Raw genomic sequence first — 576,716 nt, forward strand, 5'->3', positions numbered from 1 at the left:
TGCGAAAAATTACAACCATTGCTGTATTTTTTTTCTTTGAAAGTGATTACCTGTCAACTACATTCTAGTTGTTTACTTAGTGATATTAGTGTTATCTGTTACAAAAAGGCATTTAAGCAGAAGCACCCTCACCACTAAATGAATGTGCTGGTTGTATGATGTATGTTCTACTTTGTTCAAAAAATTACAATTAGCTGACAGGAAATTAAACTTTTTCCATTGCTCTTGAAAGTAACCGCAACACCAGCAGAAATATGGCTGCATCAGTGTCAGAATATATTTCGCCTGTGTATGTCCTTCATTTGAAGATGTTCTTGTTTGGATAAGAAGTCTCCTAAAACAACTATCTTGTAAATTTTCTTTTACCCATTATAAGTGGCTGACAGTGAAATTAAGTCACCTTTTAATACCTTGCCATGTGTCAGTCCTTTTTTTCTGTTCTTTGTTCCGATTAACATTGGTAGTTTGTTCTTACCAGATAATCAACGTGTTTTGTATATTCACTCGCATTTCAGCTTTTCGTGCTTAATTTATATATTATTGGCAATTACAAGTCCCACAATTTCTCTGAAACGCGAAGGTGAATAATAAAATATTTGCAGATGGCAGGACACAAACCATATGTACCATACTTTAGCACTCTAGCGACGACTTTACCCCCCACACCACAGTGATACCATGAAGCATATAACTTTGTCATGTCCGACGATGTTACCCACTACAGCCCAGTGATAACATGAGACATATATCTTTGTCCCCCCCCCCCACACACACACATGCACACGCACACACCCACATGGCTCTCGAAACCTCTAAACTCCTATAACTCATTATCAGACATTTAATATCAATAAACTGTACCTTTTCGAGAGAACCTCAATGTGCCAGTGTTTTGGAATAATATTTATTTATAGAGTGTAAGTAAGTTATATTGTGGTAATAATAAAAAAAAACAAATAGGAGCTTTACAAAATCCACTGGTCATGCAAATACAAATAAGGGGACGCTACTTCTTAAAGTATGCTTTTTAGAGACCATGTTTACTAGACTTCTTTGCTTCGAATCCCCGTTGTATTCCTGAATACAGGCCATTCCTTCAGAGACAACCTCTATACAGGTAATATAAATGTTTACTTACTACATCAATAAATAATTCAACACCATATACTTCAAGGGCTGAAAACAATTTTTAAGCACTTCTTATCATCTCCAAAGAATAAATACAAGTGAAATTTTCTTTACACATAGAAATCAACAGGTGTTTCTCAAGCAACCAGATGACTTTGGCATTAATTAGTAATTATAAAGAAAATTTTAAATATAATAAAGCAATTATAGATCGCTCTTAAGAATGTAGTCCAACACTGCAAGTCAAAAAGAAATAAAGAAGATTCAAATGTCACTTGCTTTTGCAAGTTCATCAAACAAATGCTGTATCTGCAACAAAATTAGTTCAAAAAGCCATCAGCAAAGTATTTAGTAGCACGCTCTACTAAATTAATGCCAATTGACCCTTCAATCTGTCAAAAACACTTTAAAACTATCATTTTGTACACAACACTGCCAAATGGCGCAGTAAGCAGTTATCAAACAGCAACCACGCTACAAGCACCGAATTGATAAGCAGTCTGCAGACAGTATTGGTATCCACAGTCGAGTCAATAATGTATATGACATCCAGAAACAGCAGTCTAGTGTGCGATACATGATGAGAGGATCAGATACAATCAGCGCTTCACAATGGTCATCACAGTGGTGTCCACTTTACTATAATGTGGTGGGTTCTATTATTTTAGAACTTAATACACTGTGAAGTGATTTCTCACTTCCAGTTAACTTTGTAAAACGACAGGCTGAAGGTCTTACATGAATACCCAGTTAAAAAGTCAAAAGTCAATTTGTTAAACACAGCTCAATTTAAAAAGAAAAGAAACCAAAAGATGACCGCTAGATAAAATAAATAATTTATTATTGGTAGTTTATCATAACATTTTTTGGCACTTTTACGTTAGCTATTGTTAGAAGATTGAAACGGTGGCTCTCATAAGGGTAAATATTAGTTTAGGAACAGTAACTCAAATCAGAGTTCAGCGATCAATAGTTTTAATGGGAGCAGTTTTATAGCAATAAACACACATGAATGAAATGGATAATAAATTAAAACAGGCATTTCTACACTAATCGACAGATTCCAAAACAGAAATGACTGAAAATTTTGGTAAAAAATATGTGATAAAATTTCACATATAGATAATATAATTTCTAAGATAGATAATACGCTAGTAGACATAATTCTCAGTTAAATGAAAGTATGGACAGATATGGTAATGCAGTATACTTCAGCAGAAACAAGATACAAATTCTCAGTGAATATTTAGATTTAGTGGAAGATAAGATTGACAATAACATTGGATATTCAGATATTATTACAGGTATTTCGGCGCAGGATGTCCTAGTAAATGATGAACAAATAACAGATACAGAAAGTACTTTGGAATACAGTGCTAATAAAAATTTAGAAACTTTTTCAGTGTGTATCAATGAAATGGAACCTCAGATATAGGAACAGCCTATTGTCATCTCCTTTTGTAGTGGTGATGGAACAGATGATAATGAACATTTCATAGATAAGCCATTTTATTAACACTCATAACTTACGATTATCACTCATGATTGACGAATTGTCAATTTCTGTTCCTTCAAAGAACTGACGGTTGTCTTTAATTATTAAGAGTGTTCCAGCTCCTATCTCTATTGAGATTTTATCATCACCAGTTAATAGTGAGACATTGTTAGCTAATCGTTCCACTGATTCTTCACCAACTCCTGGTACTACATATTTACCAGTGTTAGCTACTACAAACAATATGCTATCTCCAACTATTACTGACAGTTTATCATTGTATGTATTTTATAATGATTTACTGTCTACAGTAACTAATGGCAAACAATTATGCCCTCTTATTACTAAGAGATTCCTAATGAAAATTTATTACCTGATGCTATTAATGATACATTACCATTACTGGGGAAAAATGCAGGTTGTTTCCTCATTAATTATCTACAGAAATGAGAATATTATTACACATAATGAAGCAGCAGACACTTAATTCAGCTTTGATTGTGTTCATTGTGAGGTAAGTACACAGTTAAATTACATTTTGGACACAAGAAGACTATGCTCAAAATAATAATATTTTTTCTGAAGGACATCATCTTTACGCCAATGACTGTTATAAGTTTTTATTACACTATTGCAATTTCGGCCTTAGACCATTATCAAGTGAAGATACTGTTATTTTGATATTATGATTTATATTGTGAAGAGAACAGTGAGAACATTTAGTACACCAGAAAATGAAAATGAAGTGCATCTAATTTCTTGTATTTAATGAGACTAGAGGCAATTTGGGATTTTCTGACTGTGGACTGATTTGATTCACAGACTTTTAGCTGAAGAGAATGGTAGGCATTACCTCTGGCATGTATATGACATAGCAATATTAATGATTATTAATGAACATGAAACAGGAACGTTTAAAAAATATTACTAAGTGTGACAATCATCAAGAAAGGGCCAGCAAGCGATGAATATGATTAATTTCAAAATTTAGTGTACTACAGTATCTTGAGTATCTTCAAACTATGGTCAGTCGAAGGGGGAGTAAAACATTTGGCATTGCAACAATTTAAGATGATATTTTTAAGATAGTATCATAGATAACAATGTTTGTATTTTTTTAAGTGTGTTGGGTTGTTATGGAACAAGAAACACTAATTAGATAATTATAGTAAGAGGACTGTGAAAACTAGTTAGCAGTATGTGGAAGGACTTTTATGAATGTACAGAATTATATGCATAAGTACAAATATGAATGTGGTGTGGTCTAAGGACCTTCTTGACCCTGCTAGAAGGCAATGCCTATTATGGTGTGCAGATATTGATAAGTATGAATATAGAAATGAAGTATCCTGATGACCTTTGTGTCCTGGCTAAGGGGTAACATCTATTAGGATGTATTGTGACAGATTAACTCTATCAGACCCGAATTTTTTTCTGGAGCAAGGAAAATTTTTATTTATGTGGTAATACTCTTAGGTGATTTTTTAGTGATTTTAAATGCAATATTAATACAAATATGCAATTATACAGTTGAATACAGTGAGCCAACCTCATCCATGTGCAGTCACAAGTTACTGCACACTGTCGCAAGCTGCTGTGCACTGCTACATTGACTCGATAATATTTTCAAAGTGGTGCCCAACAGTTCGTAGCACTTGTGCATGATGAAAAGGTTGAACATTCACAATTGAATACCTGAGGTTTCCACTGGAAAAAATACTTCTGTTACATGTAAGGCACAGTAAAAGTTAATGTACACTACTGTAGCCAGAGGGGCTGAAAGGGCTAAATAATGTGAACATTCATGAGAAATCATAGCATTGACTTACGTGTTGGTCTAGGAATCAGTTTCCTTTCACCTTTTAAGAGATGAGAACCTATGTGGTGTATATAAATGTAGTGAATATAGTGTGAAGGACCGGAACTCGTGGAGAGTCTACCAATATTTACCATGGTCTTAGTGCTCTTTGTCCTTCCTGTGTACAAGGAAGACATGTTTCTTCCGTTATTACTGGGAAATACCAATTTAGGGTGATAATTATATGGTCTTTGTACCTTTTTTATACTGTGCACAGGAACAACGTTTTCCCTGCTACTTATTCAGTGTGTGAGAGTACGTGATTAAGCCAATATGCCATATGACTCTTCAGCAGCTGGCCGCGGTGGCCGAGCGGTTCTACGCACTTCAGTCATGAACTGCGCGATTGCTACGGTCGCAGGTTCGAATCCTGCCTCGGGATGTAGTTAGGCTTAAGTAGTTCTAAGTTCTAGGGGCTGATGACCTCAGATGTTGAGTCCCATGGTGCTCAGAGCCATTTGAACCATTTGACTCTTTAGCATGGGCCAATAAAGTAAGTTATTATAGCAAAAAAAAAGCTGTGATGGTTTGAATATGACAGGTACCTCAAAGTAGGATCTAGTTGCATTGGTGCTCTTTAGGTTTCAATGATGAAACGAGGATGATGGTAAATGAGTTGTTAAATATTGTATTAGAACAGATAATTCCCATATACACTCCTGGAAATTGAAATAAGAACACCGTGAATTCATTGTCCCAGGAAGGGGAAACTTTATTGACACATTCCTGGGGTCAGATACATCACATGATCACACTGACAGAACCACAGGCACATAGACACAGGCAACAGAGCATGCACAATGTCGGCACTAGTACAGTGTATATCCACCTTTCGCAGCAATGCAGGCTGCTATTCTCCCATGGAGACGATCGTAGAGATGCTGGATGTAGTCCTGTGGAACGGCTTGCCATGCCATTTCCACCTGGCGCCTCAGTTGGACCAGCGTTCGTGCTGGACGTGCAGACCGCGTGAGACGACGCTTCATCCACTCACAAACATGCTCAATGGGGGACAGATCCGGAGATCTTGCTGGCCAGGGTAGTTGACTTACACCTTCTAGAGCACGTTGGATGGCACGGGATACATGCGGACGTGCATTGTCCTTTTGGAACAGCAAGTTCCCTTGCCGGTCTAGGAATGGTAGAACGATGGGTTCGATGACGGTTTGGATGTACCGTGCACTATTCAGTGTCCCCTCGACGATCACCAGTGGTGTACGGCCAGTGTAGGAGATCGCTCCCCACACCATGATGCCGGCTGTTGGCCCTGTGTGCCTCGGTCGTATGCAGTCCTGATTGTGGCGCTCACCTGCACGGCACCAAACACGCATACGACCATCATTGGCACCAAGGCAGAAGCGACTCTCATCGCTGAAGACGACACGTCTCCATTCGTCCCTCCATTCACGCCTGTCGCGACACCACTGGAGGCGGGCTGCACGATGTTGGGGCGTGAGCGGAAGACGGCCTAACGGTGTGCGGGACCGTAACCCAGCTTCATGGAGACGGTTGCGAATGGTCCTCGCCGATACCCCAGGAGCAACAGTGTCCCTAATTTGCTGGGAAGTGGCGGTGCGGTCCCCTACGGCACTGCGTAGGATCCTACGGTCTTGGCGTGCATCCGTGCGTCGCTGCGGTCCGGTCCCTGGTCGACGGGCACGTGCACCTTCCGCCGACCACTGGCGACAACATCGATGTACTGTGGAGACCTCACGCCCCACGTGTTGAGCAATTCGGCGGTACGTCCACCCGGCCTCCCGCATGCCCACTATACGCCCTCGCTCAAAGTCCGTCAACTGCACATACGGTTCACGTCCACGCTGTCGCGGCATGCTACCAGTGTTAAAGACTGCGATGGAGCTCCGTATGCCACCGCAAACTGGCTGACACTGACGGCGGCGGTGCACAAATGCTGCGCAGCTAGCGCCATTCGACGGCCAACACCGCGGTTCCTGGTGTGTCTGCTGTGCCGTGCGTGTGATCATTGCTTGTACAGCTCTCTCGCAGTGTCCGGAGCAAGTATGGTGGGTCTGACACACCGGTGTCAATGTGTTCTTTTTTCCATTTCCAGAAGTGTGTGTAAATATTATTACGTTAACCTAACTGAATCAATTAACAGAATTTCTTAAAGCTTATGATATTATGTAATTTGGCAAGAAACATTAGGCATTATAATAATGATGATTCACCAAAAGTATACTTGTGTATTTGTTGTTGTTGTGGTCTTCAGTCCTGAGACTGCTTTGACGCATCTCTCCATGCTACTCAATCCTGTACAAGCTTTTCATCTCCCAATACGTACTGCAGCCTACATCCTTCGGAATCTGTTTAGTGTATTCATCTCTTGGTCTCCCTCTACGATATTTACCCTCCACGCTGCCCTCCAATACTAAACTGGTGATCCCTTGATGCCTCAGAACATGTCCTACCAACCGATCCCTTCTTCTTGTCAAGTTGTGCCACAAACTCCTCTTCTCCCCAATCCTATTCAATACTTCCTCATTAGTTACGTGATCTACCCATCTAATCTTCAGCATTCTTCTGTAGCACCACATTTCGAAAGCTTCTATTCTCTTCTTGTCCAAACTATTTATCGTCCATGTTTCACTTCCATACATGGCTACACTCCATACAAATACTTTCAGAAACGACTTAGTGACATTTAAATCTATACTCATTGTTAATAAATTTCTCTTCTTCAGAAACGATTACCTTGCCATTGCCAGTCTACATTTTATATCCTCTCTACTTCGACCATCATCAGTTATTTTGCTCCCCAAATAGCAAAATTCCTTTACTACTTTAAGTGTCTCATTTCCTAATCTAATTCCCTCAGTAGCACCCGACTTAATTCGACTACATTCCATTATTCTCGTTTTGCTTTTGTTGATGTTCATCTTATATCCTCCCTTCAAGACACTGTCCATTCCGGTCAACTGCTCTTCCAAGTCCTTTGCTGTCTCTGACAGAATTACAATGTCATCGGCGAAACTTAAAGTTTTTATTTCTTCTCCAAGGATTTTAATACCTACCCCGAATTTTTCTTTTGTTTCCTTTACTAATTGTTCAATATACAGATTGAATAACATCGGGGAGAGGCTACAACCCTGTCTCACTCTCTTCCCAACCACTGCTTCCCTCTCAAGTCCCTCGACTCTTGTAACTGCCATCTGGTTTCTGTACAAATTGTAAATAGCCTTTCGCTTCCTGTATTTTACCCCTGCCACCTTCAGAATTTGAAAGAGGTTATTCCAGTCAACATTGTCAAAAGCTTTCTCTAAGTCTACAAATGGTAGAAACATAGGTTTGCCTTTTCTTAATCTGGCTTCTAAGATATGTCGTAGGGTCAGTATTGCCTCATGTGTTCCCATATGATCTTCCCTGAGGTCGGCTTCTACCAGTTTTCCATTCGGCTCTACAGAATTCGCGTTAGTATTTTGCAGCTGTGACTTATTAAACTGACAGTTCGGTAATTTTCACATCTGTCAACGCCTGCTTTCTTTGGGATTGGAATTATTATATTCTTCTTGAAGTCTGAGAGTATTTCGCCTGCCTCATACATTTTGCTCACCAGATGGTAGAGTTTTGTCAGGACTGACTCTCCGAAGGCTGTCAGTAGTTCTAATGGAATGTTGTCTACTCCCGGGGCCTTGTTTCGACTTAGGTCTTTCAGTGCCCTATCAAATTCTTCACGCAGTATCATATCTCCCATTTCATCTTCTTCTACATCCTCTTCCATTTCCATAATATTGTCCTCAAGAACATCGCACTTGTATAGTCCCTCTATATACTCCTTCCACCTTTCTGCTTTCCCTTCTTTGCTTAGAACTAGGTTTCCACTGAGCCCTTGATATTCATACAAGTCGTTCTCTCTTCCCCAAAGGTCTCTTTAATTTTCCTGTAGGCAGTACCTATCTTACCCCTAGTGAGGTAAGCCTCTACATCTTTACATTTGTCCTCTAGCCATGCCTGCTTAGCCATTTTACACTTCCTGTCGATCTCATTTTTGAGACGTTTGTATTCCTTTTTGCCTGCTTCATTTACTGCATTTTTATATTTTCTCCTTTCATCAATTCAGTATTTCTTCTGTCACCCAAGGATTTGTACTAGCCCTCATCTTTTTACCTACATGATCCTCTGCTGCCTTCACCACTTCATCCCTCAAAGCTACCCATTCTTCTTCTACTGTATTTCTTTCCCCCATTGTTGTCAATTGTTCCTTTATGCTCTTCCTGAAAGTCTGTACAACCTCTGGTCTAGTCAGTTTATCCAGGTCCCATCTCCTTAAATTTCCACCTTTTTGCAGATTCTTCAGTTTTAATCTACAGTTCATAGCCAATAGATTGTGGTCAGAGTCCACATCTGCCCCTGGAAATGTCTTACAATTTAAAACCTGGTTCCTAAATCTCTGTCTTACCATTATATAATCTATCTGATATCTTCTAGTATCTCCAGGATTCTTCCATGTATACCTTCTTTCATGATTCTTGAACCAAGTGTTAGTTATGATTAAGTTAAGCTCTGCCCAAAATTCTACCAGGCGGCTCCCTCTTTCATTTCTTAGCCCCAATCCATATTCACCTACTATGTTTCCTTCTCTCCCTTTTTCTACTCTCGAATTCCAATCGCCCATGACTATGACTTGTGTATTTACATATTGCAATTTCAACTAGCAGCTTTTAAGAAGCAAATCAAAATAATATAAATATTTTAAGTAAATGGGTATCTAATGATTTATGTGTAATATATACTGTAGAGGAATGTTTGAGTTAGAAGAATTTAAGAAATAGTGCCGGCCAGAGTGGCTGTGCGGTTCTAGGTGCTACAGTCTGGAACCGAGCGACTGCTACAGTCGCAGGTTCGAATCCTGTCTCGGGCATGGATGTGTGTGATGTCCTTAGGTTAGTTAGGTTTAATTAGTTCTAAGTTCTAGGCGACTGATGACCTGAGAACTTAAGTCGCATAGTGCTCAGAGCCATTTTTTTAAGAAATAGTGACATTGTTACTCATTTATACAGATCAGCATTTGTGAGAGTAAAGAATTTTTGTATATATGGGATATTTCTCTCATGAGTCAGAGCTGTGAAGTCTTCTGTACCCTCATTGTCATAAACAAATGAGTAATTGTGTGGTTTATGAAGTTGTCTAAAAAGGAATGGTTCAATAGCGCTCAGATCCGCATTTTTGCATAGGTTTCGCTGTGTTAATACAAATATTTGTTTGTGATACATTGTTATTTGTTTGAAGTACTTCCGGGTTAGCATGCAGAAGATGCCTTTACGTGACAACACGTAACTGACGGGTTTTCCACCAATTCACAGACCCTGAAGGGGTCCTTTTGAGCAAGCAACAGTGAGAATTACGATGGAAGATTGTTTATTAAGAAAATGTACTGATAAAATGAGAAGGTGTTAGACTGATGTAATCTTACTCAGACATCCATTTTAGATGGGCTCTTATAGGAGTTCATACAATAAATGGACAAGAATGAGTGGAAACCACAGGAGCATAAATAATACGTAAATATTGAAACTGAATTAACATAATTTTAATGATTCAACTACCCAGAACATCTTGTGTAAATAAACTCTGAGTGTGGATGTAAGCAATTCTGCTTTGGTTTCGTTACCCTCAGTTTCAGTTCCTTTACCAAGCTTGAGTGTCTGGTGGATTTTTCATATAATCAGTATTTGTTTAGCTACTGTCAGGGACCACTCAAAACATTCTGCTACAGTAATCATTGAAAACTTGTCACATTGCCATTTAGACAGCAAAATGTATTTTATTGTATGCATACATCTACATCTGTACTCTTTAAACCACCATGAAGTTCATGGCAGAGGGTACATCCCAGTGGACCTGTTATTAGAGTTTTTTCCCATTGCATTCATGTATTGAGTGCAGGAAGTATAATTGTTGAATTCCTCTGGGTGTGCAGTAGTTATTCTAATCTTATCCTCATGATCCATATGTGAGTGATACATAAGAGAGTGTAATAGGTTACCAGAATCATCGTTTAAAGCGTGTTCTTGAATCCTTCTTTATGGACTTTCTTGGGACAGTTTATGTCATCTTCAAGAGTCTTCTAATTCACTTCCTACAACGTCTCTGTGACACTCTTCCATGGATCAGACAAATCTACGACTATTTGTGCTGCCCTTCTCTGTATACATCCAATCTCTCCTGATAGTCCTGTTTGGTATGCATCTCACACTCTTGTGGAATACTCAAGACTCGGTCTAGTGGGAGTCTATCTATACACCGAAATCTGCCACCTGCTTTACTCACGACTGACCTCATGTGATCGTTCCATTTCATATTGCTATCCAGGTATTTGTATGAGTTGGTCAACTCCAACAGTGATGAATTGATATTATAGTCATAGGATATTATGTTTACTCGTTTTCTGAAATGCACAATTTTACATTTCTGATCATATAAAGCAAGTTGCAAAAACCTTGCGCCATTTTGAAACCTTATGAAGATCAGACAATATTTATGCAGCTTCTTCCAGACAGTACTTCATTATAGATAACTGCATCATCTACAAAATGTCTAATGTTACTATTAACATTGCCTGTAAGGTCATCAGCATATAACAGGAACAACATGGGTCCCAACACGTTACCCTGGGGCACACTTGAAGTTACTTCTACATATGACGATGACTCTTCATCCAAGATAACAGTCTGCGTCCTCCCCACCAAACAGTCCTCAATTCAGTCACTTGACACCCCATGTGATTGTCCTTTTGATAATAAGCGTAGGTGTGATGCTGAATCACGTGCTTTTCAGAAATCAAGAAATACTGCATCTACCTCACTGCCTTGATCGAAAGCTTTCAGTATGTCATGTGAGGAAAGTACGAGTTAGGTTTCACATGATCGATATTTTCGGAATCCTTGCTGGTTGGCATTGAGGAGGTCATTCTGTTCAAGATACATCATTATGTTTGAGCTCAGAATACTTTCTAAGATTCTACAACAAATCGATGTCCTTGGTTTGAGTGATAGTTTTGGGATTGCTTCTACTACCCTTCTTGTAGACGGGTGTGATCTTTGCCAAGAACTGGGATGGTTTTTTGTTCATTCATAATAGAATCTGGCATGGTTTTCCCTGGGCCCTGGCGCTTGGTTCAATTTCAACGATTTCAGCTGTTACTCAGGGCCACTGACGCTAATATTTATTTCATTCATCTTTTCAGTGACACAAGGATTAAATTGGGACAATTCTCCTGGGGTGTCCCTTGTAAAGGAACATTTGAAGAAGGAGTTAAGCATTTGAGCTTTTGCTTTGCTACCCTCAATTTCAGTTTCTGTCTCATTCGCTAGGGACTGGTCACTAACTGTGGTGCCACTGACAGCCTTTACATGAAACAAGAATTTCTTTCGGTTTTTTGAAATATCATTTGGCAATATTCGGCTATGGTAGCTATTGAAAGCATCAGTCATTGCTCTCTTGACAGCCAAACGCGTTTTATTCAGTATCTCTCTGTCTATAGCTCTACGCTTTGTTTTGCCCCTATCCAATAGTCGCTGTTTCCTTAGAAGTTTCTGTACAGTGATTGTATACCGTGGAGATTCCCTCCCATTATGAGCTATTCTACTGGGTACATATCCGTCCAGTGGATGGTCGACTGTTCTTTTAAACTTGAGTCATATTTACTCTACATGCTCCTGCCCTGTGGTGAAAGTTCCTTATTGAGATATGAAACTACTGATTTTTTAATCTAGTTGACCGGAAATATATATATTTCTTCTTGATTTAGCTGTCCTTTGTCTTTGGTGATCACTGTTGCAACATCTCCATCACAGTCACTGTCGATGTGGACATCCTTAAGGAGGTCAGATCTATTTTTTGCTATTAGATCCAATAAATTTCGACATTACACCTCTGTCGTTAAACCAGAAGCAACATACGCAAGTGAAACACTATCCAAACTAAATACTCAAGCAACAACTGACAAATTTCAGAAAGTTGATTGAAGAATACTCAGAACAATTATTAGTAAGGAACATCAAATTAATGGGCAGTGGAGACTTTTGCCCAATTCAGTAGTGTATAAAGAAAGTCAATCCATTATTGATACAATGTGGAAAAGAAGGATTGCATTTTTCAGCAACATATCTCAGCTACCAAATAGTAGAATCCTGAAGCAACTTTTTGACTACTTCTGGAACAGTAAAACCAAAAACATCTGGTTTAAAGAAGTACAAAGTGATCTGGAGGAATTGAACATCACAACACACCAAATTCAACAAAGAGAAGAGAAACTGCTTCTGAAGAACAAATACACACAGATGACATTCAGACCATCAGAACGAATAAGGTATGTCATATCTGCAGAAGAACGAGCAGCCAGATCACAGCAAACGAAGAAATTTAGTGAAACGAAGAAATTGCTGACTGCTAAGACCTAAACTTAATAATTGTAGACTCTGTTGTATTATATTTGGTGTTAGTGCTCCAATGTGGGCGTAAACTATGTAAATAATAAATAAATAAATGTTTCCATTATGAGAAAGGTTCCTAACTGTGTGTTCTAGGTAGTTTTCAGAGATGCATTTAGTATTGTTTCACATGACGACTTATCACGTCCACCACTAATGAAACTATAATCCTCCCACTTAACTGTTGGATGATTAAAGACTGCACCGATGATTACGGTATGAGTGGGTAACTTACTTACAAGTGAACAGAGGTTTTCTCTAAAGTTTTCAGTTACATTAGGAGTCTTGTGGGAAACAGAAGGATTCAATTATAATTTCTTGCCTACCTCTGATTCTGAGTCTTGCCCAAAAAATCACACATTCAGCTTTAGTTTCTATCTTGGTGGATTTGACTTTCTTGTCTACTGCAACAAATACTCCACCTCCATTTCCCATTTGCCTAACCCTAGTATTATGTGACTTTTACTGTCTTTCATGAGCATTTTATCTCTGGCACTTTGTTGGTAATGCTCAGGCAGTTCACCATTAGGATTCTAATACTCTCATCTATTGGAGACATTTCTTTCAATCTTACATTGATAGTTTCAGGTTTCCAACAGCTGTTGTTATCTGGGTTGTACGGAGAGTCGTCTAATCTAAAAAGCCCTAGTGTGCACCCCAAATACAGTATGCTACCTGAGTAGCAGCCTCTGATGTGTAGGCACACCTTGCCTATTTAGAGGGACACTACAGCTCTCAACCCCACGGCGCAGGTCCTGAAAGTCGCAGCCTAGCTTTTCACAGAGCCTTCGAAGTCTCTGGTTCAGTTCTTCCACTCGACTCGGAGCCAAAGGGCCATGACCAATTCTGGGGACAGAGGTACAAATTGTGAGCTTCATTGAAACTCTATGTGCGAGGCTCTGCCAGTCTCTGGAATGACGCATGTATAACCTCAGAGCCTAGGCAAGAGGTATAATTTGTTCCAACGAGCGCCACAATCTGGAGTTGATTGCATCCTGTTCCCTCAATGGCTGTAAGAATGTTCAGTGAGACCCAGGTATACAGGCAGTGCATCTGGTTTTCTTTCCTGCCCCTTACTACCGTTTTACTAAGGGATACCATCATTCGCCATGTGTTTCAACTGCCGATATTTAACAGACTCCTACCCATTTGCATTTGACTCCTCTTGACACCAGACAAATCTTGTTTTCTCAAAACAGGTGAAGTGAGTTCCACTGGCTCAGCTTCAGTTTCAGTGAAAGACACAACCTCAGACTTGTTGGTTAGGGGGATTAGTTGAAAGGTGGCTACACTGAGCCACAGCGCCAGAGATTGCGCCAAAGAGTATTATTCCGCCGCCTCCACTGGCAGTGCTTGTCGAGGACTCGTGGTAGGCAGTGTTTGTTGAGATGTGCTAGTGAAAAGTTCTTGTCGAGAGGTCGTAGTAGGGAGTGCTTGTCGAGATGTCGTAGTAGTGAGTGCTTGTTCCATGTTTTATGCAGTTGTTTGATGGGATAGACAGCAGATGTTGTTCTAATGGAGATATTGTAATGATTAGAGTGCTTTTCATCAATATATGAAGGTAACAAAACTCGCTTTATTTTTCATTATTTTAATGTCGTAAATAATGCGTCATTACAGGTTCAGTCAACAAAGCATCTGGCTTGTGTTCTTGTATTAGAGTGTAATTCTGGTTTTCTGGCGCAATTATAGTATTTCTAATTTTTTTATCACTTCAGTATAAATGGTATTTGAAGTTTCTTGTCTTATTGAAGAGGAACCATGCCAGATGTGTACGTTGAATCACACTCCCACACACAGAACAAATACACTTGTGTTTTGGTTTCGTAGGTTTTATAGTTGCTGGGGACTTAATTAATTGTGTTAACGAAAATTTTCATTTCATTCTTTGTTGTTGTTCTATGCAGTCAGATTGTGTACAAAAACTAGTCAGGGCCAACCGTTTACGAGACTTCGTAATCGGACAACTACAGCGCTAAAATTTAAAAAAGTATTTGCATTTCATAAATATATAAATAAGCCCCCATGCACGTGGCGACCGCTGCTTCGGATCGTCCCTTGGAAATCTTCTGATTGTAAAAATAGTAGACAGTAGAATTGTTGTAGTAATTTGTAGTTTAGTAATTGTAATCTATATTGCATGTGTATATTTGGTAATTGTCATTCTTCTGTTGTTCGTTAATCGTGTTTGAGGGAAGCATTTCGTGTGAATGATATTGTTGATGATAAAGTGTCATTGTGTGTAATTTTCATATAGTGACAAGTTTTGTACATTTTGTAAATGATTACGCAATCAATGAAAAAGGCAAAAATGATGAATAGTGAGAATGACGAAATTGTTAACATGGCGAACTCGCCAACACAGGAGAACAGTGTGATGAATAATGAAGTGGAAAACAATTTAATACGTCGGGAAAATAGTCCAGAACCATTTCAAAATTTTTCTCAATCAGAAAATTTACAGAATACGAGACTAACGACAGAAGATTCTGTAATAGTATCGAACACAGATAGCCTTACAGCTATGACGAAGGAAACTGGTTTTGTGGGAAATGTTAGGGGCGAAAGGAATTTTGAACTAGTTCATATGGAGCAGTTGATGGGTGCAATATTAAATTTGGGATCAAGGTTAGACTCACTGGGATCACAAATAGGAACAATTAAAACAGAGATAGGAACAATTAAAACCGAGATGGGAACTTTGGGATCTGAATTAAAAACTGATATGGGAACAATGGAAACACGGTTGGACTCACAAATAGGAACAATCAGAACTGAGATGGGAACACTGGAAACACGGTTAGACTCACGAATAGGGACATATTTCAAAAATATGAAAGATGAGTTAAAGAAAGAAATCAGAGAAGAAGTACAACCGATTTTGAATTCTCACAATAATAGATTAATTGCAGTAGAGATTAGACAAAAGGGAACAGGATAGAGAACAGGAAGAAAGAGATCGCATGATAGTACAAAAATTTTCAGAGTTAAATTTACAACGTGCACACGATAAGGAAAAAATATTTGAGAGAATCGAGGAATCCGTACCAAATGACAGATTAAATAACCCAACACAACAATATGAACAGTTAACTACCAAATGTGTCGACACTGAAACAAGAGTCGCGACACTTACGGAGGACGTAAATAAACAGAAAGAAAAAATAGGTGACTTGTCGGAAAGAGTTGAGGAGATTTCAGATAAATTGACAAATCTTAGTTTACATGGGGACAGAGATTCGGATGATACAGCTCCATTGCCATTTGCGGAAACTGAAGAGTACCAGAACATAAATAAACATGTTGAAAATCAAGGAAAATTTAATGAACGCGTAAAAGGGAATTTGAGGCATTAAAAAAGCAAGTCAAACAAATTGAAGGTGAAATCGTAGGAAAAGACAGCAAAAGAAATTTAGAATCAGAGATACCAGAGGGGTTTGAAGAAGAAAATAATTTGTTTCATTTACGGGATGCAACAAGAGAGCGCCAGGCGCGTGAACTTGACAATAATCGACATTCGGACTGGAACAGTCGCGGTAGGTCTTTGTTGCCACGAGGCGAAAACTTTGACCATAAACACTTTTTGACTGTTCGGAAATTTAAGATCTTCCGCAATTCTAAGAATGACGTACATCCATGTTCATGGTTAGATCAATTTATGTACGCACTCCCACCAAATTGGCCACTAAGTCACAAACTGGAATTTATGTGTGGATATTTAGAAAACGAACCGGCGCCGCGGATGCGCGCACTCATTAGAGATTGTAATAATTTAAATGATTTTTATCATGCATTTCTATCGGCATATTGGTCCGAAAACACGCAAGACAGAGTCAAACATAGTCTGATTATGCAGTGTAATTTTAAACAGTCTGAGTTCCGCACGCCGGCAGAATACTTTGAAGACATGATTCGAAAGAATCAGTTCCTGTCCAACCCTTATAGCCCGACTGAATTAATTCGCATTTGTTTAACTAAGCTGCCACAATCCATAAGACAAATTGCTTTAGGTGGAAGATGTAAAGACGACATCGAGACTTTTAAGACTTTGCTACAAGAACATGAGTATGACAACGACGATGGGACTTCATGTAATTTTTTCAGTAACAGTAATCACAATAGATTTTCAGAGAATAGGGATAGTGATCGGAACGGACGTAATAGCGGAAATTTTGAGAATGACAGACGTAACAGACAGGACAATAGATACCAGCCTTATGACAATAACAGACGTTCTAACAGAAATTACACAGACAATTATAATAACGGTAATTCCTACCGGAATGATCAATCATACGGAAACAGCAATCGGTATCATCAAGACAGAAATTATTCATACAATAATAGAAATTCTTACTACAGAAATAACCAGGGTGTAAATACAACAATAATTTCAGAAGTGACAGTCGAAATTACACAAGAAGTAGTTATGCAGACAGACAGGAAAACAGAAATTTCAATAATAGACACAACCAAGAATTTGCATCTAACAGGCAGGAAGGACCTAATTGGCATCCTCCACGTGACAGAACTTCAGAGAGAGAAGTGCAAATCGTAGAAATTGATCCGCGAAATGACGCGAATAATCAAAGACGTGACGCAAGCAATCGACAATGACTTGTAGCTTCGGCTTCTGGCAGCAATATAGACGGTTCAGAAAGTAATGACACTACGACTTTACACTACGTACGCCTGGAAGACATGAGAGACATTTTGCTAGACGAAAAGGAAAATAATGTAGATGCATTTTTACATCCTGTTATTGAAGTATGTGTGGGTAAGAATAAGTTCACTGCAGTTTTAGATTCTGGGAGCCCATTGAATGTCATTAGTGAGTCAGTTTTTCGTATATGTGTAAGAAGTATTGCTTGTCCTGTATTACCTGTTTCTAAAACTACAATTCGAGGAGCGATTTCGGGAAAAAGTGTGGAAGTCAAACAACAGACCAACTTAGATTTCATTTGTCAAGGATACGAATTTTCTGCTAATTCTATTATTGTTCCATTACTCAGTACACAAATTATATTAGGTATGGAGTTTCTTAACACACATAAGGCAATTTTGAACTTTAAAGAAGGAAGTGTGAATTTGACTGTTGCCGGAATGTCGAAATGTTTGAAATTTTTCGAGTGTTTAACAAGATCTGAATCAGATACAAAATTTTTAAGGTTTCTTACTTCTGATGTTTTCGTTGAGCATTATGACGACAGTGTGTTTATTCATGACAATGACAATAGATACAGAGACGCGATGGATTATATAATTAATAGCGAAGAATTAATTAATGAAAAGGTTAAGAGAGCTGAAGTGCCAGATGACGTTGCAAGAGAAGAGCTGCACCACATTTTGACTTCACATGCTACACTATTTAGTCATCAGACAGGAACTATACAAGGCCTACAATATTTATTTAAAGTAAAAAACACACACCATTTCAGGGGGAAACGTACGCTATTCCTTTGGCTTACAGAGACAAGGTTAAGAGTGAACTTCAATACATGATAGATCAAGGCATTATTGAGCCAGCAGTCAGTCCTTATACCAGCCCATTACACGTTGTTCTTAAAAAGGATGGGTCAATTCGTTTGGTTCTGGATTCCAGACAGATAAATAATATCATCATTCCTGAAACTGACTGTCCACAAAATTTAAATGAACTTCTTCAACATTTCCATGGAATTAAAGTTTTATCCACGATTGATATGCGCGCAAGTTTTTGGCAAATAGAACTCCATCCTGATTGTAGAAAATATACTGCCTTTTTAGCCTTTGGTAACTGTTACCAGTTTCGGAAATTACCGTTTGGACTTACTGTATCTTCAGCAGCATTCATTCGTAGTTTAAACGAAATTTTACCTGTTTATCTTCGTGACAACATTACTTCATATGTTGACGACATTCTTATTGCTAAACGTTCTTGGAGTGAGCACAACAAAATTTTGGATTCATTATTACGTATTTTTGCACGAGTTGGCATTACAGTGAACTTGGAAAAATCTGAATTTGGTCGTTCTCAGGTGAAATTTCTCGGTCACATTATTTCTACAGAAGGTATTCTCCCTGATCCAGAGAAGCTAGACGCAATTCGTAATTATGCTGCTCCTACCACAAAACGTGATGTTCGTAGTTTCCTTGGTGTCTGTAATTTTCTTAGACGCTTTGTTAGATTGGACGATTTGGCTACACCTCGTTTATGTGAACTATCTGGAAAGAATTCTAATTGGTGTTGGGATGAGGAAGCTCAGTCAGAATTTGAACAACTTCGTGATGCTTTAGTTGCTGCTCCACTTCTTTCACATCCGGATTTATCTAAAGATTTTTGTTTGGCGACGGACTCATCATACAAAGGCCTAGGTGCACATTTATTTCAAGAGATAGAAGAAAACGGCGTTGTAGTACAAAAGACTATTCCATTTGGAAGTCGTATTCTCTCTAAATCAGAAAAAAATTATTCGATTACGGAACTTGAAGCTTTAGCTGTTGTTTGGGCTTTCACAAAATTTCGGACATTTTTGTTTGGCAGACATACTAAGGTTTACACCGATCATCGAGCTCTGGAATTTCTTATGTCAACAAAATTAACTCATGGAAGATTGTCACGATGGGCGTTGTATCTACAGGAATTTGACTTTAGTATTGTTAATATACAGGGCTCTTCAAATATTGTTGCTGATGCTTTATCACGTGCACCTATGGGTTTGAAACAAAGTGCTGAAGAGGACTGCAAGGAAAACAATTATTGTTTGATGTATATTCAAGGTGTTGCGTTTGAGAATTTTATTTCTTCTTCGCTCCAGGACATCGCTAAGGAACAAAATAAGGATCCAATCTGGAAGGACATTAAAGAGAAGTGGAGGAGAAAGGAAAGCGTAGCGATTAGACAGCATTATTTAGTTCGCAATGATATTCTTTTTAAACGAAAATCGGTTGAGAACTCTGTTTGGTTAGTTTGTATTCCTGATGAGTGGGTTAATAAGCTGATTTGGTATACGCATTTCAGTTACGCACACTTTGGTCCCAGAAAATGCTTTCATAAATTACGGGAAAATTGCTACTTCAGTAATATGGAAAAACGTATTCGATTTGTTCTTGCCAAATGCAAATTATGTCAAAAGGCTAAGCCGCCAACTATTTCTCACAGAGCACCGTTGTTTCCTATCATTCCAGCGAAATTAAAGGACATGGCTGCAGTCGATTTGTTCGGTCCAGTGGTTCGTTCTACTAATGGTTTTGCATACATTTTCGTAGCAGTGGAACTGACATCAAAATATGTGTGTTTTACACCTTTACGCAAAGCAACAGCTCGCTCAGTATCTAATGCATTCATCAAACATTTTCTTAAAGAAGTGGGTCATGTTGATAAGATTATATCAGATAATGGATCACAGTTTCGCTCTAAAATTTGGCTTCCTACTCTACGGCGTCGTAAGATTAAACCAATCTTCATTTCACTTTTTCACCCTCAATCTAATGCTTCAGAGAGATGGATGAAGGAAATCAATAAATTGTGTCGACTTTATTGTCATCAGAATCACAGAACGTGGGATCAGTATCTTCATATTTTCCAAAACATTCTGAATGAACTCCCTAATGATTCAACTTCTTTACCGCCATTACTGATATTAAAAAACAAAGCACCGACAAATCGCATTTCTGAAATCGTTCCTTTTCCGCCTACACGGAAACTGTGGCATTCTGAAGTTGTGAACCTGGCTCTGCAAAATATTGCATCTGCGGCTGCTAGAAGAGAGAAATCAGCTAAGCGTCCTGGTCGTTTAAAAATCTTGTCAGTTGGTCAAAAGGTGTTAATTAAGTCTCATCGTTTGTCTCACAAAGGAAAGGGCTTGTGTCGCAAATTTTTTTTGCTTTATAACGGTCCATATAGAATTCGCAAAATTATTCATGATAACACTGTTGAAGTAGAAACTCTTAAATCTCGACGCTCTAAGGGAATACATCATATATCTAACGTTAAAATTTTTGTGGAATGACATACTTTACAGAAACTAACAGTTACAAGTAAACACTCGGAGAGTACAAGGATACCGCGCTGTGTTTTGGCGGCGGCACACACTCAAAGCAACAGTCAAGTCTGCGCGGCGCACGAGGCAGTCGTTGACCGCAAACAATCACTTCCTACGTCACGCGCCTACAGCTGATCGAGCGCTCAGTGCGAATGCACTGACAGCCGTGAACAAATACCCAGTCTAATTTCTCCGATTAAATTCAGTATAAAGCTATAGTGACTTGATAAATTATGTTATTAACGTTCAGTATTTTTCAGGGTACGGTTGTATAAAATATTTAAGAACTTCAGGTAAATTATGTGTGTCTCCGACGTTAAGAGGACTTGCTATCGAGAAAATTTCAGGAAGAATGTAATTTCCAAGAAGAAACTAATAAACTAAAAAGGTAACTATTAATTGAATTTATTTTTCAGGTAACATATTTCCGCTTAGGTACGTACTTTAGACGTAATTTTCTGCTCGCGATTATGTGATTCATACTTTGTACTAAATTTCATGTTCTATGAATTTACTTGTGAAGCGATGTGCTTGCGTACATTAACTGATTTTGACAATGATTGATTAATGAACAGGGTTGTTATTTGTATATATTATGCATCTCTTGGCTGCACTGCTTTTTCACTGATGTCATATTTTTTTATTATGTGCCTGCTGTGCTTATTTATTTAAATTATAATTGTCACCTGATTAATTGTGCTGACTATGGTTATGTGTGTAAGTTATACTTTGTGATTTATCTGCTTGCGCCTTCATGTTTACTTATTAAGATTACATATGAACATTTATTTGCTTATGCTGATATGGTGCTAATGACCTGTTTATTATGTTAGATAACATATTTGCTGCCTTGCTTATGGATTGCATATTTACACATTTCTGTTTTGTTGTCATTACTACTATTTAATTTGGTATATAGAAATGCTGATATACTGTGAACAAACATAGAGTTTAGGTCACACTATGGTATTAATTATAGATTATTCGCTTGGCAGAGCCTCGTTGTAGGAATTGTGCTGCCTCCACTTGTTGACATTCTGTTCTCTACTGGTATATTTACTCGCTATTGTATGTTTTGCTTACGCTCAGTGCCTTATATTTTTAAGATAAGAAAATGAACTGCTATAATTCGACGAACGACATTAGTACAAGAAACTTCATAGAAGTCACATGAGCTGAGGTTTTATGGAAGCTGTATAAATTTATGCTAATAGGAAGGAAGCTAACGACGTGACATACCAACACAAGGGTTAGACCATTGACAGTTATTACACTGCATTCTTCGTGAGCAATTGAAATAGCAAGTGACATTTGACACAAAAAATACTCCACGTTTGCTTCTGCCATAATTCTTGGAGTGGTGTACACACTGAAATATCACGATTATTCACACTTCGTAATCGTACTTACTTACTGAGAGTTATTCGAACTAAAGGCTGTTAGAGGTCATGTATGCATTTCTTTTGTTTAATGATGGACAAGGTAACCAAAATGTATTTTATAATTCAAAATGAGTAGAAGATTTGGCTCAGATGGATTACACAGAGGTTGTGTGTGGACATTTGTGTCTTCGGATTGTATGGGATGATGAACTGAAGTTTGCACTAGAATTTTATCTGTACTTGTTCGAGGAGACTGACTAGAGGAAAGAGTTATTATGGAAGTGAAATGATATTGGTGCTAAGGTTTATATGTATCGACGTATTGAAGAGGTATTATTGAGGTATTGAGACTGTGTGAAGTTGATGTTTATTGGAGTTTTGGTGGACAAGAGGTAAGGTAAATGATATTGATGGTAAGGTTTATATGTATCGACGAATTGAAGAGGTATTATTGAGGTATTGAGATTATGTGAAGTTGATGATTATTGGAGTTTTGGTGGACAAGAGGTAAGGTAAATGATATTGATGATAAGGTTTATATGTATCGACGTAAGAGGTATTATTGAAGTATTAAGATTATGTGATGCTGATGATTATTGGAGTTTTGGTGGATAAGAGGTAAAGTAAGTGAGGAGCATATTTTTTTTGTTGGTTTATATGGAACAAGGAAGATGAAGTTGGCAGACTAGAACACTCAAGTAGAAGGAAGATAGTCTACACACACACTTTGTTAAATCACTAAGCAGTACATACTTTTTTTTTTTTGGAGAGAGGAAGTAATTGCATATCTTGGCACACTGACAGTTGTTCAGCAACAGTACATTTGATTTGGCTTGACAAACATTGGTCTTGACATGATGACTACGATGTTGACTAACTATTATTGACTGTTATACATTGCTGCCACTACTACTTAATACACAAGTTGAACATAAAGTTTTGGACAAATTTGCATTTACACAGTTAACACTATTCAATTACACAGTAGTACTTAATGTGGATGAAAGATGAGTGAGTGTGTTTTGTGTGTTTTCCTTTCCCAATCCCAAATTGATACCGACCTATCTCCTAAATATTATCTTACTTGTTTGTAGTGGCTTGCACTGACACTCATAAATATTATAGGTTTACTGGTATTTGTGTATTTGTAATAGTTAATATGACAATTATCTGATATCATTTGTGTGTTTATTATAATTTGTATGTTTAGGGTAAGAGCATTGAGAATAATTTTGTAAAAGCAATTGTGTGTGCATTCAAACTATTGTTCATGTCTGAACTGTCTGATTAGTGATGGTGAATATTATGGACTGTTACCTGCACTTGTTCAACATAATGGCTGCCAGTTAGAAATGTTTAATTTCTGCTGATGAACTGTGTGATTAGTGATAGTGAATATTATGGACTGTTACTTGCACTTTTTCTACATGATTGGTGCCACTAGGACATGTTTAATTTCTGCTTATAAACTCTGATGAACAGTGTGATTAGTGATAGTGAATATTATGGACTGCTGTCTGGACCTGCTCATCATTGCTGGGCGCCACTGATGAACTGCTTCTACTGAAATAATGTCACTTGTTGGTGTCTGCACCTGTTCAACATTGCTGGGTGCCACTGATGGATTGTTTCTACTGAAATGATGTCACTTGTTGCTGTCTGCACCTGTTCAACATGACTGGGTGCCACTAATGGAACTGCTTCTACTGAAATGATGTCACTTGTTGGTGTCTGCACCTGTTCAACATTGCTGGGTGCCACTGATGGATTGTTTCTACTGAAATGATGTCACTTGTTGCTGTCTGCACCTGTTCAACATTGCTGGGTGCCACTAGTGGAACTGCTTATACTGAAATGATGTCACTTGTTGGTGTCTGCACCTGTTCAACATTGCTGGGTGCCACTGATGGACTGCTTCTACTGAAATAATGTCACTTGTTGGTGTCTGCACCTGCTCAACATTACTGGGTGCCACTGATGGACTGCTTCTACTAAAATAATGTCACTTGTTGCTGTCTGCACCTGCTCAACATTACTGGGTGCCACTGATGGAACTGATTCTACTGAAGGATGTCACTTGTTGGTGTCTGCACCTGTTAACATTACTGGGTGCCACTGATGGAACTGTTTCTACTGAAATAATGTCACTTGTTGGTGTCTGCACCTGTTCAACATTGCTGGGTGCCACTGATGGGACTGCTTGTACTGACATAATGTCACTTGTTGCTGTCTGCACCTGCTCAACATTGCTAGGTGCCACTGATGAACTGCTTCTACTGACATAATGTCACTTGTTGGTGTCTGCACCTGCTCAACATTGCTGGGTGCCACTGATGAACTGCTTCTACTGAAATGATGTCACTTGTTGGTGTTTGCACCTGTTCAGCATTACTGGGTGCCACTGATGGACTGCATCTATTGAAATAATGTCACTTGTTGGTGTCTGCACCTGTTCAACATTGCTGGGTGCCACTGATGGACTGCTTCTATTGAATAATGTCACTTGTTGGTGTCTGCACCTGTTCAACAATGCTGGGTGCCACTGATGGACTGCTTCTACTGAAAAGATGTCACCTGTTGGTGTCTGTACTTGCTCAACATTGCTGAGTGCCACTAATGGAACTGCTTCTGCGGAAATGATGTTACTTCTTGCTGTTTGCACCTGTTGACCATTGCTGGATGCTACTGCTGGAATTATCAACTACTTGTTTTTTTTTAATAATTCAAAGCATTTTATGGGAACATTTGTATAAACTGATTTTTTGTGTATTGTGTAAACTATTATGTAAAGTCACATGTATGAAAGAATTTGTATTGCTTACTGTATTTTATATATTAGGTTATTGAAAGGTCAGTGCAAAGCCAAAATTTTATCTAATTATGTGATATTTACATATTAATATTATCTTTTATTTTTGTCTGTGGACGAATTTGGTGGTATTTTCACCACCAATGCTGGCAAAAATACCATCAAATTCTGGCCCGTGGAGGAAGGGCATATGAAAGGTGGCTACACTGAGCCACAGCGCCAGAGATTGCGCCAAAGAGTATTATTCCGCCGCCTCCACTGGCAGTGCGTGTCGAGGACTTGTGGAAGGCAGTGTTTGTTGAGATGTGCTAGTGAAAAGTTCTTGTCGAGAGGTCGTAGTAGGGAGTGCTTGTCGAGATGTCGTAGTAGTGAGTGCTTGTTCCATGTTTTATGCAGTTGTTTGATGGGATAGACAGCAGATGTTGTTCTAATGGAGATATTGTAATGATTAGAGTGCTTTTCGTCAATATATGAAGGTAACAAAACTCGCTTTATTTTTCATTATTTTAATGTCGTAAATAATGCGTCATTACAGGTTCAGTCAACAAAGCATCTGGCTTGTGTTCTTGTATTAGAGTGTAATTCTGGTTTTCTGGCGCAATTATAGTATTTCTAATTTTTTTATCACTTCAGTATAAATGGTATTTGAAGTTTCTTATCTTATTGAAGAGGAACCGTGCCAGATGTGTACGTTGAATCACACTCCCACACACAGAACAATTATACTTGTGTTTTGGTTTCATAGGTTTTATAGTTGCTGGGGACTTAATTAATTGTGTTAACGAAAATTTTCATTTCATTCTTTGTTGTTGTTCTATGCAGTCAGATTGCGTACAAAAACTAGTCAGGGCCAACCGTTTACGAGACTTCGTAATCGGACAACTACAGCGCTAAAATTTAAAAAAGTATTTGCATTTCATAAATATATAAATAAGCCCCCATGCATAGTACAACACGCTGAGTCTTCCCTGGTCCCAGTCCACACTGTACAGGACACCTAGATCTACCATTGACACACCACTTGCAGTCATGTGGATGAGTAATGACAGATCCTGTATTTTCTGTAGAGGAGACAGGATCTACAGCAGAAGATGGTACTTGACAAAATCTCGTACCTGTATCGTGGGTACATGACACACAGGAGCTCTTCGAACACACCAATTCACAGCAGCTGCCAATGGTTTGACAGTTGCTTACAAATGTCAACCACCATCCGTGTTCAAGAACAACATTCACAGTGGGGCTCCACTTTGGCTGGTGCAGCATATTACAAGGAAGTGCACAAATAATTTCAAATTGAGCCTGCTGATTATCTTTCGATCTGCTGAGCTAAAAATTAGCTAATTTCCTATAAGAATTGAAGCAAATACACAAAAAGAGATTTCTATTAAGGCAACACAAAAATCTATGAGAAAATTATTAGTTCCCTAAAACGTTTAGAGCTTAATTATAGTTGTTAGCAAACACGAAAATTATTTTACAATAAATACACATATTACATAGGGCTACTCCTCTTTAAGGGGAAAGCTAGATGTAACACAAAATTTTAGTTAGAATACATGCTACTGTAAGTAAATTACAAACGCCTGTTTACTACAGATTACTCATAGATTATGTAAAGGACAATGGTACCTTCCGAAAATTCTGGAAAACGCACCTTTACTTGAGTTGACATACAGTGAAATCCAGGAGTGTTTGTTCTTTGGGAGTAACTGTGAATCACAAATGCTGATTGGCTACAAAATGGATTAGTATCCAAAACACTCGTACCAATAACATACGAAAATATAACTTCGTAATCTTCTGCAAAATTCTCAAAAATAACCTGTTTCGCACTTAATCATGCAGTGAAATGAGAGAATGATAGTTTAGAATGAGGATAGGCCTACTCAAGAAATTTTAAAGTGCGCAATTAGATTTAGTGCTTTTATACCTATATTGCTGTATACTCCTTTTTTTAAGAACATAATTTATGTACTAGCTAATCTGAGTATTCATTCAATAATGAGAAAATCCCTAAGCACAACAATTGCCTCAGGCTGTTATTTATTTATTAAGAATTTTTAAGTTCAGAAGTCTAATTCTTTTCTTTCCCTCTCAACAACTGTGATGTTCTATAAGACACTAACAGTAAATGGATGTATTATACAAATGGTATACACATATCAGTATTATTTCATGAATATTACTTACCTAGTACTCATCACATAGCCTGTTTTATTACATAAGTTACATAGACTACAAGTTAAGCTGTTTGATGATGACGATGATGTTTGGTTTGTGGGCCACTAAACTGTGTGGTCATCAGCACCCATACAAAGTCCCAGTTTTTTCACAGCCGAGTTCTTACATAATCTAATCTTGCCACTGTCACGAATGATGATGATGATGATGATGAAATGATGAGGACAGCACAAACACCCAATCCCCAGGCAGAGAAAATCCTCAGCCTGGCCAGGAATCAAACCCAGGACCTTATGATCCAGAGGCAGCAATGTTAGCCACTAGACCACAAGCTGAGGACAAGTTAAGCTGTTTACCATAAGTAGCACCTCAATTCCTTAACATTAATATTTATGATAAAATATCTTTTTTCATTACCTATAATGTAATTTGTGTTATAGAACGATATTTTTCAGCCCTGACTCTACAAAATTTTAAAATCATTTTGATGCAGTTCCCTTGTTTCATAGGATATACTGGTAAAAATATTTTTCCAACCTGCAAAAATTATATTTTTATTTTACTTGAATGCGTCCAATGATTAAAATTCTTCTGGGTGCAGTACATATCATTGTAAAAAATATAAAAGTATTTTAAAACATAAACTATAGAATTGATATTTTGGCCATATTACGATGGCCTCCCTCATGGCAAAACAGTCAATGATATACTTACTGACAACGTTTTTTCCTTTCTTAGTGTGAGGTGGCCATGAGATGTATGAGACTTTCCATCTAAACTACTTAGGTTGATGATCGATATGAGATTGAATATATATGCTTTTAAGGCCATTATTAGCTTTGAGAGCTTAAGGTCAGTTCATACTGGCCATCATGTCACATCCTGTCCCACCAAAAGATTCTGCAAAGCTTTTCAAATTACAGCATCCACACTGGCCATCCCATCCATCAGATCACAGCATGGCATCATCAGGGTTTCTTGGGAGGAAAGTTTTGATGGTTGACAGAATGCATCCATTGTTGATTACATGACATCCAAGCTCATTTCCTCCCAATATACGACAATGTGCTGATTTCCAAATTTCGTATCCTTGTTGGTTTTGTATTTAATATCAGTTGTTTTCTGTTTGATATTTGTTATAAATTGTTGTGCTTCGTTATTTATTTTATTAGTAGTAGTGAGGCAGCAATCTGAAATGTATGACATGAGTGTACTGAATGACTTGTACTCCTCTACATTTATAAAGTGAATTTTTATACATTTTTTGTCCAGTATTTAATTTTTACAATGAAATGCATTGCATTATGGCTGCAACTGAAAGGGAAAAACATATTGTGAATAGAATCAGACTCATTAGCAGGTAGAATTTATTTGTGTGGTGTAAGGTATTTTTTAGCATTTCGTAAAGAAATGGACTGAAACCTTCAGAGACTGCAAGTTGTTTGTGTAAATGTATGTTTGTGGTGGGCTTATTTATTGTTAAGTAGCTCTCTGGATTGTATGTGAAACCGTTTTGCAAGCATCAGTGGTTAATATTTATGTGATTTCACTAGCTAATCCCAATACAAATAAGGCACTTGAGCTGTTAAAAACCAAAAACAAAACTCAAAGGAAACTTATAAATCTTGAAGGCAGAGGTATTGAGGAAGATATCACCATTGCACAAAAATTTGCACTGAACTAGCAACTTAACATATACTTAAACAAATTAATTTTTCACATGATGTGATTCTGGGTGCAGTTTGGTGTAACAAATGAAAACTGATGCTTCAACTTTCTGAAATATAAAATGGTTTCTCTCCCACGAGCTCCTTGTATAGTGTGTGAAATTTCTGTAACATGTAATGACGTTTTTCAGAACCTCGCCTTTTTTGTGTTGTTTTTCACTTCTGTCTTCCTTCTCTAATATACACATTATCCCTGGAAGCTGCAAACCATTTGAGTCCAATAAATGTCATTTTCATACAAATGTGGTCTCTAGCGTCCACGTATATAAACTATCATATTGTGTATGTCCACTTCATGCATAAAAGTTGTTGAAAATCACATTAAGAATAGTGGATGCCATGTAAGTTGATAGCACGTTACTTGAATTGACTTGACATGCTAAGACGTGACAAACAGTGTGAATACACACTGCCATGATGGTGATGTGACGTGATGGTACCATGATGGCCAGTGTGAACTGGTCTTTATTTGCTTACTATAAAGTGCAGTATGAGATTGAGCTATTTAGCTGGTCAAGTGAATCTTTTAGAGAACATATAGTATTATATGCCTGATTTCTTGAAAACCCCATTAGCCCTATCTCTTATAAACGCAATCATTTGATGACAAGTTTACAGTTTGTTGTACACAAGTCTTCGTTACCATCAAATATTATGCACTAACTTGCATGTGATTCGTTATTGTAATGTAGGCATGTTTTCCATTATTTTTTAGTCATAATCACTTAGATCTGTCTCTGTGTATCAGAATACGACCATTCTTCTTTCATGATTTCATTGGGCCTCTTATTCCTGTTTCTTGAGGTGTGTTTCTCATCATACACTAAGGCAGAATTTATTATGGTAGACGACTTTTCAAATTCTCAGAAAGTTTACATGTAACATTTGTAGTTGCTACTTCATTAATTTCTTTAGGAGGTAAATGAGTTATCATATACTTTAAGAGCTATGAATCCCACTTAGAGTTTTGTTTAGTCTACAATCGATGTATATGACTGTATTTTGGCGACAGGTTTTTTGCAAAAGCAATATTATTTTAGAGTTTTGTTTCTAAATTGGTTATATTTTCTATGGTGTACTGGATTAACTGTTCAATGAATTTATGTTGCTCCGTAACACTTTCATTATTTTATCTTTGTTTCTAATTTCGATTCCAAAATGTAATCAGGCATGTGTTAAACATATTCAACAGATATCCTCAGTCATCAGGTACAAAGTTTGTACTTACTTTTGAGTTCTTGACATAATTTCATTGTCAACAATTACGACATTGGACACCTTTTAAGACTTTTTGACATTTTTTGTGCTTATTTCGTCATTTACTTTCACTTTCATCGCAGTCAGTTCCGTCCACAACAATTGTAACTGTTTCCTGTGATCGGTTGCCAGTCGTGTAATCAAAGAATAAAGGACCTGTCTTTTTATTTAATTCTGTACCTGATGTGGGAAAATTCTGTTTAGTTTATTTATTTGTTGATTCGTATGTCTTGAAGCACTTACACACAATTCATGTCTTTGACATTAAATTAGTAACAAATTTTGCAGAGGGAATTGACATATGAGTAAAAAGTAGGTTACTACATACTATTTACTAAAATATACACAATTGAAAAACAAACAAACACACACATATTGCCTAAAGATACATTTAATCTTATGAACCATTTAGTAGTTTATATTATACATTGAAACATTTTACATTCTTCTATGTACAAAGCTTATTCTTTCATCCATTTTTATGTTTCATTTTTAAAGACGTTAAGCGAGATGAAATGTGCCACGAAGCTAATGCATTATGTCAATAACTACACTGTAAACCTTATACTTACTTAGACTTAGTTCCTCCACTTTTAGATAGCACATCAGACAAAAATTTCCCTCCAGCAAAGCCAATCAGATCCCACATTTTAAACTTCCTCCAGTTCACATCCATGACTGAAGATTCTTTACAAGTTCGTTTTTCAGGTGCTGTAATGTGTACAATTGATATGGAAGAGGAGATATAATCAATCACAGTGGGTAATGAAAAAATAAGTATACTTTTAATTTCCAATAGTACTGTGTCGGCTGTATAAGACAGGTTTGTAAATAGACGAAAGAATAAGAGATTGATAATTTTCTGTTCAACAGTGTTAAGATTAACACTGCAGTTGGTAGAGAAATTAAACCCATAAAACATGAAATGCAGTTAGAGTTTCAGTGTAATGGTCGATGTTGTAGTATGAGATGTTTTACAGTGAATAATTTAGTTAAAGATATCGTACAGGGCATGGATTTCCCATGTGAATATAAAACTTCTTTGAAATGTGTTGAGAAATACCTTTAATTTGAATTAGAGGGTAAAGGAAGGAAAGTAAATTCAAAAATCTATTAACTGGAGAACAACGAATTGCTCATACAGTAATTACTGAAGGTTAAGACAATTGCAATTTTATGTATCACTGCAGAATATGAACTATTGAAGTACTTGAAGATATTTCGATTGTGGAAATGGAGGAATTGTGTAATTTGTTGAGTTGGTATGGGGACATTTTCTCAGACAAGTCTGATAGGGTAGTGGACTTTGAGTACTCAATTAAGGTGAGGCCAGATCGAAACCATTAGTGATTGGGAAGCAATGCAGGCTAGATTAAAGCAGATGTTAGAATGGAACAATGTATACATAATTACTGATATCTGATAGTAATTGTTACAAGAAAGATAACTCAGTTAGAACAGTTCTGGACGCTCGCTTATTGAGTAAGGTTATAGCAAGAGAACTAGATCAGCCAGGCAACATGGAAGAACTCTTACAGAATTTTCGAAGTATATACTAATGTCAAGTGTCGATTTGGCCTCAAGGTTTTGACAAATTCCATTGACTGAAGGGAGTAGGTGATAGACTGCTTTCCTATTCGAAGGGAGAAGTTATCACTTCAATGTGGTGCCATTTGGATTAACAACATCTGTTGCTGTTTTCATGAGAACACTAATTCACATACGGGGAGATTGGTTAATGAGCAACTTTATAGTCTATGTCGATTATATTTTGACTGCAACAGAATCTTGGCGTGAAGATTTCGTGTTGTTGGAGGAAGTGCTCTTGGCCTTAACCAATTAAGTACTAAATATTTTTTCTTCAATCTACATTTATTTCTTTGCTGCCTGATTAACAAACAAATGAAGAAAAGGAATATAAAACAAATAATGCAGTAACCTTGAAATAAAAGATTTATGTTTATCGATCCCCAAATGGAGATCATGGCGCATGCCACTCTCTTTTTACATTATCTTTAATTTTTTATGCCAGCTAACGAAATAATCAATATGGAGGTCCACATTGCACACAGAACACTGTTTCCTCACATTTTTCTTGCAAATTACACATTTTCTTTGTTTCCCCAGTGTTGTGCATTTAATCACATGTCTGTTTCCAGAAGTCCTGGGTTCAATTGGAAACATGAAAGGAATGATTTTGGGTACGATGGACGTCCTGCACTTTTAGGATCAGAAGCAGCAGATGACTGAACAAGATATGCCCTTGCCACCATCCTCCAGAATTGAAGCAGTGGAATACTTTCATTCGAGAGGCAGTAGATGACTTGTGGACTGACCAGTGCTACATCTAATGCATTCGTGAACAATGGGAAGTACCATTTCTTATCTAGAATTCTCACATGATATTTCTCCACATTCCAATCCAGTTTGTCCACACCTCTCATATGATTAATACATTCTGAAATCATTCTTGGCTTTGGAACTTGCACTCCTTTGTCCTCAGCTTTGCTCCACCTCATTACTTGACTTACTGATGCACTGTCTCATGGTTTGACAAGAGCTTTACACAATTGTTATCCTTCCATATTACTGCTATTATCTCCAATAGTCATACGCTCCTCTTTGTTTCTTTTTCATGCTGTTCTCAGATTCTATTGGACAGTTCTTCATTCGCTTTATACAGGCAGTTCTAGCTGCCCTTACTCTCATTTGTAAGAGCTCTTTCATCAAACGGAAGCTTGTGCAAAAGTTATCAAAACATATTTTGTTCAGGAGTCTGCAGAAAAGAAATCATGTTCAACACTACTGATCCACCAAGTCCCAGAACTGAAATATCACTTGTATCCTTCCATTTTCCTTCATAGACTGACTTATGGTAACAGAAACTGCTTTCAGAACAGAATATGGCCCACTGTTTGAATCCAAACCTCACTGGTTTCCCGCAAATGAACTGTTTTAGGTAATAGTGTCAATAATGTCATACCATTTGCTCATCAGTGCTCAGGCTGTCGGAAAAAACTTGAAATTTCGTGAAATTATTATTCAGTAAATCCATCAACAGATGAGTTTTGAAAGGTTTATCCCTTTCATAAGGTGGGATTCTGTTCAAACGTATGTTATTAATGAAGCAAAGGTGACGTTATATTTCCAGTTATCTGTTGCGACTGATATGCTGTCGTACGCACCTCATATCAGAGTCCTTATCTTCATTCCAGTATAGCAGTATAGCTTTTCCTGTGGAAGAGTGTGGTATCAAGTGAACTTTTTTATGCATCTGTAGGATAACTCATAATGTGATTATTGTTCTGTGTAGCATATCAGACACTTTCACTGACAATCAAGTTGAGCACCAGTTCATCAAAAAATTCTTCAAAGCACTCAACAGCAGATTTTCCTTTTAGTGCTACTACCAAATTGGATTTTCGATATTCAGATTCTGCTGTATCAGAATAGGTTTTAGAGTAAGTCGCATCTCGTGTTGTCCAGTTAGAAGTGATAATAGCTATCACTCTCTTCTTTCGTTGGCCTGCATGTTCCTCATTTTTCTTTTCTCCATTGACATGAATTTCCAAGGAATCTGACACATCAGATGGAACAGTATTTTAAAATATATTTTTGTCAATATCTTCACAGTCAGACATCTCACCTTCACGATCTGGAGGGACATCACTATCATCACCAAAAGAAGCCATAAAGTTCGGGTCATTTACTATTTCTTCAATTTTCCTCACAGAAAGGGCTTCATAGTGACTCTTTGTGCCTGAGGAGCAAATAAAAGCAAAATAAAGTTTTATGTGGAAACTGGCATGTGTCCCAAATGGGGACTGAAGGTCAGACAGTGTCATGCAGAAATGAAATAGGCCTTTGAAATAAATGATCGATGAACATCTTCTCAAACCATTACAAACATGCCTGTACGCATATAATAATAACCTCTACGCATCAAATTTTGTGGGAACAATAATTAGAAATGAACTACACATATTACACAAGAAATCCATAGAAAATACTACAAGAAACACCATTAGATAACCTCATGAAATATTGTCCCAAGACATATGTACCGTACAATCTATTTTTCTCTTTCAGAGATAACGAAATTAATGATATTCTGCTGCCTTCTGCACACCAAGAGTTGTGTGGTGAACGTCGACACTTTCCTTGAGCTAAATTCACCAAGTTGACCATTTACACCAAACAGAAATAGTATCCAAAATTCTTATAAACTACACATGAAAATTACACATATATACTCACACATTTGTACACACCTACCACGTTCTTTTATGTGTAATCACAGCTCTGTCACGTTTCGTAGCATCAGTAATTTTCTTAATACAGGATATTTGAGCCTATATGCATTGGGATGTGGACATTCAGCAACAATGAATGGTCCATGGCATAGTTCAAAGAGCCTTTTTATTTCTCAATCTTCTTGACTAGATCTTTCTTTGGTTTTCATTTAGACGTGGTCCCCAGCCTTGTAGTTAATCTTCTTACAACGCCCATCATGTCACTTTTTTCTTACATTTATCGTCTTCCAACACGAGCCTTTCCTGTCTCCTCACTTTTGGCTACCGTTACTGGCTGACCTGGTGCAAAATCCATGACTTCAGTAAGTTGAAGCTTTGACTTGCTTCCTGTCACTACTTCTGATGGCAAGTACTCTTAACACTATTTAATACGTCTTCAAAAAATTTGATAAACTCTGTTCAGTTAGTATGTTTGTTGTTGCATCAGTAATTTTCTTAATACAGGATATTTGAGCCTATATGCATTGGGATGTGGACATTCAGCAACAACGAATGGTCCATGGTGTAGTTCAAAGAGCCTTTTTATTTCTCAATCTACTTGACTAGATCTTTCTTTGGTTTTCATTTAGACGTGGTCCCCAGTCTTGTTGTTAATCTTCTTACAACGCCCATCATGTCGCTTTTTTCTTACATTTATCGTCTTCCAACACGAGCCTTTCCTGTCTCCTCACTCTTGGCTACCGTTACTGGCTGACCTGGTGCAAAATCCATGACTTCAGTAAGTTGAAGCTTTGACTTGCTTCCTGTCACTACTTCTGATGGCAAGTACTCTTAACACTATTTAATACGTCTTCAAAAAATTTGATAAACTCTGTTCAGTTAGTATGTTTGTTGTTGCTTGCATACATTCTACACAAGTGGCCAATTTCTTGCTTATAGGTTTTGGATAGGTTTCTTGCAACATTGTGTACTGATAACTTTGTGCGTTTCATGTCTTGATTATTCATGAAATCATTCCATTTTTTAAATGCCAATTATAATCCATTGTCAGATAACAGCCTCTCAGTTTTATTACTTTAGGAAAGAAATCGTTTTCCAGTTTGGCCATTAGAGTTTTGCTATTACCTACCAGGTACAATCTGATAAACTCTGAAAACACAACAATCATTAATAAATACTTCATTCCACCACGACCATTTGGGTGTGGCCCATAATTGTCCAAAGCCAATAGGTTGCCCACTTTGTTGGGGACATACTTCGCATGTCCCTCTCGTGGTAGGTAGTGCAACGTTTCAACCGATGGCATTCGTCACAAGTGGCCAACTGAATGCGCACCCACCTGGCTAGGTTGTTTACGTGCACACACACTTTTATGATTTCTACACGATTTTGTACCCTGTAATGGCTATAAGTTAAGTGGAGGTAGTCTATCAGCTACTCAACATACTTTTCCGGAAAGCACAGTCTCCACTGCTCCGTTTTCTCGTCTTTCCTACGAAATAAAATGCCCTTGTGAATTTTATAGTAAAGAGGGATCTTTTCGTAACGCTTGCTGCCAAAATTTGTTTTATATTTTTCAGTTCAGAGTCGTCATTTTGCGCTCATTGCATGTCTTTGCAGCCAACACGAATCTCCCCCCCCCCCCCGCTTACTCATTTCATGTATAACATTCGAAACGCTTGATTTGCTTCTTCTTCATCACTTCCCTCTTCACAAAAGGCAGCTGTGACAGTGCAGCAGCTACGTGGTTTCAGTTCCTTTTAAACATTTTATGCAATAGTTGAATTGCTGCAAAAACGTTGCCCAGCACATACCGTTTAGCGATCTACTATCCTGCAGAAAACTAAGAGCTGTATGATCTGATAACACGGTCACCTCGCAGCCCTCCAGATACAGCCAGAACTTTTTGAACACATACACAACAGCGAGTCACTTTTTTCAGGAATGCTGTAGTCGTGCTCATGGCTAGGCAGAATGGCAGCTCATTTTGTGGTAGTATAGCATTTTACTACCGCATAAGTTGTTCTTTATGGCTAAGAGTTCGCTCTCACACTCGTCGCCCTGTATCCATGGCGAGTTCTTCTTTAATAGTTCACATAGGTTTCGAATAGTCATTCCCCCATTATCTAGAAATTTTCAGCAAAAACAGCATGGCCCTAGGTATGATTTAGGTCGTTTTCTGGTTAGTTGGCCTCTTGCACTCTGAAACTGTGTTACGTTTCTCACTGGTTGCCAAAATACCTCAGATGAGAGTTTGTGATCTAAAAACTGAATTTCCACTCTAACAAATTCACACTTCAGGAGTTTTAAAGTCATCTCTCTCTTTCTTAAGGCTAAGATCACTTCCTCCAAGAGCTCGCAATGTTTGCGCCAAGATTTCGTGGCAGTCAAAATATCATTGATGTAGACTATAAGTTTGCTCATTGATCAATCTCCCAGTAAATGACTTAGTGCTCTCATCGCCCTTCGAATAGGAGAGCAACGTATTGACAACTTCATTCAGTCAATGGAATTTGCCAAAAGCCAGAGGATAAATCGACACTTGACATCAGTTTTATATAATGAAAATTTGTAAGAGTTCTTCCACGCCTGGCTGACTTAGTTCTCTTACTACAACCTTATTGAACATTTGAGCATCCAAAACTCTTCTAACTGAATTTCTTCCATATAACAATTATTATCGGATTCCAGTAATCATGCATACACTGTTTCACAGTACCCCATTCTAACAACTGCTTTAATCTAGCCTTCACTACCTCCCAATTGCTGTTTCAGCAATCACTAATGGTTTTGATCTGATAGGCTTGTGTGGCCTCACCTTATCTGAATATTCAAAGTCCACCACCCTACCAGGCTTGTCTGAGAGAATATCCTCATATCGACTCAACAAATTACACAATTCCTTCTTTTGCGCATTCGAAATATTTTCAAGCGCATCTGTAGTTTCTTTTATTTTGTCATATATAGAATTACAATGGTCCCTACCTTCGTAATAACTGTATAAGTAATTCGTTTGTCTCCAGTTAATAGATTTTTGAATTTTGCTTTCCTTCTCTTACCTCCTATTTTAAATTCAAGTGTTCCTCATCACAATTCAAAGAAGTTTTATATTTATACAGGAAATCTGTATCCCAGATGGATATATTGTTAACAATATCATTCACTATAAAACATCTCATAGTAAAATATTGATCGTTACACTTAAACTCTAACTAAACTTCTCGTTTTATGGGTCTACTTAGGCTACCAGATGCAGTCTTAATCTTAACACTGTTCACTGAAAAAAATACAAATTTCTTATTCTTATTTCTGGTTACAAACTGGTTTTATATGGCCAACACATTACTTCTGGAAAGTAAAAGTGTACTTATTTTTTCATTACCCACCTTCATTTATAGTATAGGTTACACACTGATGATTTCTTCCTTCTCTGAACACTGATCCCTCAAAAGATCATTTTCAGTATCCCTTCCTTTCTTCTCCTTATATATTGTGCACATTACAACATCAAACCAACCTTCAACTTCATCATCATCAAACAATTCATTAAACACTTCTTTCATCCCAATTTCGTCCTTCCTCCCTTCAAAGCTTTGTGTACGTTATATATCTCCTGTGCCCACCAGTGAGGCTGCAATGACTTCAATACTTTTCTATACCATTTTCAATAATTAATAGAATATTCGCTTTCTAACTTACCCTACCATTCTGTACTAACAATATTCTGGAAACAAATATTTTCCCCATTACACATACCTGTATCCTCGTGACCTACCTCTTAATCATCCATAGCATTCAAATCATCTTCTAAATTCGTCATTTCTTCATTCTCGTTAGCACCAAATATATTGTTCCATTCCTCTGAACTAACAATATCGGTAGCTCAACATGCTCACAATTAACCACACAACTTAAGACTTCATCTCTCTTAAACAGATCCTCATTTATTTCCGTCAAATCACTACAAACTTTATCACAAGAAACTCTATTAACATCTGCCGATAATTCATAAGATTCGTCACTTAAAGCATCCATTACATCCGACGATACGTTACAGAAGATACGTTTCTCCTTTACGTTTTCTCTCCTATCAGATTCCTCCGACACTTTGCATTCTGATCTACCATCTGACACTTAATTTTAACATTCGTCCTTCATTATCCGCTCAAAACTCATATTTTCATCATAGCCATAAAATTCGCATTCTCATCATAGCCATCGGTTCGTTTCCAACAAGAGAAATAAATGCACAAACTCCTTCCTCCGACATATATAAATTAGCAGCTTAAACTTTCGTAACTTCAGTACCAAAATCATCTCAGCTGGGCAAAATTTCCAAGTGGAAAATGTTGTGACATATTCAAAAATACCATGACAATAGACGACAAAGCATAGTAACAAAAGCGTTACGATCACTGGCTTCAGCTTGTTACTGATAGCAGTCTGCGTATTTCACTTTTGTCTCAGGCGCAGGAGTATACTCCACCAGGCTTGCCAACATACCAGATCCCTGCCAAGTGGGCAACTACCATAAGCGGAAACACAGAATAATGGAATAGTAAATAAGAATAACCAAGCATAGGTGTAAAAAAGACTCAAACTTTTAGGATGATAATGTAGAACAAGCAAACAATCTATGTAACCAGCTTTCAGAGAAACGGAATTTGCATCAAACACAGCTATGTAATTAGATTTATGATGTAGTGTAGAGGCTAAGAAGATGCAAAGTTCAGGGCGAATTTTTTGAAATGAAGGGGGAATGCTTCACAGCAATATAATTTTATTGTGCAGGCTCAAAGCTTTTTTTAAATTATATTTCCATCAGGCGAGCTCCGAATGGAGTAGTTTGGAGCTGAACTGACGTGCCAAGTGTTATGTTAACATGGCGCACCGCCAATGCAACGGACGTCGAGGAGAGGACAGGCAGAAGCGCAAACTACTTAGCAAGGCACTGAGAAGTAACACTACGTAACACGACGTCTGAGCGCCGCTACCTTGACATAAAGATCGAGACCGACGACCTAGAATCATTACTGAAATTACCGCAGTGACGCAAAGAGCGCTGACGAGTCCGACAAATGGGGAAAAATACGTTCATGCACTTAGTGCCAGTGCGTCACAAGCTATAAACACCGCAGCTTTTGGAGCACAAAGACACAATCTGTCGTGCTGCCATTCTGCATGTATTGAAGAACCAGAGAGAATGAGTTTGAGTGAGATGTTGGATGATGGCCAGCCTGCTACTTGCTTGCTGGCGTCAACACTGAGGCATCGAAACCTGATGTGCACCACAGCTGTCGTCTGCTGTTACTGCCTACCGGGCCATTGTGGATGAGGACACTGGTGAGCAGCAAGTTCCCCACAGGGCATCTTGTCTTTTTCAAAAATCTTTATCCATCATCGAGAAACATTGCAGAAACATAGTTTTCGGGTAGCAAAGCTGAGCCGCGGATTCCAAGGCGGTTACGCAAACCAAACGACTGTAATTTTGGAGATATGTTCCTAAGCTCCCGATACCGAACAACCTTGAAAATTTTCTTGATATCTTTGTACGTTTCGGAGATACTGAGGTTCAAAGTGACCCTACTTGTACACGTAAAGTCCGGTGTGAGGCGAAAACGTAGTTTATTGAGTGGCTTAACATGGAGAAATATGCTGTAGAGTATCTATGTTATCATCAGCAGAGTTCTGGAAGCGCCCTGGTGTGTTACTGAAGCACATGCAAACTTTCTGTGGACATAAAATCCTCTCTGAGATCCAAAAGCAGTTTTGTGTTATTTCAATTTCACATAAGTAAACTACCAAAATTTTACTGACCCTTACAGATCTTTTCATATGAGTGACATGCCATGCTCAAAGAGATGGAGGCAGTGGCGATGAGAAAGAGACAGAAAAGTAAGAAATACTGGTAGGTAGTAGACAGTGATTGTGGTAAAGAAAGAGTGAAGGAGACAATGGAATGGCAGTGTGAGACAAAGAGATGGATGCAGCGACAGTTGAACGTAGTTGACAGTGATGGAATAGTGCTAACAAAACAGTGAAGGAGAAAGTGCCAGTGGACGAAGAATAAAGAGAAGGAGAAAGTGGAAGTGGACGAGAGCCAGTGATAATGAGAGACTGAGCCTACGACTTTGACGACTACGAAGAGAGAGATAGTCCCAGTGAGAGGAGACAACAGCAGTAGGAAGGAAGGAATGAGATAGTAGCAGTAAGAGATAGCAAGCGGAATATAGTGACAGTGGGAGGAGACAATAGTAGTAGTAGTAGTTGTTGTAGTAGTAGTAAGACAGAACGAAGAAGACTGACTATGAGACAGGAGACAGTGACAGATACAGAGATACAAAGAGATAATGACAATGAGTTGGGTTGAATGAATTAGTGAGAATGGGCAAGTGGGAGTGGATGAGTAGAGCGACTTACAGCGATGGAATAGTGCGTGTGAACGAGTTACAGTTAGGGGAGATTGTGGGAGAGAGAAGAAGAATGCAAATATGTTCACACGCCAAAATTTTTGGGAAAAATTTTAAAGGTCTCGAAGAAGGTAGAGTGAGGCAGCTGGTACTTCACTTTCCAGCCAGAAACTTTTAAACAGGAGCATATTCGACTTTTGTACTGCGATTGAACATTTTTCCGCTGGTACTGTATTGTGGGAAGAATACTGTGATATCTGGACCTGGATGTATCCAGAGTTACAGACAAGCAGCACTTCAGTACATTTATTAATAAAGCATCGACAGTTGAACAAGATTCATGAGCCAGTACACACAGAATAGTTGAAACGATATCGAAGTGAACAATTCAGAGTTTGTAGTTAATTAAGTAAACCAAGAAAAAATTGTCAGATGACACTTATAGATGTTATTGGTGATGACAAGGTGAAATTATGAGTCACTTCTTGATCGATCAAAATGAATGAATACCCTGACTAAATGAAATAATGTTGCATCCTGTAGTAATACTCAGCTAGACAGAATCAGAACAGCCACAGTAAGAAGATATCATAAGGTGGCAGTGAAAGAGACAGAATCAAAACAGCCACAGTATGAATATATCATAAACTGGCAGTGAAAGGTTAGTTTCCGCCTAGGTGAACAGCTGGAAAAGATCTAAGTCTGCGAAGTGGCGACACACTAAGTTAGACACAGTCTTGACGTGAATCGGCAGAGTAACGAAAAATACCAACGTTCCGTGAGTTGACCAGTGTACCAAAGTGAAGTCTCATCCGGCGAGCTCCAGATCGAAGCTATGATGTCCCAGTGTGATGATGGTGATGACTCCACTCTTGTAGGCCGCAATGTGACTGCCGCTGAGAGCTGCGGCGAAGGCTAAATAGTCACTAGTGCAGAGATACTGTATTTCTGAATGGCTGCACTTGTGAGGAAGCAGTGCAGCCTCCAGGTGATGTGTGGATGTCTATGTGTGCAGGCTGGTTCATGGTTACCTCCGTCTCAAGAGGGGGAGGGGGAGGGAGGCGGTAGGGCTGGGATATACATCCATAGTAATGCCTGGCTGGGAATATCTGTGGCCATCTGTAGTGGGAGAAAGCTGTCTCTAGGACAAACAGTTTATTCAGAATGGCGGCTGAGTTTCGCCATCTGCATTTTATATCACCCTCCCCCCCCCTCTAACCCCTGGAAACGGTGGGAAATTTTGGTGGGAAGAGGTCAGTAGGTCTACCTAACTTCCCCCTCCCTCCCTCCTATGACATCGTCCCTGGAAAAGGCGGAAAAAGGTCGAGTGGGCTAGTGTAGCTTGCGGAAATGACGGGAAACAGTAATTCTGTGCTGGAGAGGAAGGCAGGGTATTTCATTTATTTGTAGCACAACTGGCCTGCCTCCAGTAAACCAACTCGTAGATGTGTGTTTGCCTCAAAGTGCAGGGACCGGCTGAGCTAATTCACACTACATCCACCACAGTGTGCTGTTGGTCTCCCACATCCTCAACATCCCCCTGCCCCTGGAAATGGCGGGAAACAGTCAGTCTGTTTCCAGCGGCCAGAGAGGAAGATTATGTTAGTGTACTTTATTTGTTTGCCTTGAAGTTTGAACACAGACAGCCCTAGTCGACAATACCATCACCACATGGTGCTCGAAACTATACTATAGCCAATTCCCACTTTCTGCTCCCCCTCCCCCCCCCTCCCCCCAACACCCCCCACTTCTCGAGTTTCAGGTGCTTGTTTGGAGGCACTGTCAGAGAGAAAAAAAATTCTGAGTACTAAAGACACTGTGGTGTTCATCACTTTGCTGAAACACTGAGTGGGCTTAGTTATTTTCGCCTCTGCAGTCAGGGATGTTAAGGCAATTATTTTTTTTATTTTCCTCACTTTTCGAAGCACAGCTCTGTAGTGGGAAAGCCACATTGGTTTCTACGCAGAGACAGGAAAATCAGAACAATTACATACCCAAAAGTTCATAACACATTTCGAAACCAACAGCAGATCACAAAAAAAAACACAGACACACAGCAGATCGGATGTCTAAAAGACTTTCCTAGAATTCAAAGCACTGTGCTACAGACGACAAATTGGCAGGAGTTTTCGGTGAATTTTCGCTGTTCTACAACTGCCCGTCTGGAGATGCTCTAAAGTCACAATGGGGGTGAGGGACAGCGTCCCACATTTGCGAACTAGAGGAGCCTAGTATGCCCAGACTTTTCTCTGAACATTTGAACAAAGAAGATATCACATGACTCTCCGACGTCACAGAACTTTCCATAGATGCCTTGCCCACTCCTGCCTTGTTTGAATCAGTCTGTAGAGACTCCTACGCCCCCCTCCCCTCCCCGCCCCAAAAAGGATGTCTTGTGACTCTCTGACGTCATGCAACTTCCTGCGAAAGGAGCATACTGATTGTTTATTACTGAATTTACCTGCTAAAATTCTGCTGCTGGGAGCACTTTCTACAGATGGACAAATTACAAGAATGTCAATGGAAAACTATTTTTATACAGATCGAAAGAAAAAAAAAAACATACAGCAGTCATATTGTACTGACAGTTAAACAGTTAAACACTGCAAAAGTGGTCTACAGATCAAAAATACAGAAACTATTGACAGAGACACTGCTCTGCACTGTCGAGGAAAGCTTGAATTTTTCGGCGTGAAACCGATATCCAACCAGACTATATCACCACAAACGATTGCATCACCTTGCCATATCGCCAAGTCGCTATAGTAAACACTATTCATATCCTGCACCATACAAAGTCATCACTTCAGCACCCTGCATATAGCTATCGACCAATCGACCAACAGACACTCCTACATATACGGCGAATACGTACAGATCCCCCCCCCCCCAAAAAAAAAGCACATGCACCGTGTACAGTCACATCTCCCATGATGTCAGTCAGTCATCCACCACAGCCAATGGTCATGATGCAACTGCCCTCGTATGCACTGGCCTGATGGGTAATTGGGTCGCCTCTTGTGGACAGTAGGAGTAGCCACTCCCCAAACTGGCGTACAAAAGCTGGGCTGGTTCATCCCACGTACTACTGAATTTCCGGTCAGGTCTGCTTGCTGCCATGGTTTCTGCAAAGAGTTGCGACCATTTGCAGACTATGGGGTTACAAGAATATTTACTTTCTGAGCTTCATCAATGAGAAATACTTCTTCAATGGAGAATTAATTTTCCGATTACGAAACCAACATCTGTTGTAATATCAGATTTTACTCGCCAAAGAACGACGGTGTTTGTGATGATCTTACGTTGAAATCATCGAGTAGCACATGAAAATTTCCAGAATTTCACGTATTACATGGTTTGCCGGAATATCATGTCATTTACGCTACTGTTCTGGCATCAACCCCCTAGCAGTATGCTGCCGATCGCCTGCATAGTATAATTCTGAAGATAAAGACTGGAAATTACATCTTAACAAAGCCGAAATTTTAAGGAGGTCATTACGTGGAATGTGCTGGAAATAATTGAGTAACTACATTGAAGAAACGAGGAAACTGGTAGACTTGCCTAATATCGTGTATGGCCCCCGCGTGGACGCTGAAGTGCCGTAGCACGGCGTGGCATGGACTCGACTAATGTCTGAAGTAGTGCTTGAGGGAACTGACACATGAATCCTGCAGGGCTGTCCATAAATCCACAAGAGTACGAGGGAGTGAAGATATCTTCTGAGCAGCTCGTTGCAAGGCATCCCAGATATGATCAATAACATTCATGTCTGGGGAGTTCGGTGGCCAGTGGAAGTGTTTAAACTCAGTAGAGTGTTCCTGGACCCACTCAGTAGCAATTATTGACGTTTAGGGTGTTGCATTGTCCTGCTTGAATTGTCCAAGTTCGACGGAATGCACAATCTACATGAATGGATGCAAGTGATCAGACAGGATGCTTACGTTCGTGTCACCTATCAGAGTCGAATCTAGACATATCAGGGGCCCTATAACATTCCAACTGCACTCGCCCCGTACCATTACAGAGCCTCCACCGGCTTGAACAGTCCCCCTGCTGACATGCAGGGTCCATGGATTCATGAGGTTGTCTCCATACCTGCGCACGTCCATCCACGCTATACAATTTGAAACGAGACTCGTCCAACCAGGCAACGTGTTTCCAGTCATCAACAGTCCAACGTCGGTGTTGATGGGCCCAGACAAGGCATAAAGTTTTGCGTCGTGCAGTCATCAAGGGTACACGAGTGGGCCTTCGGCTCTGAAAGCTCATATCGATGATGTTTCGCTGAATGATTCTCATGCTGACCCTTTTTGATCACCCAGCATGGAAATATGCAGCAATTTGCGGAAGGGTTGCACTTATCTCATGTTGAACGATTCTCTTCAGTTGTCGTTGGTCCCGTTCTTGCAGGATCTTTTTACAGCTGCAGCGATGTCGGAGATTTGATGTTTTACCAGATTCCTGATATTCACGGTACACTCGTGAAATGGTCGCACGGGAAAATCCCCACTTCATCACTACTTTGGAGATGCTGTTTCCTATCGGTCATGCGCCGACTATAACAGCACGTTCAAACTCACTTAAATCTTGATAACCTGCCATTGTAGGAGCAATAACCGATCTGACAACTGCGCGTACGCACACTTCAAGGAGGAAGATGTCCTCGTCTGGGAGCGAAGTACTAGCGTGCGAGGCGCTTCTCCTTCTAACATGGTGGTTTGGGGAGAAAAATCCCCGGCTTTATCGTAATTGCTTGACTTTGTGCTTTTTTCTTTTTTTTGCGATTTTTTATTATTTCTTTATATTAAAATAAAAGAAAGATTAAAGGATAGTGAGAGGGACAGTGAGAGAAGTAGAAAGCGAACGGCCTAAATGGCTGGCTGGTGGTTTCAGCAAGTCTCCGCTACGCCTGATGATGGCCTCGCATGGTGATCATCACTGAACTTGGCCCTGTTATTTCCCTAATTTTTGTCTGAGTTTTTCCCTGACATACATGTCGTTGGGAAGCCTCTTCTTTCTCCTACCCGACCGGAGCTCTTCCCACACCCACGATTCTATGATGTCAACTAGGTCGTCCCATTGGGAGGGCGTGAAAATAGGGTATGAGTTAATCGTGGCTAACTCTTTCTTCGTGACTGCTTCCTCTAGTATGGTACGCCATCTGTATGTGCGTAGGTCGAGCGGTTGATGGGGGAGGGGAGGCTTAGGCTGGCCGGGTGGGGTGAAGGGGTATGGGAGATCTGAGTAGGGGTATGACCCGTTTTGCAGTGTCGAGACAATGCACTTGAGGAGTTCCTGCACGTTGTCCACTCTTGGGAATGGTAGCCACAGCTTCCTCTTCTTCGTTGGTTGCTCAACTTGCGAGCAGTCAGGAGGCGCGGTAGCACCCTTGCGTGCAACTGCCTCCTTGGGGGGCTGCCCAGGCGACACGTCGTCGGTATCCATTGGCGCCGCCTCCCGCACTGCTGCGGGGGATGGGGCGTCGGTCGTCTGCGTGGCCGCATCGACCCCCACCGGTCGACTCGCAGGGGGGGCGGCGGCGGGAACCGGCGGTTGCTTCTTGATAGTTCGCAGCTCATCGCGCAGCTGCTGGAGCTGGCGGTGCACAGCTGCGAACTCCTCCTTCAGTGCGGCCCTTTCGGCCGCAAAGGCGGCTTGGAAGCCGGCCATAGCATGGTCGGTGGCGGCTTCAAGGCGGCGCGGCTCGCACCCCTCGCCGGAGAGGGGGGGCGGGGCGGCCGTCGAGGCGCTTGACGCCGCCGCAGGGCGTGGTGCGGCGGGCAGACGGCGTGGGCTAGGCGCAAATTGAGACGCGTATAGCGCGTGTGGCGCGACGCAGCGCAGCGCGCGTTTTTGTAACATCCCAGGTTCAAATGGGACCGCGCAAATTGCGACGCTATGCGACTGGGACGCGACACGCGCCTGCGCCAGGACGCGCGACGTTGTGGTTGAGGCACAGTTCCTCGCGCCTCGCGTCGCGCTTGCCTTGCTAGCACCGTGGGAAATATGAGGCGGGGAGCGGAAAAGTAGCCTGGCCATATGCTCACATAGGAACGGCGCATATCAGCAGTGGTAGTAGTGCCAATACGATAAATTTTGCCTTACTGTGTACTGAATTTTATTGCCTTTGGGTAGTGTTTCGTTTTTCACCATTTAAACGCTCCAGCTTTCTTCGTTAGCACGTTATACTTTTCTGTTATTTATATCTGCATACTTTTGTTTTGTTTTTCTTCTGTCAGTAACTGATGAGCCATTGGCCGCTGGAATTGCACCACATGCCTCCGCGATGTTTTCAGATCGCAAGAACGGACAGAGGGTAGTGAATAAGGAAGCAAGGAATATTATAAAATCACGTGATTAAGAATCAAGGCAGGAAAGTAAAGCAAGGTTATATTCTCGCTGCCTAGTAAGCTAGCGTATCTGTAAGATCTGTTACAAAAATTTAGAAAGGGATAATCTCCACAGGTGTGATCCCTTTGTGCTAGTGGTAAAAAGCGTCCAATATCTGAAGTGTAGAAGTTTCACTGTGATTACTCTGATATGGATGTAGTAATGTAATACGACACACTGTACTACATGCATGTGAACAACACATTTCCACTGCAAGCTAGAAACAGTCGAAAAGCAGTCACAAATAACAATGTTTTAATTCGTTCGCCGTGATGAGAAAAAGCAGTTCAATTGTTGCATGGACATTATCAGCATTAATAAACTAATTACACAACAACAGGCTACACGAATGAAGAAAATGGTCGGTATTATTACGAAAGTAGGAATATCCTAAAAGGGTGTTATGATTAGATATATTTAATTTGTTGAAATGTGCGGCTGACAAAGGCAGATCTACTCTCATGACAATGTTTTTCGAACTCCATCTCACAAGGCACACACGGCTAGCTTGTGCATTCCTGTCGCGCGCATTATCCTTCGCTGCTGACAATACACTGACCATTGTGTTGTGCGACATATCAATTGTTTATTTTTCACAATAACAACTATTTTATTCGCGATCACGCATTGTCAGTTTGGCAAGCCCTAGATGAGTAAACAGTATCTGGCATGTGCCTATCATTCCGCCTGAAGGAATGCTCGTCATTATTTTAATACTGCTCAGATCAAGAGAAGGAATAAAATCCTTTGGTAAGTTTCCATTCCCGTCGCTCAGTGTTAAAAATACGATGGGTTACGGGGATTCCACCAAAATTCCAACAGAATTGCCAGTCTGTTTTTGTGTGAGTTGTTAACCTTTTCTCATTCGAAGAAGCATCACCATTTATGAGTAAAGGCCACATTTCTCTTGGTGACTGGTTTAATTGTACTTCCTTTGTCATAATGTAATTTGCCAAACTCATCTCACATCAGCTATTGAGACAGAATTCCGAAACGTAGGGCCTCATTAAACAAGTAATTGGTAATTACAGAGCTCAATAGCTTACTAAAAACCTCATAGTATCGGTTTGCAGTAACATAAAAGAAGAAATTTCATGTTTATTTTCGAACTAGGAAGCTCTTGTTTCGCTAGCTGTCGATAACTCTTAAAAAATTACAGGCACTGGAGTGAAATAAATAAAAAAGGAAGTATAAGTAGTGATATATCGCCATAGATAAGAAAGTTCCGTATGTTTAATAATTGGCAAAACACTCTCCTCCTTGTGTGCTATCATTCGCCAAAATTTCGTTACGATGTCTCGAGCGGTTTTGGAGATACGAGAAATGTTGCGAGTATTTCATTCTCGCGGGCGTGAGATCGGAAGTGAGCGCGCTACATGGGATCCATTTTCTCGAGATCGGAGGCAGATAGATATCTCCTCCCAAGTCTAAACAAAAATTCAGCATGTTAGCTAAATTTCATACGCAGCAAGATATGGTGTAATACGCACCAAACGCAAAATCATAGCGACTCCTCATTTTCGTTGCAAACTTTTTGAATTTTGCGTAGTGTCTTAGTAAAATGTGTACATCACAATAAGAAAGGTCATTAGCGAGGTAATGGGCATGAAGCTGACATATAACGCTACAAGTAAGGCAGAAATCATATACACTCCTGGAAATTGAAATAAGAACACCGCGAATTCATTGTCCCAGGAAGGGGAAACTTTATTGACACATTCCTGGGGTCAGATACATCACATGATCACACTGACAGAACCACAGGCACATAGACACAGGCAACAGAGCATGCACAATGTCGGCACTAGTACAGTGTATATCCACCTTTCGCAGCAATGCAGGCTGCTATTCTCCCATGGAGACGATCGTAGAGATGCTGGATGTAGTCCTGTGGAACGGCTTGCCATGCCATTTCCACCTGGCGCCTCAGTTGGACCAGCGTTCGTGCTGGACGTGCAGACCGCGTGAGACGACGCTTCATCCACTCACAAACATGCTCAATGGGGGACAGATCCGGAGATCTTGCTGGCCAGGGTAGTTGACTTACACCTTCTAGAGCACGTTGGGTGGCACGGGATACATGCGGACGTGCATTGTCCTGTTGGAACAGCAAGTTCCCTTGCCGGTCTAGGAATGGTAGAACGATGGGTTCGATGACGGTTTGGATGTACCGTGCACTATTCAGTGTCCCCTCGACGATCACCAGTGGTGTACGGCCAGTGTAGGCGATCGCTCCCCACACCATGATGCCGGGTGTTGGCCCTGTGTGCCTCGGTCGTATGTAGTCCTGATTGTGGCGCTCACCTGCACGGCGCCAAACACGCATACGACCATCATTGGCACCAAGGCAGAAGCGACTCTCATCGCTGAAGACGACACGTCTCCATTCGTCCCTCCATTCACGCCTGTCGCGACACCACTGGAGGCGGGCTGCACGATGTTGGGGGGTGAGCGGAAGACGGCCTAACGGTGTGCGGGACCGTAGCCCAGCTTCATGGAGACGGTTGCGAATGGTCCTCGCCGATACCCCAGGAGCAACAGTGTCCCTAATTTGCTGGGAAGTGGCGGTGCGGTCCCCTACGGCACTGCGTAGGATCCTACGGTCTTGGCGTGCATCCGTGCGTCGCTGCGGTCCGGTCCCAGGTCGACGGGCACGTGCACCTTCCGCCGACCACTGGCGACAACATCGATGTACTGTGGAGACCTCACGCCCCACGTGTTGAGCAATTCGGCGGTACGTCCACCCGGCCTCCCGCATGCCCACTATACGCCCTCGCTTAAAGTCCGTCAACTGCACATACGGTTCACGTCCACGCTGTCGCGGCATGCTACCAGTGTTAAAGACTGCGATGGAGCTCCGTATGCCACCGCAAACTGGCTGACACTGACGGCGGCGGTGCACAAATGCTGCGCAGCTAGCGCCATTCGACGGCCAACACCGCGGTTCCTGGTGTGTCCGCTGTGCCGTGCGTGTGATCATTGCTTGTACAGCCCTCTCGCAGTGTCCGGAGTAAGTATGGTGGGTCTGACACACAGGTGTCAATGTGTTCTTTTTTCCATTTCCAGGAGTGTACATTTGTTATTTGTTCCTATTACATTATGTGTACAAAGACATTTATTATTGAGAACTTTATATTTCGAAACTGCTCACACTATAATTATTTTCTACAATTAGTATCTTTAGAATTTCTGAAGCACTCAAGTTCCTGGTTGGTGACTGAATCTATTGATATTTACTAATAATTTTATAGAGAATATTTCTATTAAAGTATTTTTTTGTAATCAAGTTCCTATTTTTTTCCAAAGTACTTTACACTCTTACTTATTGACTATAAAAATAAAAAAAGTGTTGTTATAGCAAATATTATTTGTGTTTAATTGATAATAATACTTTTTCCCATTATTCATTGTTTATTTTACCCCAAAAAATCGATATTTGGAGGGTGGGGTCTGATCCAACGCCACCTTACCGTTTATGTCGGGAAACTTCACCTTACCGTTAGAGGGTTAACAATGATGTTAAACTGAGTTCATTCTGTCGAAGCAGATTTATTTTCATTCAGGTTGCTAGCAAAACGCTCCATTCAAACACAATTAATTGTTAATTTTAATAATAATACCAGAAATAATAATGAATAAGGACGAAACAAGGTTCATTCTGTCGAACTTGAACTGTTTTCATTGAGGTTTATAACAAACCGCTCTTCTCTCTCCTCTATAATGCAGTCTAATTTCCACATTTGAGTTTCCACTTTTTCTACGACCTGGAGGACGCACTTGTTCCAATCCTCTGCAGTCACTGTCCTTACTGCTTCTTCTAGCAGTACTTTAACTTCCGGCATTTTGTATGTTTTGTTTTTCGCTGCAACATAGTCTTTGATTCTGGCCCACACTAACTCGATGGCGTTTAATTCACAGTGGTACGGAGGAATTCTGAGAACAGTTTTCCCTGCATTCCTCGCCATTTCATCTGTTGAGTATTCGTTGTGCGCTGTTCTGTGATTTTTAACTATATCTAAAAGTTCTTTCTTCAACATACCGTCTTCGAAATCGAAGTTTTTAGATTTTAGCCACTCTGATATTTCATGCTTACTGGAATTCGCATTGGGAACTTTTTCTTTTCTCCGAGAATGGTACGGCGCGTTATCAAGAATAATAACTGCATTTTCCTGAAGCAGAGGAAGAACATCTTGAAACCACTTCTCGAAGGTTTCGGCGCACATCTCCTCATGATAATCTCCACTTTTCTTGGATTCGAAAGTCCACAAACATCCTTCAACGAACCCTGCTTTGCTGCCAATGTGTGCGATAATCAGACGTTTCCCTTTACTGATGGGCCCTTGCATCCGGTGGATAATCCGGACAGAAACGCTTGTTTTGAGGAATTTATAGTGTCATCTACACAGGCGTAACATCGGGTATGTCCTGCGTTCACCCACGTCTCGTCCAAATAGTAAATGGGTCTGCCTTCATCTCTCAACCGTTTAATGGTTCGAAGTTAACGCCGCCTCCATAAAATGATGTCATCCATGTATATTAGCATGCTATCGCGCCCACGCCGGACATATTTGAAATTCATTTCTCTCAATGACTTATAAAATGTAGTTCTCCGAAAATTGCCCAGATCTGCTGTAAACACTTAGTCAATTGTTGGCAATTCGTTACGAAAAAAAAATTCGTGTCCTTTCCTTCGTATCGCATTTCTATCGAAGTCATCAACACTTTCAGAAAGTTTCTGTCGTAATTTTTCTTTCTAGGAAGACTTCAAAGAGTGTTTGGCCTTGTATTCACTTATCACACGATACACTGAAGAACGTCCAACACCTGTAGCTGCGGCTGTTTTCGAAACAATGTCACTCATCGATTGCTCTGGATGTAACAGTTCCGTTTTATACACATTAAGCACCATGTGCTTCTCAGAAGAACTTAATGATTTCGTCTTTGCTCGCTTCTTTGGTGGACTCAGAACTGACACGTCGACCTCACTCGCTGAATCCGTGGATGACATAATGAGGACAGCCGTATGTGATGCTAATGAAATAAGTGAATATATAAAATAAGAAACCATGCGATGTTATTGGATGCGCACATAAACAGTGAATGCTCAGCGTGACTACAAGCACATATACTTACTCTAATAATCAACAACTAGTCTTTCAAGCGTCTTTACAGATGAACTTAAGATATCCTGAAATCGCCGCTGTACAACACCCACTAACGAGCTCACACCTGCAACTGAGATGGCCACACTGACTAAACGCCGCGCCTGCGAACAGCACAATGCATCGCTCATAAAGGACAAACGGTTGCACCCATTGCATTCGAACAAACTACAAAATTAAATTCAAACCTTTCTGAAACTTTTCTCGCTTACACCCCCACAAAAAAAATTAAAAGGGGAAAAGTTTGTCGCTTACTATATTTCGGATTATGATATGGTAAAAGTTCTGCATCAGACGTGAGATTTTAATTTATTACTTCACTATTACTGTCTCTACTGGGCAGAAAATTTGCAGACGTCATCAAAATATAGTACTGAAGGCAATTATAAAATTATTTTGCTGTGCGACAAACAGTTTAGGAGATATGGCATCATAAATATAGAGCAACGCGAAAAAACAACTTTTCCTGAAAGCTTAAATATTTGTCTTTTTCAGTGACAATAAATTTTAATGTAACGTAAAAAAAGGTGTCAGAAGGTTGTTCTCGGATCACTTTATCATGTTCAGGTGCCAAATTATAAAAAACACGACTTTCATTTTTTTATTTCTGACGCCCCTGCCTTGTACACCCCTCGACGGCAGCGCTATGGTCACGCGCCTTGCCGCGTTTGCAGTACGTCTCTTGTTTTGCTGGATGGAGTATAGAAATGGTCCAAATGTCTCTGAGCATTATGGGACTTAACAGCTGAGGTCATCAGTCCCCTAGAACTTAGAACTACTTAAACCTAACTAACCTAAGGACATCACACACATCCCTGCCCGAGGCAGGATTCGTACCTGTGACCGCAGCGGTCGCGCGGTTCCAGACTGTAGCGCCTAGAACTGATCGGCCACTCCGGCCGGCAATGGAGTATAGAACGAGGATCTGTATTCCGATTGCGGCCACTTACGCGAAACTACAACACAGTTTACTAATTTCTTGAGGCATTCCTTTCGGCCTGTTAGCCAGAAGCGATCAAGGAACAAGTCAGACGTGGCGTGACAATGCTACCACACCTGAACCAGTCCGGCTTCACGAGTCCCGAGCGCTTTTTCGACAACATGGTGCAGAGAAACCAATTCCTAGGGACCGGAAAAAGTAGCATTTATTTGTGGCTAAATTCGCATCTTTTTTGGCAAAATTCGCGTCTATTTTTGTCGTAATGCGCATCTATTTTCTTTGTTTGTAAATGATTAGACGCACGCATTTAAAAGGCTGTCACGTCACATGAGTGAAGTCTAACAAATTATTATTTCTTTGAAATTGCCTGTTAAAAATGTGCTCACTGGGAAGTTTTTGACTGGAAGGTTCGCTTTTGCAAAAACTTCAACACCTTCTCTTTCCGAAATAGCCTTGGTTTTCTTCGTTTGGCTGTATTCAAGCTTTCAAAAATGGTTGTTCTGTTGAAAAGCAGTAGTATTTTCCCGCCAGTTAGGTGAATGCGTCTCCGACATAAGGTATTTCTGGACATTATTTGTCTTTTCCCGCCCAATTTGAAGATTAAAAAAAATCTGCAGACTAGTAATTTCGACTTTTCGTGGGCATTCCTAACCCTACCACATATGCTTAACAATGCTACAGATAGAACTGACGGGGCACTTAGCGTAGTAGTAGAACCGAACGTACGACAGTTCGATTTTAATGTTAGGGAAATTTCGGCATCACCGTCGAAAAAAGATTTTGTTTTCCAGTCGCTATAGCGCGGAGGGCGGGCGCTATAGGCTATAATCGCAGATGGCCGCGAGCATAAACAGACAAGAATTTTGACCGCCACAGTGGAAGGAGCAGTGCGGGGAAAGAGACCCCGTCTCCATTTCTCTGGGCAGCAGCCTACAACAGAGCTGACACATTGTCACAGGGATCGCCTCTCTCTTCTGGCGTTGTAAGGGTCGTAATCGAAATCCGTGAAGGACCAGGACTAATCGCTTCCTTTTTTCAAAGTAAGAACAGAAAACAACGAGCAACGTACAACACAAAGCATTCGCGGACGGGTAAGCGCGATTACTTATTGAAATAAACAGAGTACTGTTGACGAAGTAGTTCAGCCCCACCTCTGGTAGTATTCGATGCAACTCCAGTTCGAAACATCCGCCACCTAATTTGCCACGTTAAAACTGTCCGCATTATCCTATCTTTTGAGCTTTAGCTAACAAACAAACGTACGTGTTTCTTTCTTATAAAGTGCTAGTTCCCATGACTGAGTATTACGTTGCATTACCAGCGAGCAGACCATTCAGCCGCCCACAATAGGCATGGCACCAGATCATTGAACGCATTAATACATTGTTGGCTTAGTACATTTTATTCTGCAAGTAGGTTCTTGCGCACATTATCTTTCCAAATTCGGCTTCGCCAGATGACGTGCAATACAAGCAACTGCTTGTTGTTGTTGTTGTGGTCTTCAGTCCTGAGACTGGTTTGATGCAGCTCTCCATGCTACTCTATCCTGTGCAAGCTTCTTCATCTCCCAGTTCTTACTGCAACCTACATCCTTCTGAGTTTGCTTAGTGTATTCATCTCTTGGCCTCCCTCTACGATTTTTACCCTCCACGCTGCCCTACAATGCTAAATTTGTGATCCCTTGATGCCTCAGAACATGTCCTACCAACCGGTCCCTTCTTCTTATCAAGTTGTGCCACAAACTCCTTTTCTTCCCAATTCTATTCAATACCTGCTCATTAGTTATGTGATCTACCCATCTAATCTTCATCATTCTTCTGTAGCACCACAGTTCGAAAGCTTCTATTCTCTTCTTGTCCAAACTATTTATCGTCCAGGTTTCACTTCCATACAAGGTTACACTGCATACAAATACTTTCAGAAAGGACTTCCTGACACTTAAATCTATACTCGATGTTAACAAATTTCTCTTCTTCAGAAATGCTTTCCTTCCCATTGCCAGTCTACATTTTATATCCTCTCTACTTCGACCATCGTCACTTATTTTGCTCTCGAAATAGCAAAACTCCTTTACTACTTTAAGTGTCTCATTTCCTAATCTAATTCCCTCGGCATCACCCGACTTAATTCGACTACATTCCATTATCCTCGTTTTGCTTTTGTGATGTTCATCTTATATCCTCCTTTCAAGACACTGTCCATTCCGTTCAACTGCTCTTCGAAGTCCTTTGCTGTCTCTGACAGAATTACAATGTCATCGGCGAACCTCAAAGCTTTTATTTCAAAAATGGTTCAAATGGCTCTGAGCACTATGGGACTTAACATCTGAGGTCATCAGTCCCCTAGAACTTAGAACTACTTAAACCTAACTAACCTAAGGACATCACACACATCCATGCCCGAGGCAGGATTCGAACCTGCGACCGTAGCAGTCGCGCGGTTCCGGACTGAGCGCCTAGAACCGCTAGACCACCGCGGCCGGCGCTTTTATTTCTTCTCCATGGATTTTAATACCTACTCTGAATTTTTCTTTTGTTTCCTTTACTTCTTGCTCAATATACAGATTGAATAACACAACATGTAAGCAACTGCTTACATTTTCGTTATCGTATGCTGAAAATCAAGTTATTTCAAACTATCTCTGATAAATAGCTCATCTGGATGCAATTCGTTATGAAACAGCTTCTATTAAGTAATTTCGCGTTTTCGTATTTTGAGGCAGAATTCGTATCTATTTCGCATTTATCGCAAAATGCGAATTTTTCCGGTCCTTACCAATTCCAGTACAACCCGTACGGAGCAGCGTAGCTCCTCCGCATCTGGGTCACGAAGTTGCCATCGCATCTTCGTCACATACTCGTAGAAAGTAGATGCAAAGATGACCCAGAACCACTCAAAAATCTACTACAAGAGCTAGAATACGACGCGAGTGACCTCGGAAAAGTGGGCAAGCCCCACGAAATAATTACGGGCCACTCCCGCGCGATAACAGTCGCGGTCGTTGTAGAGCGAGGGGAAATCGCTGGCGGCGGGAAAACCAGCATGACAGCCGACAACAGCTGTACCGAAACTATTGGCATCGCAATGGTGGAAAGCTGACACGAGGAACAATAGGCGCGACGAACCTAACGCACCGAACAGCAACAGAACCAGTTACGGTAATCAAGACCGTTTCCCCAACGGCCGTGGCGAGCAACAAAACCACGTGTCTCCGGCACCTGACACTGAAATAACGTTACGCAATCCCCGCCACAATCGGCCAAACTGCAGACCGCACGCGCAGCAATGACACTTGCCAGATGCGGAGGGCATCGTCACTAGTCACGACATACTGGAAATCTGCAATGTAGGCTTATAGGAAGGCGTGAGAGAAGAATTACTGCGCGAAACTAATATGGTGGTCTCAGCCGTTAACCCGGTGGTTACCATCTCTATTAAAGAAGTGTCACTTATGTGCGTAATCGACACTGGGATCCCCTTCAGCTTTCTAAGCGAAACGGCGTTTCGCATATGTGTGGAGACGGGAGCTTAGCTCCCTCTTCCGTTATATGGAATGACGGCCAGTGTAGCAATCTGTGGAAAGAGTATTGAAATAAGGATGTGTACTCGCATTATACACTATCGACCATTAAAATTGCTACACGACGAAGATGACGTGCTACAGACGCGAAATTTAACCGACAGGAAGATGATGCTGTGGTATGCAAATGATTAGCTTTTCTGAGCGTTCACACAAGGTTGGCGCCAGTGGCGACACCTACAACGTGCTGACATGAGGAAAGTTTCCAACCGATTTCTCATACACAAACAGCAGTTGACCGGCGTGGTTCCCGAATTCGATTCCCGGTGGGGTCAGGGATTTTCTCTGCCTCGTGATGACTGGGTGTTGTGTGATGTCCTTAGGTTAGTTAGGTTTAAGCAGTTCTAAGTTCTAGGGGACTGATGACCATAGATGTTAAGTCCCATAGTGCTCAGAGCCATTTGAACCATTTCTGACCGGCGTTGCCTGGTGAAACGTTGTTGTGATGCCTCGTGTAAGGAAGAGAAATGCGGACCATCACGTTTCCGACTTTGATAAAGGCCGGATTGTAGCCTATCGCGATTGCGGTTTATCGTTTCGCGACATTGCTGCTCGCGTTCGTCGAGATCCAATGACTGTTAGCAGAATATGGAATCGGTAGGTTCAGGAGGGTAATACGGAACGCCGTGCTGGATCCCAACGGCCTCGTATCACTAGCAGTTGAGATGACAGGCATCTTATCCGCATGGCTGTAACGGATCGTGCAGCCACGTCTCGATCCCTGAGTCAACAGATGGGGACGTTTGCAAGACAACAACCATCTGCACGAACAGTTCGACGACGTTTGCAGCAGCATGGATTATTAGCTCGGAGACCACGGCTGCGGTTACCCTTGACGCTGCATCACAGACAGGAGCGCCTGCAATGGTGTACTCGACGACGAACCTGGGTGCACGAATGGCAAAACATCATTTTTTCGAATGAATCCAGGTTCTGTTTACAGCATTATGATGGTCGCATCCGTGTTTTTCGACATCGCGGTGAACGCACATTGGAAGCGTGTATTCGTCATCGCCGTACTGGCATATCACCCGGCGTGATGGTATGGGGTGCTATTGGTTACACGTCTCGGTCACCTCTTGTTCGCATTTACGGCACTTTGAACAGTGGACGTTACATTTCAGATGTGTTACGACCCGTGGCTCTACCCTTCATTCGATCCCTGCGAAACCCTACATTTCAGCAAGATAATGCACGACCGCGTGTTGCAGGTCCTGTACGGGCCTTTCTGGATACAGAAAATATTCGACTGCTGCCCTGGCCAGCACATTCTCCAGATCTCACACCAACTAAAAACGTCTGGTCAATGGTGGCCGAGCAACTGGCTCGTCATAATACGCCAGTCACTACTACTGATGAACTCTGGTACCGTGTTGAAGCTGCATGGGCAACTGTACCTGTACACGCCTTCCAAGCTCTGTGTGACTCAATGCCCAGGCGTATCAAGGCCGTTATTACCGCCAGAGGTGGATGTTCTGGGTACTGATTTCTCAGTATCTATGCACCCAAATTGCGTGAAAATGTAATCACATGTCAGTTCTAGTATAATATATTTGTCCAATGAATACCAGTTTATCATCTGCATTTCTTCTTGGTGTAGCAATTTTAATGGCCAGTAGGGTATTTGTGTGTCAAGAGAGAGAATTCGAATGGAATTTCCTAATCGTGCCCTTGCTAAATGTAGAAGCAATCTTGGGGACCGATTTTTTGCATACCCACCAGGCGGTAATTGACTGGGTGGAGGAGCCATGACGGTTAAAATTGGCGAAGGCCCTGCTCTGGTGTTTTTGCTGAATGCGTCCTGGGCGACGAGTAGGAGGTGAGCTGCTTAAAATTTCGTACTCGATCCGGATCGGGACCCCATCTGCAGTTCCTTGTGAATTACGTTAGTGAGATGAGCTTTTCTGTCTGACGAGCGTCAAAAAGATGCCGTTCTCGCAAAGATTGCGGAGAGAGCTACTGCCAGCGTTGGAGCGCTGGAAGCTGACTTACAGAGATTGTACCAGATTTTGCGGAGTCATGCGCGAGTATTTTCGGACGCGCCCGGCGCGACCCAAGGTTTCGTTTATCAGATTAGCGTGCGTGAGACAATCCATTTTTTGTGAAGCCATACCCGATTCCGCTGATATACAAAACCCAAGTTGAAAAAGAAATCAACGACGTGCTGAACCAAGGCGTGACTGCTCGTACAATTCACCGCTACTGGTAGTTCCATGTGTCTGCGCGGTTAGTGTTAGACTCAAGACAGTTGAACACCATTGTTATACCAGAAACAGATAGACCCCAGAGCTTAGACGAGCTTCTACAACGTTTCCATGGCGTAAAAGTTTTGTCGTCAACTGATTTACGCGGAAATTTTCTTCACCGCTCATGGAGGCCGTTTATCTGTTATGGGAACTGTTACCAGTCTTCCGTTTGGGCTAAATATATCATCAGCTGCTTTTATTAGAGGCTTGAACAGTATCAGTGCTGCAGACATACGCTCACGCGTAACACTCTATGTGGACGACATTCTCGTGGCAGGGAAGTCATGGGCTGACCACAATGAAGTAGTGCGTCGTTTATTCGAAGCCTGTGAACAGGCGGGAGTGACTGTGAACTTAGACAAGTCGCAATTCGGCAGAAAACAAATAAGATTCCTGGGACACATCGTATCTGCAGGTGGAGTACGACCCGACCCGGACAAGATTAGTGCGATTGCGGAATGCGAAACTCCAACCAGTAAAAAACAATTGCGCTTTTTTTCTGACTACGTAATTTCTAAAAGCTCTTTGTGAATCTAAACTTGACCTCCACGCCATGTCTTTGTGCCTTGATTGGAAAAAATGCTCCACGGATCTGGGACCAGCAGGCACAAGGTGACTTCGCGAAACTTAAAGAGGCATTAGTCAAAGCACTGATTCTTGCACACCCCGAACTGTCGCAAGATTTCTGTGTCATGACTGGCAGCTCATTGTCAGTTTTGGGCGTCATTCTATTCCAAGCAGAAGACATCACCGATTTTTCCTCTTGGAAAACGATTTCTTTCGCAAGCTGGGTGCTCACTCGCTGTGAAAGAAATTACTCGGTCACGGAATTGGAAGCGCTCGCAATTGTGTGAGTGTTTACCACATTCCAAAACTACATTTTTGGTCGACCGACAAGAGTGTTTACCGACCACCGAACTCTGCAATTTTTAATTACCGCTAAGTTATCCCACAAGAGACTGGCGCAGGGGTCATTGTACCTCCAAGAATTCCGGTTTACAGTGGAGTACATTTCCGAGGACAAAAACACCATTTCAGATGCCCTCTCACGTGTACCTGTAGGATTAGTACGTGCAGAAATGGTGATCCTGGAGACAGCGGCTTCAGTATCCTGTATCTAAAAGGGGTGGCTGGAAAAATACAACCTCTATCAGGAACATTGCACACGAGCAGGACAGAGATGAGGTGTTGAGAGACATTAAAGAAAAATGAGATGATCGTCACAATGTTGCAATTCATCATTTCTACTTAGTAAGAGACGGCGTTCTCTTTAAAAGACATGGTCCAGACGGTACACGCTCGCTACTCGCAATTCCAGATGTACTTGTAGACAAATTAGTATGGTACATACAGCCCGCCGTTTAGCCGTGCGGTCTAACGTATGGCCCTCCGGATTGGGAAGGAGCGCCTGCTCCTCGGCACGAATCCGCCTGGCAGACTTGTGTCGAGGTCCGGTGAGCCGGCCCGTCTGTGGATGGTTTTTAGGTGGTTTTCCATCTGCCTCGACAAATGCGGGCTGGTTCCCCTTATTCCGCCTCAGCTACACTATGTCGGCGATTGCTGCGCAAACATGTTCTCCACGTACGCACACCAACATTACTCTACCACGCAAACATAGGGGTTACACTCGTCTGGTGTGAGACGTTCCTTGAGGGGGCTGATCCGCACTATAACCCTGAAAGAGTGGTTTGATGTGGGGTGGCAGAGGGTTGAAGTTGACTGCGGTAGTCGCCTTGGGGTTGTGGACCACAGTGGCTGCAGTGGGGATAAAGCCTCTCCATCGTTTCTAGGCCCCTGGTTAACATACAATACAATACAATACAATGATAAGGGCATTTCAGCGCAAAAAGTGCTTCAAAAAACTCCATGAGACATGCTCAGGCGAGTACGCCATTTCATTAGAGTACATGCAGGCCATACCAGCGAGCCAAAGCATCCGCAGTGCCCTACGCTGCACCTCTCCACCCAGTACTCCCCACAAAACTGTGTGACATCGCTGCTGCCAACTTGTTTGAGCCAGTAAACTGTACTAGGTCAGGTTTTGCTGATGTGTTGATGGCTGTGGAACTAACGTCCAGGTTTGTTTCCTTTACATTGCTGAGGATAGCAACTGGCAAAACTGTGGCGAAGGCTTTTGGTAACAACTTCTCACAAGAAGTAGGACAGGTGAAACGGGTAATTTCAGACAATGGGCCACAGTATTGTTTGAAAGAGTGGTTGCAAATGCTGGGGTGTCGGAAAGAAAGACGATATTTATTTCAGTGTTCCAACTGAGCTGTAACCCCATGGAATGCGTGATAAGGGCACTTGTAAGACTATGCAAGATTTACTGTCACGGGAATCACAGAACCTGGGACACGCATCTGAAATTGTTTCAGGGCATAGCCACTGAATTGTCACATTCATCGACCATGCCACCCCTGATCTTGGTACTGAAATACAAGGAACTGCCCAAGAGGCAGTTTCCTAAACAAAACAGTGGGGACTCCAGCGTCACACAATCATAGAACATTAGACAGCCTGTCAAGGCTAGAAAAAAGACGTGTAAGGAGGGTGTTAGGAGAACTGAGTTTCAAATAAAACAAATGTCCTCGTCGGAAACCATAAGCTCTCAAATAAAGGTTCTGCACTCTCCGAAAAGTTTTTCAGTGTCTTCAATGGACCGTATTGGGTGCGGTGCATTCCACACCCCAATGCACTAGAGGTAGAGACATTTCGATCAAAAGGACTACCTCTAGATGCTGCAAAGGAGAAAATCGCCAGATGTTGGGGTGACATTAAATTTAATCATTGCATTTTTCTCATATTTTTTTCTTTGTACTGTGTAACCACCATGTATGTAATTTTTTGTGACTTAGTGTACCAACAACCAATGTATTAACTTATGTATCTGCAGCGAGATGCGACAAATGTATGTTCTAGAGCTTAAGATGTTATTCCTATAGATCATGCTGTCATACTTCTGTCGCTAATTCACCATCTACATGTGAATCCACTAGCATCTCATTGAGCAACAAGACACAGATGAATCATGGTCAAGGATTAATGGTAACAGACAGTTTAGTTCTGGCCAGAAAGCATGGTAGTATGGGTTACATGTGGTACTACAGGTTGTTGTGTACCTGTACACATCATAAAGTACTTTGGATTAGACAATATTTGCTTTATGTCGTGCCATAGCTGTGTTATGTTTGTATATGTACAGAAGTAGTTAGTACTAACCATTATGTGTTGTGTGTCATGTGCAGTTAGCAATATTCAGTCTGAACAAATACTGTACATCTGATGCCATGAATGCAAACAATATCCCTGTCCCCTTCACCATGATTACAAGGACATATTCCTTTATAAAAAGTAAGAGACATTCTGTCTCACTCTATTGCTATACAAACGTATAATCAATTAAACGCACAATTTAGAGTTCAATATTAATCTTATTTGATTATTTTCTCATTGTAAGTTATTGTAGTAATTCCTTGTTTCATCCCGCATCATGAATCATAGACTGAATTTAATTTTTCCAGTGTGCGATTTGCAGGGGGGGATGGGGGGGATTTCCCCCCCTCTGCATCAGACCATCCCCTCCTCTGGTTTTAGTTTATGCATCCCAACCTGGGATGTTTATTTCCCATGTACTGGACTAAAACTTTACATATAATTTAAATTTGTGGAGTCGAACACTGAAAGTTTTTAATAAGTCTTACTATTAATACTATTAATATGTTTCAGTTTTCTATCATCATAATAAGTACAACTTTTCACAAATGTGCCTCTACTTTTTGAATTCCCCTCGTATACCAGTACCCGTATGTAGATGATTTTCTAAATAAGCTTTACCTATAATGTACTTTTAAAGATATAACAAGGGATGGCTTTTCTGATAGTGCATACGCATCAATAGTGAGTTTCGGCATTAGCATCTATTTATAAATAGCTGTTTAACCATGCATAACACCACGGTCCAAGCTAGTAACATATATAATTCTACTAACCCCCTAAGACATCCCCCCCCACTGGTAAAAGCACAAATCGCACCCTGAATTTTTCTCATTTGTAAAGTTATTGTGTTTCACACCACATCACAGTATGTAGATTGAATTTATTTTTGTTGTCATTGTTGTTGTGGTCTTCAGTCCTGAGACTGGTTTGATGCAGCTCTCCATGCTAATCTATCCTGTGCAAGCTCCTTCATCTCCCAGTACCTACTGCAACCTACATCCTTCTGAATCTGCTTAGTGTATTCATCTCTTGGTCTCCCTCTACAATTTTTACCCTCCACGCTGCCCTCCAATGCTAAATTTGTGATCCCTTGATGCCTCAGGACATGTCCTACCAACCGATCCCTTCTTCTAGTCAAGTTGTGCCACAAACTTCTCTTCTTCCCAATCCTATTCAATACCTCCTCATTAGTTATGTGATCTACCCACCTAATCTTCAACATTCTTCTGTAGCACCACATTTCGAAAGCTTCTATTCTCTTCTTGTCCAAACTATTTATTGTCCATCTTTCACTTCCATACATGGCTACACTCCATACAAATACTTTCAGAAATGACTTCCTGACACTTAAATCTATACTCAATGTTAACAAATTTCTCTTCTTCAGAAACGCTTTCCTTGCCATTGCCAGTCTACATTTTATATCCTCTCTACTTCGACCATCATCAGTTATTTTGCTCCCCAAATAACTCCCTGTATTTTACCCCTGCCACCTTTAGAATTTGAAAGAGAGTATTCCAGTCAACATTGTCAAAAGCTTTCTCTAAGTCTACAAATGCTAGAAACGTAGATTTGCCTTTCCTTAATCTTTCTTCTAAGGTGAGTCGTAAGGTCAGTATTGCCTCACGTGTTCCAATATTTCTATGGAATCCAAACTGATCTTTCCTGAGGTCGGCTTCTACCAGTTTTTCCATTTGTCTATAAAGAATTCATGTTAGTATTTTGCAGCCGTGACTTATTAAACTGATAGTTCGGTAATTTTCACATCTGTCAACACCTGCTTTCTTTGGGATTGGAGTTATTATATTCTTCTTGAAGTCTGACGGTATTTCGTCTGTCTCATACATCTTGCTCACCAGATGGTAGAGTTTTGTCAGGACTGGCTCTCCCAAGGCCATCAGTAGTTCCAATGGAATGTTGTCTGCCCCGGGATCCTTGTTTCGACTCAGGTATTTCAGTGCTCTGTCAGACTCTTCACTCAGTATCGTATCTCCCATTTCATCTGCATCTACATCCTCTTCCATTTCCATAATAATATCCTCAAGTACATCGCCCTTGTATAGACCCTCTATATACTCCTTCCACCTTTCTGCTTTCCCCTCTTTGCTTAGAACTGGGTTTCCATCTGAGCTCTTGATATTCATACAAATGGCTCTCTTTTCTCCAAAGGTCTCTTTAATTTTCCTGTAGGCAGTATCTATCTTACCCCTAGTGAGATAAGCCTCTACATCCTTACATTTGTCCTCTAGCCATGCCTGCTTAGCCATTTTGCAGTTCCTGTCGATCTCATTTTTGAGACGTTTGTATTCCTTTTTGCCTGCTTCATTTACTGCATTTTTATATTTTCTCCTTTCATCAATTAAATTCAATGTTTATTGTGTTACCCAAGGATTTCTACTAGCCCTCATCTTGTTACCTACTTGATCCTCTGCTGCCTAACTACTTCATCCCTCAGAGCTACCCATTCGTCTTCTACTGTATTTCTTTCCCCCATTCCTTTCAATTGTTCCGATATGCTGTCCCTGAAACTCTGTAAAACCTCTGGTTTAGTCAGTTTATCCAGGACCATCTCCTTAAATTCAAGTTTCTTTTTTTTAAAACAGTGTTTAGACTTTAACTGTCATACACAGGTTCATGGTAATTAGACTACAGTTATTTTACTGCCCATATTGTAATGTTTTTATGGCAATGTACTATAACATTTAACTCATTACTCAATAGGTTAGTTTAGTTTTTACTTATTTGTTCTATCTATCTTTTGCCATTGAAAGTATGGATTGTTATTCATTTGTGTAAATCTATCTCGTGTCTCATTTGTGAGTCGAGCTCTGATATCACAACGCGAGACTGCAGATGGGAGTCTTACGTAGACGGTGTTGTCTTTCGCCCTGAAATGTGGCTCTCAGTGAGTCCTGAGAATGAGAGCGCCACAGCCGTCTACCACTCTGCCTGAACCGATTAGTGCAGAGACTGCCTGGAACGAAAGTGGCATGCGACCATCCTCTTTACTGTGGCAGAAGAGTGGCCTTGTCTAACTGGAATGGCTAACAGTGCACGCCACTGCGGTGCCAGCAACCCCGTCAGGCACGCGTGTCTGACACCTACCGACAGCGGCGTGGGCGTAGCTTTGACACGACCCGTCCACCTGCAGTGTCAATAGAGGAAAGTAAAAGCGACACGGGCAGTGCTACTGCAGAACTGCTCGGCTCACGACATGAATGGAGGAGAGCACGTGGGTCACCTAGACTCAACCCCGTGTTCACCAAGAAGTGTGTCACTGCATGAGACTCAGTGTACTGAGAGGGTGCGCAATACATGGCTGGCGATATCCCAAGTCAGTAGATGACACAAAACATTGTGGAGGGTGGAGGCTGGGCAAGGTTCTCTGCTGGCAAAGGGGGCATGCAGAAGAGCTTACTAAGTGCCAGCCTTGCGCGGGTACCTGCCGTGGAAAACTTATTATTACTACAATGAGGATATCACGTGGCCTGTCTGCCAGCAGCAAAAGAGGGTCCACACGAGCCATCGTCGAGAGGACTATGGAACTGGATCAGAGATTGGTAACATCTTGTGCATAAACAGTCTTGCGCTCTAACGGCTGCGTGGATAAACCCCTTCTCCCCCTTTCTGTCACCCTTCCTCCCCAACAGAGGACTCACATCTAAGTGCTACCACTACGTCTGCTGTGTATTTGCTGCAATAAATGTCGATCTCGTGTGCTGCAAAATCGATATTCGAGGCTTTTTTTTAGAGGAACATCAAGTCACTGAGCCACCATAAATTATATTTCAATAATGTGACTTTTTTGTTTATCCCATGCATTAACTGAGATGAATAAGACACCTGCCAATTTTGCTGAGCATCGCTCTCCAGCAAACATCCACAATCCACTAATGTGTGTTGTGCGTGTGTTTTTTCCTTTTTTTTTAATGAACTCACTGATGGGAGTTGGACAAAGGTCAATTTTGTTGTTTCCTAGTGTCGTGTTAATTCTCTCATCATAGTCAATTTTCATGTGTTGTACAACACTTTGTTTTACATATAGTTTTGCTTAATATTGATTTAGCTCATTTTTGAAACTGTGACTCATTTACATTTCATTCCTCGTGTAAATATCTTATTGTTTTGCCAATCAGATTCGGTTATTAGTTTTAAAACAAGATTCATTTAAACAATGGGACCTGTGTCTTAACTTGTAAAATGTTACCCTTAAGTTACAAATGATTGTTGCATGTTTACTTGTTTGCCTAGATGCTTGTTTGCTTATTCTTGTTTTGTTTGTTCTATTTTTCTTTCAATTTCAATCATATTTACCACCTTCTGTGTTCTTTTTCTGCAAACATGTTACAAATTCTGCATCGGTGGCGTGGTTAAAGCCTGCTTGGGTGTGTCCTTGCATGGCAAGATCACTTCCTGAACAGACTTTTCTCGGGGGGGGGGGGGGGGGGGGGGATGACGAAGGGCCTCTACATCAGCCTCTTCAGCATTTTGTTTAACATTTAACTTAATGTACCCATCTCTAGCACCTAAATTCTGGGTGATGATGCTGAGGTCCCATACTCCGTGGAGCGTAGGGGATGGTGCGGGAGACCCATACTGCCAACTAGGCAAGGTCCTAGCGGAGGTGATTTTCCATTGCATTCCTCCGACCGTAATGGGGATGAATGATGATGATGAAAATGCCACAACAACATCCAGTAAAAGATTAAAAAAACCTGTGCAGCTGAGTGTGTCTATAGTGGTCACAAGGTATATTACCTTTATTTCACCTCACATTTTACTAAGATTTTTGGTAATTATTGGAGCCCCACACACACATTTAGTACAGCTATGTGCAATATGTCAGTATATACATCCTTTCCTCCTCCAGTCCACAGCTCGTGGTCTAGTGGCTAGCATTGCTGCTTCTGGGCCACGGGGTCCCGGGTTCGATTCCCGGCTGGGTTGGGGTTTTTCTCTGCCCAGGGACTGGGTGTTTGTGTTGTCCTCATCATTTCATCATCATCATCATTCATGACAGTGGCTAAACTGGACTGTGAAAAAAATGAACTGTGTAAAAACTGGGACTTTGTATGGGTGCTGATGACCGCAATGTTGAGCGCCTCACAAACCAAACATCATCATCATCATTTCCTCCTCCCTCTTGATAAATGAAAAGCATGAATAAGTGTGTACAAGGTAAATGCAGTATCTAGATCTGTGGGAATAAAAGTAGTCTGCTGCTGTGGCAGAATAGCCAACCCTATAAACCATGTATCAGCTAGCAAGACGTTTCAGTTCACCTTGGACAAAGCTCTTGTACACATTGGTATCACATGATAGGGAACTCTCTGGGCACTTCCAGCAGAACGGGATGTGTGGGTTCCAAAAGGGTTCACTCGGCAGTGTTCCAGGAGTCGTGAGACAGGCGACACCAACTAAGTGTGAATGTGCCTATTCACAGGTAATTCATTATCTTATTTTTGTAGAATTCAGCTCCAGTCAAAATTAATGTCTTACTATCATTGCTTGTTGAGTGGTACATGTAATTTTTCTATTTAATTTCAAAGCATTATAACCAAATACACCTGGCCCTGCATTCAAGCCATTGTACTGCTCTACCTCTGTTCAAACATGTGGACTCATGATGTATCTTCTCATTTCAGTCTGATTTAGTTCGTTGGTGACCTCACAAGTATAGAAAAACTGAATAGATATCTGAAATGTCACCAATTTTGATTTCAGTTCAGAATCTAGTTTCCACATGTCTCTGTTCTCTCAGCACATGTTAAATACAGATCTGAGAGCCTTAAGTTCACAGATTGTGACTCACAGTAAAGTATCCTGTCCAATTTGGTCAGCTATTCTGAATGTTACTACTCATTTTATGCAGAATTTTTGTTTGTGATGACCAGATGTTCGCGGATTGTGAGAATCGTTACATGTCACAGTTACTGATTCTCAGGGTAAAACTTCCAAAGCAGTTTCAGAATTTCTTCTATGGTGCAGCTATTAACAGTTCATTCTTATTGATGAATCGTTGTTCATTTGCTTCGTGCACTCAAGCCAAGTGAATGCCCATTTGCCAACCATGTACGTACTGTTGAAGTTTTTTCTTTATTCTTGTATTTGTACTGAATATCTATTATATGTGTATATGTGATTGAATGTCACCATTGAAAGATTCCTCTGACCCTTCCATAATTAATAATTAATGATAAATTGTGCTGGGCCCCCAAGATGCAGTTGTAATTGTAATTTTGTAACTCAGCCGAGAGTGTTATGAAGAACAGCAACCACCACCCATTTATTAGTTGGTTAGCTTATTAGTTTGTACAGCTGTTCTTGAATAAATGAGATATTTTTACCAGAGCACATGCTTATGTATTCCTTTGCAAACTTCCATTTTATGTCCTACTGCTATCTGTTATGGAACAGATAAATATGGCAAAGTTATTTATTTAATATTTATTCAGTTATCATAAATGTGCAGATCCGGCAACTCACTTCTTCTAAACATCACAAGTTTTTCTTCATGTACATCCAGATACCGTCTTCCCACCTCCCATGTTAACAGATATCTCATTTCTATGGACACTTTTATCACGAGCACCGATCTCCAATCAGATCCTTCACCAACATACCTTTCATAAGGTTTTCAAGAACAATTTCTCTTCGTCCCCTCAGCTAGTGTGTTAGACTGGTTAAAGTCACTCTTTGATGCTTCTCATTGCTGATACATTCATACCTATTCCTGCTGGAAACTTTTATGGTCTGTGATTTATTGGATCTAGTGTCACATGAGAGACCTTCACAATACTGCTTTCAAAAAAGTTGATGGGAACACTGCATTGCTGTACTACCGAGTCCACATGAATTTTACAACAGGGTTCACTTAAAACTTGTTACTAAACATGCTTAAAGATGGTGCACAAAAATTACACAGTAAATGCTTGCAGAGCTGGTCAGCCCGAGTCCACAGCAGCGACTGGTGAACATGTCCTCAACTGCCTGGTGAGATGGCATGCGAAATCCTGTTATAATTTCACAAGAGCAACATGGTCCATTCTGCAAGATCCAAACACAAATATACACTCAGCCTCACATGTATAGGTAGATGAGAGAAAACAGAAGTGTCGCAGGTCTAGAACAGTACAATACTTTTGCAACATCTGTGTGTGTGTGTTTGTGTGTGTGCGTGTGTGTGGTATAAGGCTAGTGGTCCTCTCTATTGGTAAATAATGGACTCTGTCGATCATTTTCACAGACAAAGTTCTTTCTGAGATACAGCTCTCTAACCTCCCTCCTCCCTGTTGTCAAAACTTGCAACAGCCACCTCCCATAATACAGCTATTTCCAGAGCATTCTGCTGTTAATGTGAAAAGCTTTCTCAGTAGAGAGAGAGAGAGAGAGAGAGAGAGAGAGAGAGAGAGAGAGAGAGAGGTAATACGTATTGAAACCAAACAGTTATTCATAAACAAAATTCCTTTATAGAATGCATCATGAACCATTAAGCATTCTGGCTTTTAAGACATTCCATAGCAATGAGGGAAAATTATCTGTGCAAACAGAAACATGCCTGCCTTGTGAACAATAGCAAAATACCTGAAAATACCTGTCTGCTGAGCACCCCTTCCCAAATATATATACCCACCCTGTATTCATAGCAACTGAGCAAACACATGTTTTCACGTTGCTAAAGTATCGTGGAAATCATGTACAACAGTATCTCATAGACTATACAATATTTTTATGATTACTACACTAGAAATACGGCAGTATAATAGTGCCAGAGCCTTTGTTGGCAGCATAATATTTCGTGAGAAATACAGCACTTTTTTTTCAAATGGAGCATCTCCCTAATACAAATTTAACAGTATTACTATCTATTGAATCGTAAACAATGCTGCAACAACCTCACACCTCCATGCGTAATTCAGAGCTACTGTAAAAGTAGAGGGAGATTCAGGGCTTAGTCACAGCATTGCTTATTTTTTACCCCGACACACTGTTTAATAATGAACTGATTATGATGGTGTATTCTGTCTAGAGCAGAAGCCAATTAACAAACAAGTACGAGCTGAAACAAATCAATGTCAATTTTTCCTTCAGCAACAACATTCATCTTACTACCTCGTACACCTTGATATGAATTGTAGCACCACAGTTCCTAGATGAAATACTGACAGGATTGGCGCTCACTCGCCCCCTAAACAGTCACTTCTTAGTTGATGGATCACACCTCCCTTAAAAATCCATGCAAATGAATTTGAGCCTGATGCATTATTCTGCTTTAGCTCACTGATTTGTCAGTTCCTAATGCTTGGGTTACTTTCGTTAAGATTCCAGAAAAGAATCCAAATGCAACATATGCATTCTACTTCAGCTCACCCCATATGCTTAATGCTAGGTATTTTATGGCAATTAACGCTTCTGGTGATAGTGTACAGAATTTTTAGTTCTATTAATGTGCAATAGATTTAGGTACATTTAGGTCAACAACCAACTGCATACTTGAGACAATTCCATGACCTATGAACATCTCACATGTAAAACAAATACACTGCAAGCGGCTGTACAGTGCATGGTGGAGGGTATGTTACACCAGTATTATTGATTACACTTCCATCCCAATCTCTCAAGCTGACTGAGTAAAAAATCACCTTTATACATCCAAACATACCCTAATCACACCCATATCTCTGAAGGAAATAAGTCATATTTCCCATAGATTTTTTTTCTGTCACATATTCAAATGGGGTATGCCAACATATACAATCCTAGCAGCATTCACATGATGCTTTTGCTTCACAGATCAGTCACATAACATGAACAGATGTGGGCTCACAGGATTGGTAGACAGTGACTATGCAGTGTTGAGTGTCGTGTCAATGTTACCATTCACCAGTACATATCACTGAACCACAAACGGGTCTACGAGTGTTAATGCTGGGTTAGCAACCGACAGTGACCTCAAAGTTATAGTGCAAATTGAGAATGTATAGTGAGTTATGAAAGTGGGGCTTGTTCAAATATTGTGGAGGAAGCTGTGCAGCAAATTTACGTACATATTGAGGGGAAGTTGACAGCTAAGTACAACACATTCTGTCTCGGCATTCCCGATTTCGGCAGCAGCAGTGCTAGTGCTTGGTGTTAAAAAAAGTTATTAGTGAAATACTGTCAGCTAGTTTACAAATGCCAGTCAGTACTATTTAAGTACAGTGATGCTATACATGGCAGTCCCTCCAACCATTAACAAATGTGCCATTAAAACTGGAGTATTCCATGCCATACATGTGCATGTAGATTTCATCCTGATTTCGAAATGAAATCTGTTTATGATGAAAATACAGCCCATCCAGCAAAGCAATGAAATCAGATGTCTGTAACATAATTAACAAATATCTGTCAGAGATTTCTGATGAAGTGGTGATTAGATGTTTGAAGCCTGGAACAGTAGGGTAGACATGGAGCTTATCTGCTGGGGAGGAACCATCTTGGGGCATACCCTGTCCTCCAGACCATGAGGAAACCATTTCCTCCAGTGGGTAGTGGTGACAGAGTTTAGCCAGTTGGGTCTTAAAGCGTGGACAAATGTTTCTGCCAACACATTTGAGGTTGGGTGGAGTGGCGCCTTGTGGATTAAACAGATGCCATTGGTTTGGCAAAAGATTTGAAATTCAGCAGAGATAAATTGAGGTCCATCATCTGTGACTCAGGAAACTCCTCAAGGGCAAAAATTTTTGCCAATGCTCGTACAGTCTGGGCCAAAGAAGCAGCCAAAGAATTGACAGGAATCCAATAACCACGTCTACTGTGTTGAGCTGAGTGGCACCCAGAAAAGAGCCGAGATGAGTATGGGAGCATGGGGCTGAAGTAGTAGGCCACAGAAAGTAATGCTGGGATGGGATAGATTGTTTGCTTTGGCAACTGGAGCACACGGCAATTGTGGAGGAAATATCAGTGTCCATACCCCACCAGTGGATGTGCTGCCTTGCCATCAACTTTGTGAGCACCACCTGCCAGCGGACTTTGTGCAGCAAATCCAGGGACTGCTGGTCTGCCTGTTATCACCTTGTAGGAGGATGCTGCCTTGCATGACCAAGAGCTCATACCATTGTGCTCAGAAGGCCTATAGAGTGTCTTCTTGTTTGCTGGCCAACCCCTGCTGAAATACTGGATGACCTCCTGCAGTACAGAGTTGTATGCAGTGTGGTGTTTAACGAGTTGGGCGTCCAGCAGAAAGCTGGCCACAGATTCCTCGGACCCGTCCTCACAGCTTCAATTCTGCCAGTACCTTGTCTCCTACCTTCCAAACTTCACAGAAGATCTCCTACGAAACCATTTCTCTGCAATATTCTTTCTTCCAGGAGTGCTAGTTCTGCAAGGTTCGCAAAAGAGCTTCTGTGAAGTTTGGAAGGTAGGAGACGAGGTACTGGTAGAACTGAAGCTGTGAGGATGGTCATTTGTCATGCTTGGGTAGCTCAGATGATAGAGCCTTTGCCCGTGAAAGGCAAAGGTCTGGAGTTCGAATCTCAGTCCGGCACACAGTTTTAATCTGCCAGGAAGTTTCATATCAGCACACACTCCGCTGCAGAGTGAAAATCTCATTCCAATAAGAGGTTAGCATTAGCATGCATGTGGCTGAGCAGGACTGTATATCATATGCATAAGCCAACAAAAACAAAGCCCAATGCTGTAGACTCCTTGTCATCTTGATTGGAATGGCTGCTGAAGCCTTAAACAATGACAGAAATGGCTTATGATCCATGAATTAGACGAATTTGTGCCCACAGACACAGATGTGGAATTTTTTTGATCCCAAAAATTGCAAGAGCCTCATTTTCGATTTGACTATAATTTCATTGAGTGATATTCAAAGTCTTTGATATGAATGCAGTGGGTCATTCCACTCTGTTTATCACATGGGAAAGCATTGCCACTATGCCATACTCTGAGGCATCAGCTGCTAACATGAGCCAATGGTTAGGACGGTAAGCAACGAGAGATGTCAGTTGAAGGAGTGCACTTTTTAAGTCCCAAAATCCTTTGCGACACGCCAAAGACCATTCCCAAAGCACTTTTTTGCAAAGTAATTGATGCAGGGGTTCTGCAGTTGTCATAGTGTGTGGGGTGTGGGATGAAATGACAGTAATAACTTAGTTGTCCCAGGATGGACTTGAGCTGGGACTCATACTTTGGTGCACATAGTTTCGGAATCACTTCCACAAACATGGCATAGGATGGATGCCCGAATCGCTAAATGTGTGGCCTAAAAATTCGATCTACTGCACAAAGAATTCACACTTCTCTTTGTTACAATGAATGTCCACATGCTCAGACAGTTAAAAGAAGTGCTCCAAGTTCTTAGTGAGGTCAGAGGCGCCTGTGCCAGTGACCAGTACATCATCAGGATAATTTACCATTCTTGGAATGTCCTTAATCAAAGATTCGAGATATCTCTGGGAGACTGCTGGCACACTGGCTATGTCAAAGACAACCGATTGTAATGATATAGTTGAGATGTATTTATTACCAGGATATTGCATGATGCCTTCTCTAATGTTAACTTTAAGTAGCATCTTTAAGATCCACATTGGCAAACAGGCGACAAAATGCTAGTTTTGACACAATTTCTTCCATTTTTGGAATGGAATATGAGTCCACTACAAATTGAGAAATAAACATAATCTTAAAGTTCACACAGATGTGAAGTGCTCTGTTTGGTTTTTCCACGAAAAGAGTGAATATCACCTGATATTGTAAGGGCTGCAACTCAAAGTGAACTTACCTTGAAGTGCATTACGCACCTGAAAAAACTTTGGTATGCCATAGGTAGAAGGTGGCAGGAGTAAAATACAGGGAGCAAAAGGCTATTTACAATTTGTATAGAAACCAAATGGCAGTTATAAGAGTTGAGGGGCATGAAAGGGAAGCAGTGGTTGGGAAGGGAGTGAGACAGGGTTGTAGCCTCTCCCCGATGTTATTCAATCTGTATATTGAGCAAGCAGTGAAGGAAACAAAAGAAAAATTTGGAGTAGGTATTAAAATCCATGGAGATAAAATAAAAATCTTGCGGTTCGCCGATGACATTGTAATTCTGTCAGAGACAGCAAAGGACTTGGAAGAGCAGTTGAACAGAATGGATAGTGTCTTGAAGGGAGGATATAAGATGAACATCAACAAAAGCAAAATGAGGATAATGGAATGCAGTCGAATTAAGTCGCGTGATGTTGAGGGTATTAGGTTAGGAAATGAGACGCTTAAAGTAGTAAAGGAGTTTTGCTATTTGGGGAGCAAAATAACTGATGATGGTCAAAGTAGAGAGGATATAAAATGTAGACTGGCAATGGGAAGGAAAGCGTTTCTGAAGAACAGAAATTTGTTAACATCGAGTATAGATTTAAGTGTCAGGAAGTCGTTTCTGAAAGTATTTGTATGGAAGTGAAACATGGACGATAAATAGTTTAGACAAGAAGAGAATAGAAGCTTTCGAAATGTGGTGCTACAGAAGAATGCTGAAGATTAGATGAGTAGATCACATAACTAATGAGGAGGTGTTGAATAGGATTGGGAAGAAGAGAAGTTTGTGGCACAACTTGACTAGAAGAAGGGATTGGTTGGTAGGACATGTTCTGAGGCATCAAGGGATCACCAATTTAGTATTGGAGGGCAGCGTGTAGTGTAAAAATCGTAGAGGGAGACCAAGAGATGAATACACTAGGCAGATTCAGAAGGATGTAGGTTGCAGTAGGTACTGGGAGATGAAGAAGCTTGCGCAGGAGAGAGTAGCATGGAGAGCTACATCAAACCAGTCTCAGGACTGAAGACCACAACAACAACACAGGCAGAAAGCTAATGTGCACCTCACAATTGGAGGCACCTGTGGGTGAATCTGCAAAAACAGGTGGAAATTTGTTCAGCAAACCTGATATGTCAGTGGTTTGGCCAACTGCATGAATGACCTCTGTGGTGCCATGAATTTACAATCATAATATATTAGAAAGATCCAGTACCAATAAACTGCAGGCTCGTGGGGCAGCAACTAACAAAATCTGGTGTGTCAGGGTTGCGGCTCCATATTGAACTCTGGCAAACAAAAACCCTGAGCCCAATATGAAATCGTTACTGAAATTTCAGAGAGGAGTGTCAAAAGGATGTAATTGTGGCATCTTCAGTTTCTGGTAGGTTGTCCAATGAATGATGGTGGCTAATGAGGCAGTGTCTATGTGAAGGACCACAGGGATCCTGTTCAGTGAGTCAGAAATGGTCATAAGCTTCTTGGACTGGGAAAGCACTGCCTCTACAAAAGATACAACAGAAGAAGTGTCATCAATTGGTGAGCTGGGCCACACCCCCTTGGCGGCCCAGCACAACACCACAGCTCATTCTGCACCTCTACCACTGCCTCTCGCAGATATACCTGACAGTAATTAGGATCTCCAGGAATGGTACCATACCATTAACTGTATTCATCACATCCAAAACTCCATTTCAGCATGCATGAAATGAAGCTTCACATAAGTGTGACAAAGATGTTATCAGACACAAGATCCAAGATGTCAGACACGAACTTCATGCAACACAATAGATTATCAACTGGTGTGTCTACAGTTTTTATATCCATGAAGAAGAAATAAAAACTTTGAGGTTCGCCGATGACATTGTAATTCTGTCAGAGACAGCAAAGGACCTGCAAGAGCAGTTGAACGGAATGGACAGTGTCTTGAAAAGAGGATATAACATGAACATCAACAAAAGCAAAACTAAAATAATGGAATGTAGTCGAATTAAATTGGGTGATGCTGAGGGAATTAGATTAGGAAATGAGACACTTAAAGTAGTAAATAGGTTTTGCTATTTGGTGAGCAAAATGACTGATGATGGTCGAAGCACAGAATATGTAAAATGTAGACTGGCAATGGCAAGGAAAGAGTTTCTGAAGAAGAGAAATTTGTTAACATCGAGTATAGGTTTAAGTGTCAGGAAGTCGTTTCTGAAAGTATTTGTATGGAGTGTAGCCATGTGTGGAAGTGAAACATGGATGATAAATAGTTTAGACAAGAAGAGAATAGAAGCTTTGGAAATGTGGTGCTACAGAAGAATGCTGAAGATTAGATGGGTAGATCACATAACTAATGAGGAGGTATTGAATAGAATTGGGGAGAAGAGAAATTTGTGCACAACTTGACTAGAAGAAGGGATTGGTTGATAGGACATGTTCTGAAGCATCAAGGGATCACCAATTTAGTATTGGAGGGCAACATGGAGGGTAAAATTCATAGAGGCAGACCAAGAGATGAAGACACTAAGCAGATTCAGAAGGATGTAGGTTGCAGTAGGTACTGGGAGATGAAGAAGGAGCTTGCACAGGACAGAGTAGCATGGAGAGCTGCATCAAAGGTACTAGAAAAGCTCATGTATTCTAGAATTTTAGAACACCTACATAAATTCAATATTCTCAGCAAACATCAGTTTGGTTTCCGGAAAGGTCTGTCAACTGAACAAGCAATATATGCTTTTATAGATAAGGTTTTGGAATCTCTAAATGAGAAAATGGTGACAACAGGGTTATTTTGTGATTTATGTAAAGCCTATGACACTGTGAACCACCAAATACTGTTACTGAAGGCAGACCATCTAGGAATACGTGGTGTAGCAAATAACTGGCTTCAGTCATACCTGACAGAGAGGAAACAGAAAGTAGTCTTAGATAAGTCAGACAATTTGTGTGGTGGTATGATTTCATCGGAATGGAGAGACATAAATTGTGGAGTTCCACAGGGCTCTATTCTTGGTCCTTTACTGTTCCTGTTATTTATAAATGATTTACCTTATTCTTCAATGATTCAGTGCAATTTTACCATCTTTGCAGATGATACTAACATAATGGTTAATGGTCTTAAATGTGAAAATGTTCAAGAGTCTGTTAATACTATTCTTATAGATTTAATGAAATGGTTCACTGCAAATGGTCTTTCACTTAACATGAGTAAGACTAATTATATTCAGTTCACCCCAACTGCCAAAACTGAGGAAGAAATGACTGTTAAAGATGCCACACAGGTCATAGAAAGAGTGGAAGTAACAAAGTTTCTAGGCGTGAGGATTGACTGTAGAGTAAACTGGTCCCATCACATTTTAGATCTTTACAAGAGACTCAGCTCTTCAGTTTTTGCAATGCGAATCATCTCTGTCAGTGCAAACTTAAGCATTAAAAAAGCTGCATACTATGGTTACTTCCATTCTTTGATGGCATATGGAATTATTTTCTGGGGAAATCAACCTCTTGCAAAGAAAATATTCATTGCTCAGAAGCGTGTTGTAAGAGTGATGTCTGGTGTAGATCCTAGATGCAGCTGCAGAAGCCTATTCCGGAATCTGGGAATTCTTACAACTACTTCTCAATATATATATACTCACTTATGTGTTTCATAAGTAAAAACACTGATTTATACAAATGTAACAGTGAATACCATCAGTATAACACAAGGAGGAAACATGATTTCCACACTGAAGGTAAAAATTTGAAGATTGTGCAGAAGGGTGTACAGTCCTCTGGTATAAAGATATTTAATGCTCTTCCTCCAGAAATCAAATGTGAAATTGCCAACAAATCTACATTTAAAGAGCTTCTGAGGCAATTTCTTTTAGCCATGTCATTTTACAGTTTGGAAGAGTTTATGAAACACAGTGAGAAACGGCCTTAAAATAAGATGTATTATCATATAAATTGAACATTAAGCTGAACATTCTTGTCACATATGTAACTCTTTTAGTGTTAACTGCTTATATTTAACAGTCTGGGTTATATGACCTTTTCAGGTTTAATTTACTTTGTTTTATACCTGTAATCTGTAGGTCTAAGGATTCTCATTCCATTATATTGTGTTATGGATCATTGTAGTGGTTAAGTAACTTTATATTCTTTACCTGTAAACATAGTGTACAAGTACTTGTCATTGACAATGTAAAAATTGACACACACTACATCCATGTGAAATTGTCACAGTTGGATCCATGGTGTAATAAATAAATAAATAAATAAATAAATCAAACCAGTCTCTGGACTGAAGACCGCAACAACAACAATGTCTACAGCCTCCATCCGTCACCTCCATCTTGCTGACATTTCTACACTAAGATGACCCAGCACCTCTGTCAGTCAAGAACAAGCTCACAACACCATTCCCGTCTACTCCAACAAAGGTCAGTTCCGAATTGCTCGGTTGTCCACCCTATACTGAGACTTCGTATGACTCCTTCTCCCCTTAGGTTGTAATTGATTATAGAATCCTCAGTGCTCGTATCATTATGGGCAGGTAGCTAGTACCAAATATCCAGAGCTTCACCAACTGTTTGGCAAACACCTCTGTTCTTAGTGTTATTGATTGTGGCATGGCATACCTACATATACCTATGTGTCATGACAACATTCACAAAGCTGCCATTATTAGACCTTTCAGTTTGTTCGAATTCATTCTCATGCTGTATGGACTTAAAAAGGCGGCACAAACACGGCAATGCTTCATCTATGGTTGTACTTACCTTCATGACATTTTAAATTTCTCGCTGGGGAAGGGCTCTCACAATGACCACCTCAAACAAGTTTTCGACACCCTCTCTCACAATGACACCATAATCAACGAAGAGAAATATTAATTTTGACTCAAAGAAATTGTTTTCCTTGGACAAATTATCAATGCATCAGGCATCCATCCCACACCACAATGTGTAGAGACTATCCAACAAGTGCCTCCACCACAAGACTATCAAGAACTACATTGGCTATCAGGCAAGATAAATTTCTGTAGAAGGCAGTCTATCTGCAAGTGTTGCTAACACAAGCTTCCACTAGCAACATTACCACCAGCAAATGCAAACTCATGTGGATGAGTGAGATGGAATCAGCTTTTGAAAGCATTAAGGACTGCCTTACCCAGGTCATCACCTTGGCACAACCCTTGCCTGACACACAGCTCATCAAAACAGAAGACGTGAGGGCTATTGCTATCAGAGCTATGCTACAAAAAGATGTCGGGGGCATGCAGCAGCCACTCTGTTTCTTCACATCATCACAAAGCAAGTAGTTGTGTATGAAAGGGAGTTACTGGCACCTTATAAAGCAGTGCACCACTTCAGGCAAGACAAGGAAGGGCACCCCCTGATTATCTATGCCGATCATTGCCCACTTGTCGACTTCATTTGAAATGCACCCAAGGACTCCTTCCCCTGACAGTTTCAGCATTTAGACTACTAAGCTCAGTCTACCATGACAGCTACCACCTCAAAGACGCAGAGATCATTGTGCCAGATTATTTTTCACACATCAGCGCTTCGTCATGTACTGTCGAATATGATCAGTTTGCTGAAGCACAGCAACACAATGAACAGTTTCAAACCCTCATTCATGACCCATCCATGAATCTATGGATTTAATCTTGTCCTATCTTGAGGTCAACCTGTCCTGTACTCTGCGACAGTTCGCAAAATGGGACACACCCTCATATATCTCAACAACTTCGCCATGTCATATTTTTTCAGCTGCATAGGCATTCACCCAATCACCTATCTACTGATGGACATAAAGAAAGACTGCAAACTTTGACATCACGTGTGTGTCCCTTCACAGAAGACCAAAGTCTTACATTATGTGCAACTGTTAGGCCATTTCATATTCCTTAAAGGGAACTTTCAACACACACACACACACACACACACACACACACACACACAGATCTCATTCGATCAGGTCACATGATGGGTTGAAGCAACTGCACTGTAGGAGATAATGGCTGAGTCACTGATATGTGGATCTCACATTTTAGCTACCCCATATCCAACACAACAGACCAGGGCACACAGTATTAATCTGCATTCTTCCTCAAACTATGCAGTACGACAGGTACTAAGCCATTCAGAACCACAGCACACCATCCACAAAGTAATGGTTTGGTCGGATGGTGGCACACTTTAAATTTGACTCTGATGTGTCATGGAGGAGGGGTGTGGACTGAGGTGCTCCCATGGATCCAGCTCAGAATTCACACAGCACAAAAAGCTGACCCCAGAGCCTCACTGGCCGAAATTCTACACAGTGAGAATCATCCCTGCCAACAGACTACATATTCCAAGAACCATGACCTACGTCCCCAAACCTACTACACATAGTTGCGAGTGGAAAGAACCACATAGCACACCTGTGTATGTAACTGCCCCTCCCACACTTGGCACCGAAAGCTTCTGTTCACAAAGCACTGGGAGACTGTGACTTCATAATGATACGAGATGACAGTGCTTTGAAGAGATGATCAAACTTTCCACATATTATTAAACATAAAATCGACAGCAGTGTCTGTCAAGCAACGCAAGCACACATGGACATTACAAGGTGAATCACCTGATGACAGCACCCATGATTGTGAGGGTAGCTTTGCTAGAAACATGGGATGTGAGGGCATCGGCACCGATGTCTTATGGTGATTTGACAGTCTTGTGGAAGTACCTTGCGATGGAACTACTGGCTGTCTGTCAATTGGCATGTTCAACTTTAATGACGGGGGTCACTGTCTATGAGCCTGATGAGGTCCTTGGCAAGGAAGTTGCAAACAAGCAGTCGTAAGTTGAAGGTCGATAGTACGGGCGTTGATAACAGAAGGGTCAGCATGTGCTGGAGATGGAGATGTTTGGCCTGTGAAGTATCTTTTAGCGTCCACATGGGGTTGAGTCAGTTGATGGACACAGTTATTGGTTTTCTTTTTCATAATATGTGGAAAGTTTGATCATTCAGTCAGAGCAATTTGTGGGGGCCTGATAGGGGGAGAGGCTTAGGGCAGCTTGAAATGTGTCATCTCTTAACATTATGAACTCACAGTCTGGGAAAGCTTTATGAACAGAGACTTTAGGCTTGCTATGTGGTTCTCCACATGTGCAACTAAGTTTGGAAAGTCTGGAGGCTTAGATGACCGTTCTTGAAGTATAATGTCAGACGGCAGAGATAATGTCTCACCATCTAGAATTTCAGCTGGTGAGGCTCTGAGGTCACGTTTTTGCACTGTGTGAACACCAACTCCCATAGGAGTACCTCAGTCCATAGTCCTCTGTGGTATGTCAGGGTCGCCTTTAACTTGCGATGTCATAGTTCGACCAGATCATAACTTAGAGGATGGTATGCTGTTGTTTTAAATCACTTAGTGCCTGTCATATTGCACAGTATGGAGAAGATTATAGATTCAAATTTCCTGCTCTGGTCTGTTGTGTGGATATGGGGCAGCTGAAGTGTAAGGTCCACATATCAAAGAATACTTTGACAGTAGATTCAGTTGTAATGTCTTTTAATGGTGTCGTTTCAATGCATCCTGTGATCTGTTCGTTTACTGAGAGAATATAGTGGTAACCATCAGAAACATATAGTGGGCTGATGAGGTCGATATGTACAAGCTGAAAGTGCCCTTCGGGGGTTTCAGAACAGCCTACAGGTGACTGCATGTGATGTGAGATGTTGCTCTTGTGACACAGGACACATGCACAAGCCCAAAGCTCACAGTATTTTGTTACATTAGGTCACATGAACCTGTCTGTCACTAGATGGGTGGTTGCACACTGCACAGATATGCCAAATTGTGAAGCTTATAAGTATGATGAGGCAGAATTGTTGAGGTAAGAAAGGACATGTCCTATTTTGTGAAATGTCGCAGAGTATAGGAGGGTCACCCCCAAGATAGGACGAGATTCAATCCATAGGTTCTTGGACCAACTGTCATCATGTTGTTGTCCCTCAGCAAATTGCTAATAGTCAACAGTACATGTCAAAGCATTTATGCATAAAAAATGATCTGCCACAACATTCTCCATGTCTTTGAGATGATGATGTTCATGGTATGAAAACTGGGCTGCGTAATCTAAATGATGAAACCGGTGGGAGCAAGTGTCCTTAGTTTCAAATTGAGTCAGCAAGTGGGCTATGATTGTTGTAGGTAATTGGAAGGTGGACCTTTTATGTCCTGCCTGAAGTAGGGTACTGCTATGGAAAGTGCCAGTAACACCTTATCATATGCAGACCACTTGTTGATATGACCTCGTGTCAGAAGAAATGGAGTGGCACAGTTTTGACAGTGGTGTCTCTCACATCTGATGCTATAGTGAGTTGTGTGTCAGGGAGTGGGTGTGGCGAGGTGAGGGCCTGTATAAGGCACTCCTTAATGTTTTCCAGCAGAGTGCAGTGTGCTTGTTCATGTGAGTTTGTGTTTGCTAGTGGTAGTCTTGCTGGCGAGAGCTTGCATTAGCAGCACTTGCAGAGAGTCTGCCTGTGAAAGGTACATTTTGTAGAAAATTATTGTGCCTACGAACCTAGTTTTTGATAGTGTTGGGGTTAATGCAGCTTTTGGATATCTCTATACATTGTGGTGTGGAACAGATGCCTGATGCACTGATGGATGGATGTCAAAGGAAGATGACTTCTTAGAGTCAAAGTTGACATTTTTCTTCATTGACTACAACATGGTTGAGAGAGAGGTTGTCAAAAACTTGTTTGACTTGGTTATTGTGAGAGTCCTCATCTAGTGAGAAAATTAAAATATCATTAAGATAAGCATAACAGACTGGGAATTTGAAGAGTAAACCATAAATGGAACATTGCCATGTTTGTGCCACATTTTTAAGTCCATACAACATGAAAATGATTTCAAACAAACTGAAAGGCATAATAATGGCAGCTTTGTGAATGTTTATCTGGAAAAATAGGTATTTGTAGGTATGCCATGTTACAATCAATAACACTAAAAACAGAGGCATTTGTCAAATAGTGGGCGAAGTTCTAGATTTTTGGTACTAGGTAGCCGTCCATAATGGTATAAGCATTGAGGACTCTGTAATCAGTGCTCAACCTGAGAGATCCATTGTTCTTGGGAACCAATGTTATGGTAGCACAGGAACTTTAGAGTGGTGAACTAACCCTGGTTGTAAGATCTTGTCCAGTGCTGCTTGGGGGCCCTAAGTAGGTCTGGCGGTAGTCGATGTGTTCTGTGATGTTCTGGGGTGATGGGTGTGGTGATGATCTCGTGGACTGTTCCATCTGTAATGGTGCACTGTGTAAATAATTCTGGTTGAAGGGGGATACAAAGATGCAGTGTAGTGTGGACAAGCAAGCAGTGCAGTACTGACCTTTGTTGGAGTAGCTGGGAGCGGTGTTGTGGGCTAGTTCTTGGGTGATAATAGAGACGCCAGGTCAATGTGCTGTAGAGATGTCAGCAACATAAGTGTGACGAATGGAGGCTGTTGACATAGCTGGTTGAGAATCTGCTGTGTTGCATGGAGTTCACATTTGACATCTTGGCTCTTGTGTCTGATGATGTCATTGGGACATTGTAAGTGAAGGTTTATTAGGCACGTGTTGAAATGGAGTTCTGGATGTGGTGAATATGATTGATGGTTTGGAGGCAGTGACTATCAGATATATCAACAGTCATGGGCACGGGGCGAGCTGTGGCATTGTCCTGGACTGCCGAGCTGTTGTGGTCAAGTACACCAGAAGGGGAGCAGCCATTGGTCATCTAAGTTACCATGCTGTTAGTTAGGTACAAAACCAACTGGAAGTGGCAAAGAAAGCCTGTGCCATTAACTCATTTTACTACATCTGCATTGATAAATGTCCAAGTAAAATCATTGGGACCATGATATAGTGTATGGACTTGCGAACCATAGACTCTTGATTGTTGAATCATTTGCTCCACAGAGTTGAATTGGTGTGTGGGATGCTGTTTGGCCTGGCGAGGAAGGTAGTGAAGTGTCGACCTCCAAGCCTGTGTCAATGAGGCACAGCTGGTCGCTGTTCTATTCATGTACAAAAAGTCTGTTATTGTGAAGGAGACAAGATGCTTTCAATTCATTGTTGTTTCTGTGGAAACTGATGCAACACAAATATCCTACATGGTCCAGTGTGCTGCTAGCAAATGTGTGTGTAGTTTGAAAAATTGCATGGAGGATGGCAGTTATGGGTGGAGTTAGCACACGTTGCACAATACCAACAAAAGCGATTCTGTGCGCGTGCAGTGTGATCAGCAGCGTGTAGTGCAGGTATCGATCTGATGCGGTTGGCCACAAGCTGCAGAACTGTAGACACGGCATGGATTGCCGGGAAGTGCAGATATGCTGATGCCATGTGATGATCATCACACTGTTTAGTCATGGTGATGTCAACCTCAGTGGATGTTGGGTGGGGTCAGAATGGCACGTGGTTGGTGGGTAAATGCACACACTGCTGTTGAAGTTGTGAGTTATGCCCACCACCACTGTTGTTGGCGTTATTAATGTGCTGTCTGAGCTGTAGGATGGAGTACATTCGATCACCGAGTTGAGGGCATACATCCAGCGTTTCATGCTCATTTGCGACAACAGCTAGTTGACTTGGGGGGAAGGGGGGACCGCAACAACCTACAGGGTCCATAATGTATGGTCAGGCCTGAGGTGAAGGTCAGTCTGTGTACAGAGGCATCACTATAATTGCAATGGAGTCTTGCCACTTGAAACTTTGTTGTAAATGACATGACGAAAAGCAGGTGAGGTGGCAGAGTAGCGCTGCTGTCACAGTCTCTTACTTTTCTGTTGGGGATGGGGGCCAAAAATGATACTACTTATTGTGCCTGTATTTTCCCACAAGTGGCTTAGTGAATTAACAAATTTCGTGCCATCACTGATGACGTCACTTGATTCAAAGATGCTGTCACAATGGTGAACCATAACACTGGATGGTGTGGCAGAATGGTGGTAGTTTGAGATATCTCCTGCAACTGGTAGGCTGCCAAGACAATGTTCATAGTGGAAGAACAGCTGAGCAAGCATTGTCTGTTAGAAATACGTGCTGAAGACAAGGCAGAAGCAATGCAGCCAGCTGCATGAGCTCCAGAACGACCAGGTTTGCGCGCGAAGCAGCTGCTGTCTCTTTGAAAGTGAGTGGGCCCAAATCCAACTAGATGGCCTATGTTGTGAGGGGAGGAGCGTCCTGTGTGTGATTACAAAGTACATTGTTTGGTTTATTCCATTGTTCGGTGGTGTTCCACACTAACATAGCCCTGCCCAGGAGAGTGTCATTGCCAATTAAAAATAACACGAGCTGCATACATAGCGTCCGAACATCGTGGCGTGAAAAACATTGTCCCCTGAGTGGGACACTGGGGGCAAGACGGCAACACTGTAACTGAGCAATAGTTAGAAATGATGAAATTACTTGCAAACATAACTGTATGGGGTCACTAACATAGTTCTACAGGATATAGGCAATGACAATGATGAATAAGTACACAACCAGGATACAATGTAGAATACTTTTATTATGGAGCAGAGCATACACAAGGCAAACAACTGAACACAACAAAGTCATAAACCAGACTGATTGTCAGAAATGTCTGCCTGGGCTCCTGTCGAATAGCAGTCATGCTATTTGTCAATGCAGTGTTCCCACATGTGACAAGTCCTTCCACCATTCTGCCTTGATATTCTGCCATCAGGTTTTCTATATTTTCAAAAATGATTCTATTTCCTCTAGTGTAAATCCTAAATTTTTCCCTACCAGTGTATTTTGTTCCAATTTAGAGTTTAACTTCGACAATTTTGAGTTTACTAGCAGTCCAAAATTTCACAACATAATTATGCAATATGCTTTGTTCTTCAGAGCGCACTCAAAATTAAAGTAAAATTTATGTACAGTATTCATCAATTTACGTGTTCCACATCCATTGCATTAGTGGTTGCCCTTTTCCATTTCAGATTTTCGTATCAATTTTTGAATAAAGCAGGCAGCATACCTCATTCTATTTCAGATCCTTCTTCAGTTCTGCATCTAACAAACGTGAACTCTGCAAAGCTGTAGGTGATTCTATTGGAATAACTGCCAATGTCCATTGCCAAGAGATAATAGCTAGAACGGTAAATGAACAAGTAAAACAATTTTGAAAATATACTCATCTGCCTGGATTGTTGTCAATTGCAATAAGAGTACCAGTAAACCAAAAAAATACCACAGAGTATCTGCCAAAGGTTTCATTTTTGTACAAGGTTATACTCCAGATAAATACCTTCAGAAAAGACTTTCTAACATTTAAATTTATTAATTTTTTGCTGAAGCTAGTCTACATTTTATATCCTCTCTACTTCAGCTGTCAACTGTCATTTTGCAAACAGCAAAACAAATCTACTGGTTTTAGTGTCTTATTTCCTAACATAATTTCTTCAGCATCACCTAATTTAATTTTACTACATCCCATTATCCTTGTTTTAACATTGTTGATGTTCATTTTATAATCTTTTTTCAAGATACTATCCTCCCCATTCAATTGCTCTTCCAAGTCCTTTACCATCTCTGATTTAATTAGCATGTCATCAGCAAGCTTAAAAGAGTTTATTTCTTCTTCCAAGAATTTTAGTTCCCTTTCGAAATTTGTCCTTGCTTTTCTTCATTGCTGGCTCAATGTGCAAATCAAAAAACATCAGGAATAGGCTACAATCCCATCACACTCCTTTCTCAACCACTGCTACCCTTTCATGTTCACTAAATCTCACCATTTCAGTCTGGCTTCTGCACAAATTACATAACCTTTCACCTCATGTATTTTACCCCTGCTGCATTCAAAATTTCAAAGAGTGTAGTCCAGTCAACACTGTCAAATGCTTTCTCTAAATCTACTTATTTTTCTTCAACCTATCTTCTTAGATGAAATGGAGGGCGGTATTGACTGCACGTTCGTACATTTCTCTGGAACCCAAACTGATTTTCCCATGGTCAAGCTTCTACAGTTTTTTCATTCTTCCATACATAATTAACATCAATATTTTGCAACCTTAGGGTATTAAACTGTTAGTTCGGTAGCATTCACATCTTACAGCAACTGCCTCTTTTGGAACTGGAATTACTATATTCTTCTTGCAGGCTCAGATTACCTTCCCAGTTCCGTCCACCTTGCACAACAGGTAGAATAATTTTGATATTGCTGCATTTTCCAAGGATCTCAATAATTCTGAGGGAGTATCATCTACTTCTGGGGTTTTGTTTTCATTTAGATCTTTCAGTGTCTGTCAAGTTCTTTTCATAGTATCATATCTCCTGTTTCATCTTCATCTACTTCCTCCTCTTTTTTTGTAATGTCGTCCTCAAGTTTGTTTCCCTTATATAAACCCTCTATACATTCTTTCCACCTTTCCGCTTTCCCTACTCTGCTTTGTACTGACTTGCCATCTGAGCTCTTGATATTCACACAGTTGTTTATCTTTTCTCCACATGTTTGCTTAATTTTCCTACTAGTGACATCTTCCCTAGTCATGCCTGTTCCTACAGCTATGCATTTGTCTTCTAGCCATTCTGCATTGTCTGTCAAATCTCTGTCTTACCATTATAGGACCAATCTAAACCTTCCAGTGTTTCCAGGACTTTTCCACATATACAACCTATCTTCTTTCATGATTCTTAAGCAAAATACTATCAGATGGCATCCTATTTCATTCCTTTCCCCAAGTCCATGTTCTCCTACTATTTTTCCTTCTCTTCCTTCTTCTATTATCAAATTTCAGTCACATATCACAATAATTTTTTTTTTTTTTACCATCACTGTCCGAGTAATTTCCTCTGTCTCATCATACATTCTTTCGGTCTCCTCTTCATCTCTGGAGCTAATTGGCTTAAAAGCATGTACTACTGTGGTGGGTGTTGGCTTCATATCAATACTGGTTGCTATAATGTGTTCACTATGGTCTTCATAGAAGCTTATTCACACCCCTGTTCTTATTTTTTCATTACTAGGCAAAATCCTACATCACCCCCCATTTCATTTTGTGTTGATAACTTTCTATTGATCTGGCAAGAAATCTTGTTCCTTCTGCCGCTGTACTTTACTAATTCTCACTATATCTAACTTCAACCTACCTATTTCACTTTTCAAATTCTTTAACCCACCTACCCAGTTACGGGATCTAACTTTTCCTGATAATGAAATTCTCCTGAGTAAAAATATAATAATACTGTTCTAAAAGTCATTATTTTGACATTGTTTTATTAGGCAACTAGGTTCGACATTCCAATCACATCATCTTCAGGCCTGTCACATGAAACACCAACTATCACTCGTGCATGTATAAGACAAGGCACCAATATTCATTCACATCTGGTTCCATAGACATCCGAACTTCGTGAGCTTGTGTGCTCTTCGCACATAACAACAGCTGCTGAAGCACTGAAACCGGCTGGCCAATAAAACAATATCAAAATAATGACTGTTTGTACAGAATTATTACATTTCATAGACCAGCTGCTGTCCCTCGCTCCTGAACCCAAAATGGAGTTCCATTCTCCTGATTAGTCCTTGCCCAGAGATGAGGGCTTACCTCCGGAATATTTTACCCAATTGAATGTTATTATCATTAAGCCATATAGTAGAACTGTTGTTGAACAGATTTTATGAAAACTTATGTATTTTCCCCAGATTTCTTCATATTCCGTTGCGTCTCTGTCTAGGTTATGGCTGAGAATTGATTTTGGTCTTGGTCTCAGTTGAGACTAAAAATCATTTCAGTTGAACCTTACTTTGAACATCTGTAGTAACAAACTGATTAAAATAATCCTTGCTCGTGGACATAATAATGGTGGTCCTTGAGTTTTTCTTTCCTATCGGTAGACTCACCAATGTTGATCATGACGAAGAATGTATCTGTGTCCCTGTTTATTTTTTTCTCTCTCTGTGTTTCTTCATCAGTTTGGTATGTTCCTTTCATACTTGTAAGTATACAGGGTGGTCCATTGATAGTGACCGGGCCAAATATTTCATGAAATAGGCATCAAACGAAAAAATTACAAAGAAAGAAACTCGTCTAGCTTGAAGGGGGGAACCAGATGGCGCTATGGTTGGCACGCTAGATGGCGCTGCCATAGGCCAAATGGATATCAACTGAGTTTTTTTTTTTTTTTTTTAAATAGGAACCCCCATTTTTTATTACATATTCGTGTAGTACATAAAAAAATATGAATGTTTTAGTTGGACCACTTTTTTTGCTTTGTGATAGATGGCGCTGTAATAGTCACAAACATATGGCTCACAATTTTAGACGAACAGTTGGTAACAGGTAGGGTTTTTAAATTAAAATACAGAACCTATGTACATTTGAACATTTTATTTCAGTTGTTCCAATGTGATACATGTACTTTTGTGAACTTATCATTTCTGAGAACGCATGCTGTTACAGTGTGATTACCTATTAATGCCACATTAAAGCAATAAATGCTCAAAATGATGTCTGTCAACCTCAATGCAATACCTGTAACGACAGTCCTCTCTCAACAGAAAGTAGTTCGCCTTCCGTAATGTTCACACATGCATTGACAATGCGCTGACGCATGTTGTCAGGCGTTGTCAGTGGATCACGATAGCAAATATCCTTCAACTTTCCCCACAGAAACAAAACCGGGGACGTCACATCCGGTGAACGTGCAGGCCATGGTATGGTGCTTCGACGACCAATCCACCTGTCATGAAATATGCTATTCAATACCGCTTCAACCGCACGCGAGCTATGTGCCGGACATCCATCATGTTGGAAGTACATCACCATTCTGTCATGCAGTGAAACATCTTGTAGTAACACACATTGCATTATTTAGATTGCCATCGATAAAATGGGGGCCAATTATCCTTCCTCCCATAATGCCGCACCATACATTAACCCGCCAAGGTCGCAGATGTTCCACTTGTCGCAGCCATCGTGGATTTTCCGTTGCCCATTAGTGCATATTATGCCAGTTTATGTTACCGCTGTTGGTGAATGACGCTTCATCACTAAATAGAATGCGTGCAAAAAATCTGTCATTGTCCTGTAATAATTCTTGTTCCCAGTGGCAGAACTGTACACGATGTTCAAAGTCGTTGACAAGCAATTCCTGGTGCATAAAAATATGGTATGGGTGCAATCAATGTTGATGTAGCATTCTCAACACCGACGTTTTTGAGATTCCCGATTCTCGTGCAATTTGTCTGCTACTGATGTGTGGATTAGCCGCGACAGCAGCTAAAACACCTACTTGGGCATCATCATTTGTTGCAGGTCGTGGTTGACGTTTCACATGTGGCTGAACACTTCCTGTTTCCTTAAATAATGTAACTATCTGGTGAACGGTCCGGACACTTGGATGATGTCATCCAGGATACCGAGCAGCATACATAGCACACACCCGTTGGGCATTTTGATCACAACAGCCATACATCAACACGATATCGACCTTTTTGCAATTGGTAAACAGTCCATTTTAACACGGGTAATGTATCATGAAGCAAATACTGTCCGCACTGGCGGAATGTTACATGATACCATGTACTTATACGTTTGCGACTATTACAGTGCCATCTATCACAAAGCGAAAAAAGTGGTCCAACTAAAACATTCATATTTCTTTATGTACTACATGAATATGTACTAAAAAATGGGGGTTCCTATTTTAAAAAACGCAGCTGATATTCATTTGACCTATGGCAGCGCCATCTAGTGGGCCAACCATAGTGTCATCTGGTTTCCCCCTTCAAACTAGATGAATTTCGTTCTTCGTAGTTTTTTCGTTTGATGCTTATTTCATGAAATATTTGGCCCTATCACTATCAATGGACCACCCTGTATTTAATTACAATAATGAGCTGCAGTACAGTTCCTTAATAAGAAATTTCCTCAAAAATCCAATGTATCTGTATGAAATGTAAATTATTCAATCAATTTCCAGAATTAAGTCAGTGGAGGTGCTTATGCCTTTAAACAAACTCTTGTCAGTAAAGGACTATAGGAGAAGTCAGCAAAGACAATTACAATGTAAATCAGGAAATACAGAGGTCACTGCTAGCAATGCATGAATGAAATTGCTGCCACACCAAGTGTAAGTGGCTGGAGAGATTCTGCTGGTCTGAGAATTCACCTCTTTTATTTTTTCCATCCACACACACACACACAATTCTCCTCAGGCCATTTCCTATACAACTGCCTATTTTGCAAGAAATTACTTGTTATGCTTTCTTTTCAGACAGAAGTGCTCCACACTTGCCCACTCCAGTCTTTCTATAAAGCAGAGTGCTTGTTTTCTCGGGAGAGAATATGCTGGTGAAGTCAGCTGCCTGTGTATGGCTGTCAATTGTCTGTGAGCTCCCGGCTCAGGCTGAAACACTTCAAAATCTTTTAGCTCGCATTCAAAGAACTAGTTCTGGAACTCAGATGTTTACCAGAGACATGTTAGGGACATAGGTGGAAACTGGTGCATGACATTTTTCTATTTTTCTGCTTTTCATATCCACTTTAATTCTTTACTTTTTTCCTTCCTTCTTTCAGGTGTCAGCTAGGTCACTCATGTCACTACCGTGTGTTGACTCGAAGAAAACTGCCATTGTCAGAATCAGATGTCAGGGGGGAACAACATGACAACATGAGTCACATATAATTGTGGCTGGCAAAAATGGCTAGGTGGCCTATGGGGAACAGTATGACGATGGGTGTGGATTGCAATAATGAGTAAGTGGGCCATGGAGAACAATTTGATGACCAATAATTGTGGATTTTAACAATTTATAAATGGATCACAACACAGTAAATCACTTGCATATTTAATGTGGACAGCTGCTAGAGAAAATTCATAGCAATGAGAACCTCGTTTTCACTACAGGATACAGAAACTACTAAATGACATGTTCTCCTCTGCTAACTATTTGCCCTGGGATCCCTTCAACTACGATGTGTTCCCTCAAACCAAGTTCTGACAGACCTCAGTGAGCTGTGGCCCTGTTTGAGTGGTCATGAATAAAGATGGCTCCCAAATGCTTTTCGCATCTTATGGGTACTGTCATCGTTGTCACGGTGAAATGGTGTATTACATGCTGCTGTACAGCATGTCACATCCTAAGGCAACCCAGAACCTTCTGCACATCCATCTCTACTAGCTGCCAGCAACCAATGGGATTTAATCTTCTTGAATACATTGACTTGAACAATGCTGGACTGCAATGAATGCTTTCCTCCAGACTGCACCATTACCGTACTTCAGTGGTAATGCTATACACGTATGAGATGATGTACTGTGCCCAAATGGACCTTGCAGTTGTCAGCAGTAACACTTTCTACTGTTTTGAAATGTGGAAAGTGTCTAACCCTTGTTGTCTGTCAAGAATAAGGAACCCCATGCCCTCACCACTTCTCTTTCTCTTTGCCCTATCTGCCTTGGGCCACACAAACTACACAGCTGCCTTTTTTATCACTATACTTTAACCAAAGCATTTATGTAAGGTTTTACAGAACACTGTCCGTTGTTTATACAGTATACTGGAAATGTCATATGCTGTATGAAGACTAGAGGTAAGGGGAATTTATATTTCTGAGTCTAGACATTCTGATAAATTATAGAATGAATGGCTAATAAGGTATTCTGATTACTTGAAGTTTTTTAATGGCTGGGGATTTTCAATTTCCTACTTGATGTCTACTGGCAACCTTGCACAAGAGTATAAAACTCCATTCTGAAGCACAGATAGGGATGTATAATCTATAATGTATAATCTGTATGTACAGTAAATTGCCAAAGGATATGAAATATATTACTCTACTACATTTGTTTAAAAAGTCAGGTAAATGGTTCTTCACATGTAATGGATATTACACAATTAAAGTTTACAATACCAGAGAAGAAAAGTTGCTACTCACCATATAGCGGAGATGCTGAGTCGCTATAGACACAACAAAAAGATTCACACAATTATAGATTTCGGCCATTAAGACCTTTGTCAGCAGTAGACACATATACACACACGCACTCACGCAAATGCAAAGTCTGCAGTCTCAGAGAACTGAAACCACACTGCGAGCAGTAGCACCAGTGCATGATGGGAGTGGGGACTGTGTGGGGGTAAGGAGGAGGCTGGGGGATGGATAGTATGGTGGGAGTGGCGGACAGTGAAGTGTTGCAGTTTAGACGGAGGGCAGGAGAGAAGGTGCGGGGGAGGGGGTAAGTAGAGGAAAGAAGAGAAATAAAAAGAAATTAAAAGACTGGGTGTGGCAGTGAAATGACGGCTGTATAGTGCTGGAATGGGAACAGGGAGGGGGCTGGATGGATGAGGACAGTGACTAACGAAGGTTGAGGCCAGGAGGGTTACGGGAACGTAGGATGTATTCCAGGGAAAGTTCCCACCTGCACAATTCAGAAAAGCTGGTGTTGGTGGGAAGGATCCATATGGCACAGGCTGTGAAGCAGTCATTGAGATGAGGGACATCGTGTTTGGCAGCGTGTTCAGCAAAAAGGTGATCCACTTGTTTTTTGGCCACAGTTTGTCGGTGGCCATTCATGCGGACTGACAACTTGTTGGTTGTCATACCTACATAGAATGCAGCACAGTGGTTGCAGCTTAGCTTGTAAATCACACGACTGGTTTCACGGGTAGTCCTGCCTTTGATGGAATAGGTGATTTTAGTGACCGGACTCGAGTAGGTGTCCCATACATCCTCCTAATACCACTGAACTGCCTGTAGATCACTTTCTGATTTGGCCAAAACAACACTTTCATCATTGTATTGGAGTCCATAAATCATTAAAACAAATGGCAAAACTGACAAAGCAACACCAGCATCCTTGAACAAGCTAATGCTACAAGGATCACTGTGATAATAATCAAACATCACCTTGGTTGACCGCTCATGGGTTTCATTTGCCAGACTCTTGTCTCTAAGCAAATTAACTACTGATCAGCCATTCTACAACAAGGATGTGATATATAAATTCATGTCTTTGTTTTGGTGTGTAGAATCTGAATCTATCTTTCTAGCACATAAGATTTTGGAGTTTTTAAAGATTGTCTACTGTTTACCTTATTTGTTTTGCTGTTTACTTCTTCTTTTGAATGGATGTCTAAATTTTTCTTATTTTTTAAATTAATTTTTTTACATGACTGTTAGAAGATCCACAAATTGTTATTAGATGGCTGATGTGATAAACATTCTAAACTTTACTTACCTGATGACAAGAAAGTCCATAGTGCAAAAGAGACTTTATTATCTAGTGCATGTTGAAATACTATAGTGCAATTCTCATCATACTTACCCCTGTCCAACAGTGTATTGTGAGTTTTTGTTACCACAGTAGGTGTTCCTCTGACACATAGAGGAATGTTGTGTTGTTTAAAATTTATATTTAGTAAAACTGGCAACTAGCAAATGTTGTTGTCTAAACCACCCCAGCAATGTTTGCTATATATCTGGGAAATTCACCCAAAATGCCAAATAAAACCAAAAAGGCATATAAACTGTATTTTGATTGTCCTGTTGGTGATAAAGATAAAAAAAATTGCTCCTAATATTGCCTGTATAAGCTGTACTACCACTTTAACAGAATGGCTGAAACGAAAATGCTGAGCCATGCCACTTTGCTGTTCCAATGGTGTTGAGAGAGACTAAAAGGCCATTTTTCAGCCTGTTACTTCTGTCTCACAAACACTGCAGGGCATTTAAGCAAAACTATACATAGAATCCAAATGCATCTTCAGTGCACTCGTCTATGCTCTTGAGATGAGGAACTGCTTGTTCCTGTCTGTACCTTTCTAGATACAGTATCAGACCCAACTTCAAATGAAACAGAAGGTGCTCTCTATCTCATGACACTTTGCCTCAGCTCTTTAATTGAAAACGATTTGGTTTGGGATCTAAACCTTGCAAAATGGCCAGCTGACCTCTTGGGGTGGAGACTGAAGCAATGGAACCTTCTAGCCCCAGGGACAATATTTTCCTATTTTAGATCAAGACATACTTCCTTTCCTCAATATTTCAACATGCAGAATTTGGTGTGTGTTACAAAAGTGTCAATGGTCTGATGATACAGTTATGTGTGCAACATATGCCACAAGAAGGGCAACTATTTACTGACTCCAATAAAAACATCTCAAAAGAAGTACTACCTTATAATGGCAAAACGTTCCCATTGGCATCTTTGGTTTATACAGTAGACATGAAAGAAACTTATGAAACCGTAGCTTAGCTGCTAGAAGTTATCACCTATGAAGACCATGGATGGCAGCTTTGCTGTGATTTAAAGGTTTTTGCACTCCTTACATGTTTACAGGATGGGTTTATGAAATACTGCTTCTTTTTTTTTGGGATGGCTGCAACACCAAGAATCACTACACAATCAAGGAGTGGGTTATAAGGAAGTCATATGCTATTGGGAAGGCATATGTGAAATTGGTTGCACACAGTACAATTATTTTGCTTTCTCTTCGTCTCAAGTTGGGCCTTCTGAAGAACTTGGTAAAAGGTATGAATAAAGGAGGTAGGGCCTTCAATTATTTGGAAGAAAAGTTTCCTAAATTGGGAGAAGCTAAGAAAATTGATGAAAGATCAAACCTTCGATACCTGTTGAGCTGCATTTCCACATTCAACAAAACACCTCATCCAAGGCTTGTATCACTCAAAGAGTGCCACAATTTATACATTACTGTTACCCTGACCTGCAGTTTTGAAATTTTACAGCAATTTCTAACACTGTTGTTGCACTCTACTTCATATTTACAATACCAAATATTTGATTTGTATTTTATTATACTTGTGACTGCCTTTTCCAGTTTCATGGTTTATGCCATCCCATACTACTGGTATTTTGATTTTATTTTTTGCATTATGTATTACTTAATCACTGAATGAATTTTTGCAGCAAACATTACCCTCCTGTATATTTTTCTATACCTGTTACTTATCTAGAAACTGTGGATTAGGTAGTGGTTTTGTAAAAGCTGAGAAATTTAAATGTCTCATAGGATTTCCTAATACCTGCAGATATCCATCTATTTTCCTTGGCTGCTGCTGTTGAAGTATCGACTTTTGGAAAGGCTTCCTGAAAAATGAAGTTAAACATTGTGGAGAATTTAAATAACTTAGCATTTACATTGTTTTCCATATGCATTTCATCTCAGGTATGATTTGCTAATGCCCTCGAAAAGTATGTATTTTACATTCCAAGATCTTTTTTTAGACTTGCAGTCTTGTGGGTTTTATCAAGCTTGTCTTTAGCTTTATTTTCTGACAGTAATGATCAGAGAGGCCAAGATATTTATACATACTTTACAACTCCCCCCATTGATATATGCAAGTACATGGTTTAAGGCTGGTGCTGAAATCTTTAATACCATAGTAGTAGCATTTACCATTTGTGTCACGCCAAAAGTGTTCCAGATGTTCACGAAGTAAACCCGCCACCCCAGATTCTTTACAGATTCAAACTCTCATGTACATAACAGCTTCAAACATCTGATTACTTTACAAATGAGTTAATGAATTAAATACTTGATGTTATGCATGTAAGTGAGAAAAAGTTTAGAGTAGTTTTGAAATTATGTGTAAAGTTTGTTGAAAGTCCCTAACTGCTCTCATTATCAAATACTGGATAAGTACAGTCTGGGTAATTTGCACTCTGTTTTAAGCAAAAGTTAGTTTTTGACACAACTCAATGTGTTGTGAATAGTGTTTGTAGTAAAGAAGTAATAAATTCCAATATCATGAGTGATGCTGCAGTCTTACTGCATGAACAGCGAAGCTGTAGCAGGAGATAAATTTTAGTCCTTTCATCTATAATCTGGTAATTTGCGAACCGCAAGTTACGCTGCCTCAAGAGATATACATAGTTACTAACTGTAATCCCTGATTTGTAGTGTTAAGCCTTTGACACCCGCCAGGTTAGCTGAGAGCGCTAATGTGCTGCTTCCTGGACTTGGGTAGGCGCGCCAGCCCCGGATTGAATCCGCCCGGCAGATTAGCGACGAGGGCCGGAGTGCTGGCCAGCTTGGATGTGGTTTTCAGGCGGTTTTCCACATCCCACTAGGTGAATACCGGGCAGGTCCCTGTGTTCCGGCTCCGTTACATGACTCGCAGACATTTGGTAAATGTTTGCACTATTCCATGATTTACACTACACGCAGACAGCTGGGGTACACTGATTCCGTCCCAGAGGGGTACGGGGTGGTGGCAGGAAGGGCATCTGGTCAACCCTTTTGATTAACCATGCCAAATACGACTGCAACAATGCCGATCCTGCGAAGGCTGCAGGACAAGGCATAAGCGAAAGAAGAAGAAGAAGAAGAAGAAGAAGAAGAAGAATTGTTAAACCTTTGACATAAGGTAACAGCTCTTTATGAGTAGATTATGACAGCAGCTTTAATTTTTTAATTTGGTCAATAACTATATGAAATATTGTCTCCATATGTTATTGAGACTCTTTCTAGGATGTCAGTTAATATGTTGAAGAAAGTGTCCACACTAGTGTAACTGAGCAGTACAATCACAGAATGACTGCCTTCTTATGGATGCCTAGCTTTGTTAGTCCAACAGCTGTCAATTCAAAATAGTTATCTACACTAATTCTGATCAGATCTTCTCTAGCTTTACAATGTATGCCATCTCTTATGTTGGACAACATCTTTGTTACATACTTATCATATTTATCTGGATACGAATGGTGTAACACTTCCAACCCCACACATCTGTCTGTCTTTCCTGTAAGTAAATGGCACAAGGAAAATTTAATTTACAAGGAACCCCTCGAGTGTGAGGTTGTAAGTTCAATCTTTAGTACAGCTCATGTGAAACTGTTGTTTAATGATGAGGACAGGAAAAATATTGGCTGCTAATGACTCACCATGTGCATCAGGAGGGTGGCAGAAAATGAGTTTCCGGGGTGGTCGGCATTCAAAAAATGTTCAAAACAAACCATTAAGACGCATCACGAAAACTGAATGAAAAATGGCACTCCACAGTGATCATAAAGGTTTGCACCATCAAGATTGAAGGCAAACTCCTTGGGAGTTACAAACTGTGGAGGAGGTTAAGCCTGGTAGCCACTCTTGAGAAATGCATATAGAATCACACTGGTGTAACACAGGATTATGAGAACTCCTGGAATGTGACGGCATGCAACCAAATGCGAAACAGTTTGTCATAGAGCTTATTGTGAAACTTGCTACCCTTCAAGGCATAGCTGCAGATGCATGGAAAAAACAAACAGCCAGAGGCAGAATTTGTCCAGTGGTTCCAGGTGATAAGAGTTACAGTCAGACACTTTGCAGGAGGAATAGTGCGCTCTAAAGGAGTATGAATTTTATATGCAGACCACGAATAAAGCAAAAGCAAGCTATTTTGAGCAGCTATTCGCCCAAAACCGTACTCATACCACAGTTGTAGTTCTTTTACCCCCATTTTCCCACTCTTGCTTGCTGTTACGTAAATATTCCCTACTGCCCCTGCAAAATCACAATTTACCATCGAGATTAACAGTTGGCGTAATTATATATGAATGTGATAAGGCACTGATGTTAGTTCATCTTGGTAAAACTCTCTCGGTACCTCTAATTTCTAGAGTTACATTCATATGCATTTCCCCTTCAAATCCCGATTGGTCAGAGTTGAAAACAAGTTCCTTACTGAATGATGGGATAAGTTTGTTTATCTCATCTACAAATTTTCAGGCCAATTCCGCAGTCTGCTATGCATCATCAAATTTATGCTTTGTTGGAAATTTTGTTGTCTTCTGTCCTCCAATTCTGTGGCCCTGTTTGAGGTCTGAAGTTATGCAACCATCCACTGCTTCCCTTGAAATCACTATAATCTATGTTATGTGCAATTTGTTGTGCATAACATAGCACGTCACTATCACCCACATCTTGTAAATTGCATCGAGTATCCTTTAAACGTGCAAACACCAGTTTTCGTAACAAATGTGCCTTGTCCTCCCTTGAACATCCATAGTTTTTTTATGTACGAGGGCAGTTCAATAAGTAATGCAACACATTTTTTTTTCTCGGCCAATTTTGGTTGAAAAAACCGGAAATTTCTTGTGGAATATTTTCAAACATTCCCGCTTCGTCTCGTATAGTTTCATTGGCTTCCGACAGGTGGCAGCGCTGTACGGAGCTGTTAAAATGGCGTCTGTAACGGATGTGCGTTGCAAACAACGGGCAGTGATCGAGTTTCTTTTGGCGGAAAACCAGGGCATCTCAGATATTCATAGGCGCTTGCAGAATGTCTACGGTGATCTGGCAGTGGACAAAAGCACGGTGAGTCGTTGGCCAAAGCGTGTGTCATCATCGCAGCAAGGTCAAGCAAGATTGACTGATCTCCCGCGTGCGGGCCGGCCGTGCACAGCTGTGACTCCAGCAATGGCGGAGCGTGCGAACACACTTGTTCGAGATGATCGACGGATCACCATCAAACAACTCAGTGCTCAACTTGACATCTCTGTTGGTAGTGCTGTCACAATTGTTCACCAGTTGGGATATTCAAAGGTTTTTTCCCGCTGGGTCCCTCGTTGTCTAACCGAACACCATAAAGAGCAAAGGAGAACCATCTGTGCGGAATTGCTTGCTCGTCATGTGGCTGAGGGTGACAATTTCTTGTCAAAGATTGTTACAGGCGATGAAACATGGGTTCATCACTTCGAACCTGAAACAAAACGGCAATCAATGGAGTGGCGCCACACCCACTCCCCTACCAAGAAAAAGTTTAAAGCCATACCCTCAGCTGGTAAAGTCATGGTTACAGTCTTCTGGGACGCTGAAGGGGTTATTCTGTTCGATGTCCTTCCCCATGGTCAAACGATCAACTCTGAAGTGTATTGTGCTACTCTTCAGAAATTGAAGAAACGACTTCAGCGTGTTCGTAGGCACAAAAATCTGAACGAACTTCTCCTTCTTCATGACAACGCAAGACCTCACACAAGTCTTCGCACCCGAGAGGAGCTCAAAAAACTTCAGTGGACTGTTCTTCCTCATGCACCCTACAGCCCCAATCTCGCACCGTCGGATTTCCATATGTTTGGCCCAATGAAGGACGCAATCTGTGGGAGGCACTACGCGGATGATGAAGTTATTGATGCAGTATGACGTTGGCTCCGACATCGACCGGTGGAATGGTACCGTGCAGGCATACAGGCCCTCATTTCAAGGTGGCGTAAGGCCGTAGCATTGAATGGAGATTATGTTGAAAAATAGTGTTGTGTAGCTAAAAGATTGGGGAATAACCTGGTGTATTTCAATGCTGAATAAAACAACCCCTGTTTCAGAAAAAAAATGTGTTGCATTACTTATTGAACTGCCCTCGTATTACATAGTCATTTTGCTGTGGATGATCTTCCACGTATGTAGTTATGTTCAGTACCGCTTCCTTGGACAAATATTGTTCTTCACTACATTTCACTGGAGATGGGATTTGTGGTTCTCTATCCAACAAGTATGATGAACTGCATGGGTCCTCATGTACACTGTCTGCACAGTCGAGTGTAAATGACACTACACATTCCATTGACTCATCTTGCAGAAACGCTAACACTTCATCTAACACTTCTTCATCAATCTGTGACACTCCTTGGATTCCTTTCTTATGAAATGTCAACTTTGCCAACTGTTACTGTAGATCATTGCCATTGCTCTGTTTTGTATCAACACCACTAACAATGTTGTGAGTTACTTGTTGACTAAGCAGTTTAACTACCTCTGTAGCGTAATACTGTGCTCACCATTGGATACCTCCAGGCCTGCCCCTGTTACCATTTAGCAGCAAATACTGTGGTTGCATGGTAGACAATACGTGGGGTGTCGAACATCGTAAACATCATTGGCCTTTTGCGACCTCGCACTCAAGGGTTTCCTTGTTAGATATGTTCTGTGACTCATAATATTATTATACTGCAAGTTGTGGTTCAGATTGTGTGAATATGTACAGGAATAATACCAGACCAAGCAGCTGTTCTTTATACTTGCAAGTACCCGGTATAAAACTAGGCACCTTGCAGAATCATGGATAATACAATTCATAGACACAAATTTTTAACTGACACCAACAATGACCCAAATTCCAATATATGAGGGATGCAGGTTGTGAAACAGTTATGGTGTTAGTTTAATATACACATTTATTTTGTATAACACACAACATGTAATATATAATCAGGCACACAATATCTCTCAAATTTACATGTAACTATATGTATATGTATGTGTGTATATCTGTATATATAGCACTGCAGTTAAAAATCACCCCAAAGTGGGGCTAGACATTGCATTATTATCTCTTTGGCATTATTTACACTTTGGGCTATCATGCAAAAAATATATATGTATATATATGTTATATTTCTTATTGTACAATGTAAACAATTCGATGTATGAACTTCATGTTGGACACATTCCAATAGGCTCATTCAATAATATGCTTCAAAATCCTCATTAAGTCTAAAAATATCTTTGGTACAGTCAATCTTTGGACTAATTATACACCCGCGAAAAAAGGAATAATTTCCTAATTTCTTCTCAAAATATCATCGATGGAAAAAGAAAATACATTTCTTTTACTCTGTGGGGCTATTTATTGCAGGAGCTGATACTAAATCGCTAATAGTTGAATTGTGCCTTGTTTTACGAGAACTTTCACTGTCATTGTCTATGCTAGGATTTACAGAATGTGAAAGTGCAACAGTTTTATTGAAATCTATTGTGGCATAGCCTTCCGAGCCACGGTGAGGAGATTCTGTTGATACTGATCCTGTTGCAGGACTAGTAGAACTAGATGGAGATGTTTGCTGCTGCTGTAAAGCACTGCTTGCAGAAGAATCTTTACTCTGATCCAGGTCAAGGACAATATAGTTAACTTGTCGATACTGGCCCAGTGTTGGTGTTATCGAGTGAGATTGATGGTTCTGAGCTGAAGATGCTTTATCAACTGCTGGAATTTGGGTAAGTGGCTGAACTGGCATTTTTGGTAAAAGGGACAAAGGAACTTCAATACTGCCAGGTTCAAGGTTTGCATAACAATGTCTAGGTTCATCCACATCCATTTCACTTTGTTGCATAGATACAATACAATTAGGGAACGTAGCTTTATTCCACGAGCTGCCATTATTTGCTTCTGTAGCTTTGAGAATGTCAGTGCCAGGAATAACATTCATATACAGGTGTCCTTGTTGAGCCTCTGACAAATCAAGCTGTGCGTAATTTGTGTCTTCTGTTACACTACCTGCCAATAATGAAGGTACATTACTAACATCAATATTTACATAGGATCCTGATGAATTACTCTGAGGGTGTTTTACAGCATCAGAATGGGTTGTGGTGACCGTTGTGCTAATCTCACATGAGGAAATTGTGCTGGGAAGAAGGTGGGGCATCCTAGGGTCACACTCTACAGCTGGTGACAGTTTAACTGGAGTTGTTCCATTTATATGAAACAGAGGACGAGCTGCTAATTTCTTATTACTTTCTAGAACTGAAGGAATGGCAAAGTTATCTGCTGCAGAAGAAAATAACTCTTCATTAACATATGTTGCACTTGCAGAATTGCTTACTGGTGTCGGTGGAAGTGGATGAGGAATAGGTATAGGAACAGGGGGAGGAGAAGGAGATGCTGTGCCCTGTGGGCTTATGGGACCATTACTACTGCTTCCGACACTGCTCAATCTTGTAGACACTCCACTATTTTGTGACACAAATCTTATACTTGTCGGCTGTCCTGTGCGACTTCCCCTTCGCACTGGAGCAGGATCGAGGTAGTTTCCGTCTGATGATGGTACATTGATACGTGTCGGAAAAATTGGGCCTGGGTTAGAGGCAACAGGAAACTCTCTGGATACAGTATCTTCACTGGCATTGTTGCGCATGAGGATTTTAGCCTGCAGGAGATTGAAGAGTTGTTCTGCTCGCTGACAACGAAATGCGTAAATTCCGGCACCGGTGGGACAACGACGGCCCGATTCAAAGCTGAAGAGTTCTGCGTCGAAGCCGTAACGGCGCAGGCTACGAAGAGGCCATTTTATTGGTTCCTTCTTCCGCTGATAAAATATGAGGTGACTCTCTGTAATTTCCAACTGACCTGAGCTTAATCTGTTACCAGCTTCATCCACATTTATCACCTGTGAAGTAACACATAAAAACATTCAAATTGATAGGTAAACCTTATCAGAGATTATTTATCAGTGAAAACTAGTTGAAACTGATGATGACATGCAACAAATTGAAAGCAGTGCCACATGATAATAAGATAAATGGACACTTTGAAATGTAATTGATTGATTACATTTCTTCACCAGTAAAATAATACACAAATTTAAATAATTCCATGGTGCTATATTATAAAGTGCATTACACATTAATATTTTGTGCCATGATTGGCCAAAGTTTTAGAACACAGCTGCCTGTGGCCAACACCACATAGCAATTATATGACGAGATCCCCCCCCCCCCCCCCCCCCCAAAGAACAAACCAGACTAATTTTTGGTGGACAGAGTTTCTGTAGTACCGCAATTTGCTGCTAGGTGCACGTAGAGCAAACATTCCAGGGTCAGTAAGCACAGCACCACTGCTGAAGGAGGTCAGGATTAGGTTCGGCAGAGTTTATACTGACAACTGTTTTGTTTGATTGTCGTGTTTGCAACGGCTGATTTCCAGGAACAGTGTGTGGCAGTAAAGTTCTGCTTTCTGCTAGGGAAAAAAGGAACAGAAACCATTGAAATGTTAAAATGGCATATAGGATGATGCTATAGGGAAAACTCAAGCGTTTTAGGTGTTTTCCCATTTAAAAAATGGTGAAATGTCAACTGATGACAAACTTCATTCTAGTCGTCCTTCCACGGACCAAACAAATGAAAATGTTGAGAATTGGGGCCGTTGGGAGTGACTTGGAGTTCAGTGCAGTGAATTGTGACAGAAGATTTGAGAAGGAAAAGGGTGGCTGCTGAATTCATGCCAAAACTGTACCATTGCTGTGCTTTAAAAAAAAAGAGTCCCTAAATGGTCCAAACTTTTTTTTTCAAAAATTATCACCGGTGACAAAAACTGAAGCTATGCTTACAACCCTCAATCAAAGTGACAATCAAGCCAGTGGGAGACTTCAAGTTCCCCTCACCCCAAGAAAGCCTGGCAGGTGAAATCAAACATTAAAACAATGCTGATTTGTTTTTTCAATGTGAGAATTCCATTCAGAGTTTGTTCCTGACGGTCAGACAATGTACCATTCTTTCTACTTGGGAGTTTTGAATAGATTGTGCAACAGTCTGTGGTGGACGCAGCCTTGATTCGGGGCAGTTGATTGACAAAAATGGCATGATCCTGTTCCTTACCCCCCCCCCCCCCCCCCCCCCATACTCACCGACCATGACCCGTGCAATTTTTTTTATTTCCTAGAATGAAAAGAAACATGAAAGGGAATGTTTTGCTGGTGTTTGCTGAGGTGAAGAAAAAACAGACGGAGGCACTGTCAAGAATAACATGAGATGAATTTAAACAATGTTTTGCAAATTGAATAAAATATTACAAAAGTGTTTTAGCATAAGTGGAGAGTACTTTGAAGGGAACTGAAAGTTTGTGCTTAAAATGTGAATAAATAAGTTTAAAAAAAGTTTGGTTGCTTCTGGGTACCTCCTCATAGAATGCTTTAGGATGGTCCTAGAACAAAATACCCACGGATGTTTGACTGCTAATGAAACAAATAATAATTATTTTGTAAACAGTTCCAAAACAGGTATAGTAGCACTCAATAGCTAAATATTCAGCTGAGAGTATTGCTGAAATACAACTGCTTTGTGAAGAACAGAATGATAAACAAGATAACATATTTGTTTACAGGGAAAGATGCCACATTAAATGGATACTATATATATTGCTTTACTGGTAAAGGAGGACATTGTGTAGAATGTAGAAATGCTGCTCAACTGACAGCACTTTCCGAATGTTAACACACTCAACATGAGACAGAGCAAAAAGAAGTGGAAGCCATTGGGAGATTGGGGTGGGGGGAGTGGGGGGGGGGGGGGGGGGGGGGGGAGAGAGCAAATAAACAGGAAAATGTGGTGAGTGGCCAGCCAAATCAGAGTGTTTGTGATGTATACTTCATGACTGGGATCAGTGCTGGTGGATTAAAATTCATCAAGCGGAGAGAGTACAGCAAAAATTAATAAAGATTAGAGTTTAATGCCCCACTGACACTGACAACTAGATAATTAAAAGCAGGATACATGCTTGGATGGGAAAAAATAGCTGTGTCCTTTCCAAAGGAACTACCCCAGAATTTGCCTAATTGATTTAGGAAAACAATAGAAGACTAAAACTGGTTTAGAGAAATCACAGAGTACTTATAAATGGTGGAAAAATTGAAATTTTTTATGACTTTATTAAATTCTATAGTCTTTCCTGATCACATTTATATACACATTGTAGGGTATCAAATGAAAAATGACCTATATATACCAAATTTTAAAGTTACGATCACGTATGCCGTCACGTCCCCTTTATTTCTGTTACAGAAACCAGTATAATTTCAAAGAGAACTGTGAACCTTCTGTTTGCAGCGATTATATGTATGATACATTGTATATGTTGGTTAACAGTGCAGGTTTCTAGTGTCTGTAAATGATTATCTTTGCTAGTAGTTACTTTTGTTTCACTGAAGCAGTTTGTTCACATGTTACTGAATGTTTGTTGCCCACGTGCTACATATATTTGTGGAAGTACATATCCTTTAGTATGCAATAAATATGAACTATGCCACGCATCAAGAAATTCAATAAAAGGAAATTCCCTGGTAACCAGTTCACAAACAAAGCAAGCCACACTGCTGAAAGTAACCTATGTATCAGTTCTTCAGGGAAAAAAATCCCACATGGCATGCCTCCTGGTGATTCAAATTTTGGTGTTAACAATGACACTGTTTGTAGTGGATTTGTTCCTGTTAATGCGGGCATCTTATCTTCTTTGATAAAGGAAGTGGCAAAATGTAAACAATGTGATGGTGTAGGCCATCTGAAAATAATTGAACAGCAAAGTAGCAGGAAGGGTTTAGCATCAAAATTAGTTGTTCTGTGTAGATCCTGCAATAAATCTACCTCGAAAATGACTTTGAACATTGTATGCAATTCATATGATGTGAATTTGAAGTTAGTGTACGCAATGCGGGCAATAGGAAAAGGAAAAAAAAGGCTGCTCAAACGTTCTATGGTTTGATGGACCTTCCTCCTCCTCCCAGTAGGTTCAGCAAGTACATAAAAATACTTTTAGGTGCCTTGACGGTTGTTCTAAGGCATCTATGAAATGTGCAGTAGAAGAAACTGTACATATTATTGGAACCAGGAACATTGCTGTTGCACCTGATGGGACATGGCAACATTGAGGACATCGTTCCCTGAATGGTGTTGTACGTGCTACTTCTCTGGAGGATGGGAAAGTTGCTGATGTTGAGTTGGTTGGTTGGTTGGATGTTTGGGCAAGGAGACCAGACTGCGTGGTCATCGGTCTCATCGGTTTAGGGAAGGATGTGGAAGGAAGTCGGCCGTGCCCTTTCAGAGGAACCATCCCGGCATTTGCCTGGAGTGATTTAGGGAAATCACGGAAAAACTAAATCAGGATGGCCGGACGCGGGATTAAACCGTCGTCCTCCCGAAAGCGAGTCCAGTGTCTAACCACTGCGCCACCTCGCTCGGTGATGTTGAGTGCTTATCCAAGTAGTGCCATACTTGCCATGGTAACACTGAAGGACATCTTGAACATCAGTGTTCTACAAATTATGATGGTTACAGTGGGGGTATGGAGTATGATGGAGCTCTACAAATATTTCAGATGTCGGTGCCTGTTTATAACATTAGATATACGAAGTACGTAGGTGATGGGGACTCTAAAGCTTTAAATAAAATTAATCAGTTCAATGTTTATAGTGATACCATGGTCACAAAACTGGAGTGTTGTGGACATGTGCAAAAGAGGATGGGTGCTAGATTGAGGAAGCTAAGAAGAGAAATGAATGGAAAGTTGCTATCTGAGGGAAAATCTCTGTCTGGCCGCAGACTGACAGAAACTGAAATAGAGCTTCTTCAGAGTTATTATGGACTGGCCATTAGACGAGCTACACCTCTGAATGATGTTACAGCAATGAGAAAAAAAGCTGTATGGGCCACCTACTTTCATAAGTTGTCCACAGATGACCACCCTGTTCATGGACTTTTGCCTAAAGGAGCAGATTCTTGGTGGGGTTACCAAAAATCAAAAGAAAGTGGTCAAATGCACTATCATAAGCATTCTCTTCCTGAGCCTGTTATGAATGAAATAACACCAATTTTTAGAGACCTGAGTGACCCTGTTTTGCTTAGTAAATGTTTTCATGGGGACACTCAGAATACAAATGAAAGTTTCAACAACTGCATATGGGAAAGATTACCCAAGAATGCTTTTGTAGGACTAAATACATTACAAGTTGGTTTTAGATGCAGCAATATGTTTCAGTGATGGAGTGATAGGAAGGTTGGAAGTCCTGAGAAATTTAGGCATAAAATGTGGTTCTAATATGGAAGATCAATTGTATGCGTGTGACAGACAGTGGGTGCATGAAGCTGAAAGACTCGCTCTTCATGTTCCCAAAGAACCAAGAAGTGCTAAAAGGAATGCCAAGAGGAAGCTTGAAGGCGAAGAAATGCTGTAAGATGAAGACTATGCTTCAGGAATGTTCTGAGGCACAGTTTAATTGGAGTCATACCTTCATTCGCAGTTTCCCGCAAGCTGTGATTTTCAGAATTCAGGTACAAATATTTCCTAAAGTCTATAAAGCATTACTCTAATTTTTTTCTGTAACTTGCAATAGTCCATACTTATGTAGTAGACCTAAGCTTTATTGCAGAAACAACAAAATTATAGAAAAAATAACATTTTTATTGGAAAAAAAATTATAAAAATTAAAATGTAAGAAGTGATATTTTTTATCCTTGTAATATACACAATATGTGGAATTAAATAGGTTTAGTACCTCAGCCATCATGTCATGCAAGTCGTAAAAATTGGGTCTCCTTCAAATGTATAACATTGGATTAAATGGTACCTCAATTTGAGGAAGCATTTTGGAAAAAAATTGCATCAGTTCCTTTGTAATTTTTTAATAACCCTAAGCAGGTTCAAACAAGAAAAGTATAAACAAAATGAAAATTTGTATGAATAAAGATAGTTTAAAAAGCTAGCTGTACCAAAAAATATGAAAGCACAGCTGAGAGGTCGCCAAACAAATAAGATTTTTTTCACATCACTGTGAAATTTATGTATCACACCTTTCCTGGTCCATTCTGTGTTGTCATTTATGTTTACTGGCATAAGTGAAGCTTCTACATAACATAAATAAGCAAAACTGAGTAATTGCTAAAAGAATGTATAACACTTTTACTAAGCTGAATGAAGGTATTGAGGAAAAAGGAAATTAATATAGGGGTGAAACTGCTTTCAAAATGTTATACGCTGCTAGTTTTTGTTAACAAGGAAATACGAAAAAAAAAAAAAATACAGTAATATGATGTATGTGGCAGTTATATATTAGTATCAATGTAAGAGGAGCATATTTTCTGATTAAGCATTACTATACAACAGACAAACATTTTTTGCGTGCAGCACAGACAAAAAAGACTAAATGGTAAGGGCTTGGATTAAACCAGTTGGAGAACATGCCAAAGTAATAGGAAACTGAAGTTTTAAAAGTTTCATTTGTATCCAAGTGGGGATAGCAGAGATGTCATAGAGGCTTGGTACAATTTTTTTGTGCTTATTAATTGTAAAACTAGTGACATTTCTTACTGGGAAGGAATGGGTCTGGTTTTCATGTCATTGCATCACTATAACACGAAGTCATCATTTACCTGAAAAACATTGGGGTGAAGGTCATTGATGTCAGTTTTGCTGGAAATACACCCCATGTTATGCACTGCAGTCTCTGAAAAAGATAGACAAAGGTGAAATTACCAATTGATTATTTACAAATCCTAAAACATTTTAAGGATCTAGAGGGCAATCAAAACTACCACTACCTGTAGACTACAGATGACTTAAAAGATAAACAAGATTATCCTTTAAAATATTACCATCTCTCCTTGTATTTTGCTCGTCTTTACAAACACACAAATTTGTAATCATTTTATGCTAGATCAAGAAATGTCACTGACACCTCATCAATGAAAAGTGCAAATATTAACTTTATTGTAAAGGGTGATTATAATGGAATTTCCAGTTTCAAAATGATACAAAGAAAGAACCACTGTTCAGAATGACAACAAATTTGAATGGAATATTATTGAAGAAGGCAGAAACATTATGAGGGGGTGAAAATAATAATAATAATAATAATAATAATAATGCACTATGTGGTGCTGTAGGGGCAGAATATGCAAAATGGGAGGTGCACGGTCTTTCCTCAGTTTGCATCTGAGATTCTCAGCATGATTGTCTCAATGCAGTATTGCACGGTGCTGGTAAAGCACTTCACAAGAACAGTGACTGGGTGCCAGTAGCTGTGTAGAAGTTCTGAACACTCAGGGGTTGGTCCAGTGTTTGCCCAGGGTCTGGAGAAAAAGATTATAAAATTTCAAAAGGAAGTCTGTTTTGAAGTGCAGTGTGGTAGATGGAGGACAACAACTGATCTGGTGTCAGCATTGCAGTAGGGGTCAAATGGTGGTGCGCAAACATGCAGCGCAAGGGGAATTTCCTGAACTTGGGATATGCTTGTGAGCATGGTGCATAAAATTCTACGAAACATTCTGCATTGGAATTCACGAAAAATTTACTCATTTTTAGGTGCTGCTTCATGCTGACCTGGAGTAATGCTAACAGCTGTTCTAGAATTTCTTGCTCATATGGAAGTCGACAATTAATGGCCATGCGAGATCATGAGGGCAGATGAAGCCCGTTTCTATCTGCAAGGAGATATCAATACACAGAACAGCAGAACACTGGCAACAGAAAATCTGCTCGCATATCAACTGTTACCACTTCATTCTGCAAAGGCAATTGTACAGCACGGGTTGATGGCATCGTTTATCGTAGGGACATACTTTTTTGAGGAGATGAGTCCTGCGGGTTCTGTTGCCTGTACCATCACTAGTAAATGCGCTGAGAGCCTTCCGTGTCATTCCAGCCCTTCAGCAGCATGCATGTGTGGGTAGGATCATTTTTGTGCAAGATGGCACTCCTTGACACATTGCATAGCTAGTAAAGCAGCTGCTGCAGAGGTATTTTGGAACTGCTAGAATAATTAGCCATCATTTCCCTTTGCTGTGGCCATCCAGATCACCTGATCTTAATCACTATGACTTCTGGCAGTGGGTTTATCGGAAAGACGCTGTGTTCTGTTCTCTGATTACAAATACAGCTGAACTGAAGGCACACACTGAGCAACACATTCTGAACATTATCCCCAATATATTTCTATCTGTTGTGGAACATTCCGTTTCTCAGTTTCAACTTGTAGCTGAAAACGATCAACAGAGTATTGAATTTGTGTTGCACCAGTCTCATGACAATTTAAAGTCAATTTCATTGTTCCTTTTTATGTGGTTTTTGGCCTCAGAACAATCAAAAACTGATTTTTTCCATCCGATGTGGTATGACCTAACGAGCTGTACCAAACTTGTGTGGTCAACCACACTGCATAGTACGATTGGTTTAATATGCAACTCACACCATAGCCATCATATTGTGATTCATCTGTCATTTGTAGTGGAATTTATTTACGTTATGATGTTTACACACCATGCAGTGGGAAAGATTTTTATTAAATTCTTTTTGGTTCCATAACATTTTCCACTTATTCAATAATATCCTGTTCAAATTTGATATCATTCCGAGCAGCAGTTCTTTCTTTCTTTTTTCATGCAGCATTTTCAAACTGCAAATTTAATTATATATGTACAGACTTAAATGTGTCTCAACCAGTCAGAAGATACTTAGGAAACTGGTTCTAAATGTGTAATTCTGTAAACCAAAAACAAAACTTAGAAATCCTCCTCTCTTTGTTCAGAGAAACTGGTTCTGTCTAATAAATTGTACTTCTAACTGGAACTGCTTTTCATCACTTAAAACTTGTGAAAAAGATGAAGCTGTCATCAACTATAAGGCTGGGTTGAATACCACAAAGAGCTTTACTAGGCACGGTCCTGGTATGCTGTTGGCCTTCTCCAATCTTTGAACTGATTTACCTGACCAGGACATACAGTTGAACTGGGATTGTGAACCATAGTGCACTATTACATTTTTCTTATTAATAAACATTGCCATCTTTGAATTAAGTGAAAAGTGATAGATAAAAATCCAAGGAATGACCAGGTAATCAAACCCAAGATCTTTGGATTTGGTCTGGCACTTTACCACCAAGCTTTCACTGTAAAATTGCAAATAGGCAGAATAGCTGGCCAGAACTTATATCTAGGGGGTGACATTTATTACTACCGGTAGATACATTTAAAAATGAAAATGTTGTTCACAGCTTTCCGAACTTTTACTTCCTTCCTTCGGAGGGAAAATGGGGTGGGTTGGGGAAGGTTGGAAAGGAGGGGCAGTTCACTCAGGTCCCACATTGAGAGTTGACACACCTGTTGTGTGAACAAGATGAAACAAAGAGGGGTCTCAATGTTACAGTCAGTTCCAAAAGCTAGGAGCAGTTTTTCATTTTTGTACTGTCTTCCGGCAGTACTGAAATGTTGTCTTCTGGAGTTAAGCATTGGCTGACTATTCTGTCTTCTCATAATTTTACAGTTTTCTTGAATTCTCCTTTTGATACAGAAAACTTAGAACCAACACATTGTAAATACACAGATATAATTTTTCTGCTCATATCATGTAAACTTGATTCTGGTTGACATATTGAGCCTGAATGTGAGAAATTTTGATCACTAATATAAATTCTATTATTAAAGGTGCCACAATTTTGAAAGGATTGATTATACTATAAATAATCATCATGCTCGCAGCCTTGGTGAACCAGATCTATAACTGCAGCAGGCAGAAATGGTCCTTTTACTAGGCCTTTCATGAAATGAACTTTTAGGCCGCATAAGTTGCATACAAGTTAGTTAATCATCACAGCTATGGCTAAGAGCCTCATTAGTCTGGAGGCAGCAATGAAAATTGTTTCCTTAGGTAACAATATGAAACTAGTGACTTCTAGCTATCTTTTTTATCAACACAAGCATTTCTTTGTTGGTCACCATTATTAGGAAGTTGTTATAAGTCAGGAAAAAGTACAGGGAATAAATGACTTTCTCATAAACATGAGACAAGTGGGTGGAATGTTATGCCAGCCTCACAGAATACAGCTATTTCCTAAACTGAAACAGTCTTGAAGTAAGTCACCACCTTGATCAAACAAATGCTAATCATCCAGGGAGAAATCACTGAAAAAATAATAAATAACCTCAAATAGTTGCACCCCTTCTCCAGAAGAGTTTGGTTACCACAGGTGGAGGAGTAAAGGTTTGGGAAAAAACACCCCGTCAATGTTCAGCTCATTAGAGAAGGAGTAAAATCTTGGATTGGACACAGATGAGAAAAGAAATCAGCAATGCTATTACTTAAGAAACTACCCTAGCATCCACCTCAGATGAATTTGATAAATCACTGAAAAATGAAGTCAGTGTGGCCAGACAGGGAGTTTTAATCTCACTTCTCCAAAATACGAGTACAAATCCAACATAAGAGGTGGAATGATAGTTGCTAGACTCATGCTGGAGGTTGTTATAACCTTCCTGATCACTGCAACTGAGACTCAAGACAACCTCCATAATTTCATTGTCATCACAAAATATCAGACTCTACTGGAGCGAGACAGTAATCTATTGAACCCAGCATCTCATTATCAATGGAGAGAAGTCTTCCGAAGGAAGAGTGATCTCAGGTGTGCCGCAGGGGAGTGTTGTAGGACCACTGCTATTCACAATATACATAAATGACCTTGTGGATAACATCAGAAGTTCACTGAGGCTTTTTGCGGGTGATGCTGTAGTATATCGAGAGGTTGTAACAATGGAAAACTGTACGGAAATGCAGGAGGATCTGCAACAAACTGACGCATGGTGCAGGGAATGGCAATTGACTCTCAATGTAGACAAGTGTAATGTGCTGCGAATACATAGAAAGAAAGATCCTTTATCATTTAGCTACAATATAGCAGGTCAGCAACTGGACGCAGGTAACTCCATGAATTATCTGGGAGTAGGTATTAGGAGTGATTTAAAATGGAATGATCATATAAAGTTGATCATTGGTAAAGTGGATGCCAGAATGAGATTCATTGGAAGAATCCTAAGGAAATGCAATCCGAAAACAAAGGAAGTAGGTTACAGTACACTTCTTCGCCCACTGCTTGAATATTGCTCACCAGTGTGGGATCCGTACCGGATAGGGTCGATAGGAGAGATAGAGAAGATCCAACGGAGAGCAGTGCGCTTCGTTACAGGATCATTTAGTAATCGCGAAAGCGTTACCGAGATGATAGATAAACTCCAGTGGAAGACTCTGCAGGAGAGACGCTCAGTAGCTCGGTATGGGCTTTTGTTGAAGTTTCAAGAACATACCTTCACCGAGGAGTCAAGCAGTATATTGCTCCCTCCTACGTATATCTCGCGAAGAGATCATGAGGATAAAATCAGAGAGATTAGAGCCCACACAGAGGCATACCACCAATCTTTCTTTCCACGAACAATACGAGACTGGAATAGAAGGGAGAACTGATAGAGGTACTCAAAGTACCCTCCGCCACACACCGTCAGGTGGCTTGTGGAGTACAGATGTAGATGTAGATGTAGGTATGTTTGCTAATGCCTGGATCACGTATGGTCGTCAGTGTGTCAGGGCCATTAAAGGGTCTTTTCTGACTATCTCATATTTTTGCTTACTAATTCCCACATAAGCAGCAGACCATCTGAGGCAGTCCACATAAAACAGGAATTCCACATTATATTACACTTCTAAGATGTTTGCTAAAGTAGGAACATAAAAATCCTATATAACTTGAGAGCAAAGGAGCCTCCTTTTGCATCAAAACGCATCTCCTGTGGATGTCAGATAAATGTGCAAGTCTAGCACTCACTCACTGTGAGAGAAAATACTCTTGTCCCACGTTGCAAAGGACTCTCTTGGTGACATCTATCTGAGAATCATAGGCATTTCAGTTGAGAGCATGGCTTGCACATATATATATCTCTCTCTCTCTCTCTCTCTCTCTCTCTCTCTCTCTCTCTCTGTGTGTGTGTGTGTGTGTGTGTGTGTGTGTGTGTGTGTGTGTGTGTGTGTGTGTACATTCCTAATACAGACACTCTGCCTGCTGACTTACAGGCATCACAACTGTTTGTAATAGAGCAACGTGGATTATCCTACTATTTGTTCTTATGCCACTCCTGACATCAATACAAGTTTTTTCCTTATTTGATCTTATTTTGTTAATAGTATATACACAACAGTCACTCAAAATATCTAATTTCTTATCTAAACAGTGCTTCTTAAAACTTTATTACTCACTGTGTGAGTTCTCAATTACTGATAATAATGTTATTTCTAATGAAATATTCATGATTTACTATACATGCTAACCAGTCATCATGACATTTTTTATCAGCTAATAGTTGTTAATTTCTAAACTGGTATTGTTCATTTGAAAGCCCTCATTTTCTCCTTTTCAATGAAAGTTTTACTTTTCCTAAAGCTTCATTTTAAAGATTATTCATACTAAAAATTTCTTGTTCTAGAATGCTCCAATCTTAAATTGTGATTATATCCAAAACTCAGTAACATAGTTTTGCAGCACTGATTTTTCTAAATCCAAAAATGTCTCCTTTCATTAAATTAACATGTTAGTTTGTTAATTACTCAATTCTGAAAATTATGCTTCTTACGGTTTTAACAGAACTTCAGGAATCCACGTTTTGTAAATATTGCTCTCCCACAAAATAGCAACTACCCTTTGACAATGCACTAATTACACTGATATTACTTAAAAAACTTATGTCACTGTCTGTTGTGTCTTTGTCTCTTTTAAATTTCCAGTTTTTTATTTTATTATTTAACGTGTAATAAATGTGTATTTTACCATTTTGTGGTTCCTGTATTGAGCACGTCTATAAATAGGTGTGGCACACAAAAACGCCAATCAGTCGGTGTTTAACTAGCAAAATGTACAAATAGATGTGACAATATCATTACATAAGATCAGTCAGTATTCAAAATGTCAACATCTACATGATTCTCATGTCAACCTGCATCAGTGCCAAAATGATAAAATGTGAAACCACTAGATCAATCAGAGTAATGTAGAGTATTAAACTCACCTGCGACCAGTGAACTTTATGAATGTTTGTTAATTAGGGTATCTTACTGATCTGTATTTAATATTGAGACTCCAGCATATTTCGAAGCTGATCAACAAAAAGAGAACCTTGTGGACAAAGAACATGAAGTGATCAAAAATCATTGTTACAGTGTTGTGTGCTTTATTTGGTAAATAGCATGACGACAACTCAAGACAACAGGTTGTGAGATTACTGAAGGTGAAGAACCAGGTCAGTAAACTTACATTCTGGGAACTTACATATTGTTTCAACAAAATTGTTTTTAAGAAGGAACCCTGTGCCTTTCAAACCTTTCAAATAGACATTTCTAAACATACAAATGTGGTTCCCTTCAGGACTGAAGCTTAATTTCCTCCATTCTGTTGAAGTACCGGAGCCCTCTGCTACGTGGCCTCTATTTTATACAACATTTCTCTCATTGGGAGACCAGCTGTGTGGGGGAGACCTGGAGAGATTTTCAAATTATGTTATGTTGTCAAAATATATGCTCCATAAGCCACTGATACTGCATGATGAGCAAACTTTCTCTACTATCATTGGTTATGCTCTTTACTTGCTTGATCTATGTGTGTGGAGTGAATGCCCACAGGCCTTTGTATGTGCTCTAATCATCTTGTATGATTCTCAAGTTGAATGTATGATGGAGTAAGCTGTTTCATGATGCATTTTAAATACTGATTCATTAAATTTACTGAGTACTGTTTTCCAAGCTAAGTCTCATCTCTCTTCAAGTATGTTGCAAGTGCACACCAATATCACTTTCTCAAACCTAGTGCCTTACAGCACATCTCTGACTGCAACTGACTTCTTCCTTGTTGTTTATTTGAAGAGGATCACAAATTTTTTGGAACAAATATTATGCAATTTCTTTACCTTTCTTTTCTCATCTTCTCTGTGGTCTACATGACAGTAAAAATACAAGTGTTACTAACTCTTGGAAAAGCGCGTGCCCATCTAGATAAAATTTGCCTTTCATTACTGTTTCCAGTTTAAACGTAGAGGCAGTACTAAGCAGTACCCTGTGATAGGTACAATTATCTTCTGAAGCAAGAAGCTCTTGTCTTTACAAAATATATCACCGGTCTTTATGCAAAATATGAACAAAATTTTAAGGGCTATACTAAGATAAAATATGTTTTCCATTTCTTTTCCTTCTTTATTTATTTTTTTAATGAAGTCACACCCTCTGCTTCACACAAGTTGAGAACCAGAGCTCCACACCTGGTGACAATCAGAGCTCCATACGCAGTGACCATCGGACCGTGCCTTGTCATAATAGATGAAACCTAGTTTGTCTGTATCTTTCCCCTCGCATACCTCTATGGTGTATGGTGTGTGTGTGTGTGTGTGTGTGTGTGTGTGTGTGTGTGTGTGTGTGTGCGTGTGCGCGCGCGCGCATGTACTGACTGGGACAAGATTTTCACTTTAAGACAGATGAAGCAAATTTTAATATTTTCATTGCAATTTATTCACTCTCAACCAGGATTACAGGTTGCCCGTAACTCATTCTTACAAACTACTACACAACATTTCAAGTTGATGAATCAATTCTTTTACAGCCAAAGTCTCGTAATTTTCTATCGACTGTTCAGTGACACTGTTCTCCAACTCTTTTTTTGACAGTGAGGAGTAATACTGATCATTTAGTGGCACACCCGCCCTACTTGACACAAACAGCATTTCCAGACACTGAAATTATGTAAGGAGCACCTGGGTTCAAACCACTGTCTACTCATTTTGATTCAGGTTTTCCAGAGTTTCTAAAATCTTTGAGGCAAAAGCCAGGCCGTTCCTCCAATGAGAACGGAGTCAACTTTCATCTCCAACTTTCTACAGCTGAGCTTGTGCTCTATCTCTAAGGCCCGCAGTGTCAGAGGCATTTTTAAGCTTCAATTTATCTCCGTTTTTGTCACACAGTGCAGTCACACATTGTAGTGACACTCAATTCTCCACTATGAATCTGTTTTTAGTTGCAGTGCAGTTTATTATGATAATTGCCTGTCTGCAGACATCCAAGGATGTTGTAAATAGTCTTCACGGGTTTGCCACCGGATCATGTTGTGCAAATTCCACAATATTTCCTTGGAGCAACTGTGCAACATCTTCTGGTGGTTCAACCTTGTTGGTCGCTAGGTTGCTCCGAGAAATATTGTGCAATTTGCAAAACGTGATCCAGCGGCAAACCCGTGAAGACTATTTAGAACATATCTGCTGGGAAAGCTTGAAGAGTCACATATAAGGATGTTACTTTTAGTATTCTTAACCAATACACATTTATTTACTATTACAACTCTTGGAATGTAGCTTTTTTGCAGTATGATTTATGGCTAGCAAATTACCTTTTGCAAAGAGACCTTTCATTAGATTATGAATCAATATCTGAAACACTGGAAAAGATGAAAACTGAGCCAGGTAAGTTGCTGGATAATATTTGCACAAATTTACAAGAGTTTCAGAACTATAAAGTACATTTTTCCCCCCATGAACCATAGACCTTGCCGTTGGTGGGGAGGCTTGCGTGCCTCAGCGATACAGATTGCCGTACCGTAGGTGCAACCACAATGGAGGGGTATCTGTTGAGAGGCCAGACAAACATATGGTTCCTGAAAAGGGGCAGCAGCCTTTTCAGTAGTTGCAGGGGCAACAGTCTGGATGATTGACTGATATGGCCTTGTAACACTAACCAAAACGGCCTTGCTGTGCTGGTACTGTGAACGGCTGAAAGCAAGGGGAAACTACAGCCGTAATTTTTCCCGAGGGCATGCAGCTTTACTGTATGATTAAACGATGATGGCGTCCTCTTGGGTAAAATATTCCGGAGGTAAAATAGTCCCCCATTCGGATCTCCGCGTGGGGACTACTCAGGAGGACGTTGTCATCAGGAGAAAGAAAACTGTCATTCTACGGATCGGAGCGTGGAATGTCAGATCCCTTAATCGGGCAGGTAGATTAGAAATTTAAAAAGGGAAATGGATAGGTTAAAGTTAGATATAGTGGGAATTAGTGAAGTTTGGTGGCAGGAGGAACAAGACTTTTGATCAGGCGAATACAGGGTTATAAATACAAAATCAAATAGGGGTAATGCAGGAGTAGGTTTAATAATGAATAAAAAAAATAGGAGTTCGGGTAAGCTACTACAAACAACATAGTGAACGCATTATTGTGGCCAAGATATACACGAAGCCCATGCCTACCACAGTAGTACAAGTCTATATGCCAAATAGCTCTGAAGATGACGAAGATATTGAAGAAATGTATGATGAGATAAAAGAAATTATTCAGGTAGTGAAGGGAGAAGAAAATTTAATAGTCATGGGTGACTGGAATTCGATAGTAGGAAAAGGGAGAGAAGGAAACATAGTAGGTGAATATGGATTGGGGGGAAGAAATGAAAGAGGAAGCCGCCTGGTAGAATTTTGCACAGAACATAACTTAATCATAGCTAACACTTGGTTCAAGAATCATAAAAGAAGGTTGTATACATGGAAGAAGCCTGGAGATACTGACAGGTTTCAAATAGATTATATAATGGTAAGACAGAGATTTAGGAACCAGGTTTTAAATTGTAGGACATTTCCAGGGGAAGATGTGGACTCTGACCACAATCTATTGATTATGACCTGTAGATTAAAACTGAAGAATGCAAAAAGGTGGGAATTTAAGGAGATGGGACCTGGATAAGCTGACTAAACCACAGGTTGTACAGGGTTTCAGGGAGAGCATAAGGGAAAAATTGACAGGAATGGCGGAAGGAAATACAATGGAAGAAGAATGGGTAGCTTTGAGGGATGAAATAGTGAAGGCAGCAGACGATCAAATAGTCAAAAAGATGAGGGCTAGTAGAAACCCTTGGGTAACAGAAGAAATATTGAATTTAATTGATGAAAGAAGAAAATACAAAAAGTCAGTAAATGAAGCAGGCAAAAAGGAATACAAACGTCTCAAAAATTAGATCGACAGGAAGTGCAAAATGGCTAAGCAGGGATGGCTAGAGGACAAATGTAAGGATGTAGAGGCTTATCTCATGAGGGGTAAGATAGATACTGCCTACAGGAAAATTAAAGAGACCTTTGGAGAAAAGAGAACCACTTGTATGAATATCAAGAGCTCAGATGGAAGCCCAGTTCTAAGCAAAGAAGGGAAAGCAGAAAGGTGGAAGGAGTATATAGAGGGACTATACAAGGGCGATGTACTTGAGGGCAATGTTATAGAAAGGGAAGAGAATGTAGATGAAGATGAAATGGGAGATACGGTACTGAGTGAAGAGTTTGACAGAGCACTGAAAGACCTGAGTTGAAACAAGGCCCCAGGAGTAGACAACATTCCATTACAACTACTGACGGCCTTGGGAGAGCCAGTCCTAACAAAACTCTACCATCTGGTGAGCAAAATGTATGAGACTGACGAAATACCCTCAGACTTCAAGAAGAATATAATAATTCCAATCCCAAAGAAAGCAGGCGTTGACATATGTGAAAATTATCGAACCATCAGTTTAATAAGCCACGGCTGCAAAATACTAACGCGAATTCTTTACAGATGAATGGAAAAACTGGTAGAAGCCGACCTCGGGGAAGATCAGTTCGGATTCTGTAGAAATATGGGAACACGTGAGGCAATACTGACCCTACGACTTATCATAGAAGCTAGACTAAGAAAAGGCAAACCTACGTATCTAGCAATTGTAGACTTGGAGAAAGCTTTTGACAGTGTTGACTGGAATACTCTCTTTCAAATTCTGAAGGTGGCAGGGGTAAAATACAGGGAGCGAATGGCTATTTACAATTTGTACAGAAACCAGATGGCAGTTATAAGAGTCGAGATATATGAAAGGGAAGCAGTGGTTGGGAAGGGAGTGAGATAGGGTTGTAGCCTGTCCCCGATGTTATTCAATCTGTATATTGAGCAAGCAGTAAAGGAAACAAAAGAAAAATTCGGAGTAGGTATTAAAATCCATGGAGAAGAAATAAAAACTTTAAGGTTCACCGATGACATTGTAATTCTGTCAGAGACAGCAAAGGACTTGGAAGAGCAGTTGAACGGAATGGACAGTGTCTTGAAGGGAGGATATAAGATGAACATCAACAAAAGCAAAACAAGGATAATGGAATGTAGTCAAATTAAGTCGGGTGATCCTGAGGGAATTAGATTAGCAAATGAGACACTTAAAGTAGTAAAGGAGTTTTGCTATTTGGGGAGCAAAATAACTGATGATGGTCGAAGTAGAGGGGATATAAAATGTAGACCGGCAATGGCAAGGAAAGCTTTTCTGAAGAAGAGAAATTTGTTAACATTGAGTATAGATTTAAGTGTCAGGAAGTCGTTTCTGAAAGTATTCGTATGGAGTGTAGCCATGTATGGAAGTGAAACATGGACAATAAACAGTTTGGACAAGAAGAGAATAGAAGCTTTCGAAATGTGGTGCTACAGAAGAATGCTGAAGATTAGGTGGGTAGATCACATAACTAATGAGGAGGTATTGAATAGGATAGGGGAGAAGAGGAGTTTGTGGTACAACTTGACTAGAAGAAGGGATCGGTTGGTAGGACATGTTCTGAGGCATCAAGGGTTCATCAATTTAGTATTGGAGGGCAGCGTGCCGGGTAAAAATTGTAGAAGGAGACCAAGAGATGAATACACTAAGCAGATTCAGAAGGATGTAAGCTGCAGTACGTACTGAGAGATGAAGAAGCTTGCACAGGATAGAGTAACATGGAGAGCTGCATCAAACCAGTCTCAGGACTGAAGACCACAACAACAACAACAACAACAACAACAACAACAACAAAGTACATTTTAAGGGAGAAGACTGGGAAAACATTTATGGGATGCATCAAGTTAGGCTTTGCACAAAAGGAGCTGGGTAGGCAACATCACCATTGTTTAAAAAAACTGTTGTTATAATAGCAGTCCGCTGCTCATGGTCTCGCGGTAGTGTTCTTGCTTCCCGAGCACGGGGTCCTGGAGGGGTCAGGGATTTTCACCTGCCCCGAGATGACTGGGTGTTGTTGTATCATCTTCATCATCATCATCATTCATCCACATTGCGGTCGGAAGAAGGCAAACGGCAAACCACCTCCATTAGGACCTTGCCTAGTACGGCAGTGTGGGTCTCCCGCATTGTTCCCCTACACTCTGTCAAAATGCATGGGACTTCATTTCCATTCCCTATAATAGCACTCCAGCATATAGTTAAGGAACTTTGTAAAGGGCACAAAGAAACGGGTAACACGACAGAGAGAAGAACAAGAATGTTTATTACCTAGCAAAGGTTGTATACATACATACTATTATGTGCTACATTAATGTTGAAAAAATCTGCTCCAAACAAGGTTATCTAAGTAAAGTAAGAACTGTGCAGACATTTGATAAACGTATTTGGCTGTTCCCAGGAGGATAGTGATGGTAGGCATGAAATATTATTTTGTTTCAATGGGCACAGCAATGATAAAATTCTAATGTGCTTTCAGTAACCAACAGAGAAACAAAGGCTAAATTTGGTTTCAAAAATGATAATTATGAGTTGGAATATTGTTATTGTTGCATGTTCCATGGATCGTAACAATGTGGAGCAAGTCATTTTACATTCACATCGCAAATCGCAATCTAATTTTTACATACTGTCACATTCTGAACATTTCTAAGGTGTTTTTTTTTCTTTTTTTTCCAAAAGGAAAAAAGGTATACAGATGTGGGTTAGTAATTCCCACCCACCACCTTTTACACTTAACAGTAATACAAATTATTCTATGGAAAAGAAGGAGTTTTCAAGGAGATAGTTTCTCAGTTTGTTTTCAGATTTTACTTTGGTGTGTGGCAAACATTTTACGTACCAGAGTAAACGATCAATATCTTTTGTTGCAGCACTGGGAATGGAAATAGGTCATGTCCCTCTCAAAGGAATGATTCTGGAACATACTTTAATGGATTTAGGGGAATAATGGAAAACCTAAACTGGATGGGCTGAAGGACATTTAAAACACGTCCTCTCAAATGTAGTTAACCAATGCCCCACTTTGGTCGGTAGTATTATGGAAGGTGCAGGTGTGGTAGTAGCTGGGAATGAAGCACATGCACATGCTGTAGAGCCAGTTAGCATCTGGAGACAACTAATATGCTGGTGCTGGAAAAACAATCAATATCACATGAATGAAGAAGTGGGAACCTGCTCTGTGACAATACATGGTGTGTTATCAGAATGAATTCTCTATCAGTTCCACTCATTCTCACTAGTAGCTTGTTAATCATTATGCTGACACAATAATGTGAACATTGTTTGCAAATTAGCTGCTGTATAACATGGGCAGCCTCACAGATGGCTTCCCTTCTTCATTAACCAAGTTACTTGCAATAGAATTGGGTTAGGTAAGATTAGTATGCTGCAAAAGACAGATCGTACAATGTGATTGAACCATTTTGCAAGGAAATAATGGTTTGAAAAGGAACAAAGTTCTCATGGCTTGGAGGTAACAAAATGTTACTGCAGATAGTGAGAAGTAGGATCATTTTTCTGGTACAGTTTCAGAAACTTGTAAGGAAACTGGTCAATGTGTTCCAAATCATGCCAGTGTGTTGGAAAGAAGTCACTTATTCTGGAACTAGTTGAGTTTGGAAGGTAAATATGCTTGAAAAGTGAGCTGCCGAGTAAATGTAAACAGCGAAGGCAGAAATAAAAGTCCCTGATTTCCAAATGCAATTGGAAAAAAAGACAAGAGACACAGATACTTAAAATTTGTGGCAGTATGTGTTGTAACTTGGACACATAACACAACCAGGAATGTTAGTACAACTTTATTAGACTGTGGCATGTACACCTATCACCATAAAATACACTGAGCACAATAAGATAAGGCAAATGTATGCAAGCACTAATAACATGATAGCTGAGCATGAGTGTAGCACGGCAGGGCTTAAATAGGCTCTCGCCCATGATAGGCTCTATTGGAAGTTGACAGTATTGCTCTTTCGCGGCGCATTGTCATGGATGACACCACACTGATAATCCATGTGGCTTTCAAGCGTGCGTACATTACTTCATCATGCAAAGCAACTCAAAAAGTTTTGTGCCCATTTTTTCCTAAATGATTTCTTTTGTATTGCTTCACATGCTAAATAATTACCAGAAATGATTACACCTCAAGAAAGAGCCCAATGAGAGAGTCCAATGTGTGGTGTGGTATGCAGAAACAAATTCACAATCTGCTGTCCAAAGAAATTTTTGATATGATTTCAAAGGAGGCCTCCAGACATGAAGATCATTAGGGCTTGGTATGAGAAGTTCCTAGCCACTGAAGTGTAAACAGACAGTCAGGTTATGGCAGAAAACACATATCTGATGAAATGGTAGAGATGATCAGAGATATTTTTCAAATAAGCATAGTAAAGTCAGTTCATTGAGGATCACAAGAGCCACATATCCCTTGTTCAGCAGTATAGAAGGTGCTGCACAAACAACTTTGATTGTGCACTTGCAAAGTTTCAATTGTGCAAGCATTAAAGCAAAATGACTTGCATCTTTGCCATGAATTTGCTACTGAGATGTTGGACCAGTTGAGCAAAACTGTAACAGTCTAGGAAATGTCACTTTCTCTTATGAAGCAACCTTCCACACATGTGGAAAGATTAATCAGAACAACACTCACATCTCGGATTTGGAAAATCACTATAGCTTTTTGGAATGTGTCAGATACAGCAAACAGGTGAATATACAGGGTTATTACAAATGATTGAAGCGATTTCACAGCTCTGCAATAACTTTATTATTTGAGATATTTCCACAATGCTTTGCACACACATACAAAAAATCAAAAAGTTTTTTTAGGCATTCACAAATGTTCGATATGTGCCCCTTTAGTGATTTGGCAGACATCAAGCCGATAATCAAGTTCCTCCCACACTCGGCGCAGCATGTTCCCATCAGTGAGTTCGAAAGCATCGTTGATGCGAACTCGCAGTTCTGGCACGTTTCTTGGTAGAGGAGGTTTAAACACTGAGTCTTTCACATAAACCCACAGAAAGAAATCGCTTGGGGTTAAGTCGGGAGAGCGTGGAGGCCATGACATGAATTGCTGATCATGATCTTTTCCAATCTCCTGTTTAAGAAATGCCGAACATCATGATGGAAGTGCAGTGGAGCACCATCCTGTTGAAAGGTGAAGTCGGCGCTGTCGGTCTCCAGTTGTTGCATGAGCCAATTTTCCAGCATGTCCAGATACACGTGTCCTGTAACGTTTTTTTCGCAGAAGAAAAAGGGGCCGTAAACTTTAAACCGTGAGATTGCACAAAACACGTTAACTTTTGGTGAATTGCGATTTTGCTGCACGAATGCGTGAGGATTCTCTACCGCCCAGATTCGCACACTGTGTCTGTTCACTTCACCATTAAGAAAAAAATGTTGCTTCATCACTGAAAACAAGTTTCGCACTGAACGCATCCTCTTCCATGAGCTGTTGCAACCGCGCTGAAAATTCAAAGCGTTTGACTTTGTCATCGGGTGTCAGGGCTTGTAGCAATTGTAAACGGTAAGGCTTGTGCTTTAGCATTTTCCGTAAGATTTTCCAAACCGTTGGCTGTGGTACGTTTAGCTCCCTGCTTGCTTTATTCGTCAACTTTCGCGGGCTACACGTGAAACTTGCCCGCACGCGTTCAACCGTTTCTTTGCTCACTGCAGGCCGACCTGTTGATTTCCCCTTACAGAGGCATGCAGAAGCTTTAAACTGCGCATACCATCGCTGAATGGAGTTAGCAGTTGGTGGATCTTTGTTGAACTTCGTCCTGAAGTGTCGTTGCACTGTTATGACTGACTGATGTGAGTGCATTTCAAGCACGACATATGCTTTCTCGGCTCCTGTCGCCATTTTGTCTCACTGCGCTCTCGAGCGCTCTGGCGGCAGAAACCTGAAGTGCGGCTTCAGCCGAACAAAACTTTATGTGTTTTTCTACGTATCTGTAGTGTATCGTGACCATATGTCAATGAATGGAGCTACAGTGAATTTATGAAATTGCTTCAATCATTTGTAATAGCCTGTATATATGCGTGCGAGTGCGCACGCGCTGCTGCTGCTGCTGGAAGACAGCATACTTGTACCATTTTCTTCATCAAGCATGCAGTAACAGTAACTGTCTATCTGAACATACTTGGGAAATCTGCTGTCCCTCAGCTTCTTCCCTTCAGCCAAAGATGATCTTCTAACAGGGTGGTGCAACACTTCACTAGAGTTTACGTATTCATGACTTCCTCAAATGAACATTTTCACGGTAATGGATAGGATGTGCCTGTCCAACCAACTGACCACCATGATGTCTAGACACAACCCCTCTGCATTTATTACTGTAGGTTATGTGAAAGATATTATGTATAGACATTGCACATGCAATAGCCTCCGTCACCATAGGTATGGGTTGAGGTAGAGTACTCTCCAGATATTTTACAGTTTATGAAATGAACCCATGTAGAAGTGTATTAATTTTTTGTACAAAACTTGTTAGGTTACTTTACATGATTCTGCAAACTGCAAGTATCCACCATTTGGAAAGTAGAGACATTACATGTGATTATCCTGCATATCAATTATGATGATGTTGAAACTTCCTGGCAGATTAAAACTGTGTGCCAGACCGAGACTCGAACTCGGGACCTTTGCCTTTCGCAGGCAAGTGCTCTACCAACTGAGCTACCCAAGCACGACTCACACTCCATCCTCACAGCTTTACTTCTGCCAGTACCTCGTCTCCTACCTTCCAAACTTTACAGAAGCTCTCCTGCGAACCTTGCAGAACTAGCACTCCTGAAAGAAAGGATAATGCGCAGACATGGATTTGCCAGAGCCTGGGGGATGTTTCCGGAATGAGATTTTCACTCTGCAGCAGAGTGTGCGCTGATATGAAACTTCCTGGCAAATTAAAACTGTGTGCCGGACTGAGACTCGAACTCGGGACCTTTGCTTTTCACAGGCAAGTGCTAGAGCAGGCTAGTCAACCAGCACAGAAATGGTGGTCTGTCAAAGCAATGAATGGGTTGCCAAATAAACATGGTAGCGATCTGTTGATGGTCTAAACAACTGCTGGGTACTCTTTCTCAGTTCTAGAGTAGTTTGTCACAGACTTGGAGAGTACTTTGGAAACATAAGCTATCACATATTCAGCACCTTCCTGTATTTTCACTAGTGCTGGCGTGAAGTTCTGTCTTGGGATTCTCGTCATACTATGGTAGGAGTAGAGATGTTAACATCTAATTCAGGACAAGGAAACATTTTTCTTGTACTTCTTTCCAGAAAAATTTGATGTCTCTTTTCAGTAGTTCTTGCAAGTAACATGACTTGGTACAGAAGTCCTATATGAACAGCTGGTAATACGACAACATGAGAAAGCTTTTCACATCTCTAATCTTTTAAGGAGTCACAAAATATGTGATGGCTCTTACTTTCTCTGGATCAGGATAGACTCCATCAGCATTAATTAAGAGCCCCCAAAATTTTTGTTTTTTGGACATGGAAGAAGCATGTGCTTGGATTCAGGCAGGGGCCTGCAGTATGAACATACTTCAACATAGCTGTCTGGTGGTTTGGATGTTTTTGAAATGACTTTAAAAAAATGACAATGTCATCCAATTAGCAAAAACATGTGGCCCATTTAACAGGCAGAAGAAGGTTGACCGTCATACATTCAAAGTTGGCTGCAGCATTACACAGTCCAAATGGCATAACTTTGAACTCATAGAGGCTGTCAGGTGTAATCAGGCAGTATTCGCCCTGTCAGCCTCATCAAACTCGATTAGGCAGTAACCTGTTTGAATGTCCATGGTTGACAAATAGTTTGCTACTTTCAAGCAGTCTAGGATATCGTAACTGCGCGCCCATGTGTAGACATCCTTTTCCTCAAGTTGTTCAGTCTTCAGTACTAAATGCAGGAAGGCCACGTGTCATCCTTCCTTACAAGCACCACTGGAGACGACCTCGGACACGCTGAAGGTGTCATCTTGCAGCATCTCTTCCACTTCCTCCCAGATTACCAGTTGTTCAGATCGGCACATGCTACATGAGTGCCGGCTAACTGGTGGATGATCTCCAGTGTTGAAAACGTGTTTTACCATGGGTCACTTAGTCTACCTTTCCTCCACACCATATTTGAAAGCATCCAAAAACTGGTGCACAATGACTAACACTCATCAACACTGTTCCTCGGTTAGACCAGATCCTATTGGCAGTTTGACAATAGCTTCCTACTCTGTGGTGTCTGTAGTGGTAACGAAGCATAATTCTTTGGCAATGGCACTGAGCTGCCCTTCCTGGACTGGTTCAGCTGCCCCTATGCACATATCTTTAGGGGTGAGTCACAGCTGCTCGTGACAATTACTGATCCTCTTTGACCATCTCCAATGTTTATGATCATCACTGTCATGTAGATTTCTTTTAGGAGCCTGAGAAGCCTTTTTCAACTGATGAAAGTTTCACAATTTAACTGTGCACCTCTGTTACTGACAGAAACTCGTCTTGCTGATGATGGAGGGATAACGTCGTCTTCAATGACAAATGACTGCCCAGGGCAATCTTTATTATATGCGCTTGTTAGAATGGCTCCATCAGGAGCTATGGTCTTGTACAGTCAATGACTGCTTGTGATACCTGCAAGGAGGCCCTTCTGAGAACATTATGACTACATTTTGTTAAAATAACAAATCATATGGGATGTGTGCTGTTGGCTGGATGTATTTCCCATTTGTGACATTAAGCACAATTGCTTATATCATGGAACATAGTCTTCTTTAGCTGACGATGATAAGCTTTTGACATTATACAAAAGGAAGTCCTCAAGTTGATGTGCACCCAGACAGGTTGTTCATTGATGATGATGTCTAGACACATATGAGATTTGCTGACATACTGGTAACTGTCATCTATAGAGGATTTTCATATGTGGCAGCCACAAATCCAAAGATGGTTGCATCATTTAGCTTTCTGAATTTAGTGGCTGAGTGAGTGGCAGGTATCTGTGTCTATAGGGATCAGCTACGGCATGTTGGGGAGCCACTTTGTCCAGGATATGGTGATGGTCTTCATCCCCCAGATAAATTACAATCATCTGCAGTTGACTTGTGTACATAGAACTGTTGTGATGGTTGACATCTGGTGGCATAGTAGATGTCAAAAACTCACCTTCTCTCCCTGCAGTAGCATGTGTCAAAAAGGTATCCTCCTCCCTCCAAATGTCTGTTCTTCTTTGGGGCAGCATGCTTGATGGAGGAGTTGGTTGTACATCTTTTGTTGGGTGTTTGATTTTTGTTCCATGGCTGTGCATAAGTCTGTGTTGGCTGAGTCCATTGTTCCTGGCAAGTTTGACTGGTGGCGGAGATTGGTGCTATGGATACATACACTACTTCTTCAACATTCTCTATTAACTCCTGATGTATGGTGTCAACATTCATGACTGCTACCTCTTGCTTACTTGGTTTGACAGTTCTGGTTGCCATACACTGCAGTTTCTCTTCTCACACTACCTGGTAACAGAGGTAAGGTTGTAGTGGTCTTCCACAACTTAGGAGCCGTATTCAGGAGTCGGTCATACTTCTTTTGTCCGACTCATTTCTGTAGCATTTCCTCAATGTGCTGGCACAACTTGATGAATTCCTAGGTTGTTGTCACATTCTCTATCAGAAGCATTTGGAACGCATCTTCTGTGATCTCTTCCATAAAGTGTGAGATTTTGTTGGCTTCTGCCATATTCAGATTTACAATGTGGCATAGAACTGTAACAGACAATATGCAGGATTGTGTTGATTCCCATGATGCTGGGGCCTGTTCTTCTATTGTTCTTCCATTAAGGTGACTTTGTACTGATTGTCACCCAATGTTTTCATGAGTACAACCTGGAATTTGTCCCAGTTACTGATCTTCTGCTGATCGTTCTCGAACCACTGACGGGCTGTGCCATCCTTGTAACAGCACGCATTTGCCAAACACATCATGTCATCTCACCTAGTGTATTTGTGATTCGATCAAATCCTTTCAGCCGTTTAATTGGATCCTGATCAGTGTCTCTGGAAAACGGATGCCTGATATTAGCTGACTTGTTGCTGTTTTGCAATCCACTGGTATCCTGAATATATGGACCTTGGAACAATGTGCTGTCTATCCATGTACGTGATGGCACGTCGATAGACACACAAATTTTTAAATATATTTTTCCCATGTGGAATGTTTCCCTCTATTAATTCATGTACGTGATGGCTTTTATGTTGCCAAGTTGGAGCCAAAGTGAGTAGATCTTCTAAAATACCCAGCGTCTCCAACAAACAATGTCCTGTCGTAACGACACTCGAGTCCAAATCCAAAAGCAAGGTCATCAACAAAGCCCGAGACTCAGCACTGAAAGCATGTTTATTACGAACACCAACATACAGTCAGAACAGAACTGGACTTCTCTATGGAATGTGCTCTTATTTATAAAAAAACATGGAGTACTTCTGCATACACTTCAGTTCATGGCAATACAAATAGATGGATATGAAAACATTACTGAAGCCATGACCAAAAACAGAACAATAAGCACCATGCTTGGTTCATGATATTTTGTCCTTAAAATGCTGTAGGATCATTTCATGAGTCAGTCTGTAACTCAAAAATTAAATTTCGTGGTTGATATAAAATATGTAGCATATGGAAAGGATGGATTCTTGTATTTACTGATTGTTTTAAAAATGCAGTGAAATGATCACATTAATGTAACAGGGAAGTTAACAGAAGTGAGGTGTATAATGCATTAGAATATTATTCATAAAATGTTGGCAATAATTACTCTTTCCTCCAACCATGTACTGCATAGTTGTTATGGAGGGAATATTTTCTGAAGCATGGGGAATATTGTCATACAAGTTGTTTTATAATATCTCAAACAAAATTACAAATCGGCTGACGGTCAAACATGGGAAAAATCAATACTGGCAGCTCACCTTTGCCAGCATGCACAATATGGCTGCACCAGTAACAGTTGTACACTTCAGTTCTGGACACCCTCACATTGTCCCTGTCAGCGAGTAGTCCTGAGTTTGCTTGCCATGATGGTAATATTCTTAGCAGTTTCCTGCAAACTTCTGCCACAATTTTCAGACCGTCTGTTGCATAACATAAACACACTAGACAGAGAAGCTATACAAATAAAACTGCTTCACATGGTTATGTTACTGGCCAAAGGCTGTTATAACTAGCACTTGAGGCAGCAGAGCGATACTGACAATATTAAACAGAACAGAAGGTATGACTGAGATCATTACATGATTGGCTGTGCTATGGTAGCTGTTGTTTATATAAATAGCTATTAACCACTTTATTCTTCTGATCCAAGTAAAGAAGTAAGTTTCTTGATAAATCAAGTTCAAATACTTACTACCTGTTTGTCAAAACAATAAGAAAAATAATAGAAAAAATAAAATGTTTCACACCTCTAAGACTAAAACATCAATCTATTAGGATTTCTTTCAACATGAGTGTTAACTTAAGCATAACCAGTTGCCAAAGACAAATTCAATTGAATATTATAATCTATATTAGGAATAGTGTAAAATAATCTGTTCAAATGCCTTAATACTCATAATGTAAAAAATGTTTGTATTGCTCTCAGGTGGAGTCATTACGAAACACAAAATATCAAAAACATTTCCACAAATGGAGATCTTGCGAAATTCAGCTTGCTCTGTTCCCCCACGAGATCCATAGTGTTGTAGGCAATGGCACTCGGGCAATGCAGTGTTCTTTGACTTCAGGAAGGAATTTGACACCATCGTGCAATGCCGTTTCGTGAAAAAAATACGAGCTTACTAAGTATCTGACCAAGATTTGTGACTGGATACAAGACTTACTTACAGACAGAACTCTTTAACATGTCGCTCTTAACAGTCCTAAATCAACAGATGTAATTTCTGGACTATCCCAAGAAAGTGTTATAGGACCGATACTATTTGCAACGTACGTAAGTGATCTAGTAGACAGTGTCAGATGCTCTTTAAAACTGTTCATAGACTATGTGGTTGTCCATAACGATGTAACAATGCAAGAAGATAGTATCGATTTGCAGAATGACCTACAGAGGATTGATGAATGAATGTTTCAGGCTCTGGCAGTTCACCTTCAATGTAAATAAATATACAATATTGTGCACACATAGGAAAAGAAATCTACTACTGTACAAACACACTATTGATGAGACACTGCTGGAAACATTACCTGCTGTAAAATATATAGGAGTAACTACCCAGAGTGACATTAAGTAGAATGACCAGATAAAACAAATGTAGGAGAAGCAGAAGCCTGACTAAGATTCACAGGAAGAATCTTCAGGAAATTTAACGAAGAAAGTGGCTTATAAGGCTCTTGTTCACCTGATTCTTGAGTATTGTTCATCAATATGAGATCCTTACCAAGTAGACAGATAATATAGAAGAGATAGAAGATCCAATGAAGAGCAGCATGTTCATCATCACAAGATTTTTTTGTTGGTGCTAGAGTGTTCAGAGATGCTCAACAAACTCCAGTGGCACACACTGCAAGAGAGATGATGTGCATCTTGGAGATGGTTACTACTGAAAAGTTCCCTGGAAGAGTCTGACAACATATTGCTTCCTCCCACAAACATCTCGCATAATGACCACAATGAGAAAAATTAAAGAAATAATAGCCAATACAGAGGCTTACCAACAATCATTCTTACCATGTGCCATTTGCAAGCAGAAGACGATAGGAGGGGATCAGTTAGTGGTACCAGAAGGACACACTGCCACACATCATTAGCTGGTTTGTGAAGTATGTTGTAGATGTAGCTAGCATACCTTGCTGTCATCCTCAAGCGATGCCTGTAGAATGAGCACCTTTATACATTTATTGCTTCACACCCCTTTTCACAATACCCAGATGCATGCTGGAACAGGTGGAGTGGTGACAGGATGCAATCGCCAAATGTCAGGCACAAATTCCGAACCTTCAGTTCTTTTGTTACGCATGTAGGGCATGGAAGCTGTTGATGTTGTGATTTCAGCTGGCTGAGTGTTGAGTTCCACGCTATACTGACAATGAGGTCACTGCCTCTACTGATCTGGCCATCGGCCACTCGTATTTCAACAACTTCCTTTAGAACACAATTCCTAAATGACAAGGTTTGTCTGAGCACTTCCATTTGTTCATATTTCAGTAACTCCCCTGTAGCTATGCAGTGTTTCCCAACTGCAGATCTTGTTGTTTGCTTCAGTCTGGTGTCTCTCTTGTGCTCATGGCACCTTTCTTTGACTGTCTGTACAGTTTGCATGAAGTATGCTTTAATGTATTTGCATGGAATTTGGTTTAGGCCCCCCCCAAGTCATCTGCCGCTACACAAAATAGTGTACATGTTTTCGGCAGCAGACAGAAAACACATGTGAGACAAGATTTTGCCAATTTTGTTTGGTACTTTGTTGGCATACATCATATACACCGTTGTTTTATCCTCTTCACCGCGTTCTATTCGTTGACTCCATGTTTTTGAGCTGGTTGAGCCTCCTCGATAGATTTTCTTTGTCTGATATTGCAAGGGCCCTGTGGACCAGTGTACGCAGCACACCCTTGGGCTGTGAAGGGCAACTGGAGGCATGGAGATATAAATCAGTGATGGTGGCTTTTCTACACATACTATATTCCATTGTACCATCCACTTTGTACTTGACTACAATGTCCAAAAGGGGAATTTGCCATCCTCTCCCACCTTCATGATGAATTTGATGGTGGGGTGCAGAGAATTCAGATGTTAGAGGAGCTCTTGAGTCTTCCACTACTGTGAAGCCGCACCACAAATATGTCATCTAGATATCTGAAAAAGCACGTGAACTTCATTGCAGATTTTTCCAAGCTTTCTCTTCAAAGTTCTTCATGAATGAGTTTGACATAATCAATCATAGAAGTTACTCCAAGGGGACGCCATTCGTTTCACTGATAATAGTCACCACAGAAAAGAAAGACTGTAGATATGAGGACCAATTCGAAGAGGTTAGTCATTGCGGGGCTGAATTTCTCCCTGATCAGCTTGAGGGATTCAGAAAATGGCACTGGTGTGGAGGGACACCACATCAAAGCTCACCATAAGGTCCTGCTTGTGAAGGCATAGTTCTTGCAGCTGTCGAATGAAATGTAAAGTATTGTGGTGCTGACATTTACCAATGTTGGGGCTTAATACTGCTGTTAGATGTTTGGTCAGTTGGTACGTAGGTGCACCTACGTCGTTTAAAATACACTGTAGAGAAATGTCTTTTGTATGAAGTTTTGGTACGCCATAGAGTAGAAGTCCACTGTCAAAACTTTATGATGATTTCCCTAGGAAGGGACTGGTGCAGAAGCTCGATGATCATTTGCTTTACTCTGCCTCCTTTGAAATCCTTGTATGCTGGAAGCTCGAGTACATTGTACAACTGCAATTTTACTCTAACAGCAGGAGTAGTACTGTGGCATTTCCTTTGTCTGCACATGCAATGACTATTTGAGGATCATTCCATAGTTCTCAAATGGCAGTTCTTTCTGCTTTTGGGATGTTTGTCTATGGAGGAAGGGCATTGGTGGTCATAGGCCTGTTTCATGACATAACTCTTCTGCATTGTCGATGGGGAGGACGTAAAGCCCTCATTCTATACCACTGCTGATATCTAAAACAGGTATAGCAGTCGGTGTTGCAGCAAAACTGGGTCTCTTTTATAAAACCGATTTTGCCATGTAATTGACCTTTTTCCTCAAAATATTGCTTATGGTTCATGATGCTCTTCTTGTAGCTGTTACCCTTTTATTGTCAGACGTTCGAACATGGAGCCATTTTAGGTTGTAGCACTATTTGTGAGTGGTATACCTGAGCCCAAGAGACAGCAATAACTCACTCCAATGAATCAAACAGTCAACAAGCAATCGTTAAGTGGAGTGTGGGCAATTTATTATATGTTGTATCCAGTCGCCAATGTGTTTACCAGATTCTTTCTCTTACAGGAACCAGACTTGCTCTTCATACAATCCAGTGGTATTTACTTGTATATGATGGTCAATCCTCAGGAATGTTTGCAGTACACCCGGCACAGTACTTCATCAAGTAGTTAGTTGATTGGTTGATTTGAGGGGATTTGGTCCCATCGGATTAGGAAAGGATGGCGAAGAAAGTCAGCCATGCCCTTGCAAAGGAACCATCCCAGCATTTGCCTGAAGCAATTTAAGGAAATCATAGAAAACCTAAATCAGGATGGCCGGACATGGGTTTGAACCATTGTCCTCCCAAATACAATCATGAAGCAGTAAGAGAGCTGACGAGACATTCTATCCTGTTGCAAAGCGAAACCAGCTCAATAAGACTCCTCCCATTCGAGAATACTAATGTGAGATCTTAAGCTTTCCTGGTGAATCTACTGTTTATATTGCTCTCTGGTGTCCAGCCAGAAGCAGCATTTTCCAAAACAAAATATTTCAACCCTGTACCTTGCCATCATCTCCAGGTGACACTTAAGAATGAGCACCTTTGTTATATAGCGCCTCCTTTATACTATTATCACTCTCTACCTCTTCCCTCACTCCACATCAGGTGGTGTGTTACAGAGAGGGTGGAAGTTATCCTCAGCCAACATTGAAATTTCAACTGGCTGATGGCTGCATCTCTCGCTTTACTGAGAGTGAAGCCACTGTCTCTATTGATCAGGCCATTCGCCACATGTGTATTTCAACAGACTCCTTTAAAACACAATACCAAAACAGTTACGTCTGTCTTATTATTTCCATTTATTCATATATCACTGACTCTTTGTAGCGATGCAGTGTTCCACAAATGCAGATTTTGTTGACTGTTTCAGATTGGTATGTCTACTGCGTTCCAGGTATTTTGCTCAACATAACCCAAAGTCATCTTCCACCATATCTAATACTGCACACTGTATACCATTGTCTTATCCAACTTGTCTTGTTCTATTTGCTGGACCTGTACCTTCTGCCTCAAAGGAAGTCAGATTTATCTCATGCTATATTTTTTCTTCTTTAATATGCTGTAGAACAGACTACACGCTACTGTATGCTTGGCAGGCACACAAAATCAAGTGTTTCATGTAAGCTTGCTTGAGCATGTGTATGATGAATTTGGGAAAGCATCATGGCCTTACAAATTGTTTGATCGACTTTCATGTATGCAAGCTTCCACAAGCATACTAATATGTACATATTTGAGGGACACTTGTACAGGCATATATCAGTTGTGAGATGGTTTTCATAGTGGTCATGTGGAGCAATCTGAAATGTATTAACTTCAAATTGCTGGAAGATTTGTGCTTATGGACGGCAGCTTTCCCTGTAGAATATCAAATCAATGGTATATCATGATAAAGGAAGGTTGCTATGATCAGCTTCTTGTTACGTATAAGACAATTTATTCTGCAGTGGAGAAAGATATAGTAATGAAAAAGATAAATTCACTGAGATCAAATTACCATTGGGGGGGAATGAACAGTAGTTATAAATTAGGGACTGCTGCACCTCGAGCTATACAAACAAATGCTGTGGTATTTTCATTTGTTTAGCTTTCTGTATGAGCAAGAGACATCCATATGGTTTGCAACTAATTTTGAAGAAAGTTATATAAGTATTCAAGAATGCCAGGAGTTAAGTTACAATAGCACTGTTAGAGTTAAAGATATTTGCCTTTATTTGTTTATACAGAATGTTCATATGTAATTTTGTTTTATTAATCCACAAAGTTTTATGGCCGAGGTACCTCATCTACATTTACAAATTAGTTCATGAATGGTTTAAAGTGTTTAGCATCAAGTGAAATACTTCCGCAACATTATCTAATGTTATGCCAGCATTTATTTATTGTGCTGTACTTCATGTCATCACAATTTAGAGAGCCACAAGGAGCATATGTTTGACCCATAGTGGTCATTAAATGATTATGTAAAGCAAGAGTTTATTATTATTTTTACTTTATCAATGTGGCTTGCTTCCAGATTTTCATGGAGTGAAAATCCTAAGGAATGCTGCAAAAATGACAAAACATGCTCAATAAAATGCCCTCTGTATAAACAGTCACTGTAATGTTTTTTCCTACACAGTCACTCAGAGTGAATGTTTCTAACATATCAGTCCTCAAAGTAAAAGCATCATCTTCCACAAATACATGTAGCAGTTTCTGTGAACTATTTGTGACTTCAGTCTATTTTGAATGTTCAGTGACTTGTTAAAGTCTCCCAAAAAAATCTCTGCTCTGAAGACCACCACCATTCTGCCATTTGTGATTAAATAGAATACAATAAATCTATAACTAACATCTGCTGTGGCAAGTAGAACCATTCTATGAGTATGTTTTTTATTAAGATAAAATGAGCCACTTGCAGCTGAAATATCCTTTACATCACTGCAGCCAGCAACATGCAGGAAATTCCATATCTTTGTAAAATCTTTTGCTTTCTTAGACCAGACAAGTGACAGCATTGCTGTCTGAGTTCAATGTATTTCAGGTATGAACTGATGCTTGTACATGCATGCTTGAGCTGTGTGGATGCATTTTGCGTTAAGGACTTAAGCAAAACACTTGACCATACATGCCTGTCATGTGTGCAGCTATTTTAAAGGTAGGTGGGCTTCCTTGGTAGGTTGGCTTTCTTCAACAGATTTTGCATGGGCCCTGTGGGCCAGTGTACGTAGCACATCCTCTGTGAAGGATGATGGCAGCTGGAGACATGGAGATATAAATCGGTGTGGGTAACTATTTCCAACACACTTTGTTCCATACTGCTGTCCACTTTGCATTTGACTGGACACCCAAAAAGGGAGCTCGTCATTCTCTTTCACATCCACAGTGAATTCGATGATGAGGTGCAGAGAGCTCAGTTGTTGGAGGAACTCCTGAGCCTTCAACTCCTGTGTGGTCACACCACAAATGTCTCACCAATATATCTGAAAAAGCATTTGAACTTCACTGCAGCTTTTTTTAGAGCTTCCTCTTGAAATCCTCCATGAATAATTTTGCAATAACCAGTGACAAAAGGCACCCCATGGCGATGTCATATTTTTGTTCAGAATAGTGGCTGTTGAAGAGAGAAAATGTAAATGCAAAAATGATTTAAAGAGGATAGTCACTGTGGGGGCTGAAAGCTTGGTCATTTTAAGGACATATTCAAGAAGAATGGATAAGGTGATAGAGAAATCAGATACGCTTTCAGGCAGAGGGTACAGGCCCAGCAAATAGGACACAATGAGAAGGATAAAACAATGGCATATTCACTGTACTACAGCAAATTATTAAACAAAATTGGCATAATCTTGGCTCAACATAACATTAAATGTGTTTTCTGTTCACCTTCAAAAATGTGTGCTCTACTAGGTAAGAGAAAGATGACTTGGCCTTCCATAAACCAGGTGACTTCTCTACTCCATGCAAATGTGGTAATCCAGTACTGGACAGAATGTGCAGACAGTCAAAGAAAGTTGCTTGGAACACAGGGAACGCACCACCCTTGATCAAACAACAAAATCTTTGATGTGGAATAATGCGTAGCTACTGGGTCTCAATTAAATATGAACAAATGGAAGTGCTAAGACAGATTTTGTCCTTTTGAGCTGTGTTCTAAAGGAGGCTGCTGAAATGCGAGTGGCTGATGGCTTGATCAATACAGACGAAGACTACCCTCTCAGTAACGGGTGGGGCCCAGCTCTCAGCCAACTGAAGTCATATTAGCTGATGATGACATCCCTCCTGATAGGGTCAGGAGAAACAATGAGAGAAAGGAGATCGCGCTCACCATTTGGCTATTGCATCACAACCCTACACCACTCCACCCAATGTGGTGTGTGGCCAGGTAGTGAGAGAACGGGTTGAACAGTGGTAAGAGTATAAAGGAGGCTGATGTAGCTAAGACAGTCATTTTACAGGTGCCACCCGAAGATGACGACAAGGTATGCTGTCTGAATATTATGTTCTGAAAACAACTGGACACAGATGAGGACACCTGACAGCAATGAGAACAGTTGATTTGTAAACATATCTTAAGATCACTTAAGTGAAAAATTACATAAAAACCACCATGTTTGATTACTAAATTTAACTTTTGCAGAATGGAATCAAAGGATTATGTTCTGAAATAGAAGCAAAAACTGAGGACTGATCCAGACAAAATGAGGCAACAGAGAGGACAGAACAGATAGAACTTACAATGCAACACCTAAAACATACTGATCATCAGAGAAGACACAGAGAAACGAAGAAGGAAGGTGTTTTCTGTTTTTATCAACTGTCATCTCTGTTAGTGTCCTACAAATGCACATTATACTTGGCAACAGCTCTTAAGTGAATCCAGAAAGTTCTGCTGAAGAACCGAAGTAAAAGAAGGTGGCTCTTGTTAAATTCATTAAAAATCTACCTGGATTGATGCAGTACGTATTCTTTTATAGCAAAAAACCCCGAAGAATGCATGGAATGAGATAAATGAAGAAGCAAACTGAAAATACAAGAGTTTTATTTGACAAATGATGTCAGTTGGAAATCACATGTGACGAAAGATGTCAAGTAAGTTAAGGAGCCACAGACAGGGAATAGTGTTCTGAAAATCCAGACCTAAACAACCACATTTCAAAATTTTATGAATTTCATCCACGTTAAATCTCTCCATCCCAGCATATGAAGCATAATGTAAGTGTATGCAGACATCATGCCAAATTCAATTTCTCAGTAAGGTTGGCAAACCCTAGAGAGTAATTAGTAAATAAAACGTGCTGTAGCATGAGGAAGAACAGTGCAAAATAAGACAGTGCAAAAAAAGTGTTCACCATAATAAGTCATGAAGATTAAGACTGGAGGAAATAAACCATCTTCTCTCTTCACATCAGCACCCTCCTTTGGCACCCCATCCCCATGCTCCAAACTTTTACCTACTCCAAAAACCCAATGCCCCAAGTCTTCCTACTGGAATGCCCCAGTGTGGCTGGGTACAATGCTCCCACAGGTCATTCCACGTCAAATCACCAAAAACTCATAGAAGGCTCCCACTTGACCCTCTCCAAATTTCTTAATATGTTGCAGTGAAGTAGCCCAAATCAAAAATGCAGCTGCGCAAAATTTTACGGTTCATTGTTCTTCAGTTCAAAAGTGATAGGTCTATGTTTAACAGGTTATCATCTGGTTAATGTGCGTTGCTGCAGAAAGAGCCAATTTTGACCATAGTTCCAGATAAGAGTGAAATCTGGCACATCGTGGCAATTTTTAGCATAAAATGTAGAGGTATATTCAAAAAAGTAGCACACTTGTTAATTCATGGCGAAATTCCCACCAAATTTTGTCGCAACAGATTTGGACTCCACTTTGAGGGCGAGCCACTCACCAGCAAAAGATCTATATGCCGTGTTATTTTGCAAAGAGCAAGTTTTTTAGTACATGAATAATGTCTATTTACACTGGGTTTGAGTTTCTAGAATGGCTGCAGGACTCCACAAATGAGATAAGTTTCTGTGGTATCAAAAAAATCAATTATGATTCCCCCACCTGATTCGTTATGAACTGACTATGACTGCATGCAAAATGTAATTAAAACTAATGGTAAAATTTGAAACTTCATATGTGAGAGTATTTCTGAGAGAAATTCAGAATCCACATGTTTCCACTAAGCAGTCAGTATTGTTTCAGGTTTCTGGTGCTACAGATATGCCACTGTGACACTGTAAATACATTTGGCCATTTCTTGATATTAAAGGACTGTAAAATTTCATGTTTCACTGATTAGGAATCTTATGAGAGACTTCACAGTTCTCACATTTTCACTATGGATATCTTATTGTTTTATGAATTTCTTGTGTAACTGTTTGTATCTTTGTGGTATTTTACATACGGTAAGTAGGTCAGACATTGCTGTTTATATATACATGTATTTATTAACCTAAATATTCATAATACATTTCAATTTACATATTTCAGATTTCATCTAAAGTAATTATATTCAACTGCATTTGATTTGAATTTGAATGTTAGCTGAATTTTTGCCATGTGCTATTGGCAGCTGCCCGCATGACTTTTCTGACTGCCATCTGATAACCTACACTTCCCCAAAGGAGATCAAAATGATATAAAGACAAAGTGAACTATACTTACTTGACAAATCACGGACATGACTTCATATTGTGGCCTTGCTATTGACCAAATCTGAATTTTGTAAAAGATTTGCGACCAAATTCCAGTGGCTGCTGCAGAGAAGATGCTGGATATGCTGAGAGTTAGTGTTAGGCCTGGCCAGAAGTTATGTACTTTTTTGCAGAAAGAACTTTCATCTGAAGCAACTGAACGACACCAGATCCACAGATTCTGATGACCCTAGTGCTGCATGGAAGTCTCTGAAAGTATGAACACAACTGTTAGCCATAGGCATCTTTTCAGTTTCAATGAATAGGCACACGGAATCCGTGCAGCTATGCAAAGTGTAGGATTAGTGAGGCACAGGAAATTATTGTTGAACAGCTTGCCACAGCTTGTAATATTGATTGTCAAAGTCTGTTGAACCGAAGTACTAACCAACAATGCAAAAATTGTAAAGACCTCAATAAACTCATCGAAGACATGAAGCAGAATCTACACACAGTGAATCAATCGGAAAAAATAGAAATGTTAACACTGGTGCCACAAGGTTGGTCTATAAAGATGACAATGGAGCAGTTCAAAGTTACTAAATACTTGGTTCAAAAAGCAGAACAAGGAATTTTACCTGTTCCTAAGAAAAAGCAAGGCACACTTCCTGAAATGATGACAGAAAAAGTTATACAATTTTTTGAGGGTGAAGAATGCAGTTGAATGTGCCCTGGAAAGAAAGAACATATTTCCACTTGAATAAATGGAGCCAAAGCTAGAAGCAAATATACTTGTCACTTAGCAATTTGAAGGAGATGTTTGTTGCATATCGTGAGCGAATTGGATCTGAAATTGACTGCTCACAGTTCTGTAGATTATGCCCAAAATCGTGTGTGAGAGTTGGTGCATCTGGAATAGATTCTGTATGTGCGTCTACTATACACCAAAATTTAAAGATAATGTAAATGGTGTGTATCCCAGAATCAAAGGAATGTATGCTCCATCAGTGTGAAAACTGCCCAGGAAAATTAGTACTGGAAACTTTCTTGGAATAAGTTTTTGATGAACACGATCCTGACAGCGCGGTTGTCTTCAGGCAGTGGTTTCACGTGGATTGGGATATTCTTGACATGAAGCAGATGACTATGGATGAACTGACTGAAGAACTGGTCATAAAATTTTTGAATCTTTCGGTTCATCACTCCACTGCCAAGCATCAAAGTTGACACCTGTGCCAATTGAAAAAAAGCCTTGAAGCATGAAGTCTCATCATTTTAACAGATTTTGCTGACACAGGGTTGAATGGCAGCCCTTCTGAACTATGCAGGTAGGAATTGTCTCTCTAGTATATCCTGCACTCTCAGAATCTTCCCGGCCTAAACCTTCGCTAACCTGTTTCCAACTGCCTCACTTTACCTTTTCCTTTCTCCCTTTTGTCCACAACACTGCTTCGCCATCTAGATCATGTACTGTTCTCTCCAATATCCCCCCCCCCCCCCCCCCCCCGCAACATGGACAGTCAGTCTCTCTCTCTCTCTCCCCCCCCCCCCCCCCCCCCCCACCTTCACCACTCTCCTACCTCTTATACACTCTACCCTCTGGACTACTTTCATCTTGTTGTGCAGCCATTGCAGAAATACCTGCCTCACATTATTCTACTACCATGTCCTTGCCACGTGTACTTCCCACTCCCTCCCGACTTCAATCACCTAGGCAGCTGCTATCGGTAAGCAACAGTCAGTCTTGCTGTGGTCACAGGGATGAGAATTTGGCTGTCTATGTAGTTGCTTATGTAAATGCATGTACTTCTACCAGAGAAAGAAGAAGAGCTTGACAGCTAGTATGAATAGTTTTCTCACGACAACCCATCCTACATCAAGACACCACTGATTTCCTCCACTGCCTTTCCACAGTTTCTGTTGCATTGCCACAAGACTTATTTATAGTCACTGTAGATGCGACGACCTTTTACACTAACATCCTCCTTGCCCTTAGCCTTGCTGCTGTGGAACACAGTATTTCCCAATGTCCTCTTGATATACTACCTCTTTCCTAACCCTTGTTTACAAATTTAAAAAGTATGGCATGAGCGGCAGTGCCCTACAACGGCTTAAATCCTACTTATCAAACAGAAAGCAAAGAGTTATCGTCTCTTCAAATGGTGCATATGATTTATCTGACTAGAAAAAAATATCTCAGGGTGTTCCACGAGGCTCCATATTAGGCCCAGTACTATTTCTCTGTTAATGACTTACCATTAAATATCAGCTCCCCATCAGCTCTGTTTGCAGATGATACTTCTGTCCTAGTTGAAGATCAGGATTCGGAAAAAATTCCCAAATCTGTGATCAGTACCCTCAGTACCTTAGAAACTTGATTTCAGCTATATGGATTGAATCTAAACATATCAAAGACTCACATGATGCAGTGGAAAACCAAACAGTCAAAATGTGAGCAGATTAAGACTGTGCACAACAACCAAGATGTAGAAGAAGTTGACTCTGTTAAATTCTTAGGTTTAAATGTAGATCAAAATTTGAACTGGCAGCACATATTGAATACCTGACAAACAAACTGAGCAGCTTTGCATTTGCATTGCAAATATTATCAACTGCAACTGACTTGGACACACGAAAAGTAGCATATACAAGCTACTTTGAATCCATTATTAGCTATGGTATTGTTTTTTGGGGTAACTCGACAAACATAGTGTGGATACTAAAAATACAGAAAAAAATCACTGCAAATATGTGCACTGCAAATCACAAAGAACAATGTCAACCATTATTTAGAAAACTTAAAATATTAACTCTGCCATCTTTACACATACATGAGATTATTATATTTTTGTACACCAGACATGAATTATTTGAGGGAAACCATTTTGTCCATTCACATGATACCAGAAACAATGAAAATTTTATGCTCCCCCACCCACCGCCTCAGACTGTATACCCAGGGACCTCAAAACATGGGAATGAAAATTTGTAATAAATTAAAAGGAAACAAGTTGATGCAGATGAATTTAGGTTCACTTAAAAGAAAGCTATATGAGGTGCTGCCACTGAAGTGTTATTACTCAGTGGATGAATTCATGCGGGACAAACTGGAAATTTAAGCTGGATACAATGTGTTACATATTCCAAGAAATACCCTTATAGTGTTATTATTTATTGTAGTGCTATTATTTATTAATGAAAAAAATCATTGTAACTATATTATAAATTTTTGACATGTCTCCTGTACACAAACCAAATGGATTGCAAATGTACATCATACATACACGAGATGAATAAAACACAATTCACAAATCCTCTTAGCAACTACATTCTGACCTACAACTATCTCACTTCTGAAGGGCAAATCCATTACAGTGTCATCAAGGATGCTCTCATGGCACCATTCTATGCCAACATATTTATGGGCCATCTGGAGAAATTCTTCCACTCCAGTCAGCACCTAAGCCCCCTTGTCCAGTTCAGATTCCCTCATGACACTTTGATGATATGGACTTTTGCCATGGGCAATCGTTACTCTTTCCTTCACAATCTCAACACGTACTCCCAAATACACTTCCCCTGATCCTTTTCTCAAGTCAACGAGCCACCTACTCAGATATAGATCTCCATCTCTCAGATGGCTCAATAAACACATCTGTTCCATGTTAAAAAAAGTCTCTTCCTTACAGCATCACCATCATGGATGCCAAATTTGCAGTGGAAACCAGAAGCTGTCAAAATATACTGATAACCTTACAATAACCTACCAGCTCATTGATAAACAAATCTCCCATGCCATCTCCACACTGGACACCAGCAAACCTGTTAACCAGCCACCAACCAGCATCCCTCCAATCACTGTGGTCTTGAAAAGCTCAGCCATATCCTTCAGCAGGTTTTTGACTGCATCTTACCACCACATCACCCAAAGCTGTGTTCCACTGTCCACTCAATCTACAGAATATTCTTGTCCATCCCTATTCCAATCCTGCTCCCAGTGTTGCAACCCACGCGTCATTCTCTTGCAGACGACCCAGATGCAAGACCTGTCCTACATACCCAACACCCCTCCTATTGCAGTCCAGTCACAACAATCTCCTGCACAGTAAAAGGCAGGGCCATGTGTGAAAGTAGTCATGCTGTATATCAGCTACGCTGCAAGTGCTATACAGCAGCACTGTCTATTCGCACGAATGACCACCACCGAACTATGGCAAACTGAAAACTTGATCATCCAATTGCCAAACATGCTGCGCACCAGAACACAAATGACTTCAACAGATGTTTCACTATGCAAGTAATTTGGATACCCCCTTTCCATGACTAGTTTCTCTGAACTACACTTGTGGGAATTGTCTCTGCAAAATAGCCTGTACTCATGCAGTCCCCCTGCCTACACCTCTGATATGTCATTTCCACTGCCTCACACTAGCTTTTCCCTTGTCTCTTCGGTCACACAGCTCCTTCCCCACCCAGATCATATATTGCCTTCTCCCCCCCTCCCCCAAGTGAGCATTCTCTCCCTCTCCTCTTTCTTTCCCTTATCCACCCTTCTCCTTTTCTCTCCTCTCTAACTGTCTCCATCTCATCTCTGCCTTCCTCTTCTTACTTCCCATATCACCTCCTCTCTCTACCTTTTATATGCTCTACCCTTCGAACTATTTTCATCTTGCTGTGCAGCTGTGTGTCTTTCTCTACCTCCTCCCTACCTACATCGCCCAGCCAACTGCTATTGATAAGGAACAGTTGGTCTTGCCATGGCCATAGACATTTGTGTTCGGGTGCCTGTGGGGTTATGTGTATGAATGTGTGTAATTCTACTAGAAACAGACAAAAGCTTCAAAGGAAGTATAAACAGTTTTCAGTAGTGTGTTTCTATGTGCCACACATCAATCAGCAACAGGTAAGTAGTTTCTTTTCCTTTACTTTGTGTAAAATATTTGTTTTGTGTTATTTATAAAAGTCATGTATAGTTTCTACATCAAACAATCGAAAGTCCAGGTCAGGATAAAAACAACACGGTAAGGAGGGAGTAGCCACGTATGTGTGAGTTGTTGTGTGAATGCCCTTTGAACTATTTTTGTCTTGCTGTGCAGCTGCTGAGTCATCTGTGGGAAGACCTGCCTCACACTATCCCACTACCTCCTAGTCTCATGTGTCCTTCTCTACCTCCTCCCTATCTCCAACCTCCATCGCCCAGCAAACTAACTAACTAAATAATGTGTGAAGGGTCTATGTCTGAAGAGTGAGTCAGTCCAAAAGGTTATTTATTTCAAATGTTCTTTTCACTGTGCCTATCTGCAACTCAATGCATCATCTATGTGGTGTGTAACAACCTATCTTTCCCATATCCATAATAAAGATGTGTGATTAATTATCTCTGTACCAACTAACATTTGTTCTTGTGGGTTCTTTGGTGGGAAGGACTGTTGAGTGCTAATGTGTTCTGGCTATTAATAAAAATATATGTAACTTATTATTCTAAATATATTACTGAAAACATGTCCACATGTGGCACCTGTAGGCATGGAGTGGCCCAGTAATGATCAATTTATCCACACACAACAGTCTCATGATTATGTGGGTAAATGCAGACTCGACAGTGCATGGATAACCAAAAACACGGGTAATCCAACATACATTCGTTTACAAATAAAAATGATGATGATGATGATGATAATAACAATAATAATAATAAAAGCTACATGTCACACTTGAAAGACCACAGCATTACTCGTCAGAAACAACACATTGAAAACTTCCAACTTTGAGCTTCTGGGAAATGGAATAGACAAACATAAAAACACAGAATCAGGCACAAATATCTCACGTGGGTAGAGTCCCTGCATTTATCTGAAGATGAAATGTGAAAAAACAGAAAAATATTTCAGAGATATCTGGCGGTGGAATTGGGGCCCGCATTGTCTTCCAGCGGCAAAACATTAATCATATGCGTAAGAGTGTATTCTAAACAAAAATATCTGTGCTAATTATAACAAAATATTTCAGGTTGTTTTTTCTTCCAAGGATCACCAATATCCACAGATAATCCGTAAACTGGATAACCCACATCCAGATAATCAGGAACTTGGTGTTAAATCTTTTTACAAAGAAGACAACTCATAATCTATCTTTGAAGTAATGTTTACCAGTCAATGCAAAAAGAATGGAAATAAGATAGTTGTGTTAGATTCACTGCTTCTTAAAGCCTTATTTATGCACTTCTTTCTTTTTAAACAAAAGGGCTTCACAGTTACTTAATTCAATTCACTGCACACTCTGCACAGATCTTCATGTGACAACTGATACAGAGACTAACAAAGGTACAATTAAAATATTTTATAAACTATGACATTCATGTGAAACAGACTGATGCAGGCATTTAAAAATGAGTAGCCTATAAGAAGGTCATACAATTATTTTTAGCACTTCTCATTTTATTGGTTATACATATGTTTTACCTTTTCATCAAAAAAGCTATATAATAATCTTTAAAGCAAAATGAGATTGACTGAATGCACTGTTTCTGGACATTGGATATGACCCATGATGTAATGGTGATGTGAGTGACATACATGTGTACAAACACACAGAGCACAGAACACTGACAATATTTCCTTTGCATCTATATTAGTTTTTTGAATGTAGGCTGTGGTGACAGATGTGTCTGTTGCATAGCCCTAAGTCTAGACCAGACGGACAGGTGACAGTTTAGCGATGAGTTGGCAAAGCTAACAAATGTGAATATGCAATCTTAGTTAAGATGACATACTGATCAGTAACATAGTCCGAGGTCTAGGTTACTGTTAGCTGACAGGGAGCAGTTTAATTGGCAGTTGATGAAACAGCATTGAAGGCTTCAATTAACCTGCAAAATTATCCAAAGTTAAGGTGAATAGAATTCCCACTCATTGCATAAGATTTGCAAGATGCTATTACATAAACAGCTAATTTGCAACAATTCTGAAAAAGTTTGAACTTAAAAGTAACAGGGGAAGAAACACCAGACAAACAACATTGTGATAGGAAGCAAATGAAAGATGAAGATACATGAGAGCAAAAGTGAAGTAAATAAAATAGTAAAAGTTGATAAATCTTGTAATTTAGCAGACAACAGCAGATGTCACATGGAAATTTTAACAAGATTAGCAACAGCAAAAAGTGACTTCAATGAACCAAGGACAAGTAAAATGTTCAGACTGGAAAAGAAAAAAACTATTTGTTGAGATTATCATCTTGATTGTTCTGTATGACTGTGCAAGCTGGACACTGTAGATGACAAGCAAAATGGGCTTGGTAATAATGGGAATATGGCTTTAGTGAAGGCTAATGATAAGTAATCCAAGACAAAGAATATCGGTAAAGTTACATAGTGGATCCATCTTGCATATTTTGTGGTTTATGTACAACATATGTAGCCTAAATACCAAAACATTCAAGAGATATCTGTAAGTTATGTAACATAGGTTTTATAAATTTACCTTGCTGTTTTAGTTTTTTGTAATCGAAAGTGCATTTATATGGTGTGAACACAGACAAGTTACCTTACAGATTAATGTGTTACCACGACCTTTATTTAACAGTCACATTCATTGTCTTTGCCAACTGTCAACCAAATTATTATCTTTCCACTTAACCAAGACCTCAGTCTACACAAGAGATGGGTCTGTCATAAACATCACGATTTCAGGGAGAGGGAGCACTATCACTCTAGGGGGGGGGGGGGGAAAACTAGCCCAATGAAAAAGTTTTGAAGAAATTAATGAGTATTGTAATCTCTCTGGAACTGCTGAAAAAAGGTAATTCAACTTGACACACAATAAGTTATTAACAAATACATTGGATGGAAAAAATATAGGAGGCATGAAAGAGGAGGCTACGATAGGAAATTGCAGTGGATATACTGGAGATAGCAAAGTGTCAAAGTTAATGAGAAATGAAGAGGGCGGGAAAAAAATGTAAAGGCAGTTGCAAGAACAGGCCAAAGCCATTAGAAGTTAATGACAATGATGTAACTTGACACTATATGTCACTGCTGGTATCAGTACACAGCAAAATTTTTATTACGTTTGATCATTTGTAAGCCATCCTACATATGTTGGGAAGAGTCAATAACAGAGCGAGTGAAAATGCGATGACATCATCTCAATAAATATACAAGTTTACAGTTTAACAATATTCATCAATAACAAACATTACTTGGACGTTAAATAGGTTTCTAGGTAATACAACAATGTCAGGTTTTCGCCACCGTGTCCTAGACACACGAATTCTTATGGTATGTTGCTTCGTGGTTCTCTATGTCTCATTACAAATATGTCGCAACTGGCTGTTTCATATAGAAAAGAAAACACTCCCTTTACGTAAACATGGAGAAATTTGGATAACCCAGAAGTCGTCGTATGCCGTTATTGTAAACCGCTATTAATTTTCTGCCTGCTGCTGCAAACCTGTTCTACGCGTGTTAGGATTATGAATTACTGTCAGATTTCAGGAAAAAAATCTGCAATGCACAGTTAAAAGATTCCAGCGCTATCTTAAATTTATAAGTACTCATTGGTAAGGCTGTTTTCGAATATCTATAAATGACATGAGCCTGCTACTCGTGAGGTTTGAACTTATATGTCAGCAAATATTATTATCGGGAGAAGCACTGCCTAGCAATAAGAACTTGTACTTAGCTTAGTCGATTTGCGCCTGAGTTTATAAATAATGTTCAAGATATACTGCATTTGAAGCTACGTCGCAATACAAAGCTACTTTTCATAATTAATTGCTGTACCAGACAATCTAACGCAACAAACCAACTCTTAATTATCCCAGATAAATATAAATTGTAATTACCAAATCGTACATGTCGACAACATTTTCTTGACTAGGTGCTTCGTTCGGGCAAAAATGATAAAATTCGTGAAACACTGCGTACAAACATGATCCACAACTTTGTATAGAAAACAAACACAACAAAGATGGTATCCAAACTGATGGAACTCATTCGAGTGTCTTTTGTTACTAGTTGTTGACGCAGGCCTGTGCGAATGTAGTGGGAGGGCAGCTGTGGTTCAAACAAGAGATTTTGAAAGAAGTGGACAATAAATTTGTAAAAACACTAACGTCTTATTATATAGTAAAGAAGAATTGAGTGTTTTCCGTGACATCTGTAACGATATCTGAAGTTTCATCGGAGAACCTTAAATAATAGTGCGTTTAAAATTTGCAATATTCACTGTAAGCCGAAGGAAATGGTTAGTGAACTGCAAAAACCAAGAAGAACGAGAGGTACTCCTCTATATAAAATACGCAGTTACTTTGCTCTCAGTGTTTTGGGAGTTGCTTTTGTAAGCGGTTTCTTGTTTCAGTAAGTAACTATGTGTACATGAAAATTTTAGTAAGTGAAACGTAGACGAAAGTCCAATAAATTATGTCCAGTTCTCTCATGAAACAGTGATAATTTGTTTGTTTTGGTCTGTGGGTTACATGATGTCTGCCGAGTCTTCTTATTAATATTTACATATGACCATAATGGCCAGTCATTCTGCCGAAATCGTTCGTGTTTTTGGTTGTATATATATAAACACACACATTCAAACTTCTAGTTGTAAATATGTATAGATACATTAGTGTACTTTTATTTATTAATCCCCTTTTTTGAGAATGGCTATATTTCATGCTTCCATCAACCCAAACAACAAGTTTATTTAAGTAGAACATTACACTTTATTCAGAAACGTTGAGAACAAGGTAAGTATTAGTGAATCTTTTGGATCCTGTTAGTAAGTCTTTCCTCTGGCAGGACGTTACTTATTTGTGTGTGCAGCATGATGTACATACTGTGATCTGCGATGTTGAGAAAGAAGTATGGAAAAAATTATTTGTTTACAGCTATGTCATTTATCTGTAACTATTTCATATTTCCAAGCAAATTTTCATTACAGTTATGGAGATCATAGTTTGGGATCCCCTTTCAGATAGAAACTTGATAAGGTGGGCTTATTACTTTTGTGGTTAGACGTAACGCGTACCAATGGGAGGCTGCGCAGAGGGGATGTGGAAGGGAGAAAGAAGGAGAAAGGCAGGTATACTCGTGGGCACAGAAAGGATGTGGAAGCAGGCATTGAGGGGGAGGGAAGGGTGGGGGTTATAGGAGAGAACAGACCCAGAGAGGGGGAAAGGACAATGAAGGTGTACTCTGGGGATAGACAGTTTGCGGACAAGTACTAGACAAAGCTGTGGCCAGGGCATTTCCGAGGATGTGTTGTAGAGGAATTCTCACTTGAAGTTGTTAAAGTAAAACACACCACGTTGTGTGGCATGCTTGGCAACTGGGTGATCCAGCTGTCTCTTGACCACAGTTTGGACTTTCATGTGGACAGACAGCTTGATAGTGATCATGCGTACATAGAATGCCGCACAGCGGTTGCAGCTAAGCTGCTACACCACATAGCTGCTTTCCCAGCTGGCCCTCCGTATGTTGGTATCGAATATTCCTGTTACAGGCTTGGAATAGGTGGTAGTGGGGAGGGTGTATGGATCAAGTCTATGGATATGAGCCATGGGGCAAGGGGCTGGGAGCAGGGGTTGAATGACAGAAATGTCAACTAGGCCTATTATGGTTTGTCCATAACTGTCACTGAGTTATCACCTTAATTATGGAGTTATGGGAAATTACTAAACAATTATGGTAATAGACAATTTACAATTCTATGTTTTAAAGAAAAATCATAACAGATACTATTTACATTTTTATAAACATATGCTCTAAAATTTTTATAGATTTCCTTCCTGAGTACATAGTAAACCTGTCTGCAAATGATTTTTGCCACTACAGCTGACTAAGATGGGTTATGCTGAGTTATGATGAAAATTTTTCATTTTGCTTGTTTTAGCTTACTACTAATTTCAAACCAAGTTATGTCACAATGTTCAAGGCATTTGTATTGGAAAATTACAGAAGTGTTTCAAAATCATCCTTGACATTTAGTAAACTAATTTTTAGCATTTTCCACTTGACCTAATTTCTTCATTTATGGTAGTTTTGATTCCTAGGAAATCTTTATTTAGGATTGTAAAGTGTCTGAAATATAATGTTTGAAGTCCTAAATGAGGCTTTCTGATTTTTAAAATTTCTCGGGGGGAGCCCCTGGACGCCCCTCCATTTTTGCCATGTGATTAAAAACAGTCTCTTCTCTATCTTGGAAGCTATGAAACAGGGATGGTAAAGGACACTGTGCGGGTTGAGTGGGCAGCAAACACCCCTGTGGGATGGGCGGAGAGGATATCTCTCATTTCAGGGCTCGAGCAGGGATAGTATAAACCCTGGTGGAGAAAATGATTCAGCTACTTCAGTCTGGAGTGGTACTGAGTCACAAGGAAGGTACTCTCTTATGACTGGTCAGTGGGTGTGTGGAACACAGTAGGTGACTAGGAAGGCCAGGTGGTGAGATCTGTTTCTGGATAAGGTGGGGAGAGTAATTTCAGCCTGTGAAGGTCTCAATTCGGCCATTGGCATATTTGAAGAGGGGCTGTTCGTTACTGCAGATGCATTGGCTGTGGGTGGTTGGGCTACATGCTTGGTTTGGAATGGATAGCAGCTGTTGAAGTTGAAGTTGGTTGGTGGGTTTGATGTGGATAGAGGTCCTGCTGGAGAGTTCTCTAATACACAGTTCAATATTGAGAAAGTGATGTGATCTGAGAATGACCAGATGAAGCAAATGGTGGAGGTGTTTAGGGTCTGAGGTATTGTGAATAGGTTCTGCTAACACTCAGCCCAAATCATGAAGATGCTAGCAGTTAATCTAAGCCAGGTGAGGGGTTTGGGATTCCGGGTGGCTAGGAAGAATTTTGTATGTGACCCATGAGCAGGATGGTGCCATATGGCTGCCTGTAGTTGTATTGAAAATTGGTTTATTGGTGATATCTTCAAAGGAGAAGTAATTGGGGGTAAGGATATAGGAAGGAGTCAGTTGGGTGTAGGGAAAGGTAATGTTGAATGGTGGGAAGGCCATGGACATTGGGGATGTTATTTTAGAGGGAATGACTGTGATGATTAGGGAACCACTTGGTAAAGTTACAGGAACTCTGAAGAGTCGGTAGAGGAAATGGTTAGTGTCTTTTATGTTAGAGTTATGTTCCAAGTAAGAGGTTGAAGTTATTGGTCCACAAAGACAGAGATTGTGATTGTGGAGGTTTGTGACCTGTTGTGTCTGGCTGTGCTATGGATCAGTTTGTCATGGCATCTAAGATTTCTTATTCACATTTGTTGACTTCACTAACACAAAGCCTGTCATTTTCCATGCTAACATAGACCTTGGGCTATGTCACAGATCAATCTGCCACCACAACCTACAGTACAATAACTAATAATGACGAGAAACAAATATTGCTATGTACTGTTTTCTTTTTGTTTGTACATGTACGATGTCCCACTCAACACCAACATTAACATACTGGACAAAGCTGACATCTGGTATGAGTAGCTTCAGTTGACCCAAAAAATAAAATCTTAAAAACATACTTACCAAACAAAGTCAGTCAACATACAAATCTAGCAATAGCAAAAATAACATGTCATTACAATCTGTTGAATGGCCAGTTTAAGAGTTCCCAAACCAGGAATCCCTCTGGATAGAATGCCACATGTTGTTCATTTGAGTTTTGATTGTCATCGTGTTAATATGGTTTTGAGTTTAGGTAGTTGGTGCGGTAACATGAGTTGTGGAAATGTTTTCAGTGAGTTATTAAGTTTTTTTGTTTACGTGTTTTGTGTCTTTGTTAGGTCTGATTAGTTTGGGGTTTGTTGTACAGAAAGAAGTATAATTTTTATTGCCTTTTTGTTAGGTGTAGATATGACAGTGAAGTTCGTGAGTGTATCATTACATTCTGCATTGGGTGGTGATACAATGTTCGTCATAAAGTTTCTGCAGATATTTGGTCTTGATGCTGAGTATGTTAGGTTTCACATTTGTAGTGACAACATGAGGTTGATGAGAGTTCCGTCAGCTCGGACCGGGGACACTTATATGTGGCATTGTCAGCACAACAGTATCTGGCAGTTGACAAGGTGTGGTACCTGGTTCGATAAATCTAGGTTGGCCATGAGGCAGATTGTCTTGGTTACTTATTATTTTTGCTATTGGTCCTCAGTAAGTTTTTGTGTGCTTGAGACTGAAGCGAGTGAGAGAACTGTCTTGGATTGGTTTTCATTTTGTTGAGAGGTTTGTTCGGAATACATGAAGTATAGGGTGCAGTTGGGTGGGCCGGGGCTGTTGTTGAAATTGATGAATCACATTTTGGTATGAGGAAGTATGGGAGGGGCAGTTGTTGGATTGGTGTGTGGGTGGGGGGGGGGGGGGTCCATTATTTCAGGGGGGGTGTATGGTGGTTATTTTTTTTAGAGTTTTGCAGGGTTGTAGTAAGAGGGAACTGTGTGTCTGATTGAGGAATATATTCAGGAGGGTAGTACTGTAATTTCTGATGCATATTTGTCTTACAGTAGTTTGGGGAAGATGGGCTACAATCTTAACCACAGTATTGAGTTGAAGGAATACGACACTGGGGTTTGCACTACCAGGCCAGAGGGGTTTTGGAGTACAATTAAATCAGTTATAGGGAGGGGGAAGAGGTACTCTTCCAACATGCAGTCTCACTGAGATGAGTATTGTTGGTGGAGGAGTGCCCTGAGAATTTTTGTATTTTTCACGTGTTTTTTGTGCTGTGGAGAGGATGTAGGCCAAGTGTGTGTGTGTGTGTGTGTGTGTGTGTGTGTGTGTGTGTGTGTACACGCATGTACGCGCGTGTGCATGCATGCATGCATCTGTGAGTGTGGTGGTCAACCTGATGGTATTGCCAGAGGCTTTTGTTGGAAAGTAATTTTTGTTTCATTTTTTTTTTTTACAGTAAATGTGATGTTTTTGTCTGTTGTATATTATGGTAGATCAGTTGTGTTTTAATTGATGTAGTGAATATGGGAAGTTTTTGGTTTTTGAGTTGTTGGGCTTTTGGTTCCACTTTTCGGAGTTGTAGGTGCTGGTGCTTTGGTATTGTTAGCTGGAGTTGAGTTGTATAGGTCAAGAGAAATGTCCGATTTTGCGTTTTGGAGTTGTAGGTGTTGGCTTTTTGGTGTTGATAGCTGCAGTTGAGCTATATAGCTCAAGGGAAATGTTTGATTGCACTTTTCGGTGTTGTAGATATTGGTTTTTTGATATCGGTAGGTGCAGTTTAGGTATGAAGGTCAAGAGAAGTGTCCGATTCCTGCGGTTTTGTTGTTGTAGCCGTATGTTGTAATTTAAATTTTTTTTTTTTTGGATATTATTTGTTTTGGGATGGTATGGTGTTTTTTATTGTTCTATATTTAGCTTGTTCCCATCCTAAACCCCCACTTTTCCACAGTTATCTCATCACTTTAATTGTGCTTTTGGAGTGAGACATTATTGTATCATTTTTACTTTTTGTTTGTGTTTGTTGGCATGTATGTGTGGTACTGTCATTGTTGCCATTTTGTATTCACTTGAAGTAGCTGTTTCTGCCATATTGATATCATGGTTCAAAGCAGATGGGCGGAATCATATTCCTCCGTAGTACCGTGTTCACTTGTGTAATGAATGATGGCATGGTCACCATATTGTACAAGCTCGAAACAGGAGTGTCTTCCATCTTGATGATTGGATGGGTCAAAGCTGACACATGGTATCGCAATCTTCTGCTATGCCAGAACCTGTTACAAACTCTGTCAAATCCTTTTAAAGCTCCAGAATGATGCTCTTTAGTTGCCTCTCCCCACTTCTAGTGTAATGTGTCTACTATGTAGCCTACTAAGAATGTTCAATCAGTTGGCATTTATGTCCTTAAGTAAATGTAATTTGTTGTATGTTCTGTAGATATATATGTGTACTGGTATTGCTGTTACTTGACAACCACAAATGATAGACCCACAAGTCAACCGAAACCTGCCTTCTAAGCAAACCTAAAACATTGCTACTATAGTAGAGTCAGCGAAAGAAAATCAGCGACAGCTAGCAGCATCATTGTCAGCTTTCAGCTGTAAAGTGCAAATAACTGGAGGTGAAAATAATAAACATTTATAGAACTGCGGCAGCACTAAGACATTGCTGTAGGTGCAGGCCCTATACAGAATCTCGTTACGTGGTTGGTAGACGTACACTATGTGATCAATAGTATCCGGACACCTGGCTGAAAATGACTTAAAAGTTCGTGGCACCCTCCATTGGTAATGCTGGAATTCAGTACGGTGTTGGCCCACAATTAGCCTTTGTGACAGCTTCCACTCTCGTAGGCATATGTTCAATCAGGTGCTGGAATGTTTCTTGGGGGATGGCAGCCCATTCTTCATGGAGTGCTGCACTGAGGAGAGGTATTGATGTCTGTCGGAGAGGTTTGGCGCAAAGTCTGCATTCCAAAACATCCCATAGGTGTTCTGTAGGATTCAGGTTTGGACTATGTGCAGGCCAGTCCATTACAGGTATGTTGTTGTCATGTAACCATTCTGCTACGGGCTGTGCATTATGAACAGGTGCTCGATCGTGTTGAAAGGTGGAATCGCCATCCCCGAATTGCTCTACAGCACTGGGAAGCAAGAAGGTGCTTTAAACATCAATGTAGTCCTGTGCTGTGATAGTGCCACGCAAACCAACAAGGAGTGCAAGCCCCCTCCATGGAAAACACGACCATCCCATAACACCACCGTCTTCGAATTTTACTGTTGGCACTACACATGCTGGCAGATGAGGTTCACAAGGAATTCGCCATACCCATACCCTGCCATTGGATAGCCACATTGTGTACCATAAATTCGTCGCTCCACACATTTTCTCCACTGTTCAATCGTCCAATGTTTACGCTCCTTACACCAAGCGAGGTATCGTGTGGTATTTACCAGCATGATGTGTGGCTTAAGAGCAGCCGCTCGACCATGAAATCCAAGTTTTCTCACCTCCTGCCTAACTGTCATATTACTTGAAGTGGATCCTGATGCAGTCTGGAATTCCTGTGTGATGGTGTGGATAGACGTCTTTTTGTGGTGTTTTTTCCACATTTTATCAGAGACACTCTCGAGCTTTGTCGTCGTCGGTGGCAGCAGAAGTAGTAAATCGCCATCGTAGCGTATTGTACATTACGACCCTTTTCAACTGCTGTTGGCAGTCTCTGTCAGTCAACAGACGAGGTCAGCCTGTATGCTTTTGTGCTGTGTGCGTCCCTTCACGTTTCCACTTCACTATCACATTGTAAACAATGGACCTAGGGATGTTTAGAAGTGTGGAAATCTCATGTACAGTCGTGTGACACAAGTGACACCCAATCCCCTGACCATGTTGGAAGTCCATGAGTTCTGCGGATTGCCCCATTCTGCTCTCTCATGATGTCTGATGACAACTGAGGTCTCTGATATGGAGTGCCTGGCAGTAGGTGGCAGCACAATGCACCTGATAATGAAAAATTTATGTATTTGGGGGTGTCCGGATACTTTTGATCACATAGTATTGCTACCCAAAGCAGCTGCACCAATCTCACTGCAGCTGCCAGAGATCTTCCTTTGCCGACCCTGCTATAGGTGGGGTACAATTTCTGTCTCGTTCTTTTTTTCAGATCCACACACACATTGTCAATTGTACATACATTCTCTTTGCTATAGGTTCAAAGTTTTCTTGTTTCCTTACTTTTCATTGTGAAGCTCCTTTCCTAAGTGTTTACACTGTACTCTGCTCCTTTTTAGTGTCTGATTTATACACCATTCTTCCTAAAGAGAATTGTGAATTGCAGTTTTGTGGCTGGAATGAAAGTGTCTTCTCACTTCTTTGCCAGTGTAACTGGTTCTGCGTCTCTGCTTGACAGAGATTATTAGTATTATTTTTATTGTTTTATCATCATTATCATCATCATCATAATATTTATCAGTATTTCCTTTTATGTTCTTTATGTAATTATTATAGAACCTTCTTATCTTATCCCAACTGTTTATCCAAGTATGCAAAACACGAAATAATTTTTTGCTCTCAGTATTGCTGCCAGAAGTTCTTTCATTGCTCCTTGAAGGGATTTCTTATAACTAAGGACTTTTTTTTAGCCTTATGCCTCTCACAGGTGAGAGTATGGCAATCCTGATGGTAAACTGCTGAAGCATTCACAACAAAGTGTCAGAGTTTGAAGAACTCATGAAAAGCAGTGAAGCTCACATAATACTAGGTACGGAAAGCTTGTTGAAACCTGAAATTGATGGCAGTGAGATTTTTGGGCAAAATTTAAGTGTGTATCAAAATGATAGCCAAATGGGAAATGAACGTGGTGTTTTGTTGCAGTAGACAAGTAACTCAAATCCACTGAGGTAGAAATTGAAGCAACTCATGAGATTGTTTGGGCAAGACTCAGTATCAGGGGTGGGCATAAAATGATGATTGGATCCTTCTATCACCCATCAGACTCATCTCCTAATGTATCCAAAAATAGAGAAACCTCAGTTCACTTGTACGTAAGTTCCCCAATTGTACTATAGTCATCGGTGGATACTTTAATCATCCAACAATTAATTAGGAAAATTTACATTTTTGTTAGTGGTGGGCATGATATGACACCTTATGAAACTTCATTAAATGCTTTCCCTGAAAACTACATAGAACAGGTAGTTACGAACCTCACTCATGATGGAAATATCTCATGGCAACAAATTGACCTGATGTCTTTGAGGATGTCCACATTGTAACAGATATCAGTGACCATGACGTGGTTGTGGCAACAATGATTACCAAAGTACAGAGGACATCTAAAACAAGCAGAAAGATATATATAAACTCTTTGCCTTTGAATATGTCTGCTTGTGTCTGTATATGTGTGGATGGATATGTGTGTGTGTGCGCGAGTGTATACGCGTCCTTTTTTCCCCCTAAGGTAAGTCTTTCCGCTCCCGGGATTGGAATGACTCCTTACCCTCTCCCTTAAAACTCACATCCTTTCGTCTTTCCCTCTCCTTCCCTCTTTCCTGACGAAGCAACCGTTGGTTGCGAAAGCTAGAATTTTGTGTGTATGTTTGTGTTTGTTTGTGTGTCTATCGATGTGCCAGCGCTTTCGTTTGGTAAGTCACATCATCTTTGTTTTTAGAGATACATATATGTATGTGTATGTTTACTAAACTATATAAAAAATCGGTAGTGTCGTATCTCAATGAGGAACTTGACACTTTCAGCACAGGGCAGGAGCATGTAGAGCAGTGGTTCCCAACCGTTTTTACACCATTACCCCTGAGTGCAATCAGACATCAGCTAGTACCCCCCGCCCCCCCCCCCCCCCACACACACACACACATTGTCACTAAATTTAACACCTAACTAAACTATAGAATGAAAGACTTTTCATGGAACACTTTTATTTTTAAAATGATAAAAGATGAATGATATTTAATTTGTGTGTGTGTTACAATGAATGACGAAGGAATTTGTGGTGTATCACAAGTGCTCACACAACTCCTCAGAAAAGAAAATGCTAACTATCCACAATTTGTTGCAAAACATGCTTCCCCTGCATTACTCCTCTCCATTGCAGCACTTGCTTGACCTGCATGCTGCAGCTCCACTTAAAATCAAACAAATGCAGATATGACACAATACTGACTGTTCGTAAATCACTTCGTTGCTACACTCCCTACTTCTGAACTGGCAGAAATTGGATGACTTCTGGCTGTTAATGCTTTGTGTCTAACCACTCTAATAGTAGTAGCAATAATAATAATAATAATAATAATAATAAAATAAAACTGTCTGCAGCATTATAATAGCCCTTACTTAGTTACTGCTGTGTCGTGCTGTCAATTAATGCATTTATCTGTTTCGAAGCAAGTAATGAAGCAATTTCTGTACTGCTGCAGGTACTCTCAACAACTTAGAGGAGATATTTAGCGTTTGTTAGGCATATGCCTTACTTTTATCATTAACGACGTATAGGACAAAGCGTGTGTAGTGGGTGGACTATGTGAAGAAGCTGTAACCTCCACTGCATTAATGGTACTAATTGAGAAAAAGTAATTATTGGTAACTTACATAACCAGAGTCTTACAAAATTGTAATAATAGTATTGATCTTTTGAAAATAATTTAATTTCCTGACTGTAGCAGAATCAAATTTGATGAAACAGAAGCCAGAGTTCCTCAACATCTGTGGTTCCCAACCTGGGGAGTACAAAACTAAACTAGTTTAGTTTTTACTCCCCATGTTGGGAACCACAGATGTAGAGGAACTCTGGCTTCTGTTTAAAAGAATAGTTGACCATGCACTGAATAGATATATAGATAGTATATAGTAGGAAAGTTCATAATGGGAGGGAACCTCCATAGTATGCAGTCACTGTAAAGAAATTTCTAAACAAATAGAAATTACTGCATAATAGGTGTAAAAGAAAGCTTAGGGTTATCGATAGAGAAATGTTGAATGAAACGTGTTTGGCTGTCAAGACAGCAAAGCTTGATGCCTTCAGTGACTGCCCTAGCAGAATATTGTCAAGTGATCTTTCATAGAACCCAAAGAAGTTCTGGTCATATGTAAAGGCTGTTAGTGGCACCACAGTTAGTGTTCAGTCCCTAGTGAATGAGACAGGAACTGAAATTGAGGGCAGCAAAGCAAAATCTGAAAGTCTAAACTCCATTTTCAGATGTCCCTTGACAAAGGAAAGCACAGGAGAATTGCCCCAATTTAATTCTCATACACCTGAAAAGATGAATGAAGTAAGTATTAGTGTCAGTGGTATTGAGAAATAGCTGAAATAATTAAAATTGAACAAAGTTCCAGGGCTAGATGCAATCCCTGTTAGATTCCATACTGAATTTGTGGCTGAGTTTGAGAATTTTAGACATATTCAGAGTTAAAACATAATGAGGTATCTTGAACAGCATGACCTTCACAGTGTCAACCAGCACGGATTGCGAAAACACTGATCATGTGAAACCCAACTCGCACTTTTCTCACATGGCCTACTGACAGCTTTGGATCAAGGCAATCAAGTAGATGCAGTATTTCTTGACTCAGTACCACACCTACGCTTATTGTCATAAGTGCAATCATATGGGGTATCAAATGAAATTTGTGACTGAGCCGAGGACTTTGTGGTTAGGAAGGATGCAATATGTTATTTTGGATGGAAAGTCAACATCAGATGTAGAAGTTACATTAGGTGTGCCCCAGGGAACTGTGTTGGGACTCTTACTGTTCATGTTGTATATTAATAGCCTTGCAGACAATGTTAATAGTAAAGTCAGGCTTTTTGCAGATTATGTAATTATCTATCATGAAGTACTATCTGAAAGAAGCTTCATAAATATTCATCAGATCTTGATATGATTTCAAAGTGGTGCAGAAATGAGCAACTTGCTTTAAATGTTCAGAAATGTAAAATTTAGCAGCCCACAAAACGAAAAAATGTAGTATCATATGACTGTAATGTCAATGAGTCACTGTTGGAATGGGCCAACTCGTACAATTATGTGGGTGTAACACTTTGTAAGGATGTGAAATGGAATGATCACATACATTCCATCATGGGTAAAGAAGGTAGTAGACTTAGGATTATTCGTAGAATGCTGGGGAAGCGCAATCAATCTACAAAGGAGATGGCTTAAAAATCATTCATTTTGATTATTCATTGTAGAATATTGCTCAAGTGTGTGGGACTCGTACCACATTGTTGAGCGTCTGCAGAGAAGGGCAGCATGAATGGTCACAGGTTTGTTCAGTCCATGGGGGAGTGTCATAGGGATACTGAGGGAACTGAACTGAAAGACCCTAGGGATCATAAAGATAAGATTAGAATAATTACCACACACAGAAGGGCATTCAAATGATCATTCTTCCCATACTCCATATGTGAATGGAACAGGAAGAAACCCTACTAACTGGTACAATGTGACATACCCTCTGCCATGCACCTCACCGTGCTTTGTAGAATATAGATGTAGATGTATATGTATTGTGTAGTGTTGTATTTTATGATACTTGATATTAATTTTTAACCTTTCTCTGTATGGCTCTAAAATATGTAATTTAATTGTTACATTTATAATTTCTGATGATGTATATTCATGCTCTTGAATTTTGGTTTTACCTTTCGCAATGTAATACACTGTGGCAGAGATTTTGCTATAGTGCATATATGGGGGTCACTAAGACTGAGGCCCTAAGGAGGACCACAGCTCTTTTATGGGTATGTGTGTGGCGTGCATGGGGCCCTGAACTATTGCAGCCTTCCTTCTCTTCCGGACTGCATTCTGTCCCTCGTATCCACTCCTTCCCATCCTAGCTTCTCCCCTTCCTGCCTCCCTCTTTCTCCCTTGATGTTTCCCTTGATGATGACCCACCTACTCCCTCGATTCCCCTATTCCCTTTCACTATTTTGTCTTGTGATTGCACTCTCCCCATTTTTTCCCTGACATTATCTGGTCCCACTTGGGATTTGACACCTGTTTCTAAATTGTACCCACAGTGTGAGCCATTTGGGGAAGAACTCCCTCCCTAGTGTCACTGGCATTGGTACCTTCCCTCCCTACCCCCCTCCACACCCCCTGCCCCCCTCCTTACCCACTGTAGTGTGCTCTCCTTCTCCCTCCCCCCACTAGGTCACCGACATGGTACAAGTCAGTGTTGTGGGGTGTTATACCTGAGCTCTCACCACCTCATGTAAGCCTAGTAGTGGTTGCGGCCCTGGCTGCAGCTGGGTGACACTGAAAGAGTGAAACCCTGAAAGGTTTGGGTGGTACTAGGGAGGATGCTCTGCCCATGAATTGTGCTGAGCTCCACACTTCTGGCCACTCCTCTACAGCCATCTCATCAGTAAGGAATGGTTCTCTGTCTGCTCCTACTCTTGCTTCCTCGGTCTTCCCCTACCTGGCCACCACCGGGAGGAAGGGAGGCCCACAGTCTTGGGGCACAATTCTTTTCACTTTACTTTGTTTTTTTCCAGGACAGACAGGGAGACTTTCACCACTACAAAACTGCTCTGTTTTGTCGAACTCATAGAAGATAAATTTGGTGATGTAGAGTCACTCAGTAAGATGCAGTAGAGGAAGTCAAATTTCTTTCAGGCCTCAGAGTAGGATATATGGTCTAGAGATTTTAATTTCTGAATCTTCCTCTCCTTTTTATAGGTTGCGCAATCCATTGAGTGAAGACTGATTAAAACATGTTCTGCCTGTTAGCTAGTCTCCATTTGCACTTGTGAGCACTTAGGAGACATCCCAGTAAGTATCACTCCTCACCAGTCCTTAAATGTGACCCAGGGCATTATCTTCCATGGGAATCCTCCTTTAATCTGAAGAGCAACTAAGTACTAATCTGACACAGTGTGGTGGCCATTTCATCAGACGAGTGCAGAGAGGTCCTGAGGACAGTCACGTTGATACTGGCACTTCCAGTTTGGCTTTTGAGGGCTACCATTCCAGAAAAAGTCAACGTTATGGTTTACCGTTGCGAGATGAAGTCCTGTATCCCACCTCCCGTGTGCTGTTTCCAGTGTCTCCAGTTTGGTCACAAGTCTTCATGATATGATGTAAATCCTATTTGTGGGGTCTGTGCCCAACCCCTCCATGTGGGGAGCTGTTGCACCTCACCATACAACATTGTGGACCTTTCTAGCTCACTGTCTCTTCACTCACTGGATTGTACAATCTATAAAAAGGAGAGGAAGATTCAGAAATTAAAATCTCTAGACCATATATGCTATTCTGAGGCCTGACAGAAATTCAACTCCCTCTACCCGGTATCTCCAACATCAACCTTTGCTTCTGTTGTGTTGTTTCCTTCTCCTCCTCTTCCCCATCTCCTCCTCCTCTTCTCTCTTCTGCTCCTTCCACCTTCCTCCTCTCCCCCTTCTGCTCCGTCCCCCTTCCTCCTCACCTCTGTGTTTACCCCCTTCTCTTTACTCCTCCTGGGCGATTTCGATTCCCTCCCCTCGTGGAACTGCTGATTCTCCTTGGCCAAAGAAGAAACCTTCACCTCTGGTGCCCGCCCTGAGGATGTGGCTCCCTCAAGGAGCCCCCCCCCCCTCCCCCCAAGCCTCTATTTGCTGTCTTCAGGACAAGAAGCCTGTTAGTTTTAGTTGAACATGGGATCCACACCCAGTAGGGATCGAGGTCGTTTGTTCACTCTCGGATCCAGATATAGCTGCGACTTGCTCTCTTCCTGACTTACCTTCTCTAGCCCTGCAAAGGAGGAGAAGAGGAAGAAGAAGAAGATGTCATGGGACGAGATCCCCCTGACATCCCGAAGGGTGTCACCCTTTCCTCTCAATCATGGTCCGATCTTACATTCATGGATGTCACTTCGTCCTTATTGGTGGTGGACACTGACTCAACATAATGATCGACTGTGCCTATTCACTGTCTATCCAGGCTCTTGTACTACTGTAATGGTTACTATCATCATCTTCCGGAATTGCAATATCTTCTTTCTCTCTACTCTGTAGCTTGTGTTGTATTGCAGGAATCTCATTTCGTGGATACTCATTCGCCTACTCTTTGTGGTTTCCAAGCTTTTTGCTGAAACCGGGTTGGCCCTCTGCTTACATCAGTGCCTGTACGTTGGTCTGTGTGAACACCGTTATTTCCTGGGTTCCTTTTCAACTGCACTGGAAGCAGTGGCTGCTCGGATGCATTTAGACTGTGTGGTAACAATAGGCCTGCGGTATTCCTGCCTGTCGTAAGAGGCGACTATAAGGAGTCTCAAATGTTTCGGCCTTCTGTGATTGTCCCCTCTCGGGTTTGACCTCCATCTTTCTAAATTGTTCCGAAGAGCGAGCCAATTGGGGAAGGGCGCCTTACATGGTGCACTGTATCTGTCGTGCATTGAGACCTTTAGCCGGCTTTCTCGTCGTTGCAATGGTGTCCAGCTCGTTTTCCATCTCTTGGGCGAGGATACGTCCATGGGTGCGATTTCCACACTGCACTGTGTAGTGTTGTTTTTCGCTGAGACGACGACCTCATACATTTTTGCACCTAAGATCCAGCACGGTAGCCAATCCGTTGTGGTGGGGCCGCCATGTACCCTGTTGGTTGTAGCCCCCTGACAACACAGGGATCGCTCTACTGATGCCTGCGCCGTTTACTCCCCATGTATGCCGAGGAGTAGATGCCCATCTCCCTGGGGCATCAGGACTCCCGGCAATGGCCATCCTGCCAGGTGGCCCTTGCTGTGGCTGGGTGGCGCCCATGGGGAGGGCCCTTGGTCGGAGTAGGTGGCATCAGGGTGGATGACACGCAATGAAGCGTGGCACATCATCTCTTGCTGGTGGCCAGCCACCAGCAGTCTCTAAGCGTTTGAGGGCTCATTTTAAAGGTAACGTTTATGACCCCAAATCGTTCCCATCCCTGACCACACCATGGGAGGAACGAAAGGCAATGAATGACAGTGACACATATTCGCCCCGGTATCTCGTCTGTACCAGAGCTGATGGGGAATCCTTCGTCTCCGTGAAGCCTCAGTTCTTTGTAGAGCATTTAGAGGACAAGTTTGGGGAGGTGGAGGGCTTGTCCAAAATGCGCTCTGGGTCAGTTTTGATAAAAACGGCATCGTCCGCCCAGTCACGCAGGTTACTTGCTTGTGACAAGTTGGGGGATGTTAACGTTACCATCACACCACATAAGAGTTTAAATATGGTCCAGGGTGTTATTTTACATAGGGACCTACTTTTGCAGTCTGATGACGACCTGCGCGCCAACTTAGAGCGTAGAGGTGTTCATTTTGTCCGGCACGTTCATCGGGGTCCGAGGGACAATCAGGTTGCTACCGGTGCTTTCATCTTGGCCTTCGATGGTGATACATTACCGGAGAAGGTCAAGGTGATGGTCTACCGTTGTGACATCAAGCCCTATATCCCTCCCCCGATGCGGTGCTTTAAGTGGTGGAAGTTCGCCCATATGTCTTCCCGCTGCACTTCCAGCCTCACATGTCGAGATTGCGGACGCCCATCTCATCCCGATACTCCATGTGCCTCCCATCTGTGTCAACTGTGGAGAGCCTCATTCACCTTGCTCGCCAGACTGCAGGAACTTACAGAAAGAACGCAAAATCATGGAATATAAGACCCTGGACCGACTGACTTACACTGAGGCTAAGCGGAAATTTGAACGGCTACATCCTGTGCGCATGATGGCATCTTATGCCTCAACTGTCACTCCTGCTCCAGCTCCTTTAGCTGCACCACAAACAGTCAGCTCTCAGAGTCAGAGGACCTCACCTGCCCCCTTGACGATGGGGGCCCCTTCTCTCGCTCTTGCTCCCACACCATCTACCTCGGGAGCAGCACCCACTAAACCACCGGGGACACCAGTCCCCACTTCTAAGCTGGGGAAGCGTAAGTCTTCTTCAGCGTCTCTCGCTTGGAAGGGATACCTTGGGTCACTCCCTTCCCAGGTTCCTACCAGCGGCACAGCAGACACCAACCAATGGCTGAAGAAGCCACAGGTCGCTGGTCGTCGAGCTTCGCGATCATCTTCGGTCCCGGAGACTGACTCCAATAAGCCCTCTCAACAACGACAACCAAAGGAACAGCGAGAGAAAACGACATTGAAGACCCGTAAGACCAAGACACCTGTGGTGGCACCTACTCCACCGCTACCTACAAGCTCTGCGTCTGAGGATGCGGTGGAGATTCTTGCGTCCGCTGAGGACCTCGATCTCGCCAGTCCCTCAGACTCAATGGATAGCACTTGCACGGGTGCTCCATCGGAGGCAGCAGGTTACCCAGAGGCGTTATCTGCCTTCCCAGTCCCGTCACGCCTTTCTCAGCCATGGACAATTCCATCCTCCAGTGGAACTGCAGCGGTTTCTTCCACCATCTAGCTGAGCTCCGACAACTTATCAGCCTTCACCCTTTCTTCTGGATTGCTCTTCAGGAAACTTGGTTTCCAGCAATGCGAACCCCTGCCCTCCGTGGCTATCGGGGTTATTATAAGAACCGGGCAGCTTATGAAAGGGTGTCTGGTGGCGTCTGCATATATGTCCTTAACTCTCTTCACAGCGAGTCTATCCCTCTACAAACAGCTTTAGAGGCTGTCGCGGTTCGGGTGTGGACGCCACAGGCTGTTACCGTCTGCAGTCTTTACCTTCCACTGGATGGTGCTGTTGTGCAGCATGTCCCGGCTGTGCTGGTAGCCCAATTGCCGCCACCTTTCTTATTACTGGGCGACTTCAACGCCCATAACCCTCTGTGGGGTGGGTCAGTGGCGACAGGTCGAGGCGCCACCATTGAGCATTTATTGGCACAGCTTGATCTTTCGCTGTTAAATGATGGTTCCTTCACACACTTCAGTGTGGCGCATGGCACGTACTCCGCCATTGACCTTTCGATCTGCAGCCCTAGCCTCTTACCATCTGTCCAATGGAGAGTGCATGACGACCTGTGTGGTAGTGACCACTTTCCGATCTTTCAGTCACTGCCACAGCGTCAGTCTTCTGGGCGCCCTTGCAGGTGGGCAATGAATAAGGCTGACTGGGACTTGTTTTCCTCCATTGCCGGTATTGAGCCACTCTCTAATGATGGCATTGATGCGGTGGTTCAATCGGTCACCACAGGCATCGTTACTGCCGCCGAATCTTCCATTCCCAGTTCTTCTGGGTCCCCTCGGCGGCGGACTGTGCCTTGGTGGTCGCCTGAGATCGCTGAAGCGATTAAAGATCGCCGGCGAGCACTCCAGCGTCACAAGCGACATCCCTGCATTTAACACCTCATTACCTTCAAACGTCTGCGTGCGCGGGCCCGCCGCCTTATCTGCCAAAGCAAGCAGGATTGCTGGGAGCAGTATGTGTCCACCATTGGCCTCCTTGTCTCTCCATCCCAGGTCTGGGCCAAGATCCAACGCCTCTATGGCTATCGGACCCCTGTCAGCGTCCCTGCGCTCTCACTGAATGGAGCAGTTTGTACAGACTCCGACGAAATTGCCAACCGCTTGGCAGAGCATTTTGCTCTTAGTTCCGCTTCTTCCAATTACCCCCTGGCCTTCCACCCCATTAAAGAGCGGATGGAACGTCGGAGCCTTTCTTTTCGCACCCACCATTCTGAATCCTACAGTGCTCCATTCAGTGAGTGGGAATTTCACAGTGCCCTTGCCGCTTGCCCTGATACCGCTCCTGGGCCAGATCGCATCCACTGTCAGATGCTGACACACCTTTCAGTGGACTGCAAGCGATGCCTCCTCGACCTTTATGACCGTCTCTGGGTCGAGGGTGAGTTTCCGTCGCAGTGGCGGGAAAGCATTGTCATCCCCATTTTGAAACCGGGCAAGAGCCCTTTGGAGGTGGACAGCTACCGCCCCATAAGCCTCACCAACGTTCTTTGCAAGCTTCTCGAACGGATGGTGAACCGGCGCTTGAATTGGGTACTGGAGTCTCGGGGCCTTCTGGCTCCGTCTCAGGGTGGGCTCCGTAAAGGGCGCTCCGCCACCGACAATCTGGTGAGTCTGGAGTCGGCCATCCGTACTACCTTTGCCCACCGTCAGCACTTGGTCGCTGTCTTTTTCGACATGCGGAAGGCGTACGATACGACATGGTGTCATCACATACTTTCTACGCTTCATGGATGGGGTCTTCGGGGCCCTCTGCCGATTTTTATCCAAAATTTTCTGCCGTATCGTACCTTCCGCGTGCAAGTCACAGCCTCCCGTAGTTCCTCCCGAGTCCAGGAGAACGGGGTACCACAGGGATCTGTCCTCAGTGTCTGCCTGTTTTTAATCGCAATAAACGGGCTCGCTGCGGCGGTGGGAAATTCTGTCTCCGCTTCCCTGTATGCTGACGACTTCTGCCTTTACTACCACTCTACTGGCATTGCAGCTGTTGAACGTCAGCTACAGGACGCTATTCGCAAGGCGCAGTCTTGGGCTGTAGCGCATGGTTTTCAGTTTTCGGCTGCCAAGACCCGCGTTATGCATTTCTGCCGGCGCCGAACAGTCCATCCTGAGCCGCGACTTTTATCTTGCCGACGAACTCCTTGCTGTGGTGGAGACCCACAGGTTTTTGGATGTAGTTTTTGATGCCCGGCTGACTTGGCTGCCAAATATTCGGCAGCTTAAACAGGCGTGTTGGCGGCATCTAAATGCTCTGAGATGCTTGAGCCACACCCGCTGGGGCGCCGACCGATCTACCCGTTACGGCTCTACCAGGCGTTAATCTAGTCTCGTCTGGATTATGGGAGCCTGGCTTATGGCTCAGCATCCCCATCTGCGCTGCGGGTACTGGACCCAATCCTACACAGCAGAATATGCCTTGCCACTAGTGCTTTCCGGACCAGCCCAGTGGACAGCATACTTGCGGAGGCAGGTGTCCCTCCATTGTGGTTCAGGTGCCAAAATTTACTGGCCGCTTATGCTGCCCATGTTTTTAGCATCCAAACTATTGTCTCCTGTTCCCGCGATCGGTCGTCCATCTGCCAGAACATCGGCCCCGGTCAGGTTGTATGATAGCGGTCCGCATCAAAGAGCTTCTCTCCGGCCTTAGGGTTTTCACTGTTCCACCTCCTTTTCGGGCCACTTTGCGTACACCCCCATGGTGTGTTCCTCGCCCTTGCCTTCGGCTCGACTTGGCACAGGGCCCGAAGGACTCAGTCCCTCCAGAGGCCTTCCGCCGCCACTTTTATTCCATCCTGGCGACGTATCAGGGCTCTGACGTTGTTTACACTGACGGTTCGATGGTTGCTGGTCGTGTCGGTTATGCGCTAACTCTAGGGGACCATTCCGAACAACGTTCCTTCCTGGCTGGCTGCAGCGTTTACACTGCTGAGCTGGCCGCCATCTTTCGAACCCTTGAGTATATCCGTTCCTGCTCAGTTGAGTTCTTCGTGATCTGTAGCGATTCCCTGAGAGGTTTACGAGCTCTCGACCAGTATTTCCCTCGTTCTCGTCTGGTGATGGCTATCCAGGAGTCCCTGCATACTCTTGCCCGTTGCGGCCGCTGTGTGGTCTTTGTGTGGACCTCCGGTCATGTCGGTATCCCGGGCAATGAACATGTTGACCGTCTGGCGAAAGAGGCCACCAGGCAACCATCTCTGGATGTTGACCTCCCAGAGACTGATTTGCGAGTGGTCCTCCGCCGAAAAGTTTTTGCGCTTTGGGACGCTGAATGGCGTGATCGGATCACGCCCAATAAACTCCGTGCCATTAAGGAGATGACGACTGTGTGGCGGTCATCCATGCGAGCCAACCGCAGGTACTCAGTCATCCTTTGTCGGCTCCGCATTGGCCACTCCCGGCTGACACACAGTTACTTACTGCGTCGGGAGGACCCTCCTCTGTGTCGCTGCGGGGCGGCTTTGACAGTGGCCCACATTTTGTTGGCCTGCCCCCTTTTAGCTGTGGTCAGGCGGACATTTGCGCTGCCTGATATGCTCCCTGCCCTTTTAACTGATGACCCTTCTATGGCTGGCTTAATTCTACGTTTTATTCGGGCAGGGGCTTTTATCATTTAATATGAGTGTTTATGTTTTATTTTATTGTTTTGTGTTGATTCTGGCCTTTGGCCTACGGTTTTAAACTGAGTTTTTAATGTGTTCTCGGTGGTTGGCTTTTCCCTTTTTATTCTATGGTCGGCCAACCACTGCCACACTTAGTGTGATTTTAATTTGTTATGTCTGTTCTTTGTCTGAGTTTTTCTTGTCCTGTGTTGTCTGTTGTCTCTATTATCTGTTTTTTACTCTGTGTGGTAGTTTTTAAGTTTTGCAACAAGGGACCGATGACCGTTGCAGTCTGGTCCCTTTAATCCCACAAACCAACCAATCTTTATGCCCCTCTGCTTCCCCAGGCTGGCCTCCTATACTTTCTGCTCCTCTTACCCTCTTTTAACAACTCCCTTCTCCCTGGCAGTTTTAACACCCATGACGCTCTGTGGTGTGCTACTGTAACCACTTATTGAGGCAGGATTGTTGAAGACCTGCTGACAGGACTTGATCTCTGCTTTCTTAGCATGAGCTCCCACACACCGTAGTGTGGCACATGGCACTTACTTGGCCATTTGTCTCTACATTTTCAGCCCTATGCTCCTCCCCTCCATTCACTGGAGAGTTCATTACAATTTATGTGACATCAATCATTTTCCAATTGTCTTATTTTTTTCGTCAACATCACTCACCCGGTCACCCTTCCAGGTGGGCTTTTACTAATGTGAATTGGAATGCCTTTCCCTTGGCTGCCATCTCAGCAACTCCATCACGCCACGGCATTGACGTGACTGATGCCATCCTTTCGGCAGCTGCTTCAGCGATTCCCTCTTCGTGGGGATCTCCCCAGCAGAAGAAGACTTTCCCTTGGTGGACACTGAAATTGCTGCAGCTACTAAAGACTGCCATTCTGCTCTCGAGCCCCGAAAACAGCACCCATCTCTCAACCACTACCTGAACTTCAAACGGCGTAATACACGGGCCTGTTATCTAATTAAATTTGAGAAACAGATTTATTGGGAACGATATGTCGTTGCCATAGGGCTGCCTACTCCCTCTTCGCAGGTATGGGCAAAGGTCAGGTACATTTTGGCTGCCATTGTCCTACAGATATTCTGGGAATTTCCTCACCAGCCCAGACTTAGTTGCTAAACATTTTGCTCTGCGTTTTGCCCAGAGCTTAGCATCAGTCCACTTTTCACCAGCTTTCCATCTTCTCAAACACTATCTGGAATGACTCCCTTTTTCCTCCACTGTCGTTTGGAGCCTTATAATGCCCTATTTACTGTGTGAAAATTCGCCAGCGCTCTTACTCTCTGCCCTGACATGGCTCCTATATACTTGCCCTTTTCCACCATTTCTGGAACAAGGGGAAATTTCCTTCCCAGTGGCGAGGAAGTGTCATTATTCCAGTTTTGAAATTGGATAAATTGCCTCTTCAGATAGACAGCTATCATCTGATCAGTTTAATCAATGCCTTCTGCAAGTACTTGAACATATGGTGAGTTGAAGGCTGTATTGGACCCTTGAAACCCAGGACCTTTTGGCTTCAATAGAGGGTGGTTTTCACTGAGGCTGCTCTACTGCAAGTAGTTTAGTCCACGTAGAGTCTGTCTGCTATCCAAATGGCCAGTGTCTGCACGTTGTTGCAGTCTTCTGTGATCTGCATAAAGGTTATGATACCAAATGGTACCACCACATCCTTGCCAACTTACATGAGTGGGGCCTCTGTGGCCTGCCCTCGATTTTTATCCAAGACTTTCTGTTGTGTCACACTTGTTAGGTACAGGTTGGTGCCTCCCGTAACACCTCCCATGCATCATAGAATGGGATACTGCAGGGCTGTGTTTTGAGTGTACCTCTCTTGTTAGTGGCTATCAATGGTCTTGTGTTGGCTGTGGTCTGTGCAGTGTCCCCCTCTTTGTATGCTGATGATTTTTCCATTTATTTTAGTTCATCCATAATGGGTATTGATGAACACAGACTGTAGCAAGCAATGCACAGAGATCAGTCTTTGGCTCTCACTCTTGACTTCCAGTTTTCGGCTGCAAATATCCGCATTGCACATTTCTGTCGTCGCCGGCAGCACAACCCCATTTGGATCTGTAGTTTGATGGCGAGCCCCTCAATGTGATGGACTCGCTTTGGTTTTTGGGGCTCGTCTTTGATGCCTGGTTGATGTATCTTCGTCTACTAAAGCAGATATGTTGGTTGCACCTCAATGCTTTTTGATACCTCAGCTGTATCAACTGGGGCATGAACTGCTCTACTCTGCTACGGCTCTACAAAACATTGTTTCAGTCACGCCTACATTATGAGAATATGTATGGCTCGGTGGCACCTTCGATGGTACAGATGCTGGGCCCGATGCACCAGTGTGAGGTATGGCTGGCAAATGGTGCATTTTGAACTAGCCCAGGGTCAGCCTCCAAGTGGAGGTAGGGGCCCCACTGTTGTGCATTCTGCGTCAACAACAGTTGATCGCTTATGCATTACGCATACACTGCTCTCTGGAGCACCTAAACTACAGTCTCCTCTTTCCAGATACAGAGATCCACCTCCCGCAACGGCAGCCCAGGTCTGGAGTTATGATCGCTATCCACATCCTGTCCCATTTTCAGAATTTCAGCTTTCCACTCTACCACCTCTTCTCCGGGTTCGCTCATCTACACTTCCATATTACATCCCCTGTCCACAGCTCTATCTTGACCTATCACAAGGTCCGAAAGACTTTTCATTACAGGGTTGGTAGCTATCTCTCATGCTCTTGAGCATATCTGTTCCTGCACAGATGAGTCCTTCCTCACCGATAGCAAATCGCTAGGTAGTTTACAAGCTCCTGAACGTGTTATTCCCTCCATCCCTTGGTCCTGATTATCCAGGATTCCTTTTTCACCCTGAAACAATGTGGATGCTTTGTGGTCTGTGTTTGGACTCCAGGTTGCGTTGGCATCCCAGGAAATGAACTCACTTGCAGGCTGGTCAAACTGGCTATTGGCAAGATGCCTCTAGAGATTGGTATTCCGGCACTGGACCTTTGATCACTATTACGCTGTCAAGTTATAAGGATTTAGAATATGGAATAGCGCATACTCTGACTGCCAAACAAACTACGGACAATAAAGGAGACCACGAATTTGTGGAGTTCCTCCATGCGGGCCACTCTCAAGGACTCCTTTGTCCTTCGCCAGCTCTGCATTGGCTGTACTTGGCTGACTCATAGTCATCTCCTCCATCACAAAGATCTGCCCCACTGATGTTGTGATGCCTGTTTGACAGTGATCCACATTTTGCTGGACTGTCCTAATCTTGCCAACCTACATGAAATCTTAATCTCCCTGACTCTCTACCCCTGGTGTTAGCAGGTGATGTCTCAGCGGCTGACATCGTTTTAAGATTTATTCATGAAGGTTTTTTTTTATCACTCTCTCTCTAAGGGAGAGTACCTCACCCTTGTTGGCCCATTGAGGGATTGGTAGGACATCCTGTAGCATCCTTTGCCCTGACCGGGCAATGGGTATCTGGGCTTCGTCTGTCCCAGCCGTTGCTCTGCTCTTTCTTTTACTACTCTTCCCTTTTTCTCATGTTCTGTCTGGTTTGGTGTTCTTCCTCTGTTTTCCTGTGCTTCTGTTGCACTGTCCTTGTTGCTAGACTTCACTGTGTATTGTTGGGTGTGGTGCCTCTGGTAAGTGGTGTGGGGTATGTTCCCGATCACAGTTTCTGCCTGTGAGGGCCTCTGGCTGCTCCATGGATGGGGCACCTCACCAGCTTTTCTTCCTATCCCCCTTTTCTTCTTCCTTGTTCCGTTATCAAGGGTTTGTTGACCTTTGATAGACCTTTACATTTTCTTTATTTCGGTTCGCACACTGAGCTCTTCTTTAGTATGTAGTTTTGTTGCCTTAGCTGTTCCAGGTAGGAGGGACTACGGCCTCGTAGTTTGGTCCCTTTGATCCTTAAACCAACCAACTAGCTAACCAAATAACCAACTAACTTTGAAAGTCAAATTATCCGATAGTAGTGTATTCTATGTTGAGTATTTTGAGGGTTAAGGAACTAATGGTTGGAAATGAATATTTAGTTTTCTTTATCAACATAGTCAGCTTACACCTTACAGAAATAAATTACACGTAATTTGAACAGTCATAATGTTCAGTGGGCTCCTTGTAACTGTCAGAGTGGTGACCACTAGTGTCAACATGTGAATTACACCTGTGCATAAAATTTTACAACTATTTCACATATTCCTGTTGCTCTTGTAATTGAGATATGTAGCTATGTTCCTATGAAGCAGATCCTATTCAGTTTCCATTGATGTTCATATACCAGCGAATTCTTGTAAACCTATAGAAAAAAAATGCACTGTGGAAACATCACGTATGGTTGCATGTTATTTTCCAGGATAGTGCTCCTGATGTAGGTGGCACAGAAACATACCATAACTGGTTTGGAAACATGTACCTCACATGCATTACACACTGAAGATTTCATACTGCCAGAAAGATTCCTTTCGGATCATTAGTTCCTTATCTCAGAAATTTCATTTAGGATCATGTACTATATGTATAGTTTTTATAAAGGTTTGGGCACCATGTTTTGGTACTTATGTAGTTGTTTGTTATGATCTTATCTCCCAACATTTCTTCCGGGACATTCTTACAGGTTTATGAATGCCTCAGAACTTTGGTTCAAAATATTTAAACTCCTTGATGAAGGTTTCAAAAACAGAACTTTCATTGTGCTTTTCTTTAGAATGTTGGTTAAGTAATTTGCACAAATAGCTATTTTTCCTGCCCTTACTGACTGAACACATTATTTATTCTACTGCTTTTTGCTGGAGGCAGGCACCGTTATGTGTGTTCAGTAACCAGTACTGAAACTGTGCTCCTCCAGTGACTCCAAGAATATACAACTGGTTTTTAAATTAAATTCTATCAAGTTCTTTCTCATTATTAAGGTCAGTATCTTGCATTTATGAACACTTAAAGAGAACTGCCATTCAGCACAAGGTGAAATACTGTCTGAGTTTCTCTGCCTTTCTAATGACTTCAATTTATTATAGTATTTCTAAAAGATGCATTGTTCTTATAAATAAATAAATAAGTAAATGTAGCTTGACAGCATTACACTTTCCAGCATCGCTTTTTTTCTCTTGAATATTTCTTGTCAAGTACATCTTACTTGGTTCAGGTAACCGAAAATTTTTAGAGAAAGTCACACCTTTCTGATCCACATAAACTAGTTAAGTAGATCCAGAGTAGAAAATTTTCACTCTGCAGTGAAGTGTGTGCTGATTTGAAAAATCCTGGCAGATTAAAACTGTGCCAGAGCAGGACACAATCATATTGTGAACAAGTGCTTAACCAACTGAGCTATCAAAGTGTGACTCACAGCCTGCCCTGACAGTCTTACTTCTGCCAGTGCCTCATCTCCTACCATCCAAACTTCACAGAAGTTCTCCTGCATATCAAGCAGGACTAAGACTCCTAGAAGAAAGGATATGGCAGAGGTGTGGTGTAGCCACAGCATAAGGGGTTGTTTCCAGAACAAGTTTTCACTCTGCAGCAGAGTGTGTGCTGCTTTGAAACTTCCAAGCTGATTAAAACAGTGTGCTGGACCAGGACTCAAACCTGGGGCCCTTGCCTTTTGCAGGCAAGTGCTATACTATCTAAGCTATTCAAGCATGACTCACGATCTGCCCTCACAGCTTTACTGGAACCAGCACCTCATGTCTTACTTTCCAAACTTCACCGTTGTTCATCTGTATACCTTGCAGGATTAGCTGTCCTGGAAGAAAGAATGTTGTGGAGACATGGCTCAGCCATGGTCTTGGCTGTGGCTAAGCTGTATCTCCAGATTATCCTCTCTTCCAGGGGTGCTAATCCCACAAGATATGCAGGTGAACTACTGTGATGATTTGGGGGGGGGGGGGGGGGGGGGGAAGAGATGAGATACTGCCGCAAGTAAAGCTCGTGAATCATGCTTGAATAACTGAGTTGGTAGAAGATTTGCCTGCAAAAGGCAGAGTTCTGAAGTTCAAGCCCCAGTCCGGCACATAGTTTTAATTTGCCACAAAGTTTCAGCCCCAAAGTATTCCTTCCGGTAATAGGACTCTACCAGTAATAGGTCTTTCAGCTTGAGTATGAAAACGTGCAGTTTGTCCCTAACAGCCTTCAACTCTTGTGGAAGCCTATTGAAAATGTGTGTTAGGGATTGTCAAACCTTTTTTTTTTGAACAGTAGTGTTGGTTGTGATCATACCATGACAAGAAAAAGTGCCCTCTAGCACACATTTCATAGTGATTTGATGAGTATAATGTAGCTGTAGAGACAGAGAGATTCTTCATCTACCTTATTTTCACCAACAGGATGCTGTTAGTTCTTGTACAGGCGTACTGTGAAGCAGTGTAAGAACTCCACCATGTTAAAGAGGGGCCTGTATGAGCTTCACGAATTGACACCACTCCTGTTCCAGATGGCTCACTGTTGGGCTAAAAATATTCTTTCTGCCTGAAATGATTCACCCCAAAGTATTATCTCACATAACATCAGGCAAAGAGTTTTGTAGTTGTAGAGCTTGCTATGTTAAGCATCTGTTGGGGGTGGTTCAAAGGTAGCATACATTCTGTTTCCAGTTTTATATCTTTCAGTTCACTACCCATGTTGCCTATACAAGAAATTGGAATGTCAGTGCAAATAAAATGTGTGTAATAAACAAGATGTGCCGTATTTAATTGCATTTAAGTGCAGTCTATTAGTTATGAGATAAGTTTGCATCTTCCAAGAAAATGTTTTTCTGTATTAACCTGTTCATGACCCAAATCTGTAAGAACTATGCTTTTATTGCCTGTTAACAAAATGCCTCCATAATTGTCTTCTTTAGTCAGAGGCTAGTCATTTATAAGTATTAGGAGGAAAAAATGGCTCTGGCAAGCAGCCCTGTGGAATGCTTCACATTTTAGTACCCCAGTTGTGTGACAGATTATTTTCTTACATATCTAAAAACAAAGATGATGTAACTTTTCAAACGAAAGCGTTGGTATGTTGATAGGGACACTAACACACACAAACACACACACAAAATTCAAGCTTTCGCTACCCACGGTTGCTTCATCAGGAAAGAGGGAAGGAGAGGGAAGGACGAAAGGATGTGGGTTTTAAGGGAGAGGGTAAGGAGTCATTCTAATCCCGGGAGGGGAAAGACTTACCTTAGGGGAAAAAAAGGGACAGGTATACAGTCACGTGCGCGCGCACACGCCCACACACACACATATCCATCCGCACATATACAGACACAAGCAGACATGTGTAAAGGCAAAGAGTTTGGGTGGAGATGTCAGTCGAGGTGGAAATACAGAGGCAAAGATGCTGTTGAATGACAGGTGAGGTATGAGCAGCAGCAACTTGAAATTAGCGGAGGTTGAGGCCTGGTGGGTAACAGGAAGAGAGGATATATTGAAGGGCAAGTTCCCATCTCCGGAGTTCATCATCTTTGTTTTTAGATATATTTTTCTCACGTGGAATGTTTCCCTCTATTATATTCAGATTAGTTTCTTACTGTGACAGTGTAAAACAACCATTTGATTACAGTTTCTTAGATAAGTTTTCATTATATTTGAATTTATTTAGCAGTATACAATGATCTACACTGTTCACTGCTTTTCTCAGTACTGAATTATAGTCAGAACCTTCCCCTATGTCAGATGTATTTGGGCAACCAAAGAATCTTTCACAAAATTGAACTATGAGACTGTCAGTTAGTTGTGCTCAAAGAAATAGACAACTACCGTGTTGTACTTGGAAGTTAAAACATTAACAGTGGGCCTATTACAAATCTCTTGTCTTTTGTTCCTTTATTGTGTAATGGCCTTCCAACTGAATATTTAAGTCTGTGCAGGGAAAATTCCTGAAAAATGAAAAATAGGGTTACAAAAGGAATTAAATGTATTGCTAATGTAATTTTCAATAATACATTTCTGATACTTTGTGATCCAACATTCTGTTGTTGTCATATCCCCACTGTCGCTCCTTTTTCTTTGTTGACATTTGTGCGTTCAGAGCACATGGCTCTGGCAGTTTTTAAATCCTCTCTAGTTGGCCCTTACTGTACCAGTTTTCCAACAGTTTATAACGGTCTCTACAGTTGTTAACAGTGTTTTACCATGTCTGTGGCGATTTTCTATGAAAGTCATTGAGTAAAACAGAAGTGATTTCTGGCATTCCCCAAGGTAGTGTTACAGGCCCTCTGCTGTTCCTTATCTATATAAATGATTCAGGAGACGAATCTGAGCAACTGTCTTAGGTCGTTTGCAGATGATGCTATTGTTTATCGTCTAGTAAAGTCTTCAGAAGATAAAAACAAATTGTGAAACAATTTAGAAAAGATATTTGTATGGTGTAAAAATTGGCAATTGACCCTAAATAATGAAAAGCGTGAGGTCATCCACATGAGTGCTAAAAGAAATCTGTTTAACTTCAGTTACATGAAAATCAGTCAAATCTAAAGGCTGTAAATTCAACTAAATGCCTAGAAATTACAATTACAAATGACTTAAATTGGAAAGAACACACAGAAAATGTTATGGGGAAGGCAAACCAAAGACTGTGTTTTATTGACATAACACTTAGAAAATGTAACTGATGCACTAAAGAGACTGCCTACACTATGCTTGTCTGTCCTCTTTCGGAGTACTGGTGCGCGGTCTTGGATCTGTACCAGATAAGATTAACGGAGTACATTGAGAAAGTTCAAAGAAGAGCAGCATGTTTTGTATTATTGCAAAACAGGGTGGGGAGTGTCACTGACATGATAAAGGATCTGAGGCGGACATCATTAAAACAAAGGCTTTTTTAATTGTGGCAGAATCTTCTCACAAAATATCAATCAACAGCTTTTTCCTCCAAATGCAAAAATATTTTGTTGATGCTGACCTACAGAGGGAGAAATGTTCATCACAATAAAATAAAGGAAATCAGAGCTCTCACGGAAAGATGTAGGTGTCCCATTTTTTCCACGCGCTATTCGAGATTGGAATAATAGAGAATTATTGTGAAGGTGGTTCGGTGAACCCTCTGCCAGGCTCTTTAAGTGTGAGTTGCAGAGTATCTATGTAGACATGGACATAGAAAGCTTTTTTTTTTTTTTTCTTTTGTTGGAAAACAGAGGCCTAACAAGAATTTTCTACCAGTGAAGCGATTTGTGATAACATCGATTTGTAGCTTTTAATGAAGATAAAAAATTTCACCAGTGCTCTTCATTATGCTTTCTCAGCTTATGAAGAGAAAGCTTTGATCACCAACAACCCTCCTGTGTCTTTGGCTGCTGTAGCAATAGCTATGGGACACACACTTTTACGATATGCAGTTCTATTTTATTTGTAATCAGTTCCTTCTTTAAGTACAGACTTGAATGATTACGATTGTAAAAAATATTACTCTCGTACTTTGATGGCTGTGGCTGTTAAGAAGCAAGTCATTGATTTTGCTGACGCTCATCCAGAATGGAAGTTCCTATAATTAAAAGCACAATTCCGAACCTGGGGTGGGGGGGAAATCTTCTGATTCGGAAACCAGAAATAGAACAAGATGGTGCTAGAAATGACAGAGTTGCATTCATTAACTCCGACTCATGGGAAAGATTTCAGGATGCACGAGGCCATTACAATTATGGGTAATAACATTATGAGGAATTAAAAATAAATAAAAAAGTCACAATTGTAGCAGGAATCAAACCCAAGACAGCAAATTCACAGTCGGTGCACTAGACCACTGCGCTATGCCACGTGCTTGATCATCAATGCTCAAAAATCCTACACACTGTACTTGAAAATCCTTAGAGTGCTTTTTTTGCTTTTATTATTTCCCACTTACGTGAGATATTCTGGAAACTTGAAAGGGGCACTGACCTGCTCCTATTCACCCAGTTTGAGCCAAATTGGCGAGCCCAATCCTGCACCCTCCAAATGTCAGACTTAAAGTTATCAAGTTGTTTATGTTGCCTGTGATAATGACATTCTTTGTTTCACTGCAACATTGTTGCTCTCATATTTCCAACTGACTTTACAGTGTTAGAATTAACAAAAATCATCATTTGAGAATTCTAATGTGTTTTGTCTTTGACAGTCCACTGGTATTTTTTAGTTATTTAACTCTTTTTATTTTTTAATTCATTCATGAAAATTAATCTGTTTTAATTTTAGCAAATCTGATGGAGCACAAAAGCTGAGAACCTGGATTGAAGAGATGCTCTTGGAGAGTGCAGAAGAAACAAAATTTAAGAGGCAGATGATGAGAGAATTTTTAACAAAACACCCCAGAGATGAAAGTGACTGACTAAAGTAGTAGGCACTGATGTCCTCTGCAGATGCATTGTGACAGTAGATTACGTGTGTTAAAATGGACGTTAGAGATCCAAAAAGGAAGAGAAAAGTAGTATCCTCGAAGCTAACAAAACTCTCACTTAAGAAGAGTGCTCAAGAATCAAAAACAGCAGAAGACAGTTTTGATGGTTTTGGCAGCTTTGCTCTATCTTTGCAAAGGTATACATATATAACATTTCTTTAAACAAACAAAATTGTAATGCTAGCTCCAAGTGTAACAAAAACCAAAATATGGACTATTTGAGACAGAGTCTCAGTTACTGGTAACTGAAAAACCGATGGAAAAATACTTCGAACACTTAGGTTTCAGTACTGTCAGCTCTTTCATTAGTAGAAAAGGGTAGTCAAGAATTAAGGAAAATCGTAATTTGAAAATTTTAAAGCATTATTTTTGTGACTGTCAACTGGTCTTTTTTGGTTATTTAACTCGTTTTATTTTTTAATTCATTCATGAAAATTGATCTGTTTTAATTTGGAGAATTAGAGAAAAGATATATATGTCCAATGTGGGAAATAGCTGCACAAAGACAAAGACAGTAATTAAAGATGATATATCACTTGCAGCTGACTTTTAGTTTGATGAAGGAACTGCCAGTGTTCAAGGTCTTTTTCCATTTGTGTTGTTTTGCTGATATTCAGGATGTTCCTTTTCTGACATGGAAGGAGGTATAGTAGAATTGTGCCACCTATATCTTCATACTTTATTACTTTGCATACATACTGTTGACTAAGAATAATAAGAATTTTGTTTCATCAGCCCTAAATTTTAAATATCAAAATATGCAAACTGGTACTTGTGTATAGTGAAACAGGTTCAGCATCACAAAGTGGTTTGTGGTTACACTTGCACTTCTGATGCTCGCAATGAAATGATTGTATCACTAATGCTGTTTTCATTATGTTTATCATCCATTTCAATTTGATGTCATTCAGCACTGACTGTGTAGAGTGGAAAACCTTTAAAAATTGTGTGGTTTCAATTTTATGAAGAGAAATATGAAATATTATACATCAGTGTTTGGATGAGTAGGTCATTTTACACTTCTTATGTTTTGAATAACAATAAACAACTACTTTTCTTTGTTATTATTTCAAGTTCATTTTTTGTTTGTGTCATTTTAAAAAGCTGTTTCAGCAAAGTCAGACAAACTTGACATTTTCATAAATGTTCTTAACTTGACGACAACAGTTTGTTCAGTCTAATTTCACTGATAGTTTTCGTAATAACTTCTAGGAAGTAAGCAATATTTGTTGAAACTTAGGTAGTGTTCCATCAGAACAATGTTGTTAATGAGTTCTTGCACTCCTCCGCAGAGAATAATTATGTCGAAGGTTTCTCTTGCTGTGTTCCATTCATAATTTCTACAGTAGTGAGAAAAAGGTCAATTATTACAAATATTTAATTTTTACATCCAGTTTTTCCAATGTATATCAAACAATGGGATGTCCAGGATGGAATTGTTTCTCCAGTGTATATGTTTGATAAGATGTGAAAAATGTCACAGGATTTGCTATTCCCAATGTGTATAATTTTTTGAGATTAAAGAATTACACGTTTTTATTCAGTGTTAATATTATACTTGTTGATCTTTCCATCTCACCTTCATCATCTTCTTCCCCCTTCTACTCATCCCCTCATCTGCCTATTCCACACTTACCATCCTCCTCAAAACACTGAAATAATAATAATAATAATAATAATACTAACTGTTTCGAAGTTTTGAATTTGTAATGATTTGCAAGTGAATTGAAGCCAAAGTACCTTCAGACCTGCATAGTACAGCACATGACTACCAATAATATTTGTCTTCAGTCTTGAATTTACTTGTTAATGATAGTGTAAGATAGAGTTGATTCACAATGTATTTGAAAGCTTTTTACAGTTCACAGGATTAGGTTATTCAGTATTCAGGGATCATGGGCACTGTGTCCTAATTCTGCCCAGTTTTTATTCTCACTTAACTACTTGATTTTCACAGTTCAGTTTGTCTATAATTTAGAATGACATTTTAATCTGTGACTCTTCTCTAGATCAGTTATTAAGCAGTTACTTGCAGGCAGTTTACTATATCTATTACTTATTGCATATTTATTTTACTGCGTGCAGGTTACATATTGATTTTATTCATTATTACACTGCAGTGACCTATTTCAGTGAATGCACAGTATTGTAATTAAACTGTTTTCAGTTACTTGTTGAAAGTGACAGGTGATTATCTGAATGAACAGAAATTCCTTGGTAAGGTAGTAACAACCAGAAATTAAATGAAACAGACAATGCAGCATCATATAAAGCTAGTTAAGCAGTTTTATTTTGTATCCGAGTGGGATAGTGCAGTGGTTAGCACACTGGACTCGCATTCTGGAGGACAATGGTTCAAACCTCACATCCAGCCATCCTGATTTATGTTTTTCATGATTTCCCTAAATCTTTTACAGCAAATACCGAGATGATTCCTTTGAAAGACCACGACCACTTTCCTTCTCCATGATATATGGGATGGAATGAGGCATTTGAGGCTAGTGCAGGTGCAGTGAGTTACTTGATGCCGTTTCAGTTGCTGTGTAACCATATATGATTGAAAAACGTGAGCCAATTTTCTGGATACCTATTCAGCCAGCCCCCCATGAACCGTGGATCTTGCCGTTGGTGGGGAGGCTTGCGTGCCTCAACGATGCAGATAGCCGTACTGTAGGTGCAACCACAACGGAGGGGTATCTGTGGAGAGGCCAGACAAACATGTGGCTCCTGAAGAGGGGCAGCAGCCTTTTCAGTAGTTGCAGGGGCAACAGTCTGGATGATTGACTGATGTGGACCTGTAACACTAACCAATACGGCCTTGCTGTTTTGGTACTGCGAACGGCTGAAAGCAAGGGGAAACTACAGCCGTAATTTTTCCCGAGGGCATGCAGCTTTACTGTGTGGTTAAATCATGATGGCCTCCTCTTGGGTAAAATATTCCTGAGGTAAAATAGTCCCCCATTTGGATCTCCGGGCGGGGACTACTCAAGAGGACGTCGTCATCAGGAGAAAGAAAACTGGCGTTCTACAGATCGGAGCGTGGAATGTCCGATCCCTTAATCAGGCAGGTAGGTTAGAAAATTTAAAAAGGGAAATGGATAGGTTAAAGTTAGATATAGTGGGATTTAGTGAAATTCGGTGGCAGGAGGAACAAGACTTTTGGTCAGGCGAATACAGAATCATAAATACAAAATCAAATAGGGGTAATGCAGGAGTAGCTTTAATAATGAATAGGAAAATAGGAGTGCGGGTTAGCTACTACAAACAGCATAGTGAACGCGTTGTTGTGGCCAAGATAGACACGAAGCCCACGCCTACTACAGTAGTACAAGTTTATATGCCAACTAGCTCTGCAGATGATGAAGAAATTGAGGAAATGTGTGATGAGGTAAAAGAAATTATTCAGGTAGTGAAGGGAGACGAAAATTTAATAGTCATGGGTGACTGGAATTCGAAAGTAGGAAAAGGAAGAGAAGGAAACATAGTAGGTGAATATGGATTGGGGCTAAGAAATGAAAGAGGAAGCCGCCTGGTAGAATTTTGCACAGAGCATAACCTAATCATATCTAACACTTGGTTCAAGAATCGTGAAAGAAGGTTGTATACATGGAAGAACCCTGGAGATTCTAAAAGGTATCAGATAGATTATATAATGGTAAGACAGAGATTTAGGAACCAGATTTTATATTGTAAGACATTTCCAGGGGCAGATGTGGACTCTGACCACAATCTATTAGTTATGAACTGTGGATTAAAACTGAAGAAACTGCAAAAAGGTGGGAATATAAGGAGATGGGACCTGGATAAACTGAAAGAGCTACAGGTTGTACAGAGTTTCAGGGAGAGCATAAGGGAACAATTGACAGGAATGGGTAAAAGAAATACAGTAGAAGAAGAATGGGTAGCTTTGAGGAATGAAATAGTGAAGGCAGCAGAGGATCAAGTAGGTAAAAAGACGAGAGCTAGTAGAAATCCTTGGGTAACAGAAGAGATAGTGAATTTACTTGATGAAAGGAGAAAATACAAAAATGCAGTAAGTGAAGCAGGCAAAAAGGAATACAAATGTCTCAAAAATGAGATCGGCAGGAAGTGCAAAATGGCTAAGCAGGGATGGCTAGAGGACAAATGTAAAGAGCTGCATCAAACCAGTCTCAGGACTGAAGACCACAACAACAACATATTCAGCCAGGAATACAGTGGTGTTTATGTAATGCCAGTTGATTAATTTGTTAGTCCAAATTGAGTATTTAATATTATTGATGCTAGATGAAGTTCGGGTAGGTGGTCAGACTGCCAAGACTTGGAAAAGAGAAATATTCCATGAGATTTCAGGATTTCATCAGATGATGATGTCACGTCAACATCACTCAGTAGCTGTAGATGTTAAGACATGTCAGCCAAAATTCATATTTAGACCTCCAATACCACATGTATGAATTGTAAAAATTCAAGAACAGCATAAGTTATTTTGGGTGAGGATCTACATTTGCTGAAGGAATCCTATCATTACTAATGATTCCCTTCACATGTCTCAGGAAATGTAAATGCATAAAATGACTGATGTTAGTCAGCAAGTTACCCTTGTGAACTTAATCAAAGACACTTGTGTTACAAGAGAGATGTTGTATTATGCAGAAAGACATCATCTGACATTACTGGGCCCTACTTTTTTGTGGAAGACACTGTAACATGTAGAAGACACTGTAACAGAAATCTCACAATGTATATGTGTTTGCAGTGATTTGAGTGGCCCACTTGGTTGCCAAGTTTTGACGCATAATAATTTTTTATGTTTCCAAGACTTACATTGACAATCTGTACACCCTTTTTTCTTACCAATGTTATCACACAAGAAATTTGTGCAGCTCTGTGTATTACTCTTATTGATATGTGGATAAATTGTACCCTTAATAGTAACTCTGCCTTTAACAAGAAAGACTGCTATTTGTCATACATTATAATTTTATACAGCATATTACACTATAATACAAGCACTATTGAGAAATGATATAATTTACTATCACACCAAAACAAGTCTGTAGAATTAAAAACTATCACACTTCCGTACCATATCTATTAGAAAAAATTACTTTGAATAAATCCCATCAATATGTATTTGTTAGACTATGTTGCAAGCAGTGAACAAATATTCAGGGAAGTGTATAGATTTCAGAATTTTGATGATGTATTTTTAGTATGCTGGGCACTGGGCACATGTAGTAGTATTCTGTCTCACAGCTTGTAAAACACACACACACACACACACACACACACACACACACACACACACACACACACATACACATATTTATGCAAGCATAACACACACACACGCACACACACACACACATAGCTAATTCTCACTGGCCTCTGGGGCTTGACTTTGGACTTTGCTTGTGTCTGATGTGTGCCATACTTCCGTCCACATCAATCCTACCATCCACCAAGAATACCTCCACTCAAGCAGCTGCCACCCATTCCATACTAAGAAGTCTTTTACATACAGCCTTACCAACTGTGGTTGTCACATCTGTGGTGATGATCAATCCCTGTCCAAATATGCCAGGGGTCTCACTGAGACCTTCACAGACCGAAATTACCCTCCCAATCATGTCCAGAAACAAATCTCCTGTTTCTTGTCTCAGCAGTCACCTACCACATTCTACATACCCATTGTCTGACCACAAAGGAACACTCCTCTTGTGACTCAGTTCCACCTGGGACTGAAGCAACTGAATCATATTCTCTGCCACAGTTCTGACTACCTCTGAAATAATGAATATCCTACCCACTGTCCTGCCAACCCCTCCAACAGTGGTATTTTGCTGCCTATCGAACATACACAATATCCTTGTCCATTCTTATCTCCCCCCCCCCACCCCTCCAGCTCTACATCTACTACATTTGCATTTATACTCCGCAAGCCACCCAACGGTGTGTGGCAGAGGGCACTTTATGTGCCACTGTCATTACCTCCCTTTCCTGTTCCAGTTGCGTATGGTTCGCGGGAAGAACGACTGTCTGAAAGCCTCCGTGCACGCTCTAGTCTCTCTAATTTTACATTCGTGATCTCCTCGGGAGGTATAAGTAGGGGGAAGCAATATATTCGATACCTCATCCAGAAACGCACCCTCTCGAAACCTGGCGAGCAAGCTACACTGCGATGCAGAGTGCCTCTCTTGCAGAGTCTGCCACTTGAGTTTGTTAAACATCTCCGTAACGCTATCACGGTTACCAAATAACCCTGTGACGAAACGCGCCGCTCTTCTTTGGATCTTCTCTATCTCCTCCGTCAGACCGATCTGGTACGGATCCCACACTGATGAGCAATACTCAAGTATAGGTTGAATGAGTGTTTTGTAAGCCACCTCCTTTGTTGATGGACTACATTTTCTAAGGACTCTCCCAATGAATCTCAACCTGGTACCCGCCTTACCAACAATTAATTTTATATGATCATTCCACTTCAAATCGTTCCGCACGCATACTCCCAGATATTTTACAGAAGTAACTGCTACCAGTGTTTGTTCCGCTATCATATAATCATACAATAAAGGATCCTTCTTTCTATGTATTCGCAATACATTACATTTGTCTATGTTAAGGGTCAGTTGCCACTCCTTGCACCAAGTGGCTATCCGCTGCAGATCTTCCTGCATTTCGCTACAATTTTCTAATGCTGCAACTTCTCTGTATACTACAGCATCATCCGCGAAAAGCCACATGGGACTTCTGACACTATCTACTAGGTCATTTATATATATTGTGAAAAGCAATGGTCCCATAACACTCCCCTGTGGCACGCCAGAGTTTACTTTAACGTCTGTAGACGTCTCTCCATTGATAACAACATGCTGTGTTCTGTTTGCTAAAAACTCTTCAATCCAGCCACACAGCTGGTCTGATATTCCGTAGGCTTTTACTTTGTTTATCAGGCGACAGTGCGGAACTGTATCGAACACCTTCCGGAAGTCAAGAAAAATAGCATCTACCTGGGAGCCTGTATCTAATATTTTCTGGGTCTCATGAACAAATAAAGCGATTTGGGTCTCACACGATTGCTATTTCCGGAATCCATGTTGATTCCTACATAGTAGATTCTGGGTTTCCAAAAACGACATGATACTCGAGCAAAAAACATGTTCTAAAATTCTACAACAGATCGACGTCAGAGATATAGGTCTATAGTTTTGCGCATCTGCTCGACGACCCTTCTTGAAGACTGGGACTACCTGTGCTCTTTTCCACTCATTTGGAACCTTCCGTTCCTCTAGAGACTTGCGGTACACGGCTGTTAGAAGGGGGGCAAGTTCTTTCGTGTACTCTGTGTAGAATCGAATTGGTATCCCGTCACGTCCAGTGGACTTTCCTCTGTTGAGTGATTCCAGTTGCTTTTCTATTCCTTGGACACTTATTTCGATGTTTCAACCCCTTGTTTCCTGGCTCTCATATCCTGGCAATAGACCTAGCCCATCACAGACTGGGCTACCTGTGAAAGCAGTCATGTGATCCATAAAGTAAGCTGCTACCACTGTGCTGTTTTCTGTATGGACATGACAGCTAACAAGCTGTGTGTTGGCATGAGTAGCCACCACCAAATTGTGGCCTGGAGACAACTGACCACCCATTACTGAACAAGACATTTGGACATGACAAATGACAAGGTGTCTGTCTGCATGAACAGCCATAGCCAAATTATGAGCAATAGACAGGTGGAAGACCCAGTTGCTGAACATGGTGCTCAATATGTTGTGCTTCACTCCAGCAACTGTGCCATCTATATCTTTCCTACCAACACTAGCTGTTCTGGATTGTGCCGGTGGGAACTATCCCTACAACATATGCTTCCTTGCCGTAACCCCCTTATGGTCTCAACCTTCTCTAATCGCTGTCCTCTCCCTTCTTATTCCCTTCCCATGCTCCCACTCCAGCACTACAACTTCCACCAACACACCTACAGTCTTTTTCCATTCTTTATGCATCTCCTTTCCCCTCTCCCTTTCCTTCTCGTCACCCCAACTGAGCTACCCAAGCACAACTCACGCCCCGTCCTCACAGCTGTACTTCTGCCAGTATCTTGTCTCCTATCTTCCAAACTTTACAGAAGCTCTCCTGCAAACCTTGCAGAACTAGCACTCCTGAAAGCACAGTTGGTAGAGCACTTGCCCGCGAAAGGCAAAGGTCCCGAGTTCGAGTCTCGGTGTGGCACACAGTTTTAATCTGCCAGGAGGTTTCATATTAGTGCACACTCTGCTGCAGAGTGAAAATCTCATTCTGAAAACATCCCCCAGGCTGTGGCTAAGCCATGTCTCTGCAATATCCTTTCTTTCAGGAGTGCTAGTTCTGCAAGGTTCGCAGGAGAGCTTCTGTAAAGTTTGGAAGGTAGGAGACGAGATACTGGCAAAAGTAAAGCTGTGAGGACGGGACGTGAGTTGTGCTTCGGTAGCTCAATTGGTAGAGTACTTGCCCGCGAAAGGCAAAGGTCCTGAGTTCGAGTCTCGGTCCGGCACACAGTTTTAATCTGCCAGGAAGTTTCATATCAGCGCACACTCCGCTGCAGAGTGTAATTCTCATTCTATCCTTTTCATATTGTAGTCTCTTATATAATAGATTCTTTGACTTGTAATGCATTGTCCAGTGTGTAAGAGAGACAGTGTTTGGAGATAACTATGCTTGAAACAGTTTATAAGTTCATTGCATTATTTAAGGTCAGATGACACATATGAAAAATGGTAGGTAGTGCTGTAAGATGCAGCCAATATTTGAACAGAAGAAAGTGACAAAGCGCATTAAGACTCTTGGAGACATCCTTTTACTTGCTGTACTGCTTAGCTTAATCCTACAGCAGATGCACTCTTTAATTAACAGGAGCAGATGTTTGTGTACTATATACACATTGATGATAAGTTACATTTGGTTTATCATTTATTGCAGTAATTTATGCCGTACAGTGTTTACAAGTAACATTTAGGCTTATGCTTAACAATAGTTCCATACATGTTATAGGTGCTAATGTGTTACATTGGGACAGTTTACTTGCAAATTAGTTGTCTTCAACTTTGGGTGAACAAACACTGCATTTTTCACAGAGAACTGTTTTTTTGAGAATGACTTTTGTGGACAAAATCACAAGAGCTACATCTTAGTGTTGTGGAGCTGTTATTTGTCCTTCCACAAATTTCACATCTGTATTTTTTCTTCATTGGTTGCTCTTGTATATGCATCTCTTGAACTTTGTAATGCTGCAGATACATGCTAACATCTGCTGGTTAACTTGTTGTCACAGATCTTTTGACAGGATGTGGTTTGTCAGTTGAAAAGAAATGTTCTTTAGAAAAACTCAAAATGGATGTTTCTCGTTCTTTTTATTTGCTTGAAAGAACATCTGCGCATTGATACCAGCCATTTTCAGCAATGTGTACCATGTAGCCAATGTCCATATTCTTGTCTTTTGCATTACTGAATGTGGCACATTTGGTCAACAGTGTTGACACCTCACTTTGTCTTATTGTAATCTAGTCTAATATAAGGAGTCTTAAGTGGCCTCATCTGCTGTTCCTTTGTTGTGCATTGTGGAAGTGAATACAACAGATTTATTATATTTAGATACATATAGTACCATAGCAATGTCTTTCTGGTATCTAAAAACTATCAAACCGATTCTTCTCTTCTTGTTGGGCAAAAACTCAAATTGGTATTTCTTTTTTATCCTTTCTTAGGGTTCCTAATACGAGTGAATTTGTTTTGTAGCAGAGAAAGCCAACTGATAGCTAGTATACGTTATATGTTGTCATATTTATATTTGTGCCTTTCATTGCCTCGGTCAGTCTGCACACTGTTAGATGGCTTATTAGAAAAACAAAATGGTCCTTCTAGCTGTTTGCCATAATACACTTCCAACAAACCAGTGTTGAATGACTTACCATCATACAGGGCAAATATTTTGATGTCATATTTAACAGGTTTGTTGGGAATGTATTGTATGAAGCTGCATCACTTCTTCTAGTTTCTCATCAGTAGTAACAAATTCTCCAGGATTGTAACTATTCATGCAGTTTTTCTGAACTGCTTCTAGATAGCTCCTAATAGCTGCTAACCTGTCTGTGTGTGTATATATATAATAGAGGGAAACATTCCACGTGGGAAAAATATATCTAAAAACACAGATGACCATGTGGGAAAAATATATCTAAAAACACAGATCATGTGACTTACTGAACGAAAGTGCTTGCAGGTCGATAGACACACAAACAGACACAAACATACACACGAAATTCAAGCTTTCGCAACAAACTGTTGCCTCATCAGGAAAGAGGGAAGGAGAGGGAAAGACGAAAGGATGTGGGTTTTAAGGGAGAGGGTAAGGAGTCATTCCAATCCCGGGAGCGGAAAGACTTACCTTATGGGGAAAAAAGGACAGGTATACACTCGCGCACACACACACATATCCATCCGCACATACACAGACACAAGCAGACATTTGTAAAGCCACAGAGTTTGGGCAGAGATGTCAGTCGAGGCGGAAGTACAGAGGCAAAGATGTTGTTGAAAGACAGGTGAGGTATGAGCAGCGGCAAATTGAAATTAGCGGAGATTGAGGCCTGGCGGATAACGAGAAGAGAGGATATACTGAAGGGCAAGTTCCCATCTCCGGAGTTCGGATAGGTTGGTGTTAGTGGGAAGTATCCAGATAACCCGGACGGTGTAACACTGTGCCAAGGTGTGCTGGCCGTGCACCAAGGCATGTTTAGCCACAGGGTGATCCTCATTACCAACAAACACTGTCTGCCTGTGTCCATTCATGCGAATGGACAGTTTGTTGCTGGTCATTCCCACATAGAAAGCTTCACAGTGTAGGAATGTCAGTTGGTAAATCACGTGGGTGCTTTCACACGTGGCTCTGCCTTTGATCGTGCACACCTTCCGGGTTACAGGACTGGAGTAGGTGGTGGTGGGAGGGTGCATGGGACAGGTTTTACACTGGGGGCGGTTACAAGGGTAGGAGCCAGAGGGTAGGGAAGGTGGTTTGGGGATTTCATAGGGATGAACTAAGAGGTTACGAAGGTTAGGTGGACGGCGGAAAGACACTCTTGGTAGAGTGGGGAGGATTTCATGAAGAGATCCATCCTTACCAAACGAAAGTGCTGGCAGGTCGATAGACACACAAACAAACACAAACATACACACTAAATTCAAGCTTTCGCAGCAAACAGTTGCTTCATCAGGAAAGAGGGAAGGAGAGGGAAAGACGAAAGGATGTGGGTTTTACAAATGTCTGCTTGTGTCTGTGTATGTGCGGATGGATATGTGTGTGTGTGCTAGTGTATACCTGTCCTTTTTTCCCCCTAAGGTAAGTCTTTCCGCTCCCGGGATTGGAATGACTCCTTACCAAAACCCACATCCTTTCGTCTTTTCCTCTCCTTCCCTCTTTCCTGATGAAGCAACCATTTGTTGCGAAAGCTTGAATTTAGTGTGTATGTTTGTGTTTGTTTGTGTGTCTGTCGACCTGCGAGCACTTTCGTTTGGTAAGTCACATCATCTTTGTTTTTATATATATATATATATATATATATATATATATATATATATATATATATATATATATATATCGTCAAATCTAATCCACCTGAGAAGCAATAAAAATCTTTTGTAACTCATGCTGGATCTCAAAACAATCATTTCTATTCCATCATTTGAATGAAGTTGCAATACATTGGTGTTGTTGTTTCCGCCCTTGAGCCCAATCAAATAAAGTATGTCTAATATTGCACAAATTTCATTACGATTAGTCAACTCAGCATGCCTACCTCTAGAATAATTTTCTCCTTGTGTGTTCCTGTGAATGTACACAGTTGTAAAGTGCATTATTTCTTGTATCAATTGTACTGATTATTTTATGGAATGATTCAGTTTCCTCTACAATACCTCATGCTCCATTTTAAGGCCTGGAAAGGTCTTTATAATATTTTTTGTTGGTACATGTGATGTCATTTTTGCATATCAGTTTGCATCATTTTATTTGTTTGTTCCTACAAATAAATATATCACCTTCAGTATCAAAGGAAGCTAATCTTTCATCACATTCAATTTCAGAGTCACTGTCATGATCACTCTGTAATATTATTTCATCTCTCCATCAGAAAAAAAAAAAAAAAAAAAAATAATCAATATATTTGCTGCCATCTTCTTCCGCAGGCACCTCCAAAAGGATCTGCTCTAGTTCCCCCTCTGTCAAGTATTTTTTGGCCATACAATCAGAAGCACAAACTATTGTCTGCAGCTAATGAAGCATAATTATAGATGCCTCTAAAATATATTGCTTTTTAGGAAAAGCGCACTAGCACAAGTGTAAGCGCACTAGAGATAACGTTGAAAATTTGAAATAATACTTACACGCTTTAGTAGCACCTGTCTTCTGTCTCCATCTGCCACTTTTCCATTCTCCTGCCTTTGCACCACTTTTTTTATTCACTATCGAACCCTCCCTCTTGTCAGCTACTTACCTTCCACATTATTTCTGTTTTGTTGATCATCATTTTTATTTTTCTGTTGTTCCTTAGTTGATTCTATATTATTATTATTATTATTATTACTTGATGATGATCATTATCTTCTTGGAGTTATTTGTTTTTATGTCGTATGAATTTCACTTCCTTTTATTTATGAATCATCACCAAAAATAAACACATGTAACCAACATGTTTTAAAATCAGACACAGTGAAAGTTAAGTGTTTAGGTGAAATGTGCTCACAAACACTGAAGATAGGACATCCTGTTGTATGTGGGATAATGAGAGAAATTCCATGGTGACACACGCGGGGTAACAAGACCACAAAAAATTTCCATGGTTGATGCTTTGCAAATAAAAGGAAATGAAATATGTAAGTGTGACGGTAAGACACTAAATGCACAAGAATCCTTGATCAAATCCCCACAGTGCCATCTCGATTTAGCTTTTCCATGATTACCAAAACTGTTCAAGACAAATGCCAGTATGGTTCCTTCGAAAAAGTTCCTTCCTCATTCCTTTCATTCCAAGTTTTTCTCTGTTTGTAATAACCTCATTGTTAAACTTCAATCGTCCCACCTTCCTTCTCATCATAGGGGTTCCTTCTTATTCCTTGCCCTCTGTTTTTTCCACTACCATTTATATTGCTATTTTCCCTCCAGCCTGCAGGTGCCTTTGCTTGATAATATGTTCTTACCTCCCCTATTTCTCCTCTCTCCTTGCGCTGTGTGGAGTCATCTGCCATCTTCTCCTCCTACACTCTACCCACTTTCCTACCTAACTACCAGAAACTGACAGTTACATCTCAGGATGCAACGATTTTTATCAGTCTTTGCCATAAAAAACTTTTGCTATGAACAGAAATGAAAGTTTGATAGCATAACAAGGAATTGTCTGAATCATTTAGGTGTTTGTTAGAGGGAATATAAAAATTAAAATGTGTTTTTGTCTGTTATCATTGTTTATTTTCCATCCAGAACTTTATCATGTAAATATTGCCAACTTTTTAATCACAACCTTTGTTTTCTCCCTTGTTTGCACTATAGTTCCAAAGAGATAGACGGGACATCATCATCATCATCAGGAGAAGAAAAATCATGTTTTTTGAACAAAAACACTTATTCTGTGAACATTATTGATCTTTTGCCTTCAGGTAATGAGGTGAGAGATTCTCCACAATCACAAACTCAGCCTCCCCACTATAAATTGTTACTGGGTAAAAGTCTGCCTTGTAAAACATCATTTGAGTTGTCAGATGTAAAATGCCTTAAAGGTAGCACTTGTGAGTCAGATGAAAGCTTTGTTGAGAATTTTGAAACGCCTAGTAAAGCAAAGCACTGTCGTGACAAATCTGGTGATTGTGAAGAAATCAGAAATCAAGAAGTGGTTGTTAATGACATTTCATTAGTGTCCAAAGTTGAAAATGATGATATTATTAGTCTTCATTCCTCACAAACTGTGAACGAAGAGAGCTCTGATAATAATACACCTCTCACAAAATGTAATAACTATTGTACTGAGACTGACAGAAGCCTACCTGTGTTGCCATCCTTAGATAAGTTTGCAGTGAGTTGTTTAACTACAGAATATGGACGAGATCATGTTTATGATACTGTGAATAAAATAATACCTAATTCTGTGTTAGAAGAAGAAACAGCTGGATACCTGTTAGTGAATGAATCAAAACAGGAACAGGAATTGGTTCATGCGCTGAAAAGTGAAGTGACTAATTCATCTTTAGAAGGTGCGGATGCATGTGTGCTTCAAGACACTACCTCAAGAGATGCAGGGAATGTACATGATGCAGATGATGAACAGCTAAGTCCCTACTTTAGTGCTTCTGATCTGACATGTCCTCTGTGTTGGAAGAAATTCGACAAGAAAAGTGCCCAGACATCCCATATGAAATCATGTGCTGTTAGTCATAATGTCACAACAAAGCAGCTTTTAGACGCCCTTGCATTGCAGAGTAAACAAGCAGCTGAAAGGAAGGCTTTGGGACTGCCTGAGACACCAGTTGTTGCAGCACAAGTGCCAGCTAGGAAGAATGTCTCCAGAAAAGTATGTTGGTAGATTTAATTATGTGAATTATATATAATGATATTAAGTAATGATCATATTGCATCACTTGTATTACAGGTGTCATTGTTTATAGGCATTTCTTTGCTGCATTTGAAAAATCAATTTAATTCTTAGTTGTTATACACTACTATTGCAGATCTCTCTCTCATACTGTAACTTACCAAACGAAAGCATTGGTATGTTGATAGACACACAAACAAACACAAACACACAAGTCCTTACGCTCCCAGGATTGGAATGACTCCTTACCCTCTCCCTTAAAACCCCCATCCTTTCGTCTTTCCCTCTCCTTCCCTCTTTCTTGATGAAGCAACCATGGGTTGCGAAAGCTTGAATTTTGTGTTTGTGTTTGTTTGTGTGTCTATCAGTATACCAACGCTTTCGTTTGGTAAGTTACATCATCTTTGTTTCTAGATATATTTTTCCCGCGTGGAATGTTTCCCTCTATTATTTTTTCTTTTACTGGGGAAAGGGGGGGGGGGGGGGGGGGAGAGGGCTGCGGCAGGAGCAGGAACGCAGAGGAACAACTCTCTCTCTTCTCTCTCTTATGTTTATTTTTTGTGTTGCTATAATCGACTGCTTTCTGTGCAGATATAAATTAATAAGTTTGTAAGACCACATAGAATAATTTTTGTTGCTTTTGCCATAACTTTGTGCCATTATTCTAACCTCATTATTTCTTGATTTCAAATAGGACATTTTTCTGTGAATTTCAGTTCTCAGAGAAAGCTAGTCACAGTCAATTTTTATGTTCATAACAAGAATTATTCTGACACTTATATATGTTAATGAAACGTTAATAATTTAGAATATGGACAAGGTGGATAATGGAAAATGGAAGGGATAAAAACTGTTAGCACCAGTAATTGTAAGTACATGTCCTGTTTTTATTGTGTGTTTGATTGTGACATTATTAGTTATTAATTTTTTTCTTATATCTATCAAAAATGAATAACAGACATTCAGTTGTGACAGAATGTCACCGTGTGTAAAGAGACTGTTACCAAAATTATGGCAGATTGTGTTGATGAAGTGTCAGAAGAGTAGTTCTCATCTCTCTTCTTTTTTTTCTGTCCTCAGCTACTGCCACAAAGTAATATGTGCACACCAAATGTGCTGCCTCTCTCCTTATCTGTCTCAGAAGATACTTTTCCTGAGCGACCTAGAAACAAATCATGCTACTCTTTTTGTGAATCACTTAGATAAATTCTTGCCGTCTGGAGAAATAAACCAATAACTCAAGAGGTTCAGTAATAATGATGGCATTTTGATGAGCTGATCTAGACTTTCATAAGGCTCTTTTACATTCAGAAAGTTACCTTCTATTATTTCTACCATGTAGTGCTCTATTGTCACCATATGGAAGTCTATCTGCATTCAGTAACCACCTTTGGAACATCCATTTCAGAAGCTATTACCTCTGCCACCATGAAAGGTCCCATCACCTTACATGATATAGTTATGCTCTGCAGCCCACCCAACCTTCCTAATATTATATTCTCTCCATATGCCATGTAAATTCACGTTTACATGTTGAATAAAGTGTGTGCACACCATAGTTTGTAACTAATTTATGTTTTTTTTCATACAGTTCAATAATTGTCACTCTGTACATTTATCCTACTGTGAGACAAGACAGTCAGTGCCTTAATGGAAAAATGTTGCAATTGCCTATGGAACCATGAATGTTTCATGTTGACACCTCACGTGACCAATTTGTTCCTTCACTTACTCTCTATGAAGAGTCATTGATATTATAATAGTCTTATAATCACTGAGTCCCTGATCTACGCCAACAAGAGTCCAAAAGTTCAAGCCAGTTTGTAACCAGAAGATCTAAAATGTTACCGTTAAGAGTTAGTTTTCTGAGTAACTGCTTAAGGTAATTTTTACACAATGCATTTTGAACAATTTTTCATGATCCCCTGTCCTTACTACTCACCATGAAATATTCCCATAGTACTATAACATGACCAGGAAATTTTCGTGCGTCTTTCTTCAGGTTTTCCCTGAAATGAAATGTTTCGTCACTACTTTTTCTGAGGCAAGGGCTATCAAACCATCTGACTACCATGTTTGGTTCACCTTTAACAATTGTCTTCACTTAAATTATTTCACATGTGGAGTGTGTACTAACCTCACTAGATGTTGTCGTACCATTTACAGATGTAAAAATGCTTCTGCCCTCAGTGCCTGTCATTTCCTTGCAATATATATTCCAACAAGAATTTAGAATTTCATTGCTGGTAACATCAGGTTTCCTCCAGTTTTCTGTCCGTAGTACTAAGTGGACAGTTTTGCTGTTTACGTGTGAGACTAGCTCAGGGTTCTTTCCATGAACAATTGTGCAGTTAACTGGTACTGTATTCACATTTTCTTTCTCCATTCTGACATGATGAGTACTTGTCTCTGTAATTATTGGTGCTGCTATTCTGTTTACCAATATGGTACTCACTTGCCCACGTTAAGAAGTAAGTTGCTAAATTATTTGATTAGCACCATGTTTAGTTGTTCTGGAGGAAAACTTTAATCTACATTTGAAAACACTTCTACTTCCTGACAGACATTTTATTTCAATGGTAAGTGTACCAAAGAGTTTCATATCTGACTACTGCACTCTTTTTTGTGTCAAAGATAAATTCATTAGAGGGAAATACTGATCATTTTTACTTCTGATATTGCATTAGTAAATATATCTCTTATTCTTCAACTGCAGTGGATTGTGAACAAAAAGTTTAATGATTGAATAAATTTACAAGGGGTTCCACAAGGCTCAATTCTAGGCCCAATTTACCCACAAATATAAATTATTATTCAGCTTTATTAGCTGATGAGAAATCATTGTAGAATCCTCATTTTGATTTCTCTCCGTGTAGATGGACACAAAGAAAAAAAAATCATCTTTTTTAATTAAAAAAAGGTTTCACTCACTTTCTCAGTAGGGTGTCCTACTTATTTTTCATATCCTTCTACAGTCTCTGTATGTGCCTTGCCAAATAATATATCTATTCGTAGTCATAGAACATGTCTTTTACTTCATAGTCTCATTGAGTTTTTAGTCCTACCTTCAAAAAATTACTTCATCCACTTCGCCTTCTTCTTCACCTTTGATCATACCATACTGTCTTTTGAAGTATAAATCTCATGATGTATCACAGTGCCAAATGTTCCTTTTCACCACAGTTGACGCAGCATGAGGAATTCCTTCCCACATTTTATCTTGCTTTTTGAAATACACCAAGTGATGACAAGGTTGCTGTAACAAGAGTTGGTCACAGAATTACAAATTTTTGTATTATATGATACATTTTACTCTTATTTCACTTAGTAAATAATAGTAATAATAATGTTATAGCCTGTGGTCTTACCATTTTGAATATTTCTCAGGTATTCACCCGGGTGGCATTGTCCAAAATGTGTGATGCTTTGGCAAGCGATTTCCCACCGTCATATACCGTTCCTGCTGGGCACTGCCTTTTTATCTCCTCTCCACTGCCCGTGCACCTGGCTGGCCATCCATGGGCTCAGACCTGGTGCAGTGTTGGGGGAAGCAAGCCATTTGTACACGATCTGGGCCCTCAGTCGCACTGCTGTTACCACTGGACACAGTTTTCTGCCAACATGGTGACAATACATCCTCATCTTCTTCAGTTGTCTTAACAGGAGTGGATTTCCGTGTAGATTGCCGTTGTGCTTTGACTATGCTCGAGGCTGGGTCCCAGGTCTAGCTTCATTGTAAACCGCTGCCTTAATTTATTACTTCCTCATGTAGCCTGATCTCTACAGCTTCATTTACAGTACACTTCCAGAAGGTCTTGGATGGTTGCAACAACTCGATGCTGATGTAATTCATGAAGTGTGCATAGAGGATGCAGTGGCCTGCCACAGCGGACTTTGTTCATGCTCAGGGCATCTCCCTTGTACTGTTCAGATAGTACACATAGTGTGTTGGGTGGAACACACATTTAAAATTATGTTTCTGAAGTATTGTTCAGATTTTTTCTGATGCGTTCCCGATGTATAGGATATCACTGTCACAGCATGTCTTGCTTCATTCTCAGCAGGCTGTGACCTCAGCTTATTTGGTCTTGTGGCTCATTGTGTGTTGTGGCTGCTGTATCCATTCATACAGAAAACAGCCTGTAAATGCTGCAGTTGGCTGTTGGACTCTTGGTTTGAGATTTTGTGTGCTCTGTGCACCAGTGTGCTTAGGCCATCTTGTTGTGAAGAGGCATGACAGCTGCCACGTGCAAGTACAAATCTATATGCGTCAATTTACAATAGATGCTGTGTCCTTGTGTGCCGGCTGGTCTATGCTTGACCAGCACATCCAGAAATGGAGTTGATTACTTTCTTCTATCTTCATTGTAAGTTAGATGTTGTGGTGCAGCGAATTCATGTCTTGCAGGAAGTCTTGTAGGTAATTTCATCCGCGTAGCCAAATTTCGAAGTTATTGTCAACATATCGGGAAAAAGATAAGAGCCTCTAGAGAGTGACTCCAGGGCTTCTTCTTGAAATGCTTCTGTAGACATACTGGCCACCACTGGTGATAGTGGGCAGCCCATCATCTTTCCGTCTGTAAGTGCATCGTAATTTCTGTCAAAAAGAAATAGATTGATGTAAGCTTGAATTCAAACAATTTCTTTTGTGCTAGTCCAAACTTTTTTCCTACAAGGCTTAGGGAGGCTCTTAGAGATACATTGTAAAGAGAGAGATTCCATTGAAGCTCACCGTGAGGCCTTCTTTGAGCCAGTTTGAAGTTCTGGAGCTGCTGGATGAAATGCATTGAATTCCATATGTGGTGCTGACATTTGCTCGCAAAGGGGCTGAGCATCGCTGTTGAGTGTTTTGCTAATTCATATGTTGGTGCGCCTATGTTCCAAATAATTGGATGGGATGGCATTCCTTCCTTGTGGGCTTTAAGTACTCAGTAAGGTCTAGGCGTCATGGCTGCTTGTGGACAAAGTCTCTCTATTGCCTTCTCGTCTTGGAATGTATGTTGGAGAAGCTCAGTGATCTTCCTCTTCACTCGGGCAGTAGTATCATCTTCTGTCCTCATGTAGGTTTTGTCCCCTAATAGGTCATAAATTATTAGTCTGCTGGGAGAATGTCTGTCTCAGAACCACTTAAGTACTTTCCCATTGGAATGTTTGACTTCAATGGACAGCCATGGTAGTGTATGGCATGTTTCAAGTATTATTTCCTCTACCCCGCGGGAGTGCGAGAGCAACCTGTTCCACTGCACTGATAATTCAGCTGGTGCTAGGGTTCTTTATGTGGATGTGAAGTTTAGCACCTTTCCTAGTACAGTTGTCAATTATTTTATCTGTACAATTGATAAAGTTCTCTGACGTTCTTCTTGCAATGATTCAGTCATGAGGCATTCGTATTTAATTGCTTGTCTGCAAGTGTTCAGCAGCCATGCTGTCTTTGCTTGAGACAGCAAACTGCATCTATCCACTCTTCCAATTCAGGGGAGAATGTTGACACCAACTGTAGGTGGAGCATGAAGATTCTCTTGAGTGATCTTGCCAAATCTGCGTCGAGTGTAGCAAATTCTCCCCGTGACTGGGACCAAGCTGGCTCTTTTTGTGATCTGGTTGGTGGCTGGAATTCTGATATGATGCATGACCTTCGTGAAAGATGGTGTTATTGTGTCCTCTCCTTCCTGTTCTGAAGCTTGTCAAGCTCCTTAATTTTGAAGTGCATCTCCTCCTTGCAGAGATACTTAATGTGGGAATTCAGATTTTCCTGGCACAGGAAGATTTTGAATATTTCTTAGGTATTCAGTTGGGTGATGTCATCCTTAAAGTGCAATATTTCGGCAAGCTGACTTCTTGCCATCTTCAGGCGTTCCTGATGATTGATTGACATCAGCCTGATGCTGCCATTATATTCCCTCTCCCACCTGACACAGTGGTGGGGGAAGTATTTCGCTGGAACGTGATCTGAGGCTATCAGTCACACTGCCACCACCACTGGTCTCTGCCAGCATGGACACAGTATGTCCTTGCCTTCCTCAGTTGACATGACAGGAGCAGATTTCCACGTAGATTGATGCTCTGTGTATAAAATGTACAACCTCTTAGAGGGCATCGCCTGCAGGAGCATAGAAAACAATTCTACAACCGAGTGAAGAGGAAGACCACTGAGCTTCTCCAACTCACATTTCAAGACATGAACACAGTAAAGTGATCTTGTCCATGAGCAGCCTCGACCCGTAGGCTTTATGGATTACCTAAAGTCCACAAGAAAGGAATGCCAATATGCCCTATTGTTAGCAGCATAAGCACACTAACATATGAATTAGCACAACACCTGACAGCCAGCACCATAAACGAAATTCAGTGCAAGTGATGTCTCTCTTTACAAGGGTACCCCTAAGAGACTCCCTAATGCCATAAGAGAAAAGCTTAACCCAGCACTAATGAAACAGTTTGAATTTGTGCCTACATCAGTCTACTGTCCATTCAGTGGGAATTACTATGAACAAACAGATGGAGTGGAGAGCTGTCCACTATCACTGCTGTACATGAATACTGTACTCCGTGTATGATCCATAAAAATATCAAGTAGATAGCTTTAAATTCAGACTTCTAGAATTTCTCTAAGGAACGGAGGGTACATTGTGATCTCTGAATTATGTCTGTTGTACCAGCTGTACCTCTGTAAAGTTACATAATTATCTTTCAATTTGATACAGCTTCATCACTACTTCTAATGAACATGGTGCTGTAATTTTTTCATTCTGACTTACTTCTAAAGGCTAGTTAATCTACCATGATTTTACAAATTTTAGTACATAAATCAGTTTTTACTTAGTAACTTTAAAAATAAGAGAGGTAACATCATAAAAATCTCTGCAGTTTGATTTTGCATAAAGTGGAATCTAAATCCAAAATTACAATGTTATAGGCTATCTTTCATAATATTTTGTACTTTTGAAATTTTCGATTTTTGTGGAAACTAATCAGTGGGATCATGCTGAAACTCAAAGTATATAACATTGGTATGGTTTTACATGATCTGGCAAAGTATTGTCTGAATGCTTGTGCACATATTACGTACTGCTGACCAATTTCACTCGCTTGCTGCTGTTGCCGTGTTGCCATGTAGCCATAAGACTTACTTCTCCACATAAGATCTCCAGAAACTGGGAGTCTGGCACATCTCTTGTCAGTGTGGGAAAATCTGTGTTGGCAAGACTATCCGGATGGTACAGGAGAGATGTGCTGAGCTTAAAGACCACACTGACAATGGACAGCTGACAAAGCTCACTGCGGCACAGCCTTGCATCTCCCACACGTATGTCATCAATTACAGCAACCCCAAATTAATGCAACAGTCCAACATCTTATTGGATTGTAGTGAAAAAGAGCTGTAGTGATCTGGCTACATGAGGCAGCAGTTTTCAGCTAAGCACGGCTAGGGACCCAGCCTTCAGCATGGTCAAAGCGCAGCAGCAACCGACGTGGAAATCTGCACATGTCGTGCCAGCTGAACAGACAAGGGGATGTATTGTTATTTTGCCAGCTGAGACTTGTGCCAATCAGCACCCATTCAGCGTCCACTCAGCGTGGCTGAGGGCCTTGGATTGCATCTCAGCAACACACTTCTCCCACTGCAGCACCACATTTGCACCCTAGATTTCTGGCCAGAGGCTTTGGGCATGGTGAGGGAATATAAGGTTGACATCCAGCAGAAGACAGTCAGTCACCAGGGTTGTCTGAAGATGGCAAGAAGTCAGCTTGCTGAAATATCGTGCCTTCTGGATGACACCACCTGGGTGAAAAAGCTTAGAAATCTTCAAAATCCTAATTTTCTGTGAAAATATAAAAGCCCATTCATTACCATTGTGAAACCTGCTCCTCAGCATTCCTTGAGGTCATAAAAATACCTAAATAACTTCCCATTTGTGTGAATGGTAACCACTGGCAAATATACAGAGTGAACTGAACTATCAGGTGGCCAAATGTTGTTCACTGCACAAAATCTATGAACTGAACACCTATTTAAGTATGCCTGAACCCCCCCCCCCCCCCCCCCCCCCCCCCACACACACACATACACACACTTTTTTTGTGTTTCATCCACTATGCAACATACTTCTTGCTGATCCCTAATGTGTACCTGCCCTCCACACTATAAGTGACTATTTCACGTGTAGTAGGCACTGTGTACTGACACTCTACAAGGTGAGTCATAATACGGAAAAATATTCAGAAGACCACTTGCTGCTACATGAGTTATGAACCATTGTTTTCTTCCTCTCCCATACTTATTGTTTCACAAAAAAGTTAACCATTTAATAAGACACTGGACCCCAAGATCTCTCTCATTCTTCAACAGTTGTTGGTGTCCTGAATTGTATCTTCCAGTGCTGGGAAGGGAATTGTGAATTGTGTTTCATTCCTCTCATGTTGTACATTTGCAATCCATTTGGTCTGCGTACAGGAGACATGTCAGAAATTTATAATACAGTTACAGTGATTTTTTACATTAATAAATAATAGCACTACACTAAATAATAACACTATAAGGATATTTCTTGGAATATGTAACACATTGTACCCAGCTCAAATTTCCAGTTTGCCCTGCATGAATTCATCCACTGAGTAATAACACTTCAGTGGCAGCACCTCATATAGCTTTCTTTTAAGTGAACCTAAATTCATCTGCATCAACTTGTTTCCTTTTAATTTATTACAAATTTTCATTCCCATGTATTGAGGTCCCTGGGTATACAGTCTGAGGCGGTGGGTGGGGGAGCATAAAATTTTCATTGTTTCTGGTATCATGTGAATGGACAAAATGGTTTCCCTCAAATAATTCATGTCTGGTGTACAAAAATATAATAATCTCATATATGTATAAAGATGGCAGAGTTAATATTTTAAGTTTTCTAAATAATGGTTGACATTGTTCTTTGTGATTTGCAGTGATTTTTTTCTGTATTTTTAGTATCCACACTATGTTTGTCGAGTTACCCCAAATAACAATACTGTACCTAATAATGGATTCAAAGTAGCTTTTCTCTGCCACGTGATGACTGGGTGTTGTGTGCTGTCTTTAGGTTGGTTAGGCTTAAGTAGTTCTAAGTTCTAGGGGACTGATGACCATAGATGTTAAGTCCCATAGTGCTCAGAGCCTTTTGAACCATTTTTCAAAGTAGCTTGTATATACTACTTTTCGTGTGTCCAAGTCAGTTGCAGTTGATAATATTTGCATTGCAAATGCAAAGCTGCTCAGTTTGTTTGTCATGTATTCAATGTGTGCCTGCCAGCTCAAATTTTTATCTACATTTAAACCTAAGAATTTGACAGAGTCATCTTCTGTATCTTGGTTGTTGTGCACAATCGTAATCTGCTCACATTTTGACTGTTTGGTTTTCAACTGCATCGTCGAGTCTCAGGTACGTTTAGATCTAACCCATTTAGCTGAAACCAAGCTTCGAAGGTACTGAGGGTTCTGATCACAGATTTGGGATTTTTTTCCAAATCCTGATCTTCAGCTAAGACAGAAGGATCATCTGCAAAAAGAACTGATGGGAAGAATTGCAGCAGTTGTAGAACTTTTGAAACAAGTATTTCTTACAGTACACATGAAGTTTTGGGCTTTAAACAGAAATAATGACAATTGGCTGAACGAAAAATTTTGTAAACAGTGTGGGCAAATTATACAGCTTTGCCTATCTTTCCTCCTGACTTGTGCAGACACACAACAATTGTCAAAAGCCTTCTCTGAACATTTCCCAATTTTATAAAATTTTTTAATTGCAGTGCTCTTTATTGACAGAGGAACCTGTGAAAAGAATTTTGTGATTTTATCTCAATGTATGACAATATGCAGGAAATGTTATCATTTATTACTCTCACTGTTTACTATCAGTGATGAAGTCTCACCCAAAAGTGGAAAAGTACCTTTGTTTTTTTATGAAAGCAAACAGTGGAAAATCCAGGATGGAATGTAAGAATATTATGAGAAGGAAAGTTGCTACTCACCTTATAATGGAGATGCTGAGTCACAGATAGGCACAACAAAAAGACACTCACATTTATAGCTTTTGGCCATTAAGGCCTTTATCAACAACACACACACACATACTACTTACCCCCTTCCCACCTCTCCCCTGCCCTCTGTCTAAACTGCAGCCCTTCACTGTCTGCCACACCCACCATACTGTCGCTCCCCCCTCCCTGACCCAGCCTTCTCCTTACCCCCACACAGTCACCACTCCCATCATGCACTGATGCTGCTGCTCGCAGTGTGGTTTTAGTTGCCTGAGACCGCAGTTGTATGTGTGAGTTGCGGTTTTGCACGTGTGTGTGTGTGTGTGTGTGTGTGGGGGGGGGGGGGGGGTGTTGTTGTTGTTGATGAAGGACTTAATGGCCAAAAGCTATAATTGTGAGAGTCATTTTGTTGTTATATGCTGAGTAGCAACTTCCTTCTCATAATTTTGTTCCTTTACATACATTTATTTACTGTTACTTGTTCATCTGCAAAGTTATCTGTATTCTGTTAATGTAATTTTTTGTCTGTTTATGTTGTTTAATATGATATTAATTCCACTTGGTATGTCAATGGTTGTAAGTAGCTGTTGACTAAATTAGAATTATTATACAACAGAAAACAAGGTATGTTAATAAAAATTTATTTACTATTGTGCAATTTGATATATTTTTTATTATTTGGTGTGTGTAAGCGATCATATTTTTGCACAAAGTGTAAAACCACTTTCTTATTGTCATTCTGTGTACTCCAGCTGGCAGTTTTTTTTTCGAAAGTTTTAAGTAATGTCATCATACATTTTCCTCAGTTTCACTGAGGAGGCACCAATCATTTAAAAGTCCTTTTAACAAATATCATCTTATTTATGCATTTTGTGTTTTCATTGATAAGTCTTTAAGCATTCTCTGCCTGTATAAATTGTCTACCCACATCTCTTTAAATTGTTCTGCATCTCCTTTGCGTATCAGTTTGTGTACTGTGTATTTTTGTAGCGTGGTTGTTTAATTATCGTCCGCAGCTCGTGGTCGTGCGGTAGCGTTCTCGCTTCCCGCGCCCGGGTTCCCAGGTTCGATTCCCGGCGGGGTCAGGGATTTTCTCTGCCTCGTGATGACTGGGTGTTGTGTGATGTCCTTAGGTTAGTTAGGTTTAAGTAGTTCTAAGTTCTAGGGGACTGATGACCATAGATGTTAAGTCCCATAGTGCTCAGAGCCATTTGAACCATTTTTTGTTTAATTATCCTACATTTAGGTGCATCTAATTCTACCTGTAGTGGCATTGATTTATTTCTAATGTGGTGTTCTCCTATCCAGCCTCTTACTCTCAGAAATTTCATGTCAGAAGTTTCTAATTTGTGTAAAGTTTCTTTTGTAGGTACTTGGCATTCATTCCCATGAACAAGTGGCAGTAGACCCGTAGTCTCATAGAAGATTACTCCTGTTTCTGCTCTGTTCTTCAGAGGTTGAATTTTATTCCTAATATATGTGTGAATTTAATTTATTGGTTTAATGTGCAGGAGACTCAAGAAATTGTGATGATTTTAATGGTCATCATCATCATCGTCAGCCATTGAATATCCAGTACTGGACGAAGGCTGCCTCTAAACTAGACTGAAATATGCTATTGGTATACCTTTGCATAAAAAGGGGGATAGATCTGATGTCAACAATTACCGTCCAATCTCCCTTCTAACAGCTTTATCCAAAATTTTTGAGAAAGTAATGTATTCAAAATTAGCTTCACATATCTGTAAAAATGAAGTACTAACAAAATGTCAGTTTGGTTTCCAGAAAGGTTTCTCAACAGAAAATGCCATATATGCTTTCACCAGTCAAATTTTGAATGATCTGAATAACCGAACACCACCCATTGGGATTTTTTGTGATCTCTCAAAGGCTTTTGATTGTGTAAATCATGAAATTCTGCTAGACAAGCTCAAGTATTGTGGCATGAATGGGACAGTGCACAAATGGTTTAGTTCGTACCTAACTGGAAGAGTGCAGAAAGTTGAAATAAGTAGTTCTCGTAACATGCAAAGATCAGCACATTCCTCAAACTGGGGAACTATCAAGAATGGGGTTCCACAAGGGTCAGTCTTGGGTCCTTTGTTGTTCTTATTATATATTAATGACTTGCCATTCTATATTCATGAAGAGGCAAAGCTAGTTCTCTTCGCTGATGATACAAGTATAGTAATCACACCTGAGAAACAAGAATTAACTGATGAAATTGTCAATACTGTCTTTCAGAAAATTACTAAGTGGTTCCTTGTAAACGGACTCTCACTGAATTTTGATAAGACACAGTACATACAGTTCCGTACAGTGAATGGTATGACGCCATTAATAAATATAGACCTTAATCAGAAGCATATAGCTAAGGTAGAATATTCCAAATTTTTAGGTATGTCCATTGATGAGAGATTAAATTGGAAGAAACACATTGATGATCTGCTGAAACGTTTGAGTTCAGCTACTTATGCAATAAGGGTCATTGCAAATTTTGGTGATAAACATCTTAGTAAATTAGCTTACTATGCCTATTTTCACTCATTGCTTTCATATGGCATCATATTTTGGGGTAATTCATCACTGAGGAATAAAGTATTTATTGCACAAAAGCGTGTAATCAGAATAATAGCTGGAGTCCACCCAAGATCATCCTGCAGACATTTATTTAAGGATCTAGGGATATTCACAGTAGCTTCTCAGTATATATACTCTCTTATGAAATTTGTTATTAACAACCAAACCCAATTCAAAAGTAATAGCAGTGTGCATAACTACAACACTAGGAGAAAGGACGATCTTCACTATTCAAGATTAAATCTAACTTTGGCACAGAAAGGGGTGAATTATACTGGCACTAAAGTCTTTGGTCACTTACCAAATAGTATCAAAAGTCTGACAGATAACCAACAAGTATTTAAGAAGAAATTAAAAGAATTTCTTAATGACAACTCCTTCTACTCCATAGAGGAATTTTTAGATATAAATTAAGAAAAAAAAAAGAAAAAAAAACAAAAATATTTAAAAAAATAATAAAAAAATAAAAATAAAAATAAAAAATAAAGAAAAACAAAAAACACAAAAAAAATTGTTATATTAACTTAAGTATGTTGTTAAATTAACCTAATTATGTCATGTATTGGAAAATTCGACTCGTTCCACATCATTACGAAATATCGTATTCATGATCCATGGAACTAGTATTAATCTAATCTAATCTAATCTAATCTGCTTCTCTTCTTTCCTTCTTTATTTCATTCAGCATGGCTTTCCTATGCTGCATCCAGCAACCCACCAACCTGTTCCCATCTCATCCTTGCACACTCCCATCATCTTCCTGAACCCCTATCCTACTATCCCTCCCCCTTCCAGGCCATTGCCTCTTCTGTATCCCCACTACCAATCCTTGCTGAGAATACTACTCACACTAGTAACATCTAAGCACCCAGACGACAGTGGACATGTGTATGTGAGCTGTGTGTGTATGAATGTGTGTGTGTTTTTTCATCTGTTGAAGGATTTTGTAACTTATCCAACAGTCTACTTTTAAATGTGCCTGCCGGGATCCTGTATGTAGTGGGCAGCAACTGTTCTAGTTCATATTTTTCTTCCTGGATTTTCTTTTATTTAATTTCATTATTCACCATCATCACTGAGTGTTTTTCAACAAACAAGAAAGAATGTGGGACTGGAATTCTTTGTGCTGCATCAACTGTGGTGAAATGGAATATTTGGAACCATCAAACACTATGAGATGTATACTTCAAAAGGCATTAGGATATGATCAAAGCTGAAGGAGGAGTGGAGGAAGTAATTTTTTTGTAGGATGGGCTAAAGAATGAGACTCAAAGGGATGACAAATTGAATGACATATTGTATGACTAAGAATAAATGTAATATTGCCCAAGACACATACAGAAACTGTAGGAGGATATGAAGAATAAATAGGAATTGAGTGGAACTTTTTTTCTATTAATATTATGAAAGGGAAAGTTGCTACTCGCCATATAGTGGAAATACTTAGTCGCAGATAGGCACAACAAGAAGCTGTCACAAATAAAGCTTTCGGCCATTAAGGCCTTCATCAGTCATAGATGACGTGTGTCTGTCATCTATTGTTGACGAAAGCTTTGATGGCCGAAAGCTTTATTTTTGACAGTCCTTTTGTTGTGCCTCTCTGCGACTCAGCGCCTCCACTGTATGGTGAGTAGCAACTTTCTTTTCCATAATATTGTTACATTCCATCCTGGATTTTTCATTGTTTGTTTCTTTCCTAATAAAAAGAGTATTTTTATGACAATCAGTTCCAGTGAACAGATTACATCCCAGAGGCAGTTGCTGAAGCAAGTGATGGAAGGATCAGTTGTAGTGTTGATTATGGAAAGGTTTATCTCAAATACACCAGTTTACTAGCACTACCTGCACACATTTTTTTGGTGCCTGTCTATGTGAGAAGAAATCATAAGGGGTGTTGTGTAGAATACAATCAGGACACACTAATAGTGTTGCACTTCATTAATGATCTAACATTTTATTTGAATCAGGAGGCAAAATTAATCCTTTTTAAGATGGTAAGGCATAATTGTCAAGCTGATAAAAGAACCATCCACAGGCAAATAATAAATGAAATTTTTTTTATTAAAGTTATTAATGGACTAGCTTTAAACTCTGAAAAAACATACACCATACAGTTTTTATTTCCTTTTTTTACTGGCATTTGGCCATCGCTCTACAGCCTTCCATCACATTTACATGGTCTCATTCTTGATGGTTATTCTGCTGTGCACTTCGTTTATTGCTATTTACAAAAAAAATTAGGGCGTGAATAAATGACACCACTAGAGACTACTCACAAAGTAATTATACTATGATAATTAAAAAAGAAAACCATATCATAATAAAAAACTATACATCCTGTATACAGTCTGCCTAGATAGTTAGATCACACATATTTGACTGATTGAATATCATATTTGATAATATATAATAATTTCAATCCCAAAAAAAGCAGGTGTCGACAGATGTGAAAATTACCGAACTGTCAGTTTAATAAGCCACGGCTCCAAAATACTGACACAAATTCTTTACAGACTAATGGAAAAACTAATAGAAGCCGACCTCGGAGAAGATCAGTTTGGATTCCGTAGAAATGTTTGAACACGTGAGGCAGTACTGACCCTACGATTTATCTTAGAAAATAGATTAAGGAAAGGCAAACCTACGTTTCTAGCATTTGTAGATTTAGAGAAAGCTTTTGACAATGTTGACTGGAATACTCTCTTTCAAATTCTGAAGGTGGCAGGGGTGAAATACAGGGAGCGAAAGGCTATTTACAATTTGTACAGAAACCAGATGACATTTATAAGAGTCGAGGGGCATGAAAGGGAAGCAGTGGTGGGTAAGGGAGTGATACAGGGTTGTAGCCTATCCCTGATGTTATTCAATCTGTATATTGAGCAAGCAGTAAAGGAAACAAAAGAAAAATTCAGAGGAGAAGAAATAAAAATTTTGAAGTTCACCGATGACAATGTAATTCTGTCAGAGACAGCAAAGGACCTGGAAGAGCAGTTGAACGGAATGGACAGTGTCTTGAAAGAAGGATGATATAAGATAAACATCAACAGAAGCAAAACGAGGATAATGGAATGTAGTCAAATTAAATCGCGCAATGCTGTGGGAATTAGATTAGGAAATGAGAGGCTTAAAGTAGTAAATTAGTTTTGCTATTTGGGGAGCAAAATAACTGATGATGGTCGAAATAGAGAGGATATAAAATGTAGATTGGCAATGGCAAGGAAAGTGTTTCTGAAGAAGAGAAATTTGTTAACATTGAGTATAGATTTAAGTGTCAGGAAGTCGTTTCTGAAAGTATTTGTATGGAGTGTAGCCATGTATGGAAGTGAAACATGGACGATAAATAGTTTAGACAAGAAGAGAATAGAAGCTTTTGAAATGTGGTGCTACAGAAGAATGCTGAAGATTTTATGGGTAGATCACATAACTAATGAGGAGGTATTGAATAGAATTGTAGAGAAGAGAAATTTGTGGCACAACTTGACTAGAAGAAGGGATCGGTTGGTAGGACATATTCTGAGGCATCAAGGGATCATCAATTTAGTATTGGAGGGCAGCGTGGAGGGTAAAAATTGTAGAGGGAGACCAATACACTAAATAGATTCATAAGGATGTAGGTTGCAGTAGGTACTGGGAGATGAAGAAGCTTGCACAGGATAGAGTAGCATGGAGAGCTGCATCAAACCAGTCTCTGGACTGAAGAACACAACAACAACAAGATTTCATAATAGTTCACTCTTCCGGGTTGACAGCAACACTGCAGCCATTGTTGGTATGGAAACCTTTGCATTAACCATAGCTTGGATAAAAGATTTTTGTTGTGTCTTGCATCTGGTACACAATAGTAGTAAATGGTTCATGTCTCCTTCATTGCATATGTCACATAATGTAGATTCCTTCAATCATATTCCTTCAAACCTACTCAGAGCAGATGGTTTGGAAATTCTGCTATGATTTAGGCGCACGGTTGTAATGGTTGTTATGAGTCACCTGCTTCTATTCCAATTTGGAAACCAAGGAAATGATGTTTTTGCTCAGATGACAGCTGGATGGGGAGCCCTTCTTGGCATCTCACATTTCCATTGATTAAGCTCAAGTCTTACAGATTTGTACTGGCAAAACTACTCCATCTACTATAAATGTACTTTGCCAGTTATAAATAGGATAGAAAGTTCGAAGAACTTAGGTGTGCATATTGATGAAAATGTAAACTGGATAAGCCATATAGTAGAGCTTGAACTACACTGCTTACAAAAATTTTGGAATGCTTGTAAAGTTTTATCACTTTCTTAAGTTACTGTGGCACTCAACATCTTAACTGGAGAAATGTGATGTCTCCCCAACACAGATTTCTCTCAAATAATGTTATGCAATTCAGCATAATCTAACTTGTTCCCATCATCGTTTACTTCAAACCCTTCCTTCACATTGATAATTGCTGGTTTTTTGTTGGATATTTCTTTTCTTTCAGTTTATTCATACTACCTGTCACATCTTTTACTTTTTACATAAGAATTGACCATTGTTCCTTTGTTTGTCTGTACTTCATTTTCTAAGCTGCTGAACTTGTTATTTAATGTAATGTGATACACTTCCTCATTCTTAAATATTTCTGCATTTCTGAGTCCCTCTCTGATGAAACTGTTTCTTTTTGATTTAATGTATTTTTGATCTTCATTGAATGAGTCCATAATTACTTGTTTTTTAAAGGTGGCATAGGACTGTCAGAACCTGTACAATTTCTGTTTTGTTTGATGATGTATGGGGAGTCTTATTTGTAGTTCCAATTGTTGGTTCTTGCCAAGCCCATTTTCTGTTTGTTTTGTTGTAACATAATATGTTAAGTTCTTACATATGGACCTTCTTGGCAAATTCTGCTGAAATGTGACCCCTGTTACGCTTGATATCATATTAAAAGTTTCCCACTGAAGAAACATTCTTTTAATTTTGATCATATTTTGTCTTTGAAATCTGCGATTATTGACTTGCAATGAGATTTTCTGTCATTAGTCATCATCTGTAATTTTTTTTTATTTATAGAGGTCTGTCTCATCATCGGAAATCATATACTTGAATAGACTTGAATCAGACTAGTGGAATATTTATTATGTATTATTATAATAAGCCGTGTTGTTCTACCCAACATTACGTCATTATATGTAATTTTGTTTTTAATTTATTTGTTTACATTAAAGATGACGCTTCATAGCAAATCACATGCCTGATATCAATTCCGTTATGTCTTCAGTTTTTCACTACACTTCTCATAACTTGGCATTTGATGTAAACCTGTCTTTGGATCTGTAATTTATTACTTCAAAATAAAAAGTGGTAGAAACATTGAATGTCTTAATTTTATTATTGATTTAGCCAGATGTTGTGTAGCGAGGTGGGCTGCAGAAGTAGGTGGTCACAGGCCATGCCATGAAGCTGCTACTTCCAGTGCTCTTGTACCTGGGACAGAATACCATTGTCCTGGGATTTCACATGTCAGCATGGTCTTCGACAACTATAATCATAGTAAACTAGCTTGTCAGGACCTAAAGAGACTGGCAAGACATGTGAACAATGCTAAACCTCAGCAGAGCTATGCTCACAACAGTGTCAGCTCACAATTAAGTAATTCTAAATCTTGTAGTTTGGGATCAGCATTAATTCACACGATAATCATGTGTAAGGAGAAACCTCTTGTCAGTTATGTCACTTAAGAGTATGTCATTCCTTGTGTAATTTATAGCACATGTAGACTGTAGGGTAGCAAACTATGCCTCACCACGTTGACTGCATAGTGGATTGATTAACAGCCCATCCATATTTCTTCCCAGTAGAACAATTCATCAATAATGCCAAACACCGGTCTGGTTCAGGTTCATTGATGATGTCTTCATGACCTGGACTCAGGACCAAGAAAGCCTTTCTTTTTTGATTCACAACCTCGACATCATCTCTCCCATCCACTTCACGTAGTCCTCCCCAACCGAGCATTGTTGACCTCCTCCTCTCTGATGGCTCCATCTGCAGCTCTGTCCACATTAAACCCACCAACCACCAACAGTACATGCATTTCAACAGCTGTCATTACTTCTACGCCAAAAAATCCTTCCCATACACTACAAGTTGCAGACAGTCACAATTAAAAGGCACTTACATAAAGCTTTTGGCCACAGCCTTCATCAGCAAAAGATAAACTTGCACCATTCATACACACAAGCAAGCACTCCTCAGGCACACATGACCGCCAACTCCAGCATCTCGGGGCGGAATGCAGCTATCATGTGAGATGCAAGGGGTGGAGGGGGCGGCAAAGGGGGAAGGATAGTAATGTACAGGTGGGGAGAGAGACGAACTCTGTCTGGTTCGCCTCGAAGCAGTAGTAGTTGTGGGTTAGTATAAAGTTAGTAAGGTATATGAGGAATGAGTTAGTGGGCTTGGAGTCTGAAGGATGTTGGGAAAGCTAGAGTTCAATGACGGTAAGACGATAGGCATGAGGGATGTTGGTGTATAGGGAGGTGGTATCAACAGTGATGTGTAGGGATCCAGGAGATGAAGGGGTGGGGATGGTGGAGAGTTGGTGAAGAAAGTGGGTGTTGTCTTTGACATGGGAGGCTAGATAATGAGCAATTGGTTGGAGGTGTTGGTCAGTGAGGGACAAAACTCTTTCAGGGGGGTCACAATAACTTGCCACAAAGGGGCATCAAAGATTGTCAGGTTTGTGGATTTGGGGAGCCTACTTGTCACTGTTGGCGCCACCTCCCTATACACCAACATCCCTCATGTCCATGGTCTTACCACCATTGAACACTACCTTTCCCTACATCCTTCAGGCTCCAAGCCCACGAACTCATTCCTCATACAGCTTACTAACTTTATCCTAACTCACAATGACTTCTCCTTTGAGGGAAGGTATACAAACAGATCCACAGCACAGCCAGGGGCACCTGCATGGCACCCTTCTATGCCAACCTTCTTATGGCCCATCTGGAGGACACATTCCTAGCCTCCCACAATGCCAAACTCTGGTCTGGTTCAGGTTCATTGATGATGTCTTCATGTCCTGGACTCAGGACCAAGAAAGCCTTTCTTTTTTGATTCACAACCTCGACATCTTCTCTCCCATCCACTTCACGTAGTCCTCCTCAACCGAGCATTGTTGACCTCTTCCTCTCTGATGGCTCCATCTGCAGCTCTGTCCACATTAAACCCACCAACCACCAACAGTACATGCATTTCAACAGCTGTCATTACTTCTACGCCAAAAAATCCTTCCCATACAGCCTGGACAACAGGAGACGGCATATCTGCAATAACAAGAACTGTCTTGCTCAGTATGCTGAGGGTCTCACCAAAGTCTTCACAGATAGACACTATCCCCCGAGATCTAGTCCGCAAGCAGATCTCCCATGCCATTTCCCCTCCCCCCCTCCCCAATCCTCCCACCATCCTCAAGAACCAGGCACAAAGGAGTTTGTATGTGTTGGGGCGAGGGGGGAGGGTGGTCAGTGAGAAAAAGTTTCCTAAGGGTTTGAAATTATGTGTAAAGGTTGCTGGAAGCATCTAAGGGCTCTCTTTTCAAATATTGGATATGAATAAAGTGCTGATATTTGTGCATCGTCAGTTACATTGTTTACAATTTCTAACCATAGTAGTCGACTTGTGTGTTAAACTTTTAGCATAGGATCATACTTCATAATGAGTTATGAATAGATTATCATGGCAATTTAATTTTTTAACTTCATCAGTAATCAAGCGAAATGTTGAAAATCAAATTTTTGTTTCTCCTGGAAGCTGTTAGTCAGGCAACTTGCAGCTGCTACCAGGTGATATGCTGCTAGACGTGGTGTATGTGCACTGTTGAAATTTTGGCAAGTCTTACTAACATAGATTTCTCCTGCTTAGTATGACACATCTCCTTCACCAGCTACTGCTGCATGTATGCTGCTACCTATTTTCAGTGCATTCTTTGCGCTAACTTGCTCCTCCCTTGAGACAGATTGCTTCTAGTGGGATATATACCACAGTCTCTGGTCTAGTTATAACTACATCTACATCCATACTCCGCAAGCCACTTGACGATATGTGGCGGAGGGTACTTTGAGTACCTCTATCGGTTCTCCCTTCTATTCCAGTCTTGTATTGTTCGTGGAAAGAAAGATTGTCGGTATGCCTCTGTGTGGGCTCTAATCTCTCTGATTTTATCCTCATGGTCTCTTCGCGAGATATACGTAGGAGGGAGCAATATACTGCTTGACTCCTCGGTGAAGGTATGTTCTCGAAACTTCAACAAATGCCCATACCAAGCTACTAAGCGTCTCTCCTGCAGAGCCTTCCACTGGACTTTATCTGCCATCTCTGTAACGCTTTCTAAATGATCCTGTAATGAAGCACGCTGCTCTCCGTTGGATCTTCTCTATCTCTTCTATCAACCCTATCCGGTACGGATCCCACACTGGTGAGCAATATTCAAGTAGTGGGTGAACAAGTGTACTGTAACCTACTTCCTTTGTTTTCAGATTGCATTTCCTTAGGATCCATCCAGTGAATCTCAGTCTGGCATCTGCTTTACCGGCGATCAACTTTATATGATCATTCCATTTTAAATCACTACTAATGCCTACTCCAAGATAATTTATGGAATTAACTGCTTCCAGTTGCTGACCTGCTATATTGTAGCTAAATGTTAAAGGATCTTTCTTTCTATGTATTCACAGCACATTACAATTGTCTACATTGAGATTCAATTGCCATTCCCTGCACCATGCGTCAATTTGTTGCAGATCCTCCTGCATTTCAGTACAATTTTCCATTGTTACAACCTCTTGATGGACTACAGCATCATCTGCAAAAAGCCTCAGTGAACTACTGATGTTATCCACAAGATCGTTTATGTATATTGTGAATAACAGCGGTCCTACGACACTCCCCTGCGGCACACCTGAAATCACTCTTACTTCGGAAGACTTCTCTCCATTGAGAATGACATGCTGCGTTCTGTTATCTAGGAACTCTTCAATCCAATCACACAATTGGTCTGATAGTCCATATGCTCTTACTTTGTTCATTAAACAACTGTGGGGAACTGTATCGAACGCCTTGCAGAAGTCAAGAAACATGGCATCTATCTGGGAACCCGTGTCTATGGCCCTCCGAGTCTCGTGGACGAATAGCATGAGCTGGGTTTCACATTATTGTCTTTTTCAAAACCCATGCTGATTCCTACAGAGTAGATTTCTAGTCTCCAGAAAAGTCATTATACTCGGACATAATACATGTTCCAAAATTCTACAACTGATCGACATTAGATATATAGGTCTATATTTCTGCACATCTGTTCAGCATCCCTTCTTGAAAATCCTTTGGTACACTACACTCTTCTAGAGACCTACGGTACACTGCTGCGAGAAGGGGGGCAAGTTCCTTCGCGTACTCTGTGTAAAATCAAACTGGTATCCCATCAGGTCCAGCGGCCTTTCCTCTTTTGAGCGATTTTAATTGTTTTTTATCCCTCTGTCATCTATTTCAATATCTACCATTTTGTTATCTGTGTGACAATCTAGAGAAGGAACTACAGTGCAGTCTTCCTCTGTGAAACAGCTTTTGAAAAAGACATTTAGTATTTCAGCCTTTTGTTTGTCATCCTCTATTTCAGTACCATTTTGGTCACAGAATGTTTGGACATTTTGTTTTGATCCACCTACCGCTTTGACATAATACCAAAATTTCTTAGGATTTTCTGCCAAGTCAGTACATAGAACTTTACTTTTGAATTCATTGAACACCTCTCGCATAGCCCTCCTCACACTACATTTCGCTTCGCGTAATTTTTGTTTGTCTGCTAGGCTTTGGCTATGCTTATGTTTGCAGTGAAGTTCCCTTTGCTTCCACAGCAGTTTTCTAACTCGGTTGTTGTACCTCGGTGGCTCTTTTCCATCTCTTACGATCTTGCTTGGCACATACTCATCTAATGCATATTGTACGATGGCTTTGAACTTGGTCCACTCATACTCAACAGGCTTTCACAAGTACTGTAACTTTCAGCCATTTTTTTCCATTAAAACTTATTTTACTGTAAACTGTTTTGATGCAGATTCAATTACACATGGTTTTCACTTTCACCGTGTGTCACCATAAGAACACAGATAATATGTTTCTTCAGTGACGTATCAACTGTTGCTGTTATGACATGCAGTCTGGTGGCATCATGACTTCAGTTGTCTGTACATTATGTTTTATATGACACTTGTATATATTGCTTCTGTGTGTTTCTAAAGCTTAATTTGAGTTTCTGTTTCTTAGGGCACTGGTGTGCCTAAGGATCAAAATCTACAGTTGGCACTGGCTTTGTCAGTGTCAATGAAAGAGGCAGAACAATTAGAGTTAGAGAAAGAAGAAGATGCATTAATTGAAGCTGGTTTGGGAGAAGAAGTAATGGAGAGGCAGAAAAGCTTATTAGAGAAATTCGGTTTCACAAGCTCAAAACCACCATCATTGGACCCTGCAAATCCCAGAGCAGGTACGATACATCAGTAGCATTTTATGATATAGCTTTGTTATTAATACTGTATGAAAATTAAAGTGTAATAGAAAAACTGAAGTGGCAGGAAGCCTTATCTTCAACATTATAGTATTATTACTTCTTAATACTGGTTACCACAGAGGTGACTTTGTTTTGATGTGATTCATATTCATGTATGGAATCTTTTGGAGTATTCATTTGTGTTTCATTAGCAGACTGTTAGTGGATAATCCAGTCAGCTGTTTTATTGGCATACTGTATATTGTTCACATTATTGTTTTGAAATTGTTCCATTTCATCTTCAGATGTGGTTATAGCCGTCCAACTCAGACTGAAACACTGAAGCACTTAAAGAGATTCAAAACATAACAACATTGAAAATAAGTTGTGTTGTTGTAAACCTAAAATATGCCACTTTTTATGTGTTTTTACTAAGTCTTATTAGCACTTTGTTCAGTTATTTGTTGAAACTTAAGACAGTTCCTGTTGGGGTTCTAACACTGTCAGAATTGTTGTCTTGTATGTACAGCACTCAAAGTATGACATATTTTGTTTTAATGTATTATATATTTTGTATATTGTACATTTTAGTAAATTTGTTGAATAGGCTAGAGCACTCAAAGTGAACATATGACAGATATGGAAAACGACATGGCAACTAAGGAAAACAACATGGCAACTAAGGCATCATATTGTTGAAAATTTACTACACTGGGAAAAAATATTTCAATTGCAAATATTATGATCAAATATATATAAATAAGATAAATGTTTCTTGGAAGTAAATGCACATTGAGTGTCTTAAAAACAAGTTCTGCAGCGGTAGTAGACATCATGACTCACAGTTTGAACTAAAAAAATATTGATCATAAGTAAATTATAGCTAGAATTGGGAAGAAATGTATATAACTCAAGTAAAGACCTTGCTACACAGATGTAGTTTTTATTAGTAAACCAAAAAGGACTTGTCACGGAGAACAACTATTGGTTGCAAGGAAACAAATTTAGTGGCGTAAAACAAAAAAAAAATATGCAGCTGTAATGGAGATCACAATACACAGTGTGAACTAGAAAAATATTTCAAACATGGAAACTCCAGGTAGGAATATCAACAATGTAGGAAAAGACAGATTGCTACTTACTGTAAAGAAGACACATCAAACTGTAGCCAGGCACAATTAAAAGACGCTCACATAAAGCTATTGGTCTCAGCCTACATCAGTAAAAGAGGTGCACGCACACGCACGCGTGCCCACACACACACACACACACACACACACACACACACACACACACACACACAAAAGCAAGCCCATCTCAAGCACACCCGCCTGCCAACTCCAGCATCTGAGACCAGTATGCATTCTGGCCAGAGAAGCTGGTGTTGGCAGCTGTGTGTGCATGAGGTGTGCTTGCTTCTGTTGTGTGTTGGGGGGGGGGGGGGGTAAGTAACAACCTGTCTTTTCCTACATTTTTGGTATTCCTACCTAGAAAAATATTTGTATAAATAAATTGAAGCTGGAGACTGTTGTACACAGCTTCAAATATAAGCTACTTTGAAAAAAAACAGGTTGAGTGCCTCATTTAAAAGCTGTACAGCTGTAGTGGATACATTGATAAACAATACGAACTAAAAGTAAACTATGTATCTCAAAGAAATCAAAACTAATATAAAAAAATGCACTTTAGCTAAATAGTGCAAGTGGAGATTGTGATATGCAGTTGTGAATAAACTAGTGACCCATCCTGGCTTGACATAGGTAACTCCAAGTATCTACAGCTGGGCAACTTGTCTGGTGTAACGGTCATTAAAACTGCTCTTATCAGCTTAATATCTGATACATCCTGCAGTACGGGTCAAATTGGAAGTCAGTAGGAAGTTGCACTGGCCTCCCAGTATTGGTAACCTGTGCTGACTCTTGGTAGCAGAAGCTCGCACTGCCTCCAGGTAACAGTAGCTTTTGCTGGCCTGGTGCTGCAGTCGTGTGGCTTTATCTTATTCCTAGCATTTATGCCGTTCAGCACTGGATGACAATGACACCATTTTCACAGTAGTAGTGGACTTTAATTCATCATAGTTCAGCCAGTTTGCACAAAATGTTTATAAATTATGCACACGAATCTCCCACTGGAATCAGTCTGTTAGTGAAAATCATATCAGAATTCTGAAGTTGTTCCTGAGATTAGCCCAAATATACAGACATAAACCACATCAGAGGACTTTAATTTGTATATTTATAGGCAGAAGAAGGTAAAAGATGGATGTATCAGCAGTATATGGAAACAGTTGTCACACAAGAACTTTAACAATTTATTGGAAAGAAAATTAACTAGGTGTCTTAAAAGAAACTACAGCTGTAGTGGGAACGAGACAATATTTTGTTTCTCTTATACAACAAAAATTAAAAGTATAATTTCTCTAGGGGGAGCATTGGAATTTAAAATGCGCTCCATGAAGTGAAATCATAGCAGCTCTTAGCATTATGTCATTAGTGAAAGCCAACAGTTAGTACTGTAAATTCCTCTTGAGCCCATTCATGTTGAAAATTTTAAAATTTTCCTACTGAATTGAATGTTTAAACAAATTTCAGGCTTGCAGCTGGTTGCCATTCAGTACATCCCATGATATTTTGACTGGGCACCTGCCAGTTATCCTTATGTGAGCCACAAAGACTGACGAGATGTCCTCCAATCCACAATGTATGGCATGCTGCGACTATTATGCTCATGCGTCAAAATCAAGTTGACAAACAGACCACATTTCCCGATTGCAGTCTTCTCACTAGTGACACTGCAGATCTCAGCTGTCCTCTGGTTTACTGCTCACTGTGGCCATTGAGTCACTCTAGAGAAAATCATGGAGATGTTGGAGTTTCACACACGGTCTAAGTGCTAGTTGCTGTCACAGTTCATCAAATTTTCCTCTAGGTGGACTTGTAGGGATTCTTTAACAATGGAGTCCCAAAAGGTGTTTCTTTGGTCAGGATCATTGTTTTCTCATACTCTGTTAAATGTCCACAAGAAATACAGTTTTTAGCAATAGTGGACTTACTTGGTTGCAAAAGTTGATTGCATCATTGGTGTTCAGTGCAGTGTTCTTCCACATTGTGTGTGTTCTGACCTACGTAAGCCATACCACATTGGCAATGTATTTCATAAATTCCAGCCTTCCACAATAACAAGCTGTCATTCAGTGATCCCAGGTCTGCGATCTTAGGTGGTGGACAGAAAACCACTTTCATCTGAAATTTATGGAGTATTCTTGCTATTTTAAACAAAATGTTGCACACAGAAGGAACAAAAGCTAAAGATTTTGTCAGCATGTTCTTCTCTTTATCCACTTCCTGGTTTTTGGTTTTGATTGATAGTGCCCTGTTAATCTGCCGGGTAGAATATCCATTTTGCCTGAATTCTGTCTTTAAGTGGGTGAGCTCTTAAGGCAAACTGTCTAGATCCAAAACTATGTGAGCTCTGCATACAAGTGTTTTACGCACACTCGTAGTTTGCAACGGGTGACGACAGTTTGATACTTGCAAATACAAATCAGTATGAGTAGGATTATGATAAACTGAATACCCCAGAGGACCGTCATTCTTCCATCCAACTAGGACATCCAAGAAAGACAATTAATCATCTTCCTCTATTTCCATAGTGAACTGAATGTTGTTATGAATGGAGTTGAGGTGATGATGAACTCCATTAATTTATTTTCTCCATGAGGCCACACTATGGAAGTATTGAAATTTGTCAATCCTGGCCATTTTATATTTCATGTTTCGCTACAATTTTATTACCCATAGTGTAGAACCAGTCTTATTTTTATCGTGCTGCTACAACTAAACTTTGTTTCACTGAACTTGCCTCTTATGCAAATGCAAGTTATTGCATATGATTATTGTTAGTATGTCCAGTTTTTGTTCAAACTGTGTCTAAAATGAATGTGATCTGAGAATGGTTACATTGACATCTGAAACTAGTCTAGTCATCATATTTTAATTTTTGTATGTGTATGTCACCTAAGCAATTAAACGATTTTTGAAATAAGATTTTTTACATTTTAACAAAATATACATACTCATGTAAACCAATCACAAGGATTGGCTAACTAATGAGAGGGGAACATATGAACATAAATATTTTGCAAAATAGCATTTATTCAGTTTCAGTTAAACTGAGTGCATGTTCAGTTAGAAAAAAATTGTTAATTAAATTTTTGACCTGTTTTCGATTGCTATCCTAGCACAGGAAAATTATTTAAGTAGTAGCATGCCTTTCTCAAGTCTGCTGTCAAAAACTTAAAAGCCTAATTCTACTGAACTCTGCTATTGGAGTCCTTATTACTACTTCCATCTTGACCACAGAACATTCAGTGTTTTCCCCACAGTGTCTTGCCGTTTGTTGACCATATGACTACTCACTGCTCCAAGCCTATGCTTGTTCTTTGCTGCCCCCAAGTCATATCTAGTCTGTCACTACCAATCTTCTCTCCTGATTATTTTCCGTACCTCCTTCAGTAATTATGTACTTACCTTTCCTTAGAGTAAACTCTTCCCATTGGCTCCCTTGAAATGTTTCGCACTATTTTCTAACATTGTTGAACAAGTTCTTATACTGTGCATTTGCGAAGAAATCAGTGTCGAACTACATTCCCTTGTTTAGACCCTCTCAACTGGTGTTTTTATTTTGGCAGCAAAATTCGTCAGCTGTGGTTAGTATTATTCTGGATAACTATTATCATATTGTAAATCCCATGACTGAAGCCACTACTCGTGAGTTGGCTGGAACATCAACAAGTCTTCTAGCCAGTTTAACTTGTAGTACCTGCTGAAGCTCTTGCAACAGGTGTTATTTGTAGGAAATAATCATTCCACCTCATTTCCATTTCTCACTGCACATGCACTTCTGAAATCTGTATTCTATTACTTCATCTCGTATAAAATAAAACGTCAATATTATGGAAAGGATAGATTGCTACTCACCACATGGCAGGAATATATGGTGAGTAGCAATCTATCCTTTTCATAATATTGTCAGTACTCCATCCTGGATTTGCCTTTGTTTGATATAGTAAAATGAGGTATTCTTGATGTTTCAAGATATTTCTACTTATGTAACCATTTTCTTGCCCTGTTTTGCTTGAGGTTGTCACTGAATAGTTACACTAACATGTATAAGTTTTGTTCTTGTTTGGTAAAGTATTATGTGGGCAGCTAACCCCTTTATCATCATGAACACTTTCCTTTACTTTTAAACATGCAGTACTGTTGATGAACAATATCGTCTCTGACAATGTTCTGTACATAAACAGCGCAAAGTTCATAATTAGTAACAGTGCAGTGTTTTTTTTTCACATCTGTGTATTTGCTTTAGTATCAGTACTGTGTGTCACTCTCTTCTCTGCTTCTTGTTGTACAAACCGATGTAACTTACTTTCTAGATAAAGTAAATGGTCTCTCTAAATATTTTATCATATTCAGCAAAAAGAAATGAAATTTCTGTTGCTGACTCATCAAAATTGCTTTCAGCTACAATTGCATGGGTGGGATCATACTTATTATGCAGTGGTAAAATTATTTATTTGGGTAGATAAAAAAAATCTACTCACCAAATGGCGCCAGAACACACACAAAAAAGACTGTTATGATTGGCGAGATTTTGCAGCCAGTGGCTCCTTCTTCAAGCAGAAGGGTTGAAGGGGAAGGAAAAGGACTGGAGAGGTTGTTTTATTAAACAGTGGAGCATCCAAAGTGGTGGTTGGGATGGAATGCAAGTCCCAAGACTCCTGTTCCCTACTGATGTAACTTCCAAGGAGAAACATAATTTCTCCATTGTCATGGTGTCATTTTTGCTGCAGTTGCTGTTCGAGCCACATAATAAAGAACAAATATTATCAGACAGGTGTCTCTTATTGACATGATTCATATAGCAACAGTCTATCGGATTAGCATTGGTGCTGCTGGCATAAATAACTCATATTGCCAACAAATGAAATGGAACCCATGTATTATGCTTCATACAGAGATCAAACTGATGTTGAAAGCTAGTGACTGCTATATGTTTTATATCATTGAAGTTGACGTCACTTTACAAATTGGCTGTGTGGTATTGGTATAGTTTACTGCAATTTACATAAGTTATCTCACAAATATGATGTTAAAAATAAAATAGGTTAATAATGATACAATGGCTGCTACAATATTGTTTGATCCCAGAGGTTGGCGAGGGATAAAGTAAAAATAGTATTTGTGTAAAAATTTTTCTGTTTCTCTTGACTGACGTCTAAAGCATATCTTTAAGTGAAATTTTCTTGAAATGAAACAGCCTCAGTTGCAGAATCTCTCTTAATTACAGGAAATTACATGTTTCACGCTTTTGGGGCATCATCATATTGATGTAAGTGTGAACATGACAATAGTGAGGCATATGCAGATTAAATGGGTAAATAGAGTTAATATAAAAAAAACAAAAGAAACAAAACAAAAAAGAGCCACTAAATGGGTAAATAGAGTTAATATATATACACTCCTGGAAATTGAAATAAGAACACCGTGAATTCATTGTCCCAGGAAGGGGAAACTTTATTGACACATTCCTGGGGTCAGATACATCACATGATCACACTGACAGAACCACAGGCACATAGACACAGGCAACAGAGCATGCACAATGTCGGCACTAGTACAGTGTATATCCACCTTTCGCAGCAATGCAGGCTGCTATTCTCCCATGGAGACGATCGTAGAGATGCTGGATGTAGTCCTGTGGAATGGCTTGCCATGCCATTTCCACCTGGCGCCTCAGTTGGACCAGCGTTCGTGCTGGACGTGCAGACCGCGTGAGACGACACTTCATCCAGTCCCAAACATGCTCAATGGGGGACAGATCCGGAGATCTTGCTGGCCAGGGTAGTTGACTTACACCTTCTAGAGCACGTTGGGTGGCACGGGATACATGCGGACGTGCATTGTCCTGTTGGAACCGCAAGTTCCCTTGCCGGTCTAGGAATGGTAGAACGATGGGTTCGATGACGGTTTGGATGTACCGTGCACTATTCAGTGTCCCCTCGACGATCGCCAGTGGTGTACGGCCAGTGTAGGAGATCGCTCCCCACACCATGATGCCGGGTGTTGGCCCTGTGTGCCTCGGTCGTATGCAGTCCTGATTGTGGCGCTCACCTGCACGGCGCCAAACACGCATACGACCATCATTGGCACCAAGGCAGAAGCGACTCTCATCGCTGAAGACGACATGTCTCCATTCGTCCCTCCATTCACGCCTGTCGCGACACCACTGGAGGCGGGCTGCACGATGTTGGGGCGTGAGCGGAAGACGGCCTAACGGTGTGAGGGACCATAGCCCAGCTTCATGGAGACGGTTGTGAATCGTCCTCGCCGATACCCCAGGAGCAACAGTGTCCCTAATTTGCTGGGAAGTGGCGGTGCGGTCTCCTACGGCACTGCGTAGGATCCTGCGGTCTTGGCGTGCATCCGTGCGTCGCTGCGGTTCGGTCCCAGGTCGACGGGCACGTGCACCTTCCGCCGACCACTGGCGACAACATCGATGTACTGTGGAGACCTCACGCCCCACGTGTTGAGCAATTCGGCGGTACGTCCACCCGGCCTCCCGCATGCCCACTATACGCCCTCGCTCAAAGTCCGTCAAATGCACATACGGTTCACGTCCACGCTGTCGCGGCATGCTACCAGTGTTAAAGACTGCGATGGAGCTCCGTATGCCACGGCAAACTGGCTGACACTGACGGCGGCGATGCACAAATGCTGCGCAGATGATGTGACTTACCAAATGAAAGTGCTGGCAGGTCGACAGACACACAAACAAACACAAACATACACACAAAATTCAAGCTTTCGCAACAAACTGTTGCCTCATCAGGAAAGAGGGAAGGAGAGGGAAAGACGAAAGGATGTGGGTTTTAAGGGAGAGGGTAAGGAGTCATTCCAATCCCGGGAGCGGAAAGACTTACCTTAGGGGGAAAAAAGGACGGGTATACACTCGCACACACACACACACACACACACACACACACACACATATCCATCCACACATATACAGACACAAGCAGACATATTTAAAGACAAAGAGTTTGGGCAGAGATGTCAGTCGAGGCAGAAGTGCAGAGGCAAAGATGTTGTTGAATGACAGGTGAGGTATGAGTGGCGGCAACTTGAAATTAGCGGAGATTGAGGCCTGGTGGATAACGGGAAGAGAGGATATATTGAAGAGCAAGTTCCCATCTCCGGAGTTCGGATAGGTTGGTGTTAGTGGGAAGTATCCAGATAACCCGGATGGTGTAACACTGTGCCAAGATGTGCTGGCCGTGCACCAAGGCATGTTTAGCCACAGGGTGATCCTCATTACCAACAAACACTGTCTGCCTGTGTCCATTCATGCGAATGGACAGTTTGTTGCTGGTCATTCCCACATAGAATGCGTCACAGTGTAGGAAGGTCAGTTGGTAGATCACGTGGGTGCTTTCACACGTGGCTCTGCCTTTGATCGTGTACACCTTCCGGGTTACAGGACTGGAGTAGGTGGTGGTGGGAGGGTGCATGGGACAGGTTTTACACCGGGGGGCGGTTACAAGGGTAGGAGCCAGAGGGTAGGGAAGGTGGTTTGGGGATTTCATAGGGATGAACTAAGAGGTTACGAAGGTTAGGTGGACGGCGGAAAGACACTCTTGGTGGAGTGGGGAGGATTTCATGAAGGATGGATCTCATTTCTGGGCAGGATTTGAGGAAGTCGTATTCCTGCTGGAGAGCCACATTCAGAATCTGATCCAGTCCCGGAAACTATCCTGTCACAAGTGGGGCACTTTTGTGGTTCTTCTGTGTGAGGTTCTGGGTTTGAGAGGATGAGGAAGTGGCTCTGGTTATTATCTTCTGTACCAGGTCGGGAGGGTAGTTGCGGGATGCGAAAGCTGTTGTCAGGTTGTTGGTGTAATGTTCCAGGGATTCCGGACTGGAGCAGATTCATTTGCCACGAAGACCTAGGCTGTGGGGGAGGGACCGTTTGATGTGGAATGGGTGGCAGCTGATGCCACTTCCTTATACACAAATATCCCGCACGTCCAGGGCCTCGCTGCGATGGAGCACTTCCTTTCACGCCGATCACCTGCCACCCTACCTAAAACCTCTTTCCTCATTACCTTAGCCAGCTTCATCCTGACCCACAACTTCTTCACTTTTGAAGGCCAGACATACCAACAATTAAAGGGAACAGCCATGGGTGCCAGGATGGCCCCTTCGTACGCCAACCTATTCATGGGTCGCTTAGAGGAAGCCTTCTTGGTTACCCAAGTCTGCCAACCCAAAGTTTGGTACAGATTTATTGATGACATCTTCATGATCTGGACTCACAGTGAAGAAGAACTCCAGAATTTCCTCTCCAACCTCAACTCCTTTGGTTCCATCAGATTCACCTGGTCCTACTCCAAATCCCATGTCACTTTCCTTGATGTTGACCTCCACCTGTCCAATGTCCAGCTTCACACGTCCGTCCACATCAAACCCACCAACAAGCAACAGTACCTCCATTACGACAGCTGCCACCCATTCCACATCAAACGGTCCCTCCCCTACAGCTTAGGTCTTCGTGGCAAACGAATCTGCTCCAGTCCGGAATCCCTGGAGCATTACACCAACAACCTGACAACAGCTTTCGCATACCGCAACTACCCTCCCGACCTGGTACAGAAGCAATAACCAGAGCCACTTCCTCATCCTCTCAAACCCAGAACCTCCCACAGAAGAACCACAAAAGTGCCCCACTTGTGACAGGATACTTTCCGGGACTGGATCAGATTCTGAATGTGGCTCTCCAGCAGGGATACGACTTCCTCAAATCCTGCCCCGAAATGAGATCCATCCTTCATGAAATCCTCCCCACTCCACCAAGAGTGTCTTTCCGCCGTCCACCTAACCTTCATAACCTCTTAGTTCATCCCTATGAAATCCCCAAACCACCTTCCCTACCCTCTGGCTCCTACCCTTGTAACCGCCCCCGGTGTAAAACCTGTCCCATGCACCCTCCCAGCACCACCTACTCCAGTCCTGTAACCCGGAAGGTGTACACGATCAAAGGCAGAGCCACGTGTGAAAGCACCCACGTGATGTACCAACTGACCTGCCTACACTGTGACGCATTCTATGTGGGAATGACCAGCAACAAACTGTCCATTCGCATGAATGGACACAGGCAGACAGTGTTTGTTGGTAATGAGGATCACCCTGTGGCTAAACACGCCTTGGTGCACGGCCAGCACATCTTGGCACAGTGTTACACCGTCCGGGTTATCTGGATACTTCCCACTAACACCAACCTATCCGAACTCCGGAGATGGGAACTTGCTCTTCAATATATCCTCTCTTCCCGTTATCCACCAGGCCTCAATCTCAGCTAATTTCAAGTTGCCGCCACTCATACCTCACCTGTCATTCAATAACATCTTTGCCTCTGCACTTCTGCCTCGACTGACATCTCTGCCCAAACTCTTTGTCTTTAAATATGTCTGCTTGTGTCTGTATATGTGTGGATGGATATGTGTGTGTGTGCGAGTGTATACCTGTCCTTTTTTCCCCCTAAGGTAAGTCTTTCCGCTCCCGGGATTGGAATGACTCCTTACCCTCTCTCTTAAAACCCACATCCTTTCGTCTTTCCCTCTCCTTCCCTCTTTCCTGATGAGGCAACAGTTTGTTGCGAAAGCTTGAATTTTGTGTGTATGTTTGTGTTTGTTTGTGTGTCTGTCGACCTGCCAGCACTTTCATTTGGTAAGCCACATCATCTTTGTTTTTAGATATATATATATGTGTGGATGGATATGGGAAAAATATATCTAAAAACAAAGATGATGTGACTTACCAAACGAAAGCACTGGCATGTTGATAGACACACAAACAAACACAAACATACACACAGAATTCAAGCTTTTGCAACAAACTGTTGCCTCATCAGGAAAGAAGGAAGGAGGGAAAAGACGGAAGGATGTGGGTTTTAAGGGAGAGGGTAAGGAGTCATTCCAATCCCGGGAGCGGAAAGACTTACCTTAGGGGGAAAAAAGGACAGGTATACCTCGCACACACACACACATATCCATCCACACATATACAGACACAAGCAGACATATGTAAAGACAAAGAGTTTGGGCAGAGATGTCAGTTGAGGCGGAAGTAAAGAGGCAAAGTAAAGGCCTCGATTGACATCTCTGCCCAAACTCTTTGCCTTTACAAATGTCTGCTTGTGTCTGCGCATGTGCGGATGGATATGTGTGTGTGTGTGTGTGTGTGTGTGTGTGTGTGTGTGTGTGTGTGTGGGGTGGGGGGGGGGGGGGGGAGTGAGTGTATACCTGTCCTTTTTTCCCGCAAGGTAAGTCTTTCTGCTCCCGGGATTGGAATGACTCCTTACCCTCTCCCTTAAAACCCACATCCTTTCGTCTTTCCCTCTCCTTCCCGCTTTCCTGACGAAGCAACCATTGGTTGCGAAAGCTAGAATTTTGTGTGTATGTATGTGTTTGTTTGTGTTTCTATCGACCGGCCACCGCTTTCGTATGGTAAGTCACATCATCTTTGTTTTATATATATATATCATACACACAAAATTCAAGCTTTCGCAACAAACTGTTGCCTCATCAGGAAAGAGGGAAGGAGAGGGGAAGACGAAAGGAAGTGGGTTTTAAGGGAGAGGGTAAGGAGTCATTCCAATCCCGGGAGCGGTAAGACTTACCTTAGGGGGAAAAACGGACAGGTATACACTCGCACTTACGCACATATCCATCCACACATACAGACACAAGCAGACATATTTAGGAGACAAAGAGTTTGGGCAGAGATGTCAGTCGAGGCAGAAGTGTGGAGGCAAAGAAGTTGTTGAAAGACAGGTGAGGTATGAGTGGCGGCAACTTGAAATTAGCGGAGATTGAGGCCTGGCGGATGACGAGAAGAGAGGATATACTGAAGGGCAAGTTCCCATCTCCGGAGTTCGGATAGGTTGGTGTTGGTGGGAAGTATCCAGATAACCCGGACAGTGTAACACTGTGCCAAGATGTGCTGGCTGTGCACCAAGGCATGTTTAGCCACAGGGTGATCCTCATTACCAACAAACACTGTCTGCCTGTGTCCATTCATGCGAATGGACAGTTTGTTGCTGGTCATTCCCACATAGAATGCATCACAGTGTAGGCAAGTCAGTTGGTAAATCACGTGGGTGCTTTCACACGTGGCTCTGCCTTTGATCGTGTACACCTTCCGGGTTACAGGACTGGAGTAGGTGGTGGTGGGAGGGTGCATGGGACAGGTTTTGCATCGGGGGCGGTTACAAGGATAGGAGCCAGAGGGTAGGGAAGGTGGTTTGGGGATTTCATAGGGATGAACTAACAGGTTACGAAGGTTAGGTGGGCGGCGGAAAGACACTCTTGGCGGAGTGGGGAGGATTTCATGAAGGATGGATCTCATTTCAGGGCAGGATTTGAGGAAGTCGTATCCCTGCTGGAGAGCCACATTGAGAGTCTGGTCCAGTGCGGGAAATTATCCTGTCACAAGTGGGGCACTTTTGTGGTTCTTCTGTGGGGGATTCTGGGTTTGAGGGGATGAGGAAATGGCTCTGGTTATTTGCTTCTGTACCAGATCGGGATGGTAGTTGCGGGATGCGAAAGCTGTTGTCAGGTTGTTGGTGTAATGCTCCAGGGATTCCGGACTGGAGCAGATTCGTTTGCCACGAAGACCTAGGCTGTAGGGAAGGGACCGTTTGATGTGGAATGGGTGGCAGCTGTCATAATGGAGGTACTGTTGCTTGTTGGTGGGTTTGATGTGGACGGACGTGTGAAGTTGGCCATTGGTCAGGTGGAGGTCAACGTCAAGGAAAGTGGCATGGGATTTGGAGTAGGACCAGGTGAATCTGATGGAACCAAAGAAGTTGAGGTTGGAGAGGAAATTCTGGAGTTCTTCTTCACTGTGAGTCCAGATCATGAAGATGTCATCAATAAATCTGTACCAAACTTCGGGTTGGCAGACTTGGGTAACCAAGAAAGCTTCCTCTAAGCGACCCATGAATAGGTTGGCGTACGAAGGGGCCATCCTGGTACCCATGGCTGTTCCCTTTAATTGTTGGTATGTCTGTCCTTCAAAAGTGAAGAAGTTGTGGGTCTACATCTACATCTACATCTACATTGATACTCCGCAAGCCACCCAACGGTGTGTGGCGGAGGGCACTTTACGTGCCACTGTCATTACCTCCCTTTCCTGTTCCAGTCGCGTATGGTTCGCGGGAAGAACGACTGTCTGAAAGCCTCCGTGCGCGCTCTAATCTCTCTAATTTTACATTCGTGATCTCCTCGGGAAGTATAAGTAGGGGGAAGCAATATATTCGATACCTCATCCAGAAACGCACCCTCTCGAAACCTGGCGAGCAAGCTACACCGCGATGCAGAGCGCCTCTCTTGCAGAGTCTGCCACTTGAGTTTATTAAACATCTCCGTAACGCTATCACGGTTACCAAATAACCCAGTGACGAAACGCGCCGCTCTTCTTTGGATCTTCTCTATCTCCTCCGTCAACCCGACCTGGTACGGATCCCACACTGATGAGCAACACTCAAGTATAGGTCGAACGAGTGTTTTGTAAGCCACCTCCTTTGTTGATGGACTACATTTTCTAAGCACTCTCCCAATGAATCTCAACCTGGTACCCGCCTTACCAACAATTAGTTTTATATGATCATTCCACTTCAAATCGTTCCGTACGCATACTCCCAGATATTTTACAGAAGTAACTGCTACCAGTGTTTGTTCCGCTATCATATAATCATACAATAAAGGATCCTTCTTTCTATGTATTCGCAATATATTACATTTGTCTATGTTAAGGGTCAGTTGCCACTCCCTGCACCAAGTGCCTATCCGCTGCAGATCTTCCTAGGATGAAGCTGGCTAAGGTAATGAGGAAAGAGGTTTTAGGTAGGGTGGCAGGTGATCGGTGTGAAAGGAAATGCTCCATGAATAGGTTGGCGTACGAAGGGGCCATCCTGCTACCCATGGCTGTTCCCTTTAATTGCCCTGGACGTGCGGAATATTTGTGTATAAGGACGTGGCATCAATGGTTACTAGGATGGTTTCCGGGGGTAACAGATTGGGTAAGGATTCCAGGCGTTCGAGGATGTGGTTGGTGTCTTTGATGAAGGATGGGAGACTGCATGTAATGGGTTGAAGGTGTTGATCTACGTAGGCAGCGAGGCCCTGGACGTGCGGAATATTTGTGTATAAGGACGTGGCATCAATGGTTACAAGGATGGTTTCCGGGGGTAACAGATTGGGTAAGGATTCCAGGCGTTCAAGGAAGTGGTTTGTGTCTTTGATGAAGGATGGGAGACTGCATGTAATGGGTTGAAGGTGTTGATCTACGTAGGCAGAGATACGTTCTGTGGGGGCTTGGTAACCAGCTACAATGGGACGGCCAGGATGATTGGGTTTGTGGATTTTAGGAAGAAGGTAGAAGGTAGGGGTGCGGGGTGTCGGTGATTCAGGAGGTTGATGGAGTCAGGTGAAAGGTTTTGCAGGGGGCCTAAGGTTCTGAGGATTCCTTGAAGCTCTGCCTGGACATCGGGGATGGGGTTACTTTGGCAAACTTTGTATGTGGTGTTGTCTGAAAGCTGACGCAGTCCCTCAGCCACGTACTCCCGACGATCAAGTACCACGGTCGTGGAACCCTTGTCCGCCGGAAGAATGACGATGGATCGGTCAGCCTTCAGATCACGGATAGCCTGGGCTTCAGCAGTGGTGATGTTGGTGTAGGATTAAGGTTTTTTAAGAAGGATTGAGATGCAATGCTGGAATTCAGAAATTCCTGGATGGTTTGGAGAGGGTGATTTTGAGGAAGAGGAGGTGGGTCCCGCTGTGACGGAGGACGGAACTGTTCCAGGCAGGGTTCAATTTGGATGGTGTCTTGGGGAGTCGGATCATTAGGAGTAGGATTAGGATCATTTTTCTTTATGGCAAAGTGATACTTCCAGCAGAGAGTACGAGTGTAGGACAGTAAATCTTTGACGAGGGCTGTCTGGTTGAATCTGGGAGTGGGGCTGAAGGTGAGGCCTTTGGATAGGACAGAGGTTTCGGATTGGGAGAGAGGTTTGGAGGAAAGGTTAACTACTGAATTAGGGTGTTGTGGTTCCAGATTGTGTTGATCGGAATTTTGAGGTTTTGGAGGGAGTGGAGCTGGAAGTGGGAGATTGAGTAGATGGGAGAGACTGGGTTTGTGTGCAATGAGAGGAGGTTGAGGTTTGCTGGAAAGATTGTGAAGGGTGAGTGAGTTGCCTTTCCGGAGGTGGGAAACCAGGAGATTGGATAGTTTTTTGAGGTGGAGGGTGGCATGCTGTTCTAATTTACGATTGGCCTGTAGGAGAATGCTCTGAACAGCAGGTGTGGACGTGGGAGAGGAAAGATTAAGGACTTTTATTAAGGATAGGAGTTGACGGGTGTGTTCATTGGCTGAGTTGATGTGTAGGTGAAGGATTAGGTGGGTGAGGGCAATGGATTGTTCAGTTTGGAACTGATATAGGGACTGATGGTTGCAGCCAGAGATGGGAACTTTAAGTGTGAGGCCTTTGGGGGTGATGCCAAATGTCAGACAAGCCTGAGAAAATAGAATATGGGAGTGTAGTCTGGCTAGGACGAAGGCATGTTTGCGGAGGGAATGTAAATAAAACTTAAAGGGGTCGTTGTGGGGGTGTTGGGAGGGTGACATGGTATTAGAAGGTGGAAAGTGTAACATGAGGTGAAATGAAAATGAAAATAAAAATATATGGGGAGAGATAAAGGTGAACCGGAAAGTAACTGGAGATCTGGAATGAAAAAAGGCGAAAAGGTGTTGGTTACAGCTGGGCTATGTTGGACTTGGGTTGATAGACAACGATGTGCGTAAAGGTTAGGTGGTTGTGTTTCCGCCAAAACACGTTAAAGGACGGAGAAATTCGGGAAAATTTCCTACCCTCTGGCTCCTATCCTTGTAACCGCCCCCGATGCAAAACCTGTCCCATGCACCCTCCCACCACCACCTACTCCAGTCCTGTAACCCGGAAGGTGTACACGATCAAAGGCAGAGCCACGTGTGAAAGCACCCATGTGATTTACCAACTGACCTGCCTACACCGTGATGCATTCTATGTGGGAATGACCAGCAACAAACTGTCCATTCGCATGAATGGACACAGGCAGACAGTGTTTGTTGGTAATGAGGATCACCCTGTGGCTAAACATGCCTTGGTGCACAGCCAGCACATCTTGGCACAGTGTTACACTGTCCGGGTTATCTGGATACTTCCCACCAACACCAGCCTATCCGAACTCCGGAGATGGGAACTTGCCCTTCAGTATATCCTCTCTTCTCGTTATCCGCCAGGCCACAGTCTCCGCTAATTTCAAGTTGCCGCCACTCATACCTCACCTGTCTTTCAACAACTTCTTTGCCTCCACACTTCTGCCTCGACTGACATCTCTGCCCAAACTCTTTGTCTTTAAATATGTCTGCTTGTGTCTGTATGTGTGGATGGATATGTGTGTGAGTGCGAGTGTATACCTGTCCTTTTTTCCCCCTAAGGTAAGTCTTTTCGCTCCCGGGATTGGAATGACTCCTTACCCTCTCCCTTAAAACCCACTTCCTTTCGTCTTCCCCTCTCCTTCCTTCTTTCCTGATGAGGCAACAGTTTGTTGCGAAAGCTTGAATTTTGTGTGTATGTTTGTGTTTGTTTGTGTGTCTATCGACCTGCCAGCGCTTTCGTTCGGTAAGTCACCTCATCTTTGTTTTTATATATAATTTTTCCCACGTGGAATGTTTCCCTCTATTATAATTATATACACACACACGCACACACACACACACACACACACACACACACACAGTTACAGTTTCAAGCTTTGCAGCCATCTCTACAGTTAATTTTGTAAGGAACCATCGCCTTATTGTCATGGGATGAGTAAAAGAACTACAGAACTTTGAACTGGGAATACAATGCCAAGTATTACTACATTGTCAGCTGGACAGGAAAACTGTGACAAACTAAGAGAAATTAAGAAATATTATGTAACGTGGAACCAATTGCGTTCCGGCAAACACAGCATGGACCATTGCGTACAGCTGACAAATAGCGGACAATGTGGTCAAGAACAGGATATGTCAGCCCTCCAAGCCGGCCACACAAACACAGAGCTGTAGAGTCAACATTATGACCATAATACTAGACATTAAAGGCAGATTGCGTTGGCTAACCGACGTGCTTACAAAAAGTGACTGCGTCACTCTGGATCATGGGGTCCTGAGTTCGATTCCCGGCTGGGTTGGGTATTTTCTCTGCCTGGGGACAGGGTGTTTGTGTTATCATCATTGTTTGTGACAGTGGCTAGATTGGATTGGGTAAAAAAAATTGGACTGTGTAAAAATTGGGACTTCGTACGGGCTCCGATGATGACTGCGCAGTTGAGTGCCTCACAAACCAAACATTGTTGTCATAACTAAATCACATCTGCGGAAGACAAATTAGGTAAAACACTGACTTATTAAAATTGAATTTAGTGCAAGAATATTAATGAAATAGGCCCAAAAACACAAAATTGGTATGGTAAAAAGAAATCTATTAAGTATAAAATTTTTTAAAACTGTCAAGCAGTAGATCATAAAAGACACTAAAACATTAGTCAAACCAATAAAATCAGTGAAAGGATGAGTAAGAAGTGAAAAAGTAGTGTGGCATTCACAGTAAAAGCTACTGGTGTGCTGGAAAATTGGGTTCCATAATATCATAATAAGACTGGTTTCTGCTAACCAGTTGATCATTCAACAAAATACATTTCTCTGTACCGGAGTGTTTCAGAGTTTCAATTTCCTCTAAAAGATTTAGCCTTTTCCCTTTACTGGTGGTATGGAGTACATGTAAATTGCTCAATGTCAGGGAGTGGTGCCCACTAGATTTTAGGTGCCCTGCAAAGGCCGACTTCTGTTTAATTTGTCCATACTCGTTAAGCAATAGTTCACTGAATCTGATTTGAAACTTCATACCAGTCTGGCCCACGTATGAAACTTCACAATCGATGCACTCTTTTCTGTAAACCCTGGATCTGGCGTATTTGTCTGTAGTAGCTACTTCATTATGGATGTTTCGATGCTAGACTTTGTTTGTCGATGAAAATGTGGCATCCACACCATTTTTTCTAAATTTATTTGTAAGGCCATACGATAAGGTGCCTACAAAAGGTATTTTAACAAATCTGGTTTTCTTGGGTAACAGACGTAATGGAAGGTTTGATTCATCAGGATCGGTTTTTTGTTGATACAAATCATCTATGATGTTGGGATTGTATTTACTGCTGAAGACAATATGCTTAAGGTTAGCCATTTTCTGAAGCATATAACAAGTGTGGGGAGTCATGCAGATAATGTGGAAGGGATACCTCCTCTTATTTATTGCTCACAAGTGTAATGAGCTGTGTCTGCAGATGTTTGGGTGACTGGTGCACAAATCATGATCATTATTTTGGTTACAACAGGGTCCACAGCCATCACAGTTTTCTTCATTAGATGAACTAACTTGCACTTTACTTTCATTCCATTGTTGTACAGTTTTTGCTATTGAGGCATTTTCAAATACATGCATAAATAGAACCCACCCTAAAAAGCTGAAAACTCACATTACACTAAGTACAGATAGCTGGTTAAAGCTAATGCTTGACATTCAGTATAAAGCTGGTTAAAGCCCAGAACTGATGGCAGTGAGATTTTTGGGGTAAATTTAAGCGTATATCGAAATGGTGGGCTAGTGGTAAATGGAGGTGGTGGATTTGTCACAGTAGACAAGAAACTTAAATGCACTGAGATAGAGAATGAAGTTGTGTGCGAGATTGTCTCAGCAAGACTCAGTATGAAAGGTGGCCATAAACTTCAATCAGGTACTTCCATGGACCCCCAGAGTTACATCCAGATGTGACTAAAAACTTTAGAGAAAATGTAAGTTCACTAATATGTACATTCCCCAATTAAATTGTCATCATTGAAGGAGACTTCAGTCATCTAATGATCAGTTGGGAGGATTACAGTTTTGTACGACAAGATGTTCTGCAAAACTTTTCTAAATGTGTTCTCTGAGAACTACATCAAACAGATTGTTCTGAAACCTGCTCATGATGGAAATGTATTGGACTTAATAGCAGCCAATAGACTTGACCTCTTTCATTCTTATCCACATAGAAACTGTTACCAGTGACCATGAGGCAATTGTAACAACAATGATTACAGTAGTGCAAAAGGCAACTAAAACAAGTAGAAGGATTTATATTTTCAGCAAACTATATAAAGAGGCATCAGTGTTGAATATCAAAAAGGAACTCGAAGTATTTACCTCTGGAGAAGAGCATGTATGAATTGTTCACAATAACATGACGATTTTACTGATGCTGCCAAAAGCGGAGAAAATCAACACTATTTGAAAGATATTCATTTATCTCTGTGTGATGCCAATGTTAACCTGCCCCTAGATGCAAAGTGTTACTGTGTAAATTGTTAAGAGTAACCTTGCTGGCACTGTGGCAAGCAGCCGGTGCTGCGGTCCCCTCACCGTTCCTTCAGTGGCCGTGGTAACAGAATATTATCAAAGGACCTTTCCCAAAACCTAAAGATATTCTGCTCATATGTAACAGCTGTCAATAACATTCTTCTGGGTTTGAGGACGCATTGTCAACTATAAAATTCTGATATTTCGGCGACTATTGCAAGATGCCTTCCTCATGATGTATTGCTAACAAAAAAATGTGGCCTCAAACCCAGAAGAATTTTATTGACTGTGACAATGGTTGCGGAAGTCTACGTTTACATATGTAACAGCTAATTAATTTGTGTTATTACATATGAACATTTTAATACATACATAATAAATAAGCACTGAATGCAAACATAATTAACATTTTAAAAGAAATAGGTGCTGTTTGTGGTAGCAAAGTTAGTGTCCAGATAATCATGGACTAGACAGAGACTTAAATAAAGTGACGGTGGCAAAGCAAATGCAGAGACAGTGAACTCAGATTTCAGATGATCATTTACATACAAAAACCACTCTGCCACAGGCCGTGCATTATGAACAGGTGCTCGATCATGTTGAAAGATGCAATCGCCATCCCCAAATTGCTCTTCAACAGTGGGAAGTAAGAAGGTGCTTAAAACATCAATGTGGGCCTGTGCTGTGATAGTGCCATGCAAAACAACATGAAAAACATGAAAAACACAACCACACCGTAACACGCCCACCTCTGAATTTTAATGTTGACACTACACACGCTGGCAGATGACGTTCACTGGGCATTTGCCGTACCCACTCCCTGCCATTGGATTGCCACATTGTGTACCATGATTCATCACTCCACACAACGTTGTTCCACTGTTCAGTCGTCCAATGTTTACGCTCCTTACAGCAAGTGAGGCGTTGTTTGGAATTTACTGGTATGATGTGTGGCTTATGAGCAGCCAGTCGACCATGAAATCCAAGTTTTCTTACTTCCTGCCTAACTGTCATAGTACTTGAAGTGGATCCTGATGCAGTTTGAAATTCCTGTGTGATGGTCTGGATAGATGTCTGCCTATTACACATTATGACCCTCTTCAACTGTCGGCGGTCTCTATCAGTCAACAGACAAGGTTGGCCTGTACGCTTTTGTGCTGTACGTGTCCCTTCATGTATCCACTTCACTATCACATTGGAAACAGTGGACCTAGGGATGTTTAGGAGTGTGGAAATCTCACTTCCAGTTGTGACACAAGTGACACCCAATCATCTGACCATGTTCGAAGTCCATGAGTTCTGCGGAGCACCCCATTCTGCTCTCTCACAATGTTTAATGACTTCTGAGGTCGCTGATATGGAGTACCTGGCAGTACGTGGCAGCACAATGCAACTAATATGAAAAATTATGTTTTTTGGGGGTGTCCGGATAATTTTGATCACATAATGTAAGTATTAGTGCCACTGGTGTTGAGAAATGGTTGATATCGCTAAAACTGGTCAAAGCTCCATGGGCCATTGCAATTCATATCAGATTCTACGCCACATTTGTGGCTGAGTTGGGCCCCTCTTTTAACTGTATTCTAACATAGATCACGTGAACAAAAACTATGCCCGGTAATTGGAAGAAAGCACAGGTCACGCTCATTTAGAAGAAGAGTAGCAGAGGTGATCCACAAAACTACCATCCAGTGTTCTTGACACCTATTTCCTCCAGAATCTTCCAACATATTCTGAGCTCAAATGTAATTAAGTATCTCAAACAGAGTTCCATTCCAAGCAGCATGGGTTCTGAAAATGTGATCATATGTAACCCATCTTGCACTATTCTCACATGACATCCTGAAAACCATGGATCATTGTAGTCAGGTAGATGCAGTATTTCTTATATCCAAAAAGCATTTGACTCGATACCACATAATGCTTATTGTCAAAAGTACCATTGTGTGTGGTATCAAATGAAGTAGCACCTGAATTGAAGAGTTTTTGGTAGGACGCAGCATGTTATCTTGGATGGAGAGTCATTGACAGATGTAGAAGTAACATCGGGTGTGTCTCGGGGAAGTGTTTTGGGACACTTGTTGTTCATGTTATATGTTACTGACCTTGCAGGTAATATTAATAGTAACCTGAGACATTCTGCAGATGACGCAGTTACTTGCAATTACTTACAATGAAGTGCTGTCTGAATGAAGCTGCACAAATATTCTGTTAGGTTTTGATAAGATTTCATGGTGGTGCGGAGATAGCCAACTTGCTTTAAATGTTAAAAAATGTGTAAAATTGTCCACTTCACAAAACAAGAAAATTTTGTATCCTATGACTACAGCATCAGTGACTAATAGTTGGACTCAGTCAACTTGTGCTCATATTTTGGCTTAACACTTTGTTTAGATACGAAATGGAATAGTCACATAGGCTCAGTTGTAGGTAAAGCAGGTGGCAGAGTTCGATTTATTGGTAAGTACCAGGGAAATGCAGTCAGTTTACGAAGGAGATAGCTTACGAATCTCTGTAACCCATCCTACAATATTGCTCAAGTATATGGGATCTAGATAGGACTAACGGGGGATATTGGCTGTATACAGAGGAGGACAGCATGAATGGTCAGATTTGCTTGACTCGTGGGAGTCTTTCACAGTTAATGCTGAAGAAACTGAACAGGCAGACCCTTGAAGATAGACACTAACTATCCTGAGAAAACCTACCAGCTCTAGATGATGAATCTTGGACTAATTATGGTACAACCCCCTACATGTTACTTCTGGAAGGATCAGGAGGACAAGATTAGAGTAGTTATAGCACACACAGAGACATTTAAACAGTCATTATTTCCACCCTCCATACATGAATGTATTTTGAGCAAGTCCTAATAATAGTGCAGTGGGACATACACTCTGCTATGCACTTCACAGTGGTTTGCAAAGTGTGGATGTTGAGGTAGATGAAGAAATTATTATATTTGAGTCAGAGTCCAAGAACTCATCAGCATGTACATGTAATAATTAGTTTGTTGGAAATTGGACTCATTATCAGATTTCATAGTCAGTAGTTTTCCAGTGTACCACTTAAAACTGTGTGATGTGCTAGACTATGTATAGTAATATCTAGTACAAAATACTGTTACATCCTGTTGACTATGTTTCGCTCTTCATCAGTTGTGTGACATGTTGGTGCCTGGGTTAGTGGATACCTCACTATCAACACACCAGTGAATTCTGGAGTCAACAGCACTTTGAACAAGGAATAATTTTACAAGTGTAATAAAGCACCTTGTGATTTTCTAGAGTGGAAGGAGTAGATGTGGGAAATGGATGAGAGATACCCAGTTAGTGGAGCAATAATTACTAATAGAAAATTATTGTATCAATCTGTTATCTCTCTCTCTCTCTCTCTTTTTTAATCACTGATACTGAGTTGGATGGAGGTTCAGAGTCCCCATTAAACTATTGGTCCCCCTACAACTAGCTAGGTAAGTTAGTTTGAAGGTTGGAAGAAGGGAGTGACATTCCTAGAGCTACGTGAAATTCGCATATGCTATAAATGTGAAGTGGTTTGGAAGAAAAAAAAACATGGTTACTCCAGTGCTACTTGGGTATAATGCATCAAGTTTTTGAGCAATTTCAAAGTGCAATAAAATGCAAATGGTATACTGCAGCTAAATTTACTAAAATTAGTATAATTCACCATTGTTGTTGTTGTTCTTGTTGTGGTGGTGGTGGTGGTGGTGGTGGTGGTGGTCTTCAGTCCAGAGACTGGTTTGATACAGCTCTCCATGCTACTCTATCCTGTGCAAGCTTCATCATCTCCCAGTACCTAGTACAACCTACATCCTTCTGTATCTGCTTAGTGTATTCGTCTTTTGGTCTCCCTGTACGATTTTTACCCTCCAAACTGCCTTACAATAATAAATTTGTGATCCCTTGATGCCTCAGAGCATGTCCTACCAACTGATCCCTTCTTCTAGTCAAGTTGTGCCACAAATCCCTCTTCTCCCCTATTCTGTTCAGTATCTCCTCATTAGTTATATGATCTACCCATATAATCTTCAGCATTCTTCAGTAGCACCACATTTCGAAAGCTTCTATTCTCTTCTTGTCCAAACTATTCATCGTCCATGTTTCACTTACATACTTTGCCACACTCCATACAAATACTTTCAGAAATGACTTCCTGACACTTAAATCTATACTTGATGTTAACAAATGTCTCTTATTCAGAAACGTTTTCCTTGCCATTGCCAGTCTACATTTTATATCCTCTCTACTTCGACCATCATCAGTTATTTTGCTCCCCAAATAACATAACTCATCTGCTACTTTAAGTGTCTCATTTCCTAATCTAATTCCCTCAGCATCATCCAATTTAATTTGACTACATTCTATTATCCTCATCTTGCTTTTGTTAATGTTCATCTTATATCCTCCTTTCAAGACACATTCCGTTCCATTCAACTGCTCTTCCAGGTCCTTTGCTGTCTCTGACAGAATTACAATGTCATCAGCAAACCTTATAGTTTTTATTTCTTCTCCATGGATTTTAATTCCTACTCCAAATATTTCTTTTGTTTACTTTACTGCTTGCTCAATATACAGATTGAATAACATCGGGGAGAGGCTACAACCCTTTCTCACTCCCTTCCCAACCACTCCTTCCCTTTCATGTCCCTCGACTCTCCTGCCACCTTCAGAATTTGAAAGAGAGTATTCCAGTCAACATTGTCAAAAGCTTTCTCTAAGTCTGCAAATGCTAGAAACATAGGTTTGCCTTTCCTTAATCTTTCTTCTAAGATAAGTCATAGGGTCAATATTGCCTCGCGTGTTCCAACATTTCTACGGAATCCAAACTGATCTTCCCCGAGGTCGGCTTCTACCAGTTTTTCCATTTGCCTGTAAAGAATTCACATTAGTATTTTGTAGCTGTGACTTATTAAGCTGATAGTTCGGTAATTTTCACATCTGTCAACACCTGCTTTCTGTGGGATTGGAAGTATTATATTCTTCTTGAAGTCTGAGGGTATTTCGCCTGTCTCATACATCTTGCTCACCAGATGATAGAGTTTTGTCAGGACTGGCTCTCCTTAGGCTGTCAGTAGTTATAATGGAATGTTGTCTACTCCTGGGGCCTTGTCTCGACTTAGGTCTTTCAGTGCTCTGTCAAACTCTTCATGCAGTATCATATCGCCCATTTCATCTTCATCTACCTCCTCTTCCATTTCCATAATATTATCTTCAAGTACATCGCCCTTGTATAGACCCTCTGTGTACTCCTTCCACCTCTCTGCTTTCCCTTCTTTGCTTAGAACAGGGTTTCCATCTGAGCTCTTGTCGTCTATCCATCTATCCATCCGTGCTTAGCCATTTTGCACATCCTGTTGATCTCATTTGTGAGACATTTGTATTTCTTTTTGCCTGCTTCATTTACTGCATTTTTATATTTTCTCCTTTCATCAATTAAATTCAATATGTCTTCAGTTACCCAAGGATTTCTACTAGCCCTCGTCTTTTTACCTACTTGGTCTTCTGCTGTCTTCACTATTTCATCTCTCAAAGCTACCCATTCTTCTTCTACTGTATTTCTTTCCTCCATTCTTGTCAATTGTTCCCTAATGCTCTCTATGAAACTCTCTACAACCTCTGGTCCTTTCAGTTTATTCAGGTCCCATCTCCTTAAATTCCCACCTTTTTGCAGTTTCTTCAGTTTTAGCCTACAGATCATAACCAATAGATTGTGGTCAGAGTCCACATCTGCCCCTGGAAATGTCTTAAAATTTAAAACCTGGTTCCTAAATCTCTGTCTTACCATTATATAACCTATCTGAAACTTTCCAGTGTCGCCAGGCCTCTTCCGTGTACACAACCTTCTTTTATGATTCTTGAACCAAGTGTTAGCTATGATTAAGTTATGCTCTGTGCAGAATTCTACCAGACGGCTTCCTCTTTCATTCCTTACTCCCATTCCATATTCACCTACTACTTTTCCTTCTCTTCCTTTTCCCACTACCAAATTCCAGTCACCTGTGACTATTACATTTTCATTTCCCTTCACTATCTGAATAGTTTCTTTTATCTCATCATACATTTCATCAATCTCTTCGTCATATGTGGAGGTAGTTGGCATATGAACTTGTGCTACTGTGGTAGGCGTGGGCTTTGTGTCTATCTTGGGTACAATAATGCGTTCACTATGCTGTTTGTTGTAGCTTACTTGCGCTCCTATTTTTTTTATTCATCATTAAACCTACTTCTGCAGTACCTCTATTTGATTTTGTATTTATAACCTTGTATTCACCTGACCAGAAGTTGTGTTCCTCCTGCCAACAAACTTTGCTAATTCCCACTATATCTAACTTTAACCTATCCATTTCCCTTTTTAAATTTTCTAACCTGCATTCCCAATTGATGGATCTGACATTCCACACTCCGTTATGGAGAACGCCAGTTTTCTTTCTCCTGATAATGACGTCCTTCTGAGCAGTCCCTCCCCGAAGATCCGAATGGGTGACTATTTTACCTCCGGAATATTTTACCCAGAGGACGCCATCATCATTTAACCATACAGTAAAGCTGCATGCCTGCCCTCGGGAAAAATTACGACCGTAGTTTCCCCTTGCTTTCAGTCGTTCGCAGTACCAGCACAGCAAGGCCGTTTTGGTTAGTGTTACAAGGCCAGATCAGTCAATCATCCAGACTGTTACCCCTGCAACTACTGAAAAGGCTGCCGCTGCTCTTCAGGAACCACACGTTTGTCTGGCCTTTCAACAGTACCCCTCCTTTGTGGTTGCACCTACAGTATGGCTATCTGTATCGCTGAGGCACGCAAGCCTTCCCCCAACCAACCCCAACCCCCAACAGCAAGGTACATGGTTCAGGGGGGGACCACATATAGATGACAAAAGGGCAAAAATTATGACTGTAAACAAATAAATGTTGCATAACTACTGTACATGTGTGCTAGGTATGATGTTCTGCTAACCTGTCCAACAAATATGTATTTACGCTCTACTGAGTTACCACGGAGTATATAAAACAAGTATGCCTGTGTCATATTCCACGTCATTGAAAAGAGAACACTAAATCACAAACGTTTTATTTAGACGTGATAGAATAATGAAGAAATGAAAGTGAGTCAAGAAAAAAAGCATCGAATCTAAGATACACAGTAGAAAATCACCATCTGTGGATTACAGAACTTTACTAGATTTAAAATAGGGAAGTACTTTTTTTTCTTTGTTGCATGTGGAATTATTGTAGTGTAAAATTTTTTTATTTGCTGCCTATAAATTTTTTGCTCCTTTATTATTCGCCTCATTCCCTGTACAGACATAAATACAGTATCCTTGCGCTAAACACAAAAATGTTTGATATGATAGTGACAAATATACGTTGGTTACTTGAGTTTTGAAATGGCTGTTTTTTCTATTATCTGCTGTATTCTTTACTCTTTATTTTTCATAATTATTGACCAAGATTTTCTAAAATAGAAGTAAAGCTACTTTTTGAGTATTTTCGCCAGACAGATAACTGGAAATTCACACTGTTAATTAACCAATATGATTTAATGTTTTGTTAATTCGCGATAAGTGAACAATGCAAAAGAAAAAATCAATTTTATGATAAGAGATTTGGTTGGATTGTTTAAGTGTATAAAGACATCAAAAATATAAACGCTAATTAGAATTTCAAAAGCTAAATTTTCAAGGTTTATTTGCTGATTTCATGTAGCTCTACATCTACATCGATACTTCGCAAGCCACCATATGACATATGGTAGAGGGTATCCTGTACTACTATTTGTCATTTGATTTCCTATTCCACTCACAAACAAAGCAAGTGAAAAACGACTGTCTCTATGCCTCTGTGTGAGCCTAATTTCTCATATCTTTTTCTTCATGATCCTTATGAGCAATGTGTGTTGGTGCCAGTAGGATCATTCGGCAATCTGCTTCAAATGGCGGTTCTCTAAATTTCCTAAATAGTGTTTCTCGAAAGAATGTCGCCTTCCTTCCAGCAATTCCCATTTTAGTTCCTGAAGCATCTCCTTAACATGTGCTTTTCAAACCTACAGGTAACAAAGCTAGCAGCTGTCCTCTGAATTGCTTCGATGTCTTACTTCAATCCGACCTGATATGGATCCCAGACTTTCAAGCAGTACTCAAGAATAGATTGCACCAGCATCCTATATGTGGTCTCCTTTACAGGTGAACCGCTCTTTCCTACAATTCTCCCAACAAACTGAAGTTGACTATTTGCCTTCCCTACCACAGTTCTCATGTGCTCGTTCCATCTCATATCGCTTTACATCATTAAGCCCAGATATTTGAATGACTTGACAGTGCCAAGCAGGACACAAGTAATATTGTATCCAAACATTACGGGTTTGATCTACCTACTCATCTACATTAACTTCCATATGTAGGGCTAGCTGCCACTCATCACACCAACTGGAAATTTTGTCAAACTCATCTTGTCTCTTCCTACAGTCACTCGACTATGACACCTTACGGTACACCATGGCATCATCAGCAAACAGCCACAGATTGCTACCCACACTGTCAGTGAAATCACTTATGTATTTACAGAAGAACAGTGGTCCTATCTACTTCCCTGGGGCACTCCTGATGGTACCCTTGTCTCTGATGAACACTCACCGTCGAGGACAACATACTGGGTTCTTATTATTTAAGAAGTCTTCGAGCCACTCACATATCTGTGAACTTATTCTGTATCCTCATACCTTCATTAACAGCCTGCAATGGGGCACCGCGTCAAATGCTTTCCGGAAATCCATAAATATGGAATACACCCATTGCCCTTCATCCATAGTTCCCAGTTATCATGTGAGAAAAGGACAAGCTGAGATTTCCATGAGCGGCACTTTCTGAAACCATGCTGAATCATGAACATAAGCTTCTCAGTCTCAAGAAAGTTTATTATATTCCAGAGTCTCCTGTGCTTTGGTCCAGTCGCTTGGGACTTTGTGCTGGGTGAGAGATTCATGATAAATGCAAGCTAAGTAAAGGGCTAGTGCCATAGAGTACTCTTTGTAAAATCAAACTGGGATTCCATCTGGACTTGGTGATTTATTTGCTTTCAAATCTTTCAGTTGTTTCCCTATGCCAGGTACACTTATTACTATGTCATCCATATGGGAATCTGTCCGATGGTCAAATGATGATATGTTTGTACGATTGTCCTGTGTGAATGATTTCTTGAACTTGGAAATTTAAAACTTCTACTTTTGTTTTGCTATCTTCAACTGCCACACCAGACTGGTCAACAAGGGACTGAATGGTAGCCTTAGACCCGCTTAGCAATTTTACATACAACCAGAATTTTCTCAGTTTCTCTGCCAGATCTTTTGCTATGGTGGGACAGTGGCAGTAGTTGTATGCATCGTGCATAGAGATCTTCAGACGCATGAATCTCCACTAATCTTCGCTTGTCTTCATTTATGCATTCCCTTTTGAACCAAGAGTGCAACAGCCTCTGCTTCCTCAGCATCCGCTAAATTTCGTTATTAACCCATGGTGGGTCTTTTCCATCCTTTAACCACTTACTAGGCACATACATCTCTAGACCACAATTTACAGTCTGCTTAAACTTTGCCCATAATTCATCTCCATATATCTTACTGGATCTATGTGATGCCAATTCACCATCTAAGTGAGATGTTCATCTGCTCTATCTAGCACAAACACTCTCCTAGCCTTCTTGACTGTTTTATTGACTTTCGTTATCATAGTTGCTATAATGACATCATGATCGCTAATCCCCACTTCTATACTGACATTGTCGATAAGGTCTGGTCTATTTGTAGCTGCAAGGTCTAAGATATTTGCAGTGTGTGGGCTACCGAGCTAGCTCAAGACAATTTTCAGAAAAATTGTTCAAAAGTATTTCGCATGACTGTCTATCTGTACCCCCACAATGAATCCATAGACAGCCAAGTCTATACTTGGCAGGTCTAGATGTACCACTTCCAATAGGACTGTGCCTTGCATTACGTAAAAAAGGGAAAGGCAATGACTCACATGTAGCAGACTTGTGTGTGGTGCATACGCACGTATAACAGAAATCAATGGTCACTAGCTTTAAAGTTTTAAGAAGTGTTCAAAATTTATAGTTTTTTTTTTTTTTTTGTTTGTAAACAGTCTTCCTGTAACATAATTTTCTGCCAACAGGTCCAAAAAAAACCAAATGCAGTGTCCCTATCCTTATGACTAGAAGCAGAGAAGAACGTGAGAGATTAATAACAGAAAAGGTGGCAATTATATTGATGGGCAAAGAAGATGAAACAGAAACTTGTCAAATATCTGAAAAATCATCTGATCCAAAATGTAGAAAGCAAACATTGAGTTCAAAATACCTACTCAAGTTTTTGAATAAGGTTTGTGGTAGTTTTTATGAGTCAGATAGTGATGATACAAAATATCAAGTGGCTAAGTTTCAAAACTATAACTTTCTTGTAGATTAAGTCATTATTTTTTGACCAAAAATCCTCTGTAACCTTTTTGTTACACAGTTTGTATTAAATATCTTAAAAATGATAAATAGGCCTTTATTCTGTGTGCAAAGCAAAAATGACAACAGACTATGTTACATGTTCTGTTTTTACAAGGACATCTAGCTCTTTTACCTATTTGTCAAGTATTGACATTAAAATGTTAGAAAAAAAATCATCATGAGTATTGAATGTAGACACATGTATCAGTATTGATTATGCATGTTCTTAAAGTGTGTGTGTTTGTGAAGTGTACTGTCTTTCTGCAAATAGTGTAGGCATTACTGTTGCAAACTTATAAGGTACACTAAGTGCTGTATCTACACTCTTGATTGACAGCCACTACACACACACAAATTACGATGGCTGATAACTGCACGTGAACTAATGACAAGAACATTAACACAACTATTAACTGTCCAAATACAGAGTGCTATCACTGACAACTAAGTGCACATCAGCACGGAGTAGGTCTCTCTCAAGAACATTTGCGTACGGCAGAGAAGGTGCAAGTGGACGAGGCCCCACTGGCAGCGGTCTGACAGGTTCGTATTTTTTGGCAGGGGCACTGGCTGTGGGTGACAGTGGCATGCTTGCCTTGCCCAGGCACTGCTAACATCGGATAGATTGCATGGGCACACCACCATATCCCTTCCCTCTTCTTTGGAGCCAGTACCACAGGCACTGGCATGCGAAAAAAGCAGATCACACTGGTCAGATTGTTGCAGGGGAGGAACCCATCTGATACACCCAGGTGACCTGGAGGTGACAACAGCAATGATAGCAGCAGCACAACAGCAGCCGCACCGCAACACAATAGCATCTGAAGAGGCATCGCCTTCACATGGATTGGCCATCAGCTGTCTCTGGCCTAGCAGGGTGTACAGGCTGAAATGAGCTGGTTAGTGGGGCACTGGCTGTAGTGGTGTTTCACATGTGGGGGCTCTGTACCCTATGTGGTGGCAAGAGACAGAGGCAGTGACGAGAGGGCATCTGCCTGATGCTCCGATAAACTCGCGGTATCTGGGAAGCCACCATCAGATGCCAATTGATGGGCTGGGGTGGGCAGTGGCTCCATCTTGATGTTATTGATGCCCACCGCCGCATCCAGGTAAGGGGAGCCCCCATGTCACCTGGCCCCTGGGAGGGGGCGGTGCCTGCAGGAGGGCCCTCTGTGCCAGTGTCTGCTGCAGCTGCAGTGGGTCATTGCCCCATTGAGGGTGAAGTTGATTCCAGTGGCTGTAGAGCAATGCCCCACCAGTGTCCACGGTGAACATTTGCTGGCTTTGCATCTCCCAAACCTTAGTTGGGCCCATCTCAACTGCCAAACGGAGGTCCACGCCCAGGCTGATTCACCCACAGCATATTGTGCCAGAGGCCTTGTCACAGTCCGGAGCAGATGTAACAGCACCTGGGGTTAGCCATGGAGAACCTCTGCTGGGCTGTGCTGCGACTATTCAACATGTTCTATATGTAGAAACATCCCTCAGGCTGTGGCAAAGCCATGTCTCCGCAATATCCTTTCATCCAGGAGTGGTAGTTCTGCAAGGTTCACAGGAGAGCTTCTGTGAAGTTTGGAAGATAGGAGGCGAGGTACTGGCGGAATTAAAGCTGTGAGGACAGGGCGTGAGTCGTGCTTGGGTAGCTCAGTTGGTAGAGCACTTGCCCGCGAAAGGCAAAGGTCCGTCCCGAGTTCGAGTCTCGGTCCGGCACACAGTTTTAATCTGCTAGGAAGTTTCATGTCATATACACATATAGGAACAGAGGCAATGTTGTATTGACAGTCGAGTCAGCTAAGCTCTTTGCTAACTGTGTCTTAAACGTAAACAACATGTGTTCTGTCTCATCGTTTCATTTGGAGTGAAATGGTGTGGATGTGATGTGAGTAGTACTGTTCAGGATGCTTAAATTATGGATCAATGGTGAGGCCATTGTGGGCCATTATTGGAGATGATTGTCCATGTCAATCCTTTGATCTCAAAAATCTGTGATAAAGCACTCACAGTAGCTTCTGCCAAAGTGGAGCGTATTAGCCTGACATATGGATGATTTGACTGTGTATCCACCACTATTAACCACATGGAATGAAATGAAGAACCCACAAAATATCAATGTGGATGCAGTGCCATAGCTGATTGGGAGTGAGCCTCAGAGCAAAAGTTAGTGGGTGGGGGGGCTGTCTGTGATGCTCAGCACACTGTTTGCACCTGTGGACAAGCTTCTCAATTGCTGCATCAATGTCAGGCCAGTAAACAAAATATCTCACTAGCATTATCGTGTTGGATATGCCCCAGTGGAGAAGCACAAGAGTCTGGAACTGCAGGACTGGTGGGATGAGAACACAGACTTCATCCAAGTCCTTACTAAGGAGTTTTCCATCAACCACTGCCAGCTGATTATGAAAAAGGAAAAAAATTGCAAAGCAGGCCTGATACTGTAGCAGGCACCAATTGTGGACAGTCTTTCTACTCACATAGAGACACCTGACAGAGCACTGGATCTTGCTGAGTGGCTTTCTGTATGCACTTTGCTCTGACTGGAAGCATACACAATATATACTGCACTTGATCATCAGTCTGAAAACACAACGTCTGTTTTATAAAATTCTGGGGAACAGGATGTTGGTAACAATAATCTGCTGGGAAGTGAAATCCAAACAAAGCTGTAGATATGGCCCCCGCCAAATCAATTTTTGATAAACATTCACCATCTGCCAATTTCGCAAGGATTTCATCGGTTTGTGGGATCAGTTAAGCGTCCACTAATGACTTAGCATTAATGGTGGATTTGAAATCTCCACATGAATGAAGTGCCATTGACGGTTTGCGAATGACAACCAGTGGCGTAGACCATGGCTAGAGGTGACCAGTGCAGTGATGCCCAGGCCATGCAACCCATGAAGTTCCTCCTTGACAGCTGATCCCAGGGTGAAGGGAATAGATTGAACATGACAAAATGTAGGTATGGCTCTTGGTTTGGGGGTGATGTGTGTCCAAAACATGACACCAAACTCATGGCAGAGATAATCCAGTTCCTGGAACATAACAGAGTCAGAAAGAAAATCTATCATGTCTTGAAACCCAAAGACCGTGAATGCATTGAGACCAAAAATGTTCTTCAAAGTTGTTCTGACTGCTGCCAAAGATATGATTGCCCTTGTGATGAGTTGCTACTCGACGTCAGTCGTGATTTCTCCTTGAACAGGAATGGGCTGGTTTCCATAACAGACCAAATGACAATTTGTGGAGGAGAGAGCAGGTTGAGCCATTCGATGGTATGTTTCCAGGCTCACAAGGGCACAGAGGACCAGTGTCAACCTGAAAATGGAATGTTGCTGCTGAATTAACAGCATGATATAACTCTTGCTGGGGTGTTGAGCTGGTGGCAGAGGACTGGCTTTACACTATGCACTTCTGTGAACGCCACATACCATTCTTGTCGCTAAAACTACTGTATCTACACTCTTTTTGACAACCGCTATGTACATTAAAATTATGTTGGCTGATAACTGCACACAAATAATGACAAGAACATTAACACAACTAATAACTGTTGAAGTACAGAGTCCTATAACTGACAACTAAATGCACATTGGCATGGAGATGGTCTGACTCTAGAACTTGAGAAGTTATTTTACTTTGTTTTCACTACCAGTTTCGGCAATTCAGTATGCCATCTTCAGGTCCCATATGCACCTCTCAAAAATTATTAGTATTGGCATACTGGGGCCATCTGTTTGTGGACGTCATGAATTCTCAAGTGCTTCTTTTGAAGACTTTACTGCGAGTATGTCAACAATATTCTATATCCCATTTTGTTACGAGGGCAGTTCAATAAGTAATGCAACACATTTTTTTTCTCGGCCAATTTTGGTTGAAAAAACCGGAAATTTCTTGTGGAATATTTTCAAACATTCCCGCTTCGTCTCGTATAGTTTCATTGACTTCCGACAGGTGGCAGCGCTGTACGGAGCTGTTAAAATGGTGTCTGTAACGGATGTGCGTTGCAAACAACGGGCAGTGATCGAGTTTCTTTTGGCGGAAAACCAGGGCATCTCAGATATTCATAGGCGCTTGCAGAATGTCTACGGTGGTCTGGCAGTGGACAAAAGCACGGTGAGTCGTTGGCCAAAGCGTGTGTCATCATCGCCGCAAGGTCAAGCAAGATTGACTGATCTCCCGCGTGCGGGCCGGCCGTGCACAGCTGTGACTCCAGCAATGGCGGAGCGTGCGAACACACTTGTTCGAGATGATCGACGGATCACCATCAAACAACTCAGTGCTCAACTTGACATCTCTGTTGGTAGTGCTGTCACAATTGTTCACCAGTTGGGATATTCAAAGGTTTTTTCCCGCTGGGTCCCTCGTTGTCTAACCGAACACCATAAAGAGCAAAGGAGAACCATCTGTGCGGAATTGCTTGCTCGTCATGTGGCTGAGGGTGACAATTTCTTGTCAAAGATTGTTACAGGCGATGAAACATGGGTTCATCACTTCGAACCTGAAACAAAACGGCAATCAATGGAGTGGCGCCACACCCACTCCCCTACCAAGAAAAAGTTTAAAGCCATACCCTCAGCTGGTAAAGTCATGGTTACAGTCTTCTGGGACGCTGAAGGGGTTATTCTGTTCGATGTCCTTCACCATGGTCAAACGATCAACTCTGAAGTGTATTGTGCTACTCTTCAGAAATTGAAGAAACGACTTCAGCGTGTTCGTAGGCACAAAAATCTGAACGAACTTCTCCTTCTTCATGACAACGCAAGACCTCACACAAGTCTTCGCACCTGAGAGGAGCTCACAAAACTTCAGTGGACTGTTCTTCCTCATGCACCCTACAGCCCCGATCTCGCACCGTCGGATTTCCATATGTTTGGCCCAATGAAGGACGCAATCCGTGGGAGGCACTATGCGGATGATGAAGAAGTTATTGATGCAGTACGACGTTGGCTCCGACATCGACCAGTGGAATGGTACCGTGCAGGCATACAAGCCCTCATTTCAAGGTGGCGTAAGGCCGTAGCATTGAATGGAGATTACGTTGAAAAATAGTGTTGTGTAGCTAAAAGATTCGGGAATAACCTGGTGTATTTCAATGCTGAATAAACCAACCCCTGTTTCAGAAAAAAAATGTGTTGCATTACTTATTGAACTGCCCTCGTACATTTCAACAGCCATCTGCTGTTTGTCTTCCTGCTTATCAAACTGTACCTTGTCCAGCAAGGTTGCTGTTTTTCTCCCCAACTGTGAACTTTTGGAGCATCATGGGCAGGGCCATCCAACCAGCTCAAAATTTTGACAATCTAACTCACCAATCAGACAGAATTTGGCACAGTAATCCCACAGGAGGACATCCAGCAACTCAGACAATCAGTGCTATGCCGAATAATTGCTTGCATAAGGGCCAGAGGTGAACCGAAGTATTATTGACTTTCTCTATTTGTGAAGCTTTTTCTCTTGAATGAATTGTACAATTTTTCTGAAATTGTAATCATTTGTTTGTCTGTATATGTACATCACATTACCAATTTTTGTCCCGTTTGAATAATTTCTTTGTAGTGCATCTTTCTTTGTCTTAGGGTGTATATTGTACTTATGAGTAATCTCTCATGTTGAAAATAGTCCCACTCCACTGGAAAATAGCATACCTCACTTCTGTTTACAAAAAGAGGATGCAGAGAATTGCACGCCAATTTTGCTAATGTATGCTTGTTGAGGCTTTTAGAGCATATTCTAAGCTGCAACATCGTGATGTTGCCTTAGAAGAAAAGAGCCTTCACTAAAAACTCAGCATCGATTCAGGAATAAAGCCTTCATGTGAAACATAGCTTGCTTTATTCACTCACGATATCTTACAAGTATTACATTCAGACAAGCCGTTGTTCCATCTTCTTAGATTTCTGAAAGGCACTCCTTGACCCTGTACCATAGTTTTGACTAACGACTAAGATACAGTAATATAGAGCACCTTCACAGATATGCGAATAGCTTGATGAATATTTGATCACTAGAATGCAGTATCTTGTATTCAATGGCAAATGTTTAAACAGAGGTGAAAGAAATGTTGAGTATGGCCCAGTAAAGTGTAATAGGATCTTCAGTGCTCTCTGTACAAATAAAAAGTTTATCACATATGAGCATACAATATGCAAAAGTGATAAATTCTAGAATACTGTTGCACCATAGAGAGCCACTGAGTAGGCATGACAGCAGATGCTGAACAAATTCAGAGACTCTGCATGGAAAAACACTACACCCCACTCAGGTTGTACAGTGGGGACACTGTGTCTTTTATGTCTTCTCTGTGTTTTCTGAAGAACTGTGTGGCCACATAAGCAAAATTAAAACGTTAAAGTTCTTGCCTGCATGCCTAGTCATCACTTTACTCTCCCACTATATAATGTTTGTTCATCTTTATTAATTCAATTGTTGTTACTGGTCATCAGGTTTTTCCAATCTAGCTGTATATTTTTTTATTTTATTTTATATTTTTGTATGCTTGATGTAGATTGAATATAAGCGAAGTACTTTGTTCTTGGTGAAATATGTTATACGTTATGAATGGAAAGAAAAACACAATAGTGGTGTAATATTTTTTTGCACTTATGGTATGTAAATGCTCTGAGACTGCTCTTGACAATATCTTTTAGACAAATCTAGGAAAAAATGTCATACCACCAAAACGATAGTAAATGAGCTATTTGATTCATGACAAGCAACACCTTGTGTTAAATGTTGAAACTTGTCACAATAAATAATCTATTAAATCTTGAGTTCAGGTCGGTAATAGATCAGTCAAAAATTGAGAATTTTAGGAGATTGCTCAAAGACATGAACTGGATAGATGTTTATAATACTTGTGACTCAAATGGAAAATACAAAGCATTCATTAATAAAGTTACTTCCTCTTTTGAAAATTATTTTCTCCTATAGGTAAATTAAATCAAACATAAGTCTAAAAATAAACCATGGATTACACAAGGAATAAACATATCATGGATAATGGCATTTTCTATGACCTGTCATAAGCATTTGACTGTGAATCACAGCATTCTCTTGAGTAAATTAGAATTTTGTGGTGTCAACAGTAGTGTTGCAAAATGGTTTGAGTCTTATCTAACTAACAGGAAATAAATGATATGGTTATAATAGAGGGAAACATTCCACGTAGGAAATATATATCTAAAAACAAAGATGATGTGACATACCAAATGAAAGTGCTGGCAGGTCGACAGACACACAAACAAACACAAACATACACACAAAATTCAAGCTTTCGCAACAAACTGTTGCCTCATCAGGAAAGAGGGAAGGAGAGGGAAAGACGAAAGGATGTGGGTTTTAAGGGAGAGGGTAAGGAGTCATTCCAATCCCGGGAGCGGAAAGACTTACCTTAGGAGGAAAAAAGGACGGGTATACACTCGCACACACACACACACACATATCCATCCACACATATACAGACACAAGCAGACATATTTTAAAGACAAAGAGTTTGGGCAGAGATGTCAGTCGAGGCAGAAGTGCAGAGGCAAAGATGTTGTTGAATGACAGGTGAGGTATGAGTGGCGGCAACTTGAAATTAGCGGAGATTGAGGCCTGGTGGATAATGGGAAGAGAGGGTATATTGAAGAGCAAGTTCCCATCTCCGGAGTTCGGATAGGTTGGTGTTAGTGGAAAGTATCCAGATAACCCGGACGGTGTAACACTGTGCCAAGATGTGCTGGCCGTGCACCAAGGCATGTTTAGCGACAGGGTGATCCTCATTACCAACAAACACTGTCTGCCTGTGTCCATTCATGCGAATGGACAGTTTGTTGCTGGTCATTCCCACATAGAATGCGTCACAATGTAGGCAGATCAGTTGGTAGATCACGTGGGTGCTTTCACACGTGGCTCTGCCTTTGATCGTGTACACCTTCCGGGTTACAGGACTGGAGTAGGTGGTGGTGGGAGGGTGCATGGGACAGGTTTTACACCGGGGGCGGTTACAAGAGTAGGAGCCAGAGGGTAGGGAAGGTGGTTTGGGGATTTCATAGGGATGAACTAAGAGGTTACGAAGGTTAGGTGGACGGCGGAAAGACACTCTTGGTGGAGTGGGGAGAATTTCGTGAAGGATGGATCTCATTTCTGGGCAGGATTTGAGGAAGCCGTATCCCAGCTGGAGAGCCACATTCAGAATCTGATCCAGTCCCGGAAAGTATCCTGTCACAAGTGGGGCACTTTTGTGGTTCTTCTGTGGGAGGTTCTGGGTTTGAGAGGATGAGGAAGTGGCTCTGGTTATTTGCTTCTGTACCAGGTCGGGAGGGTAGTTGTGGGATGCGAAAGCTGTTGTCAGGTTGTTGGTGTAATGCTTCAGGGATTCCGAACTGGAACAGATTCGTTTGCCACGAAGTCCTAGGCTGTAGGGAAGGGACCGTTTGATGTGGAATGGGCGGCAGCTGTCGTAATGGAGGTACTGTTGCTTGTTGGTGGGTTTGATGTGGACGGACGTGTGAAGCTGGCCATTGGACAGGTGGAGGTCAACATCAAGGAAAGTGGCATGGGATTTGGAGTAGGACCAGGTGAATCTGATGGAACCAAAGGAGTTGAGGTTGGAGAGGAAATTCTGGAGTTCTTCTTCACTGTGAGTCCAGATCATGAAGATGTCATCAATAAATCTGTACCAAACTTTGGGTTGGCAGGCCTGGGTAACCAAGAAGGCTTCCTCTAAGCGACCCATGAATAGGTTGGCGTACGAAGGGGCCATCTTGGTACCCGTGGCTGTTCCCTTTAATTGTTGGTATGTCTGGCTTTCAAAAGTGAAGAAGTTGTGGGTCAGGATGAAGCTGGCTAAGGTAATGAGGAAAGAGGTTTTAGGTAGGGTGGCAGGTGATCAGTGAGAAAGGAAGTGCTCCATCGCAGCGAGGCCCTGGACGTGCGGGACATTTGTGTATAAGGAAGTGGCATCAATGGTTACAAGGATGGTTTCTGGGGGTAACGGATTGGGTAAGGATTCCAGGCGTTCGAGAAAGTGGTTGGTGTCTTTGATGAAGGATGTGAGACTGCACGTAATGGGTTGAAGGTGTTGATCTACGTAGGCAGAGATACGTTCTGTGGGGGCTTGGTAACCAGCTACAATGGGACGGCCAGGATGATTGGGTTTGTGAATTTTAGGAAGAAGGTAGAAGGTAGGGGTGCGGGGTGTCGGTGGGGTCAGGAGGTTGATGGAGTCAGGTGAAAGGTTTTGTAGGGGGCCTAAGGTTCTGAGGATTCCCTGAAGCTCCGCCTGGACATCAGGAATGGGATTACCTTGGCAAACTTTGTATGTGGTGTTGTCTGAAAGCTGACGCAGTCCCTCAGCCACATACTCCCGACGATCAAGTACCACGGTCGTGGAACCCTTGTCCGCCGGAAAAATGATGATGGACCGGTCAGCCTTCAGATCACGGATAGCCTGGGCTTCAGCAGTGGTGATGTTGGGAGTAGGATTAAGGTTTTTTAAGAAGGATTGAGAGGCAAGGCTGGAAGTCAGATATTCCTGGAAGGTTTGGAGAGGGTGATTTTGAGGAAGAGGAGGTGGGTCCCGCTGTGACGGAGGACGGAACTGTTCCAGGCAGGGTTCAATTTGGATAGTGTCTTGGGGAGTTGGATCATTAGGGGTAGGATTAGGATCATTTTTCTTTGTGGCAAAGTGATACTTCCAGTAGAGAGTACGAGTGTAGGACAGTAAATCTTTGACGAGGGCTGTTTTGTTGAATCTGGGAGTGGGGCTGAAGGTGAGGCCTTTGGATAGGACAGAGGTTTCAGATTGGGAGAGAGGTTTGGAGGAAAGGTTAACTACTGAATTAGGGTGTTGTGGTGCCAGATTGTGTTGCTTGGAATTTTGAGTTTTTGGAGGGAGTGGAGCTGGAAGTGGGAGACTGAGTAGATGGGAGAGACTGGGTTTGTGTGCAATGAGAGGTGGTTGAGGTTTGCTGGAAAGGTTGTGAAGGGTGAGTGAGTTGCCTTTCCGGAGGTGGGAAACCGGGAGATTGGATAGTTTTTTGAGGTGAAGGGTGGCATGCTGCTCTAATTTGCGGTTGGCCTGTAGGAGGATGCTCTGAATAGCCGGTGTGGATGTGGGAGAGGAAAGATTGAGGACTTTTATTAAGGATAGCAGTTGACGGGTGTGTTCATTGGCTGAGTTGATGTGTAGGTGAAGGATTAGGTGGGTGAGGGCAATGGATTGTTCAGTTTGGAACTGGTATAGGGACTGATGGAAAGAAGGGTTGCAGCCAGAGATGGGAACTTTAAGTGTGAGGCCTTTGGGGGTTATGCCAAATGTCAGACAAGCCTGAGAAAATAAAATATGCGAGCTTAATCTGGCTAGGGTGAAGGCATGTTTGCGGAGGGAATGTAAATAAAACTTAATGTGGTCGTTGTGGTGGTGTTGTGAGGGTGACATGGTATTAGAAGGTGGAAAGTGTAACATGAGGTTGAAATGAAAATGAAAGATAAAAATATATGGGGAGAGATAAGGGTGAACTAGAAAATAACTGGAGATCTGGTATGAAAAAATGCGAAAAAGTGTTGGTTAAGTTGATCCTGTGGTGAACTTGGGTTGGTAGACAGCGATGTGCATGAAGGTTAGGTGGTTGTGTTGCTGCTAAAACACGTTAAAGGACAGAAAAATTCAGGAAAATTTCGAAAAAACGTGTAAATGTATTAAAAGGCGTGGTGTTGTGGTGAAAGATTACGAAAATGGGGCTAACAATTGTAAATAATGACGTTAAAACCTGTGGAGAGCGGCTAAAAATGATCAGTGATGTATGAAAAACGGAAGTGGAAATAAAGTAAAAGTTATTAGAACTAGCCGAAATGGTTGTTTAATACGTTAAAGCAGCTGTTATTGAACTAGAAACGGTGGATTTTATAGCAGCGGTATTGTTGAAAGCGCAAAATAAAAATTTTTTGGTTATGGTTTGGAAGTGGGTTACGTATTATAGAGTGTATATAGGCGGGATAAAATTGTATTAAGGTAAAAAGGGAAGGTGAATAGAAAGTGAGACTACTGGTAAAAGCAGAAAGAGAAAATAAGACGACAGGAAAGATTTCGAGATGCAACAGCGACAATAACAAACGTAATTGTTGGGTTCAAATTAATGATATGGTTATAATAGAGGGAAACATTCCACGTAGGAAATATATATCTGAAAACAAAGATGATGTGACTTACCAAATGAAAGTGCTGGCAGGTCGACAGACACACAAACAAACACAAACATACACACAAAATTCAAGCTTTCGCAACAAACTGTTGCCTCATCAGGAAAGAGGGAAGGAGAGGGAAAGACGAAAGGATGTGGGTTTTAAGGGAGAGGGTAAGGAGTCATTCCAATCCCGGGAGCGGAAAGACTTACCGTAGGGGGAAAAAAGGACGGGTATACACTCGCACTCACGCACATATCCATCCACACATACAGACACAAGCAGACATATTTAAAGACAAAGAGTTTGGGCAGAGATGTCAGTCGAGGCAGAAGTGTGGAGGCAAAGAAGTTGTTGAAAGACAGGTGAGGTATGAGTGGCGGCAACTTGAAATTAGCGGAGATTGAGGCCTGGTGGATAACGGGAAGAGAGGGTATATTGAAGAGCAAGTTCCCATCTCCGGAGTTCGGATAGGTTGGTGTTAGTGGAAAGTATCCAGATAACCCGGACGGTGTAACACTGTGCCAAGATGTGCTGGCCGTGCACCAAGGCATGTTTAGCGACAGGGTGATTCTCATTACCAACAAACACTGTCTGCCTGTGTCCATTCATGCGAATGGACAGTTTTGTTGCTGGTCATTCCCACATAGAATGCGTCACAGTGTAGGCAGGTCAGTTGGTAGATCACGTGGGTGCTTTCACACGTGGCTCTGCCTTTGATCGTGTACACCTTCCGGGTTACAGGACTGGAGTAGGTGGTTTTACACCGGGGGCGGTTACAAGGGTAGGAGCCAGAGGGTAGGGAAGGTGGTTTGGGGATTTCATAGGGATGAACTAAGAGGTTACGAAGGTTAGGTGGACGGCGGAAAGACACTCTTGGTGGAGTGGGGAGGATTTCATGAAGGATGGATCTCATTTCTGGGCAGGATTAGAGGAAGTCGTATCCCTGCTGGAGAGCCACATTCAGAATCTGATCCAGTCCCGGAAAGTATCCTGTCACAAGTGGGGCACTTTTGTGGTTCTTCTGTGGGAGGTTCTGGGTTTGAGAGGATGAGGAAGTGGCTCTGGTTATTTGCTTCTGTACCAGGTCGGGAGGGTAGTTGCGGGATGCGAAAGCTGTTGCCAGGTTGTTGGTGTAATGCTTCAGGGATTCCGGACGGGTCAGATTCGTTTGCCACGAAGACCTGGGCTGTAGGGAAGGGACCGTTTGATGTGGAATGGGTGGCAGCTGTTGTAATGGAGATACTGTTGCTTGTTGGTGGGTTTGATGTGGACGGACGTGTGAAGCTGGCCATTGGACAGGTGGAGGTCAACATCAAGGAAAGTGGCATGGGATTTGGAGTAGGACCAGGTGAATCTGATGGAACCAAAGGAGTTGAGGTTGGAGAGGAAATTCTGGAGTTCTTCTTCACTGTGAGTCCAGATCATGAAGATGTCATCAATAAATCTGTACCAAACTTTGGGTTGGCAGGCCTGGGTAACCAAGAAGGCTTCCTCTAAGCGACCCATGAATAGGTTTGCGTATGAAGGGGCCATCCTGGTACCCATGGCTGTTCCCTTTAATTGTTGGTATGTCTGGCCTTCAAAAGTGAAGAAGTTGTGGGTCAGGATGAAGCTGGCTAAGGTAATGAGGAAAGAGGTTTTAGGTAGGGTGGCAGGTGATCGGCGTGAAAGGAAGTGCTCCATCGCAGCGAGGCCCTGGACGTGCGGGATATTTGTGTATAAGGAAGTGGCATCAATGGTTACAAGGATGGTTTCTGGGGGTAACGGATTGGGTAAGGATTCCAGGCGTTCGAGAAAGTGGTTGGTGTCTTTGATGAAGGATGTGAGACTGCACGTAATGGGTTGAAGGTGTTGATCTACGTAGGCAGAGATACATTCTGTGGGGGCTTGGTAACCAGCTACAATGGGACGGCCAGGATGATTGGGTTTGTGAATTTTAGGAAGAAGGTAGAAGGTAGGGGTGCGGCGTGTCGGTGGGGTCAGGAGGTTGATGGAGTCAGGTGAAAGGTTTTGTAGGGGGCCTAAGGTTCTGAGGATTCCCTGAAGCTCCGCCTGGACATCAGGAATGGGATTACCTTGGCAAACTTTGTATGTGGTGTTGTCTGAAAGCTGACGCAGTCCCTCAGCCACATACTCCCGACGATCAAGTACCACGGTCGTGGAACCCTTGTCCGCCGGAAGAATGATGATGGACCGGTCAGCCTTCAAATCACGGATAGCCTGGGCTTCAGCAGTGGTGATGTTGGGAGTAGGATTAAGGTTTTTTAAGAAGGATTGAGAGGCAAGGCTGGAAGTCAGATATTCCTGGAAGGTTTGGAGAGGGTGATTTTGAGGAAGAGGAGGTGGGTCCCGCTGTGGCGGAGGACGGAACTGTTCCAGGCAGGGTTCAATTTGGATAGTGTCTTGGGGAGTTGGATCATTAGGGGTAGGATTAGGATCATTTTTCTTTGTGGCAAAGTGATACTTCCAGTAGAGAGTACGAGTGTAGGACAGTAAATCTTTGACGAGGGCTGTTTTGTTGAATCTGGGAGTGGGGCTGAAGGTGAGGCCTTTGGATAGGACAGAGGTTTCAGATTGGGAGAGAGGTTTGGAGGAAAGGTTAACTACTGAATTAGGGTGTTGTGGTGCCAGATTGTGTTGCTTGGAATTTTGAGTTTTTGGAGGGAGTGGAGCTGGAAGTGGGAGACTGAGTAGATGGGAGAGACTGGGTTTGTGTGCAATGAGAGGTGGTTGAGGTTTGCTGGAAAGGTTGTGAAGGGTGAGTGAGTTGCCTTTCCGGAGGTGGGAAACCGGGAGATTGGATAGTTTTTTGAGGTGAAGGGTGGCGTGCTGCTCTAATTTGCGGTTGGCCTGTAGGAGTATGCTCTGAATAGTCGGTGTGGATGTGGGAGAGGAAAGATTGAGGACTTTTATTAAGGATAGCAGTTGACGGGTGTGTTCATTGGCTGAGTTGATGTGTAGGTGAAGGATTAGGTGGGCGAGGGCAATGGATTGTTCAGTTTGGAACTGGTATAGGGACTGATGGAAAGAAGGGTTGCAGCCAGAGATGGGAACTTTAAGTGTGAGGCCTTTGGGGGTTATGCCAAATGTCAGACAAGCCTGAGAAAATAAAATATGCGAGCTTAATCTGGCTAGGATGAAGGCATGTTTGCGGAGGGAATGTAAATAAAACTTAATGTGGTCGTTGTGGTGGTGTTGTGAGGGTGACATGGTATTAGAAGGTGGAAAGTGTAACATGAGGTTGAAATGAAAATGAAAGATAAAAATATATGGGGAGAGATAAGGGTGAACTAGAAAATAACTGGAGATCTGGTATGAAAAAATGCGAAAAAGTGTTGGTTAAGTTGATCCTGTGGTGAACTTGGGTTGGTAGACAGCGATGTGCATGAAGGTTAGGTGGTTGTGTTGCCGCTAAAACACGTTAAAGGACGGATTAATTTGGGAAAATTTCCAGTCCGGAATCCCTGAAGCATTACTCCAACAACCTGACAACAGCTTTCGCATCCCGCAACTACCCTCCCGACCTGGTACAGAAGCAAATAACCAGAGCCAGTTCCTCATCCTCTCAAACCCAGAACCTCCCACAGAAGAACCACAAAAGTGCCCCACTTGTGACAGGATACTTTCCGGGACTGGATCAGATTCTGAATGTGGCTCTCCAGCAGGAATACGACTTCCTCAAATCCTGCCCAGAAATGAGATCCATCCTTCATGAAATCCTCCCCACTCCACCAAGAGTGTCTTTCCGCCGTCCACCTAACCTTCGTAACCTCTTAGTTCATCCCTATGAAATCCCCAAACCACCTTCCCTACCCTCTGGCTCCTACCCTTGTAACCGCCCCCCGGTGTAAAACCTGTCCCATGCACCCTCCCACCACCACCTACTCCAGTCCTGTAACCCGGAAGGTGTACACGATCAAAGGCAGAGCCACGTGTGAAAGCACCCACGTGATGTACCAACTGACCTGCCTACACTGTGACGCATTCTATGTGGGAATGACCAGCAACAAACTGTCCATTCGCATGAATGGACACAGGCAGACAGTGTTTGTTGGTAATGAGGATCACCCTGTGGCTAAACACGCCTTGGTGCACGGCCAGCACATCTTGGCACAGTGTTACACCGTCCGGGTTATCTGGATACTTCCCACTAACACCAACCTATCCGAACTCCGGAGATGGGAACTTGCTCTTCAATATATCCTCTCTTCCCGTTATCCACCAGGCCTCAATCTCCGCTAATTTCAAGTTGCCGCCACTCATACCTCACCTGTCATTCAACAACATCTTTGCCTCTGCACTTCTGCCTCGACTGACACCTCTGCCCAAAATCTTTGTCTTTAAATATGTCTGCTTGTGTCTGTATATGTGTGGATGGATATGTGTGTGTGTGCGAGTGTATACCTGTCCTTTTTTCCCCCTAAGGTAAGTCTTTCCGCTCCTGGGATTGGAATGACTCCTTACCCTCTCCCTTAAAACCCACATCCTTTCGTCTTTCCCTCTCCTTCCCTCTTCCCTGATGAGGCAACAGTTTGTTGCGAAAGCTTGAATTTTGTGTGTATGTTTGTGTTTGTTTGTGTGTCTGTCGACCTGCCAGCACTTTCATTTGGTAAGTCACATCATCTTTGTTTTTAGATATATAACAGGAAATAAAGGTTGTCGTTGGGAAATACCTGTGCAGTACAACAATATCAGAAATTGAGTCCGCCTTGATGCAAAACACCTTGTTTATTTTCCCAAACTAGTTTCAGTGACAAATATCACCATCACCAGTGGTTTTTTTTTTTTTTTTCTTTTCTTTTTTTTTTTTTTTTTTTCAGAAAATAGCATAGTTATACAAACACAGTGACACATTATTACATTTTTACTATTCATTTTTTGAAATATATTTGTAAATGGATACTTTCATACTACCTTATTTATTGTATATTATAGCATGTTTTTGAGAATTATTGTCGCTGTTTGCAACATATTTTCTATGCTTTTTTTCTGTTGCCGTTTTTTCTCAGCAAACATCATGTCATCTGCAACTGTGTGGGCGGCTGTTAGTAAGCGAAATACTAGAGGGTGAATTTCGTATGTCAGCAATATACACTTGGAGTTTCAGTAGTGTTGTGGAATCCAGTTATTTCGTGTGTACTGGGCTGTTGCTTAGTTATTCGTGTAGTCACATTTGTTGGATGGTATGTGGCTGATTCTATACACAGAAAAACAAAACTTTCGCACTTTGGTTATGATCAAGAATATTATGCCATCTTGCTGTTCGCGTGTGTTGCGAGAGGTGTATCACATGTTGTGAGAAGGCTGTGAAAACTGTAGCACGAATTATGATGACTTCTGTTCCTTATTTATGTCTTTGTGTTGATGAAGAAATGGTTATTTTGGCTGTGTGTGCTTTCTGTTGTGTGTCCTTGGTCAGCTCTCTCAGAGTGGTAAATAATGTGTTATTCCAAAGTGTTATGTTTCTGTTTATTAAATTTTTCCCTTTGACTATAGCTTTTGTTTGTAGTAATTTTCTTCTATTGTTAGTTGTCGGTATAGACTGTTGCTGTTTTTCAGAATGTGTAGATTGTTTTCAATATTAGTGGGGTTATGGTTTTTGTTGATTAGGTGTTCTGCAAAAGTTGAATTTGTGAGCTCTCCTGTGCAGTAAGCACTCAGTCTTCATCTGATTGAGAATTAATTACTTGTGGTGTTTGTCAAGGTTTCTTCTTGGGTCCATTGCTTTTTCTTGTACATTAAAGACTTCTCATCTGTTACATTTCCAGAGGCTGGGTGCATTACAGATTCCCTCCTCTCACCATATAAGGGTACATCAAGCATTATCAAACAGGATTGTTTTGTTAGTCCAGGTGTTATGATGTAGGTGGAATATAAAGTTGGATCGGCATACTGATCTTCAAATTCAGCACTGACATAATTTTTATGGATGACAGTGTGTGGCCACATCGAACAGCACAGGTGGAGGAGCTCTTGGAACGAGAGGATATTCTGCAAATGGATTGGCCTGTCTGTTCGCACGAGTTAAATCCCATCAAGCACATTGGAATGTGGTTGGGAGACATATTGCAGTGTATCCACTTGCACCAATAACCGTCTAGCAGTTGTCAATCACGGTGGTGGAGGAATGGAATGCCTTAGCACAGGAACTCCTTGCCAGCTTTGTGGCCAGCATTGGAGCACATGGCAGAGTAGACACTGTTGTCTGTGGTGATCACACATCCTACTAAGAACCATGTCTCTACTTTTGTAATGTCCAGGAGACCAGCATAAATTTTGATGATGTAGTTATTAACTGTGAATAAAGCTGTCATACGTGTTCGTCTCATTGCATATTTCTTTTTTATCTTCTGTACTATAATGTAGCACTTTTTTCTGTGTATGGTACAAGTTTCATCAAGCTATGTTATCTGGCAGTGACACATTATGCTAAAGTTACTTTCATCCTTACGTTCTGCACAAATTTATTGTCTGATTATTATTTTCAGTATTATTCTATTCAGTATTATGCAGAACAAAATGTAAGGCATATTTGTCTTAGAAAATGAAATTAACTTATACTAATGATCTTTTACTGAATTTAAGAGCATTTAATTACTCTTATATAGCCAGCTGTTTATGAAGTTTTTCTTGAAATAGTATGTGATACCCATTTTTAATATGTAGTGTAAATGATTTCACAGGAGTGTTACTTATGGATGAAGGCACAGATACCTCCTGAAGGCACCCACAGAAATTCCTATTATGTTAGTTACTTGGACACTTTTATTACTCCTTCTGCTGTAGTTACTGGTAGTCAGTTGAAAGATATATCAACGATTCCATGCCGAGAAAAAACACCAGTGAGGGGGTCCTTGGTAAGAGTTCATGAAAGAAAAATCTGATTGTATATTTGTCTGGTTTATAATATTTATAGTACTCAATTGTGTACCTTATTACATCATTCTTTGTCTTTTTCTTGTAGAGTAAAGCAGATACCAACCAAGAAGACTATTATCAACAGTCTGATTTGAAACCTGTAAAGTATATCCCTGAAGGACCTTCTGATTCATTAGATAACCAAGAAGAAACTGACTTTTCATATGACGATAATGAAAAGCAAGATGTTTTGAGTTGTTCTACATCTTCACCTCCCTTGCCGACTGAATCATTCCTTTCTTTCAGAAAAGATTGCATTCTAAAGAACTGGAAAATGCAGGTTAATAACAAAACCATGAGTGATGTTACAATTCATGTCAAGGGCAACGTGGAAATTGCAGCACACAGACTAGTGTTTTTTGCTCAGGCTCCTTCGATATTATGTGATATTTCGGAAAAATCAGGAGAACAAGGTCATCTGCAGTGGAAAGATGTGTCATTCAGCTCAGCTTTAGCATTTCTGCATTACATTTATTGTGGGAGTGTAGAGGAAATTTGCTCACTACAAGAGGATGTGAATGATATTCGATCATTAGCTGTAAGATATAATAAGTCTGAACTTTTGAACCACCTTGACAAGTTGAAGAACATGGGTAGTAGTGCTTTGAAGCACTTACATGATGAATGTTTGAATAGCAGAATAGGAGAGAAATATAACAGTAGTAAAACAGAAAGAACAAGCAGAATGTCTGATACATTTCAGTCACATTCTGAACTTGATATTGAAGATTCAGCTGATATTCCTCAGCAACGAAACCTACAGCATTGTAAGGAAATTGGTAAATGTGAAGATTCTGCTGCTGATAACTTCTGTGATATTGACTACACAGAATATAGCTCTAACCCACAAAGATTTGAGGAAATATTGAGTAAGTCACAAATAAACGAAAATGATAATAAAAGTGACAGATCGTCTCCAGATATATTTTCAGAATCACACACACCTATTAAAACTAATTATATTCAACGTGATAATATTGACATTCTCTCAAGTATGCTTTGTAAGCTTACATCAGGTCATGAGCCAACAAATATAGATGATTCCGTAACAGATGTGCATGAAGATGCAGATTCTGTTTGTGATTTAACTCAAGGAAGTCCAGAAGACTATCTTACTTCAGACTGTGAGCCAGCAAAAGTAGTAGAAGTACCAGATGAGTCTTTATCAGAGATGCCTGAAGATGAAAACGTTTCTTGTAATTTAGCACCAGGAACTCCTGAGGAGTATCATTCCATTAATTTTGCTGGTGTATTAACAACCACTCCAACACCTGCAAAGAGAAAACTATCTGACACCATCTTGACACCATCCAAATGTGATTCTCCAGCAAAAAAAATCTGCAAAGAGAGAGACAGTTCACCCTTGCAATTAGAAAGCATAAATCCAACTAAAGTTTTGAGCATTCCAACTGATTCTTTCATTGATACAATAGATTTAACACAAAAGAGTGATGGATCATATGAAAATGAAGCATATCAACAAAATTGTGCAGGTAGCTCTAGTATGGAAGAAAATAATCAACCAGATAGTGGAGCTGCAGGAACTAATGGCAGTTCATGTGAGACTCTCCCTCTGACAGCTTCAAAGATTCATTCTTTTGAAATAGGAAAATCAGATAAAGAAATTCAGTATAATTTGAATAACTGTTCTGAAGAAACTAGTAAAGGAAATGATGCATATTGTTCTGACAATTCCACTGCTGTTCCAGAAAATCATGAAAATACTTCATTGCCGACTAGTCCATTGGAGTTTTGCAGAACAGAAGAAAGTCCAGATTATGGAATCACGACATTTGCTTCACCAAAAAGTACATTGAAACCTATAGATCAAATAACAGAAGAAACACATGCCAATTCTCCATTATCTGGAACCCCACTGGCTCTTCGTTGTTTGTCTCAGTTTCCAGATGCAACTATGAGGCGTAGTTTATCTCAGATGATGTCTCATTTAGTTGACAAAGATACACAGTCACTTATTTTGGCACATGATGAAGTAGAATGCAAGCAGATTTCTTCAGATGTCACTAGTACTCATGATTCCGACACACCAAAAACGCTTAAGCAAACAGGTATGGATTCCTTAAAAATGATGCTGGAGGATTCTTTTGTTGACCAAATCCGAGATAACTCATTTTTCAGGGAGGAATTTGTAAACAGCCCATCTGGATCTCATAGAACTGAAACACATGACAACAAGGTAAATGATGAGAATTCTGGAAATCCAGAATACCAATCAATAACTCCAGTCAACAAATCAAGTACATCTGAAGAATTAACACCTTTGCCTGACTATAGTACAATGAAGACACCACAGCTGAAGGTGAGTATTGTTAATCTGTTTTATTACAGCTCCTTAGCTTTGTGTGTGTATGTGTGTGTGTGTGTGTGTGTGTGTGTGTGTGTGTGAGAGAGAGAGAGAGAGAGAGAGTGAGTGAGTGAGAGAGAGAGAGAGTGTTTCCTTATTATATTAAATATACCTTATGTAAACAAAAGTAGTGTACAGCAATGTGGTTGTCACTCACGTCATGTAAAAATTTACATGACCTTCAGTTTTTCCACACCAATGAAAGTTGGTCTCCTTAGGGGGAGCTGCTAGTGTAGTCTATTGTTAGAAGTTCCAACAGAGAATGAATATTGGAAAAGGTTGATTTCTGTTGTTGTGCTGAGTATCATCCTAAATCATAACTGTGGAAAGTTTTATACACAATATGATACAATTTAAAAATAATTACCTTTTTAAATCAGTGTTTGAGATTTGGAAAATATTCTTCTTCCATGGCCACTATCTATCTTTGATTCAGTTAATCAAATAAATAATCTTGAAGATGAGTGTCACTCTGGGCTCCAACAACAGTTACTAAAAAGGTAACCACATTTTTTGTTGGAACATATTGCAGGGAGATTGGTAGAAGAATGATATGCATAATTTATTTTCTTGTAAATGCTGGTCTCTGCTAGTTCATTGAATGATGTTTCCAAATACACTCCTGGAAATGGAAAAAAGAACACATTGACACCGGTGTGCCAGACCCACCATACTTGCTCCGGACACTGCGAGAGGGCTGTACAAGCAATGATCAAACGCACGGCACAGCGGACACACCAGGAACCGCGGTGTTGGCCGTCGAATGGCGCTAGCTGCGCAGCATTTGTGCACCGCCGCGGTCAGTGTCAGCCAGTTTGCCGTGGCATACGGAGCTCCATCGCAGTCTTTAACACTGGTAGCATGCCGCGACAGCGTGGACGTGAACCGTATGTGCAGTTGACGGACTTTGAGCGAGGGCGTATAGTGGGCATGCGGGAGGCCGGGTGGACGTACCGCCGAATTGCTCAACACGTGGGGCGTGAGGTCTCCACAGTACATCGATGTTGTCGCCAGTGGTCGGCGGAAGGTGCATGTGCCCGTCGACCTGGGACCGGACCGCAGTGACGCACGGATGCACGCCAAGACCGTAGGATCCTACGCAGTGCCGTAGGGGACCGCACCGCCACTTCCCAGCAAATTAGGGACACTGTTGCTCCTGGGGTATCGGCGAGGACCATTCGCAACCGTCTCCATGAAGCTGGGCTACGGTCCCGCACACCGTTAGGCCGTCTTCCGCTCACGCCCCAACATCGTGCAGCCCGTCTCCAGTGGTGTCGCGACAGGCGTGAATGGAGGGACGAATGGAGACGTGTCGTCTTCAGCGATGAGAGTCGCTTCTGCCTTGGTGCCAATGATGGTCGTATGCGTGTTTGGCGCCGTGCAGGTGAGCGCCACAATCAGGACTGCATACGACCGAGGCACACAGGGCCAACACCCGGCATCATGGTGTGGGGAGCGATCTCCTACAATGGCCGTACACCACTGGTGATCGTCGAGGGGACACTGAATAGTGCACGGTACATCCAAACCGTCATCGAACCCATCGTTCTACCATTCCTAGACCGGCAAGGGAACTTGCTGTTCCAACAGGACAATGCACGTCCGCATGTATCCCGTGCCACCCAATGTGCTCTAGAAGGTGTAAGTCAACTACCCTGGCCAGCAAGATCTCCGGATCTGTCCCCCATTGAGCATGTTTGGGACTGGATGAAACGTCGTCTCGCGCGGTCTGCACGTCCAGCACGAACGCTGGCCCAACTGAGGCGCCAGGTGGAAATGGCATGGCAAGCCGTTCCACAGGACTACATCCAGCATCTCTACGATCGTCTCCATGGGAGAATAGCAGCCTGCATTGCTGCGAAAGGTGGATATACATTGTACTAGTGCCGACATTGTGCATGCTCTGTTGCCTGTGTCTATGTGCCTGTGGTTCTGTCAGTGTGATCATGTGATGTATCTGACCCCAGGAATGTGTCAATAAAGTTTCCCCTTCCTGGGACAATGAATTCACGGTGTTCTTATTTCAATTTTCAGGAGTGTATTTAGCATCACTGTATCTGTTAAGGTAATATCTGACTTTAATGGCATTCCCTTTTATGTTAACTCTGCCTTACTAACACACCCTAACACACCTTATTAATAGTCCTGATACACTACTGTTATATGCACAAAGTCAGCTGCCATCACTGCCATCTCCAGCCTCTCACTGCCATCTCCAGCCCCACATGACACCAGAACAGCTCAACAAAGTGCATGTTGGCAACACAAATCAAGGAGGCTATCATGTCCAGGTCACCAAGTACACCACAGTGCCATTCCCTTTATGAACTATTTCTCGTTCCATCTGCAATTACTGTCTTATCATCCACTATAGGCAGAAATAATATTTTTAATGAATTAGGACAGACATATTTGTGAATTTCTGGGTCAGGGAAGTCTATGGAGCAGTACTGGATTTTATACAGTTTGAAATTTGCCAGAGAGCATGCTGATATCAAGTCAGGTCAGTTGTAACCGTGGATCACAGCTCAGTCAGCCATCAGCGTTTGTTGGTAAGCACCAGGGGACTAACAAGTCATATATTTAGCTCTTTCTGTTATTTTCATTGTTGTCTGTGTAATTCTTAAGTTAGTGATGCTAGGATGGATAGGGTGTGTGCAGATGTGGGAGGGGCTGGATGCAGTTCGCAAACAGCTAAAGACGCTTGTGGCTCCGGTCAGCCGTCTGCAGGCTGCTGTCCCAGAGTGTGGCACCAGTGCATCGTATGGGACATGTCAGGTGTCACTTGTTTCACACATGTGCTCTGCTAAAAAGGCACCTTCCAGTGTACCCGAAGTGGGGGATCTGTGCTTACTGCCGGGAGAGTGGGAGGTTGTTACAGTGTTGTGTTTCTGAAGATGGAGAATCAGTGTGATGGATGCTGGCCATTGGCCTCACTCATTTACTCTGTGAGTTGACAGATGGCCACTCCTTTAGCAGGGTCTGAGCAGGCACTTCAGTGTTATGCATCATATGGAGCACCTGAAGGAAATAGCATCATTTGCTGAAAGGAATTCCAATGTGTGCTTGGTATGGCTGTCAGAGGGGGCATCATCCGAGCTGTGGAGGTATCCCTGCCTGCTGGTAACGAGGGTGCATGCTATAGTAGTCTGCAGGTTGTTGCTGCTGTAGGCATCAATGATGACTGTCACTTGGGTTCTGAGCCCATCCTCAGTTCTCATGGGCAGATGGCAGAAGTGGAGATGACTGCTGGCCTCGCTCGCAGGGTGCAAACAGAGCTCACAATTTGCAGCATCGCACCCAGAATTGATCGGTGTCCTTTGGTTTGGAGACAGGAGGTTCTCAACCAGAGGCTCCATTGATTCTGAGACGGTCATGTCTGCAGATTTCTCTACCTGAATTATTGGGTGGGGATGGACTTAAGAGGAGTTATGGGAAAAGTTTAAATTTATTTTAAATTATGCTCTTGACACATGCGCCAAGTAAGTGGATTATGGATGGATAAGAGCCTACATAGTTCAACAATCAAATTCGGAAAATGCTGAAGACACAGAGGTTATTGCACTCCTGCTTCACAAAAGAAAGCGCAAATTTCGACAGGCAGAAGTTAGTAGAACTTCATGTGCCCTTAAGAAGATAGTCAGCAAAGCATACAACTACTTCCACCATAGTACCATAGCGAAAGATCTTTACAAGAACATGAGAAAATTCTGATCATACGTAAAATCATTAAGGGTGTCGAAGGCTTCTATCCAGTTAACTCATCAACGAGTCTGGGGTGGCAATAGAACACAGCAAAAGGAAAGCTGAAGAAGTTTTAAATTTAATGTTTAAGAAATCATGCAGATGGATCGTGCAAAAATACTGTCGGTGGTCTGTCGCATAGACTCCTGCGTGGAGGACATAGGAATAATCTTCCCTGGAACATAGAAGCAACTGAAATAGTTAAAAAAAAAAAAAGAAATCTCCAGGTGCAGATGGAATACCAATTCAGTTTTACAGAGAGTACCTTGCAATATTGGCCCTTACATAGCTTGCAATTATCGTGAATATCTCGCCCAGCAAAAAGTCCCAAGCGGCTGGAAAAAGTGCAGGTGACTCCTGCCTATAGGAAAGATAACAGGACAGACCCACAGAATTATAGACCAATATCCTGAACATCGATGTGCTGCAGGATTCATAAACACATTCTGAGTTCGAATATAATAAATGTCCTTGCGACTGAAAAGTTTCTGTCCACAAAACAGCATAGTTTTAGAAAGCATCACTCATGCGAAACTCAACTTGCCCTTTTCTCACATGATGTCCTACAAACCATGGATGGAGGGCAACAGGTAGCTTCCATGTTCTTAGATTTCTGGAAAGCATTTGACACGGTGCCCCACTGCAGACTATTGAAGAAGGTCCATGTTATGGATTGGGTTCCCAAATATGCGAGTGGCTCAAAGACAGTAATATAACCCAGTACATTGTCCTTGACAATGAGTGTTTATCAGAGACAGGGGTATCATCAGGAGTGCCCCAGAGAAGGGTGACAGGACTGCTACTCTTCTCTATATACATAAATGATCTGACTGATAGGGTGAGCAGCAATTTATGGCTGTTTGCTGATTCCTGTAACATTCAAATACAGTATTAGTATTGTGCTGCTGTCGCATTGATTAAATATCTAGGTGTAAATTTGCATAGTGATGAGAAATGGAATAAGCTTGTCAGGTTGGCAGTAGGAAAGGGGAATGCTCAATTTCGTTTTATTGAGACAGTTTTTGAGAACATGTAGCTCATTTATGGAAGAGCTAGCATATAGAACACTAATGTGATCCATTCTTAAGTACTGCTCCTGTGTTTGGGGTCCTCACCAGATCAGGTTAAAGGAAGACAAAAAAGCAGTACAGAGGTGTGACACTAGATTAGTTACTGGTGGGTTTGAAAACCACACAAGTACTTCACAGATGCTTCAGCAACTCAGTTGAGACACTTTTTGCAAGACACCGTTGCAAAAATTTAGAGAACCGGCATTTGAGGTCAAATGCAGAATGATCCTACTGCTGCCATTGTGTATTTCGTGTAAGGACCACAAAGATAAGATGAGAGAAATTAGTGCTTGTACGAAGACTTGTAGCCAGGCTTTTTTCCCTTGCTCTATTTGAAAGTGGAACAGGAAAGAGAATGACTAATAGTGGTGCATAGTACCCTCTTCCACACACCGTGTGCTGGGTTATAGACTATGTATGTGGATGCAGATGTAAATCACTGCTAACCTTGACCTGAAGCCATACCTGATGCCTCCCCACACCATGTCGTCAGGATTAACATTGCTACGTGTTTTCTAAACATCGGAAGAATGTGACCTCTCCCCAGGTTGCCTCCATACTCACTGATGATGATCATTCTGGGTTGTGCAGAACCACAATTCATCACTGAATACAGTGTGACAGCATTTGTAAATTTCCAAGCTTCACCACCACAACACCACTCCAGACACAACAGTTTGCCCTGGGGTGTTAATGACAGCCTAAGCATGAGACCATAATTCCATAGTCCAGCTGCTGCTAGTCTCGTTCCAGTGGTGCAGGATGACAAGCATGTTGCAGGGAGTCTATTACCTGTTCTCAGAGTGCAGAAACAGATGTAAAGGGATTATGATGTGCTTGGTGCACAATGAAGAGACAGCTGGTCCATCCAATTACTGAGCATGGCTCCCAGCATAGAATGCTTGACTTTGACTGTTTCACAGCCAATGCCACCTGGAATCTTCCCACAACTCTTGCTTTTCTGAATTGCACAGGTGGGAACTATCCTTGCAAACATATCCTTCATTCCCATTACCCCTTCCTGGCCACAACCTTCACTAGTCTCTCTTCTCCACCTGCTTTGCTCCTCTTCCCTACTATCCCTACAACTCTACATATGCCTTCATCCCACCAGTGCACCTACATAGTCCTTTGCCCTTGTGTACTTCTCTCCTCTCTCTTTTCCCCTTTGCTTCCCCCCCCCCTCCCCCCTCCCAGTTTCCAGCACAGCCCCACAATGTTACACCTTGCAGCCCGGGAGCGGATTGGAATGACTCCTTACCCTCTCCCTTAAAACCCACATCCTTTCGTCTTTCCCTCTCCTTCCCTCTTTCCTGATGAGGCAACAGTTTGTTGCGAAAGCTTGAATTTTGTGTGTATGTTTGTGTTTGTTTGTGTGTCTGTCGACCTGCCAGCACTTTCATTTGGTAGGTCACATCATCTTTGTTTTTAGATATATTTATGTATGTTTTATCTATGTTTGACAAAGCATTTAGTGTGATGGCTAAATAATATCTATCTATCTTTATTCAATGCCAACGGCCTTGCCGCAGTGGTAACACTGGTTCCCGTCAGATCACTGAAGTTAAGCGCTGTTGGGCTGGGGTAGCACTTGTATGGATGACCATCCAGTCTGCCGAACACTGTTGGTGAGCAGGGTGCACTCAGCCCTTGTGAGGCAAACTGAGGAGCTACTTGATTGAGAAGTAGCGGCTCCAGTCTCAGAAACTGACATATTTCCGGGAGAGCGGTATGCTGACCGCATCCAGTGACGCCTGTGGGCTGAGGATGACTTGGCGGCTGGTCGGTACCATTGGGCCTTCATAGCCTGTTTGGGAGGAGCTTTGTTTAGTTTAATCTTATTCAGTGTGGCTGTCTGCCATTCAGCATCTACTCTCTGTTGTGATTGGCAATCTATCCTTTTCTTATAGCTGGCAATATCTACTTACCACAGAGACAACTATGCAAATACACGAACTTAAAAAACAAAGTTATGGAATTTTTAGATTTTCAGCTATTACCATGTTATCAGGGAAAGTGAAATATATTATACTGATGGAAGAAGGGGGTGAAATGCCACGTGCTGGAGGTTAAAAAAAGGTTGCAGGGAAGATCCAAAAGTAACATTCATACTTAATTTGCCAATGTTCTACATGTCCGTCTTTTTTAAGGCTGGAGTTACAGCAAATTTTCTTTTCACTTTTAGTAACAGAGATATTGATAGCGCATTTCTCATTCGGTGATTAAAATCCCACGAGCTTTTGATTGAGCTCTTCTCGGCCATTGTCAGATGGTAAATGACTGCCATGTTGCTGTGGCCTTGCTATTAGAGAGCTGTGCTGCTGGCTGTGTTGCCACTGGTGCTCTTTTCCTTGCCAAATGTGGGAATGTTTTCATCTTGTGTCTGTCGCACCTGCAATGACTAGATCCCAGGCTGTGCCGAGCTACAAACTGCCATTCTTATTGAGAGTGTTTTCAGCTATTTTATTTCTACAGCTTCTTGTATAATGCTATCGCAAAATCCCTTGTTCTCATAATGACAGATGTTTCATTGAACAGAAATCAGTATGTATTTTCTAAATCATTTTGTCCCAAGGCTGATTTTTCAGGATAACATAGGTGTAAGCACCTCTTGTGGTCTGCCTGGTGTTGCTCCATAGTGTGTACTGTTTGGCGGAGACAGTAGCAACCACACTGACGTGGTATGTTGCCCATTTCAAGATTATCCTTCACAGACCCCCTGAACTGTCATATTTTTTCTGGGGGTCTGAAAACTGATGAGATGTTGTCTCTCTTCAGAAACCAACTAATCTTTCCAAACATTGTGCCACAGAAAAACGAAAACCCAAGTTTTTTGTTCTCTCCTTTGGTGGCGTTTTTCTTACATGTATCAACAGAAATAGCCTGTGATACCTAGCGGTGATGTAGCTATTCTCCAGAAATCTTTTTGGAGATGACTTAGTTCAAGGGGCATATGGCAGAGTGAACCAACAACAAATTGCATGCTTTGAGATATTCACTTCAACCACAGAAGAAAAAAAATCAGGGAGATACTAAGGGTAGCAAATGATAGTCAACTGTCTCTTATCAACTGTTCAGTGTTGTTTCTTCACTTTTGAAACACAATGTACACATTACCAGCCTGAAAAATTATGATCATTTCAAGAAAGTGCGGTAAAAAGTGAACAACTTTACTGTATGACAGTCTTCATTCATTCATCTAAACAAAATCTTATGAGCTATAAAGATACAGTGCTGTGCCCAGTTTAAACAGATTTTTGAGGGACCTCTTCATCATTTGTCAACACATCTCCACTGGAATTTCCAGTTGTCTGTGTAGCAGTTGGTAATATCTTGAAAAAGTCGTGGTGAATAGTGGGAATGAAGCGTAACATTGACTCATGGTCTTCTTTCTTTACACTTGTAAGTGCTCATTCTCTGGGATATTTGAGGCTCAGGGCAGTGTTTTGAAGTTCAGCCGGACAACCTCTAACTTGTTTAGATAAGCTCACTTTATAGTATCCTGCACCATCATTGTGAGTGTATTTAAATTGTATTACATTGGGCTTCTCTTTGCTTCTCTGCTGGATCTTATGTTCATCCGAGCCACTACTCGACGAGGAATATTTTTCCTGTTTGTTAAACTGATGTTAAACTGGCAAAGCCGAAGAAATCATCACGTCTTATTTCCACCACATTGAACTTTTGTTTCTTGGCTCTGCATGTTTTGATTGCCTTCCTTGTGCTTCACCTTCATAGGATTCTTCAAAAGATATAATTTTTCTTTATGTGAACCTACAGCATACACATTCTCCACGTGTATCTTCACAGATCCAGCATAGCATGTAATGAAGTTAAATAAAGCATGACAACAAATGTGCGTTCAAAATTATGATCTTTCATACATTTCATATGTCGAAGTGAATCAACTATGTTCCTGAGATTCACAATGTTCAACAACTATAATAATCCATAAGTAACAAGTCTATATCAATCGTTGTGTGTATTCCACAACATAATTCACACTTTACTCCCTAGATGGCAGCTCAGCACACCCTGATGTAGATTGTTCACTTTCGCATACAAGCATAGACTCACATAATTGTACACCTTAGGGGACCATTTTACAACTTTTTAAACAAAGTTTACAGCATAAAATGTATCTTCACTGTTTGATCGACCTGAGAGTGGCACTTATTAGTCATTGGAGTCACACCCAGTGTCAACATAACTGTCATTTGACCCACGTGAACTTTCGTCTGCAAGATGGTCTGCCATCTTGTCACTGTATTTAGTTCACTTTCACACCAAAAATAGCTGTAGATCTGAGACACACCAGGAGCACCAATATTAAAAATTTCCCTCACTGTCAAACCACAGTCTTGGTTCATTATGCTGTATGAATATTTGTGATAATCTAAATAATCTGCCATAGGAAACTGAAAATGTCGAAGTCTGCAGTTGGTTCTGTGGCATAACACTTTCCAGTTCTAGCGACAGATTTTCAGCATCTGAGACAACTTTAGCATGGTGGACGAGGGTGTTCAGAATGCCACGTTTTTGTGCTAGATGTTGATGGCTGAAAGAATGCAGATACCGATCCATGTGTGTAGGTGTCGTGCAGATGCTGTGGCAGAGGTTAGAGGTTCCCATTGGTTTTCCAGTGAATGAGGACGTCCAGGAAGGACAGTGCACCATCTATTTCCACTTCCACCATAAACCTGATGTGGTCGTGAATGCTGTCCAGGTGTTCTACGAATTCTCCCATCTGTCGGTATGAGGATGAAGGGATTTTGGGATAGTATTATAAAAGAAGGTGTAGAAATAAAAGTATCTGAAGACATCATCAATAAAGATGATGGTTTGCAGATCAGCACAGCCTGGGACCTGGCCATCGTGAGGTTGAAATGGACATGGTAGAAAAACTTTACCATAATTGGTGAGAAAGGGAGCACCAGTGACTCACAATCAGCAGTGTGGCTACAGAACGGTGAGGCATGGAGATGTGGCAGTCATTTATAACTTGACAATGGCCAAGGAGAGCACATCGGATTTTAATCACCTGATGTGACTGGAAGACAGAGAAGATATTATTAATTCATATCGCTGTGACACCATGCATTCATGTAGTATATTTATCCTCAACTGTCTTTAGAACTAATCATATATATACTGTGACCAACTCTAGTTATAATGCAGTACATTCAATTTGGATTCCATAAAGATAAAGAAAACGTAGGTCTTTGTTGACTTGATTGTCATGTGCGGCTAGGATGATTCCTGTGTTGTTTACTTGAAACCAACAACATTCCTGAGAAACAATGCATGTAAATTGTCATCACCCCAGAGATCTCAACCAGCAAGTAATTTATTATGGAAATGGAATATCCAAGGATTGAAACTGATTCATTTTATGAAGTAATACATTCCTGAAGTCTGACTAGCATGTAGATGTGTCACAGAAACTGTGTTATATAAAAAAATTAGGATAACTACTGTTACAAAATACTAAATAAAGAGTAATACATCTGAGTGGATATAGTAAAAGTGTGAAATGTTTAATCCAGCCAAAACAGAAACTTGTTTATTCCATATGAGCAGGCACATGGCAGATGGGAAACTAACCACTTTCTGCAACGAATTAGTACCCCACAGTGACTGTTCAAAGTATATTGGTGTCACTCATACTGTGTGAACTCGGGCCTTATCATACACGCCACAGTTCATTGGGCAAAGGCTCAAAATAAGATCATCATCATATGGAAAGTGGCAAGAACAGTATGGTGGCCCTGCACCAAGTCATTCTTTCTGAACTCCAGCACAGTACTTGTTTACAATGATTTATGTTACGAGTAGCCAGATAATTGACAGAGCAGACAGCCACTGTCACTAGATTTTTAAAACACACATCAGTATTGTGACTCCATGCATTATCAAACAATGGTTCATCAGAACTGAGGTAGTGAGGAGGAAGCATTAGAGCCTGGTACAAAATTAGTGATCCCATAATGGCAACCCATAAAATTCTGGACAGTTCAGTTCAGTTATCACAGGGAGTGGAAATCATATGTCCAGGAGGAAACAGGGAAAGGGAGATGGAAGTAAGATAACCCCCATCCCCAATTGGATCACCACTCTTTGGTGAGTTCGTGATTGGCTACCACGGGGCCCCAGCCTTTGGAGCACCTCGGGATAGTTTTGGGGATGTGTGCTAAAGTTTTGGTAGCCCAGCATCGGAACAGACCCTCATCTGTTTTTTCTTTCTTTCTTCATTCACCATCTCCTCCTCTCCCTCCACTTTGGCATATGATTTCTCTCTTTGTTTCTTCTTCCGCCCTGTGCATTCCTGAAGGCTGGCCCATGCATTCGACACAACAGGTGACAGGGTAATGCACAATTTCCAGTGAGGAGTCGACAGATAGAGTTCGCACGTACTGCCTGGTACAGGCCGTGCCCTGGTATCACATACTGAAGGTCAATCCTTTTCTGTGGTTAATCCGTTTATTATTCAGAAAAGTATTACATAATGGGACTTTGCTTCTGGAGACCAATTGTGATTTTCAAGCCCAGCAACTGCTTACATCTTTACTCCTCCACAGCTATCATGTTCGTATTGAGGCCCATTGTACACTGAATTCCTCACGTGGTGTTATTTACACTCAGCTGCTTGATGGTGTGACAGGGGTAAAGCTTATCTCTCTGATCAGGGTGTCACTGCGGTCCATCTGGTAATGAAAAATGTTGATGCAAACTTAGTGCCTGCACACACACTTTTTCTCACATTTGATCGAGTAGTGCACCCATTGAAGATTAAGGCATGGTCTGACCGTACATTCTAAGCCTGATGTGTTGCAATCAGTGTCATTGCTATAACCAGATTTGCATGTCTTTTCAAAACTCGGCCAATTGTGTTACTTATGGTGGAGATGCTCACGAGGGTGATTGCCTGCCTTCTGCTGTATCAATTGTAATGGCAACCATGCCACCTCATTCCATGAAAGTCAATGTATCTCAATGAGTAGACCATCCAGAAGATTTGGGTGAAGGAAAAGGTACCCTACTCTGTCACTCTTTAAGTTGTTGGCTGGTCGAAAGCCCTGCATTTTACCATCCAGCACATATAGTACAGTTCTTGCTATGCCTTGCTCCATGAAGAACATGGTCATGTAGGCCTGTGATCTCCAGTTCAGTACAGCAGTTTGAAATCGCCCATTCCCTTCTCCTACAGCTGCGCAACAAGCTGCCAAATCTTCACACCCAGTGAGAAAATCATCTGCTACACAACTGGCAGGCCAGGAAGGACAAAAAGAATGCTCCTGTGAAGACTTTTTATGTCCCTTCAGTGAACAAACATCTGAGTCTTCATCTGCAACTGTAAAGGCTCTAAGAAATTAAACAAAGGCAAACAGTCTTCTCCTTCCCTGACTCAAAAATCCTCTTCAACAGTGACGCTGCATAATACCACACCCAGCCAACCTCCATTTTGCCAGTGCGTGCGTCCTACCATTTTTCTGCCTTGGAATCTAGAGGCCAACCCAGGGAGAATGTTCACGCTTCTGGACATGTCATGGAACAAGATCCTCCAGGCTCCACACCCTGTAGCAGTGAGTCTTCAAAGCCTGGCACTTGGCAGCCGCTGAGGTGATTGTCCTTCATTTATTCCCTCCTTCCCATTCCCCATTATGAGTCTTCTCCAGTCGAACGTTTGTGGCATTAGATCCCCAACAAGGAGACATTAGACTGTTTGTGGAACAACTGTGTACACTTGTTTTCTGCCACCAAGAAACAAAACTGTGTTCTTATTACCACTTTGACATCTCAGGTTTCCTTCCAGTCTGCTTTGACCTTCCCTCCAAGGTAGATATTCCATCTCATGGGAGAGTCATGCTGCTCATCCAGAATGTTGTTCATAGACAAACCACCCAGCTGAACACCCAGCGCCTGCATCTCGTGGTCGTGCGGTAGCGTTCTCGCTTCCCACGCCCGGGTTCCCGGGTTTGATTCCCGGCGGGGTCAGGGATTTTCTCTGCCTCGTGATGGCTGGGTGTTGTGTGCTGTCCTTAGGTTAGTTAGGTTTAAGTAGTTCTAAGTTCTAGGGGACTGATGACCATGGATGTTAAGTCCCATAGTGCTCAGAGCCATTTTTTTGAACACCCAGCTGCAAGCTATTGCAGTCACACCTTTCTTCCTCATTTCACATTTTCTCTTTGAAATGTCTACGTCCCTCTGGCATTTACTGTCACCAGCACAGACTTACTCCAGTTTATTGGTCAGCTCCTTCACCTCTTCCTGTTGCTTGGTGTCTTTAGTGCTCACCTTCCACTTTGGGGCTCTTTGAGAACTTGTCTGAGAGGTTACCTCTTGGCTGACTTTCTCAGTCAACTCAACTTCATCTGTCTTAACACTGGAGCACCCACATTCCTTTCAGATCCACACATACCTGTTCCCATCTGTACCTCTCATTCTGCACTGCCAGCTTGCTTGTTGTCTCAAGTGGTCCTTTCTCTCTGATACATACTCGAGCAACCATTTCCTGTGCACTATCCGTTTGCTGACTCCTATCCCATCTGAGTGTAAACCCAATTGGCAGCATTCTAAGGCCAACCGAAGGTTTTACTCCTCCGTGGCGACCCTTTCGACAAAACAATATTTTCCCTGTTGTGGTGACCAGGTAAAGTATCTTACAAACGTTATCGTTACCGCCACAGAACCTTTCATACCTTGCATTTCATCTTTACCATGCCATGGCCCGGTCCCCTGGTGGATTGAGTTGCGCCGTGGTGCAATTTGCACATGGAGGCAAATGCTCTCTGCGTTTTACCATTGTCCTCTGATGACGAACTGTATTCATTATAAACAGTTGCATGCATAGTGTTGCAGCATTCTTTGGGATAGCAAAAGGACTATCTGGATTTCATTTTCTAGTTCTCTTAATAGTTTCACTCCCTCTTCCGTCATGTGGGGAAACCTCCGCTGCCTCTCTGGAACGAAGGTCCATTCTCCAATTTCCAGCCTGACAATAGCAGACAGTGTCATTATGGACCCTATTGCTATCTCCAATACCTTGGGCCATTATTTTGTGGAAAATTTGAGCTCCACCCCCTATCATCCCACCTTCCTCTTCTCAGGATTGTGAATGCTACAATGCCACCTTTACTATGAGGGAGATAGACCATACTCTCACTGTGTCTTGATCTGCCCCAGGGCCGGACATGTTTATATTAGATGTTGCACCATCTTTCTCTTGTGGCAAGTACTTTCTCCACCATACATACAGTTGCCTTTGGGTAGTGTTATGTTTCCCAGACGCTGGCATGAAGTAACTGTTTTACCTATACCTAGGCCGTGTAGCTGCCGCCTCATTTCTTTCACTAGCTGTGTTTGTAAGGTGATGGAACTTATGATACATGGCCAGCTGGTATGTTAGCTCAAGTCTTGCAATGTACTAACCACTGCACAATGTGGATTTTGAGTGCAACGTTCTGCAGTTGACCATTTTGTCACTTTGTCAAGTCAAGTTATGAACAGTTTTCTGCGGATATACCAGACTGTGACCATGTTTTTTGATTTGGAGAAAGCCTACATCACCTGCAGGAGGACTAGTATCCTCCGTATTTATATATGTGGGGCCTCCGAAGCCGCCTGCCCCACTCCCTTCAGCAATTTTTAAAAGACAGAGTTTTCAGGCCTTTTTCCAAGAGAACAGTGTGCCTGTCCTAAGTATCGTCCTCTTTTCTATAGCCATTAACCCTATTATGGACTGTCTCCTGCAAGGCATCTCTGACTCCCTTTTTGTCAATGCCTTTGTGATCTGTTGCAGTTCTCCATGCACTTGTCTCCTCGAGTGGTGTCTTCAGCAATATCTTGATCATATTTGTTTGTGGAGGATTGACAATGGCTTTCACTTTTCCACTGACAAAACCATTTGTATGAATTTCTTCCACTGTCTTTACATCTTGAGCTTGTTGCTCTTCCGTTCATTGACACATTGAAATTCCTTTGGCTCTTGCTTCATAGGAAACTTTCTCCATCCTCCCACGTGTTTTATCTAGCCGCAGATAAGTGTTCTCATTGTCCTACGTGTCCTAAGCAGTACTTCCTGGAGAGCAGATCGGACCAACCTCCTCTGTTTTTACCAATCCCCTGTCCATTCAAAACTAGACTATGGGTGCTTTATTTATTCCTCTGCATGTCCTTCCATCATACGCTGTCTTAACACTATCAACCACCGTGGAACGCATTTCAGTATTGACACATTTTACACTAGCCCGCTTGAGAGTGTGCATGCAGAAGCTGCTGAACTACCACTTGTATGACCAGCATATGTCCTCTTCAGTGGATATGCATGCCATTTGTCTGCCAAACCCGGTTACCCATTCTATGCCCTCTTTTTTGATGACTCCCTTGACTGCCAGTATGGCGCACGCCCTGCTTCTCTGTTACCTCCTGGAGTTTGCTTTTGGTTACTGCTCTGGCAGATTAAATCCACACTACCTGCTGCATTCCTGATTGGGGGTGGTGGGTGAGCCCTTCACCACATTTGCTTCATGCGATGTACAGTGTCCATCTTGTATTTAATTTGCTTCCTAAGGATACTACTCCAGTGTGGATCTATCGCTGTAAGTTTATCGATCTTCGCTCACGTCTTATTGATAGCACCTTTGTGTACGCTGATTGCTCTGTGGGGTGTGCCTTCGTCATTGGCGAATGACCATTTTTGGCATCATCTTCCAGAACACTGCTCTTTTTTACAGCAGAGCTCTTCGACCTCTGTTGGGCCACCCAGTACATCTCGTGACACAGGCTTTTTCATCGAATCATGTACTGTGATTCTCTCTGTGCTCTTCAGAGCCTCTTTGTGCTGTACACAGTCAATCCCTTGGCGCAACGGGTCCAAGAAAGCTTCCACTTGTTCACTGTTGAGGGAGCCACTGTGATGTTCATGTGGGTTCTTGGTCATGTCAGTCTGACGGGAAATGAGGCCACTAATGCTACTGCCAAGGCTGTCGTCCTCCTACCTCGGCCTGCTAGCTCTCCCATTCCTTTGGGTGATTTCAAGTTGCCATCTGTTGGCAGATGGTGTCACTAGGCATCACCACTAGTCATCTCTTCACAGGAATGAACTTGAGGGAATTAAACTTCTCCCAGTGACTTGACCGACTTCCTCTCAGCCCTCTCATCAAGAGATCATTTTAGCTAGGTTGCATATTGGACACTGTCGTTTTACTCATTACCATTTGTTACACGGTGATCCCTCACCACATTGTGCTCATTGTCATCAACCTTTGAGATTTCACCATTTCCTGAGCCAATGCCCTTTTTTTAGCCGCTTATGTTCCAGCGTATGTTTGCTGTCTGAGTTATCGGCCGTTTTAGCAAATGATGTGTGGGCTATTGATCGCCTTTTACTTTTTATCTGTCATAGCAACATGGCGAAGGACATTTAATCTTTGGTTTGGGAGCACCGCTATCTCTAAGGCGTATTTTGTGGACCTTTCTCCTAGGAGAAGTCCTTGTTTTTAGCTCTTTCCTTCCATTGATTGGGCTAAATCCGTAGTTGCTTTTAACTTACATTACTTACAAGGAAAACTTCCCATTGCATTCCCCTCAGATTTAATGGGAAGAGGGCATGGGCAGCCCATCAAAAACTAAACTCAGATCAAGCATCAAAACAGGAAGAATGTGTACTGAACTGTGGGGGGAAAAAAAGCAAAATAGAAATAATGAACAGTTCAAGCACAAGAAAAGCGATATAGAGCAACATGGAAGAGCCATGGTGTTGGGGTTAAGTAGTTTTGGTGTTGGACTGCAAAGCAGGCGAGCCCTGTTCAGAGCTGTCTTGTGTCGTGCCCCCCCCCCCCCCCCCCCACCCCCTCCCACTGTTTGTTGTATTCAGATTTGTGTCTGTGTTGAAAGGAAATGGCTTTCAAATGGTAACCACAAATTTTTGATGACAAGGGGACAAGTCAATTGAATCCTCCACCGGAAAACACGTCTGGTGTGTCATATGATAGAAATCCTTTATTGACACACCTAATTTGTACGCCTGGTGAGTGAGAGGTGCCTCCTTGACTGAGTTAAGTGTGTGTGTGAATCTGAATGTGATCAATCACAAGGAACTGATGAAAACGTAATAGCTTCCACATAAGCTGCAACAAATGAATGCAAGAGTTTCACAATCACAGAGTTTCTCTGTGCTCTGTCAAAACATATGTTTTTAACATTTTTGAATTTGCATTCCGTTTTGGAAGTTTTGACTCTTGAATGCCTTTGTTGTAACATAGTTCACACCCATTTACCCTTTTATTTATTTATTTATTTATTTTTTTGAGATGTTTATGTGGATCTCGTCGCTCTCACTATTCATCACATTTACTTTGTGACAGCAATGTATTCTCACCACATGGCTCATATTCTATAACAAGTGTATAGTATGACAGCCACCAAGACTACGTTTCAATGACCGGATGGACAGTTCATAATGTGGAAAAAAAACAGAAGAAGAAATGGCACAAGAGAGTTTTGGACATGGCACGTCCACACTGGGACCATGTAACCCCGACACCGTAGATCTTTCACGTTGTTCGATGTTGTACTTGTTAAGCTTGGACCATTATCTGTTTCTATTTTGCTTTTTTTCACAGTTCTGTAGGCCTTCTTCGTGTTTCCATGCTTGATCTATATGTTCAGTATTTTATGGGCTATCCACTGGGCCATCTTACCATTAAATCTGTCCCCCTCTGGGTCCGGGGGATAGAATAGGTCCGAGGTATTCCAACCTGTCATAAGAGGCAACTAAAAGTAGTCTCACATGTTTCAGCCTTTATGTAATGGTCCCCTGTAGGGTTTGACCTCCATTTTTCAAAATTTTCCTGAAGAGTGAGCCAGTTGGGGAAGGGTGCCTTACATGGTGCATCGTGGCCATCATGCGCTGAGACCTATCGCATCCTTCATCGATGTGAATCTACACTTCTGTGCATTCTCTAATTGTTTGGCTAGGTCACACTCCTGGGTGTGTATTTTTCCATCAACTGTGCAGTATCGTTTTCTACGCTGATGATGATAATGGACTTGTTTGCTTGGTTGCACCTGATGTCCAGCACAGTAGCCAGTCCATTGTGGTGGGGCTGCCACATACCCTGTTGGTTGTAGCCCCCTGACCACACAGGGATCGCTCTGCTGATGCGTGCGCCATTAACTCCCCATGTATGTCAAGGAGTAGATGCCCGTCACCCTGGGGCATCTGGACTCCCAGCAATGGTCATCCTGCCAGGTGGCCTTTGCTGCGGCTGGGTGGGGCCTGTGGGGAGGGCCTCTGGTTGAAGTGGGTGGCATCAGGGTAGATGACACGCAATGAAGCATAGTACATCATCTCTTGCTGGTGGTCGAACACCAGCAGGCTCTAAGTGTTCACGGGCTCAATTCAATGCACAGAAGTATGACTCCCAATCATTCCCCTCCCTGGCCACACCATTGGAGAAACGTCGGGGTAAGGGTGGCAGCAGCTCTTATTCGCCCTGGTACATTGTGTGTTTGAGAGCTGATGGCGAATCTTTTATGATGATGAATCCTCAGTTTTTTGTTGAGCATTTAGAGGACAAGTCTGGGGAGGTGGAGGGCTTGTCCAAACTGAGATCTGGGTCAGTCTTGATCAAAACAGCATCCTCTGCCCAGTCACAGGTGTTACTCGGTTGTGACAAGCTGGGGGATGTCTCTGTAACCATCACGCCCCATAAGAGCTTAAATATGGTCCAGGGTATCTTATTTCATAGGGGCCTTCTTTTGCAGTCTGACGATGAGCTGCACCCCAATTTAGAGTGGCTAGGTGTACATTTCATATGGCGTGTCCACCAGGGTCCGAGGGATAATCAGGTTGCCACGGGTCCTTCATTTTGACCTTCGAGGGTGATAAATTACCCGAGAAGGTCAAGGTGATGGTCTACCGCTGTGATGTAAAGCCCTATATCCCTCCCCCAATGCGGTGCTTTAAATGCTGGAAGTTTGGCCATATATCTTCCTTCTGTACTTCCAGCGTCACATGTCGAGATTGCGGACACCCACCACATCCCAATACTTCATGTGCCCCACCTCCCATCTATGTCAAATGTGGAGAGCACCATTCGCCTTGCTCGCCTAACTGCAGGATTCTCCAGAAAGAAAGGAAAATCATGGAATACAAGACCCTGGATCGATTGATCCATACTGAGGCTAAGAGAAAATTTGAATGCCTACATCCTGTACATATGACACCGTCTTAAGCCGCTGCTACAACAGTTCTAGCCCCACCAGCTCCACCAACCCCAGTCACCTCTCAGAGCCTGACAACTACACCTGTGCCCTTGATGGCGGGGGGAACTTCCCTCCCTGTTGCTCCTGCACCACCTACTTCAGTAGCAACCCCCCCCCTCCCCCCCAACCATCGGGGGTATCAGTCCCCACTTCCGTGCTGGAGAAGCGTAAGTCTTCTTCAGCTCCTCTCACTAGGAAGGGTCCCTTGGATCACTCCATTCCCAGGTTTCTGTTAGTGGGAAAGATGACACCCGCCAGTGGCTGAAGAGCTCAAAAGCAGCTGGTCGTAGGGCTTCACGCTCATCCTCAGTCCCCGGAGACTGAATCAGTGAAGTCCTCCCAGCCAGGGAAACCCAAGGAACAGCGAGAGAAATCCAAAAAGAAGATTTCCAAGACCAAGGGAATTGCGGTGGCACCCACACCACCGCTACCTACAAGCTGTACGTCTGCAGATGAGGTGTAGATTCTGGCGTCCGCTGAGGACCTAGATCTTGCTGGACCCTCAGACACAATGGATATATGTTACAGGAACCATAGTGACTATAATCGGGTGTCGGGTGGAGTTTGCGTTTATGTCCTACATTCAGTCTGTAGTGAAACTGTGCCCTTTCAAACCCCTCTTGAAGCTGTGGCTGTCAGAGTAAGGACGACGCAGGAAATAACTGGCTGCAGTGTATATCTTCCTTCAGATGGTGCAGTACTCTGGAATGTATTAGCTGCACTGATTGATCAACTCCCTAAACCTTTCCTACTTTTGGGAGATTTTAACACCCATAACCTCTTGTGGGGTGGCACCATGCTTACTGGCTGAGGAAGAGATGTCGAAACTTTACTGTCTGAGTTCGAACTCTGCCTCTTAAATACTGGGGCCGCCACACAATTCAGTGTGGCTCATGGTATTTGCTCAGCCATTGATTTATGAATTTGCAGCCCAGGACTTCTCCCATCTATCTACTGGAGAGCACATGACGACCTGTGTGGTAGTGGCCACTTCCCCATCTTCCTGTCACTGCCCCAGTGTCAGGCCCACGAACACCTGTCCAGATGCACTTTAAACAAGGTGGACTGGGAAACTTTCACCTCTGCTGTCACCATTGAATCTCCCCAATACGAGAACATTGATGTGATGGTTGAGCAGGTGACTACAACAATCCTTTCTGGTGGTCGCTGGAACTGAAGCAATTAAGGAGTGCCGTCAAGCTCTACAGCGGCATAAGCGGCACCTTTTGCTGGAGCACCTGTGCCCATGTTCGCCAACTTATCAGACAACGGAAGCAGGAGTGTTGGGAGAGATACATTGACCATTGGGTGCCATATGTCACCTTCCCAAGTCTGGGCAAGGATCAAACGTGTTTTCGGGTACCAGACCCCAACAGGTGTTCCCAGTGTTAACATAAATGCTGCGTTATCTACCAAAGCAGTCGTGATTGCTGAGCACTTTGCTGAGCACTATGCTAGTGCCTGTGCATCGGAGAATTACCTCCCAGCCTTTCGCACTCTCAAACGGCGGCTGGTGCTCCTGGGCCAGATCGGATGCACTGTCAGATGATTAAACATATCTCATCTCACTACAAGCGACATCTCCTCATCATCTTCAACTGGATCTGGTGCGATGGCGTCTTTCCATCCCAGTGGCAGGAGAGCACCATCATTTTGGTGCTCAAACCCAGTAAAAACCCACTTGATGTGGATAGCTATCAGCCCATCAGCCTCATCAACGTTCTTTGTAAGCTGCTGGAACGTATGGTGTGTAGGTGGTTGGGTTGGGTCCTGGAGAATTGTGGCCTACTGGCTCCATGTCAGGGCGGCTTCCGCCAGGGTCACTCTACCACTGATAATCTTGTGTCCCTCAAGTCTGCCATCTGAACAGCCTTTTCCAGACACCAACACCTGGTTACCATCTTTTGTGATTTACAAAAAGTTTATGACATGACCTGGTGACATCATATCCTTGACACAATTTTTATCCAAAATTTCCTGTCGCTTGGTACTTTCCATGTCCAAGTTGGTGCCTCCCATAGTTCCCCCCATATCCAGGAGAATGGGGTCCGGCAGGGCTCTTTATTGAGCGTATCTCTATTTTTTGTGGCCATTAATTGTCTAGCAGCAGCTGCAGGGCCATCTGTATCACCTTCTCTGTATGCAGATGGCTTCTGCATTTTGTACTGCTCCACCAGTACTGGTGTTGCTGAGCAGCACCTACAGGGAGCCGTCCACAAGGCACAGTCATGGGCTCTAGCCCACAGTTACCAGTTTTTGGCCACAAAGTCATTTGTTATGCACTTCTGTCGGCGTCGTACCATTCACCCAGAACCATAACTTTACCTTAATGACGATCCACTCACTGTAGTGGAGACATATCAATTCTTAGGACTGGTTTTCGAGGCCTGATTAACGTGGCTGCCTGACCTTCATCAGCTTAAGTGAAAGTGCTGGCAGCATCTCAATGCCCTCCGCTGCCTGAGCAATACTAACTGGGGTGCAGATCACTCTACGTTGCTCCAGCTGTACAGAGCCCTTGTTCATCCAGCGTTGACTGTGGGAGTCTGGTTTATGTTTCAGCGACACCCTCAGCATTGCGTTTATTGTGGCTTTCGCCTAGCGACAGGAGTTTTTGGGCGAGTCCAGTGACCAGTGTCGTGGTGTAGGCCGGAGTCCCTTCATTACAGGGTAGGCGTGCACAACTGCTGACCAGTTACATTGCACATTTTTGTAGTTCTCCTGCGCATCCGAATTACCGTCTCCTTTTCCCACCCACAGTGGTTCATCTCCTGCATCGGCAGCCCAGGTCAGGGCTTCCAGTTGCAGTTCATGTCCAATCCCTTCTTTCCGAACTGGAGTCCTACCTGTACCACCTATACTTGAGGACCATTCACATACACCTTCATGGTGTACACCTAGGTTGCGGCTTTGCCTGGACCTTTCACATGGCCCTAAGGATTCAGTTAATCCTACAGCTCTCCGCTGCCACTTCCTATTCATTCTTGGCATGTACCAAGGCCATGAAGTGGTTTACACTGATGGCTCAATGGCTGATGATCACGTTGGCTTTGCGTATGTCCATGGAGGAGATATTGAACAGCATTCCTCACCCGATGGCTGCAGTGTTTTCACTGCCAAGCTGGTGGCTGTACCTCATGCTCTTGAGCACGTGCGTTCATGCCGTGGAGAGTAATTTCTTCTGTGAACTGACTCCTTGGGCAGCCTACAAGCTATCAACCAGTGCTACCCTCATCATCCTTTGGTAGCGACCATCCAGTAGTCCACATATGTCCTGAAATGGTCCTAGTTGTTCAGTGGTGTTTGTTTGGACCCCAGATCACATTGGAACCCCAGGCAACGAACGTGCCGACAGGCTTGCCAAAACAGGCTACACGGAAACCACTTATGGAAATTGTCTTCTCTGCAACCGACCTGTGTTCAGTACTTCGCTGCAAGGTTTTGCAGCTTCAGCAGACAGAATGGCATAATCTCAGTATGCACAACAAACTACATGCCATTAAGGAAACTATGAATGTGTGGAAGACCTCCATGCGGACCTCTCACAGGGACTCTGGTTCTCTGTTGGCTCCGCATTGGCCACACTTAGGTGACACACGGCTACCTCCAGTGCCGTGATGACCCACCTTAGTGTTGGTTCAGCTTCCGGCTGACAGTGGCCCATATCTTGTGAGCTGAGCTGTCCATCTTTGTCTGCCCTGCAATGGACTCTTCAGTTACCAGACTTGTTACCATTAATTTTAGCTGACAATGCCTCATTGGCTAATTTAGTTTTACGTTTTATAGGTTTTCGTGCATGTCCTTTGCCCCTTTGTGTTCTCAAGTCTAATGCTTTTAAGCTGGATGTTTTAATGTGTCACAGAGTGGCTGGCGTTTCCTTTTTATTCTCGTGGTCGGCCAGCCACAGACATCTGCTCTCTTGTTTTCATCCCTTCTACCTTTTTCTTGCTTCTCTCTGTGGTTTTCTTTTCCTGTTTTGTCCATAGTATTGTTGGTTGTCCATCCGTCGTTCTGGTTCTTCCATTCTCCTGTTATTGTGCTGTATGTATCCTTTCTTTTCTTCTTTCCCTTGTGTAATTATTTTACTGGGAACAAGGGTCCGATGACCTCGCAGTTTGGTCCATCCCCCCCCCTCACCACCCTTCTTTAAACCAACCGACCACTAAATCTGAAAGGAAAGTATTAGATAAAGCACAATAGCAGCTGCACCAACTCAGTAAGCCATGAAGTTGGGTTGCTGCCTGGAAGAATATGAACCAATCATGATAGAATTAGTGCTGTCTTTCAGATAAGAGATGTCATGAAGAGCCCTGAATGTGCCTCTGGGGCAAGAGATTATCATTTGACTGTACTAAAACAGAAACTGCATTGAAAAATGGCATGACTTTCTAGAATCCCCTTTTTGTCAAATACTACTGTGTGAATTTTGATCGTTGATGACTTGTGGTGGTGTACATTTGTATGGTGTGTGTAATGCGTGTACTTCTGCTTAAAAAATAGGAAGAGCTTGAATGCTAATGTGACTACTGTTTTCTGTTATATGTATCTATGTGCCACATATATGTCTGCTATAGATTAGTGGTGTCTTTCCTTTATGTTACATAAATGTGTATTAGAAAAATTACACGAGCTTCAACTATACAAATATGTAGTATGTGCATCATAAACATACTAATGAATCCAAAGTGTAAATACGTTTATTCTTTTTCAATCTAAAAATATCCAATCAATATTTTTACTGTCAATAATAACAAGATTTTTTAAATTCCGTTTATAACTGTACCACACAGGTGTTTTACTCATTAAATATTAAAAATATGGAAATATTTAATTGGTATAATTTCTTAATTTACTTCTAAATTTAAATGTTGTCCTATGGGATACAGCATAGCTCTTAATGCTCTAGCAATATGATTCACTCCCATGTAATGTTGATTTTATTGTGTACTTGTTGTTTCAGAAAGAACTGCAAAAATATGGATTGAAACCATTGAAAAGAAAGCAAGCAAAATTAATTCTGAGGCATATATACAATGAACTACATCCATGGGTTCCAGCAAACGATACTGTAACCACACAAGCAGTATCATCACCAACGTCATCACTGGTATTGGAGGGCAGAAAAGGAAGGGAAAATATTGCTAAACAAATAAAAAATTGTGACCCACTTGTACCTACAATGAGAAGTCCTCGAAAAAGAAATATATTAAAAAGTTTGTCAGATTCAGCAAAGGCAAGTTCCAGTCATGATAAAGAAAACAGTGAAGATGACTGTGACAGTGAAATGTTTTTTGGAAGGTACAAATGAAGTTACTCTCCTTAAATATGTACAGTGTTTTCATATGTTGCACTTATGTAAATTTCCAAGCCCCATCAGTATCACTAGTTCTATACCACTTGCAAAATTTGAATAACAGGAATCTGATTTTTTACCATCTGACCATTTCACAGTGTATTTGTAGGAGCTACTAATACTCAGTGCCTCCACTGGCAATTGTGACTGTTGGAGTTTTGAGACTAATAATTTTCTTGAAATACAATATTTTTTGTTTAGCAACTTTCATTAGTGTTAATTGAACTAAAGAACCTTTGGCAAATCATGTAGTTCATCTAGCCTAATGCAGCTAAGGTTGGAAAGTATTTATGTTACAGGAGTATTCTGTAATAATATTATGTAAAGTTGATGACAGAACATACTGCAGAAGCATCTTCAGGGACATTGGGATTCTTACACTCACATGTCAATGCATTTATGCCCTAACAGGACTAAACAAGTTGGAACAGTGATTAAAGTACTGGGCTTACATTCAGGAGGCTGGTGGTTCAAATCCACATCTGGACATAATCCAGATTTAAGATTTCTATGGTTTCTCCAAATTGTTTAAGGAAGTGCTCAGAGGGTTCATATTAAAAGAACATGATTGATTTCCTTCCGTATACTTTCCCAATCATAGCGTATGTAGTATACTTAACACTAACTTTCCTTCCTCTTTTCTTCTTAAGGGTATTTATTATGTATATAGTGTTTAGCTGACAGAATTATAGTTTACAAGGACATACTTTAAACTGCTACAGTATATAATGATCTGAAATATAAACAATGAAATCTGCAGAGCAGGGAATAGCTATAAGAGGTTGAGATAGCCATTTCCCATCATGGTTGAATATCCAAAGACTCTAGCCAGTTGATCGGTGTATAGGTTTTGTGTTAGCAAAGTTTTTTTTTGGGTACTCATGAATTTTCTTTTTGAGCAGTCATGCAAAATGTGGTCCGATGTCCTGCAGTCCCATTTGTCATCATCAATCATTCCTATTTATGTAGTGTTGCTTTGGTCATGACTTGGACAAATCTGACACAATTAAGAGAGCTTCATATTTTTGTTGATCTGTTCGCTCCTGGGAGTTCGATGGTCTGATCTAGTTTACATATCTTCTCATGACTGTTCATGGGGCATCCTCTGGTTTCTTCATTCTTTTATTAGATCATAACTTTCTGGAGCAAGTTCACCATTGTTTACCCATATTGCTCCTCCAGATTTTAGTCAGGTGCATGATAAACTGTCCAGTGTTTCATGAATTGGCAAGTTTATGATCTTTTGAGTTTCATCCATACATTTTTCATTGCTTGTTGTCATCAGAGATTTGGTTGAGCAAAATTGGTGAATACTGACAGACAGGGTACTGGTGAGGATTTAAGGGGAGCCGGAATGATCCATCTCCTCCATGTTAATTTTAGCAAATAGAAGGAACATTTTTTCTAAAACCATTAAACACATTGCTCAGAAATTTGTACTACATGTTCAGTGAATATTTCTCTACAAAGTTATAATGCCATGTTAAGAAATATTTATTGGTTTTTGTTTTACAATTTTTTTAAACAGATGCTTATTTTTTTCTCTAAAATTTTGCACTTTTTCTTCTATAACTCTTGAATTATACAATATTTTTTTACAATTTGTTATAAAAATGAAGGAAAAGAAGTAAACAATATTGTGTATAAATTTCATTGATATACTGTTTGCAGTTTTTGAGAAAATGTTCCTCAAAGATGAAAATTTTGAAGTTACGGGAAAAGTTTTTTAATACATTCCTGCCCCATGTGATGGATGATCAGCATCCTGTTCTTTTTCCAGTGTTAGATTCCTTTTCACTGGTCTTTTCTTCCCTTTTGCTGCATGTTGTAGGCTTTTGTCTCTTCTTCCTGCACCTCTTAGTCCTTCTTCATCAATTAGGCACATTGTGGAAATGGTGTTGTGTCCTGGTTGGAAACCTAAACTTTTCAGCACATCACATTTGATGTTTCCTTCATTGTATGTTGCCACTGCATCATACACTCCAAAATGCAATATTTTATCTGTACAAACACACTTTTGGGAATCCTAACCCAAATTAAATTATTTACACTTTCATTTGGATTTTGTGTTTTCCCATGTAAACACTTTTCCAATAAACTTGGCTGTGATAAATCTCTGAATATGGGCTTAATTACATCAATTACAGCATTTGGTAAACTGTTTTTATGGGCATATTCCTTTCCTAATTGGTACTTACACCATGAGTCATCACCTGTGAGGCACAGTCCATGTTGTGGGTGCTCATTTGTTGATGCAGTATGAAAAAATAATGCCCATACTGCTCTCCTCATATGCCCAATGCTTCTTGCATTTTGCCTAATTGCACACCCATAATACCTCTGCAATCTATCAATTGCTTCATTTGTCAATCTTCCTCTTCCTCCAAGGGTCTTACCATCACTAAGCTTCTGGGATCCTGCTTTAGTTTGAGCAAGTGAGCCCTCATGTGCTTCTGCACATGTCCAATGCACTCCTGTTTTTTTAATGTGGATTTCATTGCCATAAGGTTTGAGTTCCTCTACAGCTTTATATCCCTTACAATCACCATCTCCTAGATAGTTAGTATATCGTATGTTATACCACTCCTGTCACCTGGAAAAAATTGCTTTCACTCCCTCTACTTCCATCGCTCCACTTGTGCCATGAAAATTTGCTTCGCATTTTTCACTATGTTTGTCCTTGGTATTGCCCTTGCATCTACAATGTTTTGAGAGAACAGAAACATCAATTACTTTGCAACTGTCTTCACTGGTAGCTGTAACAACTCCATTTAGAGATTAATGACCTCTACGTTGCCATGATGCACCTAAAGCAACAGTTAAATCTCTACAGTTCCCATTATCTGTCACAGCTTTTTCAACTGCTTTTTTCATTGTTGCTTGAGCAGTATCTTCAGCAGGAGATACCACCAATTCATTATAAAATCCAAACTTGGTTGATGGTTTTGTCAAGTTCATAATTCTACATAACATTGTCCCTGCAGCACTGCCCTTGCCAATGCAACGCAAGCCATACACTAGCCTAACATTTATATCATACACCTTCTTTCCCCTATTACCACTACGAGGAATACTGTTAGAATTAGAAAACGAAACTTCTGCAGCACATTTGTTACACTTCGATAACATTTTACATGCCAAACCAGTGTCTGAAGTTATTTTCAATTGCAGTCCTCTTTCTTTGCAAACTTGGCATAATAAGTTATGTTTCAAAGTATTAGAGAGCAAGGGAATGTTAATTATTTCGTTCGCATCATTACTGTCACTTTCATAGTTTTCAAATTTTTCTTTGCTGTCACAAAGTTTCTTGCTGGAAGAAGTTCTATCACATTCATTTGGAGTAGTTGGTGAAGCAGTCTGAGCAGCATCTCCCTTCGAAACAACAAAACATTTCTTCTTCCACTCATTGTGCCTGTTCTTAAACACTCGATTGCTGAAACGGGGCATACTGATATCCACAAACCATATACGTAAACCAGGTACGAATAAAATTTGTCAAATATGCAAAATTGAACAGCTAAACAACACAAAGCAAACTCCACAAGTCAACACACACAGTATAGCGTTCATGTTTACCGATATGAACTGTCACTTGTCACAGAGATAAAGCCATACAACATTGGAAAACAAAACACTGTCTAATTCCGCAAAGATACCTTGCTTGCAGCCAGTGAGCGGCGCTGTCAGAGGTGACACACTAAGTTGCTACAACCGTTCACGCGGTGCGTCAACTTTGCATCCACAAAAAACACACTTAGAATTCACTTAGAAGGGTGAAACTTGATTTGTTTTATTCAGAAAACTCCAAATAATTTTATAATGAAAGAACAAAAAAGGTTAATTTTGTCATTTTCATTGTTCTGGCTCCCCTTAAGAGTTCCTGCCATGATCCTCATTACATCATTTGGATGGTTGTCTGTTTTGTTGAAATGACTACTTCTGGTCCAAACAATATTCAGCATCAGGATACACAAGTGCTTCTGCTGTACTTCTCAAGGTGTTTGCATTAGATTCCACTGGCCAATTTATTTAATATATTAGGACTTGATTTTAAGAACATATTACGAAAAGGATAGATTACTACTCACTATATAGCAGAGATGGGCGTGAATCGCAGACAGGCACCACAAAAAGACTGTCAAACAAGTAAGCTTTAAGCCAGAAAGGCCTTCATCAGAATTAAGACACCACACACACACAGGTGTCGGTACTCAGCTAGCTAATGAGCTCATATTCTCTGGTAGACTTTTGTTACAATCTGGCAAACCAAAAGCCAACATTTGTAATTATTGATAACTACTAGATTTGTAGCATGTATATCATGCTGACAGAAGAATCAACAGAAGTAAATAGTGTAGTTCTAAGATAGAACTGTTCGTATTCCATTCACATATGTAATTAGTAGATGATGCTACTGTTGTTGTTGTGGTCTTCAGTCCTGAGACTGGTTTGCTGCAGCTCTCCAGGCTACTCTATCATGTGCAAGCTTCTTCGTCTCCCAGTACCTACTGCAGCCTACATCCTTCTGAATCTGCTTAGTGTATTCATCTCTTGGTCTCCTTCTATGATTTTTACACTCCACGCTGCCCTCCAATACTAAATTGGTGATCTCTTGATGTCTCAGAATATGTCCTACCAACCGATCCCTTCTTCTAGTCAAGTAGTGCCACAAGCTCCTCTTCTCCCCAATTCTATCCAATACCTCCTCATTAGTTATGTGATCTACCCATCTAATCTTCAGCATTCTTCTGTAGCACCACATTTCGAAAGCTTCTATTCTCTTCTTGTCCAAACTATTTATCGTCCATGTTTCACTTCCATACATGGCTACACTCCATACAAATACTTTCAGAAACAACTTCCTGACACTTAAATCTATACTCGATGTTAACAAATTTCTCTTCTTCAGAAACGCTTTCCTTACCATTGCCAGTCTACATTTTATATCCTCTCTACTTCGACCATCATCAGTTATTTTGCTCCCCAAATAGCAAAACTCCTTTACTACTACTTCAAGTGTCTCATTTCCTAATCTAATTCCCTCAGCATCACCCGACTTAATTCGACTACATTCCATCCCTGAGTCAATTTCACTACATTCCATTATCCTCGTTTTGCTTTTGTTGATGTTCATCTTATATCCTCCTTTCAAGACACTGTCCATTCCGTTCAACTGCTCTTCCAAGTCCTTTGCTGTCTCTGACAGAATTACAATGTCATCGGCGAACCTCAAAGTTTTTATTTCTTCTCCATGGATTTTAATGCCTACTCCGAATTGTTCTTTTGTTACCTTTATTGCTTGCTCAATATACAGATTGAATAACATCGGGGAGAGGCTACAACCCTTGTCTCACTCCCTTCCCAACTACTGCTTCCCTTTCATGCCCCTCGACTCGTATAACTGCCATCTGGTTTCTGTACAAATTGTAAATAGCCTTTTGCTCCCTGTGTTTTACCCCTACCACCTTCAGAATTTGAAAGAGAGTATTCCAGTCAACATTGTCAAAAGCTTTCTCTAAGTCTACAAATGCTAGAAACGTAGGTTTGCTTTTCCTTAATCTTTCTTTTAAGATAAGTCGTAGGGTCAGTATTGCCTCACGTGTTCCAACATTTCTACGGAATCCAAACTGATCTTCCCTGAGGTCGGCTTCTATCAGTTTTTCTATTTGTCTGTAAAGAATTCTTGCTCACCAGATGGTAGAGTTTTGTCAGGACTGGCTCTCCCAAGGCTGTCAGTAGTTCTAATGGAATGTTGTCTACTCCGGGGGCCTTGTTTGGACTCAGGTCTTTCAGTGCTCTTTCAAATTCTTCACGCAGTATCATATCTCCCATTTCATCTTCATCTACATCTTCTTCTATTTCCATAATATTGTCCGCAAGTACATCGCCCTTGTATAGACCCTCTATATACTCCTTCCACCTTTCTGCTTTCCCTTCTTTGCTTAGAACTGGGTTGCCATCTGAGCCCTTGATATTCATACAAGTGGTTCTTTTTTCTACAAAGATCTCTTTAATTTTCCTGTAGGCAGTATCTATCTTACCCCTAGTGAGATAAGCCTCTACATCCTTACGTTTGTCCTCTAGCCATTCCAGCTTAGCCATTTTGCACTTCCTGTCAATCTCATTTATGAGACGTTTGTATTCCTTTTTGCCTGCTTCATTTACTGCACTTTTATATTTTCTCCTTTCATCAATTAAATTCAATATTTCTTCTGTTTCCCAAGGGTTTCTACTATCCCTCGTCTTTTTACCTATTTGATCTTCTGCTGCCTTCACTATTTCATCTCTCGAAGCTATCCATTCTTCTTCTACTGTATTTCTTTCCCCCATTCCTGTCAATTGCTCCCTTATGCCCTCCCTGAAACTCTGTACAATCTCTGGTCTTTCAGTTTATCCAGGTCCCATCTCCTTAAATTCCCACTTTTTTGCAGTTTCTTCAGTTTCAATCTACAGTTCATAACCAATAGATTGTGGTCAGAGTCCACATCTGCCCCTGGAAATGTCTTACAATTTAAAACCTGGTTCCTAAATCTCTGTCTTACCATTATATAATCTATCTGATACCTTTTAGTATCTCCAGGGTTCTTCCATGTATACAACCTTCTTTCATGATTCTTAAACCAAGTGTTAGCTATGATTAAGTTATGCTCTGCCCAAAATTCTACTAGGCAGCTTCCTCTTTCACTTCTTAGCCCCAATCCATATTCACCTACTATGTTTCCTTCTCTCCCTTTTCCTACTCTTGAATTCCAGTCACCCATGACTATTATATTTTCGTCTCCCTTCACTACCTGAATAATTTCTTTTATCTCATCATACATTTAATCAGTTTCTTCAACATCTGCAGAGCTAGTTGGCATATAAACTTGTACTACTGTAGTATGCGTTCTTGTTCCTCCTGGCACTGAACTCTACTAATTCCCACTATATCTAACTTTAACCTATCCATTTCCCTTTTTAAATTTTCTAACCTACCTGCTCGATTAAGGGATGTGACATTCCACGCTCCGATCCGTAGACCGCCAGTTTTCTTTCTCCTGATAACAACGCCCTCTTGAGTAGTCCCCACCTGGAGATCCGAATAGGGGACTATTTTACCTCCGGAATATTTTACCCAAGAGGACGCCATCATCATTTAATCATACAGTAAAGCTGCATGCCCTCGGGAAAAATTACGGCTGTAGTTTCCCCTTACTTTCAGCTGTTCACAGTACCAGAACAGCAAGGCCATTTTGGTTAGTGTTACAAGGCCAGATCAGTCAATCATCCAGGCTGTTGCCACTGCAACTACTGAAAAGGCTGCTGCCCCTCTTCAGGAACCACACGTTTGTCTGGCCTCTCAACAGATACCCCTCCGTTGTGGTTGCACCTACGGTACGGCTATCTGTATCATTGAGGCACGCAAGCCTCCCCCCAACGGCAAGGTCCATGGTTCATTATGCTACTAAACAAGCATAATACTTTAACTTCAGTGAGTCAGCTGCATGTTTTATGTTGGTGTACACACAAATTAGTACAACACCACTATGCAATCTAAAGGGAGGGCTTACTCTCACAGTCAAAGTTGCAAGAAATACTACACCAGTAACAGTGCATGATTGAGCTATGAGGGCTATTCAGAAAGTAGAGAACATTTTGGCATTAAAAAAATAAACACTAAGTACAAGAAATACATTTTATTATATACATCCGAAAGAGCAACTGACATACTACTTTTCCACAGTCACCAAACACATTGAGCTTTGAAGGACCTTCATCGTAAAATTCTGCCGCCTGAGACTTCAGCCAGTGAGTCACGCCCGCCTGGAGTTATACGTCGTCATCAAAGCGCTGCGTTGCAAGCCAATTCTTCATCTTGGGAAATAAGTGGAAGTCGCTTGGTGCAAGATCAGGGCTGTAGGGTGGATGAGGGAAAATTTACCATTTGAATTAAGTAAGGAGTTCTTTAGTGTGGTTTGCCATGTAAGTTTGAGCATTGTAGTGCAAAAACAAAATTTTGGACATCAGCTTTCCTCAGCATTTGTTTTGAACTGCTCTTCTAAGGTTGTGCAAAGTTTGACAGTACTGTGCAGAATTTATGGTTGCTCCACGTTTGAGAAAATCAATAAGAAGCACACCTTGCCTATCCCAAAACACTGTCGCCATCAGCTTCCTTGCTGACGAGGTTTGCAAACATTTTCTTGGTTTTTGGGATGACCTTGTGTGCGTGCCCCCACTCCATGGACTATAATTTTCTCTCACAATTGACATGTTTCACCCAAGTCTTGTCACCAGTTACGATTCGATCCAGTAATGAATCACCATGTTTGTGGTAGGCCACCAGAAATGTCAACATTGCTCCCTTTGCTGTTCTTTATGGTGCTCTGTAAGCATTTTGGGCATCCATCGTGCACAAAATTGTGGTAGCCTAGTTTTTGAGTGACAATTTCAAACAACAAAGTCTGTGAAACTTGTGGAAAAGAAAGCAAATGTTCCGTTACTGTGAAGCGACGGTTTTCACGAATCATTTAATCAACTTTAGCAACAAGATCGCCAGTCACTATGCTCAGGCGTCCACTCTTCTCTTTATCATGAATGTTGGTTCGGCCATTTTTAAACCAAATGTACCATTTCCGGACAGAACATTCACTCTTTATGTTGTTTCTGTACATTTCACACAGTTCATAATAAATTTCTATAGGTTTTAGGTTTTTTGCCAACAAAAACAGTATCACAGACCGCACCTCACAACTGGTGGGATTTTCACTTGCAGAGCACATTTCAAATTCGAATATAGATCATATATCAATAATATCAAACTAGTTTTGGGCTATGAGCTGAACATCAGTGGTAGAGATGTGTTAAATTTTTGAAATTAAAAAATCCACACATTCAGTTCCTGATAATTACTATATCTGTTGCCTATTTTGTAATGGTTTACAGAAATATTGACAAAAATAATCATTGTAGCCCAAGTTTATGCATAACAGTGAATTTCAACAAAATAGCTGCACTACATCTACGTCCACATCTGTAGTCTGGAAACCACCGAGAGATGCATGGCAGAGGGTATGTCCCATTGTGCCATTTAATAGGGTTTCTTATTGTTCCATTCATGTATGGAGCTCGGGAAGAATGTTGTTTGAATGTGTCTGTGCAGTAATTATTGTAATTTTGCTCTCCTGAACCCTATGTGAGCTGTACATAGGGGACTGTAATATATTCCTAGAGTCATAATTTAAAGCCAGTTCTTGAAATTTTGTTAATAGACTTCTTGGCACAGTTTACACCCATCTTCAAGAGTCTTTCAGTTCAGTTCCTTCATTATCTTTGTGATGCTCTCCAATGGATTAAACAAATGTGTGATCATTCATGCTGCCCTTCTCTGCATGCATTCAGTATCCCCTATTAATCCTAGTTGGTACACGTCCCACACACTTGAGTAATATTCTAGAACCACTCGCACAAGTGATTTGTAAGCAATCTCCTTTGTAGTCTGACTGCACTCTCCCAGCTTTTAAGTGATCATTCCATATCATATCCCTAGAAAGTGTTACATCTAGATATTTGTATGAGTTGACTGATTCCAACAGTGACTCATTGATATGAGTCACAGGATATTATGTATTTTCGTTTTGTGAAGTGCACAACTTTACTTTTCTGGACATTTAAACCAAGTTGCCAATCTTTGTACCGCTTTGAAATCTTATCAAGATCTGACAGAATAGGTATTTATGCAGCTTCTTTCAGATAGTACTTCATTATAGATAACTGCATCATCAGCAAAAAGCCTCATTTTATTGTTAGTATTGTCTGCTAGATCACTAATATACAACATGAACAGCAAGTATCCCAACACACTTCCCAGGGGCACATCCGAAGTTACTTCTACATCTGATGATGACCCACCATCCAAGATAACGTGCTGTATCCTCCCTACCAAAAAAGTCCCCAATCCAGTCACAAATTTTACTTGATAGCCCATATGATCATACTTTTGACAACAAGCGTATGTTCGGTTCTGAGTCAAACACCTTTAGGAAATCAAAAAATACTGTGTCTACCTGATTGCCTTGATCCAAAGCTTCCAATATATAATGTGAGAAAAGCGTGAGCTGATTTTCACATGATCAGTGTTTTCAAAATCATGCTGGTTGACATTTAGGAGGTCATTCTGTTCAAAAGTACCTCATTATTTTGAGCTCAAAATGTGTCTAAGATTCTAGAAGAAATCAGTGTCAGGGATACTGGACAGTAGTTTTGTGCATCAATTCTACTACCCTTTTTGTAGGCGGGTATAACCTGTGTTTTTTTCCAAGAACTGGGCATGGTTTTTTGTTCAAGGGATCTACGATAGATTACAGTTAGAAGAGGGGCTAACTCAGCCACAAATACAGCATAGAGTTGCACAGGGATTGCATCGGGCCCTGGAGCTTTATTCAGTTGTGATGATTTCAGCTGTTTTTCAACACCACTGACACTAATACTTATTTCATTCACCTTTTCAGTGGTATGAGGATTAGTGTGGGACAATTGTCCTGGGTTTTAAAACATAGTTTTTGCTTTGCTACCCTCAGTTTCAGTTCCTCTCTCATTTGCAAGGGACTGAACACTAACTTTGGTGCCACTAACAGCCTTTACAAATGATCAGAATTTCTTTGTGTTTTGTGAAAGATCATTTGGCATCATTCTGCTATAGTAGTCATTGAAGGCATCACGCATTGCTCTCTTGACAGCCAAATGAATTTCATTCAGTATCTCTCTATATAAGGCTCTACACTTTGTTTTACATCTATTATGCAGTAATCTCTATTTCTTTAGAAGTTTCTTTACAGTGACTGTATACCTTGGAAGTTCCCTCCCATTATGAACTGTTCTACTGGGTACATATCTAACCAGTGCATGGTCAGCTATTCTTTTTAAACTTGAGAGCCGTAGTTCCTCTACATGCGCCTGCCCTGTGATGAAAGTTTCAAGTTCCTTGTTGAGGTATGACACTACCGATTTTTTATCTAGTTTACTGAACACATATTTCTTTCTACTTTGTTTAGTTGTCCTTTGTACTTTGGTAATCATTGTTGCCACAACTGTGTCTTGGTCATTGACACCAGTTTTGATGTTGACATCCTTAGAGAGGTCAGGTCTTTTTGTTGCAATTAGGTCCAGTATATAGAAGGATCTGGTTATCATTTTATGCCCACCCCTTATACTGAGTCTTTCCCAAACAATCTCACATGTACCTTCAATTTCTATTTCGGTGGATTTGAGTTTCTTGTGTATTGCAACAAATACTGCACCTCCGTTTCCCATTTGCCTATCCTTTTGATATACACTTAAATTTTCCACAAAAATCTCACTGCTATCCATCTCTCATTTCAACCAGCTTTCTGTACCTAGTATTGTGTGAGCTTCACTGCTTTTTATGAGACTTCAAACTCTGGCACTTCGTTGCAATTGCTTCAACAGTTTACCATTAGGATTTTAATACTCTCAACTGTGGGAGGCATTTGTTTTGAGCTTACACTGACACCTCTGAGTTTCCTACAGCTGTTGTTATCTAGATTGGATGGAGAGCTGCCTAATCGAAAAAATCCTTTTGTGCGCCCCATACAGTTAGCTACCTGAGTAGCAGCCTCTGATGTGTAGTGCACACCTGACACATTTATGGGGACCCTACAGTTCTCAATCCTATGGCACAAATCCAGGAGGTCACAGCCTAGCTTGTCACAGAAACTTCGAAGTCTCTGGTTCAGTCCTTCCACTTGACTTAGAACCAGAGGGCCACGACCAGTTCTGGGGATAATGATGCAGACTGTGAGCTTTGTTGAAACTTCATGTGCAAGGCACTTCTGGGCACAACTCCCATAAAATTTTGTACTTGAAGTAGTGTGAAAGATTGCTATATAAAATATGTAGTACATTTTTTTCCCCCCTAGAGCAGCTGTCTAAAAATTGCTGTTATTTAAAACTTGTGTAAAGTGTGTCACACAATGTTTTCAGTCATAGGGGTCATTATACAGAGTGGTCATAGCAGGAAACATTCCACGTGGGAAAAATATATCTAAAAACGAAGGTGATGTAACTTACCAAACGAAAGCGTTGGTATGTTGATAGACACACAAACAAATACAAACACACACACAAAATTCGAGCTTTCGCAACCTAAGGTTGCTTTATCAGGAAAGAGGGAAGGAGAGGGAAAGACGAAAGGATGTGGGTTTTAAGGGAGAGGGTAAGGAGTCATTCCAATCCCGGGAGCAGAAAGACTTACCTTAGGGGGAGAAAAGGACAGGTATACACTCGTGCACACACACACACACACACACACACACACACACACACACACACACACACACACACACACACACATCCATCTGCACATATACAGACACAAGCAGACATATGCAAAGTATAAGAGGATGTAGATGAAGATGAAATGGGAGATATGATACTGCGTGAAGAGATTGACAGAGCACTGAAAGACCTGAGTCGAAACAAGGCCCCGGGAGTAGACAACATTCCATTAGAACTACTGACAGCCTTGGGAGAGCCAGTCCTGACAAAACTGTACCATCTGGTGAGCAAGATGTATGAGACAGGCGAAATACCCTCAGACTTCAAGAAGAATATAATAATTCCAATCCCAAAGAAAGCAGGTGTTGACAGATGTGAAAATTACCGAACTATCAGTTTAATAAGTCACGGCTGCAAAATACTAATGCGAATTCTTTACAGACGAATGGAAAAACTTGTAGAAGCCGACCTAGGGGAAGATCAGTTTGGATTCCGTAGAAATATCGGAACACGTGAGGCAATACTGACCCTACGACTTATCTTATAAGCTAGATTAAGGAAAGGCAAACCTACGTTTCTAGCATTTGTAGACTTAGAGAAAGCTTTTGACAATGTTGACTGGAATACTCTCTTTCAAATTCTGAAGGTGGCAGGGGTAAAATACAGGGAGCGAAAGGCTATTTACAATTTGTACAGAAACCAGATGGCACTTATAAGAGTCGAGGAACATGAAAGGGAAGCAGTGGTTGGGAAGGGAGTGAGACAGGGTTGTAGTCTCTCCCCGATGTTATTCAATATGTATATTGAGCAAGCAGTGAAGGAAACAAAAGAAAAATTTGGAGTAGGTATTAAAATCCATGGAGAATAAATAAAAACTTTGAGGTTCGCCAATGACATTGTAATTCTGTCAGAGACAGCAAAGGACTTGGAAGAGCAGTTGAACGGAATGGACAGTGTCTTGAAAGGAGGATATAAGATGAACATCAACAAAAGCAAAATGAGGATAATGGAATGTAGTGGAATTGAGTCGGGGGATGCTGAGGGAATTAGATTAGGAAATGAGACACTTGAAGTAGTAAAAGAGTTTTGCTATTTGGGGAGCAAAATAACTGATGATGGTCGAAGTAGAGAGGATATAAAATGTAAACTGGCAATGGCAAGGAAAGCGTTTCGGAAGAAGAGAAATTTGTTAACATCGAGTATAGATTTAAGTATCAGGAAGTTGTTTCTGAAAGTATTCGTATGGAGTGTAGCCATGTATGGAAGTGAAACATGGACGATAAATAGTTTGGACAAGAAGAGAATAGAAGCTTTCGAAATGTGGTGCTACAGAAGAATGCTGAAGATTAGATGGGTAGATCACATAACTAATGAGGCGGTGTTGAATAGGATTGAGGACAAGAGACGTTTGTGGCACAACTTGACTAGAAGAAGGGATCGGTTGGTAGGACATGTTCTAAGGCATCAAGGGATCACCAATTTAGTATTGGAGGGCAGCGTGGAGGGTAACAATCGTAGAGGGAGACCAAGAGATGAATACACCAAGCAGATTCAGAAGGATGTAGGTAGCAGTAGGTAGTGGGAGATGAAGAAGCTTGCACAGGATAGAGTAGCGTGGAGAGCTGCATCAAACCAGTCTCAGGACTGAAGACCACAACACACAAACAAACACAAACATACACACAAAATTCAAGCTTCCGCAACAAACGGTTGCTTCATCAGGAAAGAGGAAAGGAGAGGGAAAGACGAAAGGATGTGGGTTGTAAGGGAGAGGGTAAGGAGCCATTCCAATCCCGGGAGCGGAAAGACTTACCTTAGGGGGAAAAAACGACAGGTACACACTCGCATACACACACATATCCATCCGCACATACACAGACACAAGCAGACATTTGTAAAGGCAAAGAGTTTGGGCAGAGATGTCAGTCGAGGCGGAAGTACAAAGGCAAAGATGTTGTTGAACGACAGGTGAGGTATGAGAGGCGGCAACTTGGAAATTAGCGGAAGTTGAGGTCTGGCGGGTAACGAGAAGAGAGGATATACTGAAGGGCAAGTTCCCATCTCCGGAGTTCTGACAGGTTGGTGTTAGTGGGGAGTATCCAGATAACCCGGAGGGTGTAACACTGTGCCAAGATGTGCTGGCCGTGCACCAAGGCATGTTTAGCCACAGGGTGATCATCATTACCAACAAACACTGTCTGCCTGTGTCCATTCATGCGAATGGACAGTTTGTTGCTGGTCATTCCCACATAGAAAGCTTCTCAGTGTAGGCAGGTCGGTTGGTAAATCATGTGGGTGCTTTCACACGTGGCTCTGCCTTTGATTGTGTACACCTTCCGGGATACAGGACTGGAGTAGGTGGTGGTGGGAGGGTGCATGGGACAGGTTTTACATCGGGGAAGTTACAAGGGTAGGAGCCAGAGGGTAGGGAAGGTAGTTTGGGGATTTCATAGGGATGAACTAAGAGGTTATGAAGGTTAGGTGGACAGCGGAAAGACACTCTTGGTGGAGTGGGGAGGATTTCATGAAGGATGGATCTCATTTCAGGGCAGGATTTGAGGAAGTCGTATCCCTGCTGGAGAGCCACATTCAGAGTCTGATCCAGTCCCGGAAAGTATCGTGTCACAAGTGGAGCACTTTTGGGGTTCTTCTGTGGGAGGTTCTGGGTTTGAGGGGATGAGGAAGTGGCTCCGGTTATTTGCTTCTGTACCAGGTCGGGAGGGTAGTTGCAGGATGCAAAAGCTGTTATCAGGTTGTTGGTGTAATGGTTCAGGGATTCCGGACTGGAGCAGATTCATTTGCCACGAAGACCTAGGCTGTAGGGAAGGGACCGTTTGATGTGGAATGGGTGGCAGCTGTCATAATGGAGGTACTGTTGTTTGTTGGTGGGTTTGATGTGGACGGACGTGTGAAGCTGGCCATTGGACAGATGGAGGTCAACGTCAAGGAAAGTACAGATTGAGGTCAACGTCAAGGAAAGTGGCATGGGATTTGGAGTAGGACCAGGTGAATCTGATGGAACCAAAGGAGTTGAGGTTGGAGAGGAAATTCTGGAGTTCTTCATCACTGTGGGTCCAGAACATGAAGATGTCATCAATAAATCTGTACCAAACTTTGGGTTGGCAGGCCTGGGTAACCAAGAAGGCTTCCTCTAAGCGACCCATAAATAGGTTGGCGAACGAGGGGGCCATCCTGGTACCCATGGCTGTTCCCTTTAATTGTTGGTATGTCTGGCCTTTGAAAGTGAAGAAGTTGTGGGTCAGGAGGAAGCTGGCTAAGGTAATGAGGAAAGAGGTTTTAGGTAGGGTGGCAGGTGATCGGCGTGAAAGGAAGTGCTCCATCGCAGCGAGGCCCTGGACGTGCGGAATATTTGTGTATAAGGAAGTGGCATCAATTGTTACAAGGATGGTTTCCAGGGGTAACAGATTGGGTAAGGATTCCAGGCGTTCAAGAAAGTGGTTGGTGTCTTTGATGAAGGATGGGAGACTGCATGTAATGGGTTGATGGTGTTGATTTACATGGGCAGAGATACGTTCTGTGGGGGCTAGGTAACCAGCTACAATGGGGCGGCCGGGATGATTGGGTTTGTGAATTTTAGGAAGAAGGTAGAAGGTAGGGCTGCGGGGTGTCAGTGGGGTCAGGAGGTTGATGGAGTCAGGTGAAAGGTTTTGTAGGGGGCCTAAGGTTCTGAGGATTCCCTGAAGCTCCGCCTGGACATCAGGAATGGGATTACCTTGGCAAACTTTGTATGTAGTGTTGCCTGAAAGCTGATGCAGTCCCTCAGCCACATACTCCCGACGATCAAGTACCACGGTCGTGGAACCCTTGTCCGCCGGAAGAATGATGATGGACCGGTCAGCCTTCAGATCACGGATAGCCTGGGCTTCAGCAGTGGTGATGTTGGGAGCAGGATTATGGTTTTTTAAGAAGGATTGAGAGGCAAGGCTGGAAGTCAGAAATTCCTGGAACGTTTGGAGAGGGTGATTTTGAGGAAGAGGAGGTGGGTCCCGCTGTGACGGATGACGGAACTGTTCCAGGCAGGGTTCAATTTGGATAGTTTCTTGGGGAGTTGGATCATTAGGAGTAGGATTAGGATCATTTTTCTTCGTGGCAAAGTGATATTTCCAGCAGAGAGTACGAGTGTAGGACAGTAAATCTTTGACGAGGGCTGTTTGGTTGAAACTGGGAGTGGGGCTGAAGGTGAGGCCTTTGGATAGGACAGAGGTTTCGGATTGGGAGAGAGGTTTGGAGGAAAGGTTAACTACTGAATTAGGGTGTTGTGGTTCCAGATTGTGTTGATTAGAATTTAAGGTTTTGGGGGGAGTGGAGCTGGAAGTGGGAGATTGAGTAGATGGGAGAGACTGGGTCTGTGTACAATGAGAGGTGGTTGAGGTTTGCTGGAAAGGTTGTGAAGGGTGAGTGAGTTGCCTTTCCAGAGGTGGGAAACCAGAAGATTGGATAGTTTTTTGAGGTGGAGGGTGGCATGCTGTTCTAATTTGTGGTTGGCCTGTAGGAGGATGCTCTGAACTGCCGGTGTGGATGTGGCAGAGGAAATATTGAGGACTTTTATTAAGGATAGGAGTTGACGGGTGTGTTCATTGGCTGGGTTGATGTGTAGGAGAAGGATTAAGTGTGTGAGGGCAATGGATTGTTCAGTTTGGAACCTTCACCTACACGTCAACCCAGCACACGTCATTCTTCCGGCGGACAAGGGTTCCACGACCGTGGTACTTGATCATCAGGAGTATGTGGCTGAGGGACTGCATCAGCTTTCAGACAACACTACATACAAAGTTTGCCAAGGTAATCCCATTCCTGATGTCCAGGCGGAGCTTCAAGGAATCCTCAGAACTTTAGGCTCCCTACAAAACTTTTCACCTGACTCCATCAACCTCCTGACCCCACTGACACCCTGCACTCCTACCTTCTACCTTCTTCCTAAAATTCACAAACCCAATCATTTCGGCCGCCGCGTTGTAGCTGGTTACCAAGCCCCCACAGAACGTATCTCTGCCTACGTAGATCAACACCTTCAACCTATTACATGCAGTCTCCCATCCTTCATCAAAGACACCAACCACTTTCTTGAACGCCTGGAATCCTTACCCAATCTGTTACCCCTGGAAACCATCCTTGTAACCATTGAGGCCACTTCCTTATGCACAAATATTCCGCACGGCCAGGGCCTCGCTGCGATGGAACACTTCATTTCGCGCCGATCACCTGCCACCCTACCTAAAACCTCTTTCCTCATTACCTTAGGCAGCTTCCTCCTGACCCACAACTTCTTCTCTTTCGAAGGCCAGACATACCAACAATTAAAGGGAACAGCCATGGGTACCAGGATGGCCCCCTCGTACGCCAACCTATTTATGGGTCGCTTAGAGGAAGCCTTCTTGGTTACCTAGGCCTGCCAACCCAAAGTTTGGTACAGATTTATTGATGACATCTTCGTGTTCTGGACCCACAGTGATGAAGAACTCCAGAATTTCCTCTCCAATTTCAACTCCTTTGATTCCATCAGATTCACCTGGTCCTACTCCAAATCCCATGCCACTTTCCTTGACGTTGACCTCAATCTGTACTTTCCTTGACGTTGACCTCCATCTGTCCAATGGCCAGCTTCACACGTCCGTCCACATCAAACCCACCAACAAACAACAGTACCTCCATTATGACAGCTGCCACCCATTCCACATCAAACGGTCCCTTCCCTACAGCCTAGGTCTTCGTGGCAAATGAATCTGCTCCAGTCCGGAATCCCTGAACCATTACACCAACAACCTGAAAACAGCTTTCGCATCCTGCAACTACCCTCCCGACTTGGTACAGAAGCAAATAACCGGAGCCACTTCCTCATCCCCTCAAACCCAGAACCTCCCACAGAAGAACCCCAAAAGTGCCCCACTTGTGACAGGATACTTTCTGGGACTGGATCAGACTCTGAATGTGGCTCTCCAGCAGGGATACGACTTCCTCAAATCCTGCCCTGAAATGAGATCCATCCTTCATGAAATCCTCCCCACTCCACCAAGAGTGTCTTTCCGCTGTCCACCTAACCTTCATAACCTCTTAGTTCATCCCTATGAAATCCCCAAACCACCTTCCCTACCCTCTGGCTCCTACCCTTGTAACTGCCCCCGGTGTAAAACCTGTCCCATGCACCCTCCCACCACCACCTACTCCAGTCCTGTAGCCCGGAAGGTGTACACGATCAAAGGCAGAGCCACGTGTGAAAGCACCCACATGATTTACCAACCGACCTGCCTACACTGAGAAGCTTTCTATGTGGGAATGATCAGCAACAAACTGTCCATTCGCATGAATGGACACAGGCAGACAGTGTTTGTTGGTAATGAGGATCACCCTGTGGCTAAACAAGCCTTGGTGCATGGCCAGCACATCTTGGCACAGTGTTACACCCTCCGGGTTATCTGGATACTCCCCACTAACACCAACCTGTCAGAACTTCGGAGATGGGAACTTGCCCTTCAGTATATCCTCTCTTCTCGTTACCCGCCAGGCCTCAACCTCCGCTAATTTCCAAGTTGCGGCCTCTCATACCTCACCTGTCATTCAACAACATCTTTGCCTTTGTACTTCCGCCTCGACTGACATCTCTGCCCAAACTCTTTGCCTTTACAAATGTCTGCTTGTGTCTGTGTATGTGCGGATGGATATGTGTGTGTATGCGAGTGTATACCTGTCCTTTTTTCCCCCTAAGGTAAGTCTTTCCACTCCCGGGATTGGAATGACTCCTTACCCTCTCCCTTACAACCCACATCCTTTCGTCTTTCCCTCTCTTTCCCTCTTTCCTGATGAAGCAGCCGTTGGTTACGAAAGCTAGAATTTTGTGTGTGTTTGTGTTTGTGTGTCTATCAACCTGCCAGCACTTTCGTTTGGTAAGTCACTTCTTCTTTGTTTTTAGATATATTTTTCCCACGTGGAATGTTTCCCTCTATATATATATATCCTGAAATGATATAATCATATTTTGTATTGGAAAGTATTAAATGTAAGAAGACTGACATATGTCATCATTTTAAGGAGAAATAAAATAGCTGTCCTAATTGGATGTGCATTCTTCACTGGGCCAAAAGCAATGCAACATGTTTTGTACTTACACTCAGAATTCTTAACTGTGATACTGCTACTGTAGATACTAAAGAACAGATGAAGAGGACCAATATAATAAAAGGAAGTACATCTGATGTCAAAAGAGAAATGGGGATTACATTGTATGTCCCACAGAAATGAAAAATACTCAGATACCTTAAACACAGATTGAGATAATGAAGTAATCAAAATAGTGAGGGAAAATAGTTTCTTCTCCAATTTTCACATAGATCACTGTTTTTTTTTTATTTTTATGGCACTCTACCCATAATGGAATTTGGTAATGGTTCTGATGTGGGAATATTACTGTATGTGTCAATTATTTGCTGAAATATATCATTCTGTGCAGTTCTGATAATTCTGCATCATGGAAACGTGTCTAAATGTTGCGGGGATATTTTGCTTTTCTAATGAGTGAAAGTAAACTGGTGAAAAAAGGTTTTGCATAACCTTCACAGGTTAAATAATTTGTGTTATTTTGATTGGAAACCTGTTTCTCAATACTTTTCTGGCCACAGGAAGTTGCTACATACAGACATGTCCAGTCCAGTACAATAGAGAGCACTGTGTCTCTTACCATGACTGGAATGGTGTGGGCCATACGTTCCGTTCCACCTGTCAGCATGCCTGAAAGGGTCATTTTAAGCTTAGACCGTGCATGCATTGACCCTTTATGGCAAGAAAATTGCTCAGCATGGAAAGTTGCCTGCTGAGTTGGTGTACAAAGATTTGCCGTGTCATTGTCATTATTGTCTTCAGTCCGAAGACTGGTTTGATGTAACTCTCCATGCTAGACATCCTGTGCAGGCCTCTTCATCTCTAAGTAACTACTGCAGCCTGTCTCTCTCTGAATCTGCTTATCATATTTGTGCCTAAGTCTTCCTCTACAGTTTTAACCTGCAGCAGTTCCCTCCATTTCCAAATTGACTATTCCTTTATGGCCCAGGATGAAGCCTATTAACCGATCCCTTCTTTTGGTGAAAAGTGTGCCATAAATTTTGTCTTTCCTCCAAGTCAATTCAGCTCCTCCTCACTAGTTATCTACCCATCTGATCTTCAGAATTCTTCTGTAGCAACATATTTGAAAAGCTATTTTCTTCTTGTCTGAACTGCGTATTGTCCATGTCTGATTGCTGTCGCATACAGTACTGGGATGGCAACATCCAACCCGTTCACTGCTCCAAATGCCAACTTGTGGCAATGGATTCGCTTTTCAAGAAAATAATGGATGAGTATACTATGCCAGCTCATGAATGCCTTTCCCCAGCAGACAGGAATCAACCAAATCCTCTCTTGACTCTTTCTTGATAGTAAGTTACCAGTGTGCTGCAGTATTTAAGGGCACTGTCCTCTAGTTTTTATCATCATTTTATGTAGAGCCATCAATCACTGTATTAAACATCTGTAATACTTTTTATCACTATGCAGCATATTTTGTGTTTCAACAGCAAGACCAAAACACATTATAAACTCTGTTGTCCATTCAAACTCAGTTCTCCTTTTAATAAACTATCAAATTTTGTAACACAAGACTTATTCAGAGTCTGTCCTCTAACACTTTCAATTATTTTTATTGAATTTAGATGTCCAGTAGCATTCTGCAAAGCGCTGCCTTTTTGTGTAGTACTGTAGTGATAGTCTGTGATATTGTGTGCCTAGCCGTCTGCCACCTGCCCCCTCTACTTGCACCCATAACTAGTGCACAGACAGTTTCCCACTCTCCCACGAGCCACTAGATGCTTTCCCCCAATCCCTTCCCTGCCTCTCACCTCTCTCCATCCCTCACCCCACGCCACTCTACATCCCTACCTCTCCCTAGTACATTTACTGTAGGCCAGGAAAGAGCTGGCAGTTGACTGAGCATATTGTAGAGAAACAAGTGTGTTTGTGTGTGTGTGTGTGTGTGTGTGTGTGTGTGTGTGGGGCATGTTTTTCCTACAAGCTTGAAAAAGGAAGTTCATTCTGAAATCTAGCAAAGCTCTGTACCTTGTTTTTTGTGTACCTGTCGATGACACAGCACTTCTGTCTTTCGGTGAGTCGTCTCCTTTATTCCTAAATAACTTGTAGTGATCTTTGACTGGTGCTGTGTATTCTCCAGTTTCAACAAGATTTTGGAGGACATGATTAGCATCACTCGTAATGCACTAAATGTGTTTGCGGCAGATTGAAAGTCTGTGCAGCAGATTGAAGGTCTGATAATAACTGGATATCATGACCTGTGATGTCCAGTTTGTCACTGATTGGAAAATTCTGTATCACTTCTGAATAGTCATCTTTGTCATAGTCATCAGCATTATCTTTTCTTCTGGAGTAATGTCTTCACCTCACTCTTGACTATTACCTCACTCTTTGACTACATTGAGCTACTGATAGTCACACAAAAGTCCTTAAAACTTTCTTGGCTCTGTTATTAGTTGCAATCTAAACTGAATTCTCTATGAATTTCATGTATCATTGTAGCTATAGACCTTTAAGTATGTCTTCCAGAAAATCTGACATGCCTATGTTTTTTGTTGAAGTTACCATCAAGCTAATGCGATGAGACAAAACCCTTCTTTGCCAAATTGCCTACACATCCGCAATAGTACATATGTACTTTACTTCAGGCAGTAATTATATTGTTTCTGAAACTTATTCATGTTGAAAAGGCTAATTACATTTGTACTGTAATCTGATGTGTTTAGATTGTTGTTCAGCATTTCAATAAAATTTGAGTCTTAAACTTCATTCAGTGGAATCATGAATTGGATGAAAACTTAACAGTATCATTGTCAAATGTATGTTGCAAAACATTCTTAAGACGGTTTGTCTTTATTTTTTACTGTGACAGTTCCAAATCTTCTTGTCCTTGTGTCTTTTGCTTCATGTATGCATGATATTCTTCAACAAGTCATTTGCCATCTTTTAATTTTAAGTGACTCAAAAGTTTGATGTTGAAGTAGGAATTCTGTTAACTCAAATAATATTGGGTGAGAAACTCATATACATACACCATCCATCCAAAGATATCCAAGACTAATTTTATTCCTGGCATGTAAGTAAGATTCAGTTGCAAGCAGACAGTGTTGATTAGTGGACGTGTGACCATTGTGTGTCAGTACTGTAGTTTAACAAATCACAATGGAGCAGCTCTCTGAGTAAAGACATTGTCAGACTGTTTTGAAGAAGAGAAAAATGAGAGCAAACCTTGTCACACACACTGTAGCTTCCAAACAAAAATGACACAAATGGGCTTCTGCCACGACTTGATTGAAATGCAAAATGTGGACAATTGTCCTTTGGAAAAAAAAGAAGTATTATGGGTGACAAGACTTGGTAATCAGTATGAACCTACCATGAAATGACAAAATGCAGAATTTCACATGAAAGGTCAACACTTCGATGGCATAAACAATGGCCAAGACCATGTAACAATGAAAATGATCAGTTTTTGACAATATAATATAATTGGATGGCTAAAAAATCTGTCCCTCAAGCATTGGCAGGAGAACACACATATAAAACAGGTTTTACATATGAAAGCTTTTGGAGCCAGTGGCTCCTTCATCCAGCAGAAGGGTTGAAGGGGAAGGAAAAGGGGTGAAGGAAAAGGACTGGAGAGGTTTAGGAATAGGGGTACAGTCCTGAAAAGTCATCCTGAACCCTGGGACAGGGGAGACTTACCAGACGAGATGAGAAGGAAAGAATGCATGTTGGGGACTACACCGGGTGAGATTTGGAAACTTGAGGGCTGAAAGGCGAAAGAAAGAGTAATACGCGAGACAAGGATTACTGTTAAAACATCATACATGAATTAATAAGAGTGAAAAGCTAAGTGCATTTTATGTAACAGAGATGGGAGTGGGGCAGCAAAAGATAGACAGGTCAGAAAATGAAAGCTGTAGAAAACTAGAATGGAGTGAAGCAAGGTGTACCTACTGTGAAGAAATGCTGAGATGGAAGAAATTAGGATAAATTAAGGCCAGGGGGTGGCGAGATCCAAAGACGTGCTCTAGCACTAGTACCCACCTGTAGAGTTCTGAGAAACTGGTGTCTGGGGGAAGAATCCAGATGGTGTGTGTGGTGAAACAGGCATGTAGATCACGACTGTTATGTTGTAGAGAATACTTTGCAACAGGATATTGTGTGTTACTGGTATACACCCTCTGCCTACAACCATTCATCCTCGTGTTAACTTAGTGGTGGTGATACTGATGTAAAAGACCAAAAAGTGTTTACATAACAGCTGTTGTATGACACATTTTGTTTCACAGTCTCCCTTTGACAGTATGTGTTTTGCCAATTACATGGCAGATACAGATGGTGGTAGGAGGGTGCATATACAAGTCTTGCAGCAGGGACAGTCACAGGGGTAGGAGCCATAGGGTAGGGAGATGGGTGTAGGAGCATAGCACTTGACAAGGATATTTTGGAGATTGGGATGGTGACAAAAAGCTGTTCTATGTGTGGTGGGCAAAATCTCAGACAAAATGGATCTCATTTCAGGGCGTGATTTTTGGAAGGCAAGGCTTTGTTGAAGTAGCTGATTAATACATCCAAGACCAGTATAATACTGAGTGACAAGTAGTGTTCTCCGAAGTTATTTTTTGGAGGGATCAGCAATACCAAGATTGGATGTGATGGCCCTGGAAATCTGCTTTTGAACTAGTCTGGTGGGACAATTACATCTAGTGGAGGCTGAGGTGAGAATGGTGGTGTATTGCTGTAAAGAGTCTGGATCTGAACAAATACATTTGCCTCAAATGCCAAAGCTGTATGGGAGGGAACGTTTGACATGGGATGGATGGCAGCTGTCGAAGTGTAAGTACAGTGGTTTATTAGTACATTTAATGTGGACAGAAGTGTGTAGCTGGCCTTCGGCGAGGATGACATCAACATCAAGGAAAGTGGCATGGTATTCGGAATAGGACCATGTGCAATTTAACTGGGAGAAGGTATTTAAAGATTCCAGGAATTTTAATGGGTCCACCTCACCATAAGTCCAATGGCAAGATGTCGCCAATGTATCTAAACCAAACGAGGGGCTGGAGGCTTATGGATCCCCGGAAAGCCCTCTCCAAGCAACCCAGAAAAAGGTTGGCATAGGAAGGAGCCGTCATTGATCCCATGGCTGTGTCACTGATCTGTTTCTATGTCTGCCCCTCGAAGATTAAGTAGTTGTTGGTAAGTACGAAGTTGATTAAGGTGAGCAGGAAAGATGTCATAGGTTTGGAATCAGGTGGGCGCTGACTGAGGAAACGTTCAGCAGCACACAGCCTGTGTACTTTGGAATGCTGTTTTAGAGGAAGGCGGCATCGATGGTGACAAGCAAGGTGTGGTGAGAGTGGGACGGGCACGGATTTCAGATGATCTGGGAAATGGTTGGTGACTTTAATATGGGAGGGAAGTTTTTGTACTATGGGTTGCATGTATTGATCAACTAAGGCAGATATATGTTCGGTGTGTGCATGGAAGCCAGCAACTGTGGTCCTGTTCTGAATCCCAAACAACTTTCATTGATGTTGATCTCATCGTCGCTGACAGCCAACTACACACTTCTGTCCACATTAAACCTACTAACAAGCAACAGTACCTACATTCTGATGGATACCATCCATTCCATGTCAAAAGTTCTCTCCCATACAGCCTTGGCATTCGAGACAAATGTGTTGGTTCAGATGCAGTCTCTTTATAGCAAGACAGGAGGATAATAAATAAATAAATAAATAAGTAAAAAATTGAGAAATTCAGGAAATTGCTCAAAGACATGGACTGGATAGTTGTTTACAACACATCTGACTCAAATGGCAAATGCAAAGCATTCATTAATAAAGTTGCCTCTACTTTTGAGAATTGTTTTCCTCTAAAGGTAACTCAACTCACCCACAAGTCAAAAAATAAACAGTGGATTACACAAGGAGTAAAGATATAATGTGGGACAAAAAGGAGACTCGATCTACTATCTGAGGTTAGAATTGTAACGCATTACAAAGAATACTGCAAAATATTGAAGCAAGTACTCCAGAAATCGAAGCAGCTTTATTATGAGAAAAAGATAATTGCATCAGGTAACAAAATAAAAACTACATGGGATATTGTGAAGATAGAGACAGGTGGGACCAAAAAGGAATACGAACAGATAGCTCTAAAAATAAATGAAACTTTTGTAACAAGTACAATTAGTGTTGCAAACCTCTTAATCAACTACTTCATTTCTGTTACTGACAGCTTGGGGTTATCAGGTTCGGTGAACAGTGCAATGGAGTATCTGAGACCAGTCTTTAAAAATAACTTCAGTGAAATGGAAATGACACTCACATCTCCCAAGGAAGTAACATCCATCATAAAATCCTTAAAATTTAAGTATTCCAGTGGGTATGATTACACATCAAAAAAGTTAATCAAAGAGTGCTCATGCGAGTTAAGTTCTAGCTTAAGTTATTTGTGTAATCAATCTCCTATCAGCAGAACATTTCTGGACTGGTTAAAATATGCTGAAGTTAAGCCTCCTTACAAGAAGGGGGATAAAGAGATGATATCAACCAATTTCACTTTTGCTGGCTTTCTCAAAAATATTTGAAAAGGTTGTGTTCAAGCGTCTCCTTAAGCATCTGACTGCAAATGATATATTGTCCAAGTCACAGTTTGGATTTCTGAACGGTTCTGTTATAGAGAAAGCTATTTACTCTTACAGTGAGAATGTACTTAATTCATTAGATAATAAATTACAGGCTACTGGCATTTTCTATGACCTGTCAAAAGCCTTTGACTGTGTGAACAACAGCATTCACCTAAGTAAATTAGAGTATTACGGTGTCATTGGCAATGCTGCGAAATGGTTTGAGTCTTATCTATCTAACAGGAAACAAAGGGCGTTGTTGTGAAATACCTGTGCAGTAAACAGTCTGTATTCATCTGACGGAATTAATTACATGTGGTGTTCATCAAGGTTCCATTTTGGATCCATTGCTTTTTGTTGTGTATATTAACGAGTTCTCATCTGTTACATTTCCAGATTCTAAGTTTGTTTTGTTTGCAGGTGATACAAACATTGCACTAAGTAACAGGTCAAGTACAGATTTAGAAATAGTTTCTAATCAAATTTTCACTGGCATTAATAAGTGGTTTAAAGCTAATTCTTTGTCATTAAACTTTGAGAAGACCGACTATATGCAGTTCACAACCTGTAAGAGATTTCCTTCCAACATAAGTATAACGTATGAAGACATGCAGATTGAAGAGGTTGACAGTGTTAAATTTCTGGTATTACAACTCAAGAATAAATTCAGTTGGGAAGGGCACAACACAGAATTGCTTAAGTGCCTAAACAAGTCTGTATTTGCCATGAGAATAATGTCAGATGTATAAACTTTTAAAATTCGGCTCAAGGAACTTTGTATTCTAACCACTGCTTCTCAGTATATTTATTCCTTAATGAAATTTGTTGCAAGTATTACATCTCTATTTCCAACCAATAGCCCAGTACACAGTATCAATACTAGGAATAAGAAGAATCTATATAAAGGCCTAAAATCACTTACCTTGATCCAAAAAGTGGTCCAATATTCAGGAACACACATTTTTAATAAATTGCCAGCAACCATTAAAAACTTGGTGTCAGATAAAGCACAGTTTAAACAGAGTTTGAAAGACTTTTTGATAGGCAACTCCTTCTACTCCATAGATGAATACTTAACAGAGACTGTTAAGTCAGCTTAAGTAAAAATATGTTAGATTTCAGTTTTGATGACACTTCATCACAACAGTTAAGATTAGGTTTTTTTGCGTATGATAAATTTATTAATAGTGGATAACAGTGTTTCATTCTGACAGTGTGTTAATTCTGTAAATATTAGCTGTCCCAGGTTACTGCATCGTATTAGTTTATTTTCGACTATCTCCTGACAAATGATCAGGGTAGTAAGTATTATATTCAAATGTTTTATGTTTTTATGTCATACTTTCTGACATTTTCCACACCCACGAGAATCATCTAATTTTTTGGGTCTATGGAACAAAAACTGAATCTAATCTAATCTAACACCACCATTCTCACCTCACCCTTCACTGGACATAATTTCCCAACCAGCTTAGTTCAAAAGTAAATTTCCCAGGTCATCGTATCAAATCCTGGTACTGTTGATCCCTTCAAAAAACAACTTTGGAGCACGACACTTGTCACTTAGTATTATCCTGGTCTTGAATGTATTAATCAGCTACTTCAACAAGGCCACCATGACTACCTAAAACCACGCCCTGAAATGAGATCCATTCTGTCTGAGATTTTGCCCACTGCACGGAGAATAGCTTTTCTTTGACTTTCCAGTCTCCACAATATCCTTGTCATACCCTATGCTCTTTCTGCACCTGTCTCCCTGCCCCTTGGCTCCTACCCCTGTGACTGTCCACACTACAAGACTTGCCCTATGCAACCTTCTACCACCATCTGTTTGAGCCATGTAACAGGCAAAACTTATACTATCAAAGGGAGAGCCACCTGTGAAGAGACACATTTCATATACCAGCTGTTATGTAAACACTGTTTGACCTCTTACATCTGTGTGACCACCACTAAGTTATCAGATAGGATGAATGGCCGTAGGCAGAGGGTGTATACCCAGGTGACACAAAATATCTCATTTCAGAACATGCTGTACAACGTGATGGTCGTAACCTCAGTGCCTGCTTCACCACAAATACCATCTGGATTCTACATCTGCATCTACACCTACATCTATATCTACATAGACATTCTGCGAGCCACTGTACAGTGCATGGCGGAAGGTACCCTGTACCATTACTAGTCATTTCGTTTCCAGTTTTACCGGCAAATAGAGCGAGGGAAAAACAACTGTCTGTATGCCACCATATGAGCTTTAATTTCTTGTATCTTTTCTTCAGGGTCCTTACGTGCAATGTATGTTGGTGGCAGCACAATTGGTCAGCAGTCACTTTTACATGCCGGATCACTAAATGTTCTCAAGGGAGTTGCTCAAAAAGAATGTCGCCTTCCTTCCAGGGATTCCCATTTGAGTTCCCAAAGCATTTCTGTAACACTTATGTGTTGTTCGAACATACTGGTAACAAATCTAGTAGCCCACCTCTGAATTGCTTCGATGTCTTCTTTCAGTCTGACCTGGTGTGGATCCCAAACACCTGAGCAGTACTCAAGAAGAGGTTGCATCGGTGTGCTATATGCAGTCTCCTTTACAGGTGAACCAATCTTTCCTAAAATCCCCCAATAAATTAAAATCAAGCAGTTGCCTTCCCCAACACAGTTCTCACATTCCCGTTCCATCTCTTATCACTTTTCAACATTACGTCCAGATATTTAAACAGTGTAACTATGTCAGGCGGGACACTAGTAATACTGTATCCGAACATTACAGGTTTGATCTTCCTATTGATCTGCATCAACTTAAATTTTTCCACATTTAGGGCTAGCTGCCATTCATCACTTCAACTGGAAATTTTGTCTACATCATCTTGTATCTTCCTACAGTAATTCAGCTTCAACACTTCACCATGAACCACATTATCAGCAGCAAACAACTGGCGATTGCTGTCCACCCTGTTCCGCCAAATCATTTATGTACAAGGGGAACAACAGTGATCCTATCACACTTCCCTGGGGCACTTCTGATGATACCCTTGTCTCTAATGAATGCTCGCTGTTGAGGACAACATTCTGGGTTTTGTTGTTTAAGAAGTCTTTGAGCCACTCACTTATCTGTTAATTTATTCCATATGCTTTGTTAACAGCCTGCAGTGGGGCAGCATGTCAAATGCTTACCGGAAATCTAGAAAAATGAAATCTGCCTCTTGCCTCTCATCCATAGTTTGCAGTATATCATGTGACAAAAGGGCATGTTAAGTTTTGCATGAGAAACGCTTTCTAAACCATTCTGATTCATGGACATTAGCTTCTCTGTCTCAAGAAAGTTTATTATATTCGAACTGAGAATATGTTCAAGGATTCTGCAGCAAACAGAAGTTAAGAATATTGGTCTGTAATTTTGCAGGTCTGTTCTTTTACCCTTCTTATATACTGGAGTCACATGCACTCTTTTGCAGTCATGGGAGAGGGATTCCTGATAAATGCAAGCTAGGTATGGGGCCAATGTTGTTGAGTACTCTTTGTTAAATCAAACAGGGATTCCATCTGGACCTGGTGATTTATTTGCTTTCAAATCTTTCAGTTGTTTCTCTGTGCCACGGATGCTTATTACTATGTCGCCCATATGGGAGTCCGTCTGATGGTCAAATGAGGGTATGTTTGTATGATTCTCCTGTGTGAATGATTTCTTGAATCTGAAATTTAAACTTCGGCTTTCATTTTGGTGTGTTCAACTGCCACATGAGACTGGTCAACAAAGAACTGAATAGGAGCCTTAGACCCACGTAGTGATTTTACTTAAGACCAGAATTTTCTCGAGTTCTCTGCCATGTCTTTTGCTAAGGTGTGACAGTAGTAGTTGTATGCTTCATGCATAGATTTTTTTACAGACGCATGAATCTTGACTCACCTTCACTTGTCGTCGTCTGTGCATTTCCTTTTGAACCAAGAATTCAACATATTCTGCTTCCTCAGCGACCTCCGAATTTCGTTATTAAACCGTGGCAAGTCTTTTCTGTCCTCTACCCACTTACTAGGTGCACAATTCTCCAGGGCACGATTTACAATCTGATTAAACTTTGTCCCTAATTCCAATACATCCATCTTACTGGAACTAAGTGATGCCAATTCATGGTGTAAGTGTGATGCTAATAACTATGTTTCTGCTCTGTCTAGCAGAAGCACTCTCCTAGCCTTCGTGACTGATTTATTAACTTTCGTAATCATAGTTAACTATAATGACATCATGATCGCTAATACCCATTTCTATACTGACATTTTCGATTAGGTCCGACCTATTCGTAACTACGAGATCTAAGATATTTCCATTGTGTGTGGGCGGGGTGTGGGCTGCCGAGCTAGCTGCTCAAGAGTTTTCAGAAAACATGTTCAAAAGTATTTCACTAGTTGACTGTCTCTCTGTACTCCCCCCCTCCCCCTCCCATCCGCCCCCCAAAATCTATACTCGGTAGGTTAAAGTCGCCTCCAACGAGTATCGCATGATCTGGGTGTTTACGTGCTATTGTCTGTAGATTTTCTTTGAATGGCTCTAGAACTGTCACAGCAGAATTGGGTGGCTGGTAAAAACATCCAACAATTAACTTGGCTTCACCTACACCTGTTGTATGCGACCAGATGACTTCACTGTCACACTCAACTTCGATCTCAAAAGAGACAATATTTTAGTCAGCTGCAATGAACACTCCCCCTCCTGCAGCTTCTGATCTGTCTTCCAGTATACGTTCCACAACTCGCTAACCATCTCAGAGCTGTCTGCTTTGGGTTTCAGCCAGCTTTCGCTCCCAGGAATAGTTTGAGCACTACATCTTTCCTGCAGGGCAATGAATTCAGGAACTTTATTACGAATACTGTGACAGTTTACTGATAAAATTGTGACAGTCGAAGTGTGTTTATTGTGAACGCCATTTGACTTCCCTTGCTGCCCATTGACTGGTGAGTGTTATTTATTTATTGGTCCAAGAGTCAGTTTCGTACATTGTTTGTACATGTGATATAGGACAGTGGTAAACCTAGTTAGTTTACAATACAATAGTCGTTTTGACTACATTGTTGACATAATAAAAATGTATAATAATGTAGGTTGGTGTACTACATTGCTTCTACGTGTGATAATAGCAGTTATTAAGTGAGATGACATGATAAGCACAATGTAAACTATATTATGAATTGACAATTAGTGAAATTTGGTACGTGATGTTTACATATTATGATGTTCCATAAACACAGACAAAGAATAGAAGCAGTGGTCAAGCAACATCTTATGTCTAGTTTATTATGTGCGTATATCATAGTTGTGTTTGAAGAGATTTTTCCCTTTTTTAAGATGCTCCCTTTTGTGAAAATTAGTATTTTGTATATATACAAACAAGGCAGTTTTAAAAAGGGGTCTACAGGAATTCTTACATTTAGCTTTTTTTATCACCCTGATAATCTTTTTCTGTATTTTAAATGTTTTTGTAGTATTTGTGGAATTCCCCCAAAAAATTATTCCGTACATAAGTAGCGACTGTATATTGCAATGATACATTGTCAGCACTGATGAGCAGCTTGTATTTTGAGTGAGGATCGTAACAGCATATGCTAGTGAATTCAGTCTCTTATTTAAATTGTTCAGGTGTACCTCCCACTTCAGATCTGCCTGAACATGTACACCTAGAAATTTTGTATGACTGACATTCAACACATTTTTTCCTTCGATAGTGAAAACGGGGTTTGCAGGATGGAGATTGTGTGTGGTATGAAGATAACTGCCACAGTTTTTTCAGAATTTATGATGAGCCTATTGGTCTTGAACCAGTGTGTTAAGGTACACATAACTGATACTGCAGCCTCCAGCAGATTTTCCTCATTCTGTGATTTAATTAGAATATTAGTGGGTCATTCCATATAAATTCAACAAATTTGAGAAAATATTCCAGCTGATAGTCTCAGATTTGGCTGAAATTTAACACACCAATGCTACCAAGTGTGGAACACTCATGTACAAAATTTTAAGTTCCCCTGCCAATTAGTTCCAGAATTATGGCTTTTGAAAGAAGGTGGCGTGACCCGGAAATTGCAACCCACATCTGTCAATCTATCTTCAGACCCAACTTCAGGTCTTAATTACTTTGGAACTATTCTGCACAGTCCAGTGAAATTTTTACAACCTAGTAACATCCACTTAGAGAATCAAAACGCCAACAACATATTTCTGAGGGAAAATAAAAAATTCCAAATTGTGATTAAAAAAATGTAATACGTTAAAAGGTACATATTGTAGGTGCCCTCTATGCCAAATATAATTCACTCAAAAAGGGTATAAATTTTTTTGTGGTAAGCTTAATGTGGCCTAAACACACGCAGAACTCATCTTGCCCATATCAGTCACACAAACAGAGTGACATGCACACAAAAATACAAAAATTTGAAAAATTACCTGAAAAACATGGATTTTCTAAATGTGGTAGCACAAAAGGGACAAGTGATATCCAGGCCAAATTTCAAACACTGCATAAGTAGACCATAATATAATATGTGGCAAAATTTCAACTTGTTATTCCAAGGCATTTGCGTACAATAAAAGGTGACAGAGACGCATTTGGTTACGTTTCTTTTAACACGATTTAGCAAGTAATAGTGATGATGCAGACAGCTTGTTTCAGATAAAGCTGCAACAATTGTTGGGAACCATTAGGCAACAGAAAGTTAAACAATGGTAGTTTTCAGGGGCAGAATGAGTCATTGTTAGGCAGGAACAACAAAGGAAACAAGCAACAATTACGGGTTACTCATGTTTTTAAGATTCTAGTTCAGACTGGTCAGCACTGTGGTGGAAAGTCAGTATGGAAGCAAAAAAGTGTTCTAGTGGTGCTTTTGTTCAAACAAGTTGCAGTATTGGTAGAGCACAAGCATCTGAATGTCATAAAACAACATATGGAACAAAATGTGGCATTCGCTTTGTACTATATGATCTGGATGAATCGGACCAAGATTTGTTGCTATGGAAATCCGGGGTACACCCTATGGGAACAAGAAGTACAGTTCCAGGAAACTTTAGTGTTTGTTATCATCATATGAAAGTGTTTCTGGATAAGTATTCTTTCCTACAAAGAAGTTGTTTTGATCCATTTAGGATTCATAAGAAGACAGTGAAGTGTAGCCTCAGAGAAACTGATATAAAATCAGTATTGAAAGTGAAACAGTGCATGGGACTTAACATAAAACCAGGACAAAAGTTATGTTCCAGGTATGTTACACTGCTAAAAAATGAAGAATATTCTGATAATGTACAGGGTTATTACAAATGATTGAAGCGATTTCACAGCTCTACAATAACTTTATTATTTGAGATATTTTCACAATGCTTTGCACACACATACAAAAACTCAAAAAGTTTTTTTAGGCATTCACAAATGTTCGATATGTGCCCCTTTAGTGATTCGGCAGACATCAAGCCGATAATCAAGTTCCTCCCACACTCGGCGCAGCATCCCCATCAATGAGTTCAAAAGCATTGTTGATGCGAGCTCGCAGTTCTGGCACGTTTCGTGGTAGAGGTGGTTTAAACACTGAATCTTTCACATCACTATGCATGAAAGTAGTCCGCACGCGTTCAACCGTTTCTTCGCTTACTGCAGGCCGACCCGTTGATTTCCCCTTACAGAGGCATCCAGAAGCTTTAAACTGCGCACACCATCGCCGAATGGAGTTAGCAGTTGGTGGATCTTTGTTGAACTTCGTCCTGAAGTGTCGTTGCACTGTTATGACTAACTGATGTGAGTGCATTTCAAGCACGACATACGCTTTCTCGGCTCCTGTCGCCATTTTGTCTCACTGCGCTCTCGAGCGCTCTGGCGGCAGAAACCTGAAGTGCGGCTTCAGCCGAACAAAACTTTGAGTTTTTCTACGTATCTGTAGTGTGTCGTGACCATATGTCAATGAATGGAGCTACAGTGAATTTATGAAATCGCTTCAATCATTTGTAATAGCCCTGTACATGACAGTGACAAAGAGTATCAGCCACCTACAACCACAGCAGATGAGCAATTAAATACTTGAGTGACTGCTCTTGGGTTGTCTCCCTCGAAGCCACACAAAGTTGGGAAAAGAGACAGGCTGAGCTATGATAGAAGAAAATTACAAGAAGCTCAAATGGAATTAAAACACAAAATAGCTGACACACTAATGGTGGAAGAGGAAGAACTATCTGCTCCAAAGGAACAGAAATCATGCCAGAAATGCTCTGATTTGGACAAAATTGTGCATGATTTGAAAGAAAAATGTGCCATATCCACACGCCAGAAAAAAGTAGCTATTCTTACCCTTCCACCTTCCAGCTGGTCTATTGACTACACTGCAAAGGAATTCAATGTTTCTACATGTATGGTAAAGCAAGCTAGGAAAATAAAAGCAACCCAAGGGGTGCTACCACAACTTCAGCAGGCTCAGGATAAGCAATTGAGTTCAGAAATACAGGTGCTAGTGTCCGAGTTTTATGAAAATAATGACTACAGCCGAATAATGCCTGGAAAAAAAATACTGTGTAACGGTGAAAATGGGAAATGTACATGTACAGATGCAAAAAAGACTGTTGCTATGCAACATATCAGAACTATATGTAGAATTCAAGGAAAAGTATCCCAATACCAAAGTAGGTTTATCATCTTTTTTTCAATCTTCGGACAAAATGAGTTGTGCCTGTAAGTGCAAGGGGCAAACACAATGTTTGTGTATGTGAGACCCATCAAAATGCTAAGCTGATGTTTGCTGCTGTAAAGGATTCTGGTCTGTATTACAAAGGTGCAATGCAGCTGCTAGTGTCTGACATCAGTTCCTACCAGTGCATGATACACAGGTGTGAAAAGTGTCCTGGTAAGGCAAATCTTGCAGAACACATGAATAACAAACTGTATGGTGAACTCCTTATGGATGAGGATGAACTTGTTTCTTGTAAACAATGGATCACACAAGTCTGAAACAAAGCAAAGTACAGTGGCAGATTTTGTTGACATGTGTTGTCAAAAAATGGACAAACTGACCACACACAGCTTCACAGCAACAGCACAATCGGCTTATCTGCAGTTTTGTAGGTATAATTTGAAACAAGATGAAATTATAGTAATACTAGACTTTTCTGAAAATTATGCATTTATAGCCAAGATGCCATCCAAGGATATCATAGGGACAACAGTCAAGCAACTCTCCAGCAATTTGCGATTTACTATAGAGGTGAATCAGGTGATGTGTCTGTCATGAACCTGTGCGTTTTTAGTGACTGTTTAATTCATGATGCCATTGCAGTTCATGCCCACATTCGCACTGTCATGGCATATGTGAAAAACAAGCTGCCTCACATACATTTTGCGAAATACTTCAGTGATGGGGCAGCTAGTCAGTACAAAAACTGTAAAAATCTCAAAAATTTATGCATGCATTACCATGATTTTCAGTCACGCAGAATGGTATTTTTTCGCAACAAGTCATGGTAAAAATGTATGTAATGGTATTGGTGCTACCATTAAGCACATGGCATCACGAGCTAGTCTGCAGCAACCTACAGAAGGTCACATTCTAACACCTCTTCAATTATTTACCTGGGTACAGAAAAATATCTCTGGCATACAATCATTCTGTGTTTCGAAAGATGAGGTGAAATCAGTCGAAGAGTTGCTAAAAAGCAGACTAGAACACGTTAAAACTGTTTCAGACACAAAGAGCCATCATCACTTCTCTCCAGCGGACTCTGACAATGTGCAGGTGAGCAGACTGGCCGGTTATAGCTATAGGCTCTAGCACAACACGTGTCTTCACAGTGTGTCTGATTCAGGATTCAGAAGCAAAAGCAGCAACACACAACCAGGTTGCTATGTTATTGCTGTTTATGATGACAAATGGTACTTAGGATGTGTTGCAGAGTGCTGTGAAGCAGAAGATGATGTATGTGTGAACTTCATGGCACCAGCGAGATCATTTCATTGGCCACATTTGGCAGACAGGTGTTGGATTCCTTTTGAACATATTCTTACGACAGTTCCAGTTCCTACCACAGTGTCAGGAAGACAGTACAATTTGCCACTCAATGTACAGAGTACAGTAGCTAAAGTTTGGAAGAACTTCTGTTTGAAGCACAATAAACTGGTTTTTAGCAGTTAAGGTGCAGTAAACATTAATGTTAGGTTGTTTTAATCTGTGTATATGTTGTTGCTTAGTGATTAAACAGTTGTGGGAGAGGATAAGAAGAGGCAGAACAGTTTACAAAATGTTTTTACAAAATTGTGTTGTGGAACAATAGCCACATCACCAAATACATATGTCAACTTCCATTGTACACAAATGCCTTCCAGTAACATGCTGAAATTTTGAGATATATATCATTATGGTCTACTTATGCAGTGTGTGAAATTTGGCTTGGATACCACTTGTCCCTTTTGTGCTACCACACTTCGAAAACCTATGTTTTTCAGGTAATTTTTCAAATTTTTGTATTTTCATGTGCATGTAACTCTGTTTTTGTAACTGATATGGGCATGATGAGTTCTGTGTGTATTTAGGCCACATTAAGCTTACCACAAAAAAATTTATACCCTTTTTGAGTGAATTATATTTGGCATAGAGGGCACCTACAATATGTACCTTTTAACGTATTACATTTTTTTAATCAAATTTTGGAATTTTTTATTTTCCCTCAGAAATATGTTGTTGGTGTTTTGATTCATGGAGTGTGTTCTCTAAATGGATGTTACTGGGTTGTAAAAATTTCACTATACTGTGCGGAATAGTTCCAAAGTTATTAAGACCTGAGATTGGGTCTGAAGATAGATTGCCATATGCGGGTTGCAATTTCCCGGTCATGCCACCTTCGTTCACAAGTCATAATTCTGGAACTAATTGGCAGGGGAAACTAATACTTTGTACACAAGTGTTCCACACATGGTAGAATTGTTGTTGTTGTTGTTGTTGTGGTCTTCAGTCCAGAGACTGGTTTGATGCAGCTCTCCATGCTACTCTATCCTGTGCAAGCCTCCTCATCTCCCAGTACTTACTGCAACCTACATCCTTCTGAATCTGCTTAGTGTATTCATCTCTTGGTCTCCCTCTACGATTTTTACCCTCCATGCTGCCCTCCAATGCTAAATTTGTGATCCCCTGATGTCTCAGAACATGTCCTACAAACCGATCCCTTCTTCTAGTCAAGTTGTGCCACAAACTCCTCTTCTCCCCAATTCTGTTCAATACCTCCTCATTAATTACGTGATCTACCCACCTTATCTTCAGCATTCTTCTGTGGCACCACATTTCGAAAGCTTCTATTCTCTTCTTGTCCAAACTATTTATTGTCCATGTTTCACTTCCATACATGGCTACACTCCATACAAATACTTTCAGAAACGACTTCCTGACACTTAAATCAATACTCGATGTTAACAAATTACTCTTCTTCAGAAATGCTTTCCTTGCCATTGCCAGTCTACATTTTATATCCTCTCTACTTCGGCCATCATCAGTGATTTTGCTCCCCAAATAGCAAAACTCCTTTACTACTTTAAGTGTCTCATTTCCTAATCTAATTCCCTCAGCATCACCCGACTTAATTCGACTACATTCCATTATCCTCGTTTTGCTTTTGTTGTTGTTCCTCTTATATCCTCCTTTCAAGACACTGTCCATTCCATTCCATTCAACTGCTCTTCCAAGTCCTTTGCTGTCTCTGACAGAATTACAATGTCATTGGGTGAACCTCAAAGTTTTTATTTCTTCTCCATGGATTTTAATACCTACTCCGAATTTTTCTTTTGTTTCCTTTACTGCTTGCTCAATATACAGTTTGAATAACATCGGGGAGAGGCTACAACCCTGTCTCACTCCCTTCCCAACCGCTGCTTCCCTTTCGTGCCCCTGACTCTTACAACTGCCATCTAGTTTCTGTACAAATTGTAAATAGCCTTTCCTCCCTGTATTTTACCTCTGACACCTTTAGAATTTGAAAGAGAGTATTCCAGTCAACATTGTCAAAAGCTTTCTCTAAGTCTACAAATGCTAGAAATGTAGGTTTGCCTTTCCTTAATCTTTCTTCTAAGATAAGTCGTAGGGTCAATATTATCTCATTTGTTCCAACATTTCTACGGAATCCAAACTGATCTTCCCCGAGGTCGGCTTCTACAAGTTTTTCCATTCATCTGTAAAGAATTACCGTTAGTATTTTGCAGCTGTGACTTATTAAACTGATAGTTCGGTAATTTTCACATCTGTCAACACCTGCTTTCTTTGGGATTGGGATTATTATATTCGTCGTGAAGTCTGAGGGTATTTCGCCTGTCTCATACATCTTGCCCACCAGATGGTAGAGTTTTGTCAGGACTGGCTCTCCCAAGGCCATCAGTAGTTCTAATGGAATGTTGTCTACTCCCGGGGCCTTGTTTCGACTCAGGTCTTCCAGTGCTCTGCCAAACTCTTCATGCAGTATCGTATCTCCCATTTCATCTTCATCTACATCCTCTTCTATTTCCATAATATTGTCCTCAAGTACATCGCACTTGTATAGACCCTCTATATACTCCTTCCACCTTTCTGCTTTCCCTTCTTCCATTTGAACTGGGTTTCCATCTGAGCTCTTGGTATTCATACAAGTGGCTCTCTTTTCTCCAAAGGTCTCTTTAATTTTCCTGTAGGCAGTATCTATCTTGCCCCCTAGTGAGATAAGCCTCTACATCCTTGACCGAGCGAGGTGGCGCAGTGGTTAGACACTGGACTCGCATTCGGGAGGATGACGGTTCAATCCCGCGTCCGGCCATCCTGATTTAGGTTTTCCGTGATTTCCCTAAATCGCTCCAGGCAAATGCCGGGATGGTTCCTTTGAAAGGGCACGGCCGACTTCCTTCCCCATCCTTCCCTAATCCGATGAGACCGATGACCTCGCTGTCTGGTCTCCTTCCCCAAACAACCCCCAACCCCCCTCTACATCCTTACATTTGTCCTCTAGCCATCCCTGCTTAGCCATTTTGGACTTCCTGTTGATCTCATTTTTGAGACGTTTGTATTCCTTTTTGCCTGCTTCATTTAATGCATTTTTATATTTCCTCCTTTCATCAATTAAATTCAATATTTCTTCTGTTACCCTAGGATTTCTACTAGCCCTCGTCTTTTTACCTACTTGATCCTCTGCTGCCTTCACTACTTCATCCCTCAGAGCTACCCATTCTTCTTCTACTGTATTTCTTTCCCCCATTCCTGTCAGTTGTTCCCTTATGCTCTCCCTGAAACTCTGTACAACCTCTGGTTTAGTCAGTTTATCCAGGTCCCATCTCCTTAATTTCACACCTTTTTCAGTTTCTTCAGTTTTAATCTACAGTTCATAACCAATAGATAGTGGTCAGAGTCCACATCTGCCCCAGGAAATGTCTTACAATTTAAAACCTGGTTCCTAAATCTCTGTCTTACCATTATATAATCTATCTGATACCTTTTAGTACCTCCAGGGTTCTTCCATGTATACAACCTTCTTTCATGATTCTTAAACCAAGTGTTAGCTATGATTAAGTTATGCTCTGCGCATAATTCTACCAGGCGGCTTCCTCTTTCTTTTCTTAGCCCCAATCCATATTCACCTACTATGTTTCCTTGTCTCCCTTTTCTTACTCTTGAATTCCAGTCACCCGTGACTGTTAAATTTTCGTCTCCCGTCACTACCTGAATAATTTCTTTTATCTCATCATACATTTCATCAATTTCTTCATCATCTGCAGAGCTAGTTATAAACTTGTACTACTGTAGTAGGCATGGGCTTCGTGTCTATCTTGGCCACAATAATGTGTTCACTATGCTGTTTGTAGTAGCGTACCCACACTCCTATTTCATTATTCATTATTAAACCTACTCCTGCATTACCCCTATTTGATTTTGTATTTATAACCCTGTATTCACCTGACCAAAAGCCTTGTTCCTCCTGCCGCCGAACTTCACTAATTCCCACTATATCTAACTTTAACCTATCCATTTCCCCTTTTAAATTGTCTAACCTACCTGCCCAATTAAGAGCTCTGACATTCCACGCTCCGATCCGTAGAACGCCAGTTTTCTTTCTCCTAATAATAATGTTCTCTTGAGGAGTCCCCGCCCAGAGATCCGAATGGGGGACTATTTTACCTCTGGAATATTTTACCCAAGAGGACACCATCACCATTTAACCATACAATAAAGCTGCATGCCCTCGGGAAAAATTACGGTTGTAGTTTCCCCTTGCTTTCAGCCGTTCGCAGTACCAGCACAGCAAGGCCGTTTTGGTTAGTGTTACAAGGCCAGATCAGTCAATCATCCAGACTGTTGCCCCTGCAACTACTGAAAAGGCTGCTTCCCCTCTTCAGGAACCACACGTTTGTCTGGCCTCTCAACAGATACCCCTCCATTGTGGTTGCACTTACGTTACGGCCATCTGTATTGCTGAGGCACGCAAGCCTCCCCACCAACGGCAAGGTCCTTGGTTCATGGGGGGGGATGGTAGAATTAGTGGTAGAATTAGTGTACTGAATTTCAGTCAAATCTGAGACTATGAGCTGGAACCCCTCGTTGAACTGACATGGAATGACCCTAGTCTCATCTGCAAACAGTACAGTGGTTCCATCATGTATTTTACTTGCCAAGTCATTTACATACAGCAGAAATAGGACAGGTCCTAGAACTGACCCTTGTGAGACTTCATACTTGACATTCTGCTCGTCACTGTAAAAACTAGAAATTTTTTGTGTTTTATTATCTTTGTGTTTTATTTCTGAAATCTGCTGGTGACTACTGAGGTACGACTGGATCCACTTTTCAGACTGTCCTCTGAGTCCATAGTTACTTAATTTACTCAAGAGAATGCCATGATCAGTTCCATCAAAGGCTTTACTTAGATCCAGAAATATCCCAGATACATGTTGTGTATCATCCACTGCTTTTAATACTTCATTTAAGAAGGCGACTCAGTTGATTTTCCAGGACCTGAAACTATTGCCTGGCCTATAGACCCTCATATGTACTCCACAAGTACTCTGCTACCCCAGAAGTTGCTTCCTTTGTGTAGAACCCTGACCTGCAAGGGGAGCCTATAAGTCTCCACACGATGATGCAGGTCTAGAAATCTGCAGCCAAGACCATCACAGAGTAAATTAAGCCTTTGGTTGAGACCCTCCACTCGGCTCCAAACCAAAGGACCCTGATCAACTCTGGGAATGATGCTGCAAATTGTGAGCTCTGTTTGCACCCCGCACGCAAGGCCCATAGTCTTCACCACCTCCGCTAGCCATCTGTACGGACTGAGGATCACCTCAGAGCCCATGGACAGGTGTTGTTGGTGAAGACATGAGCCACAACTTGCGGATAACAGCACCCTGCATGCTCGGTAGCCTGTGGTAAGGCCGCCTCCACATCTCTGATGACGCCCGCCGGCAGACGTACCGAATGCACATAGGCTTTTTTCCAGCCCTGTATGCTGTCCGCCTAAGGGGCCTAACGTGCCTAACATTGGACCTCCCAATAACTAGTAAACCCCTCTCCCTGTGCGCCTGCTCGGACCCTGCTGAAGGAGCAGCCACTTTGTCCACTCACAGTGGGCAAGGCCAGGCTGCCAGTCTCCACATTGACCCTCTGCCTCAATCAATGTGAACGCATTACCACCCGCCACTCACCCTGCTGTGAGGGCGGATCCACTGCATTGAGTGCAGTAGAAAGTGCCTCAGAAGCAGAACTCGTGAGCAAAACATGTGACACCTGAGACGTTCCATGTGACACGCCAGATTCTTCGTCACCGCTGCATCCCGAGGCAGCAGCGTGAAGGTGATTGACTGTAGCCAGAAACACATTCAGCTGTTTGCGAACTGAGGCCATCTCCTCATGTGCCCACACACAGCATGCACACATCATAGCCATCCGAACAAGACTAACTGAAGAAGCAAACAATAAAAGCAGACAGCATTCTAGATACGCAACTTGCTACCCTCCTGATGTGTCACGAATGGATGCTGATGTGTTAATGAGCTATGTAGCTGTATGTTCAGTGAGCAGCTATTGCATTACAGACTGAATGAATTTACACTTGCAAAAACATGAGAGTAAACCTCTTAAACACAAAACACGCACAAAATTTAATATATATTGTAAGAGGAAAACACAGGAAAGGATAAACGCTGTTGTTTACTCATACTCATATATCATCTGAGAGCTTTAGCCAGACCGACTGGCTTCCTAAATGAACCGACAGTTGCTTTCAAAATAAAACAAATGAGGAACTTCCCTGACACCAGTTTCTCAGAACACTGCAGGTGGGAACTAGTGCTACAAGAAGTCCTTGGTTCTCGCCACCCACCTGGCCTTAATTTATGTTAATTTCTTCCATCTCAGCATTTCTTCACGGTAGCTACACCTTTCTTCACTCCATTTTAGTTTTCTACAACTTTCATTTTCTGGCCTGTCTATTTTTCGCCACCCGCCTCCCACCTCTATTACATACAATGCACTTAGCTTTTCACTGTTATTAACTTATGCACAATGTTTTAGCAGTAATCCTGTCTTGCATATTACCCTTTATTCAAGCAGAAGGCCTTTTGGCCGAAAGCTTACTTGTTTAGTAGTCTTTTTGTTGTGCCTGTTTGCACGACTCAGCATCTCTACTATATGGTGAGTAGTAATCTATCGTTTTCATAACATTGTCATTACTCCATCCTGGATTTCCCATTTTATGAATGTTCTGTGTATTGTGCACAAGAGAACACATGAAGCATTGAAGCCACCAATTTTTCTGTATTTTCCATCAGTCGAGTTTCAAAATGTTCTGGACTGACTGGTTATACACAAAAAATTTCCTCATTGAACTTGAAAAGTCTGAAAAACTTGCTGTCAGTAAGAATGAGTGAGTATGGTGTATCATTTTCAAGTGAACTACATTCATACAGCCCATTTGATGTCGTAGTTTAAGGAGACTTTAGATTAAAATTTGTTGATGTTGATTATTACCAACCACTGACCCTTTAGTTTGTTAATTTATTTTATAGCAATACAAATATCTATCTGCACAATTATATCAAGACATGCATCCCATAACATTAGCAATCTTGGTACAATTGAGAAAGGTATTGAAGACTTCAAATTTCTGTTGGCTGCTTTCTTATGCTTACCTTATTATGCACAGCGCTTCCGCTTGATGTTGGCAGTGGGAGGAAAGAAGGAAGGAAGGAAGAACAGAATTATTGAGAAGTGCAAAATCGGTTGAACTGGTCTGTCGGTAGTTCAGGTTCTGTGGCTGTTTGGCTATAAAGCATTTATAAACTAAATTAGCTGTACTGTAGAATAAGCAAAACTGTCCTCAACTCAAAGGTTAGTTTGAATGCTGCAATTCTTTACAAGGTGTGGCCCTATTGGTCGTGGTATGTACCAATTAACAAATCATTCTTGGAAGTTATAAGTGACAAGGAAAAAATCCTAGAATCACTGGTTCAGTAACCACAGACATTTAGAGCTTTAGTCTGGAATTTATCCCCTGAACTCCTCCTGTGTAAAGTACTAATGAATTATTTATCAGAGAGAAACTAATCTGTACCACAGGAGCTCTGGTCGTACATAAGTGAAGACTGATTAATAAGTGAACAAAAAGTGTAGTTATGCTCTTATTAATTAGAAGTAATGGATAACAATTCTTTGTATTCACAGAGAGGAATAGTTCCTCTACTTGCAAACAATTTATTCATAAATAATTTTTTTTACAGTTATGTGATTATTCATATAATTGCCTAGATAGAAATTTATTCAAATAATGCCCATCCATGCAGACTGAGCAGGGTGCCCACAAAGCTGTAAGAGATTGTAACATCACATGAAATCTATGCTGTCATATGTGGTTCGCCTTCTGTACAAACATAGAGACACTTGCAATACTGGAAGTTGAGCTAGGATAGAGAGGAAATTTTGATCTATGCGAGATTCATGTAAGATACCAGGGCCACTAGAAAGCCAAACAAAGTGTGCTTCTCTTTAAGCCATGCAATTAATTGATTTGTGCATGACGGTCTACAAAAGATAGGTGAAATGTGATAGTTTTACAATGTTCCCTTCTGCTTTCTAATCATCATCATCATCGTCTTCATCATTATTCATACTTCAGCACTGAGTCTGAAATAATTTCTTCATTTAGTTTGTTTTAAATTAGTTGTTTTTTTATTCAGTAATAACTAATGATAACTGAAGATGAGTGATGGTTTACCATATATTGTCAACTACCTTATGTCTACAGCAACCACAATTCCAAGGATTATAGTATTCTAGTAGATGATGAAGAAATATTTCATGAACAGAGTGCTACTAGTGAAAATAGAAGTGAAGCTTCACAAGAAGGTATGATCCTTAAATTTTCTTAATGAAATGTAATGCATAGCAATTTTATTGGTATAGAATTTATATGGTAACATTGGTGGTTTTTATTCAACAGTGGACTTGCAAACAGCTGTTCAAAATTTCATAATAAATAATCCAGAAATTCATGAAAAGATTTTAATGTATGAACCAGTATGGTTAAATGACCTCAAAAATGGTCTGAAAGCTAACAAAATTAAATTCAAGTTGAATGACTTAATGGACTATTTGGATGAGCAGGTAAGTAAATATTTAATTAGTGATTAATTGTATTAAATAGCAAAGATAAAGAAAGTTGTCATTGAGAAGAAGATTGGTTTGAAAACAAGAGTCTTTATTAGGCATGGTCCTATGGCAGAAGATATTGCCTTGGCTCTCTGTAACTTTTGAACTAACCTACCCTGCCAGTTAAAGGGGAACCTATAGCTCAGTGTGGCCTCTCAGCCACAGTGCAATTCGGCATTTTTCACATTAATATATTTTGTGAGGAAGCTTGAAAAATTGGGATTCTCAACTTTAAAGTATTGGAAAAGTCGGGGTAATCTTAGGGAAGTCTTAGAGATTAGGAGGAATGGAACTATGGAACTGTTATAGTTCAATTCTTTTATCTTGGCGGTTCGCGCATGCCCGCCCAGACGCGGGAGATTGCTGGGTTGCCAGTTGTACCCGCCAAGAGAAGCAGCGCCATAGTATATTGTTCGCAAACTTACGTTTAGGGGGGAGTGCGCAGTTTGTGAAGTAAAGCCACCACGGCTGCATTAACCCTTTCGCTGCTACAGAGACGTGCTCCCCGCATTCCGCGATGTGCGCGATTTTGTCATCATTGCACTGCTCGCCTGTGCAGACACATGGTGTTTCGACTGCTTTGACACACTTTATCATTCGATTTCACGAAAACTATTTGGCACAAAAATTTGATTTTTACACATCTTCTTGACTGATACCTTCCCCCCATAAATGACTTAATTTTGTTTCGAAGTTCAATACAGTTATTGTGCAGCATTAGATGTAGTAAACCATTGCACAAAATTTTGAAGAGAATGCAGAGGTAAAAGTCCATAGCGTATACTTTCCGTATGGTCGATTTTAGCTGCCACTAAAAAATTTCAAAAAATTAGATTCAAACGAATAAAATTCATGAAGTAAGATACTTTGATATTGTTTTTAAATAAAGAAAATATTAAGCACCAAACAAGGTTCGAACTCAGAACCTTCTGCTTAGCAGTCACACACTTTAACCATTACGCTAACGTAACTCGTCGATTAACATGTCTCCCGGAGGACTTTAAGCTATAACGCAAAATACCGACAAACATTGTTGGTATGACTATGAATTACTCAAGTTTTGTCGAGATATAATAGGAAATAAACAATTACCGCTGTTCTGTATTGCGAAAAAGCGGTTAGTGAGAATGAAACAAATACCATTCCTTGCTATCGCCTGAATTAAGAGGCTTATTGCTTGTTTGGTTTAATTAATTAATAGAATATGAAGCAGTTGGTATAAAGAATGCTTTTTCCAAACTTTCTATAAAACAAAGTCTGCTATCACGACACTGCTTTCATTCAATTACTTTATTTATGACTGAACGTTTCTAAAATTGAAGACATTCGTCCATGCTCTGCACTGCAGTCGAGCTCTGGCAACGCTGTTCTCTGTTCATTGGCTAACTGTGTTTTGTGGCGTCAGATGCACAGAACGAACCTAAACTCGACCGCCGTCATAAATGACGCGCACCTTAGTTGATGGAAATAAATGTTCTGTGTCATTTTGTTACAAATCTCTCTGAGATTCTGCTTCAGAAACAGTCAATCATGAGTTGGTTAATGAAAGGTGAAGAAGTGGATTGAATTATTGTTGTTACGATTGTTGCTCAATTGTGGCTATCTCTGGTGAGCTCACTGACCTCAGGAATCTCCATCAATGGGTTCTCAGTTTCCAGGTTCATTTTTCATTTTGATTGTGAGTGAAACGGAATGTAACATGCGTGTGAAAACTTCTCATGTAACTGTGAATTCCTGGCTAGTAATCACACAAATTATGTGGTAATGGACTTTTGAACATTATTTTAGTTATGTTTCACTGAAAGTGATGAAAAACACATGAAATGTGTGTAATGGAATTGCATCTACTGTAGTTTGATTGTGTTTATTTATCCCTGTATTATTATTGGGATGATTTCATGGTTTATTCATGTGTGGCTATTTATAGAGAGAGCTCATTGTTATAGTGTGTGTTTTTGTTTAACAATATGAAAATAATTTCTTCATGCATAATTCTTAATACTCCATGTTTAAAGGCTAGTTAACTGGGTGCAGGAGAGCAATGTGGAGGGTAAAAATTATGGTGGGGAACCAAGGCTCAATAATAGTAAGCTCGTTCAAATGGATGGAGATTGCAGTAATTGTACAAAGAGGCTTGCACAGTACAGATTACCTTGAAGAGCTGTGTCAACCCATATTCGAACTGAAGATCACAGCACATCAACAGACTGTAGTATCATATGGAATACTGTCCAACTACTTATTGTCTTTTCATTCATCTGTTCTGTAACAAGGCCTAATCTATTTGTTGAAGTTATTATATTCAACTTGGACTGAGCTGCTTAATTTAAACTTTGGTAGGTACTCACTGTCTTTTGCATCGCTCATTGGTTTTAGCCGGCTATTCTGTTTGTGAGCTATTAACTTCAGGCTGTTAATTTGCTGATGTTATTTCTTCATGACCACTTATTTTGAAAAGCTTGGACTTCATTAGTAATATTCTCCAGTTGTCACAGGAGGTCAAGAGTACATTCAAGTACCTAATTTTCAAATAGAGGTCTGTACAAAAAATTCCGGAACTTTCTCCACAAATTTTTTCTACACTTACCTTTTACTTATTGAGCATGGTCTCCTTCAAAATACTGTCCTCCACAATTGATACACTGCTTCCAATGCCATTTCCACTTCTGGAAGCAGTCTTGGTACACCTCTTGCTGGATGGCACGAAGCACTGTCTACAAATTTTCTTTTATCTCGTCTATCTTTGCAAATCTTCGTCCTTTCATTGGGGTTTTCAACTTTGGAAATAAAAAAAAGTCTGCAGGGGCAAGATCTGGAGAGTAGGAGAATGAGGCAGCACAGTAATTTCGTTTTTTGTGCAATAGTCACGCACCAAAAGGGAAGAATTTGTGCGTGCGTTATACTGAAGCAACAGTCATGAATTGTCTCACCACATTTCAGGCTGTTTCCTTCTCACATTTTCTCACACGCATCATAACATACCCTAATAATACCATTGGTTAACTGTCCCTGTGGTGCAAGTTCATGATAAACTAATTGTTCAAAGTCAAAGAAAACTATCAGCATTGCTGTGACATTTGACCTGACCAGGCAAGCTTTTTTTGGTCTTAGAGAATCTTTCCCTACCAATTGTGAAGATTGAACCTTGGTCTCAACGTCATAACCATAGACCCACATCTCATCACCAGGGATGATTTTCTTAAGGAACATCTCGTTCTCAATTGCGTGATCCAAAAGCTCTTTGCAGATTGCGAGGTGAATGTCTTTCTGGCCTTGACTCATGAGCCGTGGGATGAACTTGGTGGCAACATAATGCATTCCAAGATGCTGTGTCAGGATTTCATGACGCAATCTAACTGAAACGTTACATTCTTATGCAATCTCTTGGACAGTCAGTATTCTATTGGCACGCACGCTTTCGTAGAAATTCCTGTGAGGAGCATTGTCGGTAGACATTGAAGGACGTCCTGAACAAGGGTCATCTTTAACTTCTGTCCAGCCGTTTCTAAACCATATGAACAATTTGTAACATCGAGTATGGGTTAACCTTTTGTCGTCATGGGCTTCCTGCATCATTTGGAGTGCCTCTGTAAAGGTCTTCTTGAATTTCACCCAAAATTTAATGCAGACACATTGCTACTCTAACTCCGCTATCTCGAAATTTGCATGTTGTGTGAGATAATGCTCTACTCAATACAGCACTGAACAATAGCTAACAGACATACAATGATGGAACTTCTGGCAGTTATACATTAAACACAGGTGTGTGCAGGGATGCCAACCGCATTCTGCTCCAACACAACATTGGCACAAAATTATAAATGTTCCAGAATTTTTTGAACATATCTCGTAAGTACATCACTTCTCATGTTAATGTGATGTGTATTCATGATCTCAAATACAGTGATTCTTTATAGTACTGTCACTTTGTAGGTCAATGTGAAATGTCACACAGACAGCTTGAGGTGCAATCACCAAATGCTACCATTTATTTGATCGAGAATGATAGTATATCTTGTTTTTACCATGATGTCATCTTCATTCTCAGCACACTCTTTACTCGATGGCGCCCTCTGCTTCTCCAAGCTAGGACACTGCTGTATGGAATGATTGCCAGATCAGCAAGTACCACAGTGTTCAGTAAAACTGCCATCATCATCATCATCATCATCATCATCATCAACATCCCACCTTGAAAATATGCTGCACCCATCCATACCATTTTACACCCACAAACATTAACAATAATTTCCAAAATGTTTAGGATTCTAATGCTTAACTAATAAAAATACTTTTAACTGTCACAGTCATCATTCGTTGGTTAGGCAGATTTTGGGCAACAGCATACTCTGCCAAAGTGATGTGTTACAACACAATTTGCATGATATAAGTTGTACACAATTATCTTGTATGTTTGTCCATATGATGACTTAAATTGCACTAAATGTGAAAGATACTGCTGGATGATTTGGTCTTGTAACTAAGTTATGTGTACAGTTTTCAAGATTGTTAATGCAAATAATATTATTGTGCATTGGTTATTTGTTTGATAACTATCAGTATTGAGATGAAAGATTGAACTTATTATGATGAAGCACAGCTGTTCATGTGCTGTTGGTTATAGTTCTGTAGCGAGTCAGGGTTTTGTGACACTATATATTGAGCATCAGTGACAGAGGGGAGTAAAGGTAATTATTTTGGCAGGGATGGCGGGAGGGAAGCGACACTTTGTGGGTGGTTTGAATGGGTTCTTTCCTTGTGAATTCGCTCTTTGCATTATTAACAAATGGCTATGGTATGGTACAGTGCTCTGTCCCAGAATTTAACCAGCGACCCTCACATTCAGCATATTCTGCCGGAGTTCATTAACCTCTAGGTTCACAGGTGACCCATTTGGTGAGGCTGCAGTCCCTTTGTCCTCACCAGCCGTCTGGGTAAGTACCATACGAACTTCTTTCTGGTAACATCTGGGATGGCATCTTACTTGTTGACCTATTGGTATGGTACCAACATTTTATTGTGTCGAGCAGCGTAGCGGCTAAGTCCCTGCAGCAAAGTATGACGTCCGCTGACTAACTATCGGTCCAAGACATTTCTTCATCTCTTCTTTCTCCCCTCAAAGGACCACCTCATGCCCGTTTGTTGGAGGTATTTATTCAGTGTTTTTGCCAATGTTGCGAAGTTTCTAGGGCGGTGACTGACCCTTCGATTGTTGATCTTTGCTTCTCATGTTGGGCAGAAACATGACCAATGTTGGCACATATGCCGGTTTTCCTTGTTTTACCTCTACGCTGGCATGGTCAGGCAAGGCCCTGTTGTACTCCTCCGCATCGCCAGATACATCAAGCACATGAGTTCAGTATTATAACCGTTCCTGGAGCATTTACCGCTGATGTACAAACTGTGCTGGTCATTGTTCTCCTTGGAAGCATTGCCCATCTGCTTGTTCACTGATCTGTTGAAATGAAATGCTGACTGCTGCTTCTCACACTCTGCTGGTCATCGGCCTGCTTGTTCGACTGCTGCCACTTCTGAATATTGTGGCTTAACGTGTCAAAGTCTCTAAAATGTTCACTTAACCTATAATAAGTATTTACATATTTTTCTGTTGGATCTCTGCTTTGTTGAACAACCATAAATAATACATAATTATTGTACATAACCATAAATAACTATAATTATTATTCATAATTATTAAACATGAACATTTCAGATGTCTTAACAGTGAAGTTGTTCAACATTTTATAAGTATCAAAATGTTGGATATGTACATTGTAATATCAACACATTGATTGTTCTGTACAATGTTGAAATTTTGTGTACTAAGTTCCTATGTTTGTTATGGATTATGTAGAGTGAGACTGAACATTACGCTTGTGTTCATTCAGATACTGCCATTGAAAATGGTCTTGTAGGTACATTATTGAGTTTGAAGATTGCACAGCTTTTTGTCTCGTGCTTTTGCAAAGGTCATATCATTTACATATTCCAGGTGGCTGATGATCTTCGACAAAATTAGTAGCAGCAGTAAAGGTTCTTTATAGCAACTGAGTTTTGATAAGTCATAAAAAGGTGTTGCACAGAAGTGCTGTTTTCCCAGCTCCATACTGACAGTGAGTGTCACTTAGGTAGAAACAGCTCTTCTCCCTTTTGTCCACAGCTTGTGGTCTCACAGTCGCGTTCTCGCTTCCCTTGCATGGGGTCCCGGGTTCGATTCCCAGCGGATTCAGGGATTTTCACCTGCCTCGAGATGACTGGGTGTTTGTGTTGTCCTCATCATTTCATCATCATTCATGAAAGTAGTGAGATTGGGCCAAACAAAGGTTGGGAATTTATATGGGCACTGATTATCGCACAGTTGAGTGCCCCATAAACCAGTCATCATCATTAGCAGCAGCAGCACCATCATCATCATCATCATCATCATCATCATCATCCCATCATCATCTTCTCTCTTTTGTAATAAGGCTTGGGAAATGAAACTTGTAGAAGTTATTGTCATCTGCTTTTCTAGTAATTAAAATAATGGAAAATAACACGTGTCTCAAATACTTCACATTGGTCATTGTCTTATTAGGAAAATGGTAGCAAGGGATAGGAAGGATCATCTTGTGCACTCAGTGTATATTCTTGTAGGCTTCATTCAGCATGTTGAAGAAACGGTTTTGAGAGCTGTTGTAGGAACAGGGTGCAACCAACTGTATTTTATGGCTTAGGTGGAATGAATGGTGCCTGTCATCTGAGCTCTGAGGTCATACTTAGATCATACCAGTGACTGGCAGAGAAGTGAAGCTCAAAATCTGCAAAATAGCCCTCAAAATTGATTGTGGTATCTTGGCACTGAATTGAGTGGAATACTCTGTGTCCAGTCTAGATAATAATATCTGTAGGTGACTCTGAATTATCGATAAATAATCCCTTCCCCCTGAAATCAGCACACAGGGCTGGAAATGTCCAAGCTTCTGCCTGTTCCTTTAAGAAGCAGGTGGGAGGGGTGTTAGAACTTTTTTTGCTGATGGATTAAGCTGGATGGACTCAGTTTCTGGTTTGTACAACCCAGATGGCCAGGGCAAGGATTATGGGGGGCTTAGGTTTCCCAGAATGTGGTGGAAGCATGAGGGGCATGGCTGATGGTAGCTCTGGTGTTCAGTTTGATGGTCAGAGGCAACGGGAGGGAGGGGGGGGGGGGAGAGGAAATACATCAAACAGCTGATGCCCCCCCTGTGATCTATGATCCCCTTGGTTACACCCCAGACACTGGTCAGATGTGCCCGACAAGACACATAGGCTGGCCTGTACACAGGCTTGGCATCCTGCAAGATCTAACGGGGAGTGATGCCCGTGCCCATGCACTAATTCACCCTGACTGACTTGGTTGACAAGGGGCCCCGATATGGGGTGAGGAAGCTGTGGAGTGGCTCCTACTACATGAGGTCTGCAAGGCCTTCTGCATCTGTGTTTTAAAAGTATGGATCATCCCTTTGGGCTCCACCTTGTAGGTGGAGCAAAATGGGGTGTTGGTCAGGTGTTTGATATTGTTGTGGTGACAGAAGGCCTGAAAATATGACGACATGAATTGGGGACCATTTTCTGACATCAGGTTGCATGACCTGCTCTCAGTGGCAAATATCATCAGGCGTACACAGATGGTAGCAGGTGTGGTAGTGGATGGCAGCCACACCACATAAGGGAGTTTAAGAGGGCATCAACCTCTAGCAGATACATAGCTTCCAGAAATGACCCAGAAAAATCAATGCGGATCCTCTCCCATGAGTCGTCAGAGTGGAGCCATGTCGAGAAATGTGCAGGGTCTGCCTAATTGAAGGAGCAGGCACAATGGGAATGCACATGCATTCGATGTTGGCATCTTTGCTAGGCCAGTAGACATGCCACAATGTCAAATTGTTCATGCCCATCATTCTCCATTGGGAAGCATGAAGGAGCTGGAGGGTGCAGGACTGGAATGGGGGAGGAATAACAACCCGGCATTCAGAGACCTCTGCTGATGACTTTAAGACACTCTTTGTGACATTAAGCCAGTAGCACAATGCAAAATAATTGAAAAAGGCCAAGTCAGGTTGGCTGGAAGCATGCTCTTTTCACCCCTTCTGTATCGCAGACAAAATTTTCTGCAGGGCCGGATCATGGGACAATATCCTGGCCTACCTCATGTAAGGTCTGCAGGAGTTTGTCCACAGTTTATTTTAGATGTTGGTCCAGGGCAAAACTAACCGATTCCTAGTGCATCACAGCCAATAGAAAGGCAGGACTTGGCAACTACATTGGTGTGCTGGGCAGTGGAATGAAAGTGGATTTCCTAGTGGTACTTGCATAAAAGTAATGATGAGTGCTGCAGAAACACATTGATAGGGATAAAAGTAACAATGAGTGCTGCAGACACACGTTGATAGGCAGCCAACTACGAAAATTTGGTCACCCTTATTGCACAACTGATTTAGGTGTGCAGTTTGCTGCCACTTGGGGAATAAACTTCTCTTAGTACATGATTTGGCACAGTAATGACTCCAACTGTTTAAGATTAATAGGAGTTGACACATTACTGATCACTTTGATTTGGTTAAATACGAATGTTTCTTTTATTTCCGTCATTGCTTCATTGAGACACAGATTGAACTATAGTGGTGAAACACTTAAACTCTTCTTAATTTGAGCACTTTTGGTCTTCCATTATTATTATTTCCCCTTTGTTCTTGTACATATTGTGTGTTACACATCTTTCCCTATAGGTTACTCTTTTTTTTTTTTTTTTTTTTTTTTGTCAGAATTTCAAACATTTTGCACCATTTTTACATTGATAAATGCTTTTTCTGGGTTGTGATATCTTGTGAATTGGTTGTGATCATTCGTAAGTCTTTCTTCCTTTATGAAATGCATTGTTGGAACTTTCTCTCTGATTCGTTTATCTTTCTGAAGGCTAAACTGGTCACCATCTAACTTATCCTCAGTTATAACAATGGAAAATCCAGGATGGAATGTAACAATATTATCTCAAGATCCTCAATTCTCATTTCCTGTTTTTTGTTTTTATCAGCAACTTGGATACATGAACTATTAAGCTGACTTGCTCTAGTTCTAACACTTACGTGCTCTTGCTATCTTTGTGATTTTGTGGAAAATATTTTCCCAGAAGTCTGATGTTACGTTTCCAGTCTCATAGATTGTACAGACCAACTTGAATAGTTGTTTGTTGCCTCCCTCAGTGACTTTAGAAGTTCTGAAGAAATGTTATCTGTCCCTCCGGACGTGTTTAACAGCAACTCTTCCAACATTGTGTTAAACTCTGACTCTGATACTGGATCTTATATGTCTTGCACACTGGGTGTTCCAGGAGGAAAGGTCAATATTCAGGAATGTGACAAGAATGATTAACCAGAGCAAAAGAGTCTAGTAAACATCAGCTCTAAAATGCATACCTTAAGAGCTATAAGTAACTGAGAAACATTTCTTCTACTGAACAAGCATTTACAGCTCTTAAGGTATGTGTTTTAGAGCCCGTGTGTACTAGGCTTTTTTGCTGTTGTATCCCTTAAAACTGACCATTCACTCCAGGAGACTCTGTATACACCCCGTTTCTTCTTCTATCATATCAGATCAGCCCTCACCCTTGTAGAGGCCTTGAATGTGCTCTTTCCATCTGTTTGCTGTCTCTCCTCTATATTTATTAACAGAATACCCATTGCACCCTTGATGTTGCCACCCTTGCTTTAAATTTCAACTAAGATTGTATTTGACTTTTTGTATGTTGAATCCCTCCTTTCAATGACCACTTCTTTTCCAGTTTCTTTGCATTTTTCTAGCAGCCATTTCATCTTGGTTTCCCTGCACTTTCTGTTTACTTCATTTCTAAGTGGCTTATATTGTTGTATTCCTGTCTTTCCAAGAATGTCCTCCTTTTGTTGATCAGTTGAAGTACTTCTTCTGTTACTTAAAATACCTTCATCTCTACCCTCCTTTTACCTTTGTCTGTCTGTCCAACTTGCAAAATTGCCTTTTTTGGAGATGTCCATTCCTCTTCAACTGAACTGCATTGTGTGACATCCTTTATCACAGTATCTATGGCCTTAGACAACTTCAGATACATCTCATCATTCCTCATTACTACAGTATTCCACATTGATTCTTCTGGACAGTTCTCTTAAACTTCAGTCTGCTATTCATAATTAATAAATTGTGATCCGAGTTCATTTCTTCCGGCTATGCCTTACAATCCACAATCTGATTTCGGAATCTATCTGACCATCTAATTCATCTGGAATCTTCTCAAGGCTTCAGGCCTTTTCCAACCTCCTCTTGTGTTGTTTTGGACAGTGCATTCATTATTACTAGCAGAAATTTTTTTGCAGAACTCAATTAGCCTTTCTCCTCTCTCATTCCTGCTACCAAGCCTATGTTCTCTCTGAACTCTTTTTTTTCTACTTTTTCCTCTACTACTGTATCCCAATTTTCCCTAATTATTAGATTATTATCTCCTTTTACGTACTGAATTGTTGTTGTTATTGTGGTCTTCAGTCCTGAGACTGGTTTGATGCAGCTCTCCATGCTACTCTATCCTGTGCAAGCTTTTTCATCTCCCAGTACCTACTGCAGCTTACATCCTTCTGAATCTGCTTAGTGTATTCATCTCTTGGCCTCCCTCTACGATTTTTACCCTCCACACTGCTCTCCAATATAAATTGGTGATCCCTCGATGTCTCAGACATGTCCTACCAACCGATCCCTTCTTCTAGTTAAGTAGTGCCACAAGCTCCTCTTCTCCCCAATTCTATTCAATACCTCCTCATTAGTTGTGTGATCTACTCATCTGATCTTCAGCATTCTTCTGTAGCACCACATTTCGAAAGCTTCTATTTTCTTCTTGTCTAAACTATTTATCGTCCATGTTTCACTTCCATATGTGGCCACACTCTATACAAATACTTTCAGAAACGACTTCCTGACATTTAAATCTATACTCGATGTTAACAAATTTTTCTTCTTCAGAAAAACTTTCCTTGCCATCCTTGCCATTGGCAGTCTACATTTTATATCCACTCTATTTTGACCTTCATCAGTTATTTTGCTCCCCAAATAGCAAAACTCCTTTACTACTTTAAGTATCTCATTTCCTAATCTAATTCCCTCAGCATCACCCGACTTAATTCGACTACATTCCATTATCCTTGTTTTGCTTTTCTTGATGTTCATCTTATACCCTCCTTTCAAGACACTGTCCATTCCGTTCAACTGCTCTTCCAAGTCCTTTGCTGTCTCTGACAGAATTGCAATGTCATTGGCGAACTTCAAAGTTTTTATTTCTTCTCCATGTATTTTAATACCTACTCCGAATTGTTCTTTTGTTACCTTTATTGCTTGCTCAATATACAGATTGAATAACATCGGGGATAGGCTACAACCCTGTCTCACTTCCTTCCCAACCACTGCTTCCCTTTCGTACCCCTTGACTCTTATAACTGCCATCTGCTTTCTGTACAAATTGTAAATAGCCTTTCGCTCCCTGTATTTTACACCTGCCACCTTCAGAATTTGAAAGAGAGTATTCTAATCAACATTGTCAAAAGCTTTCTCTAAGTCTACAAATGCTAGAAATGTAGGTTTGCCTTTCCTTAATCTTTCTTCTAAGATAAGTCGTAAGGTCAGTATTGCCTCATGTGTTCCAACATTTCTATGGAATCCAAACTGATCTTCCCCGAGGTTGGCTTCTATCAGTTTTTCCATTCGTCTGTAAAGAATTCGCGTCAGTATTTTGCAGCTGTGACTTATTAAACTGATAGGTCGGTAATTTTCACATCTGTCGACACCTGCTTTCTTTGGGATTGGAATTATTAGATTCTTCTTGAAGTCTGAGGGAATTTCACCTGTCTCATACATCTTGCTCACCAAATGGTAGAGTTTTGTCAGGATTGACTCTCCCAAGGCTGTCAGTAGTTCTAATGGAATGTTGTCTACTCCCTGGGCCTTGTTTCGACTCAGGTCTTCCAGTGCTCTGTCAAACTCGTCACGCAGTATCGTATCTCCCATTTCATCTTCAGCTACATCCTCTTCTATTTCCATAATATTGTCCTCAAGTACATCGCCCTTGTATAGACCCTCTATATACTCCTTCCACCTTACTGCTTACCCTTTTTTGCTTAGAACTGGGTTTCCTTCAAAGCTCTTGATATTCATGCAAGTGGTTCTCCTTTCTCCAAAGGGCTCTTTAATTTTCCTGTAGGCAGTATCTATCTTATCCCTAGTGAGAAAAGCGTCTACATCCTTACATTTGTCCTCTAGCAATCCCTGCTTGGCCATTTTGCACTTCCTGTCAATATCATTTTTGAGATGTTTGTATTCCTTTTTGCCTGCTTAATGTACTGCATTTTTGTATTTTCTCTTTTCATCAATTAAATTCAATATTTCTTCTGTTACCCAAGGATTTCTACTAGCCCTTGTCTTTTTACCTATTTGATCCTCTGCTGCCTTCACTATTTCATCCCTCAAAGCTACCCATTCTTCGTATTCTGTATTTCTTTCCACCATTTCCTGTCAATTGTTCCCTTATGCTCTCCCTGAAACTCTGTACAACCTCTGGTTCTTTCAGTTTATCCATATCCCATCTCCTTAAATTCCCACCTTTTTGCAGTTTCTTCAGTTTTAATCTACTGTTCCTAACCAATAGATTGTGGTCAGAGTCCACATCTGCCCCTGGAAATGTCTTATGTACTGAATTACCCTTTCAATATCCTCAGGTACTTTCTCTCTCTCTTCATTTTCTGCTTGTGTCATCAGCATTATACCTGAACTGTTGTTGTCAGTTTTGGTTTGATGTCGATTCTGACGAGTGCAACCATGCCACTGAACTGTTCACACTAACTCTCACTCTCTGGCCAACCTTCTTATTCAAAATGAATCCTGTATCCATTATATCGTGTTCTGCTGCTGTTAATATTACGTTATATCCATCTGACTAGAAACTCCTATCTTATTTCCATTTAATTCCACTGGCCCCCGCAATATTTAAATTGGGACTTTGCATTTCTGTTTCCAGATTTATTAGCTTACTTACCAAATTCAGACTTCTGACATTTCCTGTGCCAACTTATAGAACGTTACCCTTTCATTGTTTATTCAATCTTTTGGTGGTGGTCATCTCCTCCTCGGCAGTCCGCTCTTTGAGATCTGAGCAGGGGATTAATCTGGACTATTTTGCCAGTGGATAGATCATTATGATTCTTTTTTCAATTATTAGCCATATGTTCTGTAGATATACACTGTTTGTCTTTAATGCAGTAGTTTTAATTGCCTTCTGCATCCTCTTGCTGTTGATCATTGCTGATTCTTCCACCTCTTTTGTGGGCAGTTTCCCACTCCAAGGGTAAGAGGTTGCCCTGAAACTCTGTCTGCTCCTCCACCCTCTTTGATAAGGTCATTTGCGGAATGAGAGTGACTCCTTACACTGGAAGTCTTCAGTTGCCATTGTTGATGATTTTATTCAAAATTTAAGAAGTGGCTGGGATCGTACTTGGGATTCAGGATGTTTTGCTTACTAATCAGAGATGCTATCTCTATACCATAGGTGGTCAAGGGGGCTCATGAATTTTAATCTTTTGAATAATTCACAGGAATGTGATTGAATAGCCTAAACTCATCTGCTGAGATATTCACTTCCTGTAGAGGTATTCAGTGTGAAGTTTAAGCTACTCGTGACATATGTAATGTTTGAATAAGTTTCACATTCCCATTAATTAGAGAAAAGAGATAATAACTTACTTGTCTCTGAATTCTTCATGCAATTTTAATTACCATCTGTTTCATTCACTTGATTTCCTGTAAGTTAGGTGAGTGATTCACAAAAAGAAACATTATCTGTATCTCTTTGCATATGCATGAATCTTAAAAATGAGTTTCTCTTGGAAATTATGCAAGCTTTGGAGGAAGAAACATATTTCCTATTTTACATAAGAACATAGGCTCTTGCGAGTAACACTCCCTGCAGTAAAACTGCAAGTAACACAATGGCTTTCTTGTAATATATCCCACTGTAGTATTTCTGTAGTGCTCTTGCACTAACTAAACACACTTGTGGTAAAGTGCTCTTGCACTAGCTAAACACACTTGTGGTAAATTCCACATGTGTTCTCTAAATTTTCTCAATCTGCTCCATTCATCTGACATAGTAATTGTCTTGGCCAGTAAGCAAGAAATGATTAAATGAAGGTTTTGTAATTTTCTTCCTTTACGAGTGAATTACAGTTTGGTAGGGTTCTTCAAATGATTATGTCTGGCTTCTGTTTCCACAGTTAGATTTACGCTGTTGTTCCATCTTCAGTTGTTGGGGAATAGATACTCCAAACACTTGCTGGCTGTGACTGAGTACAGTGACTAATTGCGTCAAGTGTAGTCAAACAAAATCAGATATTATTGTCTATTTATGTCAAGCCATTACAGTGCAAACTGACTGAGGCAGTATCCCTGCTGCAAATCCCTATGTGTGTGTATGAGAAATGATGGGAGTTCAGATTGACAGAGTTCTTACTTTTAAGAAGCACTGCCTGAATCACAAATTGTGCATCTGTGCATGGAACAACTTACTGTGCAAGCTGGTTGTATCATAGTTGTGTAGTAAACTACTGACTACCTGTACATTGGCGATGGCTGTCTGCTACTTCGTAAAATATAAATTTTCTGGTTAGAAATGTCAGAGTCGTTAAAATATTTTGGGCTATTATGCTGGGGTTGGATGAATTTGTTGCTGAAACCCAATTGTTTGTCTCTATCTACAGAGGACATCTTCAGGGAGGGGTTGTAGCTTTTTTGAAGATTTGATGCACACCCAGGTTCACTACTGACTGAAGTAAAATTATGCTTCAGTGTTCTCCTGCATGGAGGCACGACATCATGGTTTGAATACTCAAATGCAATTGAGCACTATTGGTTTCTGTTGTCTGCTATTGCTGTCACCCCAGACTGGTACATATTTTTTCTTCAGCGGCCGGCCGCGGTGGCCAAGCGGTTCTAGGCACTTCAGTCCGGAGCCACATGGCTGCTACAGTCGCAGGTTCGAATCCTGCCTCAGGCATGGATGTGTGCGGTGTCCTTAAGTTAGTTAGGTTTAAGTAGTTCTAAGTTGTAGGGGACTGATGACCTCAGATGTTGAGTCCCATTGTGCTTAGAGCCAATTGATCCATTTTTTCATCAGCATGGATGTTCAAATTTCATTCAGTTAAAATTATTGGGATGTTTGTAATCTCTATGGCCGAAACACTGCAATAATTTTAATTGGGAGGAGGAGGATGTGTAACTGGGTGATATCATCAGTGAAGAAACAATACTTCATAAGAAGCAAGAGACAAGAAACTGTCTAAAATATCTAGTGTTAAATTCGTGTTGTAGCACTACAGTGGAATTTCAGATTGTATCAAAAATTTAAACAAAGGAAATACTCAATAGAAAGCTTAATTATGGTAGATATGCAGAAACGTCTTGGTATTTTTGGTAGGGTATGTTATGCAGTATTTGTTTGTCAGTGTCTCTTGTATGACTTACAGCTTTTGCACTGATATTGGTGCTGAAAAACCTAGTAACAATGCTATATTAAAAAAATTATTTTTTATTGAAAGACTTGCTCGGAAACAACTTCAAATACGCGCACCGTGCACGTATTTCTGAAACTGTATGTACTTTTCTTTAAGAAACAAGTTCGTAACATTATTCAAGCAGCAACAAGGAGCTACACTGTACTGTCATTCCTGCCACAGTAACCTCCAAAATGATTGTTCAAAAGGGATGTTGTCATAACAGAAATGACAATCCTTAGGAAGAACAACTTCATAAATTATTCCATTTGGCTTTCTTGATTTTCCTCTTTCTTTGTATAGTATCGGGAAGCAAACTTTTTTAAGAATTTTTCTTTGACATCTCAATACTTTTTGTCACACTTCATTGAAAGTGCATTTGTAGTAAATGTGACATTGAAGGGATCAATGGTTTTACTGTCATTACAGCTAATAGTTACACAAATGGGTTTTTAATAACATTTTCTCATCTGAAAATGTTATGCTGCCATAGAGTTAAAACTTTAAAAAGTAGCTGGAATACAGTACACATACAGTAGTTACAGTACAGTATTTGTGGAGAGGGACTGAAGAGGAATTTCTCTCATGTTTATGCAGTATGTACAGTGATAACATGCCAGAAAAATGTGAAAACCTTTAGTAAGTGAAGAAAGAAGTAGCAGTTATGTTCGAAGAATCTTTTGGATAATGAATAAAATACAATTTTGCGCATGTTTAAAACTTTCTGTAAGTGTTGTATAGTATAATAGTCATGAATGACAAAACTTTGTACCAGTTACTGTATTACAAAAATTAATCAACAGCATCAAAATGAAAAGGCAGTATTCTGTATGTAATACATGAAGGCCTCCATTTGCTCCTATGTTTTTCTTTAAAATGTTGTACTAATGTGATGTACTGTACCTAACACATTGAAAATATCCGACACACATAACCACGAAACATCAGCAATAAATACACTACTTCCGTACTTTGAAAAAATAAAACGTATTGGAATTTTCTAATAAATATAACCAGTTTTTGAAAATATAATGTAATTGGATGGATAAAAAAAAATCTACTTGCCAAGCAGCAACAGGAGAAAACACATGTAAAGATATTGAAATTTGCAAGTTTTTGGAGCTAGTGGCGTCATCTTATGGTAGAAGGGCTGAAGGGCGAAGAAGAAGGGTGAAGGTTTAAGAAATGGGGAGAGTTCAGAAAAGTTGTTCAGAACCCCGGGTCATTGGTCCTGGGCAACTTTTCTGAACTTTTCTGAACTCTCCCCATCTCCTAAACCTCATCAGTCCTTTTTCTTCACCCCTCTTCCTTACCCTCAAATCCTTCTGCAAGTAGAGGGCTCTGAAAGCTTGCAAATTTCAATACCTTTCTGTGTGTTTCCTCCTGCTGCCACTTGGTCAGTAGATTTTTTATCCTTACAGTCGCATTTAAAATTGGAATTTAATTTCCTAGTTTTCTACAATCACAGTTTTTTATCCAGTTAATTTAACATTAAAATTCAATACAGTAATGCATACTACAGAGTACTGTGCTACTTAAGATAACCAGTTATCTTTGTTTGCTTTTTGTGTTTGAGATGTGTGTACACATTTTGCATTTGATGATGCATTCATTGTAATGTCTCATCATTGCCATTTATATTAAACCCTTCTTTGACTATGAGATATTTCTGTAAAGTTTTCAGTGCATTGAAAGTTTTAATGAGTGATGCCACAGAAAACTGCTCTTCATGTTCATTTTCACGTTCGTCAGTCTTGTTGGCTTTGGATGTCAGATACAATTTCTTCTTTGCTTGCTGTTGTGTACATGGTAAGACTGTAGTCTACCTGGGCAAAGTTTTCTGTTTCACAAGTTGACAAAGGTGGACAAAATTCTTGTACTAATTCCGCCAGCTGAATATCATACTCCTCTCCGTCACCACCACCATCAGTTGTTGCCCTCGCTGTGGGATGATGAAGAAAGAACTCTGAGCCTTGCATGTTTAAAACATTTGACAGTTGTCTTTTGCCCGACATTTTTCCACACTTTTGATGCCATTAAAATTGCACCAAGAACATTGAAAACTGTTTCTTTCTCTTCTTCGTTTTTTTTTTACCATGTTTATCACTTTTAGTTTCCTGTACTGCATTTACAGAGATTTTGTAACTCCCAGGTCCATAGGTTGTAAAACTGAAGTTATGTTTAGAGGTAAAAACTTGAGCTTCATGCACTGCAGATTGTCAGCTACTGGATGAGCAGGGTAGTTACCAACCAGGAAAATAATTTTTCATTTCTTTAATTTCAACTGATATTCCCAGTTACACAACCACTTTTCAAAAATCTCAGTTGTCATCTAAGATTTTGCATTATTTTCATAAACTACAGGCAGGGAGCATGTTTTTAAAACATCTTACATTTTCTCGATTTTCCCATCACCAAAACCTTTCCTTTACATTATCCCATAGTAGCTGCAGTAACCATAACTGTAATTCTAGTCTTAAGACATTTTCCATGCCCGAACACTGTTCACCTTTAAATTTCAATGTTTTATCTGGGGTCAACCTGTAAAACAAGCCAGTTTCATTGGTTTGAACATATCATCTGGCTTGTAACCTTCATGCAAAACAGGACACTTCTTAGGTAGCCAATCAACTTTTTTTCCAGTGATAATATTGTGATGAACTTGGAAACATTGTATCCAAGATGAAGAACAATTGAAGTTTGAATTTCCCAACAGATGCCCAAATTCATTGGCTTTTGCTTGAAGAATAGGTCCTTTGATTGATACATTCTTTGATCTTTGCCACTTAACTCATGTAAGTAAAGCTTCTTCAGTATCTTTGGGTTCATGTGATCTCACCTATTTGACTTTTAAAGATTTTTTATTTGAAGAGAGACTTTATTTTCTCTCTCTGTCTTTACAAATTGTAGAAATCTTTGAGTGTGGCATGCCCCATTCCTTCATGATGCTGAAGTTTGTTTCTTTAGTATTAAATAGGTTCCTATCTTTCTGCAACATGTTCAAAGCAATGCTCCCATTGACTGTTTACCACACACACACACACACACAATATACAAAAAACAAGAGTCAGAAAATAAGAATTACATTATTATTAGTAATTGGCAAATATGTAACAAACAGAAATGAACATTGGACGTTATAGCTGATACATTTATGCAGAACCATTAGATTTCGATGTTATAGCCAATGTGTCTTTAAAAGCGATGCTACTATAAATGGTATCAATTGTAATACTGTTTGTAACTGTAGCTTATTTTTTTACAGCTCTCCAGGCCTAATTGAGTCACACTGCCACAAAAACTTTTTGCTGCATAGTTGCTCCAATAGGACCAATCTAAGTAATCAACTTAGAAAGGTCTCGGCACTTTAGACATCAAAGTGTATTGGCTAGGAAACATTCACTCGATGGAACTGTGAACTGAGTCACATTCCATCCAAGTATGACCTTTCTCCAAAAACTTTAGTGTAATTAATACTCCTGTGTTAAAATTAATTTTAAAAGAGCATTTGATGATATCATGTTTTGTTTGCAGCTATTGGAATGCAAAATGACTTGGACAGGATTTTCCTTCATCACTTTTGACAGTGTGTCCATGGTACGTGAGGAAAAAGTTGATACAACCAATTCACCTTGCATTTCATCAAACCAGTAACACATGGCATGCCAACTTTATAAACTGGACATTGTAAAGTTACGAACAGCCAGTATAGTTTTACAATAAAATGTCCTTGCATGTAAAAATGGAGCTACTTTCATGGCCTGTAAGTCCATGGTGTACACTGAGCAGAACTTCTGCTGGGGACCTTTCTCATCTAGATGATTTTGCAGCTTTGCATTCACTTTCCATTCTGTGTGCTGCGGCTGCCTGTATGTATACAACACAAATCACACTGGTCTTTATGGTGGGAAAGTAAGTTAAGGTACCCTCTCTGAAAATCAAGAAATCAAGTTGAAGGTGGCCTAACTTAATGGCACAACCTTCTCCACATTACATTTTACCTTGAAAGTCCAGAGTCCTGTTGTTTGCATTGCAGAATATGCTCAAGGTATAGTTTGGAGGGAATTTCATGTAGTAATGCAATGCCAGTTTCAGAAAGCAGTCCATGAATTCTTTTATGAAGGTTCTGTCATCTTTTTTCTTCATTTGTCTTACTGGAGAACATTTTGATTCTGAATCAGGGCTCATAACATTGTGGAATTATCCAGCTAATATCATACAGTCCATTCTTGAATCCCAAGAGTAATGAGAAATGTTTTTTCATCTCATTTCTCAAAAGAGAAATCAGTGTGCCTTTTATCCTGGATTTGCCACAGAGGTTCCTTAGATGTTTTTTAGAAATTGTGTCCACAAGACTCATTATGTAAATTCTGCTCTGATCTCATGACTTAGTTTCTCAGATTGTGTTAAATACTGCGTGCCCATCACCAGCAGAAAATTTATGACACTTTTTTTGAATGGATTTCTGACATGCCTTCAAAGTATGTGTTGAGCCTAATGTTCGTATCTCTTTTGGAGTGTTATGAGTAATTTTGCCACTTCAACATTTTTTATATTCAATATATGCTTGTCCATGTATTCTCAGAATTTTATTGAAGCTGTTCTTCCAATTATTGGCTCAGGCTTTAAACTACCTTTTCTTGTCAGTGTGTAGGTCACCATAAACTTGTTGACCATCCCATCCAACATCCTTGCTTCTGTCAGCTTCCAATAATTTATCTGAGTGTTCTGGTAAGCAATCAGAACCATTGTGTGGCAAGTGTGTGAAGAAGTACTGTTGTTCCTGTGGCAACTGGACTGCTGTATTTTTTTTAGCATTCTTGCAGAGAAGTAGCAAAGTTTCTGGATACAAAATATTTTTAAATCAGTTTAAGAAGATCAAAGTGATGCTCAAATTAATGTATTCATGATGATGATGATGATGATGATGATGATCAGAAGAAAAATTACTTACGTCATTAGATGGTCCAGGAATAGTGATTGATAACTGTATATACAGAATTAATTCTTCTTCTGTGACTTTACTATTGCTAGGATACAGTTCATGCTTGTTGAAATCAAACAATGGAAAATCCAGGGTGGAATGTAACAATATTATGAGAAGGAAAGTTGCTGCTACTCACCATATAGTGGAGATGCTGAGTCACAGATAGGCACAACAAAAAATTGTGGGAGTCCTTTTGTTGTGCTTTCCTTCTCATAATATTGTTCTTGCTTGTTACTCATTCTGCATTTACAGGAGAGCATACAATTAAGTATTATGTAAATTCAAGGGGAGGGGAAGGGAGAAAGGAAAGGAACTAATGATATCAGGTGCATCAGGACTTTGTAAAGAATCAGCAGTGACAAGTGCAAAATGTGTGCTGGATAACGCCTCGAACCCAGTATCTCCTGCTTACTAGGCAGTTGCACTAACCACTGTAACACTTGGACACAATGTTTATCGCAAAAGTGTGGACTATCTCGGCACTTTCTCCAGCTGACTCAAATTCCCACCTCTAGCGCCATCTGTCTGCAGTTCCCATCAATGTCCTCCATACTCACTAATTTTAGTTTCCCACTAGATGGTGTATGTAAATGCGCACCTGCACTGAGGGTTTTGGATTCATTGCCCATCGAGGCAAATCAACTATATGAATTTGTGGTGTTTTTTCTGTATCACAACTGCGGATCCTGCGGTGTCTGTTCATTTGGACATTTCTGAAAGAAAAGACACCACACATTCATGCAACTGTTTTGTCGCATCACAGTACTGCTAAGTTTTATAATTTTAGCGGATTGCTTTTAATGCAGGGTAAATAATAAAACAACTTCCTTACCACAGTCAATAACTCTCCGAAACAAATCACTGACTTAATATGCTAATTTCAACTGAGAACCAGTTTCTTCCTCAATAAAAAGACATATTGTAAAATGCTGTGCATTGTCATGAACTGAGGCGATAACCAAGGAATCACTTTTGTAAGCAATAATGAAGTTCTGTGACTGTGCACACTGTTGTTTTTGTATAGTATTGGATACCATATCCAAAACACATTAGTTTTAGACTTATGTGCTATTTCCACCTATTTTTTGGCTTTATTTCGTATGTGGTTTTGTTTTATTTCATTTTCCTTTGTAAATAATTCGAAATTACAAATTTAGCATTCTGGCAGCAAGAGCAGATGTGCTGAGGGTCAAGGGCATCACCTGAAAAAATGCAAAAATCAACAATCTGTCAGTTACTGGTTTTGTTTCTTCACCAACTGTAAGTGGGTTTTGCTTCTGAAGAAGATATGTATCAAATTTACATCCATGGGATAATAGAAACAGCAGACCCAACAACAACCAATTGTGCTCAGAACAAGTGACATCACACCTTCGCGCAGAAACATGCGGCTGCCCAAGACGGTGGTCATATGTGTATCAGTTGCATTCATATGAATATCTGTGTGTGTGTGTGTGTGTGTGTGTAATTCAGAAGAAGACCTTTTGGCTGAAAGTTTACATGTTTAGCAGTTATTTGTTGTGCCTGTCTGCATCTCCACTATATGATGTGTAGCAATCTGTCCTTTTCATTATATTGTCATTATTCCATCCTGGATTTTCAATTGTTTGTTTGTGTGTCATCTTCTAATGTTAAAAAACATGGAACATTTGACAAATAATCATCTTTCTATATATTCTCCAAAAAATATTAATACCTTGAATGGAGCACAAAACATAGGTTGGTGAAATTTTGTCATTCGCATAATTTCAAATAAATAAATAAATAAATAACACAGTTGATTAAATGTTAGGTGACATGTTCAGTGAAGAGCCTCTTCTGAAATCCACATTGTGACTGGCTCAGAATCTCATATTTGCATGGATGCTCAACCGTTCTTAACTATATTACTATAATAGAGGGAAACATTCCACGTGGGAAAAATTATATATAAAAACAAAGATGAGGTGACTTACCGAACGAAAGCGCTGGCAGGTCGATAGACACACAAACAAACACAAACATACACACAGAATTCAAGCTTTCGCAACAAACTGTTGCCTCATCAGGAAAGAGGGAAGGAGAGGGGAAGACGAAAGGAAGTGGGTTTTAAGGGAGAGGGTAAGGAGTCATTCCAATCCCGGGAGCGGAAAGACTTACCTTAGGGGGAAAAAAGGACAGGTATACACTCGAACTCACGCACATATCCATCCACACATACAGACACAAGCAGACATATATTACGCTTTACAAAACTTTTGAGAAGGAAACTAATAGTGATGTTGGTCAATGGTTAATACCTGCCCTAATACTGTTCTTTAAAGAAGGGTCTAACAGTGGTGTACTTGAGTCTGTCTGGAAAGATCCTTGAGAAAGTGAAGCATTATGTAAAGGTTGAGGGCTTTTTTTGAAATAAAGAACAAAACTTAGTCTAACATGAAAGGAGTTGCATATTTTTGCTTATCTTGACATTACTTTGTTGATTTTGTTCTCACATACAAAAATGTTTGGTTACGTGTTACTGACCTCGAAAATTCTGATGAGAAACTTTACAGCTGAAGTTAAATTATAAGTGTTAAATTGTTTTTCTATATCAAGTTTTTGTTCAGAAGCTTTCAAAACCTAATCTTTACTGTCTTTATTCCTTTATCCCCTTTTTATTCCGAAGTATAAAGGTCACCCTATTGTTTCAAACAATGGAGAATCCAGGATGGAATATAACTATATTGTGAAAAGGAAAATTGTTACTCGCCATATAGCAGAGATTCTGAATTGCAAACAGACTGTCACAAATATATCTTTTGACAAGTAAGGCCGACAACACACACATACACAATCACACAAATGCAACTCACACACACGACTGCAGTCCCAGGCAACTGAAGCTTAAGTTGCCTGAGAATGTAGTCATGGGTGTGTGAGTTGTGTGTGTGTGTGTGTGTGTGTGTGTGTGTGTGTGAGCGCATGGGTGTGTATGTCATCTATTTTTGACGAAGGCCTTACTGGCCGAAAGCTTTAATTGTGACAGTCTTTTTGTTGTGCATATCTGTGACTCAGCATCACCCTAGTGTTTCTCCTTCATCTTCCACATTAGATTCTTTCAAGTGTTTTGTCTCTTTCCTTCTCCCACTCTTTGCTGCTTTGAATTTCTGTTTTAGTAGTACAGTATCATGTTTCCCAATTACTTACATAAGGGCATATTTCAAGCTTCTGTTAATCCTTCTCAGGTGTGTATGAAGACAGTTTTACGGCATAAACTTATAGCCTTATTCAGTTATGTTCACTGTGCTCCAGTGATTCGTTATGGTTGGGTTTTTTAAATTGAGTGACATTTTACCAACACCATTAATTTCCAAATGTATTTATTAATCTTTTAAGCATAATCTTTGTTTTTACAGATGTCTTATTTTGGTCATTTTTATCTTTAGTGCATCACATACCGCACTGCAGCGGGACCTAACAAATCTCGTCAGAGGAGGAAAGGCGTAACTGCATCGCAGTCACAAAATGTTGGCAGGAAAAAGAGGACAACAGAGGAAGATTATGATCCTTTGCCATCTAGTGCTTATTAATGAAAGTTCAGTGTATGCAGGCGTGTGTAAGTGGTATTTGACGGGAAGTGCTCTTGTAACATGAAGACCAAAGTTAATCTTTCAAAGAAAATATTGATTCCTTTGCTAGTTTACTCCTTTTGTATATCTTTTTAAAGGCTATTTTATGTAGTGTAAATGCAGGGAGTGTAGGGGCAGAAATTTTGTCTGTGTATGTAACTGTAATTGATTTCACTGTACATACAGAAGTATGGTTTTGTACATATGAGGTATTTTTATGCTTACATTTAAGTCTTTTTATAACATTATGTGAATGGCAGTGAAACTATTGAGTCTTCTTGATGCAGATGATTCTTTTGCAAGTAATGTAAAATTTAATGTAATTTGGCAATTTCCCAGAGAGAAAACTGAAAAAAAAACATCAATTTTGGATAATATCCATAACGTAAAAGAGCTCTGCAAAATGAGGATCATATTCTCCTTGTATCATCACAGTTCCAACATGGTAGAACCGACTGATCATATATGCATGGTTCACAATTTTCTGTCTGTTCACATTTAGTTAACGTCAGTGGCAGATATGAAACAAACAATTTCCACATAGTGTTACATCAGCTGTAAAAGCTTCGCTCAGTAATAATAATATATTTTCTTTGTAGCCTCTAACAGTAACTTATGGTAGCATTTACCCACTCAGACATATTTTATTTGCTGTACAAATATACAAAAAATAAAAATACTTACAACAAACAAAAATGAGAAAAAGCAAAGACAAGCCTATTTTCCAGCATAGAAGCTTGTAATAGATTAGTACAGTGTTTTTCCACCTGCGGGCTCGTGAAGTGTTGCTTGAAGGATTGTGATCACAGGAGTGACACCAGTTTAATCACTTTAAATGATGCAACCAGAACTTGCAGCATGGCAGTTTTTTGAAACTGTTAATTGTGAATAGTGTTCCATTATTTGTTAATAATTTTTGTGCCTTACCTACATTTACAAAGTATTTTCTTAAACAGTGTATTAGGGTGGTCGTATTTGCTTGTTTGATTGGATATAGTTTCACATATTTAGATCAATATTCCACAAGGAAAAGTCATATGTTACCCCTTCTTTTCCTTTTGGTAGTTGGCCAAAAAAGTCAAGCTTTTGGGATTATAGGGTACAGCTTGTACGGTGTATGGTTGATATCTTCTTTTAACTGCTTGACATGCTTCTACACACAGTCTTAATACCTTCCTTACTTTTGTACATAAATTTTTAAAATAATAAAATTTACTTATCTTTTATATATAAAAGCAAAGATGAGGTGACTTACCGAACAAAAGCGCTGGCAGGTCGATAGACACACAAACAAACACAAACATACACACAAAATTCAAGCTTTCGCAACAGACTGTTGCCTCATCAGGAAAGAGGGAAGGAGAGGGGAAGACGAAAGGAAGTGGGTTTTAAGGGAGAGGGTAAGGAGTCATTCCAATCCCGGGAGCGGAAAGACTTACCTTAGAGGGAAAAAAGGACAGGTATACACTCGCACACACGCACATATCCATCCACACATACAGACACAAGCAGACATATTTAAATATGTCTGCTTGTGTCTGTATGTGTGGATGGATATGTGCGTGTGTGCGAGTGTATACCTGTCCTTTTTTCCCTCTAAGGTAAGTCTTTCCGCTCCCGGGATTGGAATGACTCCTTACCCTCTCCCTTAAAACCCACTTCCTTTCGTCTTCCCCTCTCCTTCCCTCTTTCCTGATGAGGCAACAGTCTGTTGCGAAAGCTTGAATTTTGTGTGTATGTTTGTGTTTGTTTGTGTGTCTATCGACCTGCCAGCGCTTTTGTTCGGTAAGTCACCTCATCTTTGCTTTTATATATAATTTTTCCCACGTGGAATGTTTCCTTCCATTATATTGATATCATTACTTATCTTTTACATATACCAAAATGCCCATGGCTTTTTGGTATGAACTATGTTAAATTCTAAATGATATTCTACTGTTTGTGGAATACGTAACTTCCCTTTGACTTTGTCCTCTCACAACTTCCAAAATAAGCACCTTTACCTATCATCCACATAGACTTTTCTCCTGATAATACTACTGCCTGCTCACATTTTTGTTGCTTTTCTTTAAAATATTCATCGATCTTTACAAATTGTTTTATTCTTGCGGCTAATCTCCTTACTTCTTCATTGGTATACTTAAAGCTAAGAAATGGATGGAAAAAATAACTCTTGTCACCCAGTTCTCATCATTTCATTTATGCCATGCAGTATTCGTGACAGTGCATCTGGTATTTAATTTTCTGAACCTTTTATATAGTTAATTTCTATTTGATTCTACTTGACAATATCCATCACATTAATTGGCTATGTAGCAACCTACTTTCTACAGGGGACGTTAAAGTGTAATGATGTGTATGTATGATAATTTTAGAGCCCCAAATCAGCATTTCAAACTTTTGTTTGCTCCATGCAGTAGCTAATAATTATTTTTCTGTAGCTGTATAGGTGAGAACATGTTTATGTTAACATTGATATTAAACTACTACTAGTGAAGGCGACGGTGTTATGTTCCCCTCTCACGGGATTCAATTTAACTTGGAACAGTTCACAAGCTACATAATATTCAGAAGTGTTTGTTGCTAATTTATGTGTTTCATTCATTACAAGGTGTTTTAATATGGGTGCATCCACTAAAGCCTGCTTAATGTTTTAAAAGCCTCAGATGTTCCTTCACTCCATATCCTTTTGGCTCTTTGTTTTAATAATGACAATACTCTGGTAGCGTTCATAAGTTACACTGTATGTAGCAATGGTAAAATCCAGCTAATCATAGGAAAGAGCATAATTGTTTTACATTTTTCAGTTCAGGACAGTATGTAATCGCTCTTATCCTTTCGGCATCTGGTGTTATTGATGGATTCTTACTAGATGTTCTAAGACTTGAATTGTCCTCTTCCAAAATATGATTTTGGTAACTTAATTGGAATGCCTTTTTCACAAATCTTGTGTATTGTTTTGGTTAAGAAAATGCAGTCTTCTTCCCATGTCGTGGACACTAGTAAAATATCATCTATATCTATAATTTACTCTTGTAATAACTCTTTATCTAAAGCTTCATCTAGTGTCTGTATAAATACTTAGACTGGAATATTCAGTCCAAAGGGGAATACCCTAAACTGATATGCCTTGCCATCAAATGAAAATGGTGCATACTTTCATGAATTTTCATCTACATGGGAGTCAAATCAGTTGAGCTAAAATACTTCCCTTGCTCAAACTTAGCTAGTAATTTGTCTACACATGTAGGTCTGTCTCTTTCCATTTCTGTATATATATTAAGTGTTATTGTGCCTATTAACACCTGCAGCTTGCTTTACAACTAGTACAGGATTGTTACAAAGGCTTAAACTTCTTTATATTAAGTTATTTTCTGCTATTTTGTTTATTTCTTCATTTACTGCAGATCTTAAACTTATTGGAATAGGATATGGCATACAAAAGAACAGTACACTATCTTTTATTTTAAATTGAGAGACATACTCACCAATCAGTCCTGGTTTATCAGAAAGCACACTTCTATACTTCAGCAAGATGATATAGAAATCAAGCCATTGTTCTTCAGTCAGCAGATTAGATTTGTAAGCTTTAGTCCTTATTTGTTCACTTAATTCATCAAAATCCATTGTGGATCCCTCTTTACTCACTACCTGGGTAGTAGTAACTAAATGCATTTTATCAAGTAATGTGTGGAGTTATTTACTAAATGACTTATCTTAAATGGCACTACATATTTTAAAAATTCCACTGTTTCAGTATAATACTTAAACATCAAAGTGTGATTTTAAATTATATGTCAGTAACCAATCAATGCCTAATAGTATTTGTAAAGTAACATTTTTAGCTACTAACAGAGTTTGTTTGAACTTAAAGTTATGTATATGTATGTGTAGCCATGTTTCTTTTCTAGCTAATATCCCTCTACTTACAGTTATATCTGCTGATAATGGGTGGTGACTTTCAATTAAAATGTCCTCCCCTGTATGGGAACTACATAATGTGTTAAACGACAATATATGTGAGTTTGGGACTGGCTATCGATCATGCATGGATAGCCTAAGTGGTCAAGACAACTGCTCACGTGAAGTGGGAAATCCAAGTTTGAGTTCTGCTCCAGCAAAAATTTTCATTGTCATCATTTCCTTATAAAGCTGATGGTGGTCGCGCAAGTGCAACTGCAAATACATTTCGTGTACACTGCTGGAAAAAAATTAGTACACCATTTTAGAAATTTCCAGTTTACTCAAGTTTTATTGTTGCAACAGTATGTATGTAGTACATGAAATGATTACCTGAACAGATATCAAAGCAGTTCTGAAGTACCAGGTATTGATCCACACTGAATCATTCATATTGGCTACTGGTGTAGCCTCTATAGGCAGCTATGTAGGTGATGACTCATCCAGTCAATCATACAGATCGTTATTACTGTGCTGGGATACATTATACCATGCCTGGTCAACCTGCTCATGAAGTTCTGTAAGAGTTGTTGGTTGACACGTCACATGAGTCATTTCTCATCCCACCGTACTCCACATGTGCTCAATTGGTGTCAAGTCCAGAGATCGTGCTGGTCAGGGGAGTTGGGAAATGGATAGGCTAAAGTTAGATACAGTGGCAATTACTGAAGTGTGTAAGACATCTTTGCCTTACAGTGACGTTTGGTGGTAGTCAAATGGTGTCTGAGATCATATGGCGTTGTGGCTGGCATGTGTTCAGAGTTAGTTGTCACCCTGTTTCAGTGACTAGCAACTACATAAAATGCCGTTATTGTTAGAAGCTGAAACAGGAATCTATGCACTAAATGAAGTAGGAGAAATAGCGTGTGTTTGTATTCATTGTGTGGTAAAGAACAAGTTTCAGGACAATAAATTGTATTTGCTCTAACTGTGGTATGAGAATAGACATATTTTCTTCTACAAATGACCAACATATTTAGTAACGTGTGAGCATTTTTCTTTTTGTGGGTTGTCTTTAAGTGATCTATATATTACAAGATTCCAAGTCTTGCTCGTTCCCATATAATAATACTATGCTATTCTTTTCTGAATTTTGCGGTCGCTGTCTTGTTTTCTCTTGAAGCTGTGGTCCTGCTATTCAGTGCCATGTATTTAACCACAGACTTCATTTCCGATTGTAAATGGGCAAGGGCCACAAGAGAGCTTCTACATTTAAATAACTCACTACGAAATCACAAAACACTGGTTATATAATGCTTCTATATTCAAATAAGTTATAAACTTGCAACAATTGATAATTAACAAAAGCTTTTCAGGCAATATGTTCATACATGATGCTTCAGTGCTTTATCAAAACCGTAAGTTAGTACTTAACTCCAGATGGCATGGCATAGACTTTGTATAACAACATTCATTTTTCTGTAGAGCTTGACCATTGTCGTCAGGCTCCTTTCTTCTTTGGAGTCCATAGCACTTCCTGCACTGTGACTGCATCTTTCTTTCTCATATTTGCTCCTAAATTCCAACAAACCTGGGCACAGTAGATGCTCTTTATGCTGTTACTAATTAAAGTCACATTTTTCACATGCACATCTTTCATCGATCCAGTAAAAGGAAAGTAAGATGTGTTGCTATGCTTTAACAACATGTACCACTACATTTGGTAATTAACTGTTCAGTATTTATTCCCCCAACCAGTTCCTTACAAGTGTAACAGCAGGAAAAACAGGCCACCTGGTCAAGTGAGTACAGGGATATGAGCACAAAATCAAATACCAGTAATGCCGGAATAGGAATAATAATGAATAATAAAATAGGAATGCAGGTAAGTGAATATGAACAGCTAGTGAATGAATGCATTATCGTAGACAATAGACACAGAGTGAACATCCACAATAGTAGTTAAAGTTAATATGCCCCCAGCAAAGCAGATAAAGAAGAGATTGAAAGAACGTATGATGAGGTAAAGGAAATGATTCACAGAGTTAAGGGAGATGAAAATTTGATTGTGGTGGGTGACTGGAATTCTGTAGTACGAAAAAGAAGAGAAAGGAAAATAGTAGGAGAACATGGACTGGAGGAAGGAATGAAACTGAAAGCTGCCAGGTAAAATTTTGCACAAGGTATAATTTAATCATTGCTAACACCTGGTTTAAGAATCACAAAAGAAGGTTGTATATGTAGAAGAGTACAGAGAACACCTGAAGATTTCAGGTTAATTCTATAATGCCAAGACAGAGATTTCAAAACCAGATTTTAAACTGTAAGACATTTCCAGGAGCAGATATAAACTCTGATCATAATTTTTTGGCTATGAAAACCAGACTAAAACAAAATAAATGTAGGAAATTAAGGAAGTGGGATCTGGATAGATTGAAAGAACCTGAAGTTTGTGAGAGTCTCTCAGAGATATGGATTTGTGTATTTCCTGAAAATTTTGTGCAGCTAGGGTGAGAAGGTAGATGTTAGGAATCAATGGACACTTCGGGTAGCAGGCATTGGCAATGTTAATATCAAGTAAACATTTCTGCGAGACATATTTATGACACCACTTGCACGTATGGTGGGCTTTAAACAAGAGTGGAGCTGTGTGTGGAGCAACACAGAGCACTGGCATGCTATGAAAAACTTGTACTTTTTAGTTACAACAACACCCAGCAACCTGTAGGCAGGGGCTGAAGCAGGCTAGAAAAAGCTGACATTATAATTATTAAGGAGCACTCCAGTTGTACCCTCCAGAGGGAGTATGTCAGAGGTATAGGAAAAGTAGTATAAACAAGGGAGTCAGAGTCTCAAGGAAGGAGTTGTGTCACCACTATGTCAGCATCTAGAACCAGAAGGAATGACGATTTTTTAAGTTGCAGGCCAACCATGACAACCAGCTGATGAAGTTTGTTGGGCAGCTGGCCCATTGAATCAGCTGCCAAGCTGTGCTGTACAGATGTGCCACAGCCATGGAAAGGCGGTGCAAAACTTGGCAATGCACAGTTGTACAGAGCAGGGGTGCAGCCTCGGACAGACTGCAAGATGGTGTCTGCAAGGGCAGAGCCAGGGCACGATCTCATGGCCTCTGGAGTTCAAGGCTGTCCTCCTTCACCGACCAAGCTGCCTTGGGGCTAGCCCTGGGTGGGTGAGTAGAGCTGCTGAGGCTCTACTACAATGACAGCTACTGGCTGCTTCACTTCAGTGCTCTACATGGTAACCACGAGCAGCGTTAGAGGTAATAGCCAGCTGCACACCAGAGGCAGGCACAGGACTTCCGGCTCAACTGACACACATTGCTCACCACACCACCAGGCGATGACAGGAACTGTTACATCACAGGGATGGAGTGCCCAGATTCCGAAGCAGCATTTGCAATGACACATGCCACACCACCTTCGTCTGCATCAGCAGAGCCACTATGTATTCTTTGATGGAATAAAGTCAACATCAAACTTGCTTGTGGAATTCTGCATGCCCTGGTGTGATTCACCCCTCTCTTCCAAACCATATGTCTCAGTCATTCTGAAGCCAGGGGGTTGTAACCATTTCTTGTCAGAGTATCCTTTGTGCGTCCCAACACATGTTGTGTCAGAAAGTCTTCATCCATATCCAGCACTACAGTTTGGTAAGAGAGTAGGTTTCTGTGAATGGTGAGTGAGGCAGTGGCGCTTGACGTGGGTTTCGTGACATCAGCTCAGCACAATGTGATATGGTGAATCTGGTTTTATTTATGTCATGTTTGGTTTTTGCTCTCAATGTCAGAGTTAACTGTGTGAGCCAGGGTACACGATTTTCAGAGTTACTTATCTTTGGTTAGAAGTAATAGTGGACACGATAATTTAGTGCTAGTGAGGTGTCCATTTTGTAATTTGTCTGGACACGACTTGCCATGTACCAGAGCTGTGGCAGCTACTTGTTCTGTGTGTAGGTGAACTGATCATCTGGCTATCTGTACTGAGTGTAGGTGTTTGATGATTCATCAGAAGAATTAATGTTTAGTTACATTTTTGTCTGTGGGGTGATTAAACAGGAGTGTGGTGTTCTTTTTTTTAAACAGTTGAATTCAAGTAGAGATAGAGTGTGCAAAATAGTGGAAGCACGTGCTGCTACTACTGCGGCATTAGTTGCTGCTTTAACTTAGCAAGTGTACACATTAACAGAGTAATTGGAGCCTGTAAGGCAGAGAAATTTTGAACTTAATTGCGAGGTAGAAGCTGGGAAAGGGAGTCAGGTCAAGCTGCAGTTGGAGTCAGACGAAAATAAGCATCGATTGAGAGTGCTTTCTCTTCCATACGGCCTGGCAGTAGTTGCATTAATTAATCCCTTCTCAGGAAAGATAACAGAGTACGTGCCAATTTTTATGAAGGGTGTTAAGGACGTTGCAGAAGTGCACGGATGGTCTTCGAAATAACCTGCATGGTACTAACATCCATTTGGCAGGGAACACCAAATCATGAGATCTTGAGTAAAGCATAAAGGAGTGGGTTGCTGGACTGTGCCAGCAGCACAAAAAGCAAAATAGTGTGTGCTCTTTATTTTTATTTATTTATTTTTTATTTTTTTTTTTTTTGGGGGGGGGGGGGGGGGGCGGCAAGTACTTTGTCAATGCAGCACAAAAGTCAAAAGTCTGTGGGGGCATTCTAGGATAGAATCCATTAACTGAATGCATAGACATGCATACAGATCCAGAATGGAGAAGCTAATAGGATGTCATTGCAGAGGCAGAAAAAAGAGCATGAACATATGTTGTTTGGTATACTGGCAGTGATTTCACAGAGGGTATGAATGGAAAATCTGGAGCACTTATTGTCACTTCTGAGGATCGCAACCCATATAGAGGAGGTGGATGTTGCAAAAAAGCAAAGACTGGACCACCAGGTGTTCACTTCTGAAATCAAGTGTTACAGATATGGCCACGAGGGACATATAAGGATGCAGTGAAGACAACCAGTGTGCCATGCATGTCTCAGAGTGTGCTACCGGGCTTCTGATTGTGAAAGTAGGAAAGATGGGAAGCACTGGCAAGGGAAGCAGCCATTGAACAGGAGTGCTTCAACTGTTGAAAGGCAGCACAGTTTAGTGCGCAGATGGCCTGCTGGTTAGTGGGCTTGGCGAGTGGCAGGAAGCAGACGCAGGGGCGCATGTGTCTGCTTTTGTTAACCTGGACCTCATGGGAAAGAGCAGACTGGGGCCACCACCATATAGGTTACATGATATTTACGACAGTTGTGTGGAATTATTGGGTATGGCAGTACTGGAGTCTTCAGCTGGGAAAACTAAGTTCAGTGAAAGCATGGAGGTATTGCCATGTGTAGACGAAGGTATCAGTGATTCTCAGGATAGACTTTCTTGACAAATGTCATGCGGAGGCTGATCTTTTTGCTATGCATAGTAGAACCTCTCAGTGGGACTTTATTCGGGTTGGGAAAACAGTTGCAAGTGAGGCAATGGCACAATGTTCACCGATCATGGTGGTGAAACCAAGTGAACTCTGTACGTTTTCAGTAAAGATCAATCAGCAGCATAAAATACCAACAGGTGCTGGGAAGATATGAGGGTTTCAGTGAATACCGAATTGCCAAGAGAAACAGCATGTGTGGTTGAACAGCTCTTAAGCGATGAAAAGGTGGATAGTTCGCATTGTTTTGTCTGCAGGAATGTGTGAGTGACATTAATAGGGAATGGATGATTCCAGTTAGTCTGGATAACTTTCACAGAGGGGAGGTGGCTCTGTCAAAGAGTGAAGCAATAGCCACTCATGAAAGTTTTGGAAGGTGAGACCTTCAATAGGTCAAGTCTAGAGGAAGTATTATGAATGAAAGCGGATCACTCGAAGGCAGTGATTGAAGGGTTACGGAAAGCTTGTTGTTGATGTTTAGAGTTTTATTTTATTTTATACAGAGGGAGGTTTACCAATAACCTCAGTAACACATCATCATATACTGACAGAGGATAGCACACCAATTCATAGGAAGCCATACCACATAGCAAGGGAACTAGTCCCAGGAGAGAGAAAATGGTAGTGGTGCCAAAGAAATTGGAGGATGGAACAAGGAAATAGAGAATTTGCTGTGGCTACAGATATCTAAATGCATGAACCATTTTGGATGCTTATTCAGATTCAAACATCACAAAAACTGTGGATAGTCTGGGTCAGCGTTAGTTCTTTACAACTATGGATCTATGCAGTAGGCACCATCTATTGGAAATGGTTCCTGAGGATTGGCCAAAAGCTCCATTTACAGTACTGGGTGGCATTCTCATTACAAGCACATGCTGTCTCGAGCAAAGAGCACACTGGCAACTTTTTAGCAGTTGTTAAATAGGGTAACGAGAAGATTAAAACTGAAACCTTCTATCGCATATCTGGATGACATAATTATCTATTCCAAGGATTTACCAGAGCATGTGAGACATTTGGAGGATGTCTTTAGTAGACTATGGAAAAATGACATTTTGCACAAACTCAGGTAAACTACATGAGGCATGTGATTAGTGAAAGTGGTGTACAGATCTATCCTCGTCTAATTGACACGGCTCAAAATTTTCTGACACTACAAACAACTAACCAGGTAGAGTTGTTCATCGGCCTTGGTAATTATTATAGGCGGTTTGTGAGGGACTTTGTAAAAATAGCCAAACCTTTGTACAAGCTACTGAAAAACAAGGCGAAATTCAATTGGTCTCAGGATGTCATAAAAGCAATATTAGTTTCAGATCAAGTGTTTGTCAAGAACATTCAGTCGCTCACACTTTGAGGCAGTTAAACAAAGCAGACTGTAATTATTCAATGACTGAGAAAGAGATGATGGTAGTCATATATAGTGTTATGTATTTTCGGTGTTGGAAGTTTAAGGTTATGACAGACCTTGCTTCATTGAAATGATTGCTTGATTTAAAGATCCATCTAGTAGATTAACTCAAAGGGCATGTGAACTTAGTGTTTTTGAGTATGAGGTAATCCAGAAGCCAGGAAGATAACAAGCAAATGCAAATCCATTAAGTCATAGGGCAGCAACATTGAGTATTTTATGGAAGAGCATGGAATAATGACATGTGGACAGCCAAAGGATAAGGAGCACCAGGCATTTAAGTCACAGCCACATTTTGTTATGTATGACAGTTTGTTGTGTAGAACCATGAGATGTGGACTACATGTGGTGGTTCAAGCAATTCTTCAGGAGGAAATTTTGCAGCAAACTCATGACCACATGTTGTCAGATCATGGAGGATGACATGCGATGGATAGATATGTAGCAGAGAAGTTTAGGTGGAGGAACAGAAAGTTGGACGTGGAGCAGTGTGTTAGGAATTGTGTGGCGTGCATACAAAGAGCCGACGTTGTGCATCAGAAAGTGCCATTGCAGAGATTACCAGTTCTATTTTGAGGTTGGATGTTCTCATGTTGTTTAATGAAACACCTGCAGGGAATAGGTATGTTCTCATGATCACCAATCTTATTTCTGGATTTTTGGCAATGGTACTGATGACAGATGACTGGGCTAGAACTGTGGTGTGGGCATTAGCAAACAACTGTATATTGAAATCGATTATGGATCAGAGTCTTGGATTTAATGAAACAACCATGCTGCATGTTGTGTTCACAGAAGTTGCAGATGAGTCCACTTCATCCACAGACCAACAGGGAAACCTAATATGTGCACAAGATAACTACAAAAATATTGAGTCAGTACATTAATTCCAGGTACGATGACTGGAATACCTATCTCCTCTATGTCATGGGCACCTATAATTCGAAGGTGCATATTGCACTGGGCTTGTCGCCATTTGAGGTGGTGTATGGCAGGAAAATGCCATCTCCTTTTGTGACATCTTGACTCTAAATTAAGGCTGGATGGTGAGGCTTACAAGGAAGTTTGCCAGATGAATAAGGGAAGTTTGGAGGAACACAAAGAAGGCAAACATAAATATGCTACAACAGCAGAAACAGCCAAACAAACGCATGGGCAAGTTGCCTCAGCACTGCGTAGGATGGTGGGTGGTTATCACAAATCCCTATACAACAAATGGGACAACAAAGAAATTTGTAACTACATACCAGGGACGTTACCAAGTTCTGAAAATGACACCATCAGTCAATGTGAAGATACAGCTCCCCACAAAAACATCTGCTGTACATGTCAGTCGCATAAAGCTGTTTAAATGAATGATAGAAGGGATACCACAGTTATCGGAAGCCAACCACGAGGAGAAGGTTACAAGGAGTACAAATAAGGGACCGAGATTGGTGAACAACGTAAGGCATATCATATGCCTTATAGGTTAAGGTCGCATAAGTAAGTTGTAGGATTGTAATTTTTTTGGTGTTTCTGTGTGTGTGGGGCGGGCGGGGGGGGGGGGGGGGGGGCTAGTGCATCGGGAAGTGTGTGTTCTTATTGCCAGGATCAGGATTACTTTCATCATCTGGTTATGCTCAGGGGTTCAACTTTTGTCACACTTGCGCAGAATATGTAGTATTGGCTGGAAGGATCTCTGAGGGTGTTACCCATTCAAAATTTAACCTACTTGAACAACGTGCTCAGTCTAAAAGTTAGGAGCTCTCTGGATAAATTAATAGAGCCCCAACAAATAAGAATTTCGATGAAACAAATGTGGCAGTATGTACACCATTTCCAGGAATGACAGCAGCACACAGAGTATCGGCAACCAATTGTGGCACGTTTTTAGCAGGCTTCTGCGTACTGTGTTTCTGGGAAAAATGCAAGCAGCCACAGGCTGCAGATATGCCAACACACCAATTACCAGTAGAATGGTTGACCAGCATTTTCTGGGGAAGCAATTAATTTTGAGATCTTAATTAGTATTTAGAGTGCAATAGGGGTACATAGTAATTAGTTAAGGGGGCAGCGCAAGTGTGAGGAGATGTTCCATGTGGGAGCACTTTATTGTGAATTGAGGTGATTGTCCTCAATATATAAATTATTAGAGTTAAGGTAGTTTAGTGAGAGCCCGATATCAAAGATTCATGGTGAATCTTCTCGGGACGGAGGAGGTATGCTGCACCTTGAATAAGTATAGGCAAGGTTTTGGGGAATCCTTGAAAAAGTTTGCACAGCTATGGCCAGAAGGTAGAAGTTAAGGGACCAATGGACACATTGGGAAGAGGGCGCTGGCAATACTGGTATTAAGAAAACGGTTCTGAAAAGCAGGTTTACGACACTGATCTCAGGTGAGGAAGCATGGCCTGGCAGGCATTATAAATAAGTGTGGAGATGGGTGTGGAGAAATCAGGTGCAACACAGGGCACTGATGTGCTATGAAAAACCCATACATTGCAATTACAACACCTAGCAACCTATGTGTGCGGGCTGAAGCAGATTAGAAGAAGCTGATGTTATTATTATAAGGGACTGTTCCTGTCATCCCCTGTGGAGGGGCTACACCAGAGGTGTAGGAAAAGCAGTATAAGTAAGGGAGCCCAGAGGTTCAAGGCACGCAGTCATGTTGCTATTCTGTGCATGTCTGGAAATGGAGAGGACAATAATTTGTACATTGCAGGCCAACCACGAATACTACCTGGTGATGAATTTTGGTGGTTAGCCAGCCCGCTGAATCAACCAGCAAGCTCCACTGTACAGCACACCGCAGCTGTCGCAAAGCAGGTCGAAAACTTAGTTCTGTACAAGTGTGGAGAGCAGAGATGTGGCCAGCCTCTGCTCTGTGGGTGACATTGTCCGATGGACTGCAAGCTGGAGAGCTGGGAAGTGGTCTCCAGTCTCCAACGCTGTCAATCACTGACTGAGCTGTGTTGGCCAAGTGACTGGAGCTGCTGAGGCTCTACTACAATGACAGCTGCTGGTTGTTTCCCTTTGGTGCTCTATGTGGTGACCGCAAGTAGCACGTGATGGAATAGCCAGCAGCTACCTGGAGGACTGGCACAGGTCTTCTGGCTTGACACATACTGCTGGCCATGTTGACAGGTAATGACAAGAGCTGTTACATCATGGGCATGGAGTGGCCAGGTGACGAAGAAAAAGATTCTGGCACTGGCGTTTGTGGTGACACACCTACACACACTGCACCGCCATCTCCTGGATCAACAGAGGCACTGTGTATTCTTCAACAGAATAAAGTCAACACCAAACTTCCCTGTTATAACTTGAAAGCCTATTGTAAAGTGCAGAGAAACTTTATTCAGTTATAAGCACATGGCCGCAGACACACAGTTGGTGGTGAAGAATGGGTCATATTCGTGTTGACAGCTAAAATATGCTCAACAGGACCACATACATGGAGGGTCAGTTTCACACTTTGCTCCACAGATGAGATTGCCTCTGGACATCCACCGGCCGCGAAGGTGACAATGTTACTGGGAAAACTCATCTGTTGGGGAACAGTCCCTTTTCGCGTCCGGTACAGAATTAAAGCTTACCCAAAAATTAATAAATATTAAACCATATGTGTCACTGAAGAGCCAGTGGGCTCACTTGAAGTGAAAAAGGTGGACGATTACACGTCTGAAGATGTTCCTTGGATATCTGCAATTGTTTGTAAGTTACTGTAAGTTAAGTGTTATAAATAATTCCCGAAATGTAAAAGTGAATATCTCGGCAATGCATTGTGCAATTGCAACAAATGAGGCATCTTTTTTTTTTTTTAAGATACATCTTGTAGAACTGTGATAGTAGATTTACTGAAATTATTCACATATTTAAATAAGAGGTCAAAAAGTAGATTTCGCTAAATTAAAAATAGCTTTCATTATTAAATAGAGAAACACTAAAAGTAGCAGTGGCAGTACTTTAAATAAAGTTTAGGTACACAGGAAATTATTTAACGTACAATTTAAATTTTTTTGTTAATAGTTACACTTATAAATCTAAATACGGAGAAAAACCATAGAAGTTTTTGTTTATAAATAAGCTATGGCTGATAAGAGAAAACAGATGTATAATAATTCTCAGAAAACTTCTGTGTGATTTGATGTATCATATGTGTATGAAACATGAAAATTAAGAATTTCGGAAAATTTCATGTTCAGTAGTTTGAGTTCAGTGGTGCTTGACTGAAGTTTCCTGAGTGAGCAGTGGCACTTTGATGAGGATTTCTATGTTCGGATACTGTTGGAGGTAGTCAGGTGGTGTTAGTCTGTTTCGAGAATGTTTTGTCTGATGAGCAGTGAAGTAGCCACTAGTTCATGTGTGCAATTATTCAGAGTTCCTACTTTCAGACATAGAAATTTTTTGGTGTCTGATGGATTTTTTTTTCCTGAACTGTATGTGATACAAGTTGCACTTGGAAGGTTGCAGTGCATAGCCATTGTGGAATTTATAGTTTGAGAAATGTTGAACTTGAACAGTTTTTTTTGTAATGATAACTTACACAATTAATTGTGGTTTATTTATCCACCTCCAATATCTTAAGAAAGTCAGTCACACTGTGGTGTGCGTACTGTAAGACCTTCAGTAGACACACCATCAGATTATTTGACCTGTCGCTCTAACAAAGTAGACGAGTGTCACCAATATGTCTCGTGGTCTTATCGTGGCATGTTTATCTTCTGCCGTTAGGTCAGACGATAGAAATGCCACTTGCACGCTTAGAGTAGCAGATTGACGGTGACCAATTTTAAACACAACTTGATTAATTTTCACACACATTTATTAAAATAATAACCAGCATAAAAATTACTTAACTTGGTTCTGGATGCTATTTACAATTGACAATCTGAAGTTCCTTTGGTATTGGTACACTAATCTTATTCTCACATATATCTCTGATACTTGACAAAAGTGTCTATACATTTATCTACATGGCTATGTACAGGAATATGGTAATCTTATTAGGTGCAGACTGAAACTTGACTGTAGACTGGTACAGACAAATGCAGACTGACTAATCGGAGGTCTGTACACTCGTTATAATACCTCGCGCGTTCCTGTATCACTGCGCGAGTGTGATCCGCGAGTAGGAAAGGTTCTACGTTAGCAGCAATTTCATTGGCTGCGTTACATATTAATACCTGGATCGGCGGAAGCAGAATTTGGTCCGTCTCAATGGCAGCGCCATCTTGTAGCGCGGAGACGGATAAGCACTGCGCCTGCGCTGTTGTGCTTAGCGGGGCGCACTCTAGTGGGAAAGTTGTGTACGCGCTGACTACGCAGAACTATGTACACAACACACACTTTGAAATTAATTTACTGTGAACTGTGACTTTCGATTTTTCTATATTCTTATTGTAAATAAACCCATATTTGTGAAACTTCAAATATATGCGAGTGTGTGTGTGTAATTTTTGCATAGTATATCATGCCTACATTTATATTAAATACTTTGTGGAAAATTGGGTACATTGTGATGAATGAGAGTTGGCACCCCCCATAGACGAAACATATCCAAACTTGCAAGCCCAACCACATTTACAGGGGTCCAGCGAAGCATTCGAGTGGATAACTCTTTCTGTGCAGTAGCACGTAGGGGCTCTGAGATGATATAGAACTTGTGAACAGTTTAGAAATTTGATTTTCGGCGAGTTGGTGAGAGAGATTATATATTATTTTGTCATCCATAACACATGCACATACCCAATAACCCATGCAGTCGCACTGTGTATCTCTGCATGCCCCCAAACTATATTTCTCAGCCATTGTGGCACATTACGACTCCTGAAGTTGGGGTCATAACAAATAGAAGACAGATGGGTAACTTTGAGAGCCGAAACAGTGTAGGCAACAGAGGATCTCATAGGTAAAAAGTCAAGGCCTAGTAGAAATTCTTGGATTATATGGGAGATACTGAATGTAAATGATGAAAGGGAAAAGTGTAAAATGCAGCAGGTGAAAAGGAATATAATGCCTAAAAAATGAGATTGACAGAAAATGCAAAATGGCTAAGCAGGAATAGGTAGAGGCCAAATACAAAAGCTGTAGTAACATGTACGACTACAGAAAAGATAGATCTACCTTCAGAAAAATTAGAGAGACCTTTGAAGGAAAGAGATGTAGATGCAATAATTCCAAGAGCACAGATGGCAAACCAGTACTGTGCAAAGAAGTAAAATCTGAGAGGTGGAAGAAATACAAGGGGTGATTATAATTAAAGTTAAACTTTCAAAGCGCTTTAGAAATAACACAACTGGTCAGAATGATGTCAAATTGCAATGGAATATTATCAGAGGAGGAGGAAAACGTATGGCAAAAGAAAAATAAATAGTTGCAAAATGTAGCAATAGATGGCACTGTTGACCGTAAGCATCATAATTTAATAGTGTTCGACTACAAGTGACAAATGAATTATACAACAAAGCTAAAGGTGTACATTTGACGTTAAGCAAACTGTACTACACAGTGTACAGGTGTGATATTGTTAGTTAAGTAAGCTCATCCACGACAGTAATGTCATATCACATAAGGTGGGAAAATTGGTTTTTAATTGTCTGAGGCCAAACACTGCATAAAAAGTGTCACTGACATCGGTTTTTAATTGTCCTGGCGCCAAAAACCGCATAAAAAGCAACAATCACATCGGTTTTTAATTGTCTTGGGGCGAAAAATCGCATAAAAAATAAAATCGGATTATTAATTTCCGTGTGACTGTCGCGAAACATGTTCAATATGCTGTCCACCGTTTTCTGCAACAAGTTGAAATCGAGAAACAGCATGTTCCACAACTGATCGAAGTGTTTCCGGGGTCACGTTCAGAATGTGTTGCGCTATGCGTGCCTTCAAAGCAGTTAGTTTTTCAGTCAGAACACTGAACGCAACATCTTTCAGATAGCCCCACAGCCAGAAGTCACACGGATTAAGATCAGGTGATTGGGATGGCCACGCTGTAGGGAAGTGGCGGCTGATAATTCTAGCATTTACGAAATGGCGCTTCACGAGCTGCTTCATTGGATTTGCGATGTGCAGAGGTGCGCCATCTTGCATAAAAAGGATCCCATCCACATTGTTGGAGAGTTGGAATGATGTAGTTGCGCAAAAGACACTCAGACCGCTTACCAGTGACGGCACAGGTAACAGAACCGGAAGCACCTATCTTTTCGAAAAAAATATGGCCTTATGATAAGTGATGCCATAAACCCGCACCAAACACTGACCTTTTCAGGATGAAGTGATGCTGGTTGATTTTCGTGTGCATTTTCCATTGCCCATATTCGACAAATCTGTGTATTGACATATCCTGTCAGATGGCAGTGGGCTTCATCTGTCCACAACATTCTTCCACAGCCAATCATTGTCCACTTCCATGTGAGCAAGAAATTCTAAAGCAGAGGTCTCTCTTGCTAGAGGTCACAGGAAGCAACTCGTGCACATGGGTAATTTTGAATGGATAGCAAAGAAGGATGTTTCGTAGGATTTTATGCACCGTACTCACAGATATTTCCAATGTTCGGGCAATTCTCCGTCCACTACACATTTGCACATCACCATGCCTCTCCTCCTACATTGCTCTGGTCACTGCTTCCACTGAAGTCGAATCAATTCGTTTCCTCCCTCTACCAGGTTGCACACCAAAAGATCCCGTCTTTTCGAATTTCCGAATCATTTTCTCCAGAGTCACGGTAGTCATCGGACCAATGCCTTTTTTCAAACCCTTCAGTGTCTGGAACTTCTGCAGAGCGATGTGTGCACAGTCATCAGTCTTGTAATACAACTTCAGAAACAGCGCGCGATCCTGCATTGAGACAGTCAAGGCGAACATTACAGATGTGAAAGGAGGAAAAGCCATGTACTCGACGTGTTTATAGCAACTTCAATAGGTTGTGCACATAACAGGAGTTTTCATTTACGTATTCTTACATGTACAGCGACATCTATTGATCAATTTTCACACTATTTTTTTCTTCTGCCATACGTTTTTCCTCTTCTGCGATAATATTCCGTTGCAATTTGATATCCTTCTGACAAGTGGTGTTATTTCTACAGTGTTTGGAAGTTTAACTTTAATTGTAATCACACTGTATATAGGGCCTATACAAGAGAAGCAAACTTGAGGACAATGTCATCTCGTAGACGAAGAAGAAGAAACAGGAGAAAATGAGAGGGGAGACATGAAACCACAAGAATATATTGATGAACATTGTAAGATCTGTCTAAAAAGGATCTATAGTGTAGATGACAGTCTCTCAGAATTATTGATATCCTTGGAAAAGACAGCAATCACAAAATTATTCCGCCTGGTGTGCATGATATGTGAGACAGGAGAAATACCCGAAGAGTTGAAGATGAATATAAGAATTCAAATTCCAAAAAAAGGAAGTGCTGTAAGATGTGAATGCTACTGAACCATTAGTTTAGATGCCGATTCACACTGGCCGTCACGTCACTTCCTGTCCCACAAAAACATTCTGCAATGCATTTCAAATGCGACATCTACAATGACTGCCCCTTTCGATCATGTTACAGTATGGCATCGTCAAGATTTCTCGGGAAGAAAATTTTGTCAGCTGACATCATCCCTCTGTTGTTGATCACACGACCCCAAACTCATTTCCTCTTGATACAAGGCCATGCACAGATCTCTGTATTCCGTTTCATTGTGGCTTTCACGGTTAGTACAATTTTTTTGTTATAAATTGTTTCGTTATTTCTTTTGTAAAAATTATGATAAATGGCTAAAATGGCCTAAAGCAGTGAAGCAGCAGTCTGAATTGTGCGACATGAGTGTACTAAATTACTTGCTCTCTACTACATTTGTAAAGTGGATTTCTATATGTAGCGGTATGGTATTTAATAACTTAAGCCGGGTTCACACACACAACGAAAGTATCGCCAGAAGTCAAGTCATTCTGAAGTGGCACTGTGAGCTACCGTTCACACAGGACGCCACAAATTCTTCGTAATTGCGCAGTTTGCAAAATGGCGTCACCTGTATCAGCTGATCAAACGGTTGTACATATTAGTAAATAAGATGTTTTGGAAACATAGTAAATGTAAAATATTACTTACCAAAGTGTTTCTCGTCTCTCTTGTCTCGACTACATGTTTTAAGAACCGGTCTGCAGCTTCAAACCAAGCAAGGCTGGGTTTATAAATACCGTCTGCAGACGCACCACTCTTAAGTGATTTCAGTACTTTTTTATGTTCATTCATGTAAGCATTTCGAATGCTTCGAATTTTTAACTTTGTTGTAGCTACATCAATTCCAGGTACATATTCACGCATACTGTTTACTATTTCAATTAATGCAGCATCTCTCAAATTTCTGTCTTTGTACGATTCGCTTTTGTGGTTCCAAAGGCATTCTCGTTCTTGGTACACACCCAAGAATCTCATAATTGGCGCCGTTAACCACTTTTTCGACATATTAATAGCAAACACACAAACAAAAGCACTATCTGCGAACGAATACGCACTAGAAAGGTTTGAATCCAGCCGCGAGGTAGCAATCGAATCACGTTATTCGATTGTGGAGAAGGCAAAATGGCGCAACAAAGTAGAACCAAGTTCAACTTTTTGTGGCGTGACAAAAGTTGCGCTTCTTAAATGGCGCCACCGAAAACTAGGAGTTCACACATGCAACTACAAAGCAACTGCAGTTCGCCATTCGCAGTGGCGATACTTTTGTTGCTTGTGTGAACCCGGCTTTACAATGAAATAAATTTGCTGTATGGTTCCAATTTGAAGTGAAAAAAGTACTATGGGTAGAATCAGATTGATTAGTAGGAGGAATTTATTTGTGTGTTGCCATGCATTTGTACTGTTTCATAAAGGAATGGACGGAAACATTTAAATGCTACAAGTTGTTTCTTTAAATATATGTGTGTGTGGCAGGCTTATCTGTTGTGAAGTAGCTCACCGATTTTCTGTGAAACAGCTTACCAAGCATCAGCGGTCAATATTTATGTGGTTTCACTACCTACCCCTGTAAAAATAAGGCACTTGAGCTATTAAAAGGCAAATACAAGATGAAAAGGTAACCTATAAATTTTGAAGGGAAAGTTATAGAGGGAGATATGACTATTGCACAAAAATCTGCTCTAGACCAGCAACTAAACCTCAAACAAGCCAGTTTTTCGTGACACATGATGGCAGCACTTAACACTGTGCTCCTTTTAGTAATTCTGGGTGCAACTTGATGTAAATTATGAAAAAAACTTCCTAAAACTTAAATAAACATTCCTCTTCCTCGAGCTCCTTGTATAGTGCGTGAAATTTACCTTCTGTACCGATTAATCACATTTTTCGGACCCACACTCTTTTCTGTCTTCCTTCTCTAATATACAAGCTATCCCTGCAAGCTGTAAACCATTAGAGTCAAATAAACCAATAAATTTCTATTTAGTAGAAATGTGGACTCCAGTATCCATGTACATACGCTATTACGTTGTGTATGTGCACTTCACATGTAAAAACAGTTGAACTTGAAAACCATATTGAAAAGATCGCAATTGCCGCGAAAAAAGCAGTTGTGGACAGCCGTGGAAGTTGTGATCACATGATTTGAATTGACTTTATGTGCCATGGTGTGACAGACAGTATGTTTTTATACACCTGGATCTGACGGTTCAATGACGTGATGGTGTTGTGGTGGACAGTGTGAATTGGCCTTAATAAGTCTTGTTTGCAAAGTGATGACACAAATTATTTTCAGCAGAATGGAAAATCTTGTAGGAGCCTATCTCAGTGAAGATCAGTCTGGATTCCAGAGAAATGTAGGAACATGTGAGGCGCTACTGACTCTACGACTTATCCTAGAAGAATGGTTAAAGGAAAGCAAACCTATGTTTATAGCATTTGCAGATTTAGAGAAAGTGTTCATCAATGTTGACTAGACTATATTTTTGGAAAATTTTGAAGGTGTTGGGAATAAAATACCAGGGCATCACGTTGCCAACAACTTGTACAGAAACCAGAGTGCAATTATTAGAGTCAAAGAGCAGAAAAGGGAACCAGTAGTTGAAAAGGGAGTGAGACAGGGTCGTATCCTGTCACTGATGCTGTTCGATCTGCACACTACGCAAGCTGTTAGGGAAACTGAGGAGAAATTCAGAAATGGATTTAAAATTCAGGGAGAAGAAATAAAAACTTTGAGGTTTGCTGATGATATTCTAATTCGATGAGAGACAGAAAATGATACGGAAAAGCGGTTGAACTGAATGGATTATGACTTGGAATAAGATTACAAGATGAACAACAAAAGTGAAACAAGGGCAACAGAATGTAGACGAATTAAAAAAGGCAATTCCGAGGGAATTAAATTAGGAAATAAGGCACTGAAAGTAGTTGATGATTTTAATTATTTGGACAGCAAAATAACTGATAATAGGCAATGTTGGGAGGATGTAAAATGCGGACTGGTAATATCAAGGAAAGCATTTCTGAAAAAGAGGAACCTGTCAACATCTAATGCAAATTTAACTGTTAGGAAGTCTTATCAGATGGTTTTTGTCTGGAGTGTAGCCTTGTACAGAAATGAAACGTGGATAATAAGCAGTTCTGACAAGAAGAGAATAGAAACTTGTGAAATGTGGAGATATAGGATATTGCTGAAGAATGGATAGGTAGCTCAAATTACTAATGATGAGGTACCAAAACGAATTGGGGAGAAAAGACGTTTATGGCACAACTTGCATAAATGAAGGGATTACTTGGCAGGATACATCAAAGAATCGTTAGTCTGGAAATGGAAGGAAGTGTAGGAAGGTAGCAGTCGTGGAGCATAAATACTGTAAGCAGCTTGTAACGGGCATTGGCTGGGGTAATTATAAAAGATAAATAGTCTTGCGTAGGGTAGACTAGCGTGAAGAGTTGCATCAAACCAGTCCACAGACTGAAGACCACAACAGTCATGCAGTATTATGGTATTTGTGCCATTCAGACCATAGAGTAGAAAAAAACTCTTGAGTGAGCATTGTATCCAGGGCAAGTTGTCAACTTTCAACTCAGATATATCCATTTGTGTGCCTATTTATGCCTTATCGAAGTTTGAAACCAATATATATGACATATGGCAAAAAGTGTAGTTTCTAAAATTAGGCATTATGCGAAGAGCAGTCAAAAGTTATAGTTTTTACTCATCTATGGCTGAAATCAAACACTGTTTTTTTTTTACAATTGAATGATTTGTTGCATTAATATTACATATGTAGTAACACATTCGTCAGTTCAGACTTGACTGAACAAAACGGAACCTCAAAACATCCTATAATTTTTTCAAATGGCGGTGTTCACATAGGTTGTCAATGCAACGGAGTGGGACAGGACGAAACCGTATGTCAAGGTCAAAATTTCTCTGAAGGAACGTTTTGACATTGAGGTTGGTGGGGAAAACGGTGTTGTCTTTTGCTAACTCAGAAATTAACTAATTTTCGCTACTGTCACTCATGTTATAATAGTTTATTTTGTGCTTTTGCGCCTTTTAGTCTTATGTTTTCGCTTTGTTTTCGTGACACAATGCAAATGTTTCATGAGGACTTACATGTTTTTCACACTGAGTATTTTTCTGCAAGGGAAGTCAGGTATCAGAAAACGAAAAAACTTTAGGGTATATAATAGTCAAACAGAGCTGACACTTACACTGTGTATGATTAAGAACATAAATTGATAGAACGATATTTTTTAAATAAATCTTTTATGTTAAAAACTGTCAACTATACTGCAGGAGAAATTTACAGCTGTTTCTGATGTTATTTGCTATGTAAGGAAAGCAAACCAATGTATAAGGTAAACAGGTTCAACGTATTCCCTTGGAAATGTATGTTCATATGTATATATTTTCGCTAGAAAAAATGTCTGTGTTTTGAAATGTTTCATTTCTCAACAGATTACTATTCAAAACTGATCAAGAATATCCATTATGAAGTTTACTTTGGCCATCAATAAACTGCATCGTTGATAGTTCCTTACATCTGATACTGTATTCTGGGTACTCATATCACAGTTCACCGTTTGGAACTCTACTAAGGCAACTGATACTGTGCTGAGGTTCTATCTAGGCTGGACTCTCCATCACGTGATGGCTATGTCATCTGGCGTTCTGTTCTGCATCATTGATGTCTAATGTGGGTTGCCTTTAAGCTAATTTTTCCAAAATTTTTGTCACGATATTAATATGATGGTTACTGGCATCATGTTTGCATTTGGCTAGGTGAAAGGGTAACTAACAGTTTGAAACTTTGTATTGACATCTTGTGAAATGAAAACCGCTAAAAGCTGTATGTTATATCCACTATTTGGAACCATAACCTGTTTCGTAACTTAAAGCCACGTTTTCAGGTGGGTATACAAATTACATCATATGAGATTCAAGTGTGGGGATGGACAGAAGATGCAACATTCACTATCCAAATAATAGTAATCCGCCAAGTCAGTGGCTGAGTCTTCAGGTGAGTATATTTTATGTCCTATGGGACACAAACGTGGGGATGGATAGAAGATCCAATAGCCATTGTCCAAATAATAGTAATCCAATAAGTGAGTGGCAGATTGCTATTATTTGGACAGTGAATCACACATTCAGAGAATTCCTATTTTTGTTGCATTGTGAGTCGTTTAGTTCAGTGCTTTCACATGAGCATGAGACAAGATATAAATTTGGCAGGAAGCAATTGGTTTTCTGATTACTCCTTAACATACTTGTGAAATTTTTATTGTAGTTTTATAAGAACTGGTACCCATTTATTCCATGATGTTCAGATTTTACACAAAATAAGCGTTTATGTTATGTACATTACAGGTACAGAAAAAATATCAAGATAAGAAAAATAATATGTTAGAAAACATTAGTAACAGGGAAAACTCTTATAGTAAGTTAGACACTAATATTCTGTCTTCTCAGAATCTTCATCTTTCATCAAGTTTAAGATATGGGGATCAACATACATACTGACTTTTAGTTCCTGGGAATAACATAATAGCTATACCAAATGAGAGTCTGAAATCCCACAGTAGAGATGGTCACATGGTGGGTGTCAACGCATAGCTCAGTCATACTGATGACCTGCTGAGCTGTTGCAAAGTTATATACATGGCCAAAGGGGGCATGTTGATGGAGAAGGCAACTACTGCCCATTACTCCAGTGCTGTCAGAACTTCCTGAACGCTGCTCATTGCCCAGGTACCTGGGTCTCTATTGAGGAAGCTTTGGACAAATGCTGCACTGGCTGGCTGCAGCTTGCACCCTGAATACTGCACCGAACTCCCATCTGGTCCTGTGCCATTACATTCCCTCCCTCCTGGGAATAGTTCAGCTCATCTAACTGCTGCTTGAGAAATTGGCTGCAACAGAAGCACTAATATATTTACAGTTGTTTGCACTTTGCATTCTCCTACCAGGAGCAACCGCTTTTGGATAACCTATACATTTTTGTGTCCTTTTTTATTTTCTATGTTAATCTTCACTTTTTCACTCCTGTGAGGCACAGACATGGAGTCTTTTATTACTGTTTTACACTGCCTACTTCACTTCTCTGTTTTTAATTCGATAAGCAACTGGGTTGTTTCACCTCTTACGAAGGAGAATGGGGATCAGGGAAGCATCCTTTCATCAAAGCTCGCTAAAACTTACCATTGTCACAGTACCTTTCACAAAATCATTCATTTTGAATAACTAGTAAGAAGATATGAATGACATATACATCCTGTAGGGCCACACTCTGTGTTATGCAAAGTGAACAATACCAGGCACTCTTCTGGTGCTCAAGAACAAACCAGGCACTTCTTCGCATCTATGAACATATGCACACTACCCTATTGTGCCTTATCTCTATGCCATAACAAAAAAGAATAATTATTTACAAAAGAAAGGTAGCATTCTCAGACACAATGACTAGGGAACTATCGAAACTCCTTTATCATTTGACTCATTTTAATACAAAGTCTCAATTAGTGATAGTCCTCGCTCTGAGAGACTTGTCCAACATATCATGCTGCATTATTTCTCCCATATCACTGACTTCTGTCTGGGTCACAGTTATTTTTCAGCTACTCCTGTGTGTCTTTAGTACTCATGTTATACTTAATAATATTTTCCTTAATACCTGATATGTTCTGCAATATTGTCATCTCTTAAGCTTGGACAGATATCTTAGTTGCATTTTCTGGTATACTACTCACTGGGGACCTGGAGAGATTTTGTGGTGATGTCACAGCCAATGAATCATCTCACATCTACGGTATCTCAGCTCACTTCTTTCAATCAGTGTTGTTTGATGCAAAGACAAGAAATCCTGACCATACAATACTGTTGCGACACTTGGTCCATGCTCTTTTTTTGTCAGCAGTGTACCACTGTTTACACCTCCTTATTAAAAAGAAATAGTATTCGCTAATTATTGCCCTTCTGATCGTCGTAGTACCAGATTATATTGTCTTTGTTAGCTAAAATGATTATCCTATTTCCTAATACACACTTTAACTATTTATAGAAGCCGCTCTACCGCATATAGACATAGCACATGCACTCATAAAGACCACTAAATTCTTACTGCTCTATTTGCAACAACCCATGCATATATAATTATAAGACAAAAAAAAACGACGCATCACGAAGGAACTACCTGAATGGGATGGAAATCGGTAGATGTGATGAACATGTACAGACAAACAAATGATTAAAATTTCACTAAAATTGGATGATTCATTCAAGAGAAAGAGTTTCGCAAACTGAGAAAGTCAGTAACACGTTGGTCCACCTGCAACCCATATGCAAGCACGTATTCTACTTGGCACTAATTGACTGAACTGTTGGACGTCGTCCTGAGGGATATCGTGCCATATCCTGTCCTACTGGCTCTTTAGATAGTCTGACTGGAGGGCCCTGACCATAGTGTTCCAAACATTCTCATCTGGGGAGAGACCCAGCGACCTTGCTGGCCAAAGTACAGTTTGGCAAAAACGAAGACAAGCAGTAGAAACTCTCGGCGTGTGTGAGGAAGCATTATCTTGTTGAAATGTAAGCCCACAACAGTATGCCATAAAGGGCAACGAAACGAGGTGTTGAATAACGTCGATGTACTGTTGTTTTGTAAGGTTGCAGATGACAACCAAAGGGGTCCTACTATGAAACGAAGTGGGAGCCCAGACTATGACCGCTGGTTGTCACGCCATATGGTGGACGACAGTCAGGTTGGTGTCCCACCCCCGTCTGGAGAGTCTCCAGACATGTCTCCGCTGGTCATTGAGGCTCAGTTCGAAGCGAAAATCATCACTGAAGACAACTGTATTCTAGTCAATGAGATTCCAGGCTGATGACGAGTCAGGGAACGTCTGGGATAGTGATGGGATACCAAACAATCTGACCATCGCCCACCATACATCCCAATAACCATGAGTGATGGTGTGTGTTACCGTTTCTTTTAAAGTAAGACCCCTTTGGTTTTAATCCGCAGCACCTGTCCAGCTCAGCAGTACGTTGACAGCCTTCTACACCCAGTTTCGTTGTCCTTCATGGCAAGCCACCCTGGACTAACATTTCAGCAATAATGCCCACCCCCGACAGTTTCTACTGTTTGTTTTCTAGCTTGTCAAGCGATATTGTGGCCGGCAAGGCCGTTGAATCTCTCCCCAGTTGAGAAAGCTTGGACCAGTATAGGCAGTGCCCTCTAACCAGGTCGTGATTTTGACGATCTAACGCGTCAATTGGGCAGAATTTGCAACGACATCTCTCAGGACATTCAACAACTCTCTCAATCAAAGTCAAGCCGAATAATTTCTTCCATAAGGGCCAGAAGCAGACCAAAGTGTTACTGACTTGCTCAATTCGTGAAGCCATTTTTCTTGAATTATTCATCCATTTTTTCTGAAACTGTAATCTATCGATTTCCATTCCATTCAGATAATTCTTTTGTGTGTCTCATGCTTTTTTGTCGTAGAGTGCATTTGCCTCTTATTTACAATGACCTAAATTTTCTTTGTGCCCATGTCCTTCTTCACCTTACCCATGCATTTTCTCTGCACTCCCTGGTGTAATGCTCTTTCTATCGGTATACTCAACTTACTGTACTGTAATTTAGTATACAGTACTGCATGCTCAAATAAATTATATTGGGTACACATGACTGGTGTCACCCATACCTGAGTCTACCCTTTACACAATGGAAACAGGTCGGTGGTAAGAGGACAGAATCAAATATGTAAGAAGTCTACGAGTGGTATAAGCCAAGCACTTGAGCCAACTTAAATTCATTTGTCTCGTCAACATTGAACTGTCACTCCAGTTTCTATCAGTAGTCTGCCTCCATCTGTGCAATCCCACTCCTGATGCCAGTGTAACGGTGTCAGGGAGAATGAAGTGGGTGAGTCGTTCGCTGCTGGAGGTGTGTGAAAGTGTAGATAATGAAGGCAGCCAAATGTTGTCAAAGACCTTTATTGTTAACCATAAACAGATGTACTGCTGCATGCCTGCAGTAAGCAGATGGGCCGGCCAGAGTGACTGAGCGATTCTAGGTGCTACAGTCTGGAACCGCAGACCTACAAACAGTGGGCATCAATGCATAGCTCATCGGTGCCAGTGATCTGCCTAGCTGGTGTGGGGCTCTATATACAGTCAAAGGGGACTTGTTAATGTAGAATACAAGGACTTCCACGTACTTCAGTGTCGTTGGAACTTCCTGGAGAATGGTCATTGCCCAGAAATATTGGCTGCTATTGAGGAAGGCGTCAGTATTGCTAAATGTTGTGTCGGCTGTCTACAAGCTGTATCATAAATACTGCATCAGCCTCCTGTCTGGACCTGTACTGTTACACAAATAAATGTTCTCAAATAGGTCATTTGCATCTGCTTGGTAACAGCATCATACCTTAGCTTCAACTTTAAATTCACTGACTTTATAACGAAAAGTGTGTTCGTGATTTTTTGTGTTTTTGAAACAGCTTTACCAGCAGAGTGAAATGTTACTTCCTTTCAAATACCTTTTGGTGCAACCTGACGCTGCACAAGATTTCACAAATGTAATAAACAAACTTTACTGATAATAATCTAATTGAGATGAAGATAAATTTAATAGTATTCTGAAAGGCGCCCTCAAATGGACACTGCCACCAATCAGTTGAATGAGATGTCAGTATCAATATAATGTCATCATGCACAGCCTATAGTAAGTATGGTCTAAGAATATAATGGCAAAAACAGCAAATGCATTAAGATGATTACAGAGATAATTTGTTACGAAGAGCTAGATCACCAAGGATTATCATAAAGTAACACAAATTCTTCACTGTAAGTTGAGAATGGAAGCTGATATCATTGACCCTGGAAAGCACATGAGCAGTTCCCACCAGCAACAGACATCTATTAAACCACTCACAGAGTAGCTGGCAGCTCAAGAGGTAAAACTTAAAGTGCAGGTACACACCAACAGCAGCTATGAGGTCGCAGTTGGAGAAAATGAAACGTTGCCTCCCCACCAGAGTAGACATGCAGAAATGCCATTACGATTATGAATGAAGACTCTCTCTTGCAATGGTGCTAGTAGCATTATGTTTTGGCAACTATACCCGTCAATGTATTACACCTCACGAATACCCAAACTTAAAAGACAGATATTAAAGGGTGATAGTATCAGTTGCTAACAACATAGGTGCTTGGATCAGTATGTGCATGAAGGTGTGCAAATGCCTTGCTATCTGCAGTCAACCAATGACACCAACTTTTCCTGTAGGATCATACATCAGGTGAAGAGATTCTGATTGACTTGGGCTCATAAATTAGTGTCCATCCAAGAAGGAGCAGTCACACATTGAGAGCTGCAGTGTGATATGCGCTTACTGCATCCAACAGCACCAGAACACCAGCTGCAGTGGAAACCAATAAAAGTTACACATGTATTCCAGCTTCCAGCCAATGTGACTGGTCCTATAATTCGTGAGGACTTCATATGTAACTTTCAACTTATGCTCGACCTGGTCAACTGTTGGTTGGTGTCAGTATGCACAGAAAAGATATCGCCCAGAATGACTTCTACGTCAGATCAAGTCACGTGCAATGTGTTCATGGCTTCCAGCACAACAATGTCTGGTTCCTCTATCGCATCATCTGTGATGGGGTATTATGATTCGATTTCATACTCACAGTAGTGAGAATTGCATATCCTTGTGTCAAAAAAGAAGATGTCTATTCATATGCTACAGGCAATGTCACGTCACAGTCAGATTGTACTCGTTTTACACAACCTGCTCCAGAAATTTTCAGCACTTGCCAACCCCGCCATGCCACCAGAAAGCGCACGTACACTACACATGTTCATATGTGCACAACACAAGGTCAACCAGTTGCAGGCTGTCTATGTTGGCTGCCTCTGGAGGAGCTCCACATAGTGCAAAGAGAGTTCAACTGACTTCTGAAAACAGGTATTGTGATCGTGTCTGACGCTCACAGCACATGCTCCCTAAAAAAGATAATTCACAGAGATTATGTAGAGACCATAGGTCGCTAAATTCATGTACAATTAAAGACTGCTAGCGTGAACCAAATGTGGCTGCTTTTAGCAGCACCAGTACCTATGAAAAGTATTCAGTGTTTTAGGCTGCACCATGGTATTTTCCCAAATTCCTGTGGTTACATCTGATACAAAAAGACACCAGCGATCATACCAATAGGCTTGTTTCAGTACAATTTTATGCCATACCACTTCAGAAATGCCGCCCAAACTTGGCAATGGCGTAAGCATGAGGTGCTACACAAATTACCGATTGTATTCTGCTATATGGATGGCATTCTAATATTCTCTATTTCAATAGAACAGCATGTTGAACACCTGCAGTGAATTTAAATGCTTGGGATACATGATTACTGTGGTAGGCCTGTCACCACTGCAAGAGCTGGTCAAAGTAGTACAAAAGATTCTCACAACCTACAAGAAGCTTCACAGGTTCCTCAGTATGCTGAATTATTACCTATGCCACTTGCATCTCCTAGCTACCATCCAGGAGCCCGTCACAGTACTACTCACAAGTAAATACACTACACAGGAAATCATAATATACCAAGGAGTACAGAGGCTGAAGCAGCTTTTCATGACATAAAGAAAGGTCTGTAACAGGTAACATTGCTGGGACATTCAAAATTTAGTGTCCCTATGGCACTTAACAGTCGATATGAGCTAAACAGCAGTGGGTGCAGCTCTTCAACAGAAAGTTGATGACAAATGGCAGCAGATCACTTTTCTAAAAACTTAACACAACAGCAGAAAATATAGAGAATTATTGACCGCAAGTTAACCATGTGTTGCTCACTATCCCCACAGCTATCAAGCGTTTCTGGCCATTTGTTGAAGGGAGACACTTTGCTGTCTATACAGACCACAAGCTGCTTGCAGCTATCTTTCAGTGAGACACTTATCCTACCACACTACGTCAGTTTGGGCACGCCAAATGTGTTGCACAGTTCACAACTGATGTGTGCCACACAGCAGGCAAAAACCACCTTGTTGCAGATTGCTTCTCTCGCAACTGTGCCAATTTAAACTCCACCCACTGAACAGAGGTTGTCTCTAAGCAACAGGAAGACCCTATCTTACGCCATCTTTTACAGGAGCAGTGTACTTGCACTGCGGCTCAGATGTGTGTCAGCTTCTGATGTGCCAGACAGAATTCAGTGTGACGTAACAAAGAAGAAGCGGCGATGTACCAGAACAACGTCGCCTGAGGCTATCCAAGCACTACATAACCTACCTCGCCCCGGAATCCGAGTCAAGGCCACATTAATCTACGATAATATCGCGTGGCCCAGAGTACAAAAAACGGCCATGCAAATGTCTAATATACCAGCGTAACAAGATAGGCAGGCGTGACTTCATGCCGATCGCTCACTTTACAGTGCCTTCAGCAAGATATCTCACATGCATGTGTGGACATCGTGGGCATTCTACTCTTCAGGACACTACTATTTACTTACTGTAATCGAGTATTTTACCAAGCGACTAGAAGATGCTACAATCCGTGACATACCTGTCAAGTCGGTTGGAAGAGCACTAATGGACTCATAGCTCTCCAGGTTTGGCGTTCCGCAAAACACAACCTGAGCCTCTGGGAGATAATTTGAAAGCCAACTTTTCCACTAACCTCTACTACTGTGCGTCTGCAACCACCTCTGCACTACAAGCTACTGTCCTGCCAGCAATGTCATGGCAGAGCAGTTCCTGTGCAAGCTCAAAACTGCTGTAATGTACAGCCCCTCATTGTGGTCTGAAGAACTGCCGCTGGTCCTAATCGAATTGAGAACGACAGTGAAGGAACACATTACAATGCACTCTTCCATAATTAGTCTACAGCAAGCAGCTGCAGGTTCAAAAAATGGTTCAAATGGCTCTGAGCACTATGGGACTCAACATCTTAGGTCATAAGTCCCCTAGAACTTAGAACTACTTAAACCTAACTAACCTAAGGACATCACACACACCCATGCCCGAGGCGGGATTCGAACCTGCGACCGTAGCAGTCCTGCGGTTCCGGACTTCAGCGCCAGAACCGCTAGACCACCGCGGCCGGTGCAGCTGCAGGTTCCAGGAGAGTTAATCACACCCCCTTCCTTACAGTCTGCAGCTATGTATGTACACATTCACATAACAACTAAGCACCAGTACAAGCAATATCCAGTGCACCAGTCCTGTCAGACATGGAGACCAGAGAGTCTTTACGCAAAAATGTCTGCAGAAAACTCCCAATATGTGGCTTAGGGATGATTCGTTGTGCCCACTGCTCCTTTTGCCATACTCTGTATCCTATAGGGTAATATCAAGAGGAAGTCACAATTTTAAAACTGATAAGATGGGCAAACAGGACACAGTTTCAATGTAGTAGCTCAAACCTGCATACGCATATGACGCTACCCACCTGACCCAGCCCCTGACACCAGACTCCAATGTTGAGGCTGACACTTCTACAAGGAAGTTTGCTCAACCCCAGCGCTAGCTGAGTCGATGAAACAGACCCTGCAGAACAGGATCCACCCATACCCACGCCGGCTGTCTTCACAAGAAGTGCCAGTTCCAACACGTACCAGGAGCATACCATTTCAGGACAAAGGGGGCTGATGTGGCAGAATCACGGTTCGACTTCAATGGTATTGATCACACTGAGTGAGGGAGGTAATCATTAACAAGAAAGAACTGTCTTTGCTTCAGTCTGCAAGTGTTACATAGTTTTTTTACCTCTCTCCACAACTGTACTTAGTGCAAGTGTGAATAAATATTATCTGTTGTTAACTATATAATTATTTATGAGGAAATTATCTGCCCTATTTTATTTCCCACAGATTTATTGATACATTCAGTGAAGATACTCTTTGCAAACAATGTTGAAAGCAAAGATTAGTAGTGACTGGAATCAAGGCAACATCAGTCCAAGGCTGTAGACAACCTTTTGACTTCTATCAAAACCCATACCCATCAGCCACTGCTACCTAAACAGGAACAATAACTTCAAATCGCAATTCAGTCCATGTATAAGATACCTATGATTTAAAAGGTAAATCAGCTTTCTGACAAAAGTATTGCTTGATGTCTGAAATTAGAAAACTATAGTCGTCAAACATTCTTATAAAAATTAGGAATTTCTTATGACGTGTTCACAGAAAACATTTGTTTCAAGACGCTACGGTGACACACTCAACTCGTCGTATCATGGCACAAAAGGTTCATAAGAGGCAGTACAATCTGCAAGATTCTGATCTTCCTGTAAACAGAAGATACAATTCATGCTCCGTCAACACAGACTGCCTCAGACAAACTTAGATAAATAGTCTGGATGCCTGGTTTGCAAAATCGAATTACTTTGAATATAACTGTAGAGCCAAAGTTCTCCTTTGTCATTATACTCATATAATTATATCCCTGTGGGAATTCATGAAAGGAGCAATCAATTTGACTCTAGTGTTTTGGGTGGCACAAACTGGTGGGACACATATGTTTGTTTATGGATTACCTGCTTATTGCTATCATTGTTCTGTGTTGTTAACTACATTTCACAGTTTACTTCAAATTTTGCAGACTGGGATGTGTTGCTCGCCATTCGCCTCATTTCAGATTTGGTTCTTACCTAATGGTTCAGTAGTATTCATATGTGTCAGTACCTACCTTCCACTGAGCGATGTGGCACAGTGGCTAGCACACTGGACTCACACTCGGGAGAGCAACGGTTCAATCCCGCGTCTGGCCATAGACCAATGATCTCGCTGTCTGGTCTCCTTCCCCAAACAACCCAACCCCAGCCCAACCTACCTTCTTTGGAACTGAAATTACTACTTTTTTCTTGAATTCTTATGATATTGCCATGGCTTGACTACCAAGTTTCTAAATAATTTTGAGGGAATATTTTCTTCTCTGCGTCTGGCCATCCTGATTTAGGTTTTCCGTGATTTCCCTAAATAGATTCAGGCAAATGCCGGGATGGTGTATTTGAAAGGGCATAGCCGACTTCCTTCCCTGTTTTTCCCTAATCCGATGAGACCGATGATCTCGCTGTCTGGTCTCCTTCCCCAAACAACCCAACCCCAACCCAACCTACCTTCTTTGGAACTGAAATTACTATTTTTTTTTGAATCCTGATGATATAGTCCTGTCTCGTATATTGCAGTCCAGTGGAACAATTGCCATGGCTTGACTACCAAGTTTATAAATAATTTGAGGGAATATTTTCTTCTCCAGGAGCCTTGTTACCACTTAGGTCTTTCAGTGCTGTGCCAATTAGTTCTTGCAGTATCATCTCTCCCATCCCATTTTCACATACTTCTTCTCCTTCTATAATATTATCCTCATGTTTATTTATCTTATATATACCCACCATATAGTCCTTTCACCTTTCAGCTTTCAATTCTTTTCTTAGAACTGGCTTGCCATCTGAGCTCTTGATATTCATACAATTGCTTCTCTTTTCTCCAAACGTTTCTTTAACTTTTATAAAGGTGACATCAATTTTTTCCTTAATTATGCATATTTTTACTGACTTGCATTTGTCCTCCAGACATTCCCATCTAGCCATTTTTCATTTTCTGTTAACCTTATTTTTAAATGTCAATATTCCCTTTCACCTGCTGCATTTACTACAGTTTTATATTATTTCCATTAAAGAATTAAGCTCAATATGTCTTGTAATATCAAAGGATTTCTACTAGGAATTGTCTGTTTACTTATGTGATCCTCTGCTACTTTCACTACTTTGTCAGTCAAAGCTTCTGATCACCTTCTATTTTCTTCCATCCCCATACTTCAGTCCAACGTCTCTCTGAAACTTTCAACAACTGTTGTTCTTTCAATTTATCTAGGTCTCATCTCCTTAATAGTAGGGAGTCTCAGACAGCTCTGGCACAATTTCTTGTCCTGTCTGCACTCGTTTTGTGGGAACTGACTTACTTACACACCCTCTCCCCCAACCTTAAGACATCGCTCGTCCACTCTTCTCTCACCTCTCACTCCAAGACGATGGAAATACCACATTTTTGTGAAGGAGGAAGTCAGTAAGACAGAAGGATCTGGGTTCGAACCCCATCATGTTTCATTTTCTTAAATTTCATCTGCTCTCCGCGTATTTCGAAATTTATATCTTAAACAATCACGAAAAATTAACAACGTATCCCTGCCACCCTAGGTGCAACCACAGCCACTGCCGCTGATCCCGACAGTTTACTGGGTTAGCCCAGTGCCAACCAATGCTGCTACAGTTGTAAGGTGTCAGGCAAATCCAACACCTTCCATGAAAATCCTGACATGATAAGCAAATCCAGTAGTATGTCACATAGCTCCGAATAAATCGTGACATTAAATTAACCAAAGTAATAAGAGTAACGAGTGAGCTAATGGAATACCACAGACTAACACAAGAATGCCTAAATGCATGTCATACCTTCCCACCGTGAGACAGACGCAGTTCTGAGGGGAGAAACGAGAACAGAAGCCGAGGGCAGAACCGTGTTAAGCTGGAAGGCCCTACGATAAGGGACGGATTGACACCCACGTAGCCAGCTAACCGCTAGGACCACGCCACCCGCAACTTTTAGCGTGAGACTTTTTCTCGTCTCTGTTATGTCAGGACCACCCCCCCACCCCATGTTAAAAGCTAGAGCCCTCCAGAAGAACAGTATAGATCTTACGATAACGCTAAGAGGACCACACCAGCTGCAAGTTTTAGCGTGAGACTTTTTCGCGTCTCTGTTACGTTGCAAACTTTAAAAACATTGCCCCACCACGAAAAGTATAACGTTTCTCATTGGATAGACAGAATTTTTGTAGGCAGAGCTTAAGGTTAACATTGAGACCCCGATTGGTCAGATGAAAACACAGCCAGATAGTTTTTTTTTAAAACCAACTTTGGTAAATTGTAGTAAGGAGAAGTTAGGAGAGAGTTGCTTCAGAGACAGCAAGGTGAGCGGAGCTATGCTGTCCGCCGCCCCCTGACGAACACCGACAAGGTAATGAACGCACACGATGCCGCATAACAGCGCATAAAGCTTCACTCAGAACTGCAGAAGTCTCATCTGTTACACCCACTTTTTGCGTAATACTAGTGTCGGTCGTCAATTAAAGCTCATGGTGTTCACATTTTCCACTTGAAGTAAAAATCTGAAACACGATGATTTTTCTGTTATGTAGTTACTGAGAAGCCACATCAGCCACTGTAATTTACGACAAGTTAGATAAGTAATTAAAGATAATTGAGGGTCACTGTAGACCATTTTGATAGTTTTCTCTCTTGTGAAACTTAATTTAAACCTAGATTATAGATGTGATATGGCATAGGTCATCCTTCGATCCATTGTAGAACTTGGAAGCCCACTCAGGGAATATTCGTTCACATTTTTGTTGAACGCAGTTGGTTTTTACCATCCTGTATTAAAACATTTCCTTTTATCAATAGTGCAATTTATAAACAATGTTTTGTGAGTAGAATAAAATTTCCAATGGTAAACTTAACTGCTTTTTCGACGTTATTTTACCAGCTAACTAAAAATAGGAAAGCCTTGAACCCCTTTCACTAAATTTAGTTCCTATTAAGATTCTTTTACAGGGAGTGCAGTGGAGCTGATGCTGAAATCATTAAGTATTTAGTTATATCATCGCTAGTCTCACTGAACCCTTCTGAATTCTACATGTCATGTGTGGTCTGGCTTCTCCTTACCAGCAACAGGTCCCAGGTTCAAACTAGTCAATTCCCTAAAAAATCACGCTCAGAGCGTCATTGCGCGAAAGTGGAAGGGAGACACGATATATACAACAAACAGACACCACACAGAATGTTAGACAGTCGCAATTCACACTTGATAGTAACACCTTAAAAACAGTTAAACTTTAGCAGTGGGTATAGCCAAACCTGGCACATTTCGTTGGTGCAGGTTGCATACATTCAGAGGCAAGTACAAACTCAGAGAAAAATTACCCTCACCCCTCCCCTTAACCTGTTGTGACGCTAATTGATTTATGACCTCCTGTGGGTTGATTTATGGCCCTCTGGCGATAATCTATCCTTCTGAGAACCGCCACCCCCCCCCCCAACTCTCCCTCATCCCCCAATCCTCTGGGAAAAATGACACTTTTTTGTCATCTATCCCCCACATGTCATTTCTGAGCCACTTTTCCCCCTCCTGGGAAATCCTCCAGCCCTCCCATCCCCTCGCCTACGTCTCCCCTCCCCAACCTAGAAATTGATGGGAAACAAACTCAGCCTATGTTGAGTTGCTGGAGAGAAAGGATGTAAGGTAGTGTCTTATTTATTTACTTTATTTATTTTTGAGGGTGTTGGATTGTCTGCCACACTTTACCCCTGTCCCCACTTTCCGCCACCACTTTTTACCACCCGCTGCGCCAACTCTTTTTGTTTGTGTGTGTATATGTTCGTCTTGGAGTTTGAAGATCGACTGCTCTGATCCACAATACTGCCACCAGAGTGTGCTCAAAAATGTCCTACAACTGTCCCCATATGCCCCCATTCTGCCACCTCCCGGCTCACTTTTTAGAATCGCATGTGTATACGTTCACTATGCTGTGTACCCTGGTCGACAATAACGCTCGAAATTGGCAGGAGATTGCTACAATGATAACAAAACAATCCTATAAACTGGTCTACACATCAAAGTCCGCTTTGTAAATGGTCTGATCATAACTGTATGTCACGAAAACAGAAAATTTCCGCCACAAATAGATCGTAGCGCTAAACATATCCGTGGTCTTGTATGCACCAGTGTTTGAGACCACAAGCACCCTGTCCATAGCCCATGCACTGTTGAGCGTAAATGTTGACTATCTGTTTCTATCGCCACTCAGCCAGCATACAGTTTAGTTCTCTTGTCAGCCACCCAGAGGGCACAGCGAACGCTGCCGCTCTGTCAGCCTGCAGCCATGGGGCAATGGCTCCCTTTGATCTCACAGTCCAGCGACTGCAAACTGGAAGTCATTGTTCTTTGGCATTCAATATCTGGGAAACCACCTATACCCTCTTTCAAGTGGCTACTTCCTGTTGTAGCATCTGCACCTTAAACCACTAGACAAAGGTATTCTCCATCCCTCCCATCCCCCACTTCCTCTTCCTTCCTCCACTTGAGAACTGGCGGGAAAAAGACAGTCTGTGCAGAACTATTAGAGAGGAAGGATGTAAGATATTTATTTACTTGATTTGCTTTTGAGGAAGTTGTCTTTCAGGATTGTCCTACAACTGCCACTACACTCGTTATCCATCCCCCCACCACCTTCTGCGACCCCCATCTCTACTTTTTCCTATTGTGCATGTGTGACTATATGTTCACCTGGCTGTGCAGTCCACAATACCACTCGAAATTGGCGGGAAACTGTCCTGTAGCTGCCCCCACTTTTTTAATGACCAAAACTGTAGCTGTGATAGTTCACAGAGAAATATGTGCTTGGAGGACAAAGACTCACAATGTGGGTAGTCCGCTGCCGACTTATTATTGACGATAATGATCTATGGGTGCTTTACACAACACCTGCTAGTCCTTCCGCTACTTGCCCCTGAGGACTCACCTTGGTGTAGGGGCCTCAGCTAAGCTAGTTCACAAAGGGCGTTCGAAATCGATAGGAATGCAGTATTCTGCCTTCATCTACCAGTAACGGTCTGTGGGTAAGTGTCTTTATTTATTTTCGATGGTAACATCCTACAGTGACCCCCTCCAACATCTGACATTCATTGACTTTGAAAGTTTCTCTGTGACAAACTGTGGCGACAAACTTTAAGCTGATAAAACAACTGTCTTGTACACCAAAGAAGGCATCGATTCTCTTTAACGCAGCTAGGAATGTGGCATTGCTGTATGCCCAACACAACAGTACCACTCGACAAGCACACTACTGTCGAGGGTGTTATCCTACAGTCGTCTCCACACACCTCCACCCTTCCCCACCACCGCCCCCCCACCATACGTGTATTAACCTATCACACATCTCTTTTACGTTGCTACCTATCACACATCACTTTTACGTTGCTACTGTGTGTCAAATCGATAAGAACTGGAAAACTTTCACTATTTTGGCGTGAAAACTAAAGAATATTCTTGTTATTTAGGAACATCAATCTGAGTAAGAGTGAGACTTATTTCGGATCAAACTTTAAGCTCCAAAACATCAATGTTATAAGATTTGTGTAACGGAAACTTTCTGTGGAATAATCATATCTAACATCAACCTAACTCTTATAAGCGAGCAGCTATTATAAAACACGATTGTGAAGACAATAAGGCAGTCATGGTTCCACGAGAACAGATACCACAGATTTCTTTCAGTTTGATGGACAAATTGCTATAGTTTGAGAGTGTTCCTCGCATTCATATTTAGTGTCTGTGGAACCCTTGTAAATAAACTGTCATACACATGTTGCATTTCATGAATTTCAGACACATAAAATATCAGTACAGTGTGTTGTCTTTCCTGCACATCAGAAAAAAGAAACACAGTCATTTTTACATTTGACAGCAAGCTACAATGCACGTCTATCTCTCTCCTTGTAATGTTGTAACATCCAGCAGATTAAAACTACAAACTATATTAACAGCACTCCACCCCATATTTCAAAACGAGCTGCCCCTTCAATGAAACTATTGGCTAAGTATCCTGAGCAAAACTCTAGATGGTCTTTCTCTGTGTGCATCCTGTAACTGCTCCACTGACTTTAACTAACCCTTCCTGCAACACTTTCTCCGATTTAATTTGGAACTGACTAGAAGTAGGAGCGCACTACACTCGCAACATTCGATGTCTCGTGATAGAATGTAGGGAACTGAGTTTCACAAATCAGTCCACTTCAATATTTTGCTTTCAAAAAGCATAACACATGTTCCAAACTTGCACAACTGACAGAAGCTAGTGATGTGATACAGACTGGTAATCTTATTCCTCCAGCAGTGTGATTGACAATCGAAGTAGCATACTGTCTGTGCTGCAGAATACTCCCTTGTTCCACATGTGACTAGCACTGTAGCCCTAGGAAATTTGGGTAAAATGCGTTGAAATTACGGGAAATGTGGTAAAATTGCCAAAATTGATGGAAAATACGTAAAACGGAGAAAATAATGACAAAAATGGAGTTACGTACGTACCAGCCTGGGTATATAAAAATCATTCCATTGCTCCACTGCTGTGATTGATAACTGATGGTGCTATGAGTTTAAGTTCTGCAGAATACATCCTGTTCCACATGTGGTTGAACATTGTAAGCCATAAAAATGAAAGAAACAATGTCCAAAGATTTAGATGTCAGGATGACTAACTCCTAGGACACCAAAACGGTGATCATGTACCTGGATGCAATGTGATGAATTAATGCCCTTGGTCTCTTCGAAAATGGAACACTGTGTCATCTGTTGACCTGTCACCATGGAAGATGAGATTAAATGTGGAGCTCATCGCCTTCAGATGGCTCTTTGGAAAAGCTCCACAATGCTACAAACTTTCCAGTTGCGATATCTTCCATGTTGTCTCCAATAATAAATACTGCCTCTGGATTTTATTTCCACCACCCTGTGTATGTTGTGGGAACATCACATCTTGCACCACGTTATGTCCAGCTTTCTGTGGGAACTGATGGATCAAAACATGCTAACTTCAATTTAGCACCTGACAAAGACATCAAAGTCATGGTATGAAAAGAGAGCATGTATGGCAGTGTACAAAGCTGTAGTCATACATTACTTGGATGTGTTACAGCAAGAAATGGATGTATCAAACTGATTATGAAACTTCAACACAGGAACTCTTTGTGTTAGAGGCAGAACTATTGTGTTATGGAGGTTGTAGACACTTCCCATTGAGGGTACATAATTACTAAGAAAATTGGTGTGTCTAGTAGCTGGCTGGTCAATAAGGAGCATAATACTGTTTATCAGCTTTTTGCTTGGACTTACAGCTAGAATCAGCCACCGAGATCATGAGATGTATTGATAGCATCGAATGTATTATGCGAATTTGGAAACGTAATAATAATATGAGGACTGAGCAGTTGTTTAAAAGTATGACATCCAGTGGATGTATGGTGGTCAATGTGGATCACTGGATGGTCATCAAGACTTGCATTAAATACGATGTTAAAGACAGAGAGGGGTCGATATAATGATGTAAACTGACTTGGTCATATGTCATGATTTGTGATGTGCCATTGTGTAGTGCAATCGATGGTCTTGGGTGCAAGTAGAGCGAATGAACATTTCCTGATTAAGGTGTGGGCCACGCTGAGCCTCCCTGGGCTGATCAGGTGGTGTAGAAGGGCCCTGTTGATCTATAAATATGTTTCTGTGATCTTCGTGGTGTTAGACATTCACCTATGACAAGTACAGAATGGATCGATTTACAGAGTGCTCTGACCATAGATTGAGTCATCAGTTTCATAACTACAGTTGTGACAGGGATTCGTGAGGTACTGCAAACCCTGTGTACACATTTACTTGACAGTTGTTGAGTGTCGAGGAGACTCTGTTGTGTTCATAGAGTTAGTGCAGCATGGTGTGTAACTTGACATGTCAGACACTGCTGCTATGCATTTGTCTATTTCCTCATGAGATATTGTCCTTTCAAGCATTTTCCATTACCGACAATCGTTTTATAGGACAATTTCTGAAATGTAATCAGACATCCGCGAAGCTATGTAGTGGATGTTTCACAAGGAATCTACTGCTTTTTCTCTGGTGTAGAAGGTAGTTGTTTTATCATCTTAAAGCTTCTCATCATAATGAGTGGGATACTATTTTAATATTCTGTCTATAATATTTTCCATCATTTTACCGAAAATGGAATAGTTCATTAATCTATAAAAATCTCTTTCAAGATTGTTGACAGTACTTTTTGTCATTTCTCTAATAAAACCAATGTACTTTTTAACCAATCAGACTGGTTAAATTTTAAAATTCTATGCACTTTCGTTAATTTTCATCCAAGATTTAGACACTACATAAGTAAAACATATTTTTCTTTATTATTTAATATCGTTAATAGTTTATTTTCTTCTTTGGGTGCCAGAGGTAAATCTTTATGAAAATCATGTAATTCAATTTGATGTTCTAAATCGAACTAAAACAAATCCATATTTATAATAGTTCATGTTTTGTATATTTTTATCAATATTACGTTTTTATGGATCCAACCAACTGAAATTTTTTTAAACTGTAAAAATTGATTCATAGACCAACTGTAAATTATCTGCATCCAAATAGGTAATATAGTGTGATTCTATTTTGGGATTAAAATTTTTCATGTATTGGTTATTAGATTTGTCATATCTTTCAGTACTTTGAGAAATATGTCCTCAAATTCCTTTTTCAAGAAATAAAATCATGTCATGATCATTTAATACTTCTAGTTCAATGTTAGTCATTTTTAACACAGCACTCCAAGATAAAACTGGAACAATAAAAATAACAAGAAGGATTGAATAAAATAACATTGAAGTATCTCTACAATTTTCGAAATATCCACTAATAGTAAAACATTGGATTTATTATTTAATCTCATAAATTCTTCAGATTTTTAATGCTGAATTTTTCCCAAACTAATTCTACACAAATATAATTTTCATTGAAATATTGAATTTATTATATCTTGAATAACAACATTCTTTTTAGGTAGTTTTGTTTCTATTAGTTTTTTTCAGAACCGTTATACTCCTACGGATAAACACTTTCTATAATTCTTAAATCTACAATTTAATATTTGAAATATTTTGATGTTTCTTTAAATTGTTCTTCTTTTAAGATTAGAAGGCAATTTATCATTACTTGAGGCTATTAATTGAAAGTATTCAGAAATCTTAAAGTTGACCCATCTTCAACCATTTCACTAAGGAATATATTTTTTTCATTATTTGGAATGCCATTAATATTTTTACTATCTATTGCCAATTTTTTATAAAAATAAACATCATAATTTGATAAATTATAAATATAAACTGGAATAAAATAAGGAATTTTACAATTAAGGTTAATCTCCATGACTACTTCTCGATATTTTCTTGTTAAATGACAATGACATCTTACAGTTTTTCTCCAACAGCAAATTTTTGTTCACAAATAAAATAGATTTATGAATTTTTAAAATTTATTCTGTCTTCAATAGTCATTATTATTGTTACAAATTGGTATTATTGGTACATAATTCGCTAATTTCACTCTATTCTTGTTTTAACATTCGTACAAATTGTTCTGCTGAGTCTTTACCAGTATACATTATACATGGTTTTAATCAACATTAGAATATTTTATATAATAACTCAGAGAAAATGGTAAATATTTTTGATATTTATTAACATAAGCTTCTTCAGGAAATGGTTGCAAGTACTAGTATTCTTTAATAAATATTCAAAATCGGCATGAATTAAAAATGATACCAGTATGAATGATCATAATTTTTAAATTTAATTTTTCACCCTTTTTAGTCTTATTTATTTTTATTTCCTTATGTGCTTTACAATCGTTTTCGTGATTGTCTAATTTTTCTTACAAATAAAAAATTTACATTTCTATCAAAGGGATAAATTTTTCTTCATGTTTAGTTGGTTTTGCTCTAATTAATAAGATAAAGTTTGTATCAATTAATAAAGATTATTATTTTCATCTCGAATTAAAAGGTGATTAACACGTTTTTCGTGTTTGTTTTTCGTATGGTAAAGAGGATATACAATAAATGTTTCATAATAACCATAAACATTAACGGAACTACTTGAATTTTTTTCAAATTTTTGAATATTTATTACCTGAATATGAAGAATAATTTTTTCTTTTTCAAATATTTCGCCCATTTTAGATCCATCATGTTTTTTATTAATTATTGTTTTCTAAAACTTTCTGCATTATCTTTTATTAGATATAAACCTAATTTTACTGAATATGGAATAAGTTATTGAAAGGTATTTTTAGTATTAATTACAACTTTTTTCTTTTCTTTCTTTCAGTAAATCGATGTAACAGGAACAACCTGTTGATTCTAAATTATTCATAAATATTAAACACCAATCAGAATTTTCCTTTGCATTTCTTCCATATCTTTTAACAGTTATTTTTTGATATTTTGTAATAATTTTGTAAATCCATTGTTCTTATTAGGATTTTGTTACTTGTTTTAAAAATAAATCCGTGTATTTCGACAATAAAATTCATATTAAGTTTAATTAAACTCCTTTAGATTAAAATGTTTTTCAATTTAGAGATTACATATTGTTGAATATGATTAAAACATTATTGTGCTTCAGCAATATTATCAGTGTTATTAATTTCATAACTAATTATTCTAGACCCAAAAGCAAAAGTTTGACAGTTTCATTCATGAAAATCAAGTTGTTGTTAGAGAATATTTTACTAGTGGAAGACATAAAGAAATAGATTGTTTTGCTTTAACTGAAACATATTAAAAAATAAAGAAACAATTAGAGATAGACTTACTTTTTTTCAATATTTTTAGATAATGTGACACACAAATGCAAATCACATTTATCACGAGTTTGTTGGAGTTTATTTAAAATTTGACAATTTTATAGAAATGTTGGAACAATGATGAATTCGTTTATATTACGAGAGACAGGACAAGAAAAATTAAAAATGGTAAACAGAGAGAAAAGGTTAAGAATTTTTAGAAAATATAAAAATTTACATTAAACATAAGCATTGAACGTATTCCTTGGATGTAATCTTTGAACATAATCATTGAACGTTAGATAACAATGTATACTGTAATTGATTACTGTTTTTTTAACCTTACTAAATGCTAACAAGGTACGATGGTCCTAAAGGACTAAGAACGAAGCTCAATTGTTCGAAAGAACTTCGTACATCTTTGTTGTATGTTCCACAGGTTGTTACAGAAGCTAGGAAAAATCCAAAAGCAAAATACAAAAAATTTAAAGTAAAACATCAAGCTATTATGTATACAGTAGAAGATATAGGAGAAAAAAGTTGTAAAAGCAATTCAAGAAAGTAAAGAAATACAAAAACATAGGGTTCCTTATAATAAAAATTATTTAGAAGAATTCAACGATATGCCACCAATTAAAGAACATGAACGTTCGCAACTTGATTATACATTAAGTGAATTAAAAATACTAGGTTTGTTGTAGAATGATAATGAAGCGATAAAAGATAGAAGTATTTAAAATGCAAAGATGTTAAAAAATAACGAATGATAAAACTTATCAACTGTAGCAAAGATATGTTTTTTGGATTGGAACCTGTTGATACTGTAAAATATATTGGTGAATATCTATTTCAATTCAATGGTGATAAATTAAATTATCGAAAAAGAATATCAAGGTACAAATGGATTAACGAACCTTCTAACTAAAAATGACTACTGTGGACTATTTAGGTGAAAAATATAAAGGTGTTGATTTATTAAATTACGCTAGAATTTTTATGTGAATCAAATGCTGTATGTAATGAAATATTCCAAATAAAATAATTTAATGTGTAAGAAATAGATATATTAATTTAACAAATCCACTTGTTGAAGAATATTTTCCTAGTTTCTCAGACAGAAATCTTGACAAATCATTAGATAATATACCTGAAATAGTGGTGAAGGATTAATTAAAAATATACCAACCAAATATTTTTGGATGAATGATATCGTTAGTTAATCGACAGATTATCAGTAATTCATGGTGAAAAATAATTTGGAAACAAAAATTATCACAATGAAACAGTCTGAATAACAAAAATTTTAACAAATTAATTAAATTCTGTTATTATTTTCAAGCTAGAGGGAAATCCATATTTGATTCGAATTTTGAATAATATTCCTTTGACAAGTGAAATATATGGGAAGGGATTTGTTAATACTTTAATTAATAAATTACCTAATGAATTTCATGTTCCTTGTGATAATTATTGTGATCCTGAAACAAGTTTGAAAGAAAGGTTATATTGAGGTGATAAAGGAATTAAACCATTACAAATAGGTTATAAAATGACCTTTTTATAGAGAAAATAAAGATTTGGAAAAAGACAAAAATCAGACTTGAATTTCAATTACCTGCCAAAGTAAGACTGGTGAAAAATTGGATTTAACATTAGTTAGAGGAATAAAGCATGTTAAATGAAAATAGAAATGTGTTTTGATTTCGATGAAAATAGGTGGAGTTTCCAAATCCGATATTAATTTTTTTATATATGTAAATTAATAGCTTTGATGTTGATTATACTTTACTTATAAGATGTAAAATTTAAAAAAATGAACCAAAGTTACCCTAAATAATGAACAATAACCTAGTATCTATGATATTTAATTGATACTTAAAAGAGAAAGAGTGATAAGAAAACTGATAGAAATTTTCTTATCAGTTTTGGTGTTTGTATTGTGAAAAAACGGTGTTGAATTTCTTATAAACAGGGAACAATGTTCTGTATTAAAAAATATGTAGGAGGATTTTTACCAGTTTTATTGCCTTCTTTATGAGCAGCTGGTTCATTAATTGGTAGTATTTCTTCTGTTGTTTCATTTGTTCATAACATAAAAAAAATTGATAAAGGATTAGAAGAACAAAAAAGATACAATATAGCAATGGAAAGGAAAGGAACAGGATAAAAACAGTAAAAAAACGAAGAAATGATCAAAAAAATTTAATGCTTCTCTATCCAATTTCCATACAGAAATAAGTTAAACAATAAAAAATTAAATACTTTTGGTTGTATTCATGATTGACGAATTACATCATGAAACTAAAGAGTATTGAATGTAGAAGTGTTAATTTAGATGTTGGCACTCACTGAATTTGTTACTATGACTCGAAAATACGAAATTTGTTTGTGGTATGTTTGGTGGAAATATGTCAAAGGGATTAATTAATTATTTTGGCAAGAATGACATATTATAGTGATGAAAGAATATAGAATTCTAATGAATTATTTGCAGTCATTTGTGCTAATTTGTCTTAAAACAATAATCAAATGGTTCCAACTTTAATGAAATTTTAAATATAATAAATGGACAAATTTTAAATATAATAAACAGACATTTTTGGAAATAAATTCAATCCTTACAAAATTGGAGAATTAGAAAGAATTATAGATTTTCAATCATTGTAATGGAAATGAAGGAAACATTATCTAATCTTAGGTAAGATGATAAAGATATTAGAGTGAAAAATCAATGATATTCAATCTTTAGAACCAAAATTTAAAAAAAAAATCAGGTATTGAAAGTGTGATGCATGGTACTCAATAATCAATAGATTCAAAAATTAGGGACAAAATAAAACCATCATTAGGGTCATTAGATTCAAAGATGAGAGAAATTCAAGCAATACAATCGAGAATTACATTATAAAATAAATTATATTCAGAATTAAAAAAGAAATCAACATTACAGTAGCTAGGATTATAAGTTAAAGATATTCAGTCACTAGAACCGAAAATAAAGGAAGAATTACTACATAATTGAAAAGTAAAACCAACATTACAGTCATTAGAAACCAAATTACAGATATCCAAAGTTTTGAATTATCAGAATTCACAAAAGTGGATATGCTGATTAAACAATTTGATAAAGAATTAAGTAAAATTTTGAAAATATCTGAAACTTATATTGACTTTAATGGAAGAGGAGAGCAGATGGAAACATGCAATTGATAAAAAAGATGGAAGCAACAAAAAATTTAGAGAAAGAATTAAAAAACTTATCAAAAATTTTGAACACACAAGTACTGTAACATAATTGATAAATTATGGGACTAAAACCAATTTAATGAAAAATTAAACAACTTAACAAAGCTAATCGAAATAATTACTTTACAAAAAAAGAAATTAAAAAAGGTTTTTCAGGTTACATCCGAAAGATAGATTTAACACCATGTATAAATCAAATAACTAATCTTCGAATTATAAACAAATAACAGAATTTATATTTATTACCAGAAATCAACAAAAAAGTAAGTATTTCAATGAGTATGTACTTACTCTTAAAGTTCTCGCTATTGGGAAAAACAGAAAAAGATTTTCCAATTAATTATTGTCATATTTAGATAAGTACACTTGATAAACTTCACAAAGCAACCAATTCAATCTAATCAATAATTGTATTACATAAATAAAATTTCCTAACAATTAGATTAACAGTTTCTATTAAAACTGTTCTGGTAGATGTAAAAATAATTTTATTTTATTTATATTGTTGTCAGAAACAAATGAAGATGATAGAGAAGAAAAATAATAATTATTTTTTTATATTTCTAAATGGAAAATCAATCAATCCATTATGACTGTGACATATGGTGTTTAAAGTGTAGAAAATTCGCTGAAACTAATAACCCTTGTAGAGTGAAAACGTAAAGTGGAAGACAAAGAACCAAAGATATTTGTGCAATCTTTAAAATTAGAAAGGGCAGATTCATTAAACAATTCTGTGAATATTTGCACATAAATTATTAATAAATTGCATTAACCAGTGAGAAAAAATCTTAATTCTAGAAATGTAATTTCTTTTGTTATTATTGATTTGTGGCAATCGGATCTAGTCGAATTGAATTCAGATAAAGGATAGAAATATTTACTTACCATTATTGCCATTTTTACGAAATCTTCTTGGATCGTTCGTCATAGATAAAACAGTGAGAAATATGGTAGATTCTGTTGAAAGATATTTCAGAATACATAATCCAAGAACTTTACAGACAGAAAACAGTAATGAATGTTACAATAAAGAATTTCAAGAATTAATGAAAAAATATAATATTAATCACTATTCTGAATTAAAAGTGTCAATGGTTGAAAGATTTAATAAAATGCTGAAATAAAAAGTTGGAAAAAACTTGTTCTTAAGAACAATTATAAATGGATCGATTTACTTAAAAATATAGTTGATGAATGCAATAACACAAAAAATATAACAGTCAGAATGAAACCAAAAGATGTAAGTAAAGAAAATAAAAAAACAATTGAAAATTGTTTATGTAGCAAATCTTTATAAATGGAAAGTTGAAATAAAGTGATTTGTCCATTGTGTAAACATGAAAATGAAATTAATAACGAAATAAAAGTAACAACAGAGATAAAAAAGGAACTTAAAAAGCATTTTATGTATACTCCCAACTGCTCTTGAAAAAAGAGAGAAAATTTTGAATAAAGACATGTATTATAAAAAAGTTTAATGTTTCTGTGAAAAATTCGTTCATAAAATGTATTTGGAAACACATCAAAAATTAAGTTACCATGAAGAAACATTAAAAAATACAGAATAAATTTGTTTTGTAAATGTTACACAGTTGCTTATTAAACTTGAAATGGATATTAATCGATTAAATTTAGTATAAATTCAATGAAGTTTCATTTATTTCAGTTTTTCTGATATTCCGATAAATTAAAATATTCCTTTGCTAAAATAAATCTTCTAACCGAATGACAGTTAATACAGTCTTTTGACTGTATCAGAAACCTAAAATTTAGCCATTAAAATTTAACCGATTTTTCAGTCTGAGCCAGATCCTACTTATGTATATTACTGTACTCTACTATACTATAATCAGCACTTTAACTGACTACTTATCACATAGTCCAAATAATTGATAATTTTTTCCATCACCATTACGTAAGCTGCGAAGGAAGCTCAAATAGAGACCCCAAACAACACTGATGGTTAGCTGACTGGTGGCACCACATCTTAAAAAGGAATTCATACCAACATAATTTTTCTCCTTAGCAACACCTAACTGTGCTCTAACTTCCAACTGTTGTCTGTGTATAGTGTCTGATTATTAACTAAAACATCCTTGGTCCTGTGTTCAAAAGCTGGCCCAGATAAACCACTGCTTAAATTTTCATTAGTAATCAGCATTGGCAACCAAAGACTTCTGGCATAAGAAGTTTCCCTCATTCTGCCAACAGCCTTGTCTAAGAGGGCCGAGGAGTGTACAGAGAGTCAGGGCACTCTCTTAACCTTGGGATGGCAAACTGCCCCTAAGGCCAGAAGAATCAGCAACAATCAAGAGCATCAGGAAGCAGAAGGCAATTGAAATCACTGCATTAAAGACACATAATGTGTATCTAAGGATATGTGGCCTGTAATTGAAAATGTGTCATGGTGAACTCTTGAATGGCAAAAGGTTCTGGAATCGTCCCCCATTCAGTTTTCCAGGAGGGGACTCCCAAGGGTGAAGTGACCATGAGAAAATGATTATGAGTTAGGCGGGAGGCGGTTGAAATGACAGAAGCTTCAATGTGGTAGGAAGTTGGAAAATCTGAAAAGGGAAATGCAAAGGCTCAATCTAGGTATAGTAGGGGTCAGTGAAGTGAAATGGAAAGAAGACTAGAATTCCTGGTCAGATGAGTATTGGGTATTGCCAACAGCAGCAGAAAGTGGTATAATGGGAACAGGATTTGTTATGAATTTGAAGGTAGGGTAGAGAGAGTGTTACTGTGAACAATTCAGTGATAGAGTTGTTCTCATTAGAATCGACAGAAAACCATCACTGACAACGATAGTTGAGGTGTACATGCCAACGCCGAAAGCTAAACATGAAGAGACAGAAAATGTATTTGAGGATACTGAAAGGATAATAGAGTTCAAAAAGGAAGATGAAAATGTAATAGTCATGGGGGACTGGAATGCAGTTGTAATGGAAGGAGTAGAAGAAATGGTTACAGGAGAATATAGGCTTGGAACAAGGAATGAGAGAGGAGGAAGACTAATTGAGTTCTGTAATAAATTTCAGTTAGTAGTCGCGAATACTCTCTTCAAGAATCACAAGAGAAGGAGGCAAACATGGAAAAGGCTGGGTGATATGGGAAGATTTCAGTTAAATTAAATAATTGTCAGACAGAGATTCTGAAATCAGATACTGGATTGTAAGGTGTACCCAGGAGCAGATATAGACTCAGATCACAATTTAGTAGCGCTGAAGAGAAGGCTGAAGTTTAAGAGATTACTCAGGCAGAATCAATATGCAAAGAAGTGGGATATGGAAGCAGTAAGGTATGACGAGATAAGCTTAACATTCTCTACGGCTGTAGATACAGCAAGAAGCAATAGCTCAATAGGCAGTACAGTTGAAGAGGAATGGACATATCTAAGAAAGGCAATTACTGAAGTTACAAAGAAAATCATAGGTACAAAGAAGGTAACTCAAAGAAACTGTGGGTACTTTAGTTGATTGACGAAAGAAGGAAGTACAAAACAGTAAAGGGAAATTCAGGAATACAGAAACACAAGTCGCTGAGGAGTGTATTAAATAGGAACTGCACAGAAGCTAAGACAAAATGGCAGAATGTAAAATGTGAAGAAATAGGAAAAGAAATGATTGTTGGAGGACAGACACAGCATACAGGAAAGTCAAAACAACCATGGTTAAATTAAAAGCAAGGGTGGTAACATTACGAGTGCAACGAAAATACCACTGTTAAATGCAGAGGAGAGAGTGGATAGGTGGAATGAGTACATTGAAGGCCTCTATGAGCAGGAAGATTTGTCCACTATGCTGGAAGAAGAAACAGGAGTCGGTTTAGAAGACACAGGGTATCCAGTATTAGAATCAGAAATTAAAAGAGCTTTGGAGCGCTTAAAATCAATTAAGGCAGAAGGGATAGATTACATTCCATCAAAATTTATAAAATCATTGTGGGAAATCGCCATAAACCTATACTCACGTTGGTGTATAGCATGTTTGAGTCTGCTGACACATCATCTGACTTTCGAAAAAATATCATCCACACAATTCTGAAGACTGCACGAGCTGACAAGTGCGAGAATTATCGCACAATCAGCTTAACAACTCATGCATCCAAATTTCTGACAAGAATAATATACAGAATAATGGGGAAAGAAAATAGTTTAGCTTTATAAAAGGCAAAGGCGCCAGAGAGGCAGTTCTAACATTGCAGTCGACAATGGAAGCAAGACTAATTCGATTTCTCGACCTGGAAAAAGCGTTCAACAATGTAAAATGGTGCAAGATGTTCGAAGTTCTGAGAATAATATGGGTAAGCTATAAGGGGACAGCGTAATATACAATATGTACAAGAGCCGAGAGGTAATAATGAGTGGACGACCAAGAGTGAGGTGCTCAGAAAAAAGGATGTATTGTTCAATCTGTACATCAAAGAAGCAGAGACTGAAATAAAAGAAAGTTTCTGGAGTGGGATAAAAATTCAAGTGCGGGGTATAAATGATACGATGACATTGCTATCCTGAGTAAAAGTGAAGAACGATAACATGATCTGCTGACTGGAATGAACTATCTAATGAGTACAGAATATGGACTAAGAGTAAATCGAAGAAAGGTGAAACAACGAGAAGTAGCACAAATGAGAACAGAGAGAAACTTAATATCAGGATTGATGGTCAGAAAGTAGATGAAGTTAAGATACTCTACTACCTGGACAGCTAAATAACCAATGACAGACAGAGCAAGGTGGACATCAAAAGGAGAGTAGCTCTGGCAAAAAGGGCATCCTGGCCAATAGAAGTCTAGTAATGTCGAGGTAGGCCTTAATTTGAAGAAGAAATTTCCAAGAACATACATTTGAAGTATAGACTGTGGGAAAACCAGAACAGAACAAAGTGGAAGCATTTGAAACATGATGCTACAAACGAATATTGCAAATTAGGTGGACTGATAAGTTAGAATGAGGAGGTTCTGTGCAGAATTGAAGAGGAAAGGAATATGTGGGGAAAACTGATGAGGAGAAGGGACAGGATGATAGGACATTTGTTAAGACATCAAGGAATGACTTCCATTGTACTAGAGGGAGCTGTAGGGTAAAAACTGTACAGGAAGACAGCAAATAATTGATGGTGTATGTTGCAAGTGCTACTCTGAGATGAAAATGTTGGCACAGGAGAGGAATTTGTGGCAGGCCGCATCAAACCAGTCAGAAGACTGGTGACAAAAAAAATGGAGGTTTGTACTGAGGACAGGAATGACTTCATAGGCCCATGCATACAAGCACACTATTCAGGTTCCAACAACTACGTTCCCAGTTTGTATTTTGCACATTACTCATCAGCGTAATGTGTTTTTATACAGTGTGTGATACTGGCAATAGCCTGGTTGAGTGTGACTCTTAGTTCAACATTCAGTGACGTTACAAAAGTCAGGGATAGTTATACGTACATGTAGAGATGACGGTAGAATCGCATACACAAGGTATAAAAGGGCGAAGCTTTGGCGGAGCTGTCATGTGATTCACGTGAAAAGCTTTCTGACTTGATTAAGGTCGCACAACAGGAATTAACAGACTCCAAACACAGAATGTAGTTGGTACTACATGCATGGGATATTCTATTTCGGAAATCGTTAGGGAATGCAGTATTCCGAGATCCATAGTGTCAAGAGACTGCCCAGATACCAAATTTCACGCATTAATTCTGATCATGAACAACTCAGTGGCCAATGGCCTTCAAATGACTGCAAAACCTTGGTATGATGAGATGAGTCCCGTTTTCAGTTGGTAAAAGCTGATGGTAAGGTTCGAGTGTGGCACAGACCTCACGAAGCCATGGACCAAATTTGTCAACAAGGCACTGTGCAAGCTGGTGGTGGCTGCATAATGGTGTGGGCTGTATTTCATGCGATGGACAGGGTCCTCTGGTCAGACTGAACCGACCATTTAGTGGAAATGGTTAGGTACGGCTACTTGTAGATAATTTGCAGCCAAACATGGGCTTCATGTTTCCAAACAACGACATCATGTCACCGAGCTACAATTGTTCATGATTGTTTTGAAGAACATTCTGGACAATTCAAGTGAATGATTTGGCCACCCAGATCGCCCAACATGAATCCCATCGAACATTTATGGGGCATAGTCGAGAGGTCAGTTTGTGCACAAAATCCTGCACTGGCAAAACTTTTGCAATTATGGATGGCTTTACAGGCAGGGTGGCCCAATACTTCTGCAGGAGGCTTCCAAAGACTTGATGAGTCCATGCCATGTCGAGTTGCTGCATTACAGGGCAAAAGAGGTCCGACACGATATTAAGAGATATGCCATGACTTTTGTCAGCTCAGTGTAGATGGCCTTCGACTGCAAAGCTTGTAACCACAAGTTATATGATGTAGATATGCTTTGTTGAATGCCACAGTCAGCAGTGGTGAGGAATGGAACACATTCAGGTATGAGGCACATACTGGGAAGAGTAAGTGCGAAAAAGATAATAAGGTGTTCAGACATTATTCTGTAAAGGTAAAAATCTGCAGAACAGAGTGTAGTAATTTTGCTCCAGCTACAGTGGTAAGGAGCATAGTGGGAACAGCATTCTGTGTGGCTACATGGAATCCAGCCACTGATGTTGCAGATTCCAAGTCCCAGTGAAAGCCCATCTGGTGTAGCATTCCAGCTGGAGGTGATCATATAGTGCCTAAGCTCTGAACAACAGTTTCCCACCAATTGTAGAGGAGATAACTGGGAATGGAGTGTATGATCTTGTGTGAGCTATTGTAGAGTTCTTGTCTCATGATGGGCCCTGGCCATTATTAGGTGATCATCATGTGAGCAAAACAAAATATGTATCATAAAGCCAAAACAGCTAAGACAAATCACATGGGAGTCCTAAAACAGGTCAGTGAAATGTCTCAAATTATGTATGTCCAGTGTTCGTTTTTAAAAGTGCTCATGTATATATACAAAGTAGTCCTGGTCAATAGAACTGCTAATAAAATGGCATGCAGGTTCAAGGTCATGTAGTCTTGTTAAGGTTGTTGACAAGGACTGTAGAACTGAAGAAACAGGTGCACAAACTTCTGATTAAGGGCTAGAGTTAGCTGGTACAGACAGACAGCTACATTGGAATGGCGATAAGTTTAGTGTTCTGTTAACAGAAATGGTTGCTGATTCGAGCATTTATTCAGGTATAGCAGGAAAGGCAGGAGGGGAGATGGGTAGGGCGTACCTCCTTCAAGATGGCAGTCGCATGTCATAGTGACACAAGCAAGTGGTCTCTGCTCTTGAGTCACAGTCAATAACAACACACTACACGTCTATGGTCCATACCCATGACAAGTCTATCGATTATTTAAGATATATGACATACAAGCAAACTTGTGGGAATATACAGTCAGGGCACCCGCAATTATGGGAATCCATTAAGGAATTGTTTTTCTCAGCACAACATAACACTTCTCAGAAGTTTCACCCTGGTGGCGATGGGGTGCATAGTCTCTACTTTACTTCCTACACCTATGCAGACACACAAAAAGAGCTGAAATAAAACACGTACAATATTAAATAATTTACAGGCTGCAACTGAGTGGTGCGATGCAGCACAGTACACTAAGCATACCACTGAGCCAAAATTTAAAATTAGTGCCACTTCACTAATGTGTCAGGACTACTCTACAGGGTGCATAAAGACTGATTCTATATATTGTTAATTAAGACACTTCTAATCATATGGCCTTAGTGCAAGGCTGCATGGAAATGAGTGCATATCTAGTCTTCAACTGAGAGCATGGAACCTTCTTTTTCTTCTGTATTGTTCTAAGAGCAAGTGACCTGTCTCTTCGTGGCTCTTTTGGAGTAGCAAGCTGGGGCAGCACAGAGTTCCCCTAACAGGATTCTTATCTGTCAGAGTGATCTAACACAAAGCGATCTGGTAGTTGTATCCCTGCATTGATAGGAGAAGTCAAACATATGATTTGATAAGGGCATTCATTGTGCGTTAACATCCACTCAGCTGGCTGATATGGAGGCAGTATTACTCCTTTACCTTTCTCTGCACTGGTTTGGCTGTAGCCTTAATGTTGTTACATCATCTTTCAGCCAGACTGTTTCAGTCTCTGTGCTAAATTCTTTCCTTATTTTGAATCTACGTCCCATGATAACTTGTCTGATTTGGAGGAGGAGCTCATACGTTGGTCCTAAACTACCATAAATAAAGGTATGCTCTGTCGACTCCCAAATTCTACTGTTATAGGCTGATTGTATAAAAGGAAAGTATCAGTCCTAATCTGAAGGTGTTCTGTTTGCATAATAGGATACCATTTGGGTGATGGTTTTATGAACTCATTCACACATCCATTAGCTTCAGTTGATAGTTCTACACATTTTAAATCTAGCCATTTATACTCTAATACTCTGAGGACATAAAATTGATTCCCTGGTCAATTAAGATAGCATCAGAGCAACCAAATAAAAGTAACAGGTAATTTACAAATGCTTTAGCCACAATTTCTGCCATGATATTGGCAATTGGCGCTAGTACTAGATACGTATAAAAGTGATCCATTTTTGATAGAAAATATTTATTTTCCTGCTGAGTTTAGGAAAATTGTCCTATGATATCCAGTGCTACAGTTCCAGATGGCCTGGACGCTTTGAGTATGGCCTGCAAAGGAATTAGTGAGTGTGATGGCAGTGGCCAATGGAAGGAAGGCATACATGTGCATATATGTTTATCAACATCATGGGATTAGGTGCCACCAACAATGGGTGGCAATGTGCACATTCATAGCATGTTAGTCACTATGGCAAGCTTGGATACATGTATGGCAGTAAGCAATGGTCTGCTTCTGGAGTAACTTTGGTATCAATAGCCATCTTCCCAGAGGTGTTATGTGGTACAATGTATACTGTCTTCTGGCACAAAATCAGCAGTTTGGCGTACAATATGGAGTTAGGTTCTTTTCCTGGGGTCTTTTAAGTCTGCTATTAGCATTTTGTCTGCTTGCACTACTCGAACATTTCTACTGAGTGCAGATGCATTCTGGTGCAGTTTTCCAGGTTTATGATGTACTTTGTAATCATATTCTGCTAGTTTTCTTTGACATTCAACAGCCATAACAAGACAGCATGATGAAATACGATGATAATTTCTTGCTATACATGTAACATTTAAAATAGTTAATGCCAAGGCTTGTGACCAACACCTCTTTTTCTGTGATACTACAAGTATTTTCAGCTTCGTTGAACTGGCATGAAGCATAACAGATAGGTTTTTCGCCATTGTGCTCTCTGCTTAGTACAACGCCTGTGACAAAATCTGAGACAAGGTTGGAGAGTATAAATGGTTTTTCAAATTCAATGTACACCAACAGAGCCCAGCTTGTCAACACCTCTTTAACTTTTTGTATAGCAATTTCACATTCTGTGTTCCACTCTAAAGGTACTCCTTTCTTTAAGAATTTGGTCGAAGGTTTAGACATAGTTGTGTAATCCTTATGAAATAATGATAATAATTTGCTAATACTAAAATATTTGTAGTTCTTTTACATTTGTTGGAACAGGGAAATTGCCCAAGGCTTTCAGCAATCGTTAGGCCAGATTTGCTCCATCAGAGCTAATGATGTGTCCTAAGTACTCCCATTCAGCCTGTATATCATAGACTTGCCGCAGATGAGATCTAAAAAGTTTGGCTACGCTGATCACTGGGTACTTGCAACAAGAGGTAGCTCATTTGAAGAAGCAGAGGAGATTCTTACAGCTGACCTAAAGAAGTTGGGAAAGTACTTCCGAAAATGGCGCCTCCAACCAAACGCCAGCAAAACAGAGATTACATGCTTTCATCTGACCAACAAACTTGTAAGAAGGGAGCTTAGAATACAGTTTGAGAACACGTGGCTTACTCACAATAAAACACCAAATTATCTGGGCGCGACACTCAATAGGACTCTCACATTTAAAGAGAGTATAACAAAAATAGCAGAGAAATTAAAATCGAGGAACAATATCACACAAAAACTCAGTGGCACAACATAGGGAGCATAAGCCTCTGTCCTACACTCATCTGCTCTGATCCTTGTCTTCTCAACTGCTGAATATTGTGCGCCAGTATGGATTAACAGTCCTCACACTCATATAATGGACGCTCGACTCAATAACACAATGAGAATCATCACAGGAGTCATCAAATGCACCCCTACAAAATGGCTTCCAGTACTGAGCCATATACCACAGCCAGATTTGCGTCGTATAAACGCACTCACGAGAGAGTATAAGAAGATCTTGAGGAACAATAAACTACCAGTACATGAGGACACTTCATAGACTGCTCATAGCCGCCTTCGATCCAGAAAACTCGCTATCAAAACGGCAGTTACAGCCACAGAGGAAAAATTCAGCTTGACTATAGCCTGGCATCAACAATGGACCACAAAGCAGAATAACAGAATTCCATGTGTTACCAAAAAGCCTTCAGGTTTTGAGTTACCATTTATATCCTGGTCAACTCTGAACAGAATATGAACCCAGCATGGTAGATGTGCCTATTTCCTGCATAAATGAGGCAACAAATGGACACCATTCTGCGAATGTGGTGAAATCCAAACCATAAAACACATCTTAGTCGAATGTCCTCAGACAGCTTATGAAGGGAAACCTGGAAATTTACTGATGGCGACTCCAGAAGCCTATGTACACATGTTAAATGTTTTTTATAACTATAATTATTTCAATATTAACTACTTGTTTAACTAATTGTATTGTCATTTGTGTCTTACTGCCATATGCTAAATAAATAAATAGTACTGAATTTGTGACTCTGCAAAAGAGCGTTTTTCCAGCTTCGATCTTAGATAAACAACACAGTTCTCAACTGTTATGTGTATTTTTCGAAATTTCTAGAGAAAACTATAATGTCATCTATATAGACCAAACAGATAGTGCGTTTCAAACCTCTTAGTAACAAATCAGCAAATATTTGAAATGTAGCAGGTGGATTTCTTAAGCCAAAAGGCACCCACAAAAGTTTGCACAAGCCAGAGGGTTCAATATAAGCTGTTTTAGGCTGGTACTGAGGTATTATCGGAATCTAATGATAGCCTGAGTGCGAATCAGGGGTAGTGAAAAACTTACAATTCTCTAATCTGCCCAAAACCGAGTTTTATAGAGTGCAATCAGAAAACACTCACACCCTTCAATTGGGGCAAGAAAGTGTTTCCCAGTATAACATTACGTTCAGGCCTTCTCTGTCTAATACCTTCCATCTCAAACTCATATCTGGTCCCATTAATTGTCAGCTAAATTGAGCACACACCTGGAGGACTTATTACTTCAGTACCCAAACCACTAATATGAAAGCAGGGTGGTTTTAACACCTGTTTGTCGCCAGGAGAAAAATATGTTCCAAGAGGTAGATCTCAGGGGTGGTAACTTTGTTTACTGCTATCATATCTACACTTACGCTGTAGATCTTCTCATCATTAAGTGATTTCGCTGGTACAATCAGACTCGACCAGGGACTGGTGGGTTGTTGAATAATTTCTACATAAAGCTGTAGGCAGATTGTTTCTTTCACAGCAATTAGTAGCTGATAGCGTTCGGTACATTTCTGTGCAGCTGGCCTTGCATTTACAACAGGGATTTAATGGTGTACAAGATCGCCAACTGGCAAGAATTGCCTCTCTTCGAATAACCACGAAAACGTCTCGAAAACAACAAACTTGGCTTGAAGTCAGTTCAATGGGCCAGTTTACTCCGTGTGGGATGACTGTACATTTCTCGGACTGATAATGAGTCTCCTGTTTTCTGAATGCTATTTTTGGAAAAGGCTTCTTCACCTTTGGTTACTTCTTGCATAATGGCCAGTAACGTTCTTCTCGGTATTACTACATACTACATTCTAAAATTGTCTATCCACATGGGATTCATACTTTTCCTCCCATGGTTTTTGCTCTGCACAGGCTTCATCTCACATGCACTTGTATTCTATCAGGAACGTAATTGTGGGTGAGCAGATCAATCAAAAATATAATCCATTTAGGCTCTTTCATTTTGATTGTGGACCAGAGGACTCTTCCAGTACAGCCGTTTATTGGTACAGGGGTGGTCGCCTTTGACACCAAGATATGTAGTGTATTGGAATTTCAGGTCGTGATGCCTTTCCCCTGATACGCTCATATCTGTGAGGTGCTGTGACCAAAAACCGAGTTTTACAGTGTGGAACCAGAAAACAGTCACACCCTGGAATTGACCCAAGAAAACGTTCCCCAATAAAACACCAATATCAGGCCTTCTCTGTCTTATAGCTTCAATCTCAAACTCATATGTGGTGCCATTAATTGTCAGCTAAACTGAACATGCATCTACAGGACTTATTACTTCAGTACTCAAACCACTAATACGATATCAGGGTGGTTTTAATGGCTGTTTGTCGCCAGAAGAAAAAAAAACACTAAACTTATTTGGGTGTCTGCATCCACTAAAATTTGAGCCAGTTTTGTATTCCTCTGTCAACAATCACATTTGCCACCTCCTTCGAATCATAGTTATTCATTTGGTTGACTGACCTTACTGGAGGAGGCATCGGGTGGCTGTGCCTGTCCCTTCTGCGATTTCATTGATTAAAGTAGACATTTCCCCACCATGGGTCAATCTATCATGGTTCTGTGTTCAGTGTATTCCTAGATGCCTAAAAATCATCAACTAGGACAATAAGGCACTAAGAATTTATAGGTTAAATGACCTGCTTGCTTACATTGTCCACTAACTGAAACTCTTGTAAACACATGGCACAGCTCACTACTATAAGCTGGGGCAGCAACAAAGCTATTGGTTTCTTCATGTGTAAGAATGCCAGGCCAGTTGTCTTATGGAGTGAGGTAGGGGAGGCTACTGTAACCTATTCTCCAATTTGTGAGTTAATACAGCAAATAAAAACATCAACTGCACATGCTTCACTCGACCAAGAGTATACACATTGCATCAGATAGCCCTTCTGCAGTCTGTAAACTGCTGAAGATATTACCCTGATCTTTGTCTGAGGGCGAACAGTTGTCAGAATCGTAACTAACACCTTGTGTAATGGAACAACACTCCGCTAAATAATTTGACAGGAATTCAAATCCTGCACCATTTTTCAGAATTTCAACCGAAACTATATCCACACATCATCCCTGGCCAGCTTCAATACTGTGACATTCATTAGAAAAGTGTCAGACCATGCTCAAATCTGACCTATGTTGTGAACATCCTGTGAAAATGTTGCTACATTTTCTGTGGTTTTTACCGATAAGGAATGGACAAAATTAACTGCGGAAAAACTGTTTTCAGTGGCAGCTGGGGCAACAGCTGAGCTGGTTTCAACTCCTCTGACTTCACCAAGGGTAGGTTCAAAACTGAACTCTTCCTTCGTTGGAGCTGTTTTCCTTTGCAAGTTAACGTTCTGCTCTACCAATTCCATATTTTTGAGCATGAGGTTGTTAAGTTTGAGTTAAAGGACGCATCAAGGCCCTCCTCCTCACCCTGTAATGTGTTATCAGCCCGAGACCATGTTTGAGTCATAGTTACAGCAAAAGGGGACCTGACAATTAACGATAATGAATCACAGACAAATGGAATATGAAACAAGCCATATAGGGCGAAGATTCTCTTCTCCTTCTGGCTGCTAGGCAGTCATTTACATTCAGTGGCAGGTCAGCGACAGCATGCAAAGCGGTGGCAACTGACACTCAGCATCATGTGAAGGCTGTGATGGCGATGTTGCCACATTGCCCTTTTGGGTAGGCAACAGTGTGGAGATGGCGTTGGGGATGCAAACTCGACTTGTGCGTTGATGTCGATGTTGTGATGGTAGCAACAGCCAGTAGCGATGTTGAGCACAGCCTGGCATTGGGTGGCGATGTGGCAACATGTGATTTCTTGCAACCCTGACACTCATAGGTTTGCAGTGGGCAGAGAAGAAAACTCTGACAACAGTTTATGGCATGGCAAAATATGAACGATTTGTCACAAACTTTGAATGTGAAGCAGTTTTGCATCATTGTCACCAATGATGATCCACCCTAAAAGATTAAGATATTTGCCAAAGCTCTACCATAAGACTGTCAGATTGACACTTAGCATGACAAATATTTTAAGTAGTAAACCCTAATGACTCTTTTGAAAATAGTAACATCCTTAGAAAAGAGCATTTTGAATCAGTGTATATTGTGTGTGATAGACTACATTACTGATCTATGCCATTATCGCCAGAGATAGGCTCCTGATTCAAAGACTGCTATTGGCATGACCGAGTATCATAATTGTATAAGAGAACTTAATACAGTTGTATCACATTTTGTTTCACTGAAAAAGTCACGAGTGAATCTAAATTAACTATGAGTCAGTTTGGAGAATATCAGGCCTTCAGCCTAGTACTGTTTTGCTTGAAAGTGATTATTTTATTTGAATGCTGGCACTAAACAAATATTTAAAAAATTGCTTATACTTGTCTATTATTATTGTGTATTGATCGTTAGGTGTGGAGTATTTCAGTGCTTTTCGAACAGTTCATATTTCATAATAAGTTTCAGTAGTTTCAAGCTCTTAATTTTCAGATTTGATTGTCATGAGATTTTTGTTCCTTCTTCTTACATATGTTTAACAGCATTGCATATAATCACAAGTGCCTAATTACAAAGAACTTTCCCCATACCTACTGTGCACTGACACTGTGGTGTCTTGCTATTTAGTAAAGAGATAGCAATGTGAGCACTCAGAGGGCACTGGTCGACAGACAAAAGGCACTGGTGAACAGTTACTTGTTTGTTTGTGTGTGTGTGTGTGTGTGTGTGTGTGTGTGTGTGTGTATGTGTGTGCATGCATCTCATCTCATACAGATGTTTTAAGCTGTATTTTATTTTAAGTTTTTGAGCCAGTCGACTGCTTACTATGAGACACTCCTCTTATTTTGTTTTTACTTTCCTACTTTATTGTCTTCCTTTGGCTCATAAAGTCGTGTTGAACATTCTACACACAGACATACATACACCCACATGTGCTATACTTAAAATCAAGGGAAGATGCAGCAGGTTCTCGTGAACAAAAGTTAAACACCAACAAAGCACTCATCAACCTGGAGCCTTTTCCACTAAATCGTTCTTCTGCTCATACTGCCGATACTATTTGATGTGTACAGGCTGAGTGTCTTTTGCTTGAGGCAGTACATTACTGGAGATGCTTTATGTTTGCAAAAGTGTCTGTAAAGCTATCCTCACACGGGGTATGTCTCTCATTCTTAGACACACCAGACATGAAATACATCATTGTTGGAGCATGCTTAATGTCACAACGTGGAATTTCGTGTTCCATTGCATTCTGAAACATGAAAGACAGAATAAGACAACTTATGTTTTTGCTTTGTGGATAGAAATGAGATGCTGGACCAAGTTCTTTGTCACAAGCAGAACTTGCGGGACGATATACAGAGTTTAAGCATTTTAGTTGAGGTCATAATTGGGTTTTGTTTTATATCTTTTGTTCTATGAATATATATTATATCAAGTCACAAGCGCACTGAACATCTCTCACAAACATGTCGTTACCGATACGATTTTCTAGAATAAAATGACAGTAAATATCATATTAGTGGTTAAAACAGTTTTGTATTTGTTTGTTTTCATATAAAACTTTTGTGTTATAAAAGTGTACTGTGTCAATGGAATAGAACAATGAAGATTTAGCAAAGCTCATTGCCCTTGATAGAATTTGTTAAATTTTAATAGCAGTTAATTACCTATCAGCTGTTAAAGCCTTCAGAAGATCATAACATAAGAGACATGGTCTTTCCTACATCCTCTCCAGTGTAGTGGAGAGAGGCGCAGAATTACGAAGTTAAATGTAGATTTGAATTTTTGATTCACTTCATGTTTTCTAAAATATTCTGGGACTTGCCTATTAATTTAATTGCAATACATTTTATGATATTTGATGTTATGTACATATAAGAGCTCTTTCTCTCTCAGAAGTGAGTTTGTTCGATTTTGTGAACTTGACAAGGAATATGGACAAACGAATCGCAAGATTACTTTCTTTGTTACTGCCTAATGCGATCGCCCTTCAGTATTCGTTCGTTTATTCATCCAAAAAACTGTCCAGGTTGTGGGATACATAATTGCTTTATAAATATTATGTATGATGATATGCACATTCATGCATATACTTGCGTACATATATTTACAAACTCGTATACGTGCGCGTGCGCGTGGGCGTGGGCGTGGGGGCGTGGGCGTGTCAAAGAATGAATTAAGTATGAACTGAAAGCATCACCAGCTTCGAAATTCATAATGTACTTGTTCGATTTGTTCACTATCAACCTTGGTAAACAAATCTTTGGATGATATTCCCATCTTTTTCCAATGCATGCACGCATGCACACACACACACACACACACACACACACACACACACACACACACACACACACACACACATATGAAATGATGTGAATAGTAACAGTTTCAACTTTAGAAGAAAATATTGATAATTTAAAACTAAATATCAAAGTTAAAATTATGTGGTGTGTAGGTCTTGTGCTTACCTTTATACATGTAATTAGATTGAAGACTTGGCTCATGCTTTTATAGCATAAAAAATACAGAACTTTGTGTTTCTATTCACCTCACAGAGAGTGATAAATATGAACAGCAGTGTTAATCCTAACATTTTTTCTATTTATTGTTCTTTGGGATGAGTAGATACATGGAAAAATCTCTTTGTATCTGGGAGAATAAAAAACAAAATTTATCTTGTTCAAAAAAGTTTTATTCAATGTAAAAATTTAAATTATTGCATGAATTGTGGTTTTTAATTCCATTTTCCATATAGAATTTGTTATGTCTCTAATTACTTTACAGTAACATTAAACTGATGAACTTTGTTTGTTTGTTAATACATCAAGTCAGTGAAATGTTTGAAAATACTGTCTTGGAGTATACAAGTCATGCACTCAGAAGTAACAGAGTTTTTACACATCTCCTTGACTAACAAATGACTCCTCATCTTTTAAAATTGTTGTGTTTAATAGGTCTTGTTATTCTTTTTAAAACTCAACTTAATGCCTTCTAAATAAAAAAACTTTACCTGTGTGAAATCTAAATGATTGCTTACTTTTACTATACACATTAATCACAGCATGATCTCCTGGATTCAGAAGAGTGCCAAGTGGTTCTTAATTTCCATCAAATTCTTTGTCCTCTTCCTAAGACACACTCCTGGCTTCAGAAGAGTGGCAAGTGGTTCTTAATTTCCGTCAAATTCTTCGTCTTATTCCTAAGACACACTGACAATTATTGTTTCTACTTGCCCACAAATTTCGAAAACACAACCTCACAATTTCAATTAGCCAAAACACAAGTCATATTAAAGTACACCTTAAAACTGAACTTTTGGTTAACGAAACAGAACTGCAGATTTGCCTCCCATGTACTTAAACTGAAGCAACTCAATTTAGATTGGTATTTATAGATAAAATTCGAAGTAAGCAAATTCAGCACCACATCCAATGTTTGTCAAAGAATGAACTAAATATGAACTGAAAACGTCACCAGCTTCGAAATTCATAATGTACTTGTTCGATTTGTTCACTACCAACCTTGGTAAAGAAATCTTTGGATTCCCATCTTTTTCCAACATGATAGCACAGAACATTTTTTGGATGTTTCATTTCTATTCACCCCATTACTTCTAGTCACTCTATTTTACAGTAATGAAAATGTAATAGCAATATTGCAATAAATAAAAGATTTTTTCATCTACATGTGAGCTTCTACTTCTTGTAGTAGAATATTTCCAACTTTATTCTTTAAATTCTTGTATTTCACATGTTCTAAGAATACTGCTGATGGATAGAAACAGTGAGCTAATAAGAATGAGCTTAGAGTTTTACTGAAAGGTGAGAATGATGAAAATATTTTACATGGAAGCGTATGGTAATTTTTATTGCACTGTTTGTAATGGAAGTTTTAAAATCTGGGGTCACTAACTGGTCACATAACTTATCTTTTGCCTCACATGAATTTCATAGATACTGAAGTTTTTATTTGCACTATCAACAAAACCACATGGCTAGCATATGGAGAAGGGAGGAGATGTGCAATTTAACAGAGCTAACATAGCAAATTTTACACCTGTCCATTTTGTAGACAAACTGTGTGACTTGCGAGCCAGATACAGTTGACTATTGCCCCTGGAGATCTATGTGGGCGCAAATCATGATCAGGAGCACATTCAGTGTGATACACCAACACAGTCTTATTTATAGAGGGATTAACACACTGCTGTGAACATTGTTACTGTCTGACAGTTGGATCAATAATAGTGCCCCTAGTAGTGAGAAAGCCAGCCATAAGATTAACGTTTGTTTTTCATTATTCTTCTACTTAATTAGAGAAATAGTTATTACATTTTTGCGTTCCAGGCATTAGTAAAGTGTCAAGAGACATGAATGAACGTCAAAGAAGTGTAAATGAAGCTAAATCACACTGATTTAATGACATAAGCTACAACTTATTCACGAAGATACACTTTTGAATGTGCATATAATTGCAGCTTACTCTGCTAAAAACAACAGAATATAAAAACGTATTTCTTGCATGAGAAGCATATGCCTGGTTATTGTCATTTTATATCATTAGAGGCACTTCTCTTGAAATGAAACAATTTTGTTTGGAGTCTAATGACATGCAAATTCTTACACTTCACTAAACTTACCAATAGACGAATATTTTTCCAAACGTTATTACTCTTGCTACAATAAGCGAATGTGTTGAAGACTTGCCATTTGTGGCTCAGGTATAGCAACAATCGTGGAATTGGTTTCTTCCATGTTGGAAAACAATTTTATTACTTTTGACGTTTTATCATCACATCTGTACAGTTTTCCCTTCAGTTACACTTGTAGTGAATTCTTTGATACTTTAAATAATATGTGCATTACACTCCATACAAGCTTCCCATGTTTCACATCGACTGATTTAATTGGAAGTGCAGTGATGAAAACTTCACTTTATCAGTTAGATATAGGACTTATACCTTCAAGAGGTCAAGTGTTTCTGTTGTTTACTAATCTTATTTTGTTCTTAAAAGAAAACGACATTCTCCAGTAAGTAAATATATGTAGCTTGAGAGATTAACGTAAATAAACTGTCCCATAATGTATCGTTTCATATATCCCAGGTTCTGTAGGAAACTAAAGCAAGACAAACGTGGTGTCATTCTTAGGATTCTGTAACTCATTAGGTAAAAAAGTAACCTTTACAGCATCTATTTGCTGTCTGTTTGTCTGCTCATCCGTTAAGATGCCCTTTTCTCAGAAATGGGTAGAGGTATCAAGTTGAAATATATGTCAAATACTAAGGTTTATGTAATCAAAAGAATCAAAAGATACAGCCATTTGTGTGTCATATTTCAATGCTCACAAACTCACTCATCAAACCCTATGGGGGTACTTCCTGTTGATCTAGAATCATAAAATTTGGCAGTATTTTTCCTTTATTTCTACTGTGAAACAATATTCTGCTTTAAATTGCAAAAAAAAAAAAAAAAAAAAAAATCGAAAACGCATTGAATAAAATGTTGAGGCACATGGCAGAACATACATGTGGAATTTGTCTGATGTTCTCTCTGTGGCACACAAAACACAGTTGACAAATCAGTCTGATGGTTGGACTGCTGGGGAAAATCATTTTTTGGCTAACTGTTCATTTTAATTGCGTATAAAATAATGGCAATAAAAGTGAAAGGTCATCAATAATCATGATAAAAATGTCAGGTCATTAATAATGGTGATTAAAGTCACTCATCATTAATTTCACTTTGTGAATTTGTAATTATATCACACAAAAATATTTTTATTCCATTTGTTGTCCATCTGTTTTTCTGTTAAGACACTTTTTTCTCAGGAACGACTAGGGGTAAAGTTGAAATTTATGTCAAATATTAATGTCTACAGTCTCTTGGCGGTGTAAAGTATGTAAGCTTCTAAGTCAATGCAATCAAATGATACAGCCATCTGTTAAGACTCCCTTCTTTCAGGAATGGGTTGAGGTATCAAGATGAAATTTATGCCAAATACTAAGGTATATAGTCCCTTAGCGGTGTAAAAAAGTTAAGAACCTAAGTCATTGCAGTCAAAAGATATGGCCATTTATGTCGCATATTTTGATACTCGCAAGCTCACACAAAAATCTATAAATGAGATCTTTATATACATAACTACGTTTATATGGAACACTCACAGTACAAGTTGTCCAGGTTTTCTTAGTTTGTGCCAATTTTTGTGAAACTACGTTTCCTCCCTAATGTAAAAAATATGTTACAAATCAATATAAACAATACTATTTGCACTCTTCCGGTATTGTTTTTAGAAGTCTGGCATCTGTACGACTGGAGTGCTGCTGTAGCAGTGTATAATAAAAATGAGCAGCAGTGTCATGACTGTGTTAGATTGTGGCACCAGCTCTTTCCTAAGTGTGAACAAACCACCAGTAATTCATGTCTGCTGCTCTTAACGATGAGAAACACATCCAGTGCAAGGACAGCTTAACTGAATTGTTCACTATGGGCCAGTTGTACAGTCTTGGGATAAACCCAGGGCTTGCTAACTGGGGAATAGGCTAACCATGGGTTAACTTAGAGTATGCGTTGCAGATCACCTTTTTATTCCTTGGGTACTTATTCCCAAAAAATCGCTGATGTCCAGTTAAGTTGGCAACAACTGAAGAGCACTCTGGGTATTTTCGCTTAAGCTATTTTATATTTACTTTATTGTCGTTTGCATGAGTGATAAGCGTTTCAGATCACAAAAATTTTCGCTTGTGGCTACTTTGAGGCTGGCAGACACTGTAAATCAGTTCAAGAGTATAGCAGAAAACACGAAATCTGCTGCAGTCTCATTCAATGAAAATATTAATGCAAAATATTCAACTAAATTGTATATGTATAACGATCTATCTTGAATTTAATTAAATGATCAGGAACTTGTCATTTGACCAGTAAGAGACCTTTCTAGATTTCTGAGTAAAGCATACGAAAAAGTATGCAACAGTTTCCATTCACAAACAATTTTATTTGGATCGACAGAGTAGCTACAACAGACGTCTGATTATTATTACTATCGTTATTTAAACAAAGAAACACGTAAATATTATGCACAGGCTATAAATTGGTGGTGTCCCATATGTGGAATGTAAGTTCCAAATTGTGTACAATGAAACACACAGTTTGATAAAGTTGTCAACAGAAGGACGCCACAGTCAGTTCAATTCAGATTCAATGTTTTCACTCGATAGTATTCCATAAAATGTAGCTGAATGGTAGATCGTGAATTGTAAATAGGCACATAAATAGAAGCAACTGTGAAAAGTAGTCTTCTTTGTGAAATAGTTGGTCTTTTCATTCTCCCCGATAATCTGTGACAACACAGATGTCATGGAGATTGATTTGACTGAAAAGTCTGAAGAGTGTTCCTGGCTAGCTTGCTGTTGTATTTGCATCTTAAAATGATAAGTTCAATTCAGCAGCAATGGATGCTATACAGAAAATACCCTTACTGAATTTTTGAACACTTTTTGTGCATCCACATTTGCAGCCCTTGGGTACATGTGAACCATGTAGCTATGATGTGGTGTTTTTAATTGTATTGAGTGTGTATATGAAGAAAAAGATGCCAACATTTACAGTAAGCAACCATTGTCCTTTTAATAATCCTGGGGTAGAAATGTACCCAAGGCACTATTGAACTGAAGGCTGCTGTTATTATCTCACACCATAAATGTTGGAGGACCTATCTCATACCTAACTTTGGATTGTGCAATGATTTGTAGCACTTGCATGTAATCCGGGAGGGGAAGGCAAGTAACCAGATGTGTGACACCTTTGCTGTGTTCTTCCTTCTTTTCTTGTCATCTCAGCTTAGAACTATCAGTTTAGTTTTCATAATAAATATACCTGTCCTCCAATTTGAAAGAATTAGCAGAGTTGCAGATGGCGCTGCTTCAAAAGTAGCTTGACAAGAACCAGAGAAAGGAGAAAGAACTGTAATGGTTACAAAGGGATCATAAAGTTCAAAATTAGGATCAGAAAATAAAAGTTATTACAAATGATTTCAACATAAAGATATGAGAATTTATGTATATTTGTTTATTTTCTTTTCTTTTAATTACATCAGAGAACTGAAATAATTAAAAAAAACTGTCTCTTGTGCATGTTGTCCAGTGTCATACACAATATTTTAACAATTGTGTAGGCTATCCGCTTACCAATACCAATGAAGTCTCCAATAGACAGAAAGAAATCACCAGAGGCAAAATATTTGAGTGTCTACAGCAGCTGGTTCATTGGTGGAACAGAGTCACTTACGAAAGAAAGAAAAGAATGACATGAGACAATTCAAGAGCAATTTAGAAACATAATTCACCAGTCACTCCTTCCTCTGTTATGGTTATGTAGATTCAATAACTAAAGATTCCTATTAGCTGAATGAAAATTACCTATGTTCTTGTAACACAGAAATAATTACTTTATGATAAATATGTATGTGGCTATGTGGATAATACTAATAACTGGGAAATACAACTGATGTCTGCTATGGCTTTTTTTTTAAATGATTCTCCTATTAATTTTACTGGGTTACACTTAGCTTGAGTAAACAAAGGTAAGTCACATGTTCATGGGAATAATGCTAGGTGGTGGACAACTTTGTTGCTCTCAAGCACTCCTTAAAGGATGGAAAGTTATCATCCCAGTGGGAGATAAGAGTGAACAAAATTCTATATTATAGATTTGGCTCAGTGAACTAGGGACATCAGTGTGGTATAAAACTTTTTGTTACATTAAACAGTCATAATAATGATACTTCACACAAGTGAAATATAAGTATGTTATACTTGTCTAAAGCAACATTTTTCTGAGATTGTTCGCTTATTATGACTGTTTAATGTAACAAAAAATCGAGAGCACACTAACGTCCCTAGTTTACTCAGCCAGATATGAAGCAGTAGGTACTGTTCACTCTTACCTCTCTATAGAAACGTTTGTTACCTTAAACAAACATAATAAGCCATCAGTTTCAGAAAAATGATACCTCACATAAGTACAATACAAGGTATTTCAATTCAAGTTACCTTCTACTAGTTACAGTTTGACATAAAGGAGACTGTTGAAAATAACTTGACATTCAAGGAAAGACAGAAACATAGCAGGTACTCCTTCCACATGCTACGACTATTCAGATTTAGTAACTAGATTCCTGTTCTGCTCTTATAACATACAAATACTGCTATTATTTTATGATAAATATGGGTGGGCTTATGTGGATAATATTAGGTACATTGCATAGCTGGGGAAGCATCTTTTTTTAAGAAAAAGAAATAACAGGTATACTGCATAGCTGGTGAAGCATCAACTTTTTTTTTAAAAAAAAGCAAACATTCTTCTTAATATTTTTGTGTTAAACTTAGCCTGAGTAAGAACAAATAGTTCTTTAGCTTTGGTGAATAATTGTAGGTGGGAGACAATGTTCTTGCGCTGATGCATTAATGGGCCTGTGATCCTAATATTTCCACCAAAGGGCGGAGAGTTGTTCTGACACTGCTGTGGTTTTGACAAAAAGAGGCATTCCCTGTTGAAAACACAGTGGAACAACATTTTCTGCTATTAATGTAACTGGGACACTACTGACTTGTCAAAACGTTTTGCAACACAAAAATCGATGTTTTGCCAAAAACAAAAAAGCTGTTCATTCAAATAGTACACATAACTGGCGTGGTTTTTCGATTTGGTAAGTCTCTTATGGCTCTGCCTGCTAAATAAAACGAAACAGTTCTTTTCGCTGCTACAGCAATGATGACACACGCCAGATAAACAAGACTATTTTTGTACGAATCGTCATTTTAATGTACCTGATTTATATAAATAACACCACAGATTTCACGAGGTACTGATATCGAATGTTTATTGCTACAAATAAATAGTAAGTCATATGCTCCAGTTCCCCACGTACATGATTGACGAGACAGAGTACGGCTTCCTTTGATAAGCAAAACCTGGGTATAAATTCGGAATCGGCGTCGTCTCTCTTTCTTTCCTTTGCACATTCTCACACACAACTCTGCCAAAATCTCATCTTCGCTGTCTGAATCTGTCACTATCCCTGCTATCTTTGAAAGTTATGCCCAGGCTAAGATTGTTAACCTGCCAGAAATCGCCAGTTAAGTTACCTCGAGTTTATTCTCCGGTTAGGCGTTATTCCGGGTTCGTTCAACGCGTTTATCGCGCTATTCCGAGAATAGAGTTTAACCGGCTGCTAACCGGAGGCTGTAGAACTGGCCCTATCTGTGGCACGCATGCGTCGAAGTTTGACGACGTATCGAACAGTGTCGCGTTGGTCGATAGCTATCGACCAGTATCGCGCAGCCGGCGCAGTCGACGGTATCTGCGCCGGCGGCGGCGGCGTGAGGCGTGTTTGGACGCAGACAGTGTGTGCGTAACAGCGGCAACCTCGTTCGGCGTCGGTAGGCGTCGCGACGCGGGATCTCGCACGTCGTGCAGCATGGGCCGCGTTCGTACGTGGAACATCGCGATTGTAGCTGCCGTCGTCTTGTTGGAATGTGGCGGTTTTTCACAGGTAGGAACGCACTTCTCTATCCACACTACATGTTTGTTCACAGTACTGTATCTGTGATGCAAGGTAGTCGTACGATAACAGTTAAAACGTTTTTTATCTTCTCTGTACTCGCTTGAGAATTCCGTCGTTTCAGACCTTAGTCACTTCTCGTTCCTGTCTACAATGAAATTTATACTCCCCAGCTTACTACATAGTGGTACTTTCGCTGTATCATACAATAAAATTTCTTCCAGTTCCGCTCAAGAAAAACACATGGGGAGAAAAACTGATTGCACCTCCATATGCGGGCTCTTATTAGTCTAATTTCTTCTTCACCGGCGCCGCGGAAACGCTATGTAGGGGGAAGTGGGAGGAGGGCTGATAACCGTAGATTTTGCTCTGAAAACTGAGTTCTGCAATTACAGCGGCTAGTAGATACCGAAACTTTATTTCGAAACGATGTTTCGGAGTAACTCGCCAGAGATTGTTTCGAAACGAAAGTATTTGTTGCTGAGGATATGAACTCAAGCATTCTTTCACATGTGCTGAGGCTCAAAAACAGCTCTGATTTAATAAATTACTTAACAGTGTTCATAGTGATTATGAAAATTTGTCGCGACTGGGTGGAAGCAGAATTTCAAAATGGAATCACGATCATTCACAGGATCTGAGCTAAATTGTTGAAAACTGTGTTTAGTAATCACGAAACACGCTGCTGTCACCACTTTATAACTGGTGCCTACTACCTACAGTGTACTTAACTGTGTGGCATGGTATTTTTATCTTTTATTACGTCTAATTATGTTAGGTAATAGGATATTAACTGAAAGAAATATTTACAAAAACTTCTTTTTACATTTAATTAAAAGGAAAGTCTGCGTTGGCCGTAATATTGATGATTTATTGATAGCAAAATCGATTTTCAATCACATAGTGATCATCTTCAGTGCTGTGGTATTCAAATTAAACTCATAGACACTGGTATCAAGTTATCAGTAACCAAAACTGAGAAGCGATCACAATAATTTGTCATCAGTGGCGTAGTTGTACAATACTGGACTTTTTCTCCTACGTGCGCGCAATATTTTACATTTATTTACGTTCAGGGACAACTGCCAGAGATTGTACCATTCATCAATCTTCTGTAGGTCATTTTACAAATCGAAACTGTCTGCTGAAGTTGCTACTTTCTGATAGACAACAGCAGCATCTGTGAACAGTCTTAAAGAGCTTCCTTCGCTTTCTACTACATTATTTATATATATTGCAAACAGTTGCGGTTCTGTCACACATCCTTGGAGCACTTCGGAAGGTACCTTTGCATCTATTGATTTTGTTCATTTAAGAGCGAAATGTGAGTTCTATCTGCAAGGAAGTCCTGAATCCAGTTGCAAATCTGGTCCGATGTTCGGCAAGCTCGTGCTGTTTTTCACTGAACGTCAGCACGGGACGATGAAATCAAGGGACACAGCATCAACCTGAGCGCCAGTGTCTGCAGCACTATGGATCCCATGGAGGAACAGAGCGAGCTGAGTTTGGCAAGATCTGTTTCCGGCATCCATGATGATTTTTAAGGAGGAGAATTTGATTCTCCAAAACCGTCATAATTGTTGAACATAAAACGTGTTCCATAATTCTACAACAGACTGACGTCAATGATATAGGCCTATAATTGTGTGCATCTGTCCTACGACTCTTCTTGATAACGGGAATGACATGCGCTTTTTTCCAGTCGCTAGTTGCTCCAGCGAACTACGATAAACTGCTGCTAGAAGGGAAACAAGATCATTCGCATAATCTTTGTAGAATCTTACAGGTATCTCATCTGGTCCAGATCCCTTTTCTGTACTAATCGGGTGCAGTTGTTTTTCCACTCCGCGATCAGTTATCTCAATATCTGCCATTTCGATGTACGTGCGCTTATTGAAATGAGGGATCCGCAGTGAAACAATTTCCGAAGAACGAATGCAGTGTTTTGGCCTTCTCTTTGTTATCTTCCGCTGCCGTGCCTGTATGGTCACATACTGACTGAATAGATGATTTCGATCCGCTTACTGATTTTACATAAGACCATAACCTCTTAGGGTTTTCAGTCATATCGGTTGACAACATTATACTTTCAAAGCCATTGAACACTTCTCTCATTGATTTTCTTACGCTTGTTTCCGTTTCATTTAGCTTCTGTTTGTCTGCTAGGTTTTGACTTCTCTTGAAGCTGCTGTCTTACGAAAATAATTATATCTCTCGCAACCGCAGCGGTCGTCATTAGATTATTATCTCGACACCACAAGATCAACTTTAACAAATATAGATTTGTTCCACAATGGGTCATGGTAATGAACGAAATAACGAAGTCCGTGTTTGCTTATTTTTGTTTATGATGACTTAGCGTCGATTTTCCCATACGTATTCTATTATTCAAAACTCAAGTCCTGAGTCGACAAACCAATCATTTCTACGAACAATAAGAACAAAGAGAGGAATAGCCAGAATTCGCACCTCTCTTGCTAATTCCAGCCAAGAAGAGGTGCGACGAAAGACTAAAACAGACGCTGCGACATGGATTGCACTGGCGGTATAGATAATGTCTTGCACGGTATGATCAAGAATAGTATATAGAGATGTAAAATAATGATTAGTAAAAAAATTCGTAAGAAAAATTCCATAAATTAAAGCAAAACTGAAATGGATTCTACAACTGTCAGAACCGATAGCATCGGATATATGAGTGTGATTTTGCTGTCAGACGGGCGACATTGTAAAACATGCAGATCCTCTCTGCATTCAAATTATTACTAGTTTTTGACATAGGCTAGTAAACGAGAAGAGCATCTGGAACTGAACGCTAGTGAAGTACTTCAGAACACGTGAGTCACTGTGGATTTTCGTTTGCAAGGAAAGCAGCGGCTACTGACGGCGAAATAGTTTTGAGATGTCACGACAAATGTCTTTACTGCGAGTCAATATCCGTCACGTGCTCCGGATTTCTTAACTAATAGACCTGTCTGTGTGGTTGGATGTTGGGGTAGGATGGAGTTAGTTCGGTCTGGGAAGGTAAGAATTTTTTCTGTGGATTGGAAACGGCGGGGGTGGGGGGTAGAGGAGGAGGTTGCTGACACCCTCCCCTCCCCCCCTTCACCGCGGTACGCACTTTAATGAAAGCTGTCAGCACAGAACATTTTCGCTGATATTCAAGTGGCAGTCATTTTAGCAATTCCTCGCTAACTGGAATAAATTAACGTGTCAGTCTTGCACTTTCTTTGGTGGGTTCCAAGCGGTCTATCTAAAAATTCGGTTCTGGGATGCGTAGTCTGTTAAAAAACTGTTTTATGTCATGGTGTACTCGACCTAAGACGTCTGCTTACGCCACAGAAAACCCTGTTTTGTGTTTCATTAGCATTTGTGTTTCTTTTACGTGTTCTTTATGTTTATTAGGTTACTGTTTTAAATAAGTCACGTGACATGTATTGATGACTTTAAGGAATGTGTGAAAACTGGGTGTGGTTTCGTTAATCGGTTAGAAACTGAATTAGATGTCGGATGTTCGTACTCGCAATTATAACTTAAAAATATTACTTCTATGTGTCAGATCGCGGGATTATAAAATGGTATTACCGGTTTTGATTGTGCTAGCAATCACTTTCGGATCTAAAATAGACAAAAGTAAATATTTTTCATAGAAATTTCTGTTTGCAATAAGTACAATATGAAAGAGAAGGACGTGACAAAGAACATGCTATAAAATATCGCTACAGAGTGTAACACGTCGCATGTTCCACATTCAAGTACTGTGTCATAAAGCTACTGAGTCTTTCGTGATGCTGCTGTTTGAGATAAAGATGCGTGCATTTGGTAGAGGGCACCACTGTATGTACAATTACATAATAAAATTTATCATATTAAAACGAAGTTTAAGAATATAGAAAAGGCTGTAGTAAAATAGTTCAAAGCAATAACAGGCTGAAGTCTTCCAATTTCTGTCAGTTCAGGAGTAGGGAGTAGGGAGTCCAGGAATCAAGTGATTCATGAACGTACAGTGCACACATTTTAACTTGGTTTATTTTAAATGGGGTTGCTGTGTGCAGGTCAAGCAAGTGCCGCAATGGAGAGGAGTGATTGGAGTGAAGTATGTTTTGTAACAAGTGTCTACCCTCACTGTGGATAGTTAGCTTTCTTATCTGAGAACGAATTGTGGGTAGCACTCGCGATGCACCACGAATTCCTTCGCCATTCATTCTAACACACACACACAGACACACACACAAATATCAGCTAATGTCTGATTGCACTCAGGGGTAATGGTCTAAGAAAGAATGGGAACCACTGTTCTAGATCATTCCAAGTCTTATAACTTGGAAAACTGATTCTACATCTGAGGTAATTTCTGATTTCTGTTTAAGGAAAAAAAAGTTTTGTGGCCATCGTCAGACAAAGCTTTCGACTTCTTCATTCTTATCATCTATCATCTTTTCCGTGGGTGCTCCTAATTGTACCACTTGGCTAAAATAAATTCTTTCAAAACTGGGTTATCGATTCAGCAGTTGACCCATGTGGGATCCAGACAAACTCTGCGGTTGTTTGCACTGTGACAACGACAAAAGTAACTGCACAGACTCAGTTTAAGCATAAGTAAGGTACAGTCGTACGGAATTGTGCGCCGGGGGACCCCAAGGGTTCATACGACTAGTCGGAAAGCGTTCCACCGCGCGCAATTGTACTTTCCTTGCGAATATGTGAGAGTTGTGACTTTCAGGGTGACAAGTATTGAACTATATGAAATAAAATCGTCGTAAGTTCTGAATGGTTTGCTTTAGGACGTACAAACTGCGCGGTTGGCCGCGGCGCATTATGATAAGCACTGTATTGTTTGCTTTAGCGACGAAGCCCACTTTCATTTGGATGGATTCGTCAATAAGCAAAATTGGAGAAATTTGGGGACTGAGAATCCGCATCTCGCGATCGAGAAAGACTCTTCACCCTCAACAGGTGACTCTGTGGTGCGCAATATCCAGACACGGAATAATCGATGCGATATTCCTTGATGGCACGGTGACTACCGGACGGTAGGTGAGGGTTTTGGAAGATGATATCATCCCCCTTATCCAAAGCGACCCTGATTTCGACAAGACGTGGTTCATGCAACATGGAGCTCCACCCTGTCGAAGCAGGAGGGTATTTGATGTCCTGGAGGAGCACTCTGGAGACCGAATTCTGGCTACGACATGGGCCTCGATTCTCATGAACACATGCGTCTCCTTCTTGTGGGACTTTATTAAATACAAGGTGTACAGCAAAAACCCCAAAACCATTGCTGAACTGAAAACAGCCATTCAGGAGGTCATGGGCAGCATCGATGTTTCGACACTTCAGCGGATCATGCAGAATTTAGCTATTCGTCTGCGCCACATCATCGCCAATGATGGCAGGCATATAGAACATGTCATACCCTAAATCCGAATATATGTAGTGAGCTTTACATGTTGAATAAAGTACGTGCACGCCGTAGTTTGTAACTAATTTACGTTTTTTTCATACCGTGCGATAATTGTCACTCTTTATAATGTAGTGGTGTATCTGTCGTATGATGACGACGAGAGAAGGGACAGGTTGGAACTTGTTGCTGTGCATGACCTACTCTTCTCGAACAGCATCAAGGGGGTGATAGCTCTTAACGACTCCATGCGACGGACGGATCACCATCAGCTCTTACATGCCAATACTTCACGATACACTGCGAAGACGTTTGGAGTTTAATCCAGGATACTGGCGTTAAGACTGGTAGTCAGAAACTTTACGGCACCACCTCTCTTCCCATTGGCGGCAAAATTTTACTCACCACCACGATCCGAACCATCTTACCTCTGTGAGGCGACCGCCAACACACGTGTGTGTGTTAGCGACTGCAGCTATCGAGGCGGTTGACAGTTCACGCATAAAATATAATGACGCCTGATTTGTCGACGTAGTCATTCTGCTTTGCTACGAAAGTGGTTTATCTGTCGACGATTTAGCAGCTACCAACTCACAGTTTGGCATCGCTAGTAATCATTTTCCCGTCACGTTAATGGTATCGGCGTCATCGAAAAACATCTGACTTTGAGTTCTATCTTTCATGGGTGAGAATCTGATGGCGCCAAATCTGAGTTCCAGAGTGACGTATAAATGTCTCAAATGTCAAGCCACATGGAAATGATGTATATTTGTTAAGTGAAAGTGACGTCACATTGAGCAACTTGCCCGCCGGTGATGATGAGATGATGATGACAACACAACACCCAATCAACGGGCGGAGAAAATCTCCAACCCGGCCGGGAATCGAATCCTGGCCCGCTGCTTGGAAGGCAAGAACTTTACTACTCAGCTAAGCAGGAGGAGAAGCCACGTGGAGTAGCCTCAGTATGTTGAGGGTTATCATTATGATTTTCCTAGTGGACGCACAATGTGTGTTTTCACTCCATTTATTTGCCCCGTCTGTGGCTGCTTCATAATGATTCCTCCAAAACTCGTATCCTGTGACAGTTCGATAGGGAACTGTCATCTCCTGCATCGTTTACATCAGCACTCCGCAAGCCACGTGACGCTGTGCGACAGAGGGTTCTTCTGGTACCACTATCTGATACCTCCTACCCTGTTCCATCCGCGATTGGCGCGTGGGAAGAACGATTGTCGGCAAGCCTCTGTATTAGCTTTAATCTCCCGAAATATTTCGTTGTGCCCATTTCGCGAGACGTATGCGGGACGAAGTAATTTCTCGTATAGCTCTTTCCGGAAAATAATTTCTCGAAATTTCAATAGTAAGCGAATCTGTGATGCACAGTGCCTCTCTCGTAGCGTCTGCCAGTGTATTTTGTTGATCATCTATGTAAAACTCTCGCGCCGTTTAAATGATCCCGTGACGAAACGCACCACTCTTCGTTGGATCTTCCCTACTTTTTCTAGTAGTACTACCTTGTAACGGTGAGATTTCTCTTTGAAATAATTAAAAATATGATATAGTGGAAGTTTTCTTTAAATAAATAAAAAATATGACTGAAGTACTGTTTCTGATTGTAAGCTCTGAGCTGTAATATAAATGGACTGTCGTAATGAAACTTGTACTGTCGTAATGTGAAAGTAATGCTGCACTGTAATAACAATTAATTGTCGCAATGAAAAGGGAAGTATTTCATACTGTAAAAGTTATCAGTCTGACTGCAGGAATTTTGAACAGTATATACTGCCTGAATAACGAACTTAGACACAAAACCTAGTGTAATGGGTTTTGAAAAATTGATCACAAAAACTGTCTCTGAATGACAGAAGTTGGCCCTGATTGCATAAATTAAACAAATCAAAATATTTAGTCATTACCTCTATTCTGCGCAAATCTGGATATCGCGTTGCAGTACTGCTCCGTCTTGTGCGCTGCTATGCTAAAGCTGCAAATTACTGTATCTACACAGAGGCACTCGAGCTTTGCAATGAGTTCTCTGTTAATTGCCAATCGGACTGTTTTTCGAACACTCTTGATTCCATGATCCATTAAAAACTGTAAAAGAAAGGTTGGTAAAAAAATGAAATATGCGCATAGATGACAACACTAAGTTTTGTGTATACTGTGAAAAAGTACTCAAGGCAGAATTTAAGTTTAATGAACTTCTTAACATCCAAACCATACACTTTCCTACCTCTCAAATCTAGCAAGTCTCAGTGCAATAACCAAGTTAGTTCGTTGCGCAGCAATGGTGGAAAGGAAGTAACATCATTATAATATTTACCTTTTACATTCCATTAGACTTCTTCCCTCACAAATCAGTTTCCGTTACAATCTTGATATAATCATGTTGACTGAACAAATTAATAAATTGAGTCATTAAATTTTGAACATAATATTGTCATAGCTTCCTCACTCTAACATAGCTTAACATTGTCTGCTAGGCCGGCCGCGGTGCCCGAGCGGTTCTAGGCGCTTCAGTCCGGAACCACGCGGCTGCTACGGTCGCAGGTTTGAATCCTGCCTCGGGCATGGATGTGTGTGATGTCCTGAGGTTAGTTAGGTTTAAGTAGTTCTAAGTCTAGTGGAGTGATGACTTCAGCTGTTAAGTCCCATAGTGCTTAGAGCCATTTCCTTAAAGTTCTTCGTATGGATCTTAGTCAGTATCTTTTCGAACAATTTCTTTTATGCGGTCATTCAACTTCCCGTCGCTCGGAATGGTTACTACTAGGTATTTTACAATAGATACTGTTTCCAGAAATTTCTCATCAATGGTATGGTTCCTATGTATGGGCAGTATATTACATTTATTTACGTTCAGGATCAACCCCCAGTCCCTGCACCATTCATCTGTCCTCTGCTGGAGTTGCTACCTTCTTGTAGCCAACCGCATCTTCTGCGAATGGTCTTAACTAAGCTTCCAACATTTTCTACTAGATTATTTATATACATTGTAAACAGAAACTGCCCTATCACCCTTCCCTGTGGTTCTTTTGAAATTATATTTTCATCTGATTTTGTTCCGTTGGATTCTCTCTGAAAGGAAATCTTGAATACAGTCGCAAATCTTGTCCGATGCTCGTTAAGCTCGTATTTTATGAAGAAATGCTGGCGCGAAACGGTGTCAAATGTCTTCCTGATGTAAAGGAACGCGGTATCTACCTGAGCGCTGATTTCTACAGCACTGTGGATCTCATGGAGCAACAGGGCGAGCTGGGTTTCACAATATCTCTGTTTGCGGAACCCATGTTGATTTTTACAGAGGAGACTTTCGTTCTCAAAATACGTCGTAATATCTGAGCATAAAATATGTTCGTTAATTCTATAACAGAGCGAAAACAGCGATATAGGCCTATGATCGCACATAACGGTCAATTTGTGACTGAAGTACAAGGTGTTTCAAAAAGAATGATTTGGTTTCAGGATTCCGTATTCATTGATAAAAACGTACTGGAAACATGGGATGAATTACAGAATACTTACAAAATCTTAAAGTTTTAGTTGTGCTATTACAAATACTCCATGTTTCACCAGCAGCAGCACGAACAACATCTAGATGATAGTTAAATTCTTTATAAATTAACGCAATGTATCTGCTGTTACAGAAATTATGGCGGTTGTTATTCGTTCTTCACTTCTTCTGTATCAAGTGGTGAAGGGGAGATGAACACACTTTCCTTCACTTTTCTCCACAAGAAAACATCGCAAGGAGTCATGTCTGACGATCTTGGAGGCGAAGAATGCAGGGCGGTGTCTCTCGAGGTCCCGTGCGCCCTATCCGGCGTTGAGGCAGAGTGTCGTTGAGAAACTGTGCCAGTTGTTCTGCCAGTGTGGTGGAGCTCCAGCCTTTTGCTAAATGAAGCCATCGGAGTTCTCCGCCCTGCATTCTTGCCCTCCAAGATCGCCAGAAATGACTCCATGCGATTTTTTCTTGTGGAGATATATGAAGGAAAGTGTGTTCATCTCCCCTTCACCACTTGATACAGACAAAGTGAAGAACAGATTAACAGCCGCCATAATTTCTCTAAAAACAGATACATTGTGTAAAGTTTATGACGAATTTAGTTATCAAATGTGTGAATTCCTAAGGGACCAAATTGCTGAGGTCATCGGTCACTAGACTTACACACTACTTATTCTAACTTAAATTAATTTGTGCTAAGAACAACACACACAGAACAACACACACACCCATGCCCGAGGGAGGATTCGAACCTCCGACGAGAGGGGGCGCGCAGTCCCTGACATAGCGCTTCAAACCCTGCGGCCACTCCGCGCGGCAATTCAGTTATCGTCTGGATGTTGTTCGCGCTGGCGTTGGTGACGCAAAGAGTATTTGCAGTGGTATACCTAAAACTTTAAGATTTTGTAAGTATTATGTAATTCATTTCATGTTTGTACTACGTTTTTATCAACGAATACAGAGTTCTGAAATCAAGTCATTCTTTTTGAAACACCCTGTACTGCTTGTGCGTGCCGCTCAGGCTTGAGGTCACCAAACGGGAGCCCTTTTCTACCATACGTTGCACATTTTCCCATAGCCTACGTCATCATAAATATCTTTCGTGGGTCCATGATTCATGTTGATCTCTGCGGACAATTTCAAAGATGACGCGCCAGTCGGCAGAGATTAGCTGTTCTTATCCGCTGTTTCATCGTCTCTGTTCGAAGAGGCGCTTTTCCTCATTTCATCTCTGAGAGTGTGTCTTTGTTCTTTGTCTACATACTATGTCTTCATTCCGCTGCAGGTTTCAGTGAGTTCGTTCCCTCCGGCTGAAGAAGTGTTTTTCAGTAGACTTCTAATGAGGCTCGAGGAACTTCTGCGTACTTAATGTTCACTTGCCTACTAATTGTTTATCGCGACATTTTTGTGGAATTTTCTTAATTGGTCGTTGTTGGCTCCGTAACATATCCATGAATATCATAACAAAATTAATGTTGAAACTCCCTGGTGGATTAAAACCTGTGTGTGCAGGACCCGGACTCAAAGATGGGTTTACTTTCCTCGAAAATTCGTGTTTTTTAATAACTTACCTTTATAGATCCGATTCGTGTGGCGATAAGTTGCTGTTTGTGGAATTATGAAGGAAGGAAGATAAGAGTTTAACTTACCGTCGACAACGTTATGATTAAAGACGACACCCAAGCTCCATTAAACGAGGACAAAAGAGTGTGTGTGTGTGTGTGTGTGTGTGTGTGTGTGTGTGACAGAGAGAGAAATTAAAAGGCTGAACGCATAATTCTACTTATACTATTCCTAGATATTTACCAGTAGACCTCACACCGGAGGTTGGTGTTGCACAAGTTACAACGATTTACGTGAAGGTATTTAGAGGGAACCCGGCGATTGAAACTAAAGTATCCTATGGTGTAATTGAGTAGTTAAGAAGGAATGACAGGGTGAAGGACGAATATGTTGCTCGAATTCAGGATTTTTTTCTCCGTGCTGCAATGTAGTAGACAAATGGCGTTTGCTGCAATCAATAAAGCATACTTTGAAGTATTTATTGGATTTTTTTTATTAAAAATTTGATAACTTCATTGAGTCAATGGAATTTTCCCCAGGCAGCTCTGAAAGGAGGTAGATCGACGGTTGTCACTGTAACTCTTAATGTGGTTATCTGAAACATGGACTTAACATATCGCCCTGATCCTTACAGATGTAATTTTAGTTCATCGTAGGGATTTTAAAAAAAAATGAACAATTGGCCAAATTACAGATATTTGAAAAACACTGCCATTTTTGGACCCCTCTTTTTCGGGCGAAAAAAATGTTAAATATCAACGTAAAACAATCGGCTACGATGAACCGAAGAGAATTTATTTTGCTTGAAGAGAGATAAAAAATTATTAAAATCGGATGAAAATTGTAGCGTGGGCGACGACAACCATGTCGAAAAACATGGATTTTGAGAAAAACGGGTTTAAAGTTTGACAAGCATTTATCATATAAAAAAAGGGACAAAGCTTGAAACTTACGGGATATCTTCGATGCCTTGTCCGTTGTTAACTATCGCCCGGGCTAGTAGATGGCCGCTTTCTGCTGCTTTGACCATCGGGCCCTCATTTTCGTTCTCAAAGCCCTTTTCGTTGCTGAGAGCATCGCCGCTGGCGTCTTTACCTTCACAGAATCGGTGCATTTCATCGCCGTTTTTTATTTGAGGGACATTTGTCACGTGCATTAATGCAGACTGGCCTACACTGAATAGACGTACGCCCAAATTTCAAGCGATGTTGACAATTTCGCTTCGGCTGGATGTTATTTTTGGAGCACATCTCCAAATGAGACCATTGAAACTTTCGTTCACGTTTTGAGTAAAACCGCCCAAGCAGTGCTCCAGCAAATCAGGTTTACTCATGCCGGTATAAACAGGGAGCACGAGCGCTGAACCGGTTCTCTGACGCCGAGGCGAGCCGCGCATGCGCGGCTTCAAACGCTCGCGGAACCATTACTTTTTTGAGTTCGCGCGTAATATTTTTGGGAATAATTCTTCAGTGCATACACAGTCGAATCCCGTGATAAAAAAGTTTCGAGTGTTTACGACTGTCAACCTGTAGTTCGCCCCTTGATCGAATCTCACGATATTATTATGTATTATTATGTTATGGTACCGTTTCGGAATTTGATGGTTCGTTCCCGGGCACGACTCATTGGGATCCCTTCAATCGACATCGCTGTCACATTCCACACGTTATGAGAGGACTGCGTTAGTTTACGGGTATCGAGTTTCACTCCGCCTCCCTCTCTCTTCCGTTTCACAGAAGAAGAATGCGCTGTAATTCCTTCTCTAGATTGTCGCACAGATGACAAAATGGTAGATATCGAAATAGACGACAGAGGGATAGAGAAACAATTACAATCGCTCAAAAGAGGAAAGGCCGCTGGACCTGATGGGATACCAGATCGATTTTACACAGAGTACGCGAAGGAACTTGCCCCCCTTCTTGCAGCGGTGTACTGTAGGTCTCCAGAAGAGCGTAACGTTCCAAAGGATTGGAAATGGGCACAGGTCATCCCCGTTTTCAAGAAGGGACGTCGAACAGATGTGCAGAACTATAGACCTATATCTCTAACGTCGATCAGTTGTAGACTTTTGGAACACGTATTATGTTCGAGTATAATGACTTTTCTGGAAACTAGAAATCTACTCTGTAGGAATCAGCATAGGTTTCTAAAAAGACGATCGTGTGAAACCGAGCTCGCGCTATTCGTCCACGAGACTCAGAGGGCCGTAGACACGGGTTCCCAGGTAGATGCCGTGTTTCTTGACTTCCGCAGGGCGTTCGATACAGTTCCCCACAGTCGTTTTTAATGAAGAAAGTAAGAGCATATGGACTATCAGACCAATTGTGTGATTGGATTGAAGAGTTCCTAGATAACAGAACGCAGCATGTCATTCTCAATGGAGAGAAGTCTTCCGAAGTAAGAGTGATTTCAGGTGTGCCGCAGGGGAGTGTCGTAGGACCGTTGCTATTCACAATATACATAAATGACCTTGTGGATGACATCGGAAGTTCACTGAGGCTTTTTGCGGATGATGCTGTAGTCCATCAAGAGGTTGTAACAATGGAAAATTGTACTGAAATGCAAGAGGATCTGCAGTGAATTGATGCATGGTGCAGGGAATGGCAATTGAATCTCAATGTAGACAAGTGTAATGTGCTGCGAATACATAGAAAGAAAGATCCCACATCATTTAGCTACAATATAGCAGGTCATCAACTGGGAGCAGTTAGTTCCATGAATTATCTGGGAGTACGCATTAGGAGTGATTTAAAATGGAATGATCATATAAAGTTGATCGTCGGTAAAGCAGATGCCAGACAGAGATTCATTGGAAGAATCCTAAGGAAATGCAATCCGAAAACAAAGGAAGTAGGTTACAGTACACTTGTTCGCCCACTGCTTGAATACTGCTCAGCAGTGCGGGATCCGTACCAGACAGGGTTGATAGAAGAGATAGAGAAGATACAACGGAGAGCAGCTCGCTTCGTTACAGGATCATTTAGTAATCGTGTAAGCGTTACGGAGATGACAGATAAACTCCAGTGGAAGACTCTGCAGGAGAGACGCTTAGTAGCTCGGTACGGGCTTTTGTTGAAGTTTCGAGAACATACCTTCACCGAGGAGTCAAGCAGTATATTGCTCCCTCCTACGTATATCTCGCGAAGAGACCACGAGGATGAAATCAGAGAGATTAGAGCCCACACAGAGGCATACCGACAGTCCATCTTTACACGAACAATACGAGACTGGAATAGAAGGGAGAACCGATAGAGGTACTCGAGGTACCCTCCGCCACACACCGTCAGGTGGCTTGCGGAGTGTAGATGTAGATGTAGATGTAGATAGAGGCGGAGCACACTGAGACAATAGGATTGGGATACAACACGTTCCAAGAAAGATCGCACAACACAACGTTTATCGGTGCGACACTCGTTCTCCCACTGAAATGATACGATACTCCCACCGTCACACTTTAGCAACAAATCTGGCGCAGAACCCGAGAAAATTCGGTCTTATGTAAAGTCGCTATGCGGGTCTAAGGCTTCCATTCAGTTCCTTGCTGACCCGTCTGGCGTAACAGTTGAAAATAGCAAAATGAAAGCTGAAGTTTTAAATTTCACCTTCAAGAAATCGTTCACACTGGAGAACCGTACAATCATGCCGTCATTTGACCATCGTACAGACTCCCGTATGAACGTCATTGTAATAAACATTCCTGGCGTAGAGAAACAACTGAAAGATTTGAAATCAAAGTCACCAGGTCCAGATGGAACCCCACTTTGGTGTTACGAAGAGTACTCTACGTCATTGGCCCCTTGCCTTGTTTGCATTTATCCCTTATCCCTCACCCAGCACAAGGTTCCAACCGGATGGAAAAGAGGACAGGTGACTCCTGCACACAAGAAGGGCAGAAGTACGGACTCACAAAATTACAGACCAATATCCCTAACTTCGGTTTGCTGCAGAATGGTTCAAATGGCTCTAAGCACTATGAGACTTAACATCTGAGGTCATCAGTCCCCTAGACTTAGAACTACTTAAACCTCACTAACCTAAGGACATCACACACATCCATGTCCGAGGCAGGATTCGAACCTGCGACCGTAGCAGCACCGCGGGTCCGGACTGAAGTGCCTAGAACCGCTCGGCCACAGCGTGCGGCCGCTGCAGGCTCCTTGAACATATACTCACTTTGAATGTAACAAACTTTCCTGAGACTGAGAAGCTTATGTTCACTAATGAGCACGGTTTTAGAAAGCATCGCTCGTGCAAAACTCACTTGCCCTTATCTCACATGATATACTGCCAACTGTGGATGAAGGGCAACAGCATGACTCCACATTTTTAGATTTCCGGAAAATATTTGACACGGTGCCTGCAGGCTGTTAATGAATGTACGAGCACACCGCGCAGTACGCGGACGACACAGCCTTCTACACGAGAAATGCGAACAAGGACCTGGTCATTCGTAGGCTACAAAGGGTTTTAGACGACACAGAAACCTGGGCCCGTCGCTGGCGCATCACCATCAACTCTGAGAAGACGCAGGCAATGCTGATTACCCGCAGGCTCGGAAGGCGCGAACCTCCTCAACGTCCCCCCCCCCCTCCACCTTCACCAAAATGGAACCCAATTCCCCTGGCGCAGAACCGCCAAGTACCTTGGTGTAACCTTGGACTCTCGTCTTACGTGGAAACCCCACATAGACGAGGTCCACAGGAAGGTATGCGCCAGAATGTCCATCCTATACCCTATCCTGAACACAACCAGCTCCCTTCCCTGCCCAGTAGCAGTAAATGTATACCAGGCCCTGATCCGGCCAGTAATGGAGTATGCGTGCCCTGTTTGGGGATACGCGGCAAAGCAGCACCTGGACAAACTCCAGAGGCTGCAGAACCGCGCCCTCAGAAGGGCACTGCATCTACCTCTTGGATTCCCCACAGACGACCTGCACGCCGCAGCCGAAATCCCACTCCTGAGAGAGCGTTTCCAGGATATGGCAAGGGCCTTCTATGAGGGTTCTTCCAGATCCGGAAACGCACTCATCCACTCCCTAGGTCGGTATGACATGTCCCGCGATAAGCACAAGCGCCCTATGACGATCTTCGACGATTAAGTCGAAGAGAAAATCCCAATACCCAATCCCTAATCCTGTTACTTCCCATATAACTCCAATCATCTCGCCTACCTCAGGCAAGTACCAGACACATTAACAACAATAATCACATACCACAGACACCAAAAAACTATAGAAAAATCACACACACACGCACACAGCGGAGTAAAGGCCGAAAGGCTACAAACTCCCCCTCGCACTTCCCCAAAGAGGGGAAAGTAATAGATGAAAGCAGCAGCAGCTGGTGCGGATCCCTGGGAGCATAGTCATGTTAATCCGAAGTTACCTCACTAACAGAACCTTCTCTGTCAAGGTAGAAACAGCCACCTCCACTAAAAGGCGTATTCGTGCTGGGGTGCCACAGGGATCAGTCCTCGGGCCCGTTTTGTACAGTCTGTACACTGCAGACACTCCAACGGCCCCCCTGGTGCACACCGCACAGTACGCTGACGATACCGCCTTTTACACTCGTAATGCGAATAAGGACCTGGTCATTCGTAGACAACAGAGGGTTTTAGATAACACAGAAACCTGGGCCCATCGCTTGCGCAACACCGTCAATCCTGAAAAGACACAGGCTATGTGGATCATCCGGAGACTCGGAAGACGCAGACCCCCCCAACGCCGCTCCCCCCCCCCCCCCCCCCCGCCCCCCACTTCACCTGCACCTACATGGATCCCGACTCCACTGACGCAGATCCGCCAAGTATCTCGGCGTAACCTTCGACTCGAGACTAACGTGGAAACTCCATACAGACAAGATCCACAGGAAGGTCTGCGCCGGAATGTCCATCCTATACCCAATCCTCAACACAACCAGCTCCCTTCCTTGCTCTGTGGGACTAAACGTGTATCAGGCCCTCATATGGCCAGTAATGGAATATGCGTGCCCTGTCTGGGGATACGCGGCAAAGCAGCACCTGGACAAACTCCAGAGGCTGCAGAACCACGCCCTCAGGAGGGCACTGCACCTACCCATGGGATTCCCCACTGACGATCTGCACGCCGCTGCTGAAATACCACTCCTCAAAGAAAGATTCCAGGATCTGGCAAGGGCTTTCCATGAGAGCTCTTCCAGATCTGGAAATAACCTTATCCAATCCCTAGGTCGGTATGACATGTCCCATGACAAGCACAAACGCCCCATGACCATCTTCAACGACTTAGTCGAAGAGAAAATGCCAAAAATCCCCAAATCCTAACCCCAATCCTTAATCCTAAACATTTCGCCAACCTCAGGCAAGTACTAGACACCACCAGAACACCAACACAACACACAGACAGTCAAAACAGTCAAAGACAATCACACACTCAAACCGCACACAGTGGAGTAAAAGCCAACAGGCTACACACCCCTCAAAACACTTCCCCAAGGAGGGGAAAGTTAAAAGGTGAGAGACAGAGCCGGTGCGGATCATGGGAGGCCCCATCCCATGGACCCGCATTGCGAAGTACCTCGGGGTGACCCTCGACAGACGCCTCACGTGGGGGCCACACATAAGGGATATTAGGGGTAGAGCCTGTGGAAGATTGAGAACACTTTACCCGATCTTGAACCCGAAGACAACCCTACCCACACGCTGCGGTATTACGCTGTTTCTCGCCCTTATGAGGGCGGTAATGGGGTATGTGGCAGTCGTGTGGGGCAATGCGGCAGACTGCCACATCCGAAGACTGCAGGGCCTCCAGGGTAGAATCCTTAGGATGATCATGAAACTCCTGCTTGACTTCCCAACTAGGGAGCTACATAATATCACAGGAGTGCATACAATTAAGGACAGAATTAGACAGACGGCTCGACTTTTCTACGAAAAGTCACAGCAGTCCGAAAATAGGCTTGTCTCGAACCTCCGGAACGAACCACACAGAAGGGGCACAGCGAGATGGACCGACCTGCTAAGGCAGTGAAAAACTGCCTCAGTGATATATATTAACCACCATAAAATGCTCAACAGACAATAGGACCAACACAAACAATAGGACCACCTAAAATACACATTAGGAAGTGCAGGATCAGTGCAAGGTACTTAACTTGCGTAATCTAGAGATAGTCAGGCACTATCCAATTAGGTAAAGAGCGAGCAGCGGCATCTCGACACTTCGCCTGAAGATGATGGATACGCAGTCCATTGAAACATTGCGACTAGAAGACGACGCCACTCGGCTGATAATCTTTGAAGATTTCATTACTGCTCGAGTGTTTGGAATCCGTACCAGCTCGGACTGAGGGAGAACATTTAGGCATTTGAGGCGGGCTGCTATACTTGTTACCGGTAGGTTCCAGCGACACATAAGTGTTACGGAGATGCTTCAGGAACTCAAATGGGACTCCCTGGAGGGAAGGCGACGTTCATTTCGAGGAACACTCTTGAGAAAATTTGAAGAATCGGCATTTCAAGCTGACTGCAGAACGATTCCAACTGCCGCCAACATAAGGTGCGCGTAAGGTATATAGAAAATCGTTTTTCCCCCTCTTTATTTGTGAGTGGAACAGAGGAGGGAAAGATTAGTAGTGGGGCAGGGTACCCTCCGTCACCCGCCGTACGGCGGCTTGAGGAGTATGTACGTACAGGTAGATGTACATACGCTACGTCACTCGCCGTACGACAAGCAATAAGACCGTACGAATAACGTTTCTGTTTAAGTTGCAATCACGAACTCTTCAGAAGAGGACGTTATTGTCGCTTGTCATTATTTAAAACCCAAAAAACGGAAAAAGAGAAGGAAGCACTGGGTACACCCGTACAGTGCTAGAAATGTCAAAAGTAGTTCAGTTGTGGTTTGTCGTGAGCTCTCCCAGCACGAACAGAAATTCCACGAATTCTGTAAAATGAATCCAGTTTCCACTTTTTTTTAGAGAAACTAATACCAGCAGGACACAAATTTTCTACTTGGTACTTCTCCTGTAGAGAAGCTACTCATTACAGTGAGGTATGTTTGTGCTAGTGTTTGAGTAACGTTAAAAACGCCACTGTGAAACGTTTACTTGTAGTAAGACCACCTAATATGGTATTTTATTCATTCTGCATATACAAGAGGGTACAAAAAAAAAAACAACGTAATAACATTGCCGTGGACGGAGCATTTCTGCCACTAGGCGTGTATAGAGCAATGTCATTGCTAGTTCAGTGCCGCCTGTGTTGTCGACCTGGCTTGTTCTCTTCATCAGAAGAGATTGTTTTTGCTAGCGCTGTTTTGTTCTCGTTTCGTATTTTGTGATGCCAAGTTTAAGTGAACAGCGTGCAGCTGTGAAATTTTTGTTTTCTACCCGGTAAAAATGCTGCTGAAATTGTTTTTAATGTTAAAAACAGCCCACCAAGATATAACATCGGAAAAACTCAAGTGTACGGGTGGTTCGCTCGATTCAAAAATGGCGACTTGTCGGCTGATAACAAACCTCGTTCTGGACGTCCATCAGTTGCACAAATCGATGAAATTATTGAAAACTTCATTCAGAGTTTGTTCCTGTAGGTCAGACCGTTAATCAGATCTTTTATTCGAAAGTCGTAAGAAGACTGCGCAGTAGTGTTCGTCAAAAAAGACACGATTTGTGGTAGACAGGAGACTGGGTCTTCCACCACGACAACACACCTGCACACACAGCCACCTCCGTTAGGCGGTTTTTGGCTAAAATGGCATGGTACCGCTGCCCCACGAACCTTACTCCCTGACCTGGCTCCGAGTGACTTTTTCTGATTTCCACGCGTGAAAGGGGCATGGAAGGACACCGACCTGACAACATTCAAGAAGTCAAGAAAAAAAAAAAAAACGAGGGAGGAGCTGTTAGTCATTTCTGAAGATGACTACAATAATTGTTTCTAACAGTGGAAGACCGGTGGGACAAAGCTCTTAGTTGTAATGAAGAGTATTTTGAAGAGAATGAAGTTGTTTTGTAAACAACTGAAAATATATAGCTTTCAAAAAATGATTCCCGTTATTTTTGGGTACCCCCTCGTATGTAAATAGTGGTTGCAAATTAATAAAGCTAGGATAATATTTCTGTAGCTGTTCAGTAACACAAAATAATATATATATGAAATCAAACAATGGAAAATCCACGATGGAATGCAACAATATTATGTAAACGATAGTTACTACTCACCATACAGTGAAGATGCTGAGTGACAGGTAGACACAATAAAAAGCTTTCGACTGACAAGTTCTCCGTAAAAAATAAACAACAGACACCCACCCACCCACCCACCCACCCACACACAAGACCACAGTCTCTGGCAACTGAAGCCATCGTCGGTCGAAAGTTTATTTTGTCACAGTCTTTGTTGTGCCTATCTGCGACTCAGCATCTCCGCTATATGGTGAGTAGGTACTATCCTTTTCATAGTAAAGTAATATATGAATCAGATTGGCGAGTAATAAGAAAAAAAAAAAAAAACATTGCTGGGTTTGAAGAGAGATCAGTCACCATCACGACAAGGGAAATCCCGAAGTATCCTTCTCGGCTTCGTCCTGCTGCACATTCGAAGTCACAGGCATTTAGCTTTCACATCATTCTTGCGTCTATCACAGTTTCCTGAAATCAGGGAGCACAGACTGAGAAAATATCCAGTCAGCATCATTAGCTCATGACTCCTGGTGTCTTTTCATTTCAGTAACGTTTTTAGTTTCCAGCTTCGGATTGTATCGGCAGCACACAAATAAACACGAGGCAGCTCCACCCTACCCATAGTAGGCTATAGCAAGCACCAATAGCGTTGCGTAGGGCGCATAGCTACCAATCTTGTCGCGGACAACCTGAAGCATACAGGATGAATCATGTAAGACGTAACACCCATTTTATTTCGTGAACGGTTACACATGTCGTAACATGATTCTCGGCAAATGTTACAGCGTCGAGGGGCACATATGTCTTTGGTTAATGCTTTTAGCTCTGGTATTAACTGAGATATTGAAGTACATACTTTTTTCTAAATGGAACCGTTTATCTTTTATAATTGCCATCCATAGCTCTTGTGAAGACAATTATAGTGGTCTAGCGTTTGTTAATGTTGACGTTCAAACTTGTAAAAAAATCGAGAAATGCCCTAAACTGTGAGACCACGGTGGACGGAAATGGTATTTACGGTGCAAACACTGCCAAGCAAGCGTCTCGGACCAGGCTGCATAGTTGCATACCGTAAGGTAGGCCTGCGCTGCGAGAATGAAGCTTTATTTATACTTGATCTAATTTACGACCTATATGCAGGTTCACCTATAAATGTTGTACATGGAAACACGACACAGGATAGAATCTAGCGTATCACAAAGGGTTTGGGAAAATTATTTCACATTTCCGTATCCTCCCAGATTTATGTGAACTAAAGCAGAGAAATCAGCTGTTCATTCTTCAAAATTTTAGAAGTCTTATACCCTGCGAAAAGCAACTACTGCATTAAATATCTAAACGTTAGAAGGAAGATTTGACCTATCTTTTCCCGTACGTGGCTGTGTGCTTCTTTAGAGGTAAAATACATCCTGTCGGACAACTGCCTCTAACTATACTGATCTAAATTATATCATATGGGATACATTCGTTGAACTAAACATTTTGTTAAACATCCTGTATACCGCAAAATAAATTTACTTCTTAACGTAATAGCGTAAAGACAGTGCAGTGCAATGCACGCTGTCGACTTGTTTGACATTGCAGTGCAATTTCATACAGATGTAAATGAAATAAACAATTTACTAATAATGATTTGGTAACAACCCAAATCATATGACATAAATTTTGCCTTCCAAAAAAATAGCTTTAGCCTTTATTTAAGCATGAGTTCAAGGTGTTGACCGTGAACTGAAAGACACAACTGCAATCGCCATTCTAAAGGACGATGACCAGACATAATTATAGTGGATGATATGGTAGAGCACGCACTGGCATTTCGACGACAAATATCGTCTGGCGTATTTGGGGCTTCGTCATAGACTGCATCTTTAAGTGCTCCCCAGTGAAAGTAATCGAGAGACGTCAAATAGGAAGACCTCGCAGGCCACTTGACAACAGAATTTCGTCCTGTCCAACGTTCAGGGAAGTGCTCATTCAGTATTTGCGTTGCAACACGGGGCGAGTGAGCTGCACAACCGTCGTGTTGCAGCCACATACACTGCTGAATATCCAGTGGTACCTCTTCTTGAAGAATCGCCAGAATGTTCGTCAGAAAGAGTGCGTACGAGTATCCGCTTAGAGCGCCTGCGATGAAGTAAGATATCACAATGTAATTTCCTACGATGCCGCATCTTACGTTTACGCTCCGCGACCATTGACGTGGCAAGTGACAAAGCCAGTGTGGATTTTCGGCTGCTCAGTGGTGCTTGTTATGCAAATTTGCATTAGCGTGGTTAGTAAACGTTGCTTCGTGGGTAAAGAGCACACGATGGAAAAACGTAGGGTCGTCTCTCAGTTGCTGAATGTCAGACTGACAAAATTCTGTACGAAGTTCGAAATCACGGACGTCGAGTGTCTGATGTAATGACACATGATGGGGGTGGAAATTATCTCGCTGCAGGATGTGAATGATACTCGTCTGACCAATTACGCATTCCTTGGCAATATGTTTCGTACCATTGTGCGAATTCATTAGCGTCGTAGCCAGAACAGCTTCTTCGTTTTCTGTCAGTTGCAGTTCTCTTTCTTGTTCTCTTCTTGACGTTCGAGCAGCCTGTTCGCACTAGGGATTTAATAATTCGTGCAATTGCCCGGCACATCGGACACTGGCGATCCGGATAGATAGCCTTATAACGCTGTACCGTTTGTACAGCATCTCTTTTACATTCACCACATAAAAGTAGTGTATCCAACTTCTCATCATTTGTGTACATGTCTGTACGCAACGAATGTCGAGGGAGAAATGAGCGACCCGCAGTGCAGACAAGTAAGCAGGCAAATGTGTTGACATATTGACACAGCGTAGCACAAGAGCTCTGCTTAGCGATGTTTGCACCGCTAATGCCGGTTCTGGCCGCCGTGCTCTCAAATTCAAGGACATTTCTCGAAATTTATACGGCAGGTTTCAACGTCAACATTGCCAAATGCTATATTACTGTAACTGTCTTCTCAAGAACTATCGAATGCAGTTATAAAAAATATACGATTCCAATAAAAAACGTAGTTGCTTCAACATCTTCGTTGATACCAGCGTTAAATACACTAACCAAACAAAAAAATACGTGCCCTTCGACGCTCTAACAATTACCGAAAACCGCGTTTCGATATGTGTAACCGTTCACAAAATAAAAGGGGTCTTACGTGAGTCACCCCGCACATTACATATTTTCTCGAGAATGAAAAGAGGTAGGGCTCTCCTTACACCATTAAAAACAATTTCGATATGTTAGCTGTATTTCGTATGCAGTAATGTATGCCGTAAGATGTAAAACTGGCCAGTGATCACATTTTTCACTGCAAACTTTTCAAAATATGCGCAATGTTGTACTTTACTTAGAAATATCACAATAACTATTAGCAATAATCACAAATAATCAGTTCATTATCCAACTGTGAGTCAGATCATAAGAAAAATATCAGTTTTTTTACCGAACAGTTTGCTTGAAATCGAATAAGACTGCTTAGCAGAGAACACGGCCGAATCCCAAAACCGTGATTTTTAATCTTTTTACGGAAAAAGTAAAAGTTTTACTGAGAAACTGGGTACACAAACGGATGTAGCTGAGCTTACTCTACAGAAAACAGTGTCATTTTAGGCACATCGGATGACGTGAAATTTCCCTCCCCGTGTACCGTACGACACAAGTTGCGTGGAGCACTCCCTGTTGCGCCGGCGATATGACAGAGTGTATCGGTGTCGTATCGCTGTCGTCCCAGAGTGAATCAAGTAAGCCGCTTCCATTGTGTTTCTATGCAGCCCGCCTATGCGGGTTGCTTCTGGGTCGTTTCGCATCGCATATTGTATCGTCTTAGCGGGAACCGCGCCGTACACCCTTTACTAACACAGGCGTAAAACAGCGCTTTAACTTTGCATCAACAATATCAATGGCAGGGCAGCAGAGCGCTGTGATAGAAGCGCTACACAGGACGTAAGCGAGAACTGTCTGAAACGTGCCATAGTAGTGTAGAGGAAGTCGAGACGAACAGTTTAATATAGGGCACTTGTGATCTGTCAAGCTGCGAAGCAACATTAAATTGAGATGGTCTGTTATTTTTATATTTGGCAGTTTCTTCTGACAGCTTTTAATCGATGTACTATGGTTACATCTCTGGTTTGTTGTTCTATGGGTTTGTGAGATGTTATAATCTATTTTGCTTACTGCTATTCTCTTTACGTCTCTCATTTATTTTATGGGTTTGCGAGTACATATAATCTTTGTTCTGTTTATTGGTACTATGGTTACGTCTTCATTATTAATTTGTGGATTTGTATGGTTTTGTTATCTTTGTTTTGTTTACTGGTGGTGTTATCTGTGCGTAATTTATTTACACGTCATCGATTTCGATGATTTCAATGAAGTTATCAATGTAGTTTTTATGTTTTAATTCAGTTTGTTCTTTAAGATTTTGTTGTAATGTTTGCGCGTATGAGTGTAAATTACTGTTTCTTCCAAAAGATTTAGTTCGGGCCTTTCGGTGTTATGTGCAAGATTTCTATAGCGTGTTCTAACTGGTTTACGTGGTGATTTTCTGTGATGATAAAATGTGGATTGGTTCGTGTCGCTATGACTTACGTGTTCTTCATATCGTACTTTGAAATTTCCGCCTGTTTGGCACGGACAAGGAAGATTGATGAATCGTGCGGTCTGTTGCACAGAAAATATGGGAACCGCCTCGAAATTAAATTAATGTAGTGTATAGACGTTTATCTCTGTGTATAAGTTACTTAGTCAAATGTAGTTCTTAGTGGCCGTATTATTGCACGACACGTGTCCATAACTACGCTTCAAAAACTGTAAGGCGAAACTGCATTCGTAAATTTCCGAGACTTCGAAAGAATTGCCAGTAGCAAGACATCTAGTTTAGCAGATAAGCACTGACTTAGTGGAACTGCGTCTCTCATTGTAGCATTTTGGTTTTTGTTGATGGGCATATGGGATTCCTCATCAACCTCAACTCACTCAGAAGTTTCTGTGAGTGATCTCTGACGGCCCTTGAATCAATTTTTCATCCACTCTTTATTCCGTTCGCAACAAAGAAAAGAAATTATCACAGCAGCGTCTGTATTATCCAGAATTCCGAATCACAGTGTTATTACATAGTGCCATTGACAATATTATTGAGCCGTCTGGGAACGAAGTCAATAATATCGCACAATATTACAGTACAATAATATTGACCGTCGAGGGGCCGTCTAAGAGTACGAGAGGATACTGAAAATCTCGCGTGGCACACATGAACTGTTTAAAATTTTAGAAAGCATTCGGTAATTGGAGCACAGCGATCGGTATAAAATGCTAAAAATCAAATGAAAACAGTATCGGCCGCGTTTTCAGATTTTTTTATTTGTTAGCAACCGGTTTCGTGATGACTATCGGTGGCGGCAGATGGAGCGGAATACGTAGAAGTACTGAAAAAGCCTGAAGTTGGTCTGAGGAAAGGGCCGGAGCCGGTTGCTAACAAACAAAAAATCTGAGAACGCGATCTCGACTGTATTTAACTGATTTTTAACACATGAACTGTTGCTTACGTGACTCTTGTAAGCCAGTATGAGGTGGTTTCTCGGCTTGCTAGACGAAAAGTTTCAGGTATCAAATTGTTCGCCTCGATTTTCCCTACACTCCTGGTACAATCTCCATTGGTACACTGTTAAGCCAACCGTGAGTACCATCCGTAATATCCATCGTGATTAGTACCAAAAGTGGACACATGTCAGAGACCTACGAAGCCTTTATGAAGGCGCACGACACAGAGACAACTGTTTCGAATCTTGGCAGCGGAACATATTCTCTCCGCATCAGATTCCACCATTCTTTGTCACAAGTAACATTCCATCCCTCTTCTTTGTATCTCATTGAGTGAGGGCATGTAACACTGATGACGTAGTCTCGTCCTTCAGGTGGGGATCCACTTTGGTGCTATTCAAGAGGAGTGGGATGTATGCCAACGCTGGGTTTCAGTCTCGCCCTTTCTTTCATCCACAACCGTCACAAACACAGCACTCGACTGTAAAAACAGTCACGCCCTACAGTTCTTAATAGATCGGAAGAAGGCAACAGCAAACCAAGGCAACCTACGAATGCATAAACACTGTTTGAAAAGCCGTTTATGAAAAACAGCAAACAGTAGGGATATTTTTAGATTAACTAAAGCTTTTGACATGGTAAACCAAAGAGCTCTTCTAAATAAGCTTGAGTGATTAATGGATTATAAAAATGAATGGCTCATTCATTTCTCACTGTCATAAGTAAAAAGTGTGCATTAGATATGTAGATCAAAAAGCACAAATAATCTCAGGATACCTGTCAAAAGAACGCCCAGTCACTGATGGGGTACCTCAAGGAACAGTAATGAGACCTATTCTTTCCCTGATAGATATATCAATGATCTGTGTGTGCATTTTGAAACATAAAATAATTCTGTTTGCTGATGATACAACAATATTAGTAAAAGTAGCAAGAAATGAAGATATCCAACATGAAATAGACTCCAACTCAACTAAATAAATGGTCTGCAACAAATCATATTACAATAAACAACAGCATAAACAGTAGAATTAAATTTGCATAACCTTCAAAACAACACCTTGCACAATCCAGATATAGCCATAATGAAGAACACATTGAGATATAATTTTTTTTTTTTCATTTGGATTTAGCAAAGTGGGGCAGACAAATGCCCAGTGGACAAAACATATATAAATGGGGATTTGCCCGGGAAATTACCCAAAGCAGTTTTAAATGCCCAAAATTTGGACATTTATAAAAAAGTACTTTTTAGAGTTTTTACTGCTAGAATGTATGTTTTAGCACTTAAATAAGGAATGAGACGATACTCCCAATATTAAAAGTTGGTGAATGTTTACATTTAAACAGCATACATCATTCATTGCCTTTATTACTAAGAACGAAAGGAAAGGAGAGAGAAGTATGGTTTTGTTTTACTAGCATTCCAAGTTTCTGTACCAAGGAAGGGCGCCTGTTGCTGACAGCTGCTTATCATTTATAATGTCCTTTTTTCTTTTTACCAGATCTACTCTTCTCTCTCTCTCTCTCTCTCTCTCTCTCTCTCTCTCTCAATCTGTCTCTATCTCTCTCTCTCTCTCTCACACACACACACACACACACACACACACATTGTTGAAGAGCTGTGTAGTGATAGGCGATATAAAAACAGCATTGTCCTTAGTTCATCCCATTGTAATGTAACACACTTAATAACTCGTGTCAAATCTCTTAATATTATTGAAGAATGATTATTGATAACAAAGTTGTTACTGAATGTGTTAAATAGCTGGCATGTCTTTCTTGATGATAAATGTATTCTTAAATGTTTAACTGTTTTCAGTAAAAAAAAAAAGACTTTATTGACAGATGTAGCGACATTTGAGGAAGGCCCTAAATTTCTGTTATGCCCTTTTGGGTATCTGCTTCTATAAGACTACACTGCTGTGAAGATAAAATTGATATTATTAAATACGTAAAAAGTTATGTTTACAGTTCAATTTATTTCCCCAAATAACTCTATCCTAACTCTCAAGCAGCTTTTTAATTCGGTTACTCAACCACTAAAGAAGCAGTGTTGCAGAACACCCTTTCCAATACAAAATATCATTTTAAAATTATTTTTATAAATGCCGGCTATCAATCTTTAAAATGCTTAAATGTCCGAGCATTTATGAATTTTGGGTACTTTACCAGGTATTTATGCTGGCCATTTGCTCCAACTTATAAATGCCCAGGCATTTTCCACCACTATTGGGATTCAAAATGACCTAAAATGGGACAAACATACTGAATAGGTCAGTGTCAAGTCGAGTAAAGGCTGCTACCCTTTAAGTGCAGTAAAACGATGCATAAATGGACAGGCACTAATGTCTGCCTATTAATATATTTTAATGTACATTTAAAATATGGACTCATATTCTGGGGAAATTCACCAGCAGTTCTTGAACCTCCATAATCCAAAAAAGAGCCATTAGGATTATTGCAGGGAGCAGAGCTAGACATTCGTGGAAGCCGGCATTTAAATCACTGAAAATGCTACCATTACCATGTATGTTTATCCTTCAGACACTAATGTACATTTAAAAAAAAATTAGAAACGGTAATAGTATTAGATACAATTGTGAGTACATAATCACAACACTAGATTAAAAGGTAAATTGCATTTACTCCCGGCAAATACAAGTTTGTATCAGAAAGGTACATGCTATATTGAAATAAAATTATTGAATAAGTTGCCAAATGATGTAAAATAATAAATATTAATCCTTTTCAAAGATCTGGTAGAGAATGTCCACAGAATCACTGCTTCTATTCATTAAGTGACTACTTGAACTACGATAAGTGTATAGATCTGTGACTTAGTAGTTTATAACATGTAGAACTACATACAATCGTGAGAACTGTTCTCTGTAACAACTAGATTTAAGTCCAATACCATCTTGTACACTTCGCTACATATGATGAAAGGATCAAATTGCCTAAGTTGGCAAGAAGGGATTTTTGCACATTCCCCCGCCACCCCAAGCACCACACCACACAACGACCATTTGCTAAATGAGGGGTTGACTACGACGTAAACTTCTCCATCAAAACTTAAATCTGAAAATCTTGTTTGCAGTGCGAGTTTTTAACCCATGTAGGTGGCGCGACTTTGAGGAAGGGAAGGAAGGGTGGAAAGTTAGAGTCTAACCTCCCGTCGATAACAAGGTCATTAGAGGCGGAGCACAAGTTCGGCTTAAGAAATAATGGGGAAGGAATTCAGCCGCGCCGTTTCAAAGGAAACTTCCCGGCATTTGCGTTAGGCGTTTTAAGGAAATCACAGAAAACATAAATCCAGATGACCGGACTGGGCTTTGAAGAAGAGTCCAGTGTGCTAGCCACTGCGCTACTACGTTCGGTTCACGGAGTACTGACAGCAGGAAAGCTTCAGACACGGCCAACCGATTTGCCTCATGTTCAGTAGGGCGCTTGAGTGCAACCTAAAATGAAAGACTATTGGGACATTTTCGCTCACCACCCTTCTAGGTTTGAGGTTCAATATGGCTCTGAGAACTATGGGACTTAACAGCTGAGGTCATCAGTCCCCTAGAACTTAGAACTACTTAAACCTAACTAACCTAAGGACATCAAACACATCCATGCCCGAGGCAGGATGCGAACCTGCGACCGTAGCGGTCGCGCGGTTCCAGACTGTAGCGCCTAGAACCGCTCGGCCACGGCGGCCGGCTTCGGTTTGAGGGACCCACCCATTAAGTTCATGATGCTTACTCAGTTCAAAATTGATGGGATCGATAGATAATTCAAAGCTGAGCATTTGTCATCGTCGTAATGGGGTACTAGAAATCGAGGAAAGAATCTGCTACGACTGCCGCTTGTGCAAGGTGAATGGCCTTCAACGAAAGGCGCTGCTGACGCAACGACAAAGGCATCTTACTGGGAAGTAGGGAACCTATGTTCGAGTCTCAAACGTATTCTCCAGTTTTTTATTTGTATTCTTTTCGAAATTGATGGTAATAAGAGAGTCAGCAAATTTCTGAAGCAGGAAGGGCTAGTAAAGAATTATAGTTTATAACTTCGTTGTACGAAAGGGATACGGAGTAAAAGTACTACAAGTTCGTCACGAGGAATCACAGACAGCTATCCGCACGGTGCTAGTTTACGGGGAGGTCCGGCACAAAACTTTGTTCGGAGCTATCAAAATTACAGTGTACTTCTGGAAATCCAGCGGGAATTGCACAACCGCGCAGATGCATCAACGATTCTTCGCATAATTCATGCTCAACTTGCAGCCCAATTTTTTAGACGGTGTTGTCGTATGCGTGATGTGCATTAAAATTAATTTCCGAAAAGGAAATATTTTTAAATGTAGATCAAGTCTGTTTCCCGCCAAATCTTCGGAAGGAACGAAGTACTGGATGGTTATAATTATTCCCAGTATGATTAAAAAAAATTGCATGCCCCTCGTGAAAAGGGAAAAAATTTCATTGTGTTTTACGATTTATACGTAAATTTTATGTCGCCGGCTTCCAGTTAGTTTGACTGCAGCTCTGTACTGCCCTGTTCAGTACGCTCCTTTCCCACTCTTAATCTGCTTTTAACTTTTTTCATGTATCTTTCTATGTAATGTTTTTTTGTTTTCGTTTCGATTGTAAGCCAGTAATTCAAATCGTGAATGGCCGAGATAGTTGGCCCCTCGTTCTTCTCCCCGTCAACAGGATGGCAGTACTTTTTCCACCCTGGTTTACCAGTTTGCTTCCCCCTTCGTGGACGCTATTCGGTGCTCGCCGCTGACTGGTGATGCACCGCTTCCTTTTCTCGTCCACCGCGGCGCTCGGGTCACAGCACAAACTGCAAGTGTCCTGGTGTTCGTTGCATATTTCTTTACCCAGGCAGTCGCAGTACTATTGTCTGGTGTCACTTTGCCGTTGACTTATATTTTAACGCTCTTTTCTAACATGCTATATGAAACTTCTTTTTCTGAGTACTACTGCCTGTAAAAACTATTATTAGCTCCGGTCTCTTGTTTATTTTCAGTATAACACCTGATGACGGGTATGTAAGAGCCCGAAACCGGTTTTGTTTCAGCTACTGAAAAATGAAAAGAACTTTATAGCTGCAGCGGTATTTTCATCCTTCGCTAATCCATGTCGTTTGAGAAAAGTATTTGCCTACTTTGTTATTATCCTTCATTGATTACCTTATTAACCGATCTATTCCTACCAATATCGATAAAGAAAAGATATAAATGAAAAAAAAACTGCTTAAAGGATCTGGGAGTGGAACACAGTTTCTCTGCTCCCATCCAGTGGAAATGCGCTTTACTTGCACAGCGTTTATCTTATGGATTCACAAACGGCAGTCGCTAACAGTTTCTTCCCTCGATTTTTAGAAAAGTGTGCATCTGTGGACCGCTCAGTTTTCAGTAATCTATCGATCCCGTAAATTTTGTGTCGACTAAGCGTCATGAACTTCAGGGATGGTTTTCTCAAAAACGATGGGGTGGGTGAGGTCTAGAGATACAATATTTTACAGTCTTTCGTTTATTTTAGGTTGCACAAAAGCTTTCTGTTCAATGTGAACCGAATCGGTCGGTCATGTTTCACCTTGTGAGTGTCGTGGAATTTTAATGAGGAATGGCGCGGTCTCTAATTCCCGTCCCGGCCCTCCAGCTTTAGGTACTTCCCCATTTACCAATTCATTGCAACATTGCTGGTGAATTCTGAACTTGTTCCTCTGAACAAATTCTCGCCAATATCCCTTCCGTCCTTGTCCGAAAGTGTTTGTGTAAACACTGAAATACATAGCACAATACACGTGTGTTAAGAATCATTCTAATTTGATGGCATACCTAAATACTAATAAAAACAGTGATTATTCACATGCTGACTGTCTAGGTGTGGGATAAACGTGACAGGTTTTAAAGATCACCCTTGATTTGCTTATCGCTCACACAATGGGAATTACATATCTGAGAATATTTAATTGCTTCTCTGTAAGATAAGAGAAAGCATGTTCAGTGGCTTTACAACGAAACTATGTGTGAGAGACTGTTTCAGCCGTTGAATTTTGAGAATTGCGGAGTACATAAGATGCTACTGTTGACTGTTGATTTTTTCCTAACATTTCGCGTATCTGTAAGAACGACCAGTTATTAGTTCTTCCTGTTTCATTTACGTATGGAGCGTGGGAATAATGATTGTCTGAATGCCTCTGTGCGCGTAGTAATTATTCTAATCTTATCCTCACGATCCCTGTGTGAGCGATACGTAAGGGGTTGTAGTATATCCCTAGAGTAATCATTTAAAGCTGGTTTTTGAAATTTTATTAATAGACTTTCTAAAGATAGTTTACGTTTGTCTTCAAGAGTCTGCCGTTCCAGGTCCTTCAGTATCTCTGTGACACACTCCCGTGGATTAAACAAACCTGTGATCATTCGTGCTGCCCTTCTCTGTATACGTTCAATATCCCCTGTTAGCACTATCTGGTACGGATCCCACACACTTGAGCAATATTCTAGGATGGGTCGCATGAGAGATTTGTAAGCAACCTCTTTTGTAGACTACCACCTGCCTTACCCACGACTGAACCTATGTGATCATTCCATTTAATATCTCTACAAAGTGTTACACCAAGGTACTTATATGATTCTATTTTCTGACATGATTGTCGTAAGGAGTGTGACTAAAATGTAACTTAAGTGTTTATTTGACGCTACGATAGTGAAGCCATAGTCACAGTGTATAAAATTTTTTCTTCAAAAAGAAAGGGTTACATTGCCGATTTCAACGAATTACGTCGTCATTTTCAAATGTAAAACATCAGATGGAGAATCTATAATGGGAATTATGACCACAAATCTGACAAACATTACGAGAAATAATGAGACCAGGCAACCGAGGCAATGGCGGCACAACCAAGTGACTACAAGCTATGCCCATGCTTGTCCAAACGTTCATTCCAAGTCCTAATGTAGAAGAAATAAAAACGACACCATGGTGAAATTTGCCAAGAATTCTTGCAATGTGTCCTGCTGTGGCAAATTCACAATTCGTCAGTGTATCAAGCACAGCAAGCTTCCACACGGAATGCAGCATATAATTGTAAGGTATTAAAAAAAAATTCTCAAAACACAATGTACTTTCATGTAGTACTGACACACTACTCGATTGTTAACTTGTAAGTAGTGTGTCCTACAAGAAGGTACATTGTGTTTTGTGAATTTATATTAGCCATACGATCGTTGTGTCACAGCAGGAGACATTGTTGCAAGAATTCTTGCCAAATTTCACCATGGTGTAGTTTTTATCTATTCCACATTAGGGCATGGAATGAACGTTTGGGCAAGCGTGGGCATAACTGTAGTGACTTGCATAGGAAACAAAAACTAAAAATTGTACCCCTCCTCTACGCTCCTACTGCTGCTCCTGACAGTATCTGCAGGAAGTGGTGTACAGTCCCACATCCAGGACAGGTATCAAAGAGTGTAGCAAAAACACTGAAACCTGGAATTAAAGGATTTCCTACTAAATGAGGAACACCTCAGGTCAGTGTATTTACAGCAGAAAAGATAAGACTCAATTACCAGCCAACATTGTGATAAGTTGCTCAACAGGCAGAGACGTAGCAACTAGGCTGGCTGATCGTGACGTGCTGAGCCAGAACCACATCTACCAGTCACAGTCCCATGTCCTCTCCTTCAAGGGAACAAGGGAAACTTCCCATCACCCCCCCCCCCACCACCACCACGACCACGCCCTCAAATTTAGTGTAACATGCCCCAGTGAATAGCCCGTCAAAAACTGAACGCAGATCAAGCATGAAAACAGAAAGAAGGTGCAATGAACAGTGAAAAAAAGCAAAATAGAAACAGTGAACAGTCCAAGAACAAGAAGTGCAAGAAAGAGCCGGCTGTAATAGGAACTGCGTCGTGGGCAAGGTGGCCATGGTGTTGGGCTGCGATGTGGGCTAGCCGTGTTCGAAAGTTGCTCATACCATTACTTTTTTTTTTCTTTTCACAACATTATGAACTGTTTGTCTGGTCATTGAAATGTTTCTTCTCTCTCCGTAGTCTTGGCAGTTGTCATACTGTACACTGGTTACAGAAAATGAATCATGTGGCAAGAATACGTTACCATCGCAACTGAATGCGATGAATAGAAAGAGCAGGCGAGATACCACACAGACGTCTCACAGAAATGAAAACAACAAGTAAACGGGTAATAACTACGAGGGTAAGTCAAATGGTTCAAATGGCTCTGAGCACTATGGGACTTAACATCTGAGGTCATCAGTCCCCTAGGACTTAGAACTACTTAAACCTAACTAACCTAAGGACATCACACACATCCATGCCCGTAGCGGTCGCGCAGTTCCAGACCGAAGCGCCTAGAACCGCTTGGCCACACCGGCCGGCTAGGGTAAGTCAATTATTATCCGCAGTTTGGTTATATTTTTGTTTATTTTGGAAGTACTGTCGTTTTACGTTGATGATGCATGCTTTGCTTGTTATATCTTTTCAATTTTCATTCGTTATCGCTGCCGTGCTGTTAATCATGGCTGCTCCGTTGTCTATTTGCACCAAAGAAGAGCAACGTTCAGTGACCCGTTTCTTGTGGACGGAAGGCGCATCAGAGGCCGAAATTCATCGAAGACTTTCGGTACAGTACGGGAACAGTGTTTTGCCACAGCGGAGTGTCTACGAATGGATTGAAAAATTCCGAAATGTTCGCACAAGTGTTACGCACGATGAAGGAGCCGGACGACCGTTTACCGCCACAAATGAAGAAACCATTGAGCGTTCACGTGAAATGATTCCCTTAGACAGACGATTAACTATTGACGAACTGGCACATCGTTCGCAAATTAGTCATGATTCTCCCTACGAAATAATCCACAACAGACTTGGGTTTCTTAATGTTTGTCCTTGATGGGTCCCGAAGTAACTCACACAGTTTCATAAACAAACGGGCTTGGACATCTGCAAAAAACATTTAGATCGCTATGGTAACGAAGGGGACAACTTCTTAGACAGGATCATTATTGGTGACGAAACATGGATCCATCATTACGAGCCGGAGAGTAAACGGCAGAGTATGGAATGGAAACAACCAAATTCGCCATTCAAGAAAAGGTTCAAGACCCAACCGTCCACAGGAAAACTGATGCTTATGGATTTTTGGAACGCACAAGGTCCAGTACTGGAACATTATGGGGAAAGGGGCACAACAGTAAACAGTGTACGTTACAGAGAGATGCTTACTGCCAGGCTAAAGCCTGCAATTCGAAGCAAAGGCCGAGGATTGCCGTTAAAAGGTGTTATGTTGTTGCACGACAATGCTCGTCCGCACTGCTGAATCGCTCCACAAACTTAAAGTACTGGATCATCCTCCATATCGTCCTGATCTTGCCCCTTCTGACTATCACTTGTTTGGTCCACTCAAACTGGCATTAAGGGTCCGTCGATTTGCCTCAGACGAAGCAGTGAAAGAAGCGGTGCATTCCTGTCTCGCAGCTCAGCCGTGAACCTTCTTTTATAAGGGCATCAGGAAGCTTGTACAACGATGGAACAAGTGCGTTGAAATGCAAGGAGACTATCTCGAAAGATGATGTTCTTGTAAGTTTCCTATTTGATTACAATAAATTGTTATAACTACTTTGCGGACAATAATTGACTTACCCTCGTATGTTACAACAAAGGCATTCAAGAGTCAAAACTTCCAAAACAGGACGCAACTTCAAAAACGTTAAAGAAAAATGTCTTGACAGTGTACAGAGAAACTGTGCGATTGTGAAACTGTTGCGTTCATTAGTTGCAGCTTATGTGACAAAGTATTATGTTTCTGAAATCCCTGGACTACCAGGACGGAGCGGGTGAGGTTATATTTGTGGAAAGAGCCCAAAATAAGTTGCTGTGTTACACTCAACATATAAATGATATTAGTTAAAACACAGATCCCAGATACCGACTCACCCTGAAACATCTATGCTGGTACGTGGTGTAGCCTCCACAAGCTGCAGTGCAGGCGCTGACTCTGGCGTTCAGTCGACCGTGCAGACGGCGGACACTGCTGGGATACGTCATGCCGCGCCTGCTCCACCTGTTCTCGCAGTTCTGTAAGACTTGTTGGTTGAAGAGTCACACGAGTCACTTCTCGTCCCATCACATTCCACACGTGCTCGATTGGAGGCAAGTCCGGAAATCGTGCTGGCCACTTTGTGGGCGAGAGTTACCCTGTTGGAACAACACGTCGCCTTCCTGTTGCAAGAACGGCAGAAGAATGGGTCTAACAACATTCTACACGTATCGAGTGCTGGTTGGCCTCCCCTCCAGAAACACCAAAGGTGAGCGAGAGCTGTAGCTTATCGCACCCCAGACCATAAGACCTGCGGCGGGGCCAGTGTGTATTGGACGAATGCACTCTACGAGACAGCATTCACCAGGTCTACGTCGAACGCGGAAACTATCACCATTTTCGCATGGTCAGAATCTGCTTTCCTTGTTGAAGACCATGGCGCGCCATTACATCTCACAAGTGACCTTCTGGCGGTGCCACTCGAGCCTTGCACGTCGATGCTGTGGCGTGAGTGAAAGACGGGCTAGAGGTGTGTGTGCCCATTATCCCAATGCTAATAACCATTTCGCAGCAGTTCATGTTGATACATCTGGGCTCATAAGCACTCTTATCCGTGCTGTGGTAGCTGTACGATCTGCCTCTGCTGCCCTTACAATACGACGATCCTGGAGGGCGTCTGTGCATCGTGAACGTCCAGAACCTCGTCTACGGGTGTGAGAATGTTCACGTGACCACTAATACCAGCATCGTAGCACATGTGACGCAGCATGTTGAAAGGTGGCTACACTGAGCCACAGCGCCAGAGAGTTTTGTTTCGCCGCCTCCACTGGCAGTGATTATTGAGAAGTAGCGGAGGGCTGTGCTTGTTGAGAACTCGTAGTAGGCAGTGCTTGCTGAGATGTCGTAGTGAAGAGTGCTTGTCGATATGTGGCAGTGGTCAGTTCTTGTTGAGATGTGGTAGTAGCGAGTCGGTGTGGAGATATTGTAATGTTTAGAGTGCTTTTCATCAATATAAATGAAGGTAACAAACTACTTTTCTTTTTTTTCTCATTATTTCAATGTCCTGAATAATGCGTCATTACAGGTTCAGTCAACAAAGCATCTGGCTTGTGTTCTTGTATTAGAGTGTAATTCTGGTTTTCTAGCGCAATTATAGTATTTCTAATTTTTTTTTATCACGTCAGTATAAATGGTATTTGAAATTTCTTGTCTTATTGAAGAAGAACCGTGCCAGATGTGTACGTTGAGTCATACTTCCACACACAGAACAGTTATACTTGTACTTTGGTTTGGTAGGTTTTATAGTTGATGGGGACTTAATTAATTAATTGTGTTAACGAAAATTTTCATTTCATTCTTTGTTGTTGTTCTATGCAGTCAGATTGCGTAATAATACTAGTCAGGGCCAACCGTTTACGAAACAGTGTAGCCGAACAGACAGCTACTAAATCAAAAAAAATTAAAATTATTTGCATTATATTTAATTAAGCCACCATGCACGTGGCGACCGCTGCTTCGGATCGTCCCTTGGAATTCTTCTGATTGTAAAAATAGTAGACAGTATTGTTGTAGTAATTTGTAGTTAAGTAATTGTAGTCTATATTGCATGTGTAGATTTGGTAATTGGCATTCTTCTAATGGTTTTGTTTGTTTTGTTTGTAGAATTGAATTTTTGTTGTCTTGTCTACGGGTTTGACAATTTAGTGCAATTATTTCAATTGTTCGTTAATCGTGTTTGAGGGAAACATTTCGTGTGAATGGTATTGTTGGAGATAAAGGGTCATTGTGTATAATTTTCATATAGTGACGAGTTTTGTATATTTTGTAAATGATTACGCGATCAATGAAAAAGGCAAAAATGATGAATAGTGAGAATGACGAAATTGTTAACATGGCGAACTCCCCAACACAGGAGAACAGTGTGATGAATAATGAAGTGGAAAACAATTTAATAAGTTGGGAAAATAGTCCGGAACCATTTCAAAATTTTTCTCAATCAGAAAATTCACAGAATACGAGATTAACGACAGAAGATTCTGTAATAGTATCGAACACAGATGGCCTTACAGCTATGACGAAGGAAGCTGGTTTTGTGGGAAATGTTAGGGGCGAAAAGAATTTCGAACAAGTTAATATGGAGCAGTTGATGAGTGCAATATTAAATTTTCGATCTGAATTTAAAACAGAGATAGGAACAATTAAAACTGAGATAGGATATGAATTAAAAACACAAATAGGAACAATTATAACTGAGATGGGAACAATGGAAACGCGGTTAGACTCACAAATAAGAACAATTAGAACTGAGATGGGAACAATGGAAACACGGTTAGACTCACTTTGATCACAGTTAGGATCTGGATTAAAAACAGAAATAGGAACAATTAAAACAGAGATGGGAACTTTGGAAACACGGTTAGATTCACGAATAGGGACATGTTTCAAAAATATGAAAGATGAATTAAAGAAAGAAATCAGAGAAGAAGTACAACCGATTTTGAATGCTCACAATAATAGATTAATTGCTGTAGAGATTAGACAAAAGGATAGAGAACAGGAAGAAAAAGATCGCGTGATAGTACAAAAATTTTCAGAGTTAAATTTACAACGTGCACACGATAAGGAAGAAATATTTGAAAGAATCGAGGAATCCGTACCAAATGACAGAATAAATAACTTAACGCAACAGTATGAACAGTTAACTACTAAATGTGACAATACCGAAACCCGAGTCGCGACACTTACGGCAGACGTAGATAAACAGAAAGAAAAAATAGGTGACTCATCGGAAAGAGTTGAGGAGATCTCAGATAAACTGATAAGTATTAGTTTAAATGGAGACAGAGATTCGGATGATACAGCTCCGTTACCATTTGCAGAAACCGAAGAGTACCAGAACATTAATAAGCATGTTGAAAAACAGGGAAAATTTAATGAACGCGTTAAAAGGGAATTTGGGGCATTACAAAAGCAAGTTAAACAAATTGAAGGCGAAATCGTAGGAAAAGACAGCAAAAGAAATTTAGAATCACGGATAGCAGAGGGCTTTGAAGAAAATAATTTATTTCATTTACGAGAAGCAACAAGAGAGTGCCAGGCGCGTGAACTTGACAATAATCGACATTCGGACTGGGACAGACGCGGTAGGTCTTTGTCGCTACGAGGAGTAAACTTTGACTATAAACATTTCTTAACTGTTCGGAAATTTAAGATCTTTCGCAATTCTAAGGATGACATACATCCATGTGCATGGTTAGATCAATTTACGTACGCACTTCCGCCAGATGTGCCACTAAGTCACAAACTAGAAATTATGTGCGGCTATTAAGTCCTCAGGGGATTCACTACACTAAGTGAATATGTGCCGTAGCGTGCATAGGGCCCCGAGCTGTAGTGGTGCTATTTCCCTTTTAGTTTTCTGCGCCGCTGCCTACTCTTTTACTATTCTTTGCATCTGTCAAAATAACTCTTCAACTATCAATCTATCTAGTAAGTAAACAATAACCTGATATGACTATTTTACCTAAATGTGATTTCGGAAATTACCGTTTGGACTTACTGTATCTTCAGCAGCATTCATTCGTAGCTTGAACAAAATTTTACTTGTTTATCTTCGTGACAATATTACTTCATATGTTGACGATATTCTTATTGCTAAACATTCTTGGAGTGAGCACAACAAAATTTTGGATTCATTATTATGTATCTTTCCAAGAGTTGGCATTACAGTGAACTTAGAAAAATCTGAATTTGGTCGTTCTCAGGTGAAATTTCTCGGTCACATTATTTCTACAGAAGGTATTCTTCCTGATCCAGAGAAACTAGATGCTATTCGTAATTATGCTGTTCCTACCACAAAACGTGATGTTCGTAGTTTTCTTGGTGTCTGTAATTTTCTTAGACGCTTTGTTAGATTGGACAATTTGGCCACACCTCGTTTTTGCGAACTATCTGGAAAGTTCTTTTTAAATGAAAATCGGTCGACAACTCTGTTTGGTTAGTTTGTATTCCTGATGAGTGGGTTAATAAGCTAATTTGGTATACGCATTTCAGTTATGCACACTTTGGTCCCAGAAAATGCTTTCATAAATCACGGGAAAATTGCTACTTCAGTAATATGGAAAAACGTATTCGATCTGTTCTGGCCAAATGCAAATTATGTCAAAAGGCTAAGCCGCCAACAATTTCTCACAGAGCACCGTTGTGTCCTATCATTCCAGCGAAATTAAAGGACACGGCTGCAGTCGATTTGTTCGGTCCAGTGGTTCGTTCTACTGATGGTTTTGCGTACATTTTCGTAGCAGTGGAGTTGACATCAAAATATGTGCGTTTTACACCGTTACGCAAAGCAACAGCTCGTTCAGTATCTAATGCTTTCATTAACCATTTTCTTAAGGAAGTGGGTCATGTTGATAAGGTTATATCAGATAATGGATCACAGTTTCGCTCTAAAATTTGGCTTCGTACTCTACGGCGTCGTAAAATTAAACCAATTTTCATTTCACTTTTTCACCCTCAATCTAACGCTTCAGAGAGATGGATGAAGGAAATCAATAAATTGTGTCGTCTTTATTGTCATCAGAATCACAGAACGTGGGATCAGTATCTTCATATTTTTCAAAACATTCTGAATGAACTTGCTAATGACTCAACTTCTTTACCACCTATACTGATATTAAAAAACAAAGCACCGACAAATCGCATTTTTGAAATCGTTCCTTTTCCGCCTTCACAGAAACTGCGGCATTCTGAAGTTGTCAACCTGACTCTACAAAATATTGCATCTGCGGCTGCTAGAAGAGAGAAATCAGCTAAACGTCCTGGTCGTTTAAAAATCTTGTTAGTTGGTCAAAAGGTGTTAATTAAGTCTCATCGTTTGTCTCACAAAGGAAAAGGCTTGTGTCGCAAATTTTTTCTGCTTTATAACGGTCCATATAGAATTCGCAAAATTATTCATGATGACACTGTTGAAGTAGAAACTCTTAAATCACGACGCTCTAAGAGAATACATCATATATCAAACGTTAAATTTTTTGTGGAATGACATACTTTCGAGAAACCAACAGTTTACGTAAACATGCAGAGAATACAAGGATACCGCGCTGTGTTTTGGCGGCGGCATATACTCAAAGCAACAGTCAAGTCTGCGCGCCGCATAAGGCAGTCGTTGCCCGCAAACAATTGCTTCCTACGTCACGCGCCTACAGCTGATCGAGCGCTCAGTGCGAATGCACTGACGGCCGTAAACAAATACACAGTCTAATTTCTCCGACTGTATTCAGTATAAAGCTATAGTGACTTGATGAATTATGTTATTAACGTTCAGTATTTTTCAGGATACGGTTGTATAAAATATTTAAGAACTTCAGGTAAATTCTGTGTGTCTCCGACGTTAAGAGGACTTGCTATCGAGAAAATTTCTGAAAGAATGTAATTTCCAAGAAGAAACTAATAAACTAAAAAGGTAACTATTAATTGAGTTTATTTTTTTAGGTAACATATTTCCACTTAGGTACGTACTTTAGACGTAATTTGCTGCTCGCAATTACGTGATTCATACTTTGTGCTAATTTCATGTTCTATGAATTTACTTGTGAAGCGACGTGCTTGCGTACATTTGCTGATTTTTGTCAATGTTTTATTAATGAACAGGGTTGTTATTTGTATATATTATGCATCGCTTGGCTGCACTGCTTTTTCACTGACGTCATATTTTTTATTATGTGTCTGCTGTGCTTATTTATTTAAATTATAATTGTCACCTGATTAGTTGTGCTGATGTGTATGTAAGTTATACTTTGTGATTTATCTGCTTGCGCCTTCATGTTTACTTATTAAGATGACATATGAACATTTATTTGCTTATGCTGATATGATGCTAATGACCTGTTTATTACGTAAGGTATATGTTTGCTGCTATGCGTATGGATTGCATATTTATACATTTCTGTTTGTTGTCATAACTACTCTTTAATTTGGTATATAGAAATGCTGATATACTGTGTACAAACATAGAGTTTAGGTCACACTATGGTATTAATTATAGATTGTTCGCTTGGCAGAGCCTCGTTGTATGAATTGTGCTGCATCCACTTGTTGACATTCTGTTCTCTACTGGTATATTTACTCGCTATTGCATGTTTTGCTTACGCTCAGTGCCTTATATTTTTAAGACAGGAAAATGAACTGCTATAATTCGACATAAACGACATTAGTACAAGAAACTTCATAGAAGTCACATGAGCTGGAGATTTTATGGAAGCTGTATAAATTTATGCTAATAGGAAGGAAGCTAACGACATGACATACCAAAACTAGGTTTAGACCATTGACAGTTATTACACTGCATTTTTCGTGAGCAATTGAAATAGGAAGTGACATTTGACACAAGAAATACTCCACATGTTTGCTTCTGTTTGCCATAATTCTTGAAGTGGTGTACACACTGTGAAATATTATGATCATTCACACTCCGTAATCGTACTTAATTACTGAGAGTTATTCGAACTAAGTCTGTTAGAGGTCATGTATGCATTTCTTTTATTTAATGATGGACAAGGTAACCAAAACCCATCTTATAACTTATAATGAGTAGAAGATTTGGGTCAGATGGATTACACAGAGGTTGTGTGTTGACAGTGTGTCTTCGGATTGTATGGGATGATGAGGTTTGCATTAGGATTTTATCTGTACTTGTTCGAGGAGACTGACTAGAGGAAAAAGTTGTTATGGAAGTGAAATGATATTGGCGATAAGGTTTATATGTGTCGACGTATTGAAGAAGTATTATTGAGGTATTGAGATTATATGAAGTTGATGATTATTGGAGTTTTTGTGGACAAGAGGTAAGGTAAATGATATTGGTGATAAGATTTATATGTATCAACGTAAGAGGTATTATTGAAGTATTGAGATTATGTGATGCTGATGATTATTGGAGTTTTGGTGGATAAGAGGTAAAGTAAGTGAGGTGCATATTTTTTTTTGTTGGTCTATATGGAACAAGGAGGATGAAGATAGCAGACTAGAACACTCAAGTAGAAGGAAGATTGTCTACACACACTTTGTTAAATCACTAAGCAGTATATACTTTTTTTGGAGAGAGGAAGTAATTGCTTATCTTGGCTCACTGACAGTTGTTCAGCAACCATACATTTTGATCTGGCTTGGCAAACATTGGTCTTGACATGATGACTATGACGTTGACTTAACTGTTATTGACTGTTATACATTGCTGCCACTACTATTTGATACACATGATGAACATCAAATTTTGACAGAATTGCATTTACACAGTTAACACTATTCAATTACACAGTAGTACTTAATGTGGATGAAAGATGAGTGAGTGTGATTTGTGTGTTTTCCTTTCCTAATCCTACCCACCTATCTCCTAAATATTATTTTATTTGTTTATAGTGGCTTGCACTGACACCTATAAATATTATAGGTTTACTGATATTTGAGTATTTGTAATAGTTAATATGACAATTATTTGATATCATTTGTGCGTTTATTAGAATTTGTATGTTTAGTGTAAGAGCATTGAGAATAATTTTGTAAAAGTATTTGTATGTGCATTCAAACTATTGTTCATGCCTGAACTGTGTGATTATTGATAGTGAATATTATGAACTGTTACCTGCACTTGTTCAACATTGATGTGTGACACTTAGAAATGTTTAATTTCTGCTGATGAACTGTGTGATTAGTGATAGTGAATATTATGGACTGTTACCTGCACTTTTTCAACATAATGGGTGCCACTTAGAAATGATTAATTTCTGCTGATGAACTGTGTGATTAGTGATAGTGAATATTATGGACTGTTACCTGCACTTTTTCAACATAATGGGTGCCACTTAGAAATTTCTGCTTATAAACTCTGATGAACAGTGTGATCAGTGATAGTGAATATTATGGACTGCTCTCTGGACCTGCTCAACATTGCTGGGTGCCACTAATGGAACTGCTTCTACTGAGAAATGTGACTTGTTGCTGTGTGTACCTGTTCAACATTGCTGGGTGCCACAGATGGAACTGCTTCTACTGAAATAATGTCACTTGTTGCTGTCTGCACCTGCTCAACATTGCTGGGTGTCACTGATGGACTGCTTCTACTGAAATGATGTCACTTGTTGGTGTCTGCACCTGTTCAACATTGCTAGGTGCCGCTGATGAACTGCTTCTACTGAGGTAATGTCACTTGTTGCTGTCTGCACCTGCTCATCATTGCTAGGTGCAACTGATGGACTGCTTCTACTGAAATGATGTCACTTGTTGGTGTCTGCACCTGTTCAACAATGCTGGGTGCCACTAATGGAACTGTTTCTGCTGAGTGATGTCACTTGTTGCTGTCTGCACCTGTTCAACATTGCTAGGTGCCACTGATGAACTGCTTCTACTGAAATAATGTGACTTGTTGCTGTGTGTACCTGCTCAACATTACTGGGTGCCACTGATGAACTGCTTCTACTGAAATGATGTCACTTGTTGGTGTCTGCACCTGTTCAACATTACTGGGTGCCACTGATGGACTGCATCTATTGAAATAATGTCACTTGTTGGTGTCTGCACCTGTTCAACATTGCTGGGTGCCACTAATGGAACTGCTTCTACTGAAATGATGTTACTTCTTGCTGTCTGCACCTGTTCAACATTACTGGGTGCCACAGATGGACTGCTTCTACTGAAATGATGTCACTTGTTGGTGTCTGCACCCGTTCAACAATGTTGGGTGCCACTGATGGACTGCTTCTACTGACATAATGTCACTTGTTGGTGTCTGCACCTGTTCAGCATTGCTGGGTGCCACTGATGAACTGCTTTTACTAAAATGATGTCACTTGTTGGTGTTTGCACCTGTTGATCATTGTTGGGTGCTGCTGCTGGAACTCTCAACTATTTGTTTTTTTTTTTTTGAATAATTAAAAGTATTTTATGTGAACATTTGTATAAACTGATTTTTTGTGTATTGTGTAAACTATTATGTAAAGCCACATGTATGAAAGAATTTGTATTGCCTACTGTATTTTATATATTAGGTTATTGAAAGGTCAGTGCAAAGCCAAAATTTTATCTAATTATGTGATATTTACGTATTAATATTATCTTTTATTTTTGTCTGTATTTTTTTTGACGAATTTGGTGGTATTTTCACCACCAATGCTGGCAAAAATACCATCAAATTCTAGCCCGTGGAGGAAGGGCATATGAACGGTGGCTACACTGAGCCACAGCGCCAGAGAGTTTTGTTTCGCCGCCTCCACTGGCAGTGATTATTGAGAAGTAGCGGAGGGCTGTGCTTGTTGAGATCTCGTAGTAGGCAGTGCTTGCTGAGATGTCGTAGTGAAGAGTGCTTGTCGAGATGTGGCAGTGGTCAGTTCTTGTTGGGATGTGGTAGTAGCGAGTCGGTGTGGAGATATTGTAATGTTTAGAGTGCTTTTCATCAATATAAATGAAGGTAACAAACTACTTTTCTTTTTTTTCTCATTATTTCAATGTCCTGAATAATGCATTATTACAGGTTCAGTCAACAAAGCATCTGGCTTGTGTTCTTGTATTAGAGTGTAATTCTGGTTTTCTAGCGCAATTATAGTATTTCTAATTTTTTTTATCACGTCAGTATAAATGGTATTTGAAATTTCTTGTCTTATTGAAGAAGAACCGTGCCAGATGTGTACGTTGAGTCATACTTCCACACACAGAACAGTTATACTTGTACTTTGGTTTGGTAGGTTTTATAGTTGCTGGGGACTTAATTAATTAATTGTGTTAACGAAAATTTTCATTTCATTCTTTGTTGTTGTTCTATGCAGTCAGATTGCGTAATAATACTAGTCAGGGCCAACCGTTTACGAAACAGTGTAGCCGAACAGACAGCTACTAAATCAAAAAAAATTAAAATTATTTGCATTATATTTAATTAAGGCCCCATGAAATGTCCAACTTGACTGGCAGTTCTCCGTAAAGACCATCCCATCACTCGGACGGTCACAGTTTGACTCCTTTCAAACCCACTCAGTTGGCTGTAAGAAGCACGAGTGCATCTCAGTGGCATGGTTGCCTGCTTGTATCACATGTCTGCACCACACTGAGCCTTCTGGCTGTCAGCGACATCTCTTAAAGGGTAGACACAGATGACACTCTGGTAGCAATGCCACTACGCGCTACTGCTACGGTCGCAGGTTCGAATCCTGCCTCGGGCATGGATGTGTGTGATGTCCTTAGGTTAGTTAGGTTTAAGTAGTTCTAAGTTCTAGGGGACTGATGACCTCAGATGTTAAGTCCCATCGTGCTCAGAGCCATTTGAACCATTTGAACCACTACGCGCTCTCTTGGTGGAAACCATTATCAGTATCTACTATATGTTGTCATCAGATCAAAACCGACGTAGTCTTTACACGTGTACTAATTTATTTTCCGGTAGTGAATTTATTTGTTTTATTGTGATTGCCTATGTACTCCGTATATTTAGTTAGTACAATGGCCAGTTCTATTTTTTACTCTGCCTCTGTATGAGTTTGCACTATGTAATACCTATCCAAACTAATCTTTAGTACTCTTGCCAGCCATCAATTTTATTTTGTTGGGATTGTTAATTTAATTGAAACTGTTACTTAGACACTGTTTTTGGAGTTTAGTGTTAATTTTTCCTCTGCTTTACTCTCTTTATATTTATTTACAGTTCAATTTTCATTTTTTTAATTGCGTTAGCGCTTCATTGTCAGAGATGACATTTAATGCGTGTTTGTGCCTCACTCTAGATGAATAACATCTTTTCCAGTGTTGTTTACAAATATTGTAACTTCTCTGACGACGATAATAAGTCAGTCTGATGGTTCTTGCAAGCCGAAACCAGTTAATTCATTAAAATTAATCCTATGGAACATACAGAATATTGGGTTTTTCATTTATAATCGAGTATAGATCAAGATGTCTGAGTTAATTAAACACTCAGTTATAAAAATCGCATTTCTTTAAAAAAGTATTAGATACACTGATGAGCCAAAACATTATGACCACCTGTTTAATAGCTTGGTTGTTCATCTTTGGAACGATATACATCACTGATTCTGCGTGTCGGGGATCCGAGAATTTGTTAGTTGATTTGTGGAGGTATGTGGCATTAGATGTCTACGGACAGCTCATGTAATTCGTATAAATGATGGGCCGCTGATTTGCGTACAAGGTGATGGCGTCCGTACGGTTTATTTCAGGCGAATTTGGTCGCCGAGACATCAACTTCAGTTCACTACAAGGCCCGTAAAACCACAGTAGCACGCTTCTGGCTGACACAGACAATTATACTGCTGAAAGATGACATCGCCGTCGGGGAAAACATCGAGCATGAAGCGACGCAGGTGGTATAGGCGCCGACTACGGGTGTGTTAGGTCGCTCAAGCAAACCCCAAAATTTGAGTGGTTATGCACAGCAAAATCGAGACACGTTCATAAGCTCTGTCGACCTGGAAAAAGAGTTCAGCAATGTAAAATGGTGCAAGATGTTCGAAATTCTGAGAAAAATGGGGATAAGCTATACAGGGAAACGGGTAATATACAATATGTACAAGAGCCAAGAGGGAATAATAAGAGTGGACGATCAAGAACGAAATGCTCGGATTTAAAAGGGTGTCTTTCGCCGCTACTGTTCAGTCTGCACATCGAAGAAGCAATGATCGAAATAGAAGTTCAGGAGTGGAATTAAAATTAGAGGTGAAAAAGTATATGAATGATACGATTCGCTGATGACATTGCTGTCATCAGTGAAAATGAAGACGAATTACATGATCTGCTGAATGGAATGAAAAGTCTAATGAAAACAGAATATGGATTGAGAGTAAATCGAAGAACAACGAAAGCAATGAGAAGTATGGTAAATGAGAACAGCGAGAAACTTAACATCAGCATTGATGGTCACGAAGTAGATGGAGTTAAGGAATTTACTACCTAGGCAGCAAAATAACCCATGACGGACGGAGCAAGGAGGACATCAAAAGCGGAGTAGCACTGGCAAAAAGGCATTCCAGGCCAAGAGAAGTCTGCTAGGGTCAAACACAGGCCTTAATTTGATGAAGAAATTTCTAAGAATGTAAGTTTGGAGAATAGCGTTGTGTGGTGGTGAAACATGGAGTGGGAAAATAGAAACAGAAGAGAATCGAAGCATTTGAGATATGGTGCTATACACAAATGTTGAAAACTAGGTGGACTGAGAAGGGAAGGAATGAGGAGGTTCTGCACGGAATCGGAGAGGAAATAAATATGTGGAAAACTCTGACATGGAAAAGAGACAGGATGATAGAACATCCATTAAGTCATCGGGGAATGACTTTCGTGGTACTAGATGGAGCTGTAGAGTGCAAAAACTGTAGAGGAAGACAGAGACTGGAATCCATCCAGCAAATAGTTAAGGACGTTGGTTGCAAGTGCTACTCTGAGAGAAAAAGATTGGGACAGGGGAGAAATTCTTGGCGGGCCGTATCAAACCAGTCGGAAGATTGGTGACTCACTGCGCTGCATACCTCATCGAATAAATAATAATAAACGTTTTAGTAGTACCCAACCGGCACTATGAAGGTTTGCTTCTTGACCGCAATTAAAATCGACTCACTCATCGTATTGATCGGAGGCTGGCTCTGGTAATACATTGCTGTATAAAGGTTATCTTAAAACAAACGGCCAATTGAATTCGTAGAAATTGAGAGTTTTCTAAAAAGACCGAATATTAAAGGACTGCCGCTTGTTAAGCCAATAATGTAAACGGAAGGCGGTAACCTTTAGTTATTATCATTGTACGAAATAACTAGAAATGAAGCCGGTTAGGTACGATACGATGAAAACGTTTATACAACGAAATACGAATTTAATTAGTGGTTTCTTTTAAATAACCGTTTGACACAACCACATACGTTACTACTGAAACGACAGACCTGCTACGAAAAGTACCCCGTTCAGTAAATGGTCAGCACTTACAATAACTTGGCGAAGTTCTTTGTGCTTTTATTGGCAGCTCTACAACTGTCACGAATCGCAACATCCAGCGAGAGATATTTTTTCTGGTGAAATGTTGGATATAGTGTAACTTATACTAAATTTGAATTTCCAGACTTAAATAATTGAACGAACAAGTCTGTCAGAAGTCAGAATGTGTAGGCCCCTAGACGTTAGTTTGTTTTCTGTTTGACCTGTGTCACCTGTGCTTGAAGTTGTATTATGTCTTCATGTCTTGTGTGTCAAAATCGTTAAAATGGGTAAGTATATAGCGAGATACAAAAGGACGTCGACTGATAACCGTGGTGGTGAAGGTGATAGTGGTATCGAATCGACAGCATGTAGCGGTAAAAGTGATCCATCTTCGGCAGCTTGTGACAGTGAAATCCCTGTTTCCATTTCTGGTAGTTCCACGAAAAATGATGCCGGTACTGAGAGTGGCAGTCACAGGGCCGCAGGGGCAGGACTTTTCTAAATCGTTGGGTAAGAACATATACATGGATTCAGTATGACGAAAAAGATGACAGATTTTACTGTTTCTTTGGTAAGTCTATGTGTGAAAACAAGAAATTGCCTCAAAATACTGTTACTGCGAACAAGAATTCCTATAATGCATTCGTTAAGTACGGCCTTGAGAACTGGTCCGTTGCTCTAAGACGGCTCAAATCTCATGCAAAAAGTTATTTGAATATGTGTTCAGTCAGTACAAATAATTCTATGAAAAAAGGAGTAATTATTCTGTCCTCAGTTACTCATTCTAAAGCAAAAGAAATGCAGGCTGCTATTGTTTTACTTCGATATTATTCTCGGTTTGCCAAGGATTGGCCTTACGTTGTTATATTGACGAGTCTTCTAGTTTTTTTAGTCTTTTGAAATTACGTTCTGAGGATGTACCCGAATCGAAACTATGGCTTAATCAGACTGGTGGATGTCTCATCACATAATTAACGAAATTATAACATTGACAAGCATGTCTCTTCAGAGAATTTTGATTCAGCAAATAAAAGAAAATGATCTATCTGCATTAATGTTGGATGAGACATCCGATATATCAGTTAGAGAGCAGATGTCTGTTTTCGTACTGTTGACCAAAATTTTGCTGTTCCTGAATTGTCTTGTGTTTTTTATGAGCTCCCTTTAACTGATTAAGATACCCTGTGAAAATCTGTGAAGGATAGATTATTAAGATACTTTGTTTCTGCGAAAAATGATCTTGGGAAATGCTATGACAGCGCAACAAATGTTGGCGGTTGTCTGCAAAGATTATAGTCACGTATAAAAGATACTGAACCCAGGGCTATTTACATTCACTGCTTGGCTCATTGCCTAAATTTAGTTTTTCAAGACATATATAATAACAAGTTAATAACATTCCAGTATAAGATATATTCTGTCAATTCTCAAAGGTTTGATTTCATTTATTCGTGGTTCACACAAAAGGCTAGGAAAATTCGGAATTCTTGAACAATTGCTTTCAGATTCTCATGACAGTGGAGCAGAGCAAGATTTAAGACCGTTCTGTCTAACAAGATGGTATTGTGTATTCCGTATTGTCTCTCTGTTGTGCATAGATAATAATTATAAAGTTCTTTTGCAATTTCTTAGTGATACGCAAGATGGAAGGAATTACGCTAGTGCAAAAGCTAAAAGATTTCTAAAATGTCAGTAAAAATTTAAAACTCTGTTTCATATCAATATGGTAATTTTTGTATTCCAAAGAATAGAAAAACTTAACGCAGTGATTCAAAAAGTTTCATTGAATTGCCGCCTGACTAGTAATTTTGTAGATGCTGTTTCGTCTTCAGTAGAAGGAGCCAGAAATACTACACATTTTTATCACTTTGGGAACACACTAAAGAAAAGTGTGATGCACTGCAATTAAGTCTCCCCCTGTTTCACGCCCTGAAAATTGCCATTAAAACTAGGAGGTGGTGACAAGCATAATTCATCAGATATTCAAGAAAAGTTGTTATGTTTTTTCGAGGTAGTGCTTTAAAAGCAGATTTCCGCCCGAAACAATGTCACACATTGTCAAAATAGAACAGTTTTCATTAGGCAAAGAAAATAGTAGTTACGCTACTTCTTTTTACGGTGACGATTTCGATTGTGTGAGACTGACCCTTCAGAGAGATATTTTGCTGGATGTGGTAAAATAGCATAATGTTACACTAGATATCTTTGAAAGCGTAGCGCAATATTTGAGTGGGACAAAGGATGACAAGTGAATAGCTCTGAAGAACATGATACCAGAGTATATAAAATAATTGCGACTTCTTTGAACTATACCTGTATCCAGAACGTTCGTTTTCTGCACTTCGAAGACTGATAACTTAAATCAGAGCCACCATGAACCAAGACCGGTTAAATCATGTAATCATGTGCCATATTGAACATCCGTTCCGATCTCGCAAGGGAAGTGAACCTGGAACCTCTAATCAACGAATTCATCAGCAAAACAGCGGAGCACGTTAGTAGGAGAGTGGAGTCGTTTCTAACGAAATTTTGATATCAAATTAATTATGCAAATTAATTAATTGATCATTTAATTACCCCCAGTTGACGTCATTCGTTTTCCTCACCCGGTACGTGGGCCTCGCCCCCTCCTCCTCCCGTCCCCTCCCCCCTTCCCCCACCTGTCCTTTCGGAGGGAATTTCGAATTTTGGTGAGAATTTCAGGGCAGACAGTAGGAGGCGTCTGTTGCAAATTCCGACGTCAAACCGAGACACACACACGGTCGGTGAAAAGGAATGGCTGTGGGCGCGCGAAGTCAGTCTCCTGAACGGTGGATTGACCGGCCATTTCAGAAACATGAACAACTCCAGCACAGGCGATAGTCTCTATGAGTTTTCAAATGCATCTTCAGTCCATCACGCTTCATCATCATTTGCTGAAAAGTATTCCTCCTATGCTCGTCCATTATCACCTCCTTCCATTCCACATGTAGGATACTACAGACTCAGTCGTATGCTTACAGGTACAGTAATAACCTTACAAAACTCCTCTCTATCGACACCAACATCTCCTCAGCTGAACACATTTGCTGCCAAAAATATAGTACCTTCCATTCCAGCCTTTTCCCCACTAATTCACAAGTGGAAAAGAGAGATTTATTTCGATTTGTAGGGTAGGCATCATCCGATATAGAGTTACTATTTATTTTGAGTATGTCTGCTATTAGTTTCGAGTGGCATTGTGAACCTTTTCCCAGCAGGATAACACCCTTGTACGACACTGTCAATTTTTGAGCTGTATGGGGATTTTAGGCGCTCCTTGTGTAGTGCTATGCTAATTAGGCCCAATCTTTATGATTAGTTATGTAATTAGGACTGATCTTTACTTCAGTTTCCCAGTCAAAATAAAGTACATTATTCTAACGTTTCTCTCTTGCAGCTGGACAGACACTGACCCTTTACCTAAGTTGGCAGGGAGAGGGTGCATTTGGGTTTTCCATCCAGAAGGACCAGGGTTCAAGTCCCAGAAAGGGCACCCGCCACTTTGAATTTCCCGCCAATTCCCCGGTGGTACGGGGGGGGGGGGGGGGTGTAAGTGGCGCTGGGACGTCAGCAGCTTGGGAACGACGAAACTCCCGCCATTTTGAAATTCCAACTTTTTCTTTTGAAATTCAAAATTTTTTTTTTTCAAATTCCAGCAAAAATTGGAAATTCCAGTAGGGCAGGTGGTGGGAGGAGAGGGGTGGTGGAGGGTGCTGTGTCTACGCACTGGCTGGGGAAACCCATGATGTCAACAAGGGGTAATTAATCGACCAATTAATTAATTTGATATCAAAATTTCGCTAGAAATGGCTCTACTCTCGACTCACGTCCAGTCTCTCCACATTTAGGTGAGTGATCATGTGTTTTAAGTTATTTTGTAGCTTTAGATTTATTAGAATTATGTAGGGAGTAATTATAAGTTTTTAAGTATAACATACCCCAACATTTTCAAAAATCGGTGCATGAGGCAGGTGGTTCGCAGCTGTCAGCGTGTCTTCGATTACTCCTACAGGCGCCATGCAAGCGCAGGAGAATGTCCCCCATAGCTCCCACCAGCCTGCTTCCGTAGCGCGCTGCACGTATTGATGATGGCGTTTGTGGAGACGTCCATCGACTTAGTGTAGCAAAAATGTGATTCACTCAAAGAGCCGAGACCTTTCCTCTGACGGACGGTCGAATTCAGATTGTTCCGTGCCCACCGCAATCATAATTGACGATGTCGTTGGGTAAACATGTGAATACATAGTGGTTGACTGCTCGGGGACTCGACGTTCAGCGACGTACGATGAACGGTGTGCTCCGAATCACTTATGCGCACACCAGCATTGTTCTCTTTCGGCAGAGATGCCATAAATTACCATCTATTCTACTTTGCAGAGCAGACAAGCCTCCGAACCCCACGTTCTGTGAAGAGTCGTGGACGTCCAACCATATAGCACCTGTGGTAGTTTCACTGCCCTTCTTCCTCTTTCCGTAGATACTCACGACACTAGCACGTGAACATTCGACCAGCTTTCGCCGTTCTCGAGATACTCGGGGCAGGCACTGTGTGACGTCACTTATCTCAATGGATTTCCCCTTTGGCAGCCCATCATATCTTCGTTAGGGTGACCCCCTGTCCGTGTCTGCTCTGCCGGCCGGAGTAGCCGTGCGGTTCTAGGCGCTGCAGTCTGGAGCCAAGCGACCGCTATGGTCGCAGGTTCGAATCCTGCCTCGGGCATGGATGTGCGTGATGTCCTTAGTTTAGTTATGTTTAATTAGTTCTAAGTTCTAGGCGACTGATGACCTCAGAAGTTAAGTCCCATAGTGCTCAGAGCCATTTCACATCCGACCAGGTCTTCTGGGTGCTCGCACTAGTGCATAGTGCTCAGAGCCATTTGAACCCAAGCCGTGTCCGCTCTGTTTACGCACTTTTGTTACCGCTTCATGTGCCCGCAACGCCACGAGGCGGCATCCAACGTAGACGTGGGCAGTGGTCATAATGTCTTGCCTGGTCAGTGTATACACCCTTTTTGTTCCATTTGTATTCAGTGAGGAGCCCCTCAAGGGTGTAGGACAAGTCATAAAACAAGAATACATGATACATATGTACAAAAAAAAAGATATATGCTATTATCTGTTTCACATATCCTGAGTGAAACAGTCTTCACACATTTGGAATTAGGCCTAAAACTGAAACATTTTCATGTAGGAGGTAATAACAGACTTGTCACAAAACATCTAAAAGTACAATACACAGCGTTGCGTACGATAATTCTTAATTGTTGTGACGCATCATCAAACAGAAACGCAGTTGGCTGGTTGTTTATAGTGATCATACTACTGCATTGCACATGTTCGGAAGTAAAATTTTGTGTAATACTCACGTTATTCGGTATTATTAACGATTTTCACAGTAAAAGGTTCTACTGAGAAATTTGACAGTGGAGTAGGAGCTGGCCACCAGTAACGCCTTAGCGGGAGCGTTAAACTTTCTATCGATGCTGAAATGTTATTCAAAATATTTGCTTCTGACCAATGGACACTTTTATGGACCAAAGTAAATGACTTTAAGTCTTTGTGAAGATTATTCTTATTTTTAGTATTGACTCCATGATCTGAGTTGCTGATTGGTGAAGAAGACACTTTCGTTGTGACAATTTTCAATAGGGAATTAATATAATAGGGATCAGACCTCAACGGCAGCGAAGGCGAAGAAGATGGACTTCGGTACGGCGGAGGTGGCGGAAGAGGCAGCCTCTTGTCCAAGGCCAAAATGGACAGAGTGCACGACGGTTCCACATGTTAGTGGCGGCACCCCAACAGCGTCTGTTCCACATGTTAGTGGCGGCTGAATAAATAATATTCCAGCCTAACAACCTGGTCTTTCTTTGGGAATTCAGGGATGACCTTGGATTTCCTACTCTTTACAATTTACAGCTTCAAGTCGCAATATGGAAAGTTCGCACGATGGATGCTCTATCCCAGGTGGTAACTCGGATGAGGAATCCACCATTACATTTTCTAATGCAATGGGACCTAGGATTCTGGGGGGTCCCAACATTTGCGATGAAGAAAAGATGAAATATATAGCCTTCCAAGTTTCAGTTCGAGAAGAAGTACTACTTTGGAACCTTAAATGTAAATTCTCTTCTGAAAACTGGGAAACTAAAGCAATTAGAATTATTTCTGCAGAAGAACGATATACAGATCATAGCAGTTCAGCAAACACGATTCTTAGATGAGGATGTAGTTGATACACAACATTGTAGAATTTATAAAGGGAAACCAGCAGTGAGAATAACGGAAAACATGCCGATGTTTGGAACAGCATTTTATGTAAACAAAAAAATCATAGATAGTGTAACAGAATTTAGATCGAATTCAGAAAGGGTATCCATGTTAACAATGAAGTGCAAGAATAAAAGTTGCACCCTCATAAACTGTCATGCACCTATAAATGCTGACAACAGAAGAAATCTGGAGAAAGTAAATAAATTCTGGGATCTTTTAGAATCTGAAATTTCTATCATACCTAAAAAGAACGTTAAAATACTTCTTGGTGACTTCAATGCGCAAATTGAGAGGGAAAAGAAATTTACAACTATTGTAGGTGAATCAAGAACAAACAGAAATGGTGAAAGACTGATCAACGTGTGTAAAATGTTCCAGTTAAAACTCATGTCCACACATTTCGCAAACTGCCAAGAAAAGCCAAAACCTGGAGACATCCAAGTCCAAACATAGGCGAATTTCAACTGGATCACGTAGCCATATCTAAAAGGTACATCACGGAAATTGCGAATGTTAAAATAGTCAGAAATGGGGAATTCGATTCAGATCATTATCTCTCTAAGATTAAAATAAAATTTCTCCCATCTAAACCAAAAAAGGCGGCCAAGAAAGTGATCAGATACAACACCACTACAGCTAATATTACAAAAGAAAATATAGAAATATTTTGAGAAGAAATTGAGACAAGTAAAGAAGGTGATTGGCGTGAATTCCAGATGAAAATAACTCAAGCAGCAGAGAAAACTTTAGGATTAGCCAAGAGTAAGACATGGTGGAATGAGGAGTGTGAAGAAGCACTAGTACAAAGAGCTCAAAAATGGAGAAAATGGAGATGTTCGAAAAAGAGGAAGACCTTGAACAATTCAGACAACAAAGAAAAGAATCATCAAAAATAATCCGGAAAATCAAAAGGAACTTTGAAAATAGTAACCTTATTGAAGTAGAAGAAAGTTTCACCAAAAATAATTCTAGAAATTTTTACCAAACCTTTAAACACATACTTAAAGGATATCAGGCACCAAGCATTTGTTTCAAAGATGAAAATGGCAAAACAGGATTAAATAATAAAGAAAATTATGAAATTTTAGCAATTTTTTTTTGAAAAGTTGTTAAACTGTCCAGGTTCAACAGATAAATTAGAATTTCTAGTGACACCTCAAAATCTAGAGGAAGATTTCCCGCCAACAGAGCTAGAAATTCATGAAGCCATCAAAACACTCAAAAACAATAAAGCAAGTGGTGAAGACTCCGTTACAGCAAAATTATTGAAGTGGTCAGAACCAAAAATCATAAAGGATCTACAGCTGCTTTTTGAGAACATTTGGAAAACTGAAAAGATTCCAGTTGAATGGAAAACAGCATTAATCCACCCGCTACATAAAAAGGGAGACAAACAAAATGTCAGTAATTACAGAGGAGTGTCACTTCTGCCAGTGGCATACAAAATATTATCAAAAATTCTCCTCAACAGAGTGGTAGATACTTTAGACAAGCAACTAGGAGGTAGAGGGAAGATCCTGTGCAGAACAAATTTTTAATTTAAAGTCAATAATTCGCCATAGAATGTTAACCAGCAAACCAATACTGTGTCATTTATAGATTTCAAGAAAGCATTTGATTTTATAGACAGAGAAACGATAGATAAGGTCATTAGAGAATTTGGTGTTAAATCAAAGCTAGCAAACATAATTCGTGAAACACTAACAGGTACAGTATCTAAAGTCAGATTTATGGGAGAAGTGGCTCAGCCTTTTTAAATAAAAACTGGTGTTAGACAAGGTGATGGTTTATCACCTTTACTGTTTAACTGTGTTCTAGAAAAAATTGTAAGGATCTGGAAATCGGAGCTAAAAAATCACAAAATTGAACCAATAACTCTGGGAAGGAAAACAAATGGAATTAAGGTAAACTGCTTGGCTTTTGCAGATAATTTCGCAATACTTTCAGAAAAGATGACACAAGCAGTTACTCAAATAAACATTCTGGAAAAATTAGCAAACAGAACTGGTCTCAAAATTTCAGCTGAAAAAACAAAATTCATGACAAATATAAAAAATGCCCCAAAATACAAGGAAACAGAAATAGGTAAAATAGAGCGAGTAAATAAATTTAAATATCTTGGAGAAACTATACAACAGAATGGACTAGAAAAATCTGCAATAGATGTAAGAATTAACAAAATGGTAGCCTGTCTGTGCGTCCTCTGTTTTGACTGTTCAGACAATAATTTTGCTGCTTTGAGAGATGAACAGTGTTTGCAACATTCTTTCTAGGGTACAACCATAGCCCACCGACAAGTACGTACTCCCATTGAACAGCTTCAGCCATTTGAACAGGGTCGCTTTGTGGGCCTCCGAGAAGCTAGATAGCTGTATCGAAGAATTGCTGCGTATGTTGGGCACAGTGTACTGGCGGCGTGTCGTTGCTTTCAGCTGAGGTCTGTGGAACATTCGTACACCTGCATACCAGGTTCTGGACATCTGCGTACTACAAACCTACAAGATCGACGCATTGTGCGACCAGCGGTGGCCGACCGAACATCATCCAGCGGAGAAATCTGGACACATATTGTATCAGTTACGTTACTGGGAACCTTCAGCTTGCAGCAGAATTAAGATCACGTGTCCCTCTGGTGTCATGACACCGTCAAGCATGGCTACTAAGGTGTCGTGAAAGCATCGATTAGAGAGCCGAATGGTGCTTATTGTGTTCAGTGATGAGAGTAGGTTCTGTTTGTACGCGGATGGTGGACATAAATGTATGGTGTAAACCTGATGAACTGCCTGTTCCAGAGTGGACACCACACAGATCCCATCCCACCCTTCACGGCATATGTGGGCAATGAGAGAGACGTGCAGGAGTGTGGGCAGAGCCGAGCGGCCGAGAGCAGCTGACGTCTGTCTTACAGTTTGTGCTCCAAACACTAGATGGCGTCGAGCGCAGTCAAGGTGCAAGCATAGCCACAGCAATGTATCTGCCTGAGAATACAGGGTGGTCTATTGATCGTGACCAGGCCAAATATCTTACGAAATAAGAGTCAAACGAAAAAACTACGAAGAACGAAACTTGTCTAGCTTGAAGGGGGAAACCAGATGGCGCTCTGGTTGGCCCGCTAGATGGCGCTGCCACAGGTCAAACGAATGTTACTGCGTTTTTTTTAATAGGAACCCCCATTTTTTATTACATAGTCGTGTAGTACGTAAAGAAATATGAATGTTTTAGTTGGACAACTGTTTTCGCTTTGTGATAGATGGCGCTGTAATAGTCACAAACATACGGCTCATAATTTTAGACGAACAGTTGGTAACAGGTAGGTTTTTTAAATTAAAATACAGAACGTAGGTACGTTTGAACATTTTATTTCGGTTGTTTAACGTGATACATGTACCTTTGTGAACATATCATTTCTGAGAACACATTCTGATGCTCAAAATGATGTCCGTCAATCTCATTGCATTTGGCAATACGTGTAACGACATTCCTCTCAACAGCAAGTAGTTCTCCTTCCGTAATGTTCGCACATGCATTGACAATGCGCTGACGCATGTTGTCAGGCGTTGTCGGTGGATCACGATGGCAAATATCCTTCAACTTTCCCCACAGGAAGAAATCCGGGGACGTCAGATCCGGTGAACGTGCGGGCCATGGTATGGTGCTTCGACGACCAATCCACCTGTCATGAAATATGCTATTCAATACCGCTTCAACCGCACGCGAGCTATGTGCCGGACATCCCTCATGTTGGAAGTACATCGCCATTCAGTCATGCAGTGAAACATCATGTAGTAACATCGGTAGAACATTACGTAGGAAATCAGCATACATTGCACCATTTACACTGCCATCGATAAAATAGGGGCCAATTATCCTTCCTCCCATAATGCCGCACCATGCATTAACCCGCCAAGGTCGCTGATGTTCCACTTGTCGCACCCATCGTGGATTTTTAGTTGCCCAATAGTGCATATTATGCCGGTTCATATTACCGCTTGTTGGTGAATGACGCTTCGCCGCTAAATAGAACGCGTGCAAAAATTTGTCATCGTCCCGTAATTTCTCTTGTGCACAGTGGCAGAACTGTACACGATGTTCAAAGTCGTCGCCATGCAATTCCTGGTGCATAGAAATATGGTACGGGTGCAATCGATGTTGATGTAGCAGTCTCAACACTGACATTTTTGAGATTCCCGATTCTCGCGCAATTTGTCTGCCACTGATGTGCGGATTAGCCGCGACAGCAGCTAAAACACCTACTCGGGCATCATCATTTGTTGCAGGCCGTGGTTGACGTTTCACATGTGACTGAACACTTCCTGTTTCCTTAAATAACGTAACTATCTGGCGAACGCTCCGGACACTTGGATGGTGTCGTCCAGGATACGGAGCAGCATACATAGCACACGGCAGTTGGGCATTTTGATCACAACAGCCATACATCAACACGATATCGACCTTTTCGCAGTTGGTAAACGGTCCATTTGAACAGGGTAATGTATCACGAAGCAAATACCGTCCGCACTGGCGGAATGTTACGTGATACCACGTATTTATACGTTTGCGACTAATACAGCGCCATCTATCACAAAGCGAAAAAAAGTGGTCCAACTAAAACATTCATATTTCTTTACGTACTACACGAATATGTAATAAAAAATGGGGGTTGCTATTTAAAAAAAACGCAATTGATATCCGTTTGACCTATGGCAGCGCCATCTAGCGGACCAACCATAGCGCCATCTGGTTTCACCCTTCAAGCTGGACGAGTTTCATTCTTTATCATTTTCTTGTTTGACGCTTATTTCGTATGTTGTGTAGTTGAGATGCCTAGTCAAACCAGTGCGGAATAGCAGCCTTCTACATTGAAGCGCCAAAGTAAGTGGTATAGGCTCACGTCTTTAAATACAGAGATACGTAAACAGGCAGAATACGGCGCTGCGGTCGGCGACGGCTATATAAGACAACAAGAGTCTGGCGCAGTGTTAGAACGGTTACTGCAGCTGCAATGGCAGGTTATCAAGATTTAAGTGAGTTTGAATGTTGTGTTATAGTCGGCGCACGAGCGACGGGACACAGCATCTCCGAAGTAGCGATGAAGTGGGGATTATCCCTTACGACCATTTCACGAGTGTACCGCGAATATCAGGAATCTGGTAAAACATCGAATTTCCGACATCACTGCGACCAGGAAAAGATCCTGCAAGAACGAGACCAACGACGACCGAAGAGAATCGTTCAGCGTGAAAGAACTGCAACCCTTCCACAAATTGCTGCACATTTCAATGCTAAGCCATCAACAAGGGTCAGCGTGCGAACCTTTCAAAGAAACATCACCGATATGGGCTTCAGACTCGAAGGCCCACTCGTGTGCCCTTGATGAATGCGCGACACAAAGCTTTACACCTCGGCTGGGCCTGTCAAGACCGACATTGGACTGTTGACGACTGGAAACATGTTGCCTGGTAGGACGAGCCTCGTTTCAAATTGTATCGAGCGCATGGATGTGTACGGGTATGGATACAACCTCATGAATCCATGGCCCCTGCATGTGAGCAAGGAACTGTTGAAGATGATGGAGGCTCGGTAAAGGTGTGGGGCGTGTGCAATTGGAGTGATGCGCGACCACTGATACGTCTAGATACGATTCTGACATGTGACACGTACGTAAGCAACCTGTCTGATCACCTGCATACATTCGTTCAAAAAAAAAAATGGCTCTGAGCACTATGGGACTCAACTGCTGAGGTCATTAGTCCCCTAGAACTTAGAACTAGTGAAACCTAACTAACCTAAGGACATCACAAACATCCATGCCCGAGGCAGGATTCGAACCTGCGACCGTAGCGGTCTTGCGGTTCCAGACTGCAGCGCCTTTAACCGCACGGCCACTTCGGCCGGCCATACATTCGTGTCCACTGGGCCTTCCGACGGACTTGGACAATTCCAGCAGGACAATGCGACACCCCACACGTCCAGAACTGCTACAGAGTGGCTCCATGAACACTCTTCTGAGTTTAAACACTTCCGCTGGCCACCATACTCCCCAGATGTGAACATTATTGAACATATCTGGGATGCCTTGCAACATGCTGTTCAGAAGATATCTCCACCCCTCGCTCTCTTACGGATTTATGTACAGCCCTGCACGGCTCATGGTGTCAGTTCCCTCCAGCACTACTTCAGACATTAGTCGAGTCTATGCCATGTCGTGTTGCGGCACTTCTGCGTGCTTGCGGGGGCCCTACACGATATTAGGCAGGTGTACCAGTTTCTTTGGCTCTTCGTTGTATTTTAGGGTTCAACTCTACTTGGGTGTGGGATTACTAGTTCACCGAAACCGAAGGAGGAGCACAATGTTTGGTATGTGGCAAAATATTGGGCATAAAAAAGTACAATCTAAACGTCACTGTAGAACACATCACTTCACCAAGTATCGAAGTTTAGAGGGTGAAATACGACGTAATCTTCTTAAGAATCTACGCGAGGAGGGAACTAAAGTAGAGATATGTATTATAATGTACTTACATACGATATTACTAAATTACGGTGCTTAATAAACCAAAGTTTCCTTTCAAATGACACATCCGTTAATTCGTTACACAGCCATGTAAAGCCTCCTTTTCCGATGCAGCTGTTCGTGCTAGTTACAGAATAGCTCTGCTGATCGCCCGTTATTCAAATGGTTCAAATGGCTCTGAGCACTATGGGACTTAACTTCTGAGGTCAGCAGTCCCCTAGAACTTAGAACTACTTAAACCTAACTAACCTAAAGACATCACACACATCCATGCCCGAGGCAGGATTCGAACCTGCGACCGTAGCGGTCGCGCGGTTCTAGACTGTAGCGCCTAGAACCGCTCGGCCATCCCGCCCGGCGCCGGTTACTCCCAACCATTTTGTGACGGTGAATTTGAGAAGCAAAGTTCAGAAGTCGTAGCAGACGAACTGTGTTCACAATTATCACGTTTTTTCGCAATTTTGAATATGCCGCAGCGCACTATAGCTCTTCGTATCGCACATTTGTCGGATGATATTGTGAAACAATTAATGGATGTCATTTGAACGTCTGGGAGTTTTGTATTGAATTAGATGAGAGTACTGAATTATCGGACACGTTCAACCTGGCAATATTTATTAGAGGTGTTGATACAAACTTAGTAGTAAGGGAGGAACTGCTTGATTTATGTCCTCTCAAAGACACCACGACAGGTGATGACATATTGCAGTGTGTGGAAGGTGTATTCATCAGGTTTGGTCTACCGTGGTGAAAGCTCGTTTCAATTGCCACTGATGGAGCACGCTGCGTGGCCGGATGTAGAGCAGGGCTTATAGATCGCACTGAGAAGCAAACCACTGTAACATGAAGTGAGGTTTGTACCCTTGCTTTGTTTGATTCATAAACAAAACGTGTGCACAATGAACGTCACAATGGCAAATTTAATGATTGTAGTGCTGAGAACAGCTGGCCGAAGTGGCCGAGCGGTTCTAGGCGCTACAATCTGGAACCGCGCGACCGCTACGGTCGCATGTTCGAATCCTGCCCTGGGCACAGATGTGTGTGATGTCCTTAGGTTAGTTAGGTTTAAGTAGTTCTAAGTTCTAGGGGACTGATGACCTCAGAAGTTAAGTCCCATAGTGCTCAGAGTCATTTGAACAATTTTTTGCTGAGAACAGTTAATTTTATAAAGAGTCATGGACTGAACTATAGAGAACTTAAAGCTCTGCTGAACGATAGTGGGTGTGAATTAGATGATATTGCGTGCTTTTGTGAAGTTGGCTCGGCAGAGGTAAAAGTTTTGAATCAGCTTTTTGATTTGTTGGATGAAAAAGTTTGATTCATGGAAATGAAGGGGCCTCCCGTCCATGAATTCACTGGTCCTAAATGGATTAATGATTTAACATTCCTCGCCGACATCACATACCACATGAATAAACTTAATCTTAAGTTGCAAGGAAGCATCATATTTATTACTCATTTTGCAGGCGGTATTACTGCTTTCAAGCAAATGTTAGAGCTTTGGCAGCGTGAGATGTTGAAAGGCTAATTAACCCACTTTTCCAAATGGTCAATGCGGAAATCCAGTTTAACTCAAGATCAATTGCAGACATTTGAGGTACTCTTGCGAATCTTGTGTAGGAATTTTCCATTCGATTTAGAGATCTCGCCGATTTATCGATGGATCTGAAAGTGTTTGCTGCGTCCTTTTCAACTACTAGAATAACTGATGACGTTCCGCCTGCTCTACAGTGCGAAAGTTGCTCGCAGTTCGATGTGATAGTGAACTGGAGGTTAAATATCAATCACACAAAAGTTATAACATTTTTATGAACATTTTCGCAAACAGATTTGCCAAATATGCAAAAAATGGTTGCCAAACTGCTATCGATGTTCGGCTCAACATATCTGTGGGAAAAACTGTTGTCTCTAATGAAGCTAAATCTCTAACTGACGCACATCTCACTACAGTTCTGCGAATTGCAAATGCGAGATCGATCGCATCAAATGTAACTCGTCTTCTTTAGCGAAGAGAGTTGCACACCTCCACATCATTTGCTGAATGGCATTTCAGATATATAAGGACACATAACCCTATGGTGAATTATACTTATTCTTTTATTTATTTCTTTGCTTAACCGAGAGTTAGTTTGTCGTTCATTGGTTATGCTGTGTTCTAAATAAGATTTTACGTTGGCCTACTGTATTTCATGACTGTAGGTAGTAGTCAAGGTCACAGGTTTACTTCTGGTTCGATAAGCGCCCCTTCTCCAGTAGTTACGGCAAGCTGTGCAAGCAGCTACAGTGGAAACCCTGCTCTTTTTCCTGCCTGGGCTGGAGCGCTGCTCATTGAGCCGATTTGCGCCCGCCTCTGCTTTATGGTATGTGTGCGCGAGGGTGGGGGTGCGGGGAGGGGGGGGGGGGGGAGAAAGCAAACAGTTACAATTCGTGGTCATGTCTAGTTTTTCTGCAGGGTAAAGTTGGTTAGTTAGTTAGTTGGTTGCGTGTTCCATTGATCAGTCGTACGGTACGGTAGCCGTTATGATGTGGAACGTGTCAAGTGCACAAGAAATGCACATATGAAACAAGGTTTTTTAATACATACATATATTACAATACAGAGTTAAAGTTTAATATTTCTATTATTTACCCCATTCCCTTAAATGGCACAAAATGCATATACTATATTTATAGATTTATTAATTCCTATTCAAGAATTAATCTATGGTATAGAAGGAGTTGTCAAGGAGATTTCAGCTTATTTTTGAAGCTATTACTGCTGTCTGTCAGACATTTTATTTCATCTGGTAATTTGTCGAAAATTTTTATAGCAGCATATTTTACCCCTTTCTGTGCCAAAGATAGGTTGAGTAAAGGATAGTGTAAGTCTTTCTTTCTTTCTGGTATTATTATCATGAATGTCATTGTTGTTTTTAAAGTGGCCCATGTTGTTGAGAACAAATTTCATTAGTGAGTAAAAAGTACTGTGAGGCTCTTCTAAGAATTCCCAATCTTTTAAAAAGATGCCTACAAAATGTGCGACTATGAACCCCACACATTATTGTAACCACTTTCGTTTGAGCAGTGAATACTTTTTGTTTAAATGTTGAGTTATCACAAAATATTATTCTGTATGACATCAGAGAGTGAAAGTATGCAAAGTATGTTAGCTTACTAATTTCTATATTCTCAAAATTCGTCCACAAAATTCGCAATTATTCTGATGCAAAAGTTGCTGAACCTGGTCGCTTTAGAAGATCCAAAATATGAATTTTCCAATTACACTACTGGCCATTAAAATTGCTAGACCAAGAAGAAATGCAGATGATAAACGGGTATTCATTGGAGAAATATATTATACTAGAACTGACATGTGATTACATTTTCACGCAATTTGGATGCATAGATCCTGAGAAATCGGTACCCAAAACAATCACCTCTGGCCGTAATAACGGCCTTGATACGCCTGGGCATTGCGTCAAACAGAGCTTGGATGGCGTGTACAGGTACAGCTGCCCACGCAGCTTCAACACGATACAACAGTTCATCAAGAGTAGTCACTGGCGTATTGTGACGAGCCAGTTGCATTGTGACGAGCCGGTTGCTCGGCCACCATTGACCAGACGTTTTCAATTGGTGGGAGATCTGGAGAATGTGCTGGCCAGGGCAGCAGTCGAACATTTTCTGTATCCAGAAAGTCCCGTACAGGACCTGCAACATGCGGTCAAGCATTATCCTGCTGAAATATAGGGTTTCGCAGGGCTCGAGTGAAGGGTAGAGCCACGGGACGTAACACACCTGAAATGTAACGTCTACTGTTCAAAGTGCCGTCAGTGCGAACAAGAGGTGACCGAGACGTGTAACCAATGGCACCCCATGCCATCACGCGGGGTGATACGCCAGTATGGCGATGACGAATACACGCTTCCAACGTGCGTTCACCGCGATGTCGTCAAACACGGATGTGACCATCATGATGCTGTAAACAGAACCTGGATTCATCCGAAAAAATGACGTTTTGCCATTCGTGCACCCAGGTTCGTTGTTGAGTACACCATCGCAGGCGCTCCTGTCTGTGATAAAGCGTCAAGGGTAACCGCAGCCATGGTCTCTGAGCTGATAGTTCATGCTGCTGCAACGTCGTCGAACTGTTCGTGCAGATGGTTGTTGTCTTGCAAACGTCCCCATCTGTTGACTCAGGGCTGCACGATCCGTTACAGCCATGCGGATAAGATGCCTGTCATCTCGACTGCTAGTGATACGAGGCCGTTGGGATCCAGCACGGCGTTCCGTATTACCCTCCTGAACCAACCGATTCCATATTCTGCTAACAGTCATTGGATCTCGACCAACGCGAGCAGCAATGTCACGATACGATGAACCGCAATCGCGATAGGCTACAATCCGACCTTTATCAAAGTCGGAAACGTGATTCATCTCCTTACACGAGGCATCACAACAACGTTTCACCAGGCAACGCCGGTCAACTGCTGTTTGTGTATGAGAAATCGGTTGGAAACTTTCCTCACGGCAGTACGTTGTAGGTGTCGCCACCGGTGCCAACCTTGTGTGAATGCTCTGAAAACCTAATCATTTGCATATGACAGCATTTTCTTCCTGTCGGTTAAATTTCGCGTCTATAGCACCTCATCTTCGTGGTGTAGCAATTTTAATGGCGAGTAGTGTAATATTCTCATCTACTGTATATGTACCCCCAAAAACTTAGTATGCTCTACCCTGTCTACTGATTTCTGTTGATGTGCTGTATTTATTGAAGGAACTGTACTTTTTGCAGCAGAAAACTGGATGTACTGTGTTTTTCAACGTTTGGAGCAAGCCCATTTGCAGAAAACCAATTAATGGCTTTTCTAAAGACCTTATTTGTATCATTTTCAATTGGAGTTTCATCTACTGGATTAATAATGATGCTTGTATCATCAGCAAACAGTGTCAGTTCAGCTTCCTGTTTCACATAGGAAGTAACTAGTGCCCGTTACATTTCAAACGTAGTTATCCCCGTGCTATTGCCATATCGTCGACTGGAAGAGCCCGTGCTTCTTCAACAGGACACTGTGCGTCCACATACGGCTGCCCTTACCAGATGATCACCAGATATCTCGTCAGTTGAACACTTATGGCACATGATGATGCGGAAGCTTCCTCGTGCTCGAGGGCCTGCAAGAATCATTGCCGAATTGGAACAAAAGGCGGGACGTGATTGGGGGCAATCTATCACAGGATGTCATTCGGCACCTCTATGATCGTTTACATGCGAGAATACGCGCCTGCGTTGCCTCCAGACGGTGGTACAGCGTGTGATAAAGCGACTGTGTGGGCATTCTTTACTGTGACACGTGTGTTTCATTTGGTCTGAATTCGTTTTCCTACACTCCTAAAATGATGAACTAACTACCAGTCACATTATTTGTCAACAAAATAATCTAGTCCCTAAGACTGCTGCTGCTCGGCAGTGTATGTGGCTGTCGGGCTCAATAAACACTAAGGAGAAATATCTCAGCCCAACAATTACAAACAACTTCAGTAATATATGTATTGTCCACCGCAAAAACTTTAAAATCAAATAATTCTATTGGATGTGATAAAATATCTACAAAGTTAATTAAATATCGTTTCTCTGATTTTAGTAACGTATTAAGTTATCTGGATAACCAATCTTTTATCGCTAAAACATATTAGCGACTTGCTGAATTATGCTGTAGTTAAGCTTGTGTATGAGAAAAGAGATAAACAAATTCCAGTAAACTTCTCTCCAATTCCACTTAAGCCAGCGTTGTCTAAAAGTTTAGAGAAAGGAATATAAAAGCGGCTGCTTAACCATCTGACTACAAATGGTATACTGTTGAAGTCACAGTTTGGATTTCTAATGGGTGCCGATTTCAGAAGGCTATCTTAATATACCACGGGACTATACTTAATTCATTAGATAATAAATTACAAGCTACTGGTATATTCTGCGATCTGTGAACGGCTTTTGACTGTGTAAATTAAAATGTACTATAAAATAATTTAGAATATTACGGTTGAACAGGAACCGTCGCAAAATCGTTCAAGTTTTATATCTGTGACAAAAAACAAAATATGGAGTCAATACGATGTATGGCATTATTTTCTATATGTGCATCTTGGACAGGGGACATCGGCTGGTTAAGTAATAGTCAATGCCAGTGAAATTCTCCAACAGCCGTGTAACTTAAGATATTATTCTATTTTATTTTGAAGGCTACCAGTTTCGGCATTCCACTATGCCATCTTCAAGCCCTTGCATAGCAAAAGAGTATACATGTAGTGTATATCAGAGCGTACAAGGCAAGTTTACAGAAAGTGAAGGGTAACCATAAAAGCACTTAAAGCTACAAAATGACAGTAGTGGCGTCAAACCAAATCTGTGTGTACATCCAGCACAATAGATTAAAACATGTGTAGAGATGTAATCTGTTATCGCACGTTTCACTTCATTGAAGATGTAGGTGGTAGCCGTTCTTATTTAGTTCCTATGCAAGCTTTGTTTATACGTACTCGTGGTCACAGGAAAGTAGATGATGATGAGGCTGTATATTTTTGGTGTAGAGGACGTGTTTGTTGTGAAGCACAATAACTAAAACATGTGTACATATTTGTTAGTCACAGAACTATTTAACACCACAGATTTACAAGAGAACATGCAAAAAGTTAAAAAAAATCAGAACTAGACAGTATATAATCAGGAGCTCCGTTGAAACAAAGTTTGTCTTTATTATAAAAAAAAAAACCTGTATAATTCTTATAGATGAAGAAACCACTTGTATATATAGGACCTATCTTCATTTAAAGTAATCTATGAAGTACAATACTATAAATATTTGCGGCCTAGGTTCTACCACAACTGGTGTTATAATTACTTGATTCAGCATTAAAAAAAAAAAAAACAGCTTGACGCAAAACCCATCAGCAGTCGACGTATTAAGAGAAAAACAGAATGCAAAGAGCACGCTAAGAATATTCACGAACACGTTGTGGGCCTAGGTTATACAGCAAATCGAAATAAAAAGATAAGATTTGGTTTACTGTATACCACGTAACATGTCGGGATTACCACAGTGAAACAAACCGTCAAGGATCTCAAATCCTACTTAACCAAGGGCACTCCTCCAAGTTCTTAGCCGACAATGTCATACTATTTCCCTGGGAATGTAAGGCAATACCCTAACGACCTATCTATAGATGACGAACCCATATGAATAAGACGTAGCAAGTTGTGTCGCGATAGGTAAGTGGGTACGGAAAAGATAAAAGGTAAGTGCGTGTGCGAAGATCACCATATCATCAAAGATGAAGTCCACAAAGTGAGTAACGTATTTGCGCGCCAAAGGGGCACCTACTGTGCGCGAAAAAGAGTTTGTTAACTGGAACCATGTTATAAAGTACTCGTTGGGTGAATAATACTACTCAAAGCACAGCCAGTAACGGAGTAGCCCAAGGCAATGTGAGAAAGTGTTAGTGCCAGTCCAGATATGTGTCTCAAGCCGATAATGTCCCACGACGGTAGCCCATAAACTCACAAATTTTATAGCTAACGTCAGGTCAACATCAAACTCCATGAACACCAAAACGCGTATCTAGCATTCCCCCTAACCTGTATGGAGAAGTGAGGACACTTTAAATTAAGATAGGTTCTCATACATATTAGGAGTTTCCTCACCTATAAGAATTGCACAAATTTTTGTTTCGTTAAAAAAAAAAAAGGCAGAGAAACTTTGTTTCCATTGAGCTCCTGATTGTATAACGTCTAGTTCTGAACTTCTTAATGTTTTTGCATGTTCTCTTGTAAATCTGTGGTGTTAAATAGTTAATAAAGTTTACCTGAGAGCCCGCACCCCACCGAACGTTGGCTGGCCTGAGGAAGCACGCTTCTGACGTTTGAGCTAAGTACAGCCATTGATATGGTACAAACGTACCGTTTATTTTACATTTTATGCGAGTCTTTTGCCCTTTTGGGCGTTCTGTATTAATGTTGGACCATGCCTCTTTAGGCATGGTTATCCGCGCCGAAACCTAGGTCAACATCCGGTTTATATTTGCAATCAAGGCGGATTCTTTATAATCTTTAAATAGTTTTATGACTGACAAATATGTACACATGCTTTAGTCCATTGTGCTGGATGTACACAGAGATTTGGTTCAACGCTTCGGATCGCTGATGACCGTGACAGATGAATGACTAACACTACAGTCCCTCAGTAAGCATATACTTGTATTATTCCGTGGTGCCACAGAACACAGCCGTAAAGGGAGTTCCACTTTTTCCCCAGCAATGTGTATCCAGTAACAGCTGCGAAATTCTTGTTAAAAAGTTTTGTAACACTGCACACGCCTGTTACAAATCTATCATTCATGCTGTACACTACCTACTCCTTTTCATTCCTGGTTGTACTAGTGTCCTTCACTGTCGTGATCATGGCAAACTGGTGTAGTCCAGACTGTCGTACAGTGGCGGCTGTTGTGTAGGATCACAACAGCACTTGAACATCCTAGCTTTTGACGCCTTGCAGATTTATTGGTTATTTTTCTTTGAATACTGTTAAACGTTTGTAGATGCGGCAATCTGAAATACGCGGTACTAAATCTGCCGCCGTGTTCTACATTGCTGATCCTCTAGACTCCGTGAAACTTGGCAGCAGGGTCACGAGCACACCTGCAGTTGGACTGTGAGGCTGGTCCCGGCGGAGGTTCGAGTCCTCCCTCGGGCATGGGTGTGTGTGTTTGTCCTTAGGATAATTTAGGTTAAGAAGTGTGTAAGCTTAGGGACTGATGACGTTAGCAGTTAAGTCCCATAAGATTTCACACACTCACACCTGCAGTTGCGGATGTTTTAAGGAGATTTTGCGCATGAGCAACTGGCGTGACGTAATTGCCTTACGGACCAAATACGTGCGGCTTTGATAAACAACGCGCACGGTTACCATCAACTACAAGTTTTCGTCAATGTCGTCAGATGATTGCATACTGCAGCAGACTTTTATCCCCTTTCGCTTGGCATAAATCCCGCTAGTCGGTTCCTCAGATATGCCAATTCACTCACTACACAGTAAAATTAGATAGGACGTTAGTTACACTGACAGATATCGTGTGGTATTATGAATGAGACATAGTATATTAAGCTTTGGATTTTATCATACAAGGGGCGCTCAAAAAGAAACGAGCCGGAGGCGTAATTACGGAAACCAGTACCTGTATTTTAGAAGTATTGACCCTGGCTGTTGAGACCCTTTGTCGCACTGTGACGCAAGGCGATGAATGGCTGTCGCATAAAATTCCCGATGCTGCGATGTTAACCAGTCCCGCACGTACAGCTGAACGTCGTCGTCCGAGATGAATCAGAAAGGTTATACCGACGTTCTTCGTTGTCCGAGATGGCCCCCTTCTGACTCTCTTCGTGCAGCACGGGACAAAAGTGAATGCCCAGTGTTACTCGCAAACCTTGACCACCCTTCGCCCCAGAGTCGTGGCACTCTTGCAGAAATTCAAATGAGAGGTTCTCGGTCACCCTCCATACAGTCCGGACCTCTCTCCCTGTGATTACACCAGTTTTGGTTCCCTTAAAAACGCTCTGAGGGGCAAACGATTCACCTCGGACGACGACGTCCAGCTGTACGTGCCGAACTGGTTAACATCGCAGCCCCAGGAATTTTATGAAACTGCCATTCACCGCCTTGTGTCACAGTGGGACAAGTGTCTCAACAGCCAGGGTCAATACTTCTAACATACAGATACTGGCTTCTGTAATTATGCCTCCGGCTCGTTTCTTTTTGAACGTTCCTTATACATTAATCCATTCGAGACACTGAGAACCGTAAAGCAAATCATCGTCGACTGTGTATCATTTATTCATGCTTCTGACGCCTGTTGATCTTTTAGTGGGTCAGGTCTATCTGTGCTGTAGGCCCTCATTGTACACATGAACATTCACGAGAAGCTGTCTCACTGGTTTCTCTGATATTCATTTAAACGTGGGAGCGAAGACGTTGTGCTTTTGGTCCTTATGATTCTCAGCTCCTCATTTACATTCTAGTCCAGTGCCAGTGTTGGTAGGCTGTAATACACGTGTTAGGTATCTTATACATTTGTCGGAAAAACTAAAAAAGCACGAGAACTCCCACTTACGCAAAAATGTGGAACAGGGAGTAGCGAAAGCTTAAACGTTATTGCGTTCTTGCCCTAAACGGCACTTGATTATGTACAAAACAACAAAAGTCCACAAAAACAATTCTTTCCTTTTTGGGACAAGTTAGACGTATTATTATTATTGTAGTTGTATAAATATGGTGATTAGCGTAATTGTCATACAGCAGATGCTATTAGTTTCACACTGTCATATTTATCTGAATCTGAAAATTTGTGAAGATCCTGAACCTATACTCACGAGCCGCCACTGCTGCCGTACTCACAGAACAGATCGGAGGTGTAGTGTATAAGCTGTAGATGGGATTTTAGAAGAAATGGATTTTCTGTCCTACTATTACCTCTTTCCCACTCCCATTTAAATCCGATTGAACTGCCGCGCGGGTAGCCGCGCTATCTAAGGCGCCTCGTCTCGGTTCGCGCGGCTCCCCCCGTCGGAGGTTCGAGTCCTCCCTCGGGCATGGGTGTGTGTGTTGTCCATAGCGTAAGCTAGTTTAAGTTACATTAAGTAGTGTGTAAGCTTAGGGACCGATGACCTACACAGTTTGGTCCCATAAGGTCTGACCACAAATTTAAATTTTTTCCCGATCGAACTGATAGGGACAGGTACGATTTTAGGTAGTGCAGAGTCCGTGCCTCTGACGATCTGCAGGGCCGTTATTCAGCAATATATACTTACATCTTCTTTAATGTATTGTTTTACTTCCGTATAACATTTGTGCCAAACGTCTAATAAAATTTTATTTTGCTGATGTAAAGACTAACGTATGACGTGAACTTTGATTGCTGAACCATTATCTGAGCAACGTAACAAACATTAGTCAAGACACTAAAACTAACCGTCTCTGCTGAGTTTCTTCAAGTGTCTTTCCGCAACAAGGGAAAACTACTGTTTGGGCAAGTAAAGTGTTGTCATCCCTGGGCTGTGCCCCGTCCCAGTAAAGAAACTCCTAACCGCGTCATACGCTCATGAAGCAGCGTGTGTAGACTACCGGATCGTGGAAGCGAGAACTGTCCCGATTCAACCTCAGGTCGTTCCGAGTCGCCTCAGTAGGCCATCCTGACTGTGGTTTTCTGTCGGTTACCCGCATTCATCTGGATAAGAGTGTCCGCCGACAAACAGGAAAGTATGACAAAAACATCCACATCAGAACACTAACACGCAGTTAAATTTCGACATCCCTACATCTGCCTGTGGTTTTAGCTGTCACTCTCCATCTGAAAATATAAATAAAACCTTTTGACCACTAGCTACTTCGGCCATTTGCACACTGAAACTAACCAACTGAGCCGGCTATTCGTACTCTTGTTTCCATTAAATAGGACGATTTAAGTAACTGTGTTCCCTGATACGGATGACCAGCAAGAAAACCTGACAGTTGTCCGTTGTAGTAGGTGCTGACTTGTGCAGACTGTCTAGAACACTAACTCCCAACTTTTCTGACACCGTTACCTCAGAGTGCAGTCAGCAGACATATCTAACATCGCGACATTCGGCAGTAAAAAATGAGCGCACTGACGGTTCTGAGTTGGTTAAATGTTAAAGCATTAAGCGTAAATTTCACAGTAATGCATTGAAACATGTCAGACGAACGTACTCAATGGACACACTGTGGTTGAGCTTCAAATCAGTGAAAGGAACATAGACAGGATCCCAAAAGCAGCACTAACGGAACTAGATTATTACTAACCTCAATTACGTCACGTAGCTGTTATGTTCTAGCTGTCAAACTGTTTCTCTCAGCTGCTTACACCATTTAAAAAAATGGTTCAAATGGCTCTGAGCACTATGGGACTTAACATCTGTGGTCATCAGTCCCCTAGAACTTAGAACTACTTAAACCTAACTAACCTAAGGACATCACACACATCCATGCCCGAGGTAAGATTCGAACATGCGACCGTAGCAGTCGCGCGGTTCTGGACTGAGCGCCTAGAACCGCTAGACCACCGCGGCCGACTACACCACTTAGTGCGAGGGGATCTCAAGAAATCATTTTTGTTGGTGAAGTTTGTTAGCAATGTAAAATAAAAGCAAATTTGTAAAATTTCGTTATTTTCTATCCTTTCTTAATGTTCGGCAGAGTTTTTTTGGCAGTGGGGAGTTAGAAGTGAGTACACCGCATACTTACAGGTCGTAAGAACAAACATATGCTTCTTACGGAACGCTGTACGCAGACGTTATTCTACAGACAATCTCAGGTCCTTGAACTGTCATTTTATCACCTGCATTATAGAAAGTAGTACACTCTTTAGTTGTGACAGTCAAACAAGCGACATCCGGATTTGCACATAATTAATATGAGCAGTTTGATAGTCTAAATGATATTAACGCAGCCTGATCGATTAGATTCGATTCAGATTTTATACCAAATTTTGAGAGTTTCCAAATGGAGAGAAAGAGAAGGAAATGGATCAGATAAGATAAGGTTGGACAGGGGCACGGTTTGATAAAATTCCAGTCCGAAGTGATCTTTCATTAACAATGGAAATGTGAAATAATTACATTGCGCCTTTGTTACAAAGAGAAGGCACGAAGTTAAAAAATTTGAACAGGTTTGGGAACGAAAACCGCATTAAAATCTAAAATAAAAATAATAAATAGATCTTTAAAGGACGTTGCAGAGAGTGAAGCACTGTACTTTCGCTGAAATAGTAAAAATCCAATAAACCCCCTACATCAGTTTCTTTAAAGAATCGAGCTTCCGTGTACAAGTAGTTTCAAACATCTGATTACTTTACAAATGAGTTAATGTGTTAAATATTTGGCGTTAAGCATGTAAGCGAGAAAAACTTGAGAAAATATTTAAAATCATGTTTAAAGTTTCCTGCGAGTCTTTAAGCACTCTCATTATCAGACTGTATAGAATGGGTAATTTGTGCAAATTTTCGATAAAAAAGTCAATGTTTATGACGTGATATCTCCTGAACTACGTTTCGTTCTGTGGTATATGTAGATGCTGTCTGCAAAAAGTGTTGCGAATAGAATTACAGCGTCACACGTGATGTTAAGGCTTTACTGCATTAAGAACAAAAATGAAGTATGCGATAAACTTTTTTCCTTTTGCTATTTTGTGGGGGTCTCAGCAAGAAAAGGTTTAATTTAGGTTTGAAACTGTTTATAAAGTTTGTTGGGTGTCCCTTAGTGCTCTCATTCTCAAACACTGGATCACTGGATCAACACAGTGTTGGTAAATTGCGCGCCTTGAGTTATGCTCCCTCAGACACATAAATGGTTCAAATGGCTCTGAGCACTATGGGACTTAACTTCTGAGGTCATCTGTCCCCTAGAACTTAGAACTACTTAAACCTAACTAACCTAAGGACATCACACACATCCATGCCCGAGGCAGGATTCGAACCTGCGACCGTAGCTGTCGCGCGGTTTCAGACTGAAGCGGTTACAACCGCTCGGCCACTCCGGCCAGCGCCTCAGACATATACAGGGTGGTCTATTGATCGTGACCGGGCCAAATATCTCAAGAAATAAGCGTCAAACGAAAAAACTACAAAGAACGAAACTTGTCTAGCTTGAAGGAGGAAACTAGATGACACTATGGTTGGCCCGCTAGATGGCGCTGCCATAGGTCAAACGGATATCAACTGCCTTTTTTAAAAATAGGAACCCCCATTTTTTATTACATAATCGTGTAGTACGTAAAGAAATATGAATGTTTTAGTTGGACCACTTTTTTCGCTTTGTGATAGATGGCGCTGTAATATTCACAAACATATGGCTCACAATATTAGACGAACAGTTGGTAACAGGTAGGTTTTTTAAAATTAAAATACAGAACGTAGGTACATATGAAGATTTTATGTCGGTTGTTCCAATGTGATGCATGTACCTTTGTGAACTTATCATTTCTGAAAACGCATGCTGTTACAGCGTTATTACCTATAAATACCACATTAATGCAGTAAATGCTCAAAATGATTTCCATCAACCTCAATGCATTTGGCAATACGTGTAACGACATTCCTCTCAACAGCGAGTAGTTAGCATTCCGTAATGTTTGCACATGCATTGACAATGCGCTGACGCATGTTGTCAGGCGTTGTCGGTGGATCACGATAGCAAATGTCCCCAACTTTCCCGGCGTCAGGCGTTGTCGGTGGATCACTATAGCAAATGTCCTCCAACTTTCCCCACAGAAAGAAATCCGGGGACGTCAGATCAAGTGAATGTGCGGGTCATGGTATGGTGCTTCCACAACCAATCCACCTGTCATGAAATATGCTATTCAATACCGCTTCAACCGCACGCGAGCTATGTACCGGACATACATCATGTTGGAAGTACATCGCCATTCTGTCATGCATTGAAACATCTTGTAGTAACATCGGTAGACTATTACGAAGGAAATCAGCATACATTGCACCATTTGGATTGCCATCGATAAAATAGGGGCCAATTATCCTTCCTCCCATAATGTCACACCATACATTAACCCGCCAAGGTCGTTGATGTTCCACTTGTCGCAGCCATCGTGGATTTTCCGTTGCCCAAAAGTGCGTATTATGCCGGTTTACGTTACCGCTGTTGCTGAATGACGCTTCGTCGCTAAATAGAACGCGTGCAAAAAATCTGTCATCGTCCCGTAATTTCTCTAGTGCGCAGTGGCAGAACTGTACACAACGTTCAAAGTCGTCGCCATGCAATTCCTGGTGCATAGAAATATGGTACGGGTGCAGTCGATGTTGATGTAGCATTCTCAACACCGACGTTTTTGAGATCCTCGATTCTCGCGCAATTTGTCTGCTACTGATGTGCGGATTAGCCGCGACAGCAGCTAAAGCACCTGCTTAGGCATCATCATTTGTTGCAGGTCGTGATTGACGTTTCACATGTGGCTGAACACTTCCTGTTTCCTTAAATAACGTAACTATCCGGCGAACGGTCCGGACACTTGGATGATGTCGTCCAGTATACCGAGCAGCATACATAGCACACGCCTGTTGGGCATTTTGATCACAATAGCCATACATCAACACAATATCGACCTTTTCCGCAATTGGTACACGGTCCATTTTAGCACGGGTAATGTACCACGAAGCAAATACCGTCCGCACTGGCGGAATGTTACGTGAACGTGATACGTGTGACTAATACAGCGCCATCTATCACAAAGCGAAAAAAGTGGTCCAACTAGAACATTCAATTTCCTTACGTACTACACGAATATGTAATAAAAAAATGGGGGTTCCTACTTTAAAAAAAACGCAGTTGATTTCCGTTTGACCTATGACAGCGCCATCTAGCGGGCCAACCACAGCGCCATCTGGTTTCGTCCTTCAAGCTAGACGAGTTTCGTTCTTTGTAGTTTTTTCGTTTGATGCTTATTTCGTGAGATATTTGCCCCGGTCACTAATCAATGGACCACCCTGTATACAGATCCTAACTGTAGTACCGGGTGTTTCAAAATAAATATCAACGTTTTCAGGCTTTGTAGCATTTGTTGCATTCAATTCACTATTATAAATAATACATCAAATGAAAGAGCAACTTAAACATATTTATTTACCTATGAGCATGCTCTGTTTCCTGTGTCCTCCGTTAGAATTCACTAGTAGCACAGATGGCAACTAATGAACAGAAAGATTTTTGTGTAGCACTGAATCAATTGTTACAGTGCAACACGAGCTCCGTATTGAGTTCCATTGTAACCCTCCAAGTGATAATAACACCTATAGATGGCATTATCAGTTTGAAGATACCGGGTGTCTTTGTAAATGGAAGAGTACAGGACGACTAAGGGTGACTGAGGAACGTGTTGAACAAGTGAGTCTTGCACGCTTAGCTCAAAAAAATCTGTTCAGAAGGCTAGTTGTGAATTAGCAGTTCCAGTAATGACTGTGTGGAGACAATTGAGAAGATTCTAACTATCCCCTTATCGTTTGCAGATGTTACAAGCTCGAAAGCCTACAGACTACGGATTATGCGCCAACTTTGCAAACGAAATGCTGCTGCGTGAAGATGAAGATTTTCTGGATCATGTAGCCTTCAGAGACGAATCTAAATTTCTCCTAAGTGGAAATGTGAAATTCGAAATCCAGAGCAGAATTCAGTACGAGATGCTTATAATAGTTTCCACAGCGAAACTTTGCCTCTAAATCTGACATAAAATCCCAAGACATTCTGGTCGTATAGGAAAGTCCGCCAGCGGCAAGGCACAACAATGCTTTCTCTGCGAAATAGCGATGGAAATACTGTCGATGACACTGCTGCTAAACCAGAGTTGCTAAACACTGCCTTCCGAAATTCTTTCACCAAAGAAGACGAAGTAAGTATTCGAGTCTTCGAATCAAGAACAGCTGCCACCATGAGTAAATAAGTAGATATCGTCGGAGTAACGAAGCGGCTTAAATCACTTAATAAAAGCAAGTCGTCCGGTCCAGACTGTATACTAATTAGGTCCCTATCAGAGTATGCTGATACAATAGGAAACATTAGTACCAAATGACTGGAAAGTTGCACAGGTCAGACCAATATTCAAGAAAGGCAATAGGAGTAATCCACTAAATTATAGGCCCATATCATTAACGTCGATATGCAGCAGGATATTGGAACATATATTGTGTTCGAATATTATGAATTATTTCGAACAGAGCAGTTTATTGACACGCAGTCAACGTGGATTTAGAAAACGTTCTTGTAAAATACAACTAGCTCTTCGCTCACACGAAGAGCTGAGTGCTGTTGACAATGGATTCCAAGTTAATCCCGTTATTTCTAGATTTAGAGAAGGCTGTGTCTCACAAGCGGCTTGGTGTCAAATTGCAGGAATACGGAATATTGTCCCAGTTATGTGACTGGATTCGTGATTTCCTGTTAGAGAGATCACAGGTCGTAGTAACTGATGGAAAGTCATCGAGTAAAACAGAAGTGATTTCTGGAGTTCCCTTAAGTAGTGTTATAGGGCCTCTACTGTTCCATATCTATACAAACGATTTAGAAAAGTCATCAGAAGATCAAAACAAATTGCAAAACTATTTACAAAATATATCTGCGTTGTTGTTGTTGTTGTGGCCTTCAGTCCTGAGACTGGTTTGATGCAGCTCTCCATGCTACTCTATCCTGCGCAAGCTTCTTCATCTCCCAGTACCTACTGCAACCTACATCCTTCTCAATCTGCTTAGTGTATTCATCTCTTGGTCTCCCTCTACGATTTTTACCCTCCACGCTGCCCTCCAATGCTAAATTTGTGATCCCTTGATGCCTCAAAACATGTCCTACCAACCGGTCCCTTCTTTTTGTCAAGTTGTGCCACAAACTCCTCTTCTCCCCAATTCTATTCAATACCTCCTCGTTAGTTATGTGATCTACCCATCTAATTTTCAGCATTCTTCTGTAGCACCACATTTTGAAAGCTTCTATTCTCTTCTTGTCCAAACTATTTATCGTCCATGTTTCACTTCCATACATAGCTACACTCCATACAAATACTTTCAGAAACGACTTCCTGACACTTAAATCTATACTCGATGTTAACAAATTTCTCTTCTTCAGAAACGCTTTCCTTGCCATTACCAGTCTACATTTTATATCCTCTCTACTTCGACCATCATCAGTTATTTTACTCCATAAATAGCAAAACTCCTTTACTACTTTAAGTGTCTCATTTCCTAATCTAATTCCCTCAGCATCACCCGATTTAATTTGACTACATTCCATTATCCTCGTTTTGCTTTTGTTGATGTTCATCTTATACCCCCCTTTCAAGACACTGTCCATTCCGTTCAACTGCTCTTCCAAGTCCTTTGCTGTCTCTGACAGAATTGCAATGTCATCGGCGAACCTCAAAGTTTTTATTTCTTCTCCATGAATTTTAATACCTACTCCGAATTTTTCTTTTGTTTCCTTTACTGCTTGCTTCTGCTTGTTTCTGTACAAATTGTAAATATCCTTTCGCTCCCTGTATTTTACCCCTGCCACCTTCATAATTTGAAAGAGAGTATTCCAGTCGACATTGTCAAAAGCTTTCTCTAAGTCTACAAATGCTAGAAACGTAGATTTGCCTTTCCTTAATCTTTCTTCTAAGATAAGTCGTAAGGTTAGTATTGCCTCACGTGTTCCAACATTTCTACGGAATCCAAACTGATCTTCCCCGAGGTCCGCTTCTACCAGTTTTTCCATTCGTCTGTAAAGAATTCGTGTTAGTATTTTGCAGCTGTGACTTATTAAACTGATAGTTCGGCAATTTTCACATCTGTCAACACCTGCTTTCTTTGGGATTGGAATTATTATATTCTTCTTGAAGTCTGAGGGTATTTCGCCTGTCTCATACATCTTGCTCACCAGATGGTAGGAGTTTTGTCATGACTGGCTCTCCCAAGGCCGTCAGTAGTTCTAATGGAATGTTGTCTACTCCCGGGGCCTTGTTTCGACTCAGGTCTTTCAGTGCACTGTCAAACTCTTCACGCGGTATCTTATCTCCCATTTCGTCTTCATGTACATCCTCTTCCAGTTCCATAATATTGTCCTCAAGTACATCGCCCTTGTATAAACCCTCTATATACTCCTTCCACCTTTCTGCCTTCCCTTCTTTGCTTAGAACTGGGTTTCCATCTGAGCTTTGATGTTCATACAAGTAGTTCTCTTCTCTCCAAAGGTCTCTTTAATTTTCCTGTAGGCAGTATCTATCTTACCCCTAGTGAGATAAGCCTCTACATCCTTATATTTGTCCTCTAGCCATCCCTGCTTAGCCATTTTGCACTTCCTGTCGATCTCATTTTTGAGACGTTTGTACTCCTTTTTGACTGCTTCATTTACTGCATTTTTATATTTTCTCCTTTCATCAATTAAATTCAATATTTCTTCTGTTACCCGAGGATTTCTATTAGCCCTCGTCTTTACCTACTTGATCGTCTTCTGCCTTCATTACTTCATCCCTCAGAGCTACCCATTCTTCTTCTATTGTATTTCTTTCCCCCAATCTTGTCAATTTTTCCCTTATGCTCTCGCTGAAACCCTGTACAACCTCTGGTTTAGTCAGTTTATCTAGGTCCCATCTGTTCCATCTGTATGGTGCGAGAATTGGCAGTTGACCCTAAATAAAGAAAAGTGTGAGATCATCTACATAATTGCTAAAGGGAATGCGTTAAACTTCGGTTACACAATAAGTCAGTTTAATCTAAAGGACATAAATTCAACTACATACCTAGGAATTGCAGTTACGAACAACTTAAATTGGAAAGAATACATAAATGTTGTGGCGAAGTCCAACTAAAGTTTGCGTTTTATTCGCAGAATATTTAAAAGGACTGCCTACACTACGCCTGTACGTCCTGTTTTGGAGTAATGCTGCGCGGTGTGGGATCCTTACCAGATAGGATTGACGGTGTACATCGAGAAAGTCCAAAGAAGAGCAGCACGTTTCGTATTGTCGCGAAACAGGGGAGAGAGTGTCTCTGACATGTTACAGGATTTGGAGTTGACATCATTAAAACAGTCGTTTTTCGTTGTGGCGGAGTCTTCTCACGAAATTTCAATCACCAACTTTCTCCTCCGAATGCGAAAATATTTGGCTGATGCCCATTTACATAGGACAAACGATAATCGTAATAAAATAAGGGAAATCAGAGCTCGCCCAGAAAGATGTGGGTGTTCGTTTTTTCCGCGTGCTGTTCGAGAGTGGAATAATAGAGAATTATTATGAAGGTGGTTCGATGAACCCTCTGCCAGGCACTTAAGTGTGATCTGCAGAGTTTCTATGTCGATGTTGATGTAGATGATGTATGGCTCTGGGAGTCAGCAAATCCCCTGAGATGGTACACTTGCAACGACTCCCCTAAATTTAGTGTTTATGTGCCTTATCTCAGCGGAAAGTTTATGGGTGTTTCTTATCTTGTTGCGCTATGACTATGGGTCTTTCCTTAACTGGAGCAGGCCGCAGCGACCGAGCGGTTCTAGGGGCTTCAGTCGGGAACCGCGCTGCTGCTACGGTCGCAGGTACGAATCCTGCCTCGGGCACGGATGTGTGTGATGTCCTTAGGTTAGTTAGGTTTATGTAGTTCTAAGTCCAGGGGACTGATGACCTCAGATGTTAAGTCCCATAGTGCTCAGAGCCATTTGAACCATTTTTAATGTTGCAAGACGTTGGCTCCGACGTCGACCAGTAGTGTGGTACGACACGGGCATGGAGAGCATCCTTGTATGGTGGCGTAAGACAGTCGCATCGAATGGAGATTGTGTTGAAAGATATGGTTTTGTAGCCAAAAGAGTGGGAAGTAATATGGTGTATTGGAATCCTGCATAGAGCCATCCTGCTTTCGGGAAAAATGTTGCATAACTTACTGAACGCCCCTCGTACAAAGGTTTTTATTTTCAAAAGAACCATCCGATTTTAGAAAGGTGTAACCTTAGAATACATTTTACAATTACATTCAGGATCAAAGTTTCCTTTTACCTTTCACGAATATTCTAATTACCCTCAACTGGATGGGCAGACATAATCAGACTCGTCCCACACTTTTGCGAACATGTCTGGAGTTACTGGATACACTAGTGTCGCTATGCAGTGTCGCAGTAAACCAAAGTTGTTGCAAGGAGGGCACGTTGATTAAATCTTTCATGAAGCTCCGTTTTTTTTTTCTAAAACGACGATAATGTCAGATAAGGCGACCTTGGATGACGTTTTTTTAATAGCCAATAGTTTAATTTGCGAAAAACCCTCATTTAGCGACAGTCACTCCCGGTGTTACCCAAATCGTGCCATTGTGTCCATCTATGATTAATCGTGCAAGCTGTTAAACGCAAATATCCGACCATCTACTGGATATCTGTTGATTATGCCAAACTCAGAGGAACGTCAGTTGTATACGAGGGTCACTCCAAAAGAAATGGACACTATTTTTGTAAAAATACAGTTTTCATTCTGCGTGTATGAAAGTTTTACAGTGTGTAGATACATCCTTCCCGCTTGTATTCAAACTTAGTTCAACCTGTTTCCGTGACTGGCGCCGTCACAGCATGTCTTGAATATTGCTGCTACACTTGACGTTCGTCAGAAGCAACGTGCTGTCATAGAATTTCTGTGCTGTGAAAACGAGACAATGGGAAACATCCACAAGAGCTTGAAAAGGTGTACGGAGATGCTGCTGTCGATCGCAGTACAGTTAGGCGGTCGGCAAGCAGGTTACATGATGAAAGCGGGCACGGCAATATTGAGGATTGTCCTCGCAGCGGCAGGCCTTGTACTGCAAACACTCCAGACATTGTGCAGAGAGTTAACGAATTGGTGACTGCTGACAGATGCATCACAGTGAACGAATTGTCACGCTGCGTTGGGATAGGGGAAGGAAGTGTTTGTAGAATACTGACGGTGTTGGCGTTAAAAAAGGTTTGTGCCAGGTGGGTTCCCAGGATGTTGACAGTGGCTCACAAAGAAAAAAGAAAAACGGTATGCTGTGAACTTTTGGAACAGCACGAGAATGCCAGCCGGAGTGGCCGAGCGGTTCTAGGCGCTACAGTCTGGAACCGCGCGACCGCTACGGTCGCAGGTTCGAATCCTGCCTCGGGCATGGATGTGTGTCATGTCTTTAGGTTAGTTAGGTTTAGGGGACTGATGACCTCAGAAGTTAAGTCCCATAGTGCTCAGAGCCATTTGAACCAGCCACAGTACGAGAATGGTGGAGATGAATTTCTTGGAAGAATTGTGACAGGTGATGAAACATGATTCCATCATTTTTCAACAGAGACGAAGCGGCAATCAATGGAGTGGCATCTTGCAAATTCACCCAAGGAAAAAAAATTCAAAACCCCACCTTGTGCTGGAAAAGTTATGGCTACGGTGTTTTTCGATCCCGAAGGACTCTTGCTTGTGGACATTATGCCAAGTGGAACCACCATAAATTCTGATGCATATGTGACGACACTGAAGAAACTTCAAGCTCAAGTGAGTCGTGTTCGACAACATCGGCAAAAGAAGGACGTTTTGCTGTTGCACGACAATGCACGGCCACATGTCAGTCAAAAAACCATGGAGGCGATCACAAAACTCGGATGGACAACACTGAAACACCCGCCTTACAGTCCTGACCTGGCTCCATCTGACTATCATCTCTTTGGGAAACTGAAAGACTCTCTTCGTGGAACAAGGTTTGAAGATGATGACTCCCTAGTGCACGCTGCCAAACAGTGGCTCCAATAGGTCGGTCCAGAATTTTTCCGTGCGGGTATACAGGCGCTGGTTCCAAGATGGCGTAAGGCAGTTGGACGGAAATTATGTGGAGAAATGAAAATATTGTTCCTATCTACACACTGTAAAACTTCCAAACATGTAGAGTGAAAGATGGATTTAAAAAAAAATAGTGTGCATTTCTTTTGGAGTGACCCTCGTAGCTTTACAAAGTAAACGTTTAACCGTATCCTACAACCATACATTATTACTTTAGTCTCAGCATTGTTACTTCCAACACTTATCTTGACAAACATTTCTGTTCAAGCTTTGGCTTGTGCACTGTTTTCACAAATCACTGTCCTTTCACGTCGTCTCGCGAGAAAGCTTCTTGACTTTAGCTCTTGTTAAAGCGCTATCTCTTCTCCTTATCTTATCGTTCTACTGTACAACCGGCTCGTGACTTGCACCGGATGAGTGACGTGGTCTCGTGTTCGACAGAAATGGATTCTAGATTGTCGGACAACCGTACTGATTAGAGAGTTTGCTGTGATTTCCCTCTTCCACTTCAGGAAATTGCGCTGTGGTTATTCATCGTCTGTAATAATCTCGATGTCGAGAGGTCGATAAATGCCAGATCTCCGCTCTCACACATATCTCACGCTCTGTTCCTTCTGAACCGTATATCCCCGCCAAAGGACTGCGGTGCTTGGCTCAAGCTCGCAATGTACAGCTGACCGCGCGAGAGGTGAATCGGGCCTGCATAGAGTCGGCATGGCACGTTAACGAGCGTTGATGTGGTACACCGGTCAGCCCCAATGTGTTTTTAGGCGGTTTCCCGCGCTCGTTTAAACAGATACCGGGGCGGTCCCCAATCTCTGCCCCAGAAAACACGATAACACACAGGATAAAGTTTACTCCAATTAGAGGCGGCATACATGACTTCACTCCCTGAGGCTCACTGATGACTGTGACGATAGGAAGGAAGTACAACTACAAAATTAAATAAAAGAAATTTTCCAAATCATGTAATCAAAGGACCCTGTACAATGGTATAAACACCAGAAAAGGGAGTGAACTGTGCTGATTTTTCCCTCCACAGAGTGAAATGAAATGATCGCATGGCATTGATGTTCAGGAGTCCCCAGCTGGGGAAGTTCTACACCTACATATACATCTACAGAGATACTCCGCAAGCCACCGTACGGTGCTTGGCAGAGGGTACCGTGTAACACTATCAGTCATTGCCTTCCCTGTTCCACTCTCAAATAGAGCTAGGTAAAACCTGTCTACATGCCTTTGTATGAGCCCCAATTTCTCGTACCTTACCTTCGTGGCCCTCAAGCGAAATGTATGTTGACGGCGGTAGAATCGTTCCCCAGTCAGCTTCAAATGCCGAGTCTCCAAATTTTCTCAAGAGTGTTTCTCGAAAAGAACGTCGCCTTCCCTGCAGGGACTCCCATTTGAATTCCGTAAGCATCTCGTAACAATTACGTGTTGCTCAAACCTACTGGTAACATATCTAACAGCCCGCCTCTGAACTACTTCGATGTCTTCCTTCAACACAACCTGGTACGGATCACAAACACTCGAGCAGTACTTAGGAACAGGTCTCACCAGCGTCCTATATGCGGTCTCCTTTGCAGGTGAACCACTCTTTCCCAGAATTCTTCCAATAAACCTAAGCCGACCATACGCCTTCCGTTCCATAGTTCTCACATGCTCGTTCTATCCCATATCGCTTTGCAACGTTACGCCCAGATACTTAAACGACTTCATTGTGTCAAGCAGGACACCAGTAATACTGTATCCGAACATGACAGGTTTGTTCTTCCTACTTATCCCCATTAACTTACATTTTTACACAGTTAGGGCTAGCTACCATTCATCACACCAACTGGAAATTTTGTCTAAGTCGTCTTGTATCTTCCTACAGTCACTCAACTTCGACACCTTACCATCCACCACGGCATCACCAGCAAACAACCGTAAATTGCTGCCCACCCTGTCCGCCAATTCATTTATGTAATGAACAGCAGCGGTACCATCACACTTCCTTGTAGTAGTCCTGATGATACCCTTGTATTTGGTGAACACTCGCCGCCGAGGACAACATGCTGGGTTCTATTATTTAAGAAGTCTTCGAGTCATTCGCATATCTGTGAACTTATTCCATATGCTCGTACCTTCGTTATGTGAGGTAACGGGCGAGTTGTGGCGACCTGGAAATATTATATGTTTGGAGTTGGGGCGGTCGCACGGACCGCTCGGCAAGCACGTGGCGCCGAACATTAACCCGACGAGAGCGGTAGCCCCAGCGCATGGTCCAGCCGCGTGGCTGGGAATTCCGCTGTGGCGAGGACGGTGCTTTGTGTCGATGAAGCAGATGTCTATGCCGGGAGTGCCAAACATGAAACCTTAATGGCAGACATTTCACAGTTCGTATGGAAATTAATAGTAGCCAGATGAGTCATGATACCTCAAAAAGAAACATGTACATTACTATTATTTACACGACGATTCTGATGGTGCAATCAGATTTCCAATATCTTTATTAGTTTAAAGTTTAGTACCTGACGGTAAATTATACAAGTAACACCCGGCAACGAATTTCCAAAGCCGGCCGGAGTGGCCGTGCGGTTCTAGGCGCTGCAGTCTGGAGCCGAGCGACCACTACGGTCGCAGGTTCGAATCCTGCCTCGGGCATGGATGTGTGTGATGTCCTTAGGATAGTTAGGTTTAATTAGTTCTAAGTCCTAGGCGACTGATGACCTCAGAAGTTAAGTCGCATAGTGGTCAGAGCCATTTGAACCATTTTTTTTGCTAGTGATACGAGGCCGTTGGGATCCAGCTCGGCGTTCCGTATTACCCTCCGCAACCCACCGATTCCATATTCTGCTAGCCGTCACTGGATCTCGACCAAAGCGAGCAGCAATGTTGCGATACGATAAACCGCAATCGCGATAGGCTACAATCGGACCTTTATCAAAGTCGGAAACGTGATGGTACGCATTTCTCCTCCTCACACGATGTATCACAACAACGATTCACCAGGCAACGCCGGTCAACTGCTATTTGTGTATGAGAAATGGGTTGGAAACTTTCCTCATGACAGCACGTTGTAGGTGTCGCCACCGGCGCCAACCTTGTGTGAATGCTCTGAAAAGCTAATCATTTGCATATCACAGCATCATATTCCTGTCGGTTAAATTTCGCGACTGTAGCACGTTACTTTCGTCGTGTAGCAATTTTAATGGCTAGTAGTGTAGTTGTTGTTTGCTTCGCGCATACATCTTTCCACAGACGCACTTATATCTGCTAACCTTCGCTTGTTGTCATTTGTGCGTTCCCATTTGAACCGAGAGTGCAACAGTCTCTGCTTCGTCAGCATCCTCCGAGTTTCGTTATTAAACCACGGCGGATCTTTTCCATCACTTACAAGGCACATTTCCTGTTCCACCCGCAAATAGAGCGAAGGTGAACGACTCTCTTCACGCCTCCGTAGGAGCGCTAATTTCTCTTGTCTTATGTTCGCGGGCCTTAGGCGAAATATACGTTAGCGGCGTTAGAATCATTCTGCAGTCAACTTCACATGCTTGTTCTGTACACTTTCTCGGTAGTGTTTCGCAGAAAGAACGTCGTCTTCTCGCCAGAGAATTCCATTTTAGTTCACGAAGCAACTCAGTAATACTTGTGTGAGGATCGAAGCTACCAGCAAATCACCCATTCTGCCTTTATATTGCTTCGATATCTTCCTTTAATCCGACCTGGTGGCGATTCCACACACTCTAACAATACCCAAGAATGCGTTGCACTAGCGTTCTATAAGCGGCTTCCTTTACAGATGAACCACATTTTCTAAAATTCTCCCAATAAACCGAAGTCGATAATTCCGATTCCCTGCTGTCGTTTTAAGGCGTTCGTTCCAGTTCACATCGCCCTGCAACGATACACCTCAATCATTGGTTCGCAGACTTTTTGTCACTACGTACCGCTTCATATCGTTAGAAATTTGGGGGTAACGCTATTGCTTGTCCACTTTTTAACGAACATTGGTGTGCGGGAGGGGCGGGGTGGTATCCGAGAGGTTGAGCGACGGTTCTCACAGGGTTGAGGAACGGTACGGGGGGAATAGTTTTGCCAACATGCTCAGTGCTGACAATACACTACGACTTTTGCATCATGCCGAGCAACTACAGTAGAAACGAGACACACACAACAAATAATGTTTCACTGAACCACTTTTTTGCACAGTTGTGATGTTCACATGTGGCACTTACTTATAGCAGATAAGATGAAATTAAATTAAGGCGGTTCGGATAGAAACATTCAGTGAGTAAGGGAGGAATGACACTAAAAATACTTATTAAACTTTTGCATCACAAGTAATACAAACCAGTTGTGCAAGAGAGTACTACGTGAACATGGAAAATTAAAAAAAAAATGGTTCAAATGGCTCTGAGCACTATGGGACTTAACATCTGAGGTCATCAGTCCCCTAGAACTCCGAACTACTTAAACCTAACTAACCTAAGGACATCACACACATCCATGCCCGAGGCAGGATTCGAACCTGCGACCGTAGCGGTCGCGCGGTTCCAGACTGAAGCACCTAGAACAGCTCGGCCACACCGGCCGGCATGGAAAATTAGAGTAAAAAAATAGGAATCAGTAATCAGTCAGTTTTCAAATTTAGTTTTGTATGAAAGAACATCTGCTTATTTCAGTTGGAAGCATGTTGTGGTTTATCTTTAATCAGAGCTTCAAAGTGTGTCTCGAGTGAGTTAAACTTCACTCTCAAGTCCTCTTCAACAACGTTTCCGTAATTATTACTAATGTCCACAGCTCGTGGTCTCGCGGTAGCGTTCTCACTTCCCGAGCGCGGGGTCCCGAGATCGATTCCCGGCGGGGTCAGGGATTTTCACCTGCCCCGAGATCACTGGGTGTTGTTGTGTCGTCGTCATCATAATAGTTCATCCCCACTATGGTCGGAGGAAGGCAACGGCAAACCACCTCCATTAGGACCTCGCCAAGTACGGCGGTGCCGGTCTCGTGCATCGTTCCCCTCCGCTCTGTCAAGAAGCATGGGACTTCATTTCCATTTCCATTATTAATGTGTCATAACTAAACGAAAACCACTTTCACACGCATAAGTACTAACTAACGGCGCCAAAAATCGGGATGCTTGTTTCAAAAGAGACGGATACTCCGCCTTTGTTCCCATAAAAAAAAAAAGCAGAGGTTTCTTTTTGAAAACATCTTCCATTGAACTGTCACTGGTCACGTCAATGATGGTTTCATTCTTGATTATTTCTTATCCAGTCATATTTAGTGTGATCTACGCGAAAATACTTTTCTGTAGGACTTCTGAATATGTAATAATGTTTCGAACTGTGTCTTCCATGAGTGTAAGGTCGTTGTCTTCCAAAAATGATGTAAGAGTAAGGAATGCGAAAAAGTTATTCTTCAGTACTTTTTAACTAAACAGAGTCAGATTTTTTGAAATACCTGCTAAGAAAGCTGTAGTGCCTCGTCCTTGTAGACCCATACTCATAATGTGAAGCCTGTCAAATATATCACCTAAATTTGCCAATCTTGATAATCACCGATCATCAGCGAAAACATTTTTCATGTCGTGGTTTTTGTCACTGAGAAACCTCAGACCTCAGTTTAAATGTTCGATTTAAGACCTTGCCGCGAGAAAGCCATCTTACTTCAGTATGAAAAAGGAAACTTTTAAATTTACATCCCATGCCTTCACACTATTTCATGAATAGCCGTGAGTTTGGAGCCCTTGCCTGATGAAGTTTATAACGTTTACAGCGTCCGTGAAATCAATAGAAAGAGTTTCGAGCATGTCCTTAGAAGCCAGTATTTCACTGCAATCAGTTTTTCTCACTATTGTTTTACTTAAAAGGTAATGTAATGTAAGAGACTTCCGCGTACCATCGTCTGGGGAGCCCTGGCCCAGATATTTAATCGACGTGACTGTCAAGCAGCACATTACTGATGCTGTATTCGATCATCACGAAATTGATTTTCCTACTCACCTGCATTAACTTACATTGTTCTATATTTACAGCAAGCTCCCACTCATCACACCAAACAGAAATTTTGTCTAAGTCGTACTGCATCCTCTTACGATCACTCAACGATGACCCCTTTCCATCACCACAGCGTCATCAGTAAACAGCCGCAGATTGTTGCTCAGCCTATCCCTCAGGATAATTTATGTGTGTAGAAAATAAGAGTGGTGGTACAGGGTGTTTCAAAAATGACCGGTATATTTGAAACGGCAATAAAAAACTAAACGAGCAGCGATAGAAATACACCGTTTGTTGCAATATGCTTGGGACAACAGTACATTTTCAGGCGGACAAACTTTCGAAATTACAGTAGTTACAATTTTCAACAACAGATGGCGCTGCAAGTGATGTGAAAGATATAGAAGACAACGCAGTCTGTGGGTGCGCCATTCTGTACGTCGTCTTTCTGCTGTAAGCGTGTGCTGTTCACAACGTGCAAGTGTGCTGTAGACAACATGGTTTATTCCTTAGAACAGAGGATTTTTCTGGTGTTGGAATTCCACCGCCTAGAACACAGTGTTGTTGCAACAAGACGAAGTTTTCAATGGAGGTTTAATGTAACCAAAGGACCGAGAAGCGATACAATAAAGGATCTATTTGAAAAATTTCAACGGACTGGGAACATGACGGATGAATGTGCTGGAAAGGTAGGGCGACCGCGTACGGCAACCACAGAGGACAACGCGCAGCTAGTGCAGCAGGTGATCCAACAGCGGCCTCGGGTTTCCGTTCGCAATGTTGCAGCTGCAGTCCAAATGACGCCAACGTCCATGTATCGTCTCATGCGCCAGAGTTTACACCCCTATCCATACAAAATTCAAATGCGGCAACCCCTCAGCGCCACTACCATTGCTGCACGAGAGACATTTGCTAACGATATAGTGCACAGGATTGATGATGGCGATATGCATGTGTGCAGCATTTGGTTTACTGACGAAGCTTATTTTTACCTGGACGGCTTCGTCAATAAACAGAACTGGCGCATATGGGGAACTGAAAAGCCCCATGTTGCAGTCCCATCGTCCCTGCATCCTCAAAAAGTACTGGTCTGGGCCGCCATTTCTTCCAAAGGAATCATTGGCCCATTTTTCAGATCCGAATCGATTACTGCATCACGCTATCTGGACATTCTTCGTGAATTTGTGGCGGTACAAACTGCCTTAGACGACACTGCGAACACCTCGTGGTTTATGCAAGATGGTGCCTGGCCACATCGCACGGCCGACGTCTTTAATTTCCTGAATGAATATTTCGATGATCGTGTGATTGCTTTGGGCTATCCGAAACATACAGGAGGCGGCGTGGATTGGCCTCCCTATTCGCCAGACATGAACCCCTGTGACTTCTTTCTGTGGGGACACTTGAAAGACCAGGTGTACCGCCAGAATCCAGAAACAATTGAACAGCTGAAGCAGTACATCTCATCTGCATGTGAAGCCATTCCGCCAGACACGTTGTCAAAGGTTTCGGGTAATTTCATTCAGAGACTACGCCATATTATTGCTACGCATGGTGGATATGTGGAAAATATCGTACTATAGAGTTTCCCAGACCGCAGCGCCATCTGTTGTTGAAAATTGTAACTACTGTAATTTCGAAAGTTTGTCTGCCTGAAAATGTACTGTTGTCCCAAGCATATTGCAACAAACGGTGTATTTCTATCGCTGCTCGTTTAGTTTTTATTGCCGTTTCAAATATACCAGTCATTTTTGAAACACCCTGTATCACGCTAACCTGACGATACCTTTGTCACTGATGAACACTCACCATCGAGGACAACGTATTGGGTTCAATTACTCAAGAAGTCTTCGAGCCAATCAAATACCTGGGAACTTATTCCGTCGGAATGAGTTTCGAATTCTTTCAAATACGCTAGGATGATTTCGAAATTCTTGAAAAATGGTTCAAATGGCTCTGTGCACTATGGGACTTAACATCTGAGGTCATCAGTCCCCTAGAACATAGAACTACTTAAACCTAACTAACCTAAGGACATAACACACATCCATGCCCGAGGCAGGATTCGAACCTGCGACCGTAGCAGCAGCGCGGTTCCGGACTGAAGCGCCTCGAACCGCTCGGCCACAACGGCCGCCGAAATTCTTGACAAACGTTGACAAGTCTCTGCTGCAATTCTTCAACTGCGTTGATTGGAGTGGTGCACAGTATACCTGTAACGTTGGTGCCAAACGCAGAAATCCATGAGGCTCAGACCAGGCGATCTTGGAGGCTACCGTACAGGTCGTCCTCACTCGATCAATCTTTGGCCATATCGGCGCGTAAGATGGCGTCTCACCATAGCAAGAAAATATGCTGGTGCTCCAACACGCATCTACCACATTCTCTGGCTTCGTTCTAAGGGAACATCCTCAAGTAATCTTGCAAGATGATGCCGCGGGTAAGGTGATCCCGTCGACTGAGTCTGCTTGGTAACATGTACGGCCCCAGTTAGGCGATCGCCTAGTACGACTAACCACACATTCAATGATAAGCGTCGCTAATGAGGAGACTCACGCACAACACGTGGGTTGCAGCCTAGATGACTCCAAGGGTGAGAATATCGATAATTAACCCTAGATTTCTAAACCCTTGTAAAATTTACAACTGCAGTTGGTATCAGCACGCGAGTGTACCTTCGTTTACAGTCTGTAGTGGGGCACAGCGTCAAACACGTTCCGGAAATCTAGGAATATAGGGGCTGCCTGTTGCCATTCATCAATAGTTCGCAGTATACCACAAGGGCAGTCTTAATTTCGCACAAGCGATGAATTCAAGTTCGTGCCGATTTGAGGGTAGACGCTTAGTTTTCCTTGTGAGAGTTGAACAGTCTTTCTACAGAATGAGATTTTCACTCTGCAGCGGAGTGTGCGCTGATATGAAACTTCCTGGCAGACTAAAACTGTGTGCAAGCCCGAGACCCGAGCTCGGGACCTTTGCCTTTCGCGGGCAAGTGCTCCACCATCTAAGCTACCCAAGCACGACTCACGCCCCCTCCTCACAGCTTTACTTCCGCCAGTACCTCGTCTCCTACTTTCCAAACTTCACAGAAGCTCACCTGTGAACCTTGCAGAACTAGCACTCCTGCAAGAAAGGATATTGCGGAGACATGGCTTAGCCACAGCCTGAGGGATGTTTCCAGAAGAGTAGAAATCTCATTCTGGAAACATCCCCTAGGCTGTGGCTAAGCCATGTCTCTGCAATATCCTTTTTTCCAGGAGTGCTAGTTCTGCAAGGTTCGCAGGAGAGCTTCTGTGAAGTTTGGAAAGTAGGAGACGAGGTACTGGCGGAAGTAAAGCTGTGAGGACGGGGCGTGAGTCGTGCTTGGGTAGCTCAGGTGGTAGAGCACTCGTGAAGGGCAATGGCCCCGAATTCGAGTCTCGGTCCGGCATACAGTTTTAATCTGCCAGAAGTTTCAGTTTTTCTACATTAATATCGGTATTAACGAAACACTATCACTCCAGACATGGATGTCCACAAGACGTTATACCACAAGTTTGTTCTTTCCTTTTATTCTGTAGCAGAAGAATAACCCCCCCTCCCCCGCCTCACACAGTCATACAGATCCAGCACGACCAGTGGGTGAACGAGAAATTTTTTAGCGTTTGGTGTGAGGTCGAATTTCAGTACCAATTCTTCCAGTTCATATTAAAATTTTACGTAAATCTCTAAGATGCTTTAGGTGCATACAGAAATAGTCACTTCGACAAGACTGAGGAAGATTCTTTTCTAAACGCGCCAAGTCCCCTTAGCTACCGTGCCAGAAGAATTCGTGCTCTCTTAGCGATGCACAGCCCGCGAAACAAACTGCACGACGTGTTTCTCAGCACGTTTACTCAGAAAAGTTTATTGGGTCCCTTTGATTAATCCGCAGCAGTGTTATAATGTTAAATCCAGTCTATTTAAGCGAGGGTAGTGCCGCTTTGCCCCCCGAGATACCAATAAAACTATCACTACTCTTGTACGACTAATCAATGCCCCGTAGCAATCCAGCTATACTGGTATGCCAAACGTAAGGGCGAAAGTAACTTCAGCATGATGTGACACTGACAATTAACATAGATCGATGATACTTGCGCCATACACACACTTCTGGCCATTAAAATTGCTACACTAAGAAGAAATGCAGATCGTAAACGGGTATTCATTGGACAAATATAATATACTAGAACCGACATGTGATTACATTTTCAGCAATTTGGGTGCATAGATCCTGAGAAATCAGTACCCAGAAGAACCATCTCTAGCCGTAATAACGCCCTTTATACGCCTGGGCATCGAGTCAAACAGAGCTTGGATGGCGTGTACAGGTACAGCTGCCCATGCAGCTTCAACACGATACCACAGTTAATCAAGAGTAGTGACTGGCGTATTGTGACGAGCCAGTAGCTCGGCCACCATTGACCAGACGTTTTCACTTGGTCAGAGATTTGGAGAATGTGCTGGCCAGCGCAGCAGTCGAACATTTTCTGTATCCAGAAAGGCCCGTACAGGACCTGCAACATGCGGTCGTGCATTATCCTGCTGAAATGTAGGATTTCGCAGGATCGAATGGAGGGTAGAGCCACGGGTCGTAACACATCTGAAATGTAACGTCCACTGTTTAAAGTGCCGTCAGTGCGAACAAGAGGGGACCGAGACGTGTAACCAATGGCACCCCATACCATCACGCCGGGTGATACGCCAGTATGGCGATGACGAATACACGCTTCCAATGTGCGTTCACCGCGATGTCGCCAAACACGGTTGCGACTATCATGATGCTGTAAACAGAACCTGGATTCATCCGAAAAAATGACGTCTCGCCATTCGTGCACCCAGGTTCGTCGTTGAGTACACCATCGCAAGCGCTCCTGTCTGTGATGCAGCGTCAAGGGTAACCGCAGCCACGGTCTCCGAGCTGATAGTCCGTGCTGCTGCAAACGTAGTCGAACTGTTCGTGCAGATGGTTGTTGTCTTGCAAACGTCCCAATCTGTTGACTCAGGGATCGAGACGAGGCTGCACGATCCGTTACAGCCATGCGGATAAGATGCCTGTCATCTCGATTGCTAGTGATACGAGGCCGTTGGGATTCAGCACGGCGTTCCGTATTACCCTCCTGAACCCACCGATTCCATATTCTGCTAACAATCATTGGATCTCGACCAACTCGAGCAGCAATATGGCGATAGGCTACAATCCGACCTTTATCAAAGTCGGAAACGTGATGGTACGCGTTTCTCCTCCTTACACGAGACATCACAACAACGTTTCACCAGGCAACGTCGGTCAACTGCTGTTTGTGTATGAGAAATGGGTTGGAAACTTTTCCTCATGTCAGCAGGTCGTAGGTGTCGCCACCGGCGCCAACCTCGTGTGAATACTCTGAAAAGCTAATCATTTGTATATCGCAGCATCTTCTTCCTGTCGGTTAAATTTCGCGTCTGTAGCACGTCATCTTCGTGGTGTAGCAATTTTAATGGCCATTAGTGTGGAAAGAATTACTACAATATCGTGCTGAACGTAACTGAAACAACTGCGCAGCGAGACGAACAGAGATGACGCTTTTATTCGAAGACACCGCGATTTGTGATGTCCCCCTGGACATTACAAAAGGCGCGACGTCGTTCGTAGGAAGGTGTGTGATCACTACGGACGACAGTGCATTATCTGCAACGTGCTGCCATGTTGGCCACAGATCTGGTAAGGAGTTCTTGTGGAAGGCCGTTCCGTTCCTCCAACACCTCGGCTCACGAGTGCCAGATGTCGCTGGTGCAATACGTCACTCCAGCGCATCCAGCACGTGCTCGCTGGGATTTAAGGCGGGTACGATCGAGTGCTGCTGTAAAGCTCTTTTAAAAGAACAGTGTCTGTGCACTAGTAGCTCAGATGTTCCGGACACTCGAGGCTCCGAAAATAGGCATTAATCCGATGTCTGCTAAGGGGATGGAGAAAATAATTACAAAATTCGAAAAGAACGGTGTGGCAGAGGGAGGAAAGCAGCTGATCCGACATATGTTGAAGATGTTGCCGATAACATGGATGACAAAATAATGCTTTCCTTAACACATTTGTCATACTCTTTGACAGTTGCTTTCCATTAGAACATTTTAAACGGGGTACTAGCAGTAAAAGGCACCCCTGGTAGCTGACTAGTGGTATCATGTAAAACGTAATCGGACATTATATCAAAATGTTAGAAGTAGTAACAATCAAGCTACAGTAGCCCATTACTAACAGTACTGTAAGGTGCTTAAAAATGTTATTAGGATCGCAAAGAGTATGTCGTATGCAGATAGAACAGCTAATTCACAGGATAAAATTAAAACCATGTGGTCAGTTGTGAAAGAAGTGTCTGGTCAGCAGCAGAAGGTCGACGATATAAAGTCAGTTCGTAGCAAAAATATTTCTGTTACTGATAAATCAGATATATGTACAGTATTTAACAATCATTTTCTGAGCATTGCTGGCGAATTAAATCAAAATTTTGTTTCTACAGGGAATCATATAACTCTCTTGGAAAACGCCTTTCCGAGACTGATGTCTGAAATACTCCTCTGTGAGACAGACAAGGGGGAGATTGAGTCAGTAATTAAATCACTGAAGACTAACGATTCTCATGGTTATGACGGAGTGCCTAGCAGAATTTTAAAGTACTGTGTTGCAAATGATAGCCTCGTATTTAGCCATATTTGTAATTTTTCCTTTAGGAATGGTCGATTTCCTGAACGATTAAAGTACTCAGTAGTAAAGCCGCTTCATAAAAACGGAGAAAGGAATAATGTAGACAATTTTAGACCTATTTCTACGCCATAAGTGACGCGCGGAGTGGCCGCGCGATTAGAGGCGCCGTCATTAATTGCGCGGCCCCTCCCGCCGGAGGTTCGAGTCCTCCCTCGGGCATGGGCGTGTGTGTTGTTCTTAGCATACGTTAGTTTAAGTTAGTTTAAGTAGTGTGTAAGTCTAGGGACCGATGACTTAAGCAGTGTGGTCCCTTACAAATTCACACACATATGCCATCAGTGTTTGCTACAGTTATTGAAAAGGCTGTGTATGGAAGGATAATTGAGCATTCTATATCACATAATTTGCTATCGAGTGTACTGTTCGGCTATAGAAGTCGTTTAACAACTGAAAATGCTATATTCTCTTTTCTCTGTGAGGTACTGGATGGGTTAAACAAGAGGTTTCGATCGCTAGGCATATTTTTTGATTTAACTAAGGCGTTTGATTGTGTTGATCGCAAAATACTGCTCCAGAAGTTGGAGCATTACGGAATATGGGGAGTAGCTCACAACTGGTTCACCTCTTACTTTAGCAACAGGCAGCAAATCTTCATTATTCATAGTGTTGAGAGTGGCTGTGATGTGGGGTCTGAGTGGCGTACGATGAAGTGGCGGTGGTGGTGGGGGAGGGAGGGTGCCACAGGGAAAAGAAATTTGTAGTAAAGGATGTTGTGTGCGACATTGGCTCGGTTTCAAGTAGTGCAGTTCGTAAGTTCATGGCTTGTAGAAAATAAACTAGTGCTAAATCACAATAAGACTCAGTTTTCACAGTTTCTAACACACAATTCATCAAAACCTGACGTTTTAATTTCACAGAATGGGAATACGATTAATGAAACTGAACAGTTCAAATTTCTAGGTGTTCAGACAGTAAACTGTCGTGGAAAGCCCACATTCAGGATCTTGTTCAACGACTTAATACTGCCATTTTTACGATTCGAACGTTATCTGAATTGACTGATCGTTCGACACGAAAATTAGTCTACTTTGCTTATTTTCAGTCGCTTATAATATTATAATTTTGAGTAACTCTTCCCATTCTAAAAGGATATGTTTGGCTCGGAAACGGGCGGTTCGGGCAATAAGTTGTGTAAGTTCACGAACCTCTTGTCGACCCCTGTTCGAAATCAAACCTGCATTTGGATCGGACTTACTTAACTCTTGTGCAGAAAGGTGTGCAGTATACTGCTGCATCCATTTTCAATAAGCTACCGCTATAACTAAAAAATCTTAGAAGTAATCCACGCGCTTTGAAATCGAAACTGAAGAGTTTCCTCATGGGTCACTACTTCGATTCTGTCGAGGAGTTCCTTGAAAAATTACGCTGATTCTTGCTGTATTGTTGATTGCGTTTACTTGAACTTACGGCTTGACTTCTTTCGGGTTCATAAACATTTTATTTTTATCTGTTATTACTTTTATGTTGTAATTTCATGTACTGACACGTTCCATGACGTTGGAGATTTGCTCCTCAGTTTGGTCCTACGGAACTTGACGTGTAAATAAATAATTAGCACTGCAGGAGCGTCGACTGTTTAGGTAGACATATTCAGGACCTGCTTCCTGCTGACATGCCAGTAAAACAAACGTTTGTTCTGGAATTTCTTGCTCGCGTGGGTTTGGACAATCAATGGGCTTCGTCTGTCCACAGACGTTCCATGACCATCTCCACGGACATGTCAGTATGCAGAATGTGGGCAACGGAATATCCGCACGTACCACTTCATACTGTAAAGGTGACTGTGTGGAGCAGGTTGACGGCATTATTTATCGTAGGGCCGTATTTTTTCGAGGAGAAGTTACCTGTGCCGTCACTCATACGGCGCAGTGAGAGTATTTTGCGCACCAGATTATAAAAGTCAACACTCATTATGCGAACAGGCACATAAGCTCAGTGCTCAGTAAATGACTCAAAATATGTATGACCACAGGTAATTACATAAGTGTGGCAAGTTTCTTGAAGTACAGCTGTAAATATGAAGTTTAGGTCAACAACACAGTGGCAAACTTGTTCTATATAAATTCATTTTCTGATGTTACAGCACACAGCGTACCATAAAGGACATATTTTGATCCAGGACATGCAAAATGTGTGACATATAACATCACTGAATGACATATACATCTGTCTAATGCCATTAATGGTGACGTATTTAAAAAACGTTACAATTAATTATAGATGCCAGAGTTGATATACAGGGTGGTTCATTGATCGTGACCGGGCCAAGTATCTTGCGAAATAAGTATCAAACGAAAAAACTACAAAGAACGAAACTCGTCTAGTTTGAAGGGGGGAAACCAGATGGCGCTATAGTCGGCCCGCTAGATGGCGCTGCCATAGGTCAAATAGTTATCAACTGCGTTTTTTTAAATAGGAACCCCGATTTTTTATTACATATTCGTGTAGTACGTAAATAAATATGAGTGTTTTAGTTGGACAACTGTTTTAGCTTTGTGATAGATGGCGCTGTAATAGTCACAAGCATATGGCTCACAATTTTAGACGAACAGTTGGTAACAGATAGGTTTTCTGAATTAAAATACAGAACGTAGGTACGTTTGAACATTTTATTTCGGTTGTTCCAATGTGATACCTGTACCTTTGTGAACTTATCATTTCAAAGAACACATGCTGTTACAGCGTGATTACCTGTAAATACCACATTAATGCAATAAATACTCAAAATGATGTCCTTCAACCTCAGTGCATTTGGCAATAAGTGTAACGACATTCCTCTCAACAGCGAATAGTTCGCCTTCCGTAATGTTCGCATATGCATTGACAATGCGCTGACGCATGTTGTCAGGCGTTGTCGGTGGATCACGATAGCAAATATCCTTCAACTTTCCCCACAGAAAGAAATCCGGGGACGTCAGATCCGGTGAACGTGCGGGCTTCGACGACCAATCCACCTGTCATGAAATATGCTATTCAATACCGCTACAACCGCACGTGAGCTATGTGATGGGCATCCATCATGTTGGAAGTACATCGCCATTCTGTCATGCATTGAAACATCTTGTAGTAACATAGGTAGAACATTACGTAGGAAATCAGCATACATTGCACCGTTTAGATTGCCATCGATAAAATGGGGGTCAGTTATCCTTCCTCCCATAATATCGCACCATACATTAACCCGCCAAGGTCGCTGATGTTCCACTTGTCGCAGCCATCGTGGATTTTCCGTTGCCCAATAGTGCATATTATGCCGGTTTACGTTACCGCTGTTGGTGAATGACGCTTCGTCGCTAAATAGAACGCGTGCAAAAAATCTGTCATCGTACCGTAATTTCTCTTGTGCCCAGTGGCAGAACTGTACACGACGTTCAAAGTCGTCGCTATGCAATTATTGGTGCATAGGAATATGGTACGTGTGCAATCGATGTTGATGTAGCATTCTCAACACCGACGTTTTTTAGATTCCCGATTCTCGCGCAATTTGTCTGCTACTGATTTGCGGATTAGTCGCGACAGCGGCTAAAATACCTACTTGGCCATCATCATTTGTTGCAGGTCGTGGTTGACGTTTAACATGTGGTTGAACACTTCCTGTTTCCTTAAATAACGTAACTATCCGGCGAACGGTCCGGACACTTGGATGATGTCGTTCAGGATACCGAGCAGCATACATAGCACACCCCCGTTGGGCATTTTGATCACAATAGCCATACATCAGCACAATATCGACCTTTTCTGCAATTGGTTAACGGTCCATTTTAACACGGGTAATGTATCATGAAGCAAATACCATCCGCACTAGGGGAATGTTACTTGATACCACGTACTTATACGTTTGTGACTATTACAGCGCCATCTATCACAAAGCGAAAAAAGTGGTCCAACTAAAACATTCATATTTCTTTACATACTACACGAAAATGTAATAAAAAATGGGGGTTCCTATTTTAAAGAAAACGCAGTTGATATCCGTTTGACCTATGGCAGCGCCATCTAGCGGCCCAACCATTGCGTCATATGGTTTCCTCCTTGAAGCTAAATGAGTTTCGTTTGTGTAGTATTTTCGTTTGATGTTTATTTCGTGAGATATTTGACCCAGTCACTATCAATGGACCACACTGCATACACAGTAATTACATGTGATTTAATTTCTCATACAAAAGAAAATCGGCATTGCTCGAAGATACATTCACATACACAGCAAAGTTTACAGCGTAATTCCAACCATTCAACAGCGTGGTATTTGTGTAGGATCGTCTTTATACAGGATGCCGCTCCTCCGCACATCGCACAGCCAGTGAAGCGGCTGCTGCAGAGACATTTCGGAAATGCTAGAGTTATCAGCCGTCATTTCCCTACATCCTGGCCGTTCACATAATGTGGTCTTAATCCGTGCCACTTCTGGCCGTGGAATTGTGTGAAAGATGTTGTGTTCACTGCTCCTGTAGCTGAATTGAAGGCACGCATGGAGGAAAGTGATCTCTGAGACACTCTGACCTGTTGAGGAACATACTATTCCTCAGTTTCGACTTGTGGAAGAAAACAGTGGACAGCGTACTGAACATGCCTTGCGCTAGTGTCACGACAGTTAGAAACCGACCTCATTTCGCTCATTGTGCGGCTTTTGGTCTCAGGACAAGTAAAATCCTATGTCAGTTTGCTTCCTACGCGGTTTTTGGCCTCAGGACAATTAAAAACCGACTTTTTCCATCTGATGTGGTGCGACCTTGTCGTGATGGACGGACTTACCTAAATGGGTTTACCTAACTAACAGTGCAACAACCGTTGACTGCCGAACTTGTGCAATCATGAACAGTACGAGTTGTGTAATGTGTAACTCTTTGATAGCCGTCGTATTGTGATTAATCTGTGATTTGTGAATGACCCCCACTAGTAAAATTTCTGTTAATTTTATATATATAAAGTTCCACGTCGCGTTTTTTTTTTTTTTGTCTCTATGTGGTGGGTAATCTCTAGGAATACTGTAGGGATTTTATTATAGTTTTCACTGACAGACTGATTCGTGAGGGAGGTTTGTGTGTGTAATTTATCACCGTCACGCCAGACAAGCAGTCTCGTAAACTGACATACGGCCGGGAGAGCGGTGTGCTGACCACATGCCCCTCCATATTCGCACCCAGTGACTCCTCTGGGCTGAGGGTAACACGGCTTTTATGGATTGTTCGGGCGTAGTTTAGTTCTTACGCCAATCAAGTCATCCATCCAGCTGTAGATGTTTACTGCTACCAATGCGTAATTGGGGTGGTGGTAAGTTTCTACGGCACTAAACTGCTGAGATCATCGGTCGGTAGGCTTACACACTACTTAATCTAACTTAAACTAACTTAGGCTAAGGCAACACACACACCCATGCCCGCGGGAGGACTTAAACCTCCGACGGGTGAAGCCGCGCGAACCGTGGCAGGCGCCCTATACCGCAAGGCTACCCCGCGCGCCGGAACTGGGGTGACCCGCTAATTTATCCATATACAGGATATAGTAAGTCAGTGGCGAATTAGATCACATAGTTGTCATGTGATTTGCCATAAATTTACTGTAGTGTTCCTGAGTGTGAGCTGTAGTCAAAGGGGCCGGCCGTGGTGGCCGAGCGGTTCTAGGCGCTTCAGTCCGGAACCGCGCCACTGCTACGGTCGCAGGTTCGAATCTTGCCTCGGGCATGGATGTGTGTGATGTCCTTAGGTTAGTTGGGCTTAAGTAGTTCTAAGTTCTAGGGGACTGATGACCTCAGATGTTAAGTCCCATAGTGCTCAGAGCCATTTGAACCATTTTTGTAGTCAAAGGGAACCATGTTTGTACGTTTCATGACGCCCACAGTTTTGCATTCGTCTACATTAAGAGCTAGTTGGCTTTCCTGGCACCAGGCTGATATTTCGTCGAGATTTAACTGGATACTGCAGCACTTTTAATGAGGTGTAAACAGCCGACTGCTGCTAATGCTACCCGCTTATTCAGTAACATATAACATTGCAGTGGTCGACTTATTGCAATTATTACATTGGAATTGATTGCAGTATTTGCACATTAAATGAAATAAATCACAGTTGAAATTACCTCTTTATTTTTTTAGACACTAACATACAGAATTTTCCTTGACAAAGACAGGTCAGACTTAACCTTTTCATTTACCACCCACAATATACAAGCCCAACGGAATCTGACTACTATGCATTGACAACATGACTTCCAATAATAAACACCAAAGAATGGCCCTGAATTGCAAGAAAATCCTAACAATAATACAAATCCAAAAAATATGAAATGAAAGAAATATGAAACTACCGCCAACTCTCTTAACTGCCTAAGCTTATTTCAATCACAAATTCCAACAGTGCAAAGCACATTCTTTTTCATAAGTCGCTTACCGCACAGAAAATCTTCATAACATGAAGTACAGCAGCAATTACAGCAAGTAGCAACTCCCGCCAGCTAAAAAGTTTATTCTAACTACTATAGATTAACTACTGCGACGCATATGGTTAGCGAAAAAAAGATTTTGTTGAAGAGCAAACAACGCATTTAGAAAATTTTACCTTATGCTTGTGACATCCAGTTCCAAAAATAATATAGTTGACGATAATTCCACTGCCCAAACAGTATCAACCAAACATTCATTATCATACATTTCCTTGTGTATTTTTTTATAAACGCATCATTTCATCTCAATTTACAATGCATGTCCTACAAATACAGTCTCCACTAAGAACATCATGTCCATACACTTCCCTATCCACTCGCTAACTGCTAGTCCGTCCAACCACAGAATCTGTTGCCGAGGGCGCAGACCGCTGTCAGCGATATTAACACTGTCTATAGCGCTGCCAACATACAAATGGTTCAAATGGCTCTGAGCACTATGGGACTCAACTGCTGTGGTCATCAGTCCCCTAGAACTTAGAACTACTTAAACGTAACTAAATTAAGGACGGCACACACATCCATGCCCGAGGCAGGATTCGAACCTGCGACCGTAGCAGTCGCGCGGTTCCAGACTGTAGCGCCTAGAACCGCTCGTCCATCCAGGCCGGCCAGGTGCAAGTCTGTAAACGTCGTTACAATGAGTTTTGAATCCTTTCAAAAACGCCTCATGATTTCGAAACTCTTGGCAAAGGCTGACAAGTCTCTGCTCCAACTCGTCAGGAGTGGCGTGCACTACACCTATAATGTGGCCGCAGACACGGAAATCCATTAGGTGGTGTCGGTGACCACAATCCATGTCCTCCCCGTCCTATCCATCGTCGGGCATATCGGCGCTTAAGATATCGTCTCACCATGGCAGCAAAATGAAGCAAAATGTGGTGGTGCGGAGGCGGGCACAAATCGCCTCAATGAGCAGCGCTACAGTTCGGACAGGAAAAAGAGCAGAGTTTGCGCTCTGGCGGAAGTTAACCTTGTAGCTGCTTACACAGCTTGCCGTAACAACTGGAGAAGGGACGTGTATCAACCGAGCTATTAACTTGTGACATTGCTATGGTGTCTAACGTCTCGTTCTATTCAGTGCGTTAGATTAATGTGCTAAATAGATACGTTTAATTATATTCCTTTCACTCGATTATGCGTAGGAAACAAAAGTAATTACTTCGACATCTGATAACTAAATCCTCCTTTGACTACTACCTATCGCCATGAAAATACAGTAGGCCAACATAAAATCGTATTTGGAACACAACATAACTAATGAACGCCAAACTAACTCAAGGGTAAGCACAAAAATAAAAAAAATGAATAAATACAATTCACCATAAGCAAAACATAGGATTATGTGTTCTTGTATATCTGAAATGCCACTTAGCAGATGATGCTCAGGTCTCTTTTCGCGGAGGAAGATGGATTACATATGGTGCGATCCATCTTGCACTTGCAATTTGCAGAAGTGCAGTTACATGTGCGTCATTTGTAATGGCTGTTCGTGGAGATTTATTGATCTTCATTAAGGAGAACAGATTTTCACACAGATATGTTGAGCCGAACATTGATAGCAGTTTGGCAGCCATTTTGTGCATTTTTGGGAAATCTGTTTGCGGAAAACGGTCATAAAAATGTGATAGGCTTTTGTGTGATTCATATTTAGCCTTCAGTTCACTATCACATCGAATTGTAAGCAACTAGCACTGTAGGGCAGGCGGAACGTCATCAATCATTCTGGTAGTTGAAAAGGACACAGCAAACACTTTCAGATCCATCGATAAATAGTCCATATCTCTAAATCGGATGGCAATTCATTCACAAAACTAGCAAGAGTACCTGAAAATCTCTGCAACTGATCCTGAGTTAAGCCAGATTTCCGCATTGACCATTTGGGAAAATGGGCTAACTCACCTTTCAACATCTGATACTATCAAAGCTCCGACATTTGCTTGAAAGCAGTAATACTGCCTGCAAAATGAGTAATAAATATGTTGCTTCTCTGCAACTTAAGATTAAATTTACTCATGTGGGGAGATCACATAACTAATGGGGAGGTATTGAATAGAATTGGAGAGAAGAAGAGTTTGTGGCACAACTTGACAAGAAGAAGGGACCGGTTGGTAGGACATGTTCTGAGGCATCAGGGGATCACAAATTTAGCATTGCAGGGCAGCGTGGAGGGTAAAAATCGTAGAGGGAGACCAAGAGATGAATGCACTAAGCAGATTCAGAAGGATTTAGGTTGCAGTAAGTACTGGGAGATGAAGAAGCTTGCACAGGATAGAGTAGCATGGAGAGCTGCATCAAACCAGTCTCAGGACTGAAGACCACAACAACAACAACAACATGTGGGATGTGACGTCAGCGAGAAATACTAACCCAATAACCCATTTAGGATCAGTGAAATCATGAACGGGAGGCCCCTTCATTTCCATGAACAAAAATATTTCGTCCAACAAAGCAAAAAGCGATTCAACATATTACCTCTACTGAGACAACGAATTACACAAAACTACGCTATATTATCAAGTTCACACTCAATATCCTTCAGTAGAGCTGTAAATAGTCTATGGTTCAGTCGATGACTCCTAATAGAATTAATTGTTCTCAGTTCTACGGTCATTACCGTTTTTTGCGCACTGGTTTTGTTGGTGAATCAAACAATGCACAGGTATGAACGTTACTTCGTGTTACAGTAGTCTGCTTCTCAGACGATCTGCAGCCGACCATGCGGGATGCTTCATCAGTGGCAACTGAAACGAGCTTTCACCACGGTAGACCAAACCTGATAAATACACCTTTCACGTACTGCAATACGTCATCACCTGTCGTGGTGTCATTGAGAGGACATAAATCGAGGAGTGCCTCCCTTACTACTAAGTTTGTGTCAACACCTCTAACAAAAATTGCCAGGTGGGCTGTGTCCGGTAAGTCGGTACTCTCATATAATGCAATAGAAAACACCAAGACGTCCGAAATGGCATCTATTAATTGTTCCACAATATCGTCTGATAAACGTTCGATATGACGAGCTATAGTGCGCCGCGACAGACTCAAACTTGCGAAAGAACGTGATAATTGTGGACACAGTTCGTCTGCTACAACTTCCAAACTCTGCTTCACAAATTCGCCGTCGCAAAATTATAGGGAAGAACGTGCGATCAGCATAGCTGTTATGTAACTAGCGCGTACAGATGCATCGATTGAGGAGGCATCACATTCCTGTGTAAGAAACTAACGGATCTATCAATTCAAAGAAAAAGTTGGTTTATTAGGCACCGTAATTTAGTTATATCGTATGGACGGGCAACACTGTAATACATACCTCTACTTCAGTTCCTTCCTCGCGTAGATTATTAAGAAGATTCACCCTCAACACTTCCATACTGATTGAAGTGATGTGTTCCGTAGTGACATTCTAAATTGCACTTTTTTATGCCTAATATTTTACCACATACCAAACATTGTGCTCCTCCCTCGCTTTCAGTGAATAAGTAATCACACTCCCAACTAGAGTTAAAGTGTAAAATAGGGCGCCACTTTACCGCATCGCTTTGGTTAGCCATTTCATATACACAATGCTGAGCTGTGGTGCGGCTCACATTGGTGCTGTTTGTAGGGTTCCGCCTCTGTTGCAGGAGAAACAGTATCGTTTTGTTGGCATAGTTGTGGTTGTTTGTCTTCTTCTCGTGTTGACTGGCGCCACTCGGTATCACAAGCGTTGCCTGTCCGCTAGTGGCAGCAGCGGCGGTTATCGATATGTAGTAACTGTTGCCTTATCTTTGGGGCGACGTCGTCGTTTTTCCGTGTCATGTGAGTGTGGAGTTAGGTTGCGGACTCAGGAGGAGCCAGGTCCGCGCAGTGCGAGAACACGCCGGGACCGCTAGCGGCGCGCATGGACTGCCGGGTGGCAGGGCTGTGGTCACGAGGGTGCACGACCTCGGCGTAAACCAGATCCTGCAGGCTTTAAGATGAGTGCATTTCAATTCAAGTAGAGAAACCACCATTGTGATATCTTGCGATTCTCCAGTGACTTGGGTTCGTGTTGCTGCTCGTAGTGTTGCTGAGGCGAAAAGCAGCGAGTGGAGTGCTTGGGGAAAGCGGATCTGATTAGTTTTCCTCGACTAATTACTATTTACTGCGTTCAGCTTGTTACAATTTGTTAAGTTCAACCAGCAGTATTTTCCTGCCTGGTGGCCGCTAACGCCCCAGTTACCTGCCCTGGGGGTTAGTGTATGTAATGGCAGTGTACGTTTCCTCGCCTTGCCGCTGCTATCCGGTAAGGCGCGTAGTTTTGACAGCTTTCTTGATTGAAGGCCGGTTGTCCGCAGCTCGTGGCCGTGCGGTAGCGTTCTCGCTTCCCGCGCCCGGTTTCACGGGTTCGATTCCCGGCGGGGTCAGGGATTTTCTCTGCCTCGTGATGACTGGGTGTTGTGTGATGTCCTTAGGTTAGTTAGGTTTAAGTGGTTCTAAGTTCTAGGGGACTGATGGCCATAGATGTGAAGTCCCATAGTGCTCAGAGCCATTTTTAGGCCGCTTGTCATTCTTCTAATCTCGTGGTAGTGATTCCTTTCTCGTTCCGGGCGCTCTAAGCACAGTATTCTGGGGGCGTCGTGCAGTCCGCCGGTTCCAGCTTTGGCGTGTTATTCCATTCTTGCATTTGGTTTATTGAACGTCAGGTAGCTTCAACAAGATTTTCATTAGTCATTCGTTAGACTGCCACTAGTCTGAGTTACCATCTTGTGAAGTGAATGCAACTCTTGGCTGCCTGTCTCATCGCTCGCGAAAGTGTTTGTTGCCGGACCTTCTCAGAGGTCGATTCCTGGATCACCGTCTGTGACTGGTCCTTGCGTTTTATTATTGTATTATTTACCTTGAAATGCCTACATTAAATGTTATGTATGTCTAGTTAACAGTTCCGGTTGTCTTCTGGAATAAATCTAGCAGTGTAAGGGTTGTAGTACAAGGTTACCATCATCTTATTTCACCCTTTTGGTGGTAGGTTGCTTGTTTCTTTTAATTAACTTTTGCTTGTATTTCCTGTTTTACAGCAGGTTTCTAAATTTTTTATATAATTGCTGTTGCAGGCGTGTAAGGCCTTCAGCCGTGATTGTGGTCATTTGCATTAAAAAAAATAATCCGATATTTGTATTTTAGCAGTAAGCCTTAAAATCTTATTTACTGCCATTCCTGGCGTCTGAAACCTTCTGCTGTGTTTGTGGCCACTTTTAATATTTCTATCCCTGTAAGTTGTAATTGCAACGAGTTCTTAAATATTCTTAATTTATTGCCGTTCTTGGAGTGTAAGGCCTTCAGCCGTGATCACAGTGGCTGTTTTTTTTAATTATCTCTATCTGCATTTTATGGTGACTTGCTAAATTGTAACGCACTGAAAACACTATTATTTACGCAGTTGTTTATTCCTTCGTTAATAACGTGTGGTATTTTTTATTTATTGTTGTGTCTGGAATTACCGGTTTTTTTAAAAAAAATGGTTCAAATGGCTCTGAGCACTATGGGACTTAACTTCTGAGGTCATCTGTCCCATAGAACTTAGAACTACTTAAACCAAACTAACCTAAGAACATCACACACATCCATACCCGAGGCAGGATTCGAACCTGCGGCCGTAGCGGTCGCGCAGCTCCAGACTGTAGTACCGCTCGGTCACTCCGGCCGGCTAAAAAAAATGTGTGTAAGTGTAAAAGGCAACCAATAGTAACTGATTACGGCCTCGTCCACAATGGTAACGGAATCCTGCCTTCTCTTGACTAACAGGTTTCAAACGCACTGTACAATAACATAATATTCTCAACTAGGTACATTGCTAGGGCTGTGCTTGCGCGTTGACTGCGCATACCGCCATGTAGTCTTCGCAGCACAAACTGTTAGATAAACTCCAGCTGCTCTCGGCTCCTCGGTCCGCCTATGCTGTAAGGGAACATACCAATCCAACCTGCAAGATGACGCCGCAGAAAGCGAAAGCTATTCCGTCCATTGAGTTTGTTTGGTAACACGCACGATCCAATAAGACGATCACCTAGTAGTCCTAACCACACATTCAATGAGAAACGTCGCTGATATGAAGAAGGTTGTTGAATTGGGGGAAGAGACGAGACATCGAGGTCATCGGTTTCATCGGATTAGGGAAGGATGGCGATGGAAAGGAACCATCCTGGCATTTGCCTGAAGCGATTTAGGGAAATTACGGAAAACCTATATCATGATGCTAGGACGCGGGATTGAACCGCCGTCCTCCCGAATGCTAACCACTGCGCCATCTCGCTCGGTGCTGATATGAAGACTCATGCACTGCTTGTGGGTTGGAGCGTAGATGACACCAAAGGTGAGAATTATTTATAATGAAAATACATCACGAGAGAACCCTCCTTCACCTGTAAATAAAATGCTATTGTCACACGTATGCTTGCCTACAGCTTGTTGTTGCATACACTGGTAGAACGTTAGTCTAGGACCAACGTCCTCCTCACAGTGGGACTGAACTAGTTAGATGTGGTACGGGTACATTGCATTGCGATGCATTTTTCTCCAAACGTGGCTCATTACAGGAACATGTGTAGTAAGTCTCCTTGTCGAGATTCCTGGAGAGTATGCGGCTGTTTACACAACCGCACCTTCATGCACAGGTGTAATTCGTGCAGATCTACCCACTCACGCAGCATGTGAAACGCTCCCAATTTGCGTTGAAGTCAACGTTCGATTGTTGGGGTGCCTTCGTGCAGGGTGCAGTATGCTTCTTGGTTCAAAAATGGCTCTGAGCACTATGGGACTTAACTACTGAGGTCATCAGTCTCCTAGAACTTAGAACTACTTAAACCTAACTAACCTAAGGACATCACACACATCCATGTCCGAGGCAGGATTCGAACCTGCGACCTTTGCGGGAACCGCTCGGCCACCCCGGCCGGCCTCCGAGTAACAACTGCAAACTACATCCTTCTGAATCTGCTTAGTGTATTCACCTCTTGGTCTCCCTCTACCATTTTTACCCCCCACGCTCCCCTACAGTACTAATCTGGTGATCTCTTGATGCCTCACAACGTGTTCTACCAACCGATCCCTTCTTCTAGTCAGGTTGTGCCATAAATTTTTTTCCCCAATTCTATTCAGTGCCTCCCCATTCCTTATGTGATCTACCCGTCTAATCTTCAGCTTTCTTCTGTAACACCACATTTCAAACGCTTCTATTCTCTTCTTGTCTAAACTGTTTATCGTCCGTATTTCACTTCCATACATGGCTACACTCCATACAAATACTTCTAGACAGCAGTTTCTGACACTTAAATCTATACTAGAATTAACAAATTCCTCTTCTTCGGAAGCGCTTTCCTTGCCATTGCCAGTCTAGATTTTATATCCTCCCTACTTCGGCTATCATCAGTTACTTTGCTGCCCAAATAGCAAAACTCATCTACCACTTCAAGTGCCTCAGCGTCACGCGATTTAATTCGACTATGTTCCATTATCCTCCTTCTGCTTTTGTCGATGTTCATATTATATCCTCCTTTCAAGACAATGTCCATTCTGTTCAACTGCCTTTCCAAGTCTTTGCTGTGTCTAACAGAAGTACAAAGTCATCGGCAACCTCAAAGTTTTTATTTCTTCTCCCTGGACTTTAATTTCTACTCCTAAATTTTCTTTGGTTTCCTTTACTGCTTGCTCAATATACGGATAGAATAACGTCGGGAATAGGCTACAACCCTGTCTCACTCCCTTCACAGTCATCCCTGCAACTTCTAGAATTTGAAACAGAGTGTTGCATTCAGCATTGTCAAAAGCTATAAAAGTAGGTTTGCCTTTCCTTAACTTGTTTTCTATGACGAGTCGTGGGGTCAGTATTGCCTTGCGTGTTCCTTCATTTCTCCAGAATCCAAACTTATCTTCTTCGAGGTCGGCTTCTAGCAGTTTTTCCATTCTTCTGTAAAGAATTCGTGTTAGTATTTTGCAACCTTGACTCATTAAACTGGTAGATCGGTAATTTTCACAGCTGTCAACAACTGCTTGCTTTGGGATTGGAATTATTATATTCTTCTTGAATTCTGAGGGTATTTCGCCTGTCTCATACATCTTGCTCAACAGGTGGAAGAGTTTTGTCATGGCTGGCTCTCCCGAGGCCGACAGTAGTTCTAATTGAATGTTGTCTACTCCCAGGGCATTGTTTCGACTTAGGTCTTTCAGTGCTCTGTCAAATTATTCACGCAGTATCATATCTCCCTTCTCATCTTCATCTACGTCCTCTTTCATTTCGATAATACTGCCCTCTAGTACATCTCCCTGGTATAGACCCTTTATTACTCCTTCCACCTTTCTGCTTTCCCTTCTTTGCTTAGGTCTAGTTTTCCATTGAGCCTTTGATATTCATACAGGTGTCCTCCCCAATAGCTGAATGGCCAGCGCGTTGGAATTCCACGCACGGTGGTCCGGGTTCAATTCCCGGCTGGGGCGGGAGATTTTCCCCCCTCAGGGACTGGGTGTTGTGCTGATCATCATTTCATCCCCATTGTCGAAGGGCAAGTCGCCCAATGTGGCGTCGCACTCAATAAGACTTGCACTTGGTGACCGAACTTCCCACCTGGGAACTCTCGGCCACTGACGCTATACGCTCATTTCCATTTCCATTCATACAGGTGGTTCTCTTTTCTCAAAAGGTCTCTTTAATTTCCCTGAAGGTAACATCTATCTTCCCCGTAGTGATACTGTATAAGCTTCTACATCCTTAGATTCGTCCTCTAGCCATTCCTGCTTAGCCATTTTGCACTTCCTATCGATCTCAATTTTTAAGACGTTTGTATTACCTTTCGCCTGCTTCATTTATTGCATTTTTGTATTTTCTGCTTTCATCGATTAAATTCAGTGTCTGTTGTGTTACCCAGAAAGGCAGGAAAAAGTCAAAAATCCTCTACAAATACAGTTCACCAACGTGAAAAGGAAATAATAATTTGCCCGTTATCAATAACAAGATAATCAGGGCCGTTGCCAGGGTTGAAATTGTGGTTGTTATGAAGCGAAACGGAATTGGCAGGCAGGCTTAGATAAAGAGTTCCGGTGCATTTTACCGGGCGATGGCTGTACTGTTGTCTGCGAAGCTGGTGGTAGGCTCAGGGTGGCAGGCGGCACGTCTGGGCTGTGATATATATGTATCTATATACAGGGTGAGGCAGCTAAGTCATAACATATTTGTGTCTCAATACTATTCGCCTAAATATTATGTGTGTGTGTGTGTGTGTGTGTGTGTGTGTGTGTGTGTCGAAACTGAAGCATTTGTAAGGTTATGAGGGCAGAACAACTGTGTAAGCTATAAATATTTTTGGTTTAATGTTGTAATCTTGTGACAGAAATACAAGCATTTACACAGTTTACAATGTGACAATGTTACGACAGTTTTCAAATGAATGCATCTCGTCCTCAGAAAGTGAAATAATCCTAGACACAACAATGGTAAATTTTAACTAGAAGTTTCTTTACAAAATTATTCTTACGACTACGTCATGATGTTGGCCAGTACTACGATAAATCATCCGATTCCGGTTCAAAGTTCGGTACTACACTCCTGGAAATGGAAAAAAGAACACATTGACACCGGTGTATCAGACCCACCATACTTGCTCCGGACACTGCGAGAGGGCTGTACAAGCAATGATCACACGCACGGCACAGCGGACACACCAGGAACCGCGGTGTTGGCCGTCGAATGGCGCTAGCTGCGCAGCATTTGTGCACCGCCGCCGTCAGTGTCAGCCAGTTTGCCGTGGCATACGGAGCTCCATCGCAGTCTTTAACACTGGTAGCATGCCGCGACAGCGTGGACGTGAACCGTATGTGCAGTTGACGGACTTTGAGCGAGGGCGTATAGTGGGCATGCGGGAGGCCGGGTGGACGTACCGCCGAATTGCTCAACACGTGGGGCGTGAGGTCTCCACAGTACATCGATGTTGTCGCCAGTGGTCGGCGGAAGGTGCACGTGCCCGTCGACCTGGGACCGGACCGCAGCGACGCACGGATGCACGCCAAGACCGTAGGATCCTATGCAGTGCCGTAGGGGACCGCACCGCCACTTCCCAGCAAATTAGGGACACTGTTGCTCCTGGGGTATCGGCGAGGACCATTCGCAACCGCCTCCATGAAGCTGGGCTACGGTCCCGCACACCGTTAGGCCGTCTTCCGCTCACGCCCCAACATCGTGCAGCCCGCCTCCAGTGGTGTCGCGACAGGCGTGAATGGAGGGACGAATGGAGACGTGTCGTCTTCAGCGATGAGAGTCGCTTCTGCCTTGGTGCCAATGATGGTCGTATGCGTGTTTGGCGCCGTGCAGGTGAGCGCCACAATCAGGACTGCATACGACCGAGGCACACAGGGCCAACACCCGGCATCATGGTGTGGGGAGCGATCTCCTACACTGGCCGTACACCACTGGTGATCGTCGAAGGGGCACTGAATAGTGCACGGTACATCCAAACCGTCATCGAACCCATCGTTCTACCATTCCTAGACCGGCAAGGGAACTTGCTGTTCCAACAGGACAATGCACATCCGCATGTATCCCGTGCCACCCAACGTGCTCTAGAAGGTGTAAGTCAACTACCCTGGCCAGCAAGATCTCCGGATCTGTCCCCCATTGAGCATGTTTGGGACTGGATGAAGCGTCGTCTCACGCGGTCTGCACGTCCAGCACGAACGCTGGTCCAACTGAGGCGCCAGGTGGAAATGGCATGGCAAGCCGTTCCACAGGACTACATCCAGCATCTCTACGATCGTCTCCATGGGAGAATAGCAGCCTGCATTGCTGCGAAAGGTGGATATACACTGTACTAGTGCCGACATTGTGCATGCTCTGTTGCCTGTGTCTATGTGCCTGTGGTTCTGTCAGTGTGATCATGTGATGTATCTGACCCCAGGAATGTGTCAATAAAGTTTCCCCTTCCTGGGACAATGAATTCACGGTGTTCTTATTTCAATTTCCAGGAGTGTATTTAGGATGACAATCAAGTCTACAGAGGATGGTTAGCTTTGTGACAAGCTGAGCAAAGGATTACCCAAGGTCGCTGAAGTTTACAGTGAACGCAAGCTGGTGAACCAATAAGTTTGCGCCTCTGCTCGCGGTATTTACCTTAGATGCGATGAGCTGTCATCTGCATGGCTGCTCTCATCCTCTGAAATGCCCATAAAAACTAATTAAGCATTCGCTGATTTTTCCAGAAGAAACTCTGCCTATGTTTCTCGTTATGTGAGAAAACATGTACTCCTCCCTCGTCTTGGAATATGGCGATATAGATGCGCATGGCTGGAGCAGCATGCATATTAAAATGCCCTCTCAGTCCTCGCTAGAACAATTCACTAACTGGCTGGGTCGTTTCTTCACAGTTGGAGCTCAACAACGCTACAGCTAACATCTAGCTGAATGTCAGCCACAGTGAACACAGTGTTCACACAAATTTCTCCTCTGCATCGTACAGAGCGTTATGTGCCCCATTCTGCAGTGGTGACAGTTCAGAGAAGAATGGTTCAAATGGCTCTGAGCACTATGGGACTTAACATCTGAGGTCATCAGTCTCCTAGAACTTAGAACTACTTAAACATAACTAACCTAAGGACATCACACACATCCATGCCCGAGGCAGGATTCGAACCTGCGACCGCAGCGGCCGCGCGGTTCCAAACTGACGCGCCTAGAACCGCTCGGCCACACCGGCCGGCGTTCAGAGAAGAGTCCCCGAAAATTTTGCTCTTGGCTTTCTCGTAGCCGAACTGCCACCCCACCTGGGTTCTTTTGTTCTCCACATCACGGCTTTTTTCGACTAATAGGAGCGTTCCTCTTACTTTGTGGAAACTCTCTCTGCCAATTGCAAGGGTCCTACCATTAAACTGGGTCGAAATCTTGGCACTTTACTCCTTCCTAGTTCGTTTCCGCCAATCGGACGTTTTTCTGCCCACTCCAGACGCCTAAAAGTTACATGCGTACATCATATGTGTCCACTTGGTGTTCACATGATCAACTGGTTTTGTTCGTATCCGTTTGGAATTCTGAAATGCTGTTTTCTAAAGCTTGTTTCTGTCCTACTCCTAGTGGCCCGTTACTTGCTCTCCAGTAAGCATCACCTGACCGGTCGTTGACTCCCACCACAGGACGCCCCTTAAGAACTTTTTGTGGTGCCTCCCATGGTGCGGCCTCTGCTTCTGCCCACAGCTGTTTCCACACAAAACATTTCCTTTCGCTTTTTGTTTCACCTTCTGCTCATTAACACGCATTATATAGGAGCGGTGTATTAATACTGTCGATTGACTGTCATCCGTTTTGCATTACATACTTATAGGCAAATCTTCTCATTACCGCCGAAGTAAGTTAGGTGTCATATTCACCTTCTTGTTACAATGTATAAAGCTCTCATGCAAGGTGCGAAATTTACCTTCATTTAATCTGCCACCTTACACATTGTACGAAAAAAATGTTCTAGTTGAAAAGTTAATATTAATAAAGAGGAAATTTGTTTGTGCTACAACTGATCACCACATAACCACAACTCCTGACTGGGTGGGCTCAACTTTGTATTTTCAAATGGGGACCACCCCATTTTCATTGCATATTCGAATTCTACAGAAAAAATGCTTATTGTTTACTGTAACCATTGTCTTTCATTGGTGGCAGATTTTGCTATGATCAACAAATATCAGTTATGCCTGTTTTTTTTTTGTTTTTTGTTTTTTTTTTCAATTAAGAACCGGTGCCTTTGATTCTACATTTCACTTGCGGTGTAAATGGATTTAATAATACAAAATTAACCCTACCCATGCAGGAGAAGTGTTTAGGAGTTGGTCAGTTCTACATCTACATCTACATGATTACTGTGCAATTCACATTTAAGTGTTTGGCGGAGGGTTCATCGAACCACATTCATACTATCTCTCCACCATTCCACTCCCGAACAGCGCGCGGGAAAAACGAACACTTAAACCTTTCTGTTCGAGCTCTGATTTCTCTCATTTTATTTTGATGATCATTCCTACCTATGTTGGTTGGGCTCAACAAAATATATTCGCATTCGGAAGAGAAAGTTGGTGACTGAAATTTCGTAAATAGATCTCGCCGCGACGAAAACCGTCTTTGCTTTAATGACTTCCATCCCAACTCGCGTATCATATCTGCCACACTCTCTCCCCTATTACGTGATAATACAAAACGAGCTGCCATTTTTTGCACCCTATCGATGTCCTCCGTCAATGCCACCTGATAAGGATCCCACACTGCGCAGCAATATTCTAACGGAGGACGAACGAGTGTAGTGTAAGCTGTCTCCTTAGTGGACTTGTTGCATCTTCTAAGTGTCCTGGCAATGAAACGCAACCTTTGGCTCTCCTTCCCCACAATATTATCTATGTGGTCTTTCCAACTGAAGCTGTTCGTAATTTTAACACCCAGGTACTTAGTTGAATTGACAGCCTTGAGAATTGTACTATTTATCGAGTAATCGAATGCCAACGGATTTCTTTTGGAACTCATGTGGATCACCTCACACTTTTCATTATTTAACGTCAACTGCCACCTGCCACACCATACAGAAATCTTTTCTAAATCGCTTTGCAACTGATACTGGTCTTCGGATGACCTTACTAGACGGTAAATTACAGCATCATCTGCGAACAACCTAATAGAACTGCTCAGATTGTCACCCAGGTCATTTATATAGATCAGGAACAGCAGAGGTCCCAGTACGCTTCCCTGGGGAACACCTGATATCACTTCAGTTTTACTCGATGATTTGATGTCTATTACTAAGATCCAAACCAGTTGTAGCACAGGTGGATGTCATCCTTAATAATATTAATTTTTCACCTAGAACACTTTTGCGTCGTTTTCGAGATAGTTGTCTGAAGTTGAAACAGTCACCCTATATTACTCAAAACGATACCTTCGATCCACTGGCTCAAACTAATATAACTCCATCAGAAATTTTCAGGCGTTTTGAACAAAAACCTGATACAGACAAAAAAATTAACAAAAAGGAAGTACTGCCAGAGAATGAACTCAGCCCCAGACCAGGGAAAAAGTGGCTTGAAGAACGATAGAGAATCCATGGAGAAAAAAATTACAGAGGTGCTTGGAAACTCCGAAGATTCAAACGTAATAGTTTTACATATCCGAAGGGGCCAATCGCTGACACATGTACCTGGGAAACAAGTGTGACGACTGCCTGCCAGGGGATGGCCAAGGGTGGCACTGAGTACCGAAACCGGCAGCCACTGGGCAAAAATAAAGAAATTACAATGAAATGAACACCCCTAGCTGCTTACAGGCGTTGACATACGTCAACGGGGACAGACGAAAATATGTGCCCCGACCGGCACTCGAACCCGGGAATCTCCTGCTTACATGGCAGACGCTCTATCCATCTGAGCCACCTAGGGAACAGAGGATAGCGAGACTGCAGGGATTTATCACGGGCACGCCTCCCGCGCAATCCACATTCTCAACGTATTGCCCCGCACTACATTCGTAGTGCCCCCGCCCATTATACTCATTACTCGCGGCGCGTTGCCGATTCCCGTAAGAGTTCGGGCACTCTTTGTGCATTCGCACAAAAGAATGTGGGTTTCGTGGGAGGCGTGCCAGAGATAAATCCCTGCAGTCGCGCTATCCTCTGTGCCCTCGGTGGCTCAGATGGACACCGAGCGAGGTGGCGCAGTGGTTATCATACTGGACTCGCATCCGGCCATCCCGATTTAGGTTTCCCGTGATTTCCCTAAATCTCTCCAGGGAAATGCCGGGATGGTTCCTTTGAAAGGGCACGCCGACCTCCTTCCCCGTTCTTCCCTAACCCCATGGGACCGATGACCTCCCAGTTTGGTCTCTTTCCCCAAACAACCCAACCCTCTGGCACAACGGATCGACTGACACAAAAAATTTATGCCGGCACGGTAGCTCAGCGTGTTCGGTCAGAGGGTTTAGCGACCCTCTGTAATAAAAAATTGAGTGAACGGATCAACGAACAACATGAACGAGTGTCATCCGACGCCCGCCATGAGCAAAGTCAACGAACAATATAGAACAAAATGAGAAAAAAAAGATGGATAGAGCGTCTGCCAGATAAACAGGAGATCCCGGGTTCGAGTCCCGGACGGGGCACATATTTTCATCTGTCCCCGTTGACGTATGTCAACGCCTGTAAGTAGCTAAGGGTGTTCATTTCATTGTAATTTCATTCTAACGAGCTGCATGGTCACTGATGGTATCTGTTCTTTCGGAACACCTTAGTGTATAAAAATAAAGAATCCTGGCTACTGACTATAACTAATACTTTTTGTCTGTGTTCGTCGGTTCTAACCGACAGTGTTTTGGGAATATGTGGCAAATAACACTTCATTTGTAAGTCCTGTGGTTATAATATTGAATAAAACGTTGTCGCGTTTCAAACCGCGGCAAGTGGTTAAAAATGTCACGAGCTTTCGGCCAAACATTCCCTGGCCGTTGTCAAGGCAATGACTAGGAACCAGGACGTGCCTGGTCATAAGCTAATGGCGTTTTAACGTCTTGACGCGGCTGGCAATTCGGCAACATTTTACTCTAACAATTTGCCATAGGTCTTCGGTGAAATCAGGAAAACAACCGAAAACTGTGCATCATTGTTTATAATTACTAAAATGACAATGGCAGCTACCACACAGCTCGTCAAACGGCTGGTTAATTGATGGAGGCAAATGAATTAATCTCATTCCCTGTATTCACTTGTATTATCGCATAACTACTTACATTAGACAAAATGCGCATGACAGCTGGTTTCAGCACCTCAAAAAGTTGTTGAATCCTTTCCAAACTATTTTTTGAGGTACCAGCATCAGACTGAGAGAAAAAAAAAATGTTTCCAGAATTGCTTCCAACGCATCCAAAAGTGTATTAATTTTGAAGGCTTAAGTTTTGAGGAACAATAAAACTATTTGAACCAAAAAATGTTTTTATTTTTTTTTACAAGAAATCAAAAACTAACCTCGTACTTCCAGGTTCTACTCCTCAGCGGTGGCGCGGTTCCTATGAAAAGCACCAGCGTCCTCTCTGGCCACTGGTAAAGCTGTTTCAGACAAGCAATAGCAGTGCTAAAACAGCAGGGCATAGCTGTCGTTGTGAAATTTTAAGCAAGGATAGTTATCATATCACTGACTAAGTGAATGGCCGCACAGGCTCTGATGGTATGACGGGATATTGCCACCCGTCCCACCACGCGTTCACCTGTGAGTCACGGTATGTGCAGCGGTATCACGTCACGCTGATCAGACTGTGGCGGCAGCACACGCGCCACAGACGCAGAGCATGCCGTCGTAACGAGATGCGCTTGATAACGATCGATGGCTGATGTCTTGGAGGAAGTCTTTACAACTGATGTCACTTCGGCGACCTGCGCGTCCATGTCACCGCTATTTATTCGAGTAGTTTCTCAGCTGGTCACATGAGATTGGTCAAAGGACATTGTTCAAGAATTTCAGACAACAGCAACAACCTGAGGTGATCATCGGGCCGCAAATTTGGGATATCTGAGCGGTAAGGCAACTACGAGACCGCACCCAAAATATGCTGCCTGGCAAACAAAGTGAAAAACGAGGACGACTTGTTCGGATGCTAATGAAGCTACATACAAGTTCGCACCATCGGCGAGTATGTAAATTATTAGAGTTGCAATTCTTTGTGAATGTAGAACGGCCACTGAAGTCCATTAATTCTGTTCGTGTTTAGAGTTGCTAACCAGCCTGGTAGGGTATATAAAAGGCATACACACTGACGTGACAAAAATCGCGGGATGCTTTTGTATCTTTTGGATCTCCTTTTAACCGGCGTAGTGCAGCAATTCGACGTGACATGGATTCAACAAGTCGTTGGAAGTTCCCTGGAGAAGTATTGAGCCATGCTGCCTCTATAGCCGTTCATAACTGCAAAAGTGTTGCCGGTGCTGGATTTTGTGCACGAACTGATCTCTCGATTACGTCTCACATACGTCCGATGGGGTTCATATCGGGCGTTCTGGTTGGCCAAATTCGATCGAATTGTCCAGAATGCTATTCAAACAAATCGCGAACAAATGGTTCAAATGGCTCTGAGCACTATGGGACTTAACTTCTAAGGTCATCAGTCCCCTAGAACTGATAACTACTTAAACCTAACTAACCTAAGGACATCACACACATCCATGCCCGAAGCAGGATTCGAACCTGCGACCGTAGCGGTCACGCGGTTCCAGACTGTAGCGCCTTTAACCGCTTGGCCACCCCGGCCGGCAATCGCGAACAATTGTGGCCTGGTGACATGACGCATTGTCATCCATAAACATTTCATCGTTGTTTCCAGGGCTCTCGGCTGTCCAGCCGGATACGATCGTTGAAGTCCCAGGATATTTCGGCGAATAACCTGAGGGAAGGTCAGAACCACCTGATGATGGCGGAAAGGTTATTCGCCGAAATATCCTGGGACTTCAACGATCGTATCCGGCTGGACAGCCGAGAGCCCTAGAAAAAACACATAGGCCGGGAAAGCCTCCGATCCCATTCCATCGTTGTTTGGGAACATTAAGTCCATGAATGGCTGAAATTGGTCTCCAAGTAGCCGAACGTAACGATTTCCTGTCAATGATCGGTTAATTTGGACCAGAGGATCCAATCCATTTCATGTGAACACAGCCCACACTATTATGGAGCCACCACCAACTTGCACAGTGCCTTTTTGATAACTTGGGTGCATGGCTTCGTGGGGTCTGCGCCACACTCTAAACCTGCCATTAGCTCTTACCAACTGTAATAGAGACTCATCAGACCAGGCCACGGTTTTCCAGTCGTCTAGGGTCCAACCGATATGGACCCGAGTCCAGGAGAGACGGTGCAGCCAATGTCATGCTGTTGGGAAAGACACTCCCAACGGTCATCTGGTGCCATAGCCCTTTAACGCCAAATTTCGCCGTACTGTACTAATGAATAAGTTCGTCGTACGTCCCGCGTTGATTTCTGTGGTTATTTCATCCAGTGCTGCTTGTCTGTTAGCACTGACAACTCTACAGAAACACCGCTGCGCTCGGTCGATAAGTGACTGTCGTTGGCCACTGCGTTGTCCGTGGTGAGAGGTAATGCCTGAAATGTCGTATTCTCGACGCACTCTTGACACTATGGATCTCGGAATATTAAATTCCCTACCGATTTCCGAAACGGAATGTACCGTGCGTCTAGCTCCAAGTACCATTCCGCGTTCAAAGTCTGTTAATTCCCGTGGTGAGACCACAATCACGTCGGAAACATTTTCACACGGATCACCTGAGTACAGATGATAGCTCCGCCAGTGCACTGCCCTTTTATATATTGTGTACGCGATACTACCTCCATCTGTATGTCTCCATCTCGCTGTCCTATGACTATCACCTCTGTGTACATCAGATGTTGAGTGACCACTGTGGAGAACAAAGAGATGTCGCGTACCTTGTGTCAAACACGTGATAGAGTTTGGCTGTCTGGTCGACTCTTGAAATATCCAGATTTGTGTGGCCTTTGGCTGAGACAGTGGCCCGATGCTGGACTGCCCGGGGAAGTGAGGGACGCCACACTCGTCTTCACGGGTCCGATCGACTACGTCTGATCATCACAAGGGAGTATCGCTGTTCTGTGCACCAAGCACAGCGTAACCCCTCGACATCAGTGCCTACCGTAGGGTAGTAAGGAATGGATTCCCTGCAACATTCTCTCTCACCTTGCACCGTTGGCAGCCAGAGTAGGGAATTAACAACCTATGCGTGGGCTGCCATTAACACTGCTACACAGACGGCTTCGTTTGGAGCGGTACTGTGACCGAGAAGCACGGACTGCTGTTGGATGGTGTCGCGACAGCTTTTTCGTCGCCTAATTGGAGCCACCTTGATGTAGATGTTTTGAAGTATGCAGCGTCTCCAGCCAACAATGTCACTTCGTAAACCACACTCAAATCCAGATCCGAAAGCAGAGAAATCAATGAAGTGCAGTACTTTGCATTGAAAGCGGTTTTATTACAGGCACCAACGTACAACCAGAACAGCACTGCCTCCTGGACGGAGAGTGCTGCTGTTTGTACAAACATCGAATATTGCAGAATATACAAACTTATATAATTTCTAAAGCCTTCTGGAAATGATGAATACTAAGTAACAAAACGCGCTGGTGATTGAGTTGGCGGCCCTCTTGTGACGCCTTCTACTGCTGCCTACTGGCACTTTGTAATGGGACACCCTCCTCTACCATTGCCTTTTTTTATGGAAGTAGCCGATACCATGAATAATTTCGAATCTCGTATAGGTTAAAATTATCTCAGCAGTTTCACTAAAAGTATTTCAGATGATTTTGTATACGATGTATTATATTTCAGGCTAAAATGTATATTAAGAAATTAATTTGTTACAATCGATAAGTACAGCTAAAATTACTCTTCTTTTAGAAATACTTGAAATTACCAAATATGTGGCATAATTAAAATTCATATTACTAATTGCACGATCTAACACTAATTATTAAATATATTTCTGGATTCATTTATAAAATAATGATATAACTTGGTGGAGATTCTTCTTTTGTCAAGAAAGTTCGTAAACTGGAATGAGATTTTCACTCTGCAGTGGAGCGTGTGCTGATATGGAACTTCCTGGCAGATTAAAACTGTATGCCGGACCTTTTTTCTTTGTAACCATATATATTTATTTAAATTTATTAACAACGATACATTTAAAAAAAGATATTTTATTCTATTAACCTATTATATTCCTAGTGTTGGTTAATATTACTGTCATTTTATAGGTTTTCGTTTTTATATTTTTCCTTTTTCGTTTTTCTCTTATTGTTGTTCCTTAAACCCTTTTACATGGCCATTTGTCATCTTTTTTTGGGTAGACATTGCAGGACAGGCATTCAGCTTATGTTTAGCATCGATGCATTGATTTTGAGTTCATGTTTTTGTATGCGATGCACTTGTGATGCCACAGGCACATTGTGTATTCTGGTTTGATCTCTTCCTCTAGTTTACACTGTTAGGTGGGACAGAATGAGGGAAACATCACCATGATAGATGGAGCAGAAGTGGAAGAAACTTTTTTACATATACTACAGATTATACCTAAATTGAAGAAGAGAGAAAATTTTGTCATATTGTATAAGAGAAGCAAAAAGGAGAGTGTGAGTAAACAATAGAATTTTATAGACATAAAGTAAAGGAAATCATTTAATAATAATAATAATAATAATAATAATGAGTAGTTGGCACTTTCCACTAAGTAATGTCTGTCTCCTAGACAATATAGTACAAATAATGAAAAAAATTAATTAAAAAAAAACTGGTGAGACTCGAACTCGGGACCTTTGCCTTTCGCAGGTAAGTTCTCTACCAACTTTTTCTTTTTTTTCTTTTAATTCCACAAAAACAGTAACAAAAATGGCTACAATGAAATGACATGAATAAGGTGACAGATAATTGCAGTCATAAATTACAGCATTCAAAGAATGAGTCTTTAGCAGTAGCACCTTCAGTGTCACCTTCAACTGGTGGCAGTTCAGCATGCACATTTTCGTCTTCTGCAGCCTGAGGTTCCTCATCATAATTTCCCAGACCCAAATTAATCATTCAGTAAATCCTTGACGTGTGTTCCTTCCAGGGTAAATTACGTGGACAGAAGAGCAGTCCCGAACAGCGACATCGCAAAATACTTCACTGCCTTGTTATTTTTGTCAGTTCCAGCCTTCTAAACGCATCCATAGGGAGTTCAAGATCTTCCTTTACATCAGGCACCAGATGTTTGTCGCCATATTCTTGTATCTGCTGTACTACTGATTTATTTTTCATGTATGACTTGCAGGTGAGGTTAGGGTCGGGAACGTGACCCAACCCATTCCCTCTCTACTAGGGATACAGTTCCTAACCTATACCCATTCTGTTGAAGACAATTCGGAGCATGTTACCATATTTCTTATTGTGATTCTGATATTTAAGTATTTTCTCGAATTCATTTTCCATATACATCTTGTATTCAATATGTTCATCGCTCCCAATATTATTTAAAACATAACTTGTATATTTGCCCATTAACCAAATCACTGCGTTATTTTTTGCCTGAGAGTAGTAACTTTCCTCTGGTCTGAAGAAAATGTTAGTCAGTACATTGTTTGCTGAAGTTCTTGTTATCTGAGCAATTTTCTCCCTGGTCCACCTCCAGTTGATAATCCGATCTCCGCATGTGTAACGATGAGGCACACTATCAACGAGGTTGCATTTGCTGCAGAGGTTAGTGTCACTGAAACCGATGGCAAAGAGACGCTCATTAGTGCTGATGATGTTATTGACTACCTTGTACCACGCTGTCCTCAAGTCAGACGGAAGAACATCACTACTGATATTTTTCCAGACCACATTCCATGCTATTCCAGCACATTTAGTTTCTATGTTATTTTTCCTTTCATGTTTTCGTCTTTCACCTAAAATCGCCTTTGCTGTAACGTTTTCGGAGTTTAAAAGCTTTTTACTGAGATAACTTAGTTCAAGATAATACTCCCTAATGTGTTTCAGCTTAAAACTTATTTTTTGTATATTTATCGGCGGCTCTACACTTTCTGGCCTGACAATATCGTATAGTTTTGCTGTAATGCACCCTGGATCATTACACATTATGCTCCATGTTTGTTTGACATACAATGCCATCGCTTTAGACTTGATGTCGGTTAGACCCATTCCTCCATTGCTTGGATCCAAAACCGCTGTCTTCACCGGCACTCGAAACAATTCCCCTTTCCACAAGAACTTTGATAAGGTGGACAAGATCGTCTTCGCCACCATTGATGGAATGGGGAGAACCTGCGCTATGTAGTAGGCCTTGGATAAAATATACGTGTTGATAAACAGAATTCTCTGGAACTGGTCTATGCTACGTTGACAGTTTTCAATTAAAGCTCCCTTGATTTTTCTTGCCACCTCCCGCCAATTTATTGCTATCATTTTTAAAAGGGAAGTTGTCAATGCCATTCCAAGAGCTTTGTGTTCATTAACATGGTTCGCCCACTCAATGCGCAAGTTAGCAAGCCGCTTTATATTTAGAAATTTACTTTTATTTTCATTTACCCTCGCACCTGATGCGGAACAGTATTTTGCAAGTATCATCTCTAGTTGTGTCACATCTGTTTGGTCTCTGATGATTACGCCTACATCGTCCGCGTAAGCACCTACCACGGTCTTTCTTCCTTGAATGGTAATGCCTGTCAGCCTGTGCTGTAGCTGTCTCAAGAAAGGTTCCAGTGATATAACGAACAGGAGCATGGATAAGGGGCTTCCTTGGGTAACACCCCCTTTTATTTCAATTTTTTTTTGTCAGTTGACAGTTAACGGAGATTTGTGCAGTAACACCCAATGCCATGTTCTTGATGATGTCGATGGTTTTTGGCAGGAAGTCCATTCGGCTCATTGTCTCTGTCAAGTATTTGTGATTAATTTGATCAAATGCCTTATGGAAGTCTATGAAAAGCAGTCCACATTTTATGTTACTTGCCTGCGCTAGCGCAATGACATCGCGATACAAAACCGCAGTTTGTAAAATCGTCCTTCTAAAAGCACAAGTCTGCTGTTGGCCTGTGATGTCAGCGGTGCATGGTGTAAAGCGCTTGTTAATTACTCGAGCTGTAATTTTATAATCTGAATTTAAAAGCGAAATCGGCCGTAGGCTGTTTATTTTTTTGCAGCCTCTGTTCCTCGGGATCAACACGATTTTGCATTGTTTGAACTCTTCAGGCACTGGCTTTCCTTGTAAGACTTCATTGACAATTTCGGTGAACTTTTCTCCTATTAGGGTCCAAAATCGTTTATAGAATTCAATGGGCAGTCCGTCAGGTCCTGGAGATTTTCTAGCAGGGGAGCTGCACACGGTTTCTAATACATCTTCCTTGGTGATGTCAGAAGAAATGTTCTCATCATCATCTCGCGATATTCGTGGAAGATATGTACCAAAGAGCTCATCGGATTCTTCTTCGTTTGTTTCCCCTGACGCATACATACGTTCATAGTACGCTGAGATCTCTTTAATTATTTCCTTCTGGGTGGTGATTATGGTACCATCATCTATTTGAAGTTCATCCATGAAACTTCTTCTTCTATTCTTGGCGTGTCTGACAAGGTGGTACAATGCAGCAGTCTCATCTTCAGTGACTGACTTTGCCTTGGATTTTATTTTAAGTCCCTCCAGCTCCTTACGTTTCAGACTTATTAACTTTGCTTTTATTTTCTTGATGTCTTTTGATCTTGTAGGAATTGCATCTGTCTAATCGTATAGCTCCCTGAGCTTGGTAGTAGACTTCATCAGTCTGTTTCCTTTCTCTGGCCATATCTACACTAAAAGATATTAAAACTTTCCTTAGCTTCGGTTTCGCTCGTTGGGTCCACCATTCTATCACACTTGGAAAGTTGTTCAGTGAACGGAGACACATTTCCCAAGCTCTGGTTAGGGCATCTTTTAAGTCTTCTTCTGATAATAACGATGTATTTAGATTCCACTGGCTTCTTACTCTTCAGGTAGGTTGTGGTGTTAAATTTACGCAGGTCAACAACGCACTGTGATCGGAAAAACTAACCCAAGCACGACTCACAGCCCGTCCTCACAGCTTTACTTCTACCAGTACCTCGTCTCCTACCTTCCAAACTTTACAGAAGCTCTCCTGCGAACCTTGCAGAAATAGCACTCCTGAAAGAAAGGATATTGCGGAGACATGGCTTAGCCACAGCCTGGGGGATGTTTCCAGAATGAGATTTTCTCTCTGCAGCGGAGTGAAAATCTCACTTGCCCGAGAAAGGCAAAGGTCCCGATTTCGAGTCTCGGTCCGGCACACAGTTTTAATCTGCCAGGAAGTTTCAAGTTCGTAAACTCTTTTGTTTGGTAAACTCTTTGGAATATTGTTAGTACCGCAGAATGTAGTAGTAGTGGGCATGCCTCTGATGGAATCGGACGTGGTTTTATGATTGAAAATGGCTCTGAGCACTATGGGACTCAACTGATGTGGTCATCAGTCCCCTAGAACTTAGAACTACTTAAACCTAACTAACCTAAGGACATCACACACAGCCATGTCCAAGGCAGGATGCGAACCTGCGACCGTAGCAGTCGCACGGTTCCGGACTGCGCGCCTAGAACCGCGAGACCACCGCGGCCGGCTTTATGATTGACAATAACAATGTAATTTGTGGTGTTATAGAAGTGAATTTTGTAAAGATGGCATGAAATTGTAAGAATTTGACAAAAAATAAAATTCAAGAGTAAGAAAGGCAAATCTTCAGACATTATTATGTCAACTGGAACCCAGAAAGTTAAAGAAATTTCAGCCCTTAGAATCCGGCTGCAGCCAACAACGAGAAAATGAAGATAAGTAAAATTCCTTTTCTTTTTTTTTGATATCTTACGCTCTCGAAACTTTTTAAACTAATGAATAGAATGGAAAATTTAATGTTGATGTGTGGGAGGGTAAGATTACAATTTCCACGATCAGCGAAAGTGTAATGTCCTTTTTCTGTGCCCAGCCAATGTTCTTCACTTTGTCGTGATGCTTGAAAGCGAGGCCACAAAATACTATCTGTTATAACAGTCAATATTTGTTGATTATGTCCACTATTTGCACTAATTTGAGTCTATATTCGGGGTTACACAAATATTTTAAAGTGTTTTTTGTCAATAAGTGTAGATTCAAATGATTACTATCGGCTAGCTGCGTTGTTTAGCGGTTGCCACCAAGGATGTTCATTAACAATTATAGTCGGTTGATTTGCATTTCAAAATCAGTTCATATCTTTGATTAGCGTAACACATGTACACCGAATTAATTCCTCCAAAAGACACAGGGTTCATTTAACACAGCACGATGTTTCGCCCGTTGAAAACTATTTCCTTTAATATTAATATGGCAGGCACTCCGTCTTCAGGCCACAAGTGGCCCATCGGGACCATCCGACTGCCGTGTCATCCTCAGTTGAGGATGCGGATAGGAGGGGCGTGTGGTCAGCACACCGCTCTCCTGGTCGTTATGATGGTTTTCTTTGACCGGAGCCGCTACTATTCGGTCGAGTAGCTCCTCAATTGGCATCACGAGGCTGAGTGCACCCCGAAAATATTAATATGGAATAAACTATTATTATTGTCCAGAGAAAATCCAATATTCGGTTCACTTCTCTATTCGAAATCGTAGGACATTATAGCTTTTCCTTAAGTCGGTTGTTATTAACACAGATCCTTTTACACTCCTGGAAATGGAAAAAAGAACACATTGACGCCGGTGTGTCAGACCCACCATACTTGCTCCGGACACTGCGAGAGGGCTGTACAAGCAATGATCACACGCACGGCACAGCGGACACACCAGGAACCGCGGTGTTGGCCGTCGAATGGCGCTAGCTGCGCAGCATTTGTGCACCGCCGCCGTCAGTGTCAGCCAGTTTGCTGTGGCATACGGAGCTCCATCGCAGTCTTTAACACTGGTAGCATGCCGCGACAACGTGGACGTGAACCGTATGTGCAGTTGACGGACTTTGAGCGAGGGCGTATAGTGGGCATGCGGGAGGCCGGGTGGACGTACCGCCGAATTGCTCAACACGTGGGGCGTGAGGTCTCCACAGTACATCGATGTTGTCGCCAGTGGTCGGCGGAAGGTGCACGTGCCCGTCGACCTGGGACCGGACCGCAGCGACGCACGGATGCACGCCAAGACCGTAGGATCCTACGCAGTGCCGTAGGGGACCGCACCGCCACTTCCCAGCAAATTAGGGACACTGTTGCTCCTGGGGTATCGGCGAGGACCATTCGCAACCGTCTCCATGAAGCTGGGCTATGGTCCCGCACACCATTAGGCCGTCTTCCGCTCGCGCCCCAACATCGTGCAGCCCGCCTCCAGTGGTGTCGCGACAGGCGTGAATGGAGGGACGAATGGAGACGTGTCGTCTTCAGCGATGAGAGTCGCTTCTGCCTTGGTGCCAATGATGGTCGTATGCGTGTTTGGCGCCGTGCAGGTGAGCGCCACAATCAGGACTGCATACGACCGAGGCACACAGGGCCAACACTCAGCATCATGGTGTGGGGAGCGATCTCCTACACTGGCCGTACACCACTGGTGATCGTCGAGGGGACACTGAATAGTGCACGGTACATCCAAACCGTCATCGAACCCATCGTTCTACCATTCCTAGACCGGCAAGGGAACTTGCTGTTCCAACAGGACAATGCACGTCCGCATGTATCCCGTGCCACCCAACGTGCTCTAGAAGGTGTAAGTCAACTACCCTGGCCAGCAAGATCTTCCGATCTGTCCCCCATTGAGCATGTTTGGGACTGGATGAAGCGTCGTCTCACGCGGTCTGCATGTCCAGCACGAACGCTGGTCCAACTGAGGCGCCAGGTGGAAATGGCATGGCAAGCCGTTCCACAGGACTACATCCAGCATCTCTACGATCGTCTCCATGGGAGAATAGCAGCCTGCATTGCTGCGAAAGGTGGATATACACTGTACTAGTGCCGACATTGTGCATGCTCTGTTGCCTGTGTCTATGTGCCTGTGGTTCTGTCAGTGTGATCATGTGATGTATCTGACCCCAGGAATGTGTCAATAAAGTTTCCCCTTCCTGGGACAATGAATTCACGGTGTTCTTATTTCAATTTCCAGGAGTGTATATGATTCGCTGCTATGAATGGTCACACTTTAGCTCGATAATAAATGTCCAAACAGGGTCTATAATCGAAAGTCAAGCTGCGACGCAATGTTTGAATAGTGTCGGCACCGGTTTGAATTACCGCGATCGACGGTTTAACACCTGCGTGTGCTTGTAGGCTGAATAAGGGAAGTAGGCTTGTCTCAGCTTTATGTTATAATTTGTTAATGAAACCCTGCGGTCGGAACAGACAATAATCACTGCAACCGATAACTCGTACGAAGGCGAGAGAAAAGTTCAGTACGGTAAATTATTCCGTATCTAACACTTGGATTCCCGCTTTCACCAAGGAGTAGAACGTGGAACAGAAATCAACAATCAAAGAGTAAATCACAGAACAAATGTCGCTTGTGTATAACGTCTCTGGCGTCCAGCGGGAAAGTTTCGCGGCACTGTACTTTCGAACACCCGCGCATGTCACGGAGCTGGACGATGACAGAAGACGCCACAAATAGTATCTTCGGCAACAACTACTGTTCTCAAGTTGGAATTCCTGATATCGATCCTTTATCGATCGAGGTGTTCGCTGGATGTTAGAGTTACCTCAGCTCTGTCAGTTATCGTAATTTTGACAATAAAGTAAAAGAAAAGAAATTACTTTTAATTAGCTCGACTTCCAATGCAGTTAATTATTTCACGCAGTGCCGCATTAACTTAAGAGGCACAAATACTCTGGACTCAAACGCTAAAAGTTCGGAAACTAAAATCTCCAACACAAAGACTCCCAGATTCTAAAGACTCTCAAACACTAAAGACGTTAACAATATGTACGTTAGGTTTATTAGTAGTTGTGAAACAATAGGTACGTTCGTTTCAAACTCTTTGATTAAAGCCCCTTGCTACTTTGCATATAATACTTGTAGGCGACTTGCCTACAACAAATAATTGCATAGCCGTCCGGTATAATGTGTTGACGAAAAAATATTTATTCGAAAAAACTTACAATGAGAAGAAACTAAAAAAACAACAGAGAAGTAACAAAAACTAGGGGACTCTATAGTCTTACGGCAAAGATAAAAAACAACACATTGGCAAAAAAATACTCTCGCGCACTTTTGGTATCACTTTGCACGAGACATGAAAAATATCACTGCCACACAGCCCCCCCCCCCCCCCCCCCCCCTTAAAGTGCGGAGCCCCAGGGGTATCTTGATACTTGAATTTTACTCGACGTCCAGCTCTCGTGTGCGTCGGGTGTCTCGGGGGCGGTGACGTTGTTGTTTGTGGTGGTGATTCACCTGTCTCGGACGATGTACTGAGAGGTGTTTCGGTATGCTCTGCGCCCATGATGTGTTGATGCACAGGCGTGGTGTCAGAGGTCGGAGAGGGTAAAACCCACGCTGGCTTGACACGTTCAATCGATACCTTTGTCGGAACACTGTTTGTACATTATGTCCACGGTATGCTTATTTCTACTCAGCACCTGAAATGGGCCCGTATATGGTGGTTGTAAAGGCGATTTGACTGAGTCTGTCCGCAACATTATGTGAGAATAATTGTACAAGTCTTTGTGTACAAACACCTTACGGCTGCCATGGCGAGAAGGTGGCGAGCAACGTATATATTTATATCACGTCGGGGTCACCAATTATGTAGGCGACTTGCCTACAACAAATAATTTCATAGCCGTCCGGTATAATGTGTTGACGAAAAAATATTTATTTGAAAAAATTCACAATGAGAAGAAACTAAAAAAAACAACAGAGAAGTAACAAAAACTAGGAGACTCTATAGTCTTACGGCAAAGATAAAAAAAACAACACATGACCAGAAAAAAAAACTCTCGCGCACTTTTGAAATCACTTTGCAGCAAACATGAAAAATATCACTGCCAGATACTCTGTTCCGTTGCATCTTGTTTTTTATTTAATTTCCTCATCTTTAAAACGGGAAATCATGATTTTATATGAAATACGGGAATTGTTCACGGCCAGTTAGAATAAATTTTAGCTTCAGAAAAGACTAGGTATGTAACGAGGGGGCCACAGGCCCCACGCCGGGCTGTAACGCTAACCACTATTACGCGTCGCATCCAGTACAGCCCGCATCAGTATTGCAAACTTTGCTACCTCGAGAGTCTCTCTAACCATGGATAACTCGGAGGCTGCGCATCTGTGACTGATAAACGCACACCCGTCTGCGTGCGCAAATATTTACTCTGATATCCACAACAGAGCGTTGGCAGAAAAGTCACCTTCCCATTTGCACGCACACGCCTGCGAACTAGAAAAAGTACCTTTGTCGTGAAAGAAAAGGTTTTGGCATACCGGCGACGTTTACACAGCTTTCAAGCTGTAGCGCCAGACGATTACTATGTGTATGCTAGCAACGCAAACTATTTGGGTTTCCTGCGAATACTAGTACTTAACTACGCCGTCTCTATGAGCAGGTGATGTAGAGGAGTTTCACACGGTTCCAGATGAAATACGTTACGCTCCTAAGCACGAACTGCTGTAAAAATATACTCCTTTTGACACACACACACACACACATACATACACACACACAGCAGTGCGCTGAGTGAGAGAGTACATGTATTCATATGAGGCCGGTTGAAATTCTAAACTTGTCACTTTGATTGAGATTTTCCGTTGCTTCTCTAAATAGCACCATTCTGAAATTTTGCAGATAAGAATATTTGGTAGGCTTTTTCTATATCTGTTTAAAATATAAAAAAAAATGATTCAAATGGCTCTGAGCACTATGGGACTCAACTGCTGTGGTCATTAGTCCACTAGAACTTAGAACTACTTAAACCTAACTAACCTAAGGACATCACACACATCCATGCCCGAGGCAGGATTCGAACCTGCGACCGTAGCAGTCGCACGGTTCCGGACTGCGCGCCTAGAACCGCGAGACCACCGCGGCCGGCTTTAAAATATAAGATACAAAGGAATTTCAGTCATTGGTTGCGAGGAGGCACTGACTGAAATCTTTGGGGAAAATTGAAAATTTGTGCCGGATCGGGATCCGAAACCAATGTCTGAAAGTCCGTTATGTCTTAATTCATAATAGTTGCTGGATCACAAAAATTGTCTCTGTTCTTCCGGACATGTCCGAATGTAACACACATGGTTGGTACTGACATGAGCCACCACCTGCAGTTGGCTGTACCCAGTGGTCTTGATGGCATCCGTAAACACCCTTTCCACATCTGGAATGATTCCTCCCGGTACGCCGCGCGGATTGGCCGCGCGGTTTGAGGCACCATTTCACGGTTTGCGCGGGCCCTTCCCGCCGGAGGTTCGAGTCCTCCCTCAGGCATGGGTGTGTGTGTGTGTGTGTGTGTGTGTGCTGTTCTTAGCATAAGTTAGTTTAAGTAGTGTGTAAGTCTAGGGACCCATGACCTCAGCAGTTTGGTCCCTTAGGAATTCACATACATTTGATTCCTCCTGGTATGGACACAGAGTGGATGCTAGTTTCCTTGCCATGTCCCTAAGGGGTCCCATTACATGCCTAATGTTGGAGCTCCCAACTACCAGTAAACTAACCCTCTGTGAATGCCCAGACCTTGTGGGCTGAGAGGCTTCCTCCGAAACAGGGCGAACAACTCCGTCTAGCTCAGGGACTTTGTCAAAGTCAGCGTCCGAACACGTTAGTCAGAAGAGCCAGTGAGGCCCTCCGATCGGCCCCTCAGAAAGTCTTTCACTGCCTGCCACAGCTTGGAACGACCTCCCACTCGACCACGAGTGAGAGGTCAACCTCAGTGCAGGCAGTACCCAGAGTGGCCACAGTAGCTGACCGATCGGAGGTCATTTGGGATGTGCTGCACCTCTCTTCAATTCCCACATCCGGCCCCGCACAGTGAAGCCTACTGGCAGCAGCTTTAATCTGTGTGTCTGAAGCCAACACCACCTGGAACTGTGAGCGAAGGGTCACCAACTCAGCCGACATCTGAACACAGCAATTACAGTTCCTATCCGTACTAAAGACGGCGAAAATACGCTCAAGACAGCTAATATCATCGAAGCTGTGCCTGATAAATAAACAAACACGCATGAAACTAGCTAGTTTAAAGTATAGAGAAAGGAGGAAATTTAAAATCAGTCACTTCTTAAGAGAAGCTGTGTCAAACACAGGGAACGAAACGCTGTCTTCTGATTTGCTGCAGTCACGAAAGCTAGCACCAGACTGCAGCTTGTAAATATTGCAGTGGCTGTTCAAATACAATGCAAATCCCTGGCGCGATGAAAACTGCGGTACTATGCACTAAACAGTAAAGAAATCGCCAAACTGTGCCTAATAAGCACACACACATAAAATTAACGAGTTTAAATTAAAGAGCACAGGGAAAATTTAAGATAAGTCGCTTCTTACGAGAATTTGTGTCAAACTCACAGAACAGAACGCTTTCCTCTGATGTGCTGCAGTCACGAAAGCTCACACGAGACTTGGCTAGCTTCGAGCTGTCCAACTGCTTGTTCACCATCGTAAGCGCTCAGGTGATGTCGTGCGGTCATGTTGCCGTACCACACGGAACGCCGCATTAATCGGTTCCACAAAAACCTTGTCAAACACCATACTGCGTAAACTGTCGAATGCATACAGAGCGTTCGTGCATAGGCCTCGCTGCAGTTAACACGTCCCGCTCTCTACATTTCCTCGTAGTACCATTTTTTTTATGTCGTCTTTGTGTCGAGATATCTTTCCTTTCGTCACAATTAACATTTAACCTAAGGGTGGGAAGTCGAGTACTCGAGTGCACCAACTGTCTATGAGTTGTGTAAACTTTATACGGTGAGTTATTCTATTTTAATTGTTTTTGTACCGTAACAATTTAAAGCGAAATTGACTGTTAATCGACCGTGACTGTTTAAAAAATGATGAAAAAGTTTTTCAGAACCCGCTACCAGTCACAAAATTTTTTGACTACTTAATTATTTAAATAAGCAACATGTTTCGAGGTATAGAGACCAGTTTCAGGCTACAACGACAATACAAATCATTTAACAAACGTGCACATAGATTTTAAAGTTGTGCTGCCAAGATTGTACAGAATATGTTTGGGGTCGTGTTTTTGTCCTCAAGATGAGCTCTGTACCTTGAAACATGTTGCTCCATTAAATAATTCAAGTGGCAAACAAAGTCTGTTACTGGTAGCGATCTCTGAAATACTATTTGTGTATCGTATTTTTTTAAGGCAGAGATTGGGGACCAGCCCAGCCTTTGCCTAAAGTGGCGTGGAAAATTGCCGAAAAATCACACTCAGGCGAGCCGATGAGCCAGACAAACGATCATTAATTCGCTGCACAGATTCAATTCTGGTTTGGCGTACCTCCATATCTCGCAAGTGAGTGTGGTTCGCATTAAGGTATATGAGCAGATCTGATTATGTCATCTATCAGTCAATGATAAGTAGACTGGATTCTGTACTGAAAATAATTCTTCTTTAGGATGGAATGCTTCCATCAAGTATCGGTGGGTACGTGTATGATTAGAACTGCAGACATCTGTGACAACTAGACTGGATAACGGGGTGTATTAGCGTTTTTCATATTTAGTTTTGTTACCAGGCCTGGTAGGCTTGATTTGAGAATTTACTTCACCAATATTAATTAGGAAGAAAAGTCAACTGTGTTTTGATATCTGTTCGAATATTGCAAAGATTATCATTATCATCTGAAGCATTTGGTGGATTTCATTCGGTTTGTGGTATTAAAAAATTATCGCTTTTCATTAACGCTTCTTACCTTAGCTATCTTCTAGATAGGTTTGTATTATCCACTAAACAACAGTGCCAGAATGTACAGCTCCGACAGAAATCAGTGCAGTCTTACTTTACACACTTTCCTTGTGATATCAAGTCCCACTAGCTAACTGACTTAGACTAAGTGCAAATAACCCCAAGTGCGATCCTGTTTAACTCATGATAAATACAAATTCCACTGAACTATTTGCAGAATAAAATCAGAGCCCTGGACACTGCCAATTGTTCTAAGCTTCACTGAACTATTGTGAAATATCGAGACCATCATCTCGAGACCACCTCGGGTGGGTATACCACCGCCCAAACCAAACCTGTATCCCCCGCCCCCCCCCCCCCCCCCACTATTTTTGTTTCTATGAAAATTTATCCCAGCTTTACTTCCCGCGCCATAACTATGTACCCACATACTGTTATCCAACTTAAACTCGCATGCTAACCTTTGACTAAACAGAAACTAATTAGAATAGACCTGTATTAAATGTGCAATTGAAGTAAAGCAGTTATCTGGCCCTAATCAAAATTTCCACTTACGTTGCGTCTTGACAACATTGTTGCAGATTTCTCGAAAGCACAACAGCAAACAGCTAGCAGACAGTGGCGAAGCTAGATTTTTGTTTCTAAATAGATATTCAAACCGTTGCTCGTGGCAATGCATAATGATAAACAGTGGGATGGGGAGAGTAACTATTCCTATGAAAAGATTTTCCAAGACAACTATTTTGGAATGAAGTGTGTATTCAAAAACACAGAGTTAACTTCCCGTGATCTTCACACATAACATTGTTCTGAACAATACTGTGCTTAACAAAGTGAACAACGGTTTAAAAAGGGCAGAATATTAACATGGAATTTCAATAAAAATCAAACAGCTTAATCGACTGATATATTACTGCATGACTCAGGGAATTGGGGTAGTCTTCTCTCAGCTCTGAGCAAATTAACGAGCTGACAATAATCATTTCTAGCTGTGCAGTGCTGCAGTGTCAACTCAAACTTCTTCTCTTCAAAAATAATAATATTATTCAAAATTTATATTCTCTTCGCTTTATAATATATACATGACATTTATTCCTGCTGTACTTTACAATAAATCTTTCTTCAACTAACAGATACAATCACGAGTCAATACAGCACTCCTGAACACAACCGCCACTTACCACACTTCAACTAAGAATGTATCAGAGAGTTCAAAGACTGTGCCACGACAAGACCAAAGATTGTTTAACAGTAACATAACTTGCTCTCTCTCTCTCTGACGTGCATATCGATAAAATACAAAAATCAAAATCACATGACCACCTTACAAACTGACATAGGCCTTGTCTCTGCAACTCCATCTGGAAAAGTGCAAGAGAGGCAAGGTGGCCACCACCTTATATAAGTTTGTCACCCCTCCCCAGAAATTCCAAGCATGTGTGTCACTTAACGACTTACAGCATTCAATAGCCTTAGTGTATAATTCTTCATACAATAATGTAGTTTCGCATCTGGATGTACCATTAGATGCATGCTAAAAATCTGAACACAAGGCAAAGCATATTCAGTTCTATGTAAAATAGCTCACCCCAAATTATACAAAAGCATATTTTTATTCCAGTGGTCAAATTTAGATAATAGTCCCTGCTTTGAATAACTGTTGTATACACATATACAGCATTTCCTTTGTAGCACTGCAGTCAGATTTTATATGGCTGTAGCCATCTTTAAATTAAGGGCAGAACTATGCAAAAAATAAACAAATTATTAAAAATAAGTCACACAACTCGTAGAAACTAAAGGTTGTTGGTGATGTGTTTGTATATGTCTGCCCATACATACTACCTTGCTGATGGTGTAACTGACTTGGTTTATAAAATATGAGCGAATAGTTATTTAAATAATACAACATGTATCTAGCTCAGTTGATGCACATCGAGCACTACTATTTGATAGGTTGATCTCTTTTGAGCAATAGAATTTACAAAAGTTATTAATTATTTACTAAATTTCCATTAAAAGAACCTTCTTGGCACTGTAACTTCTTTCACAGATTATATCCATATCATATCTATATACGAACATATTCGTCTTTTTCTCCTCTTTCAACTGGTGTATCGTGCTTCATTGTAATAACAATAGTTAGTGCCACAAGTGTGCAAATATGTGCAAATCCAGTCATCTCTTTGTGATGTCATATGTTGTTAGCACTTAGATTTGACAGTTTCGCATGACCCCCGTCACGATGCTTTACCGTCAAGGCAAACCTCACTGCTGTGGCAGCCTCCACGCCACAGTGCGTCTAATTCAACCACTCCACTCGACCAAATCAGTTATTTCAACTCGGTTTGTCGTACTTTGGCACAACCTAGTTCACTTTAAACGTGTCAGTAGAGGCATTCTGTCTTCTGTTTCTCGCTTACGAAGGACTGTGCTATGTATCTACATTCCACACAAATTTGACTTTTGAAACTAGTTGCCTTACCAACATTTTTTTTTATTTACAGCATCAGTTCTTAGGGTGAAAGACCTTGTGAAACATGGCTGAAGACATAAATTCCTCATTGCAAGCAAGAAAGACGAAAACCCCACTGTTCATGACGTTTTAATTGAATTCGTCGAAACGTGTGTCGCGAAGAAAACAAATACATTTTAGCATTTGCATGGACAGTAGCAGCTACCAGTACAAAGGCGACAAAAACGAAGAACATGGCCGTTATTATTTCAACAGTATTCGTGCATTGAAAAGGTGTAATACTGTAAAATATTTACGTCGCTGCATGCAGACAAGTCAGTTACAGACTATTCACATAGCAACATAAATTATGAGGTTTCTGAAAACCACTATTTTACTCTAGACCACACACTGAGAAAAAAATTCGCACAATTATCATATAAATGCCGGTTTTTGTAAAGGTTACTTTTTCCTCTCTGCCGAAAATGACGAAAGTAGCATTTTAAATACCATTAAAGTTTCAATAAAAAGTAAAAACAAAAGAATTTAGCTTGTACAACTAGGTAGTTGTCGACTCAACACTCGTCACTATTGACACACGCTGCGACCATTCTCATGCTTAGTCCCTCTCTCAATCTAATCTCTCTCCGTCCCCCCCCCCCCCCCCCCCGTCCCTCCTCTCTCTCTCTCTCTCTCTCTCGCTGTCTCACCTATACACATCGTCCGGAACCGCGGGACTGCTACGGTCGCAGGTTCGAGTCCTGCCTCGGGCATGGATGTGTGTGATGTCCTTAGGTTAGTTAGGTTTAAGTAGTTCTAAGTTCTAGGGGACTGATGACCGCAGTAGTTAAGTCCCATAGTGCTCAGAGCCATTTGAACCATTTTTATACACATCGGGGACATTCCGCTACACACACACTCTCTCTCTCTCATCCACATGCAACAGTCCCCCGAACCGCCTCGAAGGATTTCGTCGCGTTGCCATCTTTGCTTCGCTGTCCGTGGCTACATAAGCCCTTGCCGCGTAGAACGGAGTACAGATCTCACCTCGAATTTGTGATTGCAATGCGTAGTCCAATCCGACATACTAAATCTGCACTTTACTCGTGGACTGCAGTATACCTGATTTGTGTTTGGTATTGACTTCAGCTGTAAAATGCAGTAGCTTGTGGTCAATATTATTCAACGTTTGTCATGTTGTGAAATTAATCTGTTGATTTTAAAACACAGAATGGAGTACTGGCTTAAAGTGCTGCAACAAAATCTTGTATCGAAAGTTCAGAGGTAATTCGCTCGGGAGTGTGGCATCAGCTTCCGACTAAGACTAAGAGACCGAAGAAGATAATGTAACTATAGCATTTCAAACACTAAGATATCTGACGACCCGCTAATAGCAGCAAAAAGAAACTACGACGAATCTTAACATTAATCTCGGATCTGTTGATTCTAACGGCTCTCGCCTCTGTATGTTTCGTAGTACGTTATTTCCGAATAGTTCCATAGGTACCTGCTAATATGCACCGATATTTAGAAGCGATACACCCCGATTGCAAGGACAAAAGTGAAGAAATTTTTATTCGGAAGGAATAACAATTAATAAGAAATCAAGAAACTATGAAGTATGCGAGCAAAACTGTGAATGAAAAAGCCACACCGAACGAGGTGGCGCATTGGTTAGCGCACGGGACTTACATTTGGGAGGACGACGGTGCAAACCCGCGCCCAGCCATCCTCATTTGGGTCTTCCGTGATTTCCCTAAATCGCTCCAGGCAAACGCCGGGATGGTTTCTTTGAAAGGGCACGGCTGACTTCCTTCCCCATCCTTCTCTAATCCGATGAGACCGATGACCTCGCTATTTGGTCTCTTCCCACAAACAACCCAACCCAAAAAGCTACAGACGCATCGTCTTTGCGCAGCTGTCGCATTACACAAGCGACCGAAGCGCACACTGTCGCTGAGAATATGATAAAACCATGCCTGACAGACATAGCACAATGTAGACTCGATGAAAAACCTGCAAATCATTTTGTTACAGTGCTACTTCCGAACGATACTGTTTCTCGTCGAATTAACAATCTTGCGGACTACGTAAAACGAAAACTAGTTCTTCGCATACACAATGCATAGGTTGACACTTCAGATAAACAACAAAATGGACCCATTGTCAAGATCAAGTAACTGTGACGGATGCCAGGAATTTTATATAGGTTAGATCGGACGTAATTTCAACACCAGATTTAAAGATTAATAATTCTATAGCAGAAACATTACAAATAAGCAAGAAAGGAGGAGTTAGAGTTACATTCGAGGGAATGGATATATACCCGCATGCTGCCAGAGCGGGATGGTATGTTGAACGAAAAGAACTATGTAGCACAAGGTTTTCTGCAGAATTTTAGGCGAGTGTTTACCGGAATGGGATAAATGTTGCAAATGTTTCTTTACAGTTGGGGCGGAATCAGTATCTGCCTTCAGTCTCGTGAAAGTGGGTTTTATGTAGCGCGCTCGCTTCCGTATGTATGCGCACTAGATTGAAATGTTCATAACAGAGCATGTATCTTGTAAACCGTTCGAGGGGACGAAACTAGAGTCAGGCAAACGATAGCACGCAGGGAGGAGAGCATTTTTCCATCTACAGCGATATAGCAGATGCTATAATTTTTATTATTTTTTTTTCAAACCAGTACTGTAATTTCTTAAGAATCACAGACAGCTAACTATAAAAGAGAATTTTCTGCTACGAAAAATATGAAATTTTATCGCTTATGTTGCTGTACACCAATACAGTGAGGTTTTCCGTAAGCTATTGATCTCTCTGGTCGTCAATTGCTTGTTTAGTAAAATATTCTGCTTCAGGATTCTGTCGCTAATGCAAGGTGAGTTTGTGTAAATTATACTATGTTTTGGCAAAAGAAACAAAATTAGACCTATCAACAAGAGAAATGTAGTTATTACTCATAAATGATGATGCCTCTTCAAATGGTTAAAAGTTAACAATTCAGGGAACAATAAGTCGCCGATTATGTTGCAATTTTGGCGGAATCCAGTAATCAATCGTATTTTTAATAGTGAACGACTGCGATGAAAGTTTATCAAAAGATTTTCTGTCTGCTGTTACGAAAAACAAGCAAAGAAATATGAAAATAATCCGCAGCAAATAATGCACAATATCTTTGTTCTTAGCCGCATCAGAGTGAAGCGGTGAACTTCTTCATCTTAATTATCTTTTGATGTGTTAAGGATAGATTATGTACTGTATATTTACAATTTATTTTAACATTAATGAGATTCTCAAGCAGTTCATACAGCAATGACTATCACATTGTCGTTACCTTGCTAACCACAATTAACAGGCATCAAATTTGTTATTTCTAATAGAACAATTCTGCATTTTTGCAGCGGGCTAGAACTAGCCCAGTAACACTCAAAATGGTTCAAATGGCTCTGAGCACTATGGGACTTAACATCTGAGATCATCAGCCCCCTAGACTTAGAACTACTTAAACCTAACTAACCTAAGGACATTACACACATCCATGCCCGAGGCAGGATTCGAGCCTGCGACCGTAGCGGTCGCGCGGTTCCAGACTGAAGCTCCTAGAACCGCTCGGTTACAGCGGCCGGCCCAGTAACACTCCTTCATAACTCTGAAGCTGTGAACACACTGACGACCTGCAGAATTTTGCCATCTATTCGTCAAAGTCAATATCACTGATTTATTAAGAGGTATTTGTAGTAAGAAGATTCACTTCCTCACTCTGTACGGGTATAGGAGCGAAAAGAGGCTACGGTATGCTATTTGCTGTAATTTTTCATGTGACGAAGATATCTGAAGTGCAGAAAGAAAATCCTTTGGTGCCTTTCATTGTGTCGGTTTACAGTAACACAAGAGAAGAAATTTCATGACTTTTATACTAATAAATTCTTTTTTCACTAGCTGTCGGTGACTCTTAAAAAATTACAGTATTGATTTTAAAAAATAAAATAAGAACTATAGCTTCTGCTATATCGCCGAAGATAAGAAAGCTTTGTATGTTAACCATATTTGAGAGCTATCATTTGCCAGAATCTCGTTAGGACATCTTGAAAGGCTTTCGAGATATATGGAATATTATGAATATTTCATTCCCATGCGAGTATAATCGTAAGGAAACAGGTACATAAAATCCATTTTCTTGAACCTGGAGGCAGATATTGATCCCCTCCCAAGTTTAAAGAAAAATCCAAAATGTTAGCTTCATTTCATACACAGAAATATATGGTCTAATTTGCACCAAACGCCAATTCATAGCGACCCGTATTTTTCATTCCAATGTTTTCGAATTTTATGCTCATTGTCGAAACATCACAATAAATATGACCACTAGTGAAATGATGATGGGCACTTCCGTGTGAAGCTCACATATAAAGGTACAAGTAACGTAGAAATCAAAGATTTTGTACGGAGCCCTCTACCGACAGAGGGCTGCAAGTACGTTGACTTGAAGAGTAAAGATGTAGAAAGTTAATAATGTTTGTGTCACTTCAAAATCTGGAGTTTTCACGTAAAAAATTTAGAGGCATTACTTTTAGCACATCCTCGTATCATGAGTTGTTATGTTTATGCAGGTATTCCATTAAGGCAGTAATGTTAATTTAAAGTATTGATGAATGTGGAACATTGTTCTCGCTCGTGTTTACTATGACATTGTTTATGTACTAAAACGACAGGTGCAAATTTGTGTACATTAACAACAGGAGATGGTGTAAATTTTCGAGTATAGCAGTATC

The 576,716-nt window shown here is 41.1% G+C and overlaps 3 protein-coding genes across 9 annotated transcripts in view; 2 read left to right on the forward strand and 1 right to left on the reverse strand.

Moving 5' to 3' along the window:
* Positions 1 to 101,419: 101,419 nt before the first annotated feature.
* On the reverse strand, positions 101,420 to 149,728 carry LOC124619684 (fibroblast growth factor receptor substrate 2). 5 transcript variants are annotated; one of them, XM_047146234.1, is made up of 5 exons: positions 149,579 to 149,728; positions 140,766 to 141,004; positions 130,600 to 130,737; positions 109,179 to 109,252; positions 101,420 to 103,429 (listed from the first exon to the last, which is right to left on the reverse strand). In XM_047146234.1, the coding sequence occupies exons 4-5, from the start codon at positions 109,233 to 109,235 to the stop codon at positions 101,873 to 101,875; spliced, it is 1,614 nt and encodes a 537-aa protein (XP_047002190.1). In that variant the 5' UTR covers positions 109,236 to 109,252; positions 130,600 to 130,737; positions 140,766 to 141,004; positions 149,579 to 149,728; the 3' UTR covers positions 101,420 to 101,872. The 5 variants fall into 5 exon arrangements, with proteins under 5 accessions (XP_047002190.1, XP_047002188.1, XP_047002186.1 ...); XM_047146232.1 differs by having other exon boundaries at positions 130,600 to 130,740; XM_047146230.1 differs by having other exon boundaries at positions 130,600 to 130,761.
* Positions 149,720 to 362,216, forward strand: LOC124619683. Of its 3 annotated transcripts, none has more exons than XM_047146228.1 (11): positions 149,720 to 150,013; positions 180,339 to 180,677; positions 194,096 to 195,110; positions 218,013 to 218,229; positions 247,961 to 248,166; positions 266,135 to 266,308; positions 266,416 to 268,689; positions 292,777 to 293,114; positions 337,416 to 337,516; positions 337,611 to 337,774; positions 361,786 to 362,216. In XM_047146228.1, exons 2-11 carry the CDS (start codon positions 180,535 to 180,537, stop codon positions 361,927 to 361,929), a joined length of 4,776 nt encoding a protein of 1,591 aa, XP_047002184.1. In that variant the 5' UTR covers positions 149,720 to 150,013; positions 180,339 to 180,534; the 3' UTR covers positions 361,930 to 362,216. The 3 variants fall into 3 exon arrangements, 2 of the variants coding, with proteins under 2 accessions (XP_047002184.1, XP_047002183.1); XM_047146227.1 differs by having other exon boundaries at positions 149,721 to 150,092; XR_006980110.1 differs by lacking the exon at positions 361,786 to 362,216 and having other exon boundaries at positions 149,721 to 150,092; positions 292,777 to 293,049; positions 337,611 to 337,750.
* A 72,169-nt stretch (positions 362,217 to 434,385) lies between these two features.
* LOC124620051 overlaps positions 434,386 to 576,716 on the forward strand; it is a 395,729-nt gene continuing 253,398 nt past the window's right edge. The window contains exon 1 of the mRNA XM_047146718.1: positions 434,386 to 434,536. Within this exon, the coding sequence (XP_047002674.1) occupies positions 434,462 to 434,536 (75 nt within the window). The 5' untranslated portion in view covers positions 434,386 to 434,461. The remainder of the gene's footprint in view (positions 434,537 to 576,716) is intronic.

This window comes from Schistocerca americana, chromosome 6 (genome assembly GCF_021461395.2).
Source record: "Schistocerca americana isolate TAMUIC-IGC-003095 chromosome 6, iqSchAmer2.1, whole genome shotgun sequence".
NCBI classification, from domain to species: Eukaryota; Metazoa; Arthropoda; class Insecta; order Orthoptera; family Acrididae; genus Schistocerca; species Schistocerca americana.

Excerpts from the sequence above, each read along its gene's own strand:
- LOC124619684 (XM_047146229.1), bottom strand. The coding sequence starts at position 109,235 with ATGGGGTGTATTTCCAGCAAAACTGACATCAATGACCTTCACCCCAAT. Across the intron at positions 103,430-109,178 it reads TTCACCCCAATGTTTTTCAG|GTGATAAATGTGGATGAAGC; the intron begins GTAAATGATGAC and ends GTTACTTCACAG.
- LOC124619683 (XM_047146228.1), top strand. The coding sequence starts at position 180,535 with ATGGACGTTAGAGATCCAAAAAGGAAGAGAAAAGTAGTATCCTCGAAG. Across the intron at positions 180,678-194,095 it reads TTTGCTCTATCTTTGCAAAG|TTCCAAAGAGATAGACGGGA; the intron begins GTATACATATAT and ends TTTGCACTATAG. Across the intron at positions 337,517-337,610 it reads AAGTGAAGCTTCACAAGAAG|TGGACTTGCAAACAGCTGTT; the intron begins GTATGATCCTTA and ends TTTATTCAACAG.